We start from the raw sequence: 576,716 nt of genomic DNA, 5'->3' as shown, positions 1-576,716 counted from the left end.
AACCACTTGCTCTGAAATTCTTATCTCAGGGTCTGTAAGTGGGGGACCCAAACTAAGACAATTTCTACCATCTCCCTACTGTCCTCTGGTACTCAGATCTAGGATTAGAATATGGAACACAGTAAGCCTAACTGACTGACACAGAACTGGCCTCATTATCTTTGGCAGATCCTACAAAGAACTTGTCCAGAGAATACAAGAGACGTGGCAGGGCTGGTAGAAGAAGCTCACTGAAAACACCAGAACTGGCTGGGCCTGTGACCAGAATGACCTCACCTTGAAACTACTGCTGTTTCCAGTATTTCGAAAAGTGATTGGCTATACGGAATGACTTGAAAAAAATCACCTATTACCGTTTGGATAGTAAAATAAAACCAGTTATCATATACTTAGGAGTTCTCAAATGTGCTTGCTTAATAACACTAAGAATTACAGAACCAGAATCTCAGCTCAAAATCAAATACCTGATCAGAAAGATTAATGTTCTCCACAGTAATGACATTTTTACCATTGCAAAAAGAGCAATTTACTTTTCCAACTTCCTCTTCTTCCTATCCTAGCCTGTCAGAGAAAATTGCAGTCTCACACATGAAATATTTTCAAACTAGAGGTGGCAGGTTTATGGAAAATTACTCTGAATGTATTTGGGCTCAGACCAACTCTCCTAGCTCTATATTATTCATGATAAGCATGACTTCCAAGCCTTGGCTTTGTCAGATTTTCCTATTAATTGTTAATGTAACAGCTCAGTCTCCCTGGAGTGTGTGTTATTTTCTCATTTATAAAATCATAAGCCTTGGGATAATCCCTCATTAGATCAATAATATTCTCATCAAATGAATGTAACACTGCCCAAGTGAGGGATGTTCTAGGTAAGCATGGCAGTGAAGTGCTATTCCTCTTACCCTGGGAATCTGCCTGCTCACCTCCAGTCTGCACACCTACTCTGAAGGCAGCTGTTCTCACCTGGACCAAAGCAGCAGCGTCTTAGCCAGACCACTGGCCATCCTCTGAACTGCTCTCAACAACACCCACCATGTTGTCAGGGAGCACCCACTTCTTAGATGTAACCACGTGATTGCACTGCTCTGAAACCACATGTAGTACCTACGGAGGAATTTGTTTTAATCTACCCTGTAACCATTCTCCTTCCCAGCAGATCTCCCTTCTTTCTTTCTGGACAATTACTCTTACCTTTGTGTGAAAAGCTGAAAGGGCCTCTGGATGTTCTTCCCACAGCCCTTTTCCTCAGGCCCAGGGAGGACAAGGGAACTAAACTCACCAGCTGGGTCTTATCCTTTCAGATTCTGAATCATTGATGTGTATTGGAGGACAGAAACACGGTTGGAGTTCTCAAATCCTAACCAGATTACTCCTGCTGGTATTTCTCTTTCCTGGCTCTGTGGAGCTGCCATTCTGCAAACGGTTCTGGTCAGTCCAGAAGGCTGCTTCCCCAGGCTCCCTATAGGCTTTGTAAGCTCCTAGTGTGCTCCCCATGAGTTTACTTTAGCTTAACATAGAGTCTGTTTCTCTTGCTTGCAAGCAAGGAACACTGGCTGATGTAGTTCACCATTGCTTCAGGATAGACTTTTAATCTCAGCTCTTGCCAGTTTTCCCATTGTCACACTACACTTTGGCCACACCAGCCTAATCACCACTCCCTGGACAGGAAATAACACATAGCCACGTAACTGTTAGTGCAATTTCTTACTGGACTATCCTTCTCCTCTTTGAGAATTTTCTCCTACCATTCAAGGCCAACAAAAGGCCTTTCTCTGTGAGGCTCTCAGGAAGCTCTCTCTGATCCCTGCCAGGCAGACTTGATCCTTCCCTGGCCCAGGGCCCTGCAGTTTATTATTCCACATAGCACTTACCACTCTTTATCAGACTGATATATTGGTATGTACGAGAGTCCCAAAGACAGTCTGTCACTTAGTATTTTTAATCTTCATCACCACACATAAGTTCTATCAGGTGGAGACATGTCATATGGTGGTTTAGCATACAGGCTTAGAGTCTCACATACCTGGGCTCAAATCCCAGCTCTTTCCCTAACAATTTGATTTCGTGTAAGTTATTTGAGCTTTGTACACAGACTCACTTATACAATGGAGATAGCTGTGCCCACTTTACAGGATTGTTGTGAAGGTAAATTAAAAGCTGGAGACAGGAGTCATCACCACTCAGTACTCAAAAAATGTTTGTTAAAAGAATAAATGAGTCAATTATCATATGTTTTCACTTATTTGTGGAGCATAACAAATATCATGGAGGACAAGGGGTGTTACAGAGGAGAAGGGAGTTGGGGTAAATTGGAAGGGGAGGTGAATCATGAGAGACTATGGACTCTGAAAAACAATCTGAGGGGTTTGAAGGGGCAGGGGGGTGGGGGGTGGGGGTACCAGGTGGTGGGTATTATAGAGGGCACGGATTGCATGGAGCACTGGGTATGGTGAAAAAATAATGAATACTGTTTTTCTGAAAATAAATAAATTGAAAAAATTAAAAATAAAAAAGAATAAATGAACAGGTTCAAGCTTGTCCTACCATTCTGATGAGAACAAATAATTCACAAATGAGACATGCAAGTTATTTATGGGTAACAGAAAGCACAAAGACCACAGGATTATAAACATGCACACGTGTATGCACATGTGTGCCCACTGTTTCATGGCCTCTCTTTTGGTCAGAGTCTAGCAAAACATACTAATGGGAAAGACTAGTTTTCAGTGACCACTCCACATGATCTCATATGTAACAAAAAAGCTAGAAAAGCCTACCCTATACACCCATGGTGATTATGGTTCTCTGCATCCAGACATACAAAGATAATTCCCCCTATTTCTTGAGAAAATAGCTCATGCACTTTGAAGTATGATACCTGGGAATAGGCTTGTGATTTAAGAAACAAAGATATATTATTTTCTCCACCAAAGTGGACTTCAATTACTAGCAAAGGAGCCATTGAGTTGAGTGAGGATGTTAACCTGTTCCAAACGTCTCTGCTGACTCAACCAAGTGGGAAACAGGGACGATGGGAAAGGTTGGGTTGATCTGAGCATATGTCTGTTTCTATAATAAGATAAAAATTCTGATTTATTAAATGGTGTAGATGTACACAGTATGGTCATAGCTTGCCTGTTTTGGGACAATGTGAGCACTCAGATAATAGCAAATTAGGATTAAAGATATGCTTTATGATGAATTAAGGGCAGGGAGATTCTTAAGATATTTGGGAAAAGGAAGTAAAAAACGAGTGAATTCTAGTTCTAATTTTACCAAAAGGGTCATGGAAAAATGCATAGTAAAATCACATCTTAATTTGTTGGGTTTTTTTAGCCTCTAAGTTATAAATTTTGGAGTGTGCAGAAATACACTCTTATATTGGACAGAAGACAAAGAGGTACAGCCACATCATTTAGCAAAAATTTTGAGTGGCTACTCAGAAATCACTACAGAAGATGGAGTGGTACTCTGCAGCCCTGTCTTAATTCTGAGTCCTATGGGGGCCACAGGGTGGGGGGAGAGAAACCTGGACTGAGAACCAGATGACCTAGGCCCCAAACTACTATTCACTGGGGGGTTCCTATAGGGCCTTGGACAATTCAGGCCAAGGCTGGGCTGGGTCTCAATCCTCCTTCTAGAAAATGAGGGGGTTTGGAGTATTATCAGAGTTTCTCAACTGGGTTCTTATAGCCCTAGACTTAAAAAAAAAAAAAAAAAAAAGAGTCCTTAGGAAAAGACAAGGATGAGCTCTGGGCTTCATCCCAGCTCCCTATTCCCCCATCTCAACATAACAGCTCTGCATCTATATGTTTTATAAATGGGCTTCCATGTGTGAAAGAAAAGATTATAGCTAAGTATTTAAGAAAATTCTGGTCTAGACAATTATGAATGAGAATCATCACTTACATAATGCTTACTACAGGCCCAGCTCTTTTCTAAGTATTTTACATACATCAAATAATTTCATCTTCACAACTCCTATGAAATAATATTATTATCTCCATTTTATAGCTGGAAAAACTGAGCTATTGAGCAATGTGCCCATGTTCATAAAACTGGTAGGTGGTAGAGTTGGGATATGAACCAAAACAATCTGGTTACCTGATCGGCATTCTCTCTCTCTCTCTCTTTTTTTTTTTTTAAAGATTTTTATTTATTTACTTATTTGAAAGAGAGAGAGAGCACGCACAAGCAGGGATGAAAGGGAGAAGCAGGTTCCCCACTGAGCAGGGAGCGCAATGTGGGACTAGATCCCAGGACCCTGGGAACATTACCCGAGCTGAAGGCAGACTTTTAACCAACTGAGCCACTCCATGATTGGCATTCTTAATGACTGTGCTGTATTACTATTCACTAGCATCTTTCTCAAAAATTTCATGATTCTAATATGGAAACTTGGTTTCATCTTTAAATATAAACCTTGTCACATAGGAGCTTTCTTTGAGCAAGAATTCAGACTTATTGCCCTTTATTTAAAGGTGGGAAAGAAAATGATTTTGGATCCCCTTTGCAGGAAGTATACTTTTGAAAAACAATGGGGATTAATTTCCTTCTTCACTCTTCCCTTCCTTGCTTTCATATTTACTGACAATCCGCCATAGGCTAGAACCAAATTAAGCAGTGGAGATGAGGGAACTGAAGTCACAGTTCCTGACTCTAAGGACCTCAGAGTCTACAGTGAAATGAAAATTTTTAATTCACAGAATAAGTCATAAAGCAGGCACAGGCCAGGATGACACATCAATAAAGAAGACAGAAGAGAATCCTAGAGGAAGTACCTTTACATATTTGAGGGTCAGCACAGGAGGGTTTAGCCATATCGACAAAGCAGAAAAGGGCAAAACTGGTTAAAGGTAGAACAGAAAGGCATGCAGATAGAGGTGAGACATTTCTTAGGGCCTTTGAAATAGCTGGTGTGATTAGAAGCTATCAGCTATCTGGAATATCAACGAAGATGACTCAAGAGAAGAGCCAGGAGGTAAGGGAAGACCTCATATACTAAGGAGCTTGGATTTTTGTCTATAAGAAAATAGGGGTCCCATTAATTTCAGTATGGACTTATCCGAGGGCTATAGAAGCCAGGAGTAGAAAGGATGAGCAGTAGTTCTATTACCAATCTGTCAACAGTAATTGGGTACCTATAATTCAAGGCTAAGAATTGTTAGGAGTTGGTCATGCTCACTAGGGCTCATTTTACATAGTAACTCCTTAGAACTGCCTGGAGGATAGATACAGGACCCTAGAGATGGATGGCCCCATGAAAGACAGACTCATGCAACATGTCATATGCACTGACTAGGAAGAAAACTGACATCCAGTTTGAGAAACTTCATTCCATTGTACCTGCCACATAAGCCCTTACTGCTCACATAATAATTTGCCACTTCCCCTTTAGAATTTAATTTCTTTTGCAAATACCTTTCAGGTTACCTTGAGTCTTAGTCATTCTTTATCTTTTATAATCTGGTCAAAATTTAAGGTTCAATAAAATAACTAGAGTGTACATGAGTTTTTCCCAAAATTAATTTCATTAGCCATTAATATTTGGAAATAGAAAGAGAGCACAGCTAAGAAAAAATACAAATATCCTCTAGTCCTGGTGAAAAAGGAAGGGAAAGGAACTATTATTGACTATTACTGATCACTTAATATGGAAGCAGATTCTCTGCTGGAGTCTCACTAGAGATTATTTCCCTTAACCTTCAGGGCAAGCTGGTGAGGCAGGTATTCTTTCATTTTACAGTTGAAAAAACTGTGCTGCAAAGAAGTAAGTATCAATCTAAAAGTAGGTACTAAAAATCCAAGCCCAGGTCTGCTTGACTGCAAAGTCAACATTAAAACTCTGTATACACAACTTATCTTAAAAGATTGGAAAATGTTAAAGAAATTATGTGCAAGAATGTGCATGGGTGTGTAGAAAATTCCACATGCTTACTTGGATACCAACACTTATTAAATCACTTACAATATTTCAGGGTTTCTTTAGGTGACCACACCTATAAGGCATTTAAAAAAATTTTTTTTAAAGATTTATTTATGTATTTGACAGAGATTACAAGTAGGCAGAGAGGCAGGCAGAGAGAGAGAGAGGAGGAAGCAGGCTCCCCACTGAACAGAGAGCCGGATATGGGGGCTCTATCCCAGGACTCTGGGATCATGACCTGAGCCAAAGGCAGAGGCTTTAACCCACTGAGCCACCCAGGCACCCCCCTATAGAGAATTTTTAACAGCTTTCTGTTCTCTATCATTTTCCAGCTGAAGCTTTCAGGTTGCGCTGTCAGATTCCATCAGTTAAGACACATGCTTAGAAGGTTCTTATCATGCAGACAGGACTAATCTGCTCTTCTATTTGGCCTGGCTCAGTGTACCTCCTGCTGGGTGATATGATTCAATAAGCTCAGTTAGTAAAGAAATTGAGTTAGATTTCAGAAAATAATTATACTCCTACCTCTCCTCAAATACCTCCAAGGATCTGAGCCTGGTAGAAGAGAACTTCACACCTGCTCAGTGTGAAGAGCAGCACATACTTTGTCTGGGGAGAAGACATCAAGGAAAGTGTGGCATTTCCATGAGCATAAATGAACATGAACACAGTCTTATTAGCATGTTTCAAATATTTAGCAAAATTAAGACTACATTTACATGCATACTGTCTGAACTAATATACCTTCTGTTATGAATGAACCTTGAAATTGTGAGGTGCCTAAGGCAAAGGTCTTCTCCTGCCTTTCTCAGTTTGTGTTTAATCATATTGAAGTTCTTCAGAAGTCCAAGAGGACACAAAAAAACAAGAGCTCACATGCTAGCACATGTAGTCAGAAAACTGGCCACTATGATTACAATGAGCTCAAAGTTCTCCAGGAAAACCAGCACTTGTCACTGTGGGTAGAGAACAAATATTTGGGGGCTTGTCTTGAGTGTTCTGCTGCTTTGGTATGGTTGTTTTCATAGCAGAGTTGTGTAAAGAGGTAATGATATCCATTCATCAGTGAACATTTAGGTTATTTCCATATTTTGGCTAACATAAATAGTGCTGCAATAAACATGGGGGTGCAGATACCTCTTTAAGATCCTGATTTCAGGGGTGCCTGGGTGGCTCAGTGGGTTAAGCCTCTGCCTTCGGCTCAGGTCATGATCTTAGAGTCCTGGGATCAAGTCCCACATCGGGCTCTCTTCTCAGCAGGGAGCCTGCTTCCTCCTCTCTCTCTGCCTGCCTCTTTACCTACTTCTGATCTCTGTCTGTTAAATAAATAAATAAAATCTTAAGAAAAAAAAATCCTGATTTCAATTCCAGAAGTGGTATTGCTGGATCACATGGTGGTTCTATTTTCATTTTTTTTTGAGGAAACTTCTGAGTTTTTTCCATAGTGGCTTAACCACTTTGCATTCTCCTGAACAGTGTACAAAGATTCCCTTTCCTCCACAACTTTGCCAACACTTTTTAAAAAAACAATAGCTATCCTAATAGGTATGAGGTGATGGCTCACAGGTTCTTTTGCTTTCATTTTTTAAAAATTTTGATTAAAGTTAATTCATTAACATATAGTGTACAATTAGTTTCAGAATAGAGTTTAGTGACTAATTAGTTGCAGTGCTGATACTCATCACATCGTGTGCCCTCCTTAATGCCCATCACCCAGTTACCCCATCCCATCACCCCCTTTTCTCCACAGCTCTCAGTTTGTTTCCCATAGTTAAGATTCTCATGGTTTGTCTCTCTCTCTCTGATTTTGTCTTATGATATCTCATAGTTTTGATTTGCATTTTCCTGCTAATTAATGATGTTGAACATTTTTTCATACACCTGTTCATACCATTTGTATGTTTTCTTTGGAGAAATGTTTGCTGAAGTTCTTTGTTTAGCTTTTAATAAGCTTATTTGTTATTTGTTTTGTTTTGTTTTGCTATTGAGTTGTAGGAGTTCCATCATCAGATGAATAAATAAAGATACATACAAAGGAATATTATTTATCCTCAAAAAAGAAGAAAATCTTGCCATTTGAGATAACATGGATGATCTTGGAGAACATGAGTAAGTGAAATAAGCCAACCACAGAAGGACAGATACTGCATGATTCCACTTATATGAGGTATCTAAAATAGTCACACTTGTAGAAACAGAGAGCATATTGGTGGTTGCCAGAGGCTAGGAGGAAATGAGGAGTTATTATTCAATGGATATAAAGTTTAGTTACGCTAGGTGAGTAAGTTTTAGAGATCTGGTGTACAATATAGCACCTGCAGTTACCAATATTGTACTGAACACTTCAAATTTGTTCAGAGGGTAGGTCTCATATTAAGTGTTCTTTTTTTTAAAAAAATCGTTTATTATTTATTGATTTATTTGAGAGAAAGTGAGAGCGAGACAGAGCACAAACAGGGGGTGGAGGGGAAAGGGAGAGGAGGAGGCAGACTCCTCAGTGAACAAGGAGCCCGATGCAGGGCTAGATCCCAGGATCCTGGGATTATGACCTGGGCCAAAGGCAGACGCTTAACTGACTGAGCTACCCAGGTGCCCCATATCAAGTGTTCTTATCACAGGGAGAAAAATAAAAGAGACATAAAGATAACTTTGGGAGGTGCTGGGTTTGTGTATTATCTTGTTTGTGGTAGTGGTATCATGGGTGTCAAACTGTACACATTAAATATGTGCAGTTCCGGTTATATCAATTATATCTCAATAAAGCCTTTTTTTTTTTCTTCACAAAGAAGTAATAATAGCAATAGCTTACAAAGAGCATCTAGCTCAAATCCTTCTTGAAAAAGCAGACTATAAATAAACAAAATGCAAATCATACTGAATATCTCATTAAACCCTCAAAACAACCTTGCTGTCTGTAATTATTATTTAAATGATAAGAACTCTGAAGTTTGGAGAAGACATGTGACTTGCCAAAATCCAAGGTTAAGATTAGCACTTAGACCTTTTGACTCCAAATATTCCATTCTAATGTAGCAAAGTACACATAATGCCTGGCATATAGTAATTACACATAGAGGTATAACTGGTTGCGATCAGTCCTTTAAGTCTATGGTTATGGATTTACTGCTTTTAGAAAAGCAAACCTGGATAAACCCTTAAGGACCATCTACACTATCTACTCATTTTACAGGTGAAGAGACAGGATGTTGTTAGGGTACAGACTATCAAACAATGCCTATCTTCCTTTCTTCTCAAGGTTCAGGGAAAAGAGAAGAGCAGGGCTAATCAGAGAGCAGTAGATACTGTTGATTGACCACTGAAAAGTCATTCCCAAGCTCCCTCCTCTTCTTCTGTCATTTTTCCTCACAAAAGCTGCACAAACCTGAGCCTAAATTCCCTAGCTTCCCTTGAAAGTAGGAATGCCATATGAGTCCATCTTGGACAATGATGTATAAGAGAAGATGTGCTGGAGTGGTCTGGGGGAAAGAAACTCTCTCTGTGTGAAAAGGACAGAATAATGGAACTCCATTATTCCTGCGTTTGAAGATGATGGTGTGAGGACACAATGCCTGGACCTTTGGCAGCCATCTTGCTACCTTGAGGGAAAGGCCAAGAGAAATACACTAATGTATCATCCAGACCTCATGAAATTAATGGATCAACCTCAAAATTACTGTCTTCAGACTTTTTGTTACTTGAGCAATATGTACCCTTAAGTTTTAAGCCACTCTTAACTGTGTTTCTTAATATCCACAGTCTAATGCATGCTAATCAATGTGGAGCAGAAATCAGCAAACATTAAGTTCTCTCTTCCTTTCCTCCCTTATCAACTGTCTTGGAGGGATCCAGGATTCTGGAAATAGCTCCACTAGATCATGAACTTCATTACAGCAAGGATGGTGTCTATCTTGGTCAGTGCTGTATTCCTATACCCAGCAGAGTGCCTGGTACATAATAGTGCTTAGTAATAATTGCTAATTTTTAATTCATTCATTAATCTCTCCACAAATATTCATTGTGCACTCATCTTATACATGAGACACTAAGATAGATGCTGATGATAAAGAGATAAATAAGACATACACTCTACCTTCAATATGTTGGTAGTTCAAGTAGGGGAGGCAGATTGGACATGCAATTATGATGCAATGTAAGAAGTGTGTTATAAATGTCATAGGAATATGGGAAGTAGAGAAGCTAATGCTGTAATGGGAGGCAGGGTGAGGATGGAGTCACCTCTCCTCATATATCCTGCTCTTAATTTTCAGTCTTGGTGTTCAGTTTAGATAGTGAATATTTATTCAACACCTACTTTATACATGACATCATTCTTGGCAATAATTAATAACCATTACAAAAAGAGCTAACCTTTATAGTGCTTATAATGCATCAGTCTCTGTTTTTTGTGGCTTATATATATTTATTTCTTCCCCACAACAACGTGATGAGATAGGCACTATTGTTTTTCCCATTTTACAGATGGGGAAACTGAAACAGAGAGAAATGAAGTTCGTTTACATGGAGAGTAAGTGGCAGAGTCAAAGCTCAGTCCAGACTGTCTGGCTCCAGAGAGCATGTATTAGCCAGTACTTGGAAGACATGTTCACTCTTCTGTAAATATTTCCAATCATTTGAGAAAAATGGAAATGGATGCTTTCATCACTGCCCTGGTTCCTGCTTTGATTTGAACACATATTTTGCTGGATTTTAAGTCTAGCCAAGAACATAGCACCAGCATGTTCTTTCCTCCTCAAGCAGTCACCCCTTTCTTACAGAGCATACAAATAACAAACCATGACTACATCAATTTCCATCCTTATTTTAAATGTGGTGAACAAAGGATCAAGTCTGAGACTGGGCTGAGAAAGTCTCTGTCCGTGGAAAATGAGTTTAAAGACACTTTCCACTACGGACATTTTTTTCCTTACAAAATTCTCAAAATGTGAAGTCTAATTACTTGGCTGTGCCAGATATGCTTTTTCAGCTTCTGCTAGACTTAGCTCAACACTAACTGTGCTTACCCTTGCATACAAAATGAATCTCATTAATTCCTTCTTCCTTCTTTCCAAGCTCACAGAAGGAAAATGGAAACAAAACTAGTGGCAAATTCTCCTCTTTAAATGTGTCTGTTTTAGAAACCTCCCTTCAAATCTGGCTCTTTCCACTCATAAAAGGGCTGCTCTATGACCGGCTGGTTCTGAGTTCCTGAGGTAGGAACTTACAGAAATTCTGTGACTAATATGATTGTTTCTCCTGTGAAAAATCTTACGAAAGAACACTCACTGAGGAGCTCTGCAAAGAAACCAAGTTACATTTAGAGCCAGGGATGCATCCACTTCCTTCCCTGTCTTCCCTTCCATGATCAGTATCAGCACTGTATTCTTTTAGATGCCACAGCAGATATAATTTGTTGATAGTATGCTCAGAATGACACAGACTTTCTTAGGTATATATAGTAGAATAACATGATAACATGACATGGTATATATATATATATATATATATATATATATATATTTCATTATTTCACACCTAATGAATTTCAGATCATTTAATGATATTGATCATCTTCAATGTGAGATTCACCAAACTTTTTACTTGTAACCACTCCAAGATCTAACTGCCAGTGATAGTTTAAAAAGATGTCCATAAATTCTTTGATACTTCTCTTTTCCAAACATAGAGCCCAATTCCCATCTCCTTAGGGACTCTTTAAGGACTCACTTCTAATGAACAAAACGTGGTAGACATGAAAGTGTGTGACTTGGAAGTCTAAAGGACTAAAAGATTTGCGATTCCCTCTTTTTTCTCTCTTGCTCTCCCTCTCTCTCCCTCTCCTGGATCATCTGCTGAGGAGAAGCCAGCTGCCATATTGTGGTAGGCACTCAACCGGCCCTCTTAAGAAGTACATGTGGAGTTCCCAAGTTGCCTGTCAACAATCAGCATTAAGTTACCAGGTGCATGAGTGAGCTGTCTGGAGTGGGGTCCTCTAGACCTAGGCAAGCCTTTGGTCCCAGCCAACACATTGACTACTCTAACATCCAGACCCTGTGTCAGAACCACTCATCCAAGCACTCTTAGGTTCCTGATCCACAGAAACTGTGTGAGATAGCAAATGCTTATTGTTTTAAGCTACTACCTTTTAGAATAATTTGCTACTCAAAACAGATAATTAGCATACTGACAGAATAGAAAGATAGATGACCTACAAAAGAATGACATCAGACGGACAGACTTCTCATCAGTAATAGTAATGCCTGAAGATAATAGTGTCTTGAAATGCTAAAGGAAAAGTCACCGCTTTTACTTACGTCTTTTCAATGTTATCTCCTTCACTTTTGAGTCCCATCTTTTCTGCCTCCTCCTGGTTTTTGCGCTATTACTGTCCTTTGTATTTCAGTATCTCTTCCTCTGACTTCCTGCCTACAGACAAATATTTCTTTTATCCTAAAATGACAAAACAACTACCAACAGATTAAACTCTTTATTTGGTCTGGTTTCCCTTTAATTCTTTTGTCCATTTCCCTCACCTTCTCTTCCTCTTTCTCCTCATCTACCTCTACTCCCTCACAGCCCACTCCCTTTTGAACTCTACCACACCACTCTCCCAAGCATCACCAAAGACTTCCTAATTGTCAAATACAAACCCAATGACCTCTCAGACTTTATTGTCCATGACCTTAGGAAGCACCAAAATTAGAAAACTGTAGCTTGGTCCTGGGGCCCTCTGCCCTTGCACATGATATGTTCACAGTTCAGCCAAACTGGCTCTACCCATTCACTGCTCTACCATTCTGGTCCTCTCATATCTCCTTTAGTGGTTCTCCTTTCTGGTGCTCTTTTGTTTTGTTTTGCTCCCTCCACTATTCCTTAAACTATTAAAAGCCTCTCCATAAGAGACACTCAACGTATACTTCAAGTTAGTCTCAAGAGTCCTGGCCCTAAAGTAGATTTTTCTCTTTAGGACTTTGGCTTCAACTCCTACTTATCATTCTAGCTTGGAGTTCTCTCTTCATTTCTTGAATCTCAAGATACGCTTTGCTTGCCTGGAGCATTGTTCTGTATTTCTGTTAAATGTATGATTATTTGGGGTCATTTCTGTGTATTATAGTGGGACAGGGACAGGGACCCTCCTGAGTAGCTCCATTGCAGAGGTCTACTCTATTGCAAAAGATAATACCCTTAGTGTCTTGTAATTTAGACATATGTCTACTTGATTTATCCCTGCCACTCTATAGAAATTCCCTGAGGGCAGTGCTCTATTTTATCCTTTTTTGGTAGTTTTTGATCTGGAGCTTTCACCCTAGCAGTGCTCAGATGGATAAAAAAAAATCAAATATTAAGCATCTTAATTTCTCTTTTGAACCAACTTATCAAGCTTAATAACTGTTTATACCCCCCCCTTTTCCTATTCAATACCCTAAGGAGCCTACAGTGCCCTAAATAAGCACAAAAAAAAAAAAAAAAAAAAAGTCCTGGGAAACCAGAGCAAGCTGAGTGCATAGAACCAGAGCAGAATGTAGCCTCAGGAAGAATTCTTTTTTGTCTGGTATAATCACTAATTATGATGACTTTCCTGGCTTCTGGTTTTACAAATGTAGGTTGTATCTAAAATTAAAGTAGATTACTCCATTTTTATAAATCATAAATATGAAATGACAGAAAATTTCTACAGGCTTAGGCTTTCTTCCATTAAAAGGAAGGGGAAAAAGAAGATGGGGGGAACCAGAGGGGGAAACAAACTGAGGGTTTCAGAGGGGAGGAGGTGGAGGGATGTGTTAGCCTGGTGATGGGTATTAAGAAGGGCATGTGTTATAATGAGCACTGGGTGTTATACACAAACAAAAAAAAAAAAACAAAAAAAACAAACAATGAATCATGAAGCACTACATCATAAACTAATGATGTACTGTATGGTGACTAACATAACATAATAAAATTTTTTAAAATGATAATTTAAACTGAACTTCAATCGCGGTTAATATTTGGATATAGACAATTAGAACTTACATGTAGTATTATTATTTTTAAAAAATCATAACCAAATGCTCATTTCTAATCACACACACATGAAGGAACAGATATCACTTTGTTTTCTCTATATTTACAAATTTCAGTGTCATTTCACCCATGCTCTTTTTTCTAACCAATTTCAAAATTTTCTTCTTTGGATTGGAAAACAAACAAACAAAGCCAGTGTAACCAACTTAACAGCCTGCCTTGATCCCATGTTAGAAAACATTTAGTAATTTTTCCTTCTTAGGGTTCTTATAAGCTTTCCCAGGAGCATTCACATCATTGATATTCATGAACAACCACTGTGACAGTTTAGTAAACAAACCTGATGATAAATCCATCTTTCCTGTCATATGTGACAAAAAAACCTTCAGAGGCTTTATTTATGCAATTTAGATCTCCAGGCTTTAAGTATGTGGTAGTTTTATTTCACAAAGGCTCCAGGCAGCAAAGTATTTATTTTACACTCTTGGACCTCATCAAGGGACTGGCATAACCTGTTCTTGTGTTTATCTTTTTGCAAATGGGCAACATAATATGGAGATGCCACCTGCTTCGTGGTGGGGAGGAAGGGCGGGGGAGAGCAGGAGGAGAAAGGTGGAGGATTAATTAGTTAATATCTATGAAGTACTTTGCAGATGGAGAGTGATATGCAACTGTGAATTTTAATTATGGTTCCCTGCCCTCCTTGGCAGATACAAATAGGATAATTTCTTAGAATGAGAAGCAATGGTCTAACTTAGCACTCAGATGCTTTGATTTGGGGGAGTAAAGTTCTTTGTGGGTTTTTGTGGTGATAGCAATATTTATACCTCACTCCATTCCTCTGCGGGGGAGAGGCGGGGAGAAAAGGAAAGTCAAGGACATGTAATGGCCCCATCCAGAAGTGGAGGGCCCTGTGGGAGCGGCTTTGTAGTCCTCTTATGAAATCATCAAGAGTTTAAGACTATCACTAGATTCTCTCTCTCACCATCATATGCTTTTTTTCTCGATGATGCATATGTATGTTTTCCTTTTCAGAACATACAGAGTTCACTTAAAGAAAAGTATTAGAACCTGAAATTCCATTTCTAGTTATATAACTAACAAATGTCTAAACATTTCCATTGTAAGTCCATGCACTAGAATGTTCACGGCGGCATTATTTGCATTAGCCTCACACTGGAAACTGTCCACATTCCCTCCAAAAGCTGAAATGGTAAATAAACTGTGATATATTCACCCAGTGGACTACAATACAGCAATGAGAATGAATGATCTATAACTAAATCCAATGAAAACATATATATCATTAACATAAAAAAATGAAAGATACCAACACAATCATACATACTGTATGATTCTAGTGATTTTAAAGAACAACAAAAAAGACAGAACAAAAATGCAGGATGAAATGCATGTTGTTTCTAGTCAAGATAGTGATTAACCTTGAGGGATGATGACTAGTGATTTGATGAGACCACAAGAGGATACTTCTGAGCTTCTGACAGTGTTCTATTTCTGAACTTGGGTGTTAACACAAATGTGTTCAGATTGTGAAAATTTATTGAGCTATGAGCTTATGTAAGCTTAAGCCCCTTTTAGATAATAAATCTCAATGCAGTATTTTAAAAGAATAGTACTAATTGATCTACTAATATTAGGCTAGTTGGATTCCAAGTTGTCAGATGTTCCTTATTTATGGCCTATACCTTTTTAGCATAACAAAGCATTTGCTAGGTGTGTCTGGAAAAACCAATAAAAATTGGGAGGATTTCTTTCTTTCTTCCTTTCTTTCTTCCTTTTTTTTTTTTATAAAATTAGTAAGAATTTTCCCAAAAAAACCTAAGTCAGAGGATAAGTAGGTAACATGTTCCAACTCTTTCCATTCCCTATCTCGCAATTCAACAATGAAATTGAGCAAGGCAGCTTACATTTCTAGTTGGCATATTACTATTAACACATGCTAAATTGAGATCCATACCAGATAAAATATCTATGGAATGCCTTCCCTTATGGAAAAGATGCTGAAAATGACCCCAGGGTTTAAGTTCAGCAACTGAATAACAAAATATAATGCAACTTTCATCTAAATATATGGCATTATCTCTCAAAAGACAACTGGTATTGGAAAATTTTACCTTCATTTAACTTACTTTCCATCACAAGCCTCTCTCTGAAGTGTCATAGTGCTGAAAAAATTGCACCATGGTTTACTAGTGCTCTTGAAGGGTTTGACAGAAACATGCAGTGGACTCCTGGTGACTTTAGTTACTGGTAGTAGGCAGTGGTAAGTTAAGAATTCCTTGTAAAAGCTGAATCTACTAAATGAACTGGTATATCTGGACCAATCTATTGAATATTGGTTATCTTGCAGGTATGTACAATCTCAATCCCAAACTCCAGTGGTTAAAAGCAATATACAGAATCAATTTTTGTAACTGAGAGATAGAAGAGTATGTTCATGTCCTTTTCTATTGCTTCTTCTAAATCAAAAAGTCCTGACCTGGTATCATTAGACACATCCAATGACACATTGCTATGCATGTGTCACATCTCAACCAATATTTTAAAAATAATTTAACTTTAATGTTTTTTTTTTTTAGTATAAAAGTCATAGATTCATAGAATAAAGAAAGATGCCACAGAATCAGATGAGGAACTGATCCCAGGAGTGTGTGATAGAATGTAATGCCCCAGGATGTGTTGTTGATATCACTTATCCAGGTAATAGCTCTTCAGATAGTTAATGCTCTCAGACTTCAGGCATAGTTCCAGACCACCAAGAAATGGTAACAAACAGAGCAGACTAAAATTTGTGCCCTCTTGAGCATACATTCCATCAGGTAAGACATACAATGAACAGTAAATTTAGCAAACAAGTATATAGCATGTTAGAAAGTGATAAATTCTATAAGAGAAAAAAAAATCAAGGACAGAAGTCTAAAATGTAGGGTAACTTTGAGAAGGGGACAGGTTGCAATATTCAATAGATTGGTCCAGATCTCAGGCCTCACTGAAAAGGTGAGGCTCGTCCTTGATGGACATTGGGGACCTTAATGAGGTAAGACTCTTAGATTGATGGGTTCCCTTGCTCAGCATCAGGCAGGCTTGCCTAAAGAAATGGGCTGGATCTACATGAAGAAATAATTGCTTGTACTTTAAAAGTTGTATACCAGGGGCGCCTGGGTGGCTCAGTGGGTTAAGCCGCTGCCTTCGGCTCAGGTCATGATCTTAGGGTCCTGGGATCGAGTCCCATATCGGGCTCTCTGCTCAGCAGGGAGTCTGCTTCCTCCTCCCTCTCTGCCTGCCTCTCCATCTACTTGTGATTTCTCTCTGTCAAATAAATAAATAAAATCTTTATAAAAAAAAAAAAAAGTGTATACCCATATGGCCAAGACAATGTGGCCTTGTATGATCTTCAAAGCAGGTGTTAGCAATTGCCCACCACAGCCACAGAAATGTCTCTGTAAATCTTCTCAGTAACCAAATGAATCAACTTATTTCTTAGGGTTATCAAATTGAACCAATTACATTTAAAGGACATCTGCCAAAAATAATGATCTCCATTTTTGAGTGGCTGATAATTATGCCATTGTTTCCAGTAACAGATTGCAGGACAAACTGTCTTCTGAGACCTCTTCTAGTTCTGAATAATCAGATCAAATCATCCATGAAGAAGAAATTTCCCTCCTATTCTCAATGGCCTAAATGGCAATCATCCACAAGCATTCACATCAGTAATTTATGAATTAAAATAGGGAGGGACAGACCATACAACTTTAAGGTCAGAATCTATGTTATACCTAACTCTTTCACCTTTCTTTGCCACACTACTTCTTTATCCAGAACCTCATTGCCATTAATATTTTTCCATACCTTTTTATGTTTTTACACTACTCCTTTGTTCCAGCTATCCTCATGCCAGAAAGAAGAAGGGGGAACCCTTCTTCCCAAGTCCTATCCTCATTTTAAAGCATCATGATAATTTTCCTTTTTGTGAGGCAATCTGAACCCTCACCCTTCCAGCCACTTTTTTTTTTTTTTTTTTTTTTGCTTCCTGAAGCATTTATATAGTATCTGCACTATTTCTTGGCACCAGCCACTCTTGTACAGTTAATTATGTTTTATGTCGTTTCCCTATTTCCCTAGTGATATTGTAAAACTCTTAGGTTTTTGCATTTCTCAGTCCTAGCTCTGATTCCTTTACCTGTTAGGTGCTTATTAAATGTTGGGTATAACATATGGTAATGAAAATGGCACTAGTAGAAATGATCAGTTTTCAGCTGATGAGTGGGAATCCTAATCGTTCTTCAAATGGCCCTTAAATGGTCGATGAACTGAGCCATTGAGAGGTTCTAGTTGTCCATTTATGTCATCAAGTTCCCCACGCACAGACAATGACAATTACACTGTGACGGCAGCCTGACTGACAGCATTTACAAAATATCATTGATATTAAGTCACAGAACATTTTCACAGATATGAAAATGTGGAGAATATGTTCCTTAAATTATATAAAAGACTTTAGAAGAAAAAAGTGAGGGAAAGTAACAACCATTCATTTATGGTCATGAAATTCACACAAATAAAATTACTAAGTACCACTATTAAGTGTCTACTGGGAGCCAGGTCCCACACTAGGTGCTTCAACACATAGTACTTTTAATCCTCAGACCAGCCCTGCAACTCAGGTTCCATGTTTCCATTTACAACAGAGGACAAAAGTACAGGGAGATGAACTGATACACTCAAGATCACTCAGCCACTAAGAGGCATGTTGAGCCTTTCTACTCAGGTTTGTAGTATTCTCTCCACTTCAGTAGGCATCCTCAATCCCATGGTACAAATGCTCCCGTGGTTACCTCATGTTTTTATTTGTTCCCGGCAGCAATACATATGAGAAGAGGACTAGATTTCACAAAATGTTGAATATATATTTCATCATCTTCTTGAAGAAGTTTCCTTGGTGAAGAAACTAAGGCCCACAGATTTATTTATTTTTTTAAACTATTTTATTTATTTATTTGAGATAGAGCAACAGCAAGAGAGTAAGTGAGAGAGAGCATGAGCAGAGTATGGGGCATGGGGAGAGGCAGAGGGAGAAGGAGGTTCTCCCCTGAGGAGGGAATCCAATGTGGGGCTTGATCCCAGAACCCCAGGATCATGACCTGAGCCAAAGGCTTAAACAACTGAGCCAGGCAGGCATCTCAGAGGCCCACAGTTTTATATAACATGCTCAAACACACACAGTACATAAAGGACAAAACCCTAACACAAACTGAATTTGGGTGAACTCTAAAACCCTTGTTCTCTCCATTACCTAATACCAAAGAGATGTATGTGTCTCTTATGATGAGAGATTCAATGTTGGTGGCCATTGAGCCCGACATTCGACTTCCCCTAACTCTTCATGCTACCATTACATCTTAGAACTGAAGCCTTCTTAGGCTTCTGGTCCTTCATGGGAATTTTCCAGGTCAGACATGCTGAGCAAATGAAGTCTGACCTTGAGAACATAATTTCTTGCATTTATTTATTTATTTGTGTTTGTTTATTTATTTATTTTCTTGCATTTAAAAATGATTAAAAAAAGAAAGAGATAAAGAAAAGCTCTATATATCAAAACATAAATAATGATGGCAATAGTCAATATTTTGTATAATTTGAAGGCAAAACATTACAAACCAGAGTTAATAAAATTTAGAAGTTAATAAATATCATATTCCTATAATATTCTTTCAAAAAGATGTATTACTCTAGAAGAGGCTGAAAGGCATTCTCATCTTTAAAATGAAATCAAGAACTGGCAGAGATACATTAGAAACAAGGTTTTATGACAATCATCAGCAAAATTTAAAGTGCACTTGTCCTTTAGCCCTGTAATTCTACCTCTAAGAGTTTATTCTTTGGATCAAGGTGTCAAGTATACGAGATATCTGTCTGCATATGCTCTGTGTAATGTTGTTTGACTAGTGAAAACTTGGAACAATAAAAATGTCTATCTATAGAATGAATTGAATAAATTAGAGTACTTACATACTATGGAATATTTTTCAGTAGTTAAAACAAAGGAGGTAAGTCCTTATGTTCCACTGTGGAAAGAGTTACAAGACATATAGATCAGTTACCTACCACCATAATAACATTCCTCAACTAATTATCACCAAATTCAGTGGCCATATAACAAGTTCAAACCCTAAGCATCTGGTGTCAGATGGAGAGAGAAGAGGTAGTCAGAAGACCACTGATTATGACTGGGCCTACTTACACATCTAGTGGTGGCCAGGCTGTTGACTGGTCTAAGCTAGGTTAGGATAGGGAGTCTAGGAAAACTCGACTCTCTCCATGCGTTTTTCATTGGCCAGTAGCCAAAGCAAATGACACAGATGAGTCTAGTGTCAAGAAATGGGGCAGGTGAACTACCCATGGCAGGAGAGCACAGTTACAGGAAGGAGTGAAGAACTGGGGCAATCACTGCAATCTACCACACTATATAACTTGAATTATTTTCACGATTTATCCCATTACTATCCAACCATCTATTTACCTAAGCATTAACATAGACAGATATATATTTATCTGTCTATAGAACATTTTTAGAAGGATGGCAAGAAAATTTATATTAGTGACTAACTTTGGGGGATGTAGGTTCAGGGAGGTGGGTGGGATAGATTTTTAAATCTCATTTCCCATCCTCCAAGAATATATAATTTACAAGCTTATCATTAAAAAATTAATTTTCAAAAATTTTTAAATGCTTATTTTACTGAGGTATCTAAGTTTGTGAGATTTAGAGCAACTCTTCACAGCTGGGTGACTTTGAACCCTAAATTCTTTCTGTCAAACCAGTCTCCCAAGATTTGAATGGTCCTCCAGATCCTTCTGCTATTGACTTGGGCCCCAGCTTGGAAAGAGCTACTCTGCTGGAGGGATAGCTCATTAGTGAGCAGGATAAATGACCTCCAGATTTGTCTTGAACAAATCCTGCCAAATGAAGTGGACTAAAGGGATTGAAATATGACACATGTAATAGCCAGTGCTGGGGAAGCTCTTCTGGCCTGAAATCCAATATCCAACCTCTGTTCATTTTCAGCCACATCATAAATTGAAGTTGGCTAGAATCATCACGGAATTTATATTTCTTAAATATGACTGTGTCTGGCTGCATCTTTCTGTCACAAACCCACAACAGTCCTATGCAAAGCTAAAGACTGCTTTCCCTAGAGGAAGCAATAGCACTAATCATAAGTGAATAGATCATTTTGTCTGATGAAACCTCAGGTGTGTTATTAGTATTCTGTGATTGCTATATAATTTAAAGCCTTGCACAGGAGCCCCATGTAGCTCCTGTAACACCATAAGCATTTGTTGGATGCCAAGAAGTTGTACAATTAATGGCTTCTTATTTTCAGTGGACTCTTCTATAATAAACATATTAAATCAAGATTTTAAATGTGGAAATTGATCCAAATATAAAATTTATTCAGGTATGTTGATGAATTATCAACTGTTTGGGGACAAGAAATTGACAAAAGTCCAATTAAATGAATAAATAATATTTATGGATTTTCTTCTAGTAGACTAAAACAATTCAAGAAGTTACAGGTAACAAAGTGAAACTTTGGTTACTCATTTATTCAACAAGTATTTAAAAGGTTGTTATGTGTTAGATACTGTTGTATCTTAACTGAATTGTAACTTAACTGAATTCTACAGATGTAGGTATGACAATTCAAGGAGAACATCTGACCATCTACATGTACTGGGCACTGTGCTATGCATTTATTTATATCTTCACAGCTGGGTGGCACACAGGTGGGAGGGCTGGGAAATACCCAACTGACACTCTGGCTCTTACTAGGGATGCCAGAGTAGAAATAGAAAATTGCCTGCTTCACAGAGCTAACATTTTCCTGGGTAAAAATAAATAATAACTAAATAAATAGATAACTGAAATAATTTCAGATAGTGATAATGCTTTGAATAAAATTAGTCACGATAATAGGAGGGACAGCAATGGGTGGATGCAGGGACATGATCTGGAATGGGGTGGTCAGAGGAGGTCTTCCTGAAGAAATCACATCTGCTCTGAGACCCAAATAAATAATGAGAAACATATTGGCCATATGAAGATTTTGGGAAAGAGAGAATAGTTGACGCAAAGGTACTGGGTTAGAGAACTTGGGGGTCCAAAAATAGTAAATGAGGGGTTCCATGGTAGGAAACAAGGCCAGAGAGATAGGAAAGGCTGCATTACATGAAATCTAAAAGGCCATCAGTTTGACCGTTTGCCACTGGAATGGTTTTAGCCCATTATAATCCTATGAGTATCTTGCATTAATGAGAATATACCTGAAAATCAAAGCAAAACAAAAGTAGGCCTTTGTTATATGCATTGAAAATATCACTGCTGTTCTTTCTTTTTAGTAACTTCATAATCGAAGTGTGTTTTCTTATATTAATAATAAAGAAATTTATTTGGCTCTTACTATGTGCCAGGTACTGTGTTAGGGGGTTTTATATATTTTAATTTCAATATTTAATTTGCATACTTTCATCTATTACTCAAAAATATCCTCCAGTGTGGGGAGCCTGGGTAGCTCAGTGGGTTAAAGCCTCTGCCTTCGGCTCAGGTCATGATCTCAGGGTCCTGGGATTGAGCCCCGCATCAAGCTCTCTGCTCAGCAGGGAGCCTGCTTCCCCTTCTCTCTCTGCCTGCCTCTCTGCCTACTATGATCTCTCTCTCTCTGTCAAATAAGTAAATAAAATCTTAAAAAAAAAATCCTCCAGTGTACTATTTACAGAAACTCAGAGAGTTGGGAGTAACTCATCCAAAGTTATGATGCTTTTAAAATGCCCAAACTGGTATTCAAATTTAGTCTCTGAATCAACGGACTCTGTTCATTTTTCTTTGCAATGCTCATACCAAATCAAGTGTTCCTCATTCATTTAGCCTAGAACTTTGTCTGATCTAAAACAAATCAATCCTTGGGGCACCTGGGTGGCTCAGTGGGTTAGGCCTCCTTTGGCTCAGGTCATAGTCTCAGGGTCCTGGGATCGAGTCCCATATCAGGCTCTCTGCTCAGCAGGGAGCCTGCTTCCCTTCCTCTCTCTCTCTGTCTGCCTCTCTGCCTACATGTGATCTCTGTCTGTCAAATAAATAAATAAAATCTTTAAAAAAAATAAAAATAAAACAAATCAATCCTCATTCATATGACTTAACTGAATTCTACAGATGTAGGTATGACAATTCAAGGAGAACATCTGACCATCTACATGTACTGGGCACTGTGCTATGCATTTATTTATATCTTCACAGCTGGGTGGCACACAGGTGGGAGGGCTGGGAAATACCCAACTGACACTGAAATCACAATGCACAAAGAGCTGGTGGCAGCCTGTGGCCTGAACCCAATTGGTCAGTTAACTGCTAATATGAAAACAACAATGTTCTCCATAGAATTTAAACAACAGAGTCTCAAACATAATGTCCAAAATATCTAGAACATAACCCAAAATTACTCAACACAGACACACAGACACACACACACAAACCCCCAAAATTGTAACTCACATAGAAGACAATCAGTAGATGTCAATTACAACAAAATTATCTGACAAAGACTTTGAAGAAATTCTCTTTAATTAGGAGCACTTCTATGTTATTTTTAATATGATAATACTATGAGGCTTAATGTGAAGAAATAAAAGTTAAAATTCTGAACATATAATTATTTTTGGAGTCTTTAAGCTGTATTAAACATGTGTGGAGAGCCCAGAAAGGTAAGTATGCGGAAAGGGTAGTATTCTAGACTCAAATGGCATCTCAACTCTGGTCCCTTCTTAGCTACTTAATCATGAATGGTTTACTTGCCCTTTCTCATCCCTAATGTTCTCATCTTAAAATTCAAAGTAATAATGCTTTGTGACTCCTTCTGAGCATTAGAGGTCAGATATGTAAGTCACTTCATAGTGCGGACATGTAGAATGGGAACATTAATGTTCATTTTCTCCCTCCCTTCCTTACATTAGCTTGCTAATTGCTGCCGTCCTGACCTTGAAATGGTGACATTTTCTTCTTATTCTGGAAAAGAGTCACCATCTTTGAAGCTTATTTCTCCATTTCAGATTCAAGAGTACTAAGAAGGAAAATAAAATTTCTCCCTTAACTATGGTGTGATGCCACCAAATGGTTTCTCTGGGGTACTGGTTTACATAAGGCCCACAAAATGCAGAGTAAGACTTTTCTGGGGTAGCTGGCAGTGGAAAGGTCTATTGCATGTGGGGTGCATTACGATACCTCCTGATTAGCACCTCGGTTGATTTATGTGTTTGACCTTTTCATTCATGTTCAGCATATGGAAAACATCAAATGTGTTTCTTTGAGATGGATTCAGATTTTTAATATTAAAAATGGAAAAGTTAAATAAAGAGAGGCATTGCCCTTCGCACCAACCTGATGAAAATGACAACAGGGTGACAGGATTTTAGAGCTAGAAGAGGCCTGGGGAAGTATCCAGGTCAGTGCCCTCATTTTGTACTTGAGGGAACGAAGGAGAGGGAATATAATTTTCATGACTTAGCAATTATTGTTTATATAAATACCTTTTTTTAAGGGCCATTTTCCATAAAAGCACTTAGATACACTCAAGAATGAGGTCAAGGAATGTGTCCTGTTCACCACTATATCCCCAGCTCCTATAAGACTTTCTGGGACACTTCATAGGCTCTCAAAAAATATTTGTTGAAGGAATATAGTAATCTTAAGCTGCCAGAGATAAGTATGCTTTTGTGATGGTTTAAAAGTATATCTGTGTTGAGGACACTCTAGTTTAGCCTTGCAGCCTTATTTTTCTCTGTCTCTCCCACTTTTCCACCAACCCTAATCTCTAAGCCTCTACCTTTCTTGCCTCTGGTGCTGCTCTGACATCCTAGTCAGTCTAGCCTGGACCCATCCAGATGCTGCAGCTGTGCCTGTCTCCTGTTTAGCAGAACTGCTTTATTGCTGGACCAGGGGTGTTGGGAGCTGGCTTTGTAACTAGGTCCCAGCTTTTCATTGAAATAGTTTCTTGACTCTATGAAATTTTGTAGTTCAACCTTGCTCCACAAAGTCCCGAAGCACTATTTTGGACCCATAGAATTGATTGATCCCCTTCAAACCAGGAAAATAGACTTTCTCTAAGTGCACTAGAGGTCTGTTAACACATCAAGATATATAGATAGATATAGATATAGATGATATAGGTAGATAGAGATAGAGATAGAGATAGATATATATCTCATAATGGTTACCCTGCAGGTGTTTGTGGTATACCATTTAAGCATGTACTCTCAACTGCAGTTACAAGCTGGTATTTGAATTCTTGCTATACATATATTATGTCAGAATGTAGAGTGGAAATATATTTAATAGGCTGAGCATATATCTCTGTTTCCCTGGGACAGTCCTGGTAAATGCCCAACAAAAAAGACTGTACCCTTTTATTGTTAAATGTATTTTATCTGAGTGATAACTCTTCTGTTAAGAGATGTAGTCTGATCTCTAATAGGACATTAGCTGATAGGACATTAAATTTAGAATAAAGTCATGGATTGGTTAGTGGTTAAGAGCATGGACTTTGGGTTCAAAATTTGACTGTATCGTGCACTAGTTAAGTGATTTTAAAAGAAGCTGCATATCCTTTCTATACCTCAGTTTCTCAGCCATAATCAGGGGATTGGTAACAATCACTACCTTATTGGTTTGATATTTAAATAAGATAATATATTCAAAGCATTTAACACAATTCCAGGCATATAATTATTCCATAATAATAATAATATATTGATAGTTTTATTAAGTGATAAGTGGTTTCATTTCTTGCCCTGATTTTCCTCTCCTCTTTCATTTCAACTCTGGGCTTTGCTCTATGACTACACTGCATTTTCTTTAAAATAAAATGTTCATGGTCTTGGTCTTCACACCTCATGAATGGTGTCTGGTTCAATAACTGGAGCTTTACAAAGTGACTTTTAGGTCTAATGAACACAGGGCTTAATTCTAGTTTCTGTTACAAGGTAAAATGAGAGCATATGATCTGTGTGACTCAATTCCAAGCCACAAGGGTCCAATAATGACCTGAGAACTGGATCAGGTTATTATTTGGACCCTTGTGGCTTGGCATTGGCCATGTAGGTGATAGGTCTAAACAGACATGGATAAATGACAGGAGACTTCATAGACTGAAGTTTAATAAGGAATTAAGGGTTTCTTATTAGCAGTTTTTAAAGGCTATTTTTTTTTCTTAGAGGGAGGGAGGAAGAGTAGAAGGAGAGGGAGACAGAGGTCTTAGGCAGGCTCCATGCCCAGTACAGAGCCCGACATGGGGCTTGATCTCACAACCCTAAGACCATAACCTGAGCCAAAACCAACAGTCAGATGCTTAACCAACTGAGCCACCCAGATGCCCAGGGATCACAATTTTAAATAGTGTGGTCTTGGTAAGGTCTCACTGAGAAGGAAAAATATGAGCAAAGCCTTAAAGGAGTTGGACATGCAGATTTGGGGAAAACATTACAGGCAGACAGAAGAGCAACTGCAAAGATCTTTAGGCTAAAGTGTGCCTAAGTGCTGGGGCCACAAAGGTGAAGCCAGGGTGGTTGGAGTGGAGTAGAGTGTAAGGGTAGGGGCTGGGGTATAAGGTTAGGGCGGGAACAAGTTCTCTGAGCTGTGCTGTAGCCTGATCATATTGTCCTCGATTGTTTGAATAACCCTTTACATGTCAAAACCGTAGATCGTGGATCTAACCATTTATAAGACATTTCCACCAGAATGCCCTAAAATACTCAAACTCAACATAAACAAAACCTCAACGTATTACTCTCTGCACCGACACCTTCTCCAGTCAACCAAACCAGAAACTTGGGAGTCATCTTTGAATCTCTGGACCCCTCACTCCTCTTTTCACCAAATTAAATTATCAAGTCCTAGCTATCCTCTGCAAAATACCTCCCAAATCCTTTCATGTCTCTGCATTTCTACTACCTCTGAGCTTGGATCACATACACAGACCACCAAGGTCATTGCTGCTGCCTTTTAATTGTTCTCTCTGCATCTAGTCTTGTATCCACGCTACAACTCTGCTGTCACACTCTCCTAAAGTTACTTTTTCAAAAGATCCAATAAGAGGAGTCATTCTTCAACTTGAAACTCCTCTGTGACTAACCTACCAGAACCTTCATCTCAGCTCGCAAAGCCTTTGCTAACTTGTTACAATCATAGAACACCTTGAGAACTGTTCTGGTAAGGACACTGTCTTAAATTTCAGTCATGTTTACCTGTCTTTATTAGGGTAGTACTTCAGACACTCATGCAATCACATCTCCATAATCCTGCTTTGTTGAGGGCTCAGAAATAGCACTGCCTGCTCTGAAATGAAAGAGGTAACAGCTTATGATTAGCAGCCGAAGGAGAAATATACTAGCTCTGGGGTGCTTCCAAAAGTATGGATACTTAAACAAACAAAACAAAGCAATGATAGGACTTTTGGCATCTCTCTTTTCCTCAAGAAGAGGAAAAGCCAACAGCCCTAGCCAGGTTACCAGTCTTGGTTTACCTTTTCCTAGTATTATAAGACTACACCTGAAAGGCAAGCTGGCACAATGAGAGAACTATTGCATTTAGAGTTTGAAGGACTGGATTTTCCATCTGGCTGTCATGCCATCAACGTATGTGGCTGTGGACAACCACTTCAAAATTCTAGGCCTCAGTTACTCCATCTGTGAAATGTAGAATTTGGCTTTAATGGTGCAAAAAGTCCAGCTATGTTATTCTATAAATCCACGATTGTTGGGCAAATAGAAAAAGGGATAGCGAAAGACAGTTTATCTTTGTTTTCCCACTGATGGAATAGCATAATGGGTGATATTTTCTATGTGCTCATTTGTTTAATAAATATTTATCATGTATTTACTAGGAGCAAGATCAGAGGCTAGAACCTTTACCTAAGAACTGGACTTAAACAAAAGTATATCAAGTTGCAGAAGTGGCTTTTCTATAGATACACATTGTACAGCTTAATTGCTTTCAGACAAATGCTCCACTGAGCTTAGATATCTAAAGGGCTTTCTTAGAGAATATATCATATTTTAAAACTGTAATTGTCCCCAGTATTATGTATTAAAGCCCTGCAATAAAGAAAAAGAGGCTCTGACCTGCCACCTTGAAATCTAACATTTGGACGAAATAATTTTAATTCATGAATTCATCAGAATTGCTATCAAAATGATTGAAAGCAGCAAAAAAATTCTAGTAGAACTGGACCTTTAAGAACTGATTTTTGTTGGCAGAGGAAACATGTCCACTATAATAGGACAATTTAAATGCATAACTGTTAAAACAAACTCTTTAAACTATTCCCTGCATGTCCCAACATTCATCATGTTGACTAGCAAGACATCAATTTTTCATAAAATACTGTATAACCGAAAAGGAGACATTTAAAAGGGAGAAAAAATTGAATTCGCTGTTTCAGCTCAGGCTCTGATGATTTTGGCATTTTGTAAGGTGATTAACTGATTGTATGGGGGGGAAGAAGCAAGTGGTACTTCACAGAGCTATACAGATTGAGTTCTGTTTTCTATTTTACATTTTTTTCTTCCTTAACCACCTTGATTTTTTCCCTTCCCTCAGGCACTGCATATGTCACAAGAAGAATGAGCTGGCTTCACGACAAAGTCTATGCTATTGTGCCTTCACATCTGCCTCAACAAATACCAGTGTTGGCAGCCCACATGAGGCAAAATGGATTAGAACAGGACACAGCTCTATTTTGCTGAAAGTACCCATGATGCCTTTTACTTTGGCAAAGGTTAGGGGTAAAAATAGTTTTTTAAAAAATATTTCAAGGGCCATTCCTAATATTTTATCAAGGAAGCTAGTGTTGGGTTTTTTTGTTTTGTTTTGTTTTGTTTTTTAATGACTTCACTCCAATGCCTCAATTTTTTGGTGTCTAAAATCTCCTTCTCCTTTAGCCTAAATTTCACATAAAGTCCCTTTTAAAGGGCCTTGGGGTTAGAGAATACAGAAACTCCAGTAAATGTTCTCTGGCTTACCTGGTTTTTGGGCACAACAGATAAGCCTCATCCTTGTCTCAATACAGAGTTAAACAGTATCAACAAATAAACCTTATTCTTGTCCACAGCATAGTAATATTTACTTTGATTTTGAATAAAAACAGATGGTTAAGGCCATAGCAAAGACCACGAAATAAAGAACTTCTTGTCTCATAAAAAAACAACTACGCCAATAGTATGCTGTTGTGTAATTTTCAGAAAGGTATAATCCTGACTCATGAAATATAAAATGACCACACATCAAAGGTTGTTTCCAACTCATAAATTAATAAGGGAATCCAGAACATGTTAAGGCCAAAGGAGAGCTTAAAGAACAAACATATATATATATATATAGGCAATCAGAAATGGTGAAATGAATGTGTTAATAGATGCAAAACTGGTTAATATTCCTTGAGGCTGTAAGATGTAATGTTTTAGGCTTTTTCTATGGGGTAAAAATCAATTACATTTCTATGGGGCATAGTTCATTTGCATTCCTTTGGACAAGAATTATTTGTATTAATGTTTATTTTCTATAACTTAACTTCTTTCTTTTCAGAGTTACAAAAACAGTCTAGTCAATAGAAATATAAGGTTCACACATAGAAGCATATAATCCATGGAGAGTCCACTAGACATCTACACTCCATTAAAGAATACCTAAGTAATCTCTTCTGTCCATTTCCTGCTCTTGAACACTTTTTTGAAACAATTTTTTGAGGGGGAGAAGGGTAGAGGGAGAGGGTGAAAGAGAATCCCATCCTAAGCAGGATCCATGCCTGGCGCAGAGCCCATTGAGGGGCTGGATCTCACAACCCTGAGATCATGACCTGAGCTGAAATCAAGAGTCAGATGCTGGGGATGCCTGGGTGGCTCAGTTGGTTGAGCAGCTGCCTTCGGCTCAGGTCATGATCCCGGGGTTCTGGGATCGAGTCCCGCGTCGGGCTCCTTGCTTGGCAGGGAGCCTGCTTCTCCCTCTGCTTCTGCCTGCCTCTCTGTCTGCCTGTGCTCGCTCACTCTCTCTCCCTCTGTCTCTGACAAATAAATAAAATCTTAAAAAAAAAAAAAAAAGAGTCAGATGCTTAACTGACTCAGTCATGCCGGCACCTCAACCAAACAATTTAAGGTAACAAAGCCATCACATTTCACCGTATCACTCTTGGTTAGAGTAATACAACATTTATATTGTTCCAACTTCCTTTTCTTGTGAGAAACATTTTACTCATTATCCTTATGCATATATTTTAACACACATTTGCTAGCATTTATACAGAAGAGTTTCCCATTAGTACAATAACTAAGTAAAAATGTATGATCATTTTTTTAAGGAGTAACCAAAGAGCCAAACTGCGTTCCAAAGTACTTTGTTAATTTTATTCCTAATAAAAAGTATGTGGGGGGTGACCATATCTTCAAATTCTGCTAACACTTAACATATTTATTTAAAATTTTCACTCTGCAAGGAAAACAATGAGATATTTGACTCAAGTGTGTATATATAAAATATACGTGTGTATACACACACGCACACACACACAAACACACATATATATATGTACGTAGTTATACGTATTTGTGTGTGTGTGTGTGTGTGTGTGTAAAATGTTCCTTCTTGGGTCCAGGATTTTATGATTTCCTATAAATGGCTATTTCCCAACTGAAGTATATAAAAATATTTTTCTAATTCTTTTATAAATTCTTAAATATTTAGACCTGTAGTCTATCTGGAATTTTTTTCATATATGGTATGAGGAAAGGATGTAAATTTACATGTTTGTCTTCAGATGGATAAACTATATCAAGATAATTTATCAAATAGTATATCTGGATTTTCAAATTTTCTTTTTCATTCCAGTATAGTTAACATACACTATTATATTAATTTCAGGTGAACAACATAGTGATTCAATAATTCTATGCATTATTCAGGACTCTACATAGATCTACCTTTGAAGTCTATATTCTGTAACAACACTGATCCACTGCTTATTTTTTGAAACTATACAACACTACTTTAATTACTGTAGCCTTATAGGAATTCTATTATTTGGAAAGACAAATCCCCTTTAGTGTTCCTCTTTTCCACAATTTACTTAGTTCTGCTTTCATATATAACCTTCTCACTGAATTTTAAAAATCACCTTGTCCAGTTCCACAAAAAGCCTACAGGGATTCTGAGTGTGTTTACATTGATTTTATAAATATACTTGGAAAAATGGAAAATTTTAAGTTATTGAGTCTTTTATCCAGAAATCCAACCACTTAATTTATTTCGGTATTATTTTATGTCTTTTAGTAAAAGTCTTGTGGTCTTATCACTTAGGTTTTATGAACTTCTTGTTAAGTTTACTCCTTGGCATTTTTAGTTTCTGACCCATTTATGAATGAAATCTTTTACCCTTACATTTTATAATTATTATTGCTGGTATATATAAAAGTAATTTATGTTTTTAAATGTTTACCTCATTGTTGGTTTTCTAATTCTTCAAGTTTTTCAACTGATTCTCTTAAATACTCCAGGTAAAGGATCATCACACTTTTTTTTAAATTGTTATGTTAGTCACCATAGAGTACATCATTAGTTTTCGATGTAGTGCTCCATGATTCATTGTTTGTGTACAGCACCCCGTGCTCCATGCACTACGTGCCCTCCTTAATACCCACTACCTGGCTAACCCATCCCCCCATACCCCTTCCTCTAAAACCCTCAGTTTGTTTCCTGGAGTTCATAGTAGCATAGTTCATCTCCCCCTCTGATTTCCCCTGCTTCATTTTTCCCTTCCTTCTCCTAATATCCTCCATGCTATTCCTTATGTTCCTTGTTGAACATAAGGAATAGCATGGAGACCATCACACTTATAAATACTGATAGTTTGGTCTCCTTCTTTCAAATAACTATATTGTATTTCTTTTGCTTTCTTATTCCATTGACTGGGATTCTCAAAACATCACTGAGTAATGGAAGTAATGCCAGACATTCTTATCAGGCTCTTTAATGTTTTGTCATTTTATGTATTTTTATGTGTTTTTATGTATTAAATAAAGTATTAAAATATTTTAATGTATTTTGCCATTAATGCAGTTATTATATTATTTTAATAGCTCTGCTTTTTTAGGAATGGATCTATTGGAGAAAAGCAGCAACTACTGGGATAACTGACTTTCTTGTCCACTCCTTTTAAAAGCTATATTCATGGTGCACCTGGGTGGCTCAGTTGGTTAAGCATCTGCCTTGTGCTCAGGCCATGATCTCAGGATCCTGGGATAGAGCCTCACATCGTCTGGGCTCCCTGCTGAGCAGGAAGTCTGCTTCTTCCTCTGTTTCTGCTATGCCCCCTGCTTGTGCTCTCTTTCTCTTGCTCAAATAAATAAATAAAATCTTTAAAAAAATAAAATAAAATCTCTATTCATATAACTTGGTATTATTTAGAGTAAGCACTGCTTACTCTAATTGTTGGTGAATTGCAGAGATCAGGAGGAACTATACACCAGAAAATCCCAAGTAAATAATTAACACTTTAGAGATTCTGAAGGATATTCCAAAGACTCATTATTCTAGATTCACTCTTCTTGGTTACTCTTTGAAACAGATTACCAGAATTCTCTATATTTGGATTATCTGTCTTCTCAATAAAATTGACTTTACAAAATTATAAATTAATTCCTTGGCATGTTCATCAAAGAGTGATATAAGAAATGCCCATAAATAAAACAGCACATTTTTTGGTAAAAGGGCCAAAATCCAAACCAGTTAGGACTGATGTGAGTAAAAGTACTTCTGTCTTAATGAACTGGTATGATCTCTTATTAGGCAAAGAGAGCCATTTAAAACACTCATTTTTTGGCCTTCACTGCCAGGTAGCTTAGATCTAAGTTATGATATTAATAAGTATATTCACTTATATCTATTTCTTCTCTATTTTTTATACACAAAAGAGTATAATTCCCTATTCCTTTGGAAGTAGGTGTGGCTGTATAACTTATTCTGTCCCACCAAGAAGAGGTGACTACAAGTAATATGAGTCACTTTTAGGTTAAAGCATTTAATTGCTAGAGGTCAACTCTCCAGCCCTCTTTCTTCAGCTGTATTAATCAAGAGTCTAGAAGATGGTAGATCCTGTTATCCTAGATCTAAAACTGATCAGTTAGAGGAGAAGGCAACTCTCAAACCATACTGGATGCATAACATGAATAAGAAATAAATTTGTATTGTATTTGATCATGGAAACTTTGAGATTATTTGTTATTTCAGCATAATCTAGCAAATTTTATATGATACCTAGATTATATTAAGTTGCTTAAAATATCATTTTAAAAAGTATATTTCTGGGACGCCTGGGTGGCTCAGTTGGTTGAGCGGCTGCCTTCGGCTCAGGTCATGATCCCAGCGTCCTGGGATCGAGTCCCACATCGGGCTCCTTGCTCCGCAGGGAGCCTGCTTCTCCCTCTGACTCTGCCTGCCACTCTGTCTGCCTGTGCTCACTCTCGCTCGCTGTCTCTCTGACAAATAAATAAATAAAATCTTTAAAAATAAAAAAATAAAAAGTATATTTCTACATCTATCCTCTGGTATTTAGTTTTCATCCTTTTTTTAAGTGTTTAATTACTTGGGCCTTTGAAAGTAATCTGCTCCTCATTTTTGTTATTTTTTTAGTCTCTTTTAGAGGTAGACTATAAGAAATATGAGCACAAATTTATGAATATTGGATCAACTTGGTCAAAGTGATTGCTCAACTACATAAAATGAAAGGATAAAAGCAAATCTGACTATAGGAACTGTACATAAAGTCTATACTAGGTTTTGTCATGGCTCTTCGCTTTTATATTTTATAACTAGTTAGCTACAGAGAGTGGTCCTCTTATTGTTGTTTTTATTGACAATCTTTCAGGATAGATCTGTGACTAAATTTTTATTGTTGAATCTCTTTACCTTTTGTATGCTTCTAGGACTATGTCTTTGTTAAGGAGTATCTATAACATCTGCTGATGCTGATACTGGTCCTTTCATGCTGCTGTTGCTTTGAAGAGAAGCTGCTACCACCAGAAATGAAAGGTATAACTGGGGAAAAACATAAAGGTCACTGTCTTTTGAACATCATTTAATCCCCAGAGAGCATGTGACCCTCCTGGTGCAGACCCAGGCCAGTCCTCAACATCCTAGAAAGAGCCAAAGTTTTATTATATCCCTCAAATGGTCATTTGTTTCAGAGACTAGACAATGATGCCAAAGCCACCTCAGTCCAAAATGCTAGCCAAATGTCAGCTTTGTCTACTATGAAATTATCCACTAACATAAACATAATGCTTATGAAATCTCTGCCAAATGTTAAAAGATAAGGTGGAACCATTATTTTTCTTTTCCTATACTGGTACCACACCTTCATTTATTCAACATTATGCAAATATTTACTGAATACCTACAATGTGCCAAACCCTTTCCTAGGCCCATGTGGTAGGTCAGTGAGTGAAACAAAGGTCACCACTACTCTTTGGCTGGCCTGCATTCCAGTGGCATAATCAGTCAGACGGTGGGCATATGAAGCTGATAAGTGCCATATAAAAAAGTAGTTGAACAGGGTAAAGAGACAGATTGCAATATTAAATAATATGGAAGGTTAGCTTCACAGAGAAGGTAACATCTGAGCAAAAACTTGAAAGAAGTGAGGTAAGTGGCTAGGCAAGTATTTGGGGAAATCTCCCAGGCAGATGAAGCAACCCGTATAATGTCCTGAGGGTGGAGTACGCCTGGGAACTAAGTAAAACAGCAAGGGATCCAGGAGGCTGAAATGGGGGGGGGGAGTATGGTAGAAAAAGAGGTCAGAGAAGCAAGGAGAGGAAGAAGGTCTTGCAGGGTGTATAGGCTCTTGCCCCGAGAGAGATGGGCACCCAGTGGAGGGTTAGAGCAGAGGAGGAACTGGCTGACTGAGGTTTTAAAAGGATCATTCTGGCTGTTGTATTGAGCACAGAACATGAGGATAAGGGTGAGGCAGGGAGACCAGTTAGGAAGTTATTACAGAAATCCAGGCAAGAAATGATGGTATCTCAGTTCAGAGTATAGCTGCAGTGATGGAAGAAGTGTTCATGTTCTCAATGTGTCTTTAAGGTGAGACATCAGGGTTTCTGGATGGATTAGGTTTAGGATATAAGAAAAAGAAATAAAGGATGACTCCAAGTTTTTTTGGCCCAAACTAAATATGGTCAGGAAGAAAGTCAGAAAGTCAGGAAGAAAGAAAACCCATAGTAAATAAGGTTCAATTCAGATTTTTTAAAAGAAAATCTTTATATTCACTAGAAAGTTGGTCTTGTGAAATGAAAGCCAGTGATACCTGCATCAGGGTTACAAACAGGAACCTTTAAGTTCAAGGGTCACCTCTCTTAACCTCATAAATATGCTGGGTCCACCTTGTTTTGAGTTTGCTTGAAATTTTTCTGCTCGTATTTTTTTTTTTTTAAGATTTTATTTATTTGACAGAGAGAGACAGCCAGAGAGGGAACACAAGCAGCGGGAGTGGGAGAGGAAGAAGCAGGCTTCCTGCAGAGCATGGAGCCCGACATGGGGCTCTATCCCAGAACCCTGGGATCATGACCCCAACCGAAGGCAGACACTTAATGACTGAGCCACCTAGGTTCCCTGTGTTCATATCTTTTAACCCATTCCTTGTGTAACTGTGAAAATAAACTGTCCTAAATGATTCACCTTACTCAAAAGCTCTCATAAACAAACCACAGTAAATTAGGCATCTTCCTGTAAAAGTAGTTCATGAGGTAGTTAAAATTTGCCCACATGAAAGTGACACTTATTTGGCACATTTATGGCATTTAACAGAGACTAAAATAGCAACCACTCCTTAAGCTCTATTATGAAGTGTGGTAGACTGTTATCCCATATACGACACATCTTTTACTAGACTGTGGTCCACTTTCTAAGAAAAAGATGCAACAAGATATGGTGAAAATTGCTTAGGTTTTGAATCAGCCCAGACTGTACTTGAATCCTAGCTTTGATAATTACTAGCTATGTAACACTGAAAAATTTGCTAAACTTCTCTGAGCCTCACTCATTTTCCTTATCTATAACTTCGGAACAACAATTTCTGTCTTGCTTGGATGTTGTGAGGATTTAAAATAACATATGTAAACCCTGGAGCCTGAAAAGTGCTAAGCAAATAGAGATATTATCATAACATATGATACACATGTATTAATGATTACTATTATATATTGGCATATAAATTACTATATTTTAATAATGGTATTAATATATTACTATTAATCAGGCCAAAGTATGAAAATAATAATAATAGTAATAATATGACAATGACACCTAAGGCAGATTCAATGCACAATTAATTCCATATATTTTATTAGAAGAAATAAGAAAGTTGTATCAGACCATATCATGTCTAGAGTTTGTTGGTCTATATAACACTAATTGTTTGGATAAAAAAGAGATACACAATTGAAAATGTGTTACCTTAAACACAGCAACAACTGATAACAAACAAGGTGACCAAAAGCCCATTTCCTGATGTGATGTCGTGACTGCAAGAGCTGGAAAAGAGAAAAATTGTTCTACCCAAGGGCCACCTGCAAATAGGATTTGTGCTGTCACCCACTCCCTAGGATTTGAGGACTGCCTATCTCTTAGAGTCAAAGTGTTATTCAATGGCAAGACTTGGCAGATATTTCCAGAAACCTCTGACACTCAAGGAAACTTTACTTAGCATTTCAAACTAGATACATTTCTGCCACTTTTCCCCTCTAACATTGATTGGTTAGCTTGGAATTGGGTTGAAATTTTAAGTTATATCCATACCCAAAACATTAAACTAGGGTTCAGAAATGCAAAATTTCATTTGTGATTTCTTGCTAGAAAGCAAAAGGATGATATCTGGGGACTTCAAAGGGGCCACAGCATTATTTCTCTTATTATTGGTATCATTAGCATTCTTGATTTTTTATGCAGCTTTCTTGGAAGAGATAAGGAAAAATCAGACCACTTTGTGGCACACACTGTGGATGAGTCAGCAAATGAAGTCTTGATTTACTGAGCACCTCTTACTGAATCAACAACCGTGCACAACACTGTCATAGACATTGTCTCACTGGTCTGAATAAGATAGATATTATAACTTCCATTTTACATATGAAGAAACTGAGAATGGGAGAGATTAGGTTACAAGCCAAAGTTCACACACCTGATATATGGTACAGCAAGGACTAGAACACGGTCTCTTCCGCTTTCCCAGGGAAAACTCTCTCTCCCATTTCTTCTCACATTTCATTTCTTCTTCCCATCTTTTCCCCACGAGATTAGGTGTTTTTTCTGTCATCTGGGATCAACACTGCCACTATGGTGGCCACTCGCTGAGTTACAGGACTCTAATGTGACCCTCAGCGAAGGGTTGAGGAAGAAACCTTTGGAAGTTCCCGGCATGCACCGTGGTTTGTGTTGACTAATAGGGGACTATCACTGCATTATTTTGAAGCTGACTTGAATCATCCAAATCAAATGAATGCCCTAAATATCCACTGAGGGAATTAAAACTAGTTATTTCCAGTAATTACAAATTATATTACTCCATTTTATGCATAGATAGTTAAAAAACTACCACAGGCTATAAAATTATTGGCTAATGAAAAGAACATCCTAAGGTTTTGATTTATTGTCACTGCTATCAGAGACGACCACAGCCACTGTTAGAAATGTATAAACAACCTCAATGAAGGTTTAATGTGTTTTTATCATGAGCTTCCATTGCCTGCTCCCTGTGAGACGAAGCTTTGTGCCTCTGTGCATTGTGTAATTAAAATCCTTTCACTCAAAAGAGAAGCAAAGACAGTTATCAACTAATTTATGAAAGAAACAGGAAGACTCTTACATTACCAGTAAGAGCAGTGGTAGGAATTTTTATTTAGGTGTGAACATTATTAATTGCCACTGAGACTTTGGAGGCAGACTTCTCAGATACAAAGCCTTCAAAAGAGGCTGTGTCTAGGTGATAATAGCAGATGATGGTGAACAGATTCAGCTTCCAGAGTTGTTTTCAATAACCTGCTTTCCCTGCCTGAGAGAGCTCAGAGGCTTCCTGAGAATGCTGTACCCAGAATACAAAGAGTACAGTGTAAACCTGACATAAAGACAAGAGTGCCCTCACAAGCCCCATGACATGACACCAATCAGGGCAACCACACAACAGAAAAAGACACAAATTTACTACTGCGTTCTCCTTTGAGAGTGAGTGTGTCAGTAGGATTAGATGTGATCAGAGAGGAGATTAACATCTCCCAAATATTCTGAGTTAAAAACAAACAAACAATAGAAACAATCGTACTATGAGTCAATGATCTCTTTGATATTATACCTCCAGAAAAGGTTTCCTGAAAATCAACACCACCACCACCCCAGGAAGAATTATTCTTTTTGCCCAAATGACTCTTTTGGCTGGAACTGATCGGCTAATGCGGCAAAGCTCAGCAAACCCCAGCAGTGCAGAGTGAATCACTGATGACACATAAATACCAAGATTAACCTTAAACATTGTTTGGGCTGCTCCCCTAACCATTACAAATCAGGTAACAACAATGCAGACATGTGGGGCTGCTGAAGGCAGTTTTTTTTTTTCTGCCAGAAGTCACCTAAGAAAATATTTATGCTTTTGAAGAGTTTTCATTGTTAGGGATGGATCCCGTTTTCAAAGGGAGAATGCCACAGTCACTGATTCTGCCCTTTTAAGCTCTTAATCATTCCTAAAATTTATTCCTATTCTCTGACTCCATGTTTCACTCCACCTGACAGAACCTGGCAGCAAAGTGACCAAAGGCAGTACACAATTGAGAGGAACAAAAGATGCAGTACATGTTCATTGTCCTTGAGATTAAATGGCATGATTACTCCTATTAATCCTCTCTTTGTGGTTCATACATCCCTTCCTTTGGTTTATAAATTCTAAATCCTAAGATTTCTCCTAATATACTGACTTGTTAATAATATACTTTTTAAAAAGTGTTTAAATGCCACAGGCTAATGAAAGGCTAAAACACAAAATTAATTTTGCATTATATAGTTTCAGATGAAAAAATAAAAATTGCTCCAATATAAATGACTCATTATCCTTGCAAGAGGTATTAGCCTTCAATTACTTAAAAATCAGTCACTTCTTCCAGTTACTTGGCATCTCAGACTACCAAAAAATAGATGACTGAGACAGTCCAAGACAGAACAAAGCAATAATTTGTGGTTGCCTATTCTTCCTACTTAACTTGATTTCCCCAGTGCTTATGGGATATAGGGCTGTAGACTATAACAAATCACCTGGGGGGGAAGGGGAGATAATCCTGTGAATTCCAGAGTGTGACCATGAAGAAAGCACTTGGGAAAAAATACTTCAGCCATGTTATTCTTCAGGAAACGAGGACCAGGATCGGACACCGGGCTTTTTGGAGACAGGCTAAAATTGTCCAGCTTGTCTTGATTGGAAATCAGGAAAATTAACTGGAGTGTATAGAAAATGGGTTATTTGTATCAACAGGAGTTCTTGGTTTTCAGAAATATTCATTCTACATTCCACAATTCAGCCAAATAATTAGTTAATGCACCTCTAACTTCGAGCAATCAAGGCTACTTTTTGGTTCAAAAGAATTAAGGAACTGAAAAAGAATAAAGTAAAAACTGAGGAGTACTGCCATCTTTTAAAATTCAATGAATGGATAAAGAAGATGTGGTCCACATATACAATGGAATATTACATCTCCATCATAAAGGATGAATACCCAACTTTTGTATCAGCATGGATGGGACTAAAGGAGATTATGCTGAGTGAAATAAGCCAAGTAGAGAGAGTCAATTATCATATGGTTTCACTTACTTGTGGAACATAAGGAATAACATGGAGGACTTTAGGAGAAGAAAAGAAGTGAAGGGGGGAAAATCAGAGGGGGAGATGAACCATGAGAGACTGTGAACTCAGAAATAAACTGAGGATTTGAGAGGGGATGGGGGATGGGTGAGCCTGGTGGTGAGTATTAAGGAGGGCATGTATTGCATGGAGCACTGGGTGTTATACATAAACAATGATTCTTGGAACACTATATCAAAAACTAATGATGTATTATATGGTGACTAACATAACACAATTAAAAAAAAAAGAAAAATCAATTTTGGTATAACAATGGAGTAGTTAGCATGTGAAGAGAAAGTCTAAACTCTTAGATACCACATCTGAAAATTATAATATTAAGGGTCAAAAACAGCCTTTTTAATGGAAGCCAATGCATTACCAAGTTCTTAAATAGTGTGTTCCTCTCAGTGAGCATTTTTAATATGGAGTCTACAGTTGGGGCTATTGATGTAGAGACCGAGGGTATCCAGGTCCGTCAACTGTGGTACACAGGCCCAGAGGTGGAACAAGACTAGAATCATGACATGTTCATCTGCAAAGAACAGGCATGGAGGAGAAGAAGGTCTAGCCAAGAATATGAAGCACAGCATTTAGATGAGACAAAAAGACAGTGGCACGTGCCCATTCAAAAGATGCTGAGGTTCAAGGAAGTGCTTTTTCAAAGTTTTGTTACTAGATCTGGAATCCAAGGTCAGAACATATATGAAGTGATATTTAGTTAAATAACATGCTAAATTAGGGGTCCTTAAAGTGTTCCTTACTTAGGAAACACTTGGCTCTGGGATGAGGGGTAGTGTAGAAGCTTTTGTTGGCCACAGCTACTGTCAGAACAGGACTCTTCTAGCAGGAGCCAAGCAGTGGTTATGCCAGGATGATCAGTTCCTGGTGCAGAACTGACCATGAAATATGATTCCTTTACAAAGCCCTTCATGCTAAAATCATTTGTCTCTTTTTCATGAAGATTACATAAAACAATAATATAATATAATAAAGTTGCAGTCTCCTACACAGTGGAATATTGCTTGCTTTTTGCATAAATAATTAGTGAATTACAACTGACTGAAGTAGCCTCTGTGTGAGTAACATATAAATCCTCTAGAAAACTATTTTCTGTTACTTAAGAGGGGTTTTGACTTTTCAACACCTTTCTAAGCATTATCTATATTTTGTACATATGCAACAATATTATGGGCCCTTCTTTTGTTTGAAAGGCCATAAGTTAGTTGATTCATGGATCAAATGTGAAGGAACAGTCAGTATCATTCCTAAACTTCACATTAGGTTGTCTTGGAGAAGGTTCATTTGGTGTTTATAAGTGCTTTTTCAACATTTGTTGAAGATGACACATTTTCAAACATGAGATCAGGTTTAAAATTTCCTTCACTCTTTCCTTAATGCCTGACTTACAAAGCCCTTCGTTAGTGGCCTGTGACTACCTCTCTAGTTTAGTCCCACAAACCCACTCTACTTTTAAATATACCAAACTATTAAGAGTTTCTCAAACATAAGCTACTTCAAACAGCTATGCTTTTGCACATGCTGCATTCTCTACCTGGAATGTTCTGCCCTGAGTAAAGGTTATCTCCTGTTTATCCTTGAGGATTCACCCAACACATCTTCTCTTGTTGCAGGCTCCTCCTTCCTGGGCTCAACTGGGCATCTTGCCTAGATGCTGCCAAAGCAGTCCGTGTTTATGATTGTCATCTGCCATTATTTATTTATTTATTCATTTATTTGCCTAAAATGTGAGCTCCTTGTGGGCACTCATTCTCATTAATTTTAATAAAAATCTATGTAACTCAGGATATCTAAAATATTATTTTCTCAACATGTTACCAACATAAATAAACTATGACTGAAACATCTATATTCTTTTTTTTTTTTAATTTTTTATTTTTTATAAACATATATTTTTATCCCCAGGGGTACAGGTCTGTGAATCACCAGGTTTACACACTTCACAGCACTCACCAAATCACATACCCTCCCCAATGTCCATAATCCCACCCCCTTCTCCCAAACCCCCTCCCCCCGGCAACCCTCAGTTTGTTTTGTGAGATTAAGAGTCACTTATGGTTTGTCTCCCTCCCAATCCCATCTTGTTTCATTTATTCTTCTTCTACCCACTTAAGCCTCCATGTTGTATCACCACTTCCTCATATCAGGGAGATCATATGATAGTTGTCTTTCTCTGCTTGACTTATTTCGCTAAGCATGATACGCTCTAGTTCCATCCACGTTGTTGCAAATGGCAGGATTTCATTTCTTTTGATGGCTGCATAGTATTCCATTGTGTATATATACCACATCTTCTTGATCCATTCATCTGTTGATGGACATCTAGGTTCTTTCCATAGTTTGGCTATTGTGGACATTGCTGCTATAAACATTCGGGTGCATGTGCCCCTTTGGATCACTACGTTTGTATCTTTAGGGTAAATACCCAATAGTGCAATTGCTGGGTCATAGGGCAGTTCTATTTTCAACATTTTGAGGAACCTCCATGCTGTTTTCCAGAGTGGCTGCACCAGCTTGCATTCCCACCAACAGTGTAGGAGGGTTCCCCTTTCTCCGCATCCTCGCCAGCATCTGTCATTTCCTGACTTGTTGATTTTAGCCATTCTGACTGGTGTGAGGTGATATCTCATTGTGGTTTTGATTTGTATTTCCCTGATGCCAAGTGATATGGAGCACTTTTTCATGTGTCTGTTGGCCATCTGGATGTCTTCTTTGCAGAAATGTCTGTTCATGTCTTCTGCCCATTTCTTGATTGGATTATTTGTTCTTTGGGTGTTGAGTTTGCTAAGTTCTTTATAGATTCTGGACACTAGTCCTTTATCTGATATGTCGTTTGCAAATATCTTCTCCCATTCTGTCAGTTGTCTTTTGATTTTGTTAACTGTTTCCTTTGCTGTGCAAAAGCTTTTGATCTTGATGAAATCCCAGTAGTTCATTTTTTCCCTTGCTTCCCTTGCCTTTTGCGTTGTTCCTAGGAAGATGTTGCTGCGGCAGAGGTCGAAGAGGTTGCTGCCCGTGTTTTCCTCAAGGATTTTGATGGATTCCTTTCGTACATTGAGGTCCTTCATCCATTTTGAGTCTATTTTTGTGTGTGGTGTAAGGAAATGGTCCAATTTCATTTTTCTGCATGTGGCTGTCCAATTTTCCCAGCACCATTTATTGAAAAGGCTGTCTTTTTTCCATTGGACATTCTTTCCTGCTTTGTCGAAGATTAGTTGACCATAGATTTGAGGGTCTATTTCTGGGCTCTCTATTCTGTTCCATTGATCTATGTGTCTGTTTTTGTGCCAGTACCATGCTGTCTTGATGATGACAGCTTTGTAATAGAGCTTGAAGTCCGGAATTGTGATGCCACCAACGTTGGCTTTCTTTTTCAATATCCCTTTGGCTATTCGAGGTCTTTTCTGGTTCCATATAAATTTTAGAATTATTTGTTATATTCTTTTTGTTTCATAGTAAGTCTTCACTCCAGTGCTTATTTTATACATGGGATACACAAGAGTTGAGCCAGATACAATTAAAGTGTTCAATATGTGGCTAGTGGTCACCATGTTGAATATATGGTTCTATTTCATTGCTCTTATTGCAGTGTCTAGAACCCAAAAGGTATTTAATAAATGTTGCTGACAAATTCAGATGAGTCTCAAGCACAAGCAGCATTAAGTTTTGTATCTTTAATGCCAAAAAGTTGAAATTTCCATGTAAGGTCATTATGATAGACAATTTTGGAATTAAATCTTTCTATAATCTCTGGATTTTTAATGATTCCTTAATGCATGGATTGCTTTAGTTAGTCATGTCTCATCATAAGTAACAGCATGACTAATAATCTTATTGTACTTCAGTCTGCTCCTTTGTGAGGTATGGAGTTACTTAGGAAGAGAATGCTTTTCCTACAGCTAATCTGCTTTTTAGGGGCCACAGATTCTCACAGGGCTCAGAGATATGCTTCTTTTTACCCTAACTTGTTCAATTTTTTTAAGTTACCTTCTGTCAAATCACTCAGTTGTCCATCACTCTGTTCACCTCTTCTACCCTTACTGCTTCTTTATGTTTGCTTCGTTCCCCAGCTCCTCTAACATCAAAGAGCTGGAGGCAAGAGTACAAACGGAGCCCTGCCTATACCATATGTCTAAATACTTAAATTTGTAAATTAAGTCAACAATCTGTTAAATAAAATATGTTCATTTCTTCCCTATTGACAAACGTATTGAGAATACCAAAATTCAAATGATTCATGCAAAGCAATGTTTTGTTATTGGGCCAGTGATACTTAGAAAAGTAATAAAATAAAAGTCTCCTTGATACATCATTATTTATTTAAAATATAAATAAGCTGTTTATCTTAGAGATATACTATGTTATTATAATCAAGATGTCTTGATTTTATTTTTTCTATTCACAGAATGACCAAAAGCTGGAGCCAGGAAAATAGTAAATATTTTTAGCATTGTGGCCCTTAGAAGTTTATCTTCACTACTCAACTGTGCTATTGTAACGTGAAAGCAACATGTAAACAAATGAATGTGTCTCTCTTCTAATAAACCTTTATTTGTGAACATTAAATTCAGAATTTCATGCAGTTTGATATGCCACAAATATTACTTTTTGAAATTTTGCCTAACTATTTAAAATGTAAAAAAAGTTCTTAAAATGCAGACTGTACAAAAACAGGGGCAGATTTGGACTGCAGGGTCTAACCTGCTGACCACTGATCTAAATGACTGAAATACAAAATACAATTGATTTCAAAGTATACAAAGTCTGAGTATATTACAAAAAATATAAGTTAAAGTAAACATAAAAATACAAAAATAAATAATTTCTCATTTTCTAAAAAGTCTTTTTCCAAAATATTAAAAATTATTTACTAAAATAGAAGGACAATATACACATTTCAATCAATACATATAAAAATTTAAAGTCAAACTTCCTTAAATATTTCAGAAATTCTCAAATTTTTATTTCATATTGCATAATTCTTAGCTCTTTTTTAATGCCAGTGTCAAGCATGGTCCATTTTCACTTTTAATTTGAAATTGAAGGTCTTTATTTCAAGCCCCTTCTGTTCACTTCCCGGTTCTAATTAACAATTTGTACACTTGAGAAATACAGCATGGCTTATTTTAAGACTAATTTTTTTCAGAGTGTCCTACTTAATTTGTAGTCATCCTGAAAAATCAGAGATAACAGCATTTAATTACTGAAAAACAGGTTTAAAAAAATGCTTAGGCATGCTAAACATTTCATATATTCTTTGACATATATTCTTTGACCAATATGAGTATCTCAATTTTGATTGTCTATTCCAGTAAAATTCAAAAGTGCATGACTGTCTTTTGCCATAATGTATCATAGAATATTCTGTGATGCCAATGGGAAAAAGAAAAATCAACATGTGAATAATGATAATTCATAGACTTTTTTATTGCACTAGTTTGCAAAGCACTTCCATATACACTGTTTCCTTTCATTTTTTAAATTCCTGATATAGGGAATGCCCTTGAACTTGACCTTTTTCTCCCCTTAGCACTCTTGTCTTCATCCAACTGATGGAATGCTACACATCTCAGGTTAAAGATTCCCTCCTCTATGAACCTGTCTCAGTTTGTACAAGAGTTTGATGCTTCAACCTCCATATGACCAATACTTCTTGTATCTTATTAAACTTGCCCAGCTTTTTGGCAAGAGTTGACTCACAACTGCATAATGTGACTTCCCTAAGGATTAGGATTGCAATTTTATTCACCTTTGGATTTCAGCAGCCAGCATGATGTATGGCAAGTTACATACGCTCAGGCAATCCATGATTGATTCATTTATTCATCCAATGGTTATTTGTGAAATGAACTAAAAGTTCCAACTATCATTCTAGGCGCTGGAGATGCAACAGTGCACAAAACAGATAAAAATCTCTGCTCCTGTGAAGCTTTCATTTTATGAGAAGAGTCAGACAATAAACAAGATAAACCAGGAAAACTTATGGTATGTTTGGTGATTACTAAGTTTTGTGGAGAGAAACAAAGCAGGGAAGAGTACAAGGAGTGTTGAGACAGGACTGCCTCATTAAGAATGGACATTTAAGGGCTCCTGGGTGGCTCAGTTGGTTAAGCAACTGCCTTCGGCTCGGGTTATGATCCCGGAGTTCCAGGATCAAGTCCCACATCAGGCCCTCTGCTCATCAGGGAGCCGGCTTCTCCCTCTGCCCCTCGCCCCTTTCATGCTCACGCTCTCTCTCAAATAAATAAAACCTTTAAAAAAAAAAAAAGAATGGACATTTAAGTGAAAATTTAAGAAAGGAAGGAAGAAAACCACTTGGATAACTGAGGGAAAGCAGGAGGGAGTATGCTTTTCCTACTGGAGGTAGGTGTGCCTGGGATGGACTGAGCAAAGAAGAATCAGTAAGGAAGCCATATCTGTAGCCTCAAAGACTACTACAAACACTGCAGTCTTTACTTTGACTAAAATCCAAACTTTTAGTTATAAATTAAATTAGTCATGGGGATGAAAAGTACAGCATAGGGAATATAGTTAATAATACTGTAATAACTTGTATGATGACAGATGGTAAAAACATTGATTATGGTAAGCACTGTGTTATATATATAATTATTGAATTTCTATGTTGTATACCTGAAACTAAACATAATATTCTATGCCAGCTATACTTCAATTAAAATTTTTTTAATTAAAAAATCCATTGGAGGATTTAGAGCAGAGTACTAACATATTCAATTTTGGTTTTATCAAGATCATCTTCATTAAAAGTATGTACATGTGGAGCAACTGATTAGAGAAAACATTTGCCTAAAGTCATACAGTTAGAGTTTGGAAAATATAGGACCAGAACCAAGCTTAGCCCAAGTGATTCTTTTTCCAGCACTGTTCACTGAGAAAGAGTTCTCAGGAGTGCGACCATTGTTGAAAAGAATGATTTTGTTTTCCTTCCAATTGCTCATTGATTATGTCTAGGGGTCGCTGATTACTTGCAAAAAAAAAAAAAGAAAAAGAAAAAAAAAGAAATCAATCAATCCTGATATTTTAACTGGATAACCTCAACTTTCTAAAAACATTGCATATTTAAAAATGTGCATACGTTTGTCATTGTCCAGACAATACAACTGGATGTTAGAATGAATTGTTCATTTTTTATTTGGCTGGTCATGGGTTATGCACCCAACTGGTCTCTTCAGTTTTATTTACATTCATGACAAGTAACACTTGGGGTTAATTATTTATGAATTTGAATTATATAGCTTTATGGCATAATTTTCTTTAAAAAATCCTATGTATTTGTACATAAATAATAGCAAACAAATTTATTTTATTCTTCCCACTCTCCAATATTTGAATCCTTAGCTACTAATGATTAACCTGATGTTTAGGTTATATAGACATAATATTGATCACTTATCTCCCTAAAATACTATCTCTATTCTTGAAATGAGAAATAATATCCACTTGAAAGCTGATAAGTGATACACATGAGGTATTATTATTATTACAATATTATTAATTTGTCATTATTAAAATAAAATTTCTGAACAGCATATTTATATTATCATTTCACTGGCAAAAAATTATCAGAGATAATGGTTAAATAAATTATTGAGGTAAATGAAAGTGATGCCAGACTTAGAGAAGAAGAGTAGCAAATATTTAATAGGTTTTCATTGAATAAAATGAACTAAAAAATAAAAATTAATTGCCATTCTTATCATTAGGTTTTTTAATACCATTAAGTTTTTAAAATTTTCACCTTTATTAAGGTATAATTGACATATAAAATGATAAGGTATTCAAAATGTACCTCATGGTGATTTGATACATGTATGCATTATGAAAGGATTTCTCCCATCTAGTTAATTAACACATACATCACCTCACATATTTATCTTTTTTGTGCATGTATGAGAACATTTAAGTTCTCACACAGCAAACTTCATTTATGTGATACAGTATTATCAGCTATAATCACCATGTTTTATATTAGATACTCAGACCTTTATCTTATAGCTAAAAGTTTGTACCCATGAACAACCTCTTCCTAATTTTCCCTAACCCCAGCCCCTAGGAACCACTTTAACTCTCTGTTGCTGAATTTTACTTGACTTTGTTTTGGGGAGTTTTTCTTCTTGTTTCTTTGTTTGTTAGCTTCCACATATGAATGATACCATGCAGCATTTGTTTTTGTCTGGCTAATTTCACTTAACATAACGTCCTCAAGCTCAATCCATGTTGTCACAAATGGCAGGATTTCCTTATTTCTTATGACTAAACATTATTTCATTCCATAAGTATGTATATGTGTGTGTGTATAACATATATAATATATATAATATAACATATATATAACATCTTTTTTTAAATCCATTCATCTGCTGATGGACACTTGGATTGTTTCTATATATATCTATATATATATATCTATATATATCTATATATATTGTTTCTATATATAGATATATATAGATATATATAGTTTCTATATATATCTATATATATCTATATATATCCTAGCTATTGTGAATAATGCTGCAGTGAACACAGGAGTATAGTTGTCTCTTTGAGATCCTATTTTCATTTCATTAGGATATATACCCAGAAGTGGTTTTGCTGGATCATTTGGTAGTTCTTTTTTAACTTTTTGAGAAACCTCCATACTGTTTTCCATAATGACTGCACCAATGTATATTCCCACCAACAGTCCACAAGAATTCCCTTTTCTCCTCACTAACACTTGTTATTTCTTGCCTTTTTTATAATAGCCACTCTAACAGGTGTGAGGTGATACTTCATTGTGCATTTCCTTGATTATTAGTGATGTTTTGTATCCTCTTATGTACCTCTTAGCCATCTGTAGTCTCCTTTGGAAAATTTTCTACTCAGATCTTCTGTTCATTTTTTAATTGGATTATTTGGGTTTGGTGGAGCTTTTTTGTTTCTTTGCTTTGTTTTGTTTGTTTGTTTGTTTGTTTGGTTTTGGTTTTGGTTTTGTTTTTTGGTTTTTGGTTTTTTTTTAGTACTGAGTTGTAAGTTCTTTATATATTTTAGGTATTAACCCCTTATCAGATAGATGATTCACAAATACTTTCTCCCATTTAGTAGTTTTCTTTTCATTTTATTAATGGCTTCCTATGCAGTAGCTTTTTGATTTAATATAGTCCTATTTGTTTATTTTTGCTTTTGTGTCATTGCTTTTGGTGTCAAATCCAAAAATATCATTGCCAAGAGCAATGTGAAGGAGCTTATCCCCCATGTTTTCTTCAGGAGTTTTATGGTTTCAGGTCTTATGTTCAAATTTTGAATCCATTTTGAGTTGAGTTGATTTTTATTTATGGTGTAAAATAGGGGTCCAGTTTTCCTAGCCCATTTATTGAACAGACTCTCCTTCCCCTGTTGTCTATTCTTTGTTCCTCTGTTATACATAATTGACCATATCTGCATGAATTCATTTCTGGATTCTCTATGTCCCATTAGTCTATGTGTCTATTTTTATGCCAACATAACACTGTTTTGATTATTTTAGCTTTTTTTTTTGTTATGTTATGTTAGTCGCCATACAATACATTATTAGTTTTTGATGTAGTGTTCTATGATTCACTGTTTGTGTATGACATCCAGCGGTCCATGCAATACGCAACCTCCTTAATACACATTACCAGGCTAACCCATCCCCCCACCCACTCTTAAACCCTCATTTTGCTTCCCGCAGTCCATAGTCTCTCATTGTTCATCTCCCCCTCTGGTTTCCATCCCCCTTCATTTCTCCCTTCCTTCTCCTAATGTCCTCCATGCTATTCTTTATGCCACTGGAATTCTGATAGAGATTGCACTGAAGCTGTACATTGCTTTAAGTAATACAAACACTTTAAAATGTAAATTCTCCCAATCCATAAGCATGGAGTATCTTTCCACTTGTTCATGTCTTCTTCAATCTCATTCATCAATATTGTGTAGCTTTCAGTATAAAGTTCTTTTACCTCTTCAGTTAAATTTATTCCTAAATATTTATTCTTTTGATGCAATTGTAAGTGGGACTGTTTTCTTAATTTATCTCTCTTTTTAAAAATTATTATTATTTTAAGATTTTATTTATTTATTTGGCACAGAGAGATCACAAGTAGGCAGAGAGGCAGGCAGAGGGAGAGGGGGAAGCAGGCTCTCCGCCGAGCAGAGAGCCCCATGCAAGGACCCTGAGACCATGACCCAAGCCAAAGGCAGAGGCCTAACCCACTGAGCTACCCAGGTGCCCCTTAATTTCTCTTTTTTGATAGTTCATTATTAGTTTGTAGAAATGCAATAGATTTTGTACATTAATTTAGTGTTTTCCCAAAATTTACTGAATTTATTTATTAGTTCTACTTATTTTTTGGTGAAGTCTTTAGAAGTTTCTATACATAACATCATGTCATTTGCAAATAGAAACAGTTTTACTCTTCTTTTCCAATTTGGATGATTTGTATCTCTTTTATCTTGCCTAACTGTTCTTGTTAAGACTTCTAATACTATGTTGAACAAAAGTGGTGAGAGTGTCTTTGTCTTTTTCCTGATTTTTTCACCATTGAGCTTTTCACCACTGAATATGATGCTAGTTGTCAACCTGTCATATATGGCCTTTATTATGTTGAGGTACATATCTTCTACATACATTTTTTTGAGTTTTTATCATAGTGGATGTTGAGTTTTGTTAAATGTTTTTCCTGCATCTATTATTGAGATACTCATATAATGCTTATCCTTCATTTTGTTAATGTGGTATGTCACACTGATTGTTTTTCAGATGTTAAACATCCTTGGCATCCCTGAAATAAATCCCGCTTAATCATGGTATATGACCCTCTTAATGTACTGCTGAATTTTGTTTGCTAATATTTTGCTGACAATTGCTGCATTGATGTTCATCAGGGATACTGACTTGTAACTTTCTTTTCTTATCGTGTCCTTGTCCAATTTTGGCATCAGGGTAATATTGGCCTCATAAAATGAGTTTGGAAGTATTCCCTCCTCTTATTTTTTGGAAGAGCTTGAGAAGGATTGGTATAAATTATTCTTAAATGTTTGGTAGAATTCCCCAGTGAAGCCATCAGTCCTGGACTTACATTCATTGGGAGGTTTTGATTACTGATTAAACCTCCTTATTACTAATTGGTCTGTTCAGATTTTCTATTCTTCATGACTCAGTCTTGGTAGGTTGTATGTTTGTAGGAATTTATCCATTGCTTCTAAATTGTCCCATTTGTTGGTATATAACTGTTCATAGTAGATATCATTAATTTTTGAAGGCCAGAAAAAGGGCCCCTACTTTTTCAGATACTAATATAAAATCCCAGAGAGGAGAAGCCCCCCCAGTGGGTCAGTATCAGGGCATGACCTAGACCCTGATTCTGTAGTCATCTTCCATTTCTTGTCCAAAGGCATCAGGCACTCAATCAAAAGAGTATGATGTAATCAGCTACATAATTGTATTATTATTATTGACTTACATATATCAAGCTCAGAGGTTACAAAGTGCAGTCACATACATTATTTCATTTATTGATGTGTCAATTTGGTTATACTAATAACTTACTGATTATTATAATTAGTAGTTTGTATCTAGACATAGTTAGATACATAAGTTAAGCTTACTTACTGACTCTTCAAACCCATATTTCACAGGTCCCTCTGGAGTTAATTTTAAGCATCATTTAACAAGAGCTAAGCAACAGTGTCTCCCTGCCCACATCTACCAGTATGCTCACCAACCCAGGAATTGTTGGAGGTATGATTTGTGTGGGTCAACAACATTTCAAAAGATATGTTTTGCTGTTAGTATTAGGGACAAAGGTTGCCAAATTGTTATTTCATCAGGTAATGAAATTTTTTAAAGTACGTATTTTTAGAATCACCATTTTACTCTGTGGTTATCACTGAATCAATGATTTGTTCAAAGTTAGCCAGTATGGCGCTTTTTAGGACTTAAGCTTTGGTCTTCTGACTCTTATGCCAGTGCTAAGAAGTAAAGTTTAATTCTTAAAACAAACAAAAGACAAACAAAACACTTAGGGCTGGTAACCAAAAATCACCACGTTTAGACATCAGAATGAGAGAATAAATGTGGTAGAAAGAAAAGCAATGAAGTGGGTTTTAACAGGTGGATGAGAAATGTTTAGTCAAGAAATAACAGAGAGAAAATGTCCTTATGGTAGCCTGAAACCAGCTGGGAAAGAATCTTAGGTAAGTCAGTAATTGGGAGTCTGAGAAAAATTGGAAAGGATATAACCAACTTAAGGTGGTATTTGATGAAAATCTTTGTATCCAGTATAATAAGAAGTGGAAAGGCTTGACCAAAGGAGTTAGAAGGATTCAAGATAGTGAAAAAGAAAAGGTGCTGGAGGTGGAGTTAAATAAGAAGATCAGGAGTTAAATAAGAATCAGAAAATTGGGAAAATAGAGAGAGCTGAAAAATGTAGTGAAGGCAGTAACATGCTGTTTTATGAGCAAGTTAACGTGGACGTTCAAAGCACCAATGAACGTTCACTAATTCAGGGCTACTAAGGCACAGATTTTTCAGTGACATTAATTTGGCAATTCATCATATGCTGTCTTGTGATTTTCCTTATATTGTTTGAACAGTTATTATCTCTTCTGTTATTTAACTTTTTATGTCATTATTCTTTATCTCTTTAGGATGTTCTGGGGTGAGGGCAGTACAGGTGAAACAAGCTGGTGGGAGCAAAGACAAATTCTGTGTGAGATAAAAAAAAAAATCTGGTTTGTGAACAAATTTTATGTGGAATATCCAAGATAGCCTGTAATTCCCAACTCTCTATGGATTATACAAATGAAGTGTCTAGGACATAGGTATTATCTGACCAACAGTGAAGAGATACTAAAGTGAATGAAGAAAAGTTATAATCTACTACATATGGGTCATAAGGTTTCACAGGAGATTAAAATTTCTCTCAGAGAGTAGGAATGACCACTATAAAGAGTATTCAAAGGAGGTTACAGAAACCTCCCTGGAAGATCTTAAAGAGATAAGGTTGAGATTATTTAGGCATGGTAGAGAAGGGTTTTCAAATGACAGACTGGACCAGTGCTTGTTTCTATGAAATTTTTACATGTATCCAGTGAAATCAGAAAAATAAAACAAAGTCAGTATAACAGATAAAGATATGGATTCATAAATGACACAGTACAGATATAGTTGTTAGATATTCTTTTCTGAGAAGGACTTTTTGTTCTGTATTCCAAGATATTATCCTTTTTAGTTTTTTGGGGGGGTTAAAATATTTTTTAGTTAAATCATGTTGATAGTAGAAATTGGTATTTTTAACATGTTATTACATGTTAAAGAAAAATTAGCATTCTTATGATGTAAACTACCTTTTCTCTTTCAAAAAATGTCTTTTTAAATGTTGCTGTCCCATGATCTACAGGCAGGCAACCCCTAGATTAGAGGGCATAGTGGAAGATGTGCAGTGAGGGGAGGACTGTGCAGCTCAGCTGTTACCAGATGATTCTTAACTTTAAAGCCAGTGGGGCCTGTGAGAGATAAGTCTGGGGAGGCAGCAAATGGTTCAGTCTAAAGAGGTATGTCTAGAATTATTAGTAATATTAATAGTTAATCATTATTGAATGTATATGATACTATTAACTCATTTTTTACAGGTGGAGAACTAATTGCCAGGGAGATTAAGCTACTTGCCCAAGGGCACAAACTGGGAAGTGCTGACACTGGCATTTGAACCCAGGTTCACCTGAATTCCAAGTTCTTACTCACCATGCTATTCCAACTTTCATTAATGTTTAAGTAGTTATTAAAAACTCTGAATACAGAAAATACTGCCAACAGGACCAATATGAAAGGATGAAGAGGGGTCCTTAGCAGAAGATATGAACAGACACTTCTCCAATGAAGACATACAAATGGCTATCAGACACATGAAAAAATGTTCATCATCACTAGCCACCAGGGAGATTCAAATTAAAACCACATTGAGATACCACCTTACACCAGTTAGAATGGCCAAAATTAGCAAGACAGGAAACAATGTGTGTTGGAGAGGATGTGGAGAAAGGGGAAGCCTCTTACACTGTTGGTGGGAATGCAAGTTGGTGTAGCCACCTTGGAGAACAGTGTGGAGAGTCCTTAAGAAATTAAAAATAGAGCTTGCCTATGACCCTGCCATTGCACTACTGGGTATTTACCCCAAAGATACAGATGTAGTGAGAAGAAGGGCCATCTGTACCCCAATGTTCATAGCAGCAATGGTCACGGTCGCCAAACTGTGGAAAGAACCAAGATGCCCTTCAACGGATGAATGGATAAGGAAGATGTGGTCCATATACACTATGGAGTATTATGCTTCCATCAGAAAGGATGAATACACAACTCTTATAGCAATATGGACAGGACTGGAAGAGATTATGCTGAGTGAAATAAGTCAAGCAGAGACAGTCAATTATCATATGGTTTCACTTATTTGTGGAGCATAAAAAATAACATGGAGGAGATAGGGAGATGGAGAAGAGAAGGAAGTTGAGGGAAATTGGAAGGGGAGGTGAATTATGAGAGACTATGGACTCTGAAAAACAATTGAGGGTTTTGAAGGGACAGGGGGTGGGAGGTTGGGGAAGCCAGGTGGTGGGTATTAAGGAGGGCACGTATTGCATGGAGCACTGGGTGTGGTGCAAAAACAATGAATTCTGTTACGCTGAAAAGGAATTTTTTTTAAAAATGTAAAAAAACAAAAGAGAGAGCGGGGTCCTTAGCCAAATGTAGTGGTTATAGCAAGACACAATGATAATTCACTCTGTTTGATGTGAGAAGTATAAGCACAGCAGCTATTACTTTTAGCGAACCTGAGGTCACTAGAGACAAGGAAAATGAGAAATTTATGGAGTTGTTTGGATGAAAGACATATTGGAAAGAAGGTAGAGTGATTCAACTAAATATCATCACTGAATTCCAGTGGATGACTCTAGATCAGAGTAACCAGAAAAATCATTTGAAGCAGTACATAGAAAAAACATTAAAGCAAAGAGACCCATGCTCAGACTTAAGAGTATCACAGAGTATATCACTGATCAATAAGTGTTTTAAGTTTTTATCATAAGTCAGATACTGTTCTAGACACCAAAGAACAATGGTGAACAGCCAGACAAACTCCCAGTCCTTCTGAACCTTACACTCTAGTGTGAAGGAGGAACAATAAACAATAAATATATGAGAAAGTGATCAAGACAAAGGGATAGGGAGAAACCGAGTGGATGCTATTTTAGACACTTAATGGTGAAATGCATCATACACACCAGCCCTCAACTCCCACTCTCCAGAAATTCAGTACATCTCAACATACCATGCCATAACAGAGCAACATCAGGTAATAACTTGTGACAAACAGTTTCTGTTACAGAATATTCTAAAAGTGGAATATCTGTCTACAGAGCAATATCAATACAGACAGACCAATATGATTATACTTCATATCAGAAGACAGTCCTGTCAAGTCTGCCATCTCTTGGGCACCTGCCCCAATCCTTCACCCTTCGGGGTGTGGAGACAGTAATGAATTCAGCGTGATACAGGCATTGCTCTGCAGCATCACTGTCAGGCTCAATTCTTGCTATGAGACTAAATACCAAATTTAAGAGCTAGTGGAGGGGATGCCTTAACTCTAAGCCTCTTAGGTGCTTTGTTTTGCACTGTGATGGTTTTGAAACATTATCAACAAACCAAGAATATCCAAGGGAAGGTGTGGAACCCCTCTCCCAATACTAAGCATTAACTAGAAAAGTATCTGATGACTATGAATTTGATAAACACTCAGTATCAATTCTATTTCACCCTAGGAGGGAAAACGTCACATAAATCCCTGTAGGATATTGAGATTAATTAGTCAAGTGGAGGATTTATGATGAACTTTGAACTCATGAGTCACTACCACATTGCTCTGCCCAAGTCTTTGTACTAGTTGCATCCTTTATTTCCACTGCACAAATTGCAGAGGTGACAATTCAATTTCTTCCCATGCCAAACCGCAAAGTACTTTTAAATCTCCTATAGTAGAGTGGAGAAATACAGTCTCTCAGAAAGCCACACAGAGGATATTATAAACATTCACTGCTACAGGTTAATTTTTAGAAATCTTCATGGAACACCTACTATGTGTTAGACTCAAAGTCTTAAAGACACCGACTTTTCCTTTGCAGTTCAAGGAAGAAAAACCAAGATTCCTTTCTCTTTGAGTCTTGATTTTATTGCCATTGATCACTTATATGTTGTTCTAATTCCTATCCTGTTAGTTCTAAGAAAGCCATTTCTTTAAGGCCACAGAGTCTTTCATAACAAATCAGAAAGTATTTGTATTTGGTATATAGTATGTAAACTTCTGAAAGTAATGTTCTCTTAGATTATATTTTATTGGTCTTTTAGAAGGCTGCATCAAACTCCAAATCCCTGTTTCCTAGCTTTGCTAATATACAGTTCTTATCTTGAGCTCAATGGAAAGTAGGGTGATGATAGCAAGATACACCGTAAACAGAAAACAGTACAAAGTGTTCTTCCCTTGGAAAGTTCCCAGATTTTGTATTAAACTATTACTGGAGCCAGGAACAAGCAAAATAGGTATGCAGCACTGTGAGAAAAATTAAGAGTACATTTGGCTATTTTAGAATTAGCTTGTCCAAAGAAATTCATAGTTTTCATTACACAAAAGTTGAAGAGTTTCTATTTTCCTACTTGGCTTCAGGTATAGTCTATTTTCCTTCTTTATCCTTCCCCAGGCATATAGTAAAAATAGAACTCATTATCAGTATAAAAAACTATAGTTTTATTTTTCTGACAGAATAGGGAGAAAAAAAAATATGACTTTCCACAAGACAATGTCAATTTGCAATCCCAAACATCAGCCTCAACATGAATTGGGATTGCCTGGCCAAACATTAGAGTTTATGGAACATAGATTCCAGGTAATAGACCTGTTTCTATAAAAAATAGCTGTTTGGGTAGTGATTGAGTTAGTGGGTGTTTTGTTAGGGGTCTCACAGAAATCCAGATAATGAAGTATGATCATTTTATCTACCAAAACCTGCCAGATGGCTATTTGCACAGATGTGAATCTGTCTGGTAGGGCAGGGAAAACTCTGCAGTATTTATTCAATATTTTATTATTGGACAACTTTTGAGGGCCCATCATCCTTTGGGTTTATTACTATCACATCACTAGCTTTCAAACCAATGCAGCAGCTGTTGTGATCATTTATCATCTTTCTATCCATATTTCGCCTTGCTCTTTATGAACGAGGAAATTTTGCCTACTATCTAAATATAAGGTCCTTGATTTTTTACTTTCTTATATACCACATAAAAATACTATTTATTAGGGGCGCCTGGGTGGCTTAGTAGCCTTAGTAGCCTTAGTGGCCTAGAAGGCCTCTGCCTTTGGCTCAGGTCATGATCCTAGGGTCCTGGGATCGAGCCCCACGTCGGGCTCTCTGCTCAGTGGGGAGCCTGCTTCCCCCTCTCTTTCTCTGCCTGCCTCTCTGCCTACTTGTGATCTCTGTCAAATAAATAAATAAAATATTTTTAAAAAATACTATTTATTGGAGTGATTTACTTACCTATTAGGCCATTTTTCTCTTTTTTCTTTGATCTTTTTATTCTACTCCTTTCACTTTTTAATGGATTTAATTCTACTGTGGCTATTTATTTCCCTTGTGAACCTTCACTCAGATCTTGGTTATTACTAACTGTATACACTTAAGAAGAGTAAGCATGAGTTTATTTTCAAAAGAGCTATAATTGGGAATTCTGGACATAGGAAACTGAGATGGAGGAGAGTGAAACAGGGTAAGTAATGGGCATTACAGAGGCTCCTTGAACACTGCTTTGTTTGTGAAATTTTCCCCAGAAAAACCCACTCACCCTGGTTACAGGAGAAGGTGGGCAGGGGCAGAAGCAGTTGGAGGGAGAGTTCTATTAGAGGGATCAGCCCTCTGGACCCAGGGGTGTGGAGAGAGTAGTCTTTTTTTTTTTTTTATGCTTCATTTGAAAGTTTTTTTTTTTAATATAATTTTTTATTTTTTATAAACATATATTTTTATCCCCAGGGGTACAGGTCTGTGAATCACCAGGTTTACACACTTCACAGCACTCACCAAAGCACATACCCTCCCCAATGTCCATAATACCACCCCCTTCTCCCAAACCCCCTCCCCCCCAGCAACCCTCAGTTGAGATTAAGAGTCACTTATGGGGGCGCCTGGGTGGCTCAGTGGTTAAGCCGCTGCCTTTGGCTCAGGTCATGATCTCAGGGTCCTGGGATCAAGTCCCGCATCGGGCTCTCTGCTCAGCAGGGGGCCTGCTTCCTCCTCTCTCTCTCTCTGCCTGCCTCTCTGCCTACTTGTGATTTCTCTCTGTCAAATAAATAAATAAAATCTTTAAAAAAAAAAAAGAGTCACTTATGGTTTGTCTCCCTCCCAATCCCATCTTGTTTCATTTATTCTTCTCATACCCACTTTAAGCCCCCATGTTGCAACACCACTTCCTCATATCAGGGAGATCATATGATAGTTGTCTTTCTCTGCTTGACTTATTTCACTAAGCATGATACGCTCTAGTTCCATCCATGTTGTCGCAAATGGCAAGATTTCATTTCTTTTGATGGCTGCATAGTATTCCATTGTGTATATATACCACATCTTCTTGATCCATTCATCTGTTGATGGACATCTAGGTTCTTTCCATAGTTTGGCTATTGTGGACATTGCTGCTATAAACATTCGGGTGCACGTGCCCCTTTGGATCACTACGTTTGTATCTTTAGGGTAAATACCCAATAGTGCAATTGCTGGGTCATAGGGCAGTTCTATTTTCAACATTTTGAGGAACCTCCATGCTGTTTTCCAGAGAGGTTGCACCAGCTTGCATTCCCACCAACAGTGTAGGAGGGTTCCCCTTTCTCCGCATCCTCGCCAGCATCTGTCATTTCCTGACTTGTTGATTTTAGCCATTCTGACTGGTGTGAGGTGATATCGCATTGTGGTTTTGATTTGTATTTCCCTGATGCCGAGTGATATGGAGCACTTTTTCATGTGTCTGTTGGCCATCTGGATGTCTTCTTTGCAGAAATGTCTGTTCATGTCCTCTGCCCATTTCTTGATTGGATTATTTGTTCTTTGGGTGTTGAGTTTGCTAAGTTCTTTATAGATTCTGGACACTAGTCCTTTATCTGATATGTCATTTGCAAATATCTTCTCCCATTCTGTCAGTTGTCTTTTGATTTTGTTAACTGTTTCCTTTGCTGTGCAAAAGCTTTTGATCTTGATGAAATCCCAATAGTTCATTTTTGCCCTTGCTTCCCTTGCCTTTTGCGTTGTTCCTGTTCCTAGGAAGATGTTGCTGCGGCTGAGGTCGAAGAGGTTGCTGCCTGTGTTCTCCTCAAGGATTTTGATGGATTCCTTTCGCACATTGAGGTCCTTCATCCATTTTGAGTCTATTTTTGTGTGTGGTGTAAGGAAATGTTCCAATTTCATTTTTCTGCATGTGGAGAGAGTAGTCTTGAGAGAGGCAATGAACAGGGTAAAAGCAGAATGTTCCCCTGACTGAGGTGCATACTCAGCATTAGAAAGGCTGAAGTGAGAAGGAATAGTTACTGGAGAATGGTGAACACAAGAACATTTTCCACATGATTCCCAGCCATCTGTGAGGCTAGTTTTGGTTTCATGGGAGAGAAAAAGCAGGTCTTGGATAAACGTAACTAATCATATATTGCATTATAAAAAATCTGTCTTATCCTTGATTTTTTTTAATTAATTTTTTATTTTTTATAAACATATATTTTTATCCTTGATTCTTGGCCCTACTGGGCAACTTTAAGAATACAAACACTTGAGAATTGGTATGTGAAATGAAAATAAGCAATTGTCTCCACATGCTGTGCAAAGGGTTTTTTTTTTTAATTTTTTTAATTTATTTTTTAATTTCTTTAAAGTGTTCCAGAATTCATTGTTTATGCACCACTCCCAATGCTCCATACAATACAAGCCCTCCACAATACCCACCACTAGTCTCACCCAATCTCCCACTGCCCTCCCCTCCAAAACCCTCAGTTAGTTCCTCAGAGTCCACAGTCTCTCATGGTTCATCTACCCCTCCAATTTCCCCCAACTCCCTTCTCTTCTCCATCTCCCCATGTCCTCCGTGTTATTCCTCATGCAAAGGTTCTTTAGTAAAATTCATTGGCAGCATTCTCTTTCACAGCAAGTACTGGAAAATTCTTCACCATCTTCTTCAATTAAATTTGGAAATGGGGCTTCCTGACTCTTTTTTTTAAATTAAATTTATTTATTTTCAGCATAACAGTATTCATTATTTTTTCACCACACCCAGTGCTCCATGCAATCCATGCCCTCTATAATATCCACCACCTGGTACCCCAACTCCCACCCCCCAGCCACTTCAAACCCCTCAGATTGTTTTTCAGAGTCCTTAGTCTCTCATGATTCAACTCCCCTTCCAATTTCCCCCAACTCCCTTCTCCTCTCTAACTCCCCATGTCCTCCATGCTATTTGTTATGCTCCACAACTAAGTGAAATCATATGATAATTGACTCTCTCTGCTTGACTTATTTCACTCAGCATAATCTCTTCCAGTCCCGTCCATGTTGCTACAAAAGTTGGGTATTCATCCTTTTCTGATGGAGGCATAATACTCCATAGTGTATATGGACCACATTTTCCTTATCCATTCGTCCGTTGAAGGGTATCTTGGTTCTTTCCATAGTTTGGCAACCGTGGCCATTGCTGCTATAAACATTGGGGTACAGATGGCCCTTCTTTTCACTACATCTGTATCTTTGGGGTAAATACCCAGGAGTGCAATTGCAGGGTCATAGGGAAGTTCTATTTTTAATTTCTTGAGGAATCTCCACACTGTTCTCCAAAGAGGCTGCACCAACTTGCATTCCCACCAACAGTAGAAGAGGGTTCCACTTTCTCCACACCCCCTCCAACACATGTTGTTTCCTGTTTGTTAATTTTGGCCATTCTAACTGGTGTAAGGTGATATCTCAATGTGGTTTTAATTTGAATCTCCCTGATGGCTAGGGATGATGAACATTTTTTCATGTGTCTGATAGCCATTTGTATGTCTTCATTGGAGAAGTCTCTGTTCATATCTTCTGCCCATTTTTTGATATGCTTGTCTGTTTTGTGTGTGTTGAGTTTGAGGAGTTCATTATAGATCCTGGATATCAACCTTTTGTCTGTACTGTCATTTGCAAATATCTTCTCCCATTCCGTGGGTTGCCTCTTTGTTTTCTTGACTATTTTCCTTTGCTGTGCAGAAGCTTTTGATTTTGATGAAGTCCCAAAAGTTTATTCTCACTTTTGTTTCCTTTGCCTTTGGAGACATATCTTGAAAGAAGTTGCTGTGGCTGATATCGAAGAGATTACTGCCTATGTTCTCCTCTAGGATTCTGATGGATTCCTGTCTCACATTGAGGTCTTTTATCCATTTTGAGTTTATCTTTGTGTATGGTGTAAGAGAACAGTCGAGTTTCATTCTTTTACATATAGCTGTCCAGTTTTCCCAGCACCATTTATTGAAGAGACAGTCTTTTTTCCACTGTATATTTTTTCCTGTTTTGTCGAAGATTAATAGACCATAGAGTTGAGGGTCCATATCTGGGCTCTCTGCTCTGTTCCACTGGTCTATGTGTCTGTTTTTATGCCAGTACCATGCTGTCTTGGTGACCACAGCTTTGTAAATCAGGTAACGAGATGTCCCCCGTTTTATTTTTGTTTTTCAATATTTCCTCAGCGATTCGGGTTCTCGTCTGATTCCATACAAATTTCTCGATTATTTGTTCCAGCTCTTTGAAGAATACCGGTGAAATTTTGATCGGAATGGCATTAAAAGTATAGACAGCTCTAGGCAGTATAGACATTTTAACGATGTTTATTCTTCCGATCCAAGAGCATGGAATGGTCTTCCACCTTTTTGTGTCTTCTTCAATTTCCTTCATGAGTGTTCTTCCTCAAGTACAGATCCTTTACCTCTTTGGTTAGGTTTATTCCCAGGTATCTTATGGTTCTTGGTGCTATAGTAAATGGAATTGATTCTCTAATTTCCCTTTCTGTATTTTCATTGTTAGTGTATAAGAAAGCCATTGATTTCAGCACATTGACTTTGTATCCTGCCACGTTGCTGAATTGCTGTATGAATTCTAGTAGTTTGGGGGTGGAGTCTTTTGGGTTTTCCATATAAAGAGTCATGTCATCTGCGAAGAGAGAGAGTTTGACTTCTTCATTGCTGATTTGGATACCTTTTATTTCTCTCTGTTGTCTGATTGCTGTTGCTAGGACTTCTAATACTATGTTGAACAAGAGTGGTGAAAGTGGGCATCCTTGTCTTGTTCCTGATCTCAATGGGAAGGCTGCAAGCTTTTTCCCATTAAGGATGATATTTTCTGTGGGTCTTTCATAGAGGGATTTGATGAAATTCAGTAATGTCCCCTCTATCCCTATACTTTGAAGTGTTTTAATCAGGAACGGATTCTGGATTTTGTCAAATGCTTTTTCTGCATCAATTGAGAGGACCATGTGGTTCTTCTCTCTTCTCATATTAATTTGTTCTATCACATTGATTGATTTGTGAATGTTGAACCATCCTTGTAGCCCAGGGATGAATCCCACCTGGTCATGGTGGATAATCTTTTTTTTTTAATATAATTTTTTATTTTTTATAAACATATATTTTTATCCCCAGGGGTACAGGTCTGTGAATCACCAGGTTTACACACTTCACAGCACTCACCAAAACACATACCCTCCCCAATGTCCATAATACCACCCCTTTCTCCCAAACCCCCTCCCCCCAGCAACCCTCAGTTTGTTTTGTGAGATCAACAAGTCTGGAAATGACAGATGGTGGATAATCTTTTTAAAGGAGTATGCAACCACCAAGCTAACACTGCAGGAAATATTAAGGGGGGTTCTATAAAAGAGGAAAAATCCTAAGAATAGCATTGAACAGAAATATAGAGACAATCTACAGAAAGAAAGACTTTGAAGATAACACGATGTCAATAAAAACGTATCTCTCAATAATCACTCTCAATGTGAATGGCCTAAATGTGCCCATAAAATGACACAGGGTTGCAAATTGGATAAAACTACAGGACTCATCCATATGTTGTCTACAAAGGACCCATTTTGAACCTAAGGATACACCCAGACTGAAAGTGAAGGGATGGAGAAGCATCTTTCATGTCAATGGGCCTCAAAAGAAGGGCGGGGTAGCAATTCTCATATCAGATAAATTAGATTTTAAACTAAAGACTGTAGTCAGAGATACAGAAGGACACTACATAATCCTTAAAGGGACTATCCACCAAGATGATCTAACAATTGTAATATCTATGTCCCCAATATGGGAGCAGCCAATTACATAAGAAAACTGTTAATCAAGATAAAGAGTCATATTGATATGAATACACTAATCGTAGGAGATCTTAACACGCCTCTCTCAGAAACAGACAGATCATTGAAGCAGAAAATCAATAAAGAAACAAGAGCATTGAATGACACATTGGAACAGATGGACCTCATAGATATATACAGAACATTCCACCCTAAAACAACAGAATGCTCATTCTTCTCAAGTGCACACGGAACCTTCTCAAGAATAGACCACATACTGGGTCACAAATCAGGACTCATTCGATACCAAAAGACTGAGATTATTCCCTGCATATTCTCAGATCACAATGCTTTGAAACTGGAGCTTAAATCACAAGGAAAAGTTCAGAAGGAACTCAAACACCTGGAAGCTAAAGGCCACCTTGCTTAAGAATGCTTGGATCAATCAGGAGATCAAAGAAGAACTGAAACAATTCATGGAAACCAATGAGAATGAAGACACTTCGGTCCAAAACCTATGGGATACAGCAAAGGCAGTTCTAAGGGGGAAATACATAGCCATCCAAGCCTCCCTCAAAAAAATTGAAAAATCCAGAACACAGCAGCTTTCTCTACATCTTAAAGAACTGGAGAATCAACAACAAATCAAACCAACTCCACACATAAGAAGGGAAATCATCAAGATTAGAGCTGAGATCAATGAGGTAGAAACCAAAGATACAGTAGAACGTATCAATAAACTAGAAGTTGGTTTTTTGAAAGAATCAATAAGATCGATAAGCCACTGGCCACACTAATCCAAAAGAAAAGAGAGAAAGCCCAAATTCATAAAATTATGAATGAAAAGGGACAGATCACAACTAACACCAAGGAAGTAGAAACAATCATCAGAAGTTATTATCAACAGTTATATGTCAATAAGCTTAGCAACCTTGATGAAATGGATGCATTCCTGGAAAACTATAAACTCCCAAAATTGAACCAGGAAGAAATCGACAACCTGAATAGACCGATATCTAGTAAAGAGATTGAAGCAGTGATCAAAAACCTCCCAAAAAATAAGAGCCCAGGAGCTGACAGATTCCCTAGGGAATTCTACCAAACTTTCAAAGAAGAAATAACACCTATTCTCCTGAAGCTGTTTCAAAAAATTGAAGCAGAAGGAAAACTTCCAGACTCTTTCTATGAAGCCAGCATTACCCTGATCCCCAAACCAGGCAAAGACCCTACCAAAAAGGAGAATTTCAGACCAATATCACTGATGGATATGGATGCTAAGATTCTTAACAAGATCCTAACAAAAAGGATCCAACAGCACATTAAAAAAAAGATTATCCTTCCTGACTCTTTAAATGTGAATAATCAAATATCATCTTCATTATTAACTAAGCCCCATATATATTTAGTGACTGACAAGTATTTCATTGTGAAAAGAAATGGGATTATATGATCAAATCAAAAGTATACAAAAATCTGATATGTCGTTTGCAAATATCTTCTCCCATTCTGTCAGTTGTCTTTTGATTTTGTTAACTGTTTCCTTTGCTGTGCAAAAGCTTTTGATCTTGATGAAATCCCAGTAGTTCATTTTTTCCCTTGCTTCCCTTGCCTTTTGCGTTGTTCCTAGGAAGATGGTATTTACCCTAAAGATACAAATGTAGTGATCCAAAGGGACACATGCACCCGAATGTTTATAGCAGCAATGTCCACAATAGCCAAACTATGGAAAGAACCTAGATGTCCATCAACAGATGAATGGATCAAGAAGATGTGGTATATATACACAATGGAATACTATGCAGCCATCAAAAGAAATGAAATCTTGCCATTTGCGACAACATGGATGGAACTAGAGCGTATCATGCTTAGCGAAATAAGTCAAGCAGAGAAAGACAACTATCATATGATCTCCCTGATATGAGGAAGTGGTGATGCAACATGGAGGCTTAAGTGGGTAGAAGAATAAATGAAACAAGATGGGATTGGGAGGGAGACAAACCATAAGTGACTCTTAATCTCACAAAACAAACTGAGGGTTGCCGGGGGGAGGGGGTTTGGGAGAAGGGGGTGGGATTATGGACATTGGGGAGGGTATGTGATTTGGTGAGTGCTGTGAAGTGTGTAAACCTGGTGATTCACAGACCTGTACCCCTGGGGATAAAAATATATGTTTATAAAAATAAAAAATTAAAAAAAAAAAGTATACAAAAATCTTCTGCCCATTTTTTGATATGTTTATAGCAGCAATGGCCACGGTAGCCAAACTGTGGAAAGAACCAAGATGCCCTTCAACGGATGAATGGATAAGGAAGATGAGGTCCATATACACTATGGAGTATTGTGCCTCCATCAGAAAGGATGAATACCCAACTTTTGTAGCAACATGGATGGGACTGGAAGAGATTATGCTGAATGAAGTAAGTCAAGCAGAGAGAGTCAATTATCATATAGTTTCACTTATTTGTGGAACATAACAAATAGCATGGAGGATATGGGGAGTTAGAGAGGAGAAGGGAGTTGGGGGAAATTGGAAGGGGAGGTGAACCATGAAAGACTATGGACTCTGAAAAACAATCTGAGGGTTTTGAAGGGGCAGGGGGTGGGAGGTCGGGGTACCAGGTGGTGGGTATTATAGAGGGCACAGATTGCATGGAGCACTAGGTATGGTGCAAAAATAATGAATACTGTTATGGTGAAAATAAAAAATAAATTTAAAAAAAGTATACAAAAATCTTTCCTCCTTTCCTCCCTTCTCTTCTCTTTTTCTATTCCTCCTCCTCTCCTTTGAATGGAGGAAGTTGGTGTTGTTGGATAGAAAGCACAGTGGAGTGCTGTATTTTGTTAAATGTTTTTTCTGCAATTATTGAGAGAATTGTATGGTTCTTGTCCTTTTTCTTTTTTTTTTTTTAAATTAAGATAGCACCAAGAAACTCTTTTTCACAGAGGAGGAACGAACAATCCTAAAATTTGTATGGAACCAGGAAAGACCCTGAATAGCCAAAGGAATGTTGAAAAAGAAAGCCAAAGCTGGTGGCATTATAATTCTGGACTTCAAGCTGTATTACAAAGTTATATTCATTAAGGCAGTGTTGTACTGGCACAAAAACAGACACATAGATCAATGGAACAGAACAGAGAACCCAGAAATGGACCTTTAACTCTATGTTCAACTCATCTTTGACAAAACAGGAGAGAATATCCAATGGAAAAAAGACAGTCTCTTTAACAAATGGCATTGGAAAAATTGGACAGCCACATGCGGAAGAATGAAGCTAGACCACTTTCTTACACCATACACAAAAATAAATTAAAAGTGAATGAAAGACCTCAATGTGAGACAGGAATCCATCAAAATCCTTGGGGAGAATACAGGCAGCAACCTCTTTAACCTCAGTCACAGCAACTCCTTGTTAGATACATCTTCAAAGGGAAACAAAAGCAAAATGAACTATTTGGACTTCATCATTGTTTTTGCACAGCAAAGGAAAACTAAAAGACAAGCAGAATGGGAGGAGATATTTGCAAATATCTTATCAGTTAAAGGGTTAGTATCCAAAATCTATAAAGAACTTGTCAAACTTAACACCCTAACACCAAAAAATCCAGTCAAGAAATAGGCAGAAGACATTTCTCTAAGAAATACATAAAAATGGTCAATAGACACATGAAAAAATACTCTACATCACTTGGCACAAGTGATGAAACACAAATCAAAACCACAGTGAGATACCACCTCACACCAGTCAGAATGGCTAAAATGAACAACTCAGGAAACAACAGCTCTTGGCAAGGATGCAGATAAAGAGGAACCCTCTTACACTGTTGGTGGGAATGCAAGCTGGTACAGCCACTCTGGAAAACAATATGGAGTTTCCTCACAAGTTGAAAATAGAGCCACCTTACAAGCCAGCAATTGCACTATTAAGTATTTACCCAAAGGATAATAAAACCATAGTGATTGGAAGGGGCATGTGTACACCAATATTTATAGCAACAATGTTCACAATAGCCAAAATATGGAAAAAGCCCAGATGTCCATTGACAGATGAATGGATAAAGAAGAGGTGATATATATACACTGCTCTTAATTCCATATATATATAGAGAGAATTCCATTATATATGGAATTAAGAGCAGTGATATATATATATATATATTATGTATATATACATTATATATATATATGAATATTACTCAACCATCAAAAAGAATGAAATCTTGTCATTTGCAGTAACATGGAAGGAGCTAAAGGATGTTATGTTAAGCGAAATCAATCAGTCAGAGAAAGACAAATATCAGATTATTTCATTCATTTGTGGAATTTAAGAAACAAAAAAGATGAACATGGAGGAGAAGGAAACATAAAATAAGACTAAATCAGAGAAAGAGACAAACCATAAGAGACTCTTAACCATAGGAAACAAAGTGAAGGTTGTTGGAGGGGAGTTGGGTGGGGATAGTGTTACCTGAGTGATGGACATTAAGGAGGGCACCTGAAGTAAAGAGCACTACATGTAGGCAACATGATGAATCACCAAATGCTACCTCTGAAACTAAATAATATACTATATGTTAATTGATTGATTTTAAGTTAAAAAAATTTTTAAGAAGTACAACAAGGAAAAAAGAAGAAAGCACAGTGGAAGGAAAGAAGAAGTAAGGGAGGGAGGGAGGGCCACTACTGAGAAAAAAGTAGGTCAAACTGCAAGAAATATTTATTATCTAAGAGAATGAGACCTTCCCATCTTGTTTCAGATTTCTAGTTCAGTTTAGTTATAAAAGCTCAAATAGGAAGATGATCTGGTACCTTTTCTGCATGATCCAGTCATGACTTTAAATACCAATTCTATGCCAATAATTCTCATATTTATATCTCTAGCTCATGTTTCTCTTCCAAATTTCAGATATAACCTAAATCTTCATAGATATCTAATATCTAACTTACATTCAACATATTCTTAATTTCTCTCTCCAAATCTCTTATATTCATGCTCTCCCATAACTCATTTAATGAGAATTTCAAACTATACATTCCTCAGGCAAAAATAAATGGAGTTATTTTTTAATATGATTTTTTCTCTTTTAATAATAACCCACATTCAAATTCTTAAGAGGATCATGTTGGATCAATCTTAACAATATACCCAGAATCCAACTTTTCTGACCACTGCTCTTAATTTCATGGTCTTTACCACCATTATCCCTCTCTTGGATTACTACAATCAATTCCATATATCTCCGTTGCCCCCTACCATCTATTCTCAAAACATTTGCCAGAGAGTTCCTTCTAACATCAAAGTCAGGTCAAGCAATGCCTCTTCAAACCCTGCCATGGTTCCCATTTCCCTCAGAGTGAAAATCAGATTCTTTATAATGACCTACATAGCCCCACGTGCTCTCAGTCCCCATCAACCAGTTACTTTTATGATCTCATCTCCTACTATCCCACTGTCTCTGTTCCAACCAATCTGCTTTCCTTGCTCTTGCTGAAACACTCTGGGCATTCTCCTACCTCAGGACTTTGCATTGTCTGTGTCCTCTTCCTGAAATGCTCTTTCTTTAGATAACATGACTCATCTTCTCATATCTATCAAGTAAATGTCACCTTTTCTAGAAATAAATAATTTAAATAGCTTCTCTACCCTCCTCTTGCACTTCCTTATTTTACTTAACATTTTTTTTCCATATGATTCTTCACTTTCCAACATACAAATTACTTATTTATTACATTCACAGTTTATTATTTGTTTCCACCAGCTGGACCATAAATTCTATGAGAATAGGAGTTTTTCTTTCGTTCGCTGCTTTAATTCCCAGTGCTAAGAGTGGTGCCTGGAGCATAGTACATGATCAAATGTTAAATAAATAAATGTGAAAATAAGTCAGGTATTATCTAAAGAGAATTCAGAATTCCATGGTAGACATCTGGCACCAGGGAGCAGCTGATGGACAACTTATTGCTTCTCTATAGCAGAGACATACATTCCAAATCACCAGCATTGCACATTAGATCACAACTTAAAAATAAGTGTTGAATCACTATATTGTATATCTGAAACTAATATTATACTGTATGTTAACTAATAGGAATTTAAATGAAAACTTGAAAAAACAAAGAGAAAAAGTAAGTGATCAGTAAATGATTGTGGAATAAAGTTAGGGTCCACAGGTGATAGAAAACTACTGATGTCCTTGAAAGGAAAGGCCTAATGCAAAAAAGCATTTATGAGAACATAATCCTGTCAGTCTCTTGTAGTAAAGAATGTAGAAAAAATACAAGGTTCATTAAAACAAATTCTGTCTCCAATTGAATCTGAGTTTAGTTTTCTTTTGATGTCATGGTCAACTTGCACTTTTATAATAACTTGTCATAACTCAAAACCAAAACCAGCAACAAACAAACACATAAAAATTAACTCCATTTATAGGAAATTCTGGAAAAGGCAACACTTTATATATAACAAACAGAGGCAAGATTGCTGATTGCCAGGGGTTGGGGATAGGAGAAAAGTCTGGCTATAAAGGGTATTAGGATTGGTCTGCTTTCTATTTGTAGTGGTGGCTACAACATTTCGGTATTTGTTAAAACTCATAGAACTATATGCCCAATAAAGCGAATACCACTGTATGTAAATTTTTTAAATGACATTCCCCATTTACAAGATACTGCTGATGCTCTGCTAAAATCTAAGCTATAAGTCTACACACCCATAAATTTAAGAGAAAGTGGAAGCTTAATGGTCCCTGGGCTCCTTATAATGTTTGCACTGAGCATCTTTAGACAACCAGAGAGGGCTCCTCTGGGTCCAGATATTTACATTTGTCCAGTCATGCACTATTTGGCAGTGAAAAGTTCTGGGTATGTGTTTGCTCTAAGGTGTCATTTATTAAAGCTTCCCTGGCCTGTTACTCTCACACTTGTGCTGTCAGCTAACAAACTAGAGGCCTACACAAAAGTCACACCTATGGGTCTTTGTTTTCACAACAGGCCTGCTGATCTAATAACTGTGTGAGACAAGATCTGCTTTCCCTTTTCAAGGCTTTACCTACTTATGAATTACGGGACTCATTCTTCTACAGAAGACCATTTTCTTGGAGTAGCATTTAGTCCTTGGATAACTGGTTTAAAGAATGAGCTTTTTTCTGATTTTTACCAACTCTATCCCACCATCACCTTGCATTTTTGCTTTTACTCTAATCCCCAGTTCATAGGACGCATTATTTACATTCAGGTAAACTCCTCTTTGGAAATTTTGAAGTTATCATATTAATTATTTTGATAATACCTTATCTTTAATGTGTATCTTACAGTTTACCATATACTTTTATGTGTGGCATCTTTAAATTTTTGTTGTAATCAATTAAGTTCACAGGCAGGAAGTATCATTTCTAGTTTAAAAATTAAGACAAAAAAATTAAGACAGAGACTCAACGTGGTTAAACAACATTCTCAAGGTCACAGAGCCTATCAGAGGCAGGGCAGGGACTAGATTCCTGTTAAGTGTGAGGGATCACTTAATTCTCATTTCTCTTAAAAAAATACCATCTGATGCCACTCTGAAAACTTTCAGCATATAATCATGTTCTTTCTAAACTTGTCCTTTAAAAGATAGGTAAATACTAAATTATATAGACAATTGACTCAAATATCCTATGAAATTCCATGTGCAATTCAACTTACAACACTGTGCTTGCAATATGTCCACTACAAAGGGACACTCTCGCAAGTGCACCTTAGTATCTCTTAGTCACCTATATATCACCTATTTTCTAAGTTGCCTTGTAGAATTTTTACAGATTGCACAATTTTAAATCAACATGACATACCAACTATGGTTCCCTCCAGTTTTTAGGTGCCTGTTCCTGGCACATGTCTTTGACACACTGTGAAGTATTCGCTTGGGAAGCTTAAAAGCCAAGCAAGTTCTCACTGAAACAGTTTCATCAATAACAGAGTGACTCCTTTTGGAAAGTGTGGACTGTATTAGAGCCTTGGGTGTCCCACTGGCCCCTTGGAGACCCTACCATGCAGAAGGCAATCCTGTCACAGGCAGGTCTTCTAATAGGTACGGCCATGGTACTGCTCTTCAGGCCCATGTTCCAAATTCAAGCCACAACTGCTACTTGCCATTTCCCAATTATACTGCATTTTAGCCTTTGCACAGACTGTTCCCTCTGCCTTGATTACTTTTCTCTCACTTGTGTTAGGGACTTGCCAGACACGGTCATTTACTTTTATGGAGGTCTGCAGAGGTGGGAAGTACTACACCAGGTGCCATGTCACTGACTGTGACAGTCAGTGGACAACGCAGGTATGTCCAACAAAAATTTCTAAACTGACTGCCCTCACCCCTCTTAACTCCCTCTCCCTGGGCCCTGTGTTTGCTGCCATGACAGCCATTTTTTGGATCCTGCTTTTGTACTAAATCAAGTCCCTTCTAACTCTGCTGTTTGGCTGTTATTCAGGCATGGACATTTCCCAGATACTAACTCTAATCCTTCAAAGTTGGGTTCAAATACCACCCACACTCCCACTCCCACACTCCCACCCTCCCACCCTAGCAAAAGCCCCCTTTTGTATATCTCCCAGTGGGGAGCAGAATCAGTCGTTCTACCCCATGTCCTGTGACCATCTGCACATGAGCCCTCATGGCACTCTTACCTCAGTAGCTTGTAACCCTGCTGGAAGGTGAGGTTCTGAGGGTAGGAGCTATGTTGTGTTTGTCAGTGTTTTCACTACATATCCAGGACACTATCTGCTGCTTAGTAAATTCTCAATAAGTGTTTCTTACTTCAGTAAATAAATAAATATAATTTTATTGCTTCTTAAGAAGGCTTTATGCATATTGATATAATAGAGAGACAAACTGAAAACTAAAAATAAAAACTCCAATGAAGTAAGAATGCTGACTCCAAAAACAGGATGAATGAAACAGTTTCATTCCAGAAAATTCTCTATCAGAATTCATTCCTAACCTTTGGTTAGATATTTGAGCCAACCTAGTCTACACAGTAATTTTCCTTTGAAACAATCTGGTTCAAAGGGCAATAGTTCCTATCCTCTCATCGATTAAATTCACCAGAGTCTATGTTGATTGGTGATCCAGTTAGTGTGTGTGTGTGTGTGTGTGTGTGTGTGTGCATGCAGATATTGTGCCAAACTCATTATTTGAAAAATATACATTTGCCAAGAATTTCAATTATTATTGGCAATCTTGATACATGTAAGAAAAGAGAGCTTTATCCTCAGTCTATTCTGTGTTTTTACATGTGGACATCTGATTCTATCTTAGCAGGTTCTGTGGGTCTCTCTCTTGGCATATATTTTCTTAGCTTTATTTCATTAACATAAAGCACCATTGTTAGACAGTGAAACATTAAAAATGCAAGTGATATTAATTATAGGAAAGCTGTCTCTCCATCCTGAAACAAGTGTCTCTCTTTCTCTCTTTTAAAAGCTCATTCAACAAATATGCGTTAAGGTGTTTTATCTTAAATTTGATCTAACCCAATTCAAATAAGGAGAATGCAGTGAAATTATGGGAAAGAAACGCATAAAACTAGGTTGGTTGTCCAGATTTATTTTCCTTTAGATATTCAATTTGCTTTAAAAGAATTGAATTCCTTTGCCATTTTCTCTTTGGGAAGCATTGTGAGAAGTATAATTTAGAATTGCTCTTTTTTTTTTGCATGATCTCTGTAAGACATAAAGGGTGATCACAATGCATGTTTCTACTATAGTGAGGGCTCTGTTCTGTTTGCCTTTATGTGAATTGCTCCTTTAGATAGAAAGTTAAAAACTGTGAGTCAAAATGCTCCCAGGGCCTAAACTACTCCTAGGGAATAAATTGTGCATATTTGGATGCTTAACTCTTTTATACCCTAAGATGCATTTTCTTTTAAAATTGCTAATCAGGGGAGCCTGGGTGGCTCAGTGGGTTAAGCCACTGCCTTCGGCTCAGGTCATGATCTCAGGGTCCTGGGATCAAGCCCCGCATCAGGCTCTCTGCTCAGCAGGGAGCCTGCTTCCTCCTCTCTCTCTCTCTCTGCCTGCCACTCTGCCTACTTGTGATCTCTATCTGTCGGTAAATAAATAAAATCTTAAAATAAATAAATAAAATTGCTAATCACTCAAGAAACTTGATTCTATTGTCAAAGTTGTTTAATTAGCTAATGAGGGGTAGGTAAGTTCATGATCTCTTCAGTCTAATTTTTTCCATATTGAAATGCCTAATTCAAACTCTAGCAAATCAAAAATTTTGTCTGGTTTCTCTGTCTATTACTCTCAAAATAGAAATAGCAACAGGGACTTGCTAATTAGCAACCACTACCCTCCAAAACAAAACAAAGAATCTCCACTGAAGCCTGAACATTGACCAACCAGTTTGATGGAATTAACTAAGGTTTCATTATAAAAGAGAAGGCAGGGTCGTCTGGGTGTTTCAGTCATTAAGCGTCTGCCTTTGGCTCAGGTCATGGTCCCAGGCTCCTGGGATCGAGCCCCACATCAGGGTCCCTGCCCTGCCAGGAAGCCTACTTCTCCCTCTCTCACTCCCCCTGCTTGTGTTCCCTGTCTTGCTGTGTCTCTCTCTATGAAATAAATAAATAAAATCTTAAGAAAAGAGAGAGAGAGAAGGCAGACTGGCATGGCCAAGAAGAACACATGTTTCATGAGTATGTTGAGGTTCTTTCATTGCCTACAAAAATGTATTCCAGGGGTAGTACAGGACTAAACAATAAAGTACTCAGCTCTAAAAGGAATTTGTTTGAAGAACAGACTGGCCTTCAAAGAATTCTGAATTAAACTACTCTTGGTTTCTAAAATAAGCAGTGAAAAAAATGATTCGTGAAGCAGTAGTAAAAAGAGTAGTACTATCACAAGGTTTGTAATCTCCCCAAAGAAATTCTAATTTAAATCATCCAGGTTAAATTTATCCTCATCAGGAAAAATATAGTAAGGTGGGAAATGGCAGAGATTTGATGACATTTGGAGGCTGGGGGGAGGGTGTTGGTGGGTAGGTTGGAGGGGTGCACAGAAGAGGAGCCAGGAATTATTATTAAGAGTACAGGATGGAGAAATTATTTCTCCAAGAAACTACATATAATTTTGAATAGAGGATAAATACTGAGTACAAGAAGCACAATAGATGTTTATCAAATTTCTATTTCATGCATCTAAGGAAATTGATTTTCAGATTTCTGAGCACACAGCTATCTGATCTTATACAGCATCACTTTCTTGTGCACTAATGACTAAGACAGATGTCCCCAGCCCTGGCTGTTTTGATCTAGTCATTTCCTTGTTTTTGATCTGACACAGTAATGGTTTTGGGGGGTTCAATGCAAGGGAGACACTATATTGGAATGAGTGTCATTGATTTATGCCCTCTGACAGACTTCCAGGGAGTAAATTATGAGGTCCTTTTCATCCTTTTCGAGGACTTGTTCAGTTTCTTTAAACACTTCCCCAGTAAATTCAGGGAGGTGTATGTGTGGGCTTGTATGCCTGTGTGTATGTATAAAAGCATCTAATCCATAGTGTCCAGTCTGAATTGTTTCAATGTCTGCAGGGCAGGACAATTCCAGAGAGCTGATGGTGTGACCCAAAGCCTCCCTTAACCTGTAAGCTAGGCAAAATTGTAGCAGATTTAGTGGATTTGGCAAAGGTTTTATCAATAAACAGAGACAAAACCACAATCAGTCCTTAGGAAGCAATGAACTCAGTCTTGCCAATCTGTTTACAGTTAGCCTGTTATCAGGACAGAAAAGGCAAGAAGTTCTTTCAATAGAATCCATTTCTTTCTGTGGTTCCTTTCTTTAAATATTGTCCTGAAGAATCAACAGCATCTTTTTCCTGACTAACATAGTTCTAGTACTATATGTGAAATAAATGCTTCAAGTTCATTTCTTATAAATAGGTATCGAGTTTAGCATGCATAAAGTTTTAAAATTCTAGCCCTATAGTTCTTTTAGTATAGTTTTCTTCTTTTCTCCCGCCAGACTTGAAAGAAAGGGTCACCCTGGCCTCAATATTATTTCTTCAATTTAATTTTAAATCATTATTAAGTCATTTTCACATGTGCTCTTTCCTCAGGAGAAAAATACTCTACATTCTTCAAACTTTTAAGAGGAAGAATGTTATAGAAGTCTAGTTAATAATATTTAAAGCATTAAATGGAGTTTTCTTCTTTTCTGAAATAGCCAGAGAAATTCCAGAAGCATTTTTCTGAAAGACAATATGCACTGCCTCTTTTCGTAATATTCAGGGGAAAACTCCTATGAATTAATGCAGTGATAAGTACTGCAGATATAGCCTCTAGATATATAGTAGCATGATGTTTCTAATTAGATGCAAGATTCTCAAACAAAAAATTATATTAAGAGCCAAAATTAGAATAACTCGTATTAAAGGTTATCCTAACTGTAACATCAACCCATTGCCATTGTGTATTTTCAGTAACAGCTGACTAAATTTATTTTTTTAGAAAGTAATAAAATTATGGAGTGAGTCTAGTTGAAATAACAGATTTGTTTTTAGTGTTGTAAGTCAGTAAGTAGCAGAGTTTTTCATTCAATTTTGCTGTTGTTTAGAAGTTCGTGGGAAATGAAAACAAATAAAAATTTAAAATAACTTTAGTGCTAACAGTTCTCATAAAATGCAATTCACTGAAAAATGAAACAATTCGTAGCTTTTAGATTCATTGTTAAACTAGTATAAGTTATCCTAAATTAAATCAATGAGTATCCAACAAATATTTATTGAATACCTACTTTGTGTACAGCAGAGTAGAAGGTGATACTTAATAGAATTGATGTTGCATTTCTTCTGAATAAAAATTTACTTCAGATTCCACATTTGGTTTTGGTTTACTAGACAGAAGATAAATAAAATAAATTCTGGATGGAGAAGCTATTCTCATTTACTACAAAGATTGCCTTGATGAAGTAAATGCTAAAAGATCTGTACTTAAGATCTCTCTCTCTCTCTCTTTAACTTTGTATCAGTAAATTAAAATCTGTATATGCTCAGCTCTGTAGAGCTGTAAGTGCAGGAAGGTCTCAGGAACTGTTCACAGTTGGTTGGTTGGTTGGTTGACAAGTATTTTTCCCATTTTGTCAACTCTGAATATCACTATCAAACTAAATTATGAGCTATCATTTAATGATTACCTACTACATGGGTGCCTGGATGGCTGAGTCCATTAAGCAGCTGCCTTCGGCTCAGGTCAGGATTCCAGGGTCCAAGGATTAAGTCCCACACAGGGCTCCCAGCTTAGTGGAGGCCCCACTTCTCCTTCTCCCTCTGCCTGCTGCTCCCCCCACTGTGTGCACTCTCTCTCTCTCTCTGTCAAATAAATAAATAAAATCTTAAAAATTATTACCTACTTAATGGTTATCATTGTGCTACACACATCCCATTACCTAGCAACCTTACTCCTAGGATTTACTTGATAGAAATTCATGTGTATTTGCAGCAAAAGACATATTGTAGCAGCACTTTTTGTGACTATCCAAATACTATCTACAGTAGAATAGAGAAATCATACTAAGGTCACACTATACATAAAATTCATAGGAGTTGTGCTTTATATACTATTCTACTTAATAATCTTCAAAACTCTGCAAGTACTATCAGTCTGTTTTAAATAAGCAAGTGGAAGTTCTGAAAGCTAAACTGATTTGTCTAAAAGTATTCACCTAGTAAGGATTGCATCCAAAAACAAACTCCTCAAATTTCCAAAGTCCAGACTTAATAGCTGTCATTCATTAAGCACTTTGTGCTTAACTCTTAGATGCTTTACATATATAATCGCACTTAATATCATCTCATTTTAATCTCATAATAGCTCTACAAAGTTAGGAAATTGAAACTCAGAGAAACAAGAAAGTGGGAAAGTTAATATTAAAACCCAGCTCCTTCAATCTCAAAGCTCACATTCATTCTGCAATGACACAATATCTCATATAGTTTAAGCTACTTTTGTTTTTCTTTAAATAAATTTATGAATCTAATGATGAAAATATTTTATGTGTAAAATCAGAGATTGTATAGTAAAAAATTTTTGATTGTGTTTTATTTACCCTAAAATGTAAAATTAGGTCTATTAAACTTGATAGTCTGTTTTGATTTCTTCCCTTCACTTTTAATTTAAAATGGTGATATAAAAAAACCTAGAGAAAATTAATATTTTTCTTATGAGGAACTTAATATCTTAAATGTTTATTTTCAAAATAAGACTACCTAATGTTTTTATCTGAATTTCTTGGAGAAAAATTGATGAATATTTTCAAGGTTACTTTCATTTTATTTTTTTTTTTTAAATCTATACACTGATTAAGAGAAAGTACCTTATAAAAACATATAAAAATGTTAAAATACAGTGATAAAGAAGGGCCCCTGGGTGGCTTAGTTGGTTAAGTGAGTTGGTTAACTGCTTTCCATTCAGGTCATGATCCCCAGGTCCTGGGATAGAGCCCCACGATGGGCTCCAGGCTCAGAGGGGAGTCTGCTTCTCCCTCTCCCTCTGCTGCCCCACCTGCTCATGTGTACACACTTTCTCTCTCTCTCAAATAAATAAAACAATCTTTTATAATAAATAAATAAATAAATCACACATAATTGTGAGCTCCAGGCTCAGAGGGGAGTCTGCTTCTCCCTCTCCCTCTGCTGCCCCACCTGCTCATGTGTACACACTTTCTCTCTCTCTCAAATAAATAAACAATCTTTTATAATAAATAAATAAATAAATCACACATAATTGTATATGATAGTAAGAACATGTAGGTAATAACTCAATGCTATTAAGAGCAAGAATATTTTAAATAGTAATACCTCACATTTTCTCAACTCTTATCCATGTCAGGAACTGGAGTGAGCACTTGACATACATCATCTCCTTTCATTTGTAGAACAACCCCACTAACTGGCATTACTGTTACTACTTTTTTCAAGATGAGCATAACAATTTTAAAGAACTTACCCAAGGTCACGAAATCAATAAAAAGCAGAGCCAAATTGATACCCAGTTCTGTCTGTCTGCAAGGAGGGACTCCTGGCCATCTCTTAATGTAGAACAATACTTGCCGAGTTAGAGTATTAAAGTACATATAAAACTCCCTATCTCTATCTTCACTTACACTTGAAAATATGAACGTCTCTACAATATGGGTGAAAACACTGGTGAAAAATAAATGAGCTTCTGGAAATTTGGTTAGCACACCAATCATTGCCAATCCTAAAAAACACAGCTCTGAGAATGAGTGTTATCTTTGCAGTAAAAAAAGATGGCATTCATTTAAATAAAATAGAAGGTCCTTGCTCTATAATATCCCAATTCCATGACAGTCACCTGTCATTAACTCAGCATGTAACTCTTTCATTCAGGCTGAATAATGTTCTGGAAAAGGCAGCCAGACTACTTAAACATTCATACCTATATTGGGTAAGAATTCATTTTTTCAACCACTGAGCACTCCTTCCTTATGGACAAAAAGAGTAAGATATGAATGAAATATGTATTGAGGAAGGAACTATTTCCCCAGGACAGTTCAAAATAGGTGGAAAGCACCATAGTAATTTCCTTGCAATTGCATAGTTCCTTTGCTTATTAAATTTTGAAGAGGTTATCAATTTGGAATATAACCTAAAGAGTTTATGTTTCATAATTTTACTTTATTGCTGAAATATTTATGCAAATATTCAGTGTAGGAAGATGCTGCCAGATGGAAATGCAATAGTTGTGGAATTCTTCCTGGCATTTCCGACAGAATATATAATACCGAATCGCTTTATGCTAATGTTTTGCAATGGAATACATATTTTATAGCTACTTTGAAATGCAAATTTAAAAGATCTGAACACTTTAGAAATCATGCCAATGCAAAGGAAACTAATATAAAAAGTAGGAGTTAGATAGATAAATTATAGCAGTGTCATATCAACTGCATTTTGGTAAAAGTAATGAGCCATGTCTTTACAACCTTTGTGTAAATACACTTTAATATTTAGAAGTAAAACAGTGTTTTGGCAAGATTAATGTTAACTAACCTCAAGATATATGTGACACCTGTCAAATAGCTGACTTCTAATCTAAAAGGTACACTTAAATATACTTAACTTTCCTACTCCTCCTTCTCACACTATTTTCATCATTGATAAATTCTGTGATGTGGGGTATGTGGCATCTTTGCTGCATCCAAAATTCAATAGAAAATTTAAAGTGTTGGTCACAAATGAATTTGAGTTAAAAGAGGATTAAATTTTTATTATTATTGAAAGTCTTTAAGTCTGAAATTTGTTAAATTTCTATTACTTGTCAGTCAATTTTATCTCACTATGTTATAACACCTTGCAAGAAGCAATGCAGTATCTTAACCCTGTTGTTTCTTAAAATTGCAGTCAGATGCTCAGTGTTTAAATACCAAAACACCCTTTAAAAGACACTAGAAAGAATCACCAGGTTTACACACTTCACAGTAAATATATGTTTATAAAAAATAAAAAATTATTTAAAAAATTATATAAAAAATAAATAAAATACTTCAATAGCAAAAAAAAAAGACACTAGAAAGAACAATCTTCTCATTGACTCTATTAAACAATTTCCTTTTTTCAAATTGGGATATATTTCAACACAGAATTTTAAATAAAATGACATCTTGTTTTGAAAGTTATGGTTGTTTTTGACAATGCATTCAATTTATATTCTCATTTTTAGAGCTACTTTGAACATGACTCAGGAACTCAACCTAGGCAAGAAAAAGGAAACTGTGAGTGTCTCATGAATGATTAAAATTATAAATGGTTAAAATAACTACTTAGGTTCATTTAAGATCCCAAAATACCTGGACCATTTTCTCTTTTTTTTTCCTTTTTTTACCCTATATACTTCTTTTTTTCTTTCTTTTTCTTTTTTTTTAAATTTTTTATTTTTTATAAACATATATTTTTATCCCCAGGGGTACAGGTCTGTGAATCACCAGGTTTACACACTTCACAGCACTCACCAAAGCACATACCCTCCCCAATTTTGCTTCATTCCTCCTTAGTCTCACAGAGGATATTAAAAAACAAACACTATCAATGCCATGGGACTTTTTTTGCACAGTAGAATATTCAAAGCCAAGAAAAGCAATTTTGTTGAATTCACTATTAATAAATTATATTATGCTATTTGACCATTACAAGTTGTCTTAAATGTCATTATTCCAATTGTTCCTTACAATTATTATAGGAGGTAGGTATTATTATTTGTTTTCAGTGGGAAATAGACACCTAGAGATTAATTGGCTTACCCAAGTCACATCCAGGGAATGCTATTGCTGGTTTCTTCTGATAGTTAAAATTTGATAAATTAGGCTTAACTTAAGTTCATGCTGCAATTGTGAATTGGAATGCCTCAGTGTTACTTTCATTCTGCCACTCCAACTGGAGAGAAATTCTTTGGAACAACTACTATCCTGTGATCTACCTTGCTTTCTCTCAGTATAGTCTATACAGGTAGAACTATACTTACTATAGTCTAGTCTAGTATACTAAACACAGTACTATCTATGGTAATGTATATATGTACTACAGTAAGTAAATGTGGAACATGTGAAATATTTGTATGTGTGGAGGACAGAGCTTGTGAAGAATTCAGATTTGGTCATGAAGCCAGTGAGGTATAAGTCTTCGGAAAAAAAGTACGGGAGGAACAGTATTATTTCTCCTTCCTCCTTTACCTGAAGCCCTGTGAGGGGGAAACCCTGGCAACAGTATTTATTATCTCTGAGGCCTGGCACTCAAATGTGATCCTGCATTTGCAAACTTAAATCTGATATTGCAGGGGGTGTATTTATTAACAAAAGCACTAGTACATGCATTGAAGTTTTACACAAAAATTTTACTCATGCCATTAGAATTTTCAGGTGAATATCTGTATGACACATTCACTAATGTCAATGCCTATGCCCCTATACACCTAGTTACCTCACTTAGAAAGGGTGCTGTGGCTGGTTATTTTTTATAATAAAATTGCTATTCTCTACAATGCACAAACCCAAGCTAATCAAAAATGAATCATGTGGCTCCCAACACATTTGAGGTAAATTAGGAATCACCATCTGGCAGAGAGCTTCTCTTCTTAAAATTGCTCTCTCCTTTTTTAATTAAAATGTGTTTTAATTAAAAATAGACATGTCAAGAAGCACTGTATATCAATTACATGACTGACAATATGCTTTTATTTTTTCCCTAAAACATATGAACCAGAAATGGGATGTCATCGTTTCTCTCAAGAGAAACCATAAAATATAAGAGAGAGAGTTAGAGAGAGGGAGAGAGAGTTGCAACTAGAAGCCATTTCAGCTTTATCAAAATCCAATCAAATCTTTTCTTGAATGTTTTTTTAATTAAAGAAAACAATGAAATGTTGTTTATCCCTCATTTTTTAATGCCACTAATAGTATTTTTCATTCTCTCTGAATCAGTGGTTTCAGGAAATTTCTCAAACGTTCTTAGCCATTTTCCTCTTAAGTAACCTGGGATATTCTAAGACCGATCCTCACTGCCCAGGCCCTCCTTTATCCTTTTTCTGTCCATGCTCCTTTTCTGGTTTGCTCAAAGAAATAGCAGACTTCTTTTGTGTAGCCAGAGGTACAAAGGGTGGGGGTGATGGATGAGGGTCTAGAAGGAAGCAGCAGGAAGACAGAACAAGAAACCACAGCAAGGATCAAGCGTATCCCCCCGCACACACACACAGTGTAAAACTAAGAGAGTGAGTGAGAGAGAAAGGACAGAGACAAAGAGAGAATGCTGTAAAATAAACTGGACCTTCAATCCATAATACTGGCATTTGAACCTTCCTACCATCGTCTTAGGCAGTCCGAGGTAATTCCTTCAGAACATCCAGCTCTAAACATGTAAAGGTAAACTATTAATGATCATAATGAGACATACTTAGCAATAATCAAATGATTTTTAGTTTGGATTAGTTTTCTCAACTGTTACAATTATTTAGTATCACTGTAATTTTCTGTTTTAAAAAAAATCTGTTTCCAGTATTTGGCTTTGTCTTTTAATTTGTTTTTATTATTTTTCCTTACTTTATATCACTGCAATTTAGTAGTTTTCTTAAATAGACTTGTTTATTTTAGAATAGTTTATATTTGCAAAATAATTATAAAAATAGTATGGAGTTCCCATATCTCACACCCAGTTTTCCTTACTATTAACATCTTACACTAGTATAGTATATTTGTCACATTAATAAATGAACATGGATACATTATTATTAGCTACAATTTATATTTTATTCATATTTCCTTACTTTTTACTTAATATAGTTTTTTTCTGCCTCAGTATCTTATCCAGGATGCCACATTACAGGTAGCTGTCATTTCTCTTTAAGTTCCTTTCGGCTGTGACTGTTTTTCAGACCTTCCTTATTTTTGATGATCTTGAGAGTTTTGAGAGGTACTGGTCAAGTATTTTGTTAAATGTCCCTCTACTGGAATGTTATTAATATTTATCTGTGGTTGTGTCTTTTGGGAGGAATAATGCAGACATAAAATGCTACTTCAGCACATCATATCGAGATTACATAATATCAATAAGACTTACTACTCTTGACGTTAGTCTTGACCACCTGGTTGAGGTACTGCTTACCAGGTTTCTCCACTGTAAAGTTACTCCTCTTTCTGACCCTCCATCTTTTTCATACTTTTCCCTTTATTGGAGAATGGCATTAGAAACCAAGATGAAACTCAACATATGTATATATATGTGTGTGTGGGTGTGTGTTTAGATAACCCACCTTGCTTTTTTTTTTTTTTTAAGATTTTATTTATCTATTTATTTATTTATTTAACACAGAGAGAGATCTCAAGTAGGCAGAGAGGCAGGGGGAGGCAGGCTCCCCACTGAGCAGAGAGCCCGATGTGGCTCAATCCCAGGACACTGAGACCATGACCTGAGTGGAAGGTAGAGGCTTAACCCACTGAGCCACCCAGGCGCCCCAACCCACCTTGCTTCAAAATAATTTTGAAGCACTGAGGCATCTGTGTGGCTTAATCAGTTAAGCATCTGCCTTGGGTCAGGTCATGACTCCAGGGTCTTGGGATCAAGTCCCACACTGGGCTCCCTGATCTGTGGGAAGCCTGCTTCTCCCTCTCCCTCTGCCCCCCTCCCCAACTTGTGCTCTCTCTCTTGCTCTTTTGTTTTCTCAAATAAATAAGTAAAATCTTGGGGTGCCTGGGTGGTTCAGGGGATTAGGCCTCTGCCTTCGGCTCAGGTCAATGATCTCAGGGTCCTGGGATCAAGCCCCACATCAGGCTCTCTGCTCAGCAGGGAGCCTGCTTCCTCCTCTCTCTCTGCCTGCTGCTCTGCCTACTTTTGATCTCTGTCTCTCAAATAAATAAATAAAACCTTAAAAAAATAAAATAAAAAAATAAATAAATAAAATCTTTAAAAAATGAAATAATGTTAAAGGCTTATTAGAGTTATCTTCCAAATAGCAGCAGATCTTTTATTTAAAAATTAAATAATTGATAAAAACACTTAAATTTTATCCATAAAAATAATCTCCACTTGATAATTTATTATACATTTCAATTTCCATTCTACATCAGACCTGTGATATATATACACACCTTCACAGCACAAATTTGGCATGTGCAATGTTGATAATAACAAGGAAAGCATTCTATCCATAGCATTCCACAGATAGTATCTGATAGACTGAACCTGTTGTAGAAATATCTTCTTCAAATGGATTGTGGTCTCTGGGGTGGGGAAGGAGCTGTGGTCAGAGACAGGGGCAAGAAACAGACTAACACATGGGGAAGTACATGGAGAAAATAAATCCCCATTGCAGTTAGCTGGGAAAACAAGAGGAGCTGAATTTCATGAGTTCTTTCAACCAATGGGGCTTAAGGTCTGGAGTTCTAAAGGTCAGCAGGCTTGGCTCATGGAGAGCCCAGAAACACTGAGGCTACTCTCGGAGAGAAGGCCCATGAACATACAGTGTAGAAACAGTAACCTGAAGAGCACCTGGGGCTCACGAGGGGGAGGTTATTTGCTCATCTCAGAGCATGTCCCAGTTTAAAGGCAGCATTCACAGAGAAACCCCTCCTGGAGAAATGGGAATGGCAGGGGCCATTTCCCTCCCCAACCCCTCAGGATAAACACAGAGCCACCTTGAAGACTAGTACAGTGCTGGCATTTACTACCTAACTTGCTTACACCAAGCTCTTCCCCCCTATCCTCTTGTGGAACCACCCTTCCCATTGAAGCTTGCCTTAGTCTCAGAACAGGGGGCCCATCTCCCAGAAGACTGGACAAAATCCCTGCCCACAACATGTTTTCCAATCTGAGAGTTGTGCAGGACCTGAGTTCTGGCAGCAGTGGTGACAGGTCTCATTTCATAAGCAGACCAGAGCATACCTAGTTAAAACTTGCTACATTCAGGCCAGGAACCAAACACTGTCCACAACAGGCAATAAGAGTCTCTGCAGACAACTACCCTGAAGGACAAAGCAGTCAGGTCACAACAGCAGAGCATACGCAGCACACTTCAGAGGGTCTCCAGGAAATGCCAGCCCCTGGAGAGCAGGGGACCCTACACTGCAGGACACTATAGACCTCCTCTCCATAAGGCCATTACCCTCAAGAACAGAAGTGGCTAACTTTTCTAACACCCAGAAACATGCACAAAGACTTAGAAAAAAAAAATGAGAAGACAGAAGAATATGTCCCAAATGAAAGAATAGAACAATGTCATGGCCAGAGATCTAAGTGAAATAGATATAAGTAACATGCCTGATGGAGGATTTAAAGCACTGGTCATAAGGATTCTCAGTGGACTTGAGAAAAGAGTGGAGGAAATCAGTGAGATCCTTAACAGAGAGATAAGGAATAACTTGGCAGAAATAAAGGGCTCAATAAATGAAATGAGAAACATGCTTGATAGAATGAACAACATGCTGGAAGAAGCAGAGGAATGAATTAATGACCTAGAAGACAAGGTAATGGAGAGTAATCAACTGGAACAAGAGAGAAAAAAGAATTATGCAAAACAAGAATAGATTTAGGAAATTCAGTGACCCTCAAATGTAATAACATTCTCACTATAGAGTCACAGAAGAAAAAGAGAGGTTAAAGGGGGCAGAAAATTTATTTGAAGAGATAATATCTGAAAACTTCCCTAATCTGGGGAAGAAAACAGACATCTAAATCCAAAAGGAACAGAGAACCCCAACAAAATCAACAAAAGCAGATCCACACCAAGACATATAATAATTAAAATGGCAAAATACAGTGATAAAGAGGGGTGCCTGGGTGGCTCAGTTGGTTAAACATCTGTCTTCAACTAAGGTCATGATCCCAGGGTCCTGGGACAGAGCCCCACATTGGGCCCCCAGCTCAGTGGGGAGCCTCCCTCTTCCTTTCCTTCTACTGCTCCCCGTGCTTGTGCTTGCTCTCATTCTCTCTCCCTCACATAAATTAAAATCATAAAAAAATACAGTGCTAAAGAAAAAAAATTTAAAACAGCAAGACAAAAGAAGACAGTTAAATACAAGAGAAAGCCCATAAGTTTACCAGGGGATTTCTCAGTAGAAACTTTTCAAGCCAGAGGCAGGCGCATGATATATTCAAAGTGCTGGGTGAGAAAAATTTGCAGCTAAGAATGCTCAGTCCAGCAAGGCTATAATTCAGAATAGGAGAGATAAAGAGTTTCCCATACAAACAAAAACTAAAGGAATTCATGACCACTTAACCAGCCCTGCAAGAGACATTAAAGGGGACTCTGAGTAGAAAGGAAAGACCAAAAGGAAAGACCAAAGGTGACAGTATGCAGGTAGGAAACACAAAAGCAGCAAAAATAAATATTTTTGTAAAATATCAGGGAAGTAACTCACAAAATTAAAGGATATAAAATATGACACCATATACCTTAAATGTGGGAAAGAGAGGGATAAAGAATGGGTTCAAATTTACATAACCAACAACTTAATATAGACTACAATATGCAGAAGGTGTTATATACAAACCTAATGGTAACCACAGATCAAAAAACACTAAAATATGCAAAGACTAAAGACAGACATCCAAATATGTCATTAAAGAGAACTAGCAAGTCATGAAATAGAAAAAGACAAGAAAGGATCAGAGAAAATCTTCAGGAACAATCACAAAACAGGTAACAAAATGGCAATAAATACACATCTATCAATTCTCACTCTGAATGTAAATGGACTAAACACTTCAATGAAAAGGCATAGGGTGACAGAATGGATGGTAAAAAAGAACTCATCTATCTGCTGCTTACAAGAGACTCATTTTACCTTAAAGAAACTTGAAAATTGGAAATGAGGGGGACGGAGAAGCATTTATCATGCAAATGAATGGTAAAAGAAAGCCCAAACAGAAGTATTTATATCAAACAAAATAGACATTAAAACAAGGAATATAACAAGAGACAAAGAAGGACACTACATTATAATAAAGGGGACAATCCAACAAAAAGATATAACAATTGTAAATATTTATGCAACCAAATGGGAGCACTCATACATAAAACAGTTAAAACGAACACAAAGGAACTAATCAATAATACAAAAATAGTGGACTTTATCTCCCAGTTACATCAATGGACAGATCATCTAAACAAAAAATCAATAAGGAAACAATGACTTTGAATAACACACTGGAAAAGACTGATTTAACAGATCTATTCAGTGATCCTGGGTGGCTTAGTTGGTTAAGTCTCTGCCTTCAGCTCAGGTCTTGATCCCAGAGTCTTGCGAATGAGTTCTACATTGGGCTCCCTGCTCAGCTAGAAAGGAGTCTGCTTCTTCCTCTGCCTGCCATTCTGCCTGCTTGTCCTTTCTCTCTCATGTTCTTACTCTCAAAGAAATAAATGAATTATTTTTTTATTCTTAAAATATTTTATTTACTTATTTTTTTTTATTTTATTTTTTTTTAATTTTTTATTTTTTATAAACATATATTTTTATCCCCAGGGGTACAGGTCTGTGAATCACCAGGTTTACACACTTCACAGCACTCACCAAAGCACATACCCTCCCCAATGTCCATAATCCCACCCCCTTCTCCCAAACCCCAAGGGGCACGTGTACTCGAATGTTTATAGCAGCAATGTCCACAATAGCCAAACTATGGAAAGAACCTAGATGTCCATCAACAGATGAATGGATCAAGAAGATGTGGTATATATACACAATGGAATACTATGCAGCCATCAAAAGAAATGAAATCTTGCCATTTGCGACAAAATGAATTATTTTTAAAAACCAGATATATTCAGAACATTTCATCCTGAAACAGCAGACTACACATTCTTTTCATGTGCACATGGAACATTCTCCAGAATGTATCACATAGTAGCCCACAAAACAAGTCTCAACAAATTCAAAATGACCCAAGAAATACCATGCATCTTTTTGGAGCACAACACTATGAAAGTAGAAGTTAATCACATGAAAAAAGTGGAAAGACCACAAATAAACAGAAACTAAATAATCTGCTACTAAACAATGAATGGGTCACCAAGAAATCAAAGAAGAAATAAAAAATCTCATGGAAACAAATGAAAATACAATGGTTCAAAACCCTCGGGACACAGCAAAAGTGGTTTTTTTTTTTTTTGATATAAAATATAAACATATTTTTTATCCCCAGGGGTACAGGTCTGTGAATCACCAGGTTTATACACTTCACAGCACTCACCAAAGCACATACCCTCCCCAATGTCCATAATCCCACCCCCTTCTCCCAAACCCGCTCCCCCCAGCAACCCTCAGTTTGTTTTGTGAGATTAAGAGTCACTTATGGTTTTTCTCCCTCCCAATCCCATCTTGTTTCATTTATTCTTCTCCTACCCACTTAAGCCCCCATGTTGCATCACCACTTCCTCATATCAAGGAGATCATATGATAGTTGTCTTTCTCCGCTTGACTTATTTCACTAAGCATGATACGCTCTAGTTCCATCCATGTTGTCGCAAATGGCAAGATTTCATTTCTTTTGATGGCTGCATAGTATTCCATTGTGTATATATACCACCTCTTCTTGATCCATTCATCTGTTGATGGACATCTAGGTTCTTTCCATAGTTTGGCTATTGTGGACATTGCTGCTATAAACATTCGGGTGCACGTGCCCCTTTGGATCACTACATTTGTATCTTTAGGGTAAATACCCAATAGTGCAATTGCTGGGTCATAGGGCAGTTCTATTTTCAACATTTTGAGGAACCTCCCTGTTGTTTTCCAGAGTGGCTGCACCAGCTTGCATTCCCACCAACAGTGTAGGAGGGTTCCCCTTTCTCCCCATCCTCGCCAGCATCTGTCATTTCCTGACTTAATTGATTTTAGCCATTCTGACTGGTGTGAGGTGATATCTCATTGTGGTTTTGATTTGTATTTCCCTGATGCCGAGTGATATGGAGCACTTTTTCATGTGTCTGTTGGCCATCTGGATGTCTTCTTTGCAGAAATGTCTGTTCAGGTCCTCTGCCCATTTCTTGATTGGATTATTTGTTCTTTGGGTGTTGAGTTTGCTAAGTTCTTTATAGATTCTGGACACTAGTCCTTTATCTGATATGTGGTTTGCAAATATCTTCTCCCATTCTGTCAGTTGTCTTTTGATTTTGTTAACTGTTTCCTTTGCTGTGCAAAAGCTTTTGATCTTGATGAAATCCCAATAGTTCATTTTTGCCCTTGCTTCCCTTAACTTTGGCATTGTTCCTAGGAAGATGTTGCTGCGGCTGAGGTCGAAGAGGTTGCTGCCTGTGTTCTCCTCAAGGATTTTGATGGATTCCTTTCGCACATTGAGGTCCTTCATCCATTTTGAGTCTATTTTTGTGTGTGGTGTAAGGAAATGTTCCAATTTCATTTTTCTGCATGTGGCTGTCCAATTTTCCCAGCACCATTTATTGAAGAGGCTGTCTTTTTTCCATTGAACATTCTTTCCTGCTTTGTCGAAGATTAGTTGACCATAGAGTTGAGGGTCTATTTCTGGGCTCTCTATTCTGTTCCATTGATCTATGTGTCTGTTTTTGTGCCAGTACCATGCTGTCTTGATGATGACAGCTTTGTAATAGAGCTTGAAGTCCGGAATTGTGATGCCACCAACGTTGGCTTTCTTTTTCCAATATCCCTTTGGCTATTTGAGGTCTTTTCTGGTTCCATATAAATTTTAGAATTATTTGTTCCATTTCTTTGAAAAAGATGGATGGTACTTTGATAGGAATTGCATTAAATGTGTAGATTGCTTTAGGTAGCATAGACATTTTCACAATATTTATTCTTCCAATCCAGGAGCATGGAACATTTTTCCATTTCTTTGTGTCTTCCTCAATTTCTTTCATGAGTACTTTATAGTTTTCTGAGTATAGATTCTGTGCCTCTTTGGTTAGGTTTATTCCTAGGTATCTTATGGTTTTGGGTGCAATTGTAAATAGGATTGACTCCTTAATTTCTCTTTCTTCTGTCTCGCTAGCAAAAGTGGTTTTAAAAGGGAAGTTTATAGCAACACAGACCTATCCCAAGAAGCAAGAAAAATCTCAAATGAACAATCTAAACTTACATCTAAAAGAGCTAGCAAAAGAACAAACAAAACCTAAAGTCAGCAGAAGGAAGGAAATAATAAATGATATGGAAACTAAAAAAACAATAGAAGAGACTGATGAAATCAGGAACCAATTCTTTGAAAAAAAAAATCAACAAAATCAATAAACCTTTAGACAAACTTACTAAAAAAAAAAAAAAGGAGGAAGGACTCAAATAAATAAAATCACAAATAGGAGAGGAGAAATGCAACAACACAGAAATACAGTGAGAGAGTATTACGAGAAACTACATACCACAAATTGAAAAACATAGAAATGGAGAAATTTCTAGAAATGCACCTACCAGAACTGGTTGAAACTGAAAATTTGCACAGACCAATTACTAACAAAGAAATTGAATCAATAATCAAAAAACTCCCAAAAAACAAAAGTCCAGGACCAAATGGCTTCACAGGCAAATTCTACCAAACACTTAAAGAAGAGTTAATGTCTATTCTTCTCAAGTTATTCCAAAAAATAATAAAGGAGGGAAAACTTCCAAATTTATGCTATGATGCCAGCATTACTTCAATATCAAAACAAGATAAATAAACAAAACAACAAAAAAGAGGTCTATAGGCCAGTATGTCTGACAAACATATATGCAAAGAAAAACATCAACAAAATACTAACAAACAGAATCTAGCAATACATTAAAAAAATCATTCACCATGTTAAGCAGGATTTATTCCTGGGATGCAAGTGTGGTTTAATATTTATAAATTAATCAAGCATGATACATCATATCAATAAGATAAAGGATAAGAAACATATGATAATTTCAATAGGTTCAGAAGAAGCATTTGACAAGATAAATGATAAAAATCTTTAACAAAGTGGGTTTAGAAGGAACATAAAGTTCATATATGAAATATCATAAAGTCCATATATTAAAAAAAAACAAAAAACTAACACAGCTAGTTTTCATCCTTAATGGGGAAAATCTGAGAACTTCTTCCCTAAGGTAAGGAATAAGACAAGAATGTCCATTCTCACCACTTCTTTCATCACAGTACTGGAAGTCCTAGCCACAGCAATCAGACAAGAAAAAGAAATGAAAGGAATCCAAGTCAGTAAGAAAGAAGGAAAATTTTTACTATTTGCAGATGACATGATACTACTTACAGAAAACCCAAAAGATCCCACCAAAAAACTACTAGAACTTATAAACAAATTCAGTAAAGTTGCAGGATACAAAATCAATGTATGGAAATCTACCCTATTTTTATTCACCAATAATGAAGTTGCAGAAAGAGAAATCAAGGAATTGAATCCATTTAACCAAAGAGGTGAAAGACCTATACTCTGAGAATTATAAAATTCTGAAGAAAGAAAATGAAGATGATACAAGGAAATAAAAAGACATTCTACAGTCATGGACTGGAAGAATAAATATTAGAAGAATAAATAATTCCAAAAAATTGGAAAAAAGAAATTGCTAAAATGTATATACTACCCAAAACAATCTACACATTTAATGCAATTCCTATCAAAGAGCAACACCATTTTTCACAGAACTAGAACAATTCTAAAATTTGTATGGAAACACAAAAGACCCTGAGTGACCAAAGCAATCTTGAAAAAGAAAAGAGCAAAGCTAGTGGTATCACAGTTCCAGACTTCAAGTTAAATCAGGAAGTTGTAGTAATCAAAAGAGTATGGTACTGGCATAAAAACAGACACACAGATCAATAGAACAGAATAGAAAACCCAGAAACGAATGCACAGCTAACTATATGCTCAATTAATCTTCCACAAAGCAGGAAAGAATATACAATGGAAAAAAGATAGTCTCTTCAGTGAATGGCATTGGGAAAACTGGAAAGCAACATATAAAAGAATGAGACTGGACCACTTTCTTACACCATACACAAAAATAAATTCAAAATGGATTAAAAACATAAATATGAGACCCGAAACCATAAAAATCCTAGAAGAGAATAGAGGCAGTAACTTCTTGACATCAGCCATAGCAAATTTTTTCTAGATAGGTCCTCTGAAGCAAGGGAAGCAAAAGTAAAAATAAACTATTGGGACACCATCAAATAAAAAGCTTCTGGACAGCAAAGGAAACTAAAGTGTCAAGAAAACTAAAATGTAATCTACAGAATGGGAGAAGAAATCTTCAAATGACATACACAATAAAGGGTTAGTATCCAAAATATATAAGGAACTTGTACAATTCAACAGCCAAAATTCGAATAATCTAATTAAAAATGAACACAAGACAAGAACAGACATTTCTCCAAAGAAGACATATGGATGGCAAACAGACACATGAAAAGATGCTCAACACCACTCATCACTAGGGAAATGCTAATAAAAACCACACTGGGATATCACCTTGTACCTGTTAGAATGGTTAAAATAAAAACCACAAGAAACAACAATTGTTTGCAAAGATTTAGAGAAAAGGGGACCCTCATGCATGGTTGGTGGGAATGTAAACTGGTGCAACTACTTACAGTGTAAGTGGAGAACAGTATAGAGGTTCCTCAAAAACCTAAAAATAGCAATATTGCATAACCCAGTAATGCCATTACTAGATATTTAACCAAAGAAAATGAAAACACTAATTCAAAAAGATATATGCATCCATATGTTTATTCTAGCATTATTTACAATAGCCAAAATATGGAAGCAACCCATGTGTCCATCCATAGAATCTAAGAAACAAAATCAATGAATTAAAAAAAGAGACAAATCAAAAACCAGACTTAACTATAGAGAAAAAACTGGTAGTTGCCAGAAGGGAGGTGGGCAGTGGGATGGGTGAAATAGGTGAAGAGGATTAAGAGTACTGAGCAATGTATAGAATTGTTGAATCAGTGTATTGTACCTGAAACTAATATAATACTCTGTATTAATTACACTTGAATTTAAATAATTAATTAAAAAAAAAAAAAGATAGGACAGGATTTGCCAGCACTGGTCCTGGGGCAAGGCTGAAGGCCTAGCAGGTACCACATCAAACCGAATATACAGTTGTCTCTTTTAGATCCATGATCTTTACAGATTATCTTCACTTGCCTCTCCCCTGGACCATTGCAAAAACCAGTGAAACAGTCTCACCCACAACATCTTTATACACTTCAGATGATCTGGAAGGCCAAATTAGAATGGGAAGATATTATCAAGCAATATTTCCACATGAAATATTTCAAGCTGATTCTTGAATGATACAATCTCTTACGGCTTTACAAGTTTAGTGGGTATGTAATACTGGATTTTTTCCTCCACAGAACATGATCTTCAGCAGTGTGTCTGAGTAAGCTATTGTGCTTACTCTTATTGTGCATGTTTCAAAACTGAAAGTAAGTATGTTTTTAATATTTGCTTTCTTTTCTATTTATTATCTTTTCTAGTTCACTAGAAGGATGTCCTTCATTCTGGGAATTCAGAATTAAGCATTTGGGCCATAAGCCCTGCCTATCACAACTAAAAACTTGTTAATTTCTTTTTAAATTTCAACATTTACTTGAAAAATCCCATGAATATTAGTACTTTCCGTACTTTCCAATTAAATACGTATAATTTGCTTACAGACAGAGTAGAAGGAGAAAGGATCCTATCACATGTTGATGATATCAGACTAATATAAAAACTCAACTTAAAGGTTGAATTCAGATGAATACCTTTAAAGCAGGTATTATAAGGTCCATAAGTAAAAGACTAGTTTTTAGTATCTTTTTTGAATCACTCCTATCTGCTATGTTCTTTCAGGATTGAACTGTGAGTGTTTGATAAATCACAAATTTAATTTCAATCTCATAGGAAAAGTCAATTCGGAGTGTGTGTATGTGTGTTCGTGCATGTGTGCGTGTGTTAAAGAGAGGGTAGCTGCTAATAGTTGAGCACTAACTAAAATCAGCATTGTAGAAGAACAAGTTTTCATTTGGTAATTGTCTTTTTGATAATAATTTTAATGATAATTATAGCAAACATTCATAAATTACTTATATAGTCCATGTACTATATTAATGTCTTACATTCATTTTCTCATTTAGTTTTTCTCATAAATTCTCATATAATATTTAAATCTTCCAAGTGTTATATTTTGCACCGGAGGGCCAACTGACCCAGAGTTTAAATGGATGTAAAAAAATCATACATCTGAAACTTTGGATTTATAGATAATTTAACGCCTTCTCTAAATAAGTGAGTTTATATTTTAAGTTCCACAATATAAAAGCAAAAACAAAAAGAAAAAAATCCTCATGTGAGGCTGACTTGAATTTACCTTGGAAAATTATTTCCTTATAATTTCCAAGGTACATGCTTTATTTCAAAAGTAATGTTCTTTCAGTACCATCTCCTCTTTTGTTGCTTATTTATTTCTAAATCCAATGAGCACTCTGAATTTCCAGCATACTGAAACTGATGCTGACTGTCAAGCATGGACTGTGGTGTATAAGTAGCTCTTGCAAAATACTAGGATCCATAAACAGTGCAGTAAAAACTCAGAAACATATCCATTTAACTGCTTTGTAATTGATGGATAATCATTTCACTTCCACAATCAGTGATGTATGAAAATTTACTGCTTATATTTCCAAATCTCCTCACCCTGCCCACCCCCTAGGCCCTCACATATATTCTCTTGACTGTCAAACTGACTGATGCTTATTTAAATTCCACAAGCTCAGAGGCATCACAATTTAACCATGGATATTCATTTCCATGATCTAACCCCCATACATAAAATAAAAGTTCCACTACAAAGTCACAGGCTACTCTCAGTGAACTCTATACCAAACCTTGCAGGATTGTATTCCGGGTAGCTAAATATTTCATTTCTAGAAGCAGCTAACTGTGAATGCATTAATTTACAGAAAAAAAATCTTTAAATTCATAGTTTTTTAAATTCTCAAATTGTGAAACAGAGAAAATGTTTAGTGTTTTACAATGGTAAATATTAGGATGATTTAATGGAGAGAATATGGGCTTTAGAGGCAGATTTGAATTCAAATCCTGATTTGATCATTTTTTAGCTCTGTGATCTTGAGCAAGGTGTTTACTCTGCCTGAGCTCAAAATCTTTATCTGTAAAGCAAAGATAATAATACAATCTCATAGGGCCCCACTGGGGAGAAAAGAAGATAATTTTGGCAAAATAATTAATTCAACAACTATTTATCGAGCATCTATTATGAGTAGGTACTGTGTTAGGTACTAGAGATTGAGACTAATAGTGAAACTCTGCTTTTGGGGCACTTAGAGCTGAGTTGAGGGGATGGACAAATAAGTAGTCAATAACACTAGTGTTAAGGGATGTGAGCAAGTACAGCCACTGCCAGGTGAGAAGTCAGGATAAGGCACCCTCAGGAGGGGATACCTCACAGATGAATCAGGATTGGGCAGATTCTATGCAAAAGTCCTAAAACTGAAGCAGCTCAGGGTGGTCTGGGTGCATGGCGAGGTAGAAAAGTGACATGGGATGAAAATGGCAATGCCATGAATAGCCGAATGAGGGAATTTAAACCTCACCCTGGACATCCTTAATGATTTTAAGCAGAGAAAAGACATGGTCAGATGTATGTTTTGGAACTCATCCTGGCTTACTGGTTCTTGAACTTTCACATCTGGAAGGAGTAAGGCTGGTAGAGGGTATGACCAGTAGAGAGACTAGTTAGAAAAGCAAAACAGGAAAATAATGAAGGTCTAAAATAACGTAACCAGTGCTGAGGGGGCCGGGGGGAAAGAACAGTTAGGATCTACTGAGGCAAAGTTGGTAAGATTTAGGCCCTGAAAAGGAAATGGTGGGATGGATCTCTGTCTGGATCAAGGAGTAAACTATAGCACATTCCTTAGGGTATGGAGAAAAAACAAGTTTGGGGAGTCAAGTATGGATACCAAGAGCTTGATGGATCTATATGACATTTCCATGGAAAACGGCAGCCCCAGACTCTGTGGTACACTGACCATAATCTCTTGGGCATGAACTTGTGACTTTTTACCTAAGTTTCCTCTCTTCCATGCGCATGGATATCCAAACCAACATGATGAAGAAGCTGTCTTCTGGCCATGACAAAGGCAGTTGAGGGATACATACCCCACCATGTCCCCTCCTCCCTCTGGGGGAGAAAAAAATCTAAGATGCCTTCTATACTATCTTCCAGAGTACCACATCAGGACTGAAGTCCAGTTGCACATAAGTTGTATTCTGCTTCATGATAAATCCTTGATTCCTATATCATTTCCTCATTCCTCTGTGGAGCTTTCTGGAATATCCTCCCAAATTAACTACTTTCATTCAAACTCCTGTCTCAGGGTCTGTTTATAATGAGAGATCCCATCCAAGTCATGCCTCGTAGGCACTGGGGCATATGGATCTGTATAGGAAAGAGATATCTGGGTAGAAGATATAAATTTAGAAATGATCAGCATAAATAAAATTGTTGAATCCAGAGGAAGAAATGAGTTCATCTTGAGGAACAGAGGAGAGGTGAGATATTGGTACATAAGAGAAAAAAAATTAAAAACTCAAGCACAGTATATGAAACCAGAATTAATACATACCAGTTCATTTTCAAATAGTGATCTGTGGCAGAGAAGTTCTCAAACAAAGTTGCTGGAAATACTGGACTAATTATTTTATAGTAATGTAATCAATTTAATTTATAGTTCTTCTGCTGTACCTGGAAAATTGGGTATTTACTGGCTCTTTATGAGCTGTAACATTTTATGACTTGTCAGGGCATTGATTGATATGGTACACTGAAAAATAATCATATAAGATTACCCTAAAATACGTATCAGTATCTGTCATTTTGACAGTGGAATTGCAATACTATAAATCTACAAAGATTAGAATTTTTAAGTGGAATGTTCTAAATTGAGTATTTATTAAAATACCCCAACACACTGAAAGAAGAAACAAATTACTAATTTGACTTGAAGAAAATTTAGGTCTGGGATTTTAGGTCCATATGTTTATGGACCTAGAGTTATCTGCCATTCTTACCACATTTCTCATAACAATTTCTAGACTAGTGTGCAATCTTATGGGATACCATCTCTCCAATTACATATCTAAACAATGACTAGAAATAGAAAAAGGCATTCTTGATATATGCATGCATTAGTAACAGTCTACCCCCACAATCGGGAGAAAAATATATAAAATTGAGGTCATCTTTCAACAATCTTAAAGAAAACATGGTGGGGGTGCCTGGGTGGCTCAGTGGGTTAAAGCCTCCGCCTTCGGCTCAGGTCAGGATCCCGGGATCCTGGGATCGAGCCCCGCATTGGGCTCTCTGCTTGGCGGGGGGCCTGCTTCTCCCTCTCTCTCCGCCTGCCTCTCTGCCTGCTTGTAATCTCTGTCTGTCAAATAAATAAATAAAATCGTCAAAATAATAAAAAAAAAAAAACAAAGAAAAGAAAACATGGTGAACTGGTTTTATCTCTCCATCTCCCACAATAGTCCTGCTATGGGCCAGTGACTCCTGTCTGTTTACCTGCTAGTATTCATTTCAACTCCCCAAGGTTTTTCAAAGATTTCATGCATTAATGACACATTCTGAAAATTAATTTTCCAATGTTTTTTTAATCAGTGATAAACAAATCTAGTCAATCAATTGAGGCCTTTCAATCAATAGGACATATAACCACAGCCATCATCTCTGACTTGAGAGAACTCTAGCCAAGAGGGTTTTTAAAAAAATTATTAAGGGTCTTTGTTGCTCTCAATTTTCTTTCACTGGTATGTGGGAATTGAGGGTCTTCAAATGGGAAATACTGCTATAGATTTACAACCAGGACTAAGGTCTAATGTATCGTCTGAATGCAATTTTCAGCAGTTAAGAGAAAACAGGAAATGTTGGAAAGAAAAAAACTGGAAGCGAGATGATGGCCATAGAAAGAAGTAGGATTTGTCATAAAATTGGAATAGAGATGGTTTTTATATAAATAAATATGAAATCCAACTGACTCCACAGACCGTGTTCTGCATCACTTGTACTCCTCACACAGAATGCATCATGTCCTTCCTTCATACAGCCTTCCAGGAAGGAGCCCCCAGGAGAGTCTCTAGGGAAGTTTAGTAGGTGTTTTGCTAAAGACTTCATCTCTTTCTACCTCATAACTGTACCAGGGACCACCTTAATTTTCTTTCTTTTTGTCAACATGATCTTCTTGGCCCCATCAAGTTTCTGCTTTTAAGCTTGCCCAATCCCTCACTGAAAACTAATCCCCAACAAACACCCCCCTCCCCAACACAGGTTATCTGATGCTAGAACCACCATGTAGCTTAGAATATCACCTTGGGTAGGAGAGATTATGCTTGGGGAATGGGTAATACCATAGTTAACTTGTGTTCTTGTCCTACTCATCTATACATTCCTACTCTCACTCAACATTAAGGGACATTAGTTAATTAAGATATCAATGTGTCTCTGAGGGCCCAAATGGACATCAGTTTTTTTGTGTTCTTTGCAATAGGCCAAAAAAAGGATTTAAAATTTGTTAGACACATATTATGTACCACAGACTATACTGACTGCTTTACCTGCATTATATTATCTCAGCCTCTTATCATTCCTATGAGGTGGAAATAAGGCTCATTTTATAAATGAGGAAATTGAGACTCAGAAAATTAAATGACCTGGCCAAAGACACAGTGAAATGTACAGCATTTAAAACACTGATGCTTTGACAACAAACTCTAAACTTTTCCCATTCCAATTCATATAAATCTGACCATATAATTCACTCTCCTGTTCAAAACCCTTCACTGTCTTTTCATTGCCCAAGAGACAAAGTCCCCAACCTGTGGTTCAGTGACTAAATGCTCCCAGTCTGGCCCCACCTACCTCCCTGAGCTCCATTCTGGCTGCACTCTTCAGCCATACTAAACCATAAGCATTTTTCTGAACAGTCCACACTGCTTCACACTTCCTTCCTTCCTTCTATCTTTCGTTCTTTCTTTTTATGATTTTATTTATTTATTTGACAGCGAGAAAGAGAACACAAGCAGGGAGAGTGGGAGACAGAAAAGCAGGTTTCCTGCTGAGCAGGGAGCCAAATGTGGGGCTCAATCCCAGGACCCTGGAATCACGACCTGCCTGAAGGCAGACACTTAATGACTGAGCCACCCAAGCGTCCCTGCTTCACACTTTCTTGATTTGCTTATCTGCTTCTGCTTATAATGCTCTCCTCTATCTTTGACCACCTGGGGAAAACCACTCACCCTTATGACTTAGGTCATTTCTGTATCCACTCTGAAGTCTTTTCTGAAGAGCTGCTTTTTCTTCATCCTCTAATTTGGCCACCATCCTTTTTAAGCCTCCTTACCCTAGTCTCAACCCCTGCAAGAGTATGTTGACATATTTCTATCATAGCCCCATCTCTTGAAATGTGACTTGTGTAACTGAGGAACTGAATTTTTAATTAGTTAGATATTTAGCTAATTTAAATTCAAATAGGCACACGTGACTGATGGCTATCATACTGGATAATGCACCTTTAGAGCTTTATGAAGGTTTTGAGAAGTAGTAGGTTATTAGTAGCTATTTGCTGAACTGTACAACTATTCATTTTAGGTCACCCAAGGTTTCCACCTAACCAAGCCCAAGAGCCTTTGTTATATTTTCTAATTCCGCTCAGCCACCTTATTGATGAACATTTTCTGGGCCATCCTTCTCATTTCCCATACACTTTCCAGACCTAGCTGGAGGAGCACCCCTCTCTTTCTTGGAACTCTTTCTGACCACTGATTTGATTCCCTTGCTGTTTTTTTCTGCCTCTCATTTCTACAGAGGCTATAAAATAGGATTGTATTTCCACCAGAGCCTCATTCCACAATGTGTAACCATAAAACACAGAAGCAGAGTTATTAAAGCCTCAAGGGAAAAATGTATGAACAAAATATCAGCCTGATTCATTATGAACAGTTATTATTATAAACAGTGGGCTTGCTAACAAATGACAGGAAAACTAATTTGCATTTGCAACGAAATTACACCACACACATCTACCATGTTCCCATTCCTTCTCCTCTCCCCCACCCCAGTATTACTAGGACTCTTTAAAGAAGTACTGACAACTTAGAAAGCTTTACGGTCTGTGACTCATATTCATGAGGGTATGACTTGAAATTTTTGCTAATAATCTCAGTTTGCCTAGGTTTCCAGGTGAATAGAAAGTCCACTAGATTCCCAAGAAGAGTACCTGAGCCTGCAATTTCGGCATACTTACAACAATCTGGGCACTATGTTAAAAATTTCACCCTCCCTCAAGAACTTCTGAATTGGTATTAATATTACCATTGAACCAATGAAGAAGAGGAGGGTGAGAAAGGTCACTAATTCCCCTATGGTCATCAATGGCTGAGTTGGGAATATAGTTTGAGTTGCCCAACTCTGAAGCCCATGCACTCAAAACTACCTAAGTGTCTGTTGATGGATGAATGAATAAAAAACTATGGGGAATAGTGAAGATATATACAGATATATTTATATATATAGTGAAGATATATATAGATATATTTATATATATATAGATATAAATGTGTATATATCTATACATAGAGACGTATCTATATAGATATATCTTCACTATATATCTATATAGATACATCTTCACTATATATCTATATAGATATCCATATCTCTTCTATATACATAATGAAATGTTTTTCAGCCATAAAAAGGAAGAAAATCCTGACATTTGCAACAATATGGATAAAACTTGAAGTTATTATGCTAAGTGAGATAAGTCAGACAGAAAAAAACAAATACTGTATGCTCTCACATGTATGTGGAGTCTAAAAAAGTGAAACTCATAAAAATAATGTGTAGTTTGGTGGTCGTCTACATGAAGGATGGGGAAAATAGGGATATGTTGGTCAAAGGGTAAAAACTCTGAATTATAAGATGAATAAGTCCTGGAGATCTAATGTGTATCATGGTGATGATAGTCAATGAAACTGTATTATATACTTAAAATTTGATAAGAGAGTGTATCTCTTGTCCTGTCCTGAATGTAGGTTGAATTTTCAAGGTGTTAATTTCAAGTTCCAGAGACCTTCTCTCTTATCAATACCCTCCTTGGCCTGGGAGTTTATAAAAAATAAAAAATTAATTAATTTTAAAAAATACCTTAATACCATGGACAAGAACAGACAACTTACGAGGAAGAAAAACATGATTTAACACATGAAAAAAAAAATTCTCAACCTCATACAAATTAAGCTACAGTGAGACACTATTATTCTTTAACCTATCAAACTGGCAAAGATGAAAGTTTGGTAATGCACCCTGTTATACCCCCATAAGGCTATAAGGACTATAAATTCATGGAAACTTATATAAAGCAATCTGACAAAATATACGTAAATTAAAAGGCATATATCCTTGATTTGGAAATTCCACTTTCAGGAATTTATCATACAGATGCATTTGCATATGTATTAAGAGACTGACTATGCAAATAAACAATGGTTGCTCCGTATATAAAACTAGAACTTTGACCCACAACCTTAAGTGACTGCCCAGGAAACCAACTCCTTATCTGCAATAAATAGCCCAGGAAGCGAGCCTGCTATGTGTCAGACTTGAAAGAAGCTGGACTAGCTATTTCTAGTAATAACCCAGGAAGCTAACCAATAGCTTCTCTAATAATCAGTTCAAAATGTTTAGGATTCTATTAATAATTAATAGATTCCCTAATTTTTTTTTTAATTTTTTATTTTTTATAAACATATATTTTTATCCCCAGGGGTACAGGTCTGTGAATCACCAGGTTTACACACTTCACAGCACTCACCAAAGCACATACCCTCCCCAATGTCCATAATCCCACCCCCTTCTCCCAAACCCCCTCCCCCCGGCAACCCTCGGTTTGTTTTGTGAGATTAAGAGTCACTTATGGTTTGTCTCCCTCCCAATCCCATCTTGTTTCATTTATTCTTCTTCTACCCACTTAAGCCTCCATGTTGCATCACCACTTCCTCATATCAGGGAGATCATATGATAGTTGTCTTTAGATTCCCTAATTTTTGTCTCCACTTCCAACTTAAGACCAATCAGAAAAAGACAAATATGCTCTCCTAACCAATTACATAGGATTCCATGGCTAATGCACCTCCAGCTTCCCCATGCCAACAGTCTCCAATCAGGGTACACGGGCAGCTTTCCCTTTTTTCTACCAGAAAGCTTTCCTACTCTTCTGTCTGCCTTTGAGCCTCTGCCAAAATGCAAGTGAAAATGGCTGCTCCTTAGCTATAGCAAGACTGAATAAATAGCCTTTGCTTTTCTCATTTGGTTGGTCTTTACTTCAACAGTATGCAAACATGTATGTAAAAAGATATTTATTCTAGCATTGCTTTATGTAGCAAAGACTGACGATAACTCGAATGTTCATCTATAAGAGAATGGCAGAACAAATTATGGTTCATCGATAGATAGAATACTGTACAAAAATTAATGAGAGAGTTCAAGGTAGATATATATGTGTGTGCAAGGATCAATCACTAAAAAAAATCATAATTAAGGAAAAAGCTAGCATTGGAACCACATCTATGATACTCTATGGTGTACAATCATTCCATGATGACCTCTGTACATTTTTGAAAATGACAGAAATTAAAGAGTGTCCTTTAAACAAAAAATGCACTTCGCAAAGAGGAATGACCAAGATTATACTATTTCTAAAGAAAAACCAGGACTTACCATCATATGTCCAAAATAAATGGCTCCTGAGTACAAAATTCCAAGAGACTCGACCTGCATCAGATTGATGGTCAGAGGTAAACTACTAGAACCAGGTTGCCAAGAAAACCCATGTCTCATTACCTGTGCCACAGGGGGATGTTATTACAGCATCAACAGAGCAAACCTGTGACATGTTAAAACACTTAACTGGCCAACATTAAGTATTGCCTGACACATTCAAATAAGAGTAAACCATGATTATAAAAGGAGGAGGCAATGTATGTATCATTAATTATATTTGAAAACTAGAAACCAACACATGGACAGATGCTTTAAAAAAAAAAAGTAATATTGAGCACTTTTTCATGTGTCTGTTCGCCATCTGGATGTCTTCTTTGCAGAAATGTCTGTTCATGTCCTCTGCCCATTTCTTGATTGGATTATTTATTCTTTGGGTGTTGAGTTTGCTAAGTTCTTTATAGATTCTGGACACTAGTCCTTTATCTGATATGTCGTTTGCAAATATCTTCTCCCATTCTGTCAGTTGTCTTTTGATTTTGTTAACTGTTTCCTTTGCTGTGCAAAAGCTTTTGATCTTGATGAAATCCCAGTAGTTCATTTTTTCCCTTGCTTCCCTTGCCTTTTGCGTTGTTCCTAGGAAGATGTTGCTGCGGCAGAGGTCGAAGAGGTTGCTGCCCGTGTTCTCCTCAAGGATTTTGATGGATTCCTTTCGTACATTGAGGTCCTTCATCCATTTTGAGTCTATTTTTGTGTGTGGTATAAGGGAATGGTCCAATTTCATTTTTCTGCATGTGGCTGTCCAATTTTCCCAGCACCATTTATTGAAAAGGCTGTCTTTTTTCCATTGGACATTCTTTCCTGCTTTGTCGAAGATTAGTTGACCATAGATTTGAGGGTCTATTTCTGGGCTCTCTATTCTGTTCCATTGATCTATGTGTCTGTTTTTGTGCCAGTACCATGCTGTCTTGATGATGACAGCTTTGTAATAGAGCCTGAAGTCCGGAATTGTGATGCCACCAACGTTGGCTTTCTTTTTCAATATCCCTTTGGCTATTTGAGGTCTTTTCTGGTTCCATATAAATTTTAGCATTATTTGTTCCATTTCTTTGAAAAAGATGGATGGTACTTTGATAGGAATTGCATTAAATGTGTAGATTGCTTTAGGTAGCATAGACATTTTCACAATATTTATTCTTCCAATCCAGGAGCATGGAACATTTTTCCATTTCTTTGTGTCTTCCTCAATTTCTTTCATGAGTACTTTATAGTTTTCTGAGTATAGATTCTGTGTCTCTTTGGTTAGGTTTATTCCTAGGTATCTTACAGCATGGAGGTTCCTCAAAATGTTGAAAATAGAACTGCCCTATGACCCAGCAATTGCACTATTGGGTATTTACCCTAAAGATACAAATGTAGTGATCCAAAGGGGCACATGCACCCAAATGTTTATAGCAGCAATGTCCACAATAGCCAAACTATGGAAAGAACCTAGATGTCCATCAACAGATGAATGGATCAAGAAGATGTGGTATATATACACAATGGAATACTATGCAGCCATCAAAAGAAATGAAATCTTGCCATTTGCAACAACGTGGATGGAACTAGAGTGTATCATGCTTAGCGAAATAAGTCAAGCAGAGAAAGACAACTATCATATGATCTCCCTGATATGAGGAAGTGGTGATACAACATGGAGGCTTAAGTGGGTAGAAGAAGAATAAATGAAACAAGATGGGATTGGGAGGGAGACAAACCATAAGTGACTCTTAATCTCACAAAACAAACTGATGGTTGCCGGGGGCAGGGGGTTTGGGAGAAGGGGGTGGGATTATGGACATTGGGGAGGGTATGTGATTTGGTGAGTGCTGTGAAGTGTGTAAACCTGGTGATTCACAGACCTGTACCCCTGGGGATAAAAATATATGTTTATCAAAAATAAAAAATAAAAAAATAAAAAAAAATGTAATAGATTTCAAAGCAAATTGAAAATAAGGCATTAGTTCAGAGAAGATAACTGCCTAAACAAGTGGATTTTACACATTAACATCAATGCCTAAGAAGTTGCCCCTACTGACACCTTAATAAAACCTTAACATATTCACCGGACAAATTATCTGGCCCAGTTCTCAGGCAAATCCATGGGCATATAAGCACACCCTAAATAGATACAGAAACCTGCATAGATATTCATAACAGGCATTTAGGTTACGTACAGGCAGATAAGTTATTTTCAGGGGTTTTGAGGCGGTTTGTCTATCTTACGGTTATCTCTCTCCACTCAAAACCAACAATTAAGGCTTTTCATGCTCCAACTTTTGGAGCACTGATGAACTTAACCGCTGCTTACAAGTCCAAGTTTCAGCATGTAGAGAGAAATGAAACATTTTCTCCAAAGAAGTTTCCATATCACCACTGCTCAAATTCAAATGTGAATCAAAGAGATCCTTCCATCAAGGCACCTCTTCTCCAGGGTGTATGGGAAATGATTTGAGCTTCAGGGAGCCCTCATGAGCCACAACTGGTCTTTGGGTTTTGTGTGGATGACAACCAATATTTGGATAAAAAAAGAGAATATAAATAATATTCTTGAGGAGAAAATAAATAACCATAGAATGTCATAGATGGAGGGAAAATACAGAAGCCATCTAACTCTATTACTCACTTTATAGTGAGTAATAAAGATTTGATGAGTAAATGAGTAAAAAGAGTAAGATGATTTGAGAGTAAAAAACGTAATGATTTTGAGTAAAATCATTTTACTCAAAAAGATTAAATGACTTGACAAAAGTTCAAAAAGAGTAAATGATTTGACAAAAGTTCTTCTTTGCATCATGCCTTTTTATGAATCTCCTATTGGTATGTTTCATTTCTCACATGTTCTAAGATTAAGCCTTTTCTTTTATCTTACTATTCTACTTTACAAAACAACTCTATCCTTAGAAGTGGACTAGAGCTTATTCATTGGACAAAGTACACTTAAGCTTAACATAATTCCTTTTTCATCACTTTACTTCCAAGTACATTATAAAGACCTTGAGTTTATATGAATATTAATTGTTTTTAGTAGTTTCTCAACAATTTGCATCCAGGCTATGATTTATAATAAAGAAATTGACATAGAATGAATATGAATATAAACATTAATATGTATATAAAGATAATTTGTCACAATGTGATACTACTACCCATACCCTGAATCAAAATGCCTAAATAAAAGCCTAATAATACCAAGTGTTGGCAAGGATGTGGAGCAATTATAACTCTCACAATCTTTATTTATTATTGTGTTCAATTAGCCAACACATAGTAAATCATTGGTTTTTGATGTAGTGTTCAAGGATTCATTACTTGCATATAACACCCAGTGTTCATCAAAATATTTACCCTCCTTAATACCTATTTCTGGCTACCCCATCTGTCTCCACTCTAAAACCAACAACTAAGGCTTCTCAATCTCCAACTTTTGGAGCACCGATGAACTTTACTACCTTCCTCCCCTCTAAAACCCTCAGTTTGTTTCCTGGAGTTGAGTCTCTCATGGTCTGTCTCCCTCTCTGATTTCTTCCCATTCAGTTCCCCCCCCCTTTCCCTATGGTCCTCTGTACTATTTTCTATGTTCCATATATGAATGAAACCATACAATAATTTTCTTTCTCTGTTTGACTTATTCCACTTAGCTTAGTCCCCTCCAGTTCCATCTATGTTGATAGAAACATCCTTTATGATGGCTGAGTAATAGTCCATTGTATATAAGAACCACATCTTCCTTATCCAGGACATCTCAGCTCCTTCCATAGTTTGGCTATTATACACATTGCTGCTGAACATTGGGATGCATGTACCCCCTCTTTTCATTACAACTATATCTTTGGGGTAAACACCTAGTAGTGCAATTGCTGAGTCATAGGGTAGTTCTATTTTTAACATCTTGAGGAGCTTCCATACTGTTTTCCAGAGTGGCAGTATCAGCTTGCATTCCCACCAACAGTGTAAAGCGTTCCCCATCAAAATGCCATCAACATTTTTCACAGAGCTGGAACAAACAATCCTAAAATTTGCATGGAACCAGAAAAGATCCAGAATTACCAGGGGAATGTTGGAAAAGAAAACCAAAGCTGGGGACATCGCAATGCCTGACTTCAAGCTATATTACAAAGCTGTGATCATCAAGACTGCATGGTATTGGCATAAAAACAGACACATAAATCAATGGAACAGAATAGAGACCCTAGAAATGGACCCTCAACTCCATGGCCAACTAATCTTTGACAAATAAGGGAAGAATATCCCAAGGAAAATAGTATCTTCGATGAATGGTGCTGGGAAAATTGGAGAGGCATATGCAGAAGAATGAAACTGGACCATTCTCTTATACAATCTCAAAAATTTTTGGTGAGAGGCTAAATTGATACAGTCTTTTCAAAAATATTTGGTTGTATCTATTTTTAAAGCTGAACACGCACATAGTTGATTACTGAGCAATTTCATTCTTAGAAATACACTGAAAAGAAATGTGGACATATTCACCAAAAGACATGTATTAAAACATTTATAGCATCACTGTTCCTAAAACTAAGAACTGGTAACAATTTGAATGCCCATGAACAGTAGAATGGATAGAGAGATATTTGCCTAAAAATCATACTTCACTTAAAGTGGTGATAACAGTTATAAAACCTCAGATCCAAGTAACTGAAAAACCAAGGATCAAATTGAGCTTAAACATTAAGGAAATTTATTATTGAACATAACTAGAACTCCATAGATAAGCTTGATTCCATAGGTGGTTAGAATAGCAGCTGAAAAATGCCGGTAAACAACTGGTTCTTTCCAGGTTCTTTTTGTTCTGCTGTCCTCAGTGTTGCCTTCCTTTTCTTACTAGAAACAAGATGGTGGTCGGTCAATCATGTGGTCAAGTCTCAGACAATACATCCAGAAACAGTTACATACAGAGGTAAAAGAAGGTGAACTACCTTTTACTTACTTCTTGTATAAGAAGAACAGAAATTTTCCTTGGGAGGACCATAGTACAGTTTCTCTCAAATTTCATTGGCCAAAAGTGTGTTTCATCCTATTTCAGAACCAATTACTGGCAGGGTAAATGAACTGATAAAATTTGACTAAGACTGATCTTCTGCAATGGACTGGATATTGGAGTACTGACTAACATGACAACTAATTAACAGTAACAGTCAATTTATTTATTTATTTATTTATTTTTAATTAATTTTAAGAGTATTTATTTAGGGCTGCCTAGGTGGCTCAGTTGGTTAATTGTCTGTCTTTGGCTCAGGTCATGATCCCAGCATCCTGAGATCAAGTCCTGAGTCAGGTTTTCTGCTCCATGGGGAGTCTATTTCTTCCTCTCCCTAGGCTTCTCTTCCCAGTTCCTTCTCTAAGTAAATAAATAAATATCTTTTTTTTTTTAAAGACTATTTATTTAAACCTCAAATACTGGATTTTTTAGTTTTTGCTGAGAGGTGGAAACAACAACACTCTCAAACTTACAACAAAAATGCTGAATAAACAGCATATTCACAATTTTTTTTACCCATCAGAGTGCTGAGGGTGCAGGGCAACCAACTACCTAGAATCTAGGGGAAAGCAGGTGTCTGTAGTGAGACACGAGACACAAACAGTGACCAAAGTATTTTCCCCCAAATATTTATTAATAAGAACATCAGTATCTTTATAGTAGAGAAACCTGACAGGTATCACCTACCCAAGTGATAAAAGAAAACATCACTAATGATAAGTCAGTTCAATACCATATAGCTCCCTATATGACACAATAAAGCAGTTACTTTACTTCTATGGCATTCTTCCCTAAATTCCATAACCTTAATTTAACCCTGAGAAAAACCCATGCAAATCAAAATTGTTGACTATTCTACTAAATATCCAAAAATATTCTTTGCAAAAGTTAAGATGATGGAAGACATAGAAATAATGAGTAATCAACATAGATTAGAGGAGACTGAGACATAACAATAAAAGGCAACAGAGGGTCCTGGATCAGATGCCCATACAGAAAAGGACATTAGTGGAAAAAATGATGAGATCTACATAATGTCTAGGGTTTGGTTAACAGTATTATACAAAGTTAATGTCTCACTTTTGAAAAATGTACCATGGTTTTGTTAGGTGTTAACATTAGGAGAAATTGGGTGGAGAGTATATAGGAATTCTCTATACTATGATTGCAAATCTTCTGTAAGTCTAAAATTATTTTGAAATAAAACATTTTTAAACTGTTTATTTGCTATTCTTTAATTTTTATTTCAGGATTCAAAACTTTAAAAAAATATTGTCAGACTTTCACTTATTTTCCCAGTTCTCTACACTGGTCATGTTTGTGCCAACAAAATGAAGTGATATCTTTATGGTTCCTAGGCACTAAAGATAAAAACAAACAAATGTAAAGTGCCCAAGTTTAGGGAGGCATAGGAAGATATAAGCCAGTTAACAATAATTTGAATGTCAGGAAACTAATAATTTTGCTTTTATACTATTTCCTTCCCTCCTATGTATCTTGGTTAAGAAGTGATTTTCTCAACTCCTTTAATGCTTATAAATCTTCCATACGCCTTATAATCACTGATAAAGAAGTTTTTTCTCTTATTAACTCCATTATATACTTTAAAGAATAAGGACTGTAGAGGGTCTAACTTAGTAGCTGCATAGTTTCTAATCTGAACTACAAAAGAACGGATTTAATATATTCTTAATATGATACTAATACTTGGGTAGTTTCTCAAGAGGAATAACCATGAAAAGGAAAGAAGATGACATTTGTGATTGAAGTTAAAGAATAATGCAATGTTCTATAAAAGCAAAGGCAAGAAAAAAGCCTTCTATTTGATTATTATCTTTCCCTACAGAAAATGTTAACCATGATGTTTATCCCTAGTCCACCATGATTTACTGAATGTATGGAGAAGTATGGTGGGGAGATAATTTGCCTTTCTAGTTCATGGGTCAGCAGGTTATAAGGAGCCATCTCAGAAACTGATAAAGAGAACTGGCACCTCCCAGGATTATAGAGTTTGAACTCCATGCAGAAACTATATGAGATTTCCTTAATCTGTGTAAAAGAGAAAGAGTCAAATGAGTACTTGGTAACCAGAATGGAGGAGAGGGATAGAGATTACAATGTGTTCACCAAACCCGATTTTCACTTCCTCCTAGTGGTCAGCCAGACCACATTCCCTAGTCTCTTGTGAAGCTAGATGGGGTCATACAATTGAGTTTTGGCCATGGAATATAGGAGAAAGTGAGGCATATCATTTTTAGAATTGGCACATGATAAATGTTCAGTCCAACACACTCTTTCTTCTCCCATCTCTTGGCTGAGTGTTTTTATCAAAGGCTATCTTGCTTGTCCCAAGTTCAAGAGAAGGGTGCCTCTGTTTGCCTTTGTTGCTGAACATGCCCGTCAGTCACCATTGCTTTATCAATTTATACTGAAAAATAATGTGAGTGAAAAATAAACATTTATTGTCTTATGCCACTAAGATTTTGGATTTATTACAGTGGTTAGCCTACCCTGACTAATATAGTATTCCTTATGATTTAATAAATAGTGATATGAGAGATTATCAACTTTGAACCTGCTAAGTGATACATGTTCTGTCTAGATAGATCAAAGTTAGGCAGGCATTCCTGAATAGTTTTTTTTACTATCCCTTCCTTGTAATTCCTTCTTTTTCCTTTTGTCTTATCTTGCCTAGTCTATGGTTCTGTTGTACTGAGCATTGGGATAACTGGGGTGACTATATGCCCCAGCATTCCTGGGATAGGGCTAGCTTATGTCTATGCCTCAGTATGATGATTAATATTAACCCTCTCATGCTTGAAAGTTTAGATGATAAATTATACGGGCACTCTAATGATAAAGCCACCTTATCTTCTTCTTGGGAATGAAAGAGACAAAATAAAAGAGTAAATAAAATAGATTTATCATGGAAAGCATTATATTTATGAGTATTTGCAGTTGCATTCCCCCTATTATTTTTTAGATAGCCAAAAATACGATGCTTTGTCTCCAGTGTATCATACAACATCATCTTCTTACAAGTTTATCAATCATAATGATTAGATAAAGATTAAGTGGGAAGCCTCTAGAATATAATGCTGAAATTCTTTCAGTCATTTAAACCAAACTATTTTGGTGTCTGTTACATGATATTATTATAACTTATTGTGTAATAAATCCATTTATTACATACTAATAATTATAAAACTGTGGCCATAATAATTTGGATAAAGATAATCTACATATAAATTTAGGATTCTCAGAAGAAATATAACAAGAAGAGAGATCTGGATCACATTCATACCTGGGTAGTTGAAATTTAAGTTTGCATTAAAGGCCATGTTTAAAAATTAATTCCATGTGAATTTTTTCCATTAAAGGGAATTTCAAACTGATAAAGGTATTTTTCATTGGCAAACTGGGGGTAATTCTTGATTTTCTGGATCATTAACTGCAAATAGACAATTCTTCACACTCCTTAGAGACAGTTTTAAGAAATGACTTAAGTTTAGACCATTTTCCACAACAGGTTTAAAAAAGAAACAACAAAATGGAAGCCCTAGTGACTATGATTAAGTTAGGGTTAATTAGAAATTAAAATTAAAAATAGTTTCTTTTTAAGCAAGTACAATGAAGTAACTTCTCTCTCAGAAAGGGAGCGTATGAAATGAGCTATAGTGAATATGGTATTACAAAATCATGAAAACTATCATGTGAATGGAAAGGATTATGAACAGGCAAGTAGAAGATTCACCTTTGCTATACTTTCCACAATAATCCAAACCCTGGTCATTCTGAAGATAGATTATGTCTCTATTTTAATTCTGGCATGCAAATCTTATCAATTTTATTCAGGTTGCCACCTGAACCTACATTACTGAAATCTCCCTCACCTCAGCTCTAATTTATTGTAAAAAATGTCATTAACTTTTCATGAGAATTAATCACAAAAGATGTTGAAATTTTTGTGTTATAGCCTGTACCTGCAAGCCTATTTGAAACGTGCTCTACTACATTGAGTTTCTGTCTGAAATAGCTGATTTAAGTCCTTGATATAGTGGAGCTGGTACCCCATTCATTGTGTTATCATTTTATACAGTCTGTCCATAAAAACCCCAAGAGAAGAATGCACTGTCTGTCCATGAAAAATAACCCACTGTCTGTGGCTTATGGAAACAACGATAGAATTTTAAATACCTTGGAAAAACCAGGCATAGCCATTTACAGGCTTTTGCCAGCACTCTTCTGGTTGAATGGCAATATTCAAATATAATGAACAAAGGAACACAATTAAATATGCACCCTAATGAGGAATGAAGAAGTGAGACTTTTGTCATTTTTCAAAAACAAAAGCTCCCAAAATTTAAAATAATGAAGGAACATGGCTGCTGGAGAGAAGTAAGGGATGCATTATTAGACACAGCAGTAAATGTCAAATATAATATACTACAGCAATATTCTTCAGTTTGACTATGGCTCTTTTATTTCTTGTTCCCATGTATCTCCTGCTGTTAACTGTTCATCTCCCATCAATTTTATTCTCATCAGTAGTTGCCCCGGTCAGGCAGAGAAACTATATTTAATTAAATGCCCCCACTAATAAGAATAAGCTAAGCAGACTTGGGCATGCCTAAAGTGCCACTCTCACATTTGAGCAGGTGGTGACAAGTCTTGCGCTTACACTGAACTCTCGGCTTTATTTCTGTTTAACTTGAAGATATGAAAACTGATCTTTTTAAAAATTTCTCTAAATCTTTTGGTCCTAAAATATGAAAGTAATTTATGCCAAGATAATTATTATTGGTTTTTGTTACATGGAACACTATCATAATGACTTCAGATATATTATGCACTTAACAATTTTGCTTTGAGTATAACTGTAATCCAGATACTATAGTGTGGATCTGGCAAGGTGTTTAACTAAATACAGTTTATTAAAACTAAAGTTTAGGCATTGAAACATTCCGAGTAGTTTGCAGGTTGAGGGATAATGCAGGCACATTTGATTCATCTTTACCAATTTCAACCTGATAAGAGGAAGATGAACAAGGAGGAAGAGAAATAGTAGTGTGTGATCTGATAACCTGGAAGGTTACACGATATCTTCCACACATGATCAGGAATCCAAAGGACCAGGCTACAGCATTATCATTATCAGATGAGCATGACTCTATGTATATCTTTGTAGCATGAAAATGAGTCTAATTCTACATCTGGTGGAAATTGGGTGAGCAAGGGAATGGTAGCAGTCTCAGCAACCCATGAGCAGCCAGGAATGTAGAAGCATTGGTTCTGTCTGTGAGGTCCCTGAGAGGAGTCTTAGAGCACGGATTGAGTCAATTCACTTGTTTGGACTGAAGGTGGTTGTCTAAACTGGAGATAGATGTAATTTGTAGGATATTGTAAAAGTGATTGTATTTTTCCATTGGTTGTTCTTTATTGCATATGTCATAAAATTTAAAAAATGGATCCACAATCCCCACATACATATCCAAAAGCATCAGTTATTTTCCCTTGCCCATATTTCCTGCCAGTCCTTGACATATGTAAAGGTAATAGATCAGTATGCCAGGTGATATCCTGGGCACTGTCTATATTTGCTCATTCAATCCCCGCAATGACTCTGAGAATTACCCCCATTGCACATGGGTGACTGAGACTTAGAAAAGTTAAGCAACTTGCCCTACATTGTGTGACAGATTGAAAGACCCTAGAATTGAGTTCTGTGGGTCCAAAGCTAAAACCTCTACTTTTAGTCATTCTGTAGCATGGCCTGCTGTACTATGTGATCAAATCATGGGTGGACTTTGTATACTGCTTTATTTTTCCACTTTATGTTAAATGAATTTATCTTCTTTATTGGCTGCACAAAATTCATTTGAAGAAATGTATCATACTTTAACTGTTTCACTATTCATGGATTTTTAAAGGGATTTTATTTATTTATTTGACAGAGTGAGAGCATGCACAAGCAGGGAGAGGGGTGACAGGCAGGAGAGGGAGAAGCAGGCTCCCCACTGAACAGAGAGCCAGATGTGGGACTCAGTCCCAGGACTGTGGAATCATGACCTGAGCTGAAGGCAGACACTTAACCAACTGAGCCACCCAAACACACCTATTCTTGGATATTTATTTTTGTCTTAATTTCTGCTTATATAGCAAGCACTGCAATGATCATTTCCTTGCCTAATGCTTTTTTTTTCCTTCTTCCTTTTGAATTGGTTCCTAAAGATAAATTTCCAGGGCTGATGTTATTTGGCCAACGGATATAAACATAAAATATTTAATTATTTTAAATACATCTACATACATTGCAGAGATTTTAGAGAATTTTTAATGAAGGGCTAAGAAATATTATATTCTTTCAATATTCCTTATGAGTTTTTGCTACATGCTGGGTACTGAGCTAAACATTAGAGATACAAAAACACCAGAAAATCAGATTCCCGTCTTCCTGGTACTTAAGTCTTCTGAGGTAGGAAATTACATATTTATCTTAAGTATATATTTTCTTCATAAGTTATATGATGACAAAATTTAAACCAGATCATTCTAAGTCATTAGAAATTTTAAAAAGCCTCAAATAGTCACAAATTTGTGTATTTTTTCATAAAGTAAGGCAGCATTTATAGATGTCTAGTATAATACCAGCCCCCATACTTAAATGGCATGTTCTTGGGCAATTTACTTAATCTTTCAGTTTCTACATGGAAATAATGTATGTAGGATTACTGAGATAATAACTCTGAGCCCTTAGATTGGTACACAACACTTAGCAGGCACTCAGTAACTGTTAGCTAATTCAATAATGTGCTAGAACCTGCTCAGATATGCTTATGATTGCTATATTTTTAGGAATTTTTTAAGATAATTATTAAACACAGATACTATTAAATACTCCTTATGGTGGAAGTATTTATGTCACAGACATTGGCAAACTACTAATCAACAACTTTTATCCAGAGAGCAGTAGTTAAGTGCTTGCCATCATACTACTACCACTTATTATTCATGTATGTATTACCCTTCCTCTGGAAGTAGTTCCTGCAGATGGTGATTAATACCCACACGTTTAGTGGGTAAAGAAACAAGCAGTCAGTAAGGGTTCTTTCTGTAATGCTTTAGATAATGTGTGTTCTAAGTTGGTTAAGAAGCTAATGATTGCATATTCAATGTGTAGATATGTTTTAAATAATTCCTGCACAGACAATTGACCAATAAACTATGCTGAAGTGGAATTTAAGCAAATCATTTTTTTTTGATTAACAAATATGTTTGTGAAGGAAAAGCAAAGGGAACATGGAGTGGGCTAATGGAGGTAGTATTCATGGTTTTGTCACAGACCAAGCCAGTTTACTAATTTAAAACACTCGTTAACCTAAGTCTTGGCTTTCTTATTTAAAAAAGAAAAAAAGTCCATGCCCTCTATAATATTATAGAGGGCACGGATTGCATAGAGCACTGGGTGTGGTGGAAAAAATAGTGATACTGTTATGCTGAAAATAAATTAATTTTCAAAAATAAATAAAATAAAAGAATAGAATAGAAAATACCAAAAAAGTCAGATAATAACACTTAACTCATAAAATTGTTATGAGAATTAGTTGAGATAATATGTTCTCCAGTGACCAACATACAGTAGGCACCTAATACTAATCTGTCTTTCTTTCATGCTTAAAAAACAAACTGAGGGTTGCCAAAAGGGAGAAGGGTAGGGGATAGGGTAACTGGCTGATGGGCATTAAAGAGAGCATGTGATATGATAGGCACTGGGTATTATATTGAACTAATGCATCAGTGGACATTATATAAAAAACCAATGTTGGACTATACCTTGGTTATAAATTATATATAATTTATACTTAAATTATATATATATAACTTTATATATAAATTATACATATATATATATACACACACATATGTCCATATTGAAAGAAGGAGCCAGTAAAGATGAAAGAGAACTTATTATTGATGGGACATGATCTCAGAGCACTCTGGAATGGATAGTATCAGTGGAAGATGGAAGGATTATCTTTGGACAGGAAGAAGAATCATACTTTCTCTCAGAAAGAAAAGAGGATTTAAATAAAAATGAATTTGTAGGTGTAGGATAGGAAGACAAGAAGTTCACATCTGAAAGCCTCAGTCTTCTCTGCACTGTTAAAGGAAAGTTGTTCAAGAGCTAGAAACTGGGGGAGAGGAACCTGGAATGGCCCTGAAAGAGGCCCCAAGAACACAGCTTGGTGCAAGACCACATTTGTAAAGAGACCATCTTCTACCCAACCCCAGTGGGGCTTTGCACCAGATGTGGGAGTGGAGGAGACACCCAAATGGACTGATCCAAGAATCAGAATCAGCAGGGCGGGGGTGGTAGAAAGATGAGGCAGGAGAGGAGGATGCTGTAAGAGAGGATGAAGCTGGCTTAAAGTCTTGAAGAAAGGGGATGTGTCAAGGAACCAGAGACCTCAACAGAACTCAAAGAGTAACAGTCATGGAGGGCTAGGAATAGGGAAGAGATATGGTAGGACTGGGATAGGAAATGGGCTGTTTGCAGAAACCGTGAGGCAGAGGCAGGGATATCTGAGCTTAACTCTTCTGGCTAGTAACAAGGGTTTGGGTCCAGCCCAGTGTTATTCAGAGCCAAGTCCTCTTTTAAAGGTTGGCTTATATTATTAGAAAGTCTTAGAAAGTTTATAATATGTCATATCTTAAAATATAAAGCTATAGGGGCACCTGGGTGGCTCAGTGGGTTAGGCCACTGCCTTCGGCTCAGGTCATGATCTCAGGGTCCTGGGATCTAGTCCCGCATCGGGCTCTCTGCTCAGCAGGGAGCCTGCTTCCCTCTCTCTCTCTCTCTGCCTGCCTCTCCGTCTACTGGTGATCTCTCTCTGTCAAATAAATAAATAAAATCTTTAAAAAAATATATAAAGCTATAAATAAGATATGAATCTATAGATAAGATACAAGACTAATTTTGGTGGTGGGGAGGTAACTCAGGCTCTTTACGAAGAAGAAAACAAATCTAAAAGTTTAAAGGAATTAAAAATGCCAATGAAATAAGTAAATAGTTCTCATTTTTTTTTCTTTTTAAAGAAAACAACATGCACTTGTATATGTTACTATGTGTATGCTTCGGTGAAAAATAAACCTTGTTTCTTCATAGCCTCATGGCAGCTAAAGAAAGACAACATTAAAAAACCCAATAAGATGTCATTCTAGCTTCATTTATGAAAGGAAAACACTGGAAACTTGAATATCAACAAAGCATAGTGGTTAAGGGAACTGTGGAATATACCTCTGATAGAATATTGTCTGGTTACTAAAATGATGGTTATAAAGAACTATAGAACAACATGGGAAATGGTTATGATAATAAATTAAGTAAAATCAAGTGCAGGATTCAGATACATAGGCACACCACAATTCTGAGTGTTTAAGAAAAAAACATAAGACAAAGACCTAAAATTATACTTGGTTTTAAGTTTCCTGGAATTTCTATATGAATATGTAAAATTTAAAAATTATTGGGGTATCTGAGTGACTCAGTCAGTTAAGCATCTGCCTTCAGCTCAGGTCACAATCTCAGGGTCTTGGGGTGGAGCCCCATGTCTGGCTCCCTGCTCAGTGGGGAGTGTGCTTCTCCCTCTATTTCTTTCCTTCCCTTCTTGCTCATGTTCACTCTCTCTCTTTCAAATAAATAAATAAAATCTTTAAAAAATATTAATATTCTATTTCAACTCTTTCTTACTCCTCAAAAATTCTCTTGGACATCTCCAGACTTCCTTAAACAGCCCAAGAAAGGAGCTTACAAATCTTCACTCCCTGCTTCCAGCTTCAATCCCACCTCCTCACCTAATAGGTGACCTTGCCTTTGACCAGAGACTAAATCTCTCCATGGAAAGTCACTTTCTTTCTGTCTTCCACTCTCTTTGCCTTTGCACTTAATTATCTGCAATATCAGACAAAGGACCCCATCCTCTTTCCAGGCTAATTTCTTCATGTCTCTGGAGAGAGAATGCTTGGCCTGTTCTTCACTCCAGACAGTGGCTTGTGATTTCCTTTTTTTTTTTTAATTTATTTTTTATTTTCAGCATAACAGTATTCATTATTTTTGCACCACACCCAGTGCTCCATGCAATCCGTGCCCTCTATAATATCCACCACCTGGTACCCTGAGCTCTCATCCCCCGCCCCTTCAAAACTCTCAGATTGCTTTTCAGAGTCCATAGTCATCAAATTTTCTATGTTTGCCCAGGACTTGGGGGTTTCCCAAGACATGAAATTTTTGGTGCTAAAACTGGGAAACATTCCAGGTAAATTGGGATGGTTGGCCACTCTGCCTTGATGCCTAAGATGATGTTTTACTTGTTGTAGGTGCTTAAGGATTTCTTGTTGAATGTATTTATATGTAAAATACAAGCAAAATGATGATGAGCACACACAAATATTTTCTGTTAAACATAAATCTAAAAATCTGTATTCACAGTGGGACAATTTCTAAAATGGTGAGGTCTCTTTTCCTCTGTTTATATGACAACTGATATATTTAAACAAATCCTTTTTTGGACAGATAATGTGTTCTGATATTATAGGCAGCTCTTCCCTTTTTTATTTTACAATATTATTAGTCTTCTGTAATGATTTGTACCATCCTTTGGGGAGAAATAAATTTTTAAAACTCTTGTTCAAATTCTAAATCTGTATAAATTGACATATTTCTGTTCACTCTTAAAAATGACTAGATTATAATTAATTGTTTCTGTGGTTTAAGTTATTTCTGCAGGTACCTTTCTAATTGCCTAGAGTTGCGGATTCCTGATCTCAGAAAAATTCTAGCCAATAGAATGTTCGGTTGAAGCAACTTGTCACCTTGACATCACAAGCTTAGGTCTCCTCACTACCCCTAGCAACCAATATGCAAACATAGCAACGGCAGCTGGTGCACCGGAACAGCATTGTTTAAAATAAACACTTTCCCAGTTGGCATTTGCAAGTAATCTTTTTCTTCCCCTCATTTAAAATATAAGTGTGAACATATCATAAGATAAAGTAAAACAAATGAAAATGAAAACTACTTGGAAAGGTAGGCAGGAGAACAAAAATCATAGGAAAATGCTAACTGCCAAAGGGATTTTTGTTTTGACCTCTACCACCATTGGAAACTCCATTATCAGATGTATTGGAGGGGCTTTTTCCTAGGGGTTCCCAAAATTTAGAATTCAAGGACCTTCTGAAAAAATTCTATTGTTCAAGCATCTGGAGAGTGCCTACCATGTACTAGGAGACACAGGTATGCAGAGATGGAAGAAAGAAAAAATCATAAGATATTTATATAAATAACTACAAAATATAAGGTATATAGATAGGGCAGATTACACATTAATCGTTCAGAACATGGTATCTCAAGCCATGTTTGAGAACTATGGCCTAGCCATTTAATAGTGGGAGACTTCATAAGTCACTTACCTTCTCTGTGTTGCATTTCCTTATCAGTGAAATAAGGGGGTAACTGTAGCACCTACTTCTGAAGGTAGATGTGAGGCTTAAGTGAGTTAATTTACATAAATGCTTAGAATAGGGCTTGACACATAGCAAGAGCTATAAATGTGTGTGCTATTAATTTAAAGATTGAATGTGACAGGTGACAGAGACAGTTTCAGAAGACATGCAATGGACATTTAAGAAAGAGCTTATCTCAGGACAGCAGGGCAAACTTTAGGTGAACTGGATTTTAAGTAGGTGATAAGGACAATAAGAGAAGTATAAGCAAAGTACAAAAGTGACTGAGCAGAGGCAGAGATGAAGCTTTATAACTTGAGGAGGAAGAGGGCAGAGAGGGAGCAAGGGGACAGGAGGGGGACTATGCCAGCATCATCTGACCAGATTTCTCCTCACTGGCTCTCTCAGACTATGCACAACTCTGTGAGACCTGAAGGTGAGAACATGCCATTACAGCCAGTGCTAAAGCTCTGAATTTGCGTTTAACTCCATGCATTTGGAAAACGTTAAGAGCTCAGTTTTGGCCAAAGGACAATTGCATGGAGTTGAGCTGAGGGTTGGGTAAAGGGGTACAGGAGAAGAGCAGAAGAAGAAGCTGAAGAAGACCAGGGAGGCCAGGAAAGGCCAGGAAATCCACCAACGTCACACTAAGGAACTGGGCTTCATTAGGTAGGCTGGCATTTCTCAAAGTGTGTCTCCTCAGAGTCTTCACCTTACAATCTACTATAGTGGGTTAAAAATGCAGATTTCTTAGGAGAGAAGGATATTAAGTGAAATGGTTGTAGAAAAATGAGGCAGCAAGTTGGCTTAGAGAAGGAGAAAATAGTCCCATAGTCATCTTGTGAAGTTCCTGTTTCTAACCCTCACCTTCCCAAGATCTTCCTTCACTGTAAGGTACAAGAAGATGGGATAGCTAGATCAATTATACCTCTCCTATCCTCCCTCATGGGTTTGTAACTATCACCTGAACTCCTGAACGTATGTTTAAACCTTCTTTGAGGTTGAACATATGAGAGCTTACTCCCCTAAAAGGGTAACCAAGGCCCCATCAGAGCAGAAACTATACTCTGGTAATTTGTGTGCATCAGAAACATTGTGCTATATCAGGAGTGGCCTGCAGACAATCAGGGATTACAGTGAGGATCTCTCACCCTATGGTGGGCCCCACTTAGATGGCCAGAAAGGGGTGACATTACACAGATCATACCATGCTATATGAAAACAATGCAATGGCAACAGCAATGCTAACAAAGATGTCAAGGATATCAGCTGCAGAGCCAGGCAAGTGAAAAATACACATTTCTCTTAAGCTCTAGTAATCAATCTAAAGAACCTCCCTCTTTGGTGTAGTAAATGCCTATGGGAGGCTGTCACTGTAGTTTGATGGGTGTCTCTTCAAACTTTACTCTTTTGCCTTCATTTTTTGTTGTATTCAAAGAACTATCTGTATCCTTTTCTCAATTTGAGATAACAGAGGCTGGGTCTGTTGTGAATTCTATTACTCAAAGCAGCACCTGCACAAGCTCTCTCTCATGTTTCTGTGGGTAAAAAGAAAAACAGTCCCATTGAAGTTCAGACTGTCAGAGATAAAGGAGATCTGAAGGACCAAAACATAATGGGTATGTCTTCCTTTGGAAATAACTGGACAGTTCAGAGAGCAAAGTACACACAAAGTACACAAAGTACACACACGTAAGCAGCCAAATAATCTTGTTTGTAAAACCAATGAAGAATTCACTAAACTGTGCGTTTTATAATTGATGATTTAATGCTGTCTCTGTTAGAAGGCTTGAAAATTTTCTGATTTGTAAATATTTTAGAATTTGTATCATGGAAAAGTAAATCCAGAACTTTCAACAAAAAGTTAAGTGGTAAGGACATTCATGCACTGAAAGTATGGGGGAAAAAAGGGAGAGAGAAGAGAGAAACTTTAGACCTCACAATGCCTGCCATGTTCCATATACTGTCCTAAAATCTTTTTATGTGCATCACTTTATTTCGTTCTTAAAACAATCCCATAAAAGCAATAAAAGTTATTCCAGATAGTAGTTTCTTTTACAAAGACTCTATAAAACAATATTTCTGATATCTAGTACCTGGAAACAGTATGAAGATAATGATAATCAAAAAATATTTATGTGTACAAGCCATTTTATTTCATTTAATTTTTTACTCACAGAAATGTTATGACAATGAAGGACAGAAATTGTGACCTCTGCTTTTCTAAATACAATAAATACAGCTCAGATAAGATAAGAGACTTAACCAATGAGGCCTAGTTGAATATAAATCCCAATTATTGAGATTTCCAGGCCCACATTCTTTTTCTCAAAGTCAATTCTCAGTAGAAACTGATGTTGAAGAAATCAGCACCACCCAAGCTGGGTCTAGGGTCATCCCCCACACTCTCCCTACCCTCTCTTCCAAAAGCGACCATCTCACAGACGTGTCTTCCTGCCCCCCCGCCCCACTACTTGGAAGGCATTACAAGCAGATCAAAAGCCTCTGCCCCCATCTTAGCACACAAATATAAATACTAATGATATAAAACAATACAATGGACTATTAAACAAAAAGATATATACACTTACTAAAATAGGTGTTTAAGATTAATTAAGTGAAAAAAAGCAAGCTACAAGATATGTGTGATCCTTTGAGGATTCAAGGATACATTTTTTTTTAGAGACTACATATACACATGTACATGTATATACACATATAGCAATGGAGCACATTCCAGACAAAAGCTAACAGCTTTTTTAAAGCAGTTCCTTTCAGGAGTTTGGGGAAGGCACCACATGGTAATCATAGGGGCTATGCCATGGTGTTTGAGCACTCAACCTCTAGAGCCACACCATGTGGTTTTGAATCCTAGCTCATATAATAGCCATGTGACCTCAGGCAAGTTACTTTGTACCTCAGTGTCTTCATCTGTAACATGAAGATGATAATAGGGCCGATACAAGGGCTAAATGATGTAATAACATATAAAGCACTTAGTGTCTGGTACATAAAAAAAGCTTTCAATAAATGTGAGGCTTTTATAAGGAGAATATATTACTTATATATCTTTTTAAAAACTTAAGCAGAAGAAAATAAAGATGATCTGGCAGCAGTTAAAAAAAAAAAAAAACTTAAGCAGAATTTGAGATAATGAGAAGATAGGTGGTTTAGTTTCCTAAAATGTCCACAACAAAAGTACTGCAGGGTGAGTGGCTTAAACAATAGAAATTTATTGTCTCCCCATTCTGGAGGCTGAAAATCTGAGGTCAAAGTGTCAGGAGGATGGGTTCTTTCTGAGGCTGTGATGGAGGATCTATTCCATGTCTCTCTCCCAGTTTCTGGTGCTTTGCTGGCAACCCATAGCATTCCTTTGGCTTGTAAGTGCACCCTGACCTCTCCCTTCATCTTTACCTGTTGTGTTTGCCTCTGAGTTCAAATCCTTTTTATAAGGACATCAGTCATGTTGGATTAGGCCTGTCCTAATAAACTTATCTGAACTGGATCCTCCACAAAGACCTGATTTCCAAATAACTTCACATTCACAGGTACTGGGGGTTAGAACTTCAACATCTTTTGAGGGGACACAATTCAACCTGTAGCAATGGGAGAAGACCAAATAGAGGGCATTGCAGTAGTTCAGGTTTTTCCTTGAGTACTGGCCAAGTAGATTTTTTTTTAATGAAAAGAAATAGTAGGGGTGCCTGGGTGGCTCAGTGGGTTGAGCCTCTGCCTTCAGCTCAGGTCATGATCTCGGGGTCCTGGGATTGAGCCCCTCATCAGGCTCTCTGGTCAGCAGTGAGCCTGCTTCCCCTCTCTCTGCCTGCCTCTCTGCCTACTTGTGATCTCTCTCTCTCTCTCTCTCACTCTGTCAAATAAATAAATAAAATCTTTTAAAAAAATAAAGAAAAGAAATAGTAAGACTTGGTGATTGGAATTAATGTAGAAAAGCAGAGATACTGGAGTTTCTGGCTAAAGCATCTCAGATGCTGGTACTGGCATTTGCTGAAATGAAATGAGGGCTAGACAAACTGAGGGCAAATACTAAAAAGTCTCCAAAATTAGCTTTAACAAAATGCCCATTTAGCTTCATTCTAGAGAAGATGTGGAATAAGCCTACCACGTTTATTTTAAAACATTGAAGCCTGATTTTTATATTTTATTTCCTATGCTTTTAGTCTCCTTCATCGCTTCTGGTGCTTGCCTTTCAGTGTTGTAGGTCTTTTACAATCACTTCCATGTTGTTCTCCATGGAGATTTCTGCAATCCCTTGGCTTTGAGTATCAAGTGTTCAAATAGTTTCAGGTGCAGACCTGGTCCACAGGATTAGGACTGATCCACTTTGCAAGCAATGGTGGAGTGCCCATTCCTTTCATTGTTCCATCTACACTTAATTTAAAGGGCCCTTAATAAATGCTCCCAGCATAAGCAACTAGAGTTGTAAAGTAAAGCTAAGCTACTGGAGTAGAAATGGGGAGAAATCTTGGCAATTAAAGTTTGTTTTCTCTCTAAAGTGCAGACAGTACTGAAGATGATATTTTTAATGGGGCAAGTCTTAGTTATTTTGAAATAAATATGAAATTGAATGAAAAGAATAATCTGAGGACAGTTGTAAACTTCCTTATTAGACACTCCTTTTAAAAAGCCCAACCTTGGGGCACCTGGGTGGCTCAGTGGGTTAAGCCGCTGCCTTCGGCTCAGGTCATGATCTCAGGGTCCTGGGGTCGAGTTCTGCATCGGGCTCTCTGCTCAGCAGGGAGCCTGCTTCCCCTCTCTCTCTCTGTCTGCCTCTCCGTCTACTTGTGATTTCTCTCTATCAAATAAATAAAATCTTTAAAAAAAAAAAAAAAGCCCAACCTTGATTCTATATGAAGACTTCACAATGTTTTGATGGTGGACATTTCAGTAGCAGGAAAAATAACTCTAAATACCTTTTGGCAGGATTTGAGTAAATTTTCAACTTTCTGCAACATATGCAGACAATAACCAGATAAAATTATGAATTATGGTATGCCACTTGAGAGTTTTGTTGAAAGAAAAAAATGTCATCTCAAATCTCAGTCAAAAGGTAGACTATAAATAAGTACTTATAGGTTCTCCAGTTACAATTTTCAAAGTTGTTTCATGATACAAAGGAGGATATTTTAACAGCATCTCATTAGCAGTTCCAATTTATAAGAGCTCACTGAAAATCCCGAACTGAATTGATAGTACCAGTACTTGTCCTTTACTGTTTGTTGATGCAGAGATGGAACAACATAGACATTTTGCTAGTAGTAAGATAAAACTAACCCACATTTATCAAATGCTGTTAAAACAAATGTTTGTGGGTTTAGGAAGCATACTACTTGCCCAGTACATAAAGCCATCACAGAGTACTTCCCAAATATCTTAATGAGCAACTAATCCAACCGCCTTATTGTATAAATGTGGAAACTGAGTCCAAGAGTGGATAAATAACTTGTCCACATTGTTCAGCACCACGGGATCCATCACAATGCTCCAAAGACATGGCATCTGCAGAGTACTGTCTTTGTAGTTAGGATGAACCCAAGATCACTGCCTTGTAGCTTCTGACCTTATATCTAATTCTAATCTTTGTGTCCCTTAGTTCTTGGAAGACTTTTCTCCCTCCTACCTCCTTTTCTCTATTGTCCTGGATATCAAATTAACTGCTGAGCTTTCTTGAAAGCCTATTATTCTCAGGATATCATTCAGACAATTTGACTCAAAATTATTGAATGTAAAATAATAATTTCTCTATCTCTATTACTCTGTGGGAGGGAGAGAGCGAGAGGGAAATAGAACCTTCTTTCAGATGATTATTTTCTTTAGAGGAAAATTGAAGTAACACAGGGAGACTTTTTGGGGTACCGAGAATAGTACCTGCCCCCCTGCCCATCCCCAGGTCCTGTCTCAGGAAAGATATTATTTATTATTGGAAATTGAGGGTTGGGACAATGGAACATAATTGTGCAACCCAATATGAAAAGCAAGCATTGATAATCCCTGAAGTTTCTATCCTTATCACATTTAATCATCATTTGATTTAATGTTTTCCCCCTATCACTGACATGTATGAGGACAATATTAATTATATATTAAGGAAGATATATTAAAAAAGATTTTGTAATGGATGCTTTTTGAAGACTGGGTGAGAACTGGAGGGGAACTCAACATCGGAGATTATGGTTATGGTGGTGATTTGGTGACATATGATGGTGGCTTAGACCAATGTGTTGGCACTGTTAATGAAGAAAAGTTATATACTTAAGAGACACTTTTCTATTTTTAAAAATTAACTTATAATGTATTTTATGTTTCAGGGGTCCAGGTCCGTGATTCATCAGTTTTAGACAATTCACAGCACTATAGCACATACCCTCCCCAATGTCTATCATCCAGCCACCCTATCCTTCTCACTCCCTTCCCCTCCAACAACCCTCAGTTTGTTTCTTGACATTAAGAGTCTTTTATGGTTTGTCTCCCTCTCTGGTTTCCTCTTGCTTCATTTTTCCCTCCTTTTCCCTATGCGCCTCAGTCTTGTTTCTCAAATTCCTCATATCAGTGAGATCATATGATAATTATCTTTCTCTGACTGACTTATTTTGCTTAGCACAATACCCTCTAGTTCCATCCATGTTATTGCAAACGGCAAGATTTCGGGGGTTTTGATGGCTGCATAGTATTCCATTGTATAAATATACCACATCTTCTTTATCCACTCATCTGCTGATGGACATCTAGGTTCTTTTCATAGTTTGGCTATTGTGGACATTGCTGCTATAAATACTCGGGCGCACATGCCCCTTCAGATCACTACATTTGCATCTTTAGGGTAAATACCCAGTAGTAAAACACATGCTATGTTCAGTATACAGAGTCATGATATTGGCAGAACACTTCCAGAAGTATGATGTGATATATTGAGATCCTTAGAAAAAAATCTTTTTAAGATTTTATTTATTTATTTGACAGAGAGAGATCACAAGTAGGCAGAGAGGCAGGCAGAGAGAATGAGAGGGAAGCAGGCTCCCCACTGAGCAGAGAACCTGATGAGGGGCTCGATCCAAGGACCCTGAGATCATGACCTGAGCCAAAGGCAGCAGCTTAATCCACTGAGCCACCCAGGTTCCCTGATCCTTAGAAAATCTTAAAACAATTTCTATTCTGCTTATAGTAATCTCTTGTAAGTAAACAAATGTAAAAATACATAGACACCCCTAATACTGATGCTGTTGATATCAACAGTGGCATGGTTCAGTGAATTATAGCTCATATGTCTATATGATTTAATATTATACAAACATTCACCAGTGTGAATGTTTGAGGAATATTTCTTAAGGTCTACATAATATAAAATTTCTACTATATATGTATAATTCCATGGAATTCATCAAAATATTAATAATGGTAGTTTCCATCTATTGGATAAAGGGTGAGATATATTTTTTAAACTGTCTAATTTTCTAAAATGAGCATAGATACACATTATAATTAGAAACAAATAAGCATTGCTATAAAATAAGCCAGAGAATTTTATAATGTAATTAAAAACATTGTAATTGAAAATATGAAAAACAAAAAAAGGTAACCTGCCATTATTGGTAGATTTCACTTAAGTAGAATCCTCATTTCCTAAGTTTTAGATTAACTAGTTGTCACTGTTTTACTTTTTATTTATTTTTTAAGATTTTTTTATTTATTTGAGAGAGAAAGAGAGAGAGCATAAGGAAGGGGAGGGACAGAGGGAGAGGAGAAAGAGAGTCTCTGTTGAGTGGGAACCCAAGGCATTGCTCTATTCTTGGACCTTGAGATAATGAGCCAAAGGCAAATGCTTAACTGACTGAGGCACTCAAGAACCCCTGTACTTTGTTTTAAAGTCAAAGTAGCACCCTTCTACCTACAAAGCTCGGATTTGTTGGTCTATATAAAGATGTAAAACATATTTACATGAGAGTAAGCAGGTTTGAAGCTGGACATTTCAGCTTTTGTCACTAAATAATTTCTATTAACCTCTTTTACTTGAATATATAAATGGCATATTATTATCTTTACGATATATATAAACATGTCTTTTAGGTACATATGTAGAAGCCCTTGTATTTGCAAATGATTCTGGTCCAAAAAAGGGAGACCATTTAGAACCTTTCTGTATAATTATTATCACATGGCTTCAATTTCAGTGACATAAATAAATGCTACCTTGGATTCCAACAAGTTTTCCTGCCTTCCTCTTCCTTCCAAAAGTTTCAAAACTACATACTTATCCTCCCTATCTTCTAATTAGTCTACTTGGTTTAATTGGCAAAAGTGACACTTGCACCACGAATAGATCTCCTTCAAAGAAGACTATGATGGGCGTGATTTTCGAAGGTCTATAAAAGGTTCTGTGGCCTTCCGTAGGGCCCATCTGACCATTCAAATGGAAGCCAGCCAGCCACAGTCTATGTGTCAGACAGGGAGCTTCCTTAACACATGCATATATCCCATCCCTTTTCTACTGGCACAAGTCAGAGGTGCTGTTCCAAGTGTGAAATGTGGGTATGAGCAGCAATTTACAGAGTGTGCGTTGCTTTTTTTGTGTCTGTTGGTGGGACACTGGAAAATGGGTCTGGCACAGTTCACCCCTCACAAATGCTTAATGCCATCCCTGGGGACAGAAATATCACAAGCCCAGAAAAACACAGCTTTTAGCTGCTCGGTACTGAAAATTTCAGGCAAGATTCCAAAAGCCCTCAAAGCTAATGTCGAATTGACAAAGTGCCAAAAACCTCTCTAGCATTAAGTTTCCACTCTTTATTTTCTCCCTTCAGGTGAACAGCTTGTGAAAATACTAATGTGATAATGCCACCCTGTGTTCCAAATATCTCAAAGCACCATCTTGTTAAGCCTCTTGGTGTCCCTTTGAGACTAATGGGAATTGAGCCTACTCATTCATTTTACAGATGAGAAAATCCCACAGGAGGCAGGTCAAATATCTGGGCCCTGGTCATGAAGACTTATCACATACATGCCAGGTCTGAATTTTGTTTTCAAAACAATGCCAAAGTATTGTAGGAAAGAACCTGAAAAGTTCAACTAACATCAAAAAGGGCTAGGGCAAGTCTCAAGAAGAATACTAGGTGGGTTGAGGTAATAAACTTGTGAAAGTGATCAAAACACATCCCAGGAAGGGGGCGCCTGGGTGGCTCAGTCAGTTAAACGTCTGCCTTCAGCTCGGGTCATGATCCTGGGGTCCTTGGATCAAGCCCCACGTCAGGCTCCCTGCTCAGCGGGAAGCCTGCTTCTCTCTCTCCCACTCCCCCTGCTTGTGTTCCCTCTCTCACTGTCTCTCTCTATCAAATAAATTAAAAAAAAAAAAAAACAAAACATCCCAGGAGGAATAACAATAAGGCACAGTCTAGGCGTGAAGCCAATTAGTAGCAGTAAGAATTGGTGAAGGCCATTAGTAGATCTAATGTAGCTCTAGGGGCATCTTAAAACAACAGGCATGGTAGATTTCTGTCCTTTATTTTTAGTACATCTGAGCCCCCATCTCATAATTATAGAATCCACTGTTATGGAACCCCAACCTGCCACACCAACTACAAAAGTAACTTTCCTTCCCTGAATCCTAGCAATCTGGCTTTGAATACATGATCTAAACCAGTCAAGGGGATGGCCCTATTAGGGCTCTGAAACTGGAGGAAATGTCCCAGAGAAGCAAGGGATGTTTTAGAGCTCCTATGACCACTGTATCCACATCCCATGAAGCTAATAGCACCTGAACAATGTCTTCCTGTAGGTGTGCCTTTGAAGTTCTGGTCAACCACATTCCCTTGGTGCCCCCTTCTCTACTGTGCATGATTCTCTAGCTTTCCTGTCAATCCAGTGAGATAGCTGATAATAAAATAATTTTTTCTAATAAATAAAATTTTATTATTCTAATAAATTAATTTTTAGCTGTAATTAACTAGGGTCAGGTTCTGTAATTTGTAACCTGGAAGACTGAAGTAGGCAGTGTCCAAGGATGTAGAGAAATTAATATCAAGCAAATCCAGAAGCATATGTCAAGCTTGTAGCGGCAGGAACTATAGGTTTGGAGGAAGAACCCCCTTCCAGGTGGAGGAAGTACAGGTAATGGTACAAAGTACCACAGACTAAAATCCATTCTCTTGTTTTATTTTTATGTATCCTATAGGACTATGTTTTCCAGTCTCCCTTGCAGTTAAGTATGTCATCTGACTGAGTTCAGTAAAAAGAATGTGAGTTGAGTGATGTGTGTCTCAATCAAACCTGGCCCACTAAAACCTTCCACATGTGCTGTTCCATTTCCTTTTCCCTTTCTGGTTTGCTGGAATGTAGATGATTTTAGGGTGGCCTTGGAAGCCACTTGTTAAAGATGGCAGAGCCCCCAACATCTCCCATCTGCTAAATGACTCTATGAAGAAGGACTGTCCCGCTGACTTACTCACCAGTCCAGTATTGATACCTAACCAAGAAAGAAACTTCAGCTGTGTTTGAACTATTGTACTTTTGGAGATTTATTTGTTATAAAATAGCCTAAATATACCACATATGGTAAAAACTTAATTGGTCAAGAAAGACATTCAAATTCAGAGCAGGGCCAAAAGAAAGGCTGTTATTTTTATTTAACTATGAAATGAGAGGTAAATACTGAGTCTTTGAATTGATGAAATTTCCCTCAATTGGTAAAAGAACAGATGACAGTTGAGATAGAAACTCTAACAGTAGATATGGCTATACAGGTTGAAAGGATGCAAGCAAAAAAAAAAAAAAAAAAAAAAAACTCATTAGAGATTTGACAATCCTGAACAGAATTGTAGAATTTATTAGAGATCAATAAACTTAAAATCTTTGTTTTTTAATGCATTGAAGTATCTCCACACCAGAGATAATGACAAGATAAATTCTAATTCTGATTCTGCTTTTTCCCCGTTAACCTTGTTTTCCCTTCCTAAATAGATTCAAAAAGTGATGCATTTTACCCTCCCTCCTGGGTGATTTTTTTCCCCCATCCTCTATCTTCATTAATTTCTCAATTTCTCTCTGTCTTACTTCTTCTCAGGTGAGTAGTTCCAAGGGGCTCAGTCAAATTTGGGTAATCATATTAGTTCTGAGACCATGCAATGCCTTGAGCATGTACCCCAAAAATGTTTGTTGAGTGAAGAAATTATTCTCATTCTCATTTTTAGGGAGACAACATTGCACTAATGTTGACTCTCCATGTTCAAGTTGAAAGAGATCTTGGAGATCAGTTAGTCCAACTGCTAGACAAATAGACAGACACATACACACATACATTATAGAGTCTATCCAGTCTGTGCATGCATATTTCTGATGATGAGAAGCTCACTTCTTTATAAAAAAGCCTATATCACTGAAGCACAGCTCCAAAGATTAAAAAGTTGTACTTATTTTAAATTTTAAAATTTCTTCATAAAACTTCCACTCATTACTTAGCATTGGGGTTTCTTGGAGACCACATTCCCCAGTAGAAATTCCCTTGCCTGGTAATCAAAAAACCTGCTTTCTAGTTTCCACTTCAGCTGACCTTTGACAAGTTTTTTCTCCTCTCCTGTGAATGAAATCTCCTCAACTATGAAATGAGAGGTAGGAAAAAAATATATTTAAGGTCATTGATTAAAAATGACAGTCCATTACATACCACTAGAGACTTATCTCCAGGCTAACTCTGATTAATTAGTTAACACTATTTTGATTAGTCTACTTAACCAGTAAAAATGAACCAATTTGTATTATTGTTTCATCCACAGTTTTTTATCTTCTCAAAGATATCAAAAAAATACTTCAATGTCATGTTGAAGTCCAGATACAATGCCTTTATTAATATTTCTAGTAATTACAATAAAACTTAAAATGGATACATTTGTATGACTTCCTCTAAGGCACTGAAGTTTGAAATTCTTTTCTAACTACCCTCAAATTGTTAGGCTGAGTCTATCTTTGAACAGTTACTAAAATTATTATATACATATTAAAATATTATAAATATTATATAGATAATATATCATGGATTGTCAACAGACCGGCTTACTATGCCAAAACTCTGACCTGCCCAGGATAGGTTGATCAGTTCCAATGCACCCACCATGAAACCCTAGGTGGAGAAATGTTTCTTTCCTGCCATTGTGCTGCACAGGGGTCAGAGATCAAGCACCAAAAGAGCATCCTGGAGAAATGTGCTATTGATATCACTACAGAATGTCGAATTCAAAATGGGTTTTCTATCAAGATGTGTCTTATTAATGATGTCAGGCATAGTGCAATGTAGTGTGTCAAGTGCAGAAGTGCCAATGAGATGGTGTCAAAGATCTAAGTAAGATGAAAATTAGGAGCACAAAACAAATTAGGCAAGATGTAAATGACCTCAGTTCATCCCATTAACTGGCTACCTGGTTATGCGTTTGTGCTTTATATGCTCCAGCTTGAGTTTACTTATGGGAGGGAGCCAGATTCATTTAGAGGTACTGAGATTTAAAAGACTAGTTAAAATGAGAAATGCATGGTATTCAGACTTATTCTCTTTAGAGGATATTTTTGTTCTTTCAGTTACTTGGACATTTTCCTTAGAGAGTCTCTAAGCCCTTCTCAGTTCTCTGAAATGGTTCCAGTTTCTCCATATTTTCTAATAATATTTAATATAAATTTCACATCAGTTAGGTCATATCTACTTAGGCCCAACACGTACTAAAAAGAATGTGTCTTGTGAGTAAAACTGGGAGAGGAAGGAACATTTAATGGTAAAATGTGACAACTAAAAACAAAAATGACTTGGTGGAAATCTCTGTGCAGAAGCCTCAATGCAGGGTGATATTCTAGAAAGCTGAAGAACTGCCCTTGGAGACCTGATGTCACCCTATCCATAATGCTAGAACCTTACTGAAACCCAGAATCCATTAGGAACCAAACAGGGTCCTACTTCATTAAAATAATCTCAAGACTCCCTGTTTCCATCTAAGAAACTACCCTTTGGGATTTTCCTACAACATGTTCCACTTTTAGGCTCTTCCCTAATGAGACTGGTCCTGTTGGGACACTAGTTACAAGAGCTGCTTTCAATAGGAAGCTGTGATAGAGACTGTTGCAACAGAAATGAGTCTGTGAGTATTTGGGATGTAAAAACAATTTCCAAAAGCAACTTAACCTTTTTTGTGCCCAAAATGGGTTGAAAATAGCTGTAAGAATCTCACCTGTCAATCAGCTCCCTCTATATTCAGCCACCCTGCAAAGCATCCTAACTTGGGTGGTTTTCAGCTAAGTAAATATGCCCTTAAATCCTTTGTAGTCAAAGGTTATCAAGCCTTTGCAAGGATGGGTGGACCATGAAAAAGAGATCCATGAGCATATTTTCACATTGGCAAGAAAAGCAAAATGTCACTCACCAAATTTAAGATTGTTCACACACAGCTGCTACCACCAGAATGTTATAAACAGAAGAAAAAGAAGAAGAGGAGGAGGAGGAAGAAAAGAAGGAAGGAGAAGGAAGAAATGTGAATGTTCATAGTCTTGATAGCTCCACATATATTTCTATTGTTCAGATGACTTATGCTATTTCAAAAATGATTGAAAGGCTATCAAAGCAGAAGCCAAACATGTTTGTAGTTTGTCATATAGGAATTATTTTTTGTTAAATAAATACACAGGCAACCATATCTCAACTACAAAATGTATGTGCTAGAGAGCTGTTATTATAAATATATCACTAAAATGTGTGTAAAAGGAAATATAAAATGTTAAACTTCCCACAATCTCATAAGTGAATCACATACTTGTGAGAGAGGTACAGAGACAGAGATTGCCAGAGAATAAATTTCTGAATTGGGTAGATTTCTCCACATTTCAGGACATAAAACAGATGCATTTTGTGACATAAGCCTCAAATACTCAAAATTAGGATACTACAGTATAATCAACCAGAATGATTTGTCCAAAGTCCACTACCAGCAGAAAATTAATGCATTTTTTCATAAAGAAACAAAGTTTTAAAGTCACAGAAGTGCACACAACAATTATTTCCATAGTGTATGAAAGGCACTACTACACATCTGTAACAATCAAAGCAGGACTATAAAATTTGGGAAAATGAAACTAAAAGAACTAGAGTCATAACTCTACCTTTCACTCCTTTCAAAAACGATTTCTTTTATATATTGACACAAATTAAAGAAATCACCAGTGGATTTATTAAGCCAAGCAGTTAGAAATGTATGAAAAGACCTCCTTAATATAAAATTAAGTCTCATCCTCCAAAATCTTGCACTTCATACACTGTCAAAATGTAAATGTCATTTATCTAAAAATCAAATGCCAAATTACTAAAGAGTTAAGGAGCAACACCAAATTCACTTAGAAATTATTTTTAACAAAAAGAAATTAGTTGCACTTGAATTAGGGGTTTAGCTAAGTAAATTACATTTACTACTGGTTTTTACATATGAGAAGGACTATTGAGGAAAATAAACTCCATATTACAATAATATAAAAAGATAGCTTTATTAGACTTTAAAATAAACAGCTCATTGTGAAAATTAAAAAAAAAAGTTCCAAACCTCACTTAACTGACCTGAGAAGAGATAATTATTTGTTATAGTACATTTTTATAACACTATGTTCTCTGAAACAAATTTGAATAGTTAATCAAAATATCAATTGGGGTCATTCTCAGCAGTAATTTGAAGTTTTTTTTCTTCACTGGTTAAGTGGTATCATATCATAGAACTACACCTTTGACAATCTTAAGGAGGGTATTTAAAGACATTTTTTAATGTCTTTAAACCATTTCTTTAATTTCTGGCTTGAACAGTTAATTTGGACTATTTTGAAACTAATAAAATATTTTCAATGATGCCTAAAGGTATGTCTTTAGTGGCCTATTATCTAGTCATTTTATAAAAGGATTTGTCCTTTCCACTTAGTATAGGTTTTTACTGTATATATTTTATACCACTAAATTTAAAATTTTGATAAGTTATCCAATATCCCCAATGTGTCCCAAAATTAGAATACTTAAAACATGTGCTATTTTTGGTAACCGGAAGTATAACTTGGAATTAAAAAATTAAAAACTGTCTTTCTAAACACAAATCAAAAACTACTTTTCAAAATTAGTTTTTACAAATGACAACAAATCACATAGTTGGGATTTTTAAATTGTGTACATAAAAACGCTATTTCCAAAGCACTTGTTTTGTTCAACTGCCATGCAATTAATTTATGGCAAATTAAAACAAAAACTTAGATTCTAAAACTTCAAAGCACCAAACATTCACATATCAACTGCTGGAATGAGAAAGTAATTTTTCAAATTAATATATTAACACTTCCTAAAATAGTATCTTTAAGTGATTAATACTGAATTTGAAATGGAATGAAAGCCATCACTTTTTACAGCTAAATTTAGCATAGCTCAGTTAGACATCAAAGTTTCCTTTCTATGTATGCAAAAATAGGATACACGTAAAAAACATAACAGACATTTAGAAAACTTACACTTTCAGATTGCTTGCTCTGGTCACAGCCCCAGGCCGCCTTCGTCCCACACTGCCCAGATCTCTCCATGGTGCTGAAGAGCTACCCTTGCCCATTTGAGAGGAAAGTTATTTATTGAATCTGTAAAGAGTTGCCCGCATTAGCAAGTAAAGTTATCTGAAGAATTTCTGTAACACATACTGCAAAGGAGACGCTTTGCTCTTCAGTTATCAACCACGATGCTCAGGCAGCTCAAAGAAGATTTTGGAGCAGAAATCTTCAAGTATTGATAAAAAAGGGAGAGAGTTCTGTGGGAAATGAAGTTTGCTGATTTTCTTCAGTGTTCTTCAGATTGAAAATACACACACACAGACACATACACATACATACAGAATACAAGACTATCCAGAGAACTGATGATTCCATAAAAGTTCTTGATCTTAATGCAGAAAACGAGCTCCCACTAGCCCAAAGCATCCAATTCACTTCATCTTATCATTGCATCTACTTTCTATTGAAAAAAATAAAACCAAAAAACAAAAAAACAGTAAAATGAAATAAAGCTCAGAATTCAACAAGGCACTGCACACACTATGTAAACAGGTTTGCCTTACTGTAGCATTAGCCTCTGTCTGCTGAAGATTATCACAGCAGAAATCAGGCTCTTGCGGCTTTCACAGATTATCTCTTTCTGAAGCTGAAACGTATAAAGAGCCACATGACACCCAATGATGTCATCTCTAAAGCAGGTCACAGTTGCTGCGGTATGTAGATGAAGTTCTTCTAGTGAAGTGTTTGGCATAGTGATTTTCTTGGAAATCTACTTGCATTAAATAGCATGGTCTTCTATCAATATACTTAACCCTATCAAAATACTGCCATGAAGAGAAAATCAATTTATTCCTCATATGTGAAGCAGCTTGTCTGTTTAAGTTAAAATCAGCTTCTGGCACTGCTTTGGAAATGAATAATTGTAATTAACTCAGAGTGAATATAGTGAAGAAATTGTTATGAGAACTAGAGGAATTGTAGAGACATATAATCCACTCCTAAAAAATCTTTCAGAATTTTTAGCAAGTTAAAAGAAACTTATTCTTTTTAAAATAAATCCACGAAAAATTGCAAAATAAAAAATAAGGCAACCGTCTTCAACTTCTAACAACATTTTATGCAATGAAATTTCTTTTTTAAGATTTTATTTATTTATTTATTTGAGAGAAAGAGCAGGGTGAGTGAGAGAGAACACGAGGCAGGGGAGGGGGAGGAAGAAGCAGGTTCTCCACTGAGCAGGGAGCCTGTTGCAGGGCTCAATCTGAGGACCCCAGGATCATGACCTGAGCCAAAGGCAGATGTCTAACAAACTGAGTCACCCCGGTGCCCCTATGCAATGAAATTTTTTTAAAAGTTTCAAAGACATAGAAAAATTTAATGAAAGGATCTGAGTATGTCTTCAAATGTTGGTAAGAAATTTTAACTTATTACTTTTAGATATTTTTCAGCTCTGAAAAAACTAACAATTAAAATTTTAACTATACCTACTCTGTACATGTAATTGGTGATAGTAAACATAGATACTACTTTAAAGAATGTGTAATAATGAGAAATGCCCATTTCTATTCTGTGTAATGCATTTCTTTTCTCTTTCTGAAATATGTAGTCACACATCACACTTGAGGATTTTCAGTCATAGTTGACATTCCTGTGAGCTAATAGTTAAATAATCTAATCCCCTTTTATGACAACTAAATAATCTTCACAACCAAAGTGAAGAATAACTTAAAACTAATCAGAGTTTACTGAATGTATCCCCTTCAATAAAAACCAAACTGAATCAAACAACAGAAATCTTTCTTGAGGAGCATAGAATAAACTGTCACGTTTTTGAGAAAGAACCATAAGTTTGAAGAAGAGAAAATGGAATTTGCAAACACAGTGCCACTGGGGAAATTCCATTAAACAATAGTGACTGTTTTGGTATCAAATCAGGAAAATTTTGCTTCAGCACTTCCCCAATGTATATCTTTGCCATGCTAAAACTTTGAAATAAAAATTGGGAGAAATATATTGATCACCTGCATGTTCTGTTCACATAAGTTTACTAAATAAAAGTTACTACTTTTTTGTAATTCCTATAACATAGTAACTTTTATACTTTAATGATGATAAGGATTACATTTTTAAAAAATTTTAAAAATACAGAATCTCGGGCCTCTTCTCGGATATTCTGATGTAATAGATCTGTTGTGGTTCTGAAATCTCTATATACTTTTTAAAGTTCCCAAAGGAATTTTTACTTGAAAAACATTGCAATAATTAATATAGTACAGTATATACAATCTTATAAAAATCAAAACAGGTTAAAAAATTTGATATTTATCATAATAAAAGGTCATGCTACATGAAGCATCCAATGTTGGGGGCTCCTTTCTTGTGTCCTCAGGCCCTAAATACTCCCACACATCAATCCTCTCCATGAAGGTGGAATAAGTAACCCTGACTGGAGGATTAGGTAAAGGGACTGGGAGCCCAGTATCATTCTCTTTCCATCTTTCTATGGGATCCACCTCCCTGCACAAGCTCTGTGGGTGAGGTTGGCAGTTTTCAGTGCTCCCCACGACTGGTAGCTTTGCCTACAAAAGTCAATAGTAGGAAGCTCAGTGTTGTCATAAGTCAGAGTTATACCCTCAAATCCAAGTTTGACAGTAAATAAAGATGAGATTTTGATATAATTCTTCCTAAATCTCTTGCCTTTCAAAATAAGTTCCTAAATCAAGATGGGGAAAAGGAGTTATTTATTGGCTTCCTAAAACTACATCTCTGACACTGTTACATTGTTAACTAGGCTTGTCTTTTTTATTTAAACTCTACAAGCCAGTTACTGTAACAAGTTTTACATGTGAAGTAAGTTAATTATATTTGTATTTGCATAATATAGTTCTATATAAAAATCCTATAAAAAGGAATGTAAAAATTTCATTGAAAGTTTCAAAATGCATTCTTCAACTCCTATTAATTTTATTATTGAGCCACTGAGAAATTCCAGCTCTTTGAATTTTTATTCAACAAGCACTAATTCTAGAACAGCATTTCCTGAAGTGTTCCATGACTCTTAGTGGGTTTCATGGTCAAAGAAGTTTGGAAAATATGAAAAACAGTACCTCCCCCCACACACACACAAATTCAAAATATGTGTTAGGTTAGGAAGTCTCTAAGATGTCCTGGTATAAATAATTGGCTTATTTTACCCTTTCCACAATTAACATCCATCTATATCCAATGAAACTACTATTCTAGGTACCATATTATGGGAAATTCTGCTCTAGGAGATATTTTAGCAGTCAGATTTTTATTAAAAATAATACCTAAAACCTTCTATACAATTAATCAATAAAATTTTATGATCTATTATAAGTTACCAGTGCCTTTGTGACAAGAATTGCCAACCAGGACCAGGGAATTATGTAAATTTTGCAAGAGCAAAGGTTGAGTGTATTTGGGTGATTGTATTGCCAGTGCTTGGCAAGGGGCCAGCACACAGTAGGCACTCAGATATTTGTTGAATGAGTGAACAGACAATGCAGACTCAATCTAGGGATGTGAATAACTAACCCCCTCCTATTGATGTCTTATTTACAAAAAAAGAAAGAAAGAAAGAAAGGAAGAAAGAAAGTCCAAAAGAGCCTTAGGCCAGTGAGCTTCCAGAATGAAAGGAATGAAAGAGTAGATCTTCCTCTAGTGCGACCACATCCAACTTCTCCTTGGATCCTAAAGCATCATTCATACTCACCCAGTGAATGAATTACTGATTTGTAATACTGAAAATGGATTTTATAACAGAGGGTGCACTCTTGGTCTTAACAAGGGGATTTGACACTATAGCTCACCAAAGCTGCAGAATAAGGATGGGATCTACATGAGGACAAAGACTGAGATAGGACTTGAGATAAAGTAGAAAGCAAACAAGTTCCTTCTCAACTCTGTGCTTTATCAAAATTGAGGTGCTTGATGCTTAGGTTTTTGCAACTATACTGAAACATCAATAACTTCGAGATTGCTAAGGAGGCTTGATTATATTATTATGGATGAGTGGATCTGTTATCAAACAATGAATTGTAAATTTTTTTTCAAAGATTTTATTTATTTATTTGACAGACAGAGATCACAAGTAGGCATAGAGGCAGGCAGAGAGAGAGAGAGGAGGAAGCAGGCTCCCTGCTGAGCAGAGAGCCCGATGCGGGACTCTATCCCAGGACCCTGCGATCATGATCTGAGCCGAAGGCAGCGGCTTAACCCCCTGAGCCACCCAGGTGCCCCTGAATTGTAAATTTTGCATACCATTCTTAACCCCAAAAATGATCGGTATTAGCAGTTCTCAAAAAAAATTGTAATCCCCAAATTGAAACAACATACTTATTTTTAAACCTGTTGAGAAAAAGGTCTTCAAATTCTTAAGTTAAAAGGACAATTTGAGAAAAAGAATCTGTAATATAAACCAATATTCAAAGATATAAAAAGGAGTGTTTTGGCATAAAGATAACAAATATTTTTATATATAAACATATTAATTCAAACTGTCATATAAGGTTATAACGTAATTTCTAAAACTTTGGGGAAAATTTGTTCTCTAAGACCCTAGTTTGAAGAAAAGAGAATTCTATCTACTTTTATATAAATCCCAAGAAGTTTTCTCTTTTTACATATGATTACTATAGTCTCTGAACCAAAGTTTGGGGTTAGACTGACAATTTGTGCTATTTGGGGGTATGAGAGGCTGGATGAAACACAGAGTTTGGATAACAACCATTAAAACTCCTGGGACCTAAGTTTATAACAACAGTTGGGCATAATACTGTAACTTGTCCCTGACCTGGAAAATCTAGGTTATTAAATTATTGAGTAGCACAAGGCTTACATTCTCTATAATTTCACAGCTTTCAAGACTGTACTGGAAGAAGTTCCAGGAAATCTTTTAGGGTCTGAGTTCCTCCCCCTACCTTGCCCCCCCAAAATAAGTGTGACTTTATGAGGAGCCTTTATCCTTTTAGTCCCCAAATTTTTCCTGATGTATTTAAAGCCTAAAAGTTGTAAATTTCAAAATGGCCAATAAAACTTGAAGGTAATAAAGCAGTCTGAGTGCGGGTGTACATGCCATGTTTGGCAGATAGAACCAGTACTGGCTTTTGGTAGCCAGTATTTGGGAAGGTGTGGTAGATCACTTGGCTGCCTATTGCTAACTATCCAGCAACTCTTGCTAAAGGCAAGGGCAACCCAAGCAGCCCCAACCATATGAGGGCTACATGGGCTTCTCTCCAGGACAACCGAAGTAATGGGGTCTTTAGCTGGCCCAGACCGCTGATCTTTGAACCTGCTCAGAACTGTAATTTTTCCTGACCAGGAGTGAAGTAAGTCATTGTGGCTGGAGTTGTACAGCTGCTGGAAGAGTGCTATGGCATTGACCTGCCTGTGAGATGAAGCCACATAACTCTGTTCACCCCAACATGCTGCAGATCCCCCCATTTTTTTCCTCAAATCTGAAGACAGCAGAGAAACCTAGACTTGCTTTTACTACATATATGGGTGTGGTCTCTCACAAGAGGCCTGCCCACTGAGAAGCAAAAATACTTTCACCTGCTTTTGCCTTTGGAACTTGAAAATTAGTCTTTACAAGAAGCAACACTAAAACAAATTCTTGATGTATTACTTTGTATTGTAAAGTTCCAGTCTCAGAACATACATACATATTCTGAATATATATATTCTAAGATAAAATTTGGTTCTCCTGTATTCATCAATCTGAAGCAGGCAGTGTGCACCTTAATAGGAACAGAGTTAAAAATTCCACTTTTGCTCTTCACGAGATTTGCGGTGTTTTGAACAAATGGAGTGTTTTCAAAAACAGATACAGAATCCACTAACATTTATTGAGAGCCTTCAGGGTCTCACACTCTGTGCTACATTTTACATAGTAGTGCTGTTTAATCTTCACAGTGATATCAATCCATCCTTAAATGGGTGTTACTTCAAGTTTGCAGACAAAGAATGGTCTCTTAGGTGGTACACTTTAGACTCACAAAAATTGTGGTAGAGCTTCTATTAAGTCATGTCCTGTTACTAAGCCAGGGCTTTGTTCCATGAGCCACAGAGACTCCTACAGGTCACACCATAATAATATGGGAACACATTGGAATAAGTGGGTGTGGCCAGAAAGATACATCCAAATAGAAACAAATGGAATTTAAAAAGTCGCCAAATAATCCAAAGATTCTTCTGAAATCTGAGGGCTATCCTAATGATTTGTGAAAAGGTTACCTAGTCATTTAGAAAGTACCATTTCACAGTTTCTGTCCATGATCTTCTATTAGACAAATTACAGATTTTTCAGAGCTGGGAACTAAAAGTATAAGTACTTGGTCATGTGGAATTGATTAATAACAAATACACAAAACACTTTCCACTATTGTCCTCTATGCAATAACTAATATTTTTATGATAAAAAGTTCTTTTTTTCTCACTTTGATACCCACAAGCTCCATTACACAATAACTTGCTATTCAAAATTGTTATCCCTAAAATAAATAAATTTTTCTGTTATCTCATGATATATTGTGGTATAAGGACATTTAACATTCAAATTGCTAGCATAATTTCATATATATCTTCCCTCCTGTTGCTCTTTAATTTGGTACTGAGCAGCTGAGATTTGAGGTTTTAATCAAAGAGCATTGAATGAGGCAATTTATAAAATCAAATGAGGATTCTTTTTTCAATTATTTCATTCACTGTTTATACCTACTAAATTGTAGAATAGTCTTAGAAATGCATTGATGCACAGATTATTTCTTCCTCTGCTTGACCATGTCTAAATGCAGGCTTATTTTCAAGTGGTACAATATAGTAGAATAGTGAAGCATGACGGCTACAGCCCAATGAGTAACTCAAGGCAAGTTAGTTTCTCTTTAGGTCTCATTTTCATCAACTATAAAATGGAGATACACCTCCTTTATATGGTCAGTGAGGGGATTAAGTGAAATAATCCATGGAAAGAATTAGCAAGGTGCCTGTCACATCACAAGTGCTCAGCTCTTATTAAGATGATGACTTTGAGAGCTCATACTGAAACATTACTGTTCTTATATTTTTTAGAGCAGAAATATTCTCAGAACTATATTAATCATTATGCTTAGCCAAAAGAGAGCAAAAGCACGCAAGAGCATCATTCTCAGCTTGGCACAGGGACTCGCCCAGCTCAGGTTGTTGGCTTCCCATGCAGCACAGGCCTGGGGCAGACGGCTCCTATAGGCAGTAACTGCAGTTCCTATAGTCATGGGGCAGGCAGAGCAGCTGGAAAGGCCCACGGGTTAGAGAAGGGCAGACTGGCCTCCAATTGAGGTTGTGTTAGAGGACAGTAGAAAGTTAGTAGTAGGGACAAGACAGGCAGCTGATCAAATTCAAGAAGACAGACAACAGTCTAGGCAGCAACAGTGACAGATCAAGCCCAGAGAATGAGGGCTGAGTTCAGCTAGCTGGAGATAAACGGTGGGAGTTAAGGTCCCAGAGAATCCCCCAGGGAGATACCTCATTGAGAGCATTTGACCTGGACTGCAGGCTTTTTACCCCTGAAGTTCCAAATGGACTCGTTTTATTAGAGAAAACTCATCTCTTTATCATAGACAAGGTGGGCCGGGGATCATCCTTATCCTCTCCTTAGACTTGAGGTCTATCAGTCAGAGAGTAGTAAGACCACGTCTGCCTATTTGGAACTCCTTCAAAGTATGTATGAACCCGTGGTGTGGTAGGCTGATCAAAGTAGAGCAGAGTCACTTTCATGGGGCTGTGACCACCAAAAGATGTAAGAATGAATCTTCTGAAAGAGGTCCCAAACAAAGTGATGATCGTGAGAAATAAAACAACTTTAACTAGACATACCAGCTCCAAACAATGAAGCTTAAAGTTTTTAAAAATTATGAAATGGATATTTTACTTGCCTGACAAACTAGAGACTTGGGGATGTTCCAGCCACTTATATTTTCATATTTTATTTTGCATATTTAGTGTCACGTTACTGCCGTCATCCATGCCAAAGCTGTTGTTATAATCAATAACCTCTACTAGAATTCTGGGCAGGGTCTGTTTGTTTTCTGAAGCTAATTCCAATAATGTTTTCTGAAAATGTCTTGATTCTCACTGTTTATAAGCAATTGGGAGTGAGCCAGACTTCCACACCATGAAGAGAGTTATCCTAGTCCCATGAGCACAGAGATAAGGTATGATGATACTGTGGTGGAGCAGGGTGCCACTCCCAATTCATCCTGAGACACACAGAAGAAACCAGCCTGCTGAGGACATTGGAGCGAGGAAATCTGCTCTACTAAGAAACATCAGGGGACCTAGAGGCCAGGCTAAATTAAATAAGGTAGAACTGTTAGCAAAGCTGTACAAAAGATATTGCACATCACATTTATATGATGACCCATGGGGGAAGAACGTGCATTGATGCACAAAGATACTTAAGGTGCTAGAACCTAAGTGGTATAGCAGGCTATATATAAAACAAATGTAGATTATCCCAGAATTTCAATAAGGTCAAAAGTTAATCACCCTAAAGCAACACTAAAGCCATCACATATCACTGGACCCAGCAATGGCTGATACTGTCAGGAACTGGGGCTTTGAGAAAATCGGAAGGCCATAAGTCCAAACCTTTAACACACAGGCAGAATGATTTCTGATACTCAGTTTCCGTCATTCAAATAAAATATTCAGTCATTTAATTCCTATTAAATTAATTCTATTGTCATTCCCAGCAAAGGCACCATAAACACTTAATTTTCACATTACTTTGGACTTGCAAATCATGAGATAATTTCATACTTAACTACATTTTCCAATATGGCTCATCAACGCCCTCTAGCGATCATAAGATCAGTTCAAGTCAGTCATCCCCCCCACCAAAATTGTTTTAAAAAGGCACCAAGTCACTGAAGTGTTCAATTTCTGCTGCCTGCTAAAAATAGATCTTCTGCCACTGTTATTTGTACTCAAGTTACTGCTCTTTAGAATCCATAACAGACAAAACCACTTATTAAGGAACATGCAATTCAATCATCAAACATGTCAAAGCAACCTTTGCTTGATCTCATTGTGAACATCAGAGAGCCTTTTAACCATGAATAAACATGATTACAAAGTAGTTAAGAAACATCTTTTTTTTTTTTTTTTAAATAATACACTTGTTTAGTTACTTCATTTCTCTTCCCAGCTTCTTTCTATGTATTTCAATGACTATCATACATGATTGCAAAGGCCATATTCACAACAATCTGTATTACAGTTGCCTGGTCATTTATTTCCCACCACATTTGGTATGTTTGTTTGCTTGTTGTTGTTGTTTTTAAATAAAGACTTTCAGCAGATGTTCCCATTCATTAACTGTGTACCAGGGTTCTTAAACAGGTGGCCTCTAGGATCATTGATCTGCAGGTATGGTCTAGTCACATTTTAAATTTTCTTACTAGTTGCCAACACTTAAACATCTGAATTTCTGGCATCCCTTAAGAGAAGAAATCACATTTGGCAGTGTCTGTCTATCCAACATCCCTGCTTAGCAACACATCCAGGATCTAAGCAGGACTCCCCCATTAGGTAAAGCCTGTGTTCTCCAGGAGCCAGTCACAGCTTAGCCTACATCAGCCACAAGGATTTCTTACCTGGCCCCTCCAGGCATCTGAGTTTCAACTCCTGAGTTTGTGACCCATTTGAATTCTTCCTGTAAAAGTTTTCTTTATAATCATTATAACCAAACTAATCGATCATATTAGCACAACAAAACTCTACCAGAGGCACAGACTAAAGGGAACACACTGTTATAAAGAAAAGGAAAAAGATATTCTTAGTAATAGACAAATGCAAACAGACAAATGAGTAGTCTAGGTTGAGGTCAAATGCAATCGATTCCCTCAAACTTGATGAAGTACACGTTGTGCTTATGAATTAAGTCTTCATTCTCAGATGACAAAACCTCACCACGGGTTCATTTATAGCAAGTGAGCAATAGTGATAGACTTAACAACAAGCTACCTGTTCACATTTCAACATTTCCTTCTTAGAACCAAAGACCTAATGATCAAATGATTGGCAGTCAGACCATAAAGAGAAAACATGGCACTCACAGGTGTGCTGCTGTCTGAGAAGGTGTTCATGCTGACAGAGCTGCTCAGCTTCTCTGAGGACACAGAGGGTGGCGACGGGCTTCTCTTCTCGAGAGGGTCCTGCCGCTGCAGGTACTCACGCCAGGCTCGCTGAATGCTGGAAAACAAAACAAAACAGCATGCGCTCTGTCACTACTTGGTCACAGACTCAGAAAAGCACAAGAAGTCTGAAGGAATTGGCTTTGGAAACGGAAAATGTAACACACAGAATGTGACACAGGAAATCGGAAGACCTGTACTGTTTCTCTCTTCTACTGATTTGACAATCATGGACTAAGTTAAATCAGTCTACAAGAGTCATCTTGGCCAGAAAAAGTCATCAAAGTGAAACTAGTTTGCACATGTAAATGTACTTTGATTTATGGGACACAAAACCTTTCAATTTCTCATTCCACGTTTCAAATGAGAATAATAAATAGGCTAGCATATCCCTTATTCGTGCACTAATATAGCCTTGTTGAGAGACACTTTGAGACAAGGTCAGCCCTAGGCTCTGACAGTGACTGCAGTGCAGCTCGAGAGGATGCCATCTGCACAGACCTCAAGGTGAAGGGAATCCCATGATGCTATGCCCTGCTCTGGGGACAAGACAGTCAAGAGCCCTGTGGTCATGGATTTTTACATACTGTGGAAGGAAACAGGTAATATATGATAAGTAGAGGAATGGACAGAGAGGACAGAATATCTTGAAGTGCTATGAACTATCCAAAAGCTGAAACAACACAAGATTAGGTGGCTGTTGGAGATTTTACCCAAGGAAACTTTTTATTTCCTGTGATTAGTATCAAAACAAAGTCTTCTGCTTCCTATAATAGAAAGCTCTTCTTTGTGAAAGAGAAGTAATTTTTTTTTCTACCTGAGCTGGTTTCTAATCTTTGAAATTAACATCTAGTTTTTCACAGGTGATCAGTGAATATAGTTCTCTTCTGGGAATTAACCAAACGTGAAGACCAATTTTCAAGATTCAGCCTTTTAAAATAGTTTTAACTAGTTGCACTAATTCCACTACTATTTCTTCTTCACTTGTAGAAGTATCTGATCTTCTACAATTCTTCCCAAACCGAATCAAGGCAATCAAAGTTGTCTCTGTATAAACAAACTGATTTATTTGTACTTGGCTGAATGGTTCAAAAAGCATCAATTCTCAATGGTCAGAGGTTAGAAAGGGCACCAAAAAACTACGATGTTACAAAATTTATACATGTCCCTATTAAGGCTCTGAATTATAATGCTCAAGGTAAAGTCCAAAAGCCACAGTTAAACAATACCTTTGGGTCAGAGGCCAATTTCCCCTGAAGCTATGAAACATAAGTTTCAAGGGCCCTTACAAGCTAGGATTTTCTTCTAAGACCCTAAGAGGGGCTCTCCATGGTTTGCATAAAACTGCAAAAGTAGAAGACTTCTAGGATTTTTTTTAAGAGCACTCCAAATTATATATACACTTCAGACCCTATTAAGGCAGGATATGGTCCTGCTTTGGATTATATGTGGTTTCTGTTTAATTATACAATGCTTGCTCAAAATACATCCTTATTTATTTACTTTTCTTCGGTTTAGGTATTTTAAACAGAATCTCAAGGAAAGTTCTGTAAGAGTTTGGTAGTCCTGCTGCTTCTTCAAGGATCCTTTTTATTAGGGAGTAGAAAAGTTTTGGAAACTGTTAATAATTTTTACGTCATCTAAAGTACTTAGGGTCTCCCAGAGTCCTGATAACAAGTTCAGCCACTGGAGGGCACCTAATGTTTGTAAACCTGCCCATTAAGGGCTTAAAAAAAAAAAAAAAAAAAAAAAAAAAGTGTCACCGTAAAGGCTATTTTAAAAATATAAAAAATTAGCAAGGCATGGGACACCCATACATTTGGTGGTATTGAGGTGTTCTCTCTTTCTTGCTTATCGTCTTGATTATTTAGAAAATATGGGAAAAAAACGTAGTAGCCAGTTGAGTTTTCATTTTAGTTTATTGAACACCAGGGGGCAGTGTGATGCCTTTAAAGTACCAAATAATGCTGGGCAAAACCAAAGTGAGATGGGCAAAGGTGAATTTGCTCTTAAAGCATCCCCTGCCCCCTCTTAGTTCTGTGGTGCCTGGAAAGTAACATTATCACTTTTCCTTAAGCTAAAGACTAAGAAGACAGCATTCCTTTCTTCAGGTGGGTGAATATCCTCTTTTAGTTGACAGAGAAATGTGACAAAATTAAATACCTTTAAAATGTGTATTAAAATCACCTCCTCCTCCTCACCTCTTTAATACAAAAGCTATTTTAAATTTTTGAATATTTACCTTCTATCCTTGTCCACATATATGGAAACAATTTTACTTATTTGAAAGAGTATTATACTATATTTTATTCTTTTTTAACTCAGAAGTTAAAAATGAGAGGTCAGGCACATCACTATTATCTAAATTGCTACATTGGATATTTTTTAAATGGTAGATATTTTTTAAATGCTATTATGCTATTATTACTCTCTGAATCATAGAGAACTATTTACATCACACACTGTTTACTCCCATTTGGCCACTTTGTAGATTAAATTGTTCTATTATTAGCTCTCTGAATACAATCCCCAAATGCTATTTTACCGAAAGAGGGAATTAAAGCCAAACAGAGAAGCACCTCATCCCTCAGTCATGGAGAATCACTTTTCAGCCTTCTTATCCCAGCTGTACCACAATTCCTACTCACAAGTCTCCTTCAAGGCTGCAGAGTAAATCCTGAACACCAACTACCTTGACATATTTATTTCTAAAACTAAGCCTTGCTATCAATATAACTCTTTAAAGGCTGGTTGCAGTAAAGGAGAACATCCTGTGTGTTTCTATATTTTGAATTATGAATATAGAGGCTTATTTCAAAGTACATGAGAAATACATTTTTCAATAATTTTTTTTGCTTGTCTAACTCTTGTTTGTCTTCTATCACAGAGCTAGTGTCAGAGCCTGCCTCTGCCATTTCTCTGTATGTTCCTGTCCGTCTCACAGCGCCAGTGGCTCCCTCCTGCGCTCATGGTCACTTGATGTCTTACAGGTTGTGCAGTCCTGGTTGTCACTGGCTGTCCTTACATAGAAGATGTCCTTGCCGAGAAGACAGAGCTCTGTGAGCTGGGATGCTTAGAGAAGGTTTGAGGGAGTCCTAGTGCTTTAACTAGCCTCGAAGGGTGGAGGGATTTAGACTAGTAAGAAGGATGAGGAAAGCCTAAGGGCAAAGCCTTGGAAATGAGGCTACCAGGCAGAAGGTAGGAGGTTTCCAGAGGAAAGTAGTGGGGCATGAGGCTGTGAAGACAGAAGAAGGATCCCAGATGTCTCTGAGGGTGAGCCTGTGGGCAGACTGGGCAGTACCTGCCCCTTGGGAGGGGGAACCCCATCCTGGCACAGTTGATTATTGCCAGATTTTACTACTTATCAAGAACAGTCAGAAATCTGAGTTCTTATATGAAAGTTACTATTTCCTAAACCTTACCAAATAATTTTTTAGTATATGTGCTGCCGAAGCGAGCACGTTACCAAATAATTTTTATGACTTCAAAATACATTATTACCCAAGTAGGCTAAATTTGGGGATGGGGAAAAAAAAAGGAAACCATCAAAGAAGACAGAAGTCTGAGCATATTAGGACATACCATCTAATTACATATAACTCATTTTATGTGTATTCTTCCATTCAATCCTTATCACAAGTGGAATGTGAGAAGGTGCATTACCATCATAATGGTAGTTTTTGCCTGCCTGATATTAATTTTTCCTTAATTTTGTTCCAGCATTCATTTTACTTTGGGGACCCACCAATCCATGGGCACAATGTTGGGAGAGCCCACATAAGAATGAAGCTATAATGTCCAGAGCAGAGCTTACAGAAGAAGGAGGACAGAGATACCTGATGATGCTTGACTACCTGGGTCCAGATATGCTTGAGGCACGTGAGGCCCTGGATGTTTCTGTTAGGTGATCTAATATAATCTATTTTTTATTAAAAAAAAATTTAGTTTGAGTTGAGTTTCTTTTACTTGCAACCAGGGGTCCTCGACAAGTTACAGGAAACAAGATGGGAGCTAACTGACAGACCTGACATTTGGACCAGATCCCCTGTCTTTCCATTACATTGTGTTCCCTCCTCATGGTTTGGCAAAAGGCAGAAAGGGAGAAGAAAGCAAGGTGATGGATTTGGCTTGTCACATACTGACTTTGAGTAGATAAGTAGAACCCCTATTTGTTTAAGCCTGTTAAATTTTCTATGTGCGACTAAAAGCTACCCTAACAGATAAGCTGAGATTTCATTATTTGGTGTCTGTCTCTATCCTGTATCCTGATACAGACCTGCCCAAACACCACTGAAGGGCCACTGCATGCAACAGGCAGGTTTCCCACAGCATTTGCCTGTATCTCTAGCCTGCTTCCACTCCATTCCAGTTTCTGCCTAGCTTGTAACTTCTGACTTCATTTGATTGTTGGTACTTCTTAAGCATCATGGATTATGCCCTTATGGATCTTTCTGCAGGTTTCTTCACCTCGACAGTCCCCAACTCCTAACTCCATCACGAATGGCATTTGGGTAACTTGGGCCTTGGCTCTATAACACTCTTCTTTCTGAAGATTGAGAAAGCACTCTAGAAACAAGGCACCTAGAGACTACTGCGTCTGAAAGAGAACAGCAGCTCTCAGAGATATTAACCACGCAAAAAGAAGAGTGTCAGAGTGAAGTAAGTCAAGCAGAGAGAGTCAATTACCATATGGTTTCACTTATTTGTGGAGCATAACAAATAGCATGGAGGAAATGGGGAGATGGAGAGGAGAAGGGAGTTGAGGGAAATTGGAAGGGGAGGTGAACCATGAGAGACTGTGGACTCTGAAAAACAATCTGAGGGTTTTGAAGGGGCAGGGGGTGGGAGGTTGGGGGAACCAGGTGGTAGGTATTAGGGAGGGCACGGGTTGCATGGAGCACTGGGTGTGGTGCAAAAAACAATGAATACTGTTACGCTGAAAAGAAATAAAAAAAAAAAAAAAGAAGAAGAAGAGTGTCAGATTAGGTTAATCCAGACAACTCTTTTCCAAGAAGTCTTCTGCCTCCACTAGACTGTGACTCCCTTGAGGGCAGTGTCCATCATATTATCACAGTTCTAAAAATATGGTAAGTAGGTGATCAACAAATACATTCTCCTAACATTGTGCCCCAGAAATAACTCAATAAATCTTCAAACAAGAAAAAGTTTTCCCTCATGAGGAAGTGTGCTTAGAAGCTAAGTGTGTTTATTATATTCAGCAGCTCTGTGACCTCTGTTTGGAACTTTCCAATATTTTCCATCTCTTCATGGAAGTTCTTACTGTGCTCATCCAATCTTCTCCCAAGTTCAGTGAGTACATTTATGAGCATTACTTTAAACCCTTTATTATACAATTTACTTATCTCTGTTTGATTAAGGCTCCCCCGCCCCCCGGCTTTATCTTGTTCTTTCATTTGGAACATGTTCTTCCGTTTCTTCATTTTGCTTGACACTCCCTACTGGTTTCTAAGTGTTAGATGAAACAGCCGCCTCTCTGAGTCTTAAATGGTTGGCCTTGTGCAGCAGATGAACTCTGCCCTAGCTGTTGGCTATCTCTCAAACTTTGTGATTGTCCAAGCAGCCTGTTTTATTTTAGTAGTTCCCAGTAGTGGAAGTTGTGCCAAGACCAGTCCATATCCTAAAGAAGAGGATCATAATCAGAACCTAAATTCAGGCTGACTAGAAGCCAAACCCTTAGGCAGCAGCTTTTAAAGTATGCAAACATATACGTTCCTGTGTGGCTATAATTGTAAACTCTGCTGGCCTCCAGAACCAGGTGATCTGGAGATGTTCCCTGGGTGACAGTAGCGAAATCTGGGGCTCTAGATGAGTATATTATCTCCTCTCTGGGAGATGTGGGTGAGCTGCAGTGACATACAGAGAAAGCACAAAGATGGCATCCCCAGGCTTCTATTCCCTGGGACCATCTCTGTAGCTTACAGATGTGTGCCAAATCTGAATTCTGCCCCTAAGGCCCACACTCCAGGTCAAGCAAACAGACCTTTTTCACAGAGAGGCCAAGGCTGTGCTTCATCTGCTGCCTATTCAGGGCCCCAGAGTGGTAACCTGCCAAGAATTAGTCTCTCCAATTGTTACAGTCCCCTAGGACCCAGGAATGCAAGCTCCCCTGGCTATCAGAGCCAAGCAATCAAGAGGTTTCCCCTGGGCAGCAGCCACAAAAACCAGGGCAATAATGTAAAGACTGGGACACCAGACATGTATACGAGCTCCCCTCCAAGACATGTTAGGACTCGGAATGTGGCAGAAGGAGAGTTTAAAGATAGTGCCTGCCCCTCTGAGGTCTTAGGAAAGGTTGACAGTCAGTCCTTCAATGTGTATTTAATTAAAAGTCTGCCCTTGGGGCTGCAGCTATGACGATAAGCTAATAGACCTCTTTCACACCAGTACTGAGCTCCTGGGTCTGTTGCTCTTGCTGTGCCCTGGGGGTGGTAGCTGTTTAAGACTCCTTCTCTGTTGGTTACAGTCCTATGGGGACAGCTAGTGCCACCAGAGCCAGTCAGTATAGAGATATTCCCTGGCAGCAGCAGCAAAAATCAGGGCCCTAAACAAAGGTGTAAGCTCCTTTCTCCAAGATTCCAGTGTGCTGGAGCAAGGCAGAGGGACAGCACGAAGGTGGCATCCGCTGGCCTCCATTCACTGAGGTCCCCACTGTACGCTCCCAGATTGGTTTAAAACCAGGAGCCTGTCGCTCAGGCCAAAGCTCCTGGACCAGCAGCAAATAGACCTCTTTCTCAGAAAGGTGGGTATGTGTTTCAGTCAGCTGTCTGTGCCGTGTCCTGGGAGTGGTGGTCTGCCAGGAACTCTCTCTAATTGTCACAGTCCTGTGGGATACGGGAATATCAAACCCCCTGGCCTCCAAAGCCAGGTGATCAAGGGGTATTCCCTGGGTGGTGGCCACCAACACCAGGCCATCCAACCCAGGCCAGCTGTCCTCTGGGAGATACCACTGTTCTGCAGTGCAGAAGGAGAACACAAAGATGGTGCTCATTGGCTGAAGCAAGAAAGAGGGGGAGTGCAAAGATGGCACCTGCCAAAAACAGAAAAAGAGAGAAAGCAAGAAGGAAGGGGAGGAGAAGTCAAAGGAGGAGAGGGAGGAGGAGAGGGAGAGCGAGAACAAAAAGAGAGAGAGAGAAAAAAGTGAAGAAATAAAAAGAAAAAAAAATTTAAAAGATGGTGCCCACTAGCTTTAGTAAGGCAGAGAGTAGGAAGAGGGCTCCCACCATTCTCTGACCCCAGAGAACACCCCAGCAGGCCTCTGGCTCTCAGACCCATACTTCAAATTTAGGACACCAGTTTTTTTCACAGGAAGTCTGGGCACTTTTCAAAGGGCTACTTCTGCATGGGACCCTGGTGTCTGCACACGGGCCCTTTAAGAGCTCTGCCTTACCCTCAGTTGGCCATAACCCTGCAGGTCTCATGGGCACTGGAACCCCTCTCATCTCCAAAGCCAAGTGTTTTACAGACTTGTGTCTCGGGTGCTGGTCTTAGCAGTTAGGGTACCTGATGCAGAGTAAGATCCTTCATTCTTCAGGAAGAAGTTCTGTGTTTTGAGTTCCTTCTTGATTGTGAGTCCCAGTACTGGGATTGGGATTTACAGCAAGATTATGTCCCAGCATTTCCTACCTGTTTTGATGTGGTTTCCCATCTGCCTGACTTAAAGGGGTTGCTCTGCCAGTTTGGGTTTTTTTTTTTTTTTTCAAGGGATATTGTTCCATAAATAGCTGTAAATTCCGTGTGTCTATGGGTGAATTCAGAGTCTTCCTGCATTAGGCATCTTGAACTGGAACTTCCCAGAACCTAAGTGTGTTTAGAGACATACAGGTTTTGATCAGTTTACTTCTCATTAGTTGTGATCTTTGGGTAAAATACTAAAGTTATTGGCCTACATTATGCTTACTCACAAAACAGGAATAACAATAGCCTCTGTGAAATTCTTGAAAGGAACTAAGGATAAGGTATCTAAGTCAGTCTCAAACTTGATAAATAGAGGTCTTAGAAGATCATCATAATTACTTAAAACCAAACACTTTCAGAAATTTTAAGTAACATGTGCTAATCATATATATTACTGTGATATGCTGGATTCCTAAGGATCCTTAAGGGAACTATTTCATTAACCCAATTTGGCATAAAAACATGTTTGAAAACAGTATAACTCCATGGAAAAGATACATTAGGTCAATTTTTTTTTAATTTTCTCATTGAAAGCTTACTACAATCCTTTTTGACAGGGTTAATATTATTTTATAGAGGAATGCAACTGTGGCCGATAAGCAAGCAGTGTTCCCACGGTCACACAGTGGGTAAAGAACAGAGCTGGGATTTCTCCTATTTGCTCTAACCCCAGGGTCTATGCTCTCAACCATTCTTCTCTCATTTCTTCTTTTAACTAAACTTCTGATCAAACTTGATGGGCATAACTCTCAAATGAATGATACTTAGCAAGGCTTTATTGAGAAATATCTTTGAAAGTCTTCTGGGAATTGTCTTTTTACTGTCTGTCTGTGTTTATCTCTCTCGCTCCCTCTCTTTTATAGAATCTAAATGTTATTTCATCACCAAATCATCAAATACATTAATAAAAAATGAGGGAAACTGGACACATTTAACAAGCAGATGTTCAAAAGATGACTTGTAGTCAATAGATGCCTATATTGTGCATAGCAAAATATTTATTTTGCTAGAACATCAGAGAGGGATTGCACACAGTTAGTGAACAACTGTTAAGTGATGGTTTGTATTCAGAAGATGCACTGTAGATCTTACTACAACAGGCAAGATGTGACCCCCATGTGAAGGGCAGCAGTTTTATGGGATTTGGAGAGTCCATTTCATTCCTTTCAGTCAGACCACTGTGCTGAAGCCTGTGCTCCTTGATGTGTGCCTTCAACCCCAGGCCCCCAGGCAGCCTTGCCTCTTAAGAAGACATTTGTCTTCACTCTTAGACTTGTGCTGAGGGACTTTGCTGTGGTACTTTCACTATGACTTTTGCTTTCACTGAATTTTCTGACTTGCGAGGCTTGCCTTTGCTTGATCTTCAGAAAACCTGCTTTTCACCTCCCTCAAACGACTTTTTTATTAATAGCTGTGCAACCTTGATTGCTTTTTCCCTTTTGACACACTCCTTTGATCCTTCAAGTCTGAAACTCAAAATTACCTGTGAACGGGTGCATTCATGAACCAGGCAATGTACCCTTCCCGACATTTCCTCTAAATTCCACCCCCACACTCACATGTGTTCTTTCCTGGCAGGTCTTTACTTCTTTCACGGACACTCTGCACTCCACAAAGAGGTTGAGACTTTCTTTTTCTTTTCTTTTCTTTTTTTTTTAAGATTTTATTTATTTATTTGACAGAGAGAGATCACAAGTAGACAGAGAGGCAGGCAGAGAGAGAGAGAGAGAGGGAAGCAGACTCCCTGCCGAGCAGAGAGTCCAATGTGGGACCCAAACCCAGGACCCTGAGATGATGACCCGAGCCGAAGGCAGCGGCTCAACTCACTGAGCCACCCAGGCACCCCAGAGACTTTCTTATCAAATTCTTTTCTTTTCAGTTGGGCTGCGTGTGAGGAAACAACTGAGCGTCTTTCCTGCCCCACCTCAAGTTCTCACTAGTGCACGTGTATGATGGGGGCAGCCCACACTTGAGAACAGTCTCGTCCTCCTTATTGTCTTGTATGCTCACAGATTGGCCGCCAAGGTGCATCCCACCTCAGGGCTTGCAGAGGTTGGAGTGTCCAGAAAACCTTCACTGGAACCTTCTAACCCTCTCCGCCTCATCAGGGAAGGGAGAGGAGAGTTTCCAGGAAACCAAGCAGATCTTATAATATAGTAATCCTCGCTTCACTCACTTCGCTCTACCCACTAGAGGAAGATAGATATTCAGCAGGTTCCCACCAACAAATGCCAGAAGACCCTGAGAGAAAGCCTATGAAGTCTGACAGTGACTCTGGAACCTGGCACAAGGCCCCATCTTTCATATCCAGTGCTATGAAGGACTAAAGAAAATCCTTTGGGAAGTGGGAATGAGGGTTTGCCAAGATCAACCTTGTTGTGAGGATGCCCAAGGTCAGTCTGAGGGAGACAGTCCCAGCAGAGCAAGGGGCACAATGAAAGGCACAGCCTGCATCATTGGTGGGGACTCAGGGGAGACCAAATGACCCTTCTCACAGGGCCCCAACACTTAAGAGCTATTTTTGAGAAAACAACTGACGAGGCGCTAAGTGTTACCATTAGTGGGAATCCTGGGGCAGTTGGGTGTGTAGCACATGGGGGATGGGAGAGGTAATATCAAGGAGAAGGGGCAAGTAGAAAGAGGAGAGAATACAGAGGAGAACGAGCTGCACGATTGTAGGAAAGATCTAATGTGTGTAGAGGGGAGATGTTCAACCTGTCTTGAGAGTTAAGAATTTAATAACCAGATTAGGCAAGAGTCACTGAACTGGACTAAATTCTCCGATGGGACTCAAATTCCATTATTGGACAAGATTAAGCTTTCTCTTCCTCATCCCCCTCCAGTGAGTGGAAATGGGGTGCAGTGTTATTAGAAGAGATAAAACCATTCTGTTTGCACCTCACTGAGCTGAGACTCCTCTATCAAGCCAACCACAGGGAAAGTCCCAGACTCTCTGAGCTGGCTGGAATCCCATCCAGAGATTTTTTTTTTTTTTCCTTGCCTGCTCCTCTTCCTGGCACCTGTCCCTCTGCCTACATATTAGGGATGCTGAAAACCAAAAAAGACCAGACAGGTTTCTTAGCTTCATTTCAGCATTCAAATCAAACACTCCTATTTTTCACACAAACAACTTTCCATTCTAGCACTTTTTCATTTAAGAGGATGTTATCTTAATGAGAAAATTCCTAAGAATAAAGCAACCTCTGTTTGAAAACTCACATCCTGTGTAGTGAGGCTGACACATTGCTTGCATAAAATTTGGTAGCCTGATTTATTATTCACTTAGTAAGCATGACACAGAGCTTCCTAGGAAGGGACCCAACAGGTTCAGAAGCTATGTTTGAACTTTATCTTGAAGGTATCTCTATGTTTTCACTCAGAGACAAGCTTTTTATTGATAACCAGGGTTAATGTAAATTGGCAGGGGTTTATGTTAATATTTGCTTTTATCCAGCAGGATATTATATATCTGTGCATCATTTCTGTTCCTAAATCCATGGTTTATTGTTCTTCAAAGTCGTACACCTCAAGCCTCCCTTCTTCAGGGTGACTTATTTTCTAAAAGATTCCTCTTAGGGCTTTCCTGCAAATGATCAGTCATCAGTTATGAGTAGCCAACCTCAGACATGTTTAAATTCTCAGATACATGCCTCTCAGAGTATTAAGCTTGTGTATGTGCCCACGTGTGTGTGTGTGTGTGTGTGAGAGAGAGAGAGATTATATAGGCTCTCACTGAAAATTCTTATATGCACTCCTGAGGGAAAATCAGAACAGGAAAGGATCACAGAGAGCGAGCATAGTTTAAAATTGCTTCTAAGGTGATTATGATAGGTCCCTTCTCTACTTAAATATGGTTTTAGAAAGTTGCTGTTTTGTTCTAGAATATAGCCTGTCTCACTCTGGAAGTTACCAGTTTCATTTTTGTTAATATTCAAGTGTTCTTAGAATCATCTTTTTTTTTTCAAGATTTATTTATTTATTTATTAGAGAGAGAGAGAGAGAAAGAGAGAGAGAGGTTGTGAGAAAGGGAAGCGGCAGAAGGAGAGGGAGAAAGGGAATCAGACTCTGTGGAGGAAAGCAGACTCCGTAAGGGGCTCCTGACATGGGGGCCCCAACCCAGAGGCTAAAGCAGAGCTTGATCTCAAGACCCTGAGATCATGACCTGAGCTGAAATGAAGAGTCAGAGGCTTAACCAACTGAGCCACCTGGGGGCCCCATTCTTAGCACTATCTTTATATAATAGTCATTTGTAGTTGGGACAGGGATTCACATTTGCCCTTATTAAGAGAGAATAAAAAGGAACATGACAGGAAGTGAATAGGAAAAGAAGAGATTTTTTCCAAATTATATGGATGAGAGGTGGAATGGAAATAGGAGGAAGAGGATTAAAAGTGTTTAGGTGTTTAATAAAAAAATGGCCCAATGTAAAAATAGCCAAGTTGTTCCAAGGTGGAATTAACCAAGTTACTAAGATGAAAGACAGCGGCAAATGCTAGTGGATGCGAAGAGGTGCATTCTGCCTTAAAAACGGAAAAACCAAGAAATGAGGCCGTGATGACAACAAAATAGTCCCCCATATTATCCAGTAGATGGTGCTGTTTTCCCAAAACAGTTTTGTTGCCGCTCAGAACAGAGGAAATTATCTTTAATAAAATATAGATGTGAAATACATAAATGCTTAATTCTTGTATCCCCAAATTCCAGAGTAGTCTAGAAGTTCAAAAAACAAGAACTGTAAAATTACTGCTTTAATGTAAACTTTGAAATAACTTACATTTTCACCTTTGATTCCAGGGGCTGTAGATTGAGGGGATACTTTTCAATATTATTCTCCATATCCATGGCCAGCTGGTGACTAGAAACAGAAATAATGCCTCAATATAGCTGAATCTAGACAACCTACATGGCAATAAAACTGCTAATTTATATTTATTTGAAAAAGCAGATATACATCCAATTTTGTTCATTTTAATTAATTCAAAGAGGCCTAAAGGTTGCTATTGATGGATAATGGATAAATAACCATATCATAAAAAGAAAATATTGTTTTGCCTTTTACCTTTTCTGTTCTTTTGATTTTTTCCTGTTAGTTCAATATTCATATTTAAGGCATGAGAGTCATTTCCTTTAAGCAAAGAGGAAAACAAAATATTGGGCCGTTTAGGTGGGGCGGGGGGAATATAAGAAGAGTGTTACAAATCCCATGGCATTGTCCAAGTTGTAAAGGAGATTTCATTCATTCTCACTCCAATGGCACCACTGTCATTGAACCTTTCCTCCTTTCATTCTGTAAGCTTCGCAGAGCTCTCACAATGAGAAAAGCATGAATCTCCGCCTTGGAAAACTCCTGGCAGGGGTCTATAGATATAGGATCACTGCTCCTCTGGGCTTATTAGGCAATCACTGGGTGCTACAATGATCAAGGAAGATTTCATGGAGATGGTGGTAGTTGATGTGGGTTTTGAAGAATGGACAAGAATTAAGTAAGTTGAGATGTGAAAGGTAATACATATGAGAGAGATATTAAAACAAAGGATTAGGGGTGATAAAATTCAGGCTATTTTTAGACAATAAAGAGCAATTTGGTGAAAGTGGAGGATAAAAGTAGGAAATAAGTTTGGCTAAGCAGAAAACCAATAGTCACTGGCCACAAATTACATATAAAACACTGTCATAGATATTATACATGTATTATCTTAATTCTCACTGTAGCCTCTACCAATTATTTTCCCCACTGTACAGCTGAGAAATCAGAAGCTCAAAGAGATTATGTTCTTGTCACTATACAGCAGAAGCCACATTGAAACTCAAGTCTCACAACCACAAAATATGGCTTGAAGGATTTTAATAATGTATTTACTAAACTTAATTGTACTGACTGGTTTTCATAGGTCAAATATTTGGCATCCTGATCCATTACATGCATGTGCTAAGGGTGTTTGTTTGTGTGTGGTGTGTGTGTGTGTGTGTGTGCATGTGCACGCATGTGTATTTAAATGGAAACAAAAATTTCAGGGTACATTATTTCCTCAACTACATGTAATGTATGCTGATATCTTTTATTATATTTTAGATTTTAAAAATTATATTTCAGTAGTGACCCATCAAATTGATTTAACAAACCATCAGTGGATTGCTATCTACAGTGTGAAAAATTGCTGCAAGGGTGCCTGGGTGGTTCAGTGGGTTAAGCCTCTGTCTTCAGCTCAGGTCATGATCTCAAGGTTTTAGGATTGAGCCCTGCATTGGGCTCTGAGCTCGGCAGGGAACCTGCTTCCCCCTTTCTCTCTGCCTGCCTGTCTGCCTACTTGTGATCTCTATCTGTGCCAAATAAATAAATAAAATCTTTTTTTTTTTTTTTTAGTTTTACCATTTTATTTTTTTTTATTTTTTTTTAAATTTTTTATTTTTTATAAACATATATTTTTATCCCCAGGGGTACAGGTCTGTGAATCACCAGGTTTACACACTTCACAGCACTCACCAAATCACATACCCTCCCCAATGTCCCTAATCCCACCCCCTTCTCCCAAACCCCCTCCCCCCGGCAACCCTCAGTTTGTTTTGTGAGATTAAGAGTCACTTATGGTTTGTCTCCCTCCCAATCCCATCTTGTTTCATTTATTCTTCTTCTACCCACTTAAGCCTCCATGTTGCATCACCACTTCCTCATATCAGGGAGATCATATGATAGTTGTCTTTCTCTGCTTGACTTATTTCGCTAAGCATGATACGCTCTAGTTCCATCCATGTTGTTGCAAATGGCAAGATTTCATTTCTTTTGATGGCTGCATAGTATTCCATTGTGTATATATACCACATCTTCTTGATCCATTCATCTGTTGATGGACATCTAGGTTCTTTCCATAGTTTGGCTATTGTGGACATTGCTGCTATAAACATTCGGGTGCATGTGTCCCTTTGGATCACTACATTTGTATCTTTAGGGTAAATACCCAATAGTGCAATTGCTGGGTCATAGGGCAGTTCTATTTTCAACATTTTGAGGAACCTCCATGCTGTTTTCCAGAGTGGCTGCACCAGCTTGCATTCCCACCAACAGTGTAGGAGGGTTCCCCTTTCTCCGCATCCTCGCCAGCATCTGTCATTTCCTGACTTGTTGATTTTAGCCATTCTGACTGGTGTGAGGTGATATCTCATTGTGGTTTTGATTTGTATTTCCCTGATGCCGAGTGATATGGAGCACTTTTTCATGTGTCTGTTCGCCATCTGGATGTCTTCTTTGCAGAAATGTCTGTTCATGTCTTCTGCCCATTTCTTGATTGGATTATTTGTTCTTTGGGTATTGAGTTTGCTAAGTTCTTTATAGATTCTGGACACTAGTCCTTTATCTGATATGTCGTTTGCAAATATCTTCTCCCATTCTGTCAGTTGTCTTTTGATTTTGTGAACTGTTTCCTTTGCTGTGCAAAAGCTTTTGATCTTGATGAAATCCCAGTAGTTCATTTTTTCCCTTGCTTCCCTTGCCTTTTGCGTTGTTCCTAGGAAGATGTTGCTGCGGCAGAGGTCGAAGAGGTTGCTGCCCGTGTTCTCCTCAAGGATTTTGATGGATTCCTTTCGTACATTGAGGTCCTTCATCCATTTTGAGTCTATTTTTGTGTGTGGTGTAAGGAAATGGTCCAATTTCATTTTTCTGCATGTGGCTGTCCAATTTTCCCAGCACCATTTATTGAAAAGGCTGTCTTTTTTCCATTGGACATTCTTTCCTGCTTTGTCGAAGATTAGTTGACCATAGATTTGAGGGTCTATTTCTGGGCTCTCTATTCTGTTCCATTGATCTATGTGTCTGTTTTTGTGCCAGTACCATGCTGTCTTGATGATGACAGCTTTACTAAATAAAATCTTTTTAAAAAATTGCTGCAGGGAAACATAAAGCTTTTGGGGTAGGGAAACTTGAATGGGATGTTTAAGGATGTTGTAGGAGTAAGAAAGGAGAATGATGAAAAATATTTAGGAAGGTATTCAAATTGGTCTGATAATAAAGACCAGGACTATGGTTTTAGAAAAGAAAAGAAAAAGATTAAAAGCAATGTGCTGAAGTTATCTAGGATTTTCTCCTCTTTCCTCTTTCGAAAGGAATAACCAAGAGATGGGGAAACACATAGTGGAATAGATAAATTCCTATGTGTTCTATGTAGATGGTGCCATCAGCACAATATAGCTTTGTGGTTGCCTAGCTGGGATGTCCAGAAGTAAGGGAAAAAAGCACTCTTGTTTGCTCTGCACCATTCGTATTCTGGGTCCATTATTAATTCATTCTTATTCACTTATTTGTAAATGTATTGTATGTTTCCTGTATGTGTCAGAAATGATGCAGAACACGAATGATATAATGGTGAAAACACTAGACATGGTCCCTGTTCTATGGTTTTACAATCTAGGAGACAATAGATATTAAACAAATAATTACAAGTTGATGGATGCTATTATAGGGGAAACACAGAGGGACCTAATCCAGGGTTGATTGGCATGGAAATTCTTCTTTTTACAAGTCTATGATCTTGTAGGGACAACAGCCTTATAGTAAAGATAATTTAAGATTTTGTTAATTAGGAGTGCCTGGGTGGCTCAGTGGATTAAAGCCTCTGCCTTCGGCTCAGGTCATGGTCTCGGGTCCTGGGATCAAGCCCTGCATCAGGCTCTCTGCTCAGCAGGGAGTCTGTTTCCTCCTCTCTCTCTGCCTGCCTCTTGGCCTACTTGTGATCTCTCTCTGCCATATAAATAAATAAAATTTTAAGAAAGAAAGATTTTGTTAATTAAACCACTTAATAGCATATTAGCAAACCGGGCAACAGAGATACATGTGAGGTGTTGTGGGTCCTGTAGTTATGCAGCAACCAAAGCCAAAGGTCAAGTTTTCATAAAAAAGAAAAAAATTATAACATTAATAAATTTGCTGACTTGGGGTTATAATTTATATAACCTCAACAAACTCTAAATTATGAATACCTGTAGGTTTAATTGGATAGCTTTAGCTCATTCATCAATAATTACCTGTGGGTAATAAAATGATGATATGTGAGGTGAATGTGTGACCAACAACACACATTTCCCACCAGAAAGCCAGCCTGATTCAGTATTTACAACAAATAGCAATCACCCTGAGGTCTTATTGAAGTTAATAAATGATTATCAAAAATAATATAGTCATAAACAGGCTCTTAATTAATGGTCTTACTAATTACTCTTCTTTCTATGGGCACACAGGAAGCTTTACTGAGTGTGTGTATGTGTGTGCACAGAATGCACAGGACTGGCCCTGCATACAGTCTCCAGTAGAACAGAGTTGCGGCTTACCCTCCCTTCACACTGACTGTCTACCACAAAACCCTGTTGAACATTCAGAATAAATGTAATGTTCCAAGGGGGAATAACTGATCAACTGCTATGACACCACTATCACTTAACTTACGGTCATTTCAAGTAGCTGAGATGATTTACATCAGCACCTAAGTCAGCTACAGCTATAATGAAATGCCGAACTGCTCCCTCAAAGTATACCAATTTTTCAATCAAGTCTGACAGCTTTCAAGGACACAGCCCCGCCCCAAAGCCAACCAGGAAAAATCTCTAGAATTCCAGGCAAATGGGTATAAGTTGTTAAGGCCGGGAGCCACTGTTTTCTCTCTGTCCTGGACAAATACGAAAGGGAAGCTTACCCCACACGTCTGTGTGCTTTGAGGGGAGACTTTAATTCCCATCTCTGGAATTCCTCAATCATGATAAGGAAAAATAAGCATCAAAGCTGATTGGCCATTTCCAGGGGCTTTTAGCTTCTCCCTGCTTCTGGGTAACAAGGAAAGAATAGGGGAGGAAGGAGGAGGCAGAAGCCCACATATCTGCCATTAATCTTCACAAATCTTCCTGAGAGCAGAGAGCTGGGAAAGATACATGCTGGCACTAGTGAAAAGTTGAATACAGAGTTGTGGGTCAATTAGCAAGGAAAAAACTTCTGGAGTTCACTTCTTATATTAAAATCAATAATGAGATACCAACATAACCAAATTTAATAGATAAAAGTGATAAGGAGAACAAAGGCAAGAGGAATGTAGATAAAATTAAATTTCCTTACAACTTGCAGCCTATTGACAAATACCTAAGATATGCAGAGTATAATATTCCTCAGGGAACTCCTGGCTGCCTTAATAATGTTGGTATTTTGCCAGGGACTAAAAGCAACTTTTGTTTGAGAACAGCCAGACCTCCAGGATCCTGTAAGTCTTCTTTCGCATATGGAAATCCATGGAGAGACTTTCTTTATCTCTACCCTCTCCCCACAACCTAAATGTATACGATCAAAAGCTCCTCAAGATCACAGTGCAACTCTTTCTGCTCACCGGTCCTGTTCCCATTTGCTTTAATAAAAACACATTTTTGCACCGACAATGTCTCAAGAATTCTTTTGTTGACCATTGGCTCAGCGGCCCCATGTTAAAAGAGATGAAAGTCACAGAGAAAGTGTGTCCTAAGAGAATTAAGTTACATGAGATTATTGAATAACCAAAAGGAATCTAAAATGTACCAAGACCACTGGTTCTCATCCCCAGCTCCTCATTTGAGTCACATGAAGTCAGCTTTTAAGAAATACTAATTTTCATCCCCAGTGATTCAGATTCAATTTGTCTAGGGTGGAGGTTATGCCAAAGCTTATTTCATTTTTTATTAACTCCCAGGTGATTCTAAGGGCATCCAGGATGAAGAACCACTGATCTAATGTCATTACCACACTAATCTCTGTAAAGGAAAACCTTTCTAGTTACACAGCCAAAAACTTTTTAATTATTATTGTTTACATATTGCTAGTGGTGATGAGGGGGGTGGGAACTGAACTGATTTAGTCTTAGTTATTCATATTAATAAGAGTAGACATGATAAGTATAAATTAAATCTGAAGATAACTCAGAAACTTCATTTAATCAAAGGGCTGAAACTGTTCTTCAAGTGATAACATGGCAAATTTTTGGAATCATGGAGACAGAATGAATCTGAAAGTGTCTAGTCCAAACAATCACAGGGCTGGAAAGAGGAGCTGACATGGAAGGCACGGTGCTATTGTGCACGTCCTATTTAATGCTCTCACTAAGACTGTCAAGTCAGTGTTACTATCTTCATTTTTATTTTTATTTATTTTTTTAAAAGATTTTTATTTATTTATTTGACAGAGATCGCAGTAGGCAGAGAGGCAGGCAGAGAGAGAGAGAGAGGAGGAGGAAGCAGGCTCCCTGCTGAGCAGAGAGCCTGATGCGGGGCTCCATCCCAGGATCCTGGGATCATGACCTGAGCAGAAGGCAGAGGCCCAACCTACTGAGCCACCCAGGTGCCCCACTATCTTCATTTTTAGAGATGAGGAAGCTGGGTTCAGGGGGATTAAATAATTTTTCCAGACTCACAAAGCTAGGATAAAATCAGAAAGAGGAATCACATCCAAGATTTCCCATTTTTAGGAATGCTTTCAATAGCACTTCAGATGGATGGTTATTTCACTCTTGGGAACCCCTAGTATCTGTCATCTCACTCTTTAACTCGGAAGTCCATTCTGTTGGGCAGGCAGCATTTTTATAAAAGTTATTCTTTTTCTGAGTCACAGAGCAGTCTCTCTATAAGTGCTGCTCACTGATTCTTGTTATGCTCTCTAGAGCAAGAAAGGCAATTTAGCCCCCTTTTTAATAGGAAAATTCCTTCAAATGTTTGAGGAAAGCCATTATGTTTCCTCTGAGATTTCTTTTCTCCAAGTACACATACTCAGCTCTTTGTAATAGTTTCACATTATTCCAGAATCCCCATAATTTTAATTAACCTCCTCTGATGCTTTTGGGAAGGTCTATATGGTTTTTATTTTATTTCATTTTATTTTACAAAGACAGAGAGAGAGAGAGCACATGAGTAGGGGAGAGCAAGGGAGAAGGAGAGAGAGAATATTAAGCAGGCCCCATGCCCAGAGTGAAGCCTGAGGAGGGGCTTGATCTCACAGATCCTGAGTTCAAGACCTGAGCCAAAATCAAGAATTGGACGCTTAACTGACGGAGCCACCCATGTGCCCCTGTATGTGCTTTTTAAACATGATGACCAGAGCCACTGGTGACACCCACATGGGCTTTGCACTGGGACTTAGCTAGAGGTTGAGAGCACTGGTGGCATCCAAATTCTCACCCTCGCTGCTCTGAGCTAAATATCCTTAGATAAGTGCTGACAGCTCTCTGAGCCTCTTTCCCTGTCGATAAAATGGAAATAGTACCTATGTAAAAAGGCTGTAATCAGAATTCTATGAGGAAACATCTGTAAGCATTCACGAATATGGAGGATATTGCAAATGCTCAGTAAATGATAGTTCATTTTCATTTTTTCTTTTATCTTGACAATGCATGGCTATTGATCAGTCTTATATTGTAGTAATATTTTTAGAAGCCATATAAAATCATGGTCTCATGTTGGCAACAGATAAGACCTCAAAGTATCTATTCACAAACTGAAATCAGAATATATCCCTCACATGCACTAATTGCACAATCTTTTAAAACTCTAAATGAAAAATTCACTTGTATCCCTGTTAAATTTCATCTCTTTCTTGCCTTTTTTTTTTTTTTCAGCACGATTTTGTTCCATTCTGTAATGTTATTTAAAATATCCATTCTATCGGTCTTACTGTTGTTACTTTGTCCTTTTTGAAAATTTTATGACTGCCTTCCATACACGTCATTGATTAAAAGCCAAAAACAGGGCAGGATTGTCAAGTTTTAAGCCTCAGACATAGCACCACATCTCCATGCATCATATTATTCTGCTAATCAGTATATTGTGTTTCATAGCTCAACTAGGCATACATCTATCTACTGTATCAAATAAGCCATATTCCTGGGTTCTGATTTCAACAATATCATAAGAAACTGTGGAGTTTACTTATTTATTTTTGTCTTGCCAGGTATATATTTTTTTCTTGCAAGCTTTTTTAACCTCAAACAAAATAATTTCTTGTATTTTTTACTTACTTTTCAAGTAAATATTTTCCATCATTAACTTGTTCTAAAGGATTCTGCAATCTTTTCATTTCTTCCTGTGAAAAAGAAAAGAAGTATAAATTGACCCCATGTACTTGTGGGTAATAATATTTGAGTACAAATGTTTGCAAATTGAGATAACACACTGCTGAGAGTTCTGGACTTTGCAATGGATAAGTGCTTAAACATACAATAAAATTTGATCCTTGATCAAATTAGAATACAATACTGCCAAATTGTGTGATTTTTTTCATGCCACTAAAGATAATACTTTCTGTTATTTTCCCAGAGTGGGGATGTGTTTATATGGATCCACTCACGCTCTTCCTAAATCTACTCTGTCAACAGTGTTATGTTTGCTGGTTGCTGGGTGAAGGGCTCTAATGAGTGTGTGCCAGGTTTGGCCATTCAGCAATCATCCCCTCCTGTCTCTTGGTAACTGTAGGTAAACTTGTCCCTGAGTCACAGTGTGCAGAAATGCACGACACAGACACACACACACACACACACACACACACACACACATCCCTTCTCTGCATTTTAGGCACCCATAGTCTCTGTAATCCCATTCTTCAGGCCATAGTGATTAGTTCAGGGATATGACAGAAGCACTACTTGCCTCTTCACAAAAACTATTAACGTGCCAAGAGGAAGCCCCAATTACACACATTTATCCCTACAAGACCATCAGGATGAGTCTCAACATGCTTCTCAGCTACCAGAACTCTAAGTCTCCTAGGTCATCCCCCATTACTCATTTTCTTTAACTTTTTACTGCATTGTGCATCCTAGAATTTGACCCTGTCACCCACCTCTCTCCAATCCCTCCAAGCTTTCCACTGAGCCTTTTGGAATTCATAGTCTGTCATCAGCAAAATCCTCTATCCTCTCTTTGAACATTAACTTATTCTGACTGTACTCTGCCTCAATGCTCTAGGAAGAGCTAAGTTTTTGTTAAAGCAAGAAGATCAAAGAACCATTTAGAAAAGAGTTTTAGGATATAGGGGACTTGCTGATGACACATTTGGCTGAGTCCCTGAACACACCATCTCTCCTGCAGTCTGCTTAAGAGGCGGTCATTTCTATCCCACATGTTATACCCGGCAGTCTAAAGGAGGTATGGGACCCCTTCTTCCCCTCACTGATTCATCCAAATCATCCTCACTCCTATGAAATCTTAGCTCCTCTGGAAGTATGCCAGGAGTTTATCCTAAGCGCCTGTCCTCTTCCCTGTCAATCCTCACTCCTTAGGAGGTCTTATCCAGTCCTATGGCTTTAAATTTATATTTGCACCTGACCTCTCCTCTGAACTCCTCCCTTCTACACTAATTTCTTACTTGACAACTCCAGATGCATGTCCAATGGGCATCTCAAGTTCAAAACCAAAGTCTTGATTTCCTTGCCTTCACCCTCCCGCCCCAAACTCCTTCTTCACCACTTTTTCCTCATTTTAGCAAATGGCATCACTATTCACCTAGATATGCAAAGATAAAACCTAGGAATCAGGCTTTACGCCTTTGTTTCTCTCACAACACACAATCAACTAATCTTGTTGATTCGATTTCAAAATATATCCAGAACCGACCTCTGCTTCTCAGTGTGGTCTAAGCGAACTCTGAGTCTCTTATCTCTGTTTCCCATATTAGCCAACTTCAGTCAATTCTCCTTACATCAGCCAGCATCACCTTTTAGTTCCTAGCCTTTTACTTTTTAATGCATGAGATGCACATACCATAAACATACTTTTTTTTTTAAGATTTTATTTATTTATTTATTTGACAGACAGAGATCACAAGTAGGCAGAGAGGCAGGCAGAGAGAGAGGAGGAAGCAGGCTCCCTGCGGAGGAAGTAGGCAGAGAGGCAGGCAGAGAGAGAGGAGGAAGCAGGCTCCCTGCAGGGCTTGATCCCAGGACCCTGGGATCACAACCTGAGCCAAAGGCAGAGGCTTTAACCCACTGAGCCACCCAGGTGCCCCCCATAAACATACTTTTGACAAATGCATACACTGGCAGAACCACCACCCAAAAATGAAATAAAGAACATTTCTTTCTCTAGAAAGTTTCTTTCCAATTCTTCTAATTCCCCTCTCCTGTTCTGATTTCAATCATCATAGATTAATTTGGCTTATTCTAGAACTTCATAAAAAATTATCTATTCTTTTGTGTCTGGCTTAATTCACTAAACAGTATATTTTATAATTTGTTGCTCAACTAATATTTATGGTTTAAACTGCACTTTGGTACCTAGAGAAGAATTTCTATTTTTTTTTCCCCCTCTGAATTCTCAAGTCTAAGGATTTTGAAGTGTGAAGAACCCTGGAACAAATGCAAATATTTGCTATGGTAAGAGCTACTAACTGGAAGAAAAAGATAACATAGCAGAAAGGATGAAAGCCAAGGAAAACAGCTAAGAAACCAATGCTCTAGTGACGCTGTGAACATCTTGGTCAAACTAGAGCTGGAAACCAACATACTGATAGACTTGTCAGCTTTACAAGCCAATAGATTCTCTCATTTGCTTAAGGCACTTTTGCTTAAGATTTCTATTATCTTTCAGTTGAAAGAATCCAAATCCAGAAATGACAGTATGAGCCATAACCTAGGGCTACTATATACAAAACCCTAACTTAGATGAGGCATGGAACTATAAAAGTTCAGAACCCGGGCAGTTCTTGTTTATTTTGTTTTGTTTTGTCAGTGTCTTAAAAACATGTGTTATTCAGAAGAATAATGGATAAAGCAGGTCAGGGTATTCAGTTCCTTTTTATTAAATACTCCTGCTTTTATATCCAATACTGGTATAACAAACCTCACATGAAGAATAATTCTGCATCTTCTGCAAAACTGCTTTATAAGACACTGTATGTTTTGTTACAGTTTCTCTCGTATAAAAGAATAAAATTTTAGGATTTACTAGGAGGTGATATTTTCCCCTTCTGATACAATATTTCACTTGTCTTCATCAACAATAACAATTTATAAGTCTTACAGAGGTTGTTTATTTTGCCTTGAAGATTAAGCTAAATTAAATACTCCATTGTCAGAATGTTTTCCATGCTGTTAGTACAATTATACCCTGTTCCTTCACTATATGGTGTGTGAAATTCTTTATTTTTACTTTAACTCTTTTACATATGTGCTTTTCACAGTAAGTGGAAGCCAGCAGGATAGCAGCAGAGTACATATATGACAAATGGGTAAGAAAGAGAAATAAGTCAGGCTCTCTGCTCAGCGGGGAACCTGCTTCCTCCTCTCTCTCTGCCTGCCTTTCTGCCTACTTGTGATCTCTGCCTATCAAATAAATAAATAATAAAAAAAACTTTAAAAAAAGAAAGAGAAATATGATTGATAGGTAGGTAAGTAGGTAAACAGAACATCTTTTTCACTTCTATACGTGGCTTTTTATTTTCAAGGTAAAACTAACTCTTCAGTACTATATACACTGGTTTCTTATTCCAAAAACAAGTCTCCATATTTATCCTCTATTTTCCCTCAAAATTCCAACTCTCCCATCTAATCCTTCATCATTTCCCATCCCATATCCAGTGACATAGCAATAGATGAAGCAGCTGCTATACAGAAAGGAAACAGACTGAGTAAGAATCCATGAAATCCTGAAAACCAAAGGAGGATTTTTAGGTCATAAACTTGTTCTTTTTTTACCCCCTGGATTATGATTAGGAAAGAGACTGAGCTGTTAGTAGTCCCAGGACTTTCTTCTCTAAGATGTGCCTGTGGCCTGCTTTCTTCTTTTCTTTTTCCCTGGGGATTTGGGGAGCAGGAAATAAAGAGCTTTTGCACTCTATGCCAGCCACTCTCCTTTCCGTGGTTCTTTCATTGCAGAGAGCTTGCTGTGTGGGGAGGGCTTTGATGCAGCACTTTATTCAATCTGACTATCCACGTTCTAGGAAATCGTATTAAACATAAGGTCAATGACTAACAAGAGCTTTCTGAACAGCTGTTCTGCTGACAATTTGGAGGATTGATTTCATCATTTGGTTATTTAAGCTAACTATACAAAAACACTTCAATTCAATTGGCCTGGAATTTCCAAACCATGTCCTCATTTTCTTGGAAATGGATAAGGAAGGTGGTTGCTCAACAGATCTTCAGTTGGAGTTTAACTTTTTGAAAGTTTTGTTTCAATTTACCATTAAAAATATATACAAATTGGTCTTTCCCATCACTGGTTTCTCCCACTAGTCCTTTTTGTCTCTGATTTCATATCTGGAAACGTCATTTCCCTACTAGAAACCAACAGTAGCTCCCCACAGCTTTGAGGACAGAATCCAAATTCCGCAGTCAAGGTCTGGTGCAACAGGGCCCAGCAGTCTCTCCCCACTCCACCTCATGTGCCCTGCCCCACACACTTCGTCCCTAAGTCTGGTCATATGAAACTTCACATAATCCTGGAACTCACATCCTCTCTTACTGGACATTCCATAGCAGTGTGCCCCCAATTATTCTACTTGCCCACTCCCACTCTTCCTTCAGGAAGCCCCCAACATTATTCTTTCCCATAGAAGCTTTTGGAACTCGACAGGAAGGTCGGATACCATACCTTGCTTCCTTAGCAAACTATGGTGATCCCTATTTTAACATTACCTCTCTACCTGATGCACCCTGCCACCACTAAGACCTCTGAAGTAGGGATGGTGACTTGCTCATGATGAGATGCTTATTCCCCAATAAGGCATTTAGGAGTGCTTAATAAATATCTGTTGAATAAATGAATAATAAATGAATTGAATGTATTGTTCTAACTGAAGTGAAAAGAAATCTTAGTAGCTTAATGCCCCTAAAAATCCCAAGAAATTTTATGTCTTCTGCTGACTCTTCTCTACCACTCCCAATAAGCTTTTTTTTTTAATCATTCAGTAACTTTCTTTTTTATTTAGCATTATATTTTTCTAGCTTTACTGAGGTATAATTGACAATTTAAAATTATATATGTTTAAGGTGTACTATGTGATGATTTGATATATGCAAACTTTGGGAAATAATTGTCATAATCAAGCTAATTAACATATCCATCACGTTACAGTTAGCCTTCCCTCCTCCCTCCCACCCTTCCTTCCTTTCTTTTTTCCCTTCCCTTTTCTTTCTTTCTTTCTTTTTTTTAATTTTATTTTATTTGGGGTTTTGGTGGGGTAAAAACACTTAGGATCTACCCTCTTAGCATATTTCAAGTTACACTACAGTATTATTAACTGTACACTGCTATTCATTGGATGCCTAAAGCTTACTTATCTTGCATAACTGAAACTTTGTTCTGCTTGATCAACATCTCCCTATTCGTACTCTTGACGCATCCCCACTCTCCTCTGAGTTCTGGGAGGTTCAAAATTTTGGGCTATATGAACCTGGCCCCTTTGTCCTGTGGCCTTGGATAGGATTTGAGCAGTGGGAGGCACTGCATAAAATCAGAAGTTAGCAGAAGAGAGAAGCTGGACTACTTACTCTCTTTTCTCCTGTCTCTTATGAAAGCACAGACTGGTGTTACTAGAGGCTCCAGCGCGCATGGGGTGGCCTCTCCCACAAGGTGGTTCTTGTCCATAACTGCTCCCATTTCTTGACTGTTCAAGGCCTTTCTTTTGTTTTCTTCCTTTCCCTTCCTTATTATTGCCCTTTCTAGCTATTGACAGACCCAGATGCATCACCATCCCTTGCGATTTTCCGTACTCTGCCCATATCCATGTAGCCACTCCATTAACTCTTTCAATCACTCTTTTAAATGAGTCATATGTCTTCTTACTGGACTCTGGCTGATATGTCTCAAGGATCTTAATTTTGCTTTTGCTTGAATTATTCAAGCATAACCAAGACATATAGTATTCCATATCTTTACTCTTATTTTCCCAAATAAAACTTGTGTTACAGGAGGCTGTGAAATGCAGGCTGTACAGTTAGGGGGCATAATTGATTGATTATTTGCCAAAGCCTATGCTTCGCAATATCATAAGAGTTGTTTTGAAGTAACTTGGATGTAAACTGCTAGACTAAATGGCAGATGCTAGATTTTGTTCTTTTGTATCTGGCTGTCCCTCCTACCTTACTCCTGCTGGTTTTTCTCCTGTCACAGACAGAATATAGCTAAAAGGTTAGGTCAGCTCATCTTTGTGGCTCCTTGGTCAGTCCCTTAATCTACCCAATAATAAAATATTGCTCTTTTATTATTTTTTCTGTCCTTGCCACTTCTACTGTCTAAACAAGCAGGATATGTCCTTTGAACAAGTTTAAAATAAGAAATTCATTCAAAATTATTTTTTCTCTAAAGTGCACTTATATTTTTTCCTTTTTTATTTTATTTTATTTTATTTTTTTAATTTCTTATAAACATATTATGTATTTTTATCCCCAGGGGTACAGGTCTGTGAATCACCAGGTTTACACACTTCAAAACACTCACCATATAAAGTGCACTTATATTTAAACACCAAACTTTAACCTTTCTGACTTATATCTTTGGCCATTTTATTCCCAGAGTATCCCAGAGAATTTAAAGTAACTTAAAACATGGAAACAATCTGCAATTTACTTCATTGTATAGCTATGGGTGACAAGGCCTGTGCCACTTATATAAATCATGTTTTGTGTGTTGGAAACAATTTCATGTTAACCTAAAGGTAACTATTTAACAAAAGTTAAGAGTCAAAATTACTTTTGACTATTCTATCATTCAATTAAATATCACCAATCTTCCTTACTGTCCCTCTACATTGGCCTTTTTTAAATGGAAATGTAATAAAGGTACTAAAAAAGGGGTTACTACTGTTTGCATAATATGGAAAAGTAGAAGACACAAAATCTATACTAATTTTAGCTCTGCATCATTAAACATGAAATATTGATTATTGCTCTTTACAACAGAATTTATGAAGCTAGCTAGGCTGCTGTGTCCACATAAAGTGATTCTGATGCTTTGCCCTCAGATCTCAGTGGCTGTAAATGATGCTCCTTGGTGACAGCTGGGAGGCTGGCATTCTGATCCACAGCCTTAAGAGATACATTTCCCAGATTAGACCAGGAATGACCCAGCTGCACAACCCAACTTCAGAAAATTAAATTGGAGGGAGTCCAACCTCTGTTGAAATAACTGTGTGAATTACAATGTTTCCATGGGCCTTGTTATAATGTAAATGTACTTTACAATTTACTGTCATTTCCCTTCTGCTCCTGCTGTGAATATGGGCATTAATAGTCATCTCATATATTTAAAGGCAAAATGGCATCAAAAATAAAAATGCAAGATTCATGTTTCTCCCTTGGAAAGCAGAGACTAAACTCCTTTCTTTTTTGCTTTTGCCATTTTTTTAAAAATAGCATACTTTTTGTTTATATATTATGCATTAATGGTTTTTATGGCTGAGAGACCTGTAAATTTCACACAGGAAGTTATCTTGCAGCTGAACATGAATTTCTTTGGGAGGAAAAAGTGGCTAATGGGACATCAACAGCTCAAATAAAGGATTCATTCAGGTAAGTTATGGGCATATGAGGTAGTAGACTTAAAAAGAGATTTGCTGGTTTCTAGTACTTTAATGACGTTTTGAATGTCCAACAAGATGCAGAGGGGCTGTGATTTTATAGTGACAATCACTAAGTGAGGTAGTTCCAGGCCTCACTATGCCAGTTCTCATTGGCATTTTTATTTGCTACCTCATACATAGTAAAACTTACAAACTTACCTACATAAGATATGACGATGTGGATTGTTGTGATAGTTCATTTTTTATTCTTATTTGACCAATCAGGCTATGTTCATAGGCTTTAGGACATAAAAACACCCTTGGCTGCGAAATTCTGAGAGTGCCAAATACCTGAACTCACTTGAACAGATGCCAAAGAGAAACATATTAAGTAAAAACCCAGTTATGGCTGTATATGTCATTAGTCACCTTGGATCTGAGCTGATTTCAGACTTTGAGATTCTCATGGAGTAGAAGTGAGGAAGGATACTCATCTGGAAGAGTATACCTACCACCACACCATCCACATCAGCCCCTTGCCCTGATGTGAATAATTACCTACAACTTCATGTAGATGCACCAGACGGCCCCAGTGGATCTAGGATTGTCAGACAGGTATTTATACTTAGGCTTAAACGTCTCCTTTCTCCTTTCCCTAAGATTATGCATGGTCTCAAGAGCTTTTGCTAGTTTTAGATCACAGACATTCTAAAATTATCATTATAAAATAAAATGCTCAGGGGTGCCTGGGTGGCTCAGTGTGTTAAAGCCTTTGCCTTAGGCTTGGGTCATGATCCCGGAATCCTGGGATCAAGCCCTGCATAGGGCTCTCTGCTCAGCGGGAAACCTGTTTCTCCCTCTCTCTCTGCCTGCCTCTCTGTCTACTTGTGACCTCTCTCTGTCAAATAAATAAATAAAATCTTTAAAATAAAATAAAATACTCAGCTCATTAGAAAAAGTCTAACCACTCCTACTCAATCTAGGATGTGAAAAATTAAAACACTATTAGCAACAATTTTAAAGTAATCACTCTACTCAAAGTTAATTCAGCTTAACAGCTAGACAACCATGAAAACTCAACTGAGACTGAAATACTAAGTACAATCACTGGGGTATAGATATTTTTACATCTTATATATTTCTATATTCTGGGGGAAAAGTCCTAGATACCATGCATTAAGTGAAAAATTCACATGCACGCAAGCATAAATGTATACATGCCATCAGATAAACAGCTGTTAGAATGCAGACAATAGCAAAGATGGATTAGTGAATCCATACACCAACTCCAGATTTCCTGTCCTAAAGGACAAGAACAAAGCACAGGTAATCAGAACACCATGTAACACCCAAATTATTTATATCTGATTCTAAAATGTATTTCATTATAGTGTAGCAAATGCTGTAACCAAGATTATATTTTTTCCTAGTCCAAGTGGAAAATGAATTTGCAGTTCTTATTTTTTACCAAGTGATATTATGGGGAAACAACCCAAATTCATGCTGGGAAGAGCTCTCCTAACATGCTATGCAGTACCACAGACTTGTCCTCTTTTTGTTCCTTCCACTAACACCCATGGTTGGGACCATAGGGTTCTCATCAGAACCATTACATTGGGTTACCTAATTGTTTTTCTTTAGGTACATTTCCAATAATTTAATTCTCCTACGCATAAACTCTAAACAAAAATAATATCCAGGAGTAAAAATATTCTTAATCCCACAACTGCAATACTGCTCCTTCTATACCTTCTGAAATCCCTTAAAGTTCACTTCAAATGCAATTTTATAAATGTTAATATTTCCTTCCATATTTAATGTCATGTAATTTTTTGAACTACTGTTATCACTACTAACATTTATTGAATTTTACTAGGTTCCAGCCTCTTTGTATAAATTGTCTTTTAAAAATTATGACTGAAGCCCCATAAAAATAGATACAATTATTATTCCCATTACTTGGATAAGAAAACAGACTCAGAAAGATTACAGAACTTGACCAAGGTCTTACAGGAAACATGGCATGTCAACCTAAGCAGTCTGATTCCAGAATCTAAACTCTATCCTCTCCACTCTTTTCCCATGAATGACATAGAACATGCAACAATGTGAGCAGTGGCAGTAATTCACCAATGAGGCCTATAAACAAGAAGTTGTAGTGTTCTGCAAAATATTCAGATTTCTTATCTGAACCAGACTTGTCATCTACTTGCTGTGTCATCTTAGATAACACTCTTTCTAGGTCTCAGTTTCAGCATTTGTAAAATGATAACGACAATGCCTACTCCACAGTGTTATGTGAGGATCAACTAAAATAACGGATTTAAAAGCATTCTTTGTACAATAAAGTACTGGCCACGCATAAGGAGATTCCTTAAGTGCCTGTCTTACTAAGGACAGCAATCAAGTCTCACTTGTTATTCCTGTGGCACCTACCTCTGCGCCTTTTTGAGCCCCAGTTTCATAAACTTTTTTTTTCTTTTTTTTAAAGATTTGTTGTTGTTGTTGTTGTTTTATTTCTTTTCAGCGTAACAGGATTTATTGTTTATGCACCACACCCAGTGCTCCATGCAATATGTGCATAATACCTACCACCTGGCTCCCCCAATCTCCTACCCCCTGCCCCTGAAAACCCTCAGGTTGTTTTTCAGAGTCCATAGTCTCTCATGGTTCATCTCCCCTTCCAATTTCCCTCAACTCCCTTCTCAGTTTCATTATCTTTAAGATGGAGACACTAATTACACAAAATTCCAAGAATTGCCGTGCTACTTGATTAAAAATTCACATAAAGCATTCAGTTGTGCACTGGGGACATAGTAGATGCTCAATAATGTTATTTTCATTATTATTAAATTTTTATTATATCTCTCTAGCCCATTCAAAACATGGATGTACATCTAAACAACTTCTCCTGGCTCAGTCTAAACTCATTTCCAGTAGTCACTTAGTTCTGTCAATTCCATTTTCTAATTGTCTCCAGAGCATACCCTCCCTATTTGCAATGTCCTTAGTTAAGGATTTATTGCCTGCCAGAGTGAACAACCTAAAATGCCAACTTCATCATTAGTTCAGTCACTTGCTTGAAATCCTTCTTGCTTCCCTTCACTTAGCTGATGGAGCCTAAGTCTCCAGGTGGGACCTCATAGGATGGTTCTGTGTAACCTGCCCCATCTGTCCCTCCCGTTCCTTTCCTAAGAGACTCACCCCCAGTACACTTAATCCTCTTGGAACATCAACATGTCATTAAAACCCTGAGTTAAAATCAGGTGCTCAAAAACTTGAAATGATTTGGTCCATGTGTTGAAATAAAACAATGATAAAGAGAAGTTTTTTGAAAAAGAAACACATGAGTAATATAATACATTATGGTATACCTGTCATCATTAAATAATAAACACAGCATTACTTCAATTATCAGGACAGTGGTCTCTCAGATACATTGGAACACGTCTCCATACCCAGATAATTGGTTTTCTGCAACCCAAACACCTCTCACACAGCCCCTAAACTCACCTGTTTTACCTGAAATTCACTTAGAGACTTCTTTAGAAAGCAATTATTAAACAAGCCTAATTTTGCTTCCTGACTTGTAGCAAATAAAATAATTCATTAAAGATGAGATTATAAAAAGATGTAAAAGAGGTGACACAGACTAGGTGTGGAAGGAGGAAATAGAAAACTAAAAAGTAAATCCTAATCTATATTTTCATTGAACACATAAAGGAAGATCCTTAACTGCCTGGAATGTTGCTTTCTCTTGAAAACTTTCTGGAAGTTCCCCCCTTTTGAAGTAAATTTTGCTTCTCTGAAATATTACAGCTGTATATGTCATGCTGAGAACAGCCCTTAAGTTGACCGTATAAGTTGTATTTTATTTTCCTCAATATAGCCTAGGAGTTTAGGGGTAGAATTCTTTTTTCATTAAGCTTAAGTGACTTATCAAACTTACACACCCTATTTCTGGACTTCACAAATGCGGGTGTGCCAGCAATAGGCTAGGGGTATGTGAAGCTTTAGATCAGGGCAAATATACTGAAGATGTTAGTTTTACTCCACGAATAGCAAATGAATGGTTTTAAAATGGAGTTCAAAGTTTGCACTAATTTTAAAGTGAAAACAGGAGTTGTCAAACAGTTTTAGGTTTGCATATTGCTATTTTTTCCCATATGCCTCCAATAATAATACTCGTGCGATTCTCTGCCTTCAAAACTTCTGGGTGGAGAATTGATAAGCACTACTCTGGTCAGGATGGAAAGTTAATATCAGGTATTTTTAAAGTTAAGATTGCTGAGAAATATGTAATGGTATTATTTCTAATAGCACTCCATAAAGCAAAAAACATTTTGTAGTTATAAGGGTAACATTTTTTTTTCAATGACATAGGGCTTTATTTCTACTTCCTTTATGGAACTCAGTGGTTGTAGAGGGAGAAGGTAGAATCCATATATGTCTGTCCATATAATAGCAAATAAAGTAGACACTACTATACTTAGGGAAGGGAAAACTCATTCTTTTTTAATTAAGTTTTTTCTTTTAATTCAATAATAGTTAATATAGAGTATTATATTAGTTTCAGGTGTACAAAATAGTGATTTGACAATTGTATACATCATTACTCAGTTCTCATCATGGTAAGTTCACTCTTAATCCCTTTCACCTATTTCACCCATCCCCCCCCACGCACTTCCCCTCTGATGTGCTTTATTTTAAACAAGTACTCTCAGTTAAAGTTTTTTTTTTTTTTCAACGAGAACATTATTTACTTGAAGTATACTTCAGAATACATGGTTCTAAAAGATATATATAAAACTTTCCATCCAGGAAAAACAGAGTACACATATTCTTTAAGTACACACAGAAGAATCCCCCAGTTAAATCACATAAAGAGACATATCAAATATTACAAATTTAAGAAGACTGAAATTATACCACATATATTTTCCAAATACAATCATACAAAACCAGGAATACTCACTTCTATATCTGATCGCATACCAGACTCAGTGGCTGCTGAGCTTTCTGAGCTTGGATTATGATCTCACAGGCACATCAAGCATGATACATTTTAGCATCCAGCATAATTCCGAGCAGACAGCAAGAAGTTGGGTGTTAAGAGGGATATTCAGTAAAATTCACTAATGGAAGAAAAAGACACTTAGGAGGTTGAATGGAGGAGCGCCTGGGTGGCTCAGTCAGTTAAGAGCCTGCCTTTGGTTTAGGTCATGGTTTCAGGGTCCTGGGATCAAGGACTGCATCAGGCTCGCTGCTCAGTGAGAAGTCTGCTTCTCCCTCTCACTCTGCCCCTCCCCTCTGCTCATGCTTGCGCTCTCTCTCTCTCTCTCGTGCTCTATCTCAAATAAATAAATAAAATCTTAAAAAAAAAAAAAGAGGTTGAATGGAATCTACAACAGAATAAATAGACTTGAGAGCAGAACTTGAGAGAGAACAAGAAAAAAAAAGCACTGCAAGTCAGCAAACTTTCCTCTCATCATTATTCATTGTTCCATTCATTCCTTAACAAAAATATAGTCACATATGTTAGGTACTGTGCTAGGCATGAGGATATAATGAGGACATGGGAGAAAACAAGCAGGCACAGCTCTGTCCTCCTGCAGCTTGAAAAGTTGAATACAAGCAAAGAAGGAAAGATGATGGGTTTTTGTTTTTGTTTTTAAGATTTTATTTATTTATTTGAGAGAGCGAGAGCAGGGAGGGACAAAGGGGGAGCGAGAAAGAATCTGAAGCAGACTGCATTTAGTGTGGAGCCCAACATGGGGCTTGATCTCTTGACTGGGAGACCATGACCTGAGCCAAAAGCAAGAATCAGACACTTAACTGACTCAGCCACCCAGGTGCCCCAAAGAATTAACAATGATTCCTCACTTAAAAAAAAAAAAAAATGGTTTAAACATTTTGCCATTCAGGACAGAAGGCAGATTAGTCAAATAAGCCTGACTCGTGTGTGTGTGTGTGTGACAACAGAGTTTGAAAGATATTATTCCAGAGAGGGCCAAAAAAAGATTTGTCAACCTGTGTGCTTCTGGTGGGACAATTGTTAGAATTGTTCAGAATGGTATGCCTGTGTACAGAATGTGAAAATGGTGATGGCAATGCCATGAGAGTTGAAATGCAAAATTCTGGAGTATGAATTAGAGGCTTATTCAGTAAGAATGGTATTTATCGAGGAAGAAGACACAAAGCAGGAAGACAGATGAGAACAAAAGAAAGTGTGTCCACATCTGCTTTGTCAAGCGATGAGCCATGACATCATTACAAATAAGAATGCCCATTTACACCCTGCATATTATAATCTACTAAAGATCAAATATTACATGTGTTTAGTAGCATCAAAGGCAGATCATGCAGAAGAATAAGTCTTTCTCCTATAGATTTATCTATTCTAAACCAAGGGTTAATTTTCATGAATAGAGAAACCCATACTGAAGGGAAAATATTAGGTTTACATAAACAGAGCATCATTTTTCTACACCAACAAGAAATTCCCACTGAGTTGACTTTATTCTGCCTATATGTGAAATTCCCCATTAGATTTGTATCATTAGATTTCATGATTTTAGTGATTGCCCAAATTGCTTCATAACAAGTAGCTGAACAATCTTGGTAAGAAGTACTTTACTCTAAATCAAGGCATGTTAAAATTGATATTGTTCCTCAGACAGACATGGCAGAATATTCAGAAAGAACACTGAAGTGCCAAAGAGGAAATTAAACCTCAGTTGAGCTCTCTGTTATTAAAACAACTATTGTATCTTTAGACATGTGATCTCTATGTACTCAAGACACAGTGTCACAACTATTATCGAAAAACCAAGTGGAGATATATAAGGGGGGAAATAGCTGGTTTTCCATAGGTAGATGATGAGGAGAGGGAGAAAGGGGAGAATAACAAATGATTGGGAAAAAAACATAGAATGGTATTCTCTACTACTCAGGATTGCTAAATTCATGAGGGCTACTAACTCCCCTGTGCTCAGTTCATTGAAGTTCCCGTCCCCAGTCTGGTGACTAGACTACTAGACTACTCTTGTCTTTTCTCACTATTCACATCAAATTGCCATAGCAACTACACTTAGCCTTATATTCAACATGAAATTGTCACTCTCTATATCTGTAAAATCTTCAAATTGGGATTTCATCCTGAATTCTCCAATGACTGTGTTCTTAAACTCTGTTCTTAACACCTGTTCTGCAACATCCAAGTTCCCCCCTATATTGATTGGAAAGCTCTTCTGAAAATGCATTCCTTCTTTGATAAAACATTTACACCATAATCACTGGATAAATGTTTCTCCTTTGCTATGTGGAAATCTTGAAGAATGCTCTTTGAATAATGCTACGGGAAATATCTTCAAGATAATCTTCGAGAAAATAATCTTTGAGAGAAGCCTGGTGCACACCATAGGCTCCATTCAGCTGGCATTTATTTAGAGTCCACTCTGAACCTGGCCATTTTCTGCCACTAGGAACTGTTAAGTGCTAAGGTGGGGAGACAGCCATCAGATCCACAATGCCACATTTAAAGGCCATTGTAATATATCCTAGCATTTACCCAGATGAAAGTTAAGCGAGAAGACCAAATGCATTCTGGGACATTGCCTTAAAGAAAAGAATCCTGATATTTCATCCTACCAGGAGCCCACACAGAAAATAATAAAGATGCCCACTTTATGTAAGAGGTCTTGAAAATATCAATATAAGTGGTTATAAGCCTTAATAGACCTTGGAATCCAATTAGCAACAATTTTGTGGTGGCTTAATAATTTATGATAATGGGGGACGCCTGGGTGGCTCAGTTGGTTAAGCAGCTGCCTTCGGCTCAGGTCATGATCCCAGCGTCCTGGGATCGAGTCCCGCATCGGGCTCCTTGCTCGGCAGGGAGCCTGCTTCTCCCTCTGCCTCTGCCTGCCATTCTGTCTGCTTGTGCTTGCTCTCACCCTCTCTCTCTCTGATAAATAAATAAAATCTTAAAAAAAAAAAATTTATGATAATGGCAAATTCATTAGATTATAATTCCCCACAGCCAAACCTATGGATTTCCTGGTATCTTTAAAAATATGTATTCTCAAGGTGAAGCATGGTGTTGTCTATGTTCATTGCTACCAAAATACTCTAATTTTAACAATTCAGAATACATTCCATTACTTAAACCTGGATCATTTGGAGATTTTCCCTGTTAATGCAAAGACATAAACCTAAGAGCATTGCACCAGTTCATTAAGCCTCCCAATTTCAGCAGCTGTCTAGTATTAGCTGAAAGCAATCTACTGTGTGTGCTGAAATGGCCCCTATTCACCTCTTCCTCTGCTCCACAAACAAAAGCAGATCTAGAGAAAGTATACATACATGTGTGTACACAACAGAGAACACTTGCACAAAAAATGCGTAGTTTGGTGAATTATTATAAGGTAAGTTCCTATAACCATTTCCTAAATCAAGAAATAAAACTTCACCAAACATGTCAGAAGCCCCCTCACATATGCCGTCCTGATTATAACTCTCTCCCTTCCTCCCTCCAGAACTAACCACTACTATTACAACTTATATAGTAATTACTCCCTTATACTTCACTGTAGTATTCTCACCCAAATGTGCATTCTTAACTACGACCTTGCCAATTCTTTAAAACAAATCTATTTATTTATTTATTGGACAGAAAGATGGAGAGAGAAAAAGAGCTCACGAGCATTGAGGAAGGGCTGAGGGAGAAGCAAACTCCTTGCTGAGCAGGGAGTCCAACGGGAGATTCAATCCTAGGACCCTGGGATCATGACCTTAGCTAAAGGCAGACACTTAGCCAAATGAGTTACTCAGGCACCCCAGCCTTGCCCATATTTAAACTTCTTTTCTGAAATAATTATAGATTCACAGAAAGTTGTGAAAAATGCACATGGCGGTCCCACTCACTCATCACTCCTCGTCTCCCAATATTAGCAATTTGCATAACTACCGTACACTATGAGCTCCATGGAATTGCCACTGACGCATTTCACAGAGCTTATGGAAATTTCATCAATTATATATTCACTTATTTGTGTGTGTGCGTGTTTATAGTGCTATGTAATTTTATCACATGTGTCCCTTTGTGTAACCATCACCACAATCAAGACACAGAACTGTTACAATACTATAAGACTCCCCTATGTTACCTCTTTAATAGCCACAACCATCTCTTCCTCTCCCAAATCCCAATGCTTTTTTAACAAAAATTGTTAAATTTTAACAAAATTATTAAACTATTTTCCAGAGTGACTATACCATTTTACATTCCCACCTGCAGTACATGAGTTAGCCTGTTTCTCTACACCCTTACTACTATTTTGTGTTTCCCATTTTTCACAATTTTGATAAATTAAATTTCTTTTAATTTACATATTCTCCCTCCAACTTCTTCTTTTCCTTAAAATATGCTTGTTGAAAAACCCAGACAAGTTAAACTAAAGAGTTTCCCAGCCTGAATTTTACTGATTTATATGCTCATGGTGAAGTTCATATTCAAGTTCTCTAGCTGGATGCAAAATCTTGATCATATTTTACTTTGACTCCTTTGGCATGGCCTTAGGCAGAGGCATGTTCTTTCATCAGGAGACTCATAATGGTCTGGTGGTCTCTTTATCTCTGATGATAGAACCACTGGAGTTCAGTGCTTACATTCATTAATGGGGGGGTTGCAAAATGGTTATGTGCTAATTATACAATTTTATTGCATTTATTATATACATGCAATAATTTATATAATATATATAAATAATTTTGTAAAGAAAATGTATTTACTATCGGCTTACCCACTAGTACATTCATCTAAAAGAGGCGGGATAAATCTTGATTATTTTCTCTGAGCAGTTTACTAGATCTGTTTACATGACAACATCTCAGCCATGTCACAAAGGTAGTCAAGTTTCTTTTAACATCACTAAAGTATTTATGAATATTAACAGATTTGATTTTTTCTTGTTATTAAATATTAAGTATTTCTAATTATGATTTTTCTTATTATTAAAACTCTACCCCATTTTGGGGCAGCGAGAGCCTCTTCAAGTTGACTCCTGACTCCTTTTGATATAATCCCAGTAGGCTCTGATAACTTCCTGGCTATTTGGTTTGACAAAATGATCTAAACTTACATATTTTCTAGCAGAAACTAGGAATCAGCCATTATTTTAAAAAACCCTGGTTTCTTTTAGTGGGCAATGGTATTTTTAATATTATAATATGGGTAATAGGAATGCTCATTATCACTGCATTGGTCATTGTTTCTAAGACTTTTCAGTGACAGAGTTAGGATATAAAATAAACTACCTCATGGGCTCTAACTGAGATTTCCAATTCAATTTCAGGACTGCAGAGTTTTAACTTAACCTCCTTTATAATATGTCTATATTGCCATTTCCACTCTAAAGTCCTAGTTCTCAAGGACATAGGAGGTAACAGAATTAGAATATTGCATAATTGTTCACTCCATAACTATATTATATACATAAGAACACATATGTAACATTACTAATATTATTACCATCCATTGTGATTGCTCAAAGTAGTTAAACTTTTTATAAACACTATGCTCACTTTTTATCCCTCACTTCTATTTTTTTTAGAGTAGGAAAATTTATTTGCGATCTGTATAATCAAAGTTATAAATCAAATCCAGCATATAATTTAATCCCTTATTCTTTTAATAATTTTATTACATTATACATTATTGCATATGGCCATTATATGCTATATTATCTCTCTTTGACCCTTATTTAATCTTAATTTTTCAGTAAGTATATATTTAATGCCTACCACCACTCATCAGCTCATGTGTCTCTAGTCAGTTTGGTTGTCTGAAGCTTATTCTCTAGTTAACTCCTCTTAGAAGTAAAATTCCCTAAGTTCTTATATGTCTATAAGAGTTTGTATTCAAAGAGTTCAGGTCATGCCACCCCAAAATATGCTGCTTTGGTATACTTATTCTTTTGAGCTGAAGACACTTGAAAAGTAGCAAATGCTGGGATAGGCCTTCTCTGAACTCCTTATCTACAGATATTCCTAAGGAAAACCCATAAATCCCCTCCCCTGGGAGTTTATCCAACCAAGGAAGGTAGATTTGTACTACAGGAGAGAAGACTAGAACTCCATACCACACCCAAACTTTATCATAAACTATTGTATCTCCCATCTATTATTCTAATGGCTCTTTCATATTCCCTAAAAATCATTTGCTCTCCCATAAATTGCCTACATCTTCTCTCTTCCTTCCCTATTATAATGATATATAAACTCTCAAATCTCACAGACTTCTTGGCTATTCATTTCCCCTCTATAATGCCTCTGTACATGTAATATAAAAATTTGGTAAATTTTTATTATATTAATTTCTCATTAACCTCCCTGTTGCCAGTTTATTTTATAACCCCGGTATCAAACCTAGAAAGGTAAAGTCTTTTCTCCCTACATTTCTCTTTATACTTGGAAGTTTTGCTTTCAAATATACTACATCTTTGGTATACATTTTTTTTCCTTAAGAATTTTAAGTATTTGAGGCACACCTGGGTGGCTCAGTGGGTTAAGCCACTGCCTTCGGCTCAGGTCATGATTCCAGGGTCCTGGGATCGAGTCCCACATAGGGTTCTCTGCTCAGCAGGGGGCCTGCTTCCCTTCCTCTCTCTCTGCCTGCCTCTCTGCCTACTTGTGATCTCTGTCAAATAAATAAATAAAATCTTAAAAAAAAAAAGAATTTTAAGTATTTGAGTTACTCCATTTTCTTTGTGTCTAATGACAAATCTGAAGATAATATAACTTTCTGCCCTTACAAATCACATGTTCTTCTTGCCTGGATATTGAATGGCTGTTTTTCTTTTTCCTTTCAGTTGAGAAAGTTACTAGAATGTGTCTTGGAATTTGTCATTCTGGGTTGATTAGTCTTGGGTATACGTGGTCCTCTTTCAATATGTAGTTTCAAATCACAAGGATTTCCTGATGAATTATAATTATATTATCTGGTTCCCTTGCTTTCATCTACTTCTTTAGAGATTGAATGTGTTGAATCTTCCTGGCATGTCTATAGTATTTGTCATATTCCCTTCTCAAATCTCTTTTTTCTATTCCTTCATTTCTTTTTGATTTTAAGCATCCTCCTCCTTTTCACCTTTTACTTCTCTTAAGTGCCTACTCACTCTTGTGTGTCTTGTCATTTAGTGTTCAATTCTAAAATTCTTTATTTCTTTCATTTTTTTTATTATTTTTTTTAAAGATTTTATTTATTTATTTGACAGAGAGAAATCACAAGTAGATGGAGAGGCAGGCAGAGAGAGAGAGAGGGGGAAGCAGGCTCCCTGCTGAGCAGAGAGCCCGATGCAGGACTCGATCCCAGGACCCTGAGATCATGACCTGAGCCGAAGGCAGCGGCACTAAGCCACCCAGGCGCCCCTCTTTCTTTCATTCTTAATTCTTTCCTGGCTTCTGTCACCTCCCCAGCAGAGAAGCTGGCTTGAAGTTAAGCCTACCAGATTGGAAGAGTGAATGGAGCTGAAACTCCTTTTAAAACTAGTTTGCTCTGGCTTAAGGGACTGAGACAGCAGGGGGTTTTGCTACTTGGCAGAATTTGGACTAAGCAAAAAGCTGACAGGCATTCTATATTCAACCTCCATGAAATCTTTGAGATGTTGAGCAGGATATTATGTCCTTTTAAAGCCACAGTGTTGCCTCTACTTAGAGAAAATTGTCGTAATTTATAATGACTTCATTCTCTGCAGGAAAACACTCAGGGACAATCACCTTCAGGCCCTTTCCTCCAGAATTCTAGGACTGCAGCAGAGACCATTTTAAGAACAACTTTTCAGAAAAGCATTACTTAACCCTTGAAGATCTCTTGTTCACCATCTGTGGTATTAGGGAAGGGGCCTAGAAATGATAGAGCACCTACTCTGCACCAGGTACCTTACATTTATCACACAATTAAATTCACCCACACAAGCCTATGAGACTATTTTAATCATCACCATTTTAAAGAGGAAGAAATGAAAAACTGAGAGTTTAGGTACTTGTCCAGTATTACACAGAAGAGCAGGCATTTGAATACAGTCTTGTTCTCACTCCAGGACCATAAATAATGTTACCTTCTGTTTGAAACTTGAAAAAGAAGCAAAAACAAAACCAAGTTTTGCCCTCCCCCCAACCCCGGACTTCTTAATTTATCTGCTTTCTGCTGTTTTATTCTAAGTTATCTTTCAAATGCTGGCAACCTGAATTATTCTCTCCATAACAGATTTTCCCTTCATATCTTTAGGCTTCTCAGATTCTGAAAGAATTTGAAGGGTATCAGGATATGCCATCTAAAAAAATATGCTGCTTTGGTATATGCTGATTATTTGAGTTGAGGCAGTTGAGATGAAGTGGATTTAAGAAAAATTCTCTGTCCTTCCCATATTTGCCTAAAAGCAAGACATGAATTTACATAGGTGCTTCTCCCCTCCCTTCTCTACCACAAAGGACAGAAATTAACCCCCAGAGACAATTCTAGACCCTTATCACTCCAGTGACTGGCAGAGGAATCTACTTAACCCATCTTCCTAAAACTAGGCCTTATCTACCATTAGTTTTCCCATGTATTTACCTTCCCCTAATTTGCTGCCCTAGAAACTCAAAGTTCTTTTCCACTGTCTTATCACTTCTATAAAAATGTATTGCTCTTTTGTTAAGATGTTATATAAGCCCAAGTTCTAACTACTCTCTTGAGTTACTCATCACTGACTACTCCCATGTGTACATACAATGCACATGTTAGTTAACTTCTATTTGTTTTTCTCTTGTTAATCTTTCTTTTGTCAGGCTAATATATAGGGCCCCAGGCTGAGAACCTGAGATGAAGAGAAGCAAAATATTTTCTCCCTCCCCCACAAACAAAACATGTATATGACAACTGATATATAGACAGCATGGCACAGTAATGGAAGCTTTAGTTTAAGGGCCAGAAGACCTTGGTCAAATCATCTTGAACTGTCAACACTGTTTATGAAAATAACAACAATCATAGTCAGCACCAGGATATGCAGCCCCCAAATCTTAGTGTTCTAAAACTACAAAGTTAATGTTTGCTCATGTTCCATGTTCATCACAGGTCCACAGCTGGAGTGCTGTATCTTTACTGCGCTGATGTGGGGCCTCTGGCCAATGAAGCAGCCACCATCTGAAGTGTTTCTAATCCCCATGACTAGAAAGAAGAGATTGTATTAGTTTCCAAGACCTGCCATAACGAAATACCACAGACTGGGTGGCTTAACCAACAAACATTTCTGGAGACTAGAAGTCTAAGATCAAAGTATTGGAAAAACTGGTTTCTCCTGAAATTTCTCCACAGAGGACTGCATTCTTGCTGTGTCCCCACGTGGCCTTTCCACTGTGTACATACCTCCTTGGTATCTGTTTCTTCTTATTAAGGACACTAATCTTATCGGATTAGGCCCCCCCCCCCATGATGTCTTTTAACCTCAATCACCTTTTTAAAAGTCCTATCTCCAAATGCAGTCACATTGAGCATTAGGGCTTCAATATATGAATTTTTTTTTTGGAGGGGGCAAATTCAATAACCTTACTTCCATTTTTAGGCTGCTCCAGAGACTGTCATTTAAAGGCTGACAATGGGAAAATGAAAAAGGAATTATCAAGGAGTACATGTCATGGAAACCCGAGATCAAAGAGGAATAAAACCACACTCATTGTAGATTCAGTCCTTGTCCATTAGGTTGTATTCATCCCTCAACAGAGAAAAATTTCAAAAACATAAAGAGCAAGCAAACTTCTCCAGAGACACTGTTGAGTGCAGAGGAAAGCATCCTATTTAACTAGGCCTTATTTTTCATTCAGCAAGGGCCTCATCTGGTGGGATAGACAATAGGAGAATACTGCAGACTTCAACATGAAGTGGAAAATATCAAGAAGTCTTTTTAGACTGGACCAGAGTCATTACCCAAATACAGATGAATGAGGCAGGCAGTTTATATGTATCTCCTGGTGATATCAGCCCCTCCATATTAAGGCATGGACACAAGTCAATACGTTTAAAAAGAAAACATTAAAATCTCTAGCAAAGGAAAGATCTTTCATGTTTTACTGGGAAAATATTATGATCTTTCTGAAAGATCTGGAATTGGCATTTTTTTCAAATAACGTTTTTTGAAGTTTGCTAATTTAGGACTACAAAACTTACCTTCATCTCTTGTGCCAAGCATCAAATGGTCATGTGTATCTGGAGTATGAAGAGGTCATCCTTCCTTCTGACCACAGAACACTGCGGTAGGGAGGGGGTGGGGTTCCTACCCTACACTCATGTATGAAAGAAAGCCAGTCATATTCTGTTTAATATGTACAGAACTGAGATGTGGTCATTTTAAGTTTCTGGGTGAAGAAGACTCCCCTCCATCTTTCCTACAACTAAATTCTAATAAAGAGCAGCTTCCTTTTAAATTATAATATTGAAAAAAAATTCTGAATCTTTGGTTTTATTTTCTACACTATTTTCAACCAGATGTAACATATAGGGTGGGGTCCTTTGGCTAGACATGCTTTTCTTAGAGATTGTTAATGATTATAATAGACAGAATAATGCCTCCTGCTTCCAAAGATGAAATCCATGTATATTTTCCCTTACATGGCAAAAGTGACATTGTAAATGTGATTAAGTTAAGGATCTTGAGATGGGGTGATTATTTTAGGTTATCCAGGTGGGTTTAATGTAATTACAAGGGTCCTTATAAGAGGGAGACAGGACAGTCAGATTAAGAGATCTGATGACTCTTAGCATCATAGCAGCAGATATGCAGCTGACTTTGCAGATGGAATAAAGGGCCAGAAGCCAAGGAATGCAGGTATCCTCTAGAAGTTGGAAGTATATTCTCCCCTAAAGTGTTCAGAAGGAATGCAACCTTTCACACACTTAATTTCAGCCCACTGAAATTCTATTCATACTTCTGATCATTAGGTCTGTAAGATAATGTGTGCTGTTTTAAACCATTAAATTTATAATCTATTATAGTAGCAATGGAAAATTAATAGAAAGATTCAATCTATGTAGCCTCCAAATAGGATTTAAAACAGAGAATTCTTGGGGTGCCTGGGTGGCTCAGTGGGTTAAGCCGCTGCCTTCAGCTCAGGTCATGATCTCAGGGTCCTGGGATCGAGTCCCGCATCAGTCTCTCTGCTCTGCAGGGAGCCTGCTTCCTCCTCTCCTTCTCTCTGCCTGCCTGTCTGCCTGCTTGTGATCTCTGTCTGTCAAATAAATAAATAAAATCTTTAAAAATAAATAAATAAAACAGAGAATTCTTTTTTTTTACGGCTGGGTAATGAATGAAATCTTGCCATATGCAATGAAATGGATGGCGCTAGATATTAATAGGCTAAGCGGAGTAAGTCAGGCAGAGAAAGACAAACACCATATGAATTCACTCAAATGTGGAATTTAAGAAGCAAAATAAATGAAAATGGGTGGGGCAGGAAGAGAGGCAAACCAGGAAACAGACTCTTAACCATAGAGAACAAACTGATGGTTACTCAAAGGGAGCTGGGGGGTGATGGGTGAAATCGGTAATAGGGACTAAGGAGGGCACTTGTGATGAGCACCAGGTATTGTATATAAGTGCTGAACCACTAACTAATTCTATAACTGAAACTAGTATTATACTGCATGTTACCTAATTGGAATTTAAATAAAAGCTTAAAAAATAAAAATAAAATAGCAAATTCTGCCTGCTGTTTATTTACCCCACTGATAATATAAACCATTCTGAAACTTACTAATTTTCAAATCCTTTTTCTCCTGCCAGGTCACCTAGGGAGTTTCAAATGGTCCAATTAAACCAAGGTAGATTATGACACTTCTTTTTGCTCTCTCTTCTTATATAAAAGACAAACTGTTTCAAAAAGCTCTGGTACAGTACTATAGTTTTATGTTTCTGACTTGACGCCTGGGCCCATCCCACACATGTCATTGACTGACTTGTCATAATCTTGCATCTTTCTTGTGTGTTTGAATTTTTGACAAAACTTTCTCTCTCTCTCTCTCTCTGTGTGTATGTGTGTTTGAGAGAGAGACAGAGTCTACAGAGACTACAGAGTCTCTCTCTCTCTCTCTCTCTGCACCCAAACCCCTTAACACAAACACATTTCTCTTTTGGGAACATAGGTTTATCACTGTCTCAATCTTTCAGTATAACAACTTAGGGCACACCTAATTGGGAGCTACACTCACCATGCCCCTCGGCCCTTGTGACTCTGTAGTCACTCACACAGACTTGTTCATCCAGTATATTTATTGAACTCAGACTCTGGAGCCAGACTGTCCAGGATCAAATCCTATCAACTTTTCTTCTTAAGTTGTGTGAATTTGAATATTCAAGTTAATTACCTTTTTTATTTTGTCTCATTTCATCATGTTTAAATGGGAATAATAGCAGTAACTTTCAGGAAAGGCTGTTCAGGAGGCTTATATGGAGAGATTATACAAAGTGGTTGAAACAGCAACTGCCACCAAGGCTCTAGTAATGAAAACAACATAGCCCCTGTTGTCAAGGAGCTTTCTAGTGGGAGAGTCGGGTAAGAAAAGAGGCCAGTGTGACTCAGGATGGATGCTTCAATGGACAGGCTCTGGGAGTTACACAGGGGGATGCAGAACCCCGGGGGTGGGGTACAGGTAGGTAAGGCTACTGAAGGAAGGTAATTCTTCAACTGAGACTGGAGTTGGCCAGGTAAATGATGAATTAGGCCAAACAAAGAGTTGGCCAGGTAAATGAAGAATTAGGGGAGGATGCGGTGATGTGGAACAGCCATAAAAGGGAAAAGAACAAGAGGTTCTGAGTAGTGGGAATTAAGTATAAAGATGCTCCCTAGAGGATGGACAGTATGTGCAGGAAGGATAGTATCTTGCGTTAGATACTTGATTTACTGTAACACTGCAAACTGAAGCCTGCTTTGAGTACAATATGCAAATTTAAGATTACGCTTCCCATGTAATAGAGATTGAGTGAGAATCCATGCTTCTGATTCCTACATAACAAGAATTATACATACTCACAAACTCTTAGGTTACCATGATTAAATCTAGCCAAGCATGTCATACACACTCAACTAATACAAAAGATATCATTTTATTTTTCTGAAGAAAAATGTCTTGATGGACCACCTTGAAATCTAAATGACAAATCAGTCAACCAATAATAAGAACATCACAACTTAATGTTATCTGTAAGAATTCTATAGATATAAAAAGTTAGAGTTTTTCAACCCTGGTTAGACATTAGAATTACCTAGGGAAATTTTGGAAAATTACCATTTCCTAGGCCTTGTCTCAAACCAATTGAAACAGAATTATCTAAGGATGGGACCAGTTCATTGGCAAGTTTTAAAACTTTCCTTAGTGATGGTAATATGCAGCCAGGGATAAAAATTACTAACTTAGCACTATCTGTAAGGTTTTAAAGAGTTTTGAAATATTCTAAATTTTTCCATTAAGTGATATACTCCAATTTATATTACTGTTTCAACCCAAATTTGTTGGACAAAAAGGGTAGAGGTGACCAGGCTCTTAAATTGGTAAAATGGGAGCTATTTATTATTTTAACAATTTAATTGATTTTGTGGTTTGAATTATCTCTACTTTCATCTATACTCATAGCAGTCAAGTTATTGACTTCTATTTTTTATCACTTTATTTTGTTTTTAAAGATAACATTAGGGATTGTTTTGATAATACCCCTCTGACATTTCACTGTATTGTCAAACTGAACACAACATTAATGGGAAATGGACTGTGTGCACTTACGTACTCATATATTTTGAAGAAAAAAATACATGCATGTCAGTCAAGAAACAAGTCAAAGGCAGCAGGAAAAAAAAATGTCCTGCTGAATAAAAAATTAGGCAATGGGCGGAAACAAAGGGCACCATAATGGAAATCTTTCAAGCTTGAATTAGGTTACTGACTAATGAGGATCCTGCAGGGAACAGTGATAAGAGGGCTGGATGTTTATTAAAGAACTATTCATGTAAATTACCTGACTGATGGTGTTGCTGGCAAGGCCCTTAAGATCCCCTGATAAGGCAGGACCTAAGGGGCAGCAGCCATTAAGCAATTTAGATACAGAAGCATCTGAAAAGAAAATTAAGAATTTTATTTACATGTACTCCAGAAAAAGAGCTGGCATAATTTATCAAAAGAAAGATACTTTGGCAAATATGTCTTAAGAAATTATACCAGATGACAAACAATTTAAAAAGAAGGATCTTTTATTTGGAGTTTACCTACAACAGTGTTATGCATCAATGATGCAGTGACACTGTGCAATTAGTAGCAAGTCTAGCCAAAGCCTGGAGTTATCAGGAGAAAAGTGAAGGGCAAAAGCATCTCAGTTCTTTTGAGTCGTTTGTGTGTGTGTGCGCACACGCATGTATATGTATATACATATACATATATACATTTTTTTTCATACTTTCTTTCTTTCCCCCAAATTCTCCCTCTTTAAGGGGGGGAGGGAAATCCTCTAATTTCTACAGGGGCACTTAGCTTTCATTCATTCCATCTGCAGTTAGAGATTTCCAAGTAAAATAAATTGTTGTAAGCACTGGGTATGTAGCAATGGTTTGAACACAACCCCTATTCCTGAGAAAAATTTGAAATAGACATGAAACAAATAATTACAGCATATTATAGGAGGAAACTGTGCTTCCGTGGAAAACTGTGGAGTATCTAAATCTACTATATCCTTCACATTATCAGGTCTAGCTATTTATTGCCTTCCAGCTATTTTACAACTTTGTAAATTGTAGATAACAGGTAACAATGCAAAAATAATCCTTGCCTATAGACAGCTAAACTGTCCTGTCCAAGGGAGGTTCAATTGACTTCTTTCTCTTCACTAGGTAAGGGGTTAGTTTTACCTTTGTTTGTACCTTCCTTTCAATATTCCTGATCTATAAATGTGTATGGCTTTCAATTTCTTCTTTGATTTGGTATAACATCTTTGCTGGTTTTCTCATTAATGAGTTAAATAAAATCCTTAACAAGTCTATTTGTAGCTCTATATGAGAGTTGTGATTTTATACTCTTTTGAAATTATTTTTTAACAATAGATTTCCCTTAAGTGTGGCAGATTGAGAGTGGATAGCAATATACCCTCTGTCTCCAAACACATGGACTTGCTGGTTGGTTTGATTCTTGATGCTTGGTGCAAAATAAAGCTTTGCTTGATCTTTGCTTTGTATCAGTCTCATTCCTTTGAACACAGACCTAACAATAATCTCCTCTGTCCCCACCCGAACCCTGTTTTCTCACTCTCTTTCTCTATCCATTCTTATTAATGATATCTGTTCCAGGAGCCAAAACCTTAGGAATTATTACAGACAACTCTCCCTCCTCCTCCTCCTCCTCCTCCTCCTCCTATTTATTTGACAGACAGAGATCACAAGTAGGCAAATAAAATTCGGGGCCACCTCTTACAGAGAGGGCGACCACCCACCCCAGCCTCACAGACTAACTTGTATAGAGCAAAGGCCATGTGATTGGGCCTGGTCACACACAGATGGCCAATGAAATTGTAACACACAGAGAAAGCTGCACAGTCATGCTAGGTCACACACGGGTGGGCAATTGAATTACAATTCACCCTATAGTAGCTATTTGAACTAGCCCAAAAGGCAAGGCCCACATTCCTTGGTAGCTAGGGAGACAGTATGCGCCCTCCACTGATTCGATGTCTCCACTTGGCCCAACTCATCCGGCATTCAGGCTCGTTGTCTCCACCTGACCTGATCTGCCCTTGTATTTGGGCTCTGTTATCAGGGACTGGTAGACCACATTCTACTGGTTTCCTGGTCTTGCTTTTAAGTAAGTTCCCCTGGTGGGGGAGGGGAGGCAGGCAGGGCCAGGACCAGTTTAAGTTTTACTACATAAACAAAAAAATGGCTGTTCAACAGAGATGGAGTCTCCCTGGCTAAATAGGCCCTTACAATTAAAGGTCCAGTTCTGTGTTTGTTACATTTAAGGTCCATGGATATGTCCAGAATATAGGTCCACAACTCAGGTGATGGTCCAGGATAGAGAACGAAATTTGAGTACAAACAGGTAGTAATAGGAAAAATGGGATTTCCTAGGGAAAATGTGTCAGGTAAGAATAAATGAGAAATAAAGATAGCTCTGAAGGACATGAACATTTAAGGGATGAGCTGATGAAAGAAAGTCCACAGAGTAGATTGAAAATCAGCAGCCAGTGAAGTAGGAAGAGGAAATAGGGTCATAAAAGTTAGGAATTTCCAATAAGAGGGCACCAAAGACTAAAAAGATTATACTTGAAAGCTATCTATTGGTCATGACAAGTAGGAGATTCTTTGTGGTGGCAGTAAATTTCACTTCTGTGGTTTAGACAAGCCAGATTTCAGGGGAAAAGCCAGATTTCTGTGGTTAAGGAGTAAATTCCTCTTTCCAGAGCCCTCAGCTACTAAAGTTGGCCTAATTTCTCCATAACAGTATCATCCCTTTGAAAGAGTGAGACCTGGAGAAGTGAATTGCCTGCACTTGTTCACTTGTTCATTTGTCCATCCAGTAAATATTTATCAAGCAAGCACTATTTTTTTTTAAGATTTTACAGAGAGAGAGTGAGAGAGAGAGAGAAATCACAAACAAGGGAAGCACAAGGGAAGCAGCAGGCAGAGGGAAAGGAGGAAATAGGGGATGCAGATTTGATCCCAGGACTCATCCCAGGACTTGGGATCATGACCTGAGCTGAAGATATAGGCTTAACTCACCGAAGCACCCAGGTGCCCCAAGCACACACTACTATGAAGAACTCTGCTAGACAGTGGAATGTAGGAATCTATAATACCCAAATCTTTAACAGTAGGAGTTTGAAATGAGTACGCAAATAAAATAAATAGTTATAGTACAGGACAGGCTGTGCATAGGGCCTTGTGAGAGGATGCCCTATGGTAGCCTAGAACTAGAATCAGGAAGCACTCCCAACAGGAGATTATTTCATGAACTGAGTTTTAAATAATAGTTAGTTTATGAAGCACTTGTTAGGAGGCAGCTTCCATTCCAGATACTAAATATTTAACTCATTTCATCTTCATATCACCACTAACTCACATTTTCCAGATAAGAAGAAAGTCCAGAGATTGATTTGCCTAGGAACACACAGCTAGAAAGTGATAATGCTGGGATTTGAACCCAGGAACTGCTCTTGCAATATCAGTGCTTAAAACCACCATTCTACACTGCCTTTTAAAAGACAGCTTGGAATTTGTTCATTGGATAAGAAGGGAATGATTGTTCCTAATCCAAAAAGGGCATGCACTAAGACAAAGAAAAGTGGAGGACCATGCACAGTTATGCTAGGTTTCATATACAACTACCCTGGGAATAAAAATTCTCTGATGGTTTATGTCATCCTGATCTTACCTGCTATCTAACTCAGATTATACCTTTTATTTTGAATTTGATTTGTAGATTTATTCTTTGCATAGTCAGACACTCTTCTACTGAACTGCAGCTGCCTTTACTTACGTGACGCATCACAAGAACATCTTTGTCTCCTTTATCACCTTCCATTTTCTTCCCTTCCATTCTACCTGACTTGACTCCAGTTCTGGCAATTTTCAAATTTCACTTTAAAACTTCTCTTCTGTCTAGATTGTGTGTCATCATCATTGCATCCTTCCAAAGAAATACAAATTTGATGATGCACACCAGTGCTTCTGAAAGTCTCACTAATGAAAAGAGTTGGAATTTATTCCAATTTAAATGGACTCATAATCTCCCTTCATTATTCACTGGTTATTCAATATTTATAACTCACAACTGATAGTAAAGCTATCAATTGCCATTCTTTTTAAAAATTATGGTAATTTTAAAGTTTATTTTATTATTATTATTTAGTAATCTCTACACCCAGCATGGGATTCAAACTCACAACCCAGAGATCAAGAGCCTCACACTCTTCTAAGTCAGCCAGGTACCCCAATTGCCACTCTTATTAATAGATGATTCTTAATGTCCATTTATTTAGAACTACAAACAATACTTCCAATTTTACACTTAGTTTTGTATGAGCACAACTTTCCCCTCCTCTAAGGAATAACAAATAGGAACAGACTGGAGAGTGGAAAGAAGCTATGATGCTGGGTAACAGGTTTAAACTAGAGGTGTCCTACACAAACCAGGACATACGGCCATCTTAATTATTTACATAACTTCCTTCTTTGCTGTAAAATATTTGTTAAAATAATGTTCAATTTAACTAGGATAATTTTAAGCAACAGATTTAAATTTGGAGAAATGACTTGAGTCGCCTGGGTGGCTGAGTGGGTTAAAAGCCTCTGCCTTCAGCTCAGTTCATGATCTCAGGGTCCTGGGACTGAGCCCCACATCAGGCTCTCTCCTCAGCAGAGAGCATGCTTCCTCCTCTCTCTCTGCCTGCCTCTCTGTCTACTTGTGATCTCTCTCTCTCTCTGTCAAATGAAATCTCAATAAAATAAAATAAAATAAAATAAAATAAAATAAAATAAATTTGGAGGAATGACTTAAAACTCACCATTCCTCAAATTCTACATCTGCCCTTCCTCATTCACACAATGATGAAACCTACCTATCTGATACCGAAGGCATCATTTTCAACATCTTACCAGTACAATAAAATTTATTTTCAGAAATAACCATTTGATAATGAATAATAACCATATTTTCAGGATTTACTCTTTGGCCTTTAAACAATGATTTTTAAATAATTCATTTCAATTTTAAAGATATTCAAATTCAGTAAAATATTTCATATATGAAATACAATTTGTACTTATCAAACGAAAGTAATATAATTTCACTGTTTTAAACTCAATCACAAATAAAAATTCAAAGTAGTTGCATAGAGTAACAGAACTGAAATAACTCAAGCTGTTCCTTTGTCTTTAGAATCTGTGTGGTATCATTGCTTCTTATGAATTTACTACTTACACACAAGAATATGTAGTCAGGTGTTGGAGACACAAACTGTGCCCACAGTAACCTCAAATAATTCCTCCTTGTATGCACTGACTCTCAAAACAAGTACATGCATATCAGGGGTCAATTGCATAACTTGAATTAACTTCAGTGTAAAATACAGTGTTTATTAAAGGCTAAATAATAAAAATGTGCTACTTTGAAACATACATATATAATATTAAGATCAATATGGCAGCAATTGTTTAAAACTTATACCAATGAGGGGCACCTGGGTGACTCAGTCAGTTAAGCATCTGTCTTTGGCTTGGGTCATAATTGCAGGGTCCTGTCTCTCTCCTTTTGCTGCTCCCCCTGCTTGTGCTCTCTCTTTGTCAAATAAATAAAATCTTAAAAAAAAAAAACAAGAAATACAAACAATTATAAGACCATACTATGAGCAACTCTACGCCAACAAATTTGACAATCTGGAAGAAATGGATGCATTCCTAGAAACATATAAACTACCACAACTGAATCAGGAAGAAATAGAAAGCCTGAACAGACCCATAAGCAGTAAGGAGATTGAAACAGTCATCAAAAATCTCCAAACAAACAAAAGCCCAGAGCCAGACGGCTTCCCAGGGGAATTCTACCAAACATTTAAAGAAGAACTAATTCCCATTCTCCTGAAACTGTTCCAAAAAAATGGAAATGGAAGGAAAACTTCCAAATTCATTTTATGAGGCCAGCATCACCTTGATCCCAGAACCAGACAAGGATCCCATCAAAAAAGAGAGCTATAGACCAATATCCTTGATGAACACCGATGCGAAAATTCTCACCAAAATACTAGCAATAGGATTCAACAGTGCATTAAAAGGATCATTCACCATGACCAAGTGGTTTTTATTCCAGGGCTGCAAGGTTGGTTCAACATCTGCAAATCAACCAATGTGATACAACACATCAATAAAAGAAAGAACAAGAACCATATGATACTCTCAGTAGATGCTGAAAAAGCATTTGACAAAGTACAGCATCCCTTCCTGATCAAAACTCTTCAAAGTATAGGGATAGAGGGTACATACCTCAATATTATCAAAGCCATCTATGAAAAACCCTCCGCAAATATCATTCTCAATGGAGAAAAACTGAAAGCTTTTCTTCTAAGGTCAGGAACAAGGCAGGGATGTCCATTATCACCACTGCTATTCAACATAGTACTAGAAGTCCTAGCCTCAGCAATCAGACACAAAAAGGAAATTAAAGGCATCCAAATTGGCAAAGAAGAAGTAAAACCATGTCTCTTCACAGATGATATGATACTATATGTGGAAAACCCAAAAGACTCCACCCCAAAAGCACTAGAACTCATACAGGAATTCAGTAAAGTGTCAGGATATAAAATCAATGCACAGAAATCAGTTGCATTTCTCTATACCAACAACAAGAGAGAAGAAAGAGAAATTAAGGAGCCAATCCCATTTACAATTGCACCCAAAACCATAAGGTACTTAGGAATAAACCGAACCAAAGAGGCAAAGAATCTCTACTCAGAAGACTATTAAGTATTCGTGAAAGAAATTGAGGAAGGCACAAAAAAATGGAAAAATGTTCCATGCTCCTGGATTGGAAGAATAAACATTGTGAAAATGTCTATGCTACCTAAAGCAATCTACACATTTAATGCAATTCTTATCAAGTACCATCCATCTTTTTCAAAGAAATGGAACAAATAATCCTGAAATTCATATGAAACCAGAAAAGACCTCGAATAGCCAAAGGGATATTGAAAAAGAAAGCCAAAGTTGGTGGCATCACAATTCTGGACTACAAGCTCTATTACAAAGCTGTCATCATCAAGACAGCATGGTACTGGCACAAAAACAGACACATAGATCAATGGAACAGAATAGAGAGCCCAGAAATAGACCCTCAACTCTATGGTCAACTAATCTTCGACAAAGCAGGAAAGAATGTCCAATGGAAAAAAGACAGCCTCTTCAATAAATGGTGTTGGGAAAATTGGACAGCCACATGCAGAAAAATGATATTGGACCATTTCCTTACACCACACACAAAAATAGACTCAAAATGGATGAAGGACCTCAATGTGCGAAAGGAATCAATCAAAATCCTTGAGGAGAACACAGGGAGCAGCCTCTTCGACCTCAACCGCAGCAACATCTTCCTAAGAACATCGCCAAAGGCAAGGGAAGCAAGGGCAAAAATGAACTACTGGGATTTCAGATCAAAAGCTTTTGCACAGCAAAGGAAACAGTTAACAAAATCAAAAGCCAACTAACAGAATGGGAGAAGATATTTGCAAACGACATATCAGATAAAGGACTAGTGTCCAAAATCTATAAAGAACTTAGCAAGCTCAACACCCAAAGAACAAATAATCCAATCAAGAAATGGGCAGAAGATATGAACAGACATTTCTGCAAAGAAGACATCCAGATGGCCAACAGACACATGAAAAAGTGCTCCATATCACTCGGCATCAGGGAAATACAAATCAAAACCACAATGAGATATCACCTCACACCAGTCAGAATGGCTAAAATCAACAAGTCAGGAAATGGCAGATGCTGGCAAGGATGTGGAGAAAGGGGAACCCTCCTACACTGTTGGTGGAAATGCAAGCTGGTGCAACCACTCTGGAAAACAGCATGGAGGTTCCTCAAAATGTTGAAAATAGAATTGCCCTATGACCCAGCAATTGCACTACTGGGTATTTACTCTAAAGATACAAACGTAGTGATCCGAAGGGGCACGTGCACCCGAATGTTTATACCAGCAATGTCCACAATAGCCAAACTATGGTAAGAACCTAGATGCCCATCAACAGATGAATGGATAAAGAAGATGTGGTATATATACACAATGGAATACTATGCAGCCATCAAAAGAAATGAAATTTTGCCATTTGTGGCAACGTGGATGGAACTAGAGCGTATCATGCTTAGCGAAATAAGTCAAGAGGAGAAAGACAACTATCATATGATCTCCCTGATATGAGGAAATGGTGATGCAAAAATGGGGGATTAAGGGGGTAGGAGAAGAATCAATGAAACAAGATGGAATTGGGAGGCAGACAAACCATAAGTGACTCTTAATCTCACAAAACAAACTGAGGGTTGCTGGGGGGAGGGGGGTTGGGAGAAGGGAGGTGGGGTTATGGACATTGGGGAGGGTATGTGCTATGGTGAGTGCTGTGAAGTGTGTAAACCTGGCGATTCACAGACCTATACCCCGGGGGATAAAAATAAATATATGTTTATGAAAAATAAAAAAAATATTTAAAAAAGATAGAACTTTCTAAGAATAAAATTGAAAATGCTTTTCTGCAAGAGGAAAAAAAAAAACATACCAGTGAACGATTTGTGGGTAGCAGCACTGTCGCAATGATGTATTTTCTAATTGTTGGACCATAGTGATAATAAAAAGCAGACTGACTTTTAGTTGGTTTTATATTTTTTTTAGTTCCATACAGAATATGTACTCATTCCCTGTACTGGACAGACTGTTCCTGCTGTCCTACTCTTGATCAGACACTACTTCCATAAGACCATGAAGTCCCTCCACTCCATTCAACTGCTCCTTTCCTCTGAACTCTGGCCCATTTTTTCTTAGGTTTTTAAGTTTATTTTGCTGTGCCTTGTGTCTGTCTTTACAGTTAAGATAGCTCACACTATAATAACATGACATTTTAAAAAAAGTGTGCTTAGATCTTGTGCTGAAAACTAGAACATAAACTCCCTAAGGAGGAGGCAGATTCATCCCTCTCAACCTCAAAGTGCGAATTCACTAGTCTTTCCTTGTTTAATTTGTTTTATCCTCACCACTAAGACCCACTCCAGCTATTACTGTATAAATCCAAGTTAGTATTGAACAGCTTGATCCAAGCCCATCCCTGGCTGAAGCAGACAATGTATGAGTTTCCTAGGGCTGCTATATGAATAATCACAAATTTGGTAGCTTAAAACAACAGAAATTTATTCTTTCAGAGTTCTGGAGGTCATAAATTTGAAATTGAGGTGCCAGCAGTGCCATACTCCCTCCATATGCTCTAGTGGAGAATCCTTGCTTGCTTCTTCGAGCTTCTGATGGCTCCAGGCATTCCCTGGGTTGTATCTCCTAACTCTAGTCTCTTTCTCTGTCTACACATGACCTTCTTTCTGTGTTCCTCTTCCTCATGGCTGGGTCTTTTCTTATAAGGACCTCTGTCTTTGGATTTAGGGCACTCCCTAATCCAGGATGACCTCATCTCTAGAGATCTCCAGATCCTTAATTACATCTATAAAGAATCCTCTTCCAAAGAAGTTTACATTCATAGGTTCTCAGGGCTAGGATATGAACATAATCTTTGGGGGGCCACTATTCAACCTACTACAGGCAGTGACAGTGTTGGCAAGGTAAGAATCTCCCACAAATATGAAGTAGGACAAAAGAGAAGTCTTCTTTGTAAAATGAGGACAGTTAAAAATTGAGCAGACTTTAGTCCACTGGCCAGGAATTCTGCCCTGGGACCAAGTACCTTGGAAAGAGACTGAAAAGTACCCAGAACTCAAGAGGCCAAGAAAAGAGGCTTAGCTTTTTGTTTGGTGTCCCTACAGGGGAGAGTAATAGGAGCCACAGGTATCACAGAGAATACCGTGTGTGGGTAGAGTGTGGACAAGATGATTTGTGGCCCTTGCTGGTGCATGCAGGAGCAGGTGACTGCTGACCTGATCCCTCTTACGAGGGAATTGGGTAGAGTGGCATGGAAACCATAAGGTATTCAGTATGAGTAGCTGGGCAAGTTAAAGTTGGAAACAAAGGCTGAACATGGCATGGTTATTCTGGGGGGATGGCTTTTCCTTGAAGAATAGTCTGGGCCCTTTCTTGTCATCTGTCAAGAGCTCCACAGAAGCACTAACAAAGAGCTCTTTCACACTGAAAGTTCTCTGGACTTGATGGTCCATGAACACTCAATGAGCTCATTTTTCCTTCCTTCTAAGTTACTCTACTCCCACAATAGCAAATGCACATTCATTATCTTGTCACAACTGTGCTAAAGGGTAAATTTTTAAATAATGCTGCTCTGCACCACAGCCCTAATTGCCTCCAAACTACTGTATGCTTGCTTTTTTAGAACATGTACAAATGAAGTCAGAAGATCTGGCTGCATTTGTTTTTCAACTTGCTCAGCTAGGGATGCAAACTGGAAAAATCAGTGCAATTACCGAGTGCCCCAAAGGTTCAAGATGAAGTTAGTTATTACCCCTCCCAACACCAGCCAGATGGAACTAAATTTCTAATAACTTCTACAAACTTCCCCAAAAGATACATATTTTCAAAAACAACTTCCTGACCTATTTGTTATATTCCCCAAACACGGAACTTCCTTTCTTATCAACTTTTGATGAATGATCAGAAATATTATTTACAACTTCTACGAGTGAGAATATGACTCTTTTAGGGCTGCTTATTTCCAGGACACCAGAACAGCAATAGTTCTGAAACCCATCAATGCAAAGTGGTTTTCAAAGTCATCTTTTTATTTATTTTTCAAAAATAGTATACTGGACATTTATTTTTCTCTTTGATCATTTTATAATATCTTGAATTTCCCCACAGCTCTTCATTTTGAAATACCATAGCTTTTTTTTTTAATTTTTTATTTTTTATAAACATATATTTTTATCCCCAGGGGTACAGGTCTGTGAATCACCAGGTTTACACACTTCACAGCACTCACCAAAGCACATACCCTCCCCAATGTCCATAATCCCACCCCCTTCTCCCAAACCCCCTCCCCCCAGCAACCCTCAGTTTGTTTTGTGAGATTAAGAGTCACTTATGGTTTGTCTCCCTCCCAATCCCATAGCTTTTAACTGCCCTATTTTATTAATAAGGAAAAAAGTTGATGGAAAATAAAACAATATAGCCTTTACTGTTTTTCATGACAATGCATAGTTGAATGCTATAACCACTTGGGTTTTGAAGTAAGGTTCTGAAATACGAAGAAAATCACAGAAAACTAACTATGAACTTAACTGTTTAGATTGATGGCATGAAAGCGAAAGGAGTTACAAAATAGGGCATGTAAACAGACTCTGTGCCTAAACATGTCTTCTAGTATTGCATGGAGAACACAGCTGCTGGGCTCAAAGGATTTGTACAGCAATTATACACTTATAAAAGCCTATTATGAAGTTGACCATTAAGTTATAATATCTTGGTATCTTATAGGAGAGCAAGATAGAGAAACTAAATTATTAGGGTTCAAGATTTAAGAGGGAAGCAGATAGTGAAATAGCAAACACAGATGTCTCAAGAAATTTGTGAGTGATAGAACTATATGGACTTTAAAAAAATTATTTATTTACTCATTTATTTGAGAGAGAGAGAGAGAGAGAGAGAGAGAACACAAGCAGAGGGAGGGAGCAGGACAGGCCAACTTGGAGCTGAGTGCAGAGCCTGAGGCAGGGGTTGATCTAACCACCCTGAGATCATGACTTGAGCCAAAATCAAGAGTCAGGTGCTTAACCAGCTGAGTATGGGACTTGTGATGAGTTATATAATTTTTCTGAATTTAAACTTACTTAAATTACTATTATGTTATATACCACAAACAAATGTTACACTGTGTCAGCTATACTCACATTTTTAAAAATTTAAAATACATAACTATACTTGAATTAGTTAAACTAGAAAGTTTGTTCAGTACATATTAGCTTTCCTCCTTCCCTGTACTTTACAAGATTAATGGAAAATCAAAATGTGCCATCAGGATTCTTTGGTTTCTAGTGGCAAAACTGACAGGCTAACTTAGGGGAAAAGGAATAATTTATCAAAAGTTTAACAGAATTAAAAGAAAAACAGGAACTAGGTCTTAGGAAAATACATAAACCAATGCAAGGCTAGAGGATGCAGATAGCAGAATCCCAGGGTCTGCATGTTCCATCAGTCTCAGGAATAAACATATGCTAACCACTTTCAACCTTGTACCACTCAGATAAGATTCCTGTTCCAGGGGAGAGCACCTGGAACTGGCCAGGCTCACACAACTCTTTAGTAAGAACAGGGAAGGTATTTTGATTGATAATCCTAGTGGATTGCTAGCGCATATTGGAGAAGACACTACTCTGCAAAACTTGGGTGTTACTGCTTGACAAAAAGGAAATAGCTAGCTAGGTACACAAAAACAACAGATCCCACCATGATATACAACAGTATTTGGTAAACTACACAGCACCACATATATGCAAGTTGCAATCATTACAACTCCACTCCTGGAGAGAATTAGGAAAAAAATAAAAAGAAAAAGGAAAAGGAGGAAATAGCTTAAACTGAAAGTTTAAACTGTAGGTTACCAAAATAGAGAAAATGGTGGCTAGGAGGAATTGGTGGGTTTAAGCATACCACTGAAGAAGGAGAAACTGACACTGAAAACAGGTAATAACTGAGGACTGAGAATAGAGGACTACTCCTCTATTTTAGGGCATAGACTCTCAAGGGTTGAGGGAGAGGTCCAGGCCAATTCTCAATTAGGAAGCAGGGAACAGAGAAAAGGGAAGAGGGAAAATCTTCTGGCAGAGATAAGCTGAGACACTGCCCACCCAGGTCATTCATTTCTTTACGTTTCTAACAAATTAAAAAGAGGGGTTGCAAAGACTACTGGGGAAAGAAAGAAAAGAAAACCTGAAATGTTTCACAATTTTAAAGCAGAAAACGTTAGTTGCCAGAATTTACATACTACAAGAGTAACATGTTATATCCTAATTCCTAAATGTCATTCAATATTTCTCTGATGTATTCTCAGAGTATTCTGTAGGTAAGAGGTAACCATTCACACTGCTGGCTATCTTCTCTATATGAAATTGCATAGTAAAGAATTTAACCTTACTGAAAAAGATGTCTAGCCTTTTCTCTCAGCTCCTAATATGACAACCTTTGGTTGTGGTCCTTGAACAAGCCAAATTACTAACAATATGAAAAAGGGTGGGGGCTGGCCATTCCAGAAAGACCATCAGTATGATTTAGGGTAGGACTTTGGATCATATACTATTAGTTGACTTAGAGACTAAGATTAACCACATAGAAAACTAATCAATTATACCAACATAACAGAGTCCCAACAAAAACTCTGATCACCAAGGTTTAGATGGGTGTTCTTAGTTGACAATATTTTCTGGGTGTTGTCATGCATTGGTGATGGGAATGTAACATGGCCTGAACAACATGGGAAGAAAACAATAGAAGCTCTGTATTTGATACTTCCTTGTCTCTGCCCTATATGCATCTTCCCTTGGTTGATTTTTAACCTGTATGCTTTCCCTGTAATAAAACACAACACTGAGTACAAGAGGTTTCAGTGAGTTCTGTGAGTCCTTCTAGAAAACTACTGAAACTGGGGGTTGGTGAAACTCTTTACACATTGCATGTTGTTAAAGTACTTCCTGTTTGTCAACCTGGAAACAAACATATGAGACCAGGAAGAAAGACCAGAGTGGAAGCTAAAGGAGACCTGATACCTGGTGATTCTGTTTGAAGTGGATCTACTGTGGAGCAGGACCTGCCTTGCAAACTATCCTTTACGACAACAGTTTACCACCCAAGGGTACCAGAGGGGACAGGTGCAGCCTATAATGTGCAGACTGCAGAGGCATGGCATTCATTCAGTCCTTTTCAGAAACTTCCTCATTCTGTTAGATTCTCCTACCTCCACCACACTCACTTTGGTCATTTATGTCTGGAGTCCACCCAACAGAAATCACCTTTCCACACACACACGAAGATCCTGACCTCCACATACCCAAAGACCAAGCCCTGTTACACACACAGACTCATCCATCATTACAGCAGATGCAGATGTAATGATATGGCCATAAATTTTCTTACACTTCTCCCAATGAAAGATGGAACGTTTCATCCCTTTGAATCTGGGCACGCTGTATGACTGCTTTAATCAAAAGAACATGGCAAAAGTGACACTGCCATTGTGGGGCTCAGGCCTTGAGAAACACAGCTTCAACTTCTTATCTTTTAGAGCACTAGCTCAAGAAGCTCGAGCTAACCACTTGGAAAGATTACTGGGCAGCCTCAGCTGTTCTGCTAGCTGAGCCTAGGTGCCAAACATGAGCGTGAAGTCCTCTTGAACATTCCAGCATCAACAGATGCAATGCAAAGAAGCAACAAAACTGAGATGCAGACATATGACCTTGTAAAGCCATTCTATCATCTAGTCACTTGAGCCATCCCAGATGAGGCCACAGTCATGCAGGAGGAGAGATGAACTATCCCTGATATGTCCTGTGAAGATTTCTGACCCACAAATCTGTGATATATAATAAAAGGATCAGTGTTTTATGACATTAAGTTTTAGGAAGTTTGTTATACAATAATAGATAACAATACTCCTTTGTAAATGAGGCCCAGTCTTTCATACATGGGTCTCTGCCTTCTCATTCTTAATGGACCCTGGTTCTCTCTCATATGCAGAGCTGTGACCATCTCACAGCCACAGAGAACCAACCCTGGTATATGTACAAGAATTCAATCCTCTCCCACCTGGGGTACATATCCTTACACCACAGAGGGACAAAACTCTTTCATACATAGGGAGGCAACCTTCTTACACCCACAAAAAACCATAATTAACACACACTAAGGATTGAATCCTCTCCCATCTGGGGGCTGAGCTCTCACACACCTAGAAGAAGATTACCCTCTTAGGCCCGCTTGGAGAGTGGTGCTCATTTTGACGGCCTGCCTTCCATGATCAGAGATACCTCTTTCTCTCTCTCAAACAAGGTTATTCAGTTTTTTCCTCCCTCGATCCTTCCACCCACCTCTACCTCATGTACACACACACACACAAGGATCCAGCACCATCTTGTACACAGTCTTTCTCTCTTCAGCTAGCACTTAACAGTGGCCTGTAGAGACCATGATGTGACCTTTGGAGTCCGATATATAAGTCACTTCTAATGACAGACATTCAGGAACCTTAGGAGGAAAGATGAATTAGATTGTTGGGCAAATGAATCAGGGTTGAGGGTGATATGTGGAGCCATATTGTAACAAATGGAACATACACTGAACCAGAAAGCTCAGGACCTAGGATGCCCATTCTTTGTTCCAGTGAATTTGACAAGTGGCCTTATCTCGCAGAGGTGTACTTTCTTTATAACTAAATTGGGCAAGATCACTCCACAGACTGTACCCTCCATAACTGTTGTTGACATGCTAAATCTAGTGTCTCATGTACCTTCAGTAAGAAAATTATATTAAATGACCAATGAAAAGGAAACAGAATACCCTCTTCAACTCAGTAGTGCTAGGAGTTTATATCCTGAACAAAGGAGGGAAAGTCTTCATAAGTTATTTAATTTCTGGGTGAGAATGAACAGCCAACAGAAAGGGATCTATTTAATGATGTATTTCCTAGAATCCTAGACCAACTAACCATATCAGGTAGGGTCAAAAAGCAGTTAGAAATGTGAGAGTCAATTAAAAACCCATTGTACCTTATCAAAAAGAATCTATGTTACTTGTCTGTGAGCTCAGCTGTGATTATTGAGCTAAAAAGAAAGCTGACTGAGGCAGCTCCCTCCTTCTCCAAATGGCACACACAGCAATCTGCACAATTATGCTCTACTGCTGCTTAGACAGCCCCAGAACAAGCGTGGTGATTGGGCATTTACAATTTGCTTAGCTTGCCGCCATACAGCCTTCCTATGCTTTGGCAGTTGAGGTGCACACTGGAGAAAGCCAACAGGATTTAAAAAAAAAAAAAAAAAAAAAAGGAAGAACAGCAACTTCTTTATCCTTATCTGTTTCAAGAGAAAGTCAAGTTGGACCTGTCAGAAAGACTGTGAGGGGATCTGCAGGAGGCAACCAGGGAATAAAGTCAAGTGACTGGAAATATCTCAGGGAACACAAACTGAGAAACCTGCTGTTAAATCAAATCTTTATATTTCGATTTGCTTCTGTTTTGATAAACCATCTGGCCCTAGTTTTCATGTTTAGAAAATGAGGTTGATCCTTCAAATGATGTTATCTTCCCTTCTAGTTCTCAGACTGGGAACTATTCTTGGTTTGAAACATTCTAAAAGGAAAACTAGGGTTTATAGATAAGAGAGTAAGTTTTAACCAATAGAAACTTAAAGGGTCTTTCAAGTTGCAGATGGATCTCTGAGAAACTAAAGAAGCTACAGACACTCTCCCACAGAAAATATGAACATGAACTTACACACAAATTTTATATACAATTTCAGGAAACCTACAAGTGAATAGGAAATCTTAGAAGTGAAGTAATTTTCCGAAGGTCACACACTAGCTAAAAGGAACTGGTATAGAACCCACATTTCCCAGCTTCTAGAGCAGTATATTTCATGCTCTTACATTCTATGCATTGGAAGAACAATCTTCCAACTGAGTCAACCAAACTTTAAGCCCCATGAGGGCAAGAACCATAGTGGTTCTCCCTTCCAGCCTAGACCATAATTGACTCATTCACTTACTGATGAAGATTTTTTTAAAAATCAGATTTAGAACCATTGTCAACAGTTTTGTCTTTAAAAATAGCATTTGAGGGGCGCCTGGGTGGCTCAGTGGATTAAGCCGCTGCCTTCCGCTCGGGTCATGATCTCAGGGTCCTGGGATCCAGCCCCGCATAGGGCTCTCTGCTCACCAGGGAGCCTACTTCCCCCTCTGTCTCTGCCTGCCTCTCTGCCTACTTGTGATCTCGCTCTCTGTCAAATAAAATAAATAAAATCTTTAAAAAAAAATAAAAATAGCATTTGATACTTACAACTAAATAAATGATTTTTCACATACATGTATATACATCCATAAAGAACTATCCAGGCATGCTTACATAAATGCATTGGCATTAAATATATCATAGAATCATATTTTAATGATATTTATTCTAGATCACATCTCCCACATTGATACTTAATTATTCACAAAATACTTTTGGTTAGGATTTTCTGGTTCCTACTACTATATAAAATCCAAAGCTTCGCTTTTAAAAAGAATAACAGAGGGGCACCTAGGTGGCTCAATGGGTTATAGCCTCTGCCTTCAGCTCAGGTCATGATCCCAGGTTCCTGGGATGAAGCCCCGCATGGGGCTCTCTGCTCAGTGGGGAGCCTGCTTCCTCTTCTCTCTCTGCCTGCCTTTCTACTTGTGATCCCTGTCAAATAAGTAAATAAATAAAAATCTTAAAAAAAAAAAAAAAAACAGAGTGGTCTCTGTGGAATTAATCAGATTATCATTAATTTTAACTTGTATGTGTATATATACATAATAAGCACAGGTCCTCATATAATTATGAAATGTAATCAGCCAATTACTCTTCAGTTTCTATACTAATGCCTTCTCTTCTTGCAAAAACATATGTGCTCTGCCTCCTTTACTTCCTAATGATCCAACCAGGCTTTTTTCAAGAACTCCTTATGATTTACTGAAGAATTTCTCTTAACTTTCATTTTATTTCCTTCTTCACCTTTTACACTCACTTTTCTCTTCACTCTTAGATTCCACCTTACTATTAAACTATGGTAGCTCCTTGTTTCTTTAACCATCTTTCCCATAGCTAATTCTGTATCACCCAAATTAGCCTAGATAGGATCCTCTCCTCTAGCTTTCTCATCTGTCCATGAGGCTTTTTAGAAGTCAGCAAAGATGTGTAGTCCTATATATAATCTTGATATGATGGAGAGACCAGATGTTAGATCCTTTTCCTCTTTGTTACAGGGAGAAGAGCACATATAGCTAGAGCTTAATGAATTAGATGTTCTCTTCCAGGATTTTGAACCTTGACCAAGAGACACAAGGACAAAAGAACAAGACTCATTTAGTGATCCCACCTTAACCTGGGCCTTCCTGCTAGAGGTTCACGGTGGGGCTCCTGCTTCTGGTGTCTCCAGCTTTCCCAACAATCCTGAGAGCACGCCAATTACAACCAATCCTGCCAATCAGCTCCCTTTCACTTAAGTCAGACAAGAAGTTTCTGTGGTTGCAACCAAAGAAACTTAATTGATTCATAAAGAAATCCAGGGAGTAGGCTAAACCAGACCACTTCACTTCTCCAATGCCACAGCCACATCATACCACCAGAAGATGGTTAACGTTTTTCTTCTACCACCTATTTCAGAAGGTCACTCTGTCTAATGGGGAAAAAAGAAATCTCTGAACCAGGAGGCCAAAACATCTGGAGTACTGACCCTGACTGTCCAGTGACCAACTATGATAAATATCTCAGTGATATTTATTCATACTCTAAGTAGCAAGTAGTAGTGCTTACACTCACTGAGCACTTACTGTGTGCCAGGCATTGCTCTAAGTGCTTTAGATATATGACCATTTACTCCTCACAATAATCTTATGAAAATACTATAGTTATCCCCTCTCTCAGGTGGAAAACTAAGTCAGGGAAAGGTTAAATATCTTGCTCAAAGTCAGACAGATATGAAGTAAGTTGAACCTAGAAAATATGAAGGATATGCACTCTTAGCTACTAAACTATGCTGTCTTTGGGGGTTTTGGTATCTTTTTTCCTAAGTTGTAATTGGACTACTTTGAGCATACTTGGTTTCTGCTTGCAAGAGATACATACTCTAGTTGTAGGCCATTGTGAACTGGTATGATGGACCCAGGTCTGTTCCACATGTAAGTGTTTTAAACTTTAGTCCCATCTGGAAGACTTTGGTTACTCCCTTCAGCTCCCAATGAATGAAATGAGTGAGTCCTCAGAGCCTATTTAACCAAGACAGATGGCCCTAGTTATAATCTTCACCTTAATTGTCTATTCCATTGCTGCTATAACAAATTGCCACAAACTTAGTGGCTTAAAACAACACACATTTATCATCTTACAGTTTCAGAGATTCAAAGTGTGACACAGATCTCATTTAAGCTAAAGACAAGGTGTTGCAGGATTGTGTTCCTTCTGGTGCTGGGAGTGATCTGTGTCCTTGCCTTTTCCAGCTTATAGAGGCTTCCTGCATTTTTTGGCTCATGACCCCTTCCTCCAACTTCAAAGATAACAGTAAGGCATCTTCAAATCTTTCTCTGAATATGATGTTTTGCTTTGGTTATCACATCTTCTCTGACTCTTTTAAGGATGCTTATTATATTTAAGGCCAACTTGGATAATCTCCTGATCCCAAGGTTTTTAATCACATCTTTAAAGTCCCTTTTGCCATGTAAAATATCATACTCACAGATTCCAGAGACTAAGATGAGGAAAACTTTGGGGGCCATTATTATGGCTACCACACAGTCTGAATAAAACCTACTACAACAATGGAAAATACTGTAGATACTTAAGCCTGGAAATAATGGGAATTCTGTATTTCTTGGACTTTTTAAAACATATATTTATTAAAGAGACTAATTCTTCCACTGCTTGTGGCAGAAACATGGAGGCAGGAAACCCTGAAGAAGGGGAAATCATGAGTTGCGACTCCCTCTGATTAATCAAAAAAACTATGAATTTTTATTGTTCAATCCATTCTTTACTCTATCTTTTATTGCTTAAATTCAGAAGCAGTTGGCTTTTCAAGTCCACTAAAGCCCTAAATTTCTGGTTTCTCCATATTCGCTTCCATTTTTAATCTCAAACTAGCCAATTTTTACTTAAATATCTTATCTAATGAAGCAAGAAAAACCATTACCAAATGTTCTGCCACTGGGTTTCCAACTTCTCAGCCTGAAATATCTATTTCCTTACTGCCTGACTGCAAATTAAGAACCACATGTTTTAGGTTTTTATATAGCAGTACTCACTTCATGATATCAATGTCTATATTATAATATAAATTGTTGTAACAAATAGATGTCAAAGGGTATGAGGTTTAATTAAACACAATTAAAGTTAATTTTTTGCTGACATAGACCAGTGTGAAGGTTCCAGGTTGGTAAGTGGTTTTCTGTCATGAGATAATTCAGTGACCTGGGTTCTTTTCATCTTGTGGCCCTGCCATCATTTCCCTGGTCCTCATTGCCATCAATTTATATCTATTTCACAGAACGACCAGCGGAAGGGCATATCTTTAAGCTTTTTGGCCCAGAAACAGTATATTCCTCTTCAGCTCAAATTCTATCGGTTAAAACCTAGTCATATTGCCATACAGATCTGTAAGAGAGGCTAGGGAATATAGTTTACTTCTGTTTTCAGAAAGATGAGAATATTCATTTTGGTTGGCTTATTGGCTCACCAAAGAGAGAGTGAGTACTGGGGCAACTGCCCTATTTGCTCTAGTCTGTATTAGAAGGTAGTAGAAAATACCTGAGAGCTACATCTCTTTTCATAGATTAAGATCCTATGATTTTCCCCTTATGATATTCTTCAGATCACTGATTTCAAAACAGTACCACCCAACTTTAAGATTCCTTCTATTCGAAGTGGAGAAATGGTGGAGTTCAATGGAAGGAACACAGATTTTAGCACTAAAGAGAGTTGTGTTTGAATCTTGGGTTTATCCCCTTACTGGCTACTTAATCTCTGGTGAGTTACTTTTTTTCTTTGAACTACGCCCTCCCACCCACCCCCCCTTTTTTTTTTTTAAAGATTTTACTTATTTGTCTTAGACAGAGACACACACACACACACACACACACACACACACACACAGAATGCATAAGCAGGGGAGGAGCAGGCAGAGGAAGAAGCAGGCTCCCCGCTGAGCAAGGAGCCTGATGTGGGACTTGATCCCAGGACCCTGGGATTATGACCTGAGTCAAAGGCAGAGGCTCAGCCACCGACTGAGCCACCCAGGCACCCTGAACCCCCTTTTTAAAGAAAGAAAGACAGAAAGACGGAAGGAAGGAAGGAAGGAAGGAAAGAAAGAAAGAAAGAAGGAAAGAAAATAAATTTTATTCATGATTATCATTCTTGTGTATCTCACAGTCTAGCCACTGATATCTTATTGACAAATCTAATAGATTTTCATCATTGTTTTAACACCATCTTGTCAACTATTACTTAGAACATGCACAGGGGAAGCAAGGGTTCATCCAGCTATATTTCTAAGATTATATGGAGAATTGATACCATAGTTATTTTACCTAGCAGAATGCTTTGTATATTGTAGATGCTCAGTAATGTCAGATTCCGTTTTTTTTTTCTTTCCATTTTCCATTGGCTTAGAATCAAGGAAACATGTTTCTGTGAGGAAATGTTGGTGCAGTGAACTACACATGCTTTTCTACTTGATTAAAATTTCACAGTCCATCTAGTTACCCTATAACCATTGAGGAGATGTCTCCATTTCTGCCACACATTCTTAGTTTAATAGGATAAAGCTCATTTCAGAGATTGCTGGAAAGCACTTTTCATTAGGATTTACAGGACCTACTTTTAAAACTCAAGGCCTTGGGGTATTTACAATTCAACCAGAGAGTCAGAGTACATGGAGGAGAAAACAACTTTCCCTAGACCACTAGTTGCAAACTAGAGGCCACAGAACACATCAGCCGCCCATGGGCATGGTTTGTTTTCTGTACTGTGGTAGTAAAAATTTTTATTTGGTTTCCAACATCAAAAAGCCAGGATATATCAGCATATTAAATTTGAATTTCTGGCTTATGGAGATAACTGGGAAAAATCTGGCCACACCAAGCCCACCCTACCCCAGGTAAAGATGTACTTAGTTCAGAGAACCCCCTCCCTTTGTACCAGGTAGAAACTCTTGTTTGCCTCAGCTCCCCACCTTTAACACCTTTAATGAAGAAAAACAGTACAAGAGAATGGGCAATGTTAGTTCTCTTCTTTGAAGGGCAGGGCATGGGAGAAGGCTGGAGGTGGAGAATGATAAAGAGTTTAGTTTGGCAGGTAAGATTCAAACAATGGATAGAGATGTTCAGTGATATAGTATAATAGTCAATCACATGGACTCTAGAACCAGAATGCCTGGGTTTGGATCCTAGCTGTACTACTTCCTACCTGTGTGACATTGGATAAGTAAGTTACTTAACCTCTCAATGCCTTGATTTCTTCTTAAAAAAAATGGGAATTAACAAGCATGCCTACTTCATAATGGTAGTACAGGAGTGAATCTGGAACCTTAGAAAGAGACATTGAGCCACTATAGGCATGGACAATGAATGTGCTTCCTTGGGACGATAATGGAGAGGGAAGAAGAGCAAACGCAGAGCCCCGCAGGAGGAAGAGAGGCAGACAGAACCCTAGGACAGCAGTTCTCAAGTCTGACTGCATACTGTAATACCTGGAGTACTTCCAAAAAAATACTGTTGGTGGTCTTACCACTGGAGATGCGGATTGAACTGTTCTGGCATGTGGCCTGAGTGATGGGAGTTTTAATATTTTTACCCAGGTGATTCTGATGTCCAGCCAATTTTAAGAACCACATTCCTATAGGAAGACACAAAAAATGTAAGATTCTCATTTTTAAATGGACCGCATCCATCAAAATGTAGATTTAATGTAAATTGCAACAATTCCTTTCTTATAACATTACTATATATCCATGACTTGTACAGATATAATAAAAATAATAGCTAACATTTACTACCAATTAGAGTAAAACAATGTACTGATTGTGAGCATGAGCTCTGAAATTAGACCTTGGTTCAAATCACAGCTTTACCATTCACATAACTGTGTGAATATAAGAAAGATACTTATCTTTTCGTGTTTTAATTCCACATCTGTAAAATAAGTAAATTAAGATCACATAGAGTTATTTGTGGAATGAACACATTATTACATGAAAAGAAGTTAGAGCAGTGCCTGGCACAGAGTAAGCATTTAATAAAAGTTTGCTATTGTTATTCTTATTGTCATTGTACAGTGCTAATAATCTGCTAGGGACTGTACTGTGAACTTTGTAAGTAACAGGGTGAATTACAGAGACTTTAGTTGGTGTCTTGTCTTTCTAGCCCTGAGGGCCTGGTCAACAAAAAATAAAGATTAATTTTCTCTTTTCTTCCTGAGACATAATCTGATAGACCTTTGAGTTATGAGTTTTGTGCTTATTTTCAGTGTGGGAGTGACAACTTTTGTGTCTCAGGCCCAACTAGGAAGCTTCACACCAGGTATGCTGGATGTTGTAGTCCATTCCTGGGATTTTCTTTTAGGACCAAAGCACTCATTCCCCCAATGTTGGAAGTGCTGGCTCTTCTGGCAAGAGGAATCCGCTTGGCAAGAGGAACTGCCTTCACCAAGATCACACATCCTTTGGGGGTCATCCACATCCAAAGACTGATCAAGGTAGGGATACAGAGGCCTAATTCTTCTGCATCAATTTAAGATACCTCGGATGGTACATCAGCACTCCAGACTTCTCAGTGGGATCAACTGAAGCCTCGTTGCCATTTTTTGCCTGTTCCCCTCTCCCTTCTTTCTGTGATTCCTTCATGGGCATTGTCCCTGAAAACATATCCAGATACATTTTCTGTACAAGAACCTCCATCTCAGAGATTTTTCCCAAGGAATCTGAGCTAAGACAGTGAAAAGAAAGACCAAAGGTGATTGACTACTAATTTAAGGAGAAGTATAAAATCCAGTGGGCCAAGGCATCTGGGTGGCTCAGTAAATTAAGAGTCCCACTCTTGATTTTGGCTCAGGTCATTATCTTAGGATAGTGGGATCTAACCCTGGGTCAGGCTCTGTGGTCAGCAGGGAGTTTGCTTCTCTCTCTTTCTCTCTCCTCTGCCCTCCCTCCTTTATCTCTCTCTCTCTCTCTCTCTTAAATAATTTAAAAATCTTGAAAAAAATTTCAGAAGCCCTCCTAGACAAAAAAATAATTTTCCTCTCCAGGGTGGTTGGAAGTGGGAAGGAGGAGGGAAGTCAGAATAAGCTGAGGCAGGCTAGAGACCTAATCACTGTGGTAGCAGAGTTCCAGAGAAGGCTGAATTCACTAACTGAGCAAATCTGCTAAGAAAGTTCAAGGCCCTGTTTGAGGAGGAATGGGACCTTGACACTTGGGCTAGGGACATCTGGGTTTGACATACTTAAAAATTTTGAAAACCCTGATCCCACTGAACCATCTGGGCTTACGGAAGAGACCCACCCATCTCTGTTGAAAGTTACCACTCCCTGGTCACCGGGCGATAATACTACAAAGAATTTTGACTTGAAAGACAACATGTGCTTGCTTCTTCAGAGTCTACCTATGTAATCCCTAATCACCACCTGACAAGTAACTAGGATATAAGTTAAAACCCAACCAACTGAGTGAAGAAAGGCACTGTATCCTGAAGAAGACAAAGGATCTAGCAATATATACCAGCAAGATCCAGGAGACGATGCACAGGACTAGATCTTAAGGATGCTGGCTAAAGGAGCAGAAAATAAAATTGGGTAAGGAAGAGTTTATAGAGTTTATACAGGAACACAATCCAGTGATACAAGATTTAAAACCTGACAAATACTTTCAGAAAAGGTGCTAGCATGACAATAGGAAGGCTCAAGGAAGTTTGCATGGCTCATATTAAGTCATGTCATAATTATTATGTCAGAAGATGGAAGGAAAGGTCAAAGTGCTCAGAATAATGGCATGCTAGAATGGGTATACTATATAAACCTAGAAAATCCTTCAGTCAACTATTTTCAATGGACTCAGAGAGCTCAAATGGCACTTTGAGGGTCAAAAATGACAAGGAGGGTGTCTGGGTGGCTCAGTGGGTTAAGCCGTTGCATTCGGCTCAGGTCATGATCTCAGGGTCCTGGGATCGAGTCCTGCATCAGGCTCTCTGCTTGGTGGGGAGCCTGCTTCCCTCTCTCTCTCTGCCTGCCTCTCTGTCTACTTGTAATCTCTCTCTGTAAAATAAATAAATAATCTTTTTTAAAAATGACAAGGAATATGCTGCTGATAAGGATATCAGCATCACGGAGAAGCTCAGAAGCAAGCATCCATTGAGTCCAGAGCTATTGGCAGGAGATGTTGTTATAGAATTGGGCTCCTTTATAGCAACAGACTTAACAGGTTCCCAAAGTAATGGAGACCAGGTGGTGACACTTAACATCAGAAACAAAGTAGGTACAGTTATTCCAGTAAATCAAAAGTCAGAGCAGCTTCCAGAGGCACTTAACCCACAGAGACTATGGAAATAGTTAACAGGATATACCATCCCTGGGCAAGATAGATGCAGAGACCACCAGGGTATTGCATAGGTATATAATCAAATTAAGGATGGATTATCAGGAGGTCCAGGGTAATCAATAAATTTTTATAATTCCTCACACGACTTTCATATCTGAGAAAGTCTTCAGCCCTATAGCCCACTGGCTGTAGGAGAGGCTGGTTTACCAGGAGAAAAGATCCTGAAACACCACGGCAATTGCATATGGTAATATTTCTTCAGTCCTCCATAATGGATTCTATGAACATTTACTTAAGTATCCAAACACTGAGGAACGAGAAAAATCAATACATTTTGAAGACTCTCTACATTGATAACCCTTCACAACTAAGTATATAGAATGACTTAGGCACTTAGCCTCTGTCACTGGCCATGCCAATTTGGGCACAATGACCATATGAACAAAATAGCCATGATGGCAGGAATAGAAGTTATACATGGACCTGACAGCATGGGATCCTACACATCAAGTTGTACCTAACTTTCACAGCTGACAAATGTCCCATCTTCCAGAAAAAAAAAAAAAAAAAAAAGACCAATGACTTCCATATGGCACCATTTATTGAGAAGATCAAGTATATACTCGGTGGTAAGTTGATTACATTAAATCCTTTCTGCTTAAGAAGATAATGATTTATCTTGACTGGAATTGATATGTATTCTGGATATGGATTTGCTTTGTCTATCCACAGGGTCTCAGTCTGCATTACTATCCAAGGGTTTACGAAATGCCTGATCCACAAATATACATCACACTGAACCAAGGAACACACTCTAGAGCAAAGAAGGTAGAATGGTGAGCATATGAGTATTGCATCCAGCTCTCTTAATCACATGCTGTACAACTCACAAGCTTCCGCACTCAGCTGACATCTGGGCGGCTCACTGAGCTATCAGTTTGGAGATGACACTCTTCAATGGCAGTATGCTACCAATAGTTAAAAATGCATGGATATGAAACACAGGTTTGGAAGCAGGAATGGCCTCACTATCATTACTCCTAGCAACTTACCTGGGGAAGTTGTATCTCCCATCTTCACAGCTCTAGGCTATTTAGGTCTACAGATCCTGGCTTGCAAAGAGGTAATACTTCCCTCTGACCAGGTACCTAACGGGGCATCTCTTGATCTGCCCAATTTTGAAAATCAAGTGTAGCAGTCACAGACATAGACAGGCATGGTACCTAGGGATTCAGACCCTTCAGGGAAGAGGGTCTGGGTTGCTTCACAACAGAAGCTACTTTGACTGCTAGAGTTTTGAGGGTGTGTGATAGGTAGTAGAGAAGGGAAATGAGAGTATCAGTTGGGACCCTGAGACCAACTGCAATATAGGGGCTGAGGTTTATCTTCTAACCTTCCTCTTAAAAGTTTTCCCTGGAAAGAGGCTAGCCAGAATTCTTGAGAACCTGTTCCCAAATGGAGTGAACCTAGTATCTGAAGACAGTGGATTTGAGCATGGAAGAGGTGAACAACAGCAGATGCTGTGTACTGCCCAGGTTGCCCTTCAGAAACAAGACATACCTTCCTCGAGATGCAAAGAGTATTGGCCGGTGATGGTGCAGAGCAGAATTCCTCCCAGGAATTACTCTTGGCTTAGAGGGCTTCCTTGCTCAAAGCTACACTGCCTCCCACAGGCAGTCCATATCCAATGGCTGGTCAATGCAAGGATATAAAAGCCAGACCCTTTGACCTCATCTCTGGACAACTCTGATGAGCTATTTTAGTTCCCAAGTTCCCAGTGGTACTGGCTGAGACCTTGTTGCAATTGCTTCACAGTTCAGCTTCTCCCTGTGCCCAATCTTCCTTCCTTTACTCCCTCAGATGAGTGACTCATGACAGTTCTCTCCTATAAATGTCTGACATGCAACTATCCATCTCAGAGTCTGAGGAGTGAATCTATAGCACCAGAATAAAGGTTTCATACTTAATGAATTACAGAGAAACTCTCTTCATCCCAAATTTTCCCTTGATGAGAATGGCAATGTCAGGATTCTAAAGGATGTCTGTTTATCTCCAAAGCATGTAATTATTATAAGTAAAAATAAAATAGGTATTCCAGAGAGAATATGCCTTTAGGAGCCAAAATTCTAATTTTCCCAAACAAGATCACCTACCAAGATACATTAAACAGCAGAGTCCTCCTAATGCTTTCAGCATAAATTTACAGTAAACTTAGTAAGTGGAAAGATTTTGCTCTTACCCCTCTGGACTCATAGGACAGTGTCACTCCTCTAGGAGAAAATTTTAACTTCTTACAGGAAATAATTTTCTCCTAAAATATCTGAAAGTGTTTCAATGGCATGACTGGTTTCTTGTATGAAGAAATATACTAGAGATATGGCAAGAAAATCATCATAATGATAAAATATAGACCTCTATATAGACCTTAATGGGAAGAATGGAAAACAGAGCTTGTGTCCAACTGCTACTTTTTCCTGAACAGAATTTTTAACCTTGGCCAGAGTGTTTTCAGAACAGCTTTATACCAACTTGTAATAGAGATAAAATCTCCCTGTTAAAATAGCTATAATATTAGTCACCTCAGGGGGGATGCTGTCAGGCTTTGTAAAGTGCTTTGTAGATTCTCAGATAAAAGCAGAGATAAAGCTGCAGTGTTATTATTTTTAAACTTGGAGTGCTATTTGGCTAACCCCCTGCATGAACTCACTCTAATAAACCAACTCAAAAGCCCTTTATAAGCTATAAATTCCAATATCCACTTCATTTCGGCAATGACAAGGGAAAATAAGATGACCACTTGCTCCCTGAGCCTCAAGGAAGTGTCAGACTCCCACCTAGGGAAATATGAGAAGCTAAGTAATGAATTTCAGATGCATGATGGGGGTGTCATTGATGTTCCCTCCAAACCATGATGTATTTGGACAAAATCTTGATCCTCAATCTAGAGCCAAGATACTCAATGATCAGACCCCAACCTCCTCCTCCTCCTCTTCTTGATCATCTTTCTAACCAACAGAGGCAGGAATAGCTAACTGTGTACCAAAACCCATGCTCCTCTTCCTGGGCATAGAATTGTTCTGTGAAGCAGCTGCCACCCAGGTAAGGCCATGGGACCTGTTCTCACTAAGTTATATGTGTTGTCTTCAGGTCTGAGTAAAGGTTAAGAAGAGTTGTGTTTTTCCCACTTCCACAGGCTGACTAAATGCCATGGGCTCTGAGATCTCAAAGGATGGTGAAGTCACTGAATTGAAGAACCCCTGAGAATAGGAGCATGCTCATAGCACTGTTACATGAGTGAAAAATAGACCTCTGTTAAGAACTGAAATTTGTAGGTTTATCTGATACAATGTCTAGTGGTACCTTAATTGTATAAGACTACTTTTTGGTCCATTGCTATGTGTCATAAACTTCCAAGAATATATCCTAGATATCTCTTTTAATCCTGACATCAAGCTTATAAATTAGCTACTATTATCCTCATTTTTACAGATAAGAAAATGAGGCACAGAAAAGTTAACAAAATGTCCAAGGTTACATTGCTGGTAAACAGTGAAACCAAATCTGGGACCCAGGGCTGTCAGTGCAAGATCCCTACCAGCCCCAAGATTTTGCTGATAATTCTCTCATTTTATTTCCTTTTTGTGCATCTCAGGCTATAGCCTCACCAGGTCATACACTTCATGACAAGTTTTGTTGTTGTTGTTGTTGTTGTGTTTTTTTTTTTTAATATCCAAGAGTAGCTTTTTTTTAAAATTTATTTTTTATTTATTTTTGGCATAACAGTTTTCATTATTTTTTCACCACACCCAGTGCCCCATGCAATCCATGCCCTCTATAATACCCACCACCTGGTACCCCAACCTCCCACCCACCCGCCAATTCAAACCCCTCAGATTGTTTTTTAGAGTCCATAGTCTCTCATGGTTCACCTCCCCTTCCAATTTCCCCCAACTCCCTTCTCCTCTCTAACTCCCCATGTCCTCCATGCTATTTGTTATGCTCCACAAATAAGTGAAACCATATGATAACTGACTCTCTCTGCTTGACTGATTTCACTCAGCATAATCTCTTCCAGTCCTGTCCATGTTGCTACAAAAGTTGGGTATTCATCCTTTCTGATGGAGGCATAATAAGAGGTAAAGGATGTGTATTCGAGGAACTACAGAACATTCATGACAAGTTTTTGTGATGGAAATGATTTTCCTTTTCTCCATCTTCTCCTGTCTAATCCAATAAGGCACTGCTAAACTTCCAGATGCTTCTGAAGCAGTCCTTCCCAGTCAGGATTCACCCCTCATTTCCCAGCTTTACTCTGTCCTCCACTTCTCCTTCTGTAGCCAGAGAAGAATGAACTCCCTAATAGGCCTCCTTGGCAGAATGACTTGTTCCTAGGTAGGTATCCCAGATGAGACCATAATCCTGGGAATTCATGCTACCTTTCCTACCTCAGAGACTCACACATCACCTGGAAGAAGCAGGTGCTAGGAAATGCTTATTGAAGTAAACACGTGTACCTGAAATACAGAGCAGTAAGACAAGTGGTTATTTTCTTCAATAATATGCTGAAAGAAATAAAAAAGTCTCACTTGGGAAAGGACAGGCTTTCTCCAAGTCACTGCAGCTGAGTAGGTTACTAATCCTGACCTCCCTTCTTGGCTCTGGTCATATACAAGGGTACTTAAGTCTACATTTCAGAAGCACTGATATAGGAGGGATCCTACCTAAAACTGTATCCACCCTCCACACCCTAGCCATACTGTATGATGTCTGAAATTCTACTACTAGAGGTTCATCTCTTAACAAGGTTCAAGCATTTGCAGATATTCATATCCTGATATAAATGGGCGTGTTAGGCCTTTTCCTAAGAGTAGGTTTTGAAAGGGAAATGAGAGTGTGAAAACCCTAGCATAAAGGCACTACAGCTTGAGGAAGGAGGGATCAGAATTAGCAATGAGGAAAGAGCTGGAAGAAGAACAACTGGGACATAGAACACCAGTTTTTCCTTCTTCACAAGGGTGCTCATTGTTGGTCTGAGCCCGAGATTGGCCCCCGAAAATATTCTATACCTCCTGTTTACAGAAGAGGGAAGCCACTGACAGCCTCCCTGACTTACCCCAACCTGAGTCTTCTTGTAAGAGACTCCTACCCTTCACCAGGACTAAGCACTAACTGCCCTAGGTAATCAAATTCCACACAATTCATTTTTAGAGCTTCACTCAGGTTCTTCGTTAGTTTTAGGAATTGCCTGTCACTATCTCCCTCTAGTGCCAGAGGATGAATATGAGCAACATAAAATGATGAAAAGAGCCATAATTTGCTAGGACCATCCTAGACTTAGATTTCCCAGAGCTAAATGTAGAGTTGGCTTTTAGTAAACTTGCAAAGGGCTAAACATTAACTTGTAAATTACAGATAGATAAATCAGGCTTAAGAAATTATCAATATTTTCCCCCAGCCTCAAGGTCTAAGAAAGATGTATAAACAAACAAATAATCACCACTTATCATCTGCAAGAGCCCCTTTCCAAATTTACCTTTTCTTAGACAGGATAAGGCAAGTGGCCTGTAGTAGCTGGTATTTCTTTAATTTTCCCTCCCAAACATCCCACATAGTTGCTATCTTCTGAATACTATCATCTTATTATGTCAAAGTTCTGCCCATGACATTTGACTTCACATAAGCTTGTCTCTGTAGCATGAATTCAGGTGTGCCATGAAATCCCCAACAACTAAAAAACCTCGCTTCCAATCCCATCACCACCGCTGCCTCCAACTGAACCTGTGATTTCATGCTTAGAGCATCATCTACTCTGATTTAAATTAAATTCCAGTTTAAGATGCAAATCCCCCTAGAGGGAAAATTTCTAAAGCTATAAAAGGAACTGGGACTATAAAAGTCAGCTTTTCCTAATTCAACTATCCAACAAGTAATTTCTTCAACTCCTACTATGAGCTGGACACATTGATTTCATAAAGGTAACACTTGATTTAAGTTACAAGATGAAGGAGCAGGATACCAAGGAAAGTCTAAAAAACTGCAACAGCCAAGAGGAGCCTAAGAAGATGTAACAGCTATCTGCAATGTTGTATCCAGAATGGGATTCAGGAATAGAAGAAGGGCATTAGATGAAAATAAGAAAATCTGAATAAAATATAAGCCTTACTTAATAATAATGTATCAAATATAGATTTATTACCATCTAATTTAAGGTGTTAATAATAAGGGAAACTTGGTGTGCAGTATATTGGGAACCCCTTGTGCTAGCTTATAATTTTTCTATAAGTCTAAAACTGTTCTAAAAAAAAATAAAGTCTATTTTAAAAAAGAAATTAGAAGTCTAAGAATGCAAAAGACAACACCATGGCAAAGGCATGCATAGCCTCTCTTTTTCATCTCAGTGCCTGAATTTTCTTTAAAAAATCACCTGTCGCTTAACCACAGTGGGTAGCTTGGGTGGGACTGATCCCATTCCAGCTTCAGTGAAGAGTTCTGACTGGTTTTAAGCCAGTTAGCATATCCCACCCACCCGTGACAAGTTCAAAAAAATAGGCTTGTAAACCAATCAGAGCAGTAGGATTCCAGAAGGTGCTTGCTGAGGCCTTTGGAAATAAAAGCTTTTACTCTTCTGGGGTGCCTGGGTGGCTCAGTGGGTTAAGCCTCTGCCTTTGGCTCGGGTCATGGTCCAAGGGTCCTGGGATCGAGCCCCGCATTGGGCTCTCTGCTCAGAGGGGAGCCTACCTCTCCCTCTCTCTCTCTGCCTGCCTCTCCACCTACTTGTGATCTCTGTCTGTCAAATAAATAAGTAAAATCTTTATTTAAAAAAAAAAACAAAAAAACTTTTACTCTTCCTCCGGATCAGGGCATGAGAATATGATGCTATCTCATACCATGAAGAGAATGAAACCAAGGGATGCTATGAGGTAGCTTATATCCAAAGGAAGCAAAGCTGAGAAACTTGGTCTGGTGCCATTATTTGAGCTCCCCTATGACTTCTCCTAAAGACAACACAATTGTTTGGGTTTCTGCCTTTTGCAATATGAAAAATTCTATCTAAACTTGTGGATGTATACAGTTCACGGTGTTCATGGTGGCCACCTGACTAAGCAGAAGAGGGTACTCCCCTTCTCCCTAGAAGTTCCTTCCATGCTGAAGTCACTGGACCTGTGGCAGAGCCAAGTTCATCTGAAGGGGTACACTCAGTCAACTTTATAGTGTTTGTTGAGTTTGAGTCTAGCTGGAGGTTTCTAACCATGTGGGCTCTCCAAAGAGCTCCTTGAATTGTCCTTCTAACATGATTGCTAGTTTCCCTCAGATCAAGTGTTGCAAAACATCCATCACAATCAAGTTCTCCTCCATTTCTGGGCAAGATGAAGAAAAGCTCAAAAAGTAATACCTTTTTTGAGTTTGATACTGAGTTTTCAATCAGGAATAAAAAGCTGGACCTTAACATCTATGGAGGCAGATTATATTTCTCTCTTATTTACCCCGTATCCCCAGGGCTTAGCACACCAGCAAGAGTCTAATAAGAGCTCCTTAAATATACTCTGAATAAAATACATTGCTGAAAATTTGGAAGAATTTCTTAACTTTGGAAGAATTTCTTTAGATTGAAAAAAAAATACTGTTATAACAGCATGTCTAATCCAGTGACTTAAAAACATAAACTTTGAGGCATGTTCCAAAACTTGCTCAATATCCACATTAAAGGGAAGCTCAATGGTTTCTCAGAACTCTTTACCCAAGCAACAGATTCCTGTCACCCCAAGTCTTGCTTTTCACTTGCCAGAAAACTAGCCATGTGCTTCACAAAAACCTTTCAAAGATGTCCAATCTGATGACATTCTGTTTTTTCTCACCAGCTCTCTCAAAAGTGCTATGTTGGTTTAGACCTGCTAGTTCAGATTGATGAGTGAGAAATTTGCTGCTCTGCCATTAACTGCATCTTGCTAGACAGGAAGTAACTTTTCAAAAATAGCAAGTGATTCAAGCTGGTGAAAAAGGAAAGATAGAACAGTAACAGTCACCTTTCATCCCATATGAATTTGCTGAATCTAGAGGGTGAGAACATTTTCTGCTTCTCAAAAGCCATGGCTGTCTCCTAATAATATCTAGAGCATGTGGGGCTTTAACTTGCTCTCCACTATAGGTTCTATTTGCTGGTTACAAATCCTCAACAATATATACATGAGAGTTTCCACTTGGCTTTCGACAACATTTGAGCTTTGTGTACTGTTTTGAAATGAGCTGTCTTATTATTAAAGAAGTAATTCGGAACCAGATACAAACAAATTGGTCACTGAATCACCATAGTTGAAGGATTCATTTAATTATGGTTTGGGTTCTTTCCAAACTTCCTTTTGTGGTTGAGTTCTAGCTTTAGAGCATTGTGGTCTGAAAATATGCAGGGAATGATCCCAATCTTTTGATACCGGTTGAGTCCTGATTTAGGACCGAGGATGTGATCTATTCTGGAGAATGTTCCATGTGCACTAGAGAAGAATGTGTATTCTGTTGCTTTGGGATGAAATATTCTGAATATATCTGTGATGTCCATCTGGTCCAGTGTGTCATTTAAGGCCTTTATATCCTTGCTGATCTTTTGCTTGGATGACCTGTCCATTTCAGTGAGGGGAGTGTTAAAGTCCCCTACTATCATTGTATTATTGTTGATGTGTTTCTTTGATTTTGTTATTAATTGGTTTATATAGTTGGCTGCTCCCACATTGGGGGCATAGATATTTAAAATTGTATGGTTTGGGATCCAAAAAGTTGACAGTTATTCATCTGGCCATCATTTATCCAGATTCAATCAGTCTTTCCATCCTTTATCCGTTCAACGTTCATAGTGTTTACCAAGTATTGCAGTGTTTAACATGTACAAGATGTTAGAGATACATAATTACTTATGCTGATCTAGATCTCTGAGACCTATTCTAGACCCCAAAAGTTTAGCCCACTGAATCAACATTTACTACAGAATGATTCTCATTCTAACAATCCACCTGCTCTGTGAACCCTTGATGGGTAAAGGTAACTGTGGTGGTTTTTATATATTTCAACAAATCCTGTTACTTTTCTCTTCCAAGGTAGAACCTAATTCCCTTCCTCTTAAGAATGGACTGGACTTAGGAATTTTACTGATGTGATAAAATGCACGAGTTACAATGCTAAATGAAAAACAACATCATATAAAGATGTACATAGAAATTTATGACAAAATTGGGCAAAAAGATCCATATATCTAAGAAAAAAGACTGGAAGAGAACTCATTCAAATGTCACAATATGTTAATGTGGCTATATCAGACTGGGAGCTTATGGGTGTTTTTTATTTATTTCTTCTGCCATTTTTATATCATCCATGTTTTCTCCAAATTTTAATGGAAAATATGAAACAAAAAAGAGTTATAGTATAAGGAACACTCACATATGCTTCACTTGGAACCCATATGCACTGTTTTTTTTAATTTAATTTTATTTTTCCAGCTCTCCAAGATTCACTGCTTGTGCAGCACACCCAGTGCTCCATGTAATACGTGCCCTTCTTAACACCCACCACCAGGCTCACCTATCCTCCCATCCACCTCCCCCCCAAACCCTCAGTTTGTTTCTCAGACTTCACAGTCTCTCATGCTTCATCTCTCCCTCTGATTTCCTCCAATTCACTTTTCCTTTCCTTCTCCTAATGTCCTCTGTATTATTCCTTATGCTCCACAAGTAAGTGAAACCATATGATAACTGACTCTCTCTGCTTGACTTATTTCACTCAGTATAATCTCCTCCAGTCCCATCCATGTGGATACAAAAGTTGGGTATTCATCCTTTCTGATGGAGGCATAATATTCCATTGTATATATGAACCACATCTTCTTTATCCATTCGTCTATTGAAGGACATCTTGGCTCTTTCCACAGTTTGGCGATTGTGGCCATTGCTGCCATGAACATTGGGGTACAGATGGCCCTTCTTTTCCATACATCTGTATTTTTGCGGTAGATACCCAGCAGAGCAATTGCAGGGTCATAGGGACCGTGCAATTTCTTAAGGAACCTCCACACTGGTTTCCAAAGTGGCTGTACCAACTTGCATTCCCACCAGCAGTGTAAGAGGGTTCCCCTTTCTCCACATCCTCTTCAACACTTGTTGTTTACTGTCTTGTTGATTTTGGCCATTCTAACTGGTGTAAAGGTGGCATCTCAATGAGGTTTTGATTTGAATCTCCCTGATGGCTAATGATGATGAACATTTTTTAATGTGTCTGTTAGCCATTTATATGTCTTCTTTGGAGAAGTGTCTGTTCATGGCCTCTGTCCATTTTTTGATGTGATTATCTGTTTTGTGTGTGTTGAGTTTGAGGAGTTCTTTATAGATCCTGGATATCAGCCCTTTGTCTGTAGTGTCATTTGTGAGTATCTTCTCCCATTCCATGGGTTGTCTCTTTGTTTTGTTGACTGTTTCCCTTTGTTGTGCAGAAGCTTTTGATCTTGATGAAGTCCCCTTATGTACTAATTATTAATATGTTTTACATGTTTATTCTCTCTTTTTCTTTTTTTCTTTTTGAATATATATATAATTTTTTATTTTTTATAAACATATATTTTTATCCCCAGGGGTACAGGTCTGTGAATCACCAGGTTTACACACTTCACAGCACTCACCAAAGCACATACCCTCCCCAATGTCCATAACCCCACCCCCTTCTCTCAAACCCCCTCTCCCCAGCAACCCTCAGTTTGTTTTGTGAGATTAAGAGTCACTTATGGTTTGTCTCCCTCCCAATCCCATTTTCTTTCATTTATTCTTCTCGTACCCACTTAAGCCCCCATGTTGCATCACCACTTCCTCATATCAGGGAGATCATATGATAGTTGTCTTTCTCTGCTTGACTTATTTCACTAAGCATGATACGCTCTAGTTCCATCCATGTTGTCGCAAATGGCAAGATTTCATTTCTTTTGATGGCTGCATAGTATTCCATTGTGTATATATACCACATCTTCTTGATCCATTCATCTGTTGATGGACATCTAGGTTCTTTCCATAGTTTGGCTATTGTGGACATTGCTGCTATAAACATTCGGGTACACGTGCCCCTTTGGATCACTACGTTTGTATCTTTAGGGTAAATACCCAATAGTGCAATTGCTGGGTCATGGGGCAGTTCTATTTGCAACATTTTGAGGAACCTCCATGCTGTTTTCCAGAGAGGTTGCACCAGCTTCCATTCCCACCAACAGTGTAGGAGGGTTCCCCTTTCTGCGCATCCTCGCCAGCATCTGTCACTTCCTGACTTGTTGACCTTAGCCATTCTGACTGGTGTGAGGTGGTATCTCATTGTGGTTTTGATTTGTATTTCCCTGATGCCGAGTGATATGGAGCACTTTTTCATGTGTCTGTTGGCCATCTGGATGTCTTCTTTGCAGAAATGTCTGTTCATGTCCTCTGCCCATTTCTTGATTGGATTATTTGTTCTTTGGGTGTTGAGCTTCCTAAGTTCTTTATAGATACTGGACACTAGTCCTTTATCTGATATGTCGTTTGCAAATATCTTCTCCCATTCTATCAGTTGTCTTTTGATTTTGTTAACTGTTTCCTTTGCTGTGCAAAAGCTTTTGATCTTGATGAAATCCCAATAGTTCATTTTTGCCCTTGCTTCCCTTGCCTTTGGCGTTGTTCCTAGGAAGATGTTGCTGCGGCTGAGGTCGAAGAGGTTGCTGCCTGTGTTCTCCTCAATGATTTTAATGGATTCCTTTCGCACATTGAGGTCCTTCATCCATTTTGAGTCTATTTTTGTGTGTGGTGTAAGGAAATGGTCCAATATCATTTTTCTGCATGTGGCTGTCCAATTTTCCCAACACCATTTATTGAAGAGGCTGTCTTTTTTCCATTGGACATTCTTTCCTGCTTTGTCGAAGATTAGTTGACCATAGAGTTGAGGGTCTATTTCTGGGCTCCCTATTCTGTTCCATTGATCTATGGGTCTGTTTTTGTGCCAGTACCATGCTGTCTTGAGATGACAGCTTTGTAATAGAGCTTGAAGTCCGGGATTGTGATGCCACCAACGTTGGCTTTCTTTTTCAATATCCCTTTGGCTATTCGAGGTCTTTTCTGGTTCCATATAAATTTTAGAATTATTTGTTCCATTTCTTTGAAAAAGATGGATGGTACTTTGATAGGAATTGCATTAAATGTGTAGATTGCTTTAGGTAGCATAGACATTTTCACAATGTTTATTCTTCCAATCCAGGAGCATGAAACATTTTTCCATTTCTTTGTGTCTTCCTCAATTTCTTTCATGAGTACTTTATAGTTTTCTGAATATAGATTCTGTGTCTCTTTGGTTAGGTTTATTCCTAGGTATCTTATGGTTTTGGGTGCAATTGTAAATGGGATTGACTCCTTAATTTCCCTTTCTTCTGTCTTGCTGTTGGTGTAGAGAAATGCAACTGATTTCTGTGCATTGATTTTATATCCTGACACTTTACTGAATTCCTGTATAAGTTCTAGCAGTTTTGGAGTGGAGTCTTTTGGGTTTTCCACATATAGTATCATATCATCTGCGAAGAGTGATAATTTGACTTCTTCTTTGCCGATTTGGATGCCTTTAATTTCCTTTTGTTGTCTGATTGCTGAGGCTAGGACCTCTAGTACTATGTTGAATAGCAGTGGTGATAATGGACATCCCTGCCGTGTTCCTGACCTTAGCGCAAAAGCTTTCAGTTTTTCTCCATTGAGAATGATATTTGCGGTGGGTTTTTCATAGATGGCTTTGATGATATTGAGGTATGTGCCCTCTTATCCCTACACTTTGAAGAGTTTTGATCAGGAAGGGATGCTGTACTTTGTCAAATGCTTTTTCAGCATCTATTGAGAGTATCATATGGTTCTTGTTCTTTCTTTTATTGATGTGTTGTATCACATTGACTGATTTGCGGATGTTGAACCAACCTTGCAGCCCTGGAATAAATCCCACTTGGTCGTGGTGAATAATCCTTTTAATGTACTGTTGAATCCTATTGGCTAGTATTTTGTTGAGTATTTTCGCATCTGTGTTCATCAAGGATATTGGTCTATAGCTCTCTTTTTTGGTGGGATCCTTGTCTGGTTTTGGGATCAAGGTGATGCTGGCCTCATAAAATGAGTTTGGAAGTTTTCCTTCCATTTCTATTTTTTGGAACAGTTTTAGGAGAATAGGAATTAGTTCTTCTTTAAATGTTTGGTAGAATTCCCCCGGGAAGCCGTCTGGCCCTGGGCTTTTGTTTGTTTGGTGATTTTTAATGACTTTTTCAATCTCCTTACTGGTTATGGGTCTGTTCAGGATTTCTATTTCTTCCTGGTTCAGTTGTGGTAGTTTATATGTTTCTAGGAATGCATCCATTTCTTCCAGATTGTCAAATTTATTGCCGTAGAGTTGCTCATAGTATGTTCTTATAATAGTTTGTATTTCTTTGGTGTTAGTTGTGATCTCTCCTCTTTCATTCATGATTTTATTTATTTGGGTCCTTTCTCTTTTCTTTTTGATAAGTCGGGCCAGGGGTTTATCAATTTTATTAATTCTTTCAAAGAACCAGCTCCTACTTTCGTTGATTTGTTCTATTGTTTTTTGGTTTCTATTTCATTGATTTCTGCTCTGATCTTTATGATTTCTCTTCTCCTGCTGGGCTTAGGGTTTCTTTCTTGTTCTTTCTCCAGCTCCTTTAGGTGTAGGGTTAGGTTGTGTACCTGAGACCTTTCTTGTTTCTTGAGAAAGGCTTGTACCGCTATATATTTTCCTCTCAGGACTGCCTTTGTTGTGTCCCACAGATTTTGAACTGTTGTATTTTCATTATAATTTGTTCCCATGATTTTTTACAATTCTTCTTTAATTTCCCGGTTGACCCACTCATTCTTTAGAAGGATGCTGTTTAGTCTCCATGTATTTTGGTTCTTTTCAAACTTCCTTTTGTGGTTGAGTTCTAGCTTTAGAGCACTGTGGTCTGAAAATATGCAGGGAATGATCCCAATCTTTTGATACCGGTTGAGTCCTGATTTAGGACCGAGGATGTGATCTATTCTGGAGAATGTTCCATGTGCACTAGAGAAGAATGTGTATTCTGTTGCTTTGGGATGAAATGTTCTGAATATATCTGTGATGTCCATCTGGTCCAGTGTGTCGTTTAAGGCCTTTATTTCCTTGCTGATCTTTTGCTTTGATGATCTGTCCATTTCAGTGAGGGGAGTGTTAAAGTCTCCTACTATTATTGTATTATTGTTGATGTGTTTCTTTGATTTTGTTATTAATTGGTTTATATAGTTGGCTGCTCCCACGTTGGGGGCATAGATATTTAAAATTGTTAAATCTTCTTGTTGGACAGAACCTTTGAGTATGATATAGTGACCTTCCTCATCTCTTATTATAGTCTTTGGCTTAAAATCTAATTGATCTGATATAAGGATTGCCACTCCTGCTTTCTTCTGATGTCCATTAGCATGGTAAATTCTTTTCCACCCCCTCACTTTAAATCTGGAGGTGTCTTCGGGCTTAAAATGAGTTTCTTGCAGGCAACATATAGATGGGTTTTGTTTTTTTATCCATTCTGATACCCTGTGTCTTTTGACATGGGCATTTAGCCCATTAACATTCAGGGTAACTATTGAGAGATATGAATTTAGTGCCATTGTTTTGCCTGTAAGGTGACTGTTACTGTATATGGTCTCTGTTCCTTTCTGATCTACCACTTGCAGGCTTCTCTTTGCTTAGAGGACCCCTTTCAAGATTTCCTGTAGAGCTGGTTTGGTGTTTGCAAATTCTTTCAGTTGTTGTTTGTCCTGGAAGCTTTTAATCTCTCCTTCTATTTTCAATGATAGCCTAGCTGGATATAGTATTCTGGGCTGCATGTTTTTCTCATTTAGTGCTCTGAAAATATCATGCCAGCTCTTTCTGGCCTGCCAGGTCTCTGTGGATAAGTCAGCTGCCAATCTAATATTTTTACCATTGTATGTTACAGACTTCTTTTCCCAGGCTGCTTTCAGGATTTTCTCTGTGTCACTGAGACTTGTAAATTTTACTATTAGGTGACGGGGTGTGGGCCTATTCTTATTGATTTTGAGGGGCGTTCTCTGAACCTCCTGAATTTTGATGCTCGTTCCCTTTGCCATATTGGGGAAATTCTCCCCAATAATTCTCTCTAGTATACCTTCTGCTCCCCTCTCTCTTTCTTCTTCTTCTGGAATCCCAATTATTCTAATGTTGTTTCGTCTTATGCTGTCACTTATCTCTCGAATTCTCCCCTCGTGGTCCAATAGCTGTTTGTCCCTCTTTTGCTCAGCTTCTTTATTCTCTGTCATTTGGTCTTCTATATCACTAATTCTTTCTTCTGCCTCATTTATCCTAGCAGTGAGAGCCTCCATTTTTGATTGCACCTCATTAATAGCTTTTTTGATTTCAACTTGGTTAGATTTTAGTTCTTTTATTTCTCCAGAAAGGGCTTTTACATCTCTCGAGAGGGTTTCTCTAATATCTTCCATGCCTTTTTCGAGCCCGGCTAGAACCTTGAGAATTGTCATTCTGAACTCTAGATCTGACATATTACCAATGTCTGTATTGATTAGGTCCCTAGCCTTCAGTACTGCCTCTTGTTCTTTTTTTTGTGTTGAATTTTTCCGTCTTGTCATTTTGTCCAGATAAGAGTATATGAAGGGGCAAGTAAAATACTAAAAGGGTGGCAACAACCCCAGGAAAATATGCTTTAACCAAATTAGAAGAGATCCAAAATCGTGAGGGGGGAGAAAGGGGATAAAAAGAGGTTCAAAAAGGAAGAAAGAAAAAAAAAAGAAAAAAGAGGAAAACAAAAGAAAAGAATTAAAAAATAAAAAGAAAACACCTAAGAAAAATATAAAAAAGAAAAAATATATATATTAGATAAACTAGTAAAAAATCGTTAAAAAAGAAAAAGGTAACAGTTAAAAAAAAAATTTTACCCGAAGGCGAGAGAAAAAACAAAAAATGAAAAAGAAAAAAATTAAATTAACTGCAAGACAAAAAAATCACAGGGAAAAAGCCATGAGTTCCGTGCTTTGCTTTCTCCTCTTCTAGAATTCTGCTGCTCTCCTTGGTATTGAAACCGCACTCCTTGGTAGGTGAACTTGGTCCTGGCTGGATTTCTTGTTGATCTTCTGGGGGAGGGGCCTGTTGTAGTGATTCTCAAGTGTCTGCCCCAGGCGGAATTACACCGCCCTTACCCAGGGCCGGGATGAGTAATCCGCTTGGGTTTGCTTTCAGGAGCTTTTGTTCCCTGAGCGCTTTCCATAGAGTTCCGGAGGACGGGAATACAAATGGCGGCCTCCTGGTCTCTGGCCTGGAGGAGCCGAGAGCCCAGGGCCGCACTCCTCAGTGCGCGCTCAGAGAACAGCGCCCAGTTACTCCCGTCTGCCTGACCTCCAGCCGCGCTCTGAGCTCACCAAGCCTGTGACCCGTTCAAGGTCACCCCGAGCTGCGAGCTTACTGTCGGTTCTGTCTCTATAGCCGGCTTTCCGTTCCAATACCCGCAAGCTCTGCAACACTCAGACACCCCCGATTCTTCTGTGACCCTGCGGGACCTGAGGCCACGCTGACCCCGTGTGGGCTTTGCCCCGGGTAGCCTCTGGAGCGATGTCCCTCAGCAGAACAGACTTTTAAAAGTCCTGATTTTGTGTGCAGTTGCTGCGCCGCTTGCCGTGAGCCGGCCCCTCCCCCCAGGGTCTATCTTCCCGTTGCTTTGGATTCACTTCTCCGCCGGTCCTACCTTTCAGAAAGTGGTTGTTTTTCTGTTTCCAGAATTTCTGTTCTTCTTCTCTTCGATCTGCCAATGGGTTTTCAGGTGTTTGCAATCTTTAGATAAGCTATCTAGCTGATCTCCGGCTAGCTGAAGTAGTCTCAGCCTGCTACTTCTCCGCCATCTTGACTCCTCCTATTCTCTCTTTTTCTATATCTCTGTCTCTCTCTTTCCTTCCCTGTCTCCCTCCACCCATTTTTCTATCGATCCATTCATACATACATCCATACACTGTACTTTATTCTTCCTTAAGAAAGGTCCATATATAACACTCTTTTTTATTGAACCATTCTTAAGTGGCAGACATCATGTTCTTTTGTCTTCAAATATTCCTCCTGAGAATAAGGGCATTTTGAAGAGGATAATTTTTTAAATTATACTAATTATACTACATGTATATGTATGCACAAATCACTAGGGTTATCTGTGTGTGCATGCATGTGTGTTTGCATGTATTTGACAGAAAGTCAGAGAGAGAGCACATGTGAGAGTGCTAGCTGTCAGTTTTGACCCATGGGTGAAAAATGATTTCAAATAAACTCCAGGATACAGAATTTTCATGTTTTGTTCTCTGCTGATAATACAGAATCAACATTTCTATTTAAGCATATGTATCATCTACAGATAAACATCCCATATGCCAAAATAGTCCCATATTTCCTTCCAAGCCCACCTCAGAGGCAACATCCTCTATGAAGCCTCTTCTGCTTATAGCCTATGTAAGAGTTATGCTTCTTAACAAATCGCAAGACACATTCGTTCATTCTCTTCTTATAGATCCCATCATATCTGCCATGAATTGTTAATTCTCCACTTGCATAGTCTTTTTAATAAATATATTTTTTTAAGATTTTATTTATTTATTTGACAGAGAGAGATCACAAGTAGACGGAGAGGCAGGCAGAGAGAGAGAGAGGGAAGCAGGCTTCCTGCCGAGCAGAGAGCCCGATGCGGGACTCAATCCCAGGACCCTGAGATCATGACCTGAGCTGAAGGCAGCGGCTTAACCCACTGAGCCACCCAGGCGCCCTTGCATAGTCTTTTCTCAGGATTCCATGTACATTTGAATCTACCTGAGTACGAGCTGTGTCTTGTTCACAAAATCACAGCAAAGGTAAATCTGGATTGGAATTCTGGCTCTCCTATTTTTTAGTTGAAAATAATATTTAATCTCTAAGTTTCTGTCCCTCATTCAAAATGTCCTCATAAGCTTGTTGTGAAAGTAAAGGAAATAACATATTAAAGCTATATCTTTACTAAATACTTATTAGGAAGTAGTTATTCATAGTCTCTTTTCATAGAAATGTAAACTAAATACTTGCATGATTAATACTAACTTATTGGTACCTGACACTGGCTGAATATCTCACATCTTTTCTCCCATACCTGCAACAGATACTTTAAGCCAAGAAGAAATAATGTGAGAATTTAACAGATATATATTCCAGTGACATGATAGGCCTACAAGTGCCTTTTCATTTTCCCTCAAATAACTGCATCATGGTAACTATCACTTACACTGGTTAAAATCAATATTACTACTAGCCTACCAACTGGTTACCAGTTTCATAGATCCTTTGAAAGGTGTTTGAAAGCTGGAAAAATCAGAGTGGACATAAAACTTCCAGGTCACAGCTGCCAGAAGTGGAGACTTTATGTAGGAAACTTGGACCATATCAAAATAGTTCAGGGGCTCCTTGGTGGTGCATTTGGTTGTGTCTGACTCTTGGTTTCAGCTCAGGTTATGATCTCAGGGTCGTGGGATCTAGCATCACATCAGCTCTGCACTCAGCCTGGAGTCTGCTTAAGATTCTCTCTCTCTCTGCCCCTCAACCCAATACAGACTCTTAAATGCAAATCAGGCAACTGCCACATTGCTGCTCTTTGTTCTATGTCTTATTCCATCTGAACTGTATATTAACAAATCGAGTGACACAGAGACATATACAAAGGCAATTGGTATACAGTATTTGGATCAAAGAAGGAAACAGATATCATTCTTTCATTTAACACTGGTTCTGTATAACTCTTATTCATGGGCATTGTGCTAGAGATGATTTGGGAATAAGGGTTCTGTACCCTGTACTCAGAATATCATTTAAAGTGAAACAAAGCTATGTCACCACTCATAGTTTCTTAGACCAAAAGCTAGCACAGTTAGTAACAAGGTATCATGATAAAGTTGAAAGTGCACTGGACAAGGGATCAAAAGATTCAAAACTGAGAATGGATTCCATCCCAAACTTGTTGGGCAACTTACAACCTCTCTATAGACTCTTGTTCCTTCCTGAAACTGAAATAATAATATCACCTTTATTTACCATACAGCACTGTTTTAAGGATTAAAAAAAATCAAAGTGCTCAACTTGATCCCAAAACTATACAAAGATCCCACCAAAAAGGATAATTACAGACCAATATCCCTGATGAATATGGTTGTAAAAATTCTCAACAAGATATTAGCCAATAGGATCCAACACTACAGTAAAAGGATTATTCATGTTGACCAGGTGGGATTCATTGCTGGGCTGCAAGGGTGGTTCAATATCCACGAATCAATCAACATGTATACATCACATGAATAAAAGAAAGGACAAGAACCCTATGGCCCTCTCAATTGATACAGAAAAAAAATTTTGAAAAAAAAAATACATCGGGGCGCCTGAGTGGCTCAGTGTGTTAAGCCTCTGCTTTCTGCTATGGTCATGATCTCAAAGAGTTCTGGAATCAAGCCCCGCATCGGGCTCTCTGTTCAGTGGGGAGCCTGCTTCCCCCTCTCTGCCTACTTGTGAACTCTGTCTGTCAAATAAATAAATAAGATATCCAGGATCTATAAAGAACTCCTCAAACTCAACACACACAAAACAGATAATCATATCAAAAAATGGGCAGAATATATGAACAGACACTTCTCCAATGAAGACATACAAATGGCTATCAGACACATGAAAAAATGTTCATCATCACTAGCCCTCAGGGTGATTCAAATTAAAACCACATGGGGGCTTAAGTGGGTAGGAGAAGAATAAATGAAAGAAGATGGGATTGGGAGGGAGACAAACCATAAGTGACTCTTAATCTCACAAAACAAACTGAGGGTTGCTGGGGGAGGGGGTTTGGGAGAAGGGGGTGGGATTATGGTCATTGGGGAGGGTATGTGCTTTGGTGAGTGCTGTGAAGTGTGTAAACCTGGTGATTCACAGACCTGTACCCCTGGGGATAAAAATATATGTTTATAAAAAAAAAAACACATTGAGATATCACCTTACACCAGTTAGAATGGCCAAAATTAGCAAGACAGGAAATAACATGTGTTGGAGGGGATGTGGAGAAAGGGGAACCCTCTTCCACTGTGGGTGGGAAGCAGGTTGGTGCAGCCTCTTTGGAGAACAGTGTGGAGTTCCTCAAGAAATTAAAAATAGAACTTCCCTATGACCCTGCAATTGCACTCCTGGGTATTTACCCCAAAGATGCAGATGTAGTGAAAAGAAGGGCCATCTATACCCCAATGTTTATAGCAGCAATGGTCACAGTTGCCAAACTGTGGAAAGAATCAAGATGCCCTTCAACGGACGAACGGATAAGGAAGATGTGGTCCATATACACTATGGAGTATTATGCCTCCATTAGAAAGGATGAATACCCAACTTTTGTAGCAACATGGACGGGACTGGAAGAGATTATGATGAGTGAAATAAGTCAAGCAGAGAGAGTCAGTTATCATATGGTTTCACTTATTTGTGGAGCATAACAAATAACAAGGAGGACACGGGGAGATGGAAAGGAGAAGGGTGCTGAGGGAAGTTGGAAGGGGAGGTGAACCATGAGAGACTATGAACTCTGAAAAACTACCTGAGGGTTTTGAAGGGGTAGGGGCTGGGAGGTTGGGGGAACCAGGTGGTGGGTAGTGGGAAGGGCACGTATTGCATTAAACACTGGGTGTGGTGCAAAAACAATGAATACTGTTATGCTGAAAAGAAACTAAAAATAATAATTTTAAAAAAATCTTAAATAAAAACCACATCATCCTTTCTTGATTAAAACTCTCCACAGCATAGGGATGGAGGGAATATACCTCAACATCATAAAAGCCATCTAGGAAAGACCCACAGCAAATATCACCCTCAACAAGGAAAGACTGAGAGCTTTTCCCCTAAGATCAGCAACAAGACAGGGATGTCCACTCTCACTACTGTTAGTCAATATAGTAGTAGAAGTCCTAGCCTTACCAATCAGACAACAAAAAGAAATAAAATATATCCAAATTGGCAAAGAGTTCAAGAGCTGGACAAACAATTCTAAAATTTGGATGGAATCAGAAAAGACCCCAAACAGCCAGAGGAATGTTGAAAAAGAAAACCAAAGATGGTGGCATCACAATTCTAGAATACTGGGTAATTACCCAAAGGATATAAAACTGTGATCCAGTAGGGAACCTGTACCCTGATGTTGACAATAGCAATGTCTACAATAGCCAAAATATGGAAAGATCCCAGATGTCCATCAATAGATGGTGGATAAAGAAGAGGTGGTATACAGTAGCCGAACTATGGAAAGACCCTGGATGTCCATCAACAGATGAATGGATAAAGAAGATGTGGTAAATATATACAATGGAATACTATGCAGCCATCAAAACCCCCAAAATATTGCCATTTGCAATGACGTGGATGGATCTAGATGGTATTGTGCTAAGCAAAATAAGTCAATCATAGAAAGACAATTATCATATGATCTCTCTGATATGAGGAATTTGAGAGGCAGGGCAGGGGGTCATGGGGAGAAAGCAGGGAAAGATGAAATAAGATGGGACAGGGAAGAGAGACAAACCATAAGAGACTCTTAATCTCTGGAAACAAAACGAGGGTTCCTGGACAGTGGGGAGGGATAGGGCAGCTGGGTCATGGACATTGGAGAGGGTGTATGCTATGGTGAGTGCTGTGAATTGTGTAAGACTGATGATTCACAGACCTGTACCACTGAAACAAATAATACATTATATATTAATGAAAAAAAAATGCTATGAATGAAAAAAAGAGGTGGTGGTGGGGTGTGTGTGTGTGTGTGTGTGTGTGTATTACTCAGCCACCAACAAGGATGAAGTCTGACCATTTATAAGAATGTGGTTGGAACTAGAGGATATTATTGCTAAACAAACTAAGTCAATTAGGGAAACACAACTATCATATGGTTTCACTCATATGTCGAATTTAATAAATAAAACAGAGGACTATGGGGAAAGGGAAGGAAAAATAAAATTAGACAAAACAGAGAGGGAGGAAAACTATAAGAGACTCTTAACCATAGGAAACAAAATGAGGGTTTCTGAGGGGGAGGTCAGTGGGGGGATGGGGAAACTGTGATGGGCATTAAGGAGGGCATATGATGTAATGAGCACTGGATGTTATATGCAACTAATGATTAACTGAACTCTACATCTGAAACTAATGATACACTATACATTAACTAACTGAATTTAAATAAAATAAGACATAAAAAATTAAAATGCTCCATAGCCATGAAACACTATACAAATATAGAAGTTATTTTCTACCTGGATGTCCCACAGGTCTACTCCCTTCAGGGAAGAACACAATGAAAAGATGAGACAGCATACAACCCAGGGGCAGAACATAAGAAGCAGATAAAGAAAAAAGCTATTGGTATAAAGCACATAGAGGTATAACCCAGAAGGTGTGGCACTGTGAGATAATGCTTTGGTCACTCTCTGAATATTCAGTTGTTCCAAGACTCCTGCTTCATTCCCATCAGAAATGACCTTATTGGGCTGATTGTAGGACTGTAATGGCTTCTATCATCAGAGTGAGTGGTTTCATTACTAGGTAACAAGTCATTCACCCAAGATTAAGCAGCTGCCAGTCAAGTTGGGTCTTGTACAGACTCATCAGTGCTAGAGATGTATGATACATCTTACCACACTCTTTCCCATGATGGGCCTTTTCCTATTACTTAGTGCACTCTTATACTTAGTATCACCTACTTCACAGTGAATTCACTCCAAGGGTACTCACATCACAAACAGGAGAATAGAAATGAATACATATTTCAAAAGCTGTTACTGCCTAGTGTCCCTTCTGAACAGCTTCCTTGGTTTGCTTAAAAGATTTACTTATTTGAGGGTGCCTGGGTGGCTCAGTGGTTAAGCCGCTGCCTTCGGCTCAGGTCATGATCTCAGGGTCCTGGGATCGAGTCCCGCATCGGGCTCTCTGCTCTGCAGGGAGCCTGCTTCCTCCTCTCTCTCTCTCTCTCTGCCTGCCTCTCTGCCTACTTGTGATTTCTCTCTGTCAAATAAATAAATAAAATCTTTAAAAAAAAAAAAAAAAGATTTACTTATTTGAGAGAGAGAAAGAGAGAGTAAGAACAAGTGAGCACAAGTAGGAGCAGGGTGAGGGAAGAGGGAGAAGAGAGAAACAAACTTCCCACTGAGTGGGCCCCCATGATGTGACCTCCAAATGGGGCTGGAAGGGTGGGAGGAGGCTCAATGGAAGCTCCATCTCACAAAGCTGAGTTCATAACCTTAGCTGAAATCAGGAGTTGGACCCTTAACTGACTGAGCTACCCAGGTGCCCCTTTTTGGGTTTGCTTTAAAGAAAACGTGCTTAAAACTGTATTTACTTAGCTTTAGAAAATAAATTATAAAGATGTTAATTATATGCCTGAATATGTCATTAAAAACAAAAAAGTACATTGTTTCCTAAAGTCAGCAACTGTCTTACTATCTATTCATGGACCAAGAACAGTATCTGACACAATTTAGGCAATCAATATGCATTTGTTGAGTTGAATTATGCCAAAGCAATATTGGTTTCCAGGTCAAATCCCATTACTTTGTATGAACTGGTGTTGTATCATATTTATACTCTATTACCTTTGTCCCTCCTTTGGTCCTAGCATTTAATAGTAACCCAATACATTTGTTTAGTAATATCTACAGTAAAGGTCAATATTTTTTATGTATGACTCTATGAGTCTGGCAAATGCATAAAATTATGCAACTATCAATGCAATCAAGATAAAGAAATGTTTCATCACCTCAAAAAATTTTCCTGAGTTTTTTCATAGTCATTGCTTTCCTCCATCTCTAATTCCTGGAAATCCTTGACTTGTACAGACTTGAATTTTCAGTCACTTCAGTAAATACCTCAGAGTAGGACTGCTGGGTCAGGTGGTAATAAAGATATGTTTAATTTTATAAGAAAGTGTTTTCCAACAATAGTGCAGGAGTTTCAATTGCTCCATGTCCCTTCTAGCACTTGGCATATTTAATTGTTATCTTTCACCAGGCATTCTCATAGGCAAGCAGTGACCTAGAAAATTGCTATATGTGGATTGCTGAACAGGGGACGGAAAGAAGAGCACATAACCAGATTCTAATATAGTGTGGGAATTTTGTGATAAACCATTGAAAACCATTCAGAAGGAGCCCCATTGATATGGGTCATTGAATAGTAATACTGAAAAACTATTTATTCCTTTGCCTGCAGAAAGAAACTTGGGTGTGCAGTTCTAACAGAAAGCCTCCCTACTGTTTTTCATTTAATGATGAAAGTATTCTCGTCACTAACAGGATTTCTGAGATCTACATCCACTTTCCAGGGTGTAATAAACAAATAGAGCTTTAATAAACTACCCAATGGCATTTCCAAGAAATCTTCAAAGCTGAAATTATTTCTTTATATTCCCCTGGCTACCCAGTTGAATCTCATATATTTTGTCAACACTTTGTATGGCATTGTGTATACTATAGGAGATTATTAAATTGAAATAAATTTTGTCTTTCCTCTAAAATATGTCCTGGCCAATAAATATGACTCACTACTAGTTATATGTGCCCACTGAGTGCTTAAAACATGGCTTGTGCCACATTTCAAGAAGTGTATGAAAGAATCTAAAATATCTCATTACTTTTCATAGTGATTATATGTTGAAATTATAACATTATGGGATATATTTCAGTTAAATAAAATATATACTAAAATTAGTTTCACCTTTTTCTTTTTTTTTATTATGTTCAGTTAGCCAACATACTATCATTAGTTTTTGATGTAGTGTTCAATGATCCATTAGTTGCATATAATACCCAGTGCTCATCAAAACATGTGCCCTTCTTAATACCCATCACCCCATCACTCCATCCCCCATCCCCGCTCAGATAATCTCCATTCAGATAATCTGAACAGATTAATAACCAGCAAGGAAATTGAAATAGTAATCAAAAGACTCCCAAGACACAAGAGTCCAGTGCCAGATGGCTTCCCAGGGGAATTCTACCAAACAATTAAAAAAGAAATAATACATATTCTGCTGAAGCTGTTTCAAAAAACAGAAATGGAAGGAAAATGTCCACAGTCTATGAGACCAGCATTACCCAGATCTCAAAACAAGACAAAGACTCCATCAAAAAGGAGAATTATAGACAAATATCCCTGAGGAACATACTCAAAATACTCAACAAGATCCAAAATACTCAACAAGATCCTAGCAATAGGATCCAACAGTACATTAAAAGGATTATTCACCACGACCAAGTGGGATTTATTCCAGGGCTGCAAGGTTGGTTCAACATCCGCAAATCAGTCAATGCGATACAACACATCAATAAAAGAAAGAACAAGAACCATATGATACTCTCAATAGATGCTGAAAAAGCATTTGACAAAGTACAGCATCCCTTCCTGATCAAAACTCTTCAAAGTGTAGGGATAAGAGGGCACATACCTCAATATCATCAAAGCCATCTATGAAAAACCCACCGCAAATATCATTCTCAATGGAGAAAAACTGAAAGCTTTTGCGCTAAGGTCAGGAACACGGCAGGGATGTCCATTATCACCACTGCTATTCAACATAGTACTAGAGGTCCTAGCCTCAGCAATCAGACAACAAAAGGAAATTAAAGGCATCCAAATCGGCAAAGAAGAAGTCAAATTATCACTCTTCGCAGATGATATGATACTATATGTGGAAAACCCAAAAAAGACTCCACTCCAAAACTGCTAGAACTTATACAGGAATTCAGTAAAGTGTCAGGATATAAAATCAATGCACAGAAATCAGTTGCATTTCTCTACACCAACAGCAAGACAGAAGAAAGGGGGGAAAATTAAGGAGTCAATCCCATTTACAATTGCACCCAAAACCATAAGATACCTAGGAATAAACCTAACCAAAGAGACACAGAATCTATATTCAGAAAACTATAAAGTACTCATGAAAGAAATTGAGGAAGACACAAAGAAATGGAAAAATGTTTCATGCTCCTGGATTGGAAGAATAAACATTGTGAAAATGTCTATGCTACCTAAAGCAATCTACACATTTAATGCAATTCCTATCAAAGTACCATCCATCTTTTTCAAAGAAATGGAACAAATAATTCTAAAATTTATATGGAACCAGAAAAGACCTCGAATAGCCAAAGGGATATTGAAAAAGAAAGTCAACGTTGGTGGCATCACAATCCCGGACTTCAAGCTCTATTACAAAGCTGTCATCTCAAGACAGCATGGTACTGGCACAAAAACAGACCCATAGATCAATGGAACAGAATAGGGAGCCCAGAAATAGACCCTCAACTCTATGGTCAACTAATCTTCGACAAAGCAGGAAAGAATGTCCAATGGAAAAAAGACAGCCTCTTCAATAAATGGTGTTGGGAAAATTGGACAGCCACATGCAGAAAAATGAAATTGGACCATTTCCTTACACCACACACAAAAATAGACTCAAAATGGATGAAGGACCTCAATGTGCAAAAGGAATCCATCAAAATCCTTGAGGAGAACACAGGCAGCAACCTCTTCTACCTCAGCCGCAGCAACATCTTCCTAGGAACAACGCCAAAGGCAAGGGAAGCAAGGGCAAAAATGAACTATTGGGATTTCATCAAGATCAAAAGCTTTTGCACAGCAAAGGAAACAGTTAACAAAATCAAAAGGCAACTGACAGAATGGGAGAAGATATTTGCAAACGACATATCAGATAAAGGACTAGTGTCCAGTATCTATAAAGAACTTAGCAAACTCAACACCCAAAGAACAAATAATCCAATCAAGAAATGGGCAGAGGACATGAACAGACATTTCTGCAAAGAAGACATCCAGATGGCCAACAGACACATGAAAAAGTGCTCCATATCACTCGGCATCAGGGAAATACAAATCAAAACCACAATGCGATATCACCTCACACCAGTCAGAATGGCTAAAATCAACAAGTCAGGAAATGACAGATGCTGGCGAGGATGTGGAGAAAGGGGAACCCTCCTCCACTGTTGGTGGGAATGCAAGCTGGTGCAACCTCTCTGGAAAACAGCATGGAGGTTCCTCAAAATGTTGAAAATAGAACTGCCCTATGACCCAGCAATTGCACTATTGGGTATTTACCCTAAAGATACAAACGTAGTGATCCAAAGGGGCACGTGTACTCGAATGTTTATAGCAGCAATGTCCACAATAGCCAAACTATCGAAAGAACCTAGATGTCCATCAACAGATGAATGGATCAAGAAGAGGTGGTATATATACACAATGGAATACTATGCAGCCATCAGAAGAAATGAAATCTTGCCATTTGCGACAACATGGATGGAACTAGAGCGTATCGTGCTTAGTGAAATAAGTCAGGCTGAGAAAGACAACTATCATATGATCTCCCTGATATGAGGAAGTGGTGTTGCAACATGGGGGCTTAAGTGGGTACGAGAAGAATAAATGAAAGAAGATGGGATTGGGAGGGAGACAAACCATAAGTGACTCTTAATCTCACAAAACAATCTGAGGGTTGCTGGGGGGAGGGGGTTTGGGAGAAGGGGGTGGTATTATGGACATTGGGGAGGGTATGTGCTTTGGTGAGTGCTGTGAAGTGTGTAAACCTGGTGATTCACAGATCTGTACCCCTGGGGATAAAAATATATGTTTATAAAAAATAAAAAATTATATTTAAAAAAAAGTATTTTTAAAATGGAAACATAATAAAAACCAAGACATTAAATATAAAATCAAAAATTAAAAACAGAAAAATTTACGAGGCACCTGGGTAGCTCAGATATTAAGCATCTGCCTTTGGTTCCTGTCATGATCCCAGAGTCCTGGGATCAAGCCCAGCATCGGGCTCCCTGCTCAGCGGGAAGCATGCTTCTCACTCTCCCATTCCCTCTGCTTGTGTTCCCTCTCTGGCTATCTCTCTTTGTCAAATAAATAAATAAAATCTTTATTTAAAAATAAATAAATAAGAATAGAAAAATTCAAAAAGACAATTTGAGTTCTTTAAAAGGCATTTTAAGAAAATAAAAAGGTAATCCAAAGACATTCACAGAAAGGAACTCCAAGGAAAATATTTGAAAAATATATATCTTACTGAAGAATTTTGTTCAGAATACATATAAAAGTCCTACGATGGAATATTAAGAAGACAATTTGTTTCAGAACAGGCAAAAAATTTGAACAAAAACTTTACTGAACAGCCTACATGAATGGAAAGTGAGCACATGAAAAATGCTCTACATCATTAGTCATTAGGACAATGCACCCACCCACTTAAATGATTAACATTAAGAGTCACAATTTCAAGTGTTGGCAAAGAAGTAGAGCAACAGGAACTCTAAGGTATAAATAGTAGGAATCCAAATGGTGCAGCCGCTTTGGAAAAATAGTTTATCAGCTTCTTACACAGTTAAAAATATACTTACCATACATCTCAGAAATTCTAGTCCTGGATATTTACGCAATCTACACAAAAGCTTATAGATGAATATCACTTCTATTCATAATAGCTCCAAACAGGAACCAACCTATATTACCAACAATCTTCCATCAATACGTAGATTATCTATATGGAATACTACTCAACAAAAAAAGAAACAAACTACTGATACATGCAACAACATGGATGACTCTCAAAAACACATTATTTTAAGCAAAATTCTAGGAAAAAAGAAAACTAATGATTGAAATCAGACAAGTGCTTGCCAAAGACTATGGGTGGGAAAGGGGAGTGGTCCAAAGGGGCAAGAAATAACTTTTTGGGTGATGGAAATGTCTCGATCCTAATTATAGTAGGGCGTATATTTCTGTTAAAACTCAGTATTTGGGGGCATCTGGGTGGCTCAGTGGGTTAAAGCCTCTGCCTTTGGCTCAGGTCATGATATCAGGGTCCTGGGATCAAGCCCCACATCGGGCTCTCTGCCCAGCGGGGAGCCTGCTTCCCCCCCTCTCTCTCTGCCTGCCTCTCTGCCTACTTGTGATCTCTGTATGCCAAATAAATAAATAAAATCTTAAAAAAAAAAAAAAAAAACCTCAGTATTGCATGGAGCCCTGGGTGTGGTGCATAAACAATGAATCTTGGAACACTGAAAATAATAAAATTAAATTAAAAAAAAAAACCTCAGTATTGCATGGAGCCCTGGGTGTGGTGCATAAACAATGAATCTTGGAACACTGAAAATAATAAAATTAAATTTAAAAAAAACTCAGTGAAAACAAAGCTGATTTTTAAAAAACAAAATCACCAAAAATTATCAATCACAATGTGGAGAAATGGGAATTCTCATATATTGCTGGTGGAGGAGAGTATAGATCAGTACAAGATTTAGGTAACAATTTGATACTATCTAGTAAAGTTGAAAATGAACCCAACTTATAACCCATGTATTCCACTTTAAATACCCTCTACTGAAAAATTCCCAAACAAGTACACAGTGAGATATGTACATGAATGTGTGCTCCATAAGCACCAAATAGATCTCAAAAATATGGCTAAGATGAAGAAAGGATATTGCAAAATAGTACAACAAACTATTTTTTTAAATTTATTTTCAGCATAACAGTATTCATTATTCTTTCACCACACCCAGTGCTCCATGCAATCCGTGCCCTCTATAATACCCACACCTGGTACCCCAACCTCCCACCCCCTCGCCACTTCAAACCCCTCAGATTGTTTTTCAGAGTCCATAGTCTCTCATGGTTCACCTCCCCTTCCAATTTCCCCCAACTCCTTTCTCCTCTCTAACTCCCCATGACCTCCATGCTATTTGTTATGCTCCACAAATAAGTGAAACCATATGATAACTGACTCTCTCTGCTTGACTTATTTCACTCAGCATAATCTCTTCCAGTCCCATCCACGTTGCTACAAAAGTTGGGTATTCATCCTTTCTAATGGAGGCATAATACTCCATAGTGTATATGGACCACATTTTCCTTATCCATTCGTCTGTTGAAGGGCATCTTGATTCTTTCCACAGTTTGGCGACCGTGGCCATTGCTGCTATAAACATTGAGGTACAGATGGCCCTTCTTTTCACTACATCTGTATCCTTGGGGTAAATACCCAGGAGTGCAATTGCAGGGTCATAGGGAAGTTCTATTTTTAATTTCTTGAGGAACTCCACACTGTTCTCCAAAGAGGCTGCACCAACTTGCATTCCCACCCACAGTGGAAGAGGGTTCTCCTTTCTCCATATCTGCTCCAACACATGTTTCCTGTCTTGCTAATTTTGGCCATTCTAACTGGTGTAAGGTGATATCTCAATGTGGTTTTAATTTGAATCTCCTTGAGGGCTAGTGATGATGAGCATTTTTTCATGTGTCTGATAGCCATTTGTATGTCTTCATTGGAGAAGTGTCTGTTCATATCTTCTGCCTATTTTTTGATATGATTGTCTGTTTTGTGTGTGTTGAGTTTGAGTTTGAGGAGTTCTTTATAGATCCTGGATATCAACCTTTTGTCTGTACTGTCATTTGCAAATATCTTCTCCCATTCCATGGGTTACCTCTTTGTTTTTTTGACCGTTTCCTTTGCTGTGCAGAAGCTTTTGATCTTGATGAAGTCCCAAAAGTTTATTTTCGTTTTTGTTTCCTTCGCCTTTGGAGACATATCTTGAAAGAAGATATGCTGTGGCTGATATCGAAGAGATTACTGCCTATGTTCTCCTCTAGGATTCTGATGGATTCCTGTCTCACATTGAGGTCTTTTATCCATTTTGAGTTTATCTTTGTGTACAGTGTAAGAGAATGGTCGAGTTTCATTCTTCTATATATAGCTGTCCAGTTTTCTCAGCACCATTTATTGAAGAGACTGTATTTTTCCACTGTATATTTTTTCCTGTTTTGTCGAAGATTATTTGACCATAGAGTTGAGGGTCCATATCTGGGCTCTCTACTCTGTTCCACTGGTCTATGTGTCTGTTTTTATTCCAGTACCATGCTCCCACAGCAAATATCCTCAATGGGAAAAAGCTTGCAGCCTTCCTGTTGAGATCAGGAACAAGACAAGGATGCCCACTTTCACCACTCTTGTTCAACATAGTATTAGAAGTCCTAGCAACAGCAATCAGAAGACAAAGAGAAATAAAAGGTATCCAAATTGGCAATGAAGAAGTCAAACTCTCTCTCTTCGCAGATTACATGATTCTTTATATGGAAAACCCAAAAGACTTCACCCCCAAACTACTAGAACTCATACAGCAATTCAGCAACGTGGCAGGATACAAAGCCAATGTATAGAAATCAGTGGCTTTCTTATACACTAACAATGAAAATTAAGAAAGGGAAATTAGAGAATCGATTCCATTTACTATAGCACCAAGAACCATAAAATACCTGGGAATAAACCTAACCAAAGAGGTAAAGGATCTGTCCTCGAGGAACTACAGAACACTCATGAAAGAAATTGAAGAAGACACAAAAAGATGGAAGACCATTCCATGCTCTTGGATCGGAAGAATAAACATTGTTAAAATGTCTATACTGCCTAGAGCAATCTATACTTTTAATACCATTCCGATCAAAATTCCACTGGTATTCTTCAAAGAGCTGGAGCAAATAATCCAAAAATTTGTATGGAATCAGAAGAGACCCTGAATCTCTAAGGAAATGTTGAAAAACAAAAATAAAACTGGGGGCATCACATTACCTGATTTCAAGCTTTATTACAAAGCTGTGATCACCAAGACAATAAACTATTTTTATAAATTTTGAGAAATATCAAATAATAAATATTATGGAAACATTATTGTGTAATATATTTGAACAAATTTGTTTAAGTAACATAATTCACATTTTAGGACAGAAGTTAGCCTTTATAATGCAATAGAAGTAACCTGATGATAAAAATGTATTTTAAGCATATTTAAATATAAATTTTAAGTATCTATAATGCTTATTACTCTTAAAATAATCTGAAGTATTTATAACAAAATTTTAGCATTTTTTAATTCCTAAAGGTGTAAATATGGGTGTTTATACTAATCTCTCCTTATGAGTCCGTTGGAAATATTTCCTCTTTTATGTAAAGAATAATTTTGAAACCTATCGTTAACACAAAACATAGGTTAAAACTATAACCAAAGGAGATTTTATACTCAATGAAAGAGAAATACTTGAATAATCAGAAAATTTTGTTGTTTAAAATCTTTAAATAAATCAAAGGACAGCATCCGTAAAGCATAAATAGGACCTCTTGGGTGGCTCAGTGGGTTGGAGCCTCTGCCTTCGGCTCAGGTCATGATCCTGGGGCCCTGGGATCAAGTCCCACATCGGGCTCTCTGCTCAGCAGGGAGCCTGCTTCTCTGCCTCTTTCTACCTGCCTCTCTGCCTACTTGTGATCTCAAATAAATAAATAAAAATCTTAAAAAAAAAAAAACAGAAAACTCAAACAGGAAGATACAAAAAAAAGCAATTAAAAATTTTATAAATGAAAAATGAAGTCATTAAAATTTTTAAAACTCAGTAGATGAGGGAGATGGTGGTGGGATTATGGACATTGGGGAGGGTATGTGCTATGGTGAGTGCTGTGAAGTGTGTAAACCTGGCAATTCACAGACCTGTACCCCTGGGGCTAATAATACATTATATGTTTATAAAAAAATTTTTTTAAATTATTAGAAGAAAAAGAGAGAAATAAAAAATCAGTAGATGAGTGGATTAAAAAAGAAGTACAAAGAGATTCAATGAATTAGAAGTTAGAACGGAGGAAATCCCAAATAATGCAGCAGAGAAATACAAAGGGGTGAAAATTATGAGAGAGAATTAAGAGATCTGGAGGATTCACTGAAAAGTTTTAACATACGCCTAAGAGAATTTTCAGAAGGAGGTAATTGCTAAGAATCTTCCAGAACTAGAGAAAAACATGAGTTGTCAGATGGAAAGGATCACATAATACAGAAGCAGAATACATACAGTTTAAATTCACATCCATTTATACTGTAGTAAACTGGCAAAATATCAAGGAAAAGGAGCATGGACAGAAAAAAAGGTTGCCCAGAAGAAATGACAATCACTTGGCAGCAAACTCATCAGCAACAAAAGAGGCAAAAGACAATGGAGAGTATCTCCAAAGTGCGCTAAGAAGATTTAAAATTTTTTATCCTAACTAATTAGAGACTGGAAATAAAGATATGTTCATGTGCATAAGAATTACTACCCACAGATATCTGAAAGGAATGTATTTGAGCAAGAAGAGAAATTATCCCAGAATGTTAGCATGAAATAAAAGGGTCAATGGTCAGCAAAAAAACGGGTAAAATTTGTTTACAAATTGAGATATGTTTCTATTATAAATAATAATATCATAATATTAATAATATCTTCCAAAATGCAGAAAACCCTTGGGTTAAAGATATAAAAATCACCCTGTATTCCAAGGACACTTCACTTTTGAACACTGTTAATGTCAATAGCTTAGAAAAGAAACTATTAAAAAAAAAGTATAATTAAAATCTTAGCATCAAGAAATTAAAGACTAAACATGGAATATAGGAATTTTTGCCAATTTGAGTTCTATGTGCCATCCTAAGGGTTATCCACAGTCTAGTCCTAAAGACTGTAGGTTTGTTTCTGGCAGGTGATCTAGTCTTAATAAGGTCTGCAAAGCAAGATTACCGCAAGACATGTACATCTGTCATAGGATTTTACATGTTATACATTGTCTTATACAGTGACTTAGAAAAATAACTCTCAACTCCTCTGGTGAACCAGCACAGTACCAAAGAGTATAATTGGAGCTTCTTACAAATCCTTTAGAGATTTCAGGCATAATGAATAGAGATGAGTTTCATTTGAATGCCTTATCAATTATCATAAAAAAGAAACATCAACATGCCCCCTGCCTCTTTCTTTGGCTGCTCTCTGCCTAATAGGAACCTTTAAGCTTTCTGTGTCACCTCTGAGGTAATTAACATCACTCAGAGAATTTCTGAACAGAAGCTGTAGGAGACAGAGCATGTGCTGTCACTTAGGAGAAGTTGCAATTAGGAGCTGCAGGCAAATGCTACATTCTTAGAAAATTTCCTTCAAACCAAGATAAAACCACATTATCATGAAGAAAAGTGGTAATGAGTAACTTGATGCCAAATATAAAAATGTATATATGTATAATGTAGTTATAACTATAGTTATAAAATTGATAAACACAGTCATAGAGAATTTGGAAATGAAGGAAAGAAAAAAAATCCCATCATCTTGATATGACATTTACTGTTTTAGTTTATATCCTTCTGATATTTTCTTCCTATGTGTACTTTTTCATGGCTGTAATCATAAGCATTTATACATTTTTATGAGGATTTAAATCACGACACTTTTCCATGTTGCCAATTTCACAGCTATCATTTTTAATGACTACTCCATGGGAATGCACCATGATTTATTAAACCAATCACCTATTTTAGACATTTTTAGCTATATAATATTCTGACCATTATAAAAAGCAGTGTTGTGAACATCAAGCTTATAGCCATTTTCCATACCTAGTCTATTTTCTTAGGATAGATTCCCCAAAGTGGAATTACTAGACCAACACGGATGGAGGTGTTTATGATTCTTAATATTGCTACAATACATTCCAAAAATGTTTTAATTTTCAGTGACACTAGTGGAAGTGTTATGGATCAGTCAGCCAGCACAGATCACAAGAGTCTAAACTTTGAAGCAATGTCTCTTAAAGGATGGTCTGTGAACTAGCAACATCAGCATCACCTGGGAAGTTGTTAGAAATGCACATTCCCTAATCAGCCACAGACTTACTGAATCAGAAACTCTGGGAGAGGGGCCCAGCAATCTGCTTCAAAAAGCCCTCCAGGCAACTCTGATGCACACCCAACTTTGAGAACCACTGGATTACAAGCATTGGCCCATACCTTTAGCTGCACATAGGTATCACCTGTGGAGTTCTAAAACCTACTGAAACCTTGGACACATCCCCAGAAGTTCTGATTTATTTGTCTGTACACACGTACATACATACACACATATCATCAGACCCTACCCCAGAGTCCTTGGGGGGGGGTCCAGGAATCTGTATTTAATAAGCCCTCTAAATGATCCTGATAGATTTTGAAGTTTGAGAACCACTTGTCTAATTGTCTGTTTCAAAAAGAACAGTGTCCAGTGGTTCTGGGACACAAATGTCTATACAACTATCTGTACATGTGCAAATATATGTTGATGGCTGGAATCAGATAATTTGGATTTAAATCACAACAATTTTCCATGTTTCCACTTTTCACAGCTATCATTTTTAATGACTAGTCCATTATGAGGATGTACCATTAATTTATTAAATCAATCACCTGCTCTTGGAGACATATAAACATATGCATGTATATTACATATACATACACATTTTATATACATATACACATACATAAGTAGATTCATGTATGTAATCAAACTGGGAAGTATATAAATACAAGGCTATACACAAACAGAGACTAAGATAGAGATAGAAGTATTGGCTAGACTCCTGAAACCAATATTACACTATATGTTAACTAGAATTTAAGCAAAAATGACAGAGAGAGGAGTTAAGATGAAGTAATAATAGGGGTATCTTGAGCTTGCCCCATCCCTCAAACATAACTAGATCACTTTCCTCATCTCTCAAACACAGCTAGATTAACATGCAACTATTTTGAACAACAAGAATATGATCTGAAGATTAAGAAAACAATCTACACAGTTAGAGGGAGAGAATGTGGCTGATGTGAGGTTCAGAGCCATGAATTGGGGGAGATGAAAGCCAGGGACCTCAAAGGGGAGGGAACCCCTTTTGTGAAGCAAAGTCAGGCAGAGGGAATGAGTGGAAGAGAGCACAGTGTAGGGATCACACAAGCCACAGTGAGGAGATCCTCTGGGTCACACTGGGAGAGATGGCTCTCCTTCCCAGAGTACATTTGGAAGGCTGTATTTTGCCTTTCCAAGGACAAAAGACCAGCTGGGAACCTTTGAGTGGTGCTCAACAGCACGGACAGAGGTGTACACAGAGGACAGATAACTTTGTACAGCTTTTCACTGTGAGCCACAATACCACAATACACTTAAACCATCCTGTGTACACCAAGCAGCTGCTTTTCTGGGACAGAACTGAGCACAGAGCAGACATGGGCAGAATGCAGATAACTGCTTTTCACATTCTGCCACAATAGATTCAAGCCTCTGTGTGACTGCTCTTCTGGGACAGCATGGAGTAGGGAACTGAATCGCACAGAGCAGATAATCTAGTTGCAGATTTTTGCTGTGAATCACGATAAACTCTAGCATCCTGGTGCACACTGTGTGACTGCTTTTCTGGGATAGGACCATGCTGGGCAGGCCGCAAGCCCCTCCTCCAGAGGAGGAAAGTGGGTTCACACCTTGTTAGGCCATTTAAAATTTGGAGTTTTGAATCCCAACCAGCAGCCAGAGATAAAATACAGCACATCTGTAGTGCTGGGTGTGTCAAGGGGTGGGAAACAGGTTAAAGGCAGAGAACTGAAGAAAGCCTGGGACACAGGAGATTGCTCACTTTTCTGAGAAAGTCTCCTGAACAGCAGTAGCCAGGAGTTCCCCTGACAAGAGGGTGGGGTGACACCATATTCTACCTCTACCACCACCCCTTCCTCCCTCCCCACATCAGAATGTTTGGACTTCAGAGAGAAACACAGTGGCTCCAGTGGAGGTTGGAGGCCCCTACACTAAATCCAACCTCCTGCACCTGGCTGGGGCATCTTTATCAGGCTTGTGAGCTAGCCCAGTAGGACTTTCTCTCAGAAGACCAACAAATAACCCCCGACAAGAACCAACTCTATTGATTAAAGAGTGCTCCAAAACGTCAGCTTCTGAGGATTGGAAGATAGAACCAGGCTTGCTTCTTTTTTTGTTTTAATTTTTAAAATTTTAAAAACTTTTATGTTTTTATTTATTTTTCATCTTATATGTATACTGTTTTGTTATGTATAATCTATAATATATATTACATATATTTATTGTTATACATAATATGTGTGTGTTTGTGTATATATACATATACTCTTTTTTTGTTTTGTTCGGTATCAGGCTTATAATCTTTTTTGTTCATTTGTTGGTTTGTTGGTTTGTTTTCTTTTCTTCTTTTTCATATCATGTTTCTTATCCTTTTATCTTTTCTTCTTCACTTACTCCTTTTTCCTTCTTTCTTTCTTATTCTTTGGACTCAGGCTTATAGTTTTTTGTTTGCATTTTTTATCCTTTTTCCTTTCTCTTGTCTTGGATCAGGCTCCCCACCCACCTTTTCCAGGCTTATCTTAAATCAAAGTCCACCTAGTTAAAGGTCCAAACAGGAGGACATGGGTGGCTCAGTCATTAAGCATCTGCCTTCAGTTCAGGTTATGATCCCAAGGTCCTGGGATTGAGCCCCTCATCAAGTTCCCTGCTCAGCAGGAAGCCTGCTTCTCCTTCTCCCACTCCCCCTTCTTGTGTTCCCTCTCTCGCTGTCTCTCTCTATCAAATATATAAAATTTTAAAAATTAAAAAAAAAAAGGTCCAAATACTCCCCACTACGAGCAAGGAAGAACTCTGTAGAGGATGGACAAGTGGAAAAGAACAGCCAAAACACAACAGCAGAGTGTACATAGCATACACCAGAAACATTTCCAGAAGTTTTACTTGTTGTTATTATTATCTTTTTTTCTTTTTTCTTTTCTTTTCTGGACAAATGATGAGATGGAGAAATTCAATCCAAAAGAAAGAAAGGGAAGTAGTACCCAACCAGGGATTTAATCAATAGGATATAAATAAGATGTCTAAAGTAAAATTTAAAATGATTATAAAGCTACTAGCTACACTTAAAAAAAGCATAGAAAACATCAAAGAATCCCTTACTGTAGAGATAAAAGAACTAAAATCTATCCAGTCTGAAATTAAAAGTGATATAACTGAGATGGAGTCCACATGGAGGCCATTAAAAACAAGGATGAATGAGATAGAAAAGTGATGCAGTGATATAAGAGATAAAATTTGAAAAATAATGAAGCTGAAAAGAAGAAGGAAAGAAAACTATTAGATCACAAAGGTAGACTTAAGGGAACTTAGCAATTCCATAAAACAAAATAGTATCTATATTACAGGAGTCCCAGAAGAAAGGGGGCAGAACAAATTTGTTTATAATTTGTTTATTTGAACAAATTACAGTTGCTTATAATTTGTTTATTTGAACAAATTATAGCTGAGAACTTCCATAATCTGGGAAAAGAAACAGACATTCAAGTCCAAGAGACACAAAGAACTCCCCTCAGAATCAACAAAAGTAAGTCAACACTCTGACACATTATAGTGAAACTCACAAATTGCAAAGATAAAGAGAAGAAAGCAGCTAGGGACAAGAGGTCCTTAACCCACAAGGGTAGACACATAAGGTTGGAGCAGACATATCCACAGAGACGGGGCAGACCAGAAAGAACTCAGATGATATATTCAGTGTGCTAAATGGAAAAAATATCCAGCCAAGAATACTTTATCCAGAAAGGCTACCATTCAGAATAGAAAGAAAGATAAAGAGTTCCCAGGACAAACAAAAACTAAAGGATTCTGTGAACACTAAACCAGCACTGCAAGAAATATTAACAGGGACACTTTGAGCAGAGAGATAGACCAAAACTAACAAATACCAGAAAGGAACAGAGAGTCTATAGCAACAGCAACTTTACAGGTAATATAATGGAACTAAATTCATATCTTTCAAAAATTACTCTGAATGTCAATGGACTAAATGCTCCAATCAAAGACATGAGGTATCCAAATGGATAACAAAACAAGACCCATCAATATGCTGCCTACAAGAGACTCAGTTTAGACCTAAAGACACCTCCAGATTGAAAGTGTGGGTGTGGAGAACTATTTGTCATGCTAATGGATGTTAAATTAGTCAGAGTACCCATAATTATATAGGACAAACTAGATTTTAAACCAAATACTGTAATAACAAAAGAAGGACACTATATCATAATAAAGGGGTCTATCCAACAAGAAGATTTAACAATTGTAAATATTTATGTCCCTAACTTGAGAGCAGCCAAATATGTAAATCAATTAATAAAAAACTAAAAAGAAACTCATTGATAATAATAAAATAATTGTAGTGCATGTATTGCATGGAGCACTGGGTGTGGTGCATAAACAATGAATTGTTACGCTGAAAAGAAATTTAAAAAAATTAAAAAATAAAAAAATAGATGATATTAGGGGACTTTAACACCTCACTCATAGCAATGGACACAACATATAAGCAGATCAAAAAGGAAAAAATGGCTATGAATGACATACTGGATCAGATGGACTGAACAGATATATCCAGAGCATTTCACCCTAAAGCAGCAGAATACACATTCTTTCTGAGGGTATATGGGATATTCTCCAGAAAAGACCACATACTGGGTCACAAATCAGGGCTCAACCAGTATAAAGACAGATCATACCATGCATATTTTCAAATAACAAAGCAATGAAACTTGAAATCAATGACAAGAAAAAATTTGGAAGAACAATGAATAATAAATGGAGGTTAAAGAACATTCTACTAAAGGAAATTAAAGAATAATTTAAAAATGCATGGAAGCAAAGGAAAATGAAAACACAAAAGTTCAGAGCGTTTGGAGGCAGTAAACATGGTCCTAAAAGGGAAGTATATAGCAATACGGTACTTCCTCAAGAAGCAAGAAAAGTCTCAAATACACAAACTAACCTTACACCTAAAGAATTTAGGCAAATAAAGCCTAAATCCAGAAGGAAAATAGAAATAATAAAGATTAGAGCTGAAATCAATGATAGAGAAATTTTTAAAAACCCAGTAGAACAGATCAATGAAACAAGGAACTGGTCCTTGGAGAGAATTAATAAGACTGATAAATATTTACCAAAAGAAACTTATCAGAAAAAAAAAAGGACCCAAATAAATAAAATCATGGATGAAAGAGAAGAGATCATAACAAAAACTTAAGAAATACAATTATCAGAGAATATTGTGAGCAATTATATGCCAACAAATTAGGCAACCTCCAAGAAATGGGAAAACCTCTAGAAACATATAAACTATCAAAACTGAAACAGAAAGAAATAGAAAACCTGAATGGACCCATAACAGCAAAGATATTGAAAAAGTAATCAAAAATATCCCCACAAACAAGATTCTAGGGCCAGATGGCTTTGCAGGAGAATTCTACCAAATTTTAATGAAGAATTAATACAGACTCCTCTGAAATTGACCCAAAAAATGGAAATGGAAGGAATACTTCCAAACTCTTTCTATGAGGCCAGCATTTCCTTGATCCCCAAAATAGACAAATAACCCACTAAAATGGAGAATTATAGGCCAATATCCCTAATGAACATGGATGCAAAACTCTCATACTAGCTAATAGGATCCAACACTAGTAAAAGTATTATTCACCTTGTCCAACTGGGATTTATTCCTGGGCTGCAATGGAGGTTCAACATCCATGAATCAATCAATGTAATATACCACATTAATAAAAGAAAGGACAAGAACCATATGACCTTCTCAATAGATTCAGAAAAAAAATTGAGAAAATGCATCTCTTCTTGATAAAAACCCTCCACACTGTAGGGATCGAAAGAACATAGCTCAACATCATAAAAGCCACCTAGGAAAGACCCACAGCAAATATCACCCTCAACAAGGAAAAACTGAGAACTCTTCCCCCCTAAGATCAGCAACAAGACAGGGATGTCCACTCTCACCACTATTAGTCAACATAGTACTAGAAGTCCTAGCTTCAACAATCAGACAACAAAGAGAAACAAAAGATATCAAATTGGCAAAGAAGTCAAACTCTCTCTCTTCACAGATAACTGATACTTTATGTGGAAAAACCAAAAAGACTCCACCAAAAAGTTGCTAGATCTCATACAGAAATTCAGCAAAGTTTCAGGATATAAAATCAATGCACAGTAATAAATTGCATTTCTATACTTTAACAACGAGACAGAAGAAAGAGAAATTAAGGAATCAATCCCACTCACAATTGCACCAAAACCATAAAATACCTTGGAATACACCTAAACAAAGAGGTAAAAGACTTGTATTCTGAAAACTACAGGACATTTATGAAAGAAATTGAGGAAGACACAAAGAAATGGAAAAATATTACATACTCATGGATTGGAAGAACAAAAAAATGTCTATACTATCCAAATTAACCTACACATTCAAAGCAATCTCTACCAAAATACCACCAGCATTTTTCACAGAGCTGGAACAAACAATTCTAAAATTTGTATGGAATCAGAAAAGACCCCAAACAGTCAGAGAAATGTTGAAAAAGAAAACCAAAGATAGTGGCAACACAATTCTAGACTTCAAGATGTATTACAAAACTATAATCACTAAAACAGTGTGGAAATGGCACAAAAACAGACACAGAGATCCATGGAACATAATAGATAACCCATAAATGAACCCTCAACTCCATGGTCAACTAATCTTGGACAAAGCAGGAGGAATATACAAAAGAAAAAAGTCTCTTCAACAAATGGTGTTGGGAAGAGTGGACAGCCACATGCAGAAGAATGAAACTGGACCATTTCCTTACATCATACACAAAGAGAAACTCAAAATGGATGAAAGACCTCAATGTGAGACAGGAATCCATCAAAATCCTAGAGAACACAGGCAGAAACCTCTTTGACCTTGGCCACAGCAACTTCTTGCAAGACACATCTCCAAAGGCAAGGGAAACAAAAGCAAAAATGTATGTTTGGGACTTCATCAGGATAAAAAACTTTTGCAGAGCAAAGAAAACAATCAACAAAACTAAAGGGCAACCTTTGGAATGGGAGAAGAAATTTGAAAATGTCTTATCAGATAATGGACTAGTATCCAGAATCTATAAGGAACTTATCAAACTCCATACCCAAAAAACAAAAAATCCAGTCAAGAAATGGGCAGAAGACATTAACAGGCATTTCGTCAAAGAAGGCACGGAAATGGCCAACAGATATATGATAAAATGCTCAACACCACTTGGCATCAGGCAAACCATAATGAGATATCACCTAACACCAGTCAAAATGGCTAAAATAAACAAGTCAGGAAACAATAGATGTTGATGAGGATGCGAAGAAAGGTGAGAATGCAAACTGGTACAGCCACTCTGGAAAACATGACAATTCCTCAAAAAGCTAAAAATAGAACTACCCTATGACCCAGCAACTGCACTACTAGGTATTTAGCCAAAGGATACAGAAATAGTGTTTTGATGGGACACATGCACCCCAGTGGAATATTTCTCAGCCATTAAAAAGGATGAGACCTTGCCATTTGCAATGATGGGGATAAAACTAGTAGGTCATTAAAATAGGTGAAATAATTCAGTCAGAGAAAAACAAGTATCACATGATTTCACTCATATGTTGAATTTAAGAAATAAGACTGAAGGACATAGCAGAAAGGAAGGAAAAGAATAAAATAAAATAAGATAAAAACAGAGAGGGAGGCAAGCCATGAGACTCTTAACTCTAGGAAACAAACTGAGGATTACTAGAGAGGAGGTGGGGGGGGGCAAGGGTAACTGGGTGATGGGCATTAAGGAGGCCACTTGAGGTAATGAGCACTGGGTTTTATATGCAACCGATGAATCACTAAATTCTACCCCTAAAACTAATAATACATTATCTTACACTGTTGGTGGGGATGCAAGTTGGTGCAGCCACTTTGGAGAACAGTGTGGAGATTCTTCAAAAAAAATAAAAATAGAGCTTCTCTATGACCCTGCAATTGCATTAATGGGTATTTACCCCAAAGATACAGATGTCATGAAAAGAAGGGTCATATATACCCCAATGTTCATAGCAGCAACGGCCACAATAGCCAAAATGTGAAAGAGCCAAGGTACCCTTCAACAGACAAAAGGATAAAGAAGATATGGTAAAATATTATGCAGCCATCAGAAAGGATGAATACCCAACTTTTGTATCAACATGGGCGGGACTGGAAGAGATTATGCTGGGTGAAGTAAGTCAAGCAGAGAAAATCAATTATCATATGATTTCACTTACTTGTGGAGCATGAGGAATAACATGGAGGACATTAGGAGAAGGAAAGGAAAAAGGGAACTGGGGGAAGTTGGGAGATGAAGTATGAGAGACTGTGGACTCTTGAGAAACAAACTGAAGGCTCTGGAGGGGAGAGGAGTAAAAGAATGGGTGAGCTTGATGGTGAGAATTAAGGAGGGCACGTATGGCATTGAGCACTGGGTGTGCTGCATAAACAATGAATCTTGGAACACTGAAAAAATAAAATTTAACTAAAAAAAACTAATAATATACTATATGTTAACTAAACTGAATTTAATTAACATTTTTTAAAAACTTGGGGAAAAAAGTAAAAAAAAAAGTAGTGTTGGCTAATTTCATGATGTGGGGAGATGTTGAATGGTATGTTATTCCTGGTTTTATCCTGTTTCTTTAATGAGACTAATCATGGTTCATATTTGCTCACCTATTGGTTCTTAAGAAAAATGACTTTACATATAAAGTTGGGATGTTTTGATCAATACAATTTTTTTTAAAGAAATGCTGATTACTGTGGTACCTGGGTGGCTCAGTTAGTTAGGTGTCCAACTCTTGATATCAGCTCAGATCTTGATCTCAGGTTCATGAGTTCAAGTCCTGCACTGGAAAGCTTACTTTAAAAAATAAAAATTGGCTGATTACTATATGACTAACTTATAAAGAAAAAGAAGAAAAAACTTTCCACAAGCGTAAGGAGAGATCAGAAATGTTATTTAAATACAATCATGCCTAAGAGAATGAGGAAAACATAGCACCTTAACTGAGAATGGAAAGGTAAAATTAGATTATACTAAAATGACAGATGAGTTTATTTTCACTGCTCTTTTTTTACACTTGGGCTTTAAGAGAAGGCTTATAAGGAACCCACAGGTAAGGCTTTCAGGCCAAGCAATCACCATGCACAGGAGATCCAAGGTTAACTCCCTCTGTTGTCCATGATGGCAAGAAGGGTCATAGCACCTTATCCCAGCTGGGATGATCTCTGACTCAAACCACCACAGTCAAGTTAAAACAGGAAAGGAAAGAGAAAGCAAAAGGGAAGAAATGGGAAAGAAAGAGTAAAATTACATCAGGCTAGGAGTCAGGAGGGATGCCTTTAGTTTTCTGAAGATCTTCTTGTTACTTACTAAAATTTGTTTAATCAATTAAAGCACACAAAGAGCTCATTGGCTATAGTCTCATTTCAAAATAGTAAATTGGTCAAAATTGTTCATGGTCCCTCCCGGTCATTAGAACTACCCCAGTTAAACTAATACTCAAAAGTTATTTGCGAAAGTGACCACTTCTGTTGGAGAAAAAAGAAAATGAGTATTGTTTGAGTACTCATGGCCCCTCGCTTCCCTCTTTCCTTTCTTCTTTCCTTCCACTCTTCCTCCATCCCTCGTTTCTCCCTTTCTAACCTACCTAGAAATCTTCAAAAATATAGTGAAAAATTTTCATCTTTGAGACTGAACATACATACTTAAAGATTTCTTCTTAACTCAGGTTCCTTGACCTCTTGCAGAAGTGTGAACAGGCTGTACAGAGTCTCTGAATGTCCTAATATCATAAATAATGAGTTGTGTGCAAGCATGTTATGGATCTTTTTCTGTGGTGAGAGATTACAGGGTATATCAGGTGATCAAAGATATCTGGCCACCAAGAAAGGCTGCTAACCACTTGCTGACATAAAGCAAACTTCCTTCCAGAACTGAGTCTCCAACGTATATTCAGGAGGTCAGTTCTAAAAATAGTGGCAAATAATTTACTTGTAAGTATTGAACCAGAAGGTAAGTTGTTGAGGTGTGGTGGCCTGACATTGGATGGTCTCAAAAAGGTCAGAATTTTTACATCTCATCCTCCCTAAACCACTCAGGAAGGACCTTTGAAGATGGCTAAACACCTCAGGGCTATTCCCTCCCTCTCTCAGTACTATCTCTATATATCCCCAAACTCTGACCCCCCCAAATTACTCCCAAGTTCAAGGAGTACAATTGGGTCCAAGTAATCTAAGCTAGAGTCAGGACCCTGAAAGGGGATGGGACAACAAACCAAAGCTCCCAATGATTTTCTTTATTCCTATTTGTTCTGGCAAATTGCTAGAGCTGTGAGATGATAAAGAACATGGGCTTTAGGGCCATTTAGATGCATGTTCAAAATTTATTTCTAAATAATATGTTCTTTAATAAGTGACAACACGTTTTGTTTTTTGTTTTTGTTTTTGGTTTTTTTTTTGCCATCTAAGCCTTGGTTCCTCAACTACAAGACAGGAATACCAAATGTATCTCTGCTATAGAGCCAAAATAAGAAATTAATGAAGCAACACATGAAAAGAGATCAGTATGGTGCCAGAGTGTCCTTGAGATATGTTATATGAGTATGAGCTAAAGAAAACTCATATATTATACCATAGTTACCATCACGATCATTGTGAGAGCTTGGCCGGCCTGGCACTGAGAACAATCCCCATTCAAGGGTAACTTCAGTTGTTTGGATCCATTAACTCTTTTAAACTAAAATTTTTTGGGCAGGGGTGGGGGCGGGTAGTATTTGGTCTTTGTTATTTTGGGTTCAAAATACTTTATGAGTAGTAACCAACAGGAATAAAGGCTGTGGAGAATTCCTGTCTTCAATGTTAAAAATAAATTCTTTCATGCAACCATGAGAGATAGATGTGCAGAGTGCTCTATTACTAATCTCAAGGATGAAATAACAAATGCACTTAGAGGCTATGAAAAAAGTCAGTCATTTATATGCCTTCTCAAAATTTAGTGATTTTGTAAAACCAATGTATAGTCAGCTATGACCAATGAAACCATTTTTTTTTAATTTATTTATTTTCAGAAAAACAGTATTCATTATTTTTTCACCACATCCAGTGCTCCATGCAATCTGTGCCCTCTATAGTACCCACCACCTGGTACCCCATCCTCCCACACCCCCGCCACTTCAAACCCCTCAGATTGTTTTTCAGAGTCCATAGTCTCTCATGATTCACCTCCCCTTCCAATTTACCCCAACTCCCTTCTCCTCTCTAACACCCCTTGTCCTCCATGATATTTGATATGCTCCACAAATAAGCGAAACCATATGATAATTGAATCTCTCTGTTTGACTTATTTCACTCAGCATAATCTCTTCCAGTCCGGTCCATGTTGCTACAAAAGTTGGGTATTCATCCTTTCTGATGGAGGCATAATACTCCATAGTGTATATGGACCACATCTTCCTTATCCATTCGTCCGTTGAAGGGCGTCTTGGTTCTTTCCATAGTTTGGCGACCGTGGCCATTGCTGCTATAAACATTGGGGTACAGATGGCCCTTCTTTTCATGACATCTGTATCTTTGGGGTAAATAAATGCAATTACAGGGTCATAGGGAAGTTCTATTTTTAATTTCTTGAGGAATCTCCACACTGTTCTCCAAAGAGGCTGCACCAACTTGCATTCCCACCCACAGTGGAAGAGGGTTCCCCTTTCTCCACATCCTCTCCAACACATGTTGTTTCCTGTTTTGTTAATTTTGGCCATTCTAAACTGTGGTTTTAATTTGAATCTCCCTGATGGCTAATGATGATGAACATTTTATCATGAATGATGAACTCCTCAAACTCAACACACACGAAACAGGCAAACATATCAAAAAATGGGAAGAAGATATGAACAGACACTTCTCCAATCAAGACATACTAATGGCTATCAGACAATGAAACCATTTTTAAGATCACTTTGTACTGGTGATTGTGGTAGATGGGGAACCACAATTATATTTCACTGAGTTTTTATTATAAAAACTTACAAGTATAACTGACAAAAGGTTTCAAAACCATAGGTCACTAGTAATTTTGTAAATCACTTGCAAGTACATAGTATGTATACTATAGGAAGATTAAACTGTAGGAGTCTCTGCTCTTTACTGGTTCATGTTTTAGTAGGACTTCCTTCAAGAAGCTTCTTCACATTCCTTCTCATTCTCGTCTTCCTCTCTGAAGCCTCTATACTCAAGCTCACAGTATACAATGAAAGGAGATGAGTAAGGAAGGAAGGATCCAAAACAATAGGTCTCTTCTACAGATGGGCCTCAAGCAGGACTGGTTGGTCCTACAGCCTGTTCCCTCAACAAAATCAACATCCTTTCTCTGTGCACTGCATCCTCTTTTCCAAAGCCATGCACATTCCCATAATAAAAAAATAAATTAATTAATTAAATTATAAATTAAAATAAAATAAAACAATATTTTCTCTGCCCAAGGATTTTACTGATAGCATCTGCTAGTCTTCCTCATCCTTTTTGATTGCTCCAACAAAACTTCTCTGATATGAATAATGACCCCCAAATAGTTTGGAACCCCGTGCAATAAAGTTTTATCTCTTGTGTTTTCTTCTCTCTCATGATCAGGATCCAATAATCTTACCCAGGCCCTCACATCAGAGGTAGTTTGGATAAAGATAAAATATATTAATTTTATGAATACAAATGAGCTGCCTGGTGTACAAGATACATGAGAGTAGGGATCATGTCTGTTTGTTTCCTATTGTAACACCAGGGACAGTCACATGGTAGAAACTCAGTTAATAACGACTTATTCATTAGTTCAAGAATTCTTCTTGAAAATACTATCCTCTATCTTCTAAAGAATTCACAACGCCTGAAATTCTCACATTTATTGGCTTTTTTAAAGCAGGGCATTATATTCAAGATTGAGAGTCAAATGTTCCTTGTGAAAAACAATGCTTTAAGAGGACCAAGGAAAATTTAACTCATTTTTTTTTTTAAGTTTATTTGACAGAGAGAGAGAGACATCACAAGTAGGCAGAGAGGCAGGCAGAGGGGGAGGGGAAAGCAGGCTCCCTGCAGAGCAGAGAGCCTGATGTGGGGCTTTATCCCAGGACCCTGAGATCGGGACCTGAGCCAAAGGCAGAGGCTTAACCCACTGAGCCACCTAGGCGCCCCTTTAACTCAATTTTTAAAAATAAGCTTTAATGTATTAATCTAACATATTCATTTTAATGTATTGATTAATCAAACACTTAACAGAGCTCACTGGAGACACAAGACAGAAAACTTGTGAATTCAACTGAGCATGGGGAGTTCCAATTCGAGCTCTACCAAGTAGATGACCTGTTTTCCTTATTGGAAATTGTAAAGAAAGTATCCTGCTTTGCCTTGTTGATAGGATTGCTGTGGGAAGTAAATGATGTAAGGAATGTTAAAACTCATTTTATAAAGATGTATGTATCTTGCATGTGTATGTGTATGTGTATACACACACACACACACACACAAGAATTCTCACTAGTCGAATCCAGTGGACTCTTGTTTAGATGGCAAGAGATACCTGTGCCAAGATTTTAGGTAACTAGAATGTTCTCACCTGACACAGAAGAGGAGATAAATAGGAGTCAAAGACAAATGCTGCCACTTCCCAGTTTGATCAAAGGCAGCCTGTATGTGCAAGATCACCAACTGGACTAGGAAATAACTGGTTGCCTCCTACAGAACTTAATTATATGGTATGGTTAAGAGTAAGTTTCCATCATTTCCACATGTACTAGACACATGCCCCTGGGAACCAGGCTCTGCCCCAGCTTTCTAGAGGTCACTCCCTATAACCTCTAGAAGCCGTGCCAGGGGAGTGTATCTTGAATACCAAAATTTCTTCCATCTTTCCTTAAGGAAGAATTCTAGACCTCTGTGGTTCTTAAAATCAACTACAAACTGGTTAGGTGAAGTCACTCAGCTCTCTTTGCTTAATGTTTTCCTGGAACTCTAAGAAACCATCTAACTGCCATCACACAGCAGGAGAACTGAAAAATATATATAAATGCCCTCAATTATGTTGTTGCGCTTGGTGCTGAGAGGAGTAGTATTTACAAATTACTGAACTAATTCTCTCATATCAGATCACTTGATTTATTTTGGGATGTGAGAGAGCTAGCATTAAAGTTTAACTACAATCCAGTGCCAGCAAAGAATCCACTTTTCAGAAGTACCCAAGACTTGTTCTAACATAATTTTAACTCAAAGAACATAAAAAATGGATTACAAGAATCCTTGTACCCATTGATGTCAGACTGGAAAAGCCATAAGTGAGGAATTCTAACTACATTTTCTATGTTCCATGGTTAGCTTGACCCAGGTCTAAAACTACACCTTTGAAGATTGTGGCTTTGTTGCTGAAAGTTACAAGGATAGGAAACAGAAACAGATGATGTAATTTTATAAGCTGTGTGAGTTCATTTAAAGTTGGATGGAGAGTTGTCTAATTTTTTGCATGTTACAGACATTTTAAAAGGAAGGTTCGTTTGGATTTTTTTTTTAACACTGAAAATGGTTGCTTAACTACTCCTTCCTGCATTACATGATGCTGTTATAATTTCCACCTGCTGGAGTAAAACATCAATAAAATTATTTCTTTGCAAATCAGAAAGTGGGAAAATGAGCCATTGACTCAAATGTATGCACAAAGTACTTGGAAGATTCCAAAGACTTTTGAAGATACATATGCATTTACTTTTAAAAAATAGCAATTATATTTTGGGTTGCCTGAGTGGCTCAGTGGGTTATAGCCTCAGCCTTTAGCTCAGGTCATTATTCCAAGGTCCTGGGATGGAGCTCCATATCAGGTTCTCTGATCAGCAGGGAGCCTGCTACCCTTCCTCTCTCTCTCTGCCTGCCTCTCTGCCTACTTGTGATCTCTGTCAAATAAATAAATAAAATCTTTAAAAAGTTTTTAAAAAATAGATGTTTTGTTTTACAAAACGTACTTGAAAATAATTTAACACTCTTCCCAAAATGAGGTTGTTTCAATATGGTTGCTGTTGTAACATAAAATACAGAAGCAGCTTTATGCTCAGATGTAAATAACCCAAAAAGTCCTACCATCCCAAAACGTCCCATTGAAACACAGTACCTAGAGTTACCACCCTTGAAGGCAGTCTCCGAGTTGAAAGTTCATATTCAGAAGACCCTGTCAACACAATGTGCTATCTGGAGGAGCCAACACCTTAACACTCTGTGATATGTACTATAGTCACACTATATCCAGAAGATTTATTTTCCTCATAAGACAACCAAGTTTAGGGCATGCTGCCCTAGTGATGTTTCAATCATAATGAAAGCATTCAAGCAGTATGTATGGCAAAGGCTGCTACTTACATGCTTATATCCATTTCCCCCTTCTTCCGTGGCTGTAGAACTCTTTATTTTTAGTTGGTACATTTCTCAGTCTCCCCTGTCTAGAAGTGAACTTGAGCCTAATTTTGCCCTGAAAGATTTAAGCACCAGTATTTTGTGGCAATAGACTTCATTTAAAAGTTCAAGGGCCAAATGCAAGGATAGTGGAACCAAAATCTGGAAAACACCTAATTATAGGTTTGCACATTCCAAAACCACTTTGGAAAAATAGGCCTCCATTGTATTTAGCACACAATTATTTTGAGTTTTCTGTCTCATGCAGCTGAATCTAAGCCTAATTATAGTAGACTGATATAATAAGGTAAAGTGTGACTGAGAGGGTACAAGCATATTTTCCCCTCATACTTTTAAAACAATAATACAAAGTAATGTTCCTGAACTTCAGTAGCAAAGAATAAGTGGAACTCCCTACTTTACAAACATCTGATTTATACAAATCCAATACTGTAAAAGGTCAGTGAGGAAGCAAGAAGTCTAACTAGAGAGTGAGGCTTCTTTCTTATTGTAGCAAAAAAGCCAGTAGTGATCAAAGCTCTCATAGAGCAATCAAGGACAGGCTTTTGCTGTGACTCAGTTACTTTGAAGTTTAATGGGCCCTTGCAAGATATACAGATTAAGGTTCAAAGAGGTTCAAAGGGTGAATCTAACTTGCCATCAAATTCATTGACAAACACAGTTTAATCACACCTTGAATTTATTTCCAGATTTCTTTTTTCTAAATCACCTTCAACATTTATCATAGATTTAGGGTCTTCTGGGTCCAACAACTAACTACTCCCTTATTTATACTCAGGTTGGCTTCCAAGCTTGAAAGTTCAGACAGTTAATTACTATGAAGTCTTAGTAAGAGAAAATGCTCTCTTTCTGATACACATATTCAGAATATGGATCCCAAAGATGCTTGTATCTCAAGCATAGTATATGTAGTATTCACGATGTGGGAACTGTAGCCACAGTACCCAACTTCAATATGGCTCTGTCACTGATATGTGACCTTGGGCAGGTTATATGCACACCATGCCTAGGTTTCCTTACCTGTAAAATGATGATAATAACTACATCTATATCATAGAATGGCTATGAGAAGCAAGTGAGATAATGCATAAAAAATGTATACAATTGTGTTGGACATGTGGTAAGGATTCAATAACCACAGCATTATGAATATCTTCTACACTTAGCACAAGGTCAGGTAGAGCAGGTTAAAGCAGGTGAACATATGGGTGTTTGTGGTGGGACCAAGGCAGAATCTCTTGTAATAACTTGTTCCAGTCCCAAGTTTAGGTAAACTTAAGTCCACAAGAAAGAAAAATAGAATATGCAGTACAACTAGTAGGATAAGAAATCAAATCTCTCTTTAGAGCTTAATGTCTTTGAGCTGTGGACCATTTGACATCTGGTGAAGACCGTGGTCTCCTCAGAACAGTGCTCATAAACACAGAAAGCAGAGTACAGAGAGTTACAAATGGAGCTGATTAGAATGAGATACAATCATTAAAATATTTTTTAAAGCACAACTGTAAATATGTATTACCTGTGCTTCATTATCAATTAATTAATTAATTAATTAATGCATTAAATAATAAATATCTAGCTGTATTAAGTAGAATTATTTTCTGTATTTTTGATGCTCTGGCCTTTGGGGCCTTGATCCTGGAGAGATGACCGCTTCCAGAGCTGGGTAATTCCTAGAGATAGCAAAAGACTCCCTTTGCACATTTTGATATACAAACCAAACAATCGAGAGCCCACACCCTCAACCATCTCCTTTATTAGGGAGCCATTACACACCGAGCCAATATTCCCCCTAACCCAAATCACCCCAGGTCAGGTACAAGACAATGAGAGACTGTCTCTATAACCCAGAGCCTGCTAAATTATTCATACTATCTAATCCTAAATTTGCTCAGCATACCTAATTCTGCTTCACCCATTCTTTCCCTTGAAAACCCCAATAAAGGCTTTGGGTCATGTTCTTCCTTCTCTTCCTTCTCTTCCTTCTGCTTCCTAACTAACCCAGGTGTTCCTCATGTGGCACTGCACAGTGTAGCAAACCTTCTATTTCTAGAGATTAGTGAGTTCCTTTATTCCTTGGTGACAGCTATTTCCATGCCCACGTGTCTTACCATACTGAATTAAAACACGTCTTGGATACAAATTTTAGAACAGTGGCAGAGGATCTAATTAACTTTATCATTTTGATATAATGATGAATGTAAATAATGTTTTGGGATATCTGCAAATGTTATAATGTGATATGGATACAACTATGATTTCTTTCAGTGACAAAGTCACAGGTACTGTCAATTCTCTTATGGTTTTGCCTAAATTCACAATTTAAAAAACTGTTTAATTTCAGACAGAGTTTAATAAAAATTAAAATCTATATTTCCCATTTAAGTTCACAGATTCCTAAATTTTATGATCTATGGATTCTAAAGAACTCCTGTAAATAAATGTAACTATCTTTTTTTACTTATTATCAGTATAAAACTCAGATCAGATTTGAGTTCTTAAAACTTCTCTTGTAGACAACCATCAAGGAAAGAAGGCTAGTGACATAACTAGGAAGTTTTACTACTCTGAGCACACAAGACTTCTTTAAAGTGTTCAGAATCAGAAATACACACAGAAACCTAGAAACAGTGGTAATCTGCACATGGGGCCACAGGGATCATGTCAATGTTAGAAAAGGACAGGAGAGAATTGTTCCCTTTTACCTTTATACATACTTACACCTACATAAGTACCCATATACATATATTTAAACTAAGATTATATGGAGATAACACCTATTTAAAAAAATATTTCAGAGAATGCCTTCATGCTTTTACCTCAAACCTACCAATAGGCTAGAATGAGCTCATTATTCACAATGTATAAAGATAAATGTTTGCTTAAATAGTAATATTGCCAAAGGCTTCCTTTGACCAGAAACATCATTAAATATTTGTTTTTCTAGAAAAAAAAATAAAAACAAACACTAGAAATAAGCATATAGGACAGGGGTGAGACACATAAAACTTGTATTCATGAATTTTGAAGGGAACCACTTATAAACGTATTGATTTTGAATCAACTTGTAAAACAACTCTGGTCAGTTAATCATACCACAGTTGATTGTAATTACTTTTGAGAGGATAGACCACAGTGCAAATGATGTGTGTCAAATTCCAAATCCTGAACCAGTTTTCCTAAACAATAACTCTTCTCCCTTCATTTCTTCTCCTCAATCTCCTTCCCCTCCCCTCAACTGTCCAGCCATTGTGTGCTCTGGGAATACAAATTAAGTTCAACATTGGACTAAGCAAAACACAATTAGGAAGGTAAATTTGTTCCTGCAAAGATCCAGCAGCACAGTACAAAGCCATATTTTAACTGACTTTTGAATTATTTGCTAGTTTGAAACACTCAGTCCATTGGTAAAAATTACCCATTAGTTTAAAAAAATTGTTGTTTAAACTTAAGAAAATGGAAAATCGCCACTCACTTGCTTCCATTTGGTAGCCAAGTTGGGCAGTGAGTCTTTATAGGTTACCAGTGCCTAAATGGGCTGAAAATTCTGTAACATCTTTTCATTGACTGTGACACTGGTTTTTGCACCTTTACTTTAGTAGTGGAACCCTTCAATGTCTTCTAAGCCCATCCCAAGGCCCTGATCAATGCCCACTTCTTTCAAGAAATCTTCCCAGTTGTCTCTTCTTTACACTTCTGGGACACTCACTTGAACAGGCCATTTTATTCATCTCTTATAAGCACATTCCATCTTCCCAATAAAATCAGAAGCTCCTCCAAAACAGAATCCAATTTTGCCTTAGATTTCTCTCATTTCCAAGATCTAGCACATAGCAGGGCTTAAGAAATATTTGATGAAAACATGTAGGGAATTAGATAAAATTAGGAGGCTCTTAAAATGCAGAGTGCTAAATATGTGTATATATTTAGAAGTAAGATGGCATGTGTTCAGTGTCTCTGGCATTCCTTTCAGGTATATGTTATGGCTACAGTTCAATTTTTAAAATACATTGGGTAATTTTAACACCAGCCAAAGAAGCCAAATTTATATCTCAGAGATCATCTACAATCGCTTAGTAGATGTTCGCTGGGTACCAGTCTGGTCTCTGTACAGTTGTTAGTTTGGTGAAATGAGTAATTACTTTAAAAAACCATAAGTTAGGGTGGTTGGGTTATGGACATTGGGTATGTGCTATGGTGAGTGTGTGAAGTGTCTAAACCTGGCAAACCACAGACCTGTACCTCTGGGGCTAATAATAGATTATATGTTATTATATTTGAGGAATACATGTGGTCTGTAAAGTTCTTGGAGTTGGAAGGTGGGATCTATATTACCTAAATGTTTGGCAAGAAGAAATGACAGATCAGTTGTTGCTCTTCATGGAAGACCAGTCAGAGGCATCATTTAGCAAAGATTGCCACAGAAACTTCACCTTTGTCTTCAATGAAGGGAATTTCTGCTACATTTCTTACCAGGACTTCAGCTGCACTGGCCTAGAAGAGGGAAGTGTAGAAACAAGGAGGGGAAGGGCTGGAAAAGCTGAAAAGAGGGCTAGGGAGACAAAGGAGAAAGTAAAATGAAAGAGAGGGAGATAAAGGAAACAGAGGGGAGAGAGAAAGAGAGGAAAAGAAAGAATAGGAGGAAATGATGTGAGGAAATAGGAAATCTATGTATGTATTAGAGGACAGTGAATGTTGAACTAGGCCACTGGCTCCAGCTATGACACCAGACAGTGTGACTACAGTGCTGGATGACACCCTGACTAGAGATTACCTGAACTCACAATAGCTTTAGAGAGATTTTCAACCAAAGGAGCTACCAGAGGTAAGTCCTGAAACAGCATCTTGAAGTTTAAGGAAGCCTTGCTAAAAGAGATAGGCCAAGCCCTTCAACTGCCTGAGAGGCAGAGGCCCTAAGAAGGCACTGGTCGGGTATGAGGAGGAGGTTCCTCCTTGAGAATGAGCAGGAATAAATATAGTAACCAGGACTCTTGACAAGCATACAATTCTAATGGTTGTAGCAGACATGCATAGCCCTTATATCCTGAACCTTCACTGTGCTGTGGGCATCTGTCAGATTATTTTACAGAGGGAGTAGACAGTTTCAGTTATTTGGGGAGTTGATTAAGAAAAGTTAATGAAGAGGTCTTCTACAGAAAATTTTCTTACTGTCATTAAGGTACTCATTGTAAGGATGCAAAGTAATATTTTTATTTTCTTTTCCTTAAAGTTTATATCTAATTTCATGAAATTTTAACAACTGCCAAATCATTTTTTTATCTGACCTACACAATAGTCCTAAGAAAAAGGAAGAATACACATCCTATTTTACATCTGATGTGGCTCATTGTGAGTAAATGACTTGCAATACTTATGCAGCTAAAAACTAGCAGAGCCAAAACTAGCTCCCAGACCTGTGTGTTCCTAGTTTGCCATTCCTTCTACCTCACTACTTATCTTTGTGCCTTTGCAGAAAATGGCCCTCACAGCTCTCCAAAAGTGACTAACACCCAACATACTGCCTTAGCTCACTTCTTTGCAGTAGATTCTTTTCTACCAGACTATGATGTAATTATTTGTTTCTATTTCAATCTTTCTTACTAGAATGGAAATTGGGGTAGAGAACAGATTATGCCTATTTTTTCTTTGCATTCCCTCCCGCCAAGCTTAACACAATAATTGGGCCTTAGTAAGTACTCAAAAATTGTTTTAGAAATCTGTTCTTATATAATACTGGAAAGTGGGTATTATCCCCATGTTACAGGGGGGAATTCAAGGTTCAAAAAGGTGAAAATCACACATTTTGTCAATGGGTAAGAGAGTATTTGACCCAAAGTCTTTTTTGTCTGCCTTTATAACCTGTGGTCTTCCCTCATCTAGACACAAAGAAACATATTAGAAGGTCCTAAAGGGTCACCTACAACTTCCCTCATACCACAGCAGTCTGTTAAGAGAACCAGATTGTGGAAGTTAAGATCTTCAGAGAAGGGGGGACCAGATCTTCAAGTAGTCAGATTTCGCAGTCTTTTTCAGTATTTACTTCCCATCACAAGGCTCCACTAATGCCAATTGTGACCTGATTTCACAGACATCATGACCGAACAAACTCCAGGATTAGTTCTTCACTTTCCTTTGCCAGCAGGACCAGTTGATGACCATTTCTCTAACCACATGGTGGGTCCTAGAAACAGGAATCATTTTACTCACCCCTCTACTCAGCTTAGGGCTTTGTATCATTCAGAGCTCACAGAAGTGCACACAGATTGCTAACCTAGAAATTAGACATCTGTGGCAGGGAGGGGTAGTGGGAAAAAGCTTAGGTCATAGAATTTGAATCTGAGGCTTAGAAGGAGCCTTAAAAATAACTTAGTCTTGGGGTGCCTGGGTGGCTCAGTCGGTTAAGCATCTGCCTTTGGCTCAGGTCATGATCCCAGGGTCCTGGGATCAAGTCCTGCATCAGGCTTCTTGCTCAGTAGGGAGCTTGCTTCTCTGTCTGCCTGTGATTCCTCCTGCTGGTGTATTCTCTCTCTCTCTCTCACACACACACACACAATAAATAAAATCATTAAAAAATCACTTAGGTGGAGCCTGGGTGGCTCAGTGGGTTAAAGCCTTGCCTTCAGCTCAGGTCATGATTCCAGAGTCCTGGGATCGAGCCGCTCATCAGGCTCTCTGCTCGGCGGGGAGCCTGCTTCCTCCTCTCTCTCTGCCTGCACTCTGTCAACTTGTGATTTCTGTATATATACACAATGGAATACTATGCAGCCATCAAAAGAAATGAAATCTTGCCATTTGCGACAACATGGATGGAACTAGAGCGTATCATGCTTAGCGAAATAAGTCAAGCGGAGAAAGACAACTATCATATGATCTCCCTGATATGAGGAAGTGGTGATGCAACACGGGGGCTTAAGTGGGTAGGAGAAGAATAAATGAAAGAAGATGGGATTGGGAGGGAGACATATCAAATAAATAAATCTTTAAAAAATAGTCTGACCCCCTTTGTTTCTTATTTGTCTATAGGGGGCTGGACCAAGTTCACTCAGGGCCATGGCCACAAGAAAGGCAGCACCACAGAGGACAGAATACAGAGAAAGGAGGTGGGTGGTGGAACAGTCAGAACAGCAGGTGGAAGATGAAGAGACAAAGATAGGCTGGACAACACAGTGGGGAAAGTGCTCTGAGAAAACACAAGTCCATGGCTATAACAATTCTTCAGATAGAGCTAAGCCAGTCAGACCAAACTAGAAGGCACAGGCCAAGTAAGCTGGATCCAGGACTCAGCAGGAGGCCCTCAACTCAAAACACAAGGAAGACTGGCATTCAAGGAGGACACATACAGACGACAGATGTGGGCTTCCCATACCACTAGGCTGAAAGATTATTGTTTTCAGGAAAGGGACCTCTATTCTTGCCCAAGATTTGAGCAGACTTCCTGGTGGAAGAGAAGCTCTGTTTCTTAAAAAGAACAGGACTCTGGGAGTGTCTGTCACCCAATTTTGTTGTGTTAGAGGAGGAAAGTGGAAGGCAACACAGGAACTAAAATCGATTCCACACTCTACTACCTTCCCATAGAGCCACTTCCCCCATCACCACTTTACTACCTCACTTGAAAAGGCCTAACAGAGTGAGCACATCTCAGAGTAGGGATGGAACTGGCCATGATACTCCTCTAAAAGTAGAAGCATAAAAGCACCAGGGTAGTCATTTCACATACAGAGTGACTCTCTGAACCATGAGAAGGAAGGAAGGAGACCAAGGTGCCTTAATGATTGGTAGAATGTGCTTATGAGGAGGCACCAAAACCCAAAACTCAGGGTGGGTCTGCCTAATAGGGCCATTCAATCATTTCACACTCAATTCTTCAACATATATTCACTCTACAGTGATGATGTCACAGGCAGACAGAGACGCAGGTTGCCCATTGAGCAAGGACCCTGATGCAGGACTTGATCCCAGGACCCTGGGATCATGACCTGAGCCAAAGGCAGATGCTTAACTGACTGAGCCACCCAGGTGTCCCAAGACTAAGTTATTTTTAAGGCTCTTTCTAAGCCTCAGATTCACAGCACTCAAGAGTTACTATGTGCTGAGCATTATGCTAAGATACAGAGGGCATGGAGATGAATATGAAGCAGTCCCTTACCCTCAAATTACAGAAGTACAGCACCTGTGTGTGTATGTATGCACGTGTGCGTGGTGCGTGCGTGTGTGTGTGTGTGTGTGTGTGTGTCTGGCAGTAGTAGGGACAATGCAATAGATGCTCTGGTACCAGACACAAATGCCCTTGGTTCTCACTGCTTTGGTACTTATCCTTGCATTCTACCAAGTGCATCTGCAATTCTCCACCAGCCTTCTTTTCACAGCCTTGCACAGGTCAGAATCGACAAGGATTCAGTACCTCTAGGAGCAATCCTCAATGACATATGGGAACTAGAGGATATAATTCAACTCACTTCTTCCTGCATGGTCTAATTTTGCAATGGCTCCCAGATTCCCCTAGCAGGTTCCAGCATCAGTTGCCCACAGTAAACTGCTTCTAATATACCTTCCACTGGCTTCCTTCACTCTTTCTCACCCACTTTCCTACCGGTACTTCTTGGAATCACTTCCCAAAATACTACTGGCATTCAAATTGTTGGCTCAGAGTTTATTTCTGGGGAAATTCTCTACTCCAGGCAATCAATAACCAGTTCTGAGGAGGGGATGAGCACTAACTTAAGTTTAAAAAATGAGGAAATAGGTAAGGGCGAAAATGGAGGTGTCAACGAGTAAAACATGCTGGCATTTTAGGCAAATATAGCAAGTGCAAAGAAAAGAGACAAAAAAAACCTCCTTGACAGATGGAGAACTTGACGGACTTTGGAATGGCTGGGCTATTAAGTGAAGAGGGTGTAGAGGTGACTTAGGAGAAGTTAGGAGGAGCTGCATCTCCCTGCCCTGTGAGGCCTCCAGAAAGAGCCTTGTTTTTCTCCTTGAGGGTAAACAGAGACTCAAAGCTTAATGTCAAATGGGGCATTAGAACAATAGGATCAGCAAAATAAATCCCTTCAATCCAATTTACTTAAGATTGCAGTGAATGAGAATAAATGTTAACTCTACTCCCCTCAACAATGTTTACAATAGAACTGTGCTAGGATTTTCAAAAGCCCAGTTCAGTTTCTTAGGAATATCATATTCTCATTATGGTTCTCTGTTTTCTGTTTTACCTGGAGAAGTCTTAGAATTATGCCCCAAACAGCCTCTTAGTGTTTAATGTTTTGCTAATACAACCCCACCCGGAAGCACTCAAGAGCAATCTGGTATAGAAAAAAAAATTTCTATTTTTAAAACGCCAGCAGAAACGACGCTGCCTGTGAAACTGTACCATAGAAACTGTTCACATCCAATATCTGAAAGAGCTACCGTTGGTATGAATAATTCAAAAACAGCTCCAGACAAATGATCCTGGGATTATATGGAAATTGAAAAAACCTCCGGAGTCTGCTGCTCCTTTTATTAAAGCCTGGTTCACATTGAACACTGTTTTCTCTGGGGTTATTTCTACTACAAATGAGCAGTCAATAAGGCAGAATCTCTCCACCATCACGGCAACATAGGAGCCGGAAGGGAAGTCATTTTGATCTTCTATTCATTTTCACCTTGTAAATTATTAACTAATGTGGATTGGGTAAAAATTAAAAGTAAGCAAATTAGTCTTCATTTGTTTTATTTTAATTATTTAGCGGGCTCACAAGCTTCATTATTACAAAATATGCAGAAGGATGAATCTTCCCCTAAATATATGTTGTTTGGTGCACAGATCTGACACAATTAAGAACTGCTGGAGGTATCATCCATAAGTTAAATAAAGCAGGGCCTTGGTGACCCAGATCATATGGCTGACATCAGGCTCTGTTCTGATTTTGTTAATTTTACTATTGCCGCCAAAAGTGTCAGAGCCATCCAAAGAAGTGGTTACTGTGTGTTTGAATGTCCCTAAAAGATGACATTTTACAAAACCTTTGACATTACCCATCTTAGAGCACTTGGAAGAAAAATCCTTCTTTTACAACCAAATTTTGGCTCTCAATGTGTTAATAAAGCCATTAGGTAGAGGTGATTTTGCAATGTCAAAAAGAATGACTTTGATGGCAAGGGAATCCTTGATGAAAAATTGCACTACCATTAGGAAAAGACAGTATGTCTAAGAGGTAAATAGGACTTCAGTTTCAATGTGTTTAAGTTAATGGATCACTTTGTACTAGAAAGATGTCAGTATGTGGGAGCTATCAGATAAAATGAGTCTGAGTAGTTAAGTATATGTCTTACAGATTCTCTCAAAAGTTTTTAGTTTGTACGTAAACACACTGAGAATTGACACCATGGAATTGTATCAGGTCAACTGACTCAGGTTAATTAAAAAGTTTTCTTATTTAATACATGATCTTTCAAAAATTTCAACACATAACATAATTGTGTGGGGAAACTGGGGCAAGGGACAGTAAGGTTTGAAAATGAAAAGAGAACTAGGAAGGAGATCTTGTACAAGGCCTCAAATTTGGCTCTAACCTTCTAGCAGGCAAAAGTAAAGAGGAAACATAGTTTTGAGAGGAAACCTTAAATTTTTTTTAAGATTTTATTTATTTGAAAGAGAGAGCATACACACAGAGGAAGAGGGAGTGGGAGAAGCAGGTTCCCTGCGGAACAGGGAGTCTGATGTGGGACTCGATTTCAGACTCTGGGATCATGACCTGAGCTGATCCTGAGCCAAAGGCAGACACTTAATAGAATGAGCCACCCAGGCACCCGAGGAAACATTAGTTTTAAGAGGAAATACTAGTTTTAAGATTAGTTATAAGAGTCACAGAACCCATGAGGAAGTACAACAGGAAGTGAAGAATAAAGTAAATATAGTAATACAGCCAAGTAATCTCACCTTCCCAAAGTCAGATGCTATTCAACTTAGTTCAACAAATGAACATACCAAAAAATGGAGATACCATAACTTAGTGGTTCTCAAACTGCAGATTGTGGATATCTGAATCACCTGGAAAGCTTAAACAAGCAGAGCTTCAGGTTCGACCTCCTGGAAATTCTGATTCAGTAGGTTTGGTGTGGAGCCCAAGAATGTGCATTTTAAACAAGTTCCCAGGTGCTGTTGATGCTGCTGGCTCAGGGCGCACACTTTGAGAACCACTGGTATAAATGGATTTTGTAAGTTTATAGTTCTCTCACGTAGTTAGCATCCTTAGAGACTATGTAATGCCCTTTCTTATAAGTTTCATAGAAATTCAGATGTAAAAATTATGTAGGCAAGAATTCATATATTGGTTATGTTGGAATAAACTCAGACAGTTGATTAAACAAATCAATCACAGTGATTATTTCATAAAATTAATTCTTACTGCTTCCCTCTCCTTAATCCCCCACCCCCCAGTCTAACCCTCACCAAAAAGAGAAGTTGTTGAAGGATGGACTAAGATTTGTATTTCAGGACCTAGGTCAAATTCAGTCCCGTAACAAGGGCATAAACTTCTAAGAAAGAGAACAGATAAAGTCAATGAAATTGATACTTGTACTTCAGAGGTCTTGGATTTTCTGCCCTAATATGAGCATATAACTTATTATTCTGTCTCGAGATACTGTGAAGAAGGGGAGAGCCAAAGGTAGTGACTGTAAAGTTAAGTGCAAGGCTTCAGCTGAGCACATGCTTTACAAAATGCTGCAAATGATAGCCTTTATGCCATGTTGAATATTTTAGGCAAAGTCCAAATTCCAGGAGCAAATGAATAAATAATGCTCCTTTCCACTAAACAAGTGCTCTGTCCATTCTCCCATCCTTAAACTAAAGGAGCTCAAATGGAATATCAGTTTGCTATGAATGCTTGACTCCAGTAAAAATTAGCATAAATTCTACACTGACATATTAAAGAGAAATTATACAACTTGAAAAATGAATAGAATTTTCTCAAGGCTAAATCCTGGCACTGAATGAGGAATGTTATTTAATTCATAGATGCTAAAAAACTCAGTGTGAAAAACAGGGATACAACCTTTGTTCATTTATTTTAATAACTGACATTTATTTTAATTATTTATTATAATTCTTCAGAGTGTATTTTTAATAATAATGAAGTCTTAAGGAAGCTGAGCCCACCTGACAGCCCTTGACTATTTAATCTTGGCTGAAAGATGTGGTAGAATCACAAAGTTCTTAGTGAGCATTACACAGCTTATGAATTAATGAATTAAGAATTAACATATTTCCTTTCTGTCTGAGGCTTTCACTTATACAGTTGAAAATGTATTTTAAACCACTATAGCCCTTTCTGATTCCAATATTATGCTCTTATGAACTACTTGGCTGACATATAAGAAGTTTTGTCCTGACATATAAGAAGTCCCAGGAAGTTAAATGACTTGTCCAAGGTTAAACACAGTGTAAGTATCAGAGCCAGCCTCAAAATAAGTATGTATTTAACCTCACTCCTCACTGTCTATGGCTCCAATTCTGTGTGGAAGCACAGTTAAGGGAAAGTTTTATTATGAAGAGCAGAACTTACTTCTCTTCATTCTTTCATATGACTGAAATCTAAACCTTCAAAATTTCACTGCAGAGGAGAAGGCCCAGAAAATAGTCTGGGGTGTGAAAGAAGTGACTACACCGTCTTGGTATTATAGTCTATCGCATTTACACTGCCTCCTTTTTTTTTTTTTTTCCCCACTCTGATTTTGAGCAGCTACAAATATTTATTTCCAAAGCCTTCCCAACATCACCTACACCCAAGCCCAGATCAAGCTGCCATATCTTCAAGTTATGTCAAATTGATCTCCTTCCAAAGGCCAATAATGTGAGTGAAAAGCATTTCTTTCTTTCTTGTTATTTTTTTCCAGCTTTATTGAGATAAAATTGATATGTAACTGTTACTGTTTTTTTTTCCATTTTATTTTATTTCTTTTCAGTGTTCCAAAATTCGTTGTTTATGCACCACATCCAGTGCTCCATGCAATACATGCCCTCCATAATACCGACCACCAGGCTTACCCAACCTTCCACCTCCCTGCCCTCTGAAACCCTCAGTTTGTTCAAATGGCATCAGTCTCTAAGGCTGAAAGAAGGCAAAGTAATCAACTCTTTTTAATCACAATTATACACATTTCCCTCACATTTTTTTTCCCTCTATCCCACCTCCATGCACCCATCAAGGTCCTTCATGTCCTTATTTTTCTCCCAAATATCTCCTTCAGGCAGAAAAAGCTCAATAGCTCTGATGATTACACACTTCATTGCAGTGATTCTGGGTTTAAACTATCCACCCCATCCCAGTTTATAATCACTTTGAAGACAGATTTTACCCAGCTGTGCATCCCACACCAACCTGCATGTTCCTTGTGCATAGTTAATGCTTAATAAATATATGTTGAATTTATTAATATGTATTAAACATTAATATATCTGGAAACTGGGGCGCCTGGGTGGCTCAGCGGGTTAAGGCCTCTGCCTTCGGCCCAGGTCGTGATCCCGGGACCGTGGGATCGAGCCCCGCATCGGGCTCTCTGCTCAGTGCAGAGCCTGCTTCTCTCTCTCTCTCTCTGCCTGCCTCTCTGCCTACTTGTGTTCTCTATCAAATAAATAAATAAAATATTTAAAAAAAAAATATATCTGGAAACTGGTAAAAAATTGATAAAGATTTGTTGAATGAAAAATGGATGGAAAGTTGGAGAAATGAATAAATGCATACAAATGAATTGATTCATCTACTTTTTCTCCAGATAAGTCTTTCTCCTATCATTTCAAAAAAATCTTTTTTTTTTAAGATTTTTTTTTTTTTAATTTATTTGTCAGAGAGAGAGCGAGCACAGGCAGACAGAGTGGCAGGCAGAGTCAGAGGGAGAAGCAGGCTCCCTGCTGAGCAAGGAGCCCGATGTGGGACTCAATCCCAGGTTGCCGGGATCATGACCCGAGCCGAAGGCAGCCACTTAACCAACTGAGCCACCCAGGCGTCCTTCAAAAAACATATTTAATAAAGCATAACCTTGAGAACTATTTCAAGAATCAAATGTTTCCTGTCACAAAAATTTCTTTTACAATGTATATTAACCATTCCTGTTCCTAGAGAAAAAAAGTATCTGGGGATTTTTAAGGCTACCTTAGATGTATTTTTCCACCCATGTAACAAAAACACTTTACTGCTTCTTCTCAAATGCAAATTGGTCATTTGTGATCACTGTGGATGAATTAACAGTAAACTTACAAGAAGACATGACTCTATCCATGAGTAGAAGAACCATAGTGCCCTCCCCAGTCCTGCATGCCTTTTCCTCAGTCTGACCAGCTTCTCCATCACTCTCTTCAATACATTATTTTCCTTACTTCACTTTCTGTCTATATTGGTAGAGAATCACCATAGCAACAATCTGAAATAAATCAATTCAGCTACTATTTTTTGAATGTTACAGCCTTGTTCAGAGGTCAGATTTCAAAGAAAGCAAAAGACTAAAGATCTTAACAGATGAAGGAGGCAGACTTTCCTACTAACTTGAATAACACCAATGAAAGGAAACAGAAGGTGATCTCATTGCTAAGCTTGGAGTAAGACAGCTAGAAAGAAATAGAGAAAAGGATAGAGGGAGGAAGGGAGGGAGAGAGTAGGGAAGGGAGGGAGGAAGTAAGGAATAAAAAAATGAAAGAAAAGAATATGATCACTCAGAATTCCTTCCGCAGAGACTGTTGATCATCTCTGAGCAATGGTGTAAGAAAAGGTGGAAACAATTTAAGAAAATTGAGAGGATGAAGATTTTCCTTATTTCATATGAGACCATTTATTTCTTCATATCCAGTTTCTTAAGGATAAACACATTTCCTTCAATGATAAGAGTGGTTGATTTATTTCCTCTTATAGGTAGTAAGGTTCTTTTCTGCCTGACGAAGATACCAAAATCTTGCAAAATTCTACCCACTGTACAATAGGAATTATGTGTGTGTGTGTATGTCTATATACAGAATTTATTTATTTGTTAAAAGATTTTATTTATCTAGTTATCAGAGAGAGAGAGAGCACAAGCAGGGGGAGCAGCAGACAGAGGGAGAAGCAGATTTCCCGCTGAGCAAGAAGCCTGATTTGGGACTTGATCCCAGGACCCTAGGATCATGTCCTGAGCTGAAGGCAGGTGCCTAACTGACTGAACCATCCAGGTGTCCCTATAAATAGAATTTAGCAGAAAGCCTGAAAATAGACCAGAAGTCAATAGCCCTAGGAATTAACCTGTGGCTCAACCACTTACCCTACAATGTGACCAGGAAGAAGTCATTTAACATCTGATTCCCACTACTTCATCAGTGAATAAGACTAATACTATCTGTCAGTTTACAGGATTGTTGTGAGGACTGGTGAGATAATGTGTATGGAAGGATTCATCCACTATAACACTGTTCTACCTATAGCCAATATCAGAGATCCTTATGATTCCTTAATCACAGCTAAGGTCTGCTGACTATTCTATATTTGCATACACAAAACCTTCAAGTCTAGAATGCTAGCACATCACTGAAAACTCCAGACAACTAGTCTGCATGATCAAAATAAAAGTGAAGTATCAAGAAGCTTGAGTTCTAGTCTTGGATCTGCAAGTGAACAAATGTACAACACTGTGGGCCACCTCACCCATGACAGCATCAATTTCTTCCCTGATGTCTAGTATACTTCCTGGCTCCACTATTCCTAAAGAGCACAGTAAGAACTGGTTAGAATTTTGAAGAAAATGCTTTTTTTTTTTTTGCTTATTTTAGGGAAAATTATTTACACATAGAGTTTCACACCCTTCTTTTCTTCCCCCAAACTGTAAAGCTCACTTAGGCAACTACTGTTGAGCTTCCCTTCCCCAACCTTTACCCTGTTTCTCTGAGGACAGCAAGTGTCTGTGGAGTGTTTGTGGCATGTGTGATATGAAGTATCATGCAGGAAGGTGCAATAAAAAGAAGTGAATGATAAAAACAAAAGTCAGCATAGATGAGACAGAAAATTCTCTTAGGATGGGGGGGTAACATCAAATGTTACTGGAAGGTTCATGCTACTAAATAGTAGAAATAACAGTAAAAATCTGTGTAGAGTTCTTTAAGCAGGAGAAATAAAAATAAAGAACACATTTAGGCCCTGATTATTTAACTGTAACCCCGCTCTTGACCACCTGAACCACAGATTTATAACCACTGCATACCAAATGCTATGAGTGACTTCTCAAACCTCCCCATTGGCTATGTGACATTGAGATGTGACTTCAGTGTTTTGCTCTAAAAACATAAATTTCCTTTCTCAAGAGCTGGTGTGTGGGTATACAGCACAAGTCTATCCAAAACAGTTGTCCAAATGTCATTGCATCTTGTATTTTCATGGAAGTCATTTTGGGCAGAATGATGACAAACACATTGATGACAAACTACCAAAACCTAATATATATCAATTATAGAAATATATATCAAAGCCTTATATATAACAACTGTAGTACCCCCTGATGCTATGTATCTATAACTTAAGAAATCAGTTGTAATAATCAAATTATTAAGACTATAAAAAGATTCATGGAATGAGAGCAAGTCAGTATCACAGATTTGGGGTCATCATTTGGCACTACATACCAAAAATACAACAAAATACAAAAATACAACAAAATATAACTCCTGTCCCCTCAGTGCCTCTAGTTGACAGCTCCCTGCTTAGCATTTACCATCATTAATATCTAAACAATACAGCTTTCTCACTGATTGCCCCTGGGGCCTTTCATACCTACTGTGAAGAACACAAGATCTCCTGGTGTGCCAACAACAAGCAGTTGTCACCTCTGAACAATCCTTAGGAACCTCTAGGAAATAGACTAAACCATGATCAGTTGAATTGAAAGTCATAGGTTTTTAACTAGGACTACAAATTAAAAAACAAAATTGAATGAAATACTTATCCTCCATTTCAAAGACCTGTGACAACCAGTTGTTCAAATGGAAGAAACAGTAATAACTTAGTCAGGCTCTACAGAGGCAGGACTGGTAAGGATTCTGCAAAATTCAAGATAAGTGATTACTCCGTACCTCAAGTTACTCAAACCAACTGAAGAACACTCTAAAGGAGGACACTAATCCCTTATTTTTTAAAGCAATAACAAAGAGATACAACTAGAACTGATTAAATTCTATACACTCAGAGTAATCAAAGGACAATGGGACATGTTCTAATATGTCATAATAAGTAATTTATTCCATAAAAGTAGTTACATTCATAACAATATAATTAAAGCCTAAGTATATGAGATATCTTTAAGGACTTCTAGCAGGGTTTATCATACTGGAGAAATGTCAAGAATTGCCAGTAAACCACAAGAAACTGGGAAGAGAAAGGAAAGATTCTCTCTTAGAGGTTTAAAATGGGGCATAGCCCTACCAACACCTTGATTTTAGATTTGTAGCCTCCAGAACTGTGAGATAATAAATTTCTGTTGTTTTAAGTCATCCAGTTTGTGGTATTTTGTTATTAATCCTAGGGAACTGATAGATATAAGCATTGTAATTCTTATTTTACAGATGAGAAGACTGAGGTCCAGGGCAGTAGACAACATGCCTAATGTTTCACAGTTAATGTACAGCAGAGTCGAGACAAAAATCAAGTACTTTCGTTCCAGAGTCTGAACTTGAAACCCCTATATATTCTTTCCCCTCTGTTGAACTCACTCTTTCACATTTCATGCTTTGCTTTTAGGCATCTCTATGGAAACTATCTAATAATTTAGCATTATGGACATGGGCCAAAATTTTAAAAGTACAGTATTACTCAAAAACTAAAGATGCTTGAGATTTGTAACAAGCCCAGAATGGAACCCACAGACCTTTGTAATAGTCTCTATGGAAGTCCAGACACAACTGTCCATCTCCAGGCCTTCCCCTTCCTACTTCTGGGATTGCTGGTCAATGGGAGAGTCACTAGAATGGGAGTCAGAATATATTTTTTGTTGCCCTTTTAAAAAATCTGTGAAACTACTCTGTGTAATACCATAAAAAGGGATTCATGTCATAGTACATTTGTCAAAAGCTATAGAATGTATAACACTAAGTATGAATTCTAATGTAAACCATGTACTCTGAGGGTTAACGATATGTCAATATAGCTTCATCAGTTGTAACAAAGCACCACTCTGGTGGGGGGTGTTCATAAAGAATGAGTCTGTATGTGTGTAAGCAGAGGCAGAGGAAACTATATTCAATTTTGTTTTGAACCTAAAACTGCCTAAAGCTTATTTATAAAATGTTTAGTTTTATTCTACCATTTTCAAAAAACATGACTTTTGGGTACTCATCAGAAGACCTGGGTTTGTATCTTAGCCCTGTTCATCACTGGATATGAAACTTTAGGCAACATGTCTCTGATATGATGTGATGTGATATGATATGATATGATATGATATATGATATGATATAACTTCATTAGTAAGATGGCCATAATACAGCATGCTAAATCTAATCCTCAAATGATCTGTGATAAAGTTACAGAAAAGCACTGAGTGCAAGACCAAGTAGAGACTGTAAGTTCTCAATAAATATTTGTTCAAGGCCTGCCTCATTAGTGGTTGCTTCAGGTAGAGGTAAGTGTGTGAGGAGGATTGTTCTATTGAGTTGTCCCCCAGTAAGTGTCCCTGCCCACTGCTGCTGCGCTCCTGGGCTCCTTAGCAAGTCCATCAGGCATTTCCCCTGCTGGTCTCCACAACAATTGCTTCAAGAGTTGCCAACCTGTTATCCCCAGCTAGTGAGCAGGAACAGCCAGCCAAGCAGGACTTTGGTAAGTAGGCTTCAGCCTTCAGGGAAGAATGGTGGGAACCAGACCTCATGTAAGGGGATCATTTATCAGTCTGACAAAAAAGGTATGTGTAAATAATACCAGGAAAAAAGAAACTTCCCATGATACAGTTGTGAGAATTTAGGGTGTATCCAAGTCACGGTCTCACAGTAAAAGGGCTAACAATACAGGACAACATAAAATGTATTTTTCCAAATAAACTATTTTGAAATATAGTTCTATAAAAAGGAAATAAACAGAAAAAAGAGCTGATTTTTTTTTTTAATTTTGTTACCTCATCAAGATCAAAAGCCTCTGCACAGCAAAGGAAAACAGTCAACAAAACAAAGAGGCAACTCACGAACTGGGAGAAGATATTCACAAATGACACTACAGATAAAGGGCTGATATCCAAGATCTGTAAAGAACTCCTCAAACCCAACACACACAAAACAGATAATCACGTCAAAAAATGGGCAGAAGACATGAACAGACACTTCCCCAAAGAACACAAATAAATGGCCAACAGACACATGAAAAAATGCTCATCATCCTTAGCCATCAGGGAGATTCAAATCAAAACCGCATTGAGATGCCACCTTTACACAAGTTAGAATGGCCAAAATTAGCAAGACAGTAAACAATGTGTGTTGGAGAGGATGTGAAAAAAGTGAACCCTCTTACACTGCTGGTGGGAATGCAAGTTCATGCAGCCACTTTGGAATACAGTGTGGACATTTCTTAAGAAATTAAAAATAGAGCTACCCTGCGACCCTGCAATTGCCCTACTGGGTATTTACACAAAGATACAGATGTAGTGAAAAGAAGGGCCATCTGTACCCCAATGTTAATAGCAGCAATGGCTACAATCACCAAACTGAGGAAAGAGCCAAGATGTCCTTCAATGGACAAATGAATAAGGAAGATACGGTCCATATATACAATGGAATATTACATCTCCATCAGAAAGGATGAATACCCAACTTTTGTATCAACATGGACGGGACTGGAGGAGATTATGCTGTGTGAAGTAAGTCAAGCAGAAAGAGTCAATTATCATATGGTTTCAATTACGTGTGGAGCATAAGGAATAACATAGAGGATATATGGAGAAGGAGAGGAGAAGGGAGCTGGGGGAAATTGGAGGGGGAGACAAACTATGAGAGACTGTGGACTCTGAGAAACAAACTGAGGATTTTAGAGGGGAGAGGGTTAGGGAGTTGGATGAGCCTGGTGGTGGGTATTAAGGAGACACTTAATTGCATGGAGTACTGGGTGTGCTGCATAAACAATGAATCTTGGAACACTGAAAAAATTAAGTTTAAAAATAATTTTGTGGGGTACCTGGGTGGCTCAGTGGTTTAAGCCTCTGCCTTCAGCTCAGGTCATGATCTCAGGGTCCTGGGATCCAGCCCCACATTGGGCTCTCTGCTCGGCAGGGGGCCTGCTTCTCCCTTCTCTCTGCCTGCCTCTCTGTCTACTTGTGATCTCTCTCTCTCTGCCAAATAAATAAATAAAAATTTTTTAAAAAGTAATTTTGTTACTTCAAGGCCAAAGTGTTGACAGAACTCAGGACTCACTTTTTCAATATGTCAATGCCAGTGCACAGATATAAATAAAAAATGTTAAATAAAAATCCAACACACTTACTAAGCTGAGCTCAAGGAAGAAAAAAATGTCCCTTTATTTCATATCCTTTCCTTATTCAGGAAAACCCATTTTATAAAAATATGAATGCAAATGTATAGATTTACTTAAATGTTAATTTGGCTTCTTAAGGAAAGAAAGGCATTATTTCAAGGTATTGGAGAAAAGATAATTGTTTGATTTTAGGCCAAGTAAATGGGATTAGTGCCCTTATAGATGAGGTCTGAGAGAGCTCCTTTGTCCCTTCTACCATAGAAACAGGTGTGTTAAAGGATGGCAGAGCCACAAAATGGAAGATGCCTACGTCCCAGTAGCACTGTATTTATGGGAGAGCTGCCTGACCAGCAAACTGCATTATCTTGTTGTGTCCATAAGAAATAAATTCTTATTGTATTATGCTCCTGAGATTTTATTTCAGTAAATAGCAATGCTATTCTAACCACACCGTCCAGTATTTCCTGCATGGGCTGTATATTGGGGTAAAGTCTTTATAACCTTCAGTGCCTAGAGGGGATGGCTGGGTCAAAACAGGTTGGGCTAAGATCAGATGCCAAGCATGGATGACACAAAAAACCTTATCTAGAAAGGAAAAGAGAGTTATGGGGAGACCAGAGATAGATACCATATAAAACTTGCCACAAATGTCAAATGCAAAGGATAATCACAAAAATCTAGGAGAAAGTATGAGCTAAGTATGGTTGCAGTCAGCAAAGCTGCCAAAGGAATAAGAACAAGCAAGGTCCAGCTGGTTTCAGATAATTCCTTACAAGACAGCCGTCTCTCCTGTCCTCCTCTCCCTTTCCTCCCCTTCCCTCTCTTCTCCTTTTCTTTTTTCTCTTTTCCTGTCCCTTCCCTTTTCACTTTCCTCTTTTTTATTTCTCTTCTTCTCTTTTTTTTTTTCAGAGCTCCTGTTCCCATGAGCACAAGCCAACTGTCCTAAAAGTGTAGTTTTCTAGCCCTACATTTATCATAATGTGCCCAAACATCTTCCCAGATGGGTTTGCCTCAGTGACTAAAATCCTCATAATTCTTACAACCCTAGACTGACAGTATTGCCCCCTATTAACATAAAAACACAATCTGTGCTGGATAACAAATGAAGTCATTATCAGCTCTGAATACTTGAGTATTGTAGCTTTATAAGAACAGTTTCCCAATTGCTCATAGGGACCTAAGGGAATGGAATGAGGTATAGGTAATTTTTGCTGATGGGAAGGGAGTTCATCTTCTGCATGGACTGCTGCTGAGAAACACAAGTTTGGATATGCTACTTTGGGGGGAAATATTAACCATTTGGGTAGCAAGCCCTCTGCAAGGGCTCCAGGAAGGAGGAAAAAGGTCACACCTGAGAGGAGTATGTATAAACTTTTTGTAGAAGTGTGGTTCTGGTCACTCTTGAGTTTGCTCCATGACTCTCTCCAGAAATAGAACTGTTCTAAATGCCAAATCAAAAGGCTGAACCAATTCATGCAAATGAACAGATTCTTAGTATTATTTGTTATTGGAGAACCTCTAAGTGGCCGCCCTCTGATCCCCACCTCCTTTTTTTTAAAAATTGAAGTATAGTTGGCACACAATGTTACATTAATTTCAGGTGTACAACATAGTGAATCAACAACTCTATACATTATGCTATGCTCACCATAAGTGTAGCTACCATCTGTCACCATTCAATGCTATTACAACTCCACTGACTGTATTCCCTATGCTATAACTTTAATACCTGTAACTTACTCATTCCATAACTGGAAGCCTGTAGAAGGTATTCACACTTTTGTGTAAATATCTCCCCGTCAGTGTAGAAGGGAATTATGACTTGCTTCTAATGACAAAGGCAATGGGATGCCATTTTTATAATTACATTATGGTATATAAGACTGTCATGCTATCATATCAGACTTGTTCTAGAGACTCTCCTTATTGACTTTAATGAAGTAAACAGCTGTGTTGGGAAAATTAGCATGGCAAGGAACAGCAGGCAATCTCTAGAAATGGTGGGCAGCCTCCAGCTGACACCTAGCAAGAAGGTGGGCCCTCCATCCTGTCCAACCACAAGAAAATGAATTCTATCAACAACCTGAATGAGCTGAGAAGCAGATTTTATCCCAGGCAAGACTCCAGATGAGAATATAACCTGGTTGACACTTTGACTGCAACATTCAAGAAACTAAAAAGAGAACCATTCAAGTGATGCCTTGAGCCTTGACTCACAAAAATTGTGAGATAATTAATGTGTTCTTTTAAGGTGCTAAATGTGTGGCAATTTATTATTACACAGAAGAGATAACTAATACAGTCTGTTAAGAGAAAGAATGACCACAGCTCCCTTCTACTCTGCTAATATTACCTTTGCAGGGCACTACTAGAGAATCCCATTCTAACAAACTATAAAGTGTTTCTCCCACTTGTTATCCCCTAGTCACATTTTTTTTTAAAAGATTTTATTTATTTATTTGACAGAGAGAGATCACAAGTAGGCAGAGAGGCAGGCAGAGAGAGAGAGAGAGGAGGAAGCAGGCTCCTGCTGAGCAGAGAGCCTGATGCGGGACTCGATCCCAGGACCCCGAGATCATGACCTGAGCCGAAGGCAGCGGCTTAACCCACTGAGCCACCCAGGCGCCCCCCCTAGTCACATTTTAAGTCTCTTAAAGGTCCCATGTATTCTGATACTCTTGGAAGCTACAGCCCACATGATATAAATATAACACACCCAAATCACACATTAAATATAATTTTCTCAGCAGGAAAATGAAAATAAACATGAACATTTTTAATTTGCAATTTTACCTTGAAAATTATTTAGCTCAAAAAGTCACTTAATTTAGATTGTCAATGATTTCTTGGCAATTATCATGCATACTTGGGAACTTGTGAAATGAGAACATCTCCTCTTCAAATGTTTCACAATATAACGAAATTTTTATACATACTAAATTAAGCACTTAATGAAGTTGACAATTTTATTTTAGAAGCTGTTTAATTAAATATGTATTATTTTCATTTTTGTAGAGTTCTCTAAGAATTTTAGAGTCAATTATGTCTTGTTCAGGCCTCAATCTGTTTCATTGTTCCCTGAGAACCATCACCTGGACCTTGTTCCAGTAATACCTGATGAATAGAAATGCTTTGCTTACATACTTTCTTTTTTATTAGATTTATAAATTTCCACACAAGCAAATCTCATGGATACATCGAAAAAATATTATTAAAAGAAAATAATGAAAGAATACACACACAGAAATGCCAGAAAAATTGGAACTAAAAAAATCATGGTTCTTAGAGGCTGTTAGAGAAAAAAACAAAGAAAGCAAGCATGCACACGGAAGCGTGCACACACAATACAGATGTGCATTGGGATTTTCTTCTTAATTTAATAGTGTGTCAATATTCTCAAATTTCTGTTTTTCATTCTAAAAGAGTCAGTGGAAATGGGAACACTACTCCATAGTCAAGGTCCTGAGGTCAACAGCAACACTTAGATTACACTTTTGAACTCATGATCCCTAAAAAACTAGAACGATGTTTTTCCAAATGAGCAAGGCAGTTCCTGACTTTAAGCCTCAGTAGCCTTATCTGGAAGAGGGAGGAATGGAGTCCTGATCAATAAGCCTCCTTCTGTCTCTAAAATCCCAAGAATCTAAGCATCCAAAGGCAGAAAACAGACATTAATTAGACCCTGAACACTGGCAGTGAATTTATTTGTCTCTGTCATGCAACCTCATTATTTGTGAATCTTTCTCATCTTAGAAATGATATAATTTAAAAAAAATAACTTGCAAATACCAAAAGAGATCTGTAAAATTAATTGTGCTCACTCAGTTATTTAGGGAAAGAAGAAAAATCCAACCAGAAATCTTCAAATGGCATTATCTTAACCCATGCTTAGATATCATGAGGGAAGTAGTAGAGGTTTTTTTTTTTTTTTTTAATTTCTTTTCAGTGTTCCAGAATTCATTTTTTATGCACCATACCCAGTGTCCCATGCTATGTGTGCCCTCCATAATACCCGCCAGCAGGCTCACCCAACCTCCCATCCCTCTCCCCTCAAAAACCCTCAGTTTGTTTCTCAGAGTCCACAGTCTCTCGTGGTTTGTCTCCCCCTTTGATTTCTCCCAACTCACTTCTCCTCTCAGTCTCCCCATATCCTCTGTGAAGTGTTAGAGATTTTAAGAATTTTTTTCTCCAAACCATATTCCTTAATTACCTAGAGCTTGAAAGGATTGTGTACCCATTTGCCATTAGTGTTGTTGAGATGGTGTATAGAAGGGAAGCAGATGGAGAATACCCCCAGGAAGCTTCCAATTCTGAGCCTAAATCTTTAAAGCAACAACAACAACAAAATTTTCTCAATCAAAAAGCAGACTATAAAACTCCAGTAGAACCTAGGTTAACTAGCACATGATTTTTAGCACTTAGTACAAGAAAAATAATAGTTTACTAACTAGTATGGGGATGAGAGTCTAGGAATTCACTGGAAGGGCTTGCAGAAGAGAACACATGAAAGAGTAATCTGTATGAAAAATCAGGTTTGGGGGTACCTGGGTAGTTGGTTAAGTGTCTGACTCTTGATATCTGCTCAAGTCAGGATCTCAGGGTTATGAGATTGAACCCCACATCAGGCTTTATGCCCAGGAGGTATCTACTTAAGATTCTCTCTCTCCCTCCTCCTCTGCCTCTCCCTGTATTCCTCAAATAACATATAAATAAACCTTTAAAAAAAGAATAAAGAAAAATCAGGTTCATTTTATGTGGTTAGTGTAAAAAAGTAGATTTGATGTAAGCCATGAGAAGTAGAAAGAAGTTACTCACTGCACAAAAATGAAGCAAAACAATGAGAGAGATGAGAGTCCAAGAGCCCATGTTTATTATTATGTGCTAGATCCAAGGCTAAATAATGTTCATTTACACTTAAATTTAATCCCTTCCCACATATACAGGTTGGGATTTCAATAGGAATAGTAATTAGCACACCTGATTCAAAGGAACAGAACTTAATGAAGAATACAGATATACAGATGGGGTTCACAGAACCATAATGGGTGGCAAGGTATCCAGAGACTAACAACACTTGGAAGCCATTACCACCCCCCCAGGAAAAGATAGTGTTCCTGAAGCAAAGAGGAACTGGAACTGTTGGGAGAGGGACTGTCCAGGGTGCTGAGTCCAAGGAGGGATATAATCCTTGCCGGAGACGAGGCACTGAACCTGAAGGCAGCAAAGAATTACCCAGCCTCTCTTTCTTATCATCATCTGATCTGCCATTGCCTCCCATTAGCCAACCTGAACTGGTAGCGAATTGGCAAGTAAGTCTGGATTCATTTACAGTTATCAGATGTTTAGGGCACTGAGAAAAGCGGAGAAAAGTTTGGGACAGTGAGGAAGAGGGCATGGAGAGTAATCAGACACAACCGTAAGAAAGACATACATACATAATAGCATTTCTATTTGACATGTTAGGAAACTGAGACTCAAGGTAGTTAAGTTACTTGTTCTAAGTTGCACAACCAGCACAAGATGGCAGGGCTGGGGTTTGGACACAGAACCGTCTGGTTCTAAGTATGTGCTCATTCCTTTTTGCTACTCTCAGTATACATAAGACTTAAATGTTTACCAATTCTTTTTACATATTTTACCATATCTATTCCCTAAAATAAACCTGAGGGGTAAGAAAGTTAGATTTTAGAATATTCTACAGATGAAGGAGCTAAGGATCAAAGAAACAATTAACACTTTTCTTCCAAAAAGTAGGTGATAATTAATGTCTTTGATTGAAGAAAAGAAGGGAATAAGCAATAGAGTGTGGGGCTTCCTGGTACATAAATTAGCAAAACAGAAAAGATGAAGCATTGACAGATAATATGTGAAATTTAAAATGAGAAAGGCACTAACAGGTATTTGTTATGATAATTCTTATTAAGTTTGCATAAGTCTTTCATCACTGCTCTAAATTTTATTTTTCCCTAAGAATTCATAAACAGAGATAAGAATTAACATCTAGCTAACTGAGTACTGCTATTTGAATGGCATACCTTCTAAAAAAAGATCACCCAGTAAAGCTCTAGACTACATAATGTTAAAGGTGTGATACAAAACTATTTCTAATTCTCTAACATCTTACAAGCAAGGTATTGCAATCTTTGTCAATTAACAACATGGAAGGAATTGTTAAATGGTAACAAGGGAAGGATATTTTTAATTTACAAAAAAAAAAAACCTTAACCAAGAGAAGTATGACTCTACTTAAAACCTCTACTTTTGTAGAAAAGTAGATCAGACTAGATTATGCTCTAGCCCTGCTTCCATATGTCATCTGAAAACACATTCCTGTTAACTAAAAGTGGATATTCTATAAAGGTCCATCTAGCCTTGCTCACCATTTTCTCTGACCTGGCACTTCTAGCGTATAGCAGATGTTCTATAATACACAAGGAGCTATTATGTTTCAAACCCTATGTGCCAGAAAAGGCGTGCAATATATATATATATTTCATGCTCATCCCAGCCCTATGAGGTTGACATTATTATCTGAATAATAATAATAATAATAATAATCTGAAGAAACTGATCTTATACAGCTAGCAAGTTCTATGATCTAAAATGCACTCTGTCAAATACTGCCTAATGTGATACCATCTATGCCCTTCTTACCCCTCAAAGACCTAGGTGTGAGGGCCTCAAAGATCCACCAGATCCATGGTCTTTGAAACTCAAAGCTCTACCTAAAACTTCTGCCAGTTCCCAGGAATTTGCTTTCCACCACATACTGGCTCTGCATGGCCTCAGCTATAAAGGCAACAGTGGGAGCACAGACTGTCTTCAAGATGACATAAGGAAAAAGGAGGAGATGCTTACATAATAAAATTTCCCACCAAACAACTGAAAAAGTCCTATTAAAAGTTTCTGTTTACTATATGATTACACTTATATAACACTGTTGAAATAAATAACAATTACAGAGCTGAAAGACAACTTAGTAGTTTCCAGAAGTTATCAAGGGGCAGGGAAGGGAGGTGGCTATGGCTATAAAAAGGCAACACCAGAATCTTTATGATGGAATTCTTCTGGGTCTTGACTATGGCAGAGGTCGCACTAACATACACACACACACACACACACACACACACGCACACATTATATATATAAGAGGTCACACTAACATATATATATATATAGTATATATATACTATATATGTATACTATACATATATATGTATACTATATAACATGTATATATACTAATGTATATATTATATGTATATACTAATGTATATACTAATGTATATTACTAATATATATATACTAATATATATATATTAGTGCGACCTCTGCCATAGTCAAGACCCAGAAGAATTCCATCATAAAGATGGAATTTCACACACATGTGTGTGTGAAAACATTGCATACAACTAATTACAAACGGGCGCCTGGGTGGCTCAGTTGGTTAAGCAACTGCTTTCGGCTCAGGTCATGGTCCCAGAGTCCTGGGATCAAGTCCCACATTGGGCTCCCAGCTCCATGGGGAGTCTGCTTCTCCCTCTGACCTCCCCTCTCATGCTCTCTCTCACTCGTCTCTCTCTCTCTCAAAATAAATAAAAATCTTAAAAAAAAACTAATTACATACATGTGCACACACACAGAACACACATATACATGCAGATACACACAGTCAAGTGAAGACATATAAAATCCAAATAACATCAGTGGGTTGTAGCAACACCAATTTCCTGGTTGTAGTATTGAACTACAACTATGTGAGATGTTACCATTGGGGGAAACTGTGGGAAGAAAACATAGGATCTCTTATTATTTTAGATTTGCATGAGAATCTATTACTATCTCAAATTTTAAAATGGAAATATTAATAACTATATCATAGACTTTATTGTAATTTTTCTTCTCTATTTTCCAAAATTTGTATGACATTGTTTTAGTGATTTTTCTAATTAAAGTTAAAAAAAAGTATTGTTAAATGTGGCATGAGTTGGCACTTCCAGTTATTTTTACCATAGGATAGGACATTAGCAGATGAAGACAGGGATAAGTAAGACAGTTTCAGGACTGATGGACCAGAAGGAAAAAAGGCACAAAGGCAAGAGAGCAAAGAACACATATGTTTAGGAAACAAGGTAAACCCCATTTTAATAGAACACAGAGGAATATGTAAGATTTGTGTGAGAGGTAGGAGAAAATTGTGAGTCGGTCTGTACCATGAAGAGGAAGAAATCCACTCTTAAGTCATTGTGTGAAGAAGTGTTCTGTGTATTTAGAGACAGAAAGGAGGGTGACATCTTCAGAGTGGAGTTTTGGGGAACCTAATTTGACCACAGAGATGGACTAAAATGTCTGTGGACTGGAAGATAAGAATGACAGTGAAAGATCTCTCCCGCCAGAGTCTAGGCAAGACATAACAAGGAGGGAAGTTAAGTCTAGAAACAAGGGACCAATGTGCCAACACAGCAAAGAATGTGGAATGAAACTCACATTTGAGAAGGCAAATCCCAATAGGCATGACTAGAAAAATATTTGTGAACTCTCGATATGTGTATTCTCATATAACAAAAAGAAAAAACATATTTCTAGCATCCATTCCATTATCAGATGGATAAGAAAGAATATTCTTTTCTGTACAAGATGAAATGACATGGGCAGTCTGAAATTAATTCCTGATGTCTAGACTTCTATTCATTCCTCTGGCTCCTATATAATATAGCCACAACCCATTCTTATCTCAGTTACTACTAATTTTCAGCCCTAGAATGTACTTCAAATTCACAGATTCCAAAATTTTTCGTATGAATGTATTCTGTGGTAGTCTCAACTTATTATCCCATAAATTTTAACATGTACCTTTGCCTGATAATAAAACAGAACCATCCCACTAGAATATGGTTTACTCAGCCAAAATGAAATGAAAAAGGAAATCTGAGATGCTTTACAGCTTTATGAAGATGGTAACCAGGAAGCAATGATTTCCAATATTTCCCTCTACAGCCTTTCAAATACAGTATAATAAAAGTGACCGAGGTCTCTTTTTAAAAAGACAGCAGTAATAACTTATGAGAGATCAATGATAACCATTTATCACATAAATAAGCACTGTGGAATTACAGAACTCCCAGATTAAATGAGAAGCATTTATTATGGTTCTGCATTGCAGCAAAATCTTTGGTACATAGTGTACAGAAAACCCAAAGGCAACCCCCCACTGGTTTTTAATTAAGTGTCATTCCCACTGAGTTAATAAGCATGCTATCAATAATGTGACTTTCCTTTAAAGTTTTGATAATAATAGTTCAAGCTATATTTTGTAATTACTGATAATAGATTTGATAAAATTCTCTAATTGCCACCCTCTCTCAACTAACACAACCAGATTTATTATGCCTTCTATGTCCAAGAACAATCAGTCTATCCATTTCTAGAGCCTTAATAAATGCAAACCATGTGAAACTGATGTTTACTCTGAGAATAACACACAACTGGGAAGTTCAATCTTGAAACACAGATTACGTTATGATTAAAAGAATAAATATTTTCAAAACTTTAAACAACCACAGTTTCCTAAGTGCCTCTTCTCTACCAGGCACTGTACAAAACCTTTATAGGAACTTTTATAACCATTGTCATAAGGGCTTATGCAAATAAAAATCAATATAATATACAGAGGCATAAACAGAGAGATTAGCTATCTGGTCCAAGTTCCCACAGCTGATTAGTGGAACCAGAATCCTAAAGCCTGTGCCCTTACCACAGCCCACCAACTCCTTCTGTAAGGTAGAAACTTTGTCTATTTACTAAATGAAGAATGCAGTAATTGGTTCCAGATGAACCATGGCTTGGGTAATATCACATCCAATTGTCTATGATGATACTCTGCCAACAACAGGCACTCAAAACATGCTTACTAACTACATGGAATTCCTTGTTACCAAATTAATGAAGCACATGAGCAACATGCCCACTTGCCTCACTTCAGTGCCCCCAATCTATGCCATAGAGTGGCCAAAAACACAGCACCAGTGCCCAGAGTGGCTAGTGGCCAAGTAAATCTGTCCAGGGTTTCCAGCGAGGGGTCATCAACGACTCGCTGACCCCCATGTGTTAATCACTGATATCTGGCTTTCTTTAATTTTCTGTCCTCCAAGTGGCCCAGGCTGAAACAATGCAGTGGCGAGCTGATTTCTGTTAACTTAGAAGCATTTTTTTAACAGTTGATGATCAAAGTCCTTTGTCAAACACTGAAAATAAGTGTCAGTATGTTGGCTAAGAAAACCTCTACCTAGGTTGAAAGAAAGCCGTAGGCAGCTTCCAGGGGTGATCAGGTAGACTTGTCAACTATAATCTAATTCCCTAACAGTAATAATCACTTGAAAAACACCCAGACTTCTCAATCAGTTTAATTCAATTCAATTCAGTTTAGTTAAATTGGTCATTTGTTCAGAACCTACACTTCTCTGTTTCAGGCATTGGAAATACAAAGATAAATTAAACATGATTCTGGCTGAGAGCTAAGCTGGCAGAATAGTAGGAGGACCCTATATGCTTGTCTCCTCGTTAGATAAATTTCAATTCTGAACATCCAAGAAATCCATTTGAGGACTGACAGAACAAACTGTACAACTAGAGGGAGAGAAGAAGTCACATTGTAGAAAGTAGGAGGTGCAGAAACATGATTTGGGGTTGAAGAGGATCACAGTTGCTGCAGAGGGGAGGGATCCCTAACGAAGAGGTACAGGGTGGAGGGAATGAGAAAGAGAGTAGCACACAGGGGACTGCACAAGAAAAATGTTTTCCCAAAACCACTGGCTGGGAAAATGAGAGGAGCTGATTATTGTGAGTTTTTACAACGAGTGGAGCTCAAAAAATGAAATTTTAGAAGTATGCACTGTGGCTGGTATTGAGCCTGGCAGATGCTACAGTGCTCCTGTGGAGAAGAGGGCAGAAGCCCAAGAATGGATGACATGATCTGGAGATCTCCTGGGATTCACTGGGAAAGACAATTCCCTCTTCTTGGAGTGCATCTTGGAGAGGTGGAATTGCCTCTCAGGGCACAAGAGTTGGTAGGTGCCATTACTCTCCCCTGTGCCTTAAGCATAGGGACACAGACATCTGCCAAAGGCAGCTAACCTGGACCCAGGCTATTGCTGCACTTTACTCTAGACTCCAAATTCCTACACACTGGTGAAACTACCCTTCCAGGGTAAAATGGCACCAGCCCCAGCACAGGAGACTCTTCCCAGAGGACCAGCATGGGTCCATGCCACACCAGATGTCTTAAGTATGGAATTTTGAAACTCAACTAGCATGTCTAGGATAAAACACAGATGTACTATGCAGCTGGGCAAGCAAAAAGCCCAAATACAGACCAGGTGAAGGGAAGTGATTTGAAGGATCCCAGGCACACAAGGGACATTGTTTGTTCTTCTGTGAGGGCTTCCCAGAGAGCAGCAGACATGAACTCCCCAGAGAGGGAGAGCTGGTATCATTTTTCTCATCTGCCCATCAGCCAGACTGACTTCAGTAAGCAGCACAGTGGCAATAGTGGAGGCCTGAGCAAGTTACATCAAGCCCTGCCTCCTACACTCTGTAGGTGCTTCTTTACTAGGGCAAGAGATCCTGAGAACCAGAGCAACAGGCCCTTCCCCAAGAAGGCCAGCACATACACCCCACACACGACACGTCTACTGACCATAGAGTGTTGCAAAGCTTCAGCTCTAGTGGAAATAGCATTGGGCCTCTTTTAACAATCAAACCAGAGCACATCTAGTTAAAACTCACCGTTTTCTGGACAAGTTTCAAACACTCCCTGTGGTGGGCAAGGAGAAAAACTGCAGATGACTGACCTGAGGGGAAGAGCAGCCAAAACACAGCACCAGAGTACACACAGCACAATAGAAACGTTTCCTGAAGAACCAGGCCTTGGACAGTATAGGACCTCTTCTTCATAAAGCTATTAGTCTCAGGAGCAGGAAACATAGCAGGCTTTCCTAACACACTGAAGAAGACAGAGAATTAGACAAAATGCCAAGATGAAGAAATTCATCCCAAAACAAAGAACAAGAAGGTCCCAGACAGTGTTCTAATCAAAACAGATATAAGTAATATGCCCAATCCAGAATTTAAAACAACAATCATAAGGACACTAGCTGGGTTTGAGAAAAATAAAGAGATACCAAGGAGTCCCTTACTGCAAACATAAAAGACCTGAAAACTAGTCAGGCCAAAATAAAATAGGCTATAACTGAAATGCGAAACTGACTGGATGTAATGGCCACAGGATGGAAGAAGCAGAGGAACAAATATATAAGATATATAAGGTGATATATAAGATAACATTATGGAAAATAATGAAGCAGAAAAGAAGACAGAAATAAAAATATAGGATCACAAATGTAAACTTAGGGAACTCAATGACTCCATAAAGCATAATACATTCTTATCATAGGAATCTCAGAAGAAGAAGTGAGGGAAAAGTGGGTTGAAGGTTTATCTTAACAAATTATACCTGATAACTTCCTTAATCTGGGAAAGGAAACAGACATCCAAGTCCAGGAGGCACAGCGAATTCACAACAAAATCAAAAAAGCCTGCCAACACCAAGTTGGTAAATTGGTCAATTTTACCATAGTAAAATTTATAAAATACACATATAAGGAAAGAATCCTGAAATCACCAAGAGTTAAAAAAAAAAAAAAAGTCCTTAACCTACAAGGTAAGACAAATAAGGTTCATGGCATATCACATTCTCCACAGAAACCTGGCAGGCCAGAAAGACTCACATGATATATTGAATGTGCTAAATGGAAAAAATATCCAGCGAAAAATACTTCATATACCAAGGCTACCATTCAGAATAGAAGGAGAGATAGAGTTCCCAGGACAAACAAAGACTGAAGGAGTTTGTGAACACTAAACCAGCTCTGCTAGAAATATTAAAGGGGATGCTTTGAACAGAGAGAGAGAGAGACCAAAACTGACAAAGACCAGAAAAGAATAGAGACAATCTATAGGAATAGCAACTTTACAGGTAACACAATGGCACTAAATTCATATCTTCCAATAATTACTCTGAATATAAATGTAAAAAAAATGAATGTAAAAGCTCCAATTAAAAGACATAGGGTAGGGGCACCTGGGTGGCTCAGTGGGTTAAAGCCTCAGCTTTTGGCTCAGGTCATGATCCCAGGGTCCTGGGATCGAGCCCCATATCGGGTTCTCTGCTCAGCAGGGAGCCTGCTTCCCCCAGCCCCCTCTTTGCCTGCCTCTCTGCCTGCTTGTGATCTCTGTCAAATAAATAAATAAAATCTTTAAAAAACAAACAAACAAACAAAAAAGACATAGGGTATTTGAATGGATTAAAAAAAAAAAAAGACCCATTTATACACTGCCTACAAGAGACTCAGTTTAGGCCTAAAAAGACACCTACAGATTGGAAGTGAGGAGGTGAAAAACCATTTATCATGCTAGTGGACATCAAAAGAAAGCCAGAGTAGCCATATTTATATCAGACAAACTAGATTTTAAATGAAAGACTGTAAGAGATGAAGAAGGATACTATGTCTTAACAAAGGAGTCTATCCATCATGAAGCTCTAACAATTGTAAATATTTATGCTCCTAACTTGGGGCACACAAATACAGAAAACAATTAAACAACAAATGTGAAGAAATTCACTAATAATATTACAATGACAGTAGGGGACTTTAACACCCTACTTACAACAATGGGCAGATCATTTATACAGAAAATCAACAAGGAAACAATGGCTTTTAATGACACACTAGACCAGATGGACTTAACAGATATATTCAGAGTGTTTAATTCTAAACCAGCAGAATACATATTCTTTTTGAGAGTATATGGGACATTCTCGAGAAGAGATCACAAACTAGGTCACAAATCAGGCCTCAACAAGTGCAAAAAGACCGAGATCACACCATGCATATTTTCAAATCACAATACTATAAAACTTAAAGTCAACCACAAGAAAAAATTTGAAAAGACCACAAATACATGAATGTTAAAGAATATCTTACTGGACAATGAATGGGTTAATCAGGAAAATAAAGAAGAAATTTTAAAAATACATGGAAACAAATGAAACTGAAAACACAATGGTACAAAACTTCTGGGATACAGCAAAAGCAGTCAGAGGATGGAAGTATATAGCAACACAGGCCTTCCTCAAGAACAAGAAAAGTTTCAAATACACAACTTAACCTTATACCCAAAGGAGCTAGAAAAAGAAGAGCAAATAAAGCTGAAATCCAGGAGAAGGTAAATAATAAAGATTAGAACAGAAAGAAATGATATAGAAACAACAATAACAACAGCAAAACAATAGAACAGATCAATGAAACTAGGAGCTGGTTCTTAGAAAGAATTAATAAAATTGATAAACCCCTATCCAGACTTACCAAAAAGAAAAGAGAAAGGACTCAAATAAATAAAATAATGAATGAGAGAGGAGAAAGCACAGCCAACACCACAGAAATACAAATAATATAAGAGAATATTACGAAAAATTATATGGCAAAAATTAGGGTAATTTGGAAGAAATGGATAAATTCCTAGAAACATATAAACATATAAACAAAAACTGAAACAGTTAGAAATAGAAATTTGAACAGATTGATAGCCAATAAAGAAATTGAATCAGTAATCAAAAATTTCCCAAAAAACAGAAGTCCAGGATCATATGTCTTCCCAGGGGAATTCTATCAAACATTTATTTTTTTTTAAGATTTTTATTTGTTTATTTGACAGACATAGATCACAAGTAGACAGAGAGGCAGGCAGAGAGAGAGAGGGAAGCAGGGCCCCCGCCGAGCAGAGAGCCCCATGTGGGACTCAATCCCAGGACCCCAGGATCATGACCCGAGCCGAAGGCAGTGGCTCAACCCACTGAGCCACCCAGGCACCCTCTACCAAACATTTAAAGAAGAGTTAACACCTATTTTAAAACAAAACAAAAAACAAACAAACAAACAAAAAGAAATGGAAGGAAAACTTTTAAACTCATTGTACGAGGTCAGCATTACCTTGATCCCAAAACCAGACAAAGACCCCACTAAAAAGGAGAATTACAGGCCAATATACTTGATGAACATGGATGCAAAAATTCTCAACAAAATGCTAGTAAATTGAATCTAAGAGTTCATTAAAAGAAGCATGGGATTTATTCCTGGGATGCCAGGTATTCACAAATCAATCAATATCATATGCCACATTACTAAAAAGAAAGGGCAAAAACCATATGATCCCATCAGTAGATGCATAAAAAACATTTGACAAAGTATAGCATCCATTCTTAATAAAAATTCTCATGAATGTAGGGATAGAGGGAACATACTTCAACATCGTAAGGACAATATATGAAAGACCCACAGTTAATATCATCCTCAATGAGGAAAAACAGAGCTTTTCCTCTACAGTCAGGAACAAGACAGGGATATTCATTCTCACCATTGTTATTTAACATAGTACTGGAAGTTCTAGCCTATGGCAATAAGACAACAAAAAGAAATAAAAGCATCCAAATTGATACATTCAATTTCACTACTTTCACTACTCACAGATGACATGATATTCTGTGTAGGAAACGCATAGACTCCACCAAAAAATTGCTAGAATACATGAATTTAGCAAATTTTCAGGATATAAAAATCAATGTAGAGAAATGTGTTGCATTTCTATACACCAACAATGAAGAAGCCAAAAGTGAAATCAAGGAATCAATCCCATTTGCAACTGTACTAAAACTTGTAAGTTACCCAGGAATAAACCTAACCAAGGAGGTAAAAGATCTGTACTCTGAAAACTGTATTTTGAGAACCTACTATATGTCAGGCACTGTCTTAAACCTAAGGTTACAATGAGCAAAAGCAAATATAGCCCTGACCTAGAGAATGTAGTGTAATCTAGCAAGAGAGAGAGATTAATGAAGTAATCACACAAATGAATATGTACTTCCAAATAATGACAAGTACAATGATGAAAAGTCATGTGGTGCTATGAGGGCATATTCCAGGGAAAACTACTTATTTCTTCTCTGAAGTGACAGCTGAGCAGGCAGCTGAAAGACAGAGCCCTGGGGTACACATGACCATGGAAACAACTGTGAGAAGAGCAGTGTGAGTAGGGTATAGAGAATGAAGAGGAGAGTAGTATGATGGGAGTCTGCATGGGTAGGCAGAGCCAGAACAGATGGAGCCTGTGGACCACACTCTGGATATTTATCCATAGTACCCTCTGCAGATTTTCAAGCAAAGAGTGACCTGATTCAATATCAAATATCAAAGAGATTACTCTAGCCACAGAGTGGAGCCAGGATTGGATGAGGTCAGCGTAGATGTGGGGAGGCCAAGCTTCTGCAGTAATCCATGTGATAAAGATGATAACTCATACCAGACAGATGGTTACAAAGAAATGAGAAGCAGAAGGACTCCAGAGTGGGACACAGACTGGGAATGAGAATGAGGGAATCAGAACTATGAAGCATGACACTACTTTACTGTCTTGGAAGGCGGTGATATTTAGGGAAAGTGATACACTGAAAGAAGACAGGTATGAAACACAGAGTACGTGAAAGGATGATGCAAGAGTGTAGAAGAAATTAAGGACCAGGTGGAATAAGGACCCTGAAAACTCCCTGAAAGAGTCTGGACATTGTACATCAGAACAGAGAGCAGACAGAAATATCTTAGGCAGGCCTGCCCTTAACATTTTCATGGCCCGGGTCAAGAGTCTAGATGGAGTTCCTAATTCTATATGTCCTAAAACTCTCCCTCATCATGACTCAAAAAGAGGCAACCTCTAACCCCAAGGGTCTCTAATCCCTCACCCTTAACTATACTTGTTTTATGTCCTTTAAAAGAACCTGAGGCTGGAAGGTTAAAATTTAGACTTCCAAGACTCCCTGGAGTTTAGTACTTGAATGTAGAGATGTGAGGAATAGTCAGCCCTTAGCTCCTGGTCCCTAGCCCCTGGCCTGCCTGCCTCTTTGTTTCCACCCTTTAAACTATCCTATGCTATGAAAGACCTCAAGTGTAAGTCTATGGATAATCCAGCACACCCATTCAAGTTCTAAATCATTTCCCTTTACAACCTCTGGGAAAAGCAGCTGTCCCTTGGCCACCACTTGGGTGGCCAGAAGCCACTTGGGCAGGGAGTGTCCAGGGTCCTGGACATCAACAGTGAGGTCTATAACAGGGACATATATCCATGTGGGTGCTGTGAACTCTTCTCCCACTTGATGCTTGTTTTATGTCAGTTACATTCCCCATTAACATCAATACACTATTGTATTGCTTTGAGCATAACTTACTTACTGCCTGTCACATTTAAAATTTACTATCTTGAAATAATGGAAAAATGTAAAGCCCCTACCTTCCCAAACTCAATGACTGACTGAGATAAATGCTGCTTCCCTCTTAAAGTCCAAATAAAAGAAAAGCCATCATCATAATAAACATCATTGCCATTCATCTTGGTGGTAATTACCCATTCATGTCAACCCCCCTCAAGATTTAAACTCTAGTTAAAATGCAGAAAAGATGAACAGATTGAAGAATGTAGCTTATTTATTTACATCCAAAGTGAAAGTGCAATTCCTTACTCCAAAGACTTTAAGACAAATCTGACAGCCTAAATTACTCCCCACTAAAGGAAATGGTTTTGATAGAATAAGACATTAATAAACAATCTGGATTTTCCTCATTTAGTTTTACTTTAGTTTTTATTTCTACTCTCTATTTCAAAAGGCAGTTTATGATAAAAATCCATACACAACAACAGATAGCTAAAAGTGAAGTTAAGAAAAAGGTATCTAAATCTATTTAGAGAAAAATGGGAATAATTTTATCAGGAATCTGAAATAAGATATTATTCATGACTACTAAATTAGCTCTGAGTTTCCTAGCAGCCAAGGTAAGGAAACACACACACACACACACACACACACACACACACGCACACACACACACACAAAACAAAAAACTGAAGAGGCTTATAGATCTCTAAGAGCTTGAAAGGAGCACATTCTCTATTCTTTAAAAGAGACACACCTCGGTGCACCTGGGTGGCTCAGTGGGTTAAAGCCTCTGCCTTCAGCTCAGGTCATGATCCCAGGGTCCTGAGATTGAGCCCCGCATCGGGCTCTCTGCTCTGCAGGGAGCCTGCTTCCTCCCCTCTCTCTCTGCTTGCCTCTCTGCCTACTTATGATCTCTGTCTGTCAAATAAATAAATAAAATCTTTAAAAAAAATTTAAAAAAAGAAAGAGACACACCTCCCCTCTGCCACCAAAGTCATATCAAACAGTGCCTCCAAGTAGCAATGTTAATGGCTGCAAAATTTCATTTCATTATTAGCGCTACATATAATCTAAATGTATGCCAAGAAGACATGTGTATGGAGAATAATCTAATGTCGAGCACATGCTTCCTAAAGAACAGACTGTTGCAGGGATCAATATTAGAGAATCCAGAATATAGAGATCTGGTGTGTCCCTGTTGCTCTCTGTCACACATCAATTGCCCCAGGAGCATTTGTAACCAATACAACAGTGAGCTTTAAATGCTTGTGCTCCCGTTAGCTAGAAAATGTGTTTCAAAAGGTTTATATTATAGTTAGCTAAAAGGAAATACACATGTAAAGAATTCCAACCTCTAAGGAAATATGGCTTAACTTCTAATGCCATTAATAAGTGATCTCAGCAGACAAACTGAACCCAGACAAAAAAACTGTAAAAGCCTAAGTTATGCCTTGGTATATGTTCAGCTTGGTAGTATACCAGCCTTCTTTCACCATGATAGACTTATACAGAAACTGAGATTTTTGAATTACCAAATGGCTGTAGATAGTAGTTTTTCTCTTTTTTCTAAGTAATAGAACCCGTAATTTGTCCAGGTTAGCAATATACTCAGCTTAAAATAATCATTTTCCATTCCCTTGCAGCAATGGCTGGATATGCTGGTCTTGGGACACAGTTATGGCCAAGGAGAAATGAGCAAAGTCTACCAGAAGGGCCTGTCGGGAACTAGCTAAATAGGACAAACTCAACTCACACTTGCGCTTTTTTTTCCCCTCTCCATCCTTCATCTTGTTAGAAAACAAACAAGATATCTGGAGAAAGACCAGCCATCTGGGGACAACGAGTATAAAAACCAGAGATGAGAACACTGAAAAGGAAGCTAGAAAGAGCTTGGGTACTTGACAACTCCCTCAAGCAACTCCACCAGCTCTGGACTGCCTACCCCCGCAATTCTTCTGACATGAAAAAAATAAAATATTTTTTAGTTAGCCACTGTAGATGGGTTTTTGTTAGACTCAGCAGAATGTAATCCCTAACTGAAAAATAGGCACATACCCACCTCTCTAAATGCCTCATTCAACAAACTGAAAGTAAAATTGAGACTTCATGTCCAGGGAGAATGGGCAGAAGAGAATAAATCTCCCCTTCAGGATAGCATTCATTCTGGTGCCAGAGGCATTGCAGGTGTGCACCAAATCCTGTTTTCCTCACGGTCCCACTGCTGAGCACATTTCACAGCTTTCCGCAGATGTGGCCATGCATCTGAGTTCTGCCCAGTGAAACAGGGGAGGGAGTAATGTCTCTGCCATTTGCAGATTTGGTGCATTAAAACTTTCCTTTGCAATTTACCATGCTCGCTTTATTCCCACACTCCAGGTGAATGTAAAAGAGGAAGAGCTCCTGGAAAATGACAGAGCAAAACAAAGAGGCCCAGGTCCCGGACCCAGAGCGCAGAACCCTGCACTTGCAAAAAAGCTGGACAAGGACACACAAAAAGAAACACTGATTATGGGGGTGCCTGGGTGGCTCAGTGGATTAAAGCCTCTGCCTTCGGCTGGTCATGATCCCAGTGTTCTGAAATCGAGCCCTGCATCAGGCTCTCTGCTCAGCCATGAGCCTGCTTCTCCCTCTCTCTCTCTCTCTGCCTGACTCTCTGCCTGCTTGTGATCTCTGTCTGTCAAAGAAATAAATAAATCTTAAAAAAAAAAAAAAAGAAAGAAAGAAAGAAACACTGATTATGTTAAGTCACTAAGACTTTGAGGTTGCTGTTACAGAAGTCAGTCTACTATGAATATAACTTGAGGAATGGTCTCCAAAGTGGATGGCAAGCACTCTAGGGGGTACGCAAGATGATCCTCTGGGGTATAGGGTAAAAATATTACAACTGTATTTTTAATTAACCAATTTATTAACCAATTAAATGTGTATAATATGTTGGTAAAGCACTATATAAATATACTTATATTGAAAGTATGCTCAAAAAAACGTTTTACTAAGTGGGATGCACAGTTCTAAAAAATTATGAATGCCATTGTTCTAGAGAATTGGTTTTAAAGCATTTTTAAGACACAAAACTCACTCTTCAAAAGAGAACTTCCACATGAAGTCATTAGAGAAAACGGGTGATGGCACTGCTGAGGGTTGAAAACCCAAACACAATCCCTTTGCCCCACCCCAGAAGAAATGATGCTACATCAACAAAGAAATAGAAGTCTCAGTATTGAGGTTTTATACAAGACTTTGATTAGAAAGAGGATGACATTGTTTACTTTTTAAAAGCAAACTTGCTATATAGAATCTATGGAACATTCTAAAAAAATCCCTGGATTTGACATATATTTCTTGGTTTAAATTGGTTTGAATTGGTCACTTATATACTGGCTCTTACTACAAGGTGAAGGGGTTAGGGAGACCTCACCACTTAGCTTTGCTTAGTTCTGTTGTGAAATTTCTTCATCTTCATCTAAACTGTAGGAATAGAGCAGGAGGATGGAAAAAGAGAGGAAATGGCAAAGCTAAGAAAAGGTGAAAGTGTTTCTCAGGCTCCTTGAAAAAACAGCAGCTGCTTCAACATCTCCGGCTTCTACTTGCACATGTACAAATGGGCCAAGCCGAGGCCCGTTCCTCTTTCATTAGGTTGAGGGTGCAAAAGAGCTCAGAATTTAGCCCAAAGAAACTATCTAAAACCATTCAGAAACAAGAAGTCTTGCGTGAAATTAAACCTATGTTATGGATAAGTGTGAAATATAAAACAATTATTTACAAAACAAAGAGCCCCAGAAAATACAGTATACTGTTTCTATGGCAAAATTATCCAGAAACCTACATGCACTCAGGGAACGTGGAGCCTGTTTTTTTCTGTCTTCCTTTTTTATCTATCTATCTATCTACCCACCTACCTACCTATTTCTTTATATATTTGAGTATGAGCTGGGGGTGGGGGCTCAGGGAAGCGAAGAGGGAGAAGGAGGAACAGACTCCCTGCTGGGACTCGATCCCAGGACCGTGAGATCATGACCTGAGCTAAAAGCAGGTGCTTAACTGATTTAGCCACCAAAGCTCCCTGGAGCCTCTTTCAATCATTCTCTAATCCATAAAAATGAGGTCAGCAAATTAGCAAGTGTCAGTTTGAAGCATACAAACCTCTGACTAATTTCTCCTTTTTCTTTAGGGTGGAGAGAAGGAAAAGGAGATAATAACAAAATTACCCTTGGCAGTCAAGTATGAACTGAAAGGAATAATCAACTTGAACTGTTATTTGACTTCCTATTGCCTCTAGCAAGCTTATGTTGTCAAATATTTGCATCTGTTTTTAAGCTATCACCATCTCTTAATTTTTTAATGTTTTTCGACTTTTCCCCTATTATGGCACTATCCATCTTATATACTACTTCAGGCTCCATCAAGTCCATACAATTTATATTGTCAGAGATCACAGAATAAGCAGTAGTTAATTAGAGTTGCAGGTCTTCCATCCCTAAGTGCTTTCCCCAGCCAGTGCCTCCAGTTGGGTGCCCAGCTTCTGACAGGTACCGATGATGTAATTACTATCTCAGCCTACTGTATCGAGGTGCCAAGGATATTCATATCATCAGTATTGTAAGGGCAGAGCTATCTTTGAACTCAGTGTTGCTTATTAAGTGAACACAAAAGGACAATAAAAAGCAATTCTTTAAGTGGAATGTCCCTGTAAGAATATTCATTTGCTTCTCTGTGACAGATGCTGTCATAAGGGTTATTCGTAACTTCTCTTTCTTTTCCTCCCCTTGAATATGTTTGCTGTCCTGATGATAAATCTACAGTCTATCCTGAGCTGAAGAAAAATAGCTGGGGCTTTTCTGTATGCCAAGGCTGTGGGCCACATCTATCATCCTCTTGCTTTGTTTCCCTTTTAATTATCTCACTTCAGTCAGAAACTTCAAATCATAAGCCTAAGGAGAAACTAGATTTTAATTTACAGAAGTGCAGCTAAATATTTTTGTTCTAAGTCTGTATTCCATAATAAAGATTGGAGCCCCAGGGCTCCTTAAACCAAATGGCAACTATAAACATTTTTCTTCATGGCATGTTTTTTTGTTTCAAAAAACAAACCTGACTTCACCTACAGCCCATCAACCAAAAAGTTATTATAAGATCACATTCACCTTTTCCAGTCTGCCACCCAGCACACAATACCCTGAATTAATCACACATTAGAGATGAATTTTCTTAAATGGGTCATTTCTTCAGGAACTTTGAAGGTTGATTTAGACTCTAGCTGGGGCTAGGTGACCTCCTTGAAGGAGGGCCCACTCTGCTCCACCCACTCCACCGGGAAAGCACTCCCTCTTTCTCTTTCTTATCTTCCCTCCAGCTTTTCAGGTCCCACCCACAAACACACTGGGTCTGCCTTAAGACTGCTCAAACAAGCTCACCCATTCCTTAAGTGCAAGGTCTGTCCAAAGCACCAGAAGTGTACTTCCCAAATAGCTGAGTTCTTCTAGGTACCCCAAAGCCCCGACATAACAGTGAGCAGGACTATGGATCAAGTCCCATGTATCTCATAGTTCTAGAGAGATTTCACATCAATTAAGAGTACTGATGGCCTCAGGATCAGAGGGAGGGGAGGGGAACAGTTAACATGCCCCAGCATTCTACCCAGCAGCCTTTGTCAGAGATATTAAAGTCTTTCAAAGGCGATATATTGGTTCTATGTGTCCAGAGCTCTGGGTTAAGTGCTTTCCTTTTATATTTGTTTTCTTTCAAGGAAAAAAAAAAATACTTCACAACTTTCAATAAGAAAGGTAAGTTCACGTTTCAAGAAAACTGAATGAACTCAAACATGTGAGTATAGTCAGTGGTGTAAAAGAAGGTAAAAAAAAAAAATCCAATTTTATAGGTCAGGTTGGGTGATAGGGTGGAAAAGTAAACAAATGGCAGAAATCTGTCAGGTAGGCTCAAATTTTAGAGATAGAAGGAGCTAAAAGATCCTTAAATCCAAGCACCAACTCAGTTAGCTAAGGAATCAGAGTCTGCAACTTGCTCGCAAAAAGCAGGTGGCAGAATGAGGGTCCTCCTCAGGTAATCAGGGACTGTTGAGCACCTATGGCATGCAGTATTTAATAAGGGTTCTTTGGGTACTAATGAACTCTTCCCAAAAACCCAGCAACATAAGTAGGACCCATTATAGCATTTCTCAAAATGGACTAATTATATGGTTTGCTTTCAAAGAACTCAAAGAAGGGGAAAAAAAACCTCAAGACACAATACTGCATTACACTAAAAAATTAAAATGTTATTTAAATATGTAAAATGGGGGCACCTGAGTGGCTCAGTGGGTTAAAGCCTCTACCTTCGGCTCAGGTCATGATCTCAGGGTCCTGGGATTGAGCCCCGCATCAGGCTCTCTGCTTGACAGGGAACCTGCTTCCCCTCCTCTCTCTGCCTGCCTCTTTGCCTACTTGTGATCCTTGTCAAATAAATAAATAGAATCTTAAAAAAAAATAAATATGTATAAATGTAAAATTAAATCCCTTATGCTTGTTGTTCTTTTAAGCAACTATCAAACCAGAACAAATTTGAAAATTAAGTGCGAATAAAACTACAAAACCAATACAACCCAATTCATAGCATTATTTTAATGTGACAAATTTATGTGCTTTTGCTAAAACCAAATCACCTTTGGTGCTTATTGCTAAGGCACAAGTTCACTTGTCTGAGCAGGCCCATTTCACCACGTACAAGGGATCTCATTTGGCCAGCTTCTGGCCTTCCTCCCGAGTCATAGGAAGTTAGGATCATCTGGCACCAACACTAGCATGTATGCTAGTCCAGTGTTCAGTTACAGGATGGTCCAGAAGATGCTTAGTCTAATTTTTATACTAGTATCAAAACAAAAGCTCTTTTTTTAAAAGATTGTCATAGAACATGCACTATAGCCTCAAGAATATAGTCTCAGACCACTCTGAAAGATACTGATCAATTTATTATTTGAAGTTACTTTTTCATTGTTTTCTACTAAAAATCCTGGAGTAGAAAGTTGGCTCAAAGAGGAATATTTTTAATATGATGTGATTAAGACAGAAGAATTTTTATTAGATAGTTTTATATAATTTCAAGTGAGAACATTATTTTAATACTTGAACTCTACCCACTACCATGAATGCACTTCATCAATTTTCTGGTAATAGACTGTAGAACATTCTCTATATTCACAAAGTTTTGTCTTAGAGCTTAGTGGAAATATGAAAATCTTAAATGTAAATCAAAACTATGCAGCAGTTACATATAAGTCCCTAGTGAAGCTAAACCACAAGGTGGGAATACTGGCAGCATAGAGGATTACAGCAAGAGCAGTAAGACCCAGGGCGAGTATTTAAACCCATGATTTGCAAAACCACATCAATAAGGTTTGCTGTAAGCGTCTTCTATTATCATAAAGGACCTAGTCATCTTCTTATGCATGTCATTTTCTTTTAAGCTTCGTTGTATACAAAGCTGCACTAAAATTCCTTTAACTGTAATTTCAGATTGGATACTATTGAATACAAAAACAGATTTCAACTTGATGCAACAGATAGAAAGAAGACTATTTTTTGTTAAACACCCTGAATTCTCAGATTTACAGTCCTTAAAACTCTTTTATACCAATGTAGTGCAGCCTGTACATGTTAGAAGTTCAATTGAGGAATCATCCATGGGTTGCCCATTGTCTGACAGGTACTACACTGGATGCTGGGAATACACAATGAATAAAAGGAAACAGTTTCTTGTAATGGTCACAGTCTAGACAAGGAGAGGACATTGACTCAGTCAATAACCATCATGGGAGGGCATCTAATGTGACATCTAATGAGAATCAAGCACAAGGTGAAGAAGGAGCACTAGAGGGGAACATATCGTTTTGCCTAGGCTGGAAGTAAGGAAAGCCTTCCCAAAAGAAATGACTTTCTAGCCAGGATTTGAAGAAATAAAAAAGAGTTCATTAGAAAGAAGAACAAATGGGAGAAGATGCAGAGGAAACACAGATGCAAAGGCACATAAAGATAAAACAGTGTAATGTGATGATAATGATGATAATCATAGAGCTAGCCTTCACTGAGTGGCTCTGTGCATCAGGCACTATTTAGACACTTTAGGTGCACTATTTCATTTAATCCTCATAACAGATTTATTTCTATTCTACTGGTGAAAATTTGAGCATTAGAGAGATTCATCTGCCAAAGAACTTACAGCTAGTAAGTGGCAAATTTCAGGTCAAACCTAGAACAAGGTCTTCATAGTCTACATTTCCCACCTCCTGCTCCATAGTTCAGAAAGCTATAAATAGTCTGATATTGTTAAAGCATGAATTAGAAGGCAGAGAGAAAAAAACATATCTGATTGCTAGAATATTACATTTCTATCAACATTGATATGTATGAGCATAAAATATTATAAATCCCTCCCAGATGTTGTTGCAAAACATAGGAGTGATGCTTCATATACAACCTATTATTAGTGTTTATATGTATTAGAGATCTTAGTTATATAATTTCTAATATCATTCTTCTCAGGAAATGTAGATTTTTGTTTGTTTACTTATTATTTTTAATATCTAAGTAGATATGATAAACATCTTCATAAGTTAGTCATGTGTAAATAAATCATAAATAAGATAAAATCCTTTATTAGTACACATGTCCCAATTCCATGTGTGGAAATCAACATACATACACACCAGTTAAACCAAATATAGAACCTGAGGCTTTCTCTATCTAGAAACCAATAAAATAACAGGGAATATGATTATTTGTTACTGAAATTGTAGAGCTTTTAATTGGCGAACAACACAAAATTACAAGAACTGACATGTTTCTCAGCTAATAAAATTAAAGTCTATGGCACTATGTGCTCTCAGCCTTTGAGAATTTTTTTTCTTTTTTAATTCTTTATTTTTTATAAACATATATTTTTATCCCCAGGGGTACAGGTCTGTGAATCACCAGGTTTACACACTTCACAGCACTCACCAAAGCATATACCCTCCCCAATGTCCATAATCCCACCCCCTTCTCCCAAACCCCCTCCCCCCAGCAACCCTCAGTTTGTTTTGTGAGATTAAGAGTCACTTATAGTTTGTCTCCCTCCCAATCCCATCTTGTTTCATTGATTCTTCTCCTACCCACTTAAGCCCCCATGTTGCATCACCACTTCCTCATATCAGGAAGATCATATGATAGTTGTCTTTCTCTGCTTGACTTATTTCGCTAAGCATGATGCTGTTTTTTTGTTTTGTTTTTTTTAATTTGGCTATTTGAGAGTTAAAGTGCAGATTTCTCTACAGTTGAGAGTAAGTAAATAACATTAACATAGGCTCCTTAGTAAACCAAGAGTTAACAGTTGTGGGTTGTATGATCATTTCCTTAAATGTCCTGCTCTCCTCAAGTGAACCTGACAGAAAGGGTGGATTTATGTATTTAAATTACCACAGTTAGAGAAAGGCCTTGTAGGGGAGCTAATCCTTCTACCCAACAAAAGGGGGAAATCATAACAAAAACAGCAGGCATGAAAACAATTTTCCAGCAACCTACTCAGTAAGTGCCAGGTGCTAGATTCATTTTACCTGGTTTCTACCCAGATCAAGGCTGCCATAAGACTAGAGATAGGCAGAAATGCCCACGTATAAAGATTTCTGGTTGAGCTCAGTGCCTGTCATTGATAAATCAAGATCAATTTATCCACCTCCCAGGGCTGTTGGAAGGCTTACATTAGATAGGGTGTTCATAGGGTCTAGCAGTCCTGGGACCCAGGAGCCATCCACTATAGGTTGATCCCATCCCCCTCCCACACAAATTCCATTCTCTCCCTACAATCTCACGGGGACCTTCAAATACTACCATTTTTCCTTATAGTAGTTTCTTAGAAATCTGAAGACAAAATTAAAAAACAACAAAACACTAGGAGTAGGGGAACCTGGGTGGCTCACTGCGTTAAGCCTCTGCCTTCAGCTCAGGTCCTGATCTCAGGGTTCTGGAACAGAGCCCTGCATTGGGTTCTCTGTTCAGTGGGGAGCCTGCTTCCACCTCTCTATGTGTCTGTCTCTCTGCCTACTTGTGATCTCTGTCAAATAAATAAATAAATAATCTTAAAAAAAAAAAAAAACAAGGAGTTTATAGCATAATTATTTGATGTTTTTGTAACTTCAAATAGTTGCTTCTGTGACTAAGTGGTAGGCATGAAAGGGTATCAAGATAATGGGAATTTACTGCTGAGCCCCATCTTGGGGCATGAAATTCACCAATAAATTACTGCAGCACAGTTTCACAGCTAATACAGCTATGTAAAATGTCTGTTTGAGAGTCCTTTTTTTTTTTTTTTTTTGAAAGACTCAATATAAGTAATCAAAGAGAATATAAGGTATTTTTGCAAACAAATCTCCTGCTCCAAAAAACCCTCTTCATTGTTTTCTTTCTTCATCACCTATTTTATGCAGGGGAGAATGCATTCCTCTTTGATCCCAAAAATTAAATAACTAATAGGCCAAAGAATTGTGTTTACTTTTGAGTCAAGGAACACTATTATAAATTTAAGTTCCTATCTCTCCTAGTCTTGTTGCCATCTTTAATTTTTTTTTTTTATTCTACAAGATGAGAAAATATCAGGTCTATAGGCAATGAGTGATTAACAAAATGCATGCAAATCAAGTAATTAATTTTAACAGACCTTCAGTGTCCTTACTGCTGACAGAAAAGGGGAGCTGGGAAATTTAATCTCAATTTGTGAATACTTATTATCTCTAAATAAAACAGCAATCACAATGGCATCTTCTCAGGGCACCTGGCAGACACTTATATTATGCACGTTTTCGATTCACTTACTTGAACTAGAGATTAATGTCATCTTCACCAACCCAATATTAAAGTTCTTTTCATACCCATAAAGTTGTTTACCAAATTTTTTTTAATTTTAAATTTTAAAATTTTATTTCAAATTTTTATTTTAAAATTTAAAAATAAACACAAATGCACCATTCACATGCTCAGTTCACACAGCTATTTTGGGACAACCTGGGTAAGCAGGAGTTGGGGATGAAAAGAGAGTTCTTCGGGTATAGATACATTTATCCCTGTCACGAGTGCAAGAACTTAGAGAGCACCCAATGAAAGAATGAATACATGAACACAATCTGTTTTGATGGTTAGAAAGGTTAGGCTTTGGGTCTTAGTACCTCCACTTACTAAATGCCTGACCTTTGGCTACTTACTTACCCTCTCTGTGCCTCTCTTTTCATAAAAGAAAGTAATACACAGATTTACGTTGTTGTGAGAATTTTTAAAAAGTAAATGAATGGAAAGCACTTAGGATAATGCCTGGCATATGGTAAATGCTTAATAAATTATTATTAGTATTACTTTCAGCCTTATTACTATTATTACTTAATACTTTTCAGCTTATTAATATTACTATCAGACCCAATAGCACTGTCCTTAAACAAGTTGGAGAGAAGCTTCATTAGCTGGTAGATGGTCATTTTTCAGAAATTAAGTATAAAGACTTTAAGGATTTCAAGCAGTTAGGTAGATCAGGTAAAGTAATGAGTTTTACTTGAGAAAGGAAAAAGACATCTCTATATGAATCACATTAGAAAAATTAGCAGAAGGGGTTGTGATAATTTGCAGTATAACAGAAGAACTGACTTCACAAAAGGACTCCCTTCCATAAAGTCATCTTGGTAATAGGATCTTTTGGGGCCTAAAGCAAAACTTGATTTATAAAAATGTAAACAACAAACAAAGAGCATGTACATTAGCTTTTCAGTCATGGAAAGCGGGTCTTGGGAAGTCATTCATGAGTCTGGTTTTTGCCAATTCCAGCGACCAGTGTCCTTTCAAATGCCTATCACATAGCTGACCATTCTCCTTCCTAAACATTTTCTCTACTTTCTCTTTCTGTCTTCCCTTCTACCTCAATGGCTACTCTTTCTCAGTCTGTTTTGCTGGGCACTCTTCATCCTAACTTCCAAATGTTAGGTACTCTGGAGCTACAATCCTTCACCTTTTTCTCTTTCTTTACTCCCTGGAACCTGGCTTTAAAACTATCTATACACAGTTTGCTCTCATGTTTGTATCTCAAGGCCTAAAGTTTCCTCCAAGCTCTTGGTTGTTTCTCTACTTTATTAGGTCCCTAGATGTCTAGTAGATATCTCAAATAAAGCATGTCTAAGATAGAGCTTGATTTCCACTTGAGGTCCGCTCCATCCTAAGCATGGATCCTTAGGACCCCATCCTAAGTCTTTCCTATCTTATTCAATGGCTCCATCATTCCCTCTGGTCAGCCCACTTTGGTTCTTTCATTTCCCTCATTTCCCTCATCACACAATCACACAATTATACAATTCCTCCATACATACATTCAATAAATTACCAAATCTTATTTGCAGTATTTTGAAATGTATTTCAGATCTGACCACTACTTACCATTCCTACAGCTACCAACTTGGACTATGGTAATATCCTCCTAAATGCTACCTCACCTTTCAATTTTTTTGTCCCTATAATCACTCAAAGTGATCTTTTTAAAATGTTAAGTCAGATCACATAACTCCCTGGCTTAAAACCTTACAATGGCTTCCTGACATACAATGCCCTCATCATGGCCTAAAAGACCTTGTGAAGTATCACCTGCCTCACCATATGCTATAGTTTGAATGTTTGTGTCCTTTCCCTGCCCAAATTCATAAGGTGAAATCCTAACCCCCAAAGTGATATAAAGAAATGAAACCTTCAAGGCAGTTATATCAAGAGGGCTTTACTTTCATGAATGTAATTTTGTCCTTATAAAAGAGGCCTAAAGGTGTTCTCTTGCTTATTCATATGAGGAAAAAAATCAGAAGTTGGCAGTTGGCAAGCCAAAAGAGGGTCCTTACCACAACCCAACAATGCTGGCACCCTGACCTTGATTTCCAGCATCCACAACTGTGAGCAACAAATTTCTGCTGTCTATAAGTCACCCAGTCACCATGGTATTTTGTTATAGCAGCCTGAATGGACTAAGACACCATGTACCTCCTTTCCACTTGTTCACCAAGCTGCAACCCCAGGGGCTTCCTACTTGTTCCTCTAACCACCAAGGCTATTCTCCCCTCTCAGCTTTCAAACCTCCTCTTCCTTCTGCCTGGAACATTTTTTGGCCTGGATTTTTCTCTGAATAGACTCTTTCCATTCTCATTTATTCAAATATCTTGACTAATGAATTTAAATTATCTACAACCACCACAAGTTTTTCTCAAGCCCCTTAATACCACCTGAAACTATATGCTGACTTATTCATTGTCTCTCCCATGAGAATATAAACTTGAATGGAATAGAGATTTTGCTTGTTACCTCTACCACTGTATTCTCAGCATCTTAGACAGTGCCTGGAATATAGTAGGAACTGAATAGAGATGTCTTGATAAATTAATCTACTATCTTCCTCTTCAGTCTATAGCTCCAAAGAATGGATTAGGTATCTGCAGTTAGGAGAGGATTCAATGTAACAAAATTATCAGTAATAAAAAGTCACTAGTCCCCAAAGGCTTCTGAATCTAAAATACCACCACACACAGTCAAAGATGTATGGGTTTGAATCTCATCCCCATGTTTCATCTGAATATAACTTTAACAATTTATTTAATCCTCCTGAGCTTCAGTTTCCAATAAAATGGGGATGCTATTATTAACTGGCTGTGTCATTAGGAGAACTATGAGTTCTTGGATTCAGCAGTCATGTCTTGATTTCATTCATGCATTTGTCCACTCAAGCAACATCTTTATAGAGTATCTAATATGTTCTAGACAATGAATTAGTTACTGAGAAATTATTCATCCAATTGTGAGCACAGCAGACATGATTGAGAGCCTTGGGAACTTATTGGCTAGTAAAGCATTATAATAAAGTGCTATTTTCACTTCAGTAAGGGAAATGCAATCAACATGGAATGGGAGCCTAAGCATACTCTGGAGAGGACATCAGGAAAGACTTTTTTTTTTTTTTAAGATTTTATTTATTTATTTGACAGAGAGAGAAGAGTGAGAGAGGGAACACAAGCAGAGGGAGTGGGAGAGGGACAAGCAGGCTTCCTGCTGAGCAGGGAGCCCCATGCAGGGCTCAATCCCCAGACCCTGGGATCATGACCTGAGCCGAAAGCAGATGCTTAATGACTGAGCAATCCAGGCACCCCAGGAAAGACTTCTTGAATTAAATTACATTGAAGGATAAATATTAAAAATGTATAATTATAGGTGTTGTGTAGGTGGTGAGTATGGAGACCACACAGGAATGCAAAGACTTCTGATACTTTAGAGAGATTTAGAGCCAATATGGCTAAATTTCAGGATATGGAGAAATTTCGGGATATGGAGAAATGATGGGAGGCCACTGCAGTGAGCAGGAGCTCTAGGAAAATAGAAAAGTAGAATATGGTAAATTTATAACATAAAAACCTATGCAGAATTAGAAGCAATAAGCTAGCTGTATGCATATGAATAGATATGCAAAATGTATTGAGAAGAAAAAGGTAAGAAAGAAGGAGAGCTATAACACAACGACACTTGTACAAATTTAAATATACACCAAGACTGCATATTTTAAAAGGAATCACACATCAAACACACACATTTGACTGAATGTCTTGGAAAGGGAGAATGAATGTGGTAATCAGAGATTAAGAGGAAAATAAATTCATAAAGCAAGAAAGGGACCTTGCATGATCTGCTGATGAAAGTGTCCAATGAACTGAGAAGTGGGATTAACACAATTCTGAATCTAAGTCCAAAGGGAAGGAACAAAAGGAGGGGGGTAAAAGAAGGCCAGAAACTAGATCACCAGGAGACCAAGGAGAGAACACTTAAGGCATGTTTGGGGAAGAGCAAATGGTCCTGTGTGGCTTGACGTCCCCCAGAGATCACAGATATTTGCTTTGCTCATTTCCAAACTGTCAATTCCCCACTAACTAGCCCTGCTGAGGCCTTGGGCCAAGAAGCACAGACACTGGACAGCGGTTTTCTCTGCCTCACTAGCTTGTCCTTGAAATGAAACAAAGAAACCCATGTAGGTGTATGCAAATTTAATATTCGTGAAATTAAATCACTGCAGGGTTCCCATTTCAAAAATGGGAAACTAAAACGACCCAGAATTATTCCTTTTCAAAAAAAAATTATTCCATATTTCAGCCTCACTAGTTACTAGGAATTTAAAATGTCTCTGTCTGATGTAAACAGAAATGAGGGATACATCTGTCACAGGAAATCACTAACTTAGATATAAAATACAGCAGACAAGTAGGTGATTAAATGTCAACTCTGGGAAGATCCCTCACAGACTTCTATAAGAAATACCAGCATTACAGAATTTTAGATTTAGCCCCCAAAAAAAGAAAACACAAAAAATGTTTCATTAATATTTTAACTTAAAATTGCATGTTTTAGTTTGGGCTTTTTGCCCTAAATTACTCTATAAAACATATTTGCTCCTCTTTTTCATTTTTTTTTTTATTCAAACAGTATTACATTAGTTTAAGGGGACAATATAATGATTCACAAGTTCTAAACATTTCCCAGGGCTCATCAAGATAAGTGTACCTTTAATCCCCATTACCTATTTCACACCTCACCTTGCCTACCTCCCAGCTGATTGTTGCCAGAGAAATACAAACCATTTAGTTTGTATTTAAGAGTCTGGTTTTTTGTCTTTCTTATTTATTTATTTATTTATTTATTTATTTATTTATTCTTGTTTCAAGTTCTTATTTAAATTCTAGTTAGTTAACATAGAATTGCATGCGTTTCAGGTGTAGAATTTAGTGATTCATCACTTACATATTACACCCAGTGCTTATCACAACTGCTCTTCTAAATACCCATTACCCATTTACATTTAGCCCATCCACCCGCTCACCTCCCCTCCAACAACCCTCAATTTGTTTTCTATAGTTAAGAGTCTTTTATGGTTTGCCTCCTTCTCTTTTTTTTTTCTTCTTTTACCTATGTTCATCTGTTTTGTTTCTTAAATTCTACAGATGACCTATTTCACTTGCATTATACCCTCTGAGTCTATCCATGCTGTTGTAAATGACAAGATTTCATTCTTTTTTATGGCTGAGTAACACTCCTGTGTGTGTGTGTGTGTGTGTGTGTGTGTGTATGCACGTGTGCACATCTTTATTCATCATCTATTGATGGACATTTGGGATGCTTCCATAATTTCACTCTTGTAAATAATGTTGCAGTAAATACAGGGGTGCATATACCTTTTGAAATTAGTGTTTTTGTTTTCTTTGGATAAACAGTCAGTGGTAGAATTTCTGGATCATATGGTAATCCTATTTTTAATTTTTTGAAACAACTCCATATTGTTTTCCACAGTGGCTATACTAGTTTGTACACCCACCAACAATACATGAAGGTTCCTTCATTTCCACACATTCACCAACACTTGTTATTTATTGTGTTTTTTATTTTAGCCATCATCACAAGTGTATAGTGATATCTCATTGTTGTTTTAATTTGCACCATGACTGAGCATCTTTTCAAGTTTTGTTGGCCATATGTATGTCTTCCTTAAAATAAAAAACTCTATTCATGTCTTCTGCCCATTTTTTAGTTGGGTTGTTTGGTTTTTTTGGTGTTGAGTAGTTTAAGTTCTTTATATATTTTGGGTATTAACCCCTTACTGAATATATCATTTGCAAATATCTTCTCCCATTCAGTAGGTAATCTTTTTGTTTTGTTGATGATTGTTGATGATTTGTTTTGTTGATGATTTCCTAGATAGGTCTGCTGAGGCAAAATTAAACTATTGGGACTACATCAAAATAGTTCGCTAACTATTTAAAATAGCAAACTATTTTGGTGTAGTCCCAATAGTTTAATTTTGCCTCAGCAGACCTATCTAGGAAAATGGTTCTGTGGCTGATGTCAAAGAAATTACTGCCTAGTTTTCCTTCTAAAAACTTTATGGTTTCAGGTTTTAGATTAATGTCATTAATGCTTTTTGAGTTTATCTTAGTGTATGATGTAAGAAAGTGGTCCAGTTTCACTCCTATGCACATATCTGTCCAGTTTTCCCAATGCCATTTGTTGAAAAGACTGTCTTACTACATAGGAATAGAAGTGATCATCCCCAACCTTATAAAGAATATCTTACAAAAAAAAATCTAAAACTAATGTCATATTTAATGGTAAAAGATTGAATGCTTTTCTTCTAAGATTAGAAACAAGGCAAGAATTTTGGCTCTCATTATTATTCTAGCCACTGTAATAAGGGTATGTGCTTTGGTGAGTGCTGTGAAGTGTGTAAACCTGGTGATTCACAGACCTGTACCCCTGGGGATAAAAATATATGTTTATAAAAAATAAAAAATTTAAAAAAAAGCAATAAAAGAGATATTGATTGAAAATGAGAAAATAAAACCCCATTTCCAAATAAAAAAAGATTACTTTCTCCATTGCATATTCTTGCCTCCCTTTTGAAGATCAATTGACCATAAATGGATTTATTTCTGGACTCTCTATTCTGTTCTATTGATCTATTTTTTCTGCCAGTACCATACTGTTTTGATTACTACAGCTTTGTAGTACATGTTGAAATCTGAGACTTTAAGCTTTTTTTTTTTTTCCCTGAAGATTACTTTGGCTATTTGGGGTCTTTTGTGGTTCCAAAGAAATTTTAGGGTTATTTGTTTTGCTTCTGTGAAAAATGTTTTTGGTATTTAATAGGGATTGCATTAAATCTATAGATTGCTTCAGGTTATATCAACATTTTAACAATATTGTTTCTCCTAATCTATGAGCATGGAGTACCTTTCCATTTGTTTGTGTCATCTTTAATTTCTTTCATCAGTGTTTTATAGTTTTTGGAGTACAGATTTTTCACCTCATGGTTAAGTTTATTAAGTTAGATATTTTATTGTTTTTATTGTTTTTATTGTTTTTGGTGCAATTGTCAATGAGATAGTTGTCTTATTTTTTCTTTCTGCTACCTCATTATTAGCACATAGTAGTTTTGTATATTAATGTATATTAATTTTGTGTTTTGTCATTTTATTGAATTCATTTATCAGTTCTGGTAGTTTTTAATGCAGTCTTTAGGGTTTTCTTTATATAGTATCATGTGATCTGCAAATAGTGATAGGTTTACTTCTTCTTTGACAATCTGGATACGTTTTATTTTTCTTGTCTGATTGCTGTGGGTTAGGGCTTCCAGTACTATGTTTAATAAAAGCTGTGAGAATGGACATCCTTGTCTTGTTCCTGATTTTAGAGGAAAAACTCTCAGTTTTTCACCATTGAGTATGATGTTAGCTGTGGGTTTCCCATATATGGCCTTTCTTATGTTGAGATATGTTTACACTAAACCTGCTTTGTTGACATTTCTTATCATGAATGCATGTTGTACATTGTCAAATATGTTTTCCACAACCATATTAAATGATCATATGGTTTTTATTCTTTCTCTTGCTGATGTGATGTATCATGCTGATTGACTGGCAAATATTCCTGGGACTTGCATCCCAGGAATAAATCCCATTTGATTATGCATTTAATGTATTGCTGGATTCAGTTTGCTAATATTTTGTTGAGAAATTTTGTTTCTATGTTAATCAGACTTACCAGTCTATAGTTCTTCTTCTTTCTTCTTCTTTCTCCTCCCCCCCCCCTCCCCCTCCCCCTCCCCCCCCCCTCCCCCTCCTCCTCCTCCTCCTCCTCCTTCTTCTTCTTCTTCTTCTTCTTCTTTCTTTTTTTTAAAATAGTGTCTTTTCTGGTTTTGTATCATAGTGATGCTGGCCTTGTTGAATGAATTTAGAAACTTTTCTTCCTCTTCTATTTTCTGGAATAGTTTGAGAATAGGTATTAACTTCTTTAAATGTTTGGTAGAATTCACCTGTGAAGACTTCTGGTTCTGGACATTTGTTTTTTGGGAGTTTTTTGATCACTGATTCAATTTATTTGCTAGTATTTGGTCTGTTCAAATTTTCCTTATCTTCCTGATTCATTTTGGAAGGTTGATATGTTTCCAGGAATTTACCCATTTCTTCTATGCTGTTGAATTTGCTGGCAAATACTTTTCTTAATGTTCTCTTACAATTCTTTGTATTTCTGTGATATAGGTTGCTACTTCTCCTCTCTCATTTCGGCATTATTTGAGTCTTCTCTCTTCTTTTTTTGATGAGTCTGACTAAGGATTTATTAATTTTTTTTTTATCTTTTCAAAGAACCACCTCCTCTCTTCATCAATCTGTTGGACTGATTTTTTTTTTAGTCTCTATTTCATTTATTTCTGTTCTAACCTTTTTTGTTTTTATTTTCAGCATAACAGTATTCATTATTTTTTGCACCACACCCAGTGCTCCATGCAATCCGTGCCCGCTGTAATACCCACCACCTGGTACCCCAACCTTCCACCCCCCCGCCCCTTCAAAACCCTCAGATTGTTTTTCAGAGTCCATAGTCTCTCATGCTCTAATTGTTATTATTTCCTTTCTTCTCATTTTGGGCTTTGTTTCTTCTTCTTTTCTAACTCTTTTAGGTGTAAGTATAGGTTGTTTGAGGTATGCCTATACTGCTATAATCTTCTCTCTTAGAACAGTTTTTGCTGTATCCCAAAGATTTTTGTGCCATTGTGCTTTCATTCTCATTTTTCCCTCTGTGTTTTTTAATTTCCTCTTTGATTTCTTTGTTGACCGATTCAATTTTTAGTAGTGTGTTATTTAGTTAGCTTCCATGTATTTGTGTTCTTTCCAGATTTTTTCTTGTGATTGATTTCTAGTTTCATACAATCGTGGTTAGAAAAAATGTATGATAAATTTCAATCTACTTAAATTTATTGAGCTTGTTTTGTGGCTTAACATGTGGTCTACTGCACATTCCTTATGTATACTTCAAAAGAAAATGTATTCTGCTCTTTGGTGATGGAATGTTCTGAATGTATATGTTAGGTCCACTTGTCCATGTGTCATTCAAAGCTACTGCTTCATTGTTGATTTTCTGTCTGGGTTATCTAGCCATTGATGTAAGTGGAGTGTTGAAGTACCCTAATATTATTGTATTACTGTCAATTTCTTCCTTAATATCTGATAATAGTTGCTTTATGTGTTTGCTCCTTAGTCAAAGAGAATGTAGACCTTAAAACACCCTTAAATCAATCCATAAGCTATTATTACTCTATTTTTCTTTAACTGAGTCACCAAGTACCTCAAGAGTGGAACATGGCATATTTCAGGAAGCTTAAAAATGTCTGTCAAATCATAGGTCAGTGCCTAACAATGGAGTGCCAAAAAAGTCAAGTCAATACACCTACAAAAGAATTCTCCAGGTTTTAAAAATATAAAATGGACACTATAAATTTTCTGCAAATTCATAATTTTTTACACATTTTGAAACTGAGAGAACATTTAGTAATATTAAATATTAAGTTTATACTAACTTATGTGTAACTTTCATATAAACATTATGAACAAAAGTAAATATTTTCTCAGTGTTCTGAACCACAGACATATCTGAAATATACCACTAATACAAAATAGCTGAAACTTTGCTATGAAAATAAACGAAAAACCTAGCGTTAGATGTAAGATACATCAATGTATAGAAATGGACTCTGATTTGAAACAAAAAAAATAGAGAAAAACTTATAGAAATGGCAAATCATTTTATAGAGCTTTTATATAAGTGAAGTTAGATCAATACAGGATGATCAGGAATAGAGAACTAAACTTTATTACTTGTGAAAGAGAAAGAAAGAAAGAGAGAGGCTCTCACTCAAAGCAAAAATGTCAGAAATCACCAGGAATTTTAATTGCTCCCATACAAAATCAAGAAAAGAAAGCACAATATCTACACCAACTAAAGAGTAACAGCTAATGTTCTTAGCAGAACCAATTCACTAGTTATTGCTCTGTTTACACATCCCCTGACAAAGCTAATAATTTGTATATTTTTTAAAATGGTGTTAGCAACTTTAAAGCCATCAGAACCAACAAAGGGTAATATATTAGAGATGCCACAGGTGAAGACTGGTGTCTAGTTAAGTACGCTGGACTCGGTTTATCTAGCATCTGCCTGTATGAATACATATGATCAGTATAGGGCATTTCAACTGGAAAATTACTATCTTTCCCAATTAGAAGCTAGACGCTCATTCATAAATTAATTATTGTTCTTCCCACTAAGGATATTAGTTACTATTATTTCTAAGCTTTTAAATACCTGCCCTCCCTCTGCAACTATTTTTCCCTGAAATTTTGAATAGATTTGTCTTATCACTCTTCCTCCTAGGTACTTAGAGGAATAAATGCTATTATCAAAGTGTACTGCAAAAGTGAAAACATTTTAATAGGATTACGATAAAAGAATCATTATCCAGTGACTGTTGCAAAGAGAAGAGAAAAGGAGACTTGTTTTAAGATTAGAATATAGACTTTGAAAAGAAAAGAGGATTATCTTATTAGCTTGGCAACTGATGTACAGCACTCAAAATCCTGTTTCTTGTTTAGGAAAGAATCATTTCAGGTAAACATGCTTTTAACTGGCTATGAGTGTGACATTCATCATAGCAAAAGAGCTAGGGAAAATATAGTCAACGATAGCCATTCTGCAGATTCATGCCAGCTGTGATTACTTTTTTCTGAATCTGAAAGGCAATCTAACATCCCAGTAACTAAATATGTGCAGCTGCTATGTATAAATAGTAGATAAATGAAACTGTATACAGAAACATACTCTCATGGAGATTTGGACAGAAATATTTTCACTTGAACTGTAAAATAAGTTAATGAGTTTAGCTTTTCTGACATCTTAAAAAAATGTTTAATTGAACACGAGCTAGGGACAGAGTTAATGGCATTAAGAAGGTATTGATCCCAGAAAGATTTGAGCTGTATCTGGTGAAACCACAAGAAAAAAAGAGTCCAAGTCTGGAAGACATTAAATGGGTTCAAGACCATGGCCCAAGAGAAAGTCACTATCAGGAGTTATGTGAACACAGATGGAATCAAGAGAAAATCAATTAACTGGAGGCTGCCTTTAAAGCAAAACACATTGATAAGACAGCTGATATCCACCGACCAGCTCTCTCTTCCACATGGAACAGACTCATTCCCTGCAGGATGATCTACCAGCATGCATAGACTATCCCCAGTCTGCAAGGTACATTGTGCTTGGTTCTGACTTAATTCTCCTCTTGACTGATGTTCTCTATACTTCAAAAAGAGATATCTTCTCTATCAAGCATTCAGTAGTATTATCTATATACATTTAATTTTACTATTTTAATTAGAAAACTACTGACTGTGAGTTTTCTCTTTTCCACTTAATGTCACGATTTTGAAATAGTTTTAAAATTTCTCCCAGTTCTAAACTGTGAAAATATTTTAGAGGAAGAATTGAATGACTGATTGGCATGAAATTAAAAACTAAAATTAGTATAAAAAGGAAGATATTCAAAATATATAACCACCATTTTCCTTGCTTTGCCAAACATTAATCTTTTGGTTGATGAATTTTGGATATAGGGACAATAGAACCAGTTTCAGAGAAGGTGCCAGGAGAGTAGAGACAAAGGATCTCACAGAGTAATGGTTATTACCAAGTGATGTGGAAGTATGTCAATATTGTAACAATACTGGCCTTGCTGTACAGGTGCTTACTAGATAAATACCAACCTGTTTATGACAAAAATGATTTATGTCAACAAATAGTTGATAATAAAGAAAATGTCTTTAAGATACACTCATGATTTGATCCATCCAAGATCAAATCTTATCTCCTAAAACACAATTCCATAAACTTAAAACTGGATAACTACCAGATATCTTTTAGCAGCATTAATTTCATCTTCTTATTCTAAGAGTTCACAAGAGGCTCCTCTGTCACTCTTTGCTCCTCCACAAACCCATCCAGTGGTGACACATTTGGCTCTCTCCATTTTACAGCTGTGCAAAGAAAGCAACAGTGAAGGAAGTGGTAGTGTGAGTTGTGGTATGGTATCTGTTCTTTTGACACTTCTCCAGGCCTGTGCTTGATTCCAGAATTAGTCATCAGAAACGCATATTTCTGCGTTGATGCCACAATTCCCAGTAGTGAATAGAAACACCCATTGTTCAAAGGAATAGCAGGTTCTTTCTAGGAAATGCCAGAGATTTATGAAAATAAGATCCTAAAGGCCACAGAGGTGACTTTAAGTAACTTTCTCTACCCTTCTTTTTTATAATATCCAATCTATAGCTAATATAATATCTAATTTCTATATGGCATATCTAATGTCTAGTTCTTTTCATCACATAATAGCATTTTGAGGCCAGAGACAATAAAGTATTTGTCTTTGTCCTCAATGTCCAGTCTTGTCCTGGACATACAGCATATTCTCAGTCAACAAATGTGACTGAAGGAAATACCAGTGCAGGAATGGCTAGAAGCACAGGATTAGGAAATTGCTGAGACATGTGTAAAGAAGTCACACTCAGAGTACCAGGTGGCTCAGACCCCGTTCCTATCACTCACCCATGAATTACCTGTGTGGCACAGCTCATTTCTAGCCTCCATCTCCCTGTCATGAAAAGAAGGAGGGTGGCCCCCTCAGAAAAATAAATAAAATATATATTTCTAAAAGAAAGACAGTATAAGATGCTGTTAACTGTGGCTTCCATTTTATGGAAAATGGGGGAGACAAATCTTGATTTGGGAAAAAATATAAAATTTTCATAAGTATCTTTTATTATCAAATAATTAGTTAACCAAAATCATTAGAAGTGACTTTCTGAACCATTAGAACTTGACTTTTCTCTAAATGCTTATTCTCTAGAAAGCTAATGAGTTAGATTCATTTTCAAGCAAAGGCTAGCTGGAAACAAGAAAAAGATGTAAATGCCTTTTGCAAAATCATTATAGGAATCGAATACAATGGTAAGGATCATGCAGGCTTATTATGCCAATGTACACCAGCTGACCAAGATGCGGGAAAAGGACAGAGGAGGTTAATACAAATCTAGGCATTTGTTTCATCATTGCTGAGAAGGTATGAAGGTGAAAAGAAACCAAAAAGCTAATGAAATGGGAGACAGAGTTTGAGCTACCATAGAGAGATTTTTAAATTAACTCTCATAACTTTGAGAAAAGTCCAAATGAATAACCAATAAATTAAAGATCCAAACATTGTATCAGACTTAAGTCCATAAAAAATTTAATCATTTGAACATAGATCTTGATATGTATGATATGATACTAAAGATTATGACACTTCAACCCTAATACTTCATCTATATCTTCTAAGAATAAGAATATTCTCTTACATCACCTCAATACAATATTCCAAGAAAAATCACATTAATTCAATATTATCTTATATTCAGTCCATGTTTAAATTTCTCTTGTTTTCTCTAAAATGTTTTCTATAGCCTTTGCACAAAGTGGGAGTGGGAGATACAGCATAGAAGCAGCAGTCTGAAAAATGCCGGGATATACAAGAAGGAGATTTGTTTACTTATCTCAGAGTATGTGCTGGAGAAGCAGGGATCTTTGGGAGACTTCTCCAGGAAAAATAAGCTGGTGGAGCAACTTCCCTCCTGCACCACCCAACCTAGACAACTGCAAGAAATAGCAGAGCACCAACAATCCTACCTAACTTGCTAACAGTGAGCCCCGCCCTCTGTTCTCCTGCTGACACACCCACTCCAGCCAGACCTTATTTCCAGGTCCCTTTCCACTGCAGACATTCACAAACTTTGTTAATACCTTGCCCTATCCCCATGTACTTCTGCAGATCCACCCCTTCCAACACAGCCTGCCTCAGACACTAGGTACAGGTCCCCTCCTGCAGCAGAGCAGTGCAGACCTTGTTGGCACAGCACACTCCATCCCCTGTTCTCCTGAAGACCTGTCCCCTAGCTGTGCCCTTGGCCAGAGCCCATCCACAGTGGTTCCACAAGCCTGGCAATATGCAAGTAGCTAACACAGGGTCCAGTACCATACCAAAGTAACTCCTGCTGCAGGTAGGAAGGTCCCTACATACCCATTCAATTGTGGCCTCAGCCGTAGGCTGACCAACAAAAGCTTCTCAGGGGAAAACACAGGGAAAGTATCCTGCAGTTTGGTGCTACTGCAACTCTGGCAAATTCTTGGTCTGATGACTTAAGCTCAAGGCAGACCCAGACTGTCCCACTAACCACACAGGAAGAAAACCATGCCTACAACAGGCAAAGACAGCCACTCCACATAATTAAACTGAAGGCAAAAGTGGCTCAGCCACATTAGGGCATACACAACACACAAAGGAAATGCCTCTTAAGTGTCAAGTTCTGGTGAACAGGGGACATCAATGAATAGATCATCTGATCAGAAAATCAACAAGGAAACAGTGTCTTTGAATGACACATTGGACCAGATGGATCTAACAGATATATTCAGAACATTCCATACTATAACAATGAAATACATGCTCTCTTAAAGTACACACGGAACAGGGATGCCTGGCTCAGTTGGTTAAGCATCTGCCTTCAGCTTGGGTCATGATCCCCAGATCCTGGGATCAAGTCCTGCATTGGGCTCCTTGCTCTACCACAAGCCTGCTTCTCTCTCTCTGCCTGCCTCTCTACTTGCTTGTGCATTTTCTCTCTCTCTGACAAATAAATAAAATCTTTTTTTTTTAAAGTACACATGGAGAAGTGTCCATATCTTCTGCCCATTTTTTGATATGATTATCTGTTTTGTGTGTGTTGAGTTTGAGGAGTTCTTTATAGATCCTGGATATCAGCCTTTTGTCAGTACTGTCATTTGCAAATATCTTCTCCCATTCCATGGGTTGTCTCTTTGTTTTCTTGAATGTTTCCTTTGCTGTGCAAAAGCTGTTGATCTTGATGAAGTCCGAAAAGTTCATTTTCGCTTTTGTTTCCTTTGCCTTTGGAGACATATCTTGAAAGAAGTTAGAATGGCCAAAATCAGCAAGACAGGAAACAACATGTGTTGGAGAGGATGTGGAGAAAGGGGAACCCTCTTACACGGTTGGTAGGAATGCAAGTTGGTGCAGCCACTTTGGAGAACAGTGTGGAGATTCCTCAAGAAATTAAAAATAGAACTTCCCTATGACCCTGCAATTGCACTACTGGGGATTTACCCCAAAGATACAGATGTAGTGAAAAGAAGGGCCATCTGTACCCCAATGTTTATAGCAGCAATGGCCACAGTCGCCAAACTGTGAACCAAGATGCCCTTCAATGGACGAATGGATAAGGAAGATGTGGTCCATATACACTATGGAGTATTATGCCTCCATCAGAAAGGATGAATACCCAACTTTTGTATCAACATGGATGGGACTAGAAGAGATTATGCTGAGTGAAATAAGTCAAGCAGAGAGAGTCAATTATCATATGGTTTCACTTATTTGCGGAGTATAACAAATAACATGGAGGACATGGGGAGATGGAGAGGAGAAGGGAGCTGAGGGAAATTGGAAGGGGAGGTGAACCATGGGAGACTGTGGACTCTGAAAAACAATCTGAAGGGTTTGAAGTGGCGGGGTGGGGGTGGGAGGTTGGGGTACCAGGTGGTGGGTATTATAGAGGGCACGGATTGCATGGAGCACTGGGTGTGGTGCAAAAACAATGAATATCGTTATGCTGAAAAGAAATAAAAATAATAATAATTTTAAATAAATAAATAAATAATAAATAAATAAAGTACACATGGAATATTCTCCAGATTGATCGCATATTAGGCCACAAAATAAGTCTCAACAAATTCAAAAAGACTAAAATCATATCATGCATCTTGTTCAACCCAACACTAAGAAAACTAGAAGTCAATCACAAGAAAAAATCTGGAAAGAACACAAATGCATGGAGGGAAGATAACAAACTACTAAACAATGAATGTGTCAACCAAGAAACCAAAGAGGAAATAAACATATACATGGAGGCACATGAAAGTGAAAGCACAACAGTCCAAAATCTCTGGGATGGAGCAAAAGCTGTTCTACAAGGGAAGATTATAGCAATATAGGCCTACCTCCGAAGAAAAAAAAGTTTCAAATAAAGAAGTTCACCTTAGACCTAGTGGAGCTAGAAACAAACAAACAAACAAACAAAACCTAAAACCAGTAGACAGGAGGAAATAATAAAGATTAAAGCAGAATTAAACAAAATAGAAACTGAAAAAAAAAAGGAATACAACAGATCAAAAAACCAGGAGCTGGTTATTTGAAAAAAAATCAACAAAATTGATAAATCTTTAGCCATAAAATATAGGGAACTCAAATAAACAAAATTAGAAATGAATGAAGAGAAATAACTGACACCACAGAAATACACAGGATTGTAAGAATATTATAAAAATTACATGCCAACAAATTGGGCAACCTAGAAGAAATGGACAAATTCCCTAGAAATATAATCTCCCATGATAGAATCAGGAAGAAATAGAAAATGTGAACAGACCAATTACCATCAAGTATACTGAATCAATAATTAAAAACTTCCAGCTAACAGAAGTCTGAGACTAGAGGCTTCACAGATGACTCCAACCAAATATTTAACGATTTAACTACCTATTTTTCTCAAACTATTTCAAAAAATAGAAGAGGAAGGAAAGCTTCCAAATTTATTCTATGAGGCCAACATTACGCTGACACCAAAACCAGATAAACACACTACAAAAATAGAGACGTACAGACCAGTATCTTTAACAAATATAAATGTAAATATCCTCAAATAAAATATTATCAAGCTGAATCCAACAATACATTATAAAATTATTTAGCATGATCAAGTGATATTTATTCCTGGGATGCAAGGATGGTTCCATATTCACACATTAACTCATGTGATACATCACATCGATAAGAGAAAGAATAAAAACCATATGATCATTTCAATAGGTAAAGAAAACACATTTGACAAAGTACAACATCCATTCTTGATTTAAAAAAGAAAAAATCCCCAGCAAAGTTTACAGGGAACATTCCTCAAAATAATAAAGGCCATAAATGAAAAAACCACATATTTGATGGTGGAAAACTGAGGGCTTTTCCCCCAGATCAGGAACAAGACAAGGAGGTCCATTCGCACAACTTTTATTCAATATGGTACTAAAAGTCCTAGCCACAACAATCAGGTAAGAAAAGAGAAATAAAATGCATATGATTTGGTGAGGAAGAAGTGAGATTTTATCACTTTTTGTAGAGGGTATGATACCAAATACAGAAAACCCTAAAGACTCCACCAAAAAACAACTGGAACTGATAAATGAATTCAGAAAGAGTACATAGCACAAAATAAGTATATAAATCCATTCCATTTCTCTACACTAAGAATGAGGTAGCAGAAAGAGAAATTAAGAAAATAATCCCACTGACAATTGCTCCAAAAATAATAAAATATCTAGGAATACACTTAACCAAGAAGGTGAAAGACCTATACTCTAAAAGCTGTAAAACAATGAAGAAACGAACTGATGACACAAACTAGTGGGAAAGTGTTCCAGCTCATAGATTGGGAGAATAAATATTGTTAAAATGTCCTACACTACCCGAAGCAATCTAAAGATTTAATGCAATTCCAATCAAAATACCAACATCATTTTTCATAGAACTCAAACAAACAATGCTAAAATTTGTATGGAATCACAAAAGACCCCAAATAGACAAAGAAATTTTGAAAAAGAACAACACTGGAGGTATAAAAATCCCAGATTTTTTTTAATTATTTATTTTTTATAAACATATATTTTTATCCCCAGGGGTACAGGTCTGTGAATCGCAGATTTTAAGATACACTACAAAGCTATAGTAATTAAAACAGTTTGGTACTGGCACAGAAATAGACACAGAGATCAGTAGAACAGAATAGAAAGTCCACATATAAACCCACAATTACATAGTCAATTAATCTTCAACAGAGAAGGCAAGAATATGTAACGGGAAAAAGTCTCTTCAACAAATAGTGTTGAGAAAGTTGGACAGCTATGTGAAAAGAATAAAACTAGACCACTTTCTTTTACCATACACAAAAATAAACTCAAAACAGATTAAGGACCTAAATGTGTGAGACCTGAAACCCTAAAAATCCTAGAAGAGACCACAGTCAGTAATTTCTGCAATATCAGTCATAGTAACATTTTTGTAGATGTCTCCTGAGGCAAAAGGGAAACAAAAGCAAAAATAAACTATTGTAAATATATCAAAATAAAAGGCTCCTGTACAACAAAGAGAACAATAAAACTAAAAGACAACCTACTAAATAGAAGGTATCTGCAAATAACACATCTGATAAAGAGTTAGTATCCAAAATATATAAAGAACTTATATGACTCAACACCAAAAAAACCCAAATAATCCAATTAACAAGTGGGCATAAGACACGAACAGACATTTCTACAAAGAAGACATCCAGATGGCAAACAGATACATGAAAAAATGCTCAACTTCACTGATCATTAGGGAAATGCAAATCAAAGCCCTAGTGAGATATCACCTCACACCTATAAAAATGGCAAAAATAAAAAACACAAGAAACAACAAGTGCTGGAGAGGATTGGAGAAAAAAGAACCCTCATGCACTGTTGGTGGAAATGCAAACCGGTACAGCCACTACGGAAAACAGTATGGAGGCTCCTCAAAAATTAAAAACATAACTATTATATGATCCAGTTATTACACTACTGGGTATTTACCCAAACAATACAAAAACACTTTTCAGAAAGGATATATGCACTTCTATGTTTATTGCATCATTACTTACAATAGCCAAATTATGGAAGCAGCCCAACTACCCACTGTTAGATGAATGGATAAAGAAGAAGTAATATACAGAATACAATGGTATTCTACTCATTCATAAGACATAATGAAATCTTGCCATTTTCAGCAACATAGATGGACATAGAGAGTATAATGCTAAGCAAAATAGGTCGGCCAGAGAAAGACAAATACCATATGATTTCACTCATAAGGGCAATTGAAGAAATAAAGCATCCAAAATAAAAGGAGAGAGAGAGAGAAATCAAAAAACAAACTCTTAATTATAGTGAACAAACATGGTGATAAGAGCAGAGGTGGATGGGACAGGGTGGTGAAATAGTCGAAGGGAATTAGTGGTGCACATATCTTGATGACCACCCAGTAATGGAGAGAATTGCTGAATCCCTGTATTGTACACCTGAAACTAATTATACTGGATTTTTTAAAACGATACCAGCCACTTGTCTTATAAAATAGATTCTGGACTTGTCACATTATTCTATGATTACATACTGATTTAAAATTTTTATCAAGAGTACTATATAGGTGATACTGTATTCTTCTTACACATGAGGAAATAGTTAATGTCAGCTGGTCCCACTTTCAGCAATGCTAATTTGTGTAACGTGGTGTCTTCTGAATCTCTTCACTATAAAAGCACATTTCCCCCTTGGTAATAATTTAAGTCATATGAGAGGTGATATGTTGAGATTCTGAAAATGCCCTGAATCCTCAAATGACTTTCACATCCCACTGATAATCTACTTTATCAGAAATTTAGAAGAGTTGTCTAATTCTATCATTTCTTTTGCACTGATTAGCTGGCATTTTATGAAGAACAGGTTTCCTCACTCTTTCATCCTTTCTCTTTATTTTTAGTATCACTGTTAACCCATGGACATCTGAAAATTTTATTTAATGTTGTAACCTTTTAAAGTTATTATTATTTTGATGTTCAAATGGTCCTGAAATATGCCAAAGGGAGCTCCTTCATGTAATCGTGTGTGTGTATGTGTGTGTTTGTGTGTGTGTGTGTGTTTGAGGTTTTCAGAATTCCTTTGTTTCTTTTTTCCAACTTTATTGGAATATAATTGGCAAACAAAATTATAACATATTTTGCTCATTTGATATATGCATACATTGTGAAATGATTCTCACAATCAAGTTAACATACCCATCACCTCACACATTTACTCTTTTTTTGTGAGAATGTTAACATCTTCTCTTGGCAAATTTCAAACATACAGTAATACAGTATTATTAATTATAGAAACCATGTTGTCCATTAGCTCCTCAGAACTTATTCATCATGTAACTAAAAATGTGTGCCCTTTGATCAATCTCCCTCCATTTTACCTCCCCCCTGCCACATCCCCGGTCCCTGGCAACCACCATTCTGCTCTTCATTTATATGTGTTTGTATATAAGTGATACCATATTGTATTTGTCCTATGTCTAGTTTACTATATCCTATTGGCTTATCCATATTGTCATAAATGGAAGAATTTCTTTCTTTTTAAAGACTGAATAATATTCCATTGTGTGTGTGTGTCTTTTATCCATTCATCAATCAATAGTCACTTAGATTGTTTCTATATTTTGACTACTATGAATAATCCTGATTAAAACATGGAAGGCACAGGTAACTCTTTGAGACAGCGATTTTGTTCCCTTTAGACACAAACCTAATAGTGGGATTGCCAGATCATATAGTTCTATTTTATAATTTTTTAAAGAACTTGCATACTGTTTTTCATAAAAACTGTACCAATTTACATTCTTACCAACAGTATACAAAGGTTCCCTGTTCCATATACCCTCATCTATGCTTATCTCTTGTCTTTTTGATAATAGACATTTTAACAGGCATGAAGTAATATCTCACTGTGGTTTTGATTTGCATTATCCTGGTTATTAGTGATGTTGAGCAATTTCTCATCTACCTATTGGCCATTTGTATGTCTTCTTTGGAAAAACTTCTAGTCAGGTCCTTTGCCCATTTTTCAGTTGAGTTATTGGTATTTTTGCCATGGAGTTGTATGAGTTCCATATATATAACAGAATAAAGTGAAAAGGAATAAAATAATGCTATTATTATATAATATAATTTTATATGAATAATAACCCTTTGTTGGCTATTGGTTTCCAAATATTTCCTCCCAATACACAACTTGCCTTTTCATTTTGTTTCTTTTGTTGTGCAGATTTAATTTGATGTAGTCCCATGTGCTTATTTTTGCTTTTTTGCTTTTGTTTTTGGTGTCAATGTCAAATCTAAAAAAAAAACATTGCCAAGACCAATGACAAGGAGCTTTTTACTGTTTTCTTCTAGGAGTTTCATATGTTTAAGTCTTACATTTATGTCTTTAATCCACTTTAAATAGATTTTTGTTTATACTGTAAGATAGGGGTTCAATTTCATTCTTTTGCATATGGATATCTAGTTTTCCCAATACCACTTATCGAAGAGATTACCCTTTCCCCATTGTGAATTCTTGGTATCTTTGTCAAAAATTAATTGATTTTAAATGCCTGGGTTTATTTCTGAGCTCTCTATTCTATTCAATGAATCTATATGTCATTTTTACATCAAAATCATACAGTTTTCATTACTATAGCTTTGTAATACAGCTTGAAATGAGGAGAAGAACTGCCTTGATTTCTGGCACTACAGACTCACCTATATTTCTCTGCTCTACACCTATAATGACCCATTTATCCTAGGGGTATTTTTTTTAAGCAATGTTATTATAGTAAAAGCTGAAAAACTGAAGAACTAGAAAAACAACAGTGCTAAAGTACTCAATAATACACCAAAAAAAAAAATCAAATTAGAGTTAACATTAATCATTAATATAATTTTGAAAAGTTCCTCAATTGATTCTTTTCAGTATACTGTAGGGATTTAGTTGTTTTTTTTTTTTTTTTAAGCTATATCTTCAGGAATTAAGATACAAATCAACAAAAGCTAGATGGGTGAAGGGTATTAAAGAGGGCCTCTGTTTTGATGAAATCTGGGTGTTGTATGTAAGTGATAGATCACTGAATTCTACTTCAGGAACCAATACTGCACTGTATGTTAACTAAATAAAATTTAAATGAAAAAATAAATAAATAAATAAATAAATAAAAAGACATTCCTTTTTCCTAAAAGCTGGTGAGGTTTTTTTTATGTTATGCCCACATGAAACCAGACAACTGGTCAATTTGACTGATTCTTTCCAGTTGGCCAGTTTAATAAAAAGAAAATGTAGGAAGCTTAAGATTAAGTCAGACAAATGGGTTTATATTGACCTCAGCTCTGCTTCTCCAAGGGAGGGGATCTTGCAGAGAAGATCTACAGGAAGGCCGCTGCAGGCCATCTGCAAGCACTGGACAGCTCCAGAATCATCTCATTTCATCCACTTGCACATTGGTGTCCTCATAGCTGACATTTACTTCATCTCATTCCTTTCTTCCTAGTTCTTCCATTATGATACAACCACTGCATGCTTCCCCATCAGTGTGGGCCAAGTCTCCTGATCACTGCTCTTTCTTCCCTCCCTTGGCCCTTGGTCCACTGACTCTAGTAAGAAACTCAGTAGGAGCCCCACCCACAAGCTCTGTGGACCACATGCTTAAAGAACCAACCTGCCTATCTATCAACCTCGTGCACCCAGAGTCTCCGTTCCCCCTTGGTAACACACTGAAAGACAGTATTAGAATAAAATCTCATTAAAGCTCAGGACACAAAACTGGGTGTAATGAAGTTACCATTTTTGTCACTTTCATGAGTTTCTCTTTTCCTGCCAAGACTGGCAATAACTGCTTTTACGGGGGGGCTCTTCTTTACTACTGGAGGCAGTGTAACCTCTGAAGTCACACAGACTAGCTCCTCTTGTTACCAGCTCTGTGAACCTGAAAAAGTTACTTAATTCTTTTAAGCCTTAATTTTCTCATCTGGAATTGGATATATTAATAGTAGGTATATTATGAGTCCAAAGGAGTTGCACAATATCTGGCACTTTGTAATTCATCAATTATATGAGCTCCCATTATTATTATTATGCCTTTATTCTCACTCCCAGGGAATTTCACCAAAGACATCCCTACCTACTTTCATGCAAACAACTTCCAGATTTATTAACTCCCTTCATCCCTAACATGGTCTTTAAACTCAAGAACTGTCCTAGATCAAAAGCTTTTGCACAGCAAAGGAAACAGTTAACAAAATCAAAAGACAACTGACAGAATGGGAGAAGATATTTGCAAACGACATATCAGATAAAGGACTAGTGTCCAGAATCAATAAAGAACTTAGCAAACTCAACACCCAAAGAACAAATAATCCAATCAAGAAATGGGCAGAGAACATGAACAGACATTCCTGCAAAGAAGACATCCAGATGGCCAACAGACACATGAAAAAGTGCTCCATATCACTCGGCATCAGGGAAATACAAATCAAAACCACAATGCGATATCACCTCACACCAGTCAGAATGGCTAAAATCAACAAGTCAGGAAATGACAGATGCTGGCGAGGATGCGGAGAAAGGGGAACCCTCCTCCACTGTTGGTGGGAATGCAAGTTGGTGAAGCCACTCTGGAAAACAGCATGGGGGTTCCTCAAAATGTTGAAAATAGAACTGCCCTATGACCCAGCAATTGCACTATTGGGTATTTACCCTAAAGATACAAACGTAGTGATCCAAAGGGGCATGTGCACCCGAATGTTTATAGCAGCAATGTCCACAATAGCCAAACTATGGAAAGAACCTAGATGTCCATCAACAGATGAATGGATCAAGAAGATGTGGTATATATATACAATGGAATACTATGCAGCCATCAAAAGAAATGAAATCTTGCCATTTGTGACAACATGGATGGAACTAGAGCGTATCATGCTTAGTGAAATAAGTCAAGCAGAGAAAGACAACTATCATATGATCTCCCTGATATGAGGAAGTGGTGATGCAACATGGGGGCTTAAGTGGGTAGGAGAAGAATCAATGAAACAAGATGGGATTGGGAGGGAGACAAACCATAAGTGACTCTTAATCTCACAAAACAAACTGAGGGTTGCTGGGGGGAGGGGGTTTGGGAGAAGAGGGTGGGATTATGGACATTGGGGAGGGTATATGCTTTGGTGAGTGCTGTGAAGTGTGTAAACCTGGCGATTCACAGACCTGTACCCCTGGGGATAAAAATATATGTTTATAAAAAATTAAAAATTTAAAAAAAAAAAAGAAGGGATGGACACGATAAATTGTTTTAAGTTTTTTCTGTAACATAGATCATGGTTCTGTGGACCTTGGAGCCTCGTCCATCTTATCCACCTTGCCCATAACATTATATATGTGTCAACAAAAGTATACAACTTGCAAAGCAATTTTATCTTTTTTTCTGTAAAAAGTATCTATACATTTGGGGCGCCTGGGTGGCTCAGTGGGTTAAAGCCTCTGCTTTCAGCTCGGGTCACGATTTCAGGGTCCTGGGATCAAGCCCCACATCCGGCTCTCTGTCTGTCAGGGAGCCTGCTTCCTCCCCTCTCTATCTCTCTCTCTCTACCTGCTTCTCTGCCTACTTGTGATCTCTGTCAAATAAATGGATTAAATCTTAAAAAAATAAAAAAATAAAAATAAAAAAAATTAAAAATTAATAAAAAAAATTAATGAAACAAAACAAAAAAAAAGAACTGTCCTAGAAAGATCCTCTGAGGCTTCTTTAGCTCCCCAAACTCAACATTTCCAAACAAATCTCTAGTACACTCAATTTTTTTCCTCACAATATTTTTCACTTTTTATTTTTAGACAATTATGGATTTGCATGCATTTGTTAGAGATGATACATGAAGATCTTATATACCCTTTACCTAGTTCTTTGCTAGAGAAATGTGATAGAAATTGGAAGGTTTTAATAGATAGACTATACTGAAAAAATGACATTTGCAGATGGTAGTAAAACTTGTTTTACATTTCTCCCATTGAAGAACCTCACAGCATACACACTATTAAGAAAAAAAAAAAAAAATCCCCAAATCTCCCCCAAAGAGTGTTGGTAGCATTTTCAGTTGCTTTCTCCTCCCACCTGGCCCTGGTTTCAGGGTTCACTCTTTCCAGCCCTGAGCCTATATTTGATTGGCCTAAGTCATTCTCCATGCCAGTGTTTGGTTTAGGAAGGGGCCCATGACACAGCTCTGGGCATAAGGCACAAGAGAGAATCTAGTGGGCAGTTTGTCTTGCCCTTAAAAAAAAAAACAAAAAAAACAACAAGGGCAGGAGAAGGAGCCATCTCATTTTTCTGTCTCTGAACATTGTTTTATAAAGATGTATTCAGAGCTCCTAAAATCACCACACAACTATAAAAGGCAAATATGAGCCAGCACTGAACACAGCAGAGCAGTAAGATGGAAAGAACGTAGGTCTCTAATGAAATCACTAAGACTCTGAAAATACGCAAAACCCCTCTGTCTCAGGATATCTTGTTAAGCAAGATCGTGGGTGTTCTGTTTGGGGCCTACAAGAGTATCCCAAATAAAACAGCAATTATAAGTGGATCCAGTCTCCAAGCCTGCCTGACATGCTGATTTTTAAGAGAGAACCTATAGTTCAGTTGGTTAACAGTGTGTTCATACTTAAAATGAATATTCTAGAAGAGAAACAGTCAGCTCTGCTATATAACTGGTAAGAAAGAGCAGTATAAAAAGCACAGGCTCCAAAAGAAGGGAACCCAGGTTCAAATCCTACCTTTGCAGCTCACTAGCTGTGTGGCCTTAAGCAAGACAATTTATTTAAGTTGTTCATTATGCCCATGGTAATACCTACCTCATAGGTTTATAGAGAGTATTAAATGCAATCATGTAATAATAAAGGGCCCAAATAAATGTTAGTTTCTTTTCCCCTAATTAATCCTTTGCCAAAATGAAACACTAACTCAGTTTATTAGACCATTAATTCAGACACTTTGTTTCCAGCAGGAGTTACTCTGACAGCAGAGCTGGTGTCATCAAGAGTAATTTCTACTGAAAAGGTTCCAATCTTAACATTTCCACTGTGAAACCTAGTGTGGTGCAGAAAGGATCGGGCAGGTTTACTTTCAACTCCAGAGAAAATTGATGTGACGATAACCGCAGTGGAAGGGTTTATATGTCCTTGATTGTTTTATTCTCACACCTTAAAAAGGTATGTGAATGGAATTAATGGGCTGCAGTGGAAGTGTGCTTGTAACAACTTTTCCTCCAACTTATTTCCAAATTCCGTAACATTTCATCAAAAGCTAATCACATTATACTGATATCATTACCAGACTCCCCAGAAAAATCAACAAACTATTTTATGGATATGTTGTGTTTGAAGTATGAAAACAAAAATAGAAGTTGGCATTAAAAAGAAATACACTTTATTCTTGGCAGAGCAATACAGGCTATTATAAAAGTATTCACCTTTTATAATAAATGAATACAAGTTTTATTTACTTAAATAGTCAATGATCTAGTTATACTTGTGCACTAACAATAATTAGGATAAAACTGGTAAAAATTTACCTAGAAGACAATTTGACACCAAAATCTTTAAAAATACATTTATACTTTGACCTAGAAATTCCACTACTAGGAATTTATTTTAAAGAAAGAATCAAGGATTTGTACAATGACTTTTTTCAAGAAAAATTTTTCTTGCAGGAAGAAAACATCCTAAACATTCAACATTAGACAATTAGTTAATATTCTTTGGATGGAAATGCCCATCCAAAGGAATACTACACAATCATTAAAATGAAGTTCTAGAAAAACATTTATTGGCATGGAAAGGTGTGCATGATATATTGCTAGGATTTCAAAGGCCATAAACTATTTATAGACTGCTTTACAGTTTTGTTTTTTAAAATATAATTATTTATAAAAGTATCAAAAATGCATACCAGAATAAATGCAAATGATGTTTCTTTCTAAGAGTTTTTATTTCTTCTGTTTGATTCTATGCATTTTATTCAGTATGCAAAAATTAATTTTATAGTAAAGAAAATTAAGTTTTAAAAAGCTCAAAAGAATTAGTAAGTTTACTTTGAAGCTAAGTAGCAAATAAATCCCCTCACTATTCATTACATGGATTCTGAGCTCTGGGTTCTCATATTTCCCCCAAAATCTGATTTAAGAAGTTAAAATTTAAGAGACTCACCTACCTCATCTTACTGTTGATCACAAACTGGAAAACTGCTGAGTTCTATTTCTGGCTGGAGGTGGTCTCTTAAGTCAAAGATTCCCACGCTCCTGCAATGAGGCACAGTGAAGTTTTAAACACTACCTGTTTAGTTAGCTCTTTATGATTCCAGGGTAGCTTTCTCTAAAAAGAAAGAAACTGGCTGGTGTCCACCCTGGGATGCTGCTCTTGGATGTCATCTCCAAGTGCACAAAAGCTCTGGTCTCTACTAGAGTCATGCCTGTTGTATCCACCTGGACTCTTATTTATTTATTATATTATTAATAATTATTATTGTAGCTGGTGTTTATTGACCCTTGCTCTAATGTTCCATATATTCTACCAAGCACTGTTCATACATTATTTTGTTTAAACTCTTAAAAGCATCCCAGGAAGATTAATGCTATCCTTATTCCCATTTTATAGATGAGAAAACAATTTGCCCAAGATTACATAGTTAGTAAGGAGTAGAGTCAAAATGGGAACCTGGGTCTACCTCAATTTTATTAGATGTCCCTTAGCCATTTGAATGAGTGTGTTTATAATTCATATTAGAGAGAAATTCCAATTGGTCATGCCTGGGTCTTCCTAAACCAGAATAAAAATGATTTCAAGAAAATATTAGATCAATAGTACAACCAAAGTAATGACTCTGCTACACAGCCATGACCTTGGCTACCAGTGGCAAGGACAGCCAAGACATAACCAGGATAACCAAGAGCCCTTGTGAGTTCAGCTCCACACTGACTTGCTTAAGCTTGTCACTTAACCTCTCTGAACCTCAGGTCCTTATGTGGAAAATGAGCTTTATTATACTTCTCTTAAATACATCATTTATGAGTATCAAATGAGACAATGTATGTGTAAGCACTTTTAAAAGCACAAAGGGCAAAAATCTTGATTAACCTCTCCCTGCAAATTACTTCTGCCCTCAAAACCCAAAAGCAATGTAACTTTTATATTGCATTTTGCAAAAGACTAAGTGACTGAGGGGCTTTAGATACAGAGAAACAATGTTGGAGGAAAAAAATCCCATGTGTAATATTTTCCCATGTTTAGCATTCAATTAAGTAAGTCCTGAGGAAAAGTCACTGAATAGATGTTACATTCTCCCATCTGAGGCTGTTTGACTTAATGTTTCTTCTCCAAGTGCATGAACTTTTGAACAACAGGAATTTTTGCCACAGGACTTAAGACTCTCCTGTGACTTGATGTCAAGAAATCTCCTTAGTCATTTTGGTTTCTGCTCCCTGGGAGCAAAGTTGAGGCTTTGGCTCTGAGTTGTTACACATTCTGTTTTAACTTAGGATAACATTTGGCTCAATAATTCAAAAATATTACACCAAGGTTTAGGATTATACTTGCATGATGGAATAATTTTTTAAAAAATTAGTATCTGGGGAATAGAGGAAATGAAGGGATTTTTCTTGACCATTTTTTAAATTGACCATTTTAAATTAAATTTAAAAAATTTAAAATTTTTTAAATTTTAAATTTTTTAAATTTTAAATTGTAAGAGCAATACATGCCCATGTTAAACAATTCTAATAGCACATGTACAGTGGAGGGTAAAAGTGCCCACTCAATGCACAGTTCCACTTCTTCTTAGTAAACACTACTGACAGTTTCTCGTATATATTTGGAGAGTTTTTCTATGCTTAAATAAGCAAATGGATATAAATATATCTATTTTTTTAACAAAAACAGTATCACTTATTCTACACAGACTGCTCAAAAAAAAATGCTCTTTTTTCCTCCTAAAAGTATACTTGTTTAGTTTCTCATATCCACCGCTATGGATCTAACAGTTTTAAAATCTCCTCTGCAGTATTCTATTGCATGGCTCTACCATAAATTATTTAAATTTTTTTTCTGTCTATATATTTAGTTGTTAACAGATTTCTAACATCACAAATAAGTTTGCAAGCAACAATTTCACCACATCTTTACTCAATTATGTATTTTACTTAGAAGTAAAATTGATAGGTCACAAGAGATGTGCATTTAAAATGGTGTCAGATATACTGACAGCATTTTTCACAGAACTCGAACAAACAATCCTAAACTTTATATGAAATCAAAAAAGACCCCAAATAGCCAAAGCAATATTGAAAAAGAAAAACAAAACTGGAATTATCACAATCCCAGATTTCAAGATATACTACAAAACTAGAGTAATCAAACAGTATGGTACTGACACAGAAACAACACGGAGATCAGTAGAACAGAATAGAAAGTCCACATATAAACAATTACACAGTCAATCTTTGACAAAGGAGGCAAGAATATGCAATGGAAAAAAGTCTCTTCAACAAATGGTGCTTGGAAAACTGGAGAGCAATACGCAAAAAAATAAAACTGGACCACTTTCTTTCACCATATACAAAAATAAACTCAAAATGGACCTGAATGTGAAACCTGAAATTATAAAAATACTACAAGAGAGCACATGCATCGAACATAGCAACATTTTTCCAGATATGTCACTTATATGTGGAATTTATGAAATTAAACAAACGAAAGGAAAAAAAGAGAAATATTGAAAAGACTCTTAACTATGGAGAACAAACTGATGGCTGCCAGAGGGGATTTGGGTGAGGGAAGGGTGAAATAGATAAAAGGATCAAGAATGCATTTATCTTGGGGCGGCTGGGTGGTTCAGTGGGTTAAGCCTCTGCCTTTGGCTCAGGTCATGATCTCAGGGTCCTGGGATCGAGCCCCGCATTGGGCTCTCTGCTCAGCGGGGAGCCTGCTTCCTCCCTCTCTCTCTGCCTGCTTCTGATCTGTCAAAATAATAAATAAATTCTTTAAAAAAAAAAACTTTAAGAATGCATTTATCTTGATGAGCACTGATTAATATACAGAATTGTCAAATCACTATATTGTACAACTAAAACTGTACATGTAACATTGTCTTTTTAACTATACTGAAATTAAAATAAAAATACTAAAATAGTGACAGATATTCCAAACTGCCATTTAAAGGTTGCTGTACCAATTTAATCTTTCCTTACAACTGGTACGCAAGAGCCTAACTTTCACCAACAACAGTATAGACTGTACAAGAAACTGTTAGACTGAGGTATATATAATATCAATGACTCGGTGGACACTGGATACCAAGAAATTGTAAATTCCTGCCTTTAAGTATACTGTGAATTATCAGTCTTCTCATTCTGAAAAGAAACAAGATTGCAGTGAACCCAGCCTCATCAAGAGGGGCTTAACACTTAACACGCTTACCCTGTGCCAGGCACTATTTCTAGTGCTTTACTTGCATTAAGTCACATGTTCCCCCCACCAATCCTAAATGGAAGATACTTTCATCATTCCCATTTTACATGCGAAAAAACTAAGCACAAAGAAGTTAAGTAAATTTCTCAACATCATGCAGGTGATAAGTGACAGAGTTCAGATTTGAACCTAAGAAGCTTGAGTCCAGAGTCAAGTTTTTAACCAATGACGCATCTATCTGGCTCTGCACTTAATGATGTGCCAAACATTTATTAAATGCCTGTTCAACACACGGACTATCTTATCCTCACAACAATGTGAGTGCTATCCCTATTCCTCAGAGATATTAAAGCGGCTTGCCAAAGTGACAGAGGGAGAATTAGTATGCAGGCATGTTTAATTCTGAAGTTTCTATTTATTCTACAGCACCATACTTCTTTAGAGAAGCTAGTTGTCATAATATCCATTTTACAGTTAGGGAAATCAAGTCTTCAGAATAAGGTGTATAAGGAGGCTAAACAGGAGTTGTCCCTATCAACAAACAGAGGTACGAGGGGCTGTATCATATGTAATTCTTCTTTTATCAGAGTTATATAAAGTTCGAGTGTTTATGTAAAAATGTGTAAAGAATGAAAAAGATATAAGAAAATATGATGTGCAAATAGGATTTCACAACTGATTAAAGAAGGAGGTGAGGACGAGAGTAATCAGAGGGGACTTAACACAAGTTTGAACTGGGTAACAGGAGGCTGATGTATAGAAATCAGAAAGGTTGAAAGTCTGGGCTCCAGAGTCTGGGTTCAAATTTCAGCTCAGGCACTTCTGACTTTGTATAACCTTAAATAAGTTATAGAATTCTCAGTACCTCAGTTTCTTCATTTGTAGTATAAGGATTTTAATAGTAAGTGAGGACTATACAAGATAATGCATTGAAAGGATTTAGCACTGTGCCTGGCCCATAGTAAATATTCATGAAAGGTTATGTTATTGAATAGACATTGAAATGCTATTTATGGAGGTTATTGATTATGATAAAATAGAAGAAATGCTTGCTTTCACAAAATCTTCCACAGGATATGATAGAGCTAATGATGATTAATTTAATCTTCAAATTATTCTACCTTCAAATATCTCAAACTCAACCCTGTGGTTTTTTTTTTTTTCAATTTCACTTCCTATCACTCCCAATATGGTGTCTCTTCTCTATGCAACGTTATCACCTTGTTGTCTCCTGCTAACATCTTTCTTTTCCCTTCACCCCAAATGCCTATTCCTCCCATTTCCATCAGTTCCTGGTAATAATGTCCTTCAAACTCACCTTCTCCAGAGCTTCCTTGACCAGCTTGCCTGCTCTAACCACCCCAGCTGTGATCATTCCATTCTATGGGCAAACCCTAGAATGGTATCTTTTTGATATATATATATGTGTATATATATATATACATATATGTATGTATATGTATATATATATATACACACATATATATGTGTATATATATCTACACACACACACACCCCATGCAGATAGATATATGTATATCTATATCTATATGGTTCTCAAGCTATGTTGAAGGTGTGTGTGCCTCCATAAATAATTGTTAATGATGAAATAGGAATAGCATCTCCTGTCTAAAGAGACAGATAAGAACCCTCCTGCTCCACTCACTCTTTTGTCCAAGGATAGAAGATGGCTTGGCAAAGCTATGCTCAATAAATGCTTACTTTAAGAATGAATGTTTTCAGTTATAGGTGCATGGTCAGTCTACAAATTATATTTCTAAACACTCTTTCTATATGTCAGCCTTAAGAAATGAAATATTTCATAAAACAATCTCAGTCATATAATGGGGAAACTAATGTATAGAGGAAGCGTTCTACAATCATTTCAGGTATTACAGATAATACAAATGTGTTTTATACAATAAAGGCCTGGTCTACCATACATCTAAAAGGCAGTAGGAAATCATAATTAGAAACAGAAACAAGGCATTTTTCCTTTCACTATTTAGTATATGCAATATTCCCTACAAAATGGCACTGAATGTTTTCCTGCTGCTACATAGTGTCATATAGGCACAGAAAAATAAGACCTCTTTTTATGCCTATGAAACTGACTTCAAATAAAATAACCAACCTCGAAGGTTGGTTGAATGCAAAAAATGTTTTTACAAAGCCCAATATTTGTATATATGCATTAATGCATATTGCAATACATATTTAAAAAGTGCTATTAAATCTCCAACCATCCACTACATTCAATTTGAAACCCTCATCAAGATATTCACATTCAAAGACAAGGTTCCTACATCAAATAGGTCACAATCTTAGGTGCATTTAAATACTGGAAATGAATGGTACCTAAAATAAAAATCCTTTATATACAGAGCAATACATGAGTATAACGTTAATAGCCCACACAGGTTTTTAATGGTTCCTAATATAATATGCCCTTTCAAGAACCATTCATACATATTGAAATGCATTTTTACTATGCTACTTGGAGTAATTACGAATTGAACAAGGTTGACAAAAATCAGCCTTAAAAGTTAGGTAATTTTCTTAAAATATACATAATATTCTGTAAGTTCACAGCTCTCTAAGTGATAAAATATTAGATCCTGAATGCTAAAAAGTAAAAGTAGCATTCAAAATGATTTTTAAGACTATACATTTTTATTGTTACAATTCAGTAAACTATTTTACCAAAGTTTACAGTCATCTCCAACTCAAAGCCAGTAAAAAATCAATTGTTTGTTTTATAATCAATATCACAAAGCAAAAGCAATTAATAGTCAATGTAAAATAACCTATTTACTACCTCATTTTAAATGTAGTGAGGAACTTAACAAGAATGCATTAATATTATCCTAGTCTATTCCACTTAACAAGTTTACATTTAAGATGTTTCCATTTTCAAATATCAAACCCACTGTACATTTAGAAAACCTACTTGGAAAAATCTATTATTATTTAATTTCTCAAAAAACTCCACTTCAACCTACTTTTCTTTGAATTCTGAGTTGCTACACTATTCTCATCTTTACAACAATAATTATTGATCTCTCAGGAGCAAAAACATCATGTAAAGTGAAAGAATTATTATACTATGAAGATAAGAAAGTGAATAATAATTAAGTTGTATATCTTAAACACAGAGCACATTATAGTCATGATTGGCTTACCACCAGTTAGAAATATATATACACATTTTTCAAAATAAGGCTTTTAAATAAAGTGATACAAGCATCTTTCTAGCTTAAAGATTTGAAATAGCAATTAAGTCTGAACCTTAAATCATTCATCTCTATAACTAGAAGAGCAAGTCCCAAGGATGTAAATCTCACCCAATGAGACAAGGGATGCTGAATATATTATTAATTGCTAAGTAATTTCTTAATTTTAGAATCTACCTCCCAACACGGGCAAATAAATAATGTGATTTATGAGCCCAGACTCTCATGGTGCTTTACTAGAGTTCAATAAACACATGCACATCCTAAACGTACAGTGTAAATGTGATTTCTACAAGCCAGGAAACATAGCAGGACTCGCAATAGCAAATCTACCCCATCTACTTATTATTCAAGCAGTAGTATTTAGAATACCTAAAATGCCTGCTGAACACTGCAGCTCAACATCCCCCTGGGGTTACTTCTAAGCAGAACCACATCTCTTCTCCTCAGTGATTAGTGAGTTTTAAGAAGGCAGGTAACACGAGGTAGAAATTCTTATGCAGCAGGAAGATAACTCTTCTCGCCAAATTTTCAAAAACCAACACCCTCACACCCCAAATACACACACACACACACACACACACACACACACACTCTCTCTCTCTCTCTCTCTCTCTCACCTTTTTTTTTTTTTAAAGAAAGAAAGGAGGGTTTTTCAAATAGGTACCTAAAACATGTCATTTGCAGGGGGATGAAAAATGTATTTTTCCTCTACTTGCTGCTGTGTAAGATATTTACAGATCTGATTAGAAAACCTGTATGTGCGTGAAAAGTAGTGCTTTCAGGGAGATTTCTTTAGTGAAATATGCCTGTGCATAATGTTATGCAAACATGCCTACATTAACAAGGACACACACATGCACATCTAGACCAATAATTAAGATTCACTGTTCTACAATCCCCCTTTGACATTTTTTAGCATGCATGTTATTCAGAAGACAGATTTTTTAAAAAATAATAAGCAGCTGCATATAATGCATGCCAAAGTGGCATGTTTAGAGAAGCAAATACATTACCAGACGCATTTTGAAGTTTCTGGAACACCTGCAGGTAAAAGGAGACTGTGAATCGGAAGCTGGCACACGGTATTCCTCAGAATCACAGAGCTCGGTGTGACTGTGGGGGAATGTAAGGCGAGTGTGAGGCTGGAAACCTTTGAGTTGAGCTCACTCTAAGCATCAGAGAGCCTCAAAGAGGGGAAAGAAAAAGGCAGCCCACAGACAGCTAGATGAGAAACTTCTGGCACCTCTCCAGCTCAGGAATGAATTCTCTGTAATTTGGAGACGTATAGTGATGGAAATGAAGAGAAACTTGGATTTACGGGTGCATTTGCTCAGCCATGCAGAAATGGGCAGGTAACAGTCTCTCAGCTCATTTTAAAACAGTCATTCAAGAACAAGACTGAATCAAAAAATTAACAGGCATCCTTTTTTGAAAAAATAAAAAGGCTACTCTAGCCAGTTTCCCAAGATGCCTTTACAAACTTCAAATGGATCATTCCATCAGCTATTTGTTGCACATTTTATTAATCCCAGTGCAGAGGTAAACTGGAAAATCTAATTCCTTTTATGTAGAAAACTGGATTTACGGCTTCTTTTTATAATGCACTTTAGTCATATAAATACACAGATTTACTTACAGAGTTCTCATTCCTTGTGTAAAACCACTACTGTTTGGTCCAGATAAAATGTTAAAAGGTTTATTTGCAGCTTTTCAAGGAAGTAAAGAAAGAATGTTTTAATACTCAAAAGGTAAGCTGAGTACAGATATTTAAATGTTGAATTTGAAGCAAAGAGAGTATAAAGGAAGAGCCCTGAGCCATTAAGTGGTACATAAGAGATATGGTACATGAGCATTGAGCAGGCAGGTAGCTCAAGTCTATAAATATATACATAATTAAGGGTAGGAAGAAAAGAGCTTTGGCAAATTAACTTCTTAGAGACAATAGCTGTGATTTTGTTTAGGCTTACAAATAAGTCAATAATGTCTGGGGAGCACATGTGGACTTCACCTTGTCTGAAAAATTCCACAGCTCACGAATAGAGAGTAAGGTTGGAAGAATCATACACTGGCAATCTATATTCAAATGTAATGAGGAGAAGGACGGTATTACCATGAAGAATGTTGTCATATTACATTGTGCCTATGTGGCTTAACTACTCATCCAACCTTGCAAATAACCATTTGTCTGGACTCACTAGCAAATGTGGTATCAATGGGAGGGTGGAGGTGGGAGGCAGATTTTATTTGTTTTACGACATATGCACCTTTGGGAGTCTCGAGGATAAAATGCATGGGATGAATGTAGGAGTGATTCTCTTTTCAAGGCCACATTTATGTAAAATAAATTCAAAGTGCAATTAATAATGACAAATTAAGCTATTTATTATTTTAACTATTGAGGTCAAGGGCACAACAGTATTTATGTTTATTGATAAAAGGTCGATGGCAAGACGGCTGAAGATGGCTGGGCTCTCCTTTAATCACTCTCAATAAACATGTATTGACTGAGCAGCCTTTGGGCTTCCTCACATTTCAGTGCCCAGTCTTTTTTGTCTACGATATTTATTCTTATCTCTCCACTGCCATCTGCTTCATCCATTTATTCAGCAAATATCTAGTGAATTAGACACTCTACTTTGTGGGAAACACAGAGACACTTAAGCTCATCCCTCAAGGAGCTTACCATTGTCAGGTAACCACAATAGGTCCCAGTAAGGGATCACACATCGGAATTACTTACAAATACCGGTGCTAACTGCCATCTCTTCTTCTATTTTGGATTCATTTTTGGTGGGGGGAGGCAAGCAGAGTTTGTACACATGTTCTGAAAATCTCCCCAGATGATTCTGATTTAAATCCCCTCTTCCACACCATGAGACTAACAACAATTCAAGATGATTATCAGCCCTCTAGTAACTGAGAGGAGGATATCCCATCCACCGCTGCATTACACTCAAACTCAACAACTACTCAAGTTGACCTCTACTCCTGTGTCTTTCTTTGCTATTTCTCTACTACGGGGACGGCCCATATGTAATCAATGTGACACAGAGCCTGAGTCTGCAAGGTTCTAAAGGGATTTGGAAGCCAAAGCTGAAGGAAAAAAAAAAAAAAAAAAAAAGCCCAAATCTTTTGGTTCATTCATATAACTTCTTCAGGTCTGTTTCCTTAGCTATAATTTCTTTACCAAAATTTATGAGTACCTTCTTTGAGAAACCCAGTTCTATGCCAAGCTGACACATACACAAGAGCACATCTGAGATAAAAATTTAGAATTCCTGACTTCTACTATCTTACTGCTTAATGTACCTAGTCAGCAAATCAAATCTCATGATGGTGAAACTTCAGCCTGAAGATCTAGGGCCTCAGCACCAGGGCTTCTCCTTCTCCATTTTCCCTTGGTGGGGACCATGGAGGAATTCAGAGCATGAAAACAAGCATATTATCTGCCAACTCCACCCTCTGCTTCAGCAGCTACCTCAGATCTGGAGGAACCTCTGGTAAATGACATCCAACCATCAAGCAGAATGGTCTCACAGCTAGAAAACAGGCTACCATCTGACCCCCTTCTCCCATGGCCATCCCATTCAAATAAGAAGGTGGTTTGGGCCCTTATGAGAACAGCTCCTCCAGGCTCTACTTCTAACCTGTGGTGGTGGAGGAGTATCCCATGCCATTCCTCAGAGGTATAAGAACGGAATATGGCCATGACATCCTCAGAGGCCAGTCTGCTTGCCCTTTTGGCTTTCATCACAGTTCACTCTATGTCCCATAAGCCCACCCAATGACCATAAAAATAGCTCAAAGAGGAGGGCTCATTCAGCCTCCTTCCCCCACTGATTGTCCTGTGCTCAACATCACCTTCATTCACTCAAGAAGAAACCAACCTCAGCAGATATTTTTAAGATAAAGCTCATGTGATCAACTAAAATATAAACCTCTTCATGTAGCAATTTTATGAAAAAGTGAATGTTTGCTATATCCTCTAGTTCTCAGCTAAGAAAATCAGAAAAGCCTGACCTTCAAACACTAAGAGAAGGAAAAGCACAAATTCCCGAAGATGGTAGCACTGCAAAGACATTAAAGACAAAAAGACCTGAGTTTGAAGACAGGATTCTCTACCTAGAGGATATGTGTCTTTGGGTAAGCTGTTTAAATTCCCTCATCCTGCTTCCTCTGCTGTAAAAGAAAAAAATACCCTCCTTATCAAGTTATGTTGAGAGTTAAAATATGAAAAGTTCCTGAGGCATCATAAGTTAACTACGAAATAGCAACTCATGTCTTAATGATCAAAAGTATCCGATTGTCTTCAATATGCCATTACCCTATAAAGAAAGGGACTATGTTTTAGTTATTTTCATATTCTTCCTACCAGTATGTCATGTACATCCACACCCATTCCATAAGTTTTTTTGAGCACCTGTCACTCCCACATTTCACCTAGGTGCCAGGGACACAGCATTGGGCAAGACAGTGGTGGTTCCTGCCCTCATATTGTTCACAGTGCATCGAGGGAGACAAAAGTTAAATAAATGCCGTGAATAACTAAAATATATGTCTTAGTCTACTCAGGCTGCCATAACAAATACCATAGAGGGGGTAGCCTAAACAATAGACATTTATTTCTTACAGTTCTGGAGGCTGGGAAGTCTGATGTCAAAGTGCCAGCAGATTTGGTTCCTGGTAAGACACTTCTTCCTGACTTGCAGACAGCCATTTTCTCACTATATCCTCACATGGCAGAGAGGAAGTTCTGGTGTTTCTTCCTTTTCTTACAAGGACACTAATCTCATCCTGGTGGATTCAACCTCATGACCTCATCTAAACCTAATCACCTCCCAAAGGTGCCACCTCCCAATAACCATCAGGCTAAATGTTAGGGTTTCAATGTATGCATTTTAAAGAGACAGAAACATTCAGTCCATAACACTATATAAATGAATTAATGAATTAGTTAATGATAATCCTTTTAGTTGTTTTATTTATAATAACCCACACTATGTCACGGGCACAAATGGGAGAAAATTTGGGACTGCTTCCAATAATTATCTTCAAGCTTAGAGACTCAGGCTGATGGGGTGGGTCTCATTAAGTGACACGTTTCCCCCAGGAGCCATCCCCTGAGACCCATCAGGCTAGCTAACCCAGGCAGCACTTTGATCCGTCCTCAAGGTCCCTTCCATCCCACTGGCAAAACGTTCTGGTTCCTGGACTTATTGTTTTACATCCAAGCTGTCTGAAATGCAATAACATTTTTTTAAAGAGCAACCGGGATTTTAATTAAAGTACCAGGGATCCAGCCAAAGACATTTTTCTAAAAGAGAAGAAATATCTGTTTTTGGAGACAGAACATTTCGTAATAGAGATCTCATATATTTTGATGAATGATAATTAGCGACATGGACTGTACCCTCACAAGAATCCAACCGCAGGGTTTATGTGTGTACTCATATGCATGTATGCACATATGTGTGTGTTTAGTGCTCATCCTGCCTAATGAAACTGGGTCAGGGAGACAAAGGCACTCTAGTTACTTAAACCAGTCAGATATTTAAGGCAAACAAGGTTAATGGAACAATGTAAGGGCCTGTCTCTTAAGGGCAAAAGATTACCTTTTGTTCTCCCTGAATTCCTTTGATTTAAAAGGCTTTGGCTCCAAGACTCCTTGCAAACAGCACTAAATAAGAATTCAACTTCTGCAAGTGCTGGTTGGCAGAAGTTTACCATATACCTAATGCTGAGGGAAACCATGGGGGATACTGGAATTCCATGCCACTCATACTCATAGGTAAAGGAATTTAAAATAAAACAAAGCCCCAGTATCCTAAGTGACAGTCTGGCAAAATTATTCTACCTCTGAGATCTATTTTTATAAACTCATGCTTACTGCTTGGAAAATCCCTGGCAATTCCCCACACATCAAGTCAGTCACACCAGTCAGAAGCTAAAGAAAGTAAGCTTCAAAACCATCCAGCTGCCTCCATGGACCTGAAATCCCCTACACATACCAGTGCAGGCAACGGTGCACCCATGTCCATTTTGGGGCCATCTGGGGGTCCATAGATACTACAAAATTGAGGCATTAGTGGAAGACTTGTAGGAGCTGGCAGACCATCTCAGGCAGAAGGGCTGGAGGCTTAGAGGCCTCTGGTACCTACCCATCCCCAGAGGCATGGCACTGCCATGAGGCCAGTAACACAGATGGTGCCCTGCACAGACAGCTGAGAGGCAGACGGCCATGGCTCTGTGTGAAACGTTAGCCAAGTTGCTGGCTGGCTGCCATTATTAGGCCTGTGAACCTGGAACAGAAAGGTGGGGTGGGGATATTAGCCCCTTTTCCCTGACATTATGGGTGTTATTTCTCTGGACCTAAATGGTGAAGGATAAGGAAGTGATTTTAGGAGAGGATAATAGACGTTGTCATGCTAGAGAGACATCTCAACCCTAAAAACTAATTTACCTGAGGGAAAATTGATATGATCCCCCCCTCTGGTAAAGCAAAATCATTAGGCTGAAAGACTCCTAACCAAGCTTTTTACATTGATTCCATCTGGTGATAGCAGATATAAAATCACAAGATACTATAATACACACACATACAAGTCTATATTTATTGTTATGTATTTTGCTATAAAACAAATATAGTGTATTCTTTAAGTGACAATCTTTCAAGCCCTGAAAGGCCAACCAGTGGAAGAAAATGAGAACAGTATACAAACACCACCCACAGAAATCCAAAGTATGGAAAGCAAGTGACTAGGAGTCCACTGCCAACTGCAGATTAAAGAAGTGACATCTATGCACTGATTCTCAAAGCGTACAGAGCATGCAGCGCTTCATGGCAAACACAACTGATCCTCACTTCAAAGGAGATGGGCCCATGTGCCATGTGCTACAGGGGACAAGCACTGGACCAGGAGTCCAAAGATCCAGGCTCTCACTTGCTGCTCCATCACCTAGCGCTGTGACCTTAGCTTCAGATTGCCCATCACTGTGGTGGGGATTATGTCCGCCCGGACCACATTATAGCGCTGCTGTACAGAAGACAACAACATGTATACCGATTTGTGTATCAATCGAAACACAGCATACAAATGTATTGTGGTCTTATTGCCCTACCTCAGCCCAAAGCATCAGAGTATTGCTAGTAAATCACTACTATTCTAGCCCCATAATGTCTTAGCAAAGGGATAAAGTGTCTATAAAAACCCTAAGAAGGAGTCAGTGTATGGAGGATTAAACCATAAGAAAGAGAGAGACAAGAAAATCACACTCCCATCCCCCATGCCTAACAATCCGGCCCAGTCAGGGGTAATGCACTTCAATTAAGCGCTAGGCTTCCAGAGAGCCTTGTAGATTGACTATCAAAATTCTTGCTCGACTGAACTGAAACCTTACAAAGTGGCCACCACTAAGACTCACCAAGGAATTCCTCACATAAACAGTAGTCGATGTCAATTAACCTTTGTGAACATGAAAAATAAATGGAAAGGTTGAGGAATTAACAGGGAGACAAACACAGATGCCATACACAAGCATGATGTTACAGTAAATGCTACAATCACATGGTAGTTAATTTTAGTATAGTAGGAATGGCTCTCATGATAAAAGATCTTTTCTAAAAGTGGAAGTACATTACAAATAGGGTCTGAGTCTAATCTCTATTTTCCCCTATTATACTCTGATTAGTCCCACATCTGCACTGAGTACAAATATTTATTGAAGATACCATATTGATGTCTTCCAAATGTCTGAAGAATCAGTAAATATAACTGCATTCAGCTGTGTATCTTCCAACTTCTTTAATTGATGATTCGAACAAAATTAATTAAGTTCCTGAATTATGAAGAAAGCTTTTCTCCTAAAGGGAAAAATGGATAGAACTTTTGGAGTATAGAACTGAGTGAAAACTTAACTCGAATCCAATACCAACCTGGGGTAATAATGCAGTTGGAACCTACCAACCCCCCATCCCTTGGCCTAGCCCCTTTCTCTTCACATCCCCACCTCCATTGAGCAATATGTGGGGCCTGACATGTGAGTGGGCAACCCAGACAAGTATAAGCTCTATTCACATCACTGCCAACCCATGACCATGAACACCCCCATTGCACATCCCTTGGGCTTAGATATGTACACACTAATTATGCAGTCCTGCCCTCAAGATTTTAGACCAGAGAAAGAGGGCTTCAAGGGTTCTGGAAATGACTTTGGGGTGTTTAAGTAGGAACTTTTGAAGTCTAGTCTAGTTTATGAGACCATGCTCTAAAATGGGGGCCAGAGACTTCAGTGAGCAGGTTCCTGGGTTCCTTAATCCTTGACCTAATAGGAAAGGGTGTGACTAGAGAAAGACACAAGCCTGGGTCCCTAAGATGCAGGGCTCAGCACAGGAACTTTCGGTACCCAAGTTTCAGGAGGTAATTTTTTTTTTTAAGATTTTATTTATTCATTTGACTGAAGAGAGAGATCACAAGAGCAGCGGGCAGAGAGAGAAGCAGGGAAGCAGGCTCCCCGCTGAGTAGAGAGCCCAACGTGGAGCTAGATCCCAGGACCCTGAGATCATGACCTGAGCTGAAGGCAGAGGCTTAACCCACTGAGCCACTCAGGCACCCCTCAGGAGGTAATTCTTGAACCCATGTCTAAATGCATGTCTAAACTGTCCTATTTCTGTGATTCCCTTAATGGTAACTTTGATGAATAAATAATCTGTATCCATGGTTCATTTTTTTTTTTAAAGATTTTATTTATCCATTTGACAGAGAGAAATCACAAGTAGACAGAGAGGCAGGAAGAGAGAGAGAGAAGCAGGCTCCCTCCAAGCAGAGAGCCCTATGCAGGACTCGATCCCAGGACCCTGAGATCATGACCCAAGCCGAAGGCAGCGGCCCAACCCACTGAGCCACCCAGGCGCCCCATGGTTAATTTTTTTAATCAGCCTTTTTTGTTAGCCTTTGATTTTGCTACTTGTCACATTATAACTTGTGTCCTCACTACCTAGTATAATTCTTTTCTCTAGGAACACTCACAATTTTCTTCTTACCAAATTAAATTGCCCTTGGTATTTCTCCCTCACTTCCCACTTTTAACTGTTAAGATCATTCTTCACCTAGACCCTATGCAGCCTTGCTCTTTGTGCCCCTTTAATGCTACTTTCATTTTCTTCTTCAGCTACTACTTTAAATTCCCTTCATTCTTTATCCTTCATTAAATGTAAGTACTGCTCTGGACCAAGTGTCCTTCTAACTCTGCACATAGATGTTCATCTACTACCATGTATATGCCCAAAGGTACTTGTTCGATTTTCTTTGACCCAGAATGTATCTATACCTTTTTTGTTTTTTAACACTTGAAGACAAACTTTTCAAAATATTTTCACACTAACTCCACTCAGTCCTAATCACTCTAGACAGTATAAAATAATGCCAAAGTTAGGGCTCTGACTCTGGATGAGTCAGAGTCTAATGTAGAAGCATGAGAGATGGTAAAGAGGATTCTCCTAATTTGCCAAGGCTAACTGATTGATACTATCGATATTCCTAGAGTCATGTTTCTCCCATTTTGATATGGACAGGAGTCATCTGGGGATCTTGTAATGGAAGTTCTGATACAACAGGCCTGGGTAGGTCCTGAAAAGCCTCTCCACTTAGGTGATGGCTAGGCTGAGGCCTGACAAAATGGAAATAATTCAGACAAGTAGTTACTAAGGGACAATCTCTCAAGAGAGGAAACAGAAGGAGTTACAGCCCAGATTCAGGAATTAGATCAGAGTGAAACATATTTGTCACCCTAGGAGTGTTTAAAAAAAAAAAAAAAACATAGACTTGTATTCAGGTAATTATGTGTTCTAATATCAACTGACCCACCATGGACAAGCTATCTAACTCATTTTCTATCAAAAAAAAAATATTTCTTGCCAATTGTTAGAAACTTTGCTAAATGCCAGAGAATATGACAGATGTGATACTACTCTTGGGAAGCTCCCATTCCAGCCCTTTTAGCCTGTTTCCCCATCTATAAAATGGCTAAATAATGCTACTTTTGCATTAGTCATCAAATGAAATAATGTCTTAAAAATTTTGGTAAATAACACTTAAGTACTTAATAATTATTAGAATCTCTATCTTTCCTTACATATTTGGCAATATAATGTTGACAAAGTGTATATACTTTTTGCATATTTAAAATTGATTTTTAAATCTGTTTTATTTTTTCCCCTAAGATTATAAATCCTTGAATTTAGAAAGCATAATCTCTTATAGCTGCTTAGCACCTTGGAGAGCACTGCACTCACACAATTCTTCAACAAATATTTTACTGAGTGTCAAATAAATATATAAATAAATAGTTTTGTTTTTATGTTATAAGGAAAACAAGAACCAGATAAGAGAAGAAAAGAGTGATGGAGAAGGGCAAATGTTATTATACTAAGAGTAGCCAGGGAGGCCTCACTGATAAGGTCACATTAAGGCTGAACTGAGGAGTGAGGGTGCAAGCACTGTGAGTTTCTGAGAAGAGTTTTTAGGCAGAGGAAACAGCAAGTACAGAAGTCCCAAATGTTCTATGTGTTTGGGGAAAAGGAAGGAAGCCAGCACAGCAAATTCCTTCATTTTATAAATGAGAAAGTTGAGGCCTTGAAAAATAATTTTGGCAGACCCAAGTATATCAACTAAGTTAATTTTAGCTGTTTTAACAAAATAAACTCAAACTCGAGAAGCATTATGTCTTGCTTACAATACCAGTGTCCCAGAGTAGCAGGCACTCTTCCAGGGACCCAGGCTCCCTCCATATTGTATCTCTTCCATCTTCAAAACAAGGCTTCTGGGTTCACTTCAAATGTCAGATCTCTCTCCAGTGTCTGATAGGGAAAGATTATGGAGGACTACATATAAGAGGTTTATAACAGGCCAAGCCTGGAAGTGAATTCTGCTCATACTCACTATCACTTAATCTCTTGACTACCACCTACCACAAAGGAGAATACAAAATGTAGTCCAGCAGGAATATGAGGACAAGGGATTTGGTGAGCACCTAGCGAGGCTCTATCAGGCCAAGGCACCTTCGTCCTAGTCCATGCTTTCTTCCTTTGCATATGCATACATGAAAATAATACTCTCTATATAGTGGTTTTTTATCTTAGTCAAAGCTGGCACTAATAATAAGACGGGAGATAGAAGAATTCCTAGTTAGCTGCCAGCTAAAACACATTCTACTGTCAAGTAGTTTAATCTTACTGAGATGGGAACAAAAGAGAAAGAGAGGTATCTATAATGGATTGAAGGATCAAGTAGAGATATGTTGTGACGAGGAAGGAAGATTGAAAAGACAGAAAATCGTATCATAACCCCACTTCATCTGCCTCCACTAGTTCATGAGATCCAGCTGTAAGTCAGCAACCAGCTGCTCTCTAACTTTTCTTACTCCAGCTCACATCAGCAGGACTTTTGTGAGGATCACATGGAGATTATATAAGCAAGAATATATAATCAAGTATTGTTGTTATTAAATGCAATTTGGTAACTAGTTAGAGGTCTTTTTAATGTACTTTGGGTAGATATTTAGAACATAATGCTATTAATTTATTGATGTTAATTGTTTAAGTTGGACACATTGTTGGTACACATATCTGCCAGGGCTTTATCTAGTAGTATAATTCATAGCAGTTATGATAAACTAAATTACTTATGTTACCTTCCTCTACATCCACATCCTTGTCATGGTCTCTCTCTCTCTCTCTTTTTAATAAAATGCAATTACAATTAATGGAAAGAAAAGATCAGTGTTAGAGAGGCAAAAAATTAGAGTCATACAGTAAAATTGGATTACCCTATAGAAAGTCTTTCTCAATACCAAAAACCGTCTAATTAAAACTTCCAAAAGTAATACCCACCTAAGGAAATCATGATTACCAGAGAATAAGTCAGTATGTAAACATTACTAATGAACAAAATCCAAGGTGTGAAAACTCTACACTTTGTCTTGAAATAACAAGGCAAAAATGCCTTTTTAAAAGATAGTCTTCTGCAGTTTTATATTTCTTATAGTAGAGCTAAAATTACACAATTAAAGTCAAATGAACCCATCCCATACAGGTATCCCATATGAGTATCAATGGTATGGATAAACAACATGGATAACAGCTCAAGGTCTGAGAGGAATGAAAGTGCTCCTTCGACTTAAGATAATATTAGGCTGGATTAATTAAATATACATTAATGACCAGAAAACACTGTATAAATTAAATCCATCATGGATTGTTAATTGAGTACTGCACATAATGACTGAAAAATCCACCCACAGTAAATACTAAATGAAAGTCATGAAAAGATTAAAATGATACACAGCAAAAATTTAAGAAAGTATCTATCAACCTGAAAAAATAAAAGCCGACTCATATCAATTTTATATTTTAATAAATATTTGCTGAGCATTCACCATGAGTACTTCATGCTAAACACCTCCTGCAAATAAGCCTATTAACCCCAAATTCTGAAAATAGTCATAATTTCTCCCTATCTAGGAATGAACTTTACAACTTTACTTGCATCTAGTACTTAAGACTTTCTTTTACCAGGGTAAATTAATGATGACATGGGGGATTACTGTGGCTTTGGGGCATTCTTAATGTAGTTGATTAAATGGTAATGGGTAATATATGGGCCTGGAGTACACACAATACAAAGATAATTATCCTATCTCAGAACTCATTATATTTACTTCCTGTTCCATTGATTTGTCAAATAATCATTGATCACATGCTTCCTATGACATTTCTTGTCTTGTCAATCTGTATTAAAACATTATTCTTACACTCTTACACTAGTTCAATTTCTTCATCTTGCCACTCTGAGAACAGAAACATACATGTTTTGACTTTTTTGAAAGCACTTTGCACATTTTTGCAGGTGCCAAATTATAATATCTGTTGAAGTCACAAATGAGTTCAGAATCTTTTAATTTTTTTTAAGATTTTATTTATTTATTTGACAGACAGAGATCACAAGTAGACAGAGAGGCAGGCAGAGAGAGAGGAGGAAGCAGGCTCCCTACAAAGCAGAGAGCCCGATGCAGGGCTTGATCCCAGGACCCTGAGATCATGACCTGAGCCAAAGGCAGAGGCTTTAGCCCACTGAGCCACCCAGGTGCCCCTGAATCTTTTTTTTTTAAATATTTTACTTATTAATTTGACAGACAGAGATCACAAGTAGGCAGAGAGGCAGGCAGAGAGAGAGGGGAAAGCAAATTCCCCACTGAGCAGAAAGCCCAATGTGGGGCTCTATCCCAGGCCCCTGAGATCATGATCTGAGCCAAAGGTAGAGGCTTAACCCTTCTTTGAATCTTGTTTAGACTGGGCAAGAACAAATTAAAAGTAAATCCATGATGGAGTATAGTCTTCTCTCTGTAACTGAGGATGTGAAGCCTCCATTTTAAGTGTTGAGGTTGATTTGTATCAGTAATTACAGGAAATGCTTTTAATAGAAGGAAATACAGGGATGTTGTCAAAAGAATGGACCAGGGAAGAGAAAGGAATACAGTGTACTGAAAAGCACATCACAACTGAACTTCATAAAATCCACCTACCAAAGAGTTGACTAATATCTCTGTAAACTTCACATCCAAATACATATAACAGATTAGGACTGAATGGTCAGTTGGTAAAGACCTTTAATGATACCATCCTAATTATTAAAAAAAAAAAACAGATTTACTAATGAATTTAAACCCATAAAATACATGTCTCCAGGAAATGTTAATCTACATAGTGAAGTATTTTTTATTTTAAAATGGATTTAATTGATAACCACCTTATAATATATTCATATTTTGCCTGGTATATTTTTATTTTTAAAAGTCTAAAGAGATGGGCTCCTGGGTGTCTCAGTTGGTTAAGCATCTTCCTTAGGCTCAGGTCATGATCTCTGGATCCTGGGATCCGAGCCCTGTGTCAGGCTCCCTGCTCACTGAGAAGTCTGCTTCTCCCTCTCCTTCTGCTCCTCCCAAGATTCTTGTGGTTGGGGTCTCTCTCTCTCAAATAAATAAAATCTTTTTTTAAAAAAGTACAGAGATAACTTTGAAGAAAAGACTGCAGTAGGCAGAATAATGAATGGTCTCCCAAAGATGTCTAAATCCTTGAAACTGTAAATGACAAAAGGGTTTTAAGGCTGCAGATGCAATTAAATTTGCTAGGCAATTGACCTCAAGAGATGAAGAGTTTCCTGGATTATCCAAGTGAGTCCAATGTAATCAAGAGTGGAAGATGCATGGGGAAGAATTAGTGTCTACAAGATACAACATGAGAAAGACTCTGCCAGCTACTGCTGGCTTTGAAGATGGAGAAGGAGGGCTATGAGCCAAGGAATGCAGGCAGTCTTTAGAAGCTATAAAAAGCAAGGAAATGGATTCTTCCCTACAGCTTCAAAAGGAAATTCAGCTCTCCTGACATCTTGATTTAGTCAGTGAGACCCATGTCAGACTTATGACCGCCAGAAATATAAGATAATAAATTTGTGTTGTTTGAACATATTAAGATTATGGTAACTTTTTATAGCAGCAATATACCAATATACAAAGGTCAAAGATTTTAAAAGCTTACAGACTACTATTTATTTGATATTCATCTCAAATTCACTAAAAAAGAAGTAAAAAAAATGTTTGGTCTTAAAAATTAGTTGCAGCATCAATAAAACAAATGAACCCAAACCAAGAACAATAAAAGTAACAATAACAAGAAGACCCAAATAGGGTAATATTTTCACGGAGAAAAAAAACCCTAAAACTCAAAAACATTTATGTAATTTTAAACATGCTTAGTAGCTCATTTTCTTTCACAGTGAGGTGTAAAGTGTAAAATATATTAAGAAAAATGTGATGAAATGTGTCTTAGAAAAAATATGTGCCTTAGCATCCCCCCCAAGTGTATTGCTTTGGTGTAGTCCAAAGCCCTACTTTAGCTTGAATTTTAAGAGCATAATATATACTTAATTCAAGTTCAATGGTGAGAAGAAGTTCTATACTAAGAATAGAGAATAGGTAGACTGTGACAAGTTCAAAGTAAACTGCTTCCAGGGTAATAGCAAAACTCCAGCTGTTCATCACTTCATCATAGGCAATGCAGTGGAGTAGCAGGGCAGAGAAGATCTTGCTGGGATTGAATTTAATTCAGTCTCTCGATTTTGAGACACTCCAAAATTCAAATTCCACACATACTGTGGAATTATAAATAAGTATATACAAATAAGCAAGCATATATATAAATGGAATAGTAAATCTTATTAAAGAAGGCAGGAAAGCAATCATCACTTCATTACTTAAAGCATCAAACGTAACTAGTTACAGGAGAGTTCAGATGGGCCATGCCCTAAGTTGACAGGCTACCTCTAAAAAGCATCCCGATTTCTGTGTTTTGTTTTTTTTTTTTTTTAATTGCAGGGAAAGGGAACAGGAAAAAGATCTCTGATCAGGAGATCCAGGTTCCAATGTCGACTTGCCCAATAATTTATCTTTGTGAATCTAGGTTTTCTAGTTTGAAAACTAAGGAGGTACAATTAAGTTATTATGACCCAAATTTTGGGATCTATGTTAGTGGAAGTAGTAAATGAGCTCATTAAAAGTATTAAATAATGTTGACTCTCTAAGTAAGAAAGTTATTTCCTTTTCAATTCTCTTTGTAACCTTTATAACAAGGTCAAGGAGAAAGTCTCAGCTTGGTGCTAGTATAACTTTGACACCTCCCTAATACCAGCAAATATCCTTTTTTAACACAAGGCACACCTTAAACTTAGAGTCTTCCAAGGGCAAAGTCTTTAGCTACAATTAAAATGTTGTTTTACCTTAAAAAAAAAAATGTTGTTTTACCTTTATTGTATCAAATTATATATTCTTCTATTTATGGCATATAAAATTAATTTCACTTACAGTATAATGTAAGTTATTTAAATAAAAACAGGAAGGTGACTTAAGAAAAAATGTTAATTAGATAATATATAGGTGATAATTACATAGAATTGAGAATGGTAGATTAAATTATTTCCCATTCTTTCTATTCTTTCTAATTCTAACTATAATCCAATGATCAGAAACCTGGTCTCCACTAACAAGGAAAATGTTGAAACACTCTCTATTCCATTTAGTTGCTAAGATAACTCTTGTAATTGTTCTATTATCATTATTTTTTTAGAGAGGGGGAGGGGCAAAAGGACAGGGAGAGAAAGATCCTAAACAGGCTCCTCGACCAGCACAGAACCCCATGTGGGCCTCAATCTCAGAATCCTGAGATCATGACCAGAACCACAATCAAGAATCAGACACTTAACTGACTGAGCCACCCAGGGGCCCCGGAGTAGTTCTATTATTAAATTAATGTATGCCTGTCTTGTTTCCCCAAAAGATATAATACAACCAGGAAAAGCAATATATGTATCCCATTAATGTATATGGAATGAATAATGGATTCTTCCTTCTCTTACATAAAGATATTTCTGGATCTAAAGAGAACCTTAAATTTAAAACCACACTTAAATCAGCATAACTATATTATTTCCCTATTGATAGTTTATATAATCTTGGGAATGTTAGAAACATAAATCATTTCAATCACTGTCTCAGATCTCAAGTTCCTCTAAAACCATGCACTCCGATACTATTTGAAAGCTCAAACCTGTATCTCAAAATAATACTACTAGCATGCATTGTCTATCTTTGTCCAATAGAGAAGGTACAAGAAAGTGGATGTGCATTCTTCTAATCTGCCAACCCAGTTCTTGTGGTACAAAATCAGGAGAAGGGAAAAAGGATGGGGCCATCCAAAAGCCAGGCCAGACAAGGAAAGTCATGAAAGTATAGGAACCACACACACCTGTGGGCCTTGGCGAGTAACTGCTTGTTACATGTGTAGGGGTGGGGAGTAGGAAGAAAGTTGAAGCAGACAAAATTATGGGGTTCAAAATGGAAGCGCTGTCCTTCTGAACAGAAAAAAAGTAATTCGTGTGTCAGTCTTCCTGGGTCAGCTACTTGCTTACTGTATGATACTGGGTAAGTTGCTTAACCTCTTTTGCTCCAGTTTCCTCAGCTGTAAAATGGGATTAATAATAGTACCTAACACATTGTGTTTCATTGAGGATTATATTAACATGAATAAGTGTAAGTGCCTGTAGTAATCCCTTTAGCATAATACATGTCCTATATTGTCTATCATCTGTAGCACTGCTATACTGGATTATTTTCATCTATCTGCATGTCTTGCCCTGAGACGCACTGTTCCCTTAAAAGGCAGGGACTGTGCATTATTCACTATTATTTCCAGAAACTTGAACAGTCCATAATACAGTCAGACCTTAATTAACTGTCTTTGAATGAATTCATTAACAGGCCAATGCTACTACAATGATAATCATCAATATACAACCCAACTACTTTAAAGGATATACTAACACATGTGGTCATTAAAATTAGAAGAAGAAGGAAAAGGTTTAACTCACCTCAATACAGTTTGGGTATTATTTTTATGGAATTGAAGGAAACTTCAAAACACATAATGTGCATCGAGAAAAAAAAATGATAAAGAGTGGGAGATTGCACAGAACATTATTGGTTTGTGCCAAGAATTTTAAAGCCCAATCTGGTCTTTCATACACACACTGTAAAAGATAAATAATTTCTTCAATAATCCTTTATTTTTCCCAACATTACTAATTAACCTGAGGGTAGGGACTCAGCCAGTCTGGCTAGGACATTACAGAGTTTGGATAAGGACTTGATATGGGACATTTTCTAACAGCTAGCTAAGACATTCTCTAACGACATGTGTAATTGCCTCTTTAGCCTTCATAATGCCTCCACCTCAGACTCACACAACTCATTTCCCAAAATACAGTGCAACTTGAACTTACCCCCAATTGAAAGTACTTTGAAAGCCCACAGCAGACTTTTTAAAAGAAAATACATTATTTAACCTTTTGATTCTGAAAATGAGATGATGACTGTAAGAAGGTGCTATAATAAACACAATATTTTTAAAGTAAATTTTGTAAACCAAAGTTAGCTTATATTCTATGTAACATTCTCTCTTTCTGCTGGGGGCGGGAGGGGGTGGTGGTATTTTAAAAAATACTTTGAATGCCTGTGGCTGGTTAACTTTGCTGGTTCACTTTGCTTAAAGGGGCGCCTGGGTGGCTCAGTGGGTTAAGCCTCTGCCTTTGGCTCAGGTCGTGATCCCAGGGTCCTGGGATGGAGCCCCACATTGGGCTCTCTGCTCAGCGGGAAGCCAGCTTCCTCCTCTCTCACTGCCTGCCTCTCTGCCTACTTGTGATCTTAAAGCTGAACCTAGAAGAACAACAAAAACTCTCATTCACCTCCTGGGAGCTAATTAGTAGAGAACTTGCATGCTAAAGAAGTCATCTCCAAGACCACATGTACTTCATTTAAATCTGTAATTCACCTCTCACATTTAAATTAAGAGAGTTTGAATAATCTGCCAATTTGAGGTTGTTGGAAACTAATATGGCTTAATATTTTCTGAACTTAGCTTTAAAATTTAGTTTGCAGAAATTTCACCCACTTGTTAATGTGATGGCAATAGAAAAAGGCTGTTTTCTCTTTGCTTGCTACTATTTCCTTCTAGAAAACAAGGATGCAGACTTCACACCATCAAACAGATCTACTGTCATTTGGAACATGTAATCTCTCTTCACATTGTTTCTGCTTTATCAATTAATCAGTCTCTTTATTAAACCATACTGGATAACAAAGAGTAATGATGTCCACAGACCTCACTTTGACCCACTAACATAACCCTAACAGATTCAAATGTAATCTTGTTGATAGTTTTACTGTTAAATTTGACTTGATTTTTAAAATGTGGTAGTAGTAAGGTAACAAACTTAAGTAAATTGCAAGTAGCCTTGAGTCTATTAATAATACAAAGTACATGTGACTACTGTATTATGTAATTTGCTAATAAGATTAACAATTGAGTTCGCTGGTCGCCAGAAATTCCTTAACTGGCTCACTTTCAAAGTGTGAAGTTTCGGATATATAAATAGCCCTTGTGAGAATAGCATTTGTTGATTGTGATTAATTCAGTTCTAGGCACCTAAGTGTCACAAAATAAAAGAACATTTGATGAGTCCCTACGTTTCATGCATTCTTTTTTTTTTAATTTATTTATTTTCAGAAAAACAGCATTCATTATTTTTTCACCACACCCAGTGCTCCATGCAATCGTTGCCCTCTATAATACCCACCACCTGGTACCCCAACCTCCCACCCCCCCCCGCCACTTCAAACCCTTCAGGTTGTTTTTCAGAGTCCATAGTCTCTCATGATTCACCTCCCCTTCCAATTTACCCCAACTCCCTTCTCCTCTCTAATACCCCTTGTCCTCCATGATATTTGTTATGCTCCACAAATAAGTGAAACCATATGATAATTGACTCTCTCTGCTTGACTTATTTCACTTATTTCACTCAGCATAATCTCTTCCAGTCCCATCTATGTTGCTACATCCTTTCTGATGGAGGCATAATACTCCATAGTGTATATGGACCACATCTTCCTTATCCATTCGTCTGTTGAAGGGCATCTTGGTTCTTTCCATAGTTTGGCGACCGTGGCCATTGCTGCTATAAACATTGGGGTACAGATGGCCCTTCTTTTCACGACATCTGTATCCTTGGGGTAAATACCGAGGAGTGCAATTGCAGGGTCATAGGGAAGCTCTATTTTTAATTTCTTGAGGAATCTCCACACTGTTCTCCAAAGAGGCTGCACCATCTTGCATTCCCACCAACAGTGTAAGAGGGTTTCACTTTCTCCACATCCTCTCCATACAAATGGCTATCAGACACATGAAAAAATGTTCATCATCACTAGTTTCATGCATTCTTATATTAATTGGCATAAATGGAAAAAAAATCTCAAAATATTTTTTTCAATAAAATTTAGGTATTTCTAAAAAGCATTCCCATAAAATGGATATCATGGCATAAGTAATAACAAGCATAACTAGAAGGGAAAAGCACTTCTTTTTTTCTAATTAACTTCATAACCAAGACTGATGTCTTTCCCTAGGATATCTGACTCCCTTTGTTTTGCTTCTAATATCAATTGCTTCAAATACGTAACTTTTTCACCTAGCAGGGGATGATTTCAATTGCATTTCAAAATATGAATCTCCCTCTCCTGGGTTCTAAACCCTAGAGCATTTCTCATTTTTTGCATTTTTCAAAGGGAGTGTTTGGAAAATGCCAAATGTGTCCCACCATGTCGAAACTCACAGTCTCATATATTTGCTAGAAAGATGGCTGGAAATAATTAAGATCCTCAAAACCATTTTGCTGGGTACTCAGAGTTCTGCCACTCAAACTTTTAATTATACACTGACATCTAATAAAGCAGAATGTCAGAAAGCTACTGCAACCACACTCACTTTGCAGTTTTATTGTGGACATTACTATAGCAAAAGCAAGCCTTGCCGATCATTTTTAATTAAATAAAAGGCAAACCCTCCCAGAGCAAGAATTACAATGAAAGTCAGCTTTTCAGTGGAGCAGCTGTGTAAACGGGTTCTAAAATTAGTCTAGTCATTTCCAAGCTGTGTTTTACAGCTTCAATGTGTCTTCTGCAGTCCATGTCAGGATGAGAAAATGAATTTTCTCAAGAGCATCCCAGTCATTTTGGGTTCAGTCCATTTTAATGGTGTCATAGCTAACTCAAAGCTCTCAGTCCTAAGCAGTCTGGGCATAGGGAGACATGATCAAAAAGTGCCATTTGAGAAGAGTGTTTGCTTTAATTTAGATGGTGTTGACAGACCGATAGGTACTGTAATAAAACCACCTGGCCTCTTGCCCAGGGGATGTATAATCTAAACAAGATAAACAAGAATATAATGAACAACTTAGACTGACAGGCAGTAGCCAGCTTCAGATTTCAAGCTTCCTGTCCTTTACTAGGACAGTAAGAAGGAACTTTTCTAATTCCTATTTGTAATACTTGTTTTTGCAAGGAAGCAGTGGGGGTGATCATAGAAAAAAATTTATGTAAGACAGGACAGCTATTATCCATCTTCTCACCACAAAAAAGAAAAAAAAAACTGAAATAGGTTTTCACCCTTTCTTAACCCAAATTCCTGCACTGGCTATCTTAGAAGATTAAGAGGTAGTGGGGAGAAAACCAGTAAGAGAGGAAAAGAATGAGAATGGAGCTGGCACCACATAGTAGGAGAACATTAGTAAGAATATAATTTATATCTCTGAGAGCATTCAAATCTATACAGGACTACAAATAAGTGAGTACCTACCTTTCTTGTCCTTCATTAGTGATAATTTAATGTCTCTAATGCATATGGTACTATGTGATCCCTTGCAGAATATTTTCTTTACAAAACAGGTATTCTAAGGCTGGAAACTCGAGATTATTAAGTTGTATCTGAGCTAGGAGAAAGCAACAGGGAGAGGGAGATGGAGGGTGATGTCAAAATAATACACTGACAAATGCTAAACCCATACCAAAAACTTTGAACCAGTAGCTCAACCCATTCACAGAAAGTCACCTCACCACCTGCCCAGGCAGGAACTGTTCCAGAGAATCTAAATGGTGCCTTACTGGGATCGGGCAACTATAAAGTGGCCACTCTAACATGTCTGTGCCCTTGAACATGTATTTTAAAATGCTGTTTTATCTTATCAAGTAGTAAGCACCACAAACATTCTAGGTGTTCAACTTATTTTCTAAGTGTCCTGAAAATGGTGAGCAGAGACAGACCTACCATGAAACTAATGCAGAGCTCTGGTTTGTACCACCCCTGTGAAATCCTGAACTTGTAGAATGTTCAAAGTAGGGAGGGAAGCCAAGTTGAAACCAAGGGTTTATGGTAAATTTCCCAACTAGATCTCAGAAGAAAGAGATGTGAACCCCCAAGATTCCACTAATTTATTGTGATCTCTTTCTCATAAAAAAATTCATTTTGATATCTAATGTATTCATAGCTACCATGTTCTTTTTCTGAAGGAGGCCCCTCAAAATTCATAACATCCAGGCCCCAGAAAATGTGAATCTTCCCCTCATGGTGATATTGAGAGCTTTCAATATGTTCTTAGCCTATCTCTTAAGAAGCAGTATAGCTGTAGTGCTGTCTAGGAGTACTTATTATTAGTGCCCTCTTTCACTCTCAAAAGCATCTTGGTTTGAATGGTAAATTATGTAGTCACTCTAAGTATAGCATAATAGATACAACACAAACTCTGAATCGAACTGCTTAAAACCAATCACTGTCATATATAACCTGGGGAATTTAACTTGTGTCTCAGTTTCTTCACCTGTAAAATGGGGATAACAGTACATACCTTATAGGTGATTGTAAAGATTAAATGAATCCATACATATAAAGTACTTAGAGCACTGCCTGGCACAGAGGAAATACTATGTGCTAAATGTTTGTTGATATTGTTGTTGTTATTGTCATTATTATTAACTCTTAACTAGTTGTTTTAAAAAAAAACTAATTATTTATTGATGAGAAAGTACTGTGCTTGTAAACAGATAACGATCTACTGGTGGCTATTATTATTTTGTAATCACTGATTTAAAGTCTATTGACTTCTGATCTTTTTTATCTACTGATATTGAAATATAATTCACTTAGAGTAATGCCCTCAAAGTTCAACCATGTTGTTGCAAACAGCAGGGTTCCATTCTTTTTAAGTCTAAACTATATTCCATTGAGTATATATATATACCACACTTTCTTTATCCATTCACCCTCTGATGGACACTTAGGTTATGGCAATGTCTTGGCTATTGTAGATAATGCTGATATGAACATTGGAATACAGGTATCTCTTCATTTCCTTTGGATATAAACCCAGAAGTAGAATTGCTGGGTCATATGGTAGTTCTATTTTTAATTCTTTGAGGAAGCTCCATACTGTTTTCCACAGTGGTTGCAGCACCAATTTACATTTCCAATAGCAGTGCACAAGAAAGGATTCCCTTTTCTCCACCTCCTTTCCAACACTTGTTATCTCTTGTCTTTTTGATAATGATATAAGATTTGCAAATATTTTCTCCTATCCCGTAGGTTGTTGAGGGTTTCTTTTGCTATTCACAAGGTTTGAAATTTATTGTAGTCCCACTTCTTTTAGCTTTTGTTGTCTTCGCTTTGGATATAAACTCAAAAAAAGAAAAATCACCTAATTTGTTCTTGAGTCCAATACCCTCAGTGAATACTTGGAAAATCATTCCTTTTTGTGAAACTTATTTTTAATCACTATTTAGAACAGTGAACATGCCTGCATAATATTATTTTATACAAAATCACTTTGAGAGTTACCTAATCACATGCAATTGCTCCAAGAGAATAAACTAAAATTAGTGGCTCATTTAGAGATAGAATTAAACTCAAAATAATAAGACCTTTCCCAAAGACTGTCCAATTTTAAGACAGGGCTGGCTTGTGAGGTGGTGAGCTCTCAAACACTGATGGTATTCAAGAAGTAACTGGCTGCGGTGCCTGGGTGGTTCAGTGGGTTAAAGTCTCTGCCTTCCACTCAGGTCATGATCCCAGTTTCCTGGGACTGGCCCACATTGGGCTCTCTGCTCAGCGGGGGGCCTGTTTCCTCCCCTCTCTCTGCCTGCCTCTCTGCCTACTTGTGATCTCTGTCTGTCAAATAAATAAATAAAATCTTAAAAAAAAAAAAAAGAAGAAGAAGTAACTGGCTGACTAACCACCTGGAGATGTGGTACCTGGATTCTACATTAGATAGATGATTTCACTTGATGACTTCTGAGGTCATGTCCAATATTAAGAATCAATGTTTCTATCATTTTTAAGCAGAACATCTTATTATCAGTTAATTTCCTTCCCCTTATCACATATTCAGCTCTCCTCACTGCCGCATTTAGCACATTAGGTAACATTCTCTACCATAAGGTATTCTTGGTCTGTTAATTCGCCTTTGTCCTTGCAGAGGAAAAACTTCACAAGGGGGGATTCAAAATTGACAATAAATGCACAAAAAAACAAGATTCTCTAAATTACAAATAATAGAGAAAAGTGAAGATATTCAAGGGGTTTGAAAACTTTGTAGTAAGGAAAAGTTTTAAATATTTAATGTGCCTGCCAAGGTCTTTTTTGGAGAGATTAATATTCAAATGCAGTTTGTTTGTATTAAAGTATTTAAATGCTATGCATTTAATATAAAATACATATTCTCACTTCTTCCCTGATGCAAAATCACATTGGGAGTTATGTGATCATGTGTAATTTGTTAAATGCAAATCATATTTTAAATATTCATATACCATATTTGCATTTTTAAAATCAGAATTTTCAAAAGTGGAAGGGGAAGCAGAGGAGGAACAAAATTTAAAACACGATCTATGGAGGACACCAAAGAAAAAAAACTAATATGCATGGTGGACAGATAGATGCCCACAGCTACTGATAAGACAACCAGAGAAATCTGCACAAATTTGAAATGCAAAGTCTACACCAAGCAGTGGATCAGTATCATGAACCCAAATGGGATCTTGGGGGCAGCTGGCCCTACTTCTTCATTTCATGAATTAAGAAACAGAGATTGAAAGAAGAGAAGTAACCTGAATTTTGTTAGACCAAGAGGAAATAGATCTGGTTAGGTTCTATGATGAATGTCCGAACAACAGACATCCTCTCACTCCACATCTCATCACTATTCATTTGGCCTCGCCCTTTCTGAAGATTCATTAAGTAGACTCCATGGACCCCAACAGTTGAAAAATTAAAAATCAGTAAGAACACTAATTGCCTAACAGATAAATGATAATGTCCAAAGCTGTCTACGGTGCTCTGAAATACATTCCTACATTGCGGGCAGCAGTTAGAATTGGTATAACCTTTTGTAAAGCAATTTGACAATCTTTACCAGAAGTGTTAAGAGTGTTAATGTCTTTATTTCCAGTAATTCCAAATCTAAGTATCTAAGTGCAAAGAAATAATGCTAAAGAAGTCTAGGCACACCAAGTTTTATTACAATATTATATATTATAGCCAAAAGTTAGAATTGGCTTGAATGTACAATGTAAGAAAATAATTTATTTCCCTTATTAAAATATATTGTAATTAAAAATGACAGTTATATGAAAATTATAACACTTAATAATGTATCAAGCAATGTTTTTAACAGATGACTAAATCCATGACCTGAAATGAGAACTATATAATGTCTACTCCATATTAATTCGAGCACAGATAGTTAGAACAACCAAGATCACTCAGGAGTCTGACATCAACATCTAATTTCTTCTTGCTAAAAAACTGGTGGGAAGACTTAGGCCAGTTCTAAAACTTCACTATAAGCAAACTGTCATTCTAAAAGTTTGTCAAAAACTCGGATCCTGATTGGTGGGGTCTGGACAGGATTCAGGAATGGACATTCTGCAATTCTTAGTCCCCAAGGATCAATAGAAAGATTGTTCTTTGCTCCCTTCTGGGTCTGTCTTCTGCCAGGCTTCATGGATTCTCTCATACCTTTGCCCCAGCAGACTGATCTATGATCAGGGGAATCATTGTTTTAGGGTCTATTAACTCACCTCTATCTGTGTTTTCTGGGTGTCTTAGCTCAGTGATGGAGGCAGAGTTGCAGTGAAGGAGGCAGAGTTGCAGTGGTTTTCACCAAATCTTCTGTTATATTTTACTGCTTTGATGAATTTAAAAATATACTTTCAAAAAGAATTTAGAAAATGGATGTTTTTATAGAGCCATGACCAGATATAACACCAAAAAAGTTTACTTAAAAAACTACACAGAGGGTACCTGGGTCATTCAGTGGGTTAAAGTCTCTGCCATCAGCTCAGGTCATGATCCCAGGGCCCTGGGATCGAGCCCCGCATAGGGCTCTCTGCTCAGCAGGAAGCCTGCTTCCCCCTCTCTCTGTCTGCCTCTCTGCCTACTTGTGATCTCTGTCTGCCTCTCTGCCTACTTGTGATCTCTCTCTCTGTCAAATAAATAAATCTTTAAAAAAAAACTACACAGAAACTATAATTTAAGTTGTAGTTAATTTAAAATTACATATTTTATATTTATGTATTAAAATTATTAGCATCCTGGAGGAATGCTGGAAGAGAGAAACAAATCACGTTATCAGCTGATTTTGTGAGGTTTATTTTGAAGACAAACATTAGGTCTTTTTCTGTTAATAGAAAAGATCATATCTTTGCCCTCTGAGTTTTACATACTTAAAGTACTACACACAGGAGAAATTATTTGCTTTGAAGAAAAGTGAGTGATCAATGATCCTGACATTCACTTCCAGGAGTATGATGGACCAGAGCTAGATACTCTGAAGAAAAATAACAAAAACATATATTAACTTAAATATATTTTCAAAAGCATTTTGAGGTTAAGGAGATATCCTCAAGGAAAGAAAGAAAGATGAAGAGCTGAATCTTGCACAATGCCACTCAGTTAACACTGATGAAGAAGCAAAGTCATAGGATTTTCCTGGAACCAATGATGGTAAGATAGCAGGAACCTTGACTTTCGCAATGTGAAAGAGCTGAACGTGAACTCCCACATTAAACAAGGACTCTTAAAAGGAGCTAAAGCTTTCCAAGTTGGCAATACCCCCTAGATATCAGCGGATGCAACTGGAAATCTTTTTTGCAGAAAAACAACCAAAATTTAGTCCCAAAATTTCCCCAGGGTAAGTTCAATAATACATGAGTTCACAATCAAAACCCACCAAACACACAAGGAAATAAGCTGTCAACAGTAAAAATCAAGAGATTTAAAAAAAATAGGCCTTCAAGAACATCTGAAGTTGAAATTATTAGATACCATATATAAAATAAATACTGGAGTACAAATGCTTTCAATTTTAGAATTAAATATAAGAATGGAGGGACGCCTGAGTGGCTCAGTTGGTTAAGTGGCTGCCTTGGCCTCAGGTCATGATCCCAGCGTCCTGGGATAGAGTCCCACATCGGGCTCCTCACTCAGCGGGAAGCCTGCTTCTCCCTCTGCCTCTGCCTGCCACTCTGTCTGCCTGTCCTCACTCTCTCTGACAAAAAAAAAAAAAAAAAAAAAAAAAAAAAAAAAAAAAAGCATGGAATACCAACATAACCAAGGAAATCTGAAAAACACAAAACCAAAAAATTTTTAGAATAAATACTTTTGAAATTAAAAACTCAATAGATGCGTTATATAGTAGATAAAATACAGGTGAGAGAATTGCAACTGATCAGTAATCAGCACAGATTACAGCTTGACTATATAATGGTCAAAAATATAAACAACATATCGACAGATCAAAGTCATGTAAGATATGTTTAATTGAAGGCCCAAAGAAAGAGAATACAGAGAATGTAAAATAAGTTTTTAAAGAAATAATGGTTGAGAATTACCATAACTGATTAAAAAATACTGTATAAGTTAGCCATTGCTATTAAAAAAATGATCTGAGCAGGAAAGTCTAAGTTACAAGAAGGAATGATAAGTGAAGAAAATGGAAACAGAAATGATACAACATGATAGTATCAACAGATACGATAGTAACAGAAACATATGAAGGTAGAGTCCAATTTTAACAGCAAAAAATTAAAAACAATATAACAGACAATGTTAGTATGTGAACCAGTCAGAGAAAAATGACCTGACGGCATCTTTGTGCATGTGTGGTTTCTTATTTTGAGAGGGGGCCTGACATACAAATGAACTTTAGGCTTTGTTGGATTTTTAAGTATGCATGGTAAGATTTCCAACAACAACAACAAAAAAGAAAAATAAACAAGTGGAACTGTAACTAAAAAGCTTTGCCACAGCAAAGGAAACCACTGACGAAATGAATAGTCAGTCTATTGCATGGGAGGAAATATTTGCGAATCATGTATCTTATCTGATAGAGTTATTATCCAAAATGTATGAAGAACTCAGCACTCAATAGCAAAAACACAAACAATCCCATTAAAAAATGGGCAGAAGCGCTGAATATTTTTCCAAAGAAGATATACAGGTGGCGACCAGTACACGAAAAGATGCTCAACATCATTAATCATCAGGAAAATGTAAATCAAAACCATAATTAAATACCAATTCATACCTATCAAAATGGTTAGCATCTAAAAGAAAAGAAATAACAAGTGTTGGCGAGGATGTGGAGAAAAGGGAACCCTATACACTGCAGGTAGGAATACAAAAGTGGTTCCATCACTATGGAAAACCTCTAGCATGGAGGTTCCTCAAAAACTTAAAAACAGAACTACCATATGACCCAGGAATTCCACTTCTGGGAATTTATCCAAAACAAAAACACTAACTCAAAAAGATAACTGCACCCCTTTGAGCACGATTTACAGAGACAAGATATGGAAACAAGTGTCCATTGATGCATGAAGAGATAAACTGTGGTACATATATACAGTGGAATACTATGCAGCCATTAAAAAAGAATGAAAAAAAATTTTTTTTTTAAAAAGGAATGAAATCTTGCATTTGTGACAACATGGATGGACCTCAACAGCATTGTGCTAAGTGAAATAAGTGAGACAGAGACAATCATATAATCTCTTATACGTGGAATTGAAAAATATATATATTTATATACACACACATACATATATATAGAGAGAGAGATCTCAAAACTAAGCTCACAGATATAGAACAAAATCCGTGGTTGTTATAGGAAAGGAGTAGAAGTGGGAGAAATAATGAATGAAGGGGGTCGTCAAAAGGTTAAAAAAAAAATAGATTGGGAATATCCTGTGCTTTCTTTCTCTTACTTTGGAAAGAAATAGTTTGGCAAATTTTATACAGTATCACAGCCAAACCACAATTTCCTGGCTGAATTGCCCAGATTCTTTCTGGATTCCATTTTGCACCCAAGGTCTTAGGGGTAGAGAGAACAAAACAAAACAAAAGAAGTTGAAGAAGAAGGAGAGGGGAGGAGAAGTGGAAAGGGAAGAAGAAGGAGAAGAAAAAGAAGATTCTCTCTAGCATAGCTTAACAAAGGTGATGTAAAAATTAAATTTTCACTGGTCACCTCACCTTTGCCTTGTCTACTGATGCTGCCAACAAAATAGATGATCCAATAAAATTTTTCCTAATTTGTTACTTACATGAAAAAATACAAAAAATAAAAAAATCAAATTACATTTTGTTGTACAACTGACATTTGTCTTTATTGAAGATAATAACATTATGTAAAAAGAAATACAAAATTCAAGAATATTTGTTATTAGGAATGTAAAAAAAAAAAGATAGAATAAGGAAAAAAATGATCAAAAGGAACACAAGAGGAGACAGACCTCTGTTCTATGTGAATAGATATTTCAGTGATTTATCCTGCAGAACTGACCACCTGAATTTGCACATACACAAGCAAGCTAAGAAATGTTGTCTGTTAGACTCATGTTATGGAAATAGCCTTGGGAGGCTGGTTATTTAAAATACATTTTCTGGCCTCCAGGTCAGAACTGGCCCTTCTGTTCTGGGCACCGAGAGCTCCAAATCTTTTCTCACATCCCCTCCTGCTCCAGGCTAGTCTGGCCCCCTGGAATGGAATCTGGGCGGAAGGGCAGACACATATAGCCCAGGCTCTTTGAAATCTATAAAAACATGGTAACAAATGCAGCTTGCTCCAAACTGCACATAAGGAAACAAATGTTTAATTCCAAACCCTGTTATTTGTCCAATAATTATGGCCCTAATAGGGATGGTCAATTGAAAGACTCACCTAAAGGGAGGACGCCCTGCCCTAGCTGTTTCTACAGGGCTTCCCCAGCTAATTAGGGTAGATGTTTTAAGTATCCAATTTGATGTAACTTTGCCTTATTCTCATTTATTGCATACTATTACCCTTCATCTATGTGTAGATTCCTTTCCCCTTCTGTTTCTACTAGGTCTCTATAATAATAATAAAGTTTTCTTCCCTTTTCAAAACTGAAACATGGCTGTTACGAATCTTTTGTTCAGAACAACCCCATGGAAATTTGGGGAGCTAAATATACAATAAAAAGGAAAACATAAAATCACATGAAAATATGGATAAAAATATGGAAAGCAATAATAAATATCCAAGAGAAAAAAATGATAGGAAAAAAATGCTCAAATATGCATATAAATTGAGTCTCCAAAAAGAAAACTAAAGCAAATAAAACAAAAAAAATTTCAAATAATTTAAGAAAAGATGCCTGAAATAAAAAAGACTTAAATCTTTATTCAAAAAAAGACATTACATGTATCCAAAGGAATTATCCCACAATAGGTAATACCAAGATATAGTCTAATAAAACTACTAGACTTTAAAGAAAAGGAAAAAATTACTAGGGCATCCAAACAAAAGACCAGGTTACATATGAGGAACAGAAAATAAAACTGACATCAGACTTCTCAAAATTTTCAGCAAAATTTTCTGGTGAGAATAACGGAACAACATTTTAAGAGATACGCTTGAGAAAGAAACTATAAGCCAATGATTTTCTATACATCTTTAAAAATGAATGCTTCAACCAATTATGAATATGCAAGTACTCAAAGATATTGGTTCCATTAGTTTTTCCTGAGTAATCCACTAGAAAATGAGTTTCAGATAAATTATTGAGTAAGCTTCAGCATATAAAAAAACAGATTGAACATTGAACATACTTAACTATACAATTAAGGTTAAAATATGATGATAAGGCAGGTGTGCCTGGGTGGCTCAGCTGGTTGAGTGACTGACTCAGTTTTGGGTCAGGTCATGATCTCAGGGTCATGTCTGGGGTGCTCTACTCAGTAGGAAGTCTGCTTGGGATTTTCTCCCTCTCCCTTTGCCCCTCTCCTAACCTGCATGCATGCTTGCTTATTCTCTCTCTCTCTCTCTATCAAATAAATAAATAAACCTTTGGGGGAAAAAAAAAGATGATGATAGGGCAGAAAAATAGTATGAAACTGCTATATGCTCTAACAATGTAAAGATGGCACAGCTAGCAAAAAAAGATGGAAAGGGGGAAGAATATGTGGAAATATCAATAGCATTGATGAAGTTCCCCTTCTTAAACAGGGAGTGGGTCTATGCATGTTCACTTTATTATTATGCTTTAAATGTAAGTATGTGATACATATTTTTAAACTTTTTTAAAAGAGTTTTTGAGGTGTTAAGATATCTCTTCACTCCAGATGTAAATAAATACTGCCATATCCAGTAAATTTTATAAAATGGAATAATCCTTATCAATGATCAGCCTTCAGAAAAGGGTCACAAAGATAAGTTTGGGACTTTTTTTTTTTAAGCCAACATAAAGATTCTAAAAGAAAATATGCACTGATTAAAATCAGTAAGCAGCCACTGCTTGGGGATATGTACTGCAGGGTTGGGGGGTGGAGGAGGATAATTCCTAAAGAAATTAAAATTCTTTAATCTCTTGTGGAATAAATAAAATCCTTTTTTTTTTTTAATTAAAGTGGGCCCGACATTTGGAAAGCCAAGCCAATTGCTAAAGTATCTGACTTTAAACCATGCTTTAAACCCTGTTGGAAATGAAAGGAAGTCTAAAGCATAGAAGTTCTCACTTGTGGGTTAAGACAAGTACCAACGCTCTCCAAGTATGTCTTAGTAATTAGTGGTTGGCATGGCTTCCTTTAAGTCTGTTTCTTACCATCTGTGATGTCTTTTGTTAGCCAATCTCTAACTCCTTATTAAGCAAGAAGACTATTCAACCAAATGATATTTTGAGCTATTGATTACTGAGTCAAACACCAGTGCTACATACGGAGGCCAAATGTCTTGATCCTTGTCTTCTGTGAAGAAAGGGCCTAAAGAGGTGTATGAAAGAAAGTTGGTCCACCTGGCAGTGAACAAGTAAATACAAGCGTGTCTTGTCTCTTACATATGCAACTTCTGGAAGAAAAATGCATTTGTAGATAACATATAGGCCCCCACAAAACTGCCTTCATATGCATATTTTCATACCACAACTGAGTAGTAAATATTTAAATCTATCATACTATGGAACCGCCTGCTTGCAACCACTTTCATTTTGGCAGTCACCATCTTTGTATAGCAATTCAAACAATTACGCGAATATTTTATTGCATTTTGTCTTTTTTGGTTTATAAAATGAGTGGAAAATGTAGAAATGAAGTGTTGATACTAGTGATAGGAAGTATAATTCTCATAAAGTTAATATGATTGGTACAAACTTGGAAATCACTAGGTGTGCTGAAAACAGTGAATCTTTAGACTCAATTGGAAGCTCACTGGACTCAAGCCAGTTGCCTGTGTCTTCAACTGTGAAGGCAAATAAGAAAATTAAAGAACATGCATGAAATGCTGGCACTGTATAATCAAAGATAATGTCTACAAGGAAAGTGAAATGAGAGATTTTATATATTTTAGCTCTATAAAAACAGTGGCAGTAGTAGTGTTGAAATAGTACCTACCATTACTACATGCCAAGCTCTGGAATAAGTACTTTATTTACCTCTTTAGCTGAGTGCTCTCAGTTTTATTCTCTTTTGCTTGACCTCTAAATTGCTGGAGTTCAGATCTCAGCCCTTTTTTTGCTCTTTTCTATACCCATTTTCTGCAAGATCGCATCCATTCCTGAGGCTGTAATTGTTACCTGCATACCGTGGACTCCCAAATATTTATTATATCTTTGCTCAGTGCCAAATCCTATAACCAACTGCCAACGTGACATTTCCACATAGATGTTTAATGTCTAATGTCTAAAGCAGAACTCTTTATTTTCATACACTGTACCTATATTCTCATCTCCCCCCAAAATCTTGTTTTCTCTATATTAACTAGCACCCAGCCAGTTGTTGCTCAAGCCAAAATGTTAGAGTTTTCATTGATCCCTCTTCTCTATCTTCTCCCACATTCAATCTATGAAAAACCCTGTGGACCCACATCCAAAATATATCCAAACTGCTCTACTTCATTCCATCTCCACCTCACCACTCTGGTCCAAGGCCCTCTCTTCTCTTATCTTAGGCTATTACATGGGGTTTTCACTGGTATCTCTGCTTCTACTCTTATTCGTCCCTAATCCATTTACCATACAGTAGCTAGAGTGATCTTTTAAAATACCCAAATCAAATTACAACTGTTCCTTGCTTAAACTCTTCAGGAATTTTTTTTTTCTGCATGCATTCATCCATTTAGGAATTTTTATTGCATTTAGAATAAGATCCAAATTCCCTAACCTAGCCTACAAGGCCATATCCAAGCTCTCTCTACCTGCTTCTCCAGCTACTCTCTCCCTTTTCACTGTGATCCAGTTCCACTCCATCCTTTTTTCTTTCTCAAATATGACATGCTCATTCACAACCTCTACACTTGCTGTGGTTTTCCATTTAATATGCATCTGTGCATAGCTGCCCCTTTTTCATTATTCAGACCTTAACATTCTGAGGAGCTGCTACCTGCCTACCTACCTGAATCCAGGTACCCTGACTCTATAGCTCATATCTAAACCTTCCTAGTTTGACTCTTTAGAGTAAGATTACTATGGGGCACCTGGGTAGTGCAATTAGTTAAGTGTCTGCCTTCAGCTCAGGTCATGATCTCAGGGTGCTGGGATCGAGTCCCACATCAGGCTCCCTGCTCAGCAGAGTCTGCTTCTCCCTCACCCTCTGCCCCTCACCCTGTTCATGTTCTTTGTCTTCTCTAATAAATAAAATCTTTTAAAAAATGTATTAAAAAATAGAGTAAGACTACTATGACTATTATCCAAGGTGTCATCACAACTCTGATGAGTTTTCAAGAACAAGAATATATATACTTGACCATAAAGAGCAATACTTGAGGCACTTGCGTTCCATAATAAAGCAAGAAGAGTGCTGAGGAGGCAGAATAGTCGCTTCTCTTTCCTCTCACATGCAGTTGCCCAGCTGTTTGGCCTTTTTGAGATATTCGTTTCCCCCCTCCAGATTAATTTGGTTTTAATATGATCTCACTAAAATAATGAGTGGAAGGGGGATAATATTAAGTAGGGATGTATTCTGAACTTTCCTGACCCTTCTATCAAGCCAAGGACAGCCATAACGTTGAACTGTCCCCAAAATGTCCAATGATGAGGGCCAGAAAAGAGTTATATTTCTCCAGATACCATAAGATAAAACTTGGAACCAAAAGAATGCTAAAGCGCCCTTCTATAAACAGGATAAATCCCTTTAGCTAAAGAGCAAGAAAGTCATCTCAGATCACTATGACAGAAATATCCCCACCATTTCCACATCATAGTGATTCTGATGGATGTTGTGGATAAAAACATTGCAAGTCAGTCATGATCAGTAGTGTGAGCCATTACAACACTGAGTAGCTGAGCACAGGGGACTGAGGCATTGGAGAGTTCATGGGGCTACTCTATAATCAAAAAGAGAAGGGGCTTTGTGCCTAAGAAGAAACAGGGAGGCAAGATCATGAGAAGGGTGACCTGTGGCAGCATCATCAGAGATGGGAGCCAGGGATGAGGCCTGACTGGAAAGAGGGGCAGCCCATGGTCAGTTACTGGTCAGCTCCACTCTTAGTTTCTCTCCTCTTTATGAAACATTTTCCATCCAGACTTCCCTTGCTAAAGACCCAGTTTTTCCTCACTTCTTCCCTATCCAAAGCCTGTTACCTGGCTATTCTGCAGGAGAGAATCCAAAGAGGCTACTTTATGGTAATAACCTGATATTGATGTTCTCCAGACACAATTCATTCAATTGAAAGAAGGACACTTCATTGCAGTGATATCAGGCATCAAAGAATTAAAGGCAAACAAACTTCATTGCTGAAGAAACCCCTTAGACTCTCTAAACATAAACCCCTCCTGCCTCTGCCTTCCAGCTAGAAGAGACTGAGTGAGCAGGGGAAGTAGGGATGAAAACAGAACCTATAGTATGGACATCTTAAAGAGGTGAAACTGTAAAGTAGTCAACCAGGGAGTACATGGAAACTTGTTTTTTTTTTATATTTTTTTTTATTTGATAACCTTAAATCTAGAAGTGTGTGTCCTCTCTCTTTTTCCTTTGTTACTCTGGCTAGAGGCTTATTGATTTTATTACTCTTTTCAAAGAGCCAGTTTTTAGTTTCATTTCTGTATTAATTTCCTGTTTTCAATTCAGTTGATTTCAGCTCTCTTTGGTCTTTCTTTTCTTTTGCTTACTTTGTTTTTTTGGTTTTTGTTTTAATTTTTATTTAAATCCCTGTTAGTTAACATACAGTATAATATTAGTTTCAGGTATACAATACAGTGATTCAACACTCCCATACAACACCCAGTGCACATCACAACATACTCCTTAATCCCCAACACTTATTTAACCTATCCCCTTCCCATCTTCCCTCTGGTGACCCAGTCCGTTTTCTACAGTTAAGAGTCTGTTTATTGGTTTGCCTCTTTCCTTCTCTTATTTTTTCCCCTTTGTTTATTTTGTTTCTTAAATTCCAAATAAGAGAAATCATATGGTATTTGTCCTTCTCTAACTGATTTATTTTGCTTAGTATAATGTTATCTAGCTCCAAACACACCATGGCAAATGGTAAGATTTCATTCTTTTTTATGCCTGAGTTTTATTTCATTGTATATATACCACCACTACTTCTTTATCCATTCATCAGCAAATGGACACTTGGGATGTTTCCATAATTTAGCTATTGTAGATAATGCAGCATGTATCCCTTTGATTTAGTATTTTTTTTATTCTTTGAGTAAATACCTAGAGTAGTGCAATTGCTGGATCATAGGGTAGTTCTATTTTTAACTTTCTGAGGAGGCTCCATATTCGTTTCCACAGAAGCTGCATCAGTTTGCATTCCCATCAACAGAGCAAGAGAGCTCCCCTTTCTATATATCCTCACCAACACTTGTTGTTTCTTGTGTTGTTGATTTTAGCCATTCCGACACTGATTACAGTTTTGATCTCTATTTCTCTGATAATAGTGATGTTGAGTATTTTTTCACATGTCTGTTGGCTATGCATATGTCTTCCTTGGAAAAAAATGTTTATTCATGTCTTCTGCCCATTCTAATTGGATTATTTGATTTTGGAGTATTGAGTGTGATAAGTTCTTTATATATTTTAGATACTAACCCTTATCAGATATGTCATTTGCAAATATTTTCTCCCATTCTCTAGGTTGCCTTTTAGTTTTGTCAGTTGTTTCCTCTGCTATTTTTTACTTACTTTGGGTTTAATTTACTCTGCTTTTTGTACTTTCCCAAGATTTATAGGAAAACTTAAATTATTGATTTTGGAACTTCTTTTCTAATATATGCACTGAATGCTTTAAATTTCCCTTTATGCTCAGCTTTTACTGCATCCCACACATTTTGTTGAATTGTTTTCATTTCTAGTTAGTTAAAATGTTATTTTTTAATTTTTCTTGAAATTTCTTCTCTGACCCATGTGTTATTTAAAAATGTGTTATTTAATCTATGTGGGGCATTTTCCAGTTATCTTTCTGTTACAGATTTCTAGTATAATTCCATTGTGCTCTGAGAGCAGACATTGTATTATTTCTGTTCTTTTTTGAAACAGTTGTGTTTTATGGCCCATATGTGGCCTATCTTGGTGAATGTTCCATGTGAAACTGAGAAGATTGTGTATTCTGACATTGCTGAATGAAGTAGTCCATTAATGTCAATTATATCCAGTTGATTGATATTGTTGTTAAGTTCAACTATGTCCTTACTGATCATCTGGATCAGCTGTGATGGATCTTTCCATTTCTAGTAGAGGGCTGTTGAAGTCCCCAACTATGATAGTAGATTCATCTATGTCTCCATGTAGTACTATCAGTTTTTACCTCATGTAGTTTGGTGCTGTTGGGTGCATACATATTAAGAATTGTTAGAATTCTCAGAGAATCAACCCCTTTACCATTACGTAATGTCCATCTTTATTCCTGACAACTTTCCTTGCTTTGAGGTCTGCTTTGTCTGACATTAATACAGCCACTCCTGGTTTCTTTAGAGTTTGCATGTTATATGTATGCATTTACTTTTAATCTATATGTATCTTATATTTAAAGTGGGATTTGGGGGCACCTGTGTGGCTGAGTGGGTTAAAGCCTCTGCCTTCAGCTCAGGTCATGATCCCTGGGTCCTGGGATTGAGCCCCACATTGGGCTCTCTGCTCAGCAGGGAGCCTGCTTCCCCTGCCCCCTCTCTGCCTGCCTCTCTGCCTACTTGTGACCTCTGTCTGTCAAATAAATAAATAAAATCTTTTTTAAAAAATAAAGTGGAGTTTTGTAGACAACATATAGCTGGGTCTCACTTTTTGATCCACCCTGACAATCTCTTTTAATTGATATGTTAAGACCATTGATGTTCCAAGTGATTACTGAGTAGGTGGATTGATATCTACTATGCTACTTTTTTCAATCGACTGCCTTTGCTCTTTGTTTCTATTTTTGTCTTCTATGTTTGTCTTCTATGTTTTTCTTCTATTTGTGATTTTACTTATTTTTTTTTATTTTTAAAAGATAAACATGAAGGTGCATTTGTTCTTATGAAAATAATTCAGTTAGTAGCTGGTGTTTCTATTCTGTTTTTTTGTTTGTTTTGTTTTGTTTTGTGGAGAGGGACATCAAGCCAAGCCTAGGCTGTCTAGGACTTCCCTGGTACTAGGGCATAAGCTGTCAGCTCCTGGTCAGGTTAGAGGGTGATGTCTATATAGAAACATGTGTTCTCCCTTTTTCATCCTTCCTTAGGGTGGGGCATTTTATATATAGGAACAAACAAGAAGAATTATTTCTTTTCTTAGCTCATTTCTGTATAGTTGCAGTAGTTTGTTTGTTTTTTAATTTTTTAAATGAGAATTTTTTTTTCAGTTTCAGAGGAAGAATTTAGTGATCATCAGTTGCATATAACACCAAGTGTTCATTACATCAAGTGCCCTCTTCAATGCCTATCATCCAATTACCCTATCCCTATCATCCAATTACTCTATCCCTTCAACCACCTCCCCTCTAGCAACTCTTAAGTCTCTTATGGTTTGTCTCTCTGAGAATTTTATACGAAATCATTTTCTCTCCTTTTTTTTTTTTAACATATCAGTTATACTACTTTTAATTTCTTTTTATTTAGTGGTTGTCCTAGAGTTTGCAATATACATTTATAACTAGTCCAAGTCCAAGTAACATTGTACCACTTCACAGGTAGTATACATTATAATAAAAAAAATAGTCTTAATTCCTCCATCCCTTTGTCTCATCACTGCCATTCATTTAACTTACATATAAGCATACATTTGCATTTATAGACACATAAGATATATACATAAGGATACATAATCAAATACATTGTTGTTGTTATTATTCTCAACTGTTACCTTGTTATCTGTTAGATGAATTAAGAATAAGAAAAATAATTTTTTTTACCTTCAGTTATTCCTTCTTCAATGTTCCTTCTTTCTTCATGTAGATCAGAGTTTCTAACCTTTATCATTTTCCTTCCCTGTGAAGAATTTCTGTTAATATTTCTTACAATGCAGGTCTACTGGCAACAAATATCCTCAATTATTGTTTCTCTAACAGAGTTCTAGACTGGTGATTTTTTTTTTCTCTTAACATTTAAAATATTTCACGCATTCTCTTCTTGCTTACATGTCTTCTGAGAAGTTGGATGTAATTCTTATCTTTTTTCCTCTATAGGTAAGGGATTTTTTCCCCCTTTTTGGCTTCTTTCAGGATTTTTTATCTTTTAAATTTTCTGATGTTGAAAATGATATGCTTTGGTATCGTTTTTTGGTATAGTTTTAGGAAAGTATACTGCTTGGTGCTTTCGGAGCTTCCTGAATCTATGGTTTGATGTCTGACATTTATTTAGAGAAATTCTCAGTCATTATTATTTCAAATATTCCTTTTATTCCTTTTTCTCTTTCTCTTCCTTTTGATATTCCCACTATGCACATGTTAATATATTAAATCTTTTGTAGTTGTCCCACAGTCCTTGAATATACTGTTCTAGTGGGGGTTTTTTGTTTTGTTGTTTTGTTTTGCTTGTTTGTTTTGTTGTTGTTGCTGTCATTGTTTTTGCCTTTTAGTTTTGGAGGTTTCTACTGATGTATTCTCCAGCTCAGAGATTTTTTTTCCTCAACTGTATCAGTTGACTAATAATTCCATCAATTTTTTTCCATTCCATTTTTCATTTCTGTTGCAGTGTTTTTTTTATTGATAGCATTTCTTTTTGGTTCTTCTCTAGGATTTACATCTCTCTGCTTACATTGCCCTCTGTTCTTATATGTTCCATTTGAGCTCTAGCATATTAATCATAGTTGTTTGAAATTCCTAGTCTGATAATCCCAATTTCCCTACCATCTCTGGTTCTGATGCTTGTTATGTCTCTTCAAACTGTGTCTTCTGCCTTCTGCTATGCCTTGTAATTCTTTTCTTAATAGCTAGACAAGAGGTACTGGCCAAAAGGAACCACTATTAGATTTTAGTAATGTAGTGATGAGGTATTAGGGGAGAAGTTTTCTACAGCCGTATGATTAGGTCTCAGTCTCCTAGTGAGCTTATACCTCTGGACTGTGAACTTCACAAATGTTCTTCAAATGTTTTTGTTCCCCCTTAGGTGGAACAGGATGACTATAATGGGCTAAAGTTCAGTATTTCCCTACTCCCAGATCATTTATGCTCTGACAACAATCCAGAAAGTTAAGCCCCAGTAAAATAGTTTCTCTTAAGGTCAGATCTTGTTAAGAATAGGATGCTCTGAAATATTTCAAAATAGTTCCTCTTCCTAGAAGCATAAGGGAATTCTCTGATATTCACAATAAGAACCCAATGGAGCTGGAGATAAAACTCAGACTATTGTGGCCCCCTCTGGAGTTTTTAGTTCTGAGCTGTCCACACTGAACATCAAACAATTTGTCAACTACAGTTTACGTTTTTCTACCCAGCACTGGTCCCACTGCAATTTCCACTCATGAGTCTCTGCTCTGAAAAATCATGATTTCTTGTGTTTCTCTGTCCATTTCCTCAATCTCATGGCAACAGTTTACCCTCTGACCTCATTTCTCTTACAGATCCTGTAAGAGTTGTTATTCAGTCTGTTCAGTTTCTTATATAGTGTTAGGGTGGAGTGGCAACTTCTAAGCTTTTTACATGCAAAACTAGAAACAACAATATTCCTAAATTTACATAGTCACAATTAATCTATGGTGATAAAACATCAAAATAGCAATTACTTTGTGGGGAGACTTCTGGGGTGCCAAAAATGTTCTATATCTTGATCTGAGTATGGTTACACATGTACATGCATATGTATAAATTGTCAGCTATACATATAAGATTTGTGTCCTTTGCTATATGTAAGTTATACCTAAATTAAAAAGTAAATTATTAAAAAATGTTTAACAAATATTAGCCAGTAAAGTTCATTATTGTATGGGAAAGACTACTCTATGGTGAAACTATATGCTAAACCTTGTATGTGATGAAGAAATCAAAGTCTTGGGCTTAGCTTACAAAAATTAGCATGTCTTTCTAAGGCTAACAAAAATTAGCATGTCTTCCTAAGGCTAAATATAACTTAGAAAATGGCTAAAAGTAATTCAGAATCTCTAGATGGGAAAAGTTAGGCTCAAAACAAGAGTGCCATTACATGAATAAGGTATGTTATTTTAATTTCACTTTAAAAAGTATATTTAGGGGTGCCTGGGTGGTTCAGTGGGTTAAAGCCTCTGCCTTCAGCTCAGGTCATGATCCCAGGGTCCTGGGATCGAGCCCCACGTTGGGCTCTCTGCTCAGCAGGGAGCCTACTTCCTCCCTCTCTCTCTGCATGCCTTTCTGCCTACTTGCGATCTCTGTCTGTCAAATAAATAAATAAAATCTTAGAAAAATAAAAATAAAAAGTATATTTAATGTAGTGCTAAAGAGCTCCCTTGAAAGTTAGCCAGATGTGTTTAACAGATAGGTGTTCAAGAGCATAAACCATCTCTCCAAACTCCTAGCTTTGAAAATCTACAACCTGGAATTGGAGATTTGGGCATTAGCATAGTCTTCAATGTCATTGTCAGCATAAGCAACCTTTGGTATCTAATAATGCTTGAATTCAATGCTGCCTTATAGTCTCATGCTTTTCAAAGAGATTTTAATTCACAACTAAATATAGGAATTATACTAAAAAATCAGCAGACTGTGCTGCTATCAGGTCCCAGAGCTCAGCTGAGGTCATAAATGGTTGACAATATTCTGCCCAGGCTGTATCCACATATGCCCAAGGCCTTAACAAGTTTTCCAAATCCATTACTCCACCTGAATGCTGGCAGGCATCCTTGAGAGCCATGATAAGATATCTCCTGAAATATATAAGTGTTGAAGAGGAAGGGAGGGAAAGTGGTCTTAGAATGAAAGAAATGAGTGTAATGACCACCAGCTGTCTCAGTCTCAATACACTCTCATCAGTCTTCTGTTCATCATATCCCTGAACTTTCTCAGCAAAATCACCAAGGACTTCTGTGCAGCTAATGGAATGAATGTATTTCTAAGATAGAATGCTTGATGGCTCAGCAGCCCTTGACCCTTTGCTGACCCCTCCTAGTACTCCTTCCATTGGTTTCCATGACCTTATGCTTTCCTGATGTACACCTCCTAGGTTTCCTTTTGTGACTTTCTCTGCTCTATTTATCTGTTATTGCCAGTCTTCAGAGGTCCAGCCTATTTTTCTCAGTCTCACTCTTGTCCTTAGTGATCTCATCCTGCTCCCTTATAGAAGTCTTCTTTTTTCAGTCCTTGGTGATCTCATCCTGCTCCCTGACAGAAGTTGGGGAATCTACTTGTCATGTAATGAAAGAGAAACCCAGATATTTTGACTTTTCGATAATCTATCAGAACAGGCCCTTTGTTTAGAAAAGGAAAAAGAAATACAGCAGCTCTTGATCCTCTGAACCTCTCTGTTCCCATTCCTCAACTCTCACCTCCCCACCAGTAGCCTCCACCCCATCACTTTGATAAATTGAAAAGATAAGGACTGACCATTCTCTTCTTTTAGATGTTGAAATACTAACTTTGAGATTAGTTATGTGAACTTCAGCACAGAAGATGATTAGGAGGAAGGAAGTTAATATGAAAAGGAGAGGAAAAAGGAGAAGGAAAATGAAGTGAAAAGTTTGGGCTAAACAGGAAGAAAATGAAATATTATTAATGAATAAAAGATGTTGAATTTGAGAGAAGACCTCTTAATTACTTGAGCCACACAGCTAAGTCATACCACATCACCTAAAATCTTTTCCAAGGAACTAGTCTAGTCATATTTCCAAAATGAATAGTATATTAAGTGATGCCCAACAGATACCATTTTGATTTACTAGAAAATGTTCATAAGTAAAGACTACTGAGTATTCTAAATACTGATAACATAAAGAATTAACTAACCTCCAGATGATGAACATTTTAGTTCTTGTTCACCAATACAATTAGGTCCACTGCCTTTAATATAAAAAAATCTTTGTTTATCAGTAGTTTAGTAAGTTCATACAAATTAAATTCTTCAATCTAACTTTTTTTGAGGGGTGGGTAAAGATCATTAGGAATTCTTAGAGGAGTGAGGAACAAGACTGAAATGATCAGCACTCAGTTAGTGCTTTTGTATTCAGAACCAATGACTATTTCAACACAAGTAGTAGTTATTAATGCTTCAGTATTGTCTTTTCTTGAGTTCTAATGTCTCTCAGAAGAAACACAAGATAAAGACTGAGAAGGTCTCTTAACGCAACAACAATAAGATGATGGAGTAACACTCAGCTATCAAAGCCAGAATAACTTAATCTTTTAGAAGGAAGATTGAGAAAGAATAGTTCAAAAGAGTAGAAGGTTACAGTTTTAAAGCCCAGTGCATCATCCTACTCAAGTTCCTGAAATAGAGAAAAGTATGCAGAAGCCAAGAAATAAAAACTTGAAGATTAATCTTATAACCAAACCTTGTTCCAGCACTCTGCCTACCATAACAGCAGTGCCACCCACAGTTACCACTACCAGGACTACATTGACCACTCACACCTCAAGAGCTTCCTTCAGTGCCCACAATTATTCCACTTCCTCCTTCATTTAGTCTCCAGTGAATAATCATAAAAGATGGCAAGTGCAGGAGCAAGCAGAGTTCATACCTGTCAAAGCCTTTCCTTAGATAAATACATTTATAAAAATATAATTTTTGGTGCTATTGGCAATCAACAGCAGGAGTAACCAAATTAGCCTAAGGCTGAGTCTCAGAAGAATATGTGGGCCACATTTACTATGTTATATAAATGAGCTTAAGATGGTCTCTGTGCTTTGGCTATTAGGCTGCATATTTCTTCCCTGCAGGCTGAAATCCATTAGATCAAAAGTCCACCAGTGCCAAACTCAAATTTTAATACTTCCAATTATTTTAAAATTAACCCAAACTACTATAAAGAACTTATCAAACTCAATACCCAAAGAACAAATAATCCAATCAAGAAATGGGCAGAGGACATGAACAGACATTTCTGCAAAGAAGACATCTAGATGGCCAACAGACATATGAAAAAGTGCTCCAGATCATTCACCACGAACAAGTGGGATTTATTCCAAGGCTGCAAGTTTGGTTCAACATCCACAAATCAATCAATGTGATACAATACATTAATAAAACAAAGAATAAGAACCATCTGATGCTCTCAATAGATGCTGAAAAAAGCATTTGACAAAGTGCAGCATCCCTTCCTGATTAAAACTCTTCAAAGTGTAGGGAGAGAGGGCACATACCTCAATATTATCAAAGCCATCTATGAAAAACCCACCACAGATATCATTCTCAATGGAGAAAAACTGAAAGCTTTGCCGCTAAGGTCAGGAACATGGCAAGGATGTCCGTTATCACCACTGCTGTTCAACATAGTACTAGAAGTCCTAGCCTCAGCAATCAAACAACAAAGAGAAATTAAAGGCATCCAAATCAGCAAAGAAGAAGTCAAACTACCACTCTTTACAGATGATATGATACTATATGTGGAAAACCCAAAAGGCTCCACTCCAAAACTGCTAGAACTTGTACAGGAATTCAGTAAAGTGTCAGGATATGAAGTCAATGCACAGAAATCAGTTGCATTTCTTTACACTAACAAGAAGACAGAAGAAAGAGAAATTAAGGAGTCAGTCCGATTTACAATTGCACCCAAAACCATAAGATATCTAGGAATGAACCTAACCAAAGAGGCAAAGAATCTATACTCAGAAAACTATAAAGTACTCATGAAAGAAATTGAGGAAGACACAAAGAAATGGAAAAATGTTCCATGCTCATGGATTGGAAGAAAAAATATTGTGAAAACGTCTATGCTACCTAAAGCAATTTACACATTTAATGCAATCCCTATCAAAATACCATCAATTTTTTTCAAAGAAATAGAACAAACAATCCTAAAATTTATATGAAACCAGAAATTTATATGGAACCTCAAATAGCCAAAGGAATATTTAAAAAGAAAGCCAAAGTTTGTGGCATCACAATTCCAGACTTCAAGCTCTATTACAAAGATGTCATCATCAAGACACTATGGTACTGGCACAAAACAGATGCATAGATCAATGGAACAGAATAGATAGCCCAGAAATAGACCCTCAACTCTATGGTCAACTAATCTTTGACAAAGCAGGAAAGAATGTCCAATGGAAAAAAGACAGCCTCTTCAACAAATGGTGCTGGGAAAATTGGACAGCCACATGCAGAAAAATGAAATTGGACTATTTCCTTACACCACACACAAAAAGACTCAAAATGGATGAAGGACCTCAATGTGATAAAGGAATCCATCAAAATCCTTGAGGAGAACACAGGCAACAACCTCTTTGACTCAACCACAGCAACTTCTTCCTAGGAACATTGCCAAAGACAACAGAAGCAAGGGCAAAAATGAACTGTTGGGATTTCATCAAGATCAAAAGCTTTTGCACAGCAAAGGAAACAGTTAAAAAAAAAAAGACAACTGACAGAATGGGAGAAGATATTTGCAAATGACATATTAGATAAAGGGCTAGTATCCAAAATCTATAAAGAGCTTAGCAAACGCAACACCCAAAGAACAAATAATCCAATCAAGAAATGGGCAGAGGACATGAACAGACATTTCTGCAAAGAAGATATCCAGATGGCCAACAGACACATGAAAAAGTGCTCCATATCACTCGGCATCAGGGAAATACAAATCAAAACCACAATGAGATACCACCTCACACCAGTCAGAATGTCTAAAATTTACAAGTCAGTACATGACAGATGCTGGTGAGGATGCAGAGAGAGGGGAACCCTCCTACACTGTTGGTGGGAATGCAAGCTGGTGCAACCACTCTGGAAAACAGTGTGGAGGTTCCTCAAAAAACTGAAAATAGAGCTACCTTATGACCCAGCGATTGCACTATTGGGTATATATCCTAAAGATACAAACATGGTGCTCCGAAGGGGCACGTGCACCTGAATGTTTATAGCAGCAATGTTCACAATAGCCAAACTATGGAAAGAACCCAGATGTCCATCAACAGATGAACGGATAAAGAAGATGTGGTATATATACCAATGGAATACTATGCAGCCATAAAAAGAAATGAAATCTTGCCATTTGGACGACGTGGATAAAACTAGAGGGTATTATGCTAAGCGAAATAAGTCAATTGGAGAAAGACAATTATCATATGATTTCCCTGATATGAGGAAGTGAAGATGCAATGTGGGGGGGTTGGGGGATAGGAAAAGAAAAAATGAAAGAAGGTGGGATTGGGAGGGAGACAAACCATAAAAGACTCAATCTCAAAAAACAGACTGAGGGTTGCTGGGTGGAGGGGGGATGGGAGAGGGAGGTGGGGTTATGGACATTGGGGAGGGGATGTGCTATGATGAATGCTGTGAAATGTGTAAACCTGGCGATTCACAGACCTCTACCCCTGGGGATAAAAATACATTATATGTTTGTTTTAAAAATTAATTAATTAATTAAAAAAAAAAAGAAAAAGGAAAAAAAATGTTGAAAATAGAGCTACCCTACAACCCAGCAATCGCATTACTGGATGTTTACCCTAAAGATACAAATGTAGTGATCCGAAGGGGCACGTGCACCTGAATGTTTAGCGCAGCAATGTCCACAATAGCCAAACTATGGAAAAAACCTAGATGGCCATCAACAGATGAATGGATAAAGAAGAGGTGGTATATATATACTATGGAATACTATGCAGCCATCAAAAGAAATAAATCTTACCATTTGCAACAATGTGGATGGAACTAGAGGGTATTATGCTAAGCGAAATAAGTCAATCAGGGAAAGACAATTATCATATGATCTCCCTGACATGCGGAAATTGAGAGGCAAAGTGAGGAGTCTGGGGCATAGGGAAGGAAAAACTGAAACAAGATGGGATCAGGAGGGAGACAAACCATAAGAGACTCTCAATGTCACAAAACAAACTGAGAGTTGCTAGGGGTTGGGGGATCAGGAGAGGGTGGTTGGCTTATGGACATTGAGGAAGGTACGTGCTGAGGTAAGTGCTGTGAAGTGTGTAAACCTGGTGATTCACAGACCTGAACCCCTGGGGCTAATAATACATTATATGTTAATAAAAAAATAAAATTTTTTTTAAATTAGCCCAAATTAGAAAATTTTTAGTCATTCAGAGCCTGTCTGCTTAGTATACTCCACAAAACCTCATCCAGTAGATATTACCTAGTAATACAGGGCCTTCCTTGTAGCTACAAGCCACAAACAATTGCTCTCTGGTCTGAAAAGCTCTCTGACCCAAAGATGCCCCAAACTGTGCTGCTAATGGACATCATATAGATGTTCAAGCCCTTTTTCTAATTCCCCTCTCCCTGAGAATTCACTCATCCTCCTCCCCTTCCAGATGCCCTCCTCCTCTTCCCCTCACCATAAATCTCTGGATATGAGGACTTCCCTTCTGTAACCCTGTCCAAGCACCAATAAGGCTTGCATCCTATCTTTTCCTATATCAGCCCCTAAATTCCTTCTATAGTCATATCTTTTTCCTAGATTAGGCCTTATATCCCTCAAGTTACCAAACAACTATTATTTAATTTAATAATTTAATTTAGTGAGGTAGTCAGTTGGCCACTAAATCTTATTAGTAAGGCAGCATGTTAAGCAAGGTACAAGGTAAAGTTCCTATCTTCAAACTTCATACTCTTGGGGCACCTGGGTGGCTCAGTGAGTTAAAGCCTCTGCCTTCGGCTCAGGTCATGATCCCAGGGTCCTGGGATCAAGCTCCGAATCAGGCTCTCTGCTCAGCAGGGAGCCTGCTTCTCCCCTTCCCCTCTCTCTGCCTGCCTCTCTGCCTACTTGTGATCTCTGTCAAATAAATAAATAACTGTTTCGGGACACATGTACCCGAATGTTTATAGCAGCAATGTCCACAATAGCCAAACTATGGAAAGAACCTAGATGTCCATCAACAGATGAATGGATCAAGAAGATGTGGTATATATACACAATGGAATACTATGCAGCCATCAAAAGAAATGAAATCTTGCCATTTGCAACAACGTGGATGGAACTAGAGCATATCATGCTTAGCGAAATAAGTCAAGCAGAGAAAGACAACTATCATATGATCTCCCTGATATGAGGAAGTGGTGATGCAACATGGAGGCTTAAGTGGGTAGAAGAATAAATGAAACAAGATGGGATTGGGAGGGAGACAAACCATAAGTGACTCTTAATCTCACAAAACAAACTGAGGGTTGCCGGGGGGAGGGGGTTGGGGAGAAGGGGGTGGGATTATGGACATTGGGGAGGGTATGTGCTATGGTGAGTGCTGTGAAGTGTGTAAACCTGGTGATTCACAGACCTGGGGATAAAAATATATGTTTATAAAAAATATATGTTTATAAAAAATAAAAAATTAAAAAAATAAATAAATAAATAAAATCTTTAAAAAAATAAAACAAACAAACAAACAAAAAAACCTTCATACTCTCTGAGGGAGTTAAGAAACTCACCTACAAGAATAACAAATGGGTACATAGGCACTGAAATGTAATAGTGGAATTTCATTTCTACTACTTACTAGCAAGGTGATATTCCTTTACTTTGGCTAGCCCTTGGCTCCTCTTCTGATAAATGGTAACATTATCACATGCATAAGGCTGTTGGTGGGTTAGAATGAGATAGTAAGTGCCCTGTGTCTTTCAAATATAGTTTGTTCAAATATAGTATCAAATAAACCAAATGAGTAGATCTTCTTACATCTAGTTTTTCTCCCTTTCAGTTATAAAAATAATAATTAAGTAATTAATTGTATAATTTTTTTAAGATTTTTTTTTTTTTATTTGTCAGAGAGAGAGAGAGCGTGAACACAGGCAGACAGAATGGCAGGCAGAGGCAGAGGGAGAAGCAGACTCCCTGCCGAGCAAGGAGTCCAATGCGGGACTCGATCCCAGGACGCTGGGATAATGACCTGAGCCGAAGGCAGCTGCTTAACCAACTGAGCCACCCAGGTGTCCCTGTATAATTATTTTTTTAGAGTCCATCTTTCCCACTAGAAAATAAGTTCCATTATAGAAATAAAACTAGCATCTGTCAAAACATTTGTGGAATGAATGAATGAGTGAATAAAGTAGTAAAGATAACAGATGTTTTTGGATCTAAGAGGAGGAAGCATGAACAGCAAAAGGTTTATGAAGGATCAGGACTTCACTGGGGTTAATCAGGAATTACATCCATCAAGGAGAAGCAGAAGGTATGGGCAAAGCTGTGAAGGTGGGAATGACTGACTAACTTTCTGTTGCTAGAGGGAAGTCAGCCTGGCTGAACAAATCCTTCCATTGGAAATAATGAACAGTAAGGTTGGAAAAGAAGGTGAGGACTAGATCTTATTAGTAATTTTTTAAAGATTCCCTCACCAACAAGGCAAGTGGAATCCAGTCAAATTCATGGATATCCCCAGGCCTAAAATCACACTTCCCAAATTCACATTGTAAAATAAGAAACACTTCAGTTCGTATCCTCAGACCAAGTCACAATATACCAAACTAATTATATTAATTGAACACCCAGGATGGGTGCCCTAAATGGAATTTTCTAAAGATATATAAGCTTTAACTTCAGGGTTGTAAACTTACTGTGGCTAGCAGAGCCAGTCCTGACAACAAAGGTGCAAACCTCAAGCACCATTCCATGTTTCTAAAACGTAAAATACCCACGTCTCCTCTGAGACTTAAATGATCTGTATCCTGTTAAGTAGTAACCTAATCACTGATTCTCCCCAAGTGAGGCCTGAAACAAACCCCTAAACTCTGTAGGAGCCCCAGATACATAGGACATTCTTTTTTAACAGGGAAAGAACTTGCCCAGTTTTATTTGCATTCACTGATGTTTAGGTAAGCTGTCCTTCAAAACTGGTGGCTGTTTTGAAAAATAGAAACTGCACTTTAACAACACCTTTTTTTTTTTTTTTTTTAATTTAGGGTCAACTCTACTAAGGCAAAAAATTTTATTAGGGTAGGGAAAATACTACTAAGAGGGAACATGTGTGTGAAGATGTATAAAGAAGGGGACTGAGGCATAGTTTTATGAGACATCACTGTGTGTCTCATAAAAGATGTCCCAAAAATGATACCTGATTTTTATAGGTGACACCCACCAGGGCCTGTCTGGGTCATGTCATGACCCTTCAGGAAATGACATGAACATGAAGCTCATGCTTCTTGTTGTGCCATGAGTAATTAAGTCCTTTGCCTCTGATCTGGGCAACTTGTGTCTTTAGGCAACATCCATGAAGCTGCAGTAGGCTAACTTATAAGCTTGAAAATAGGATCAAATGTCAGACCCTTTCTAGATCCTAACAAAGAGCAAGATGTAATTTCCATTCTCCCATTTTGTGTATGAATCTTCATGCAAATGTCCCAGTCCTGTTGTGACTACTGAACATGGGTTATCAGGATTTTGTGTTTTCATTTTAAATAAACCTCACTGAGGCAGCTTTCACGTGATATTGCTCTTTTCTGAAGGCCCTGTGGGGCTTCCATGTGCCATCTCAAACCAGTCACTTGGAGAGCTAGTGACCTAATAATGCGGTGGTGGCCACATTATTTTCTCTTTGTAAATACTATGTGTATTATGTGGCATAAAGCAAGGGTTATTTATTAAGCAAGAGATAAAGAATAGATTCTTAAGATTTTATTTATTCGTGACAGAGAGAGATAGCAAGGGGCGGGGGGGACACAAGCACAGGAGAGCAGGAGAGGGAAAAGTAGGCTCCCGCTGAGCTTGATCCCAGGAACCCAGATCATGACCTGAGCCGGTCAGATGCTTAACAACTGAGCCACTCAGTTACCCCAAGATAGGTATTTTTAATTGAGCACCCTTCCCTAACTAAACAGAGGATTCCATTTTTGTGTTTTTTAAAAAAAAAGACAAACATTTTTAAAAAGCATATAAAGGATATACACAACATTTTAACAGTAGCTATTTCTGGATGGAAGGATTATGAATGCTCATTTTCTAATATGAACTTGAATTACACTGTGTAACATTTAAAAATCTACCAAAGCTTCTCACCTAGCAGGATAATACCCGACTCATGGCTTCCCATAGCTTTTATGCCCCACTGCCAATATGTAAATAATCCTGCCAGTAGTCTCCTTACTGGGGGTATGGATAATGCAACCTTCAAATTACTGAATTTTCAAGTGATATTTGGTTATTCAAATTAGCTTGGCCAACATAACCTTTACAGAACTCTTATTAAAATGTACAAGAAGAGTTTTATCAATCCTGAACACAAATACAAGATCTAATTTAAAACATCTTGTGTTTCAGCTGAAGCCAAAGCAACGACAACCCCTGTAAATTCCCTAAGGTAAAGACCAGAAATGCACTGAGTGATATATAATAGCTATCTCCCAAGAAAAGAATAAGAAGCCATTTATGAAATCTTACCATGTAGGAAGACTAATGTGCCTATTAAAAGCAAAAATGTGAACTCCAGGTCCTCTCATCGGGGACTGATTTAAATGCAGTTTTGCTAAATTAGCTATAGAAGAAATCTGAAGGAGAAGGCTAACAATGAAGTCACAGGAAACAGCATATCCTTGGTAGGAATAATTTATATGGTACTATTCCAATACAGCACAAGTGAGTAAACAGGTTAAACAATAGATTTTTTTTCTCTTTAAGAAGTTAGTACATTGTATAGAGGAAGAATGTCTTTGTCAAGAAATCCACATCAAATTAGTGAGAAACCGTTTCCCATATTCACATTATTGTTAAGAAAAATAACCCATTTTTAAAAAGTTAAGCATTCATAAAAATTAATGATACTTTATAAATAGAATGTTTTTCCAAACTAAAGCTTCATTTACTCTAGAAAGCCAATACTATAGGCCAACATAAGAAAAGCAGTCAGTGCTGCATGACTTTTAATTCTATCAAACTCATTGGAGAGTTTGTGGAGAAGCAGTTTACAATATAAGCATTTTCTTTTTCCTAATCTGTTCTCTTATTTGTCCAATGTTTAGGACTTTTTTCAAACTTCAGGGAGCAGCATGGGTCAAATACTTAGCCACTTTGGGATAAATTTAAGGTCATTTGTGGCTGCTACACAAACTTGAGAATTTATAAGAAGCATGAAGAAATGTGTTTATGGTATCTTTAGAAGCCAGGAAGTCTTTTCTTTAGAAAAGATTTCAAATGTTCCACTGTCCCTGCCCATCCTCACTGCCTCTACTCCCCTCAACACATACACTTTCGATTTTAAAACATAACTAAGCAAGATATTTAACAGTATGAAAATGGCCTTTATTGAACAAGGAAGTCATTAATTCTCCTCTATACAGCAAAACAAAAACATCTGTTATTCCAATTCCTCTTTTGGCTCTTGCAATAAGAAAGCTCAGAGGTTCTGTAGATAACAACAAAAAACACACACCCAAAGGCACAAAGAAAGAAAAAAGCAACCACCAAACAGGCAGCAGTTAACAGCAGGCAGGGAAGGTACCCTGGGTACTGTGCTCGAAGCCACTAGGAGCCTTGAGTGTTTTGCAAGACATCAGGCTTAGTTAGGGCAGATGTTTCTCATTCACCAGAGAGGCCTGGGTACCACGCATGCCTGCCTGCCTACTGAAGGAAACATTATTAGATTGAGGAGTTCGTACACTCTGTTCAAGTCTCTTGTTCTCTTTCTTTTTATAGTTGTGGAAAATTTAAAATAAAGGCAAGAGGGTAAAGCAAGTTAAGAAGAAGATGCTCTATTCTGAACTGTCATGCAAGCACATGGCTTCTGCTCTGGGCCTTGTAGCAGACATGGCAATAATATGACAAGCCAATATGCTCTGGACAGCAGGGAGAAGAACAGTACCTGGTAACAGCCTGGGACACTGCAAGGCAGAGGTTTCTAAAGGATAATGAACTAGAGGGAGTCCATGTCACTTGAATGAGCTACAAACAATAAATTATTTTTCATTCATTTAACCAAAAAACATTTATTAAAAGCCTACTATGTGCTGGTGCTATTCTAGGTGCTGAAGATACAACCTTGAATAATATGAAGATGGTCCTGACCCTCACAAGTCTCATAGTAGAAGAAAGAGATAATAAAGCTACAAATAAATAAATTCAGATAGCATTAAGTGATGGAAATAAAATAAGGTAGGATAAAAGAATGGAGAAAGTCCACTGATGGGCTGAGTGGGTTGGGTGGGATGAAGGAGGGTGGGTTGATGGAGGTGGTTGGGAGGAAGAGAAGCTGGTAGCTACCTTAGATAGCAGTTCAGGATGGACCTACATAAACAAACAAGGATTCCAGTAAAGTCTACCCTTACACTGCCTGCTAAATGTGATTTTAGAAGTGCTGCCTGAACAGGACCCATTTATTTATTCAAACAAATATATACTGTAATATTCAACTGTGTACCAGACACTGTGGTGGGCATTAGGGATGCAGGGCCAAGGCAAGCCAAAGACACATGCTGTCTGACCTTATGAGGGTTACTATCTATGGAGGTAGTCATTAATCAAGTACATAGTAGCCACGAAAACAGAGGATTATGGTTGGTGACCATGGCAAAAAATGCAATGAAGGAAACTGAAAAAGTTATATGTTACTGCTATCAGGAGTCTTCCACACTCAGATGTTTTCTGGCTTCTACAGTCAACTGAGATCAGGCAGGAAGAGAAGGGACAGGGAACATAAACTAAGGAGGTAGAAAGGCAGGAGTCTGGGGAGGCTCCAAGCCTAAAATTACTGAATGTCTGGAAAGATAAGATGGCATCTCAGAGGGTGGAGAAAGTCATAGAAAGGGGAAGTGGGCATGTGCCTGGATCCAGAGGTTCTTATGGTTAGAAGGCATCTCAGAGTAAATTCATCAAAACCCATGCCCACTTCTCAGATGAGGTAACTGAAGGCCACAAGGATTAAGTGGCTTGATCAAGGTCACAGAACCAGATAATGGGAAATCCACAAACAGAATCTCCAGCTATTTGCCAATGAAGTGCTTACTTTAAAACGTGTGTGTGTGTGCGTGTGTGTGTGTGTTTTCTTATACATTTAAACTTCTATTTTAACTCAGGGTGAAAGGAGAAGTGTTTTTCCTCTATTTCCAGAATTTAATTAAAAATAAGAAAAAAAAAGAGAAGGAATAAGGAATCAGAATTTGCCACCAAACTCAGAGATATCATGCATATCATATCTCTAAGTCCTCCTTAAAATGAATCAGAATTTTATTTTAAAACAAAATTGACCTCTAGACACAGCAGACATGAACTTTTTCGGTTAAGAAAGGGATTTTCTGGGGCTCATTAATTCCAAGCCAGGGTTGTTTTCTGCCCAGCATTCTTCAGTGTGTATTTTCATTTTTCGTGCTTATACTTTTTTGGGCACTGAGCCCAGCTCTCAAAAGACTCAAGGGTACAGGCATTTGGATAGCAGCTGCTGTTGGGCCTGCGTGCCAGTACCATCCCACAGCAGAAAAAAATGAAGATAAACCACCATTTACTTCTAAATGTAAACCTTTTAGTTACTCAGAATGGTGATGCTCTAAATAGCCGGAATGTTCTCAGTGGTGACTTATCTTCATTCCCCTGACACAGAGCAATGTCAGTGCAGCCTGCTGGCGTGGAGAGCAGTCTCGGCTAAGGGCAGCTGTCCTCAAGACAAACTGAAGCTAAGAAAAAGGATTAACAGTCCAAATGTTTTGGAATCACTACTGTACACCCCATCCCACCCCATTCCAAATGATAAAGGAAAGTACTTTACTCATAGGTCTTTGTTAATCCTTTTTTTTTTAATTTTTAAATTTTTTTAATAAGCATATAATGTATTATTAACCCCAGGGGTACACAGGTCTGTGAATCACCAGGTTTACACACTTCACAGCACTCACCATAACACATACCCACCCCCCAGTGTCTATAACCCCAACACTCTCTCCCTGATAATCCTTTTAATTATAGGTAAAGGGCCTTGGCAGTCCCTAAAAAGGATTAGTTGCTGTTTCTTTCTAAAATTTCACATCAGTAGGCAGTTACCCAAGTTCAGCTTCATTGCCACAGGGCACTATGCTTTTAGATAAGAAAAACAGCACCAAACCCTGTTTGTTTTTACTAGGAATTCTTTAAAACACAAAAAAGAAAATTTCAGTTCTTTTTGCTCTGCTGGAACCGTGTAGAATCTGAATATGTGCTATCACGTAATGTGTCCTCACCCAGGTGCATCCTTTCACCTCAGTGTTAAATTCCCTTACAGAATGTTCCAATTCCCATTTGCAAAAATCAGGAAAGGGGAACACCGGGATAATATCTTTTATTCCACTGACTTCCTTCTCTTCTCTCTTCTTCCCTAAATCTCCCAGCATATAAAATGGTCAGGCTTTCTCTGATTTTCCTTGCTCCTTCTACCATTAAAGATACAGGGAAAAGCCCTATCACTTTGCTGTGATAGGCGGGAGGATAATCTCTGGTTGCTTCCTGTATCAAAGGAGAGAAATCATGATATTTGCAAAATTCTCTTCAGACAATTGCCTGACTTTCCAGGCTATCACCTTGCTGTATGATCCTACTTTGCATGTCAGAAAACTGATTATTTTCTCTTCTAAGGCTGATGAGCTTCTCAGACTAACTGCAGATGCTCATGGGCTCAAAAATAAGAAAGAGAAAAACACAGTAATAATCTTCTAAATACTACCCTTTTACTCAGATGGATGGACATTTACAGGCTTCTTTCTTTTGCTATTACAGATAATGCTGCAAGGTTAGACGAACATGTTTGCCTGCATGTGCTAGTTTGTCAATAACATGAAGTCCTAGAAAAGGAATTGCTAAAAATTTTATATTTATGGAAAACATTTGCAAAACTTAAAAGTCAAAATGGAAGGGTAGCAGAGGAGGAGTGAGAAATAAAACTCTTTGAAACTGTGTGGGAGAAGAGAACTCAAAAACATTACTAAAACAACTTATCCAGACACTACTCACATTTCTCATGCCAAATTTCAAACTTCTTGAGAGAAACAAATGAAGTACCTGCTTTTTCACTTTTCATTTGGTTTCCAATTCAGTTCATAGTTCCAGCCTATTCTGGATTGTGTTCATTTGCACTTAAGGTTTTCTTTCTTTAAGATGACTAAAAAATGATTAGACTCCAGGTTACTAGTTTTCACATCAACTAGGCCCATAAAAATGTTTCCAATAGAAAATAAATAAGTAACTAGACTATCACTCTGATGACTTACTCTCCTCTAGCTGATTTCCTTCTCAAGTCCATTCCTTTTTCATCCCTTTTTGTCAAATTAATGTTTTTAATTACAAATACTGAATTGCAATTTTCATTATATTATAATCAGAAGGTGTTTTCCACTTATGTTTCAGGCTAAAGCTGCTCATATTAACCTCTCCTCATTTTTACTCTGCTCCCTAACAGTCTTTTCCTTATTCACCTATGCCTTTATGTTACTTTTCTCCCTTATCCAGGTCTGTCCACTGGGATTCATTCTGTTAACCCAGCACACATGCATAAATAGTCTCTCTTCTAGTCACAATTCATTGAATGCCTGAATTGCAAACCCCCTTACATTCTTCAAACCGTCTCCTATCACTATATTCATCTTTTTTTTTTAAATTTATTTATTTATTTGAGAGAGAGAGCACAAACAGGGGGATTAGCAGGCAGAGGGAGAAGCAGGCTCCCCACTGAGGAAGGAGCCCAATGTGGAACTCGATCCCAGGACCCTGGGATCACGACCTGAGCCGAAGTTAGACCCTTAACCAATTGAGCCACCCAGGAGTCCCTCATCCATAATTTCTTTAATGAGCATCTTACCTATGGTCAATATTTAGCAGTTTGCATTTCTGCTATGTTCTAGTAAAATTTTCTACAGGAATTAACTGTAGAAGGGAAGGAACAACAAAAACAAAAGAAATCTACCTTAGCTCTACTTTAAGAAGTTAAGCAAGAAAAATACTATATTCAATTGTTCTTGTGAACATTCTTTTACAGGTTCCATTGCTCTAGTCCTTTAATCAAAAGTAAAGATCAAATCAAAATATTTTCAGAAATTGTGAGATGACTCAGTTAGCTAAGGAGGATATCACTGCTGATGTATAGATAATGCAATTATCTCAAGACAAGGACATAAACCCCTGGACCAGATGGCCTTGCAATTGAATTTCTCAAGAAATTCAGAAACATATTACAGGAACCACGCTGCACTCTCAGGGACTATACTTTGGGTTTTTTGTTTGTTTGTTCGTTTTTTTTGTTTTTTTTTTTTTACCAGAGCATAATATCTCAGAAATGTCTAAGTGATTGAGTTTTATGCAAATCAAATCACCACAGACCAAGGCCTCTGTATCCCCATTTCCTAAGATAACAATGTAAAACCTCCTAGAAGGAGAGAAGGATAATACGATTTTTTAATAAGGCATGGTCTACACATGTTTTTGAATACTTCTGAATGTAGGCACACAAAATTCTGGGAGGGGCACAGAGGGTCAGGGGGCATGGGATTACCCAGAAAGCAAAGATAAGAAAGAATGAAAAAAAAATTCCTCCCAAGATTCGAGGACTCAGTTTAGACCTGGTTCAGATGAAGGAATAGGAATTCTTGCCTCTCTTCGCCACCTCTTCCTTACCCCACCCCATATGGACACGGTTCCAATCCCATTCCTCTGTCTTATGAGGCTGTGAGTATGTGCATGTTTGGATTTTAAAGGAATTTTTCCTCTCTGACTCTCTGGCCAGGCCATCCTTGTGCTGAAGGTTAACGTTAACAGGGAGAGAAGAGCCATATGTTGACCCCCATGGTCAGAAAATGAGGCTAAAATGGTTAATCATCATAACACTCAAATAGCCCCACACTCACTTTTGGCCTTGGAGTGTCATTCACAGCAGCATAAAGAAAATACACTCAAACCAGAAGTGCAAGTATTTGCACTAAGTTTGGGACTTAGTATTTATAAAGCTTGAGTGTGATGAAAAACTTTGATCTACAATATGCCTTTTTAGATTTCTTGCTGATTCCTGGAATATTTTTCTTTCACATAAGCCAGGACTAAGTTAGTCCAGGGCTAGCTGGCTTCCTTACCTGGCAGCAGCTGCAACTCTGACACTAGCTAACTCAGAGGGGCTCTGCAGTGAGGGCGTCTGCAAATAATGCAGTGATACATGTCATCTCAACCTAACTAATTAACACTTTCTTGTCTTCTCTTTCACCTCTGGAAAAGAGATTTGAGACAGGCCATGCAGCTTTTCCCACAGAGGTTCAAGACTAGAATCCGCTGAAAATTGGCTGCAGTTGTTTTTCCACCATTGTCCAGCAAATGCAAAGCCCTCAACATCTATTTAAAGATGAGTAAATTATCCAAATAAGCAAAAATATTTCCACTGTTTACAAAAGAACTGACACCGTCTGCTTCTTATGCCAACTGCCCCTCAGTACCTACCTATTATGAGGACAAAATAGACAAAGGGTAATACTTTAATAATATTAGTTATAATGTTATTGTTATGGGTAATATTTTAATAATATTAGTTATAATGTTATTGTTATTACTATGAATTATTATATAAATAACAGTAATTCAAGTAAATTAGAATGCATGCACTTAAAACAAATGCATTTTTAAGAAGATATACAAACAAAAACCTATAAATTAAATAGGCTGAAATGGTTATCCATAAATAAGGAGAAGAAAGAAATCATAGAGCATGGGTATAAAAGAAAATTATCCACTCAGTTACCCAAGTTATTAATTACCCATTAATTTAGTAAATAATTAGTAATTAATACTTAAGTAACAATTAAATCAAGCTAAATATTCAAGGAAATCATATATGAAAAATTAAATCTTTTGACTAAAGAATTGAATGGAGAGTCTTGGGGAAGCAAGATACATGGCCAATGGTGAGAAAAACCCTTACACACTGACCACCCCCAGACATGGCCTATAGTGGACAGAAGGGAGGAAATAATAGGTAAGGCAACACCTGGAAGCTCCTCTGCACTGCATGGTTGGTGTACAGTTGCATAGCAATGTCTATAGAGAGCACACAGGGGTTCATGCTTCTGAGCAAGACTAAAGGAACAGAAAGAAGACCTTTGCCTCTTGTAGCCAAGAGCCAGGAAGATATAGCCAGGAAGATATGACACTTTGTTGTAAGAACAAGAAGGACACCAGAGCAGATACCAAAAGAGGATGATTACCAAAAGCCAGCTGGGAGCTCAGACATCTCAGCAGATGCTGGCAGAAAGAGCTGATGTTCAGGGACCAGATGGGCCAATATACTATTCAGCAGATGCCAGCCTGGACAAATGAAACCCACAGACCTAATGCTTCCCCCACTTGCCCTAGATGCCCAAATTCTGAAAAGTCTCTGGGAAGTCTCAGAATTTAGAAGTAGCCTTCATGAGAAAGATGATGTTGTAAGAAAATCTTGAATTTATTGAGAAAACAAAGGAGTGTATTATCCGGATTGATGAGCTTTCCCATTAGAAAACATTTGTCAACATGGACTATAAATTCAAAATTAAGTAATTCATCTGATAGATTAATTCATCTACAATAATGACCAAATTTGTCCTATGAATTACATGGCTCAATTTTTTTTTATGTGAGACACCTTTGAAGGCTCTCACAAGTGATTTTGTTCAGATCAGTAATGACTCCAGAAAACTCTGAAGAAAAGTAAACTCTATACCAAAAGAGATGAGAGGAGATGTAGCAACTGATGGAAAGGGAACACAATCTGTAGTTAGCAGGCTTGGGTTAGAGCCAAGCTCTTGTCAAGTAACCTTGAACAAGTTGCTTAAACTCTCCCCGTCTTTATTTCCTCACTTATAATGTAAAAATGATGACAATAATACCCATTTCACAAATCTTCTACGAGGATAAAATGAGATAATATATGCAAAGGTGCTTTATAAACTATAAAAAACACATAAATGTTAGTCATCATTTTTATCATCATCTATGAATAATAAGCAGCCTTACAGAAGGTATTTGTGTAGATCCTGAACATCTAATATATTCATAGGAAAGCACTTATGCACAGGAAAAATCTGACTTATCTGTTCTGTTTTGGTCTCCTTGGGAGAATAATGCTATCCAAAATCAATTATTAAATGGATGGGCAAAATGCATGTTCAATAACTAAAATAAATTAAAGAAAAGATTAAAAATTTAGTCTAGCTATAGAATGATATTTTGTTTTCTTTATGATCAACAGCTCTTGCCAGCTTTTAAAATAGTGAAATATTTACTCGATATCAAAATCTTTCTAGAACATTAAAAGCAATCATTCGAAGTTGTAGGTAATTTATACTAATCTTCTTGTTGAAATTCTAAATATCATGTATGAATGTTTCATATTCAATCAAACTTTAAAAATATGACAGTGACAAAATGAACAGAAAATTACTTCTTTTTTTAAAATTCTGTATTATCTAAGCATCACCTAGGTACAAAAATGACCTTGAAAGTGAAAGTTCGGTGACTTTTTTAAAGAAAATAAATTCAATCAGAATTTGATGAAAAGGTGAATTATTATACTTTTTGACCAAATAAAATTCACACATTTTATTTTTAAATACACAGACTGGTCAGAATAAGATTATGACATACCTGCAAGACATCTAAGAAAAGATGTTCAGTCTAGATACGAAAACTGGGTTCTCACTTCCTAATAAATCATCCATATATGGACATTTATTGATATCCTGGATGACAAATCTAGTGGAGGTTTTGTGGGGAACACCCTTAGTGAGTAGATATTAAAACTTCACACTTGGGACGCCTGGGTGGCTCAGTTGGTTAAGCGGCTGCCTTCGGCTCAGGTCATGATCCCAGCGTCCTGGGATCGAGTCCCACATCGGGCTCCTTGCTTGGCAGGGAGCCTGCTTCTCCCTCTGCCTCTAGCCTGCCACTCTGTCTGCCTGTGCTTGCGCTCTGTATCTCTCTCTCTAACAAATAAATAAAAATCTTTAAAAAAAAAAAAAAAAGTACTTTAAAAAAAAAAAAAAAAAAAACTTCACACTTAATGCAGCGGAGTTCTTTCTGCTCTATTAGCCCTTGGTGTTCCCTATTATGTTGTTTTCTAATTATGTTTGCTAGTCTCTTCCCCCAACTTGATTATGAGGATGTGCAAGGCAAAGCTTCTCCTGCCTCTGAGCCTCAATGAATGTTGGATACTTCCATGTAAATATGTGTTTCTAAGCCGTATTAAAGATGCTTGCAAGATGTGCAAATGAAATGGCAACCCACAGAATGGCAAAAAATATTTTCAAATTATATCTGTAAGGGATTCATATCTAGAATAAATAAAACACTTCTAAACTCAATGACAAAAAAGCAAACAACCTGATTTAAAAATGAAAAAATGACTTGAATAGATGTTTCTCCAAAGAAAATATACAAATGGCCAATAAGCACATGAAAAGATGTTCAATATCACTAATCATTTGGAAAATACATACCAAAACCAAAATAAGATACCACTGCACACACATTAAGATGATCATTATTAAAAATAAGAAAAAATAAAAATAATAACAGGAAACACTGGGAAGGAGAAATTAGAACCCCTGTGCATTGCTGATGGGGATGTAAAATGACACAGCCACTGTGAAAAACCGTATGGTGGTTATGCAAAAAATTAAACACAGAATTACCATAAGATCCAGCAATTCCACTTCTGGGTATTTATCCAAAAAAATAAAAAGCAGGGCCCCAAACAGATATTTGAAAACCCATGTTCACAGCAATATTATTTACAGTAGCCAAAAGAGGGAAGCAACTAAATGTCCAGCGATAGATGAATGAATAAATAAAATGTATATACATACAATGAAAGTTATCTGGCTCTAAAAAGAAAGGAAATTCTGACACATGTTGCAGCGTGAATGAATGAACCTTGAAGACATTATATACTAAGTAAAATAAGCCAGTCACAAAGAGACAAATATTGTATGATCCCATTTATATGAAGTACCTAGATACCTTATTCAGTTCAGGCTACCATAACAAAAACCATAGACTATAAAAACCAAATATTTATTTTTCACCGCTGTGAAGGCTGGAAAATCCAAGTATCAACATACTAGCAGATCTGACAGCCGGTGGGTTCCCACTTCCTGATTCATAGACTGCTGTCTTTTTATCATGCCTTCATAGGACTCCTTCTCTGGAGTCTCTTTTATAAGGGCACTAATCCCACTCATGAAGGCTCCACCTTCTTGATCTAATTCACCTCCCAAAGGCCCTACTTTCCGATATCATCACATTGGAGACTAGGCTTCAATATGTAAACTTGGGGAAATAAAAACTTTAGCCTACAGCATGAGGGTAGTCAAATTCATAAAAACAAAAAGTAGCATGATACTTGCCAGGAGTTGGAGGAAAGGAAGAATGGGAGGATTTTGTTTAATGAATATGAAATTTATTTGGGAAGATGAAAAAGTTCTAGAGATGGATGTTGGTCATGATGGTCATGGATGGTCAACAGTGACCATGTACTTGATGCTACTAAATGTACACTGAAAATGGTTAAAATGATAATTTTTATGTTATGTATATTTTCACACAGTAAAAAATAATAATAAAAGGACACACAAGAATGTCCTTAAAAGTAGTTTTAAACATTCCTTCACAATTATATACAGGTTATTTTTTTCTTACATAATCCTTTCTTCATAGTTTAAGCAAAGCTAAAAGTCTACATAGTCTTCTTAAGGGATTTCTTATGGCCAACCAGTAGACTGAAGTGTTTTAGAGTTTGGAAGGTAATTTCTCCACCATAAAAGACTCTCTCCTGGCAATAAGACTTGTTTCAGGTATCTGGATGGCTCAGTTGTTAAGCAGCTGCCTTCAGCTCGGGTCATGATCTCAGGGTCCTGAGACTGAGGCCCACATCAGGCTCCCTGCTCAGTGGGAAGCCTGCTTCTTCCTCTCCCACTCCCCCTGCTTATGTTCCTGCTCTGGCTATCTTTCTCTCTTCAGATAAATAAAAATAAAACATTAAAAAAAAAAAGGCTTGTTCCAAATTCATCTAACTCATACACACTTTTACTTTACCTTTAAAAATTGCAAGTTACTTAAAAATTCTAAGTTAGGAAGCTATACACCTGGCAATTATACAGTAAATACTTAGAAAGAATGAACCAATTACAGAATTGTTAATCTTCTCCTAATTCCCTCTAGTAGCACTGAATTTATTAAATGAAACAGTGCTTAATAACTATGTGCTCAATGAATGACCCTTATTTTTCTCATATATGGAATTAGGAATCTTTTTTTTTTAAATTAAAGCATAATTAACATACACTGTTATATTAGTTTCAGGTATATAAAATAATGATTCGACAATTCTATACATTTTGTTCTGTTCCAAGGTGGTAATGTAGAAAGACTCGGAACTCACTCCTTTTATGGAACACACCAAATTACAGCTATATATAGAACAATACCCCCTGAAGAAGAACTGAGGGCTGACTGAACAGCTTCTGTATAACAAAAGACAGAAAGACTGGCAAAAGAAAACAGCAAGAAAGACAAAGATATGGTAACAAAGGGAACTCCCACCCCTCAATGCTGGAAACTACAGTGGGGAAGGAGAATACTAAGGGACCAGAAACAGATCCTTCTGTCCCTGGGTACAGAAAAAGAGCCACAGTTTAAAAAGCAACTAGCATAGAAAAGAAACCACACTTGAATTCCATATAACAGTGGCAGGAAGAACAGTGGAACCTTCTCCAGGTCAGAGGGACTGAAGAGCCCAGTTTACATTCCCCCTACATCTTAAAAGCCCAGACTGGTGCAGGGTTTGGACATCATAGCTGGCTTGATGCCTCAGCAAACCCTGGGTCCAGAGGCCCATACCAGTCCTGGTAGCACTGAGGCACAGAAAGATGAGGTTTAAAAGGGGCAAAGAGCTACAGGAATGCACTTTGGGCCAGAGGCATTAAAGAGTGACATGGAGGGCACCTGGGTGGCTCAGTTGGTTAAACATCCGATGCCTGATTTCAGTTCAGATCATAATCTTAGGGTCATGGGATCCAGCCCCACATCTGGCTCTACTCTCAGAAGGGAATCTGCTTGAGATTCTTTCTCTCCCTTTCCATCTGTCCTCCCCCACCCCCACCCCCACTTCTCTCTCCCTCTCTCTCTCCCCCTTTCTCTCAAAGAAATAAATAAACCTTAAAAAAAAAAAAAGTGACATGGTTTCCTCTATACCTTAAAAGCACAGACAGGAGCAGGGCTGGCTCTCTATAACCATCTTGCTCCTTAGGAACACCAGGGTTCCCATGGCCCACACCTGCCCAGTAACTCTAGGGCACAGAAAATAAGCCTTGGAGGTGTTATTTTTTTCTTTTCTCTTCTTTCTTTCTTCCTTATCTTCTCTCTTCTTCTTTTTCACTTTTTTCTTCTTTCTTCTTTTTTTTTCTTCAAAAATCCATAATTAAAAGAGAAACTGGCATATAAAAGAACCTTAGAACCCCACTAAACGGTAAGGGGAGCTGTTGGAACACCTTCAAGGTGGTAGGGGCCGACCAACATGATCTCAACTCCCCCTCAACTTTGAAAGCACAGACCAATGTACATTCTACATTCTGGGTGCCTTAATTGGCCTGCTGCCACAGTGAGCCCTGGGCCCCAGCCCATACCAGAGTTTCCCCTGTGTAGAGTAACCCCAAAAACCTCAGGCCCATGCCTACATCAGTTTCAGACATAACAGCAGGGCACCACCTGTGTGGAACATTCCAGAACACTCCCATGAGCACTGGCCTGGGCTCTAGTCATCCGGCCAGGAAAACTCTTTTACTGAACACTTTGGGACACCAGAGCTTGCATCCAGTTCAGCTTCAGCTGTCCCACAAACTATTCTCCCTGTGGAGAACCCCAGGACAACCCAGCTTACAACCACTTCAGCTTCAGGTGTCCTGTCAGGGAGGCTCCTACTGAGAACACCCCAAGACCTCCAACCCTTAAATCCCACCTCAAGGCCACCTACCCCTTCAGGGCACCCTCTATGTGAAGAGTCCTGAAGTACCTTTATATACACTTCAATTTCAGCTATTTTGTTAAGGTGGTCTCTGTGTGTAGAGCCCCAGTATCCACTGACATTGGCACACTTTACTTTAAGCCATCTGCCAGAGCACCCTCTGCACATAAAGCTCAGGGACCTGCCAGCCCACATACCACATCAGCTCCAGATTCCCCACCAAGGTCCCCTTGCACAGAGTGCGTTAAAACACTCCAACTTGCATCTATTTCAGCATTAGCTCAGTGCATAGAACCTAGGACACTCCAGCCTGCACCCATTTCAGCTTTAGATGTCCCGATAAGGAACCACCTACATCAAAAGCCCTAAGACCTCCAGCCCATATCAGCCACAGCTCCAGTCAGCCAGCAAAAGTCATCAACCAAATAGTCTACATAGGGAATGACTATACAAAAGACCATGCCTACAAAGTTAGAAGTAGCTGTTCTGCCTAATCCACACAAACACAAAAAGTCAAGCAAAATGGGAAGACAGAGGTATATACTCCAAAAGAAATGGAAAAAAAAAAAACCTCAGAAAAATTTTTTAAAAAATTAATTGAAATGGAAATAAGCAGAATGTCTGATAAAGAATTTAAAGTGGGCGCCTGGGTGGCTCAGTGGGTTAAGCCACTGCCTTCGGCTCAGGTCATGATCTCAGGGTCCTGGGATCGAGTCCCACGTCGGGCTCTCTGCTCGGCGGGGAGCCTGCTTCCCTTCCTCTCTCTCTCTGCCTGCCTCTCTGTCTACTTGTGATCACTCTCTGTCAAGTAAATAAATAAAATCTTTAAAAAAAAAAAAAAAGAATTTAAAGCGATGATCATAAAGATACTCACCAGGCTAGAGAGAAGAGTAGAAGAACTAGTGAAACGCTCAAAGAAAAGAAAGACATTTAAAAAATAAATAAATAAAATAAAGAATAAATAACAGATATAAAGAGCACACTAGAGGAAAACAACAGTAGAAGAGAGGATGCAGAATAACAAATCAGTGATCTGAAAGACAGGGTAATGGAAATCATCCAAGCTGAACAATAAAAAAAAAGAGAGAGAGAGAGAAAAGAATATTTAAAATAAGGATAGATTAAGGGATCTCATAGACAATAACAAACAAACATTTGAATTATGGGGATCCCATAAGAAGAAGAAAGAAAAGAGTAGAATATGTATTTAAAAAATAATAGCTGAAAACTTCCTTAACCGAGGGATGGAAATAGACACCCATGTCTAAGAAACACAGAGAGTTCCGAACAAGATGAACCCAAGGAGGTCCACATAAATACACATAATAATTAAAATGTCAAAGATTAAAGATAAAAAGAGAATTTAAAGAGCAGCAAGAGAGAAGCAGAAGTTACCACAAGGGGAAAACTACAAGGCTATCACCTGATTTCTCAGCAGAACCTCTGCAGGACAGAAGAGAGTGGCATGATATGTTCACAGTGCTGAAAGGATAAAACATACAATCAAGAATATTCTACTCACCGAAGCTATCATTCAGATTTGAAAGAGAGATAAAGAGTTCCCCAGACATACAAAAGATAAAGGAATTCACCACCACAAAGCCAGCTTTACAAGTAGTGTTAAAGAAATGGCCAGAAATAGACATAAGAAAATTATGAAATAAAAAGATGTAAAATATGACAACATTCACATTAAACATGGATGAGGGAGTAAAAAAGAAGAAGAACTTAAATAACTTATTTTTAAAATATTTTTTCTCTTTAGAATGTGTGAACTTAAATGGCCATCAAATTAATATAGACTGCTATGTATTTAGAATGTTATATGTGAAACTCATGGCAACCACAAACATAAAACCTGTAATAGATACACAAAAAAATAAAGAGAAAGAAAGTCAAACATAACACAACAGAAACCTATCACAAAGAAAGAGTAAGAGAATGAAGAAGAAAAGAATCACAAAACAATAAAAAAAAAATGACAATGAGTAATAGTAGGGGACTTTAACACCCCACTTACATCAATGAATAGACCACGCAGGCAGAAAATCAACAGTCTCTTTAAACACTGTGTCTTTGAATGACACACTGTATATGGGTCTAACACATATACAGAACATGCCATCCGAAAACAACCGGATACACATTCTTTTCAAGTGCACATGGAACATTCTCCAGAAAAATCACATTAGATCACAATACAAGCCTCAATAAATTTAAGAATACTGAAATTTACCAGGCATCCTTTCTGATTACAATGGTATAAAGCTAAAAATAAGTCACAAGAAAAAAACTGGAAAAAACACAAACATGTGGAGGCCAAACAAATGATACTAAACAACCACTCAATCAATGAAGCAATCAAAATGAAATCAAAAAGTACATGGAGACAAAAGAAAATGAAAACACAATGGTCCACAATGTTTGGAAAGCAGCAAAAGCAGTTCTAGAGGGAAATATATAGCAATACAGGCTTACCCCAAGAAACAATAAAAAGCTCAGATAAACACTCTAGCCTTACACCTAAATGAACTAGAAAAAGGAAAACATACAAAGCTCAAGATGAGTAGAAAGAAGGAATAATAAGGTCCAGAGGAGAAATAAATGACAGAGACCAAAAACAAAACAAACAAGACACACACACACTCACACACACACACACACACACACAAAAGATCAATGACACCAAAAGCTCATTCTTTGAGAAAATAAACTAAATTTTTTAAACTGTAACTGGACTCATCAAGAAAAGGAAAAAAAAAGGAAAAAACTCAACTAAATAAAATCATAAATGAGAGAGAAATAACAACTGACACCACAGAAATACAAAAGGAGTATGAGATAAGATGATGAAAAATTATATGCCAACAAATTGGGCAATTTAGAAGAAATGGATAAATTCTTAGGAACATACAGTCTTCCAAAACTGAATCAGGATGAAGTAGAAAATCTGAACAGACAGACTGCAAGTAATAAAATTAAACTAGTAATAAAAAAAACTACCAAAAAATAACAGTCCAAGACCAGATGAATTCACAAGTGAATTCTACCAAACATTGAAAAAAGAGTTAATACCTATACTCCTCAAACTATTCCAAAAAATAGAAGAAAAGTTTCTAAATACATTATATGAGGCTAGCATTACCCTAATACCAAAACCACACAAAAATACCACAAAAAAAAGAAAACTACAGGCCAATATCCCTGATGAACACAGACGCAAATATCCTCAACAGAATATTAACAAACCAAATTCAACAATATGTTAAAAGGCTCCTTCCTTCTCCATGGTCAAGGGGGTTTTATTCCAGAGATTCAAGAATGGTTCAATATTTGCAAGTCAAACATCATACATCAACAAAAATTAAGGATAAAAATCATATCTCAATAGATGGAGGAAAACATTTCACAAAATTCAGCATCTATTTATGATAAAAACTCTCCACAAACTAGGCTTTGAGGGAACATATTTTAACATAATAAAGGCCATATATGAAAACCCATCTAAGTCTTACTTAACAGAAAAAAAAAAAAAAATGAAGGCTTTTCCTGTAAGATCAAGAACAAGACAAGGGACTCTCCTCTCACCACTTTTATTCATTGCAGTATTGGAAGTCCCAGCCATAGCAGAAAAGAAAAAGAAGAGGCATCTATATTTGTAAAGAAGAAGTTAAGCAGTCACTAATTGCAGATGACATGAGATAGATAGATAGATAGATAACTAAAGACTCCACCAAAAATCTAGCAGAAGTAGTAAATGAATTCAGTAAAGTGGCAGAATAAAAAATTACACCCAAAATCAGTAGTATTATTATACAGTAATAATGAAGCTGCAGAATTATAATATAAAAACATCATTTAAAGTTGCACCAAAAAGAATAAAATACCTAAAAATAAACTCAACTGAAGAGACAAACAACCAGTAGTCTGATAATTATAAAACACTGATGGAAGTAACTGAAGATAACACAAACAAATATTCCATGTTGATGGACTGGAAGAATTAATGTTGTTAAAATGTCCACATTACCCAAAGCAATCTACAGATTTAATGTAATCCCTAGCAAAATACAAACAGCATTTTTCATAAAACTACAGCAAATAATCCTAAAATTTGTATGTGACTACAAAAGACCTGAAATAGCCAAAGAAATCTTGTGAAAGAAAAACAAAACTGGAGGTATTAAAATCCCAGATTTCAAGATATACTACAAAATACAGTAATTCTAAACAGTATACTACAGGCATAATAATAGATACATAAATGAATGGAACAGAATAGAAAACCCCAAAATAAAACTACATGTTCAATTAATCTATGGCAAAGGAGGTAAAACTATACAATGGAGTAAGAATGGTCTCTTCAATAAATGATGTTGGAAAAACTGGACAGCTACATGTAAAAGAATGAAACTGGACCACTTTTTAACACCTTACACAAAAATAAACTAAAAAATGGATTAAATACTTAAATATAAGAACTGAAATAATAAAATTCCTAGAAGATAACACAGGTAGTACTCTCTCTGAAATCACCTGTAGCAACATTTTTCTAGGTATTTCTCCTAAATCAAAAGAAACCAAAGCAAAAATAAACTATTAGGGCTACACCAAAATAAAAAGCTTTTGCAAAGTAAAGGAAACAATCAACAAGACAAAAATGTAAAATGTAATCTGCTGACTAGGAGAAGATATTTGCAAATAATATATCAGATAAGGGGTTAAATTCCAAAAAATATAAAGAATTTATATAACTCAACATCAAAAAATAATCCAATTAAAAACAAGCAGAGGACCTGAATAGGTATTTTTCCAGAGAAGACATATAAATGGCCAACAGACATGAAAAAGATGCTCAACATCACTCATCATCAGGGGAATGCAAATAAAAACCACAATTCATAATCCTTTTAATGTACTGTTGGATCCTAGCCTAGTATCTTAGTGGGTATTTTGGCATCCATGTTTATCAGGAACATTGGTTTGTAATTCTCCATTTTGATGGAGTCTTTGTCTGGTTTTGGCCTCATAGACTGAGTTTGGAAGTTTTCCTTCCACTTCTATCTTTTGAAACATCTTCAATAGAATAGGGATTATTTCTTCCTTAAATGTTTGGTAGAATTCCTCTAGGAAGCCATCTGGCCCTTAAATTTTGTTTTTTTTGGGGGGGGGGAGGTTTTTTGAGTGGGATTTATTCCTGGAATGCAAGGGTGGCTCAAAATTCACAAATCAATCAACATGATAGTTCACATTAACAAAAGAAAAGACAAGAACCATATGATTCTCTCAACTGATGCAGAAAAAATACATTTGACAAAAATGTATTTGTCAAATTTGTCAAAAAATACATTTGACAAAATACAGCATCTTTTCCTGAGTAAAACGCTTCAAAGTATAGGGATTGAAGGAATACACCTCAGTATCACAAAAGCCACCTAGGAAAAGCCCACAGTGAATATCATTCTCAATGGGGAAAAACTGAGAGCTTTTCTCTTGAGGTCAGGAATATGACAAGGATGCCCACTCTCACCACTACTGTTCAACATAATACTATAAGTCCTAGTCTCAGCAATCAGACAACAAAAAATAAATAAATAAAAGGCATTGGAATCAGCAAAGAAGAAGTCAATCTCTCAGTCTTCACAGATGACATGATACTTTATGTAGAAAACCTTAAAGACTCCACCCCAAAATTGCTAGAACTTATATAGCAATTTGGCAACCTAGCAGCATACAAAATCAATGCACAGAAATCAGTTGCATTTCTATACACTAACAATGTGACTGAAGAAGGAGAAATTAACAAATTGATCCCCTTTACAATTGCACCATAAACTGTAAGATACCTTTGAATAAACCTAACCAAAGAGGTAAAGGATCTGTACTCTAGAAACCACAGAACACTTAAATGAAAGAAATTGAGAAAGACACAAAGATAGGGAAAAAATCCCATGCTCATGGATTAGAAGAATAAACATTGTGAAAAATGTCTATTCTTCCCAGAGCAATCTACACTTTCAAAGCAATCCTTGTCAAAATACCATCGAAATTTATCACAGAGCTGGGCCAAATAATCCTAAAATTTGCATGGAACAAGAAAAGACTACAAATTCCCAGGGAAATGTTGAAAAAGAAAAGCAAAGGTGGTGGCATCACAATGCCTGACTTAAAGCTATATTACAAAGCTGTGATCATCAAGACAACACAGTGCTGGCACAAAAACAGACACAAAGATCAATGGAACAGAATAAAGAGCCCAAAAATGACCCTATACTCTATGGTCAAATAATCTTCAATGAAGCAGAAAAGAATATCCAATGGAAAAAAAGTCTCTTCAATAAACTGTCCTGGGAAAATTGGACAGCCACATGCAGAAGAATGAAACTGGACCATTTCCTTACACCATACACAAAGATGAACTCAAAATTGATGAAAGACCTCAATGTGAAACAGGAATCCATTAAATCCTAGAGGAGAACACAGGCAGCAACTTCTTCAACCTCAGCCACAGCACCTTCTTGCAAGACACATCTCTAAAGGCAAGGGACACAAAAGCAAACATTAACTACTGGGACTTCAAGATAAAAAGCTTCTGTATAACAAAGGAATACTCAACAAAACTAAGAAGCAACCAATGGAATGGGAGAAAATATTTGCAAATGACATTACAGACAAAGGGCTGGTATCCAAATCTATACAAAACTACTTCTTTGTTTTGGGTATTTTTTTTCCTTTTCAGTGTAACAAAATTCGTTGTTTTTGCACCACACCAGGTGCTCCATGCAATACATGCCCTCCTTAATACCCACCATCTGGCTCCCTCAACCTCCCACCCACCGCCCCTTCAAAACCCTCAGATTGTTTTTCAGAGTCCATAGTCTCAGGGTTCACCTCCCCTTTCAATTTCCCTCAATTCCCTTCTCCTCTCCATCTCCCCTTGTGCTCCATGTTATTTGTTATGCTCCACAAATAAGTGAAACCATATGATAATTGACTCTCTCTGCTTGACTTATTTCACTCAACATAATCTCTTCCAGTCCCATCTATGTTGCTACAAAAGTTGGGTATTCATCCTTTCTGATGGAGGCATAATACTCCATAGTGTATATGCACCACATCTTCCTTATCCATTCATCCATTGAAGGGCATCTTGGCTCTTTCCACAGTTTGGTGAACATGGCCATTGCTGCTATAAACATTGGGGTACAGATGGCCCTTCTTCTCACTACATCTGTAATTTTGGGGTAAATACCCAGTAGTGCCATTGCAGGGTCATAGGGAAGCTCTATTTTTAATTTCTTGAGGAATCTTCACACTGTTCTCCAAAGTGGCTGCACCAATTTGCATTCCAACCAATAGTGTAAAGGGGCCATCCTCTCCAACACCCTTTGTTTCCTGTCTTGCTAATTTTGGCCATTCTAACTGGTGTAAGGTGGTATCTCAATGTGATTTTAATTTGAATCTCCCTGAGGGCTAGTGATGATGAACATTTTTTCATGTGTCTGATAGCCATTTGTATGTCTTCATTGGAGAAGTGTCTGTTCATACCTCTTGCCCATTTTTTGATATGATAATCTGTTTTGTGAGTGTTGAGCTTGAGAAGTTCTTTATACATCCTGGATATCAACCTTTTGTCTGTACTGTCATTTGCAAATATCTTCTCCCATTCCATGGATTGCCTCTGAGTTTCGTTGATTGTTTCCTTTGCTGTGCAGAAGCTTTTGATCTTGATGAAGTCCCAAAAGTTCATCTTCACTTTTGTTTTCTTTGTCTTTGGAGACATATCTTGAAAGAAGTTGCTGTGGCTGATATTGAAAATTACTGCCTATGCTGTCCTCTAGGATTCAGATGGATTCCTGTCTCATGTTGGGGTCTTTTACATTTCGAGTTTATCTTTGTGTACAGTGTAAGACAATCACCGAGTTTCATTCTTCTACCTATAGCTGTCCAGTTTTCCTAGCACCATTTATTGAAGAGGCTGTCTTTTTTCCACTGTATATTTTTTCCTGTTTTGTCGAAGATTATTTGACCATAGAGTTGAGGGTCCATATCTGGGCTCTCTACTCTGTTCCACTGGTCTATGTGTCTGTTTTTATGCCATGCTGTCTTGGTGATCATAGCTTTGTAGTAAAGCTTGAAATCAGGTAATGTGATGCCCCCAGTTTTATTTTTGTTTTTAAACATTTGCTTAGCAATTCGGGTTCTCTTCTGATTCTATACAAATTTTTGGATTATTTGCTCCAGCTCTTTGAAAAAGAGTTTTTCCCTTTTTTGATCAGATCGGAATTTTGATCAGAATGGCATTAAAAGTATAGATTGCTCTAGGCAGTATAGACATTTTAACAATGTTTATTCTTCCAATCAAAGAGCATGGAATGGTCTTACATCTTTTTGTGTCTTCTTCAATTTCTTTCATGAGTGTTCTGTAGTTCCTTGAGTACAGATCCTTTACCTCTTTGGTTAGGTTTATTCCCAGGTATCTTATGGTTCTTGGTGCTATAGTAAATGGAATCGATTCTCTAATTTCCCTTTCTGTATTTTCATTGTTAGTGTATAAGAAAGCCACTGATTTCTGTACATTGACCTTGTATTCTGGCAATGTTATTGATTTGCTGTATGAGTTCTAGTAGTTTGGGGGTGGAGTCTTTTGGGTGTTCCATATAAAGAATCATGTCATCTGCAAAGAGAGAGAGTTTGACTTCTTCATTGCCAATCTGGATACCTTTTATATCTCTTTGTTGTCTGATTGCTGTTGCTAGGACTTCTAATAATATGTTGAACAAGAGTGGTGAGAGTGGGCATCTTTGTCGTGTTCCTGATCTCAACAGGAAGGCTGTGAGCTTTTTCCCATTGAGGATGGTATTTGCTGTGGGTTTTTCATAGATAGATTTGATGAAGTTCAGGAATGTTCCCTCTATCCCTATTCTTTGAAGAGTTTTAATCAGGAACGGATGCTGGATTTTGTCAAATGCTTTTTCTGCAACAACTGAGAGGACCATGTGGTTCTTCTCTCTTCTCATATTAATTTGTTCTATCACATTGATTGATTTGCGAATGTTGAACCATCCTTGTAACCCAGAGATGAATCCCACCTGGTCATGGTGGATAATCTTTTCAATGTGCTGTTGGATCCTGTTGGCTAGGATCTTGTTGAGAATCTTAGCATCCATATTCATCAGTGATATTGGTCTGAAATTCTCTTTTTGGTTTTTGCCTGGTTTGGGGATCAGGTAATGCTGGCTTCATAAAAAGAGTCTGGAAGTTTTCCTTCTGCTTCAATATTTTGAAACAGCTTCAGGAAAATAGGTGTTATTTCTTCTTTGAAAGTTTGGTAGAATTCCCCAGGGACTCCGTCAGGTCCTGGGCTCTTGTTTTTTGGGAGGTTTTGGATCACTGCTTCAATCTCGTTACTAGATATCAGTGTATTCAGGTGGTCGATTTCTTCCTGGTTCAATTTTGGGAGTTTATAGCTTTCCAGAAATGCACCCATTTCATCTAGGTTGCTTAACTTACTGGCATATAACTGTTGATAAAACTTCTGATGATTGTTTCTACTTCCTTGGTGTTAGTTGTGATCTCTCCCTTTTCATTCATAATTTTATGAATTTGAGCTTTCTCTCTTTTCTTTTGGATTAGTGTGGCCAAGGGTTTATACATCTTATTGATTCTTTTAAAAAACCAGCTTCCAGTTTCATTGATATGTTCTACTATATCTCTAGTTTCTACCTCATTGATCTCTGCTCTAATCTTGATTATTTCCCTTCTTATGTGTGGAGTAGGTTTGATTTGTTGTTGATTCTCCAGTTCTTTAAGGTGTAGAGACAGCTGCTATGTTATGGATTTTTCAATTTTTTTGAGGGAGGCTTGGATGGCTATGTATTTCCCCCTTAGGAACGCCTTTGCTGTATCCCATAGGTTTTGGACTGAAGTATCTTCATTCTCATTGGTTTCCATGAATTGTTTCAGTTCTTCTTTGATCTCCTGGTTAATCCAAGCATTCTTAAGCAAGGTGGTCTTTAGCTTCCAGGTGTTGAGTTCCTTCTGAACTTTTCCTTGTGATTGAGCTCCAGTTTCAAAGCATTGAGATCTGAGAATATGCAGGGAATAATCTCAGTCTTTTGGTATGGGTTGAGTCCTGATTTGTGACCCAGTAGGTGGTCTATTCTTGAGAAGGTTCCATGTGCACTTGAGAAGAATGAGTATTCTGTTGTTTTAGGGTGGAATGTTCTGTATATATCTATGAGGTCCATCTGGTCCAATGTGTCATTCAATGCTCTTGCTTCTTTATTGATTTTCTGCTTCGATGATCTATTTCTGAGAGAGGCATGTTAAGATCTCCTATGATTAGTGTATTCATATCAATATGACTCTTTATCTTGATTAACAGTTTTCTTAAGTAATTGGCTGCTCCCATATTGAGAGCATAGATATTTACAATTGTTAGATCATCTTCGTGGATAGTTCCTTTAAGGATTATGTAGTGTCCTTCTGTATCTCTGACTACAGTCTTTAGTTTAAAATCTAATTTATCTGATATGAGAATCACTACCCCAGCCTTCTTTTAAGGCCCATTGGTATGAAAGATGCTTCTCCATCCCTTCACTTTCAGTCGGGGTGTATCTGTAGGTTCAAAATGGGTCTCTTGTAGACAACATATGGGTGGGTCCTGTCGTTTTATCCAATCTGCAACCCTGTGCCATTTTATGGGCGCATTTAGGCCATTCATATTGAGAGATACGTTTTTATTGACATCGAGTTACCTTTGAAGTCTTTCTTTCTGTAGATTGTCTCTATATTTCTGTTCAATACTATTCTTGGGATTTTTCCTCTTTTATAGAACCCCCCTTAATATTTCCTGCAGTGTTGGCTTGGTGGTTGCATAGTCTTTTAAGCCTTGCTGGTCTTGGAAACTCTTTATCTCTCCATCCATTTTGAATGTCAGTCTTGCTGGATAAAGTATTCTTGGCTGCATGTTCTTCTCATTTAGTGCCCTGAATATATGTTGCCAGACTTTTCTGGCTTGCCAGGTCTCTGTGGACAGGTCTGATGTAATTCTGATGGGCTTTCCTCTGTGAGTAAGGAGCCTCTTTGCCCTAGCGACTTTCAAGAGATTATACCTACATTTATAATTCCTCAATTTGACTATCAGGTGTCGTAATTTTTTTTGGAATGTATAATTTTGGGTGGAGACCTTTCGGCCTCTAGTACATGAATGCTGGTTCCATTCGCGAGTTTGGGAAAATTTTCATGAAGGACTTGTTCCACTATATCTTCTACACTTCTTTTTTTCTCCTCCCCTTCAGGGATTCCAATAATTCTGACATTGGAACGCTTCATGGCATCAATTATTTCCCTGATTCTGTTTTCGTGGTTTCTAAGCTGTTTGTTCCAGGCTTCCTCCTGATCCTTTCTCTCTCCTCCAGATCACTGATTCTATCTTCTGTCTCAGTTACCCTAGCTTTGAGAGAGTTTAGATTAGATTGGAACTCATTGAGAACATTGTGAACCTCCTCCCCGGTAGCTTTAAGCTCCGTCCTAATATTGTGAACATCATCTCTTGTCGCTTTCAGCTCGGCCCTAATCAATTCCGTTTGGTCATCCATGGCTTTCTCCAACCTAGCTATTGCCTGGATAATTGTTAGCCTGAATTCTCTTTCCAACATATTGTCTATGTTGATAGCTGTTAGCTCTGTTGCAGAAGGTCCATCCTCTGTATTTTTCTTCTGTTGGGCATTCCTCCTCCTAGTCATTTTGGTGGGAAATGACTGAACATATGTAGCTGGATGTATCCCGTGGTGCAGTCAAGGTGCACCCTGGAACACTTCTGAGCAATCAGGATTCCCCACCCAAACGAGAGATAAAAGAAAAAGAAAAAAGAGAGAGAGACAGGAAAGAAAGGGAAGATGAAAGAGAAGGTTCAGCCCAAATGGGCCCCAAGGTAAGATTTATGAATTAGACAAACAAAAACAGACAAACAAAAAGACTGATACAAGTATATGACAAGAGAAAAAATATATATATGCAAATAAAGGAAGAACCTCGTCAAAAAGAACCCCAAGTGTAAGATTTATATGCTATCAGGACAAACACAAAAACACAGAAACACTGGTGGAAGAAAAAGATGGTAGAGTGGTTATAAATTCTCAGTGTGTATGAGGAAGGTTGTTTTGATTCTTCCTGGATGTATCTTGATATCTTTGTTAAAAGACTCAACTTTCCTAAGATAAAGGGGGATTAAAAATTGGTTTAACTACAGGGGTAGTATAGATTGGGGAAAGGGGATTACTTTGAAGTTTAACTCTATATGAATATTAGAAGATAAAAATAAAAAGGAATAAACTAAACTAAACTAAAATTTTAAAAAAGGAATACAAAAAATAGAAATGCAAAAGAAAAACATAGGTGTATGTATCAAAAAGTTCATGTTAGAAGGTTATTATAGAATTTGATGTACTGTACAGCTCGCTGTGATGGTAAATAGGTCAAAAAAATTACCTATGTATAAAAAAATGAATCAGAATAGTGGGAACGAGTGAAAAATAAAAGTTTTCCTATGAAGTAGTGGTTGTTCTCTTGCAGTCCTTTTTTTTCTTTCTTTCTTTTTTTTTTTTTCTTTCTTGGTTTGTTTTCTGGGGGAGGGGCCTGCCACGTGGGTTTTCAGTCAATGGTGTTCCCTGAGTTAAGTCCTCCGGCCCCCCTCAAGGGGGTGGGCTCTGAGGAAACTGGTATTTTGTTCAGGCTTTTGTTCTCTGGCGGTTTTTATGTTTGTTCATTTTTTTTTCCCTCACTTTGACCGCTTTTGATGGTTTTTGTAGTTTTAGAGGAAAACAAACCGTACCCTGATCTCCCTCTCAGAGAGAAGCCTCAGTCTGGCTGCAGAGCCTAAATAAGTTCTCCCTTGGCCACTGGCAGAGCAGGTTCCAAGTTGAGGTCCCTGGGGACGCAGGATCTTTTGCTTGTACCCAAAGCCAAGGCAGTGGCAGCTGTCTGGGCAGCTCCAGACCACCAGAGAGGTTCCAAGCAGCAATCATACACTGAGATTTTCCCGCTGGCCCAAGCTGGGAGTGCCTGGTCTTTCTGGGTCTAAGAGCGCCCAGCTTGCGCGCACCAATTTCAGGGGAGACTGTGGGTCGCGCGCGGGTCTCAGGCTCTGAGCACGGGGCGCAGGTCCGAAAGCACCAGGCTGGGACTTCCGTGCACCTCCCTGGGGGGAGAGTTTAGTGCAGGCATCTTAGGTTCTGAAACAATGGCGTGTATCAAAGGGTGCCTGCTGGGCCTTTGTACCTCTCTCAGGGGAGTATCTCAGGCTCTATAGCAGGGCTCACGCGTTCTGCTGCCCAGCTTGGCTCCCATCCCCTCACAGGAAACGGACCCCACGCGTTATCGGGCACGCTGGCGGCTTAGGGACCAAGAGCTGGTTTCTCCGCCGCATTCTCTCTGCCTCAGCGCCAGGGGAGGCTGTCCTGGGACGGAGGACTTAAGCCCCTGAACCTAGCCGCCCCGATTCCCACAATTTCCCTCCGCGATCCTTTGCTGTTTTGGAGTGCTTTCAACCAGTCTCCAAGTTAATGCTGGTCCCCAGATGCACCTCTGGTGGCTCCCTCTCCCTTTTGTTTATCTTTCGATATCAGTCCACCATTCCTACTCCGCTTTACCTGGCCACTGGCGTCTTCTACCCCTGTAGAGATCCAGACGTGTATAATTCTGATCTCAGGCTGATTTCATAGGTGATCAGAGTTCTTTGGTAGGTAATCAGCTCGGGTATGGGCTGAAAAGGCGCCTCCTCCTAATTCCCCATCATCTTGTCCCCCCTCCTGATCCAAGCATTCTTAAGCAAGGTGGTCTTTAGCTTCCAGGTGTTTGAGTTCCTTCCAAACTTTTCCTTGTGATTGAGCTCCAGTTTTAAAGCACTGTGATCTGAGAATGTGCAGGGAATAATCTCAGTCTTTTGGTATCAGTTGAGTCCTGATTTCTGACCCAGTAGGTGGTCTAATCTGGAGAAGGTTCCATGTGCACTTGAGAAGAATAAGTATTCTGTTGTTTTAGAATGGAATTTTCTGTATATATCTATGAGGTCTATCTGGTCCAATGTGTCATCCAATGCTCTTGTTTATTTTCTTTCTTTCTTTCATTCATTTCTTTTCAGCATAACAGAATTCATTGTTTTTGCACCATACCCAGTGCTCTATGCAATCCGTGCCCTAATACCCACCACCTGGTACCCCATCCTCCCACACCCCTGCCACTTCAAACCCCTCAGATTGTTTTTCAGAGTCCATAGTCTCTCATGATTCACCTCCCCTTCCAATTTACCCCAACTCCCTTCTCCTCTCTAACACCCCTTGTCCTCCATGATATTTGATATACTCCACAAATAAGCGAAACCATATGATAATTGAATCTCTCTGTTTGACTTATTTCACTCAGCATAATCTCTTCCAGTCCCGTCCATGTTGCTACAAAAGTTGGGTATTCATCCTTTCTGATGGAGGCATAATATTCCATAGTGTATATGGACCATATCCATTCATCCATCGAAGGGCATCTTGGTTCTTTCCACAGTTTGGAATGCTCTTGTTTCTTTATTGATTTTCTGCTTGGATGATATGTCTATTACTGAGAGGTATGTTAAGATCTCCTACTATTAATGTATTCATATCAGTATGACTCTTTATCTTGATTAATAGTTTTCTTATGTAATTGGCTGCTCCATATTGGGGGCATAGATATTTACACTTGTTAGATCATCTTCGTGGATAGTCCCTTTAAGGATTATGTAGTGTCCTTCTGTATCTCTGACTACAGTCTTCAGTTTAAAATCTAATTTATCTGATATGAGAATCGCTACCCCGGCCTTCTTTTGAGGCCTACTGGCATGAAAGATGCTTCTCCATCCCTTCACTTTCAGTCGGGGTGTATCCTTAGGTTCAAAATGCGTCTCTTGGAGACAACATATGGATGAATCCTGTCGTTTTATCCAATTTGCAACCCTGTGTCATTTTATGGGCACATTTAGGACATTCACATTGAGAGTGATTATTGAGAGATATGTTTTTATTGATATCGTGTTACCTTTGAAGTCTTTCTTTCTGTAGATTGTCTCTATATTTCTGTTCGATGATATTCTTGGGATGTTTCCTCTATTATAGAACCCCCCTCAATATTTCCTGCAGTGTTGGCTTGATGGTCGCAAACTCTTTTAAGCCTTGCTGGTCTTGGAAACTCTTTATCTTTCCATCTATTTTGAATGACAGTCTTGCTGTATAAAGTATTCTTGGCTGCATGTTCTTCTCATTTAGTGCCCTGTATATATCTTGCCAGCCCCTTCTGGCTTGCCAGGTTTCTGTGGACAGGTCTTATTCTGATGGGCTTTCCTCTGTACATAAGGAACTTCTTAGCCATAGCTGTCTTCAAGAGGACCTGCCTACAAATATAATTCTTCATTCTTACTATGAAGTGTCTCGAGGACTTTCGAGAATCTATAATCTTGGGGGGAGACCATTCTGCCTCTAGTACATGAACACTGGTTCCATTCACAAGATTGGGAAAATTTTCATGGAGAACTTGTTCCACTGTATCTTCTAGACTTCTTTCTTTCTCCTCCCTTTCAGGGATTCCAATAATTCTGACATTGGAACGTTTCATGGCATCATTTATTACATGGTTCTGTTTTCGTGGCTTCTAAGCTGTTTGTTCCAGCCTTCCTCCTGATCCTTTCTCTCTATCTGTTTGTCCTCCAGATCACTAATTCTGTCTTCTGTCTCAGTTACCCTAGCTTTTAGAGAATTAAGATTAGATTGGACTCATTGAGAGCATTGTGAACATCATCCCTGGTGGCTTTCAGTTCTGCCCTAACATTTTGAACATCATTCCTGGTGGCTTTGAGTTCTGCCCTAATCAATTCCATTTGGTCATCCATGGCTTTCTCCAACCTAGCTATTGCCTGGATAATTGTTAGCCTGAATTCCCTTTCCAACATATTGTCTGTGTCAATAGCCATTAGCTCTGTTGCAGAAGGCCCATCCTCTGAATTTTTCTTCTGTTGGGCATTCCTCCTCCTAGTTGTTTTGGTGAGAGATAGCTGAACAGATGTAGCTGGATGTATCGACCATGGTGCAGTCAAGGTGCACCCTGGAACGCTTCTGAGCAATCAGGAGTCTGCACCCAAACGAAAGAAAAACAAAAAAGAGAAAAAAGAAAAGAAAAAGAAAAAGAGAGAGAGAGACAGGAAAAGAAAGAAAGATAAAAGAGGAGGCTCAGCCCAAATGGACCCCAAGGTAAGATTTTTGAAGTATACAAGCAAAAACAGACAAACAAAAAGACTGATAAAAGTATATGACAAGAGAAAAAAAATGTATATATATATATATATATATATATATAAAAGCAAAAAACATAAACAAAAACAAAACCTCATCAAAAAGAACTGCAAGTATAAGATTTATATATTATCAGGACAAACACAAATACACAGAAACACTGGTGGAAGAAAAAGATGAGAGTGTTATAAATTCTCAGTGTAGGCGAGGAAGGTTATTTTGATTCTTCCTGGTTGTATCTTGATATCTTTCTTAAAGGACCCAACTTTCCTATTTTGATTCCTCCTGGATGTATCTTGATATCTTTGTTAAAGGACTCAACATTCCTAAGATAAAGGGGGATTAAAAACTGGTTTTCCTATAGGGGTAGCATTGATTGGGGAAAGGGAATTACCTTGAAGTTTAACTCTATATGAATATTAAAAAATAAAAATAAAAAAAAGAAGAAACTAAATTAAACTAAACTAAAATTTAAAAAAAAAATTTAAAAATAGAAAAGCAAAAGAAAAACACGGGTATATGTATCGAAAAGTTCAGGTTAAAAGGTTATTATGGAATTTGATGTACTGGACATCTCACTGTGATGGTAAATAGGTTAAAAATTATCTATATATTTAAAAAAAGAACCAGAATAGTGGGAACAAATTAAAAATAAAAGTCGTATGTATGAAGTAGTGGTGGTTGTTCTCTTGTCATCTTTTTTTTTTTTTCTTTTTTTTTTTCTTTTTCCTGGTTGGCTTTCTGGAGGAGGGGCCTGCCAAGTGAGTTTTCAGGCAATGTTCCCTGAGTTAAATCCTCTGGCCCCCTCAAGGGGGTGGGCTCTGAAGAAACCGGTTTTTCAGGCTTCTGTTCTCTGAAGGTTTTTATGTTTGTTTGTTCTTTTTGTTTTTTTTTTGTTTTTGTTTTTTTCTCTTGCCTTGACAGTTTTTGATGGTTTTTGGAGGTTTAAAGGAAAGCAAACTGCACCCCGAACTCCCTCTCAGAGAGAACCCTCAGTCTGTTCCCCTCTGGGTGCTGAAGAGCACATAAGTTCCCTCTTGGCCTCTGGCAGAGCACGTTCTGAGTCGCAGTCCCTGGGTACACAGGAACTCCTGCTTGTACCCAAAACCATGACAGTGGCGGCTGTCTGGGCAGCTCCACACTGCCAGAGAGGTTCCAAGCAGCAATTGCACACTGAGATTTTTCCCACTGGCCCGGGCTAGGAGTGTCTGGTCTTTCTGGGTCCAAGAGCACCGGGCTGCCGCCTGTGCACACCTCTCTCAGGGGAAGGCACGGGGCGTGATTCAGGCTCTGATAGCACAGCATGGCGCTCATGTGGGGACTACAAAAAGGCTGTGTTTCTGCCCGCTGGCAAGGCTCTCAGCCCCTTTAAGGGAGCCAGGCCCCACATGTTCTCAGGTGCACTGGCGGCTCAGGGACCAAGACCTGGTTTCTCCACTGCACTCTGGTTCAGCACCGGGGTGGCTGTCCTGGGTCCAGGGACTTCAGCACCTGTCCCTAACCACCCTGATTCCCACAATTTCCCCCCACGATCCTTTGCTCTTTTTGAGTGCTTTCAACCAGACTCCAAGTTAATGCTGGTCCCCAGTCACAGGGCACTCTCGTATTGGGGTATTACTTTCCAATGGGTTGCCTCTGGTGGCTCCCTCCCCCTTTTGTTTATCTTCCAATATCAGTCCAATGTTCTCATTCCACTTTACCTACCCACTGACATCTTCTGCCCCTGTAGAGATCCACATGTGTATAATTATGATCTCAGGCTGATTTCATGGGTAATCGGAGTTTTTTGGTAGGTAATCAGCTCACTTTACGGTAGAGGTTGAAATGGTGCCTCCTCCTACTTCCCCACCATCTTGTCTCCCCCTATACAGAACTTCTTAAACTCAACACCCCAAAAATGAATAATCCAGTCAAGAAATGGGCAGAAGGCATGAACAGACATTTCTCCAGAGAAGACATGGAAATGGCCAACAGACACATGAAAAAATGCTCCACATCATTTGTCATCAGGGAAGTACAAATCAAAACCACAATGGGATACCACCTTATACCAGTAAGAATGGCTAAATTTAACAAGACAGGAAAGAATAAATGTTGGTGTGCAGAAAGGGGAAGCCTCTGACACATCTGGTGGGAATGCAAGCTGGTACAGCCACTCTGGAAAACAATATGGAGGCTCCTCAAGATGTAGCTACTCTACAGCCCAGCAATATCACTACTGGGTATTTACTCCAAAGATACAGATACAGTGAAAAGAAGAACATGCACCCCAGTGTTCATAGCAGCAACATCCACAATAGCCAAACTGTGGAAGGAGTAGAGATGTTCTTCAACAGATGGGTGGATTTAGAAGACGTGACTCATATATACAATGGAATATTACTCAGCCATCAGAAAGGATCAATACCTACCATTTACAATGACATGGATGGAACTGTGGAGTATTTTGCCATGTGAAATGAATCAATCAGAGAAAAACAATTATCATATGGTTTCATGCATATGTGTAATATAAGAAATAACACAGGGGATCATAGGGGAGGGAAGGAAAAACTGAAGGGGAAAAAATCAGAGAGACTCTTAACCCTGGGAAACAAACTGAGGATTGTGGAAGAGGAGATGGGTGGGAGGATGGAGTAACTGGGTGATGGACGTTAAGGAGAGCATGTGATGTGATGAGCACTGGATGTTATATGAAACTGACGAATCATTGAAGATCACATCAGAAACTATTGATGTTGGCTAATTTAATTTATATTAAATTAAGATTTAATATAAATTTTTAAAAAATAGATAAAATCTCTGGCTTAATTCCAAAACAAAACAAAACAAAATACCACAATGAGATATCACCTTTGATCAGATGGCCAAAATAAAAAATACAGGAAATAACAAGTTTTAGTGAGGACGTTAAGAGAAAGGAACCCGCATGCTCTGTTGGTGGCAATGTAAATTGGCAAAGCTGCTTTGAAAAACAGTATGGAAGTTCCTCAAAAAATTAAAAATAGGGCACCTGGGTGGCTCAGTTGGTTAAGCAACTGCCTTCAGCTCAGGTCATGATCCCAGAGTCCCGGGACCGAGTCCCACATCAGGCTCCCACCTCCACAGGGGGTCTGCTTCTCTCTCTGACCTTCTCCTCTCTCATGTTCTCTCTCATTCTCTCTCTCAAATAAATAAATAAGACCTTTTTAAAAACTAAAAATAGAATTATAATATGACCCAGTATTTTCACTTGAATTAATGAAGACATTAATTCAATTGATTTTTTGACTAAATTGATCAACTGAAGGATGGTCTTATTAATTGTGATGCTGTGCTGTTATCAGATGAATATTTAAATCACAATATTTTCCCTGGTCTATTGAAATTATTTCCCAAGAAATATCAGGCCTACCATTCTCTTAGACTGACAGTTCCATTTAGTTAAACAACTAGAAAAGGAATTTTTTCCTCCTCTGAACTCATCAAATGTGCCACTGTTTCACCAGAACTGGATCCTATATTGAACCGTACAATTTGGAGTACATGCCTGAGGTGTTACGTGAGAGACTCAGAAGCAGTTCAGCATCATGAAGTTAGAAATGGGAGACATGAAAAAGTTGTCAGATCACAAAACTGGGATCAGAAACACTAAAGAGCAGAATCTGCAATGAAGAAAGAAAAAGAGCAGCATAGATTCAACCAGGCCCCAAACTGAGATATTCTCTTTCCCCCTTTTTCCTCCTCCACCTCTTCCCCCTTTAGAGTAATTACTAATATGAAAAGTTTACAACATGTATACCTTTGACTGCTTTGTAGCTTTTCTTTTAAAGATTTATTTATTCATTTGCAAGAGAGAGAGCACACACAGGTTGTGGGGGGCAGAGAGAGAGATAAACTCAAGCAGACTCCCCGTGAAGAGTGGAGCCCAATGCAGGGCTGGATCCCAGGATTCAGCAATCATGACCCCAGCCAAAACCAAGAGTCTCACACTCAAACAACCGCATCACCCAGGCAGTCCTGAATGTTTTCTATCTTAAGTACATTTAGTAATCAGCTTCAACAATTGCTTATGTGTTTAAATGTCTAGGTTTTAATTTTGTCAATAATGAAAAAAAAGTCTTCTTTTTTAAAAATAATTTTTCTGATTACTTTGTTTTTCTCTTTTTCATGGTAACTCTAACCATTTAGAAGTTAGAATTTGCTTCACTTAAAACTTGATCCCAGTGTGGTATTTTTTATAAAGAATGGGGTGAGAAATATTTAGGCTGCACATCTCAAACCAGCAGTTCCTACTTTTAACGTGCCAGTAAAATTATCGAAGAACTGTATGAAAGGAATTAACAATACAGGTCGTCTACATCTAAAAGGTTAGAATAGTTAATATCTATTATCTAATCTAAGATCTAATATCTAGATTAGTAATATCTATTGTATTGTATTAGTAATCTAATATCTAGATTAATAATATCTATTGAATCCTAACAATATGCCAGACCCTGTTCTAAGGTCTTTACTGGCATTCACTTATTTAATCCTCATGCAACACTAGGAAAAAAGTTCTCATCTTACTCCATCTTACACTTGAGGCAAAGTAATTTGCCTCAAGGTCACCCAGCTCATTCAGTGCAGGCAGGTGTTTGACCAGAGCCCACTTTATTAATACTAAACATAAGAATGTAAAAGATTTTGTCAAAGAAAAATTCTGTAGTATTATTTTCAGTGAAATTTCCTCACTATAAAGGTAAACTTTGCTTCACATCTTTAAAAACAATAACTAGTTGCCTTTCCTTATAAAAATCAGTGAAGACTCTTGCTCCTAACATAAAATAATGAAATACATGATGAACTGTGCATATGACAATATACAACTCATTGACAAAAATGGCAATTTGGATACAAGCAGCAGCAAAATACACTGCCCCAAAATATGCCACTTTGACACGTTGGTCACTTTGAATTAGAATTACTTAAAGAAATGGTGCCAGAAAGACATTCTGGTCTTCCTTTCCCCCCACAAAGCAGGAAATAAATACCCTATGTGAAAGGTACTCTCCCTATACCTGGAGGATAGAAGGCATCCTTATTGCTAAAGATAGGGAATTCAGGGTGGAGAAGGCTACATAAGCAAATCTTTTATTTCTTCATTAATTTGCAATTCCAAGTCCAAATCTCTTTGACAAGTCTTCACAAGTAATTGTTTCTTTAAAGGTACAAAAGTTGCCTTCTCTGGCAACTTATATGAGTATCATTTTTATGAACTCTTATACATTCAAAATTAAATTTTTCTCCTATTAATCTGTCTCATGTCAACTTAATTATAAGATTAACCAAAGAACCTAGCAGGCAGCAAAAAGTTTTCCTTCCCCATAGATATTGAAGTAGTTTATAATAGAAATAGTTAAGAGCTTCAGTCTATGTGGCACTAATAAGAAACAATATTAATCCTATTAAGCAAATTCTCTCATGATTCCTATATCAGGTCAAATAAAGGATGTTACTCCTGAGAACTGGATTTTTTTATGTTGTTGTTTTTTTTTTTACTTCCTCGACTGAATGGTTGATAAAGTGAATGAGAAAGAAGTAAAGCCAATTCTCAAGCTCTCTTGGCTATTTATTAGAATCTAAAAACTTAAAATTTTACTTTTTATAAACATATATTTTTATCCCCAGGGGTACAGGTCTGTGAATCGCCAAGTTTACACACTTCACAGCACTCACCAAAGCACATACCCTCCCCAATGTCCATAACCCGACCCCCAGCAACCCTCAGTGTGTTTTGTAAGATTAAGAGTCACTTATGGTTTGTCTCCCTACCAATCCCATCTAGTTTCATTGATTCTTCATTGATTCTTTTCCTACCCACTTAAGCCCCCATGTTGCATCACCATGTCCTCATATCAGGGAGATCATATGATAATTGTCTTTCTCTGCTTTCTCTGCTTGACTTATTTCGCTAAGCATGATATGCTCTAGTTCCATCCACGTTGTCACAAGATTTCATTTCTTTTGATGGCTGCATAGTATTCCATTGTGTATATATACCACCTCTTCTTGATCCATTCATCTGTTGATGGACATCTAGGTTCTTTCCATAGTTTGGCTATTGTGGACATTGCTGCTATAAACATTCGGGTGCCTGTGCCCCTTCGGATCACTACGTTTGTATCTTTAGGGTAAATACCCAGTAGTGCAATTGCTGGGTCATAGGGCAGTTCTATTTTCAACATTTTGAGGAACCTCCATGCTGTTTTCCAGAGTGGCTGCACCAGCTTGCATTTCCACCAACAGTGTAGGAGGGTTCCCCTTTCTCCGCATCCTCGCCAGCATCTGTCATTTCCTGCCTTGTTAATTTTAGCCATTCTGACTGGTGTGAGGTGATATCTCATTGTGATTTTGATTTGTATTTCCCTGATGCCGAGTGATATGGAGCACTTTTTCATGTGTCTGTTGGCCATCTGAATGTCTTCTTTGCAGAAAGGTCTGTTCATGTTCTCTGCCCATTTCTTGATTGGATTATTTGTTCTTTGGGTGTTGAGTTTGCTAAATTCTTTATAGATTTTGGACACTAGTCCTTTGGACACATATCCTTTATGTCGTTTGCAAATATCTTCTCCCATTCTATCAGTTGTCTTGGTTTTGTTAACTTTTTCCTTTACTGTACAAAAGCTTTTGATATTGATAAAATCCCAATAGTTCATTTTTTCCCTTGCTTCCCTTACCTTTGGTGATGTTCCTAGGAAGATGTTGCTGCAGCTGAGGTTGAAGAGGTTGCTGCCTCTGTTCTCCTCAAGGATTTTGATGGATTCCTTTCGCACATTGAGGTCCTTCATCCATTTTGAGTCTATTTTCGTCTGTGGTGTAAGGACATGGTCCAATTTCATTTTTCTGCATGTGGCTGTCCAATTTTCCCAACACCATTTATTGAAGAGGCTTTCTTTCTTCCATTGGACATTCTTTCTTGCTTTGTCAAAGATTAGTTGACCATAGAGTTGAGGGTCTATTTCTGGGCTCTCTATTCTGTTCCATTGATCTATGTGTCTGTTTATGTGCCAGTACAATGCTGTCTTGATGATGACAGCTTTGTAATAGAGCTTGAAGTCCGGAATTGTGATGCCACAAACTTTGGCTTTCTTTTTCAATATTCCTTTGGCTATTCGAGGTCTTTTCTGGTTCCATATAAATTTAAGGATTATTTGTTCCATTTCTTTGAAAAAGATGGATGGTACTTTGATAGGAATTGCAATAAATGTGTAGATTGCTTTACGTAGCATAGACATGTTCATAATGTTTATTCTTCCAATCCAGGAGCATGGAACATTTTTCCATTTCTTTATGTCTTCCTCAATTTCTTTCATGAGTACTTTATAGTTTTCTGAGTATAGATTCTTTGCCTCTTTGGTTAGGTTTATTCCTAGGTATCTTATGGTTTTGGGTTCAATTGTAAATGGGATTGACTCCTTAATTTCTCTTTCTTCTCTCTTGTTGTTGGTGTAGAGAAATGCAACTGATTTCTGTGCATTGATTTCATATCCTGACACTTTACTGAATTCCTGTACAAGTTCTAGCAGTTGTGGAGTGGAGTCTTTTGGGTTTTCCACATATAATATCATTTCATCTGTGAAGAGTGATAGTTTGACTTCTTCTTTGCCAATTTGGATGCCTTTAATTTCCTTTTGTTGTCTGATTGCTGAGGCTAGGACTTCTAGTACTATGTTGAATAGCAGTGGTGATAATAGACATCCCTGCCGTGTTCCTGACCTCAGCGGAGAAGGTTTCAATTTTTCTCCATTGAGAATGATATTTGCGGTGGGTTTTTCATAAATGGCTTTGATAATACTGAGGTATGTGCCCTCTATCCCTACACTTTGAAGAGTTTTGATCAGGAAGGGATGCTGTACTTTGTCAAATGCTTTTTCAGCATGTATTGAGAGTATCATATGGTTCTTTTTCTTTTATTGATGTGTTGTATCACATTGATTGATTTGCAGATGTTGAACCAACCTTGCAGCCCTAGAATAAAAAACACTTTCTCGTGATGAATAATCCTTTTAATGTACTGTTGAATCCTACTGGCTAGTATTTGGGAGAGAATTTTCACATCTGTGTTCATCAAGGATATTGGTCTATAGCTCTCTTTTTTGATGGGATCCTTGTCTGGTTTGGGGATCAAGGTGATGCTGGCCTCATAAAATGAGTTTGGAAGTTTTCCTTCCATTTCTATTTTTTGGAACAGTTTCAGGAGTATAGGAACTAGTTCTTCTTTAAATGTTTGGTAGAATTCCCCTGGGAAGCCATCTGGCCCTGGGCTTTTGTTTGGAGATTTTTAATGACTTTTTCAATCTCTTTACTGGTTATGGGTCTGTTCAGGTTTTCTATTTCTTCCTGGTTCAGTTGTGGTAGTATATATGTTTCTAGGAATGCATCTATTTCTTTCAGATTGTCAAATTTGTTGGTGTAGAGTTGCTCATAGTATTTCTTTGTATTTCTTTGGTGTTAGTTGTGATCTCTCCTCCTTCAATCATGATTTTATTTATTTGGGTCCTTTCTTTTTTCTTTTGGTAAGTCGGGCCAGGGGTTTATCAATTTTATTAATTCTTTCAAAGAACCAGCTCCTAGTTTCGTTGATTTGTTCTGTTGGTTTTTGTTGTTATTGTTGTTGTTGTTTTGTTTTGTTTTTTGGTTTCTACTTCATTGATTTCTGCTCTGATCTTTATGATTTCTCTTCTCCTGCTGGGTTTAGGGTTTCTTTCTTGTTCTTTCTCCAGCTCCTTTAGGTGTAGGGTTAGGTTGTGTACCTGAGACCTTTCTTGTTTCTTGAGAAAGGCTTGTACCACTATATATTTTCCTCTCAGCCCTGCCTTTCTTGTGTCCCACAGATTTTGAACCATTGTACTTTCATTATCATTTGTTTCCATGATTTTTTTCAATTCTTCTTTAATTTCCTGGTTGACCTATTCATTCTTTAGAAGGATGCTGTTTAGTCTCCATGTATTTGGGTTCAAACTTCCTCTTGTTGTTGAGTTCTAGCTTCAGAGCATTGTGGTCTGAAAATATGCAGGGAATGATTCCAATCTTTTGATACCGGTTGAGTTCTGATATAGGACTGAGGATGTGATCTATTCTGGAGAATGTTCCATGTGAACTAGAGAAGAATGTGTATTCTGTTGCTTTGGGATGAAATGTTCTGAATATATCTGGGATGTCCATCTGGTCCAGTGTCTCATTTAAGGCCTTTATTTCCTTGTTGATCTTTTGCTTGGATGATCTGTCCACTTCAGTGAAGGGAGTGTTAAAGTCCCCTACTATTATTGTTGATGTGTTTCTTTGATTTTGTTATTAATTGGTTTATATAGTTGGCGGCTCCCATGTTGGGGGGCATAGATATTTTAAATTGTTAGATCTTCTTGTTGGACAGACCCTTTGAGTATGATATACTGTCCTTCCTCATCTTTTATTATAGTCTTTGGCTTAAAATCTAATTGATCTGATATAAGGACTGCCACTCCTGCTTTCTTCTGATGTCCCTTAGCATGGTAAATTCTTTTCCACCGCCTCACTTTAAATCTGGAGATGTCTTCGGGCTTAAAATGAGTTTCTTGGAGGAAACATATAGATGGGTTTTGTTTTTTTATCCATTCTGATACCCTGTGTCTTTTGATTGGGGCATTTAGCCCATTAACATTCAGGGTAACTATTGAGAGATATGAATTTAGTGCCATTGTATTGCCTGTAAGGTGACTGTTACTGTATATGGTCTCTGTTCCTTTCTGATCTACCACTTGTAGGCTCTCTCTTTGCTTAGAGAACCCCTTTCAAGATTTCCTGTAGAGCTGGTTTGGTGTTTGCAAATTCTTTCAGTTTTTGTTTGTCCTGGAAGCTTTTAATCTCTCCTTCTATTTTCAATGATAGCCTAGCTGGATATAGTATTCTTGGCTCCATGTTTTTCTCGTTTAGTGCTCTGAATATATCATGCCAGCTCTTTTTGGCCTGCCAGGTCTCTGTGGATAAGTCTGCTGCCAATCTAACATTTTTACCATTGTATGTTACAGACTTCTTTTTCCGGGCTGCTTTCAGGATTTTCTCTTTGTCACTAAGACTTGTAAATTTTACTATTAGGTGATGGGGTGTAGGCCTATTCTTATTGATCTTGAGGGGCGTTCTCTGAACCTCCTGATTTTTATGCTTGTTCCTTTTATTATATTGGGGAAATTCTCCCCAATAATTCTCTCCATTATACCTTCTGCTCTCCTCTTTCTTCTTCTTCTAGAATCCCAATTATTCTAATGTTGTTTCGTCTTATGGTGTCACTTATCTCTCGAATTCTCCCCTCATGGTCCAATAGCTGTTTGTCCCTCTTTTGTTCAGCTTCTTTATTCTCCATCATTTGGTCTTCTCTATCGCTAATTCTTTCTTCTGCCTCATTTATCCTAGCAGTGAGAGCCTCCATTTTTGATTGCACCTCATTAATAGCTTTTTTTATTTCAACTTGGTTAGAGTTTAGTTCTTTAATTTCTCCAGAAAGAGCTTTTATATCTCCTGAAAGGGTTTCTCTAATATCTTCCATGCCTTTTTCAAGCCCGGCTAGAACCTTGAGAATTGTCATTCTGAACTCTAGATCTCACATATTACCAATGTCTGTGTTGATTAGGTCCATAGCCTTCGGTATTGCCTCTTGTTCTTTTTTGTGTGGTGAATTTTTCCGCCTTGTCATTTTGTCCAGATAAGAGTATATGAAGGAGTATGTAAAATACTAAAAGGGTGGCAACAACCCCAGGAACCCCAAATCAGAAGAGATCCCAAATCGTGAGGAGGGAGCAAGGGGATAAAAAGAGGTTCAGAAAGAAAGAAAGAGAGGGAAAAAAAAGAATTTAAAAAGAAAATGAATAAAGAAAAGTATAAAAAAGAAAAAATATATATATTAGATAAGCTAGTTAAAAAACGTTAAAAAAAGAAAAGCGTAAAGTTAAAAATATTTTAGCAGAAGAAGCAAAAAAAACGAAAAAGAAAAAAAAATTAACTGCAAGACTAAAGAATCATAGGGAGAAAGCTATGAGTTCCATGCTCTGCTTTCTCCTCCTCTGGAATTCTGCTTCTCTCCTTGGTATTGAAACTGCACTCCTTGGTAGGTGAACTTGGTCTTGGCTGGATTTCTTGTTGATCTTCTGGGGGTGGGGCCTGTTGTAGTGATTCTCAAGTGTCTTTGCCCCAGGCAGAATTGCACCGCCCTTACCAGGGGCCGGGCTGAATAATCTGCTCAGGTTTGCTTTCAGGAGCTTTTGTTCCCTGAGCACTTTTGGTAAAGTTCCGGAGGACAGGAATACAAATGGTGGCCTCCTGGTCTCCGGCCTGGAGAAGCCGTGATCCCGGCGCACTCCTCAGTGCGCCCTCAGAGAACAGTGCCCAGTAACTCCCGTCTGCCTGACCTCCGGCCGCGCTCCAAGCTCACCGAGCCTGCGACCAGTTCAAGGTAACCCCGAATGTGAGCTCACTGTCAGCACTGTCTCTGTAGCTGGCTTCCCCATTCTAATACCTGTAAGCTCTGCGACACTCAGACACCCCTGATCCTTCTGTGACCCTGTGGGACCGGAGGCCACGCTGACCCCGCGTGGGCTTCACCCTGGTTTAGCCTCTGGAGGGATGTCCCTCAGCGGAACAGACTTTGTGCTCCATTGCTCCGCCGCTTGCCGGGAGCCGGCCCCCTCCCCCCGGGGTCTATCTTCCTGTCGCTTTGGGTTCACTTCTCCACCAGTCCTACATTTCGGAAAGAGTTGTTTTTCTGTTTCTAGAATTGCTGTTCTTCTTCTTTTCGATCTGTGGATGGATTTGTAGGTGTTTGCAATCTTTAGATAAGCTATCTAGCTGATCTCCTGCTAGCTGAAGTAGTCTCAGCCTGCTACTTCTCCGCCATCTTGACTCCTCCCCACCAAATTTCACTTTTAAACAGATTTTAACATACCTTCTGCTGTGGACAATTTGAAGTTTTGTTTTCTAGCAGCTATTTCTCCCTTTTCCAGTAAGAATATTCTGATTTGCCTTTGGGGAACCACTCCCTTCCCTAATCTCTTTTCATATGGTTCAGGTGAAATTTACCCTACCTTCAATACTCAGGCATGGGTACAAAGGCAAGACCTGGCCAATTAGCACAGACCACCTGAATGTTCACAGTAACTGATTCAAGAATGGAGTGGGACTCAAGACAGGCCAGTCAGTGCTAATCAGCACAAGACCTGCTAAAATTCCAGGGAAATTGGTAGTCTCCTTCCACTGATTTTGCTGATCCAGAAGAATAAAGTTAAGAAAATATTTACCATCACTTAAGGAGACTCTAAAGGATAAAAACAACTGAGAAGAAAGCAGGGCTGAGGGAAACAGATTGTTAACAGTGTTTGAGTATGTCACTCTAGTCATAATTGAACTCAGATATTCCTGGACTTCTCAAGTATATGACATTTAAACATGCATGTACACACAACATATTTGTGTAATCATACTTTTTTTCTGCATATGTTAGGTCAGGTTGGCTTTCTTTCTCTTCCAATAAAAATCTGCTTTTTAAAGTATATGAGTTAAAAATCATTAAAATTAAAGGGGCGCCTGGGTGATTCAGTCAGTTAAGCACCTGCCTTAGGCTCAGGTCATGATCCTGGAGTCCTGGAACTGAGTCCCTCATCAGGCTCCCTGCTCATTGGGGAGTCTGCTTTGCCCTCTGCCCCTCCCCCTGCTGCTGCATGCTCATTCTCTCTCTCTCTCAAATAAATAAATATTAAAATTATGGCATGAAAAGTAAAACATGGTTTTACTCCAGCTGGGGCCCTGTAAGTTAGACTGGCAAAAGTCTCATTAACAAGAAGAAAAGGAAGAGAAGTCTATTAGCACGTGCATTGTGCATATACACAGGAGGACTCAGTGACAAGTAACTCAAAGTGGTATCTCAAACTTGGACTGACAAAGCACCTTAGAAAAAAGACAGTAATTTTTTCGAGAAGTGACAAGAGAAATAAAACTTTGAGCCTCTGGAGCAACAAGTTATGGAAAGGCAAATACATGGGGAAACTGGTGGAAGATAAGAGCCAGTTAGTAAAGTTCATGTTGATTCGTTTTTGTGTCATTTCCAGTGATAAGGCTATTATGCCCTTTCTGGTATGGGAAGTGGGGATGAAGCAGACACCTTCACAAGAAGAATTTATGTTCTACTTTAAGGCAGATGGGGGAGGGAAGAGAGTTCATCCTGGGTGGCTTTTTCTCGACCTTGAGCTCAAAATAATCTTATGTCAGAGTGGCATATTTTGGGTTTACATACTCTGAACTCCTCAGGGTAGAGGGGATATAGAGTGAAGGACCCAAACCAACATTCAATATGGAACCCAAGCAAATCGTGCAGCCCACTGCTTCTACTCCCTCTTATCAGATGTTTATACAAATAACATATCTTTACAAGGGACAGCAAGGCAGCCTTGCAGGGGGGAAAAATCATTCAAGGACAGGCTAAGCAGCCTATCAGTATTGGTGGGTGCAGGCAGAGCCTTATGTGATTTGCCTTGAAGAGAGCAGGGGATGGGAAGAGTAAGAGTTCAATGTATAAGACCATGATTTCAGGACAACTCAAATATTGGCTAGCAGAAGCACCTCCATTTTTGCTAGGCTGTCTCCTTGGATTAAAGCACTAGATAGGTACTGCTCCCTGTTTCCCTCTACACTAATCCTAATGTGGGTGGGTTCTTCTCTAGACAGGTATTTCTGAAATAAGTAAACCACACAGGTTCAAATGGACTTACCTCCTGAAGACACCATGCTACTCCTGACTCCACTGCTGCTTTTAGTAGTTAGAATTAGTCACCCACTACCCACAATAAATAGCATAAGGAAGGATCCTTATATGATTCTACACCACCAAAAGCAGAACTTATGGAATTGGTACAATGCTACTAAAATTTACACATCTACAAACAAACTCTATAGTAAGTAATGGAAATGATAGACAGTGGGGGGTGGATATCAAAAATATCTTTTATTTTGAAATTTAAAGGAGCAAATTCCTCCTGTGTACTCAGTAAAACTCACTTCCAGAGGGCCCAAAAATACTTCCTTATATCCACAGAAAACCATACCCTTTATAAATGGCAGTATTTTATTAAGAAATTGAGTCAACCTCAGAATTCTAGATATAAAACAAAGCCCACAAGTGAAGTTAAACCCAACTTCCTCCTCCTCTGGCACTTTCATAGGGAGTCTAACATCCCTCAGGCTCCTGCTCTCCACCTCCCTCCCAAATCAACTATAAGGGAATTACCACAACTTTTTCTACTTTCCCTTCTTCCAATCCATTTCTTACTTGATATTTCTTAATTTTGACTTGTTTTCCAGGTCATCACTTCAATTTTCAAGTGATTTACAATCTTCAGAACTCTCATTTAGAAAGCGGTTTTGTCTATTAATCACTACTTCTCCGTCTTCACTTTATCTTTGCTTCATGCAACCTTGAAAGGGAGCTGGTGAACTTTATATTCATCACAATTACTCCTGCCCTAAATGCCTTTAACCTTTTACTAATATCTGAACATGTCTGGCTAGGAGAAGATGAGAAATAATAGCCAGAGACTTTATAGCATGATACAAATTTATAACTTTTCTTGAGGTGTGGTCTTTCCTCATGAATCAGAATCATTCAAAAACTCTGGGTTTTGGTTTGTTATTTTGTTTGGTTTGTTTTAAAAAGCAGATTCCTAGAATTCACAGGAGACATACCAGGTCTAATCCTCTGAAAGTAAGGCCCAGGAATCTGTAAATCAAACAAATAGGATGTGATTCTGATTCATTCTGAAGGCTGAGAACCAAGGACCTGTGTGCTGAAAAAGGATTAAAAGAACTCCTCAAACTCAACACACACAAAACAATCATATAAAAAAAATGTGCAGAAGATATGAACAGACACTTCTCCAATGAAGACATACAAATGGCTATCAGACACATGAAAAAATGTTCATCATCACTAGCCCTCAGGGAGATTCAAATTAAAACCACATTGAGATACCACCTTGCACCAGTTAGAATGGCCAAAATTAGGAAGACAGGAAACAACATGTGTTGGAGGGGATGTGGAGAAAAGGCAACCCTCTTCCACTGTTGGTGGGAATGCAAGTTGGTGCAGCCACTTTGGAGAACAGTGTGGAGATTCCTCAAGAAATTAAAAATAGAACTTCCCTATGACCCTGCAGTTGCACCACTGGGTATTTACCCCAAAGATACAGATGTAGTGAAAAGAAAGGCCATCTGTTACCCCAACGTTTATAGCATCAATGGCCACAGTCGCCAAACTGTAGAAAGAGCCAAGATGCCCTTCGACGGACAAATGGATAAGAAAGATGTGGTCCATATACACTATGGAGTATTATGCCTCCTTCAGAAAGGATGAATACCCAACTTTTGTAGCAACATGGATGGGACTGGAAGAGGTTATGCTGAGTGAAATAAGTCAAGCAGAGAGAGTCAATTATTTTATGGTTTCACTTATTTGTGGAGCATAACAAATAACGTGGAGGACAAGGGGAGATGGAGAGGAGAAGGGAGTTGAGGGAAATTGGAAAGGGAGGTGAACTATGAGAGACTATGGACTCTGAAAAACTACCTGAGGGTTTTGAAGGGGCGGTGGGTGGGAGGTTGGGGGAACCAGGTGGTGGGTATTAGAGAGGGCATGGATTGCATGGAGCACTGGGTATGGTGCAAAAACAATGAATACTGTTACGCTAAAAAGAAATTTAAAAATATAAATTAATTAATTTTTTAAAAACTAATGAAATAATCCTTTAGTTGAAAAATAAAACAATGGACATGTATCAGTCAGAATAAATTATGCTATGGTAACAACTGACATTTATATCCCAGAAACTTGAAACAAAACTATGTTTTTTGCTCACATTATATGTCCAGCTAGCACTGATGGTGGTACAGGTGAAGATGGGGAGGAAGCACTGTTACATAGCTTCTCACTAGTACTCAGGCTTATGGAAGCTCCATCTGGAACATTCCTGGTAGCAATCCAGTCAAAAGAATGAGGGAGGTCTTCCACTAGCAATGCAATTCTTCTACCTATGACTCATTGGTCAATATTGGTCTCATGGTCCTACTGAACTGCAAAACAAGCTGGGGAAATACGAATGCTTTCAACTCCCAAAAGGTGAAAAGAACTAGATATGGGTGAGCTGAGAACTGGAAATATCTCCCACAGGAAAGCATCTAATTTCGAAAGATGAGAAAGGAGTAATAGAGAAGTTAAGATACGTTCACAAATCGATACTAAAATCAATATTGGGAACTCACCCCTATAATTCTCTCCAGCAGTTTTAAGGAGATTAACACACTTACAACCCTTCCTATTTCAGGAGAGTTTTGCTAAAGTGCCAGTTATCACAAAGGACAGACAGTACTGGAATTTAAATGTCATACTTCCTGAAGCAGATTGCCTACTGTATAAATAGAGAAAAGAAACCAGTTTGCAGCCTTTTCCCTGAATTAGTCATCAAAGAAACATATTACATATATGTGTCCTGCTCAGTTGTACTAAGGATTTCAATCAAACTGTTACTTGAGCACCAAAATGATGTTAAAGCACCAAAAATGCACCTAAAAGGATGTGAGGCACCTTCTAATTGCATCAATAGAGGTCTATCTGCCCACAGGTCAACTCACCCAGTCCTTTGGGGAAAAAAGGTGTTCCTGCTTCTCTTACTATTCATTCCCCCTTGCCATTTTGATGGGCCCTTGTCTGGATGTCTGCTCCCAGACACAGCTATCTGTATACATACCTACCATACCACCATGTAACCACACAACCACTTCCCAGCTCTTTGGCAAGTTATCAACCAGAATTGAGTGTCTCCAGGTTCAGGAGAGCTGTGTGGGGCCAGAATTGGGAACATACTTGCTCAGCACAAAAAGAAGGACTCATGGGGTATATTTGTGACCTTCTGCCATGTCAGCACTCTTTCCATATGCTTTCTGGGATAGATGAGAGACTTGGCAGATAAAAGCTTTGATAAGGAAACAAATTACAAGTGGCTAACTTCTAGTTCCACATAGGGTAGACAAAGCCAAGAGATAATTATTACAGGTTGCAAAGGGCAACAAATCAGATTTGGCTCCTTCATATTTACATATATTTTTTAAAGATTTAAAATATTCATTTTCTCAATGATTACAAGTAAAAGAGTTCTTAATCTATCTAATTATAGCTATTATCCTTTTCTTTGAGGACAAACACATCCCTCCTTTGGTTTGCTCATTCAATCTGAGCTCATTCCTTACCCTGCAAGACCTCATGCTTTCTATTATTATATCAAACAGATTTTGATGGAAAAGTTCACATTAAGCACCACGCTAGTAATATCAGTGGTATCAAAATTACCAATATATGATTTCATATCAGGTTCATGATTCTATCTATAACCTCTAAAGTTGCTATCCTGATAGTCATTTCTAAGTGTATGATTTGAGCATTGTTCCATTATGTTTGCCATCATGATATTATTTCTTTCTATCAATGTAAGTTTCTGTGATTTGGATCCTAGCACATTTCACACCAAAGTCAAGCCTTGCTATTGTACTTCCTTAAAAGCCATGATAAGCAATAGTGATTTAGCTATGGTATTCTCAAGATTTCCTCAAAGAATCCCCTTGCAATAAAACCTTATATGCAAATCCTCATGCCTTCATACAGGATCCTTGTAACAAGGCTCCAGTAAATTTAAACTAAGCAGCATGCAACATGTGCTGCACTTCCCATTACTGCTGAGACCATTTGTCTTATTTCCTTTCTAATATGCTTTGTGCCTTCTTTTCATTGTATTAGAGACTACTGCTTAAGTGAAAATAGAGAAAAAATAAACCAAAGCATTTGTATTGATTTCTTTTGATCTGAGTCCTCAATCAAACTGCAGATCTAATGTTTGCTTTTCAATATGCTTTTTCATCCTTGTTTTTTCTCCTGTATACTTGCTCTATGAATCTGGCATCCTTACTTTCCTTTTCCATTTAAAAGGCTATTACCTAGTCTGTGTATTTTGTAAACTGAGGAGTCAGCAATAGTTCTCAACATAGTTTCATTTACCTTCCAATTAAATTTAGACATGAGATAAACCTTATTATGACTTTGACCTGAAACCACCATGGGACCTGGAAACAAACTTTTAAATTTCTTTTTGCTCTGATATCTATACTGACTCCACTTGAAAGGGATAAATTTAATTTTTCTCAAGGAAACAACATTTTTTTTCACCAAGTTTTATTCTTAAAGCCCTTGAAAGTTTTTAATAGATTTATAGGGGGGCATGGGGAAGAAGAGTGGTTAATTTCTAAAAACAACAGAAAATTAAGTGCTTAAAATTATATATACCTTTTCCCCTACTACCCATCTCTAATGGAGGGAAGGAAAACTTCGCAGCAAATCATAGAATATTAAAGCTTGGTAAGACATTTGGGACTATCCAGACAAGTCTCATTTGGCAGATGAGGAAACAGGTTCATAATAGATTTGCACTTTAATAGTAATAAAAGGCAAAGAAACAAAGCTAATATGGAACCCTTATTATTAGCTAAACAGTTTGCCTGCATTATTTCACTAAGGTTCACAACAACCATTAGAGGTAGATCCTATTAATAACTCTATTTTAAAGACAGAAAATCTGAGGCATAAATAGCCTTTCCAAGGTTGCACAGCTAGTTAGTAAAGTGGTAGAACTGGTCTCTAATTGTAGAACCATAGTCCTACTTCCAGCCCCTGCCACTCCTGGGCTTTCTGATGGTCCCCAAATTCCTTCATTTAAAATGACCTTAAGGAGTATGTTTCTAGTCTTCATCACAGGGGTCTATAAGGTCAAAACTATTTTTAAATCAATACTAATATGTTGTCTTTTGTATTCACATTCTCTCACAAGTATACAGTAGAGCTTTCTAGAGCCAACTTAATGTGTGAGATTGCAGTCTGAGTTTAGAAGCCAATCTGAGAATCCAGCTGCCTTTTATTAAGCCAGACATTAAAGAGATTTGAAAAAAAATTGCTACTCATGTGGTTTTGAAAAATATGATTATTTTGGTTAAAATTTTATTTATGTAATAAGTAATGAATTTACTTGTGCTATTTTAAGTGAATTAATAAATATTTTAATTTCTAAGATGATAAATCTAAATAGATACAACACATAAACAAAAGCTCCTTGGGGCCCTCAATAATTTTTAAGAGTATAAATGGGTCCTAAATAATAAAAAGTTTGAGAACCACTGTTTCAGAAGATGTGCTACTAACTTTAGCTCCCCTGGAGTCTGAGGTCTCTCTCTCTCTCCCCCATCTTGCACCAGCCTAGACCAATAAGTCAGGTCTTCAACAATACTGATACCAAAGGACAAGGAAAAGTGCAAGGAGCACAAAGAAATCCAGGTGGGAACAGCCAAACTATGGAAAGAACCTCGATGTCCATCAACAGATGAATGGATAAAGAAGATGTGGTATATATATGCAATGAAATACTATGCGGCCATCAAAAGAAATGAAATTTTGCCATTTGCAAGACCTGGAAGGAACTAGAGGATATTATGCTGAGTGAAATAAGTCAGTCAGAGAAAGGCAATTATCATAAGATCTCTCTGATATGAGGAATTTGAGAGGCAAGGTTGTGGGGGTTAAGGAAAGAAAAAATGATACAAGATGGGATCGGAAGGGAGACAAATCCTAAGAGACTCTTTATCTCACAGAACAAACTGAAGGTTGCTGGGAGGTGGGGGGTAGGGATAGGGTGGCTGGGTTATGGGCATTGGGGAAGGTATAGGCTATGGTGAATGCTGTGAATGTAAGCCTGACCTGTACCCCTGGGGCAAACAATACATTATATGTTAATTTTAAAAATTACCAAAAAAAAAAAAAAAAGAAAGAAAGAAAGAAAGAAAAGAAATCCAGGTGGGTATGAATAGTATCACAACCTTCCCACATACACAGGTAGTTCATTCCATCTGTGTGTGCTTGTGTATGTATGTGGGGCAGGAGGGAGGGAGAAAAAGAGAGAAGGAAAGAGAGAGAGATGTTCTCACATCTGGAACCCCTGAAAACCTCCAACCATTAGTGATAAGATCCACAAGAAAAGGGATCCATGATTTTTTCCTTTGTATTTTCTCCTATACTGGTAATTAATAAACACTCTTCATAGGGTTGAGTCTTGAAGATGCTTAATGATTTCACCATCCTAATATTGACATAGAGTACCTGGCCTAATTTGTCCCCTCTTTCTCTTCAACCTTAAACTCCCCCACCAATACATATCTATATATCACTTTCCTCAACTGATGTTGACTTCTGATTTACAAAGAAAGAGAGTAGTTATAGCTAAGGGGGAATTCCCCCTTTCCTGTGCGCTGAGCTCTTTATTATCAGGGCAGAAACTGAGTTCCCTGATACAGGCCAGAGTAAATAAAAATGTGCACCTGGAACTCCTGTCTGTAACTTGAAAAGAAGAATTATAATTAGCCAACTAGTTCCTATATACATCCAGTTTAGGCATCTTACATCCTTATGCTTACTTGGAGAGTTCTATTTGCATATACCACCATTATGATGATAAAGTCACCAATTCTGTAGTCCCCCCATAATTCTTTTCCTAATCTCTTTTACAATGCATCCTTTCACTTTTTGTTAAAATAATCATTGGCAGGTATCTGCAAAAGGTGAATAATGATAGCAACAATATTAAGTGTTTATCCCAAGCCCCATGCCAGGTGCTTTACCTGAATTATCTCATCTACTCATATTAATTCTATGAGGTAGCTATGATTATTATGGAAACAGAAGCTTAGAGATTAAATCTACTTATCTAAGTTCACTTACCTGGCTAGTGACAGAGCCTGAGGGATCTAACTCATTAATTAATAAGCACCCACAATGAGCAGATTCTAAAGCATGTTTTCAGTGGAGTACCAATGCAAAAGACAGAATTAAGATGGCATCAACCTTGAAAAGCAACTCTACCTAGTAATGCATCACTGCATTACTTGGAAACTTTGTTAAATGCATCACTGATAAATTTCTGGTTGCACTTTCTCCTTAGTGGGTTTTTGTGCATTTCTGCCCATTTTTCATTAGCACTGCTATATACTTCCTGATTGGAATAGCCCCAGATACTGTAATATCACTTTAAGGTCCACTCTACGCTCCCTCCTTGGCCTTAATTCAATGCAAGAATGATTTACTAGCACATGAAGCATGTGCTCCTGTATATCAATGCCAGCCTCACAAGCTCCCAAAAAAGATTTAGTAGACACTATATATTAGAATAGCAATTATCACATAATGTCAGAACATTAAGCATTTTACACTTTCCAATGATACATGAATAATTTGAGCCCTGTGTGTACATAGCCCTTATAAATCAAATATTTAATTTTCAAACAGTTTTGAAAGCTATAAAGGCATCCCTTCTTAACTTTAAAATTGCCCATGGGCTTTCCTTCCATGCCTTGATTTATTCCTCCATGTTAACACTAATTCTTGATTCATAAACAACTGTGCAAGCAACCTAAATTTTTAATAAATTAGATTTATTTTAAATCACACCCTAAAACCAGAAGCACCAAACATTATTAAAACACAGAAATTATTTATCAACACAAAAAAATGAATCAGCTTTCCAGGCAAACAGAAGAGGTACTGGGATGGTTTATAGTCAAGTGCATAAAAGTGGATAATGACGACTGGTAATCAACTTCATTTCATGGACATTTTTCCTCCAGTTAAAATGTAATTAAAACAAAATGAAACAAACAAAACATGATCCTTATTACTGTCAAATTAAAGAAATGGATGATTAAATTTGTACTTTTTAATACCAAGAAAGCCATGTGGGTTAGAGTTTTTAATTTTTCTGCTTATTCTGACAATCAGAAGCTCCTCTTCAGGTGTCTGGCTTACAATTAGTGTTGATGTTACTATGGTCATTAATCCTTATCCAGATGACACATAAGTCCAGACAGGAACCCATTAAAAATTAAAAAGAAGAGAGAGAGGTTCATTCTGATGACTTCTATCTTTTAACTAGAAGTCAGATTAATCAACATGTTTGCTTGACCAAAAAGAAAGTAAAAGATATCATAGAAATCTCTACTGTCCAAGCTTTGTCACCTGAGATTAACATTCAGGTGAACAAAGCTAAGAATCAGGTAGGACTTACCTGTTCAGCAACTCCATTAACTATGTGAAAGCCTAGGAGAAACTGAAGAAACCAGACTTTGAAATTTCAGCATAGGAAAGCAGTATTATAGAGAAATTAAACTCTGGCAAAATGGAAGATTTGAGTTGTCTGGGTGAAAAGATGAAAACCAGTCACAAAGTTCAACGAAGTAATTTCCACTTTACCATAAAATGCTGAAACATAAATAATCACGTTGTCTTAAAAGAAGACCACTAAATACAACTGTAAAGTTTTTTCTCTAAATCTTTAAGATCACATAAGGACAATGTCACAAATGTCAAAATAAAAACCATTCCATGTCCACTTTAATAGTCCACATTGAAATAGCTTTTTTTGCTTAAATAAGTTCACATTTCACAACTTAAGTACGTTATGTGCTCAAGACAAGCTACTTGCAAAACTAAACTGAACAAATAAAGCATGGGACTTCAGTACTAAGGAGTCCATCAACCAGAATTGCCTCAACTTGAAGGGAAAACTACTTCAAATTTTCAAATATTGGTTTAAAGGATTTCAACAGACACAAACTGTGACCTCCCAAACTAACCCTGGGGTAAGCATCCTATAACTGTGTCACATCCACCATCAGCTCATAATTAATGACAGCTCAGGAGGAAAACATCTCCATCCCCATGAGCAATCAATTGTTGTCCTGGCCATTCAGGAAAGATTTGAATTCCGTATCTGTTATCCTTGATTGCCAAATCCACAATAAAATTTGATAAACTATTTGTTACACACTTACAACAAGAAATGTAAGTACAAAACACCATATAAAATGTCATGTAAAACATAAAGAAGCATAGTCTCTTGTCAAAACTTGTTTAAAATATACAGTGGAGAAGCAAGAACAATATGGGAAAATAATAATTAAAAATGTAAGCAACAGGGGCGCCTGGGTGGCTCAGTGGGTTAAGCCGCTGCCTTCGGCTCAGGTCATGATCTCAGGGTCCTGGGATCCAGTCTCGCATCCGGCTCTCTGCTCAGCAGGGAGCCTGCTTCCTCCTCTCTCTCTCTCTGCCTGCCTCTCTGCGTACTTGTGATCTCTCTCTGTCTAACAAATAAATAAATAAATCTTAAAAAAAAAATGTAAGCAACAGGGGCGCCTGGGTGGCTCAGTGGGTTAAGCCTCTACCTTCGGCTCAGGTCATGATCCCAGGGGCCTGGGATCGAGTCCCGCATAGGGCTCTCTGCTCAGCAGGGAGCCTGCTTCTCCTCATCTCTCTCTCTGTCTGTCTCTCTGCCTATTTGTGATCTCTCTCTCTCTGTCAAATAAATAAATAAATAAAATCTTTAAAAAAAAAAAATGTAAGCAACAGGGGCACCTGGGTGGCTCAGTCGGTTAAACATCTGCCTTCAACTCATATCATGATCTCAGGGTCCTGGGATAGAGCACTGTATTGGGGGTCCACACACAGTGGGGAGTCTGCGTCTCCCCTTCCCTTTGCCCCTCCCCCCATGCTCACTCTATCTCTAAAATAAATAAATAAATCTTTTGTAAAAATGTAAGGAACAGCTCAGGGGGCTATGTGTGAGTATGTCACAAAAGAGGAAATCATTATCAAATCATCACTATGTATGGTATACCATTCAGGGTCCAGTTAGATACACAGAGAACACTCTAGGTATTTTAACAGAGAGAATTTAATATAAGATTGGTGTTGGAAGATGGTTTAAAACAACAAGCGAGGGGTGTCTGGTTGGCTCAGTGGGTTAAGCCTCTGCCCTCAGCTCAGGTCATGATCTCAGGGTCCTGGAATCAAGCCCGGCATCAGGCTCTCTGCTCAGCAGGGAGCCTGCTTTCTCCTCTCTCTCTGCCTGCCTCTCTGCCTCCTTGTGATCTCTCTCTGTCAAATAAATAAAATATTCTAAAAACACCAACAACAAGTGAATGCTGATGCAACACAGCTAGAAACTGCAGGAAGCAGCAACCATCCCTAGGACTGAGGAACAAAAGGAAGCAGCTGGGATATCAGATATCAGACCTAGAAACTTGGAGGAGAGGACCTATGGATCTGAGACCCAGACCTCTGGAGAGGGTGGTGAGACTGTCTGCCAATACTGGTAATAGGAATTCAGAGGGATGGCCTGGTGGAGCTAGGATACAGATTCCCAAGGAGAAGACACAGTCCAAATGCAACTGGTCCTCTGAGGAGCCAGGTATTGGTACCTGAGCTGAAAACTAGAACTAGCTATTGCTGTCAGGGTGAACAACCATTGCTGAGAACCCAGCAGGTTGGACCAAGCAAACAGAAAGAAGCAAGTCTATACCATCCTACTCTTATCTTCCAGTCTCCCTTTATTGTGTCCTATTGATTTAACCTGATAGGAAGATCAGCTATAAAGAGAAATCAGTTTGTAGGATGCCAGTCTCAACATCACAGAACAGGATATAGAATGGTAGGTTTAGAGCTGAGAGAAAATATGTTCATAATCACCACAAATGGCTAGAGATAATGGATAGAACATAGCAGGCTGAATTAACTGAAGAAGACCTCATGGAGGAGATGGCTATAATACGAGTCTTGAAGGAAGAAAGGTGGGAAGTAATGAGAACAGGCACAGTAAGGACAAAACACAAAACATATTTGGGCAACTAAGTAAACCATTTGGCTAAAACTAGTTTCCATTTAAGGTATAAATGGGTATTTTTTTCCTAAAACTTCAACTATCAATTTATTTGAGGATGCTCTATCAGCAAATCAACATTAATTATTAAGTGTTTATTATGGGATTGTTGGCCTCTATAGAAAACAAGAAAGAAGAGGGTATAAGAAGATGTATTAAACTGTCAATGACAGAAAAGACAGGAGACAAATGGACACTATCAAAAATGGCATATACCTGGTAGACTGTATTTCCAAAATGACTGTAACCATACATCCCATCCCACATGCAAGTCTTACACAATATGACCTTAACATGTCCTCATCAAGAGATGGAATCTATTTCTCCACATCCCTAAATCTGGTTGGGTCTGGTAACTACTTTGACCAACAGAAAATGGTAGAAATGATACCATGCTAATTCCAAGCATAACCCTTAACTTCCTGGCATCTTTTGCTTCCTACCTCTTAGAAGTCAGTCACCATGTAAGAATAGCAATCACCACAAAACCACCCTTCTGTGAAGCCCAGCTGTACTGGAGAGACGTTAGAGAATGAGATGCCACAGAAAAAGAAAAAGAAGCTGAGAAGTACCAGACTTGTGGGTAAAGAAGCTATTTTCGAAGTAGATCTTTCCCCAATCATGAGATGAAATGCCCAGTTAAGCCCTTCCAAAATTCCATGATACCCACAAAATCATGAACTAAATAAAACCAATGTTTTAAGCCTCTTAAGTTTGGTGTTGTTTCACAGCAAAAGAAAGCTGAACAATGACAAAGTTATAAATGGTAGAATCTGTCAATTATTTCTTATGTCTGCAAAATAGAATTACTAATTTGTAACAGACAAAAAAAATTAATGAACAGATTCTTCCTTTTCAAAAGCAGCCTTTATAAAAACTGAACTATTGTATCCAGGATTATAATAGTTGACAAAGAATTATTCAGTTTAAATAGAGAAATGATACAACTGTAAATTCAAAGTAATAGGAAAAGGTACTCATCGGGGCCACTATGTGGTTTTCTTCTCTTTCCACTTTGATCACAATATACAGGAAATAGCCAGGGAGCCAAGAAAAACCCAGGAGGGACCCAGTGGTCAGGACCAGGCAGGAAAAATCCATGTTTTCCTTTCCTTCTCTCAGTCCAAGCAAGGTGAACGGACCATTTGTATCATTTGTACCTATTACAGGAAAAAACTGTGCCTGAAGCAACCCCTGGGAAGGACTTTAGCAACAAACTGGCCTAAGTCTGGATTGGGAAGCAAGCCCCTAAGAGGCGGACTCCAAAAAGAAATTCAGCAGAAAATATCTTTTGTTCGTGTATCAGAGAACTACAGGGTTATAGTGACTGAAATGTGATGATAATTAAGGATAATATACTAACTATATCTAGGTGTTTCTTAAATATTCCCTAAATTGTAGCTTTTTAAAAGACACCATGCTTGTGATTAAGATCACAGTTCCAGAACCTAGGGGCCCAGATTCAAATTCCAGGTCTGCCACTTGCTAACTCAAGATTGGGCATATTAGTTCTAAAGCTCTATTGGCCAACACGGTAGCCAACAGGTACCTGTGGCTACTGAGCCCTAGAAATGTGGCTATTCTGAGTGGAGATGTTCTGTAAAGATGAAATACACACTGGGTTTCAGAGATTTAGTACAAAAAATGTTAAGTATCCTACTAAAATTTTTACATTGATTATATGTTAAAATTACATATATTTTTAGATATATTAAGTTAAATAAAATACACTATAAAATTAATTTTACCTGGATTTTTACCTCTTTTAATGTAGCTATCATAAAATTTTAAATTCATACATGGTTCACATTTTATTTCTGTTGGGCAGTGCCTATTTTACAGAGATAATAACTTCTAGGATTACTATAAGGATTAAGTAAAATTATCACCCAGAACAGTGATTGCCATGTAGAAAGTTACCCATTCATTCATTCATTCATCCATTCATCTATTATTCATTCAACAAACATCTATTGAGCAACTACTGTATGTCAAGCACTTTCTAGGTATTTGGATTATAGCATTAAGAACAGACCCCCCCCCCCCCAAAAAAAAGCATTTATCTCAATGGTAGTGGTAATTGCTTATTTAAATTCAATGGTTATTCATAGAAGCTAGTATATATGTTCAGTGATTCTAATAAAAGTCATTCTAATGCCCATTGTTTGGGGTATCATTTAGGGGAAATGGATGCTGATGTTGTTTGCTGTTAACTTTCCATGTGGAGAATCCAGCTGTTGGAAACATAAGATCATAAGAAGGTGTATTCAACTGGGGACAGCAGGAGGTCCAACTACAGTAAAGATGCTAAACTCTGACCTTGCAAAGCCCAAACTAGAAAGTGGTCATAAAACTCTTAAAAGGAGTACAGAGGAATGCTAGGAAAAAAAATCAAAAAAGAGGTGGACTTAACATTAGGTCCTACAGGATGCCTAGGACTAACATGGAACTGAGAGAGGAGTGGTATTTCAGGCATTCTAAGATTTATAACACAACAGTGTCCAGGATGGGCTCAGTATTTCTATCTGTGGGTCATACACATATGTGTTTGGAAAACTGACTTTTTCCTGTCAGATGCTAGCTAGCACCTGAAGCATGACTGGGAAGACAAATACCCAAGCCTTAGAAAAGTGATTCATGCCAGCAGAGGCACCCACTTTATTAACTTGGACCTCTCCAATTTGCTCACTTGAGTCTTTGTCTATACTGGTACTCCCCAAACCCTTCAGGCTCCTTCCCTTTTATTTCCCAAACTGTAGTAGACAGAGAAGCAGGCAGAGAGAGAAGAAGAGAAGCAGGCCCACTGCCGAGCAGAGAGACCGATGTGGGGCTTGATCCCAGGACCCTGGAATCATGACCCAAGCTGAAGGCAGAGGCCTTAACCCACTGAGCCACCCAGTGCCCCCCAAATCACAATCGTTTTTTTTTTACTGATTTATTTTAATTATGTTTAGTTAGTCAACATATAGTACATTAGTTTTTTTTTTTTCTATGAAAATAGTGGATTCATTTTTTTAATTAAATTAATTTATTTATTTTCAGAAAAACAGTATTCATTATTTTTTTACCACCCCCAGTGCTCCATGCAATCTGTGTCCTCTATAATACCCACCACCTGGTACCCCGACCTCCCACCACCCCCCCGCCACTTCAAACCCCTCAGTTGTTTTTCAGAGTCCATAGTCTCTCATGATTCACCTCCCCTTCCAATTTACCGCAACTCCCTTCTCCTCTCTAACACCGCTTGTCCTCCATGATATTTGTTATACTCCACAAATAAGTGAAACCATATGATAGTTGACTCTCTGCTTGACTTATTTCACTCAGCATAATCTCTTCCAGTCCGGTCCATGTTGCTACAAAAAATCTTTCAATTGTTTCCTATTGGAAATTAAGACCAAAATCCTTCTTGAGACTTATAGGGCTCTTGCCTACCTCATGGCATTCCCCCTTGCTATCTTCCAGCCACTCTGATCTTTCATTTTCTCAACCTTCCCCTTGCTTCCTCCCATCATGGGACATTAGCTCGTGCTCATCCCTCTGGCATCTCATTCCTTCATCTCAACCAAGGCACTCCTTTCACCTTTCCCTACAGTTATTACTTCCCCATAAAAGCAATTCCCCTTTAGCATACATTTGTATAGCACCATGTCCATCCCTACATGATTCTCTCTCAGTGTAATTTACACTCATTGGTGGGATTATCTGAGCAATGTCACTTCCCTCTTTACTTTGTGGGCCCTGAAGGTAGAAGAAATTTTATCCTTTCAGCTCACCATTTGGTTTGCCAGCATGTAGCAGAGGACCTGGAACATGGTACACACTTAATAAGTTTTTGTTCATTTCATTTATTCCACAAACATTTTGTGTGAAGATTACATAAGTATGTGTAGAGAGAGCTTATAAGAAGGCATTGCACATAGTAAGTGCTATGCAAGTGATTGTTCTTATTATTACAAGAGCTAGCTGAGCTAGCCATGCTTTTTCATCCATAACTATGACTATGGATTTTGTTCTACTTAACTCTTGAGCTTTCTTGTTGTGACGTTCCAGTTACAGGCCTTTAACACCATCCTTGTATCCAATGGAATCTGACTTTTAAACACTCTGCTTCCATAGGAATTCACAGAGTGAATTCCATTTCACTCTCATTAATGCTTCAGGTTGGAAAGGGTCAATCTCAGATATCAGAGTTGGCAGGAATCAAATAATTCTACTCATCAGGATGTAGCACAGAACATGATTTAATATTAAATACTAGTGCTTACTTTTATAAGCATGGTAGAATAGGAAAAAAATCTCAAAACCTCAGAACAATAGAGATGAAGAAACAGAGGTTCAAAAATATTGCAAGTGATGACAATAATTAGAATCATCAATCAGCATTATAACCTTCTCTTACAGATGAGGCTTTAGAAGAACCAAACAGTAAAACTAAAAAACCAGAAGGAAGATATACAAATGACCAAAAAACAGATGAAAACGTACGTGATCACATTAGTCATTAGGGAAATGCTAATCAAAACCACAATGACAGTTTGGAAAATGGAAGAGCAGGAGGTTCCTGAGCTTACCTCATGCCAAGAACATACCAGCTAACAGCTACATCTATACAACAAACTCTGAAAACTGATTTGAAGACTGGCAGAAGAGATCATCCACAGCTATTTATAGGGAGAAGGCCACATATAGAAGAGCAGGAGGTGAAATGCAGTTGGGAACCAAGCCTTTGGCATGGCTAACTATACATGGGACTGGTGTGACAAACACAAAGAAGCAAGACTCAGACCCCATACCAGGCACCCCACCACAGGGAACCAATGCTGGGAAGATGAGTCCCCATAGTGTCTGGCTTTGAAAACCAGCAGGGCTTAATTCCAGGAGAGCTGGAGGGCCATAAAAAAAACCAAGTCCCTGTGCTTAAAGTGCCAGCATTTTTAACATTTGGCCCAAGGTATGGCACAGAAGCAGCAGTTTGGAAAGCAAGTGGGGAATATGTGAAGGAGATTTACTGATTAATCTTAGAACACATGCTTGAGGAGACAGTACAGACAAAAGGTTGATATCCAGGATCTATAATGAACTCCTCAAACTCAACACACACAAAACAGGCAATCATATCAAAAAATGGGCAGTATATATGAACAGACACTTCTCCAATGAAGACATACAAATGGCTATCAGACATATGAAAAAATGTTCATCATCACTAGCCATCAGAGAGATTCAAATTAAAACCATATTGAGATATCACCTTACACCAGTTAGAATGGCCAAAATTAGCAAAACAGGAAACAACATGTGTTGGATGGGATGTGGAGAAAGGGGAACCTTCTTACACTGTTGGTGGGAATGCAAGTTGGTGCAGCCTCTTCGGAGAACAGTGTGAAGATTCCTCAAGAAATTAAAAACAGAACTTCCCTATGACCCTGCAATTGCACTCCTGGGTATTTACCCCAAGGATACAGATGTCGTGAAAAGAAGGGCCATCTGTTACCCCAATGTTTATAGCAACAATGGCCACGGTCACCAAACTATGGAAAGAACCAAGATGCTCTTCAACGGATGAATGGTTAAGGAAAATGTTGTCCATATACACTATGGAGTATTATGCCTCCATCAGAAAGGATGAATACCCAACTTTTGTAGCAACATGGACGGGACTGGAAGAGATTATGTTGAGTGAAATAAGTCAAGCAGAGTCAATTATCCTATGGTTTCACTTATTTGTGGAGCATAACAAATAGCATGGAGGACATGGGGAGTCAGAGAGGAGAAGGGAGTTGGGGGAAATTGGAAGGGGAGGTGAACCATGAGAGACAATGGACTCTGAAAAACAATCTGAGGAGTTTGAAGTGGCGGGGGGGTGGGAGGTTGGGGTACCAGGTGGTGGGTATTATGGAGGGCACGGATTGCATGGAGCACTGGGTATGGTGAAAAATAATGAATACTGTTATTCTGAAAATAAAGTAAAAAAAAAAAAAGAACATGTGCTAGAAGATCAGTGATCTACAGGAGACTTCTCTAGAAACAAAAGTGCTGACAGGTACAATTTTTCTTCCCTTTCCTCAGTCTAGATAGCCTGACAATTGAGGGAGCCAGTTCTAATACTCTCCATCTACCTCTCTAACACTGCATGCCCCACCCAGACATTCCCCTTTAGACCTACCAAACTGAATTCAAGGCTTCAGCAGCCATCCTGACAAAGCATCTTCTGCTGCATCACACCTGGTAAGCAACCCTAGCCAGGAATGGCACCATTCCAAAGTGACTCCTGCTTTGGTGACTACGGGAAATAACTCCACACACCAGTGCACCACAGTTACTGCAGCTGGGCCTCTCGGCTGACTGCATAGGGAGCAAGTCCTGCCCTTCAGTGCATCTGCAGCTAAGGCAAAGAGGCTACTTACAGACAGCAAGACTGAGTTCTAGCCTCACCTACCACCAAACCCAGGAGCTGCAACTAAACCTCTCAACAACATGAAAGCAAACTCTGCCCAGTGCACCACAGAAGGCAAAGTGGGTCATTGCCACCAGCTGAGCTGAAGGCCATTCCAACCCACTGGTGTGCCCAAGGCAATAGCAGCTCAGCCACAACAGGAGAAGACAGAGACCACAGTAGTGATATCCCAGAACACCTGGTTCTGGTGACCTGGGGAGATGGTACTATAGGGCACCAAAGGATTTCTTCTACACAAGGCCAACACTTTCAAGACCAGGAGACATACCTGACCTATCTAATACATAAAAACAAACAAAAAAAGTTAGACAAAATGAGGAGACAGAGGAGTATGTCCAAAATGAGAGAAAAAGACAAGTGAAAGAGCTAAATGAAACAAATAAGCAATATGCCTTATAAAAAGTTCAAAGTAACAGTCATAAAAATACTTATGAGACTTTAGAAAGAGTGGATGAACTTAGTGAGAACTCCAACAAGAAATGGAAAATATAAAAAAGAAATAGAGCTCAAGAATTCAATAACTGGAAGTTATTGAAATTAAAAATACAACAGAGGGAATTAACAGTAGATTAAAGAATGTAGAAGAATGGATAAGCAATCTGGAAAACAGGGTAATGGAAAGCAGCCAAGCTGAATAGCAAAAATAATAAAGAATAATAAAAAATGAGAATAGGTTAGGAATTAAGCTACATTATCAAGTGTAATAACATTTGCATTGCAGGGATCCCAGAAGGAGAAAAGAAAGAGGAAAGGGCAAAAAACTTATTTGAAGAAATAACAGCTGCAAAAAATAAATAAATAAATAAATAAATAAAAAGAGAGAGAGAGAAGAAATAATAGCTGAAACTTCCTTAATCTGGGAAGGAAACAGATATCCAGGTCTAAGAAGTACAGAGATTCCTAACAAAATGAACCTAAAGAGGTCTGTACCAAGACAGAATAATTAAAATGGCAAAATAAGCAATTCCAAAGGGAGAATTTTCAAAGCAGCAAGAGGGGGAAAAAAAATTATATACAAGAGAAATGCCATAAGGCTATCAGCTGATGTTTCAGCAGGAACTTTGCAGGCCATAAGGCAGTGGTATGGTATATTCAAAACGCTGAAAGCCTACAACCAAGAATACTCTATCCTACAAGGTTATCATTCAGAAGAGAAAAGAGATAAAGGCTTTCCCAGGCAAATGAAAGTTAAAGAAGTTCATCAGCACTAAACCAGTCTTACAAAAAGTGTTAAAGGGAATTCTTTAAGTGGAAAGAAAAGGTCATAACTAGAAGTAAGAAAATTCTGAAAGGAAAAAAATTCATAGTTAAAAGTAAATATATAATAAAAGTAATAAGTTAATCACTTATAAAGCCAGTATGGAGATTAAACACACGAAAATAACAGAATCAATTATATCTACAAAAATTAGTCAAGGAATACACAAAGTAAAAAGATGAAAATATGACATCGTGTATATAAAATGTGCAGGGGAAAGTAAAAATTTAGTGCTTTTAAGATGTCTTCAAACTTAAGTGACCATCAACTTAATATAGACTGCTATACACAGAGGATGTTCCAAATGAACACAACAGTAACCATAAATCAAAAACCTATAAGGGATACACAAAATATAAATAAAAAAGAATCCCAGTACAATACTAAAGAAAGTCATCAAACCACAAAGAAAGAGAATAAGAAAAGAAGAAAGGAACAAAGAAAAACTACAAAACAACCTGAAAACAATGAACATGCAACAAGAAGTACACACCTATCAATAATTAGATGTAAATGAACTAAATGCTCCAATGGTGAGTGAGTGGATTTAAAAAAAAAAAAAAAACCATCTATATGCCGCCTCAAGAGATTCAATTCAGTTCTAAAGACACGTATAGCTGAAAGGTAAGGGATGGAAAAACATGGAATTCAAATGGAAGCAGAAAAAAAAAAAAAAGCCAGGGTAGCAATACTTATATTAATCAAAATCCAAAGACCATACCAAGACAAAGAATAGCCCAATTAAGAAAGCATCCAACACATGAGCACCTAAATGCTTAAAGCAAATATTAACAGACATAAAAAAAGAAATCAACAGTAAAACAATAATAGTAGGGAAATGTAGGACCCCTACTTACATCAGTGGCAGAGCATCCAGACAGAAAGTCAATAAGGAAACAGAGACTCTGAAGGACACATTGTACTAGAAGGATACATAGAGAACAGATACATACCATTCATCCAAAAAAAGAAGAACACACATTCTTTTCTAGGAACATTTTTAAGGTCAGAACACGTTAGGTCACAAAACAAGTGTCAATGAATTTAAGAAGATTGAAATCATCAATTATCTTTCTCAACCAAAATTATATGAAATTAGAAATCAATTACAAGGGAGAAGATGGGAAAAAACACAATCACATGGAGGCTAAACAGCATGCTACTAAAAATCCAATCCTTTGAAATCAAAAGGAAATTATCAAAAATACATGGAGACAAGTGAAAAATGAAAACACAATGGTCCAAATCTTTGGAAAACAACAAAAAGAGTTCTAGGAGGCAAGTTTATAGTGATACAGGTCCATCTCAAGAAACCAGAAAAATCTCAAACAACCTCACCTTATACCTAAGGAGCTAGAAAAAGAATAAACAAAACCCAAATCTGGTAGAGGGATGGAAATAATAAAGATTACAGTGGAAATAAATGAAACAGATACCAAAGAAAAAGAAAGAAAGAAAAGAAAAGATCAATGAAACCAAGACCTGTTCTTTGAAAAGATAAGATGTTCTAAGGAACAAGATAAGGATGTCCACTCTCAACTCCATATTCAACATAGCACTATAAGTTCTAGCTGGACTATATAACTGGACCACTTTTTCACACCATACACAAAAATAAACTCAAAATCGATTAAAGACCTAAATGTCAGACCTGAAAACTCCTAAAAGAAAACACAGGCAGTAACGTCTTGGACATCAGCCTTAATAACATAGAGGCCTTAGACATATTTATGGATATATCTCCTCAGGGAAGAGAAACAAAAGCAAAAATAAACTATTGGGATTACCCCAAAACAAAAAGCTTTTGTACAGGGAAGGGAACCACCAACAAAACAAAAAGGCAACCTACTGAATGAGAGAAGATATTTGCAAATGATATATCCAATAAGGGATTAATGCCCAAAATAATATATAAAGAACTTACACAACTTGACACCAAGAAAATAATAGTTTAAAAATGGGCAGAAGACATGAACAGACAATTTTCTAAAGAAAGACATACAGATACAGATACAGACAACAGATACATAAAAAGATGTGCAACATCATTAATCATCAGGGAAATGCAAATCAATATCACAATGAGATATCGCCTCACACCTGTCAGAAGACTAAAATAAGATACACAAAAACCACATGTTAACAAAGATGGAAAGAAAAAGGAATGCTTGTGCACTCTTAGTGGGAATGCAAACTAGTGCAGGCACTGTGGGAAACAGTACGGAGATTCCTCAAAAAAGTTAAAAACAGAACAACCATATGATCCAATAATTCTACTACTGGTTATTTACCCAGTGAAAAAGAGAACACTAATTCTAAAAGTATGCACTCCTATGTTTACTGCAGCATTATTTACAATAGTTATGATATGGAAGCAGCCCAAGTGTTCACTGATAAATGAATGGAGAAAGAAGATGTGGTGTGTATGTGCATTATAATATTACTTAACCAGCCATAAAAGAGATCTTGCGTATGTGATAACATGAATGGACCTAGTGATATTATGCTATGTGAAATAAGTCAGACAGAGAAAGACAAATACCATATGATTTAATTTGTATGTGGAATTTAAAAAATAATAAGAAGAAACAAAAAAACAAAAAACAAACATACTCGTAAATACAGAGAACAAACCAATGATTGCCAGGGAAGAAGTGGGTGGGAAGATGGGTGAAATAGATAAAGGAGATTAAGTATGAACTTCCAGTCTTAAAATTAGTAAATGAGAGAGATGAAAAGCAGCATAGGGAATATCATATCAATAATATCATAATAATGATATCATGATATCAATATCATAATAATGTTACATCAGAACAGATGATGACTATACTTACGGTGAGCAAGGAGTAATATATAGAACTGTCAAATCAATATGTTGTACACATGAAACTAATGCAGTACATCAATGATACTTCAATAATAAATAACAGTGTTTTTATTTTTTTTTTAAGATTCTATATATTTGACAGACAGAAGATCCAAGTAGGCATAGAGGCAGACAGAGAGAGAGAGAGAGAGAGAGAGAGAGAGGAAGAAGCAGGCTCCCCACTGAGCAGAAAGCCTGATGCAGGGCTCAATTCCAGGATTATGACCCAAGCCAAAGGCAGAGGCTTTAACCCACTGAGCCACCCAGGCACCCCAAACAGTGTTTTTTAGAAAAAGAAAAAAAGAGAGAGAGAAAATCACAATGAGAGACCATTACACATCCACTTAGAAGGCTACAATAAAAAATAATTTACTGGAAATTAAGTTTTGGCAAAGATGTACAGAAATCAGAATCTTCATATACTGCTGGTGGGAATGAAAAAACAGTGCAGCCATTTTAGAAAATAGTATGGCAATTCCTCAAATGATTAAACATAGAGTTGCCATATGAGTTACCAGCAACTCTATCCTTAGGTATATATCTAAGATAAATGGAAACATATATTACACATAAAGTTGCACAAGAGATGTTTTTAGGAATGTTACTCATAATAGCCAGAAGATGAAAACAACCCAAATATCCATCAACTGATGATGAATAGAAAAACAAAATGCATTGTCCAAATGTATACTATCTGGAACACTAGGCAGCCATAAAAATGAAGTATTGATAACATGCTATAACACAGATAAACCCTGAAAACTATATGCTAAGTGAAAGAAGCCAACACAAAAGACCACATATTATATAATTTCAGTCATATGAAATATCTAACACAAAGAAAATCTAGAGAGACAAAGTAGTTTAGTGGTTACTTGCTCTGAGGAAAAGACAGGCAGATAAAGGGGATAATAACTAAAGTGTACAGAGTTTCTGTTTGAGGTCACGAAAATACTCTAAAGCTGATTTGTATGATGTGATTCATATGTATATTCAAGTTAGAGGGTGCCTGGGTGGCTCAGGTGGTTAAGCATCTGTCCTCAGCTCAGGTCATGACCCTGGAGTCCCAGGATCAGAGTCCCACGATGAGGCACATCAGGCTCCCTGCTCAGCGGAAAGTCCGCTTCTCCATCTGACCCTTTCCCCTCTCATGCTTTCTCTTTGGGAAGAAAGGAAGGAAGGAAAAAAGGAAGGGAGGGAGGGAGGGAGGAAGGGAGAGCAAGAGGAAGAGGGGAAGAGAGGAAGGAAGAGAGGAAAGAAGAAAGAAAGAGAAAATCTGGTCTTTCTAAAAATCACTATATTAAAAAAAATGGGAAGCAGTACAAAATAAAGAGATTTATGACAAAGAGCATCCAACTGCAGTGTATGACCTTTGTCTGGATAGATTTAAACAAAAAAATCATAGAAAGGCATTTTTTATATAATCAGGGAAATTTGAAAATGGATTGAATATTAATTGATATATAGAATTATTAATTTTGTTGGGTGTGACATGCCATAGTGGTATGCAAAAACAAAAAGTTATTGGATGTTTATAATAGCAGCAATGGCCATGGTCGCCAAACTGTGGAAAGAACCAAGATGCCCTTCAATGGACAAATGGATAAGGAAGATGTGGTCCATATACACTACAGAGTATTATGCCTCCATCAGAAAGGATGAATACCCAACTTTTGTAGCAACATGGACGGGACTGGAAGAGATTATGTTGAGTGAAATAAGTCAAGCAGAGAGAACCAATTATCCTATGGTTTCACTTATTTGTGGAGCATAACAAATAAGACGGAGGACATGGGGAGATGGAGAGAAGGGAGTTGAGGGAAATTGGAAGGGGAGATGAACCATAAGAGACCATGGACTCTGAAAAACAATCTGAGGGTTTTGAAGGGGCAGGGGGTGGGAGGTTGGGGGAGCCTGGTGGTGGGTATTATGGAGGGCACGGATTGCATGGAGCACTGGGTGTGGTGCATAAGCAATGAATTCTGTCACACTGAAAATAAATAAATAAATAAATAATTTTTTAGAGTTATTGGAGATGCATACTTAAATATTTACTCATGAAATAACCTGATGGTTGAATTTACTTTAAATATATTGGAGAGGGGTGCCTCAATGGCTCAGAGGGTTAAGCCTCTACCTCCGGCTCAGGTCGTGATCTCAGGGTCTTGGGATCAAGCTCCGCATCAGGCTCTCTGCTCAGTAGGGAGCCTGCTCCCCCCCCCCCGCCTGCCTCTCTGCCTTCTTGTGATCTCTCTCTCTCTCTCTCTCTCTGTCAAATAAATAAATAAAATCTTTAAAAATATATATAGGGGAAAAACTTTTACAGAGACCTGGATGAAATGAAAAATATTGATAATTGGTGGAATCAGATGATGGATACAGAGAGGGTCATTCCTCAATTCTATCCATTTTTGTAGATAAATTCTCTCTCCTTAAAATTCTCTTAAATAAATAACATTTCTTTTTTAAAATTCACCTGGAATATTTAAAAATCAGGCTTCTGGGCTCTCCCACTCAAAATTACTGAATCCAAATCTCAATCTCAAGTATGAGTCCAGGCATGCCAGATTTTAAGATGCTAGGACTCTAGGTATAGTACCTTCCTATCCTGTTCAGGAAGAAATCCATGTAGTCTATGAACCTTGACTTCCCAAACCCAAAACCATCATTAATTTACAAGAGTTACAAATCAGGCCTCCATTTACTCAGTTTGATAAATGTTATTCCTGAAGTGGAGGAAGGCAGAAAAAAAAGAAGGAAAAGAAAGGAAGGGAAGTAAAAGAAAAAAAGAAACAGCAATATCTCTTTCTTTACCCCTAGACTTCACATCCACCACCATCACTGATGACAATTAGCCAATTACTTTTCTGCATCCTAAGGGTGATAGCATCAGCCTTCTAATCACTGTGAAAAAAATATCAGCAGGTGACGGTAGGCTGGGGAGAGGTTTAGAAGTTAATACAATGGGAGTGGATGAATTTCTGCCCTTAAAAACAGAGTCCAGAGGCATCTCTCACCTCACCCTGATTCAAATGTCCAGGTAAATGAAATTTCAAGCTGAATTCTAAATGCACTCCAAGCATATGATTTGCAACTTTAATGTAATGCCTATTGCTTTTAATTAGATGAGATGTCCTTTTTGAAATCAGTTACAGACACTTGCCATTTTCAAAATACCCTCAGGTAACTTCCAACATTTGTGCCCTTCAAGTGAGCAGTTAATTTTCACTCTCAACATACATAATTCACCCAGGCTATTGCTGGCTGTACCTACCATCAGAAGAGATTTACGGAAGTTTCACCACAGTAAATATACCAGGTCAGCACTGCAAGGCTCCAGGACAGTTTCAAGACAAAAATTGTGTAGATAAAGTGGAGACCTGAAAGGATTAATATGCCCCCAGGTGATATCCAAAAAAAAGAGGAAAACTTGAAGGTTTATATGTCTTTCCTGGTAAATTTTAATCTTTTTGGCTTTACTTCTAAATGGATTACTTAAATCTTAACATTCCTTTTGGATTTAAACTTACTCTTTTGATCACCATGGCATGAACAGTGATAACTACTTACTTCACTTTTATGATTTATTATTTGACAGACAACAAGAAGAAAACAAAGGAAAAAGTGAAGGCAACTCCTCATTTTTCAGGAAAGTGAGTGAACAAACATAGAAGGGGTTCATCACTCTGGGAGCATTAGGCTTTGTCACTTGTTGTCCATCAATCCATTTTCATTCATCACCTGAGTCTAAGCCAGGAAGATAAGAAATGCCGATTAGACCTTCCTTTTCCCTAGAAGACCTCCATGAATCTGAAGACTCTGTCTTCCCCAACAACTATAATTTATCTTCCTTTCTTTTTTTCAGCTCTCTGTTGATATACAAGTATTGATTAACTAGATAGGATGGGAAGAATGAGAGGAGGCAGAGCCTTTCCTGCTAAACATGTGGTTCATTTACTGGATGACAGCTGCTCACTAGCTTCTCAGGGTGAGATCAAGTTGGCAGGACAACCCCATATTTATTGTGAGGCTGAGGAATGCTATTAACATCTAGACTGATTTAGAGGGAGGGTAAGAAGAGGTGCCTTTGTGAATTTCAGGTAATAGTTTCCCATTGCAGGGAAGGTCAAGACCTAACTCTTTAGCATATCTTACACAGCTGATCACAATCTGGTTCCCTCCTCACTTCCCTGCCTTAGTGTCCACCATTCCCCTAACAAATAAACCCCAGTCTGCCCCCAATTTTTTTCCTCTGTGGCTCCATGCACTCCTTTTTCCCACCTGAAATTCTCCCTCAGATATCCCACACATCTTCCAAGGCCCAGTTCCAACAACATTTCCTCAGAGAAAACTGCACTCACCTCCTTTTCCCTCCTCTTTGTTCTTCTAGACTTTCTATATGCCTCTATTGAAGCTCATTAGGCTATTGATGTGGGTGTAAATATTAACATGTTAATTTGTTTTAATATGTAAATGGAACATTATTTTCTTCCCCTCTTTTGCTGCAATAGTAGAAGAAAGGCAATATATCCCTTCACTATCTGGGGGCATTAGAAGATTTTACTTCTGGCCTCCAGAAACATTAGGAAATTTCCTTCCAGTAAGTTCTATTATGAGAGAAGAGAATGGAGGAAACTTTATGCAGAATACAGAGGGAAACAGGGGTCTCAAGAGGACTAAGGAAAAAGGGAAGCGAGTGCAGGGAGGAGATGGTAAATGACAGAATTCCTGAGGCCTGAGAACCAAGGGAAGTCATGTTGAAAGTGAGTCCTTGCCCATAGACAATTCAGCTTTCATCTTCATGGAGAGCCTCCCATCCTCTGCATCCATGGTCTATGCCATCTTATCCCTCTTCTGTTCGAAAGAGGATGCCCCTTTTCCCTACCCTCCTTCCCTCACCTCTCCTCTGAGTGTACTCATTCTCAACTGCCAATACAGCCCAGAGCAGCAGATATTACTTGGCTCTATCAAACCTCCCCACACTTCAGGAAATCCATAAAGCCATAGGGGAAAGAGGTCCTGAACACTCAGTGATGGGGGATATCCACATTTATCCTAATGAGTGGGAAAAATGCCTTTACTGCACAAACTAGAGCCCTATAAAGGAGATCATAGTTGGTGATAACCCTGCAATTATATCTATCCCTAACCTGACTATAAGCTCAAGGCCCATGTCCCACTATCATGGATTTCCCAGGAATATATGTAATGTAATAAATTTATATTTCAATGAATACCTAAAAGAAAACTGTTTGCTTTTCCCCTAAAAACATGCCTTGTGTATCTGTAGTAGGTAAAAGTTTTTAAAAGTTTTCTCCGTTATTAGTTTTTTAAGTAAGCATTTATTTGTTAAGCACCTACTATGTCCAAGTTACTGACACACGTAGAGAAGAGAGGAGAGGTGTTATAGGAATGGGCAAATTGAAAAATTACATTTAATGTGAGGTGATTCAAAATATGAAAGTTATCATTTTTATAGATGCCAACATTCATAGCCAAAATGTTAACATGTTAACATAATTTCAATCATTAGTATACTTCATCACTTTATAATGGGCACTAAATAATTAAGTTTTCAAATAGATATCCCATAACCCCATAAATCCTGCCAATAGTATTCTAGGCTATGTGTTGTAGAAAAAAGACTTTGACGGCCATCAACTCTAGTCTTGTAAACAGTGAGGGAAGAAGTGTTCAACATCAGGGTATTATGCATGAGTAAAATACTGTTATCTATAATCTGTGCTGGATTGCATAATTCATGATTAGAATTTAAGTTCCAGAAGAAGAATTACATACCCTTCTGATTTTCTTCAAGGACTGAACTTTGTTATCTGGCAATTCAAAACAACTAACACATCAAGCTGTGATATTAGGAGTGATGAACTAGATCAAATATATAGGTAAGTAATGAGCCTATGGCTGTAATTTAAAAACAGGGTTCAAAGATTTACACTGAAGGTATATACTGATTTAAGGTATATACTGATATATACTAAGGTATATAGTGAAGGTATATACTGATTTAAACTGAAGTTCTTGAGTTTATTTCACAGCAAGACTACTCAGGCCACCTCAAAAGGCTCATCTCCTCCCTGCTTTCTTTCACTCTCAATTCTCTACTCCGTCTCCTTTATACCAACCTCCTTTCATCTTTACTCTTCTAACTTCACATATTCTCCTCACTTACAAGATGAGCTATGAACTGAATTCATGCTCCAAGAAGAAAATGCATCTGCACATTCCTACATAGGCAAAATTCCTTTATTCTTTCCTTTCACTTTATCCCTTGATGTGGTACTGGAAGCATATTAATATTCATGTACTTTCTCTGGTTAATTTTCCCACATCAGTCCATACAGATGCAGAGGCTCCTCCCAGATTTGGGAAGGCTTCACTAAGTGACCATGAACATGTGCTACATGTTCTTCTGGACAAGGTTTTCCTAAAGCCACTGTAAAGAGGCAATGGACTTAGGTGCATACCTTTGCAGTAGGCTAAATCTTAACTTGTATATATCAGAACTATCAGCCAATTGTCAGAAACAAACAAAAAACAACCTAAAGAAATTCAGTTATTCAAATGAAAAATTCAGTTAACCTACTATGTTGGTGTCAGATGAACAAAACAGCTGGTTGAATTTTAAATTCTTTCATTTTCTTTCATTTTCCAATAGTAACTTTGCAGAGCAGTCATTGCAAATACAGTTCTTTCACGTTATTGAAAGAACTCTTAAGTACCAGGTAGGTGGCAATGCAAAGCATTTAAGCAGGAAAAACTTATCATTTGGGAAGTGGACTAAAGTAGTATTAACCTCTCTGTAATGGTTGAAACTTTACCTCAAAAGCTATCAGTCTATAGTCAGGACATAAAAAAAGTAAACTTAATTCACTGTATAAGAGATTATAAAGTAAATTCCAGCACTGCCAAAATAATAAAAATCTACAAGGAGTCAAACTCAAATATGTTACAGCACTGACATTTTAGTCTTAACCAACCTCTTGAAATCCAGGGCCCACACAAACTGGTGGGACATCATTCACTCTTATCTGTAAAAGCCATATACTTAGTTGTGACCTATAATTCTCCTATAACCAATGTTGGACAAAAAAAAAAAAAAAGAAAGAAAGAAAGAAACTTCTTTTATGCCATATTTCTTTTCTCTAAAAAAAGAATACATATCTATATAATTTATCTACATATAGATATATATATAATTTCTGATTCTACATAGAGATATTTGAAGTACTGATAAATACTAAATTTGCCTATCCCCTCCCCTAGAGATTTGGATTCAGCAAGTCTGAAATGAAGTTCAAAGAGCTGGCTTTCTTTCTCTTTCTTCCTCTTTTTTACTTTTCATTTTGAAATAATTTTAGACTTGCTGAAAAGTTGTAAAAATAATACACCCATCTTATGAGCATCTTAGACAATCATAGTACAACCATCAAAACCAGAATATTAACATTTACACAATGCTCTTAATTAACTGAAGTGGGTTAAGTTTGGCCCCCAAAAGGAATTTCCAAGTCTGAAGCCTCAGCATATGTGAATGTAACCTTATTTTTTTTTAAAGTGGTCTTTCCAACTATAATTAAGGATCTCAAGATAAGATCTTTTTAGATTAGCAAGGTAGACTCTAAATTCAATGGCAAGTATTCTATAAGAAAAGATGACATAGAGGGGCACCTTGATGGCTAAGTCAGTTATGCATCTGCTTCAGTTCAGGTCATGATCTTGGGGTCCGTATGAGGCTCCCTGCTCAGCAGAGAAGCTTGTTTCTCCCTCTCGCTCTACTGCTCCCACTACTTGTGCGCTTGTGCACTCACTCGCTCGCTCTCTCCCTATGTCAACTAAATAAATAAAATCTTTTTTAAAAGATGACACAGGCAGACAGAGAAACAAGGGAGAAACCATATACAGAGGAAGAGATCTCAATTTCATTGACACGAGCCAAGGAACACCTGAATCAATCAGAAGCTGGAAGAGGAAAAGAAAGATCCTCCCCTAGAGTCTTTAGGAAGGAACCAACTCTATCAACACCCTGATTTAGTACTTCTGGCCTCCAAAACTGTGAAAGAATAAATTTCTGTAGTTTTAAGAGATTTGGGCTTCTGGTGCTCTGCTATAGTAACCCCAAGAAACTAATACATACAGGTAATAATAATAAATAAATATTGTCTATCATTTCTGAGTACAGTCACCTCTGCTTACTCTCAATTTTGTTATTGATTAATTGCTCTCAATTTGGTTACTGGTTAACTGATCAATTTGGCAACTGGTTAACTGCAAAATTATCTTTTACCTTGGCTTATATCATATAACTACACTCTCTTCCCCTCTTTTCTAACTTTATTATTTCTTAAATGGCCTTTCAGAAATCTGAAATTTCCAAAAGAGGTTTTCAAAAATAATTACTTGATCAAGGAGCACTCTGTATTCTTCATAAAAAATTTATTGACTATATGCACCAAATTTTGTGATTATTAAGCTCTGACATAGAAACTGAAGCTCAACATTGCCAAGAAACTAGGAAAAGCTTTTTTACATAAATAGTTACACAGATGGATTTTCATATGTTAAATACTTTAAGACATTTTAAATGTGTATGACATTTTCAACTGGATATCCAGTTAATGTAATATTTTTAACAATGATTTAACTTTTATGTTACATAAATAATAGATGAAGAGTAGATCTTAAGCTTGATATTTTTGAACAATGTGTTTTGATGTATAACCCATACATGGGAAACTTGGACTGTATTAAATGATCAAAAATATGTTGACACGGGAATTTCTGTTGACTAGTACACAATTCTGACATTTCAGGGTATGACTAGTAATGTGTTTCAATGTCATTTGATACAGATTATCAATTAAATAATTGAAGTTACACATTCTTTTTTTTTTTTAATTTTTTTTTTTTTAATTTCTTTTCAGTGGTCCAGAATTCATTGTTTATGCACCACACCCAGTGCTCCAGGCAATATGTGCCCTCCATAATAACCACCACCAGGCTCACCCAACCTCCCACCCCCTGCCCCTTCAAAACCCTCAGATTGGGGCGCCTGGGTGGTTCAGTGGGTTAAGCTTCTGCCTTCAGTTCAGGTCATGATCTCAGGGTTCTGGGATCGAGTCCCACATCGGGTTCTCTGCTCAGCAGGGAGCCTGCTTCCTCCCCTCTCTCTCTCTGCCTGCCTCTCTACCTATTTGTGATCTCTGTCTGTCAAATAAATAAAATTTAAAAAAAAAAAACAAAAACACCCTCAGATTGTTTTTCAGAGTCCATAGTCACTCATGGTCCGTCTCCCCCTCCAACTTCCCCCAACTCCCTTCTCCTCTCTGTCTCCCCATGTCCTCTGTGTGATTCCGTATGTTCCACAAATAAGCAAAACCGTATGATAAATTGACTCTCTCTGCTTGACTTATTTCATTCAACATAATCGCTTCCATAATTCTTAAGATATCCTTTGAATCTACCACTTTGTCTGCAACTGCAAATATGGGTTTTGCTCAAGAATAATCTTTTGAAATTTTATGTGAAATATAAGAACATGTATTTTATCCTTACCATGTAATAAGCACTGATCTATAAGCCTAAGAATTAAAGTAAACCATTCTTCATCAAAGTAAACATTTTATTGGGAAGTAAAAGGGCTCACAGACCTTTAAAGGATAAAGAATAGTTGCTTTTATGAATGGAACCCATTGCCATTTGCCTAATGCTGCCAAGTATGGAGAGATTCTGGTGAAACTCAAGAGAGACCTTAAAAAAAAAAAAAAAAAACTGGCAGGTTTGAACACTTAAACTGCCTTTAATCATTCTTTTGACTGAAATATATTCCAATATGATTAACTCTTAATAATCTTCCTTATATTCTGAATAGGTAAATAAAAACTTTCACTTTAAGTGACCTTTATATCCTATAATCTGAGAAATCTAACCAATAATCCTGTCATATAATACCAAATAGACTTTCTCTCATTATGAAGTGTTACTGATTTCCCACTTCTTTCCACACAGCTCAGCAGAATCAATGTGTGGTGACTAATATATTCCTATCCGCCTAAAGATCTGCATTAAAGCTACTAAGAAATATAACACAATCAATGACAAGTTTGTTTTTAAAAATCAAGATGTGAGGATTATAAACATAAATTTCATTCCCTTCTCAATAAATATATTCTGCAGCTGTTTCAAATATATGGAAAGCTGAATCTTAAAAAAATCCAGATATATTTCTAAATATTAAAAAAAGGATATCCTTCTCTGCTCAAAATAGGAAGACTCAACCCTGTCAAGATGTCAGTCCTTTCCAACTTGATCTATAGATTCAATACAATTCCAATCAAACACTCAGAAAATTATTTTGTAAATATTGACAAACTGACTCTAAAGTTTCGATGGTGAGGCAAAAGACCCAAAATAGCCCACACAGTATTGAAGGAGAAGAACAAATACAGAAGACTGACACTATCTGACTTTAAGACTCACTATAAATCTACAGTAATCACAACAATGTGGAATTTATGAAAGAATAGATGAATAGATCAATGGAAAGGAACGGAGAGCCCAGATACAGATCAACATAAATACAATGAACAGACCTTTGACAAAGGAAGAGAAGCAATACAACAGAGCAAAGACAGTCTTTTAAACAAATGGTGCTGAAACAGTGAGAGAGCCACATGAAAAAAAAATAATAATAATAACCTAGACACAGATGTTATATTCTTGACAAATCAAAAAGGATCACAGACCTAAGTGTAAAATCCAAAACTACAAAACTCCTTAAAATACGAGAAAACCTAAATGATCTTGGATGTGGTAAAACTTTTTAGATATATAAAAGTAAAATCTGTGAATAAATAACTGTTAAACCGTATTTCATTAAAAGTAAAAACTTCTGGGGAACCTGGGTGGCTCAGATGGTTAAGCATCTACCTGCAGCTCAGATCATGATCCCAGGGATCATGTCCTGGGATCCAGTCCCACATCAGGCTCCCCTGCTCTGCGGAGAGCCTGCTTCTCCCTCTCCTTCTACTGCTTGCCCTGCTTACGCTCTTTTGCTCTATCAAATAAATAAATAAAATCTTTTTAAAAAGAAAAAAGTAAAAACTTCTGCTCTGCAAATGACAATTTCAAGATGATGAGAAGACAAGCCACAGACTAGAAGAATATATTTGTGAAATACTTATCTCATAAAAGACTGTTATGCAAAATATACAAAGAACTCTTTAAATTCCACAATAAGAAAATGAACTACATTAAAAATTTGGTCAGACTATAAAAGACACCTCTCCAAAGAAGACAAACAGATGGCAAATAAGCATATAAAGTGATGTTCTACATTATATATCATCAGAGAAATGCAAATTAAAATAATGAGATACCATAACACACCTGATAGAATGATAAAAATCTAGAACACTGACAACATCAAATGCTGACAAGCATGCGGAGCAACAGAAACTCTCATTCATTGCTAGTGGGAATGTAAAATATTACAGCCAATTTGGAAGACAGTTTGGTGCTTTCCTAGAAAATTAAACATACTTTTATCATACAATCCAGCAGTCATGCTCCTTGGTATTTATCCAAAAAAGTTGAAAACATGCCTATACAAAAAACTGCACACATACCTTTATAACAGCTTTAGTCATAATTGTCAAAGCCTAGAGATAACCAAGATATTCATCTGTAGATGAATGTATAAACAAACTGTGATATATCCAGACAATGGAATATTATTTGGTGCTAAAAAGAAATAAGGGGTGCCCAGGTGGCATAGTTGCTTAAGTGTCTAATTCTTAGTTTTGACCCTGTAATGATCTCAAAATTGTGAGATTGAGGCCCACATTGGGCTCCATGCTCAGTATGGAGTCTAAGACTCTTTCTCCCTCTGCCTCTCCCCACTACACACAGTCTCTCTAAAATAAATAAGCAAATCTTTAAAAAAAATTAAGATAAATAAAATAAAAAGAGCCATCAATTCATGAAAAAACACAGGAATCCTAAATTCACATTACTAAGTTAAAAAAAAAACAAAAAGCTATACGCTATATGATTCCAACTATATTACATTCTTAAGGCAAACTATGAAGACTATAAAAAGATCAGTGGTTGTTAAGAGTTGGTGGGAGATGAGGGACAAGAATAAATAGGTAGAATACAGATGATTTTTAGGGTAATAAAAATACTTTGTATGCTAATGATAGATACATGTCATTATACATTTGTCCAAACCCACAGCATGTATAACACCAAGAGTGAACACTAATGTAAAGTATGCACTGGTGATTATGATGTGTCAATGTAGGTGAACCAACTGCAAAAAATGTATCCCTCTGGTGGGGGATGTTGAGAATGGAAAAGTCTTTCTATGTGTTATAATGAAATTATATGAGAATCTCTGTACTTTCCCCTCAATTTTACTGAAAATCTAAAATTTAGAAAATAATAATAAAGTCATAGTTAATAAATAAAAAAAAGACATAATATCCTGAGTTCATATTTCTAAATCTTCCTTTCAAATTGCTTCTCTTCCAATGGTCTCCAACCCAGTAAACAGTTCCTTGATCCAACCAATTTCTAAGGCCCAAATCCTTCAGTTTTCCATGATCCACCATCTCCTCCAATACCTAAATATCCAATCCATCAACCAGTCTTAGAGAGACTTCTTTCGAAATACATTTGAATTCCTTCATTTTTCTCTACCCTCACCCTCTAAGATCAACTCAATCTTTGAAAAATGCAAATTTTACCCCCTGTCAAAAGCTATTCAATAGCTTCTCAATTGCAGTTAAGTTAAACTCACAATAACCTATCACCTTACACCTATTAGAGTGGCTACTATCAAAAAGACAAGAAATAACAAGTGTCAGTGAGGATATGAAGAAAAGGGAACCCTTGAGTACTGCTGATGGGAAGGTAAATTGGTGCAGCCACTATGGAAAACAGCAAGAAGGTTCTTCAAAGACTGAAAAATGGAACTATCATATGAACCATAAATCCACTTCTTGGCATATCTCCAAAAGAAATAAAATCAGTTTTTCAAAGAGATTTCTGCATTCCCATGTTCATCGCAGCGTTATCCACAATAGCCAAGACATGGAAACAACCTAAGTGTTCATCAATAGATAAATGGAAAAAGAAAAAGTGCTATATATACATACAATGGAATATTCCTCAAACATAAAAAAGGAAGGAAGTCCTGCCATCTGTGACAGCATGGATGGTCCATCAGGACATTACACTAAGGAAATAAGTCAGACAGAGAAAGACAAACATTTTATGATCTCATTTACACACAGAATCTAAAAAAGTCAAACTCATAGAAACAGAGAGTAGGATGGTGGTTACCAGGGTCTGGGGTATGGAGAAAATGGGGAGATACTGGTCAAAGTATATAGAATTCCCGACATAAGACAAGTAAGTTCTAGGTCACTAATGTATAACATTGTGACTATAGTTAAAAATGCTATATTATATACTTAAAAGTTGCTAAGAGAGTAGAGTTTAAATGTTTTCACCACATACACACAAGATAATTATGAATATGTTAACTAACCTTATTATGGTAATTTTGTAATGTGTTCATGTATCAAACCATGATGTTGTAGACTTTAAATAATGTTATATTCCAATTTTGTCTCAATAAAACTGGAAAATTTTGTTAGAAAAACACCTTGGGTCCTTTATTTTGCCTACAATGCTCTGAATCACCTGGTCCTGCTTACTTCTCCAGACTTGCGACTACCATCTATCACCAGCTCTCCATGCTGCAGGTCTCCTGGCTACCTTGGGGTTTTTGCAGTTTAGCTCTGCCTGCAATGCTCTTATCACTCCTTTTCACCCAGCTAATCTACTGACCCTTTAAGCCTCAACTTATTCTACTCTCTCATAGAAGTCCTCCAGTACTCTATGTCCTCTAATCCAAATCTCTTTCCATTACAGTTTTTTAAAAAAATATTTATTTATTTATTTGAGAGATAAAAGGTGGGGGAGGAGTAGGGGGAGAGAAACTTTAAGCGGACTCCCCACTGAGCATGGAATCCAACATGGGGCTCGATCTCATGACATAAGAGATTATGACCTGAGCTGAAACCAAGAGTCAAACATTTAACCGACTGTGCCTTCAGGATTTGTCACATTATCACTCTTTGCAGATGGTATGATACTATATGTGGAAAACCCAAAAGACTCCACTCCAAAACTGCTAGAACTTATACAGGAATTCAGTAAAGTGTCAGGATATAAAATCAATGCACAGAAATCAGTTGCATTTCTCTACACCAACAGCAAGACAGAAGAAAGAGATATTAAGGAGTCAATCCCATTTACAATTGCATCCAAAACCATAAGATACCTAGGAATAAACCTAACCAAAGAGACACAGAATCTATACTCAGAAAACTATAAAGTACTCATGAAAGAAATTGAGGAAGACACAAAGAAATGGAAAAATGTTCCATGCTCCTGGATTGGAAGAATAAATATTGTGAAAATGTCTCTGCTACCTAAAGCAATCTACACATTTAATGCAATTCCTATCAAAGTACCATCCATCTTTTTCAAAGAAATGGAACAAATAATTCTAAAATTTATATGGAACCAGAAAAGACCTCGAATAGCCAAAGGAATATTGAAAAAGAAAGCCAACATTGGTGGCATCACAATTCCGGACTTCAAGCTCTATTACAAAGCTGTCATCATCAAGACAGCATGGTACTGGCACAAAAACAGACCCATAGATCAATGGAACAGAATAGAGAGCCCAGAAATAGACTCTCAACTCTATGGTCAACTAATCTTCGACAAAGCAGGAAAGAATGTCCAATGGAAAAAAGACAGCCTCTTCAATAAATGGTGCTGGGAAAATTGGACAGCCACATGCAGAAAAATGAAATTGGAACATTTCCTTACACCACACACGAAAATAGACTCAAAATGGATGAAGGACCTCAATGTGCGAAAGGAATCCATCAAAATCCTTGAGGAGAACACAGGCAACAACCTCTTCGACCTCTGCCGCAGCAACATCTTCCTAGGAACAACGCAAAAGGAAAGGGAAGCAAGGGAAAAAATGAACTATTGGGATTTCATCAAGATCAAAAGCTTTTGCACAGCAAAGGAAACAGTTAACAAAATCAAAAGACAACTGACAGAATGGGAGAAGATATTTGCAAACGACATATCAGATAAAGGACTAGTGTCCAGAATCTATAAAGAACTTAGCAAACTCAACACCCAAAGAACAAATAATCCAATCAAGAAATGGGCAGAGGACATGAACAGACATTTCTGCAAAGACGACATCCAGATGGCCAACAGACACATGAAAAAGTGCTCCATATCACTCGGCATCAGGGAAATACAAATCAAAATCACAATGAGATATCACCTCACACCAGTCAGAATGGCTAAAATCAACAAGTCAGGAAATGACAGATGCTGGCGAGGATGCGGAGAAAGAGGAACCCTCCTACACTGTTGGTGGGAATGCAAGCTGGTGCAGCCACTCTGGAATACAGCATGGAGGTTCCTCAAAATGTTGAAAATAGAACTGCCCTATGACCCAGCAATTGCACTATTGGGTATTTACCCTAAAGATACAAACGTAGTGATCCAAAGGTGCACGTGCACCCGAATGTTTATAGCAGCAATGTCCACAATAGCCAAACTATGGAAAGAACCTAGATGTCCATCAACAGATGAATGGATCAAGAAGATGTGGTATATATACACAATGGAATACTATGCAGCCATCAAAAGAAATGAAATCTTGCCATTTGCGACAACATGGATGGAACTAGAGCGTATCATGCTTAGCGAAATAAGTCAAGCAGAGAAAGACAACTATCATATGATCTCCCTGATATGAAGAAGTGGTGATACAACATGGGGGCTTAAGTGGGTAGGAGAAGAATAAATGAAACAAGATGGGATTGGGAGGGAGACAAACCATAAGTGACTCTTAATCTCACAAAACAAACTGAGGGTTGCTGGGGGGAGGGGGTTTGGGAGAAGGGGGTGGGATTATGGACATTGGGGAGGGTATGTGCTTTGGTGAGTGCTGTGAAGTGTGTAAACCTGGTGATTCATAGACCTGTACCCCTGGGGATAAAAATATATGTTTATAAAAAATAAAAAATTAATTAAAAAAAAAACCGACTGTGCCATCCTTGCACCCCTCCATTATAATATTTAATTGCACTGTTTAAATTTCCTTCCTAGTATATATGCACTATATGTATACTGGATATGACATAATATCTATATCATATACATATAATTTAAATGTATACAGATATTTGTGCAAATATGTGTTTAGTATTTATTCTTCTAATAGACTCTATGTTTTCAGTTTTGGTTTGTTTAATTGTTGTTTTGTTTTGTTTTTTGCAAAAAGTGAGTTCTATTTCCAAAGAGTTTTTAAATTGCTTTATAGAAGTAGATTCTATACTTTATGGAGGCAAGAGTGTCTGTTTTGTTCACCATTATCATCCCAGTATATAGCATAGTGTCTAGCATAGGAGGTGCTCAATGTATTTCTTAAATATAAACAGCAAAAACTTTCACCTTCATATCAATAATGTATCCTAAATGTTACTCTGTTATTCCTACTATCTTCTAGATCTAACACTGGGAAGCTTTTATATATCCTATAACTTTTATATACTGGATAGTAAACACAAGACAGAGAGTGCAATATGAAAAGAAGGCATGAATTAGTCTGATATTATGACAAACACCTAACTAAAACATGGGAGGAGGAATCTAGAATCTTTTAACTTCCATCATAATTATCAAGATTCTAGATAATTTGTGTTAAAAGTAATATTATATTTGTATGTGATCTTAGGTTAAGCAAATGTCAAATCAAAATATTAAATAATTTCACAAACCAAACTACTACACCTATAATAGCAAATTTCTGGGGCGCCTGGGTGGCTCAGTGGGTTAAAGCCTCTGCCTTCAGCTTAGGTCGTGATCCCAGGGTCCTGGGGTCAAGCCCTGCATCAGGCTCTCTGCTCAGCCGGGAGCCCGCTTCTCTCTCTCTCTCTCTCCCTCTCTCTCTCGCCTGCCTCTCTGCCTACTTGTGATCTCTGTCAAATAAACAAATAAATAATCTTATATATATATAGATAACTTTCTCAGTGGAATCTATACAGCAATGCTATGGAGTGGTCAAGGCAGATATTATCATTCCCCACTTTAAAATGAGATACTAGGGTTTAAAAAAAGAGGAGAAGGGAGTTGGGGGAAATTGGAAGGGGAGGTGAACCATGAGAGACTATGGACTCTGAAAAACAATCTGAGGGTTTTGAAGGGGCGGAGGGTGGGAGGTCGGGGTACCAGGTGGTGGGCATTATGGAGGGCACGGATTGCATGGAGCACTGGGTGTGGTGAAAAAATAATGAATATTGTTATGCTGAAAATAAAAAATAAATTAAAAAAAAAACTAAAGTCTCACTTCCTTAAAAATCACATGTAAGCCAATTTCTGGAAAAGATGGCAGAGTAGGAAGATACTAAGTTCTCCTCATTCCACAGATACAACTAGATAATACCCACATAATCCAGAAAAAGACTTAAAGAGTGGCAGAATAGATGCTGAACAGCTAAATGTTGAGAAGAGGCCACATCAAAGATAGTAGGAAGGACAGAGCCCAGGCAGGAGCTTAAAAAAAGAAAAAAATCAGGACTGTCCTTGGGAGGAAGGGATGCCCTGGCGCCCAAGAATAGAGAGAAACAAACTCTCACATCAAGCACCCCAAGCATGAGGAACCCACACCAGGAAGACAAATCCCTGTAACATGTGACTTAGAAAATCAGAGGGGCTGAATTTTGAGATTTTGTATAATCAGGGGCTTAGTACCTGGAACTTTAAAAATCAGTGGGCTCAACTGTGGAAGAGCCTAGAGGGTGACAGGAAACTGAGTCCCTAAGTTTAAAGAGACAACACAACAAACAGCCCCATAGAAAAACAACACAGAAGCAGTAGTTTGAAAAATGCCCAGGGTAATGAAGAAGATTTATTTACCAATCACAGAGGTGTGCTAGAGGGGCAGGGATCTTTAGGAAACTTCTCCAGGAACAAAGGAGTAGGCAAGTGCCATTTCCCTCCCCTGTCCCATAGCCTAGACACACAAATATCTGCAAGAACCAGCACAGTGACAACACTCTTCACCTAACTTGCTAATAACACACCCTGCCCCCTGCATTCTCCTGTAGACACACCCCCTTAAACCAGACCTCAGCTCTAGGTCTACTCCCACAACAGAACTCCAAAATTTGCTTATACCACAGGTGATGTCTCTGCACTGTCTTAGGGACTTACTTCCTCCAGCCCTTCAGGAGGAGTTTTCTAAAGTGACTTCAGGTCCCCTTCCACATCAGAACAGCACAAGCCTTGCTAATACCTCAAGCACAGTCCCCACATTCTTATGCAGACCTGCTCCTTCCAATATGCCCTTGGCCAGAGCCAATCCAAAACTACAGGACACTACAGAACCTTTTCTTCATAAGGCCACTACTTTCAAAAGCAGGAGACATCAGTGACTTTCTTAATACATAGAAACAGACACAGTTAGACAAAATAAGGAGACAGAGGAGTATGTCCCAGATGAAAGAACAGGACAAAATCACATTAAGAGAGCTAAACGAAACATAGATAAGTAATATGACAAATAGAAAATATTTTTTATTTTATTTTTTCAGTGTTCCAAAATTCATTGTTTATGCACCTCACCAGGACTCCATGCAATCAATATGTGCCTCCATAATAACCATCACCAGGCTCACCCAACCTCCCAACCTTCCCCCCTCCAAAACCCTCAGTTTCTCAGAGTCCACAGTCTCTCATGGTTTGTCTCCCTCTCTGATTTCCCCCAACTCACTTCTCTTCTCCATCTCCCAATGCTCTCTGTGTTATTCCTTATGATCCACATGTAACTGAAACCATAAAATAATTGACTCTCTCTGCTTGACTTATTTCACTCAGCATAATCTCCTCAGTCCCATCCACGTTGATACAAAAGTTGTACTCATCCTTTCTGGTGGAGGCATAATACTCTATTGTATATATGAAACGTATCTTCTTTATCCATTCATCTGTTGAAGGGCATCTTGGCTCCTTCCACAGTTTGGCGACTGTGGCCATTGCTGCTATGAACACTGGGGTACAGATGGTCCTTCTTTTCACTACATCTGTATCTTCTTGGTAAATACCCAGTAGTGCAATTGCAGGGTCATAAGGTAGCTCTATTTTTAATTTCTTAAGGAATCGCCACACTGTTTTCCAAAGTGGCTGCACCAACTGGCATTCCCACCAACAGTATAAGAGGGTTCCCCTTTCTCCACATCCTCTCCAACACACTGTCTTGTTGATTTTGGCCATTCTAATTGGTGTAAGGTGGTATCTCAATGTGGTTTTGATTTTAATCTCCCTGATGGATAATGATGATGAACATTTTTTCAGGTGTGTGATAGCCATTTGTACGTCTTCTTTGGAGAAGTGTCTGTTCATGTCTTCTGCCCATTTTTTGACGTGATTATCTGTTTTGTGTGTGTTGAGTTTGAGGAGTTCTTTATAGATCTTGGATAACAACCCTTTGTCTGTAGTGCCATTTGCAAATATCTTCTCCCATTCCATGGGTTTGCCTCTTTGTTTTGTTGATTGTTTCCTTTGCTGTGCAGAAGCTTTTGATCTTGATGAAGTCCCAAAGGTTCATTTTCACTTTTGTTTCTTTGCCTTTGGAGACATATCTTGAAAGAAGTTGCTGCAGCTGACGTCGAAGAGGTTACTGCCCATGTTCTCCTCTAGGATTTTGACAGATTCCTGCTTCATGTTGAGGTCTTTTATCCATTTCAAGTTTATCTTTGTGGTATAAGAAAATGCTCAAGTTTCATTCTTCTATACATAGCTGTCCAATTTTCCCAGCACCATTTATTGAAGAGACTCTCTTTTTTCCACTGATATTTTTTCCTGCTTTGTCAAAGATTATTTGACCATAAAGTTTCAGGTCCATATCTGGGCTCTCTACTCTGTTCCACTGGCCTATATGTCTTTTTTCATGCCAGTACCATGCTGCCTTGGTGATCACAGCTTAGTAGTAAAGCTTGAAATCAGGCAATGTGATACCCCCCAGTTTTGTTTTTCTTTTTCAACATTTCCTTAGCAATTCGGGGTCTCTGACAGATAGAACACTTAAAGTAATAGTCATAAAGACACAGGACTTGAAAAAAGACTGAAGGATCTCAGTGAAACCCTTAATAAAGATAGAGAAAACATAAAAAAGACATAGGGTGAAGAAATGGATTAAAAAGCAAGACCATCTATATGCTGCCTATAAGAGACTCATATCAGAACTAGAGACACATGCAGACTGAGAATGAAGGGAAAGGAAAGCATTTATCATGCAAATGAAAGCACAAAGAAAGCCAGAATAGCAATACCTATATCAGACAAAATGATTTTAAAACAAAGACTGTAACAAGAGACAAAGAAGGTTACTATATAATCATCAAGGGAATAATTCAACAAGAAGACATAACAATTGTAAATATTTATGCACTCAACATGAGAGCACCCAAATATATAAAGCAGCTAATAACAAACATAAAGGAAGTAATCAATAGTAATACAATACTAAGAAAAGTTTTCAACACCCAACTTACATCAATGGATACATCATCCAAACAGTAAATCAGCAATGTAATAGTGGCTTTGAAGGATACACTGGACCAAACTGAACTAACAGATATATTCAGAACATTCCATCCTAAAACAGCAGAATACACATTCTTTTCAAGTGCAAATGGAACATTCCCCAGAACAAATCACATATTAGGACACAAAGCAAGTTTCAACAAATTAAAAAAGACCAAAATCATACAGTGTGTCATTTCCAACCACAACTCTATGAAACTAGAAATCAACCACAAGAAAAAAAATCTGGAAAGAACACAAATTCATGGAGTGTAAATAATATGCTACTAAACAATAAGTATGACAACAAAGAAATCAAATAGGTAATCAAATACATGAAGACAAATGAAAATGAAAACACAACAGTCCAAAATCTTGGGGATGTAGTAAAAACTACTGTAAGAGGGAAATTTAAAGCATTACAGACCTACCTTAAGAAGCAAGAAAAATCTCAAATAACCTCACCTTACACCTCAAGGAGCTAGAGAAAGAAGAACAAACAAAACCCCAAACTAAGAGAAGGAAGTAATAAAGATTAAAACAGAAATAAATGAAATAGAAACCAAAAAAAATAAATAAAAACAGATCAATGAAAATAAGATCTGGCTTTTTAAAAAAAGATTAACAAAGTTGACAAACTTTTAGCAAGACTCATTTAAAAAAACAGAGAGAGGAAAAAAATATCAAAATGAGAAAGAGCAGAAATTACAGCCAACATCACAGAAATACAATGGATTGTAAGAGAATGTTATGAAAAACTATATGTCAACAAGTTACACAACTAGAAGAAATAGATAAATTCCTAGAAATATAACATCCCAAAATTCAATCAGAAAGAATTAGAAAATTTGAATTGATTGGATACAAGCAATGGATTAAATCAGTAATCAAAAACTCTCAACAAAGAGAACTCCAGGACCAGATGGTTTCACAGATGAATTCAACCAAACATTTAAAGAAGAGTTAATATTTATTCTTCTCAAACATTTCCAAAAAATAGAAGAGGAAAGAAAACTTCCAAATTTACTCTATGAGGCCAGCATTACCCTGATACCAAAACCAGATAAAGATATCCCTAAAAAAGTAGAGCTACAGGTTTATATCTCTGATGAATATAGACACAAAAAATCTTTAACAAAGTATTAGCAAACTGAATCTAAGAATACATTTTTTTTTCTAAGAATACATTTAAAGAAGCATTCACCACAATCAATTGGGACTTATTTCTGGGATGCAAGGGTGGTTCAATATTTACAAATCAACCAATGTGATATATCACACCAAAAAGAGAAAGGATAAAAACCATATGACCATTTCAAAAGACACAGAAAAAGCATCTGACAAAGCACCATATCCATTCATGAAAAAAAAAAACCCTCAACAAAGTAGGTTTAGAGGGAACATGCCTCAACATAATAAAGGCCATATATGGAAAATCCACAGCTAACATCATACTTAATGGGGAAAAACTGAGAACTTTTCCTCTAAGATCAGGAACAAGATAAGGATGCCCACTCTCACTGCTTTTATTCAACATTGTACTGGGAAGTCCTAGCCATAGCAATTAGACAACAAAAACAAATAAAAGGCATCCAAATTGGTAAAGAAAAAATAAAACTTTCACTGTTTGCAGATGACATGATACTACATACAGAAAATCTAAAGACACCACCAAAAACTACTGGAACTGGTAAATGAATTCAGTGTGGTCACTGGATACAAAATCAAGAAACAAAAATCCATTACATTCCTATGCACTAATAAAGATATAGCAGAAAGAGAAGTCAAGAAAGTAACCCCATTTATAATTGCATCAAAAATAATAAAGTATCTAGGAGTAAATTTAATCAAGTAAAGACTGAAAACTACAAAACATTTATGAAAGAAATTGAAGATAACACAAACAAATGGAAAGATATTCCATTCTCATGGACTGCAAGAAATAGTATTGTTAAAATGTCCATATTACCCAATATTTTAGATTTATATATAAATATATAGATTTAATGTAATCCCTATCAAAATACCAACAGCATTTTTCATAGAACTAGAATAAACAATTCTAAAATTTGTATGGAACTACTAAAGAACCTGAATAGCCAAAAATAAATAAATAAATAAATAAAAGCAATCCTAAAAAAGTAAAGCAAAAATGGAGGCTCACAATCCCACATTTCAAGATATACTACTACAAAACTGTGATAATCAAAACAGTGTGATACTAGCACAAAAATTGACACATATATCAATTGAACAAAATACAAAATCGAGAAATAAACCCACAATTATATGGTCAATTAAATATTATTATTAATTATGTGTCGATTATATGGTCAATTCAACAAAGGAGGAATGATTATGTAATAGGAAATAGTCTCTTCAACAAATGCTGTTGGGGAAATGGGACAGCTACATGCAAAGGAATGAAAATGGGTCACTTTCTTACACCATACAGAAAAATAAATTTGAAACGGATTAAAGGTCTAAATGGGAGACCTGAAACCATAAAAATCCTAGAAGAGAACACAGACCACAATTTCTGACGCTGACAATAGCAAAACTTTCTCAATATGTCTCCTGAGGTAAGGGAAACAAGAGCAAAAATAAACGATTGGGACTATACCAAAATAAAAGTCTCTACACAGAAAAGAAAATCAACAAAACTAAGAGACAATCCATTGAATAGGAGAAGATATTTTCAAATGACATATCCAATAAAGGGTTAGTATCCAAAATATACAAAGAACTTCTACAACTCAACACACACAAAAATAATAATAATAATTCAATTGAAAAATGGGCAGAACCCATGAACAGATATTTAACCAAAAAAGTTATACAGCTGGTCAATGATCACATGAAAAGACTCTCAATATCACTCATCATCAGGGAAATGCAAATCAAAACCACAATGAGATATCACTTCAGACCTGTCAAAACAGCTAAAATCAAAAACACAAGAAACAACAAGTGTTGTTGAGCATGTGTAGAAAACCAAATCTTTGAGTACTATTTTTGGGGATGAAAACTGGTACAGCTGCTGTGGAAAGCAGTATGGAGGTTCCTCAAAATATTAAAAATAGAATTAGCATGATTTAGTAATTCTACTACTGGGTATTTACCAAAAAAATACTAATTTGAAAAGATACATGCACCCCTGTGGTTATTGCAGCATTTTGACAATAGCCAAATTATGGAAGCAGCCCAAGCGTTCACTGATAATGAACAGATAAAGATAAACACACACACACAGTGGAATATTAGTCATAAAAATGAGTGAAATCTTGCTTTTTGCAACAACATGGATGTATCTAGAGAGTATAATGCTAAGCAAAATAAGTCAGAAAAAGACAAATACCATACAATTTCACTCATATGTGGAATTTAAAAAACAAATGAACAAAGGAAAAAAGAGACAAACCAAAAACAGACTTTTTTTAAAATAATTGTCTTTTTAAGATTTTTTATTTATTTATTTGACACAGAGAGAGCTCACAAGTAGGCAGAGAGGCAAGCGGGGGGGGGGGGGCGTGGAAGCAGGCTCCCTGCCAAGCAAAGAGCCTGATGCGGGGCTCGATCCCAGGACCCTGAGATCATGACCCGAGCGGAAGGCAGAGGCTTAACCCACAGAGTCACCCAGGCGCCCCCCAAAACAGACTCTTAACTACAGGAAACAAATTGATGGTTATCAGAGGAGAGGTGGATATGGTGTCGTGAAACAGGTGATGGGGATTAAGAGTACACTTACCATGATAGCACTGAGTAATGTATAGAATTGTTGAATCACTATGCAGCACACCTGAATCTAATATAATACTTTTTGTTTACTATACTGGAATTAAAATAAAATTTAAAAACCATATATTGTTTAGTCTAATTTCAAACTGAGAATCGCTATCCATTATCAGTGTAGTCTCACCGTGTTCAATGAGAACTTCATTCTGAAGTTGTTGAGATATATGGCTTTATAAAGATGTCCCTTTCAATGAACTAAGCAACTCACAAGATGCAAATTCTAATCTTGGTGGGCTTAAGTGGTGAAAAAAGGTAAATTTTCCTCTCTATAATGAGGGGAAAGCAAAGAGAACTCCTCATGGGGAGCAGGTGAAAATAACTTCATATACATGGAATGTAAAACAAATAAAATGCAGCATAAGCTAGCTTCACTCTCCATCTGCAGGTCAGAAATGATAAAACATAAGATAGGAAATTGCAAGGGGGGAGAGGGTTGTACATAAGCAACTAAGTCCCCCTAGAAGCTGCAAGTGGTTTTCACCAAAGCTGCTTCTTTGTAGTTGTTTTAGCTGATGTTAATGAAACTCCTTTCTGGCTAATAGGCCATATGCTCCATTCTGTCTCCCAGAGAGGGAGCACATACATTCTCCCTGAATTTTGTCTCTACTAACTCCAGGAAGACAATGGCTCTTCTGGATCTGACAATTTAAGCAGAGCCTCTGGCTCCAACATTTTTCTGCTTGTCTCTGAAAGAAGCACACTGAGGTGGTAAAGGAGTTGTTGAGAGGTCACTGCTTCATCTAGAAAGATCACTCAAGGGGCACAAGGAGCTCCACAGTAAAGTCAGCCATCTTTCCAAAGTTAGGGGCCAACATGGGCAGGCACAATGACATGCAAGGTAGCAAGGTGCCTGTTCTTGGAAGAAGGCTGTGCTGGAGGTGGTAATTTACAGGGGTGGTTTGGGTGGTAGTAAAATGTCAAACTGGCTGCAGCAAAGAGTTGAGTATGTATATCTGATACCATACTTCTAATGTTTTCCAAAATAAGTTTCACCAAGAGATGTTATACTAAAAAAGACAGAGATGATGGAGATTGGGGGAGGAAAGAGAGAAAGAGAAGCCTTTATGGTTAAAAAAATTTGAGGGGTGCCTGGGGTGGCTCACTCAGTATAGCCTCTGACTCTCAGTTTCAACTCAGGTCATGATCTCAAGGCTGTAAGATCAAGTCCCATGTCAGGCTCTGCACTGGGTGTGTAGCCTGCTTAAAATTCTCTATCTTCCTCTCCCTCTGCCCCATGCTTTCTCATGCTCTCTCTGTAAAAAGAAAAAAAAAATAGGAAACACTGGGGTTAACAGAACTTCTTTAAAGCCTTGGAGTTGCTTTTATGAACTATAATGCTTTAAAAGAAATAGTAGAATTCAACATTTCCCTAATCTATTTAACCACTTTTTATATAATTTCTGCAGAAGTTGGAATGCTATTGGCTATGAATGGCAATACCTAGCAAACAATGTCTCAAACAATACAACCATTTTAAAAAGCTCACATATCATGATGTGCAGAGGAAGGTTTTCCTTATTTGGTCCAGGGTCTCAGGGAGGTCACAGTGCTGGCTGTGAAGCTCTGAGATTCTGTTGGCCTTTCCCTCATGGTGGCAGAAAACTAGAGCAGTATCAAGCATCACAGAACAACATTCCAAGAGCAGAAAAACAAAACAAAACAAAACAAAGAACTCTTCCCACTGGCTTCTCTCTCCTTTTCCCAGAGACCATCCCAGAGACCCAGAGACATCCCCATACATGCCATTAGCCAGAGCTAGATCACACAGATATCCTTAACTGCAAGGGAAGCTAAGAATTTGGATATCTGATTTTCCCAAGCCTCTAGTGGGAAGTAGGCAAGAAAAGGGGGATTGGGAGTAACTCTTGGCCAAGCCTTTCTTGGGGTTACTGTTTTAAGTGTGTTATGGAGGTATGTTTCACCATTTTGGCAAGTCAGGAGAAAGAGAAGCTGGTTTAAGTTCTTTTATGGGTTGAACTGAGTCCCCCCAGAATTCATAATGTTAAAGCCCTAGGATTACATGTTTCAAATATGAGAGAGAATGGAATGGAATGGAATGGAACAGAGCAAAATGGAATGGAATAAATGGGAAACAGAAGAGAATAGATCAGAGTTTATCAAAAGTAGATATTTTATCAACTTTTATTTCACTTAGATATGCATCTATACTAGTGAGGTAAAGTATGTATTTTCTGTAAGTCACATTCAAAATAATTTGAAAGCCATTCCATTAGACTCTAGATTCTAGGGCAAGGGTCAGCAAACTATTGTTGAAAGACCAAATCCGGCCTGTCTTTGTAAATAAATGTTACTGAAAGACAGCCACACTCATTTATTTATGTATTGTCTATGGCTGCTTCTACCACACGCAGACAGAGTTGAATACTGTAACAGAAACCATACATCCCACAAAGCCAAAACTGTTATCTGGCCCTCTACAGATCAAGTTTGCTGAACCCTGTTCCAGCAATGTGGACCAACTGCTGAAGGAGACAACTGGTTACTTAAAGGAAAATGGAGATGCAATTATGAGAATAAGAATACATGAACGGGGGAAACAAAAACAAATTTCTTTAGTAACCCCTGAAGAAGAAGCCAAAAGCAGATATAAAGAAAGAGAGCACAGAGTCAAAGATACAGCCTGGAGGGGTAAAATGCAAGCATCAAAGTGGCCTGGAGCTTGGCATGGCAACCTGTGAGTCAAAGAGGATACAGACTGAAATGTCATCCATTCCTGGTCCTGTCCTTCTCAGTCTTCAAAAACAGACCAAGTCCTTAGTCACCTTGCAGTTTTGTCCATTTGTGCCCTTTTCTCCCTCTACAACCATATCTTAGACGTGAGCCTAGGGTTCCCCCATGTTTCTGACAGTGCTGTTCTGGAGAAGCACCCTCAGTATAGACCAAGTCCTACTTGGACACCAGTCAGGAAAAGCACTCCTCTGCTACCTGGAACATACCAGGGACAGCTGTACCATTCTCTGTATTTTAACCAGGATCACATGGCCCAAGTTCCCATTCCTCTCCTTCAAGGACCTCTTAGATCACGTATTCTCAGCCCTTGCACATGGAGACCCCCACATGCTCCAAAAAGCTCCAGAGTTCCAGTTGTTTTGGAGAAGCTCCCAGTTTACAGGGAATGATATGGCCAGAGGAGTGTTTTCATGGGATAAGACTGGCCTATGAAAAGTGCTAACACACAGATTTGGAGAGATTCTCATTCATGTTGGACACATGATGGGTCATAGCAATCCTGTGAGCCTGAGCTGTACGTGAGGGCCTCTGTTACAGTTTTTGCTTGTGTTCTAACCACAGTGTTACCTCCCATCTATGGCAGTAGGGGTCTTCTATCCTGTGCAACACCCACTGCAGATAAGCAGGGTAGCCACCCCATTCCCTCACCTCAGCTCCACAGTTTCTGTACCACCTCCATCTCCAAGAGCTTTCAAGACATCTACTCTGCAAGGCTAATGGGCCCTTCTGATCCATGTCCTCACTTGACCCCACTAATATAGTGGCTTGATGCTAAGCTGTGCCAGATGAGGAATGGGTATTCCTTGCTCACATGGGCCCCTCTTCTCACTCTGCCCTTAAGCCCTTCCCTTATCCTCTCCACTGAGAAGATAGAGACAGATTATGATGAACCATGGAACTATGAACAATAATTGCATTGTTACCTTTGCCTGACTGTGGGAGATATGAAATTAGCCAGGAAAAGTCTATTTGACAATAAAGAACACAAAGAGATGGTTTCCAGATGTGAATAGGAAGAGATGGTACATGGACACTACAAAGGGTCTTCACTAGTACAGACTAGACAACATATCATTGCCTAAGTCAATACTGCCTCTCTACACATTATTCTAAATCTTCACCGATAAGCCACTTAGCTTACACAACCCCATGACTTCTGTAAGACACCTTAACTAGACTTGTTTATATAGTAAGGGCCCTGCAAAACATATTTGCCCAGGGTTTCATACACCCTGGTATGGCCCTACCCTCTGCAGAATGGCTGTCAAAGCAGTAGATTTGGGGGCACATGCGTGGTGCAGCTTTTTAAGTGTCTATTGGTTTGGACTCAGATCATGATCATCTCAGGGTCATGAGAAGGAGCCCCACATTGGGCTCCACACTCACCATGGAGTCTGCTGAAAACTCTCCCTTTCCAGGATGCCTGGGTGGCTCAGTCGATAAGCATCTACCTTTGGCTCAGATCATGACCCCAGGGTCTAGGATCCAGCCCCATCAGGCTTTTTGCTTGGCAGGGGGCTTGCTTCTCCCTCTTGTGTTCCCCTGCTTGTGTTTCCTGTCTCGCTGTGTCTCTGTCAAATAAATAAATAAAATCTTAAAAAAAAAAAAAAAAGACTCTCCCTCTCCCTTTCCCCTCTGTCCATCCCCACTGCATGCACACTCTTGCTTTCTTTAATATAAATAAATAAATAAATATTTTTTTTAAAGCTGGTGGGGGGGGATAGCAGATCTGACGTCTCTGCCTTTTGGAGGCCAGGAGGCCCTACCATTCTGAAATAAAGCCCACCTACTAAGAGCCTTACTGAGTCACATATTCATCCAAAGATCCAATTTTTAAGGCCTATTGTCCTAGGCAGCCTAGAAGTGGGAAATGTTTCCATTATCACCTCATTACCTATATCTTGAGCCATCCTATTATTTGGGTCTTTGAAAACACTCCTATGCTAAAACAAATTCATGGTTCATCTTCGGTCAGGTTACAAAAGATTTGAAAATGCTGAATCCATTCTAAGGAGGAGCCTGCTTTATATATATGCTGGATGTTGAAGCAGACAGAGTATATCACTTAAACTGTATTTTTATATCAACTCATAAATGTTTTTTCATTATACAAAAATAACCTCTCCCCTTTTATTCTGTCAAAATGTCTCTTTATTAGGTTATGGTTAATGGTTTAAAAAGCAATTTGCAGTGAAACATATCAATGCATTTTATAGCTATCAAAGAGAAGCACAATGACACCATTTTCAGGGTGTTGATGTCATTATTCTGGGGCCTGACTTCCTTGTGGAACTGATAGGTGCAAAAGTAAGTAATTAAGTATCTCTTTTTCCTTTTGGTATTGTAGTCAAGCTCTCAACTTCCCAGATGTCAGATGGGAGCTTCTGGCTTTTAAATAAGAGAAACAGTTTACAAGTAACCAGGCGCAAAGGAAGGTGACTCCACTTAGCACTTAATAATGAAGCTCTCCTTGTCCTTTTGTGTAACTCTCAGAAGTAAAACTCTGACTAGCTTCAGAAGAGTGGTCAAATTGAGTTCATGTTTATTAATTAGCTCATTATATTTGTTAGGCAGGAAACAAGCTTGTTAAAAAAAATAAAAAAGATTTAGTCATTCTATAGCCCAGAATTAACCTTTCTTGAAGTCAATTTCTATGGAGATTAGGCAAACAATATTTCCATCAGACCACCAGAATTATGAAGGTGTTTCATAAATCCATTTGTGAAGGAAACGGTAAGATCAGAAGTACAAACTATATACAGTATTCATCTCTATTTCTAAATTGTTCATGGAATTTGCTTTGAATCTGAGATGACTCAAGACTACAGAGCTCTTCTGCATTGCTGCACAAGCCACAACAGAATTAGAACATTGCCTCCAATATACATCATGTTGTTGTTCTTGTATTATGTTTGCCTGGAGCCATCAGAGGAGTTCATATCACAGCACATAGATTCTTACATAGCTACTTCAGAGTACACGTTTCCCAGAAGTTCTTCCCCCTGCACACACTCAGACACATCTGATAAATTTGCAAATAAATGAAAGAACTTGAGATGTGGGACACCCCAGCCATGTTCTCTGTGGTGTGATCCCTTGCACATCTAAAGTACATACTCTCTGAGAGCCCACCTAAGTTTAGAACCAGAGGGAACACTCTAAGTGGAGTCAGGAAGTCCCAAATTCAAATTCTTCACTACTTATGAAGACAGATAACCTGGACAGGTTACATAAACTCCCAGTGAAATGGAAATAAACATATCTACCTTCCAGGGCAGTCATGAAGACTGAATGACATATTTGTATGTGAAACACATAAAACTTGGTAGGCATTTAATAAATAAAAAGTGCCCTTAAGATGCAAACTCTTCTGCTTTTGTGACTATTAATCATCAGAAAATGAGAGGAAAGGACTCGTCTCTTGTATCCTTGAATTTGGCTGCCCTGAGATTTATAGCATCTGTGGAAGCAATAAACCACCAGCTCTAAAATGGGCCAGGTTATAATAGTACCTATTCCTCCCTCCCTCTCTTTTCCCTTAAGTCTTCGGCTCTTTACTCAATAACACTGTATGAAGCATTTTTATGTGCCAAGTATTGAAAAGTATATAATTTAGTAAGAAATGTATATTATATTCTTGTGAAAATAATAGCACTTTTGGTTACTGTTTACTATGCACAAGGCAAAGCTTTGTTTTTATTATCTCATTATGATGATAATAATGGGATAACAATAATTTCATCATAAAGTTACTATTTTTATTCCAGATTTTACAGCTAAAAAAAACTGATACTCAGGAAAACCATGTAATTGGTGAAAACTTTATAAAAGACAAAAAAAAAAAAGTTGAAAAGCCTCCAAGCTTTACAGCTGTGTGTTATTTTGGCTTCCCAAGAAGATACCACGCCAGGATGAAAGGGTGGAAAACTCTTCAATAACTACAGAAATGTAAATTAAAACAACAATGAATGTCATTTTATACATATTAGAGGACACAAATCAAAAAGCTGGGTAATCCAAGCATTGGCAGGGATGTGAGGTATTGAAGGCTTGTAAACTGCAGGGAGAGCACACCGTGGTGCAGCCACACTGGACAGCAGTCTGTTGCTACTTGCTGAAATAAAGAATATACACACACTGTGTCCCAGCAAGCCCACTCCTGGGAATCTGTCCTAAGAAATCCTCCATGTGTCCACAAGGCAGTTTTTTTTTTTTTTCAGCATAACAGTATTCATTATTTTTTCACCACACCCAGTGCTCCATGCAATCCATGCCCTCTATAATACCCACCACTTGGTACCCCAACCTCCCACCCACCCCCGCCATTTCAAACCCCTCAGATTGTTTTTCAGAGTCAATAGTCTCTCACGGTTCACCTCCCCTTCCAATTTCCCCCAACTCCCTTCTCCTCTCTAGCATGGAGGCATGCTATTTGTTATGCTCCACAAATAAGTGAAACCATATGATAACTGACTCTCTCTGCTTGACTTATTTCACTCAGCATAATCTCTTCCAGTCCCATCCATGTTGCTACAAAAGTTGGATATTCATCCTTTCTGATGGAGGCATAATACTCCATAGTGTATATGGACCACATTTTCCTCATCCATTTGTCCGTTAAAGGGCATCTTGGTTCTTTCCACAGTTTGGTGACTGTGGCCATTGCTGCTATAAACATTGGGGTACAGATGGCCCTTCTTTTCACGACATCTGTATCTTTGGGGTAAATACCCAGGAGTGCAATTGCAGGGTCATAGGGAAGTTTTTCAACCTCAGAACTACTGACATTTAGGACTGAATAATACCTTGTTTAGGAGACTGTCCTGTGCAATGCAAGATGTTCAGACCCCTAACCTGTACCTCCCAGATGCCAGTAGCATCTTCTCTGGTAGTGACAACCAAACATGTCTCTAGACATCGCCAAATGTCCTGGGAGGTGCAAAATCATTCCCAGTTGAGAACCACTACCATAAGGGGACATGCTTGAGTATGTTCATTGCAGTCCCATTTATGAAAGCAGGAGTTGGAGCCATCACGATGTCTGTCATCAGGAAAATGCTAAATAAAATTCCATGACCAGCATGGAATAGTAGGCAGCTATTAAATAAAATAGATCAGATGTAAACCATAGCAACATGAATGGAGATTTAAATTTCAGTCCCAAGGAAAAGGAAAGTGAGATATAGAGCACAATATCATTTGTACAAATTTAAAATACTGTATACATTCACAGAATAGACATTTTGCAAGAATACACTTGAACAAAAAGATGCACCTGAAACACATTGGAATGGTTGCTCAACTGGTAGGAACAAGGCATGGAGAGGCAGAGTATTAAAAGGAATAAAACAAGAAAATGTCTTCCTTAAACCAATAATAATACCAGGTGTGAGGAATAAGATAAACTCTGCTAGCTCTTGAAGATAAAGCAAAGCCAAAAGAAATAAGCATAATGAGTCAAATATAGATAATACTCCAGAGATTGAGGTAGGAACCACTTCAGGTGGGAGTGGTCAGAGAAAAGGTGGCAATTTCAGCGGAGTCATGAAGGATGAACAGACTTAACAGATATAAACAAGTATGTGTATGTGTTGAGGGGGGCTGATATTTCAGAATGTTCAATGGCAGTGACCACCCACTGATCACATTTACAAATCTGTCTCACTTGATTTTGAGAATATTTTGATTTCCTCATTGTACATTCTGAAATTCAGAGGTTAAATAACTTACCTCTCACACCAAAGGCCATTCTGTTTACACATAAGAGTTGTTCTCTTTAGGTCACAGATTTTCTGGACTGGACTTCTTACTTTTAAAAAAGAACCCAGAACACCTCAGGCAGGCAGGGACTTCACATCCCCATCCAAGAGTCACCAAGCCCTAGTGTTTGATTATCTCTAGAATCTATCATCTCCTTTCATCCCCCACTACCATTACCCTGGTCTAAGCCAACAGGACCTCTTGACAAACAGCAGCTTCTCATAGACATCCCTCATTCACCCTTGCACATCCATTTAGATCCATCCTGAACACTCATTTGATCACGGTGATTCCCCAGTGCCCTCAGATTAGAATCTAAATTTCCGAATATGACCATCCAGGACTTTCATGATCTGGCCCAAGGCCCTGGTTCTTTCCAAAAAAAATGCAACTTGGATAGCTGAACTTTCATGCCATATCCAACACTTAACATTCTATTATTCTTTGTCAAAAAGACTTCACAATTTAAAAATTGTTAGTTGGGCTCATTAGCTTTAAAGAATTATCTAAGTCAAGGGGTACCTGAGTAGCATGGTTGGTTAAGCATCTGATTCTCGGTTTTGGCTCAGGTCAGATCTCAGGGCTGTGAGATCTCAGGGACCCTGTGATCTCAGGGTCTCAGGGTCGTGAAATCAAACCCTGAGTCAGGCTCTGTGCTCCATGCAGAGTCTGCTTAAGACTCTTTCTTCCTCTGTCTCTTCACCCACCCCCTCAAGTAAATAAATCTTAAAAAAAAAAAAAAAAAAAGAATTATCCAAGTCGGGCACCTGGGTGGCTCAGTGGGTTAAAGCCTCTGTGTTTGGCTCAGGTCGTGATCCTGGGGTCCTGGGATCAAGCCCCGCATCAGGCTCTCTACTTGGCGGGGAACCTGCTTCCCTTTCTCTCTCTCTGCCTGCCTCTCTGCCTACTTGTGATCTCTGTCTGTCAAATAAATAAATAAAATCTTAAAAAAAAAAAAAGAATTATCCAAGTCTTATTTAATAATTGCAGGGAACAAAACCAAATAAAGCACTGTATATAGGATAAAGGATAGGATATGTATATAGGATAAATAGGATAAAGCATTAGAGCAGGGTGTCACTCAGAGATAAATGGTAGTAGCATTTGTGGCTTCTGAAGCCATAAGCAGAAAGCATTATATTTAATCAATAAGTAAACAAACATTACTAGGTGTTTACTATATGATACATGCTGTGATGCATAGCAGTAAAAGGGAAGCATTGCTTAGTTCCTGACTTCAGGGAACTCACAGTCCCGGGGTAGACAGGTAACTGTAATGAGTAAGTAGGTTAACTCCTACAATAGAGAGAAGTACAAAGCATAATGGGAGTATACGGAAAGACCACAAATCAAGGAATGCTTCTCAAAGAAGTAAAAGTTTTGCTGAGATCAAAAGTTGAGCACGAAGTAGGAGTGTTAAGTTTAGGAGGATTGCGGGTTGGGAGGAGTCAAGGAAAGCCGCTACAGAGGGAATACCCAGTAAGACGACCTGGGGTACGGGAGCAGGACATTCAGGGAAAGAAGCAATTCAGCATGGCTTAAAATACTCACATGGCTTTTAAAACAGGGTATTGTTATGCCCTATTAACATAAATCAACTGTATCTGAGAAATCCTTATGATGCAGAAGGAACACTACACAGAGTGGAAAACCTTTCCTTATAGTCCCAACTCTGCCAGAAACCAACTCTCTGATAGTGAGAATCTCATTTAACCAATCTGAGTCCCTCTTTCTTCATCTGAAATGGGGAAAAAAAAAAAAAGGACTTTTCTGTCTTCATAAGATTGCAGGGAGAATAGAATGAAACTAAATGAAACTAAAACTCCAGACAAATTTTGGTATTTTTGATTATTGTTCTAAAAATATTCACTTCCCACTGATACTGGACTGAGCCATTCATTGCTTGGCCAATGAATTGTTAGTGGATGTGACACAAGTATAGGCCTTATAGACCTTAGAGTATTTGTATGTGTTGGTTTGGTTCTTGAGCACCAATGAATCACCATAAGAAGCTCCTCCCCTTCAGCCTGTGCCCTTGGACTAAACATATGTGGAAATTTCAACACAAGACCACATTAGCCATGCCACAGCTCACCTGAACACTTATTAGCATGAGAATAAATGCTTATCATTATAAACTCACAATGAATTCTGGGGTGGCTATACAGCATTAGTTCATTAATTGCTAACTACACTGCATAAAGTTAGTGTCTAAGAAACATATTTATTAACTCAGTTTCTGCAGATCAGAAATCTAAACATGACTTAGATGGGTTCTCAGCAGAGCTACTTCCAAACTCCCTCAGCTTGTTCACAGAATCTACATCCTTATAGCTATAGGATTCATTGTAGCTTACTTCTCCAAAGCTAGCAAAAGGAAGAGAAACACTCTAGAACAGGTTGGCTAACAGGATCTAATTTTACAACAAAAGGCTTAGAAACCATTTAAGTATTTTAGAGGCACCTGGGTGGATAAGTCAGTTAAGTATCCGACTCTTGATCTCAGCTCAGGACCTAATCTCAGGTTGTCAATTCAAGCCCTACATTGGGCCCCATGCCAGATATGGAACCTGCTTAAATAAAGAAAGAAATAAATAAAAAGCTATTTGAGTATTTTAATGTAACATCATCACAGGAGTGGCATCCCATCATCTTTCCATACTCTGCTGGTTAGAAGCAAGTCATATTTACAAAGAGAAGATTATGCAAGTGTATGAACACCAAAAAGCAGAGATCAAGAGGGTCACTTATCATTTGTCTGTAATAGACCACTGTAAGGCATCTCATGCTTCTTTCTCCCCGGGCAATGACTATACCACAACTTAGTGAATAATGTAAGCTATTAGGAGCCACAAATCTATAAGCCCCACCTCATATTTATAAATCCATTGCTTTGACCCAAAAGAAAAGAGGGTAGGAGTGGGAAAACACATATTCACATATATGTTTATGGAAGGTCCATCAGAGGGAACTTTCAGAGTTGGAAAGAACTTCAAAAGTTATTCAATCCACATCACTGTTTATGGACGAGGAGATGAAGGCTGAGAAAGTTGGTTGTTGCAAGACCCAGAGCAGTCAGTAGCAGACATTCAGATATCCAGGCCAATGCTGCTTCCACTGTCTCTGCTCCTTCTCAAGGGTCTCCCAGTAGTCTCTAAGTTAGTTTGATCACAAAGATCAGAAAAAGTTCCTGTTAAAAACACACATTTCTGAAACTTGCTATCAGCATCTCCAGGGTGCAAAAGCCCAAGGTTTTTATTTCAACCAAGCTTCTAAATGTGATTCCGATTAAGCAAGTTTGGGAAACTCGTTCTCTTTTCATTCCTTTAGTTGACAATTTATTTATTAAGCATATCCACTGTGTCAAGTTTTAGGAAAGATGTTGGGAATACAACAGATGGGTGTAGATACCATACCTACCCTTATGAAGGTTGCCACCCAACTAGGAAAAGAGACATTGACCAAGAAACTCCAAGTGTAAGAGTACTAGATGAAGTACAAAATACTGTGAGAAGTGGACAAGAAAGGCAGCTAACCTCAGGATCTGGGGAACCTGAGGAAATTACATTAAGCGGAGCCCTGTTAAAGGGCAAGCAAGCGGGGGATAGGGAGAACAGGATAAGAGCATTCCAGGGAAGACACAGCAGATTCAAAGGACCTAAGGCAAGAACACAGATCCCATCTTAAGACCCCACAAGGATGTAGGCAGCGAGTTGAAAGAAGACAAGAGACAGATAAGCCAAACATGAGCTTCTGTAAAGGCCTTAGAACAGTGCTAGGAATCCATAAAATGTATGGAATCAGTATAAAGAAGTCTGCACCCTAGTATGTGGGCAGCCCCTAACAAGTGTCAGTCATGGTTTGTAAACCTCGCCACTGCACTGATTTACAGCCAGCATCAACATCATGACAGATGCTGTTTTTATTTCAGATGTTCCTGGTGCTCTATTTGACATGGCCTTGGGAACTTAGCAAAGAAAAGCATTTGCTAAGACATTTTGACAGAGAGGACACTGTCAAACAAAAGAAAAAAAAAGAAGAAGAAAGAAAGAAAAAGAAATGGCCGTAAGAGCAGCTGTAGCTTAACCAAATGAATGACAGTGGGGAAAGGCAATTTCTGTGTGGTCACGAGAGGGCAACAAAGACTTAAGGGATTTCCTTATATGATGCTCTGAGTTCACATCCACTAAACTCCAGACCTACTCACACAGATGACTTCCTGCAAGTGAGATACAAGCGGTCTTTCAAGTGTGACAGAGGAAGCAATTATATTTTCTGGTCAAACTGGGTGAAGAAATTCTATGGCTGTCACTATACTGACTTCATATTCTTCAGGAAGAGATTTTTTTTTTTCCTTCTCCAAACTCTGTAGAGCTTTGTTCATAGAAAGACAAATTACTATACAAAGAAGTTTGGTGAGAAAAATCCCCATTATCTGCAGAAGTTACCTGGAATAGGAAGAAAGGAGGGGAAGACAAAAAAAGAAAAAGTTTTTCTTTTTATTTTATATACTCATCATTGCTTAAATTGTATGAAAATACCATGTTCTATAACTAAGTTTTTAAATTTAAAAAAAAATGCAAACACACTAAAATCCAACCCAATCAATTTGCTCATTCAATATTTACTCACTTTTAAAAGATAAGTGTAATTAACTTAAATCTTCAAGTCCCCCACCATACTGAGCCTAGCTACATTGGGACAGGAAAACTAGTCCAAAAAGCCTTGAAAAATTAGCGAAATTCTGAAAGTTGGACAGAAGCATGAACGTGGGAAATGTGAAGATGTACAAGTCTCTTTGCCATCTCTCTCCTCAGAGCCCCATTGTCAGAGAAGGGGTTAGAAACTCCCATCTCCACACTCTACTTTCAAACCTCCCACCTGCACTGACTCACTGCCTCATTTCTTCATAGCCTGCCCCCTTTCTTCCAGGTCCCTGGTTGTTTCCATATTTCCAGAGGTAGCTGAAGTTGATCTGCTCTCCCAACACTGTTATTCTGCACCTCCTACCCACTACCACATCCACACCACAAAGGCCTGGAGCCACAGCAGCAAGCAAAGAGAACTCCACACTAAGTAGGAACTGGAGGGAAAGTGACTCATACTTCAGTGTTTTCTTGTTTTTTCTCCCCGTCACGCATGACCCTGGGCATGTGGGAAACCCTAAAATAAACAAAACGTGTTTATTCTCTTCTGACTAACAAAACATGGCACCTGCTTTCAGAATTCCTCTAATTTGAATGGGGAGATGAGGCACAAACATAATCATTTTAAGCCAACATGGTATGTGAAAAAATACCACAAGAGAGGAACAAATGAAGAGCTATAGGAAATCAGATGGATTTTTGTTTGAGTAGTCTTACACATTTAAATGGATGTCCAGCACAATAGTGAGGACAGCACAATGTCTGAGATCTCCAAACCCAAGGAGCAAAATAGTTGCAAGGATTATCATGAGTTTCAATCTGCAGCTAATGGATTTTACCCTACCCGCCTATTTGCTGAGAGAAGTGTAGGGCAGAAAGAAACCCTATTTCCAAAGATGCTGCATGCTATCAAATGTTTTAACTGACTGCAATGACTGATCTGAGGTTAGGATTTAGAAGGACTGTGAGGGTTGTTAGCAGAGATTTTGATGTGGTTCTGGCATATAACACCAGAAAGGATCAACAAGCCCCTTGAATGTTAGATAAAAGCCATAGAGCTTCTGCTCATAACAATAAATACACAGACCAATAAAATTTACCTATAATTTTAGTGCTAGTTGAAGCGCCTGGTTGGCTCACTAGGTTAAAGCCCCTGCCTGTGGCTTAGGTCATGATCCCAGGGTCCTGAGATCAAGGCCCCGCATTGGGCTCTCTGCTCAGCAGGGAGCCTGCTTCCCTATCTCTCTCTCTGCCTGCCTCTCTGCCTACTTGTGATCTCTGTCAAATAAATAAACAGAATCTTAAAAAAAAAAAAAATTTAGGGATAGTGAACCCAAGCCCATCTCTTAAGTTCCCAGGCATCCATGAGCTCCCAGACAAAACACAGGTATTGGAACCAGACATATATCTAAATCTTGGCCCTCCCATCTTTGGCATAGGGTCTTGGAATTCACCTTTCTGATTCTGGGAAGTCTCTTCTACAAACCTAAGGTGATGACAGACCCCAGAGTCGTTGTTAGGCATAAATTAAAATAAAACTAATATGTAAAACACTGACACATACATAGTAAGTTATCAACAAATACGAATTCCTATTAATGACTATTCCTTTAAGAAACGTATTCTTGAATTTTAAGCAACTGGCTTAAAAATCTCATTTATAAATCATAAAAACAAAAAAGAAATTCCATTAGGACTAAGTTTTAAACTTCCATCCTAAATGCGCATCTTAAATGTGCACACCACTTGAATCATGGGCAAAGTACAAAGTAAATACAGTACAGGGGAATGTATTTTATGTAAAGGATAAATTACTGAAGACCTTGCATAAATGAAAAGCTGCATAATCACAACTAATTTCCCATTGGAATAAATACAGAGTATGAAGATGCTGGCACATTAATCTACAATCATTGTAGCAATATTTTGTTATTTAGCAGACTTTTATTTCCTCAGCACTGTCTATATCATTTCATAAAGTACTCTCTTTGACATGAAGAACAGTGTCCTGAAGCATGTGTTTGTCTCAATAGTATTTTATCACATCTACCTTCCTTGCCGGTTATTGGTTTTCAGGAATATTTTTAGAACTAGCAGCAACACCAGTACCACCCTTAATGAAAACATGTATGACATTATTTCATAATTACAAAAAAACCTCAATTATTCTAATATCAAATATTCAAATAAAGGCACACTAGCAACCAATATCACTTGTAGAAGTTCCTTTTCTGAAAAACCATGGTGGATTTGTCCATTTACAGGGCTGAAGTAAATGGGGTCCCTGTGAAGCAAAAGTTAAACACAGCTACCATTTCACTCAAGCTGCTTTGAAATTACACAATTCTTGATAATTTTTCTTTGAAATACTTGCTTTATTTCATATGTGCCCAGGGTAAAATTTTGTTAGTATTTAGTAGACACATTTTCATATGCACACAAAATATGACTATACATAAAATATGACTATAGCCATAAAATATGACTATACTGAAGAACAAAGGAAAAGTAACTTTACCATCTGACTCACAGCTTTAATTAGTGAATCTGATGAGCCTCAGACTTTATCTATTAAGGCTGCCAGCTCTGATACACTGGGTGTTATCTACATTGGTATTAAAGAGTAGAAGTCAACAGATGGCCACAGTTTCACAGCAGAAGAAACACTCTCTGACCTTATCTCACAGGGACTCTGAAAAACATTAGTGCTTAGAATTCTGAGAATCTAGAACTCAGGGCAAAGACAAAATGGAATACTGCCAGCCAGGCAGGCTAACTGGTAGACACAGCTCAGCTGAAAAAGAGGAAAAGCAGAGCAGGGTGTTGATCAAAGAAGAAAGAAATGTCCTTGAAAATGAAAAACTATGGGGCGCCTGGGTGGCTCAGTGGGTTAAGCCGCTGCCTTCGGCTCAGGTCATGATCTCAGGGTCCTGGGATCAAGTCCCGCATCGGGCTCTCTGCTCAGCAGGGAGCCTGCTTCCCTCTCTCTCTCTCTCTATCTGCCTCTCCATCTACTTGTGATTCCTCTCTGTCAAATAAATAAATAAAACCTTTAAAAAAAATAAAAATAAAAATAAATAAACAAATAAATAAAAAGAAAATGAAAAACTAGACCTTCTCAGGAGCAATGTCTACAACAGCTATCTGGTCAACGCAAACTAAAAAACTAAAAATAGGCACTGAAGGGTTGTATCAGTGTCAATTTCCTGATTATGACATTGTCCCACAGGTATGCAATATGTTATCTGACCACTGAGGAATATTAGTGCAGGGTATGGGGGATCTCCCTGTATTATTTTTTACAATTGCATGAAAATCAACCCAAAAATAATCTCAAAGAAAGGGGAAAAGAAAATTGGTATTTAAGTGGAGAAGGCTAATTAGCTATTGGAGCAAGGATTTAGCTATAGGGAAGTTCCTCACAATGCTCCTTATATCATCAAAATACTGCACAAACTATCTAAATGTCTAAAGGCAAGAGATTATTAGCTCATTATAAAAGAGAACTGTGGCGTGTGCATATAAAAAATACTATGCAGCCACTAAAAACGTTTTATAGGAAAACATATACAACTTGGAAAAATGTTCACAATATATTTTCACAAAGCAGACTGTAAAACAAAATGATCACAGTTTTATAAACTGTAGTATACTTTATAAATTTAACCTACAGAAAGGACTGAAAGGATAGGTGAGATAATTTTAGGGATGATTTTTCCTTTTTTGTGATTTGTATTTGCTACAATTTCTACCATGAAAACTAATTCACTCATGTACAGACAAATATTAAGTCCCTGTGGCATGAGAGGCACTGTAGGGTACCAGGCAAAGGAAGAGAGATCCAGGCCCCTCTCTTTTCAGAGCTTCCTGGCTATGACAGCAGGACACAATTGAGCTAGCAATAAACAAATGCTAGTAAATGCTGAGCTTCCCTGAAATAGTATCCTTAGATTTGAGAAGCCTTATTCTGGATCCAGTGTCTTTCAGAAACCAGATTTCAGTCCACATAGTGCAATCTCTCAGTGACCAAACCATCATCTCTGACTTTCGTCTCTTCAGCTCCAAGCTCATGCAGCACAGTTTCTGATACACATAGTGGCCCTGTTCTCAAAAGGGAGAAATGGGAACTGGGCCTTTGTGAAGTATCTGCCAAGTGCTAGGCTCTGCCAAGTGCTAGGCACTGTCATGGGCTTTTTATAGGGTATTATGGAGCCCTACCACAGACATAGGAAGGAGGGTTTTTTTTTTTTTTTGTCAAAATTTTACAGAAGAGGAAAACAGAAGCACAGAGTGATTAAACGATTTTCCTACAGATGTACAAACCTTCAAACCCAGGCCTGATTCTGAAGTTCATCGTCTTTCCACACATACCAGGCTGCTCTCCCCATTTATCTGTCAAGACATCTTCCAACAGAGCTGCTTCTTTAGATTTCTATCTACTGCCCTTGCCCCTTGTATCTAGCCACATTGATAACCTCTGGGATGTCAGACTTCAGACTTAAAGATTTCAACCTCTCTGGGAAGAAATGCTGAGGTTGGAGATAGAATACAGGGAAAATGGGTTTAAACTGATCAGCTACCAGCATAGCTGGAGATATGGAGGAGAGGGAGTCACACCCCAGGCCAGGGAGCAGCCCTCCTTTTTCCAGCTGCTCCCAAGGTTACATGCACCACATAGCATTATGAACAGTCTGTGAATCCCTTCTCTGCTAAAGAAAAAAGCTTCAAATATTTGTTCCCCTGACACTGCTCAAGTTTCTTTTTAACTCTTAGGACTCAAGAGGTCCTTGCCGGAGTATACTTTGCAAGCCTGTCTGGGAAGAAATGTGCTTTTATGTTCCTGATATTTTGCTCTCTTATACTCACTGCCAGTCTTGATAAATAAAAACCCTCAGAAAAGCCACTTTTATGAAAGTCTAGAAGCCAGTAAGTCGAGCAATATTGAACCCACAAAAATCAATTCAGTATATAAAAGTAAAATGCAGTGCAGTATATAGAGTATACTCTTATCTGTAGTCAAAAATAAAATATTTTTGTGTATTTATAAACACTTTTGTCTCTTAAAACACATTAAAAATACAAATAAAAACATATTATTATGAAAAGTGTCAAACATCATAAAAATACACTGAACCCTCCCTGCCCCACTACCATCTATCACCTAGCATTAGACCTCAAGCAATGTTCAGATGGACTAATCAGTGGGTTTAGGTGTTGTCAGCCTGATCTATATATCATGAAGCTCTACACCTGCCTTTCACTCAATGTTTTTTATCACACATTGATACACATTGCCTAAATCCATTTATTTATGATTGTATAATTCCTTGTCACTTTAGCTGAAATTCTTCTATAAGGAAATATCCCTCCTTAGCATGTGGTTAACTTCAAATACAGGGAAGGCAGAATATTATATTTGATAACTTCAAATATAAGGCAGAATAAATGTTGGATTCTTTTTCCTTATCATTTTATTGTTTTCAGAATAATGAGTTGGTGCCCTAGCAACCTTCCATAGTGACCAATGAGTTTTGTTTCATTTTTAGTGTCACTGTGAGCTCACAGATTTGTTTATATTTTGTGTATTTATTGAACCACAGTCTTACAGTCATTCTTTCTATGATATACACATGCAAAAAATATAGAAGTAAATAGGGTGTAAAAAAAAAGATCCCATCCTAGTCCCTCTCCCCAGAGGTGATCCTACAAAATCCTTATAATAAAGTTCTCAGCATTAAGTATGAGCAGATCTGTTTCTTGCAACTTAGGAAGCAGGCAGGACCACTCTGAAAGCAATGGCTTAAGAGAGGTTTTACTTCAGTTTCGTGGAAGCAGGAACTTTGAAAAGGAGGATTAATTATTTAATTAGACACAAGGGAAAGTGACAAATTAGGGGCTAAGAAATTAATTACACAAGGTTAAGGGAAAAATGTTACAAACAGGAGTTTTCTTTTTAAGGAATAAATGTAGATCATGAAATAAAACTTCAGAGAATCTTAACTATTTTCCCACAGAAAGATGACCAACAAAAGCTGTCATGTTAAGCCAGTGGGGTGACAAGAAGCATTACGACTTTAGAATCTGCAATTCTGTGCAGTAGCAATATCAGTGCTACAATGGAACCAGAATGTGCTAAACCAAATTCCCACACTTCTGGCACTGCCCTGCTTTCCCCAATATCTTCCCCATCCCAGTTAAATGCCATTCCATCTCTCCAGTAGCTCAGGTCAAAAACCTGCCATTATCCTTGACTCCTTTTACTCTCAGACACCCATACTCAGCAAATCTTGTTTACTCTACCCCTAAAATAGATTAGAATCTGATCGTTTCTCACAACCTCTGCTTCTGCCACCCTGATCCAAGCCATTTCTATCACTTACTTGGAATATGGCAACAGCTTCCTAAAGGGTCTTCTTGCTTCATTTTTGTTCCTGTAGAGTGTAGCTTCCATCCACCAGGATGATCTTTTTGAAATTAAGTTGTCTCTCCTACACCTCAGCTCAAAAGTCAACAGTGGCTCCTTGTCTCACTCAGAGGAAAAGCAAACTCCTTGCTGTGACCTTCCATGTTCTCTCAGGCCCCTTGCTACTGCCCTGACCTCATCCTATCATGCATTCCCTCTGTTTTCCATGCTACCCTCACTGGTTGGTGATTCTGCAGATACTTCAAATATGTTCCTGCCTGGCTCTGGGCCTTTACGTTTCCTGTTTCATATGAACATTTTGCTCTCAGATACCTGAATGGTTCATCCCTTTTTTCCCTTCAGGTCTGCGCTCAGATGTCACCACTACACCACTCCAAACACAATAATGCTTTATTTTTCCCCATAACAATTACAACATTTATGGTACGATATAGTTAATTTATGTTAACTACTTACTTTGCTTATTTTTGTCTCTTCCACTAAAATGTATGCTCCACAGGGCAGGGGTTCAGATTTTTTTTTCAGTGCTAGAAACAGGACCTGGCACATCACTGATCCTCAATAAATACCTACTGAATGAATATAAAATACCCTAATAACCAGCATTGTGTGTGTTGCCCAAACCCTGTCCCCAAATATACAGGCATTACTTTTTATCCTCAGCTCTACAGCCCCATGGCCAATGAAAGATAAAATATCAGATTTTATTATGTCAATTTGCTTATCAACAGGCATTTAAATGTGGTTTAAGAACAATTTTTAATAAACTCTTCCATCTCTTAATTGATACAGTGAATAAATGCAAAGTGTCATAACATATCAGAATTTTACTTGCATTGTAAAATTGAACTGGCAACTGTGTAATAATAAAAAGTTAAGATTATGAGCTGCACAAGAACAAATAAAGCCTGATCACTCAGGTTTAGAATTCTCTTGCCTTTCATACTGGCTGCCATTTCTGCCTTGATTAATAGTTCTTCCAGATTGTGGTCTGGGAGTCAGAAATATCAACACCCTTAGTCACCCTACAGTGCCTCAGTAAAGAAGCATCTATCATAATCTGCAATGGCTTTGGTTTTAGACTACTTTACCTTTCTCTTATCCTACTCCAGTAATTCTTCACCACAGATGAAATATCAGAGTTGGCTGAGAAGCTTGTTCACTATACCTATTCACCCCATCCCAAGAAATTGTGATCCATAGGTCTGTAGGTGAATTGGGGGAGGATGAATATCAGACAACTGTACTTTAGGAAAACTCCCCAGTGATTCCGAGACGCTCCTCTGGTTCAGAACCACTGCTTTAATTGTTATGTACACTAAATATAATTACTATGTGAGTCATTTTAATTGAAGAGGGGGAGGACCTGGGAAAAACTCTCAGTATTCAAGGACAAACAAGTCACAAGTTTTCCAACAACCAACATCTCCCAGTTGAGGAAAGGACACAGTGGCTATCTGACCCCAACTAGAATAATCCCCTGATCCTTGATGGAAGGGTTCTTGAGGTAAGTGATGGAAGGGAAGGGATTATCAAATGTTGCCATGAGGAATAGCATTTCTGTAATTTATTTAAGCCTTGCCCATAATGTACATTTTAAGATCATGTATGAAATATCTGTTCCTTCTCTCCTAAGACTCTTTCACCACACTTTGAGAAAATAAAATCCCCCAGGCTTCTGTGATCCAAATTGGTCTTTTTCTTCTCTAAGCTGCTGAAAGGGGGGATCTGGCATGAAAGATGAGAATAAAAAATATTCAACAAGAGCAGTGCACAGCAAAAGGAATCAGACAACCAAACAGTGCAGAGGGCTCAGGAAGAGCTTCCTTAAGGAAGTGGATGGATATGTAGGAGTTATCCAGCAAATGAGGAAGGAAATCCAGAAATGGAGAATGGAGAAAGGACTGTTACGGGCATAGGAAGTGGCATGTGCAAAGACACAAATGCAAAAGCAGCTTGCCACATGGAAGGATAAAAACAAGCCCAATGTGGCTGGGGCAGAGAGTTCAAGGACAGTAGTGGAAGAGAATACCCTAAAGAGAAAGGCTAGGGCTGGGGTGCCTGGTTGGCTCAGTGGGTTAAAGCCTCTGCCTTCGGCTCGGGTCATGATCCCAGGGTCCTGGAATCGAGCCCTGCATTGGGCTCTCTGCTCCGTGGAGAGCCTGCTTCCTCCTGTCCCTCTGCCTGTCTCTCTGCTTGCCTCTCTGCCTACTTGTCATCTCTATCAAATAAATAAATAAAATCTTTAAAAAAAAAAAAAAAAAGAAAGGCTAGGGCCAAAGGCCTAAAATCCATGCTAAAGAACTTGGACTCTATTTTAATGTTGAAGAGGAGCTACCAGAGAGTTTTTAAGTAAGGGGGTGACTTGTTTAGCTCTGCATTTTAGGAAAAAGCACTCTGGCTGTCCTAGGACAAACAATTACAGGAACAGGTCTGGACACAGGGAGACATGTAGGAGGATACTACATATTCATTCAGGTGAAGAGCTTTGATCTCCTTCTTCTTCTGCTTTCCCCCGCCAAACAGTATCCTGAGGGTCTAAAAGGTCTTTCTTAAGTCACCCAGCAATCTTTTTTATTTTCTTTCATTATGTTATGTTAGTCACCATACTATACATCATTAATTTTTGATGTAGTGTTTCATGATTCCATGTTCCATGATTACATTGATTACACGTTGAAATATTCTGAATATGTTGGGTTAAGTAAAATATATTGTTAAAGGGGCGCCTGGGTGGCTCAGTGGGTTAAGCCACTGCCTTCGGCTCAGGTCATGATCTCAGGGTCCTGGGATCCAGTCCCGCATCGGGCTCTCTGCTCAGCAGGGAGCCTGCTTCCTCCTCTCTCTCTGCCTGTCTCTCTGCCTACTTGTGATCTCTCTCTGTCAAATAAATAAATAAAATCTTTTAAAAATATATATATTGTTAAAGTTAGTTTCACCTGTTCATTTTTAGTTTTTTAAAATGTGGGCACCTAAAAATATTAAATGACATATGTAGCTCATAAGTGTAGGTTGAATCATATTTCTATTGGACAGAGCCATTCTTGGCACTATGCTTAGCACCAAGAATACAGCATAGTACAAAACAAAACCCCTGCTCTCATGAGACCTTGCATTCTCTTGGAATGCAATCCCAAATCAATATCAATCAAAAAATCAAAATAAATATATACTCTGACACCTGTAAAATCAATCTCCAAGAAGTGCCATACAACATCAGTATCCAAGCTTGGTTTTGTGATCACTTTAGCACCAGGGAGTTGTGCACAGACCAACATAACATCCTCGTACCCAGTGGAGGTCAAAGGATATAAAGGCCCCTATACGAAAAAAAAGGCTTGGTGTATGTTCCTCTAGATCTACATGGCAGGATGATCGATAAGTGACACATGAAGAAGAGGTCACAATGTCCAAAAAAGTCTGTACTGTCAACACCACATACATGCAGTAAGTTGTGGCTGTTTCAGCAAAATTGCATCTATCACTTAAACCAGTGCCACTAATTGGAATATTATTGCTACTATAATTTTATTTCTACTTGGTATTACTAAACTATTTTGGTTTTATAGCTGTACAACTAAAAAATGTAAAGAAGACATAACTAGTTTTCAGTTTAAACATATTCAAGTAATACCATACTATGGTTAATTGCACTTAACACTAGAAGTAAGCTGTAATATTTTTCTCTGAAAAGAAATTCTTATGTTACTTAAGTTTTAGATATCCTGCCCTGGGTCATGGTACCTATCCTACTCACTATACCTCCCTTTCCTTCTGCCCATTCCCTCCTGGTAATCCAGGGGTGTTCCAGTGGCCTACAGTTTGCTACTTGTCAGCAGCAACTGAACAGCCCAATAAACAACTGGCTCCCTCCTCCTGGTTTAAGAAGATGGTCCATGATCATTCAGAGGCCTGTCACCAAGGTAGCTACACCTCTCCAGGGGAGGTACATACAGCCAGGAGCAATATTCAAAACACTCAGTGACAGGTATGCCATGGCATTCCCCAGTCAGAATGATACCGTCTGAAAGGAGAAATTTCAGCCTTACCTTTGGATGCCAACCTGCAAGCGCCCCCCCCCCCACACACACCTGGTTCATCAGGTGAAGAAAGGCTCCTAAGAGATCCCTGTTGCTTTGACTGCCACAAGACTCCACAATTCTATTCTGAAGTATCTTATCTCTGTGTCACCCCATTTATGATTCCTAGGCCAGCATAATAGAAGGGGGGAGCATAAATCCCAATAGATTAGGAGACAGCAGAGCATAAATGATAAATTCCACAGCCAGGCAACCTGGGTTGAATCTTAGTCCCCACAACTAGCTGGGGTGGCCATGGGCAAATTCTCTGTGTCTCCATTTCCTTTTCTGTAATATGAGGATAATAAACTCTCAGTAGGATTTATGAGGCTTAATTATCACATACAAAGCACTTGTTTAGCACTCATTAAGTTACTATTACTGGGAAAACCAAGAGTATCTTTCTTTCCCACAGCAGAAATAAGATGTGGACGTAAAAGTCTCAAAACTTGCAGAAACCCCATTCTTCCTGACTATAGAGATTAACAATGCTGGCTGCCTTCGGTTTGAGGAGACTGCCATCTCTGGCTGGTCCACACAGGTCCCTTCCCACCTACAGCCACCACTGGTCCTTGACAGAAAAACAGACTTGGGAACTGCCACATCCAGAGATACATTTAGCAGGGAAATGAGAGAAATGCTTTAGCACAAGTCAGTTTATGGCCTGCAAATCCACACATCTGCAGTCTTATTAATGGAACTCCAGGATTCCATAGCTAAACTTCAAATTCCTTTGAATTAGGGTACATGACGTGTTCCTAGGCATGAAGTTTTTGAGGCCCCTGCTGATTTTAGTCATGCTCATGGAAGGCAGGGAGTAAAGTATCACATCTAAAGCCATGCACAATAGATTTGCCTCCTACTTTATCATGTCCAGAATCAACCTGAAACTGCTAACACAGCTTAATGCTCTAAAGCAGAGGTTCTCACACTTTGGTGGGTTTTAGAATCATGTGGGAAACTTAATAAAAATACAAAAGGCCCAGGTCCTACTCCAATGAGCCCAGGCCTTTGTGTTCTTTACTAGTTCTTCAGGTGTTTCTCTATGGTCATCACAATGTGAGAACCATGGCTCTAAAGAAAAGATAGCTACAGAAGGGTCAGCAGCCCACTCCCCTGCTATAATCCAACACTTTAAGAATGCCTTAACTGAATTTCTCTAATCACAGGCTCACACTTTTAATACTTTAATTAATAAAATGAAGACATAAAAGTACTAATCATGTTTAAGTAATGCAGTCTACACATACAGTGGCATTTTGAAAAGTTATTTGCATAAGTTTATTTTAGACTTGGGGATTCTTAGAGCTTTCACCCTGCCTCACTATTACTAAAAGAATACTTTAAAATTATGATGTGAAGACACTTAATTAACTTTTAATTGAAATGGCTCCAGGAAGAAAATTATAAATAGCATACTTGTCTTCAGTGTGTTTTCACTACAAGACACAAAAAGTAATCGATGGACAAGAAAGCACAGTGGAGCTCAGGGCACAGCGCTTATGGTCTCCAAAAGCAGAAACACAAGACTCCAGGATAATGATGTAGTCATTCCCAACAAGTGAGTCCAGAGTTCTAGAAATGAACTACATGGATTCTAATAAGCATCTTGTAAATGTCAGAAATGACTAATATTACATATTCTCAGACACTATAACTGATTTGAGCTAGGAAGCTCCCAACTTAATAGTAGGCAATATTCTAAAATTTTGTTCTTTTCTTTAGAGCACAGCATTCTGCCACAGCACAGGGTTATAGATGGCTGTGTGGTGGCCAGGAAGCAAGATGCACAGTGGAGAGCATGACCCTGCAGCTCAGAAGATTTGGTTCTGAATACTGGCCCTACCATGAATTTGAAACCCCATTCTTCTAGCTGTACAGCCACCAAATCTGGAAGTTACCCTACATTTTCATTTTCTGATATACCACAACCAGTCCAACAACAGCAAATCACATTAGTTAGCTATTCCTTTAAGGTATATCTAGGATCCAACCATTTTTCCACTTTACTACCATCAAGGCTCATGCTACCATCACCTCTCACATGGATTATTACACAACAGCCTCCAAATAATTCTCCCTACAAGTTAGATCATGCCATACCTCTGCTAATGGAGCTTATTTCACTCCAAATAAAATCACAAGTCTCTTCCATGACCTAAAAAGCTAAATACATTCCCCAGCCCATCCCACTCCAGCCCCAAGACCTATTTCCTGATTCTTCAAAAACACCAAGTACACTCTAATCCCAGGACTCTGATTTTGCTGGTCTCTTCAACCGGCACTCTCCTCCAAACACCCCGAGATAACTATGTGACTCCCTTCCTCTCCTCCTTCAATGGCACTTCAAGTATCAGGCTCTCCATGATGCCTGTAAAATCTGTACCTACTACACTTAGATATATATATAGAAAATGTCCAGAAGATACATAAACTGTGAACAGCAGAAAACTCCGTTAAGTGAGAATGGTTTGGGAGCATAGTGAAGTAAAGGGCTTACTTTATACCCCTTCATATACTTTTTTATATTTTTATTAAAAATTCAGCAGTAGCTAATAATATGATAATGCTGAGTTGATAGATACCCAGGTCAGTTCACAGAAATTCAGGTAGCCTTACCAGTTCTAAAATACTATAGTTCATATGTTTTATGTGCTTGATGGGATTTTTAATCAAGATATAATTGACATATAACATTATATTAGTTTCATAATAAGGATTTGATATTTGTATATACTGCAAAATGATCACATTAACTCTAATTAATATTTACCACCACACATAATTTACAAATTTGTGTGTATGATGAGTACCTTTAAGATCTACTCTCTTAGCAATTTTCAAATATACAATACAGTCTTGTTAATTATAGTTACCATGCTATATATAGATCCCTAGGGCTTATTTATTTTATAATTGGAAGTTTATACTTTTTGGGCACCTTTACCCATTTCCTCCACTCACTCAAAACATAATAATCATAACATTGTAATTTTTTGTAATGCAGGTCTGCTAATGAAATGACTGAAATTCTTTTGAGAGGATAACATTTTGTTTAACTGGCATTCAAAGTTAGTCTCTTGTATTATCACGACAGCCTAAAATGAATGATCAAGGCAAAGTATGCTCTAAGGTACCGAAACAGAGCTGGAGGGAAATTTACAGAGTAATTGTTTCAGCTCTTACAGATGAAGTGATGCCCAGATTCCTGGTAACATCTGCTCCCATCTCATAGCTACATAGTGAAAATAATCCAGTCTCATGACATGTGGTTCCACTGGGCCTCTTCTTAGAATACTTGCATTTCCTCTGGGACAGCTGACCCAGGGGCATATTCATTGTCTGGAATGCAGTAGGTACCTTTTAGCATTAAAAAGTCACATCTAGAAGAGCCTTTTAAGAGGCCATATTCTGTTTGTTAATGAACAGTGGAAGTGACGGCACAAGAATTTGTCCACGAAGGCATCACTGTGCATTATTGCTATGTTGTTTTTATTGAAGAATAGTTGACATATAATGTTATATTAGTTTTAGGTATACAACACAGTGATTCAACAACTCTATATATTACTCTGCTTACCACTATATAGTGTCGTTACTATAAGATGTTATTATATTTTTGACAATATTCCTATGCTGTACTCTTCATCCCCAGGAGTTATTTATTTTATACCTGGAAGTTTGTACCTCTTAATCCCCTTCACCTAATTTCATCCATCTCCCACCCCCTCACCTCTAACAACCACCAGTTTGTTCACTGTATTTATGAGTTTGTTCCTATTTTTGTTTTTGTTCATTTGTTTTGTTTTTTTAGATTCCACATATAAGTGAAATCATAAAGTATTTGTTTTTCTCTGTCTGACCTATTTCACTTAACATAATCCCTTTTAGGTCATCCATGTTGTCACAAATGGCAAAATCTCATTCTATTTTATGGCTGAGTAATATTCCTGTGTGTGTGTATCACATATTTTTTACCAATTCTTCTAACAAAGATAAGAAATAACAAGTGTTGGTGAAGATGTGGAGAAAAGGGAACCCTTGTGCACTGTTAGTGGGAATGTAAATTGGTACTTCCACTATGGAAAATAGTATGGTAGTTCCTCAAAAAATTAAAAAGAGAAATACCATACAATCCAGTAATTCCACTACTGGATATTTACCCAAAGAAAATGAAAACACTAGTTCAAAAACATGTATACATCCCTATGTTTACTGCAGCATTATTTACAATATCCAAGATATGGAAGCAACCCATATGCCCATTGCCATGTTGTTATTCATGCACATGACTGTCATCAATGGACTGTAAGCATCTTGAGGACAAGGGGAGTCTTATTAATCTTTCTGTCATTAACACCTGGCACATAGGGAAATTCTTAAATGCTTATTTAATTAATCAACTAGTAAGAAATTAATGCCTCTTCTTTTGCAAAAATCATTTTCTACTCCTTCACTTTCAGTGAAGTGTCGGTCACATCAATGCTTCCTGCTTAAAACTCTCTAATGGTTCACACTGTACGTAGAATAAAATCCACACACCTCATACTCACCCACAAGGCCCTTCCTGATGTGTCCCCTATCTACCTCTCTGATCTTATCTGTTTCTATGCCTTCCCACTCTCATCACACTGACCTTTTTTTTTTTTTTTCCATTCACCAGATGGGCCAAATTTATTCAGGCTCTAGAGCTTTTGTAAGGGCTGCTCCCTTCACTTTTAACACTTTTGTCCCCAATCTTCACATGTTTCATCTTGCATTCCTTATCCCTCCCCCAACCATTTATCACTACTCATATTTTCTCATTTGTTTATATGTTTCCTTATTTATACATATTGGAACTCCACGAGAGAAGAAGTCTTTCCTGTCTTGTTCACTATCACCATGCTTAGCCCCAGTTGATGTCTGGCACATAGTGGGTACTCAATTATTGTTTGTTGAATAAAGGAATTAATTCCTCTAGGACTCCTTAGTCTTCTTCTCAACTATCTTATTTAATACAATAAATATTTGTTGAATAAATGAGTCAAAACTGAATGTCATCCTTTTAGCTCCAAGGTAGGATCTTGGCTTGGATGAAATGTAATTGGCTAGAAACATGCATGCAATGAAAAAATCAGAAAGAACCAGAAAAAACTGATGGAACTATTGGACACACATAAAGTTGTTTAATTCTCCAATTTATTTTCATTTTAATGTATGTCTATTTAAACCAATGCCCCAAAATTATAGCCTCTGACTAGCTGGCACATAAATTTCTGACTTTAAAACCATTTTATTTCAAGCTTGATAAATAGCTTTTGTCACTAGGTAGAGTAATTAAGGGGCAGTATTGGCCACAGCTAGGTTGGGCTGACATTACTTTCTTTTCAGTGTTTTGTTACCTCCCTGTTGGATTTGGCAGAGCTCATAGAAAGGCTCAGGGCTGAGTTATGTACATTCTCTTCTGGCAGGAGCTTTGTCAAGAAGATATATCTCCCCCATCTCCTGGGCAGCCTCTGTTTTCCAGGACCCATGGCCGGTATGCCTGGCCCCTCTCATCATCTCTAGTGGTCGCTGTCACTGGCAGAGAAAGGACGGGCTATTCCGTATTTGAGATCTCCATGCTTTTTGGCCTCTCCACTGTGCTCTAGCCTTACTCTCTACAAATAGCATTTTATTAATAATTCAATATAAATTCCAAAACAAATGCTTCACAGTGCCAGAAGTGTTATCTTGTAGAAAGCATAGAACAAAGGAACACAACAGACCTTGCCAAAGAACAATCTCCCTGGTATATCCAAGAAATAGAGAATTGATGCAAATTATAGATTATTACAGATAAACATTAACTTAAAAATTCAACCACATCATTTTATGGATGATGAAATGAGTTCCAGAGATGAATTAACTTTGTTACTTCACAAGGCTCACCACTGGTAGAATAACTATGTATATACTTATTTGTTCACATGAATGTTAAGAAGACTAAGGTTTAGAAATTTTTATTGAGCCAGAAGTCACTGATTGAGTCCCACACCTAGGACTATTTCCATTTCTCTGTTTGGTCCATAGACTCAAATCATTCCTTAGGTTCTACCTAATTGCATCATGGCTCAGGACAGGAACAGCAGCAGCAAAATAAACTGTACTGACAATTATCTTTAGGGGGCAGGTCTTTCTTTGCGCAGTTGAGCTTTATATCCAGCATCTCTTTTAAGACATCTTAAAAAGACAAAAAGAGATCTTTTAAGCTCAACAGGGCTTTTACCAATATGAGAATATCCCAGCAGAAAGGTACTAAGTGGGTCATCCTGCTGGAAATCAGTCAAGGAGATGCTACCTACATCAGGATTCTGTGCATTTCAGAGGTCCATGAATGATGGGGAGGGGAGTATGACATGAGCATCTGCATGAGAGAGGGCACCAACAGCCAGATTACTACCCCAACTGATGACAGACTCCACCCTTTGTCTTTCATTCTTCACTGGATTGTGGAGAGGACAGGAAAATTAGAGTGACCAGAAGGATTAAAAAATGAAAGAGTAAGCACATGCTCTTCTCCACTGTAGGTCCCTCAGTCTATGTCTGTAGCAGGGAAAGGGGAAGAAGCTTGACAGTGGATGAAACCATAAAATTTGGGTTTATACTGGCCTGGACTCGTTCACATCTGAATGTAATATTGTTCTAATAACTAAAAGTGACTGTAAGGCAACGGGTGCTGTCTGAGTGGCTGCCAAGAAATGTGAGAAAGCCCATATTGGTTAAATATTTTTAGTTAAAGGGGTGCCTGGGTGGCTCAGTGGGTTAGAGCTTCCGCCTTTGGCTCAGGTCCTGATCCCAGAGTCCTGGGATCGAGCCCCACATCGGGCTCTCTGCTCCGCAGGGAGCCTGCTTCCTCCTCTCTTTCTCTCTGCCTGCCTCTCTGCCTACTTTTGATCTCTGTCAAAAAAAAAATTTTTTTTTTAGTTAAGTATAGGTAGAATTCAGGGATGGAGAAGCTAAATAATTCAACATAGGTGAAGGCAGGCACTTATGAATAATGCACTCCACTTTGTGAAAAGTTTGGACTTCACCCCATGTATGCCCAAGAAGAGTCAAATCATCTTACTTAAATGAATGACATCAGATTTACGTACATTCAGTAAATATTTATTATAAACCAATGAAGCATCAGGCTCTGTTCTAGGATCTTGGGATACATCAGTGAACAAAGCAAATAACAAACTCTGACTTTGGGCAGCTTATACTCCAGTGGGAGAGATGTGACAGATATTAAACAAAAATGAGTATATGTTTAATATCTAATATGTTAGAAGCTGGTAAGTGTTACAGATGGGGGGGAAAAAAAAGATTAGGATAAGACAGATCAGAAATACTGAAGCAGAAGAAGATGATAGGATTAGATTTCATTGTTTTCATTGAAGGACCAGGTAGGCAAGGAGGCAACATTGAGAAGGTGACATTTCACTAAAACTCAAATAAGGTGAGGTTAAGTATGAGACAATCTGAAGAAAGAGTATTCAAGGCAGAGGAGATGATTAGTTCAAAGACCGTAAGGCAGAACCCTACTGTTGTGTTTAAATAAAATCATGAAAGCCACTGTGGCTGGAACAGAATGAGAAGAAAAGAGTAGAAGGAGATAGAGTCAAAAGAGGCCATGACCAGGTAGAGTCTCAAATGCCTCTGATTAACTTTGACTTTCATCCGGGAGACATAGAGGGCTATCTTGATCTCAATTATGTTTTAAAAGGATCATTCTGTAATGAAGCAGAAAGATAAATTAAGAAAACAATCCCACTTACAAATGCACCACAAAATAATAAAATATCTGGGAATAAACTTGAACCAAGAGTGAGAACTCTCACTATTATAAAACACTGATGAAAGTTATTAAAATTATAAAACATTGATGAAAGAAACTGAAGACACGAATGGAAAGATCCACAATTCTCACAGGTTAGAAGAAAAAATATTGTTAAAATGTCCATACTACCCAAAGCAATCTGTAGATTTAATGCAGGATACAAAGTCAATGTACAGAGATCAGTGGCTTTCTTATACACTAACAATGAAAATACAGAAAGGGAAATTAGAGAATCAATTCCATTTACTATAGCACCAAGAACCATAAACCTGGGAATAAACCTAACCAAAGAGGTAAAGGAACTGTACTCGAGGAACTACAGAACACTCATGAAAGAAATTGAAGAAGACACAAAAAGATGGAAGACCATTCCATGCTCTTGGATGGGAAGAATAAACATTGTTAAAATGTCTATACTGCCTAGAGCAATCTATACTTTTAATGCCATTCCGATCAAAATTCCACTGGTATTTTTCAAAGAGCTGGAGCAAATAATCCAAAAATTTGTATGGAATCAGAAGAGACAGCAAATCGCTAAGGAAATGTTGAAAAACAAAAATAAACCTGGAGACATCACGCTACCTGATTTCAAGCTTTACTACAAAACTGTGATTACCAAGACAGCATGGTACTGGCATAAAAACAGACACATAGACCAGTGGAACAGAGTAGAGAACCCAGATATGGAACCTCAACTCTATGGTCAAATAATCTTCGACAAAGCAGGAAAAAATATACAGTGGAAAAAAGACAGTCTCTTCAATAAATGGTGCTGGGAAAACTGGACAGCTATATGTAGAAGAATGAAACTTGACCACTCTCTTACACCATACACAAAAATAAACTCAAAATGGATAAAAGACCTCAACGTCAGACAGGAATCCATCAGAATCCTATAGGAGAACATAGGCAGTAACCTCTTCGATATCAGCCACAGCAACTTCTTTCAAGATATGTCTCCAAAGGCAAAGGAAACAAAAGTGAAGATGAACTTTTGGGACTTCATCAAGATCAAGCTGTGATCTCATCAACAGCTGTGCTGTTCCTTCTGCACAGCAAAGGAAACAGTCAACAAAACAAAGAGACAACCCACAGAATGGGAGAAGATAAGCCAAAGAAATAATCTTAAGAACAAAAGTGGAGGTATTAAAATCCAAGATCTCAAAATACACCACAAAGCTATAGTAATCAAAACAGTATAGTACTGGCACAAATACAGACAATAGAGCAACAGAATGGAATAGACAGTCCATACATAAACCCACAATTATGTGGTCAATTAATTTTCAACAAGAGAGGCAAGAATACGCAGTGGGGAAAAAAACATTCACAAATGGTGCTGGGGAAACTGAACAACTATGTTCAAAAGAATGAAATTGAAGCACTTTCTCATATCATACACAAAAATAAACTCAGAATAAATTAAAGATCTAAATGTGAGATCTGAAACCATTGAGATCCTAGAACACAGCACAGACAGTAATTTCTGTGACATCAACCACAGCAACACTTTTCTAGATGTGCCTCCTGAGGCAAGGGAAACAAAAGCAAAAATAAACTACCAGGACTATAACAAAATAAAAAGCTTCTGCACAGCCAAGGAAGCAATCAACAAAACAAAAAGACAACCTATTAAATGGGAGAAGATATTTGTAAACAACATATCCAATAAAGGGTTATTATCCAAATTATATAAAGAACTTACACAACTCAACACACACAAAAACAAATAATCCAATTAAAAATGGGAAGAAAAGATGAACAGACCTTTCTTAAAAGAAGACCTACAGGGGCGCCTGGGTGGCTCAGTAGCTTAAGCCTCTGCCTTCAGCTCAGGTCATGATCTCAGGGTCCTGGGATCAAGTCCCACATCAGGCTCTCTGCTCTGCAGGGAGCCTGCTTCCTGCACTCATATGTGGAACGTTAGAAACAAACAAACAGAAAGAGACAAACCAAAAAACAGATTCTCAACTATAGAGAACTGATGGTTACCAGAGGGGAACTGAGTGTGGGGATGGGTGAAACAGGTGAAGGGGATAAAGAGTACACCTATCATGATGAGCACTGAGTAGCATACTGAATTGTTGAGTCACTATATTGTATACCTGAAACTAATATAAAACTATATGTTAACTATACTGGATTTTAAAATTAAAAAAAAAAATACTAAGTGGAGGGGTGCCTGGGTGGCTCAGTCATTAAGCATCTGCTTTCGGCTTGGGTCATGATCCCAGGGCCCTGTAATGGAGCCCCACTTCAGGCTCCCTGCTCGGTGGGAAGCCTGCTTCTCCCTCTCCCACTTCCCTTGCTTGTGTTCTCTCACTCACTGTGTCTTTCTCTGTCAAATAAATAAATAAAATCTTTTTTAAAATATTAAGTGGATAAAAATGAATTTTGCATATTTGGAAAAAAAATAAGCCTACCATTTTACTTTGTGGTACTTAATAGATATGTTCCTATAATTCGCATGTGTGCACACAATCAATTTTCTGTGAATTGTATTTAATTTGTTATTAAATGGAGAATTTTGCCTTAAAAAAATGGAAACAACTCAAGCGTCCATCAATGGATGAATGGATAAAGATGTAGTATGTGTGGTGTGTGTGTGTGTGTGTGTGTGTGTGTATGTGATGAAATCTTGCCATTTGCAACAAACAACATGGATGGATCTAGAGGGTATGATGCTAAGTAAAACAAGTCCATCAAAGAAAGACAAATACCATATGATTTCAGTCATAGGTGGAATTTAAGAAACAAAACAAATAAATAAAGAGAGAACAAAAAAAAACAGACTCTTAACTATGGAGAACTGGTAATTACCAGAAGGGAGCTGGGAGGGTGAGGATGGGTAAAGTAAGTGAAGGGATTAAAGTCTACTTCTCATGATGATCTAATGTACAGAATTATTGAGTTACAATATTGTATACCTGAAACTAATATAATACTGTATATTAATTATACTGGAATTAATGTTAGTAAATTAAAATAAATTTAAAAATAAAAAAGAAACATTCTGGCTGCTGGTTTGAAACAGAATGTGGTGGGAGGTGAGGGGCAAGGTGGAAGCAAAGGGGGAATTAGCAGGTGTTTGTAATTATCCAGAAGATTACATATTTTAAAAATCACTATGACTACAGGGAGACAGGAGCAGAAAAGAGTGAGGCTGAAAAGACCAAAGTCAGTCAGGACTACAATACTGCCATGCTGTAATAATCCAGCCATGAAATGACTAAGACTTTCAATAGTTCTGACCTGTATCCACAGTCATTTATACTAAAACAATCAATTTTAAGAAAAGAATGAACAAATTGAAAGTACCAAAAATTGAGGCCTGGGGAACAGGTAATAAACACATAACATACCAGAGGGTGTGTCTCAAGTTGGCATGCATTCAAAAACAATTATGAGTGTATTTATTAACCTGTGACTCTAACTTGGTGCCCTATATATAAAAGATGCTCAAAAGTCTCTTTTTGGACTTTTATTTATGCATAAAGCATTAATTGTTACAGGGATTACCCTAGAATAAACAATGAGAAACCTGGAGAAAATATAAAAAACAACTTTTCAGGTACTAGGCAATAGGCAGCTCAAACCTGTGATCTTTCAGTAAAGAGAAATAGTGAGATAAGTGCTATGACTGCCTGGAGACATTTTCTGGCTGTAGCTCAGAGAGCAGGAACTCAAAGAAAATCTGGAAGACTCATTTAGTTGAAGAGACAAAGATCAGACTTTAAATCACTAACAGTAAATAGAATTTGTACATCAGAATATGAAGGGAGCTAAAGAGAAAGAGAGATCCAGATATCTTCAAAGAGGTCCCATCAAGTCTACAGCCAAATACTGATGTGCACATGCCTAGGATAACATTCCATGAGGCTGGGTGAGCTGTGAGCTGAAAATGTCCCTGAAATCATAAAGCAATAGAAATAGTTCACATTCCCTTCACTCAGAGTGGATAAACTTCCTAACATTCAGAACATTAGGTAGAATATTCAAAAGAGACATGCCTTAGTAGGAGGGGATAAATTAGGCCTGGAGTAAAAAGTGCCCTGGACCTACCACAAGAAAACTTAAAAACAAGTTTCAAAGGGATCAAACTAATCTGCAAGTGCCAGAACAAAGTCCAATACTCTTTAAAGGAATAAAACAAAATCTGGCATTGAACAACAAAAACTAAGTGCCAGGAATCCAATCAAAAATTACCAGGCATGTGGCAAAGAATAAAACTATGACCTATAACCACAAGATTCTACTAATACAATCAGAAATGACAGAGATGATTAAATTTGCAGAAAAATATACTAAAGTAGCTGTTACAAATCTCATAAATATGTTCAGTGATGTTTAAAAAAAAGAAAAGAAAAATATGAGCACAATTAGCAGAAAAGCAAATGATATAAAAATACTCAAATGGAGGGGCGCCTGGGTGACTCAGTAGGTTAAGCCTCTGCCTTCGGCTCAGGTCATGATCTCAGGGTCCTAGGATCGAGCCCTGCCTCAGGCTCTCTGCTCAACAGGGAACCTGCTTCCCCCTCTCTCTCTGCCTGCCTCTCTGCCTACTTTGGATTTCTGTCTGTCAAATAAAAAAATAAAAATCTTTAAAAAAATAATACTCAAATGGAAATTCTGGATAAGAAATACAAAATATGAAATGAAAAATGCATTGAAGATTTGTAGCCAATGAGATGCTGCATAAAAAAATATTAGTGACACAGTGAAAATATCAGAGTCAAAGCAATAGAAAACCCCCCCCCAAAAAAAACACAATAGAAACAATTCAACATAAAGCAAACAGATCAAAAAGGACTATAAAACAAAAAAGAACAGACTTCCTGTTTCAGGAAAATACACTAGTTTACAGATTCAAGAGATTCAGAGAACTTCAACTAGAATAAACTCAAGAAATCATGCCCAGATACCTCATAATCAAACTATACCAAGGGGGGGGGGGATGATACATCAGATACAGGGGAACAATTATTTGAATGACTACAAATTTTTCATAAGAAGCCATGAAAGCCAAAAGGGAATAAACAACATCATTAAGGTGCTAACCCAAACTTCTATCAGAAATATCCTTCAGAAATAAAGGCAAAATAAAATCATTCTAAGAGGAAGGAAAACTAAAAGAATTTGTTGCCAGCACACCTGCTAAAAAACAAATGCTTAAGAAATCTCTTCAGTATGAAGAAAAAATAATACCAAAGGAAAATATGTAACTTCAAGAATGAAAGAGCAACAAAAATGGTAAGTATATGGGCACCTGAAACTGACCACTTTTATTCTTTAAGTTTTTAAAAATACGTATGTTGAAAATAAAAATTATGTGGAAAATACTAAAGAATCTACAATAAGCTTCTAGAATTAATAAGTGAGTTTAACAGTGTTAAAGGAGTCAAGATCATTATACAAAAGTCAAATGTTTTTCTACATACTATAAATGAAAAACAAGATTATAATTTTAAAAGACTCATTTACAATAGAATAGCATCAAGAAACATGAAATACTTAGAAATACATTTAACAAACTATGTGTATGATCTGTACAGAGAAAACTATAAAACATTACTGAATCAATTATGACTTCAATAAACAGAGACATATGTCATGTTCATGATTTCCTAAGATAGCAAATCTTTCCAAATTGATCTACAGATTCAATACAATTCTTATCAAAATGCCAGGAGAAATTTTAATTAACAAGCTGATTCTAAAATTCATATGAAACAACATACATACAATAGCAAAACAAATTTGAAAAAGAAAAAGTTCAAGGATGCACATAGACTGACTTCAAATTTACATATAGGGCAGTAGAAGAAAGTAGAAAGTCTGGGAATACATGTACATATAGACGGTCAATTCACTTCAACACTACCAAGGTAATTCAAAGGAGAAAAGACAGTTTTCAACAAATGGTACTAGAACAACTGGACATGCATATGGAAAGACATAAACATCAAATCCCATCTCATACCATAAATAAAAATCAACTCACAATGGTCATAACCATAATGTTAATAATTAAGCTATAAAATATATAGAAGATATTTGAAACTTTTGATTAGGCAAAGATTTCTTAGATAAAGAACAAAAAGGGAAAACCTTAAAAGAAAAAAAGTATAAATTGAGCTTCTTTAAATTTTAAAACTTTTGCTCTTTGTAATATAATGTTAAGGAAATTAAAAGGCAAGTCAGACTGGGAAAAAATATTTGCAAAACATATATTGATAAAGGCTTGTATCCAGCATACATTAAGAATGCTCAAAAGTCAATAATAACAAAAGATCCAATGAAACCAATGGAAGAGACACTTCACCAAAAATATATCTGAATGACAGAGGAATATATGCAGAATTTCTCAAAATCATTATTCTATTTTGAAAACGCAAAATAAGACTATAATTAGGTGCTCCTACACACCCAATACTTTAAAACTTAGTTGATTAAAACAAAACCCACGTAAGTCTGTTTCATGTTTTTGTGGGTAATAAATTCAGGCAAGGCTTAAACAGTTCTTCTGCTTTATGCTACACTGAGGTCAGTCACTGGTACTCAGTTGACAACTGGGCTGGACTTGAGACATCAAGATAATTGACTCACTACACAACTGTTTCAGAGAAGAGAATAAAGTCAGGAGAAGGAGAATAGAAAAGAGGTTAATATAACCTCTTTAGCAAAACATCATAAGAATATTTCCAAAAAGGGAAAACTATAATCTAATCTGTCATGAAAATACACGAGTAAAATAAGAATATAGACATTAATGGTTAATACACAATTACTGAACAAAATTTATCCAAAGAATTCAAGACTAGTTTTACATTTGAAATGAAAGTATAACTTAAAAAGTATAATTTACCACATTAACTAAAAAGAAAAATCATATGACCATCTTAATAGATGCAGAAAAAAAGCAGTTGATAAAAGTCAATGCTCATCAACAATTTTAAAATAACTTAGTGAACTAGGAATACCGGGATCATGTTTAATCTCCCTAAAGTTACCTACACAAAATCCTATAGCTACTATCATACATAAATGTAACATTTAAATGACTTCTTGAAAAGATAAATATGTTTACAGTAACCACTTATATTCAGCCTTACACTGGAAGTCCTAGCCAGTACAATAAAGAAAATGAATAAATGCTATGAGGTTGGAAAGCAAGACAAAGAACTCTATAATTGGCACATGGCATTATTTATATTCAGAAACTTCAAAAAAGCCTCAAACTATTGTAATGAATTAATTTAGTAAAATCACTGTACAGAGTGTAAACATATAAAAGCAATTTCAATTTTAAACACAAGTAACAAAAAATAAGAAAAATAAATTTTTAAAAATACTCTTTATAGGGGAAGGTGGAAGATGATGGCAGAATAGGAGGATTCTAGGCTCACCTCATTCCATGAATGCAACCAGATAACTATCAAATAATCCTAAATACCCCAGAAATTGACCTGAAGACTAGCGAAACAAACTCCACAACTAACGTTAGAGAAGTGGTCACATCAAAGAAGGTAGAAAGTGTAGAGAAGCAGTTTGGGAGGCAAATGAATCATGGCCACTGCAATAGAAAGGGAGCCATGATAGTGGAGAAGGTCAAAAGACAAACTAGCACAGTGGGGTGTGCATGGGGAAAATGAATTCTATAGCAATTGGCTTGGAAAGCAAGATGGCCAAATTCTATGATTTCTTGAAACCAGCAGGGCTTAAAGCTGGAGTTTTAAAGGTCAGTGGTCTTGGATGGGACAGAGCCCCAAGGGCATTGTACTGTTCTTGGAGAGAGACAGACAAACAACCTACAGACAAACTGCATGGAAATAGCAATCTGAAGAATACCTGGGCACACAGTGAGGAGGTTATCTGCTCATATCAGAGCATAGCCCAAACAGACAGCATTCAGAGAGAGACCTCTCCTGAAACAAACTAACTGGCCAGTGCCATTTCCAGCCCCTGCTTCTCAGTATAAGCACAGGACCATCTTCAGGAACCAGCATAGCACTGACAATCCCTACCTAACTTGCCTAGACCAAGTCCTGCCCCTCTGTGCTCTGATGCGACTGTCCCTCCCAGTCATGTTAGACTGAGTCCCTCTCCCCAAGATGACCAACCCAAAACCTTGCTCATACTGCATCATCTGATGTGGGAGTTTTGCAGAGCACTGGCTCCCACAGCAGTGGCAACAGGTCTCATTTCACAAATAGACCAGAGCATATCCAGTTAAAAAGTTCCATATTCAGGCTAGGGACCAAACACTGCCCACAATAGACAAGAAAGCCTCTGCAGACAAATGGCCTGAAGGATAAAGTGGGCAGCACAAAATAGCAGAGCACATGTAGCATATATTGGAGACACTACTGGAAGTGCCAGGCCTAGGAAACAGGGGACATTACACTGCAAGGCACTCCAAGACCTCTTCTTCAGAAGGCCATTATCTTCAAGAACAAGAGATGTAGCTAACTTTCCTAATACAGACTTAGGCAAAATGAGAAGACAGAGAAATGGATTCCAAATGAAAGGACAGAGCAAGTCAACAGCCAGAGAGCTAAGTGAAACAGATATAAGTAACATGCCTGATAGATAATTTAAAGTAATGATCATAAGGATACTTACTGGACTTGAAAAAAGACTGGAAGACATGAGTGAAACCCTTAATGCAGAGATAAGAAATAACATAGCAGAGATAAATGACTCACTAAATGAAATGAGAAATGTGCTTGATAGAATAAACAGCAAACTGGAAGAAGCAGAGGAATGAATTAATGAGCTAGAAGACAGAATAACGGAAAGTAATCAAAGTGAATAAAAGAGAAAAAACAATTATGCAAAAAAGAAGAATATACTTAACAGAACTCTGACTCTATTAAATGTAATAACATTCCTATTATAGGAGTCCTAGCAAAAGAGAGCAAGTGGGGAGGAATTTACTTAAAGAAATACAAGCTGAGGAAAACCCATGAAAGCAGCCTGAGATGTAAGAAGATATATCTTGATCTCTACAAACAGAACATCTCCGGCAGTTGGTCTCGAGGTATGAACCAGGGAATCGTAATTCTGCGGGAAGATATGGGAAGATAAATGGGGTAGGGAGCCTCTGGGATCTTGTGCCAGAACACAAAAACCTTCTACACTGAGGACCAGGCACAGACTCAAAAACTGGTAGCAGTGGGGAAAGGACTTAAGGGCAGCCCCCCAAACTGAAACAGGAAGCTGTGGGGGCACACATGCAAACTGGGGGTGGCCTGAGGTTTTAAAGGCACAAAGGGCAGAGATATACCCATCCCTGAACTGGGAGTGCTGCTATGGGGCACACAATCCAGGACACTGTGGTTTTTAGCAGCCTGGACAGAAACCAAGATAATGTGGTCTAGAGAGCTCAGTGAAGAGCAGACAGTGATCTCTCTGTTCTGAGACAGAGGTTTGGATATGGTCATTTCTGCTCTGACTCAGAAGAATTGCAGAAAGTCACTAGGGAAAGCCACCAGAGAACAAAAGCCTCAAAACACTGCTTTTCACTGAGCCCATTCGCCCACACACACAGTGGGCAGGGCAACTCTGCCCGAACAGGGTTGCCTGAGTAACAGTGGCAGGACCCTCCCCCAGAAGACAGGCTGGAAGAACAAGAGGCCAACAGCCCTAAGGTCCCTATAAAACAGGAGCATCTTGCTTGGGTTGTAGTCAATAATTTGGACTCTGAACACTCCCTCAATCACCTCTCAACAGAATGACTAAGAGGAGGAATCCCCTGCAAAGGAAAGACCCAGAGAATGTGGCCTCTGCCACAGCACGAATGGATATGGATATAACCAAGATGTCAGAAATATACTTCAGTGTAACAATTATCAAGGCGATATCTAGGTTTGAGAAAAATATTAACAATAGAATCTTTAAGGGCAGAAATGAGATCTAATCAAGCTGAACTTTAAAATGCTATGAATGAAATGCAATCTAAACTGGATTCTCTGACTGTAAGGGTAAAGACAGAAGAACAAATTAGTGAGCTAGAGGATAAGATGATAGTAAAGAAAAAAACCAGGCAGCATGGGAGAAACAAATTAAAACCCAAGGAATCAAACTGAGAGAGATTAGTGACTCGATGAAACATTCCAATATGAGAATAATTGGGATCCCTGAGGGGGTGAAGAGAAAGAGAAATCTAGAAGATATATTTGAGGGGCACCTGCGTGGCTCAGTGGGTTAAGCCTCTGCCTTAGGCTCAGGTCATGATCTCAGGGTCCTGGGATCGAGCCCCGCACTGGGCTCTGTGCTCAGCAGGGAGCCTTCCTCCCCACCCTCTGCCTGCCTCTCTGTCTATTTGTGATCTCTCTCTCTCCTTGTCAAATAAATAAATAAAATATTTTTTTAAAAAAGAAGAAGAAGATATAATTGAGCAAATTATAGCTGAGAACTTCCCTAATCTGGAGAAGGAAACAAGCATTTGTGTCCAAGTGGCAAAGAGGACCCCTTCCCCAAGATCATTGAGAACAGTCCAACACCAAGACATATAATAGTACAATCTGCAAACCTCAGATCCAAGGAAACAATCTTGAAAGCAGCAAGGGGAAAGAGATTCCTTACACATAGAGGGAGGAACATCAGAATAATTCAGGCCTGTACACAGAGACCTGGCAAGCTGGAAAGGGCTGAAAAGATATATTCAGGGTACTAAATGAGAAGAACATGCAGCCAAAGATATTTTACCCAGCAAGGCTGTCATTCAGAATGGATGGAGAGACAAGGAGATTCCAAGACCAGCAGAAACTAAAAGAATATGTGACCACCAAGCCAGCCCTACAAGAAATATTAAGAGGGGAGGGGAGTTTCCATTAAAGGAGAAAGACCCCAGGAGTGATCTAGTATAGAAACTTACAGAGACAATCCACAGAAACAAGGACAAGGACATCATAGGCAACATGATGATGATAAATTCATATCTTTTAATAATCACTCTTCATGTGAATGGCCTAAATGCTCCCATGTAAAAAGCACAGGGTTGCAGACTGGATAAAAAGACATGACCCATCCATATGCTCTCTACAAAAGACATATATTGAACCTAAATATGCATCCAGACTTAAAGTGAAGGGATAGAGAATCATTTTTCATACCAACACACCTCAAAAGAAAGCTCGGATAATAATTCTCATATCACACATATTAAGCTATTTTAAGCTAAGAACTCTAGTCAGAGATACAGATGGACACTGTATCATTCTGAAAGGGTCTATCCAACAAAAGGATCTAACAATTGTAAATATCTATGCTCCCTACATGGAAGCAGTAAACTTCATAAGCCAAATGTTAACCAAAATAGAGAGACATGCTGATAATAATATATTAATAGGGCACCTGGGTGGCTCAGTGGGTTAAGCCGCTGCCTTCGGCTCGGGTCATGATCTCAGGGTCCTGGGATCGAGTCCCACATCGGGCTCTCTGCTCAGCGAGGAGCCTGCTTCCCTCTCTCTCTCTCTCTGCCTGCCTCCCTACCTACTTGTGATCTCTCTCTGTCAAATAAACAAATAAAATCTTTAAAAAAAAAAAAATAATAATAATACATTAATAGTAGGAAACCTCAACACTCCACTCTCAACAATAGATAAATTCTCCAAGCAGAAAATCAACAAAGAAACAACTTTGGATGACACACTGGACAAGATGGACCTCACAGATACAGATAGAACATTCCACCCTAAAACAACAGACTATTCATTCCTCTTGAACGCACATTGAACTTTCTCCAGAATAAACAAAATACTGGGTCACAAATCAGGTCTCAACTGACACCAAAACACTGAGATTATTCCCTGCATGTTCTCAGACCATAATGTTTTGAAACTGGAACTCAATCATAAGAAAAATTTTGGAAGAAATTCAAACACTTAGAAGCTAAAGACCATCCTGCTTAAGAAAGTTTGGGTCAACTATGAAATCAAAGAAGAACTTAAACAATTCATGGAAACCAATGAGAGTGAAAACACATCGGTCCAAAACCTATGGGATACTGCAAAGGCAGTCCTAAGGAGGAAATACATAGTCATCCAAGCCTCACTCAAAAAAAAAATTTAAAAATCCCGAATACACAAATTACCTTTATACCTTAAAGAACTGGAGAAAGAACAACAAACAAAGCCTAAGCCATACTGGATAAGAGAAATAATTAAGATTAGGGCAGAGATCAATGAATTAGAAACCAGAAATACTAAAATCTTTAAAAAAAAGGAAAAGAAAGAAAGAAACCAGAAATACAGTAGAACACATCAATGAAACTAAAAGCTAATTCTTTGAAAGAATTAATAAGATCAATAAACCACTGGCCAGACTTATCCAAAACAAAAGAGAAAGAACCCAAATAGATAAAATTATGAATGAAAGTGGAGACATCACAACCAACATCAAGGAAATAGAAACAATTATCAGAAACTGTATCAACAACTATATGCCAATAAATTAAGCAACTGGAAGAAATAGATGCCTTCCTGGAAAACTATACACTAGCACGACTGAAACAGGAACAAAGTGACAACCTGAATAGACCAATAACCAGTAATGAGATTGAAACAGTGATCAAAAACCCCACAAAAGAGAGAGTCCAGGGCCAGATGAATTCCTTGGGGAATTCTACCAAACATTGAAAGAAGAAATAATACGTATTCTCCTGAGGCTGTTTCAAAAAATAGAAACAGAAGAAAAACTTCCAGACTCATTCTATGAGGCCAGCATTACCTTGATCCCCAAACCAGGCAAAGACCCCACCAAAAAGGAGAAATTCAGACCAATATACATGATGGACATGGATGCCAAAATTCTCAACAAGATTGGAGCAAACAGGATCCAACAGCACATTAAAAGGATCATCCACCAATATCGGGTGGGATTTATCCCGGTGATGTAAGAGAGATTCAACATTCACAAATTAATCGGTGTGATAGAACACACTGCTAAGCAGAGAGACAAGAAACATATGGTCCTCTCAATCAATGCAGAAAAAGCATTTGACAACATACAATATCCTTTCCTAATTAAAACTCTTCAAAGTGTAGGGATAGAGGGAACATTCCTCAATTTCATAAAAACCATCTATGAAAAGCCCACAGAGAATATCATTCTCAATGGAGAAAAGCTGAGAGACTTTCCCTTAAGAACAGGAACACAGCACAGATGCCCCCCCTCACCACTATTGTTAAACATAGTACTAGAAGTCCTAGCAACACCAATCAGAAAACAAAAAGAAATAAAAGGTATTCAAACTGGCAAAGAAGTCGTCAAACTCTCACTCTTCACAGATGACATGATACTTTATGTGGAAAACCCAAAATCTCCACCCCCAAATTACTAAAACTCATAAACAGTTCAGTAATGTGGCAGGATACAAAATCAATTCACAGAAATCAGTTGCTTTACTATACACTAACAATGTAACTGTAGAAAGAGAAATTAGAGAATCAATTCCATTTACAAGAGCACCAAAAACCATAAGATACCTTGGAATAAACCTAACCAAAGAGAAAAAAGATCTATACTTTAGGAACTACAGAACACTCATAAAAGAAACTGAAGAAGATACAAAAAGATGGAAAAGCATTCCATGCTTATGGATTGGAAGAATAAACATTGTTAAAATGTCTATGCTGCCCAGAGCAATCTATACTTTCAATGCCATGCTGATCAAAATACCAATGGCATTTTTCAAAGTGCTGGAACAAAAAATCCTAAAATTTGTAAGGATCCAGAAAAGACCCCAAATCACCAAGGAAATGTTGAAAAAGAAAAACAAAGCTGAGGGCATCATGTTGCCTGATTTCAAGCTATATTACAAAGCTGTGATCATCAAGACAGCATGGTACTGGCACAAAAACAGACACACAGACCAAGAGAACAGAATAGAGACTCCAGAAATGGACCCTCAATTCTATGGTCTACTAACCTTCGACAAAACAGGAAAAAATACCCAATGGCAAATGATAGTCTCTTCAATAAAAGGTGTTGGGAAAATTGGATAGCTCTATGCAGAAGAATGAAACTTGGCCATCCCCTTACACCACACACAAAGACACACCAAAATGGATGAAAGGCCTCAATGTGAGACAGGAATCCATCAAAATCCTAGAGCAGAACATAGGCAGTAACCTCTTCAACATCAACCACAGTGACTTCTTTCAATACATGTCTCCAAAGGCAAGGGAAACAAAAGCAAAAATGAACTTTCATGACTTCATCAAGATCAAAAGCTTCTGCACAGCAAAGGAAACAGTCAACAAAACTAAGAGGCAGCACATGGAATTGGAGAAGATATTTGCAAATGACACTACAAATAAAGGACTGTATCCAAGTTCTATAAAGAACTTCTCAAACTCAACACCCAAAAAAGGATTAAGACAAAAAATGGGCAGAGGACATGAACAGACACTTTTCTAAAGAAGACATACAAATGGCTAAGACACACATGAAAAAAGATCATCAACATCATTAGCCATCAGGGAAATTCAAATCAAAACCATACTAAGATACCACCTTACACCAGTTAGAATGGCAAAAATCAACAAAGCAAGAAAAAACAAATACTGGAAAGGATGTAGAAAAAGGGGAACCCTCTTACACTGTAGGTGGGAATGCAGGTTGATATAGCCACCTTGAAAAACAGTGTGGAGGTTCCGCAAAAGGTTAAAAATAGAGTTACCCTAAGACCCCGCAATTGCACTACTGGGATTTACCCTAAAGATACATATGTAGTGAAAACAAGGGGCACATGCACCTCAATGGTCATAGCAACGATGTCCATGATAGTCAAACTCTGGAAGGAGCCAAGATGGCCTTCAACAGACAAATAGATAAAGAAGATGTACAATATATACAATGGAATATTACTCAGCCATCAGAAAGGATGAACACCCAACTTCTGGATCAACGTGGATGGAACTGGAGGAGATTATGGTAAGTGAAATAAGTCAGTCAGAGAAAGACAATTATCATATGGTTTCACTTATTTGTGGAACATAAAGAATAGCACAGAGGATATCAGGAGAAGGAAGGGAAAAATGAAAGGGGGGGAATCAGAGGGGGAAATGACCCATGACAGACTATGGACTCTGGGAAACAAACTGAGGATTTTAGAGGGGAGGAACATGGGTGAGCCCAGTGATGGGTATTAAGAGGACACATATTGCATGGAGCACTGGGTATTACATGCTAACAATCAATCATGGAACACTACATCAAAAATTAATGATGTGCTATAAGGTGACTAATATAACATAATAAAAAATGTACTATAAAGAAGAAAACAAAATGCATCTCCTATAATCTTTGGTTAAAAATGGAAAATGAAATCTAATACTAAAAATAAAGATCTAAAAAAAATTTAAAAAGAACAAAAGATACACAGCCTGAAAACTTCCTTAATCTAGGGAAGGAAACAGATATACCAATCCAGGAGGCCTATAGAAATCCCAACAAAATGAACAAAAGGAGATACATACCAAGATATATTGTAATTAAATTTGCAAAAGTACAGTGATAAAGAAAAAATTGTAAAAGCAGCATGACAAAAGAAAACAATAACTTATAAGGGAAAACCCATAAGACTAGCAAGGGATTTTTCAGCAGAATCTTTGCAAGCCAGAAGGGAGTGTGCGATATATTCAAAGTGCTGAATGAGAAAAATCTTCAGCAAAGAACACTCTATCCAGCAAGGCTATCATTCAAAACAGAAGGAGAGAAAAAGAGTTTCCCAGACAAACAAACACTAAAGGAGTTCATAACCACTAAACCACCCTCAAAGAAATATTAGAGAGGACTCTTTGAGTGGAAAGGAAAGACCAAAAGTGACAGTGTAAAGGTAGGAAACACAAATGTAGTAAAAATGAATACTTCTGTAAAAAAGCAGTCAAGGAATTCACAAGATAAAAGGATTTAAAATATAACAACATATACCTAAAAACAGAAAAGAGTAAGGAATGAATTCAAACTTAAATGACCATCAACTTAATATAGACTACTATATGCGAAACAGGTTATATACAAACCAAATGGTGCCATATATCAAAAATTACTAATAAATATGAAAAGAATAAAGAGAAAAGAAATCCAAACACATCACTAGAGAAAATCAGCAAACCATGAAAGAGAGAATGGAAGGAATAGAGAAAATTTTCACAAATAACCACAAAACAAATAATGACATAAACACATATCTATAAATAATTACTTTGATATAAATAGAGTAAATGCTCCATCCCAGGGCCATAGGTTGATGGAATGGAAAAGAAAATAAGATCTATCCATACACTGCCTATAAGAGGCTCATTTTAGACATAGAGACACCTGCATACTGAAAGTGAGGGGATGAAGAAACATCTATCATACAAGTGGATGTCAAAAAAAAAAAGTAATTGATAAGTAATTGATGGTAATACAATAATAATAGACTTTAACACCACATGTATATCAATGGATAAATCAGCAAAACAGAAATCACAAAGAAACAATGGCTTTGAATGATACACTGGAACAGATGGGTTTAACATATATATTTAGAACATTCCATCCTAAAACAGCAGAATACATATTCCTTTCGAGTGCACATGGAATATTCTCTAAAATAGATCATATACTAGCTCATAAAACAAGGCTCAACAAATTCAAAAAGACTGAAGTCATACCATGCATCTTTGTTGACCACAATGCTATGAAAGTAGAAGTCAACCACAAGAAAAGTCTGGAAAGACCACAAATACATGGAGGTTAAATAATCTGCTACTAAACAATGAATAGGTCAAACAGGAAATTAAAAAAGAAATTAAAAAGTACATGCAAACAAATGAAAATGAAAACAAAATGGTCCAAAACCTAGGAGATGCACCAAATGTGGTAAAAAAGAAATTTACAGCAATACAGGCTGACCTCAAGAAGCAAGAAAATATCTCAAAAAACAATCTAACCTTATACCTAAAGGATCTAAGAAAAACAACAAAGAAAACCTAAAAGCAGAAGGAAGAAAATAATAAAGACTAAAGCAGAAATAATTGATAAAGAAACTAAAACAAACAAGAAAAAAAACAACAGAACAGATCAATGAAACTAGGAGCTAATTCTCTGAAAAAAATCAATAAAATCAATAAACCTCTAGCTAGAATAATCAAGAAAAAAAGAGAAAGGACTTAAATAAATAAAATCACAAATGAGTGAGGCAAAATAATAGCCAACACCACAGAATTACACATGACTAGAACAGAATATTATGAAAAACTATATGCCAACAAACTGGACAACATGAATGAAATGGATAAACTCCTAGAAACTCCTAACTATCAAAACTGAAACAGAAAGAAATAGAAAATTTGAACAGAGGCATCAAGACAGTGTCACTCACTATGCAATTTGTTTCAGAGAAGAGAATAAAATCAAGAGAAAGAGAAAAGAGGTTAATATAAAGTAATGAAAACAAAACACTCTTGGTTCAAGGTTTAAGCAATTAATACAGACTAGAAAGTCTAGTCACTGACCCACATACACCCAACCTTACCATCAATATAAAGTGGAAAAGCACAGTCTTTTCAATAAATGGTGCTGGATCAATGATATCCGTAAGGGATAAAACAACCGTGACTTCTATTTCATAGGCATATGAATCAATTCTAAATGGAGCATGGAGCATAGGCTTAAATGTAAAAGGTAAAAACAAATCTTCTAGAAGATAACATATGATAATATCTTCAGGACCTTGAGGCAAGCAAAGATTTCTTCAATAAGATATAAAAAGCTCTCACCATAAAGGAAAAGTCAGATAAACTGATTTGATTAAAATTAAGAACTTACATTCATCACAATATACCATTAAGAGATAGAAAACAAACTACATCCTGGGAAATTTTTTTAAGATTTTTATTTATTTTTGTCAGATGGGGGGGTGGGGGTACAAGCAGGAGCGCCGGCAGGTAGAGGGAGAAGGCGGCTCCCTGCTGAGCAAGGAGCCGGATGTAGGACTCTATCCCAGGATGCTGGGATCATGATCGGAGCCAAAGGCAAATGCTTAACCAACTGAGCCATCCAGGTGTCCCAGCCAGAGAGATTTTAAACTGTGTATATCTGACAAGAATTCTACCTAGAGTATATAAATTACCATTATAAATTAATAATAAAATGATAACTAAATCCAATTAAAGGGCAAAAGACTTAAAAATCAATGCACAAAAGATGACATCCAAATAGGAAATTAACAGATAAAAAAGTGCTTAACATCACCAGCAATTAGGGAAATGCAAATTAAAACCTCAATATATTCACCAAAAGGCTAATTTTTTTCCCTAAATATTCAAGTATAAGCCAAGATATAGAGCAACGGAAACTCTCATATGCTGCTGGTATGAGTGTAAACTGTGTAACCACTTTGGAAAACAGAGTATCTGCTAATACTAAATAAATACATACCCTATGACCTAACAGTTCTACTCATAAGCATATAACTAACATAGCCACATAAATATGTGTATCCAAAGACATGCACAAAAACATCCACAAAGTATTACTCATAATTGCAAAGACTGGAAGTAGTTCAAATGTCTATCATAAATAGCATGGAAAAATAATTACGACATAGTCATAGAATGGAATACCATGTAGCAAAAAGAATGAACAACAACCATGTGCCATAACATGGATGAAACTCACAGTCATAAGGCTGGGCGGTGGGGGAGATTGGGGGAGGCAAGCTAGACACAAAATACTAATATGTATCAAATTCAAAACAAGTGAAGTTAATCTACACTGTTAGATGTCACAATAGAAATTATTCTAGAGGGATAATAACTAGAAAAGGCCTAATGAAGCCTTCTTGGTTGCTGGTAACATTCTATTTCTTAATCTGAGTGGTAGTTACATGACTTTGTTCACTCTGGAAAAACTCACTGCATTATAATTTATGGACTTTTCTGTATGTATGTTAAATCTCAATAAAAAAGTTTACAAAAAAGAGACCAGAAACATCAAATTTTTTCCACAATCTAAAGAAAGTTGTATTTTCTTCAAAAAAAAAAAAAGTTTACAAAAAGAATACCTTGGTGGCTCAGTCAGTTACATCTGCCTTTGGCTCAGGTCATGATCCCAGAGGCCTGAGATAGTCCCATATCAAGCTCCTTGCTCAGTGGAGAGCCTGCTTTTCTCTCTGCCTGCCACTCCCCCTGCTTTTACTTAGACAAATAAAGAAAGAAATCTTAAAAGGAAAAAAAAAGAGGATGAGAATTATGCTATGTATATACAACATTTACTAAAAGAAAAGCCTCAGACTAGAATGGATTATATTTGGCCATGCATAAGCTGTGGGCAGAACAGTTCTGGGCACAGGTACTGTGCTGAATAATGTCCCCCCAAAAGTCATGCCAACCTAGAACTTTGGAATGGGACCTCATTTGAAAATAGGGCCTTTATAGATGTAATCAAGTTGGGCCCTAATCCAATGATAGCAGGATTTATAAGAACAGCGAAATTTGTACAGAGTCACAGAGAGAACACCATGTGAAAACAGATACACAGGGAGAATGCCATATGATGACAGAGGCAGAAACTGGAGTGATACGTCTACAACACAGGAAACTCCCAGGGTTGCTGCCAACTAACAAACAGAAGTTTAGAAGAGGCAAGGAAAGAGTCTTCCTTAGAACCTTGTCAAAGAACATACCCTGCCAGCACCTTGAGCTTGGATACTTTTTTAAAACAAAGAGCTTGGTCTCGTACACCTGTAAATTAAAGATAAAGTATTTTGCCTATAAATTACCATTCTGCCATGAAGAGACAAATGTTTTTACATATTAAAAGTAACAGCTGTGTTATTTAACTCAACAGAGGAAATACATGCAAAAACACCATCTCAGGTAACCCTAAGAAAGATGGCTATGAATTGTAAACTTGTGATAGCAAGAACATAGTAATCAGGTTAATTCACTAAATATTATTTGGGGGGGGGGGATGACCATGTCATATAAGCACTCCCCCAGAAATGTCCAATCCCGACAATAATAAATGCTAAAAGGATAGACCTGACTCTTAACTCTACAGCATCCAACATTTATTGTACTTACTAAAAGGGGATCAAAGGGGAAGTCTGCAGGGAATGAAGGGTCTATGAGAAACAGTATTTCTTATATCAATATCTCACTTTCACAACGGTTGCCTTCTTCAACATAATAACAACCATCTTAATGTCCTAAAAAAAGCAATAGCAATCAAAGCTCATATTCCCTGAGGTTTGAACTTCAATCATCAGGTGATGCATTTTTTTGTTACACAGTCAGAGTTTATGCATTAGGGTTACTTTAAAATAGGGTGATGACAAGTTTGATCTCACTGTATTCTATTAACAGTTTTACTTTGTTTTGTTTCAAAACAGAGAATCCAGGAAGGATGAACCTAAAGGGTAAACCACAGTCTTGCAGGTTTAAATACCTTTCTTTGGAAATTGTGTTAACCTGCCCAAGGCCTGAGTTATGTCTACATTAGTTCTAAAAAATGTGTACTTCTAGTGCATCCTCAAGGTACATAGAAATACAGAGAGAATGCTAACTCAACTACAGAAATCATTTTTTAAGGGCTCTCAGATATTTTGAAAGCATTAATGTGATTTGCATATGCTAATGACAAAGCATTCTGATTAATTCAAAGACCCTCAACCACACATTATTTATTTGCTTATTACTATAGTTTAAGCTAATAAATTAAATTAATAAAATAATAAATCTTTTTTGAAAATATATACCCAAGGGATACCTGGGTGGCTCAGATGGTTAGGCACCTACCTTCAGCACAGGTCATTATCTCCAGGTCCTGGAATCAAGCCCCACATCAGACTCCCGGCTCAGTGGGGAGTCTGCTTCTCCCTCTCACTCTGCCTCTCCCCCTGCTTGTGCTCTCTCTGTCTCTGCATCTCTCTCAAATGAATAAAATTTTTAAAAATCTTAAATATACATCTATATAGAGAGATATATAGATATATATATATATATATCTCCAAGAATTTTCAGTCATTTAAACTGTTCTTGTCTATCACTCCTCTATAACATCTTAATCTAAGCAAGTGTAATTTGTTTAAAATGAATTCAGTATGTGCAAACTTGTACTTACAATGAAGATTACTTTTAAGACACAATTGTTCATTTTATCAATGGGATCTTCATTTAGAGACAGTCAGTAAAAAGAATGTTTAAGACATTCCCATAATGTGCCTAAAATAAAATTCAATTTACATCCCATTTGTCAGGAATATATCTGAGTAAAATGAGATATGAATCCAACTCCCCACCTAACCAGCAGACACTTACATGGTTAGTCCTACCCTTTACTCAGGATATTCAAATGCCCCCAACCAGTAAGAACTACACTGACTACCCTGTATGAAATAGTATCCTATGCCTATAATTTTCTATCTCTCCTTACTCTGCCTTATTAATTTCAGAGTATTTATCACCATCTGACATATTACAATTGTTATTGTTGTACTTAATTTCCATCTTCTCCCACTAGAATGCAACCACCTTCAGAGCAGATGTCTGCTGAGCTCTCACTCCAAGAATAATCTGGGGCAAAAAGCAAGTAGTCAATAAAAACCATTAAATAAGTGAATAAATATCATAAAGTAATATAAAATGAAGTCTTATAATATGTAATGAAAAGAAGCTTAAGGTTTTCTTAGCTGTACTAGATTAGGAAGAAATTATCCCACTTGGAGCAGCAATATAATTTCCTAGAATCATTTTTCATTGAGTAAAAAGTTTCAGGGCAGATCTTTTATGAACTGGCTATCAATCTTCCATTTTTAAGTCAATAAGGATAATTAACTTAGTACAGATCTTTTTAAAAAACAGTAAAATTGGGGTGCCTGGTGGCTCAGTCGTTAAGCATCTGCCTTCAGCTCAGGTCACAATCCCAGAGTCCTGGGATCAAGTCCCGCATCAGCCTCCTTGCTCAGCAGGAAGCCTGCTTCTCCCTCTCCCATTCCCACTGCTTGTCTCTCACTGAGACACTCTCACTTGTCTCTCACTGTCTCTCTTTCTGGCAAATAAATAAACGAAGCTTTTAAAAAGTATAAATAAATAAAATAACAACAATAAAATTATTGGGGTACCGGGGTGGCTCATTCAGTTAAATATCTGACTGTGGCTCTGATCATGGTCTCAGGGTCCCAGGATCAAGCCCCAAGTTGGGCTCCCAGCTCAGCAGTGAGTTTGCTTTTCCCTGCCTCTGCTCTTCCCCCAGCTCATGCTCATGCTCTCTCTCTCTCTCTCTCTCTCTCTCTCAAATAAATAAAATCTTAAAAAAATAAAATTATTAAAAACTGAAACTGGTTAATGGTAATAATAGTTAAGAATGGGGGTACGGGTGGAGAGTAAATCAAATCTCTCCAAAGACAAAACAGCTCTCTGATTCAGGTGCAGCCCATTCTGACTAAATTATGAGATATGCAGTATTTCCCTTACGGGAGTTCTGACCTCTAGCTGTCAAACAGGAGGTGATGAAGCACTTGTCCTTATTATTATGCATTTTATGTGGATAGTGGATGGCTTTTTTATTTTTTTGAAGGTAGTACTTTGTTTATGAGTCACCTCTGAAATCTGTTTTCTTTCTTGAGTGGCTTTTCATTGTGTCCTATTGTGGTAACACCTATTCTTCATCCTTGTCACGCCTGGAGTAAGGGAGCATTTCAGAAAATGAATCTACACTATACTTTGCACCACAAATGATATGCACCCCATAATTTTTCAATATGTTCATATCTACTGTGTTAGGTGGTTTGCGTTATGCTTCAGAGATCTGCTCCTGACCTCAGACACTCCTCTTATCAATAATCCTTTCCTGGGACATAATAGCCAGAGGGGAAATGAAAGAAACAGACATAGAGTAGCTCCCTTCTACCAGAAAGGATTTTGACTCAGCAAAATGGGCTCACTGACCCTAATAGACTAACCCTACAGAACTAAGGTTTTATTTCTGACTCCATGGGAAAAACTAAAATGTGTCACTTCTAAATGCTTCAAACCAGAGGAAGCCCATCATACTAATACTAATGCTTTCCAGTGTATCCTATTGTATTCTGAATGTAATTCAGGCTTCCACCTGTTGGAACACTCAGTTCAGACTATTATGCTGCCAGCAGCAAAGAATATCCAAATCTCAGTGACTTGTAACAATGTCGTGTAGTTCTCACTTTTGTAACATGTTCAAAAGTCAACTTCAGCTCTACTATCTTCATTCCCAGCCCAGGCATTAGGCACAACCCCTTTCTGAAATATGTCAGTCTCATACAGCAGTAAAAGAGTACTGATGGAATTACACATGGCTCTTAAAGCTTTTACTCAGGATTGGAATTTGTCATCTCCACTCACAACCCATCTCCACTCACAACTCAAAAACCAACTCCAGGATTAGTGGGGTGGAACTCTAAACCTCCTGCAGGACGGGGCCAACAGGGAGTTGTAGAAAAAAGTTGTGAGCAATAATACAATCTACCATCCCAGTGAACTAAAATCTTGAATGGTCTAGGACATGGTTGCTTGACAACTGTGGGAGTATTCACACACGACTTTGAGAATCTGATGAAAAATAAAGAACGTAGCCCCAGAAAAATGTACACACATACAAACCTATTCCCAGAAATATGCACAAATACAAATGCCTACAAATTTTTGCATATAATTTAAAGAGCCAGAAATACCTAGCACTATATATGAAACCAGACCTAGAATAATAGCTTGTTTTAGAGAGACATTTTCTCCATCAAGCACTAAACAAACTGCCATTTATCAACATGAGGTTAGTTTTCTCATTATACCTGAAATTAGATGAAAAAGACCTCATCCAGGAGGGACATCTAGGTTTTCTGCCAACTGTCTGCTCATTCTGAAGGCCGGGGCCCTAAATCACTGCCCTCCACACCACTGTGGAAAGTCCACTGAAAGGGGAACACATTGCCTTTAAGATGTATTTTCTTCCAGTTTAAATTGCCCAGCATTTTGGAGTGCCTGGATGACTCAGTTGGTTAAGCATCTGCCTTCAGCTCAGGTCATAGTCTCAGGGTCCTGAGATAGACCCCCACACTGGGGTTGGGGGGGGTAGTCCCTGCTCAGCAGGGAGTCTGCCTGTCCCTCTCCGTCTGCTTCTCTGCCTGCTTGTGCTCTCTCTCTCAAATAAATAAATAAATAAAATCTAAAAATATATATAAATATATATATAAATAAATTGTCCAGCATATATTGTATTTACAATATATTTACAATATATATTGTAATACTGAAACTTAGTAATACAGAGTAATTTTACTAAGTAGTAATATTAAATAAATCATATTTCCTTATCCTAAGGCAACCAAATGTGGTGAGTTTACACATGCATAATACCTTTGTGTATTTGTGGCTCTCTCACCTGCATGGAGTAGAGGATCATATATAACAACCAGCATTTTTTCTAAACTCCAGCAAAATCCTCAAATGTACCACAGTGAAGACTGGATAGGGAACTAAGGGGGGGGGGGGGACGAGACCACTCATCACCCTACTCATAAAGCAACTCTGCCAATGGAGTCTGATGAGGAAACATGGTCTGCCATAGATACGATGACATTTTATCAAATGTTCAATAAGGTGAAATGAGCCACCTCCTAAAGTAACAAAAACCTGACAGAACTGTCAGCCGGCTACTTTTTTTTTTTTTAAGATTTTATTTATTTATTTGACACACAGAGAGAGATCACAAGTAGGCAAAGAGGCAGGCAGAAGAAGCAGGCTACCTGTTGAGCAGAGAGCCCAATGCGGGACTTCATCCCAGGACCCTGAGATCATGAGCCCAGCCAAAGGCAGAGGCTTAACCCACTGAGCCACCCAGGCACCCTGGCTGGCTCCTTCTCAGAGCCATTTTTGTTCACACCATAATTTGAGTTCCCTTGTGTTTTTGTTGTTGTTGTTTTGTTTTTGTTTTTAATTATTCAAAGCAGCATCTTGAGTGAAGTTGGAGGAGGTTCTGGCTTTCTGACCTGCATATCTCTCTCTGGGCTTGGGTAAAACATGGAGCGAACATTTTAATTTGAGAAAAGAAAATACCCTGAACATTTTATGACTGTAAATTTCATCTTAAAGCAGACATAACTGGAAGTGCTCCTCCTGGATCCAGAGGAAGAGACCAAGCAAGTCACAGGCCCATGTCCAAACTGGGTTCTGCTCATGCCTCATGGCACAGGCATTGCAGTTCTGTGTCCAAGCGACCTGCTGCCTGGGCCTTGAGGGCAAAGGAAGACAGTGCTCTCAAGGGAGAATCTTCCCATATTCTCATCTAAAGAAACTCTCAGGGGCGCCTGGGGGTTCAGTGGGTTAAAGACTCTGCCTTCAGCTCAGGTCATGATCTGAGAGTCCTGGGATTGAGCCCGGCATCAGGCTTTCTGCTCAGCAGGAAGCCTGCTTCCTCCCTTTCTCTCTGCCTGCCTCTCTGCCTACTTGTGATCTCTGTCTGTCAAATAAATAAATAAATAATCTTTAAAAAAAGAAAAAAATAAAAAAGAAACTCTCAGCTTCAGATTTATTTTCTATTAGAGGAAGAAAACACTTCAAAGGACTATAAAATCTCAATGAGAATTGAAACAAAATAACTGTACCTTGGAATTTATCCACAATTCAGAAATGCTTTCTGTTGGAAAAACCAGTTTCTATGTTTTGCCTTTATCAAGTCCTTAACATCCCTAATCCTATTTAGGCATGTGCTTTAAAACTTTCTAAGGCTTTAACAAAGTTCCCCAAGATTTAAATTATGAACAAAGTCTTGAATAATAAGGCTTGCTTGTTTGGTATGTTACATTCTGGTATAAGGTCATCATCACTCGATGTTCTGGCTATCACAGTGTTGTTCACAGAATAACTGAGTTTTCTTGACAATTCCTTTGTCATAATGAACTCTCATATCAGATCATTAACAATGTCCATTTCTGAGTTTCTGTCATTTATAATTGTTCTTATTCTCTTGCAAAATGAGTATCATCTTCAAGGAGGTTCAGATAAAAGACTTTTAGGACAATACAGGTATTCAATATCTTTATGATCAAAACTGAAATGAGTAATAATTTCCGGAACTAACTAAAAACTGCATTCAAAACGAACAAGAATTAGTAACATGGGACTAAATAAACTAAAGATTATAGTTTTGTGACTCTTGTTTGAAACACTGCTCATTCTCTAACGTTTCTCTTCCAGATTAAGGAAACTTCCTCTTAAGATATCTATGACTTACAAAAATGCAATAAAGTATTCATTTGTGAACAAATTGAAGCATTTAACTTTTCTCTCTACCTTAACTCTCTGAAATTCAAAAGATCTCAGTAAGTATTCCTTCTTCCATGGAAATCATAGTCATTTGCTAAGTTCAATAACAATCTGTTCTCCTTGTAACAGGACATCACTGGAAACACTGATTATTTTACCAAGGCTTTGACTGGAATGTCCTATTTGAGAGAGACATGCATAGCCTCAGACATGACCAGACAGTTTTAAGGAACTACGGTTGACTTCATGAAACCTGGAGCCATGAAGCCCCTTGGAACTGTTGGCCTGTTGCCTTGTTTACAGAGTTTCTAGCAGCCTCACCAGGTAAGTAAAGAATGTCACTTCCTGGCAGGTGCAGGAACCTCAGAATATATTGGGGACCTTAATGAAGAGGAATCCACCCAAATCTCCAGGTATTACAGGCACATCTAATGGCAAGTACTTTGGTTGGCTTCTGGCCTAGAGAGGATACTAAAAGTTAAACCTAGAGATTCCTTATAAAAAGTTCCAGCAAAGCATATTCTCAAACATCTACATGATCAATAGATATTCTTGCTGAGCTTATGTAAATGATTAGGTCAAGTTTGTTAAAACTGGACTTGTTTTTCAAATAAATTAGTCCTGATTTGGCTATCTTGAATTAAAAATGAGGGTATCTTTAGAGAAAAATTATGTTTCAATAGCCTACCTTCGCAGATGTTAAATCCTAGTTTTGGTTGTCCTTAATGTTGTTAGCCTAAGTGACACAAGGTGAGGTAAACTTCATGGAACTAGCTTTTCTGTTTCTGCACAATAATAATCTTCTTCCTTGTGGGGATAATAAAACCCCATGGACACATGATTAATTAAACAACTGGAAAATGGGATTGATTTCCCAACAAGTGTATAACTCAACTAGCACCTTAACCAATTCTGTGTGGCTGGGATGATGAAATAACTCCTTAAAAGCCAGAGCATACCCCACTCTGTGGAGTTAACTATGAGCTTGTGGAGATAATGGATGACCCCACTTTATGATTGGATTGGATGATGCATTTGGGGATGCCCTTATCTCTTGACCAGTCTTCTCCCACTTGCCAATGATTCCTAAGGATACTGTTAATACTGGACCTCAAACAAAGAAGTCTTCTCAATGGTTTCATCCCTCATCGTCCTATTTATCCTAGAAGCAACCTTTATTGAGGTGCAATTACAAACAAAGGCTTTAGCTAAACACATAACTGCCCTCCTGATAAAAAGAGCCTGAAAGCTCACTATGGGACAATCTCTGACTATAATGACTTCACATCAGGTCCAGGGTGTCTTAGAAACCAAAGGCCACCAATGGATGATGGAGACCGACTTACTAAATGCTAGGTTGTGGTTCATAGATATGCCTGAAATAATACTTGAAACCTTTCAGACTTTAAACCCAGCTATCCTTATGCCTGGACCTAATCATCATACTCCTATAAAGCATAACTGTTCAGAGGTTATTTATCTTGTTTATGCTAGCCAATCAGATTTAAAAGATGCTGCTAGATGACAGTTGGTTTACTGATGACAATAGTTTTATGGAAAAGAGAGTAAGAAAAGCTGGGTATGCTATGGTGCTCACTCAAGCTTTACAACTGCCAAAGCCTTAAAAATTAATATTTATAAAGACTCCAAATATGCTTTCCTAGTCCTACAAGTCCATGGAGCAATTTTAAAGAAAAGGGGATTATTAGCAAGCCATAACCCCCCAATCAGATATGGGCCTGAAATTATCACTCTTCTTAAGGCCGTACACCTACCTACCTAAGTAGCAGTAATTTACCTCAAAGGACGTCAAAGAATATGACCTTAGGAACCAATGAAAGTAATGCAGGCTTTACACCAGGCCACTGATTTTGGCAAAAAGGCCATGGATGACAAAAACTTTGCTAAGAAAAACTGTCCCTGGATTTGGACTCCATTGGTCCATACAAAGTGACAATGGACTGTCTTTTATTACACACATTCAAAAGATTCCCCCTCAAAAACTGAATAGCCCTTGATATTGTAAGGACCTATTTAGAAACTGTCCCTGCTCCCCTTCGCCCAGCAGATAAACCAGTTTCAGGTAACAAAGCCCAGATACAAAGGTGGGTCAGGCCAGGTGGAGACATCTGATCAGTGGGGGGATGCATACTGTCTCCCTGGTTACCAAGGAGTATGGGCCCTGCCCTTTGGGAGCCTTTTGGGCGCCAATCCCAATCAAGGTGTAATAGGCTGGTTCAAATGTCTACTAGGTTAAATTTTAACTCAATTGGTCACCTAGCATCACTATGGAGTTTCCTGTGTGTGTTACAATCTCATTGGCCACCTGTGCGTGGCTAGGCCCGACCGCATGGCCTTTGCCCTTAAAAGCTAGATGTGGAACAGAGAAGGGTCACTCTTGTAAGAGGTGAGGCCCCGAACGTTTGGTTAGATTCTTGATGCTTGGTGTGAAATAAAGCTTTGCTTGACCTTCCCTTTGTATTAGTCTTGCTCCTTTAATCACGGACCCATTATTGGGGCATAACAGATATCTTGACCATAGTTAAAGGAGGCCCAAAGCTAGAGGCCCAGCTCCTAAAGTGACCCAATGGCGACACAGCTCTAACTTGTAGCCATGGCTTCCCCCAGGCTGGATAGGTCACTGTACCCTGGGTTTTGCCTGGATGCATGGACACATTATTAAAATCATTACCAACCCAGCCAACCTTCTAAATTTAAAACAACGGTGAACACATTCTATGTCTCATTGGTATGACCAACTAACATCCATTTTTTGTTCCCTCTTTGGGATGGACAATGTTGTTTGGCACACAGAAGCTCTTAATAAGTACACAAAGCCCTAAGCAATACTCAAAATAGCATTTCTCTACTAAATACTGAACTAACACAAATGTGTGGAGCAGTTTTATAAAACAGAATGGCATTAGATATTTTAACTGCTACACAAGGTGAAACGTGCACTATCACAAAAACAAAATGCTATGTATATGTTCCAGATTATGACAAAATATTTCTGGGTTTCTGCCATAAATACTCAAATTGGCACTTTAAAGATCGCTCTCTTTCCTTTAATGATTGCTTTAAACTCCTGGACTGGGGGAAAATTATCAAAGTCAACTATCAAAGATCTTTTATTTAGAGTTTCTGGTTACAATATTAACCTTATTTTGTCATTTCCAGTATCTCCCTGCGTAGTGCCAAGACTCCTTTACTGCCATAACTTCCAGCTAATAGATGATCCTATCTACCCAAGGAGGTTCACATATGTTAATCGCAATGGATTCAGCTGCCTCCCCCTTTGTAACTCCCCTATATGATCCCCAACTGACCAATATTAACCCATAGATAGGGACATCTCTATGCCCCTATTCAGCTAGAAAAAGTAACAGAAGATGAGACCTTTTACCTTCAACAACTTTAAAGATTTAAGGGTCAAAATTGTTCAGAGGGAAAATGATGAGGGAGCAGAAGGCTGGCAGAAGATAAAGCATAAGCTGACACCCCACAATCTCTCCCCAACCCCACTCCTGGGTGGGACATATGTGACATTCTTCCAGGAATCTCCTATCTTAATGTTAATGCCTTGCTGGAGGGGAAAAACAACCTTTACCTGACAATGGCAAGGCCTCTAGTATCTAGTAGGTCCTCTTTAGCATATGAAAGTTCTTTTGAACCTCCCTTTTTCCTTACCTCCCTCTCCCAACTTGTAGGTATCTAATGGGCCACTCCTCATGACCCTGATGCAGCTCTTCCTGTCCCCAGGCTTTAATAAAATGATCTTTTTAAACAACAACAACAACAACAACAAAAGCTTTGTTGTATTCCAAAATCCTGTTTGAATTTTATATATAACTGCATGCCTTGCTTAAGCAAACCAAACACATAAACATCCTGATTAAGGAGAATTTCCTTTACAAAAACTCTAAGATTCCTTTAGCAACCTTCTTTAAATGCATTTAAAAATAAAATACACATTCTGGCACATAACTAAGATATTAGGTGAGTATGCCATCCACCCATTATTTAGTCATAATAATGATCCTTAAGACTTTGCTAAAACATACGTATAAAACAACAACAAAAACCCTCCAAGTATATAGAATAGCCACATTCTATGATCTACCAAATAACTAGCTGTTTAAAATAATAATAAAGGGAGCAATATTTGTGCAAAATATACAAAAGTATAAATGTTACTGCCCTCTGAGAAAAGAAAGATTAACTATTATTAATTTCATTTTAAGGGACTTAAGTTTCAAATCATACAGCATATCAGGATTTTTATTTTTTAATAATAATGACTGTGAAATAATTAAGTGACATACATGAAACATTTTTCCCACTTCAGATGCCCACCCCCCCTCCGAGTTCTCAATGCTCTGGAAATATCCCATACAAGCTATCAGTTATAAATGCCATGTCAGCTTCAACCACAGTACCATACCAACTAGTACTACTCTGCTCCCCTTTGTCAGCGCTTCAGAAATGGATTGTTAGCTCCCCCAATAATGGGTCCGTAATCAAAGGAGCGAGACTGATACAAAGTGAAGGTCAAGCAAAGCTTTATTTCATGCCAAGCATCGAGAATCAAACCAGCCGGTTGGGGCCATATCTTACAAAGAGGCGAGCCCTCCCTGCCTTACAGACTAACTTTTATAGAGTAAAGACCATGTGGTTGGGCCTGGCCACACACAGGTGGCCAATGAGACTGCAACACATAGAGAAAGCTGCAGTCACACACGGGTCACACATGGGTGGCCAACTGAATTACAATTTACCCTAGTAGATATTTGAACTACTTGTTAAGAATTGGCGCCCAAAAGGTGGGACCCACACTCCTTGGTAGCTAGGAAGACAGTATGTGCACCACACTGATTGGATGTCTCCACCTGGCCTGACCAGCCCTTGTATTTGGGCTTTGTTACCAGGGACTGGTTTCCCAGACTTGCTTTTAAGTAAGTTCCCTGAGGGAGGGAGGGGGCAGGGTCAGCTTAAATTTTACTGCAAAAACAATAAAATCACTGTTTAACTGGAAGGAATCCCTCTGGCTAAACAGGCTTTTACAGGATGGCTATGGAATAAGAATGATAAGACACCTTTCAAACTTTTATAGACCAACGAGAAGATAGGTCTCCAGATAATGGGCCATTTTAATATTCCAATCCTCAGATTTAGACATCCTATTACAGAGATGTCATGATTAGAAAACACAAAGGAAAATCTGTAAAGTTTTACAGGTGAGGAAGGCACAAGGCAAGATTTATTAAAGCACTCTCCGGCAAAGTTTCGGGACTCAGGAGAAGGGGAGCCAGGAAAGCCATGCCAGGAGGAGGTCGGTACTCTTGGTCGAGGTTCCACAACTCGGGAAGGGGGAGTTGAGGAAGTCGCACTGGGAGGGAGTCAGCAGGGTCTTTTATCGGGCCAAGGCAGGTCATGGGTTCTCATCCATACGTGGTAAGGTATTTGGTGATCGGAGGGTATGGGCGGCGGGGGGGGAGGGTATGGGAGGGTATGATGCTCCTGTTTCCTGCATAGGTATGGGGTTACCTATGGAGACGTGACCTGGGCATACATCTTTTAGGCGGGAGAGTCAAGGGTTAAGGAAGGGGAAGGCTGGAAGATGGTGTCCCCAGAGGTCATTTCTATTGTTCCTCATGCATTCCCAGAGCCACCGACCCAACAAAATCACTTTACATGATTTATAACTATTTCCCAATATTTAAAAATATCACATAACCCTCCCTAATGTTTTATTATTTCTGGAAAGACATGCTACATGCTGATATCAGCTGAAAACTGGGATAAAATACAGGGGTAGGAAGACTTATCAGGGACAGAATGGAGCCCAGAAATCTTGATTAGCAACCATCTCCACCATGTAATGAGTTTCTGGACCAGCAGGGGTGAAATTGCATGCCAAAATCACAATAAATTATTCTCCATCTGAACACAGACTAGCCATATCATCACCTAGTTCCAGGTTTAGAAGACTGAACTTATCAAATGCATTGCTGAACAAAAGCTGGCCTTCATTTTCTAATGCAGTTGACTGTGCTAGAAGATTGATTGAGTGTGGATGAAGGTTCAGTATTATGGAACAGTGAGCAAAGACCATATATCAACCACTGGGCATGCAGTGCTGTTATTACAGTGTCAATCAATAAACATAGTCTTTTAAGAGACTCTACCAGTAACACATTAATTCAAGAGCTGGGCCAGTATATTGCATAACTGCTCAACAGAGAAATTTACAAGGTACCACAGTTGCTATGCCCCTTCCTTCAAGTAATTTCACCTGTTACTATAGTAAGCTATCTACACCTTCTAGATATTTTAAAAAGCTGGGTACCATTTTTTATAAAAAATGGTGTAGAACAGCCTTGAAGGCAGATTGCGAAGAAACCAATTCAACGTCCTCACCTACATTTGCCAATATTTCCATTCCCCTTAATCTATATCTTTCAGTAGCATCACAATAAAAGATACAAGTGTGCATAACAGTTCCCAACAAACACCAATTACAAAGAAAATCACAGCAATGAAAAAATAAAATAGCAAAGAAACATAAACTTCTCTAAGATTCTCTGCTTCAGATTCTTGATAAATATGAGCAAAGATGTGCATTTGTGTTTATTTGTGGTTTAATAAAAAATTCTTCCTGAGATATTCTGAGTCAACAATGTCATGCTTATCTGTATACAAATAGTTGCTGAATTTCAACACTCATTCATTCATTCATCTTTTCATTCAAGATTAATTCAACAAAATGTTAAAACATGTGGTAAGCTCTGAGTTTAGCATAGGAGATACAAAATGAAAATGTTTATCTTTACCCTATTCTTAAATACTAATTAATTAGAAGGGGGGAAAAGTAGGATAAATGCAAAGATAGAGATAGGCTCTAAGTATTTTGAGTCTCCTGTGAAGACTACCTTAAAAAATGAGAAGCTATTAAGGGAAGACTTTCCCAGGGGGGTGACACCTGAACTGTCCTAGAGGAGAACAAATATCACTTCATTCAAAGATAAAGTAGAGCATACTGAGCATACAGCCTGAACAAAGAAACAGAGACCAGAAGAGACTAAGCTATTCTGCAATATAGAATGTGAAAGAGAAACAGGCAAAGAGTAACAAGAGTTGGGTGGAGAGGTGGGCAGGGTGGATCAGGAGGTCTTGGGATAACAGCCCAAAGATTGGCTTTAATCAAAAGCAGTCTGAAGCCACAGAAGAGGAGTAGCCTAGTAAGATATGCATTTTTAAAAGCCCTATGGGAGGGGCACCTGGGTGGCTCAGAAGGTTAAGCCTCTGCCTTAGGCTCAGGTCCTGATCTGAGAGTCCTGGGACTGAGCCCTGCATAGGGCTCTCTGCTCAGCAGGAAGCCTGCTTCTGCCTCCCTCTCTGCGTACTTGTGATCTCTCTGATAAATAAATAAATAAATAAATAGTCTTTTTAAAAATAATAAATAAAAAAAGTAAAAACCCCTATGGAAACTGTATGGAAAATGGGTCTGGCCAGAATCGAAGTGCCCAATTAAAAATAGTCCAGAAGAAAGTGGTTGAAGATATTGATCTATGGCAGAGGAGCAAAGAGATTAAAACATGGAAGGCAAAATTGCCAAAGGCTGCTGCTTTATTGGATATAAGCGTGAGGGAAAGAGAAGAGGCAATAAGGCCCCGGCTTGGGGCTCTTAGCGAATGAGTGAAGGATGATGTTATTGAATCAGATGATGAAGGGAAGAAGAGAAGCTAGTGTAGAATGTAAATAATGAGTCCAATCATCATCTGTGTTTGAGGACCTATGAGACCATCAGTAGCAGCTGCATTTTTTAATCTAGGGCTCAGGGTAGAAGTCTGCTGATATATAAAGATGGAAAAGTCTTTTTTTTCCCCCACAATTGTACAACAGTTGGTACCCAAAGCATGCATATCACCCACAAAGAGCATATAAAGCAGTAAGAACCATGGCTGAGGCCAGAATCTTGGGACCCCTTAATATTTAAGAAGTGTGAAAAGGAAAAGGAGTCCAACTTTGAAAGAGAAAGAGTAATCTGAGAAAGAGGGGAACACGTCATTATTGGAAGGAAAAAGGTAAAGAGCAATGTTAAACATGCAAATCCAGCAGAGAATGTTTCATAAGGCTAGAGACTGGAAACTATCCATCATATCTGGCAACTAGAGGATATCATCATTGATCCAAACAAGAGTCTTATTAATGGTATAAAAGAGGTAAACCTGGTTTAATGCCTTGAGGAAAGAATAACTGAAAGTAATGAGAGTAGGGATGCCTGGGTAACTCAGCCCTTAAAGGTCTGCCTTCCGTGCAGGTCATGATCCCAGGATCCCTGGATCAGCCCCAGGTTAGACTGCCTGCTCAGCAGGAAGCCTACTTCTCCTCTCCCACTCCCCCCTGCTTGTGTTCCCTTTCTTGCCAACTCTCTCTGTCAAATAATAAAATCTTAAAGAAAGAAACCGATTTCTTCCAAGAAATCTGAATAACAAGGGGGCTAGATTAAGCACTAGTTCAAAGGGGAACTGAAAAGGCTGAGAGAAGTCATTCTACACCTTTGTTTTGTAAACATGAAGGGTTTGAGTATGTCTATAAATTGAGGTGTAGAAGCTATGAAGAAAAGGGTTGAAGATTCCAGATTAAGGGGGATGAGAGACTCTACATGGAGTCATAAAGGAGTATGAGATGCCACACCAAGAAAAAAAAGGGGGGGTGGTGAACTAAGCCTGGTGCTAGTTTCAGCTTTCTAGATATGCTTTCTGCCATGCTTATTTCCAAATAATTTTTTAAATCTTCTTTGACTTCCTAGAAAAGTTCTTACCATAAGACAAATAAGGTCAACCTTAGCATCAACCGTAGTCTTTATTACCTAAAAAGTATCCAAAGAATTAAAAAATCCACAAAACAAGTTACTTGTACTGATAAACAGAATACAAATATATTCATTAAGTATATGTTATACCAACTTCTAAGCAATGTCCTATTGTTTAGGTCAATAGCAAAATTATTTGAAAAATACATAGAGTCTTCAATCTCAAAGAACATCTCTGTGAAGGAAATCAGCCTCTATTCAAAGGTCCAAGAAGCTTGAATCTCAAATAGTAGGCACCATTTAACCTTGTATGTATCTGTGGTTTAGCTTCAGCTTTCTCAAGGCCTCACCTCATAGACATATGTATATTCGTACCTGCTTATCCCTTTTTTCCAAAAGGAAGTAGGAAAGCTAATTCAATTCATTCTCAGGGTAGGAGACCCTTGTAGAAATATTCAGGAATCAGATTAGAGCAACAAAAATCAAGAGCAGCCCAAGCAGGAGCAGAAAGAAAAAGAAAAAACACTTCAGGGGGGGGAAAAGTGTCAGAATTTATCACATGGATCGTCTAGAGTGTCTTTCCACTCAGTCTCACTGCCACAAAAACCTCATATACCATTCAAAAGCCATCTTACAAAGTACTGCATGGTGACACCACTGGCCTGCCAGACAATGGAAAAAATAAAAACCTAGGGTCATTATACTTCCTAAAGTATACACTTTCTAATAAACTTAATTTTCTGATTAAATTTCCTACACTCTAATAAAATTAATTATAAATGAATCAAAGATATAAATCTGAAAAATCAAACCATAATAGCTTAAAAACCCAGAATAACTTTTATTTATCTCTGAATGGGAGTGGTTTCTAAGCATGATTAAAAAAAAAAAATGTTTCTAAGCATGATAAAAAAAATCCAGAAAAAATATAAAGAGCAGTAAATTAACCAATATTTAAAATTTATGAATTGTTAAAAAATAGATTTTAAAAAGTGACAAATTAAGGTATTTGCAACTCACATGGCAAAGAACTGACTTCTTAATAAAGAGCTCTTACTAACAATAAAAAAATAAATCAGCAACATAAGAGGAAACTAACAGATACCTCACTAAAAAAGAAATATGAGTTGATCTTAAACATATGAAAAGATATTCAAGCTCATTTGTAATAAGAGAAATACAAGCTAAAACTACAATGAGATTATTAGGCAAAGGCCAAAATATTTGGAGCACTGGCACTAGGTATTATACACAAACAATAAATCATGGAACACTACATCAAAAACTAATGATGTACTCTATGGTGACTAACATAACATAATTTAAAAAATTAAATAGGGGTGCCTGAGTGGCTCAGTGGATTAAGCCTTTGCCTTTAGCTTAGGTATGATCTCAGGGTCCTAGGATTGAGCCACCCGCCCCACCGCCACCTTCCCACGGGCTCTCTGCTCAGCAGGGAGCCTGCTTCTCTCTCCCACCCCCACCGCCTGCCTCTCTACCTACTTGTGATCTCTGTCAAATAAATAATAAAAACTCTTTTAAAAAAATAAAAATTTAAAAATAAATAAATAAATTCCCAAAAACAAAACAAAAAAGAAGATAGTCAAAGATCAAAATATTTGAAAACACAAAGTATTATAAAGACAGTGGGGGAAAAAGGGAATTTCATACACTCCTAGTTAAGATTAAAAATTGAAACAACATATATGGAGGATGTTGTAGCAATATCTAGCAAAATGTAAAGTGTACATACCCTTTGACTCTGTAGCTCTACTTCTAGGTATTTATATGCAAGATATTTATAAAGAAATCTTTATTGAAACATTTTTTATAGAAGCAAAAAATGTAAAACAACCTAAACATCCACCAATAATAGGTAACTAGTAAATAAATTTTAGTTTATCCTTAAAATGAAATACAATGAAGCCATGTATAAAAAAATAATATAGGATAGCATGACATGACAAGGAATGATCTCTAAAAATATACTAAACAAACAAACAAAAGAGTAAAGTGCAAACAGTATTAAGTATGCTATCATTGATGCAGGGACTGATAAATACAACCATACACCTGTGTTTATAAATTACAAAAATTATGTCAGGAAGAATAGACCAAAAAAAAAAAAAAAAGTGCTTGCCATTCAGCAAGCAGAGGTAGGCCACTGGGAGACAGAGGCAGGAAACTCACTTTTTACTATATGCTTTTTTTTTTTTTTAGATTTTATTTATTTATTTGTCAGAGAGAGAGCGAGCGAGAGCGAGCACAGGCAGACAGAGTGGAAGGCAGAGTCAGAGGGAGAAGCAGGCTCCCTGCGGAGCACGGAGCCCGATGTGGGACTCGATCCCAGGACGCTGGGATCATGACCTGAGCCACCCAGGCGTCCCACTATATGCTATTTTTTATCTAGAATTATATAGCATGCACCTACACTACTTACTCAAAAATAAATTTTAAAATATATCTCAAAATTATATAGCTCTTTATGCCATAGTCATATGATATCATCTGTATGGGGAGACATATCATCAGAACAAAGACTTCTGTGAATTTTAAAGATCTTGTATCTATTTTATTAATCAACACTAGGTGACAAGCATATGTGGCTGGTAGTTTAGAACAGCAGTCTGCATTGCTTCTGATAAATGGAACTTAAATAATTCAAATACAGTCCACATCTGAAACTAATTATAATAATTTTTGAAACTCATTTAAATCCCTTTTGGAAAAGAGTAGGGTCTGGATAAATTTAAAGTAAATTCTTTATTAGCAAACTGTAATTTATAGCCTTTGTATTTAAATTAGACAAAAAAGATCTAAGAATACAAAACTGTTATAATCCCAGGATCTACATATTATCTATCATAAAGTATAGGCCTAAACAAAACCTAGTTGAATGAACAAAAAATTTAATTATCTATAAAATTTTATTTTAGTTGAAAACAGTCATAAAAAGAGTATAAGATCTAGTTGGAGTCCTCCCAACTTCAATGCAATTTTTTTTAGATTTTATTTATTTATTTGACAAAGAGAGAGATCACAAGTAGAGAGAGAGCCAGGCAGAGAGAGAGGGGGAAGCAGGCTCCCCGCTGAACAGAGAACCCAATGCAGGGCTCCATTCCAGGACCCTGAGATCATAACCTGAGCCAAAGGCAGAGACTTAACCCACTGAGCCACCCAGGCACCCCTCAATACATTTTTTTTTTTTTTTACAAAATATTAATATCAAGCCTAATTACAATTCTTGTTCTGCCCTGTTTCATTCATAGTCAACACTCCATCCCCTTCCTGGATTGTACGCCTTTAATTCAAAATTTAAAGCAACAGTTGTTAATATTAGCCCCAAGACACTATTTGGCAATCAGTGATCTTATTGTAAGTACACTTGGATGTATAAGGGAGGCAACTGGGATTTACATAGGTCATCGTTGATATTATTTATTTCACAATTTGGACTTTGCATGCTCTTGTTTCTTTATCCAGCCTTTCTTAGTAGAAATTAACCTTAGAGGTAGCAATGTTCTTCCTATCTAATCCCCCAAACCCCCAGTATCAGAAAGGAGCCCACCATTATGTGTGTCCGTGTTGGATGTCATGCACTCCTTACCCTCTAATGAGAAACCCTATATGCAACAGGAGTCTTCCGAGATTAGTGCCATAATAATGTTCCATAGCTTATGTCTTAAAACCAGATTTTCTCAGATACTATTGATGACAGGTAGCAAAACACAACAGTTTAATCTATTTGCATCAGCCACACCATTTTGTTTTAAGATTTTATTTATTTATTTGACAGAGAGAGAACAGTGAGAAAGGGAACAACAAGCAGGGGGAAAGGGAGAAGCAGGCTTCCCTCTGAGCAGGTAGCCTGATGCTGGACTGATCCCAGTACCCTGAGATCGTGACCTGAACCAAAGGCAGACACTTAATGACTGAGCCACTCAGGCGCCTCCAGCCACACCCTATTGTCCCCACAATTCAACTAAGAGATTCTTTTAGTTTTCACAATTAACAGACTTATCACTGCATTCTGCCAAGCAGCCCTGTGGCACACTGGCACACCCTCACTCACAGACAAAAGCGGACTTTTGAGTAGAAATGGAAATGCTGCCCTGAACCCTCCTAGGGATATTGGCAAAGGCCTAGGTTGTAGCACTTGCAATGGATACTGCCTTAACCAAAGTTTTTTGGTTTTGACTAACAGAAACCCATTCCAAACCATCTAAGGGGACAGAAGGGGAAGGAAGGGGAGGAAGATTTACTACATAGGCATGTGCCTCGCAGAATCCTAGGGAAGGATAAAAATCAGAAACTCAAGAGCAATCAGGAACCAAAGCAGCAGCCTTTCCTTCAGTTCTCTCTTTCTCCATCTCTCTTGCTCTCCCTCCTATTCTCAATCAATCTCTCTCTCTCTCTCTCTCCTTCTCCCTCTCTCCCTCTCTCCCTCTCTTCTTCTCCCTCTCTTCTTCTTCTTCCTCTCTCTCGGAGTCTCTTGGCCTGCTGCTCTACACATATACTTCATTCAGCTTTCTCTGAAACTGCTATTCTCCACTCTGCAATACAAGGGTCCAGCAGCCTCCTGGACAATGTCACTTGTTACCCATGTACCCAAACCCAGGACGGCAGTTCTCTCAGTGTCTGCTTTAAATTCTTAGGAAAGATAATATGATTGGTCCAGCTTTGGTTGAGGTATTCCAACAACTATAGCAAAAAAAGGTAAGGTCAAGCAAATAGTATAAACGTGACTGTTAGGTACTCGTCCCTGTGGGGATCAGGGTGGGAAAGGGTGTGTTATAATGAGCTTGAAAGAAACCTAAATAGGTACCTATTGCCTCACAGTGCTTCCCAACATTTGCAAGAGGCTTGTGTCTAGAAAAATAACCTAGGATATGCTGTAGTAAACAACCTCCAAATCTTAAAAGTCCTCTAACAACAAACATTTCATTTCCACTTACACTCCATGTCCGCTTCACGCCAGAAGGGGGCTCTTCTCTCTGTCATCTTCACTCTGGGAACCAGGCTGACAGTGACTCCAGCCTCAGAAATGTCTCTGATCAAATGGAGGACAGGGACATGGCAGCCACACACAGTTCTCACTTGCTTAGCCCAGACATAAACATGTCATTTCTATTCATATTTCACTGGCCAAAGCAAGTGACATGGGAACACCTAATTTCACAGAGCCAGAAAGGATGATCCTGGTATATGCCCTGCAGGATCCTAGGCTCTCTAAAAGTAGCAATGATGACTACTACAAGGACTCATGATACAGATGCAGAGGTAAGAAAACACCTTTATTCAGAAAAACCACTGAACATCATGCCAGGAGAAAACCTACAATCCAGCTCTACCCATTTACATTCACTGCAAGGATGTGGCGGGGGAAAAAAAAAAAAGGAACACTAATGAGCTACTGGTGGGATTGCAAATTGGTATAGCCACTGTGGAAAACAGTATGAAAGTTCCTCAAAAAATTCAAAATAGAACTACCCATATGACCCAGTAATTCCACCACTGGGTACTTATCCAAAGGAAACCCTAATTTAAAAAGATATATATACCTTTATGATTACTACACAGCATTATTAATATCCATCAATAGATGATTCTGAATAAAGATGTGTTGTATACATACACACCCTAATGAAATATTACTCAGCCATAAAAAGAATGAGTTTTGCTATCTGCAACAAGATGAATGAACCTAGTATTATGCTACACAAAGTAAGACAGAAAAAGACAAATACTATTTGATTTCACTTACATATGGAATCTAAAAAACAACAACAAAAAAAGAAACAGACTTGGGGTGCCTGGGTCGCTCAGTGGGTTAAGCCGCTGCCTTCAGCTCGGGTCATGGTCTCGGGGTCCTGGGATTGAGCCCCACATTGGGCTCTCTGCTCAGCAGGGAGCCTGCTTCCTCCTCTCTCTGCCTGCCTCTCTGCCTGCTTGTCATCTCTCTCTGTCAAATAAATAAATAAAATTTTTTTAAAAATTAAAAAAAAAAAAAAGAAACAGACTTAAAAACAGAGAACAGGGCCACTCATGTGGCTCAGTTCGTTAAGTGTCTGCCTTCAGTTCAGGTCATGATCCCAGGGTCCTGGGATTGAGTCCCACATCAGACTCCCTGCTCAGTGGAGTGTCTGCTTCTCCCTCTGGCTGCCATTCTCTCTCTCCGACAAATAAATAAATAAAATATTTTTTAAAAAACGAGAAAACAAACTGGTGGTTGCCAGAGAGGAAGTGGTAGGATGATGCATAAAACAGATAAAGGGGATTAAGAGGAACAAACTTCCAGTTATAGATAAGTCACAAAGATTAAAAGTACAGCATAGAGAATATGGTCAATAAGACTGTATTTATATTACTCAGTGACAGTGACTACAATATGTGTAGTAAGCACTGAGTAATATATAGAATTGTTAAATCATTATGCTGAACACTAGTATACTAATATAAATCTAAAAAAATAATACTGTATATGTTATAAAAAATTTTTTTTTAAACTTTGAAAAAAAGAGTCCTAGCTATTTCTTTTCATTTCATTTATTCCTTAGTTACTGGGGATAAAACCAAAAAGTAATTATACTTTTATTTATATTAGCTATCTTCAAAATTAAAATAGAGAAAATTAAGATGTTTAAATTATAGTAAAAAGATCCTATACATACCTTCATAATTTCTAGAATTATTTAAGGACTGGTTTTAACCCAGTCACATGGGTGATACATTAACTTGTGGGACACCAGTTCATTAAATCAACTGCTACAGTGGTGTAAATAACTATCTTAAGTCAATTTACCCTCCTAAATGAGAAGATTAAGACTACTACAGTAAATAAGAATTCTATCATTTAAAAACCTCTATTAGTGTATAAAATCTCATGACTTTTGGTTATATTTATGTCTAAAAATATTGCCAATACAACTTCATTTACCTGAAGCACTATGTATATATATTATAAGTATATATCATAAAGTGTATATATCACAAAATAAAATAGCATTAAATCAAAAATAAATTGATTATGTACAATATATCTGATGAATTTGGATAAGGCTAAACTAAGGAAATACATAATTAATAAAAACACAGTAATTTCCCTCCTTAAGGTGCTTAGATGATGGACTTTGTTGCTAAAATCCATACATTTCAACAAAAATTTATGACTGATGTCATCATGAAACTACTATGTGCAACAATGTCCAGTAGTAAAAAATACCTTTCTTGAACGAGCTATAATTGAAATGTCAGGATTAAAAACTAGTGAACAAGGTTCACTAGTGAACAACTGTGCATTATATGAATTTTAAAAGCAATTAGTAAAAGAGGGTGTTAGTGTCATAATGGGAGACTATGTCTATGTACAGGAACATTCATGTCATTAATCGTTAAATTTTATTAGTCAACTGGGTGGACGAAACACTTCTTTCAGAGTCTGTGTTTTAATTATCTCTTCTAGTATGCATTAATTTTTGAGGAATAATATAGATATTATTTAAATTTAAATGGAAAAAGTGACTGATTTTATAAATAATGATGGCACATTATTTATTTTATAAATAATGAAGGCACAACATTATTTATAAATAATGATGGCATCTGGAAAAGAAGGTGGAATTTTACCTCACACCAATTAAAAATATAAATTCCAAATGAATTAAATTTTAATATATTAAAATTAACGGATTATTCTATAGAAAATAGGTCAGAAAATATTTTTATAAACTGGGAGTTGAAAAGAACTTTCTTAGCTAGACAAGAAATCTAAAAGCCATAAAGAAAAATATTTGCTGACATAAAAATTATAAATTGTTTCAGCAAAACATACCATTAAAAGACCCAAACAATATGCAGTGAAAAACACTGTAACCCAAATGGACAATATGATTATTGCTTATAAAATACATAAGGCTACTATATAGTGATAAGGAGAAAATGCAATCAATCCAAAAAAAAGACAAAGGTTATGTATGACTAGGCAAGTGGGAAAAGTTGGCCAAAATTAATGGCCACAGAAAAGACCTGACCACTAGTCAAGAAAAGGCAAATTAAGTAAAAGCAAGATGCCTTTGTTCAATGATGAGACTGGAACAAACCTATAAGAAGAGTTACACCCAACATGGTAAACTGGAGAAACACATTTCTTGAGAGCACAGTCACAACTGTAGTTCAGTAAGCCCATGATTTGCTTAAAAACAGTTAAGAAAGTAAGAATATGAAGAAGCAAAACAACTGTATTTCCTTCAATAGGAAGTAGATACAGCTTCATCAAATCCTTTCTAAAATTAATCAGGATAGGAATAAATTATAAATAATATATTTAAAAGATAAACTCATCTAGGTGTATATATACATATCTACATAAAATCTGGCAGAATCTTGGCTCAGCTAGAATAACACTGTATTTTTAAAAATTCAGAGACTACACAAATGTGGTTTAACAGTGAGCTAAAAGCTCTTTTAAAATAGTTTTTTAAAGGGGTGCCTGAGTGGCTTGGTGGGTTAAGCCTCTGCCTTTGGCTCAGGTCATGATCTCAGGGTTCTGGGATCAAACCCCACATCGGGCTCTCTGCTCAGCTAGGAGCCTGCTTCCTGCCCCCCTCTCTCTCCATCTGCCTCTCTGCCTACTTGTGATCTCTGTCAGATAAATAAAAATAAGATCTTTAGTAAATAAATAAATAAAATAGTTTTTAAAATAAAACAAATAAAATAGTTATTTAAAATAAATAAAAATAAAATAGCTTCAAAAGTCACATTTCTTAACACAATGAAAATCCTCCTTCACTCTTTTAATTTTTTAATTTTATTTGCTAAAGTTTTAAATCAGGGTTGCTGAAGAAGACCTCATTTCATTTGGTCCCTTGAATTTGGCTGGATAGCTATCAAATCATTCTGAATACCCACAAATTCAGCCTGGTATTTAAGAAAATATATCTGGAACTCTACAAGTAGAAAAGCAACTGTTTTTTGCAAGGTAGGAGATGCACAGTTGTGAATCTGTGGGGAAATATCAGAAGATAAATGGAGAGGGGAGGGAACCTCCGTAAGCTGGCTACTGGAAAATGATATATCCCTGGAGCACAAAATTTGTACCCTTAAAAATCTGATCCAGTGAGAGACATCCCTTTCTGAAAGGAGCTCAGCAGATGAAAAGGGCAGAATCCTAAGTGGGTCATTGCAGTCTCAGGGTCCCAGGAGACACAGAAAGGACCAGAGTGCATGAACCAGTAGAGTGCCTAAGCAGTAGAGCAGAAAAACTGGTTATAGTCAGCCAGCCGGGCCAGGAAGGGGCTCTCGGCTAAGTTGGCCATAAACCTGGAGCCAGCGAGATAGATGACCGCTCTCTGCCTGAGAATCCTACAAAGGACTGGAACTCAAGGGCCATTTACCATCCTCCAGGAGGGGCGAAACAGCTGCACCCACCACAGGCAACAGCTCTTAGGGCAGCGACCTGGAAATGACAGTAGGGTGACACCCAGCACTCTCCCTGGAGAAGGGGAGTGGGTACCCCCAAGAGCCTACAACCACTCCCACTTCCTGGGCACAAAAAAGGCAGCAACAGGGGTCCCTTGCATTCCCTCCATGAGTATTACAGGGGGAACGCACCGCTAGAATCTACAGAGTTTGACACAGACAAAAGTAAAGACTGTTTGTCCCAAAGGGTTTATTGAAGAAGGGGGACCATGATCTTTCAGCTCTGAGGCCAGAGACCAGAGCACAGCAATTTTTATTCTGATCCTCTAAAGAGATGTGGAAAGCCTCCAGGGGGAAAAAGCCACAAAGAGGACCTGCTTACACAGAGCCCAGCCCCCCAGCAAGAGGTGGAGCAACTCCATCCACACAAAGACATCTGAGAAGCAACCCAGCAGGCCCTTTTCCCAGAAGACCCACTGGAAGAACAGGTGGACAAAGGGCTTATGGATCCCGTGGGACTATAAAATGCCAGCACCAGGGGAAAACAGTATATTGAGCATGAGGTTTTTTCTCACAATTCATTTATCTTTTAGTCTTAAATTTTCCATTTTTTCTTTTTACCTTTTTTCTGTTTCAACAGGTTTCTTATTTTAACAACTTGTGTTTCTAAGTCACTTTTTAACTTTAATTTTTTACATCTACATTTAATAGATATATGCTTTATTTTATTCCTTTTTTTCACTCTATTCAGTTTTATTTTTTGTATATAGATAAGTTTTGCTTTCTTTGCAATTTTGGGAGGTAGTGTCTTCTAACACACAGACCAAAACTCACTCAGGAAAAAGTGGATCACCCTGATTTGTCCACCCTGCAAGATTATACACTCTCTTCTCCCCATCCCTCATTTTTTTTCTTTTCTTTTTTTTTTTTTTTCCTTTTTCTTATTTGTTCTAACTTCTTTTTTGTTTGATTTTGTTTCGGTTTCTAACCACTTTGGATTTGTCAGGGTGTATTTTGTTTGGGTCATGGTTGATATTTTGGACTCTGATCACTTGCTCACCTATCCTTCTCAGGGCAAAATGACTAGAAGGAGAAATTCACTACAAAAGGAAGAACTAGAGGTAAGTTCTCTGCCACAGAGCTAATCAATATGGATATAACTAATATGTCAGAGATGGAATTCAGGATAAAAATTATAAAATAGCTAGGCTTGAAAAAAAGTGTAAATGATAGTGCAGAATCTCTAGGGGCAGAAATGAGATCCAATCAGGCCAAACTTAAAAACACTATGAATGAGATGCAGTCTAAATTGGATGCTCGAACAGCTAGGACAAATGAGGTAGAAGAAAGAATAAGTGATCTAGAAGAACAGACTGATGGAAAGGAGAAAAAAGGAGGAAAAGAGAGAAAGACAACTCAGAGCTAATGAAGAAAGGCTCTGAGAATTTAATGACGCTCTGAAAAGAAAAAATTATTTGGGTGCCTAAGTGGGTAGAGAGAAAGGGCCAGAAGGTATATTTGGGCAAATCATAGCTAAGAACTTCCCTAATCTGGGGAAGGAAAAAGGCATTCAAGTCCAAGAGACAGAGAGGACCCCTCCCAGATCAATAAAATAGATAAACACCCCAAAATATAATAGCAAAACTTGCAGATTTTAGAGAAAAAGAAGATATCCAAAGAGCATCTCTGTAGAGGAGGCTCCTAATGTATGGAGGGAGGAACATCAGAATAACATCAGAACTATCCACAGAAACCTGGCAGGCCAGAAAGAGCCAGCATGATATAGTCAGGATATTAAATGAGAAGAACATGCAACCAAGAATAATTTGTCCACCTAAGCTGTTATTCAGAATGGAAGAAGAGATAAAGAGCTTCCAGGACAAACGGAAACTGAAAGAATATATTCTACCAAGCCAGCCCAGCAAGAAAAATTAAAGGAGATGCTGTAAGCAAAGAGAGACCCCAAAAGAAATATAGACCAAAAAGAAACAGAGACAATCTACAGAAACAAGGACTTTACAGGCAATACAATGGCACTAAATTCATATCTTTTAATAGTTACTCTGAATGTAAATGGGCTGGACACTACAATCAAAAGACAAAAGGTACAGATTGGATGAAAAGCAAGACCCATCCATCTGCTGTCTACAAGCGACTCACTTAGACCTAAAGACACCACCAGACTGAAAGTGAGGGGGTGGAGAACCATTTACCAACCTAGTTGACCTCAAAAGAAAGCTGGGGTAGCAATCCTCATATCAGACAAATTAAATTTTAAACCAAAGACTATAGTAAGAAATGTAGAGAGACACTATATTATACTTAAAAGGTCTACGCAACAGAAGGTCTAACAATTCTAAATATTTATGGCCCCAACATGAGAGCAGCCAGTGATATAAAACAATTAATAATCAAAGTAAAGAAACACACCGATAACAATACATTACAGCAGGAACTTCAACACCAAACTCAAAGCAATAGACAGATCATCTAGGCAGAATATCAACAAAAAGAACAAGGGCTTTGAATGATAAACTGGATCAGATGGACTTCACAGATACACACAGAACATTCCATCCTAAAACAATAGAATACCTGAATTTGAGTCAAGATGATGGAGGAGTAGCAGACTGAGATGACATCAGGTCACAGGAGTTCAGTTAGATAGTTATCAAACCATTCCAAACACCTACAAATCCAACAGGAGATCACAGAGAAGAGGAGCAGCAATTCTAGAAATAGAAAATCAACCACTTTCTGAAAGGTAGAACGTGTGGAGAAGTGAATCCGAAGAGATGGGAAGATAGACTGTAGGGGGAAGGGCTGTCTCCTGGCAAGTGGTGGAGCAGGGGAGCACAAAACCAGAACTTTTAAAAGTCGGCTCCACTGAGGGACATCGCTCCAGAGGCTAAGTGGGGGTGGAGCCCTCACAGGGACAGCTTGGTTTCAGATCCCACGGGGTCACAGAAGGATTGGGGGTGCCTGAGTGTAACAGAGCTCACAGATATGAGAGTGGGGAAGCCGGCTACAGAGACAGAGCTGAGGAGTGAGCTCTCAGCTCGGGCTTACCTTAAACTGTAATCTATGACACAGTCAGGCCACTTCTCTTTGAGCAGGGACCCCACAAGTAGCAGACAAAAATAATTGGTCACAAACCTGGTGAGCTAGGAGTGCAGCCAGAGACCAGGGAGATGTGAGTGATAAGTGCTTTTCTCTGAGGGCGCAATGAGGAGTGGGGTCCCAAGCTCTTAGTCCTCTAGGCCGGAGATTGGGAGGCTGCCATTTTCATTCCTGTCCTCCAGAGCTCTACAGAAAGTATTCAGGAAACAAAAGCTCCCAGGAGTGAACCAGAGCAGATTACTTAGCCCGGCCCCGGGCAAGGGTGGCGCAATTCTGCCTCGGGAAAAACATTTGAGAATCACTATAACAGGTTCCTCCCCAGAAGATGAGTAAGAACACCCAGCCAAGGCCAAGCTCACTAATCAAGGACAACAGCAGAACTCAAGAGGAGGGGAAAGCAAAGCAAGGAATTCACGGCTTTCCCCCCATGATTCTTTGGTCTTGCAAAGTTAATTAAATTTTCTTAATTTTTTTTTCTGATTCTAATTTTTATTAACTTTTCCTCTTTCCTCTTTTAACGTTTTTAAGTAGTTTATCTTAACAATAGCTTTCTTTAAAAAAATCTTTTTAAACCTTCATTATTATAGTCATAGTTTATCCTTCACGAGCACATAATTTTATTTTTTGTATACATATAGGGTTTTATCATCTAAAAAATTTTGGGATACAACTTCATCTAATAGATCAAAATATAACATAAATCTAGTACAGGGCTTTGTTCTAGTCTCCAGCCTGAGCAAATTTTCTCCACATTTTTTTTTCCCAACCAACTTATTAACTCCTTTTTTAGAATTTTTTTAATTTTCACCTTTACAGTTATATTCCATCCCTTCACTATGTTTACCCTTATTTTTGTACATGTGTAAGTTTTTCATTCCTTAAAGTTTTGAGAGGTAGTTTCTTCTAAGAGACCAAAATACACCCAAAATAAAGTGGGTAGTTCTGTTCTATTCACCAATCTAATATATATTTTTTCTTTTTTTAATTTTTTTTAACTTATTTTTATCCCCTTTCATCTCCTCCCGACTTGAGGTCTCTTCTGATTTGGTTAAGGCACATTTTTCTGGGATCTTTGCCAAACTTTTTTATTCACTCATTCATATACTCTTATCTGGATAAAATGACAAGGCAGAAAAACCACAAAAAAAAAAAAAAAAAAAAAAAACAGGCAGTACCAAAGACTAGGGACCTAATCAGTACAGACATTGGTAATATGTCAGATCTAGAGTTCAGAATGACGATTCTCAAGGTGCTAGCCAGGCTCGAAAAAGGCATGGAAGATATCAAAGAAACCCTGTCTGGAGAAATAAAAGCCCTTTCTAGAAAAATAAAAGAATTAAAATCTAACCAAGCTGAAATCAAAAAAGCTATTAATGAGGTGCAATCAAAAATGGAGGCTCTTACTGCTAGGGTAAATGAGGCAGAAGAGAGAATTGATGATATAGAAGACCAAATGACAGAAAATAAAGAAGCCGAGCAAAAGAGAGACAAACAACCACAACGATATAATTCGAGAGATAAGTGATACCATAAGATGAAACAATATTAGAATAATTGGGATTCCAGAAGAAAAAAAGAGTGGGGCAGAAGGTTTATCAGAGCGAATTATTGTAGAGAATTTCCCTAATATGGCAAAGGGAACAAGCATCAAAATCCAGGAGTCACAGAGAACCCTCTCAAAATCAATAAAAATAGGTCCACACCCCATCATCTAATAGTAAAACTTACAAGTCTTAGTGACAAAGAGAAAATCCTGAAAGCAGCCTGGGACAGTAAGTAAAAATGGTAATGGTAAAAATATTAGATTGGCATCAAACTTATCCACAGAGAGCTAGCAGGCCAGAAAGAACTGGCATGATATATTCAGAGCACTAAATGAGAAAAATATGCAGCCAAGAATACTATATCCAGCTAGGCTACCATTGAAAACAGAAGGAGAGGTAAAAAGTTTCCAGAACAAACAAAAGCTAAAAGAATTTGCAAACACCAAACCAGCTCTACAGGAAATATTGAAAGGGGTCCTCTAACCAAAGAGAAAGCCTAGAAGTAGTAGATGAGAAAGAAACAAAGACAATATACAGTAACAGTCACCTTACAGGCAATACAATGGCACTAAATTAATATCTTTCAATAGTTACTCTGAATGTAAATGAAATAAATGCCCCAATCAAAAGACACAGGGTATCAGAATGGATAAAAAAACAAAACCCATCAATATGCTGCCTACAAAAAACTCATTTTAGACCCAAAGACACCTCCCGATTTAAAGAGAGGGGGTGGAAAATAATTTACCATGCTAATGGACATCAAAAGAAAGCTGGGGTGGCAATCCTTATATCAGATCAATTAGATTTTAAGCCAAAGACTACAGTAGGAGATAAGGAAGGATACTGAATCATCATCAAAGGGTCTGTCCAACAAGAAGATCTAACAATTTTAGATATCTATGCCCCTAACGTGGGAGCAGCCAACTACATAAGCCAATTAATAACAAAATCAAAGAAACACATCAACAATAATACAATAAGAGTAGGGAACTTTAAAACCCCCCACACTGAAATGGACAGATCATCCAAGCAAAAGATCAACAAGGAAACAAAGGCCTTAAATAACACACTGGACCAGATGGACATCACAGACATATTCAAAACATTCCATTCCAAAGCAACAGAATACACATTCTTCTCTAGTGCACATGGAACATTCTCCAGAATGGATCACATCCTGGGCCACAAATCAGGTCCCAACCGATACCAAAAGATTGGGATCATTCCTTGCATACTTTCAGACCACAATGCTCTGAAGCTAGAACTCAATCACAAGAGGAAAGTTGGAAAGAGCCCAAGTAGATGGAGACTAAAGAGGATCCTTCTAAAGAATGAATGGGTCTACCAGGAAATTAAAGAAGAATTGAAAAAATTCATAGAAACAAATGATAATGAAAACACAACGGTTCAAAATCTGTGGGACACAGCAAAGGCAGTCCTGAGAGAAAAATATAGAGAGATACAAGCCTTTCTCAAGAAACAAGAAAGGTCTCAAATACACAACCTAACCCTGCACCTAAAGGAGCTGGACAAAGAACAGCAAAAAAAGCCTAAACTCACAGGAAAACAAAAATTACAAAGATCAGAGGAGAAATCAATAAAATAGAAACCAAAAAAACAACAGAACAAATCAATGAAACTAAGAGTTGGCTCTTTGAAAGAACTATTAAGATTGATAAAACCCTGGCCAAACGTATCAAAAAGAAAAGAGAAAGGATACAAATAAATAAAATCATGAATGAAAGAAAGAGAGATCACAACCAACACCAAAGAAATACAAACAATTATAAGAACATATTATGAGCAACTATACGCCAGCAACATTGACAATCTGGAAGAAACGGATGCATTCCTAGAGACGTATAAACTACCAAAACTACCAGGAAGAAATAGAAAACCTGAACAGACCCATAACCAGTAAGGAGATTGAAGCAGTCATCAAAAATCTCCCAACAAACAGGAGCCCAGGGCCAGCTGGCTTCCCAGGGGAATATTACCAAGCATTCAAAGAAGAATTAATTCTTATTCTCCTGAAACTGTTGCGAAAAATAGAGATGGAAGGAAAACTTCCAAACTCAGTTTATGAGGCCAAAATAATTGATCCCAAAACCAGACAAAGACCCCAACAAAAAAGAGAATAAGAGACCAATATCCTTGATGAACACAGCTACAAAAATTCTCACCAAAATACTAGCCAGTAGGATCCCACAGTACATTAAAAGGATTATTCACCATGACCAAGTGGGATTTATTCCTGGGCTGCAAGGTTGGTTCAACATCTGCAAATCAATCAATGTGATACATTTATAAAAGAATGTGAATCATGCGATACTCTCAATAGATGCTGAAAAAGCATTTGACAAATTACAGCATCCTTTCTTTGATCAAAACTCTTCAAAGTATAGGGATAGAAGGAACACAGTTCAATGTAATAAAAAGCCATCTATGAAAAGCCCAGAGAAAATATTATTCTCAATGAGTAAAAACTGAGAAGTTTCCTGTCTTGCTAATTTTGGCCATTCTAAGTGGTGTAAGGTGGTATCTCAATGTGGTTTTAAATTGAATCTCCCTGATGGCTAGTGATGATGAACATTTTTTCATGTGTCTGATAGCCATTTGTATGTCTTCATTGGAGAAGTGTCTGTTCATATCTTCTGCCCATTTTTTGATATGATTGTCTGTTTTGTGTGTGTTGAGTTTGAGGAGTTCTTTATAGATCCTGGATATCAACCTTTTGTCTGTACTGTCATTTGCAAATATGTTCTCCCATTGCGTGGGTTGCCTCTTTGTTTTCTTGACTGTTTCCTTTGCTGTGCAGAAGCTTTTGATTTTGATGAAGTCCCAAAAGTTCATTTTCACTTTTGTTTCCTTTGCCTTTGGAGACATATCTTGAAAGAAGTTGCTGTGGCTGATATCGAAGAGGTTACTGCCTATATTCTCCTCTAGGATTCTGATAGATTCCTGTCTCACGTTGAGGTCTTTTATCCATTTTGAGTTTATTTTTGTGTATGGTGTAAGAGAATGGTCGAGTTTCATTCTTCTACATATAGCTGTCCAGTTTTCCCAGCACCATTTATTGAACAGGCTGTCTTTTTTCCACTGGATATTTTTTTCTGTTTTGTCGAAGATTATTTGACCATAGAGTTTCAGGTCCATATCTGGGCTCTCTGTTCCACTGGTCTATGTGTCTGTTTTTATGCCAGTACCATGCTGTCTTGGTGATCACAGCTTTGTAGTAAAACTTGAAATCAGGTTGCGTGATGTCCCCAGTTTTATTTTTGTTTTTCAACATTTCCTTAGCATTTGGGGTCTCTTCTGATTCCATACAAATTTTTGGATTATTTGCTCCAGCTCTTTGAAAAATACCAGTGGAATTTTGATCAGAATGGCATTAAAAGTATAGATTGCTCTAGGCAGTATAGACATGTTAACAATGTTTATTCTTCCGATCCAAGAGCATGGAATGGTCTTCCATCTTTTTTGTGTCTTCTTCAATTTCTTTCATGAGTGTTCTGTAGTTCCTCTAGTACAGATCCTTTACCTCTTTGGTTAGGTTTATTCCCAGGTATCTTACGGTTCTTGGTGCTATAGTAAACGGAATCGATTCTCTAATTTCCCTTTCTGTATTTGGAGGGGATGTGGAAAAGGGGAACCCTCTTACACTGTTGGTGGGAATGCAAGTTGGTGCAGCCACTTTGGAGAACAGTGTGGCGATTCCTCAAGAAATTAAAAATAGAGCTTCCCTATGACCCTGCAATTGCACTCCTGGGTATTTACCCCAAAGATACAGATGTAGTGAAAAGAAGGGCCATCTGTACCCCAATGTTTATAGCAGCAATGGCCACAGTCGCCAAACTACGGAAAGAACCAAGAAGATGCCCTTCAACGGACGAATGGATAAGGAAGATTTGGTCCATATACACTATGGAGTATTATGCCTCCATCAGAAAGGACGAATACCCAACTTTTGTAGCAACATGGATGGGACTGGAAGAGATTATGTTGAGTGAAATAAGTCAAGCAGAGAGAGTCAATTATCATATGGTTTCACTGATTTGTGGAGCATAACAAATAGCATGGAGTACAAGGAGAGGAGTAGAGAGGAGAAGGGAGTTGGGGGAAATTGGAAGGGGAGGTGAACCATGAGAGACTATGGACTCTGAAAAACAATCTGAGGGTTTTGAAGGGGCAGGGGCTGGGAGACTGGGGGAACTAGTTGGTGGGTATTGGAGAAGGCACAGATTGCATGGAGCACTGGGTTTGGTGCAAAAACAATGAATACTGTTACGCTGAAAATAAATTTTAAAAAAATTTAGCAACATGGACGGGACTGGAAGAGATCATGCTGAGTGAAATAAGTCAAGCAAAGAGAGTCAATTATCATATGGTTTCACTTATTTGTGGAGCATAACAAATAGCATGGAGGACATGGGGAGTTAGAGAGGAGAAGGGAGTTGGGGGAAATTGGAAGGGGAGGTGAACCATGAGAGACTATGGACTCTGAAAAACAATCTGAGGGTTTTGAAGGGGCAGGGGGTGGGAGGTTGGGGGAGCCTGGTGGTGGGTATTATGGAGGGCACGGATTGCATGGAGCACTGGGTGTGGTGCAAAAATAATGAATACTGTTATGCTGAAAATAAATAAAAAATAAATTTAAAAAAACTAAAAAATAATTTATTAAAAAAAGGGAAGTTTTCCCTTAAGATCAGGAACACGACTGAAATGCCAACTCTCACTACTATTATTCAATATTAGTACTAGAATTCTTAGCCTCAGCAATCAGACAACAAAAAGAAATAAAAGGTATTCATATTGGCAAAGAAGAAGTCAAACTCTCACTCTTCACAGATGACATGATTCTTTATGTGGAAAATCCAAGACTCCACCCCAAAATTGCTAGAACTCATACAAGAATTCAGCACCATGGCAGGATACAAAATCAATGCACAATAATCAGTTGCATTTCTATACACCAATGATATAACTAGAGAAAGAAGAATTAAGGAATTGATCCCACTTACAATTGCACTAAAAACTATAAGACACCTAGGAATAAACCTAACCAAAGAGGTAAAGGATCTATACTCTGAAAACTACAGAATACTTATGAAAGAAATTGAGTAAGACACAAAGAGATGAAAAAACATTTCATGCTCATGGAATGGAAGAATAAACATCATGAAAATGTTTATGTTGCCCAGAGCAATCTACACATTCAATGCAATCTGTATCAAAATACCATTGACATTTTCTACAGAGTTGGAACAAACAATATTAAAATTGGTATGGAACCAGAAAAGACCCTGAATCACCAAGGAAAGGTTGAAAAAGAAAAACCAAGCTGGGGCATCACATTGCCTGATTTCAAGCTATATTACAAAGCTGTGTTCATCAAGGCAGCATGGTACTGGCACAAAAACTGATACATAGGTCAGAGGAACAGAACAGAGAGCCCAGATATGGACTCTCAACTCTGTGTTGAAATAATCTTCAACAACGCAGGAAAAGATATCCAAGTGAAACATGATAGTCTCTCCAATAAATGGTGCTGGGAAAACTGGACAGCTATATACAGAAGAATGAAACTTGAACATTTTCTTACACATAAAGATTAACTCAAAATGGATGAAAGACCTCAATGTGAGACAGGAATCCATCAAAATCCTGAAGGAGAACATAGGCATTAATCTCTTTGACATCAGCCACAACAACTTCTTTCAAGACACATCTCCAAAGGCAAGGGAAACAAAAGAAAAAATAAACTT

General features: G+C 37.7%; 1 protein-coding gene across 1 annotated transcript; it reads right to left on the bottom strand.

Moving 5' to 3' along the window:
* Positions 1-107,399: 107,399 nt before the first annotated feature.
* IQCJ (IQ motif containing J) lies at positions 107,400-350,820 on the bottom strand. Its single transcript, XM_045088566.1, has 5 exons — positions 350,611-350,820; positions 165,622-165,686; positions 157,389-157,469; positions 144,842-144,977; positions 107,400-107,518 (listed from the first exon to the last, which is right to left on the bottom strand). The coding sequence occupies exons 1-5, from the start codon at positions 350,617-350,619 to the stop codon at positions 107,516-107,518; spliced, it is 294 nt and encodes a 97-aa protein (XP_044944501.1). The 5' UTR covers positions 350,620-350,820; the 3' UTR covers positions 107,400-107,515.
* Between the last annotated feature and the right edge of the window lie 225,896 nt (positions 350,821-576,716).

Source organism: Mustela putorius, unplaced genomic scaffold (genome assembly GCF_011764305.1).
Source record: "Mustela putorius furo isolate JIRA1106 unplaced genomic scaffold, ASM1176430v1.1 tig00003834_pilon_pilon_pilon, whole genome shotgun sequence".
Taxonomy (NCBI): Eukaryota; Metazoa; Chordata; class Mammalia; order Carnivora; family Mustelidae; genus Mustela; species Mustela putorius.
The sequence above is the reverse complement of the archived record's forward strand: the minus strand, read 5'-3'. Positions and strand labels throughout refer to the sequence as shown.

What these genes read in the sequence shown, in the direction of transcription:
- IQCJ (XM_045088566.1), bottom strand. An exon ending in GGAAAATATTTACTTGAAAA is followed by an intron (nt 157,470 to 165,621) that starts GTAAGTAAAAAA and finishes TTCTGTTTCTAG; the next exon opens with TCACCAGCTGGCCATGGATA. An exon ending in CTGGAATCAAAGGTGAAAAT is followed by an intron (nt 144,978 to 157,388) that starts GTAAGTTATTTC and finishes TTTGTTTTCCAG; the next exon opens with CATTCAGCGAGCCTGGCGTG.